At 45.4% G+C, this 576,716-nt stretch overlaps 1 protein-coding gene across 1 annotated transcript; it reads right to left on the bottom strand.

Annotated features, from left to right (window-relative positions):
- Positions 1-96,678: 96,678 nt before the first annotated feature.
- LOC144783976 (uromodulin-like) lies at positions 96,679-568,444 on the bottom strand. The gene is made up of 10 exons (XM_078662699.1): positions 568,419-568,444; positions 568,050-568,164; positions 468,348-469,160; positions 291,249-291,356; positions 209,496-209,704; positions 204,304-204,461; positions 113,878-114,123; positions 97,729-97,888; positions 97,548-97,632; positions 96,679-96,686 (listed from the first exon to the last, which is right to left on the bottom strand). The coding sequence occupies exons 2-10, from the start codon at positions 568,123-568,125 to the stop codon at positions 96,679-96,681; spliced, it is 1,863 nt and encodes a 620-aa protein (XP_078518825.1). The 5' UTR covers positions 568,126-568,164; positions 568,419-568,444.
- Positions 568,445-576,716: the final 8,272 nt, after the last annotated feature.

Raw genomic sequence — 576,716 nt, 5'->3', positions numbered from 1 at the left:
TTCAACACCGCTACCTTCCCGGAGAGCTGGAAGCATGCCGAACTCAGCGCTCTACTGAAGAAACCATCAGCAGACCCCACCGAACTCAAAAACTACCGCCCCATCTCGCTCCTCCCGTTCCCGGCCAAAGTCATCGAGAAGACCGTCAACAAGCAGCTGGCCGCCTTCCTCGAGACGAACAGATCCCTCGACCTCTCCCAGTCCGGCTTCCGGGCCAACCACAGCACCGAGACCGCCCTCATCGCAGCCACCGATGACATCCGAGCCCTGCTCGACAACGGGGAAACTGCGGCCCTCATCCTCCTGGACCTCTCCGCGGCATTCGACACTGTCTGCCACCGCACCCTAGTGCAGCGCCTCAGCAACGTCGGAGAAGGCACTGGAATGGATCATCTCCTTCCTCACCGGAAGAACACAGAGAGTCCGCCTCCCCCCGTTCAAATCAGAAGCCACCGAAGTCATCTGCGGCGTTCCTCAAGGCTCCTCGCTCAGCCCCACCCTCTTCAATGTCTACATGAGCCCCCTTGCGGCCATCGCACGCCAACACAACCTCAACATCATCTCCTACGCCGACGACACCCAGCTGATTCTCTCCCTCACCAACGACCCCGCCACCGCCAGAGCCAACCTGCACGAAGGGATGACAGCCGTAGCCGAGTGGATGATGAACAGCCGCCTGAAACTGAACTCAGACAAGATGGAAGTCCTCATCCTGGGCTCCTCGCCCTCCGCCTGGGACGACTCCTGGTGGCCCCCCGCCCTGGGCAGTGCACCCAAACCAACGGACCACGCACGCAACCTGGGCTTCATCCTGGACTCCTCCCTCTCCATGACCAGACAAGTCAACGCCGTCTCCTCGTCGTGCTTCAACATCCTGCGCATGCTACGTAAGATCTTCCGGTGGATCCCCACCGAGACCAGGAAGATGGTCACCCAGGCCCTCATCACCAGCCGACTGGACTACGGCAACATCCTCAACGCCGGAACCACCGCGAAACTCCAGAAGAGACTCCAGCGGATCCAGAATGCCTCAGCAAGACTCATCCTCGACATCCCCCGACACAGCCACATCGCCAAACACCTGAGAGACCTGCACTGGCTCCCAGTCAACAAAAGAATCACCTTACGGCTCCTCACCCACGCACACAAAGCCCTGCACAACCAAGGCCCAAGATGCCTCAACAGCCGCCTCAACTTCTACACTCCCACACGCCAGCTTCGATCGACCAGCCACGCCCTCGCCGCCGTCCCCCGCATCCGAAGAGCCACCACAGGAGGAAGGTCCTTCTCCTACCTGGCCGCCAAGACTTGGAACTCCCTCCCGACCCATCTCCGCCTGACCCAAGACCACCTCGCATTCAGGAAGCAGCTCAAGATCTGGCTGTTCGAGCAGTATCGGACCCCCCCTCCCCAAGCGCCTTGAGACCCTCCGGGTGAGTAGTGCGCTATATAAATGCACTGATTGATTGTTAAACACAGTGCTCCACCTAAGTTCAGTGCCCCTCCACAGGTTGGCGCCCAGTACGGTCGCACCAGTCGCACTGCCCTAAAGCAGGCCCTGTTCATTATCCTTTAGTTCACATATGTGAGTATGTGTGGAGAGTTGGATCAACCCTACATATAAGTCCACCCTTTCATTTTCTATACATTTAGAATATGTTGCTTTTAGTGAGATGCACAATAGAAGCATGTGAGCACCTCAGCCCAGTATTTCTTAATCCAGAAGAGCATCATTATGCCATTGTGCTCTTTCCCCTTCACTGAGCAACACATTCCATCAAATATCACAAATTTGCAGACCATGACCAGATGGGATGAGGACAAGGGTCCACTGAACAGGAAATCTCAGGCAGTTTTTAAGATATTTAAGATGACTAAGAATAGGAGATATTGATCTATAATGATTTACTGTAATCATGGTAATGAATGAATGACTGAATGAATTAGCTATTTATATAGGAAAAATCTGCCAAAAAGAGGATCTGGAGCTAAAAGAGCTAGAAGGTGGATAGTGCAAGGAGAGCTATAAGACAGAATGAAATTGATGGGTTTTCAGTTGTTTTCAAAGCTTGTTATTTGAGGATACATGGATACCATACAGGAAATCATTCTGAAATGTTGGGTCTAGAAAAGAGAAAGACTGACCACACTCTGGGAACTTGCAACAAAAGCTAATTGGATGATCTGAAAGATCTGGAGGGATGATATGCAGAAACTCTTTCCCTCAAATACTTCAGACCTCTGTTTTGGAGTGCTCAGAGCGAATCTGTAAATATTTAAACAAAATAGATTTACACAGTGGAAGCCAATGTAAGTTTTTCAGATGTGGGTAAATGATTTCCAATTACATGGTGCAAGCAGTCAGGAAGGTCACGACGAGGAGAATTTGCCTAGTCCAATCGGGAGGTGATCACAGAATAAATATTGATCTTCGTAGAGTACTCTGGGACAAATCTGAGGAACTTTTTCAGGTTTTTTTTAGAAGAGCAAAACAGGGTCCTGTACATTCCCTACGTGCGGGAAGAAGTTGAGCTCATCAGCAAATGACACCACCTCTAACCCAAATGGTTGTATGTTATTCAATCAATCAATCAATAAGCTTTATTCGGTTGTGACAAAGCAACCATAAAAGCACAGTACAAAAGTCAAACTACATTAGATATAATAAATAAAAAAGAAAAAAAAAAAGAAAACAGCACCAAAAAGAATAATTACATTAAAACATCGTACATAACTCATTAAATATTAAGTAGAAGCACCCCTCAATTTATAAACAATCTACTCCTAGCAGCTTTTCAGTACTAAAAAATGCCTCCACTTCAATTCTCCTGAGGTAAACAATAGACTCACAGCAGCATTACATGTAGTATTGTTTAACATGGACGATTTGTAGAGACAAAATTAAAAACAAATAGGCTTCAGAATGTGCAAAGAGCAAAGTGCATAGATGCTTACTTTAGTATAGACCATCCCCGGGCTTAGGGTGGGTGGTTGTCATTATCATTATTAACAAACCATTCAGAAATCAATTTAACAGATTAGTGCACCAAATCTATACCGGAGAATAAAGCAAATCGGTTGTGAATGGGTATATTATAGCTACTAAATACAGGGCCTCTGCCACCCATACAGTAGTTCTTTTCTACATTTGTTCTTACAGGGGGCAGGTATGTAGTTCTAGGGTAAAAGTCGCACAGTTCCCAAGTTACTATGGGGCCGTCTCCCATTTGTGGCTGCCAACTTTGCAGATATGGGACGACATGGGTATCCCTAAAGTTTATTATAACCAAGTCTCCAGCTATGTCCTTCGGGAGGGATCCTAACCACCCCACCCTTCTAACATTTAAGATTTTTCCATCGATGTTAGGTGGAAGGGGTCTATTTTTGGTTAGCCAGTAAGATACCTTATTTACCAATTCCAGTTGTCCTTCGATTTTGCCGTTAGTGAGTTCAGGGACGCCTGAGAGGATGCACACAAATGGTGCGGCCTCCGGCGGTAGGTCTATTTGGTTAATCTTTCTTTGCAAGTTGCCATGGTTGGAAAATATCCCCTCTGTGGACGTGGATTCTTTGGTCAGCCCTACTCCGATGGCAGAGCTCTGGACTATTGGGGGGTTTGATGTTGTTACATACTGAATATTTGATGTTAATGATGTTTTTGGGGCAACTGAGTGAATTTGGGCAGTATTACTTTGTGCAGAAGTATTGGGGACGTCAGTAACGACTGGGGACTCTACTTGCTTATATCCTGCCATTCTTTTTAGAAGTATCGCATTTGCCTTGGTTATTTCCTCTATACTTGTGACCTTTTCCCCTATTTGCCAACTCTCTATTGTAACATGGTTGAAAGCCAGATTACGTAGTGTGTTGGAGATTATTGTTGCATTTGCCCACTCTGCAAATTTGTGGCTCATTGTTAAATTAGCTCATTGACAAATCCGAACTGACATTTGCTGTGATGTGCCCGGCAATGCCAGTCCTAGAAAGAGAAGTTCATTTTGCAATAGTTAGACATCTTTTGACAACCATGTGGCAAAGTATTCACATAGGCACTCCCTCGTAAAACCTACATCAGGGGTTAATATGGGCAGGCAGCTGGGTCCGTGGTGAGCTGTGTTTGTGACAGTGTCATGACGTCAGCGCATTATGTTTCCAGTATTATTATAGAACACAAATGTTTTAAGTCCCCCGTGATTCCATCAAACTGTGCTTGGCAATAATAGAAGCAGCATGATTTGGTGTTCAGTGAGGTCATGGACGCAACAGAGGATGAGAATTGACAATGGACAACTACATTCTGAGATGTTCCAGTGTGAAAGTTCATCTATAAATTTCATGGCAGACCCACAAAGACATTGAAAACATATCACTTCACTAATCACTAAGTATTAATATAGATCTTTATTGTAGCATTCTATAAAGCAGCCTTTACATATTTTGATAGTAGGATTACAGTTCAGGATGATTGTCCCAACATGATTATAACAAGGAAATTAAATTTGGCAGTAGAAAAATACGTATATATTGATCAGGTTTTAGCAGGTTAGAAGCTTTATTATAATTATCTTCATTTTAGCTGTCTTCTTCATTAAAGATGTTGAACAGTTTGCAAACCTTCTACAACCCCATGCAACTTTGTCTCATAAACTAGTTAGGCAGATGGTTAGGCGAATGCAAAGTATCTTTTCTTTCCTATGGCAGTCGAAATATTGCATGCTACCCAAATAAATGTTAAGAGTTTTCTTTGGAGGTCAAATTCCTGACCGTGGTATATTCACAGTGACAAGTAAAAACAGATTGGTGAAGATTTCCTCCATCCTTCATTTAGATATTACCTTATTTATCGATGACCCCAATCACGTTTATTCTTTATCCGAAAGAAACGCGCCAGAATGCTTATGCTTCCTTCCTACTTCCTGTACTACTCTAACCATGCTGGAACTACATCACTGAGATGATGATGTATTGCCCTTATTGGTGGTCAATAGATTTATTGTTCATATTTCTGTCTGACTTACAGTTTACAATGCACACCAATCTACACTTTCTATTGTGGACACACTGTATAACTATGGTCTAGTGTTTGAGTGACCATCATTAAGGCAGTGGTGGCTCCTAAGCAGGTAATATAAACATAACATGATAATGGCTCATATTATCATAACTTTATGTTTCCTTCTGCTATGGCAGCTTTCTGGGCGGGTGGGCCTGCTCCAAGGACAGTGGAGCAGGGGAGGAGTGGTTTGCCCGCTCCTAAGTGTGCAATGACTGTTTGGTCAACCCTCTCGGGCCGCCCAAAACATTCATGTGCACCGCCCATATTCTTCATGCAAGCTGCATTACGGCCTGCATAGAGAACATGCCCAGGCCCCCATTCTCTGTCTGAACTCCGATCCATGGTGCTCAGACCAATAACAACGCTGCACTGTAGAATTGTGATTGGCTATCAGGAGCCTGGTGCTTCCTGTATCCTGGTGCAGGATACAAGAAGAAGAGGACGGCGGAGAGGCGGCGGCCGGCCGGCCTTCACAGTTAAGTGGGGGTTTACAATGTTTTTTGCCCCCCTCCTCCCAAGTCCGGCAGCAGCCACTACTGCCTTAAGAGCACTCCTGGTGTGGGAATGCCTTGCCTTTTTGTGAATTCCCTACACCTGTCGTTTGACAATAGTGCAGACTCAAAGTACACTGGGTTGATAGCACTTGCATTCGGTTAGCATTAGTACACTAAAACTAGTAAAGCAAAAGTAAGTAACACTGAATACACTCAGTACACAATTAATTACTGTGAAATAGTATTTCAATCAAATTTATAAACAATTAAGTAATCAGTGGTTATCTGCTTAAGTAAACATGATTAACCTGTAATTAAAGTGAATATGATGAAATGACAGAAAAAAATACGAAGGATTTAATCAGTACTATATATTCCGAAAATAAGAAATTAAAGGATAAAGAGATCTGCATTTTTCATTTTATTACAATATTTCCCAGCTCCTGCCATAAAAATATGAATACACAGAAAAGAGCAAATATGTGCTACATGTTGCATAGCTGAGAAGCAGATGGTATATCATTGCCAATCTCACAAGCTGGTCGACATCCATTTATAGGTGTAGGAAACAGAAGATTGCTGCAAAGACAGACACTATGATTGTCCATGCCGCATGTACTGTTACACCTGAAAAAAATTGCAAAGTTAGCAACATTACACTTTTTAATTGTAAGGTTAAGAAAAGTTACCAAGCAACATTACGCCTGGACAATAACTTGTAAACAGAGAGCCTGATTTACAAACAATTTACACATAAGCATTTAGACAACAACCACAGGTAACTCATTTTTTGTTTTACAATTCCATAAGGTGGTTTTACTTATATTATTATTATTATTATTTTAAATTATAGAACTCTTCAACTAGGTGTCAAATAAGACAGTATGAATTGGATCAAAAGCAAAAAGACAACAGGAACAAAACAAAATGAGCAGAGCAATCCGATATTAAGACCGTGTGAAAAATTGCAAATATTGGGCCAGATGTAGGTAGCCAAATACCGGTCGGTAACGGCCGAAAATACCGATTTTCGGCCGTTACCGACCGGTATTTGCCTTTCGAGATGTAGGGGCCTAAAAAACTACAGAATCTGTAAGTTTACTGAATTGGTAAAGTTACAGACTCGGAAAGTTTACCGACTCGGTAAATTTACCGAATCGGTAAATAAGAAATGGAAAAAATGCATTTTGAGATGTAGGTGACCTCTAAAATACCGAAATTGTAAGAAATTTGGTATTTTAGAGTCGGTTTTTACCATGGATTGAAAGCTGGTAACCAGCTGCAGGCTATAAAAAAGGCCCCAAAATGACACAGTTTGACCAGAATGGCGGCATTCTACGTCATAGCGAGGCGGCTACGGCTACAAGCAGAAGGAGAGAGGGTCTGGAGAAGGGAAGAGCAGGTCTACAGACAGAGGATCACCCTTTTCCAACTGACTGATGCAGAGATCCAACAAAGGTACAGGTTACATCCCCAAACCATCCTGGACTTGATCAGGGACCTGCACCTACTGTTGGAGCATCCAACCCCAAGGGCGCACGCCATCCCACCCCATGTGCATGTGCTGTGTAGCCTACACCTGCTTGCCTCTGGCAGTAACCAGAGTGTCATTGCTGCGGTAGGTGGGGTGTCCCAGAGCTGCCTATCCCGCTTCTTTAGGAAGTTCCTAGAGGCCATGATGCAGCGAATGCATCACTATATCACCTTTCCTGAAACGCACCCAGAACTGCTCAGGACCAAGACAGAGTTCTATCAAATTGCGCACTTCCCCAACGTCATCGGCTGCATTGATGGCACCCACATTCCTATTTGCCCACCTGCTGCCACAGAGTACATATATAGAAACAGGAAATCAACCCACACCATAAATGTACAAGTAATCTGCGATGCAAATTATATCATCAGGGATATAGTGGCCAAGTTTCCAGGCAGTACCCACGACTCCTACATCTTCCAGAATAGTGGGATCTACACATGCCTGACAGTGGGGGAATTTGGCGAAGGCTACTTGCTAGGTAAAACATTGTGACACTCCCTTGATACATGTTTCAGATGTATGTGATTGTGTGCATGTTAGTAACGTTTGATTACATTTTTACAAAGGGGATAGTGCATATGCCGTCCGGTCCTTCATCCTTACACCCTACCTCAACCCTTCAACCTTCAGCCAGAGGCGATACAACAGGGCACACAAATCAACCCGGAACATTGTTGAACGCACATTTGGGCTGTTGAAAAGCAGGTTCCGCTGCCTCCACAAAAGTGGAGGGGCACTCCAGTATACACCAATCACCTGCTGCAAGATGATTGCAACCTGTGTAATGTTGCACAACCTTGCCATGAGGAAGGGCACCGAGGTGGAATTATCTGATTATGAGGACCATGATGACGAACAAGCACTGCCTGATCCCAACACTGTAGGAGTTGCAACATAAACAGATGGCAGACACAGACGGGAAGAGATCACACGCAACTACTTTTAAGTAAGTAAAGAGACACAGACAGGTGGAGTATGCACCCAACATAGTTTAATTTTGTCACTACGCAGGTTCCTAAAGCACAATTGTGCAACTCAAATTATATACATTCAAGATGTTAGTCCTGGGTCACTTCCCCATTAACTGAATTACTCATTTACGTCCACGCCTACCAGTGCCAGTTTGTGGCTGGCTGTCTTCACTTGGCGTTTGGGCTGTTGCCTCATGGTGGCGCCTGCTGCTCCTCCGTGTCTCTACGACAAGGGGGCTAGCCATGCTGCTCCTACTTGAGCAGTAGTTTGTGCTGTTTGTGCATTTATCAGCACAGCAACAGCACTGGTCAGACTTGCAATGCCCCTAGAAACCTCATTACTATTCTGCGTGAGTCCCTCCTGCATGTGTATGCATCTCCTGCATAGCAGGGAAGTGGCTGTGACCAGGCGGTTGATGGCTTTATTTTGTTTCTGCGCACGCTGCTTCTCCTTGCGCCGTGATACAATTTCCTGATCTACTTTGGTGCACAGAAGCTGCACCGATTGGGACATATCATGCATCCCTGCAGCCATCTCCTTGTTGACATCAACTAGTTCCCTGATGCCCTTCCCTATGTCTTCTATGTTGTTGTTCAGGTTCCTCATTTGACATTGGATGGACATGATGGCCTTTCCCTGCATCCTTTGGATTTTCACCATGCTCCCCTCCAGGCCACGAAACACACTGAGATCCTCCACACGTGCAGCTACACTGCTTTCTCTGAGCCTGCGGCGTCTGGTAAGAGTACGGGACACCTCTGCACTGGACTGCAGTGTGGCAGAGCTACCTTCACCAGGCAAGGTGTGTGTGTCTTCCCCCTCCATGTCACCTGCTGATGACTCCATTTCCAATAGTGGGGCAACAACATGCCTCCTGTCTGTTGTGCGACAGGTGTTGTCACAGGCAGTGATGCTGGCCTTTCTGGGGATGACAGTAACAGAGGGGATTGTGTACGTTCTGGGGACGCCTGCAACTCTATAGCCATTTCTGTGTCTTGGGATAGTGGTTGTGTACTTTGTGCTCCTGTGTCCTCTGATACATTCTGTGCACTTGGACCTGACTCCTGACTCTCATCCCTCTCTGGTGCCGTGCCTTCAGTCTCCCCGGAACGCCTGCAAGATGTCTCACCTGTGGACATATGAGCATACATTAGTTAAGCGCTACTGCCTTACAGCCACTACAATTAAATATTTTTCACTTGAACAATGTACATGTGGCCTGCGATTCACTCTGTCTGGAATCATTTCCCTCACTTGCTGGTTGCTATGCTGTATGACATTGTCTTTCATTTACTGACTACATGTCCCATAATGCTTTGCTCCTGTATAGTGCTAGCTGTACTGGACTGGGGTTCACTTAGCCACATAGGGTAAAGGGAAGGATGATGGTGGGGGGGGGGATTGCTGTGCATGCGTCTTACCTTTTCTGCTGGCAGCTCTGGCTGAGCTGTCTACTTCTCCCAGTCTGGTAAAGGTTTGAGAGAAGACCCCACTGGTTCCAGGGAACAGGGTACTTAAAGCACTGTAAAGTCAAAGGACTATGCCTGGAAAGGTTTGTATCACAGAATACTGACACCCAACTTACAATAATTCTATCTCACTCACTCACCGCATGTGTTCAATCTATTCTATCAGATTCTACTGAAAACATAAGGTATAAAACCTTTGATAGTAAAAGGAAGATAATTTTTAAAAGAACATGATAAAATTACATTTGTACAACATATAAGAAAAAAAGAGAAAAATACATTCTTATAAATCATCAGAAATAGTCATACAATCAATTACACGTGAATAAACAAACGAAACCCCTACTGTAAATAGAGCACCTATTGTTGCTACAGATTATCAGATTCAATAGCCTTTGTATAATTTAGTTCAGACTTCTAGTATATCAGAATACAATACATCTAGAGTCTCTGTGGCTTTGTTTGAATTCTATTATGAAAAAAGTGCATCGACGTGTTTCGGTGTTAGAACCCGTAGATGTGGTCACACCTTCATCAGGACAAGATAGATTTACTTGGGGTCATCTGGTTCGTTAGACCGGTGTTCTATCTCTTATATGAGGATTCTAATCCTTCCAGTTTTTGTATTGGTTAATTCTTCACTTTTAACCATACACTGCAGTAGACAAATCAAGGTAATCTTCAGATTTGGTGTTGGATCGTTTTGCTTTAAAAGCGGATGGATGAGTAGTTTTTTTCTTTTATTTCTAATTTCCTTTTCGAATGCTGGCTGTTTTATAAACTCTAATTGAAGTAGGTCGCTTGTATCATTTAAGGGCCCCTCGTATTAATCAGGCCCATAGGAATTAATGGGGAATACCGAATCGGTAAATACCGAATCGGTAAATACCGAATGACTGATTCCGATTTTTAATGATTCGGTAATAAATACCGATTTTTTTTACCTACATTGCATTTACCGACTCATAAATACCGAATCGGTAAAATTCGGTATTTAAGAGTCGGTAAAATGCAATTACCTACATATGGCCCATTGTTCTTTTTCTATAAAGCAATGGGTTAAAAAATGTCAGTCCTAATACACAACACGTTTGGTCAGCCCATGATTTCTTTTCTTTCTATGAAGTGTTAGAAGCAGCAGGTGGGCTGACCACACAGCCCCATTGGGGCTCTTCGTATTTTTTTTGTTATCAGAGACACCTTAGTGCCCTACCAATGTCTTAATTCAGAAGGGGAACCTACCTTTAACAGACAGCCAATGAAACAATTTCTGTAAGCCTGATGAGGCGTGAAGAAACTCAAATATTCATTCTCAGGGGTCTCACTAATACAAAGAACTTGCCACAGAAGCTGAAATACGAAAAGACCTCTTTATTAAACTTAATTAAGTGAGACTACGTCACACAGAAGCCTTTAGCAACTGAATGCGGCAGCCTGAGGAGTACAGAAAACAGAGGCCTTATAAATGCTTAGGGTTACAAACTCAGCATAAAAGTAAGGGGCAGTCCTAGCTTTTGCAAACATGCAAAATGCCTAACATGGACATGCAAGATCTGCCAAATATTAGCCAATAGAAAAACATTTTCAAACAAAGCATCACATGACAGAAACCTCAGTTTGCAATAACCCAACCCAAAGTAAATTATTAAGAATGTCCCAAATCCAATCTCCACAAGCCGGCCCATAATTGAAAGCACAATGCATGTAATGAAGAAACATAGAAAGGAAACAATGACAGATAACGAGCAAGATAAGGCATGTGTAGAGAAGCTAAAAGTTAATGATGTCCTGAACTTTGACTGGCAATCTCAGATAACAATCAACCAAGGAAATTGGCTTAGTGAGGTCAGTTTCAGATAAAGGGGTCAGTTCCTTACAATGCACCTTAGAGTCAAGAAAAGGCTTAGTTAATAAGTGCATGAACAACGAAGCCCATGCAACTTTGTTCGTTTGGTTACCTCCACAGGCCTACGTGATGGCTACACAAAATGGAGGCACGGACAAAATGGAACCCATATTCGGGACAAAGTCTCTGAATGTGTAATGAACTCGCTAGTTAACATGACGAATTCACTCCATATTAGCCGTACTTACTAGATATGGTACAACATCACCAAAATCGTGACGGAACCATAACCTCACAGGACAAGACAGAATTTACAGAACCTCAGGCCCTCCTTTTGCCATTACGTAGGCAAATCCTAATTAATTGCTAGGCGAGCATTTTCCATTCTAAATATTTCATTAAAGGTATGAGCAGGAATACAAAGAGGACAGGGCATTCGGTGATAATTAACATAAAGTAATGATCACTATTACAAACAAAATTATCATTTTTCACAACCCTAAGCAAAAAACAAATCCTAAAATTATCTAGTAACATTTTAGGGCTCCTATGTATTTCAGTAACTTATTATATATACAGGTGAAACAGTGGCGATCCTTATCAATGCTCTCAGATGAAAAGGGATGCTCTTCCACAGAGAATGGACTTTATTCTGCTTTTACTAAACAGAATACTACTTTAAAACAATGCCAGCAAAACAACAAGAATCAGTCTCCTAACACCCATTTTATGCAATCGCACGGAAACCACTTGTGCAACCAGCTATGCCCAGAGTCCGTTCAAAGCCTCTCTGGCAGGCTTCTATCGTCCCTCAAATCTGCTCCCATTGTTGCATGGGCCTCTTGATTCAGGCCTCCCATGAAAAATAGTGTTTCTCAGTATACGTTGGAGTGCCCTCCTGGCAAACACTCACAGCTCATTCGAACGTCTCAATATCTCAAGGCAGTGCACCAATATCCCTCCTCTGCGGCAGCACTACAGATAGTGTGCTCTTCATTGATCAAGGGCACAGATCATCTTATGCAGATCCGGGTCTACATTCTCAGGCTCCAACACTCATTACTCAGTGTCAGAGAACGCTCAGGCTGCTCTTTCATGGGCACCATAATGTAGTGCCTTTTGCCAATCTTGGATCATCCGGTGCACTGCACTTGCGTTAGAGCAAAGGAAAAGAGGTGGTAGCCAAAAACTCAGGCCAAGGGGCATTAGGGACCGCACACTGTCAGAGGTTACCAGCACATGACAGGTAGAAAACTCAAGCCTCAACTCTTTCGCTCTTTTGCACTGAAATTCAGGTTCTGTGCAAAAGCAGATTCTCCTTCTCTGATGTTCAACGCCTTCTGATGAAGCAATACAAAAGGGGATGATGGACGGAGCGTTTGAGCAAATCAAACACTCACCCCCAGTCAACTGATCTGGGTTTAATCCATCACCATTCTTTAGCCCACTCAGCCACCCCAGTTCAGACATGGCCATATGCAAATCAGTCTGACCCTGTGCCACATGGGAACAGTCCAGCCCGAACTGCCAAGCCATGTCTTCCCTGGACCGGAAACAAGCATCCTGGGACCGGTTTCGGATTCATAATCCTCATCAGCCAGGCTATCTTGAATCCAGTGGCCAAGTGAGCAAGGGACTCACGTCTGAGCATACCCTGCCACACTTAGGGCGCACAAAGCGATACAAAAGGGGATGGACGGAGCATTTGAGCAAATCAAACACTCACCCCCAGTCAACTGATCTGGGTTTAATCCATCACCATTCTTTAGCCCACTCAGCCACCCCAGTTCAGACATGGCCATATGCAAATCAGTCTGACCCTGTGCCTCATGGGAACAGTCCAGCCCGAACTGCCAAGCCATGTCTTCCCTGGACCGGAAACAAGCATCCTGGGACCGGTTTCGGATTCATAATCCTCATCAGCCAGCCTATCTTGGATCCAGTGGCCAAGTGAGCAAGGGACTCACGTCTGAGCATACCCTGCCACACTTAGGGCGACCAAAGCGATACAAAAGGGGATGATGGACGGAGCGTTTGAGAAAATCAAACACTCACCCCCAGTCAACTGATCTGGGTTTAATCCATCACCATTCTTTAGCCCACTCAGCCACCCCAGTTCAGACATGGCCATATGCAAATCAGTCTGACCCTGATGAAGCAAGCACAATACTTTGAAGATACCATTGATGGCGTGCTGGCTATAACTATTCAACCTTGCTACTTTGTGGGTGCTGAGACTGTAGCTGTCACTGATGGGAATTAGACTTTATTCACCGTTCTGCAGGTCATGACTCGATCCCACAGAACCTAGTGACGTAGAAAATGTGACACAGTTGTTAGTTTCCTTCAATTTAGTACAAAAACAGTTCATTGCATAACAAGGGGACTGCAAGCAGGTGCCCTGCAATCTTCAAAGGAATGGCCATACGCCATGGGACTATTGTGATCTATAATACACTGTCATTCTCAAAGGCAATACAAAGACAAAGGCAGTAGGAAAAACAGTGCCTCTAGCCTTTTTAATTGGGTTTCCATGTGAGAGCATATCCTCTACCATCTAAGGGTAGATAGCGACATGGGAATTCTATCTGAATGGATGTCCTCACACATGGTGGCATTGTCTAATGGGGCAAACATTTCTTTCCCTCAATGATTACGTCTAGGTGTTCCTAAATTCCTTATCTACAACACCTCAAAAGAGAAATCGCATAATACATATTATCAGGGACATGTAGATACCTCCCTTTAATAATTGTGCATCAGGTGGACTGTGCAATACAAAAGCTAATGATCAAAATGTAGAAACAAAAGACAAGAACTAGAGAGTCCTGGTATTTCCATGATTTGGAACACATCTAATCCACCAAAAATTAAAGCAGCAGAAAAAAAGGAACTAAAAACCAAAATAGAATAGGCATTGAATTTGTCATATTCAAAATAACGTAAGGTGTCTCCTATTGAGGTGGAAAACTTATCTTACTATAGTATTGAGTCAGTTAACCAGTCCATCACTACCCTGACAGTCAGACTGTAAAACATCAGAGTAGGCCTAAAGAAAATTCTTGAAAACCAGTCTGGTCATACAAAAGGGGATTATACATAATATGGGTGTCTCTGGTACATTACTGCAATCTGGAAGTGTGAACCTGAACAATACAAAAATAATAAAAAGGCTAACTGGTGAAAGGAATATGGTAAAGAGAAATGGGACTAGGACACAGCTAAAATCCCCAATAACTAGGCACGATGCGACATCGGTCAGGGGAGAAGTAACAAAGGGAAAATCTATAGGAAGAACAAGGAATTACTTAGGTGAACAAAAATCAAAAATAGTTCACAAATTTTAACTCTACCAATGGCCGCTAAACCATATACGGTAACCTCAGCTAATGTTCCAGTTCCTTCTTCAGGGAAAATTTAAGCCGTGTTTCCTTTATGGTACAAAGCCATACACTACTTAGGAAGCAGAACAAAACTGACTAATGTAATATAGAAATTAGGTCACCATGTACAAGAGTCACAAATCTATAATTTATCCTTACGTCCAATCAGGATACATAAATTTAGGGCTGCCTGTTCCTTAAGGGAAGGGGGTCAGTAGCGTGACTAACAGCAGGTGACACACTTTGATCCTGTATATCTATTTTATTGTACTTCAATACTATATAGCCAAATTTGTCATACACTGGTGAAGTGTTGTCTGTAAATCATATCTGTGAAATTTAGTATCAGCGCAAATTCACCCAACTGTTGTGCAGCGATATACATCGTCATGTAGAACCCTTCACAACACAGGTGAACTTGTAAGAGTATCTAAAGCAGCAACATAAAACAAAAACATGCATAAAATTAAAAAAAAACACACACATGCCAAGCCATCAAATATACGCGCAGTATATCAAGCACAAAAAGCATAGACAAAGTACAATAGCATATGTAAATAAGCGGTAACACACAACACCATTGCATGCACTTTATGCACTGTGAACCTGCAGCCCAAAACAGAATATTCAGGCCTGCTTAATTTGTCAGGCTTAAAATCCTCACCCTCCTTTTGACAGTAGATCACCAGTTAGTGGAGATTTGGCTGTCAAACACAACTTACTGTGTCGCTTCCGACACCCAGGACCAGCAGGAACAATTCATAATAGGATAAAATGCAAAAATAATTTTCAAGATACTGCTGACACTGCCCATAACACACAAAATATCAACTGTAACCAACCATCTTTTGAAAACATGCTAAACCACCTTAATTGTGACGTCCAAAAAACTCTTTCACAGACACTCTGCGTGTCCCGTGCGCCAAAACCTTTTGAGGCCCTGCTTTTCCAAGCAATGATTTCTCCATCTGTTTACACTTACTCCTATCCTACCTCACTGACCTTGAGGTCAAAATCTGCCTTGCGGCTCCTCAGCCCTCTATCTCTTCCTCACTCTAAGGCTCAAAAAGACAAAAAACCTTCCCAACTCTTTCTAACCTGCAATAACCAACCCTATTTAAAAACACATGATATATATATATTACTCCTGTTAGGGGCTACAATTTATTTCTATACTTAGATTATTAAAACAGTTACTGTGAATAATTCGCAGAACATAATAACACACATACCAGTTTTTAGAACAAATGCTTGTTTGCAATGGTACTCATTTCATCAACCTTAAATGGATGAAGGTCTCAATTAGGTCCAGCAAAAGTTAAAACCTTCCACCCTGATATTAAACTCAAACCTCTGCACCAGGCACATTGGCTCACTGAGCCATTTAAAAGCAAACCCAAATGGGAACAACCTGCAAATTTGTATTATACCTAAATGTATGCATTTACTGAAGCCTAAAGCACTTTAAAGCTATTGTAAATGGCAAAAACCCAAATGTTACCCATATTCGACTTTGATATTTGGGGCACTTAAAAATAAAGATCCTACAATTGCATTACTTATTAATCATCCTCAGAATGTTCTTTACAAATTGCAGAGATTGGACATTAGACACATCTCATGCAAATCCTGAGAAAAATGAGTTTTTCACGCATGCGCCAAGTGAAATTCTATATGCTAATGTCCTCATTATGCAGTATAACATAACTTAAATAAAATTATAATGCTAGGAGGTCACAGTATAAGTATTAAGCTTCATAAATAGTAAAAAAAGAATTTTGTAGCACTTATTTTTAATTATTATTTTTCATAATTAATAATTATTTTTAATAAACCCAATCATGTTTGCTAATACCACATATAAAAACAAGCTGCATCCCTTGCCTATCATTTTAGACGCATTTATTTATAAGCCTAAGCACAGAAGCCTAACTTATAACATGACAAAAAACAAATTTGCGCCACATTTTTTTCTTTCTAAAAAGGACAATTTTTATTTATTCAGCAACAGAACCAAGAATATGCTTACAAAAAATGCTTAAAGAGAGGAAACCCTTAATTGAAATGTCTTTCTGTAATACAAAATAATGAACCTTAGTTTGTAACCTTTTTTAAAACACTATTCTGAAATGCAATGATTCACCCGTGTTTAACTGAGGGCAAAGTCCTGGCTGAGTAAATACTCCTGTTTATTTAGCTTGTCTCCCAGGGTTGTAACATGAGCACGATGACAGTCTTTTTCAAACAAAGACATATCAATGCGTGTTCTATAGTATGCATTTGAGTTCGGCAAAAACTTACTTCAGCTGAAGTGTTTGCCTAGTAATTTCTAATACAATGTATGTAAGTAAAAATGCTATAAGTTTGTTTTTCTACAAAACACACCATTCGTTTTTGGGGGCCTTTTTATTCCTAGTGAATGTGAATTATAATCTTATTTTTTTTAAGCATTTAGACATTTTGCTTAATAGACTGAAAACATCAAAAAGAAACACAAACACACATTTGAGCTCATTTCAGACATAAACAGAAAGGGGTCAAATACTCAGGACACACAATACGGCGCGCTTTAGCCATGCATTTCATAAATAGCGCCATAGCTATGTACTTACAGAAGTTGCACTAATGGGAAAACCACATAGACATTTAAACACACATTTTACCCACAGATCAACACTTAGGACTGATACAAAGGACAGCCCACAGACTGTACTTAAACCAAACCATTTGTAAATGCTAGTTGTAAGTCATATTTACAAGAAACGCTTCTCAATAATGTTCCAAAAGACTGCAAAAACAGACTGCTACATATCCAAAAAGCCAAAACACACTTAATTCACTAGCTTTGGCTGGCAGAACACCAAAAAATCGCTCTGCATATCTTCATTTATAAAATTGCGCAGAACAAAGGGTCCTTGTTTTGTAATATGTCATATTTTAATTCCCTGGGGATACAAAATCACCAAGGAAGAAATATGTTTTTAAATCTAAACCTATTTAGATATTCCCTCTAGGGGAGCCGGCTAATTTACTTCACATCACACTATGGTACAGTTCAAAAAAGCAACACATTCTTCGATGCGAGCGTGAAAACAGGCATGCCAAAAATATTTGCAGAATTATGCAAATATTATAATCAAAGTAGTGCCTAAGGTACTCTTCGTACGTGCACTGTTCAACAAAATCAGATAGAGAAAAATCTCCTCATTACCTGCCTACACAAATTGCAACTTGCATATCCAAACATATACAAATCCAAAGTTGGCCAACACAAATTCCAAAATTCCAAAGCTACAGTAAGCGTTACTAAACTACCTTACTCTTACCAACAAAAGGTTGTCCAAATTCTAACTGTCAAATTCTATATGACCTAACGGTCTTTTTTCTTTTAGAATACTCATCCCAAAAAAAGGTTCTCAGTCAGGAGTGACATCATGTGGAGGATGAAAATCAGGAAGATCAGAAATATACTGGGCTGCAAAGACAAAGAATCCCCAGAATCTCCGTGCACAGAGTAGTAGAGTCCCGTCCTGTCCTCCTCAGTAGATTTCAGTCTCCTGACAAGATCACTCCCTCAGAAAGTCACTTCTCTGATGAAGCCCAACGTTGGGCGCCATTTGAAGAAACTCAAATCTTCATTCTCAGGGGTCTCACTAATACAAAGAACTTGCCACAGAAGCTGAAATATGAAAAGACATCTTTATTAAACTTAATTAAGTGAGACTACATCACACAGAAGCCTTTAGAAACTGAATGAGGTAGTCTGAGGAGTACAGAAAACATAGGCCTTATATATGCTTAGGGTTACAAACTCAGCATAAAAGTAAGGCGCAGTCCTAGCTTTTGCAAACATGCAAAATGCCTAACATGGACATGCAAGATCTGCCAAATATTAGCCAATAGAAAAACATTTTCAAACAAAGTATCACATGACAGAAACCTCAGTTTGCAATAACCCAACCCAAAGTAAATTATTAAGAATGTCCCAAATCCAATCTCCACAAGCCGGACAAACCCATAATTGAAAGCACAATGCATGTAATGAAGAAACATAGAAAGGAAACAATGACAGATAACGAGCAAGATAAGGCATGTGTAGAGAAGCTAAAAGTTAACGATGTCCTGAACTTTGACTGGCAATCTCAGATAACAATCAACCAAGGAAATTGGCTTAGGGAGGTCAGTTTCAGATAAAGTAGTCAGTTCCTTACAATGCACCTTAGAGTCAAGAAAAGGCTTAGTTAATAAGTGCATGAACAACGAAGCCCATGCAACTTTGTTCGTTTGGTTACCTCCACAGGCCTACGTGATGGCAACACAAAATGGAGGCACGGACAAAATGGAACCCATATTTGGGACAAAGTCTCTGAATACGTAATGAACTTGCTAGTTAACATGACGAATTCACTCCATATTAGCCGTACTTACTAGCTACGGTACAACATCACCAAAATCGTGACGGAACCATAGCCTCACAGGACAAGACAGAATTTACAGAACCTCAGGCGAACGAGCCCATTATGCTGGCACTCCAATTATCAAAAGTTGACACTCCAGAGGACCCTCATACAAGACATTTACAAAATTAAATTCGGAATTGAATTAATCTCCTCTTATATGTTTATGAGATTCCATTAAATGATAGTAAAGTATCTTCTGGAGCGGGCAGAGCTTGAACAAGCAATCTGGGTAACCTTGTGAATTTGGGGGGAAATGCTCATGATTTAATCACAAAGAATCTTAGATTAGTTACCGTTAAAGCAAATTTAATGGTGATATCTAGAAAAGCAGAATGACGTAAAGTGTAGAAAACATGCATATGTGTTTCGCTCTACAAACGTTACTTCCATTTTGAAGCACTGTGTGTTCAGTCACTTAAATTCAGTTGATCTGCACCTACTTGAAGGCATTTCACATTTTACAATCGTAAAGGTTTTACTCACCAGAAGATTTTCATGTGAGTACAGGTCTTCTTTTAAGAAGCAGTCAGTGTGTGGGCATCCTGGATGCAAAAGTCTGGAATGTTTGGGCACCTCACTTAATTCTCTCTGGGGGTAATTACGATTGTGGCAGTCCAACTGCCGGAAGACCGTTGTGGCAGTCGAGTGAATGTGGCCAAGCCAGCGGCTTCCCGACTGCCGCATTACTAGTAAACAACCGGGCCGGCTATGTACCGGTGGCAATCATGATGTAGCGGCATACAATGCGTCACAGAGTGAACCTGAAGGCAATGCCTCCGCACTGCAGCGCTTGCACTGCTGTTTGATCACTGTTGCCAGTCACCATGCCACGCATGGCACAAAATGTGTGCATGAGAGTGCAGGCAAAAATGTGCAGGCACAACATGTGCCCCCAGCCACAATGCCCAATGGGCAAAAGTACACAAGGATCACGCCTTGGGGCCCCATCCATGCCTTTCTGCCGACCTTTTCATGGCGGTGTCTCCGCCATGAAAAGTTGGCAGAAATGCAACTAGTAATAGTCAAGGTGGTGCCGGCATCAGCACCGCTTCCAATCCCCCTGCCTTCCCCAGCCCCGCGGGATCAAGGATCCTGGGGGTGGCGGCAATCTTGTGGTGGTCCAACCGCCATGCTCGTAATCAGGCAGTCACATAGCCTACTCGGCGGCGGTGATCCCGCCACCGACACCACACTAGCCCCCATAGAGCCACAATCAGAATCAGTCTCTCTGACTTATAACCATCCTGGAAAAAGTTGGCAACGGGTGTTAACAGTTGTTTTCCAGTCATCATATCAATCATCAAAAAGTTATACAGTGTCACTGTTAAGCTATTTGTATGAAAAATGATCACAAGGTATGTATTGCAGATGCATAACTCCTTCAATGTTCGGATCTACAAGAGGCCCACTAGCACTAGTTGGTACTCAACATACTGGGTTGGGCCTGATTCATAGAGTAAGTTTTGATAATTTTGCATTTGAACCTTACATGCAGAAATTGCGTTATTTATGAGTGAAAGGTTTTTACAAAGCGTGACCCTACACTTGCAAATACTTTCACATATGCACAGTATTATCCCACCCTGGTGTTCTATTGCTCATAAGAACATCTCACTCAAAGGGTGAAATTTGGCTTTTCAGGGCATGGTGCCTATGAGAACAACGACAAACCAGAGAATCTATCAGGATTAAACTTTTCGTTAACGCATTCTGACCCAGGAAATGGAATCCTACCATGACAAAGAGTAAGTCCTTTTCCTGGGTGAGAAGGAGAAGGTAACACTCCCAGAATATACTAGAGTTTAGTGGAAGGGCTTTGTCCATGGGGAAAAATAGTTTCCATTGAACATATGTGATTTCAACGTGGGCAATTGTTCTGTATGTACAATAGTCAATGCAGGAATAAATCTACATATTCGAATTGCATACTTGCAATGGTTGTCCCAGAGTATGCCTCGAAAAATGAGACTGTCCCAAGTTTCCCAGAAGTTGGAAAACCTGTCTGAATTTCCAAATTTAGGGCAAACACTGGCAAAGTTGTTCACCTGTAGGGTGTTCATTATTTTTTACAATCAAGCTCATTGTTGAAAAACCATAATCATACAACAGGGCACTTTCCCCTCAATGGGTTCCCGTAACATGAAAGAAAAATTAGGGAGGAACATGACCTATTTTATCTAGAGTGAGAAACAGAATATTAGCTGAAAAACGAGTTAAAATGTTTACTATAATGCATTTCACATTTGTTATTGATTCCAACAACAAAGAAATAGTAATTAAGCACATCGAGGAAAACAGAACATTGCAGGAGCAGCATTTATCTGCAAAGATAAGCCTCACAAATTAAAAAAATATATAATTGTTTTTGTTAGCATAGAAGAAATCAAGGATATTATTTATCGTTGAAATTGTTTGAAAAAAGAACCTCCAGGCAGAGCATGCAATGCTGAATTCATAACAGTTTTTTAATATTGAGTTTGACACACCTGTGGTAAAAGAGGCTCGTGCAGGAAGAAAATGCCAATAAAATCAGCTGTTCTTACTTGGCCGTTTCTTCCTGATACATGCCGACAGTGATCAAGAACTTAGAAAGCTCGAAACGCATATGGCTTCAGGGAACGCGAGCAGTCTGTGAATGTGCTGCCGCTTGTGTGAGGGTGTGCTTTTACCCCCGATGTGTGTGGCAATCTTAAGTGGGCAACCTTCTTTTGAATGAATATATATATATCTACAGGTATAGGCGAAAAGCACTGTATTCCAATATATGCAGTCTGTTTTCCATGACTATCAGCCTGATTCATGAAGCTAAATTGCACTCGCAAAGGGCAAGATTCTCAGAATCTTGCCTTTTGCGAGTGCAATTTTGGCATTTGGGATTCACAATCCCAAATGCAAAAATCGCTAATGAAGAATTAGCTAATATGCGAGGATTAGCATTTAAGGAATCTCTATTAGAGATTCCTTAAATGCTATTCATGACACTTTCAAAAATTGCGATTTTGCTAATTTGGGCCGCTATTTACCGAGAGGTCAGACCTCTAGGTAAATAGCAAAAACTTAGAAAAATGCTTTTAAAAGCATTTTTCTAAGTTGCATGTTGCACACACACATGTCCTTTGGACATGTGTGTGCGCAACACCTGTTCAAATGTGCATTTTAGGGGTGCTACAGGGTGTCCTTTGGACACCCCTGGCACCCTTAAAATCGCTATCTTATTTGCGAGTAGTAAATTGCTACTCGCAAATAAGGGATACTCCCCATTCATTCCTATGGGCCTTTTGGCCCATAGGAATGAATGGGGAGTTATTCCTTTTTTTGCGAGTAGGAAATTTCTACTCGCAAATAGAGAACATGTAGGAATCGCTATTTATTTAGCAATTCCTACATGAATACCGTTTTGCGTGTCCTCAATAGCGAGTCGCTATGATTCGCTATTAGGGCCACGCAAAACGGCCCGTACATGAATCAGGCTGTATGTTTTGAAACGAAAGGAAAAAAAAGTTGCAAACAGGTTTTGCACCGGCACTTTAAATGGGTTGTCTGTACCAAGCAGCATGTCATGTGATCAAGGTCCCACGAGGACCGAAACGCGTAATGACGGCGCTGCTGGGCGAAAAATAAAGACAAAGTAAGCACTGACTCTGGGTTCGCCTTGTCTCTTCCTAATCGTGTGGAGTTGTGGGACGAGCAAAACGAATACTTTTTACTGGATTGGCTTCCCCGGTATTGGCGAAACCCCTCTCTCAACTTAAAGGGCCGCACGGCAGGAAGCGACTGTTCCAGTGTTCGTGCTGGGGTTTATGAAACTTTGTGGAGGGGCAGCCGCGGTTGCCCCCGTCTAGCTCGGACAGAACCCCTACAGCTCGGTGGATGGGGGGCTTGGGGGGTGGGGCTGCCGACCGCAGGGAGGTCCCCCCCCCGGGCATTTTGGGAGGGGCGGGGGGGGCTAGGTCAGCGGGCCATTGGGCGGTTTATTCGTATTTTGGGCTGGTTCCTAGTAGCGCCCAATTTTATGCCTATAGGGGTCCCTTGACTCCTCCCCCGGCCACCATTTTAGTGTTCGGTGACCTGGTGGCCGGGGCTATAGGTTTTTTGTCAGTTTTTCTGTCAGAGTTTCTGTCAGTTAGTGGTGTTAGGTTTTGTCAATACTTGCTTCAATGTCGGCGGAGGATCATCGCGTTCTTGAGGCCATCCGGCTCCTCAGCGAAGCGGGTCGGTTAGACCTTGTCATCGGCAATGTGGCAGGGCCTTCTTGGCCTCAGCGTCAGGCCTCGGCAGGTGTTGCAGCGGTTGTGGCTGCTTGTATGACGCCGAAGCGTCCACGATTGGCGGTGAGTGAGAGAGGCCGCCCGCGTTCTCGCAAGGCGGCCTCAGTGTCGACAATAAGTGCGGCTGCTGTCCGGGATGCGGGTTCCGAGTTCCCCCCGCAGTCGGAGGTTGGAGAGATTTTGTTGGTTGGTGAGGAGTCGCGCTTTGAGCAACCGGAGCTCTCGCGGTTCTTAAGCGGGCTGCATCGGCCCCTGCTCAACGAGGAAAGCGTGCTGGGAGGAGGGGCTCAAAACAGCGCTCTGCCTCCGAGTCTGCAGCGCCGATGGTTCAATTTGTGGAGCGTGTGACGGTTGGGGGAGAGCAAGATGTTCGCTCTCCTGCCCCGTTTCAGTTGTTGTCTGGTTCCCAGGGGGGGGGAAAGAAAGGCCTGGTTGGCCCTCTCCCTCATGTTACTCAGGGGCATTCGTTGGATTCGGTAATGGGTGGTGACGGAGTTACTTTTCTTGCCCCCACACATCTGCAATTTTTGGGGATTGATTGTACAATTGAGGTGCCCCCCCTTATAGCCCACTCCCTTTTTCCCCTCAAGACTCTCCTAGGGGGGAGGTGCTGTCGGTACATAGTGGGTCGGTGGGGGAAGGGGAGTGGGCACAAGTTGGAGGAGTAGGTAGTTCCCCCCTGGTGCCGGTTTTTAATGAGGATTTATGTTCGTCCCACTCCGGTGCTGGGGATTTAGGAGGGCAGGTTTTTGGGGTCTTGAGTGGGCCTCATAAGTATGGGAGAGGACAAGCGGCGGTGCATCAGACAGGTGGGGAGTCTAGGTCTTGGGAGGGCCTCGATATCTTTCCGGCATGGTCAGAGGGTTTGAAGGACGCTGCAGCAACTCATGGGGCGGCAGTTTCAAGCTGTCACCAGCCTTCGGGAGGCGTTAGAGCACCTTCCAATCAATCACATAAGGCCGCGGGTGGGGCGTTATCGGTCCAAGGGTGTGGAGCAGGGGATACTGAGGTACGAGTAGGTCAGAGGTTGGGCCCGGCATCCTCTATGGTTCAAGCCATGTTGGACTGGAGTAGTGCAGATGAGGTTGAGGTCTCCCCCCCTCCGTTGGCTGTGTCGCGCAGGCCAGGGGTTGCAGGTTTTGGCCCATTGGAGTCGGTCAGGAGTGTGTGGGCAGGTGTGCAACATAGTGGTAGCCTGGTTAGGAGTGAGGCAGTCAATCTTCAGCGGCCCGGCACATCAGTCCGAATTTTTTCTCCACAGGTTAGAGAGTTTCGCGGAGCAGCGGACTCGGTAGGGCGGAGCGCAGCCCAGTGGCGCCGAGGAGAAGGGAGGGTGGAGCCTGGCGCGGCACATCCCGTACCGTCGGGGGATCCCAGCGCGGTTAGCAAACGCAAGTCCGGCGCGACTTCGCTAGCCCCAACTTTAATTTCTTCACGTCGGATGGATCAGGCTGCAGGACATGTTTCAGATATTGGTCAACGTTTGGGGGAGTACCGGCGAGTACAGTCGGCTCCTCCTCATGGTATTCTGCAAGGGTCAGGTTGGGCCCATGTTGGTGGTGAAGGGTCCGGTAAGGCCCATGGTATGAGAAGAATGGCTGGCACTTCACAGATGGAAGAGCCTTTGGTTTTGGATTATGACGAGGATAGCCCAGAGGAAGGGGAATTGCGTGAGGTTGAAGTTGGGGGGGGGGGGTCTTCTCACCCTTCTTATAGTTTTTTGCAGGCACCAGCTGTGTTACCGCCCAAGGGGGCTACAGCGTCTGGACCCAGAAGAGAGCGCGGCCCCTCGGTGAGGGTTCCTCGACGGGTGGATACTGTGGAAGAGGTGTCATGGCGTTCGGTGCCTGGTCAGCCACCCTTGTTAGAGCCAGATGAGAAATCTGCACCACGGGCCAAACCAAAAATGGTGTCTGTGGGGACAGGTGACGGGGTGGTGGAGAGAGAGTTTGATGGTAAACTGCACAAGGGTTGTTATGTTAAGGATCAGGGGGTTGGTGCGCGGGATGAGGATGGAGGTCTGGGCAAAAAGATTGAATGTGGTGTGAACACTGAGGAAGCGGCATTGGGCAAAGACCCATTACATAGCAAGGAATTAAAGATAAAAAGGCTGCCTTACATGGGCGTCACCAAACCTTTAGGTGCTCATTTGATGTTGGCCACTAAGGAGAGAATATGGAAAGGTGAATATGTGGAAATTTTAAAATTGCTGCATAGGGAAGTGCGCTCTAAGGAAGGATCCAAGGAGGAAGAATATGAGCTGGCCAAGCGCCCCAAAGTCCCTTTAACTATTGAGAATTGGACTGCAGCATTTTTTGATTTGTGCAAGCGTATATTGCGAAAAGTTTCCCGAGCGCTGCGTTGCCATATTCAAATATATGGATGTCATACGGAAAGCTCAAATTACTGGTAGTGGTTTTGCATGGGCTCAGTATGACGAAGAGTTTAGAGCTCGTTTGGCATGGGATCCAGAAGCAAAGTGGGGTGAATTGGATACAGATTTATGGCAATATACCATGGGAGCATCAGCTGGGGGCAAGACGATTTTTACGGCTAGTGGCTTGCCTTTAGTTTATCGGCCCTTTCAGGGGAAGCCCACCCGGGGAGGGGTGGGAAGTACTACCACACCACAGGCTTTCAGCGCTATGTGCGGAATGATGGGGGAGGCGCTAGCGTCAACTGTTTTGTCTTAATTTTGATACTGCCTTTTTCGTTTCAGGCAGAGTTATCCATCTGGATTGTTGGGCATTCCTTTATTAAATGGGCTCATGTTCAAGCTTGTCAAAGTTATTTTGGTTCTTCCTTAGGTTTCAATGATCGTTTGTTTAAGGTAACATGGAAAGGTAAAGGTGGGATGCTGTGGAGGGAGTTGATTCCTGCCCTGAATTCCTGGATGGTTGGGGGTCAGTGCCCGGATGTCTTGTTAATACACTTAGGCGAGAATGCTCTGTGTGGGGTAAAGGGTGTTGTTTTATTGAGGACCATGAAGCGGGATCTTAAGCTTTTGAAGGACCATTGGTCGGGATGTCATGTGTTATGGACGGAACTGATACCACGCATGGTTTGGAGGGGGGCGATCAAGCCTAAGGCAATTGATAGGGCACGCAAGAAGATTAATCTGGAGGTGTCCAGATTTTGTAGAAGTTTGGGTTTTGGTAGGGTGCTTCATAGTGACATCCGTTTTGATGCAGTAGAATTCTTTCGGGGTGATGGTGTGCATTTATCGCGGATAGGCATGGAGTTGTATTTGTTGGAGCTCAGAGAGGTTCTTTCGCGTTGTCTCAAGGTTCGGGAATTTGCTGGTTAAAGTTCTGTTTGTGCTTCCGTTAATTTTTGTGGGGGGGCAGAAAGAGGGGGGTAGTTTCCTCCCCACCCACTTTCTGGGTGGCGGGGGTCAATAGTGTTTTTTGCCAGGATTGGCAGGATTTTGTGGTTTGTTTGTTAGGTTGGGTCATGGTCAGGGTGATTTGGGCAGGATAAGCTGTTGGGGTGATTTATGTGGTTGGGGGAATAACATTGGTGGAGGTACAAGCCGGGGAGTTTTTGGATATTGGTTTCTGGGGATTTGTTGAGTTTAAATGATTATATAAGATTTTGCATTGTTGGTATTATGTATTTTTGTAATGTATGGGTGGGGGTGGGGCCAATGACGTGTTAGGGGTGGGGGAGGGGAATGGGGGTCGAGGAACTGGTATTTAGTGAGGCGTAGTTTTGTAAGGCGTTTTGCCGAGGGTTTTTATGATTGTTAATGTGCACCTGTTTCAATAAAGCGGCCTTTTTCACACAAAGAGCGGTTTGTGGTCTGCTTCCCCCCCACCCCTCCCTCCCAAGGGGGGCTTGGGGGTGGCCGCCGACCGCAGGGAGGTCCCCCCCCCGGCATTTTGGGAGGGGCGGGGGGGGCTGGGGCAGCGGGTTATTGGGCGTTTTTTTTGTATTTTGGGCTGGTTCCTAGTAGCGCCCAATTTTATGCCTATAGGGGTCCCTTGACTCCTCCCCCGGCCACCATTTTAGTGTTCGGTGACCTGGTGGCCGGGGCTATAGGTTTTTTGTCCCTCCCTCCCTCCCTTATTGTTTTTGTGGTATTTTGTTTGTTTTAGTATTCTTTTTCTTGGTGGTTTGTTGGAACAGGTGCTCATGGGGTTTTGGTCTTTTGTCTTGTCGCTTGGAACAGGTGCTGTTGCGGGGGTCAATATTGTTTTTTGCCAGGATTGGCAGGATTTTGTGGTTTGTTTGTTAGGTTGGGTCATGGTCAGGGTGATTTGGGCAGGATAAGCTGTTGGGGTGATTTATGTGGTTGGGGGAATAACATTGGTGGAGGTACAAGCCGGGAAGTTTTTGGATATTGGTTTCTGGGGATTTGTTAAATTTAAATGATTATATAAGATTTTTCATTGTTGGTATTATGTATTTTTGTAATGTATGGGTGGGGGTGGGGCCAATGACATGTTAGGGGTGGGGGAGGGGAATGGGGGGTGAGGAACTGTTATTTAGTGAGGCATAGTTTTGTAAGGCGTTTTTCCGAGGGTTTTTATAATTGTGAATGTGCACCTGTTTCAATAAAGCGGCCTTTTTCACACAAAGAGCGGTTTGTGGTCTGCTTCCCCCCCCACCCCTCCCTCCCAAAGGAGCCGGTTTCCTCTGACATGGGCCCCTGTAACGAGCGGAAGTAAGAGCGGCAGTATAAGAAGGTGAGAGAGTGTGCGATTTCAAACGCTAGCACTGACATTTATTCAAGTGCACTCGTTTGTTACATTGCCCCAAGACTGTAAGCACCATGTTCGCCGAGATGCTACGCAGCCGAGAAGCAGCGGCAAGTGATATGTTTAATGACGCCCCGAGTGGGGAACAAATTTACAGTTCAATAATGATGCCGATTAATGACCCTAACACTAATATACGGGACTTGTTTAAGAAATTAGAAAAACGTTTGAAATCGGAGCAGGCAAAGTGGTGGGAGCATCGGTCTCTCGGTCCCTACTTGGAGGTGGGGAGGATACCGCGGGGGCTACGCATCATGCTAGCCCCCAGCTATGAGAACCCTGACCCCAAGATGCTTTCAGAATGGGCGGAAGTTAATCTGGAGTCCTTGAGAAGATTGGTTGTACTCCTGAAATATGCAGAAAGTGACAGGGAGAAACTTCAGAATAAAATCGATGCTTTAAAAGTTGAAATTGATAAAGTTGAAGTGACAGCCACAATAACTAAATATAGAGAGGATATGTTAGCTCGGTTGTCCCGCGAAGAGAAAATAGTAAAAAAGAGGAAAACCTTTAAGTTCCAGCGGGATAAACTGGACTATGAACATGGCCAGATCTTCACTTTTTCTAGAAAATACGACAATGTTAAGGCCAACATGAAGCCAATTCCATCACTGTCAGTGGCCTCTCCCATCGCGTCAAATGAAATGCCATCTGCAGCGTCTGCATCCACATCAGACTTAAGTTCTGCGGTGTATAGCAGATCGAATAATTAAATTACGAGAGTACGGAGGCTTGGGTTTCAAAAGTACACCTTGGCACAAGAAGTGGATTGTCTAAGTCAAGACAGACATCAAACACTACGTCCACGTGTACAGGGTGTGCAAAGAAACGTACAAGAACCCGCAAAAGATGGGAGCGAAGGCAATGCCGCAAACAACGCAGCAAAAAAGCAGTTCACCAAAAAAACGAAAATGCAATGGATTCGGAAGTAAACACAGCAATGCCATCCAGTGATGCATGAACTGTTATTAATTTAACTAACATTCCCCTAACTGAGAATGAGATTTCAATTTTCTCCCTGGGCTTGTCATTCTGTCCCAAGAGTGATTTGAAGTATGCGGATTGCTGGATTGACTTATACAAGTTTGTGCGGAAAATAAAACTTAGAAAATTCCATCTACAGCAAGGAACAACGAAATCCAAACCTCCTTTGGTATCTGGAGTTATCTGTAGCAGCCCATCCTTCCTCTTGGTAAAAGATGTTGAACTAATGCAAGACCTTCATGCATTACAGGGGGAGAGTGATATAACTTTGGGAACTTTCAGTCAAACAGTAAAAGACCATGCACTGGAGCCATTAACTACTTTCAAATTGAAATCTAAGTTCTGTCCAGTTATGGTGAGAGACAATATTGACGTTTTCCACGAGAAAGTAACACAGGAACTCAAAGTCCTTTACAAAAAACAGAATGCAGTTAAACAAAGCTATACTGCCCTGGAAGATGCTTATTTCAAATTGCTGAAAAAACTAAGATTCAATATCAATGTCATAGTACGACAATCGGACAAAGGTGGAAACATTGTCCTGTGGCCACATAGTGCCTACATGTTGGAAGCCACCAGCCAACTCAATGACATGGATTGCTACAGGCGGAGTGACATCGCAACAGTGAAAGAATCATGGGACTCTTTCCACACCAGCCTGATAGCATGGAAAAGCACGGGCTTTTTATCTCTTGATCAGTTCCGCTTTCTCAAAAACGACCGCCCGGTGATGCCTGTGATATATTTGTTACCTAAAATTCATAAAGATATTGAAAAGCCGCCGGGCAGGCCTATAATCTCAGCCTGTGGTAGCATAATGGTAAACGCCAGTAAATATGTAGACTTTTTTCTACAAGAACATGTCCGGTCTCTACCCTCTTTCATTCTGGATACTGGGGATTTACTGCGCAAACTGGAAGTTGTGATTTGGCAAAAAGGCTATTTGTTCATTTCCTTGGACGTCTCTTCATTGTATACCAGTATCCACCATAGAGATGGTCTCAAGGTAGTGGAACATTTTTTAAAGAGACGTGCCATGTGTTATTCTGAGCATAACAAAATGTTGATGGCTATTATCACTATGTGCCTAGAAAATAATTTTTTCATGTTTTTGAAGCAAGTGTACCAACAGATCAGGGGCGTGGCGATGGGGGCCTGTTTCTCCCCTAGCTATGCTTGTTTGCATATGGGACTGTGGGAGGAACAGGTCCTCACGCCTGCTGGTAAGGAGAGCATGAACAACTAAATTATACGCTGGTATAGGTACATAGATGACCTGCTCATAGTATGGCAAGGAACTGAGGGTGAGGCACTCGAGTTTATTGAACAATTGAATGTTAACAATTTAAACTTGAAGTTCACCAGCCTTATTAGCAACATTTCAATTTACTTTCTGGATGTAGAGATTTTTATCTCTGACAATCAATTGCAAACTAGGCTACATAGAAAGAGCACGTCTGGCAACTCTGCGCTTCATGCAGAAAGTCACCACCGAGCACACTTAATTTGCAGCATCCCCTAGGGGGAGATGTTGCACATTAGAAGGGTGTGTAGCCTAGATGATGACTGCATAAAAGCTCAAACTGAGTGTCGTTCCCGTATCATCTCCAGAGGATACAGTCCTAGTATAATTGATAAAGCCATGACTCGTGCTAACGAGCAAGGGAGAGCACAGGCATTGATTAGTAAGATCTCAGATGCAAACATTCCTATGGGAGATCAGCCTTTAAGACTTATCTTAACATATAGCAACCAACAACAGACTATTAGGAAGATAAACAACAAGAATTGGGCTCTCATAAGGAATGACCCTGTTTTAGGAGAGAGATTAACTCGCTCTCCTAATCTAACCTTTAGAAAAGCCAGCTCTATGAGTGATACGCTGGTTTCTAGCAGTCCAGAGGTCAATACATCTACCTCATGGATTTTGGTTAGTAAGGGATTTATTAAGTGTGCATCATGTAAAGCATGCAAACATGGAGTGAACAAAACAGAGTTCTCCACACCCTTCAAAAACAGGCTGAGTAAGATAGATAAGAAACTGACCTGTAAGACGGAGTTTGCAGTGTATGTGCTGGAGTGTCCCTGTGGCCTGCGTTATGTGGGTAGTACTAGGTTGCAGGTCCACAAGCGGATCCTCCAGCACATACGCGCAATCAACAATGGTGATGGCACATACCCCGTTGCCCGTAATTTTGATGAGGTTCATGCTAAAAAATCCAATGAACTATGTTATTTTGTAGGGGACTGTGTCCCCCCTATGAGAAGAGATGGTGACCGTGACATTAAACTGAGAAAACTGGAAACTAAATATATTTTAGAAATTGATACTAGGACCCCAAATGAATTGAATTCCAGCGAAGATTTTTATACATACCTATGAAAGTATAAGAAGTTTGTTTTTTAGATATTTATCTTCGCAAGTATCTGTTTCCTCAATATCCCTGCTCTGGCGAAGGTAGTTGAGAAGCATGTTCAACTCACACTTACCACCTTTATTGAGAAGAATAACATTCTGCATGATTCTCAATCTGGTTTCCGTGCGAACTACAGCACGGAGACGGCCCTCGTGGAGGTGACCGACGCCATCAGGGAGACGCTCGATCTTGGGGGTAAGGCTATGTTAGTCCTGTCGGACTTGTCGGCGGCCTTTGACACCGTCCCTCATGCTGGTCTCCTTTTAAGACTCAGGGAGATCGGCTTGCGGGGGACGGTGTTGGACTGGTTCCACTCTTTCCTATCGGACCGCCGGCAGGTGATCTGGGCTCCCCCGTTCTCCGCCGAAATGCAAGCGCTAGAGGTTGGGGTTCCTCAGGGGTCCATTCTGAGCCCCACCATATTTAATATCTATATGGCCCCTCTGGCGCTTGTAGCGGAGGCTTATGGGGCCCGGGTCATCTCATACGCTGATGACACCCAGCTTTTGTTCACCTGCAGCAAAGGTGAGGCTTTTGACGGCGACAGGATTAAGGGCTGTTTGAGCGCAGTCTTTGCGTGGTTTCTGAGACACAGCCTGAAGTGCAACTCGGATAAATCTGAGTTGCTTTTCTTCGGCTGTGCTCCTGATCCGGACTGGAAGTCCTGGTGGCCCCAGGATATGTTTCCCCCTGAGAAATCATCTTCCCAAGTGAAAAATCTGGGAGTGATGTTTGATGATGCTCTCTCTTTTAGCCCCCATATCATGGGGATATCCGGGAAATGTTTTGGCATCCTCAAGATGCTGAGGAAGTTTCTTCCTCTGCTGTCCCTACAATACCGGAAGACAGTAGTCCAGGCGTTAGTGGGATCTAGGTTAGATTACGCTAATGCGCTCTTTGCAGGTCTGCCCAAGTATCTTTTGGCCAGACTGCAAATTGTCCAAAACTCGGCGGCCAGAGCTATCTTCGGCTTGCCAAGGAGAGCCAGCGCACAACTGCTTCTGAATAGGCTGCATTGGCTGCCTATTTCTAAGAGAATCAGATTTAAAATTCTTACGCTGGCCTTCAAAGCCCTTCACTCTATCGGTCCCAACTATATTAGGAAGCGGATTGCTTTCTATGTGCCGCGGAGGGTGTTACGATCTGCCGATTTGGCTAAATTAGAGGTGCCCCCGGCTAAGCGTGTTCGGATGGGAGAACGATCCTTTCAATTTGCGGCAGCCCGATGTTGGAACGAGCTCCCTCTCCCTCTACGCAAAGCTACGAACCTCCTGGCTTTCAGGAAAGAGCTGAAGACTCTGCTCTTTTCTGTGTAATTTTGTGACAACTGTGCTGCTTCCCTTTGTGTTTGTAGATCTCAGGCCTCTTTGCCAAAGCGCCGGGACGCCCCTTGGGGCAGCCGTGCGCTCTAAAAGTACGGCCTTAACATAACATAACATAACTTGTTGCTGCTAAGAACTTTTATCAATTGTACATTATAACTATTTTAGTCACGTATTTGCACAGTAATGGTTTTGGTAGTTAGACACTATTTAGCACATTTGCACAATAATCATGGACACATTGCACTGGAAATGTATTGCTTACTGCTGAATATAGCAATTCTTGCTATTGTTTACATATATTTGGAGCACGTGCAATACTAAGAAATTATATGCTGTTAGACTAAATGAAATAATATTGGGACATGATTTTAGATCTTGAGTTCTAATTTCTTATAAGCAATATTCCCAATGTTTGGTCATTTTTACTCTCAACAATTGTATCTATATTTTATCCTCATTAGTTTATTGATGATGATGTATAATTGGTTTTATCCCCTAGTGTTTTATACTAATTGTATTGAATCATGTGTAAATAGATGAGTTGACTTACAGCCACGAGTCTATAATATGGGGAGAGAGTTAATATCTGACAATCAATATTTATTGTTATTTATTTAAAAAATGCATTGAATCCTTAGCATTATTTGCACAGCTTCAATCTGTATTTATACAGGTATAGGAGAAAAGCACTGTATTCCAATATATGCAGTCTGTTTTCCATGACTACGTTTTGAAACAAAAGGAAAAAAAGTTGAAAATAAGTTTTGCACTGGCACTTTAAATGGGTGGTCTGTACCAAGCAGCATGTCATGTGATCAAGGTCCCACGAGGACCGAAATGCGTAATGGCGGCGGTGCTGGGCAGAAAATAAAGACAAAGTAAGCACTGACTCTGGGTTCGCCTCGTCTCTTCCTAATCGTGTGGAGTTGTGGGACGAGCAAAAGGAATATATATATATATATTTATGAAATCTTTTTTAGTATTACATTAAAAAAATCCCAAAAATTAATATAATGTAAAATATATATTTTAATAATTGTGTTACGTTATATATATGTATATATAAACATACACACACATATATGTGCGTGTATTTATATGAGTATATATTTGTATTTAGTATTACATTTCGTTAAAATGTATTTAAATAACATTATATTAATGTTATATATTCAAATATTTAGGATTTACTAATTTAAACTCACCTGCCGCTGAGGCATAGAAGGTTTACCCCGCTTCTTCAAAGGGAGTCCCAACTAGAGGTACCACTGAACCGCTGAACTGAGGTCGACCATTTACACTGTGGCTTCCATTACAACCCATTACATCTTACCTCCCCTTGCATTCTGTCTGATGCCTGAATGTCCTGTCTTGGTGGCTTGAACACTGTTCTATCAGTAAGGTGGGAAACCTCTGCAAAGTCCTTTGACTTTTCCCAGACAGTCAGATCTATATTTCTACACTTTGTGACTTCTAGATTCCAACCATGTTTAATATATGGATATGCTGTGCACATATGGACTGCACGTTTGCTTGTTTCAACCCCTCTTGATCTCAAACTGTATATGGTTCCTTTGCCATGATCAGTGTTAGAGTTTCTGGACATCTGATCTCAACCAGAAGCCACTGACCTGTTCCAGTCAGTGCTCCCCAACTGCAATATGGCAGCAGCAAAGGAAAAAGATTCTAAGACACCCTTAGAAAAATACATCCTGCAATTTTCAACACCTTATACACAAGGCACCCAAAGTCATGACCAATCCCAATTCAAATCAACGTTTAGGCACGTCAGAGGCTTGCAATATCATTCTTGACTGTGTTACGTACTATTCATTTGAACTTCAAAAAAATTAGGCATCTTTTATTTTCAGAAGGATTTCAGCTAAAGGAAGATATTTTGAGTGCTGCCCCGAAAGCACCAAAAAGTTATAACAAGATGGTCATACAATGTCTATCCTTCAAGATGTGTTAGTGATCACTCTGACAATTGAAATAAAAGTATAGAGAGAAAATGGGAATGGTGCCTGGGGTACATAGTATGCTTGGAGACTGTTTGATGATGCTTTTCATGACTTTCAGACCTCAATCCTGATTACGATTATAGCTGTTATTTATCACAGCTGATAAATAGTGATACCATGGGATACATTATGTATCAGACAAGATATATACCTCCTATTACGAGTTGGTGGGAAAGACCATACGGATTTTGATGTTTAACACACCAAAATCCACATGAAACAGTAAAAACCGTCTGATTTTCCGTGTGAAATATTTGCATGTTTGCCCTTCTGAAATTTAATGAAGGTTGAGGTATATAATGCATTTGATAATTATCGGCTGCGTTAAAATACCTAACAACTCGTAATTCCAACCAGTGAGGAAACAGGGGTTTACGTACAGGCTGGAATATACCAACCAACTTGTACTCAGGGCCCTGGAGTAATAAGGGTATTTTCTTTGCAGAACTGTGTAATGTACTGCAATGTTTTAGAACAAAACACTTTTGGCACCTAACGAACTTCATAGAGATATGACATAGGCAAAATCTTGCTGGTGATGGTGTGAAAGAAGTCATAAAGAAAATGCGGCAAACTGGCAAAGAAACTGCATATCATCAGATTAAAGAAACACTAAATCTACAATTCAATCCAGTATCCAATGTTGATTATAAAAGATACATTTTCAGTCAATAACAGCAGAAAGGTTGCTGAAACCATTGATGAATTTGTGACAAGACTTGACACACTCATCAAACACTGTAAGTTCAATTAATTTACCGCTTGCGTGCTGGCTGAATTTTCGCACTGTGCGGGTGAAATAGAGAGTGGGAGAGGTTCGGATGCCCCCCGGCAGTCGTTAGCACATGCCCACCATGACGGCCCGGGGCCGTCCGCAGCACGCAAGGTGTTAATGATGAGGAAGCTTTGCCACCTAGAATTTATTGATGTATGCTTGTCAGATTAATTCAGACAAGAAATGATGAGAGAAAACTCAGTTTTAGTCTGGAGCGAGTGTTAATGGCTGCCAGAGCTGAGAAGCATCCTGAAAGACAAGCCACTGACATGGAGGTCGGAGTTGCCCAAAGGGAATCAGTAATAAGCTTAAAATGTTAGCCAAAGCAAAAGACTGAGGGACGCAAAGCGCTGTCTACAAGTAAAAAGAAGTTATGTTTTAGTTGTGAATTTTAATTTTCATACGAAGGTAAATGTACTGCCATTGGACAGATATGTAAAGGCTGTGGGAAAGAGAACCATTTTGTGACAGTTTGTAAAGTGAAGGAAAAATCAAGTGCATCACAACGCAAAGTCAAAATAGCCACCAGAACATTCCAGAGGCAATATTTGACGCAATCCCACTAGGCCAAGCGATGACATCTATTGATGCAAATTAACACTGAACAAAGTAGATTGTCATCTAAATCATCGTGAAACAGTTTGTCTGCCTCAATATCCAGGGAAAGTGAGGAAGACGGTTGCGCCATGTCAATGCTAGCCTCAGAGAAAAGAGAGCTGCTGTATGTGAGGAAAAATGTCAGTCAAGGAAAAGTGGACATGTCAAAGCACCAAAGTGATACAAACATTATCTTCTCAATACCTTTAATCATCAAAGGTGGCACTTCGATAAATATAATGTCTGAAGAAAAGTATCATGAATTGTCTCCATTAACTCGACTTACGCCTTTGAAAACCAAAGTGTGCACTTGGATTTGATCAACGCCCCAAATAAGTCAAATTTCATTTGGAGAGACATTGAAACACAAGAAAATGAAGGTACAAGAACCCATCCCTGTGCTTTATGGTACAATAGTAAGCGCCTGTCCCCTCAGTTTTAGTACCGCTGCTCATATAGGACTGATATCTGTGAATTACAACCTGAATGCTCACCACAAAATAGTAAATCAATTTCCTTCATTGTTTTATGATCGGAGAAAGCTAAAGACTATGAAAGTAAAGTTATACATTAATGACGATATCCATTGTGTTGTGCTCAGAGACATATACGAGTTGCTTTTCAGTTACAAGACACGCTTGAAAAAAAAACGGAATCATTGTTGAATGTTCAACTAGTCCAATGCCATGGATTACTTCGAAAGTGGTAGTGCCTAAAAGGAATACTGAAGGAGCTGGACGCATGTATTGATATGTAACAAGAAAACAAGGCAATTGAATGGGAATGACATCCAGGTCCTCATATTGCTGACTTGATAACGCAACTAAATTGTGCAAAGATTTTCTCTCACCTTGATTTAAATACAGGTTATCATCAGTTGGAACTTGAAGGTATATTAAAACCTTTTCTACAAAGGTAGCTCTGTTTCGATATAAAAGACTCAGTTTTGGTGTGTCATCAGCAGAACTTTCGCAAGACTTCATTCAATGTGTCATACAGCTGGTTGTAAATGCATTCAACTATAGTGATGACATTTTTATTTAGGGCTACACAAAAGGAGCATGATAAAGCTCTCAATCAAGCATGCTGCTTACTGACTTATGCAGGCCTGACTTTGCATGCAAACAAATGAAAGTTCCACAAGACCAAATTAAAATTCTTTGCCCATATCTTTTCGGATGGGTGTATGACACCCAATCCAGCTATAGTAAAATACAGTCTAATGCTGATCCCCCACAAGATGTTTCTACAATAAGTTCATTTTTTGGCATGGCCAGTTACTGTTCAATATACATACTAGACTTTGTGACGAAAGTTAACAAAGAAAAAGAACAAGTTACTTACCTTCTGTAATGATTTTTCTGGCGGATACAGTATCTGCCTGTGGATTCCTTACCATTTGAATTACCCCCATTTTTATTTTTTTTACATTTTTTTAATTGATTTTCAAACAACCAACACAATTGAGCAGCAACGCAATAACATATGGATAAATGATATTATAAAATATCACAAGCCACTTCTCGCTATGTCCCCTGCCCCTATCCCACCCCTGCCACCGGTGTGCCCAATAGCCTGGCCCATAAACAATTAAGATGCATCAGAATCCAATACACTAAGAATCGTTTACAACAATAATACAGTACAGGGCATAAATTTACATTTGTGATCGCCATTTGCCACACTGATCCTACCCTAAGTCATTCTCCTTGAATGAGCATGCCATCGAGTCCCGCCGGTCCTCCAAGTCCGAACCCACCTCTGAACTTGTGTCTGGAGCCTGCAACACTGCAAATAAGGCCTCCCACGCCCTTGCTGCCTCCTGTGCCTTGTCATTAGAAGTACGCATGGCCTGTTGTAGCCTAAGTGTACCTTCACTGTGCGCCCACTTAAGCAATTCTGCCCACCATCTCCCCACACCTGGTCCCATCACTGATTTCCAATGGATTGTGATTACCCTCTTGGCAAGTACGAGGTCCAGGTGTATAAATGTACTTGTTACTTTCCTTTTAGTTGTGTTTGGGAACCAGTGCAATAAACAAGTGCCCAGATCTGGTTCTATCTTACGATCAATTATACTACACAGCAATGCAGTACGTCAATATGTTCCCAAACTCGTGCATCCCCAAAGCTTGTGCCGGACGTCAGCTCCCTCCGGGCTAAATCTCGGGCACTGAACAGCCTCCGCACTGAAATACTGATTAAGCTTGGCCGGTGTCAAATACGCCCTATGTAGGACATAGAATTGTACCAATTGAAATCTAGCATTCCACGTGCTCTTCCAGGCTCTTCCAATCAGCTGGGTCCAAGTGTTTTCTGGGATTTCCTTGCCAAGGTCCACTTCCCACATCCCCTGCAATGTGCGCAATAGTACTAGAGCCTCAGTCAGCATGCGCCTATGAAGGCACATAATAGCCTTAACAGTTCCCTCAGCCATTACCACATACTGGCACACAATTGAGGTCCATGGTTCAGACAGACCCATCCCCCAATACCGCTGCATTGCCGAAATAAGTGCTGACTTCAGCAACTAATCCCCTTGTTGAAGATAGTATTTCTGATGGAGGGCCTGAGATGTCAGCAGAGTTTCGTTTTCATATAGGTCTCCTAGGGCTTGTATTCCTAAGTCTTCCCAGTTAGCCAGCGCCGTCCAGTCCCTGCCATGTGGGAAGGCAGTGCACATGCCCAGCGGTATCTCCGGGGCATACAGGCGAGCGAATCCAGCCCGGCGTTGGCTCCGGTTCCAGCACAACCTTAGCGTCCTTTCTTCAGCAGTGAGCGGTTCGAAGCGCATCTTCTGCCGAAGCACTATAAAGGACAAGACATAGCGTGGAATCTAGCGCCCTACAGGGTCGTCAGGGCCCCGGAACTTCCGAGCCACAGCCTGGGTGAGCCACTGCATCTGCGCTGCTAAATAGTACCATTCAAAGTCCGGTACAGCCAAACCCCCATCAGCTCTCGGGCGTTTCATTGTGGCCATAGCAACCAGCCTTCTGCCCGACCCCCAGATAAATCCTACAGCCATAGAGTGGAGCTGTCAGAAGACAGAGCCCGGCACCCAAATCGGCAGCGTCCGAAAATAATACAATACGGGAGCGCCACATCTTCAGGAGCGCCACCCGGCCCACTACAGATATCGGCAACGTACTGTAAAACCCAAAAATGCCCCATAGTCGGCGTATGGCCTAGCCCAAATTATCCTCCAACAAATTCTCAGGGGTATGATAAACATTGGTGCCTAAATAAGGTAGGCAGTGCGGCTCCCATCGGATGCCTGCCACCTGCAATGGGTTCAGCACTGCCGGTGCCACCGGAAACAAGCCGTTCTTTGCCCAGTTCACTCTCAGCTCCGAGTACCGTCCAAACACATGGAGCAAGTGTTGCGCGCCCCCCAAAGCCGCACCTGTGTTCACGAGAAAAATCAACAAGTCATCCGCATAAAGGGAGATAAGGTGCAGGTCCCCACCGAGGTACAACCCTGGATAATGCCTCCCCAACCGGGTATGGGAGGCCAGAGGCTCAACGGCCAGGGCAAACAACAACGAAGAGAGCGGACAACCCTGTCTCGTGCCCCACCCCACCTGGCAAGCTGAAGAGATCATCACACCTGTCCGCACCCAAGCTGTCGCCGACCTATAGAGGAGTTCGTCCACCCCACAAAGGAGTCCCGAAGTCCGAACTCGCGTAGCACCCTGTACAAATACGGCCACTCCATGCTGTTGAATGCCTTCTCAATGTCAACTGAGAGAACAGCCGCAGCAGGGGTCTCACTATGGTCCTCTCCCAAGATCTGCAGAAGGCGTCGTACATTTGTTGTAGTATTGCGCTTGGGGATAAAGCCCGCCTGGTCAGGATGGACCAGTTGCGTCATATAAGGGAGAAGTCGGGTCGCAAGAATCCTACTCAGAAACTTGCAATCAGTTGTTAACATTGATAATGGGCGGTAACCTGACATAGACAATGAGTCCTTACCCGGCTTCAACAATGGGATTATGATAGCCTCGCGTGTGGAATCTGGCAATCTTCCTAAGTCCCAAGCTTCCTGATAAACCTCCAGCAATTTGGGGGCCAGGATGTCGGCATACGTTGAGTAAAATTCAATCGGCAGGCCATCTGCTCCCGGGGTTTTCTTATGCACCATATGTTTGATCGCACTACGTATTTCCCCCACTGTGATCTCCTGCCCTAACGTGTCCCTCTGGTTGCTCTCGAGGCGCGGCAGTTGTATCTCACACAAGAATTCATCCAGTCCATCACATTCACCCTGCAACTTACTCTCGTACAGGTCCGTATAAAATGCCAAGAACATCTCATTAATCTCTTGTTGGGTATATTCCGACACTTCCGACGGGGTGGTCAACGTCAGGATAGGCATACCCCTCTGAGCCAGGTTGGCCAGCCATGCCAAGAGTGAGCCCACCTTATCTCTCTCAGCGTGTGCCCGCACCAAATGCTCCCTGTAGTCAAAGCAGCACAACCGCTCTACATGTGCCGCCACTCCCTCTCTCGCAGCTAAGACTTCGGTCCTGCTCCCGGATCCTCAGGGAGAGCCCTCTCTGCCTGACGCAACCGCAGCTCCTCCTTTGCTATATCTTGCAGCAGGGTCCTCCGCACTCCCGCTGTTTTAGCTATACATAAGCCCCGCACCACCACCTTAAAGGCATCCCACTCCAGGGCCAGGGTCGACGCCATCCCTTCATTTTCGAGGAAATAATGCTCCATACCCTAATGCACCTCTGCGCGAACCACTGAGTCTTCCAACGCCTCTGGTCGTAGCTGCCAGGTAGGAATTGCAGGCCTTCCCCGAGGCCACCTCAACACCAGGAGTAGGGGATTATGATCTGATATTGTCTTCGCCAGGTACTCACTATGGCGGACTAGCGAATTAACGTCTGGGGAGCACAACACCGCATCCAGTCGCACATGCAAGTCGTGTAATACAGAATAATAAGAATAGTCCTGCTCGCCCATAAGCTGCGCTTGCAATGCATCTATCAATCCTCACTCAGCCTGCCAATCTCTCCGGATCTTTGAGAGCTTATGTATGGGCGCCTGGGGTAGCGATGGATGTGATCTATCCATCTCAGTATCTGTGACTGAGTTGAAATCGCCCCCCAAAAGCACTGAACCGGTTAGGAATGACACAAACTTCGCAGATAACTGAGCCAAAAAAGTCATCTGTTCCACATTAGGGCCATACACACGGCATAATGTCACATCTCTCCCATCCAACCACCCCATAATCGCCACAAACCTCCCCTCAGGATCCACGATCTGCTGAGTCAGCTGGAAGGGAACCCCCGCCCTCAAACAAATCAGTGCACCCCTAGCGAAAGCAGAGTACGTTGTATAAAAAGGCTGCCCCCTCCACCTATGCTGTAATGCCTGGCCTTCAGCTCGGTCCATATGAGTTTCCTGGAGAAAAGCTATCTATACCCCTCTACGCACTAGATAAGCATGGACCCTGTGGTGTCTTCTTAGCTTATGCATTCTCCGTACATTCCACGTAATACATTTGAACTCATGTGATGTCCCCATAATATGGAGTATCTCTGTTCCAGAACTGCACTCCCTGTATTGGCACACCGGTGGCTCTAACTATGCCAAAAACAACCCCCAAAGTCCCCCCTCCCCTCCCCAGAACAGGCTCTAAACAGCTAGTACCCATCCAAACTATCCACTAACAGGCCCTCTGGTAGCCACCAGGGATTCACTCCAAGAGTAAAACTAGAGGGGGAGCTCTAGCGCCAAGGAGATCTGGTCAGCAGCTGCACCACATCTATATGACAAACCCCACTATAACAAAGAAAAAAGGGGGGGAAGGGCCCCTCCAGACAGGCGGCCAACCGCACAATGCGTATGTCCTTACGTCCAAACCCACCAAACTACTGAATCCCTCCCAGACACCCCCACCCAAAGGCTACAATACCAGGACCATTCGACCCCTCTTACTAGTCACATGAGACTTTACATGAGTTCAGGCATCAGCGATCTCGTCCGCCATCCCTGAAGTGACGTGTGGCAGTGACGCTCCCTGCATCCGTTCCATCAGAATCTGTCACTGCCGACCCCTTTTCCGAGTCGGTCACTCCCAGCAATGACGAGCCGCTCGCCTGTGAGATCTCTGTCACGGCCTGCAGGAGCGCCGACCGCTCTGTCTCCGTCTGTGAAGCGGAGGGCTTCTGTGTCTCAAGACGTTGTCTTCTGGTGCGCTGGGTCCGGCGCGGTCGAGGCGCCTCTGCTGTTTGTTCTCTAGTGCCTCCCGCTCCATCTGTCCCCGCCCGGTAGGTTTCCAACCAGCTCCATGCCTCATCAGAATCGTTATGGAAGAAAGTTTTACCATCCAATGTCACTCGCAAGCACGCTGGAAACATCAGCGAGTATTGGACGCCTTCGTCCCGGAGGGCCTTCTTGACCGCCAGAAACGAGGCTCGATGGCGTTGCACTTCAAAAGTATAATCCGGGAATAGTGATACGTTATTATTGTCCACGCGATATGGACCTGCAGTGTGTGCATTAGGTAGCAGTAGGTCCCTGTCCTTATAATGGAGCAGGCGTGCCACCACAGGTCTGGGTGGCCTCCCAGGTACCAACGGATGGGCAGACACCCTGTACGACCTTTCCAGGGTGTAGAACGGTGTCAGGCCCTCCAGGGCGATCTTGGCACGTAGCCATTGTTCCAGGTAATCGATCATGCTGTCCCCTTCCACTCCTTCTGACAGGCCCACTACCCTTGTGTTGTTCAGTCGATTACGTCCTTCGGCATTCTCGGCCCTCTCTTCCAGCACTTGAAGCCTGCTAGTGAGTTCTCCCATCTGAATATCCATGGCTTTCCAGGCTGGTTCCAAGACCACCAAGGTAGCCTCAGCTTGCTTCACTCGGTCGGCCAGCTTCACATGATCTGCCTGCAGAAGCCCCAGTCCCAGCGACACCTGAGCAATGTCTTGTTGGAGCGCCTCCTTTGTGTCCGTGATAGCTCAGAGGATCTGGTCCACCTGTTGTTACAATAGCCCCTCTGGGGCAGTTCAGCCACTCCCCGCTTCTGCTGTTCCTTTGTACTTTATCTGGCTTCGAGCCCCCCCCGTCGACCTCTTGGTTTCCCCAAGGATGTCGGACAACTTGGGCCCCAGTCCTTGTCCCACCCTTCAGCTCCTCCAGTAATCCGGTAACGTGGGTCCCCCTGTTGGGTGGGGGTACGGGTCCTCTGAGTCGCTGGGCCTCGGCGCCCACAGCACTCCTGGATGTCCCGCCCCTGACTCTACCTCCTGCATGTTCTTCAACTATATAGACCCCTATCAGGCCATGCCTCCAACCATCAGGCTTGGGAGCATCAGGTCCAGCCTGATCACCGCGACCTTGCCAGTAACCCCCAGCCTTCAAGACAGTCCAGCGGGGATCTCCAGTTCACTAGTCTGACCTCCACAGGGCGAGGGTCCAACTGCCAGCTGCCGATCAAGTGTCCCGAGCCAGGGTCCAGGGCTGCTTCAGGTCACAGAGGGTGTCCCCTTCCGCCCACCAGTATCCCCGTACTCACAAACACTACAAAGCCTTGGGCCGGTCACATCACTAGCTCCAGGGCGCCCCAGTGGACCCCGGTCACCCCTCACATCACCAGAAGGGCAGCCGCTCCACCTCCAGTCCCCACTGTGGGCTCTGGAGGTCTGTACGTAGTTATATAACAGTTCCGTCACAGTAGGCCATCCACCTTAGAGTTTGCAGCAAGTTCACATTTCCATATGTGGGCCAACCTGCGGGCGGGTCCACCCCACGTCGAGACCGCGAGAGCAGGGCTCCCCAACACCAAGCTGCGGCCGCCACCACCAGCCTCAGTCCGTGGGGGTAGAACAGGGCCCCACAGCAGGTAAGGCCCGCTTTCCAGTCACAGGCATGATTATATATCAGCTCAGTCCATCCGCCACTGCCAAGCGTAGGGGCCTATCTCTCCCCCAATGCCAGTATAACTGTCGCTCGCGGGCTGACAGAACCGAGGTCCCCGCCTGCCCTGGTCATCACCAATTACTCCCCGCTTCTCCACCACCGGTCACTCAATGCGTCACAGTCGGGTGTTCCCAAGGACCTCCAGGGGACACAGCATCATTACTCACCGCTCCCTCTTCACAGTGCACGGGGGGAGAATCCCACCGCAAGCTCTCGTCCCGGTTGTGTGGTAAATCATGGTCGCACTGCAGGCAGGGTTGGACTGCCACTCGAGATCAATCTAACAACAGCTGCTGATTTCGCCCACCGCAGCCGAGCGCACGGGCCCCCGCCTCACCCCTGATGCTGGCGCAAATGTCACCCACGGGCCACCGGAGTCGGGCCCCTCCTCCTCAACAATGCTCTCAACATTGCTCCGGGCAGTGCGCGGTCCTCTCCACCTCCGTGTTACCTGCAGCATCTTACGCAATTGTAGCTGGGTGCTTCCAGGATACCCCAGGGGCTGAGCTCTCTACAGTTGTCGCACCCACCTCACAGTGCGGGGGGCAGGGTCCCGTCGCTCACCGTCCAGAAGGGGGGAGGGCCTTCGTACCTCCAGGGCCCCGAACTGCTCCTCCTCTTACTCGTCCCCCATAGCTTGATTTGCGAGAATCCGGCATCAGAGGAACCCTCCTGGGGTCATTGGAGAGCCAGCCCAGCTCTCCATATAGAATAAGTGGTGAGGACGGCGCGGAGCGGTCAGCTCACGCAACCATCCCCATCGGTGTCCAAGCCACACCCCCATTTGAATTACCCCCATGTGTAGCATTCCACAGGAAAAAAATTCTCAGCTCTCCCACGTCAACAAGGACTCACCTTTTGAATTGAATCCCTGTGCAGTCCTGCTTCTGGCGGAGGGTGCCTACTTACCTATACTATAAAATCCTGCCGCACAGAACGAGCAAAATGGCCATCCCTCCTCACCTCAGAGTCTAAACAATAGTGCTTTAAAAAAGTGTGGAGGGAGGCCCAAGTTGCCGCATTGTGCATGTCTACAACAGGGTCACCTCAGCTACAGCCCGAAGAAGAAGACTTAGCTCGGGTAGAATGAGCTTGAATACCATCAGGAGGCTCCTTCTTGGGCACCGCGTAGCAGATTTTGATACAGAGGAGGATCCACCTGCACAGCATTCTTTTTGTGGATAGCCTTGCCATTCATATTGGGCACATATCGGATGAACAGTTGGTTGTCCAACCTGAAGTCCTTAGTCCTGTCTAGGTAGAAGCTGACTCCCTCTTAGGGTCCAGGCGGTGAAGTCTCTTCTCCTCCTTAGAAGAGTGAGGGGGAGGATAGAAAGTGGGTAAAGTGATGGATTTCCCTGGGTGGAAAGGAGTGACCACCTTAGGCAGGAATGCAGCTCTCGTCCTTAGAACCGTCTTATCCGAATGGAATGAAGTAAATGGAGGCTTAGAGCTAAGAGCTTGGTACTCACTCACCCTCCTAGTAGATGTGATTACAACCAGAAATATTGTTTTAAACACTAGCAACCTTAAGAAACAAATATGTAAAGGTTCAAAGGAAGATCCCATTATGAAAGTGAGAACTAAATTGAAATCCCACTGAGGCATGAGAAAGGGAGTGGGAAGAAATCTATTTGCGACACCTTTAATGAATCTCATCACTATGGGAGGTTTAAATAAAGATCGTTTATCTGGTAAACCAAGAAAAGCAGACAAGTAGCCTTTAACAGTAGCTACTGCACGGCCCTGTTGAGCCATGGGATGAGAGAAACTCAGAATATCAGGCTACTGGGCCAGCAAAGGATCAGTCGAACTCTCTCCACGCCATTTAACATACTTGGCCCACATACCAGAATAGACATATTTGGTGGAGTGTCTCCCGGCCAATTAAATAACCTTTACCACATCCTGCAGGAGAGAGAAAGAGTTCAGGTTGTCCCGTTCAATCTACACAGCATGAAGGTGCAGGCTCTGGAGATGGGGTGTAGAACCTGCCCCTGCGACTGTGATAGGAGGTCTGCCCTAAGAGGGAGACGGAGCGGAGGGTGTGATGAGAGGTAAAGGAGGTCTGTGTACCACCTTTTGTGGCCAATCCGGGGTGATCAATATGACTTGGGCCCTACAAATCTTCCTCAGAACTCAAGGAATCAAGTGTATTGGGAAGAAATGCGTAAAGAAGCTGAGAGCCTCAATCTAACTGAAAAGCACCCCCCAATGATCCCCACATCGGATACTGGAGACTGCAGAAGGACAGGCAGTGTGCGTTCTCGTGCGTGGCAAATAGGTCCAAACGAGGAAACCCCCACATCCTGAAAATGCGATGGATCACCTCAGGATGAAGACACTACTCATGATCGGCCAGGTACTGCTGACCGAGACTGTCCGCATGCACATTCAGCACTCCCGTCAGGTGATTGGGATCAGGCAAATCTGATGGTCCTGAGCGCAGGGCCAGAGTTGCAGAGCCTCTCTGCAAAGAAGACACAACCCCACTCCTCCCTGTTTGTTGATGTACCACATTGCGGTAGTGTTGTCTGTCAGGACCTTAACCGACAGACCGCGAAGGAGGTAAGAAAGGCCTTGACAGCTAAACGTATCGCTCAAAATTGATGTGAAACAATCTTTCCTCTGGAGACCAAAGACATTTGACCTCCAGATCCCCCATATGAGCTCCCCACCGTAGAGTGGAGGCATCCGTTATTACTGTGGCCATCGGAGGAGGTTGAAACGGCTTCCCTTGAGACAGGTTGCCTGAAACACTCGATCATAACAGATCCTCTGCAGTCTCTCTGGAGATCCTCACCACCTCTTCGAGATCTCAGTTGTGTTGAAACTACTGCCTGCGGAGACACCACTGGCGGGCTCTTATATGCCAGTGTGCATTGTTGACCAAAAGTATGCAGGAAGCAAACAGATCTTGAGAACTGGAACAGCAGCTCCATTCTGAAAAAGTGGATTCATAGCCTGTATGTCTTGAATCCTCCATAGAGGCGGGAGGGCATGACTCACAGTAGTGTCCAGTACTGCCCCTACGAACTGGCTGCACTGAGAGGGCTTTGAGCTTTGGGTACATTAATCAAAAATCCCAAGTCGAACGATGGCCGTGTTTCTACTTGCAAATGATGCAGCACCACCTCAATTACACCTTTTTGTAGTGAGGATAGAACTTCCTGCTGGAGAAGAAGGAGGTGCTCTTCTGAGCACAAAACCCCGCCGGGGGGAAAAGGAGGTGGAAACTTCCGGAAGGGTAAGGCATACCCATTCTCCACAATGTTCAACACCCAGAGATATGTGGTAACAGACCTCCAATGCTTGAGAAAATGGGACACCCATCCTCCCACAGGACAAACATGCACTAGGATGAAGGAGCTAGAGCTGCTTTCCTGCTGTACCAGTAGGGGGGCAAAAGAGGAGGAGGAAACTTGCTGCTGAGTTGAACCTCACAGATGACCTCTGCCCTTTCCCTGTATGACCTGTACTGAGGGATTTGGCTGTTGCTGCTATTGTGCTGCTTGATGGCACCAAAGGATAATGACCTGCCAAAACCATGAAATGTGCAGTATCCAAAGCCCCAGGATTGAGACTGGAAACCCAAAGATCTTTCTGTGGCTCTGCTGTCTTTGGAGCGTTGAAGCCCAGAGTCTGCCTTGGTCCCATAGATGAGATCTGTCAAAAGGCAGGTCTAACGGGGTAGCTTCGACATCAGAGAAAACCCCGATCCCCCATAGCCAAACATGCATCCTGGTCACAACAGAGGAACCCAGGGCACTGGCAACCGAATCAGCAGTGTCCAGACCTGATTGTATGACCTGGTGGACCGCAGCTTGAATACCCAAAAGAACTTCAGATAAATGGCCCTGAACGTCCTCTGAACGTTTTGGGAGCACTTCTCTTGCAGAGTCCACCAGAGCATGGCTATACCAACCCAGTAGGCATGTAGCATTTGTTGACTTGAGTCATGCTACCTGAACAAAACACCTTCTTTGCAGATTGCTCCATACATTTTCATTCCCTATCTACAGGTGTACATGAGAATAACCCCGTAGGCTGCTTAGAAGATCACGACGCTTGGACCACTAAACTTTCCGGTGACGGATAAGTGGATAGGAAAACAGGATTCCCCGGAGCCACCTTATACCTCCACGCCACACACCTGTACACCGCAGCAGCAGTCATCGGCTTCTGTCAAACATCAAGGATGAGCTCAATCAAAGCATCATTAAAAGGAAGCAAAGGCTTTGAGACAGAAGAAGGGGAATTAAACACTTCCGTCAAGATGTTAGACTTCAGTTCTGCTGTGGACAATGTTAAATTAAGGAAATCCGCTGCCTTCCTAATCACTGGGTGATACAAAGTCACCTCTTTCTTGGGAGACATTTTAAAGAGGAGAGTTACCACTCAGGAGATGTCTCTAGGCCACTAGCCTCCTGCAGGCCATCAAATTCTTGATCAGGATCCTCTTGATAATTCTGAAACTCATCCTCTTCCATCATCCTAGGAACCTGCTTCGGCAGTGCCAGATGTGGCACCGGTGACTTCTGGATTGGAATCGATGGAAGTTCTGCTGGGATAGTAGGTTGCCCCAGCCGAGGTTGAGCCTGTGCTGGACCGAAACCAGACAGCTTCAGAGAAGATCCGTCCAACGGCATTCCCAGAGATTGCACCGGTGTTGAGAACCTTGGCGTCGGGAGAGGCCAACTCCCTGGAGCCTGTGGCATGAAAGGTATGAGAGGTGCCTGAGGGAAGTGAGGTGGCAAGTCTCCCAGGGAGTACCCCAGCGGACCTATGGAGCCAACCAGTGCACCAGTAGGGTTAGCCACTCTGGCACACATGCCAAACTTCGCATTGAGGAAATGCGATGGAGCAGTACCCAGAGTGAGTAAGGCAGGATACCCTGGATCCAGTAATACAGGCTCTGCGAATGGTCAAGGAGGCAGCACAATTGGCTCTGGTTGCAGCGTCGGAGACCCTGGAGCCAGAGGTGGAGTGGCCGGCAGCGGAGGCGTAGCTTTTCTCAGCCCTGGTGAAGACACCGATCTCGGAGTCGGAGTCACAGCTGGAGTCACCTCAGTAGAAGGAGACGAAGAGACTTTATCCTTGTGATGACACCGTGGAGCCGGAGATCCCGACTTCGGCATCTCATCCTTTGTCTATCGGCATCAAAATCCATGGCGCCACTTCTTTTTATGGTTCCTCAATTACTTTGGGGTATGCAGAGTCTGCACCTTGGACTGGGACCTCGTCCTCCTTCAACTTTCTTCGACCTCTTTTCTGTTTTTTAGCTTTCGCCATAAAAAACTTGGCTTTCATCTCCTTCAATGCCGTCGGGTTCATGCTAGTGGCGGCGCACTGTGAGAGTGCTGCGAGGAGGTGGGGCGGGGGAGGGGCAGGGTGGGGGGCAGTGGAGTCAGACATGCGATGGACAGGAAAAAGGTAAGCAATTAAATAAATAAAATAATTTACCTTGCGAGCGCTGCATCGACAAGCCTAGAGCTCAGAGCTACTCCATTGTTTTTAATGGAGCTCCCAACATTCCAATGTTCTAATATATCTTATTGCCCAACATACTGCATGTCTGTAAAATCTCAGAAGCTTTTCCAGACTGTAGAAGTTTTAGCATTAGTTTCCTTACCCGGGAGCCGATGCTTTTTGCTGCTGCAACTGCAAATTGACGGCCAATTGTTTTCCCCCGAACCACCAAACTCTCCTTCGTAACAGTGTCTAAGGCTGTCAAAATGGGGGCGCAAGTGCTCCAAGCTCCTTTTGGTGCCATGCCTCTCTGTGGAGCCATATCGCTGATTAGAAGCAAGGACAGGCTTGACCAGTAGAAGTCAGAGTGTCTTGGCCCAATGTACCATCTAGTAATCCTGGCCGATCCAAGAAAATGTTGCAGAGTCCGTAGTCCAAGCATGAAGGTAAGAAAATATGTTTATCTTCATCAACATCTCTCTTTGCTCCCCAGTAGATGATTGCAACAGCTAAAAATAATTCTAACCGTGATGCAGCATGCTACAGCAGGTGTAGCTCCGGAAGTGTGCTCTCAGCGGCAGAGTCAATCCGCCATCTTCCTTTTCTCCGCCATGTGAAATGTTCTCTGTGTCAAGCTTTGAATTGAAATGGCCTATTTCAATCCAAATATGCACGCAAAGGTTGTTACAGAAGCTAGCCCCTTTGGGTTAGGAGCTACCCTAGCACAGCACAGGGAACAACCCTATGCTTGGAGGCATATTGTGGCATATGCCAGTAGAGGTTTGTCCCAAACAGAACGTGCTCAACCTGAGAAAAAAAATGTTTGTCTGTGGTATGGGCTTGTGAACATTTCCATGTATTCCTGTATGGAAAGCCTTTTATACTTGTAACTGATCATCAAGTTTTCTTGACTATCTTTGGCAATCCAAGAGTTAAGATGCTTCCTTGACGGTGGGGAATCTGATCACAAGAGTATGATTACACCATTATTCATCATTAAATGAAGAATCACAACCCTGCTGACTACTTTTGCATAGTGCCTATACAAGGTCCAGATAATCCATCCAAGACGGCTGAAGCGTACATTAATTTCATTGTAAAGTAAAATACACCAGCTGCCACATCGTTAGCCCAGATCAATACTGTCACAAGCTACGATAGTGACATGCTGAAGTTGAAAGATATAATTACACATCAGTTGTGTCACTGACATGCTTGACCTCTCACCAGTGATGGTGAATATCAAAAGTACAAAAATTAGTTGTCTATAACTCAGGTAGGAGTAATAGTGCAAGGGTCGAGAATCCAAATTATGAGAAGGACATTGTGGTACTGTTACGACCAGTTGTGGTCTCCGAGATCAAGCCTGGTTTTCGTTTTAAGATGAGAGGGTTAAAAAGGAACTCAAGGCCTGTCATCTACGTAGATGCCTCTCAACAAACATTAATAAACATACTCTTACCATGTCAGAACTCCCTAAGCATGCATGGGAGAGAACAGCCATCAATTATTTTTTTTGGTCTACTGGACAATGCACATCATTTGATGGTAACTGTGGATGAGTACTCCTAAATTCCATTAATAGAGGATCTCTCATCCACAGCTCATGAGCGGGTCATTGATAGACGTGGCTGCATTTTTGCAACATCGGGCGTTCCAGCCATTTTGAAGCCTGATAGTGGCCTGCCGTTCCAAAGAAGAGAATTCAAGGATTTTCTGGAGCATCTGGGAGTAAAGCATCACAAAAGTACACATTTGTGGACGCAGGCCAGCAGCCTTATTGAGCATTATATGAGTAGGTTAAAGAAACCAGTGACAACAGGGTGCAACTCTTGAGAGGCTCAATTTGCAAATTGCGTTGAATTCCACCCTACGAGCCTATGGTTCAACACCATACTTGACAACAAGCATAAGCCCTGTAACTGTGATGTTCAGGGGGAGCAATGACAACCAAGTTGCCTCAATGGACCAAAAAAAGAGAAGGAGGTGATAATACAACTCGAATGATGGATTTGGTTAACAAAGAAAAGATGAAAGCCTATGCTGACATGAGGCAACACGCGAGCAACATTACGTTTAAGACAGGAGATGTTGTGATAGCCCGCCAACTGCGAATGGTGAAATCTGATGCTCCATATAATACTGCACTTTTCCGAATTGTGTCCACTAAGGGACATATGGTGACTGCCCAGCATCCTAGGAAGTCTGTTACCAGAGACTCTTCCCACTATTTGTATTGGATTCAGCTATCCAGATAGTGAAAGAAAGACAGAACCTAAGAAACAAGTTACTTACCCGTACGCTATGGTTCTCCAGTATTGATATCTTTCTTAGATTTACATGCTTGTATCTTCCCCGTCGTCATGGTGGGACTCTCACGGTAAAGGAAATACGTAGCAGTAAAAAGAAAAACTGCCTAGATACCATACATAAGCATAGACTTTGGTAGCACAGGACCATCATACTGTGGACCAGATGCCAGCCAATGAGACGCCAGCCCTGAGATCACACTCCCCAGCAGAGCCACCATACCTCAGATTTCCAGCCCTGAGTGAGAGCCAAGGATGTCATCCGAAATAAAAGGTGGTCTACCTGAAAAACGGTGAGGCGGGCGGGTCACATGTGAATCTATAAAGGACATCAAAATAGGGGGACAATAGTGTACAGGTAAGTAACTTGTTTCTTCTCCAGTATTGAATCTTTCATAGATTTGCATGCATGTATCAGAATAGAAAGCAGTACGCTAACAAGTAAGTGTTTCTAGGAAAGCACCCTTTTTTCTCAGGCTCTGCTTCCTGTAAACGAGGCTATTAAATATCCCCTAGAGGATAGAAAGAATTAATGCGTCAACATGCATTTTGTCACCATAAATTACTCAAAATTCAATGACAGATAGTAAAAAGCTATTTAATGTAGCATTAGAGAAAAAACCGACATCCACATGAAACAAGAAAAACATTTTTAAGAGTAAACATTGTCAGGTAAATACCTTAATGAAATAGATGACGTAGCATGTCCCACTGTTAAATCTGCTTTCCAAGCTGTGTCCAGACAGTAGTGCCTTGTAAACGTGTAGGCATTCTTCTACATTGCCGCTCTGCAAATATCCGGAAGAGATACTCCCGCGAACAATGCAGTTGAAGTCGCCATTTTTCTGGTGGAGTGAGCTCGAATAGCCGATCGCAACGACTTCCGGCATTCTTGTGACACAAAGTAATGGCTGAAGTTACTTTGTGTCACAAGTCTTTGATAAAGCCAAACCTTTCCTGAGACCAGCAAATGCTATTAACAGCTAATTTGTCTTTCGAAAGGACATCATTCTATCTATATAAAATTTGAAACACCTCTTCACATCTAATGTATGCAAAGATTTTTCTGCTGCAGACGATGAGTTTTTAAAATATGTGGGAAGAACAATATGTTAATTGAGGAGAAAATCCGAAGGGACTTTCGGAATGAATTAAGGGTTCGTTTGTAAGATCACTTTATCTGTCTTGAATTGAAGGAAAGGCTTTGTGATGGAAAAAGCCTGAATTTCACTGACCCTTCTAGCTGACGTCAGAGCCAGGAGAAGGGCTACTTTCCAAGATACAAACTGGAGTTCAGCTTTGTGAATCAGATTGAAAGGTGGTTGCATGAGTTGTGCCAAGACTGTGTTCAACTGCCATGGTACGGACGGATGCCTGAATGGAGGGAAAACTCTGAACAATCCTTTTAAGAACTCTTTTATCACCCTCTGGGACCAAAGAGGCGGATGATTTGGTTTTCTGAGATACCTTGAAATGGCAGTCAGATGCACTTTGACTGATGCATAAGAAAGGCCTGTCTTGGCCAGATGCAATAGGTAAGGTAAATTCGGATGAGTTGATCCTGGTTCAGTTGCCATTCGTGACACACACTTGCTGATCTGCTTAGTGAATCTGCTCTTATGTTGTATATTCCGTGAACATATTGAACTTGCAGGGATATATTGTGAACTAGAAACCAATTCCAGATTTCTTGAGCTTGTATAGTGGCTCCGACCTTGTTCCCCCCTGTTTCATTAAATAAAACATTGTTGTTGTACTGTCTGTCCTGACTAGGACTGTAGAATTGTGAATCCCGGGGAAAAAGGCTTGGAGTCTCAAGAACAACGCTTTTAGTTCCAAAAGGTTGATGTGTAATTGAGCCCCTTGATTGCTCCAATATCCTTGAATCTCTAGGTCCTGAAGATGCGCTCACCATCCCTGTAATGATGCATCTGTTGTCATTATATAACTGGGACATTTTGGTTCGAAGATTAGTCCTTCCGATAAGTTCTGCCTTATTCCCTACCATGACAGCACCTCCTTTATTTGAGGATTGATAAGGATCCGATCCTCGAAGGAACCTTGATGTTGCACCCACTGAAGGTCAAGAAGTTCTTGTAGAGGCCTCATGCAAAGCTGACAATTTGAAACTAAGGGGATGCAAGCTCCTTTTGGTGCCATGCCTCTTTGTGGAGCCATATCGCTGATTAGAAGCAAGGACAGGCTTGACCAGTAGAAGACAGAGTGTCTTGGCCCAATGTACCATATAGTAATCCTGGCCGATCCAAGAAAATGTTGCAGAGTCCGTGGTCCAAGCATGAAGGTAAGAAAATATGTTTATCTTCATCAACATCTCTCTTTGCTCCCCAGTAGATGAATACAACAGCTAAAAATAATTCTAACCGTGATGCAGCATGCTACAGCAGGTGTAGCTCCGGAAGTGTGCTCTCAGCGGCAGAGTCAATCCGCCATCTTCCTTTTCTCCGCCATGTGAAATGTTCTCTGTGTGAAGCTTTGGATTGAAATGGCCTATTTCAATCCAAATATGCACGCAGAGGTTGTTACTGAAGCTAGTCCCTTTGGGTTAGGAGCTACCCTAGCACAGCACAGGGAACAACCCTATGCATGGAGGCATATTGTGGCATATGCCAGTAGAGGTTTGTCCCAAACAGAACGTGCTCAACCTGAGAAAAAAAGTTTGTCTGTGGTATGGGCTTGTGAACATTTCCATGTATTCCTGTATACTAAGCCTTTTATACTTGTAACTGATCATCAAGTTTTCTTGACTATCTTTGGCAATCCAAGAGTTAAGATGCTTCCTTGACGGTGGGGAATCTGATCACAAGAGTATGATTACACCATTATTCATCATTAAAGGAAGAATCACAACCCTGCTGACTACTTTTACATAGTGCCTATACAAGGTCCAGATAATCCATCCAAGACGGCTGAAGCGTACATTAATTTCATTGTAAAGTAAAATACACCAGCTGCCATATCGTTAGCCCAGATCAATACTGTCACAAGCTACGATAGTGACATGCTGAAGTTGAAAGATATAATTACACATCAGTTGTGTCACTGACATGCTTGACCTCTCACCAGTGATGGTGAATATCAAAAGTACAAAAATTAGTTGTCTATAACTCAGGTAGGAGTAATAGTGCAAGGGTCGAGAATCCAAATTATGAGAAGGACATTGTGGTACTGTTGCGACCAGTTGTGGTCTCCGAGATCAAGCCTGGTTTTCGTTTTAAGATGAGAGGGTTGAAAAGGAACTCAAGGCCTGTCATCTACGTAGATGCCTCTCAACAAACAGTAATAAACATACTCTTACCATGTCAGAACTCCCTAAGCATGCATGGGAGAGAACAGCCATAAATTATTTTTTTGGTCTACTGGACAATGCACATCATTTGATGGTAACTGTGGATGAGTACTCCTAAATTCCATTAATAGAGGATCTCTCATCCACAGCTCATGAGCGGGTCATTGATAGACGTGGCTGCATTTTTGCAACATCGGGCGTTCCAGCCATTTTAAAGTCTGATAGTGGACTGCCGTTCCAAAGAAGAGAATTCAAGGATTTTCTGGAGCATCTGGGAGTAAAGCATCACAAAAGTACACCTATGTGGAGGCAGGCCAGCAGCCCTATTGAGCATTATATGAGTAGGTTAAAGAAACCAGTGAGGGTGCAACTCTTGAGAGGCTCAATTTGCAAATTGCGTTGAATTCCACCCTACGAGCCTATGGTTCAACACCATACTTGACAACAAGCATAAGCCCTGCAACTGTGATGTTCGGGGGGAATAATGACAACCAAGTTGCCTCAATGGACCAAAAAAAGAGAAGGATGTGATAATACAACTCGAATGATGGATTTGGTTAACAAAGAAAAGATGAAAGCCTATGCTGACATGAGGCCACACGCGAGCAACATTACGTTTAAGACAGGAGATGTTGTCATAGCCCGCCAACTGCGAATGGTGAAATCTGATGCTCCATATAATACTGCACTTTCCGAATTGTGTCCACTAAGGGACATATGGTGACTGCCCAGCGTCCTAGGAAGTCTGTTACCAGAGACTCTTCCCACTATTTGTATTGGATTCAGCTGTCTTCTGATCCAGATAGTGAAAGAAAGACAGAACCTAAGAAACAAGTTACTTACCTCTACGCTATGGTTCTCCAGTATTGATATCTTTCTTAGATTTACATGCTTGTATCTTCCCCGTCGTCATGGTGGGACTCTCACGGTAAAGGAAATACGTAGCAGTAAAAAGAAAAACTGCCTAGATACCATACATAAGCATAGACTTTGGTAGCCCAGTACCATCATACTGTGGACCAGATGCCAGCCAATGAGACGCCAGCCCTGAGATCACACTCCCCAGCAGAGCCACCATACCTCAGATTTCCAGCCCTGAGTGAGAGCCAAGGATGTCATCCGAAATAAAAAGTGGTCTACCTGAGAAACGGTGAGGCGGGCGGGTCACTTGTGAATCGATAAAGGACATCAAAATAGGGGGACAATAGTGTACAGGTAAGTAACTTGTTTCTTCTCCAGTATTGAATCTTTCATAGATTTGCATGCATGTATCAGAATAGAAAGCAGTACGCTAACAAGTAAGTGTTTCTAGGAAAGCACCCTTTTTTCTCAGGCTCTGCTTCCTGTAAACGAGGCTATTAAATATCCCCTAGAGGATAGAAAGAATGAATGCGTCAACATGCATTATGTCACCATAAATTACTCAAAATTCAATGACATATAGTAAAAAGCTATTTAGTGTAGAATTAGAGAAAAAACCGACATCCACATGAAACAAGAAAAACATTTTTAAGAGTAAACATTGTCAGGTAAATACCTTAATGAAATAGATGACGTAGCATGTCCCACTGCTAAATCTGCTTTCCAAGCTGTGTCCAGACAGTAGTGCCTTGTAAACGTGTAGGCATTCTTCTACATTGCCGCTCTGCAAATATCCGGAAGAGATACTCCCGCGAACAATGCAGTTGAAGTCGCCATTTTTCTGGTGGAGTGAGCTCGAATCGCCAATCGCAAGGGCTTCCGGCTTTCTTGTGACACAAAGTAATGGCTGAAGTTACTTTGTGTCACAAGTCTTTGATAAAGCCAAACCTTTCCTGAGACCAGCAAATGCTATTAACAGCTGATTTGTCTTTCGAAAAGACATCATTCTATCTATATAAAATTTGAAACACCTCTTCACATCTAATGTATGCAAAGATTTTTCTGCTGCAGACGATGGGTTTTTAAAATATGTGGGAAGAACAATAGGTTAATTGAGGAGAAAATCCGAAGCGACTTTCGGAATTAATTAAGGGTTTGTTTGTAAGATCACTTTATCTGTCTTGAATTGAAGGAAAGGCTTTGTGATGGAAAAAGCCTGAATTTCACTGACCCTTCTAGCTGACGTCAGAGCCAGGAGAAGGGCTACTTCCACGATACAAACTGGAGTTCAGCTTTGTGAATCAGATTGAAAGGTGGTTGCATGAGTTGTGCCAAGACTGTGTTCAACTGCCATGGTACGGACGGATGCCTGATTGGAGGGAAAACTCTGAATAATCCTTTTAAGAACTCCTTTATCACCCTCTGGGACCAAAGAGGCGGATGATTTGGTTTTCTGAGATACCTTGAAATGGCAGCCAGATGCACTTTGACTGATGCATGAGAAAGGCCTGTCTTGGCCAGATGCAATAGGTAAGGTAAATTCAGATGAGTTGATCCTGGTTCAGTTCCCATTCGTGACACACACTTGCTGATCTGCTTAGTGAATCTGCTCTTATGTTGTATATTCCGTGAACATGTTGAACTTGCAGGGATATATTGTGAACCAGAAGCCAATTCCAGATTTCTTGAGCTTGTATTGATAGTGGCTCCGACCTTGTTCCCCCTGCTTCATTAAATAAAACATTGTTGTTCTACTGTCTGTCCTGACTAGGACTGTAGAATTGTGAATCCCGGGGTAAAAGGCTTGGAGACTCAAGAACAACGCTTTTAGTTCCAAAAGGTTGATGTGTAATTGAGCCTCTTGATTGCTCCAATGTCCTTGAATCTCTAGGTCCTGCAGATGCGCCCCCATCCCTGTAATGATGCATCTGTTGTCATTATATAACTGGGACATTTTGGTTTGAAGATTAGTCCTTCCGATAAGTTCTGCCTTATTCCCTACCCTGACAGCACCTCCTTTATTTGAGGATTGATAAGGATCCGATCCTCGAAGGAACCTTGATGTTGCACCCACTGAAGGTCTAGAAGTTCTTGTAGAGGCCTCATGCGAAGCTGACAATTTGAAACTAAGGGGATGCAGGATGACATCATCCCCAACAAAGATTTGAATATCCTTACTGAAGTGGACTTTCTTTTCTTTAGTTGTGAGGTAAGCTTCAGAATCTTTCGGAAGCGTTCCTTTGAAGGGTATGCTTTTGCTTCTCTGGTTTGCAATCACGCTCCCAGAAATTGAAGAGACTGGGACAGAGTTAGATAGGATTTTTCTATGTTTATCCATAAACCCAGAAACTGGAAGAGACGTATGCAGTCCGAGGATTACTGAGTGTCTTTGTAAGATGCGCTCTTTATCAAGCAATCATCTAGATATGATGACCTTGTTGCCTCAGATACGCTGCCACTGGTGCCATTAATTTTGTGAACACTCTTGGTGCGGATCGAAGACCGAAGGGTAACACTCTGAACTGGTAGTGGCACCCCGCCACCGCAAATCTGAGATAATATCTGTGTAATACGTGAATTGGAATATGGAAGTACGCATCTAATTGATCTAAGGATGTCTGATAATCCTCCCTTCTAAACATCATCAGAATTTCTTGAAGAGATAGCATACGGAAGGATTGCTTCCTGATTAACTTGTTTAAGCTTTTGAGATCCATTACGCTTTTAGTTCCAAAAGGTTGATGTGTAATTGAGCCTCTGGATTGCTCCAATGTCCTTGAATCTCTAGGTCCTGCAGATGCGCTCCCCATCCCTGTAATGATGCATCTGTTGTCATTATATAACTGGGACATTTTGGTTCGAAGTTTAGTCCTTCCGATAAGTTCTGCCTTATTCCCTACCATGACAGCACCTCCTTTATTTGAGGATTGATAAGGATCCGATCCTCGAAGGAACCTTGATGTTGCACCCACTGATGGTCTAGAAGTTCTTGTAGAGGCCTCATGCAAAGCCGACAATTTGGAACTAAGGGGATGCAGGATGACATCATCCCCAACAAAGATTTGAATATCCTTACTGAAGTGGACTTTCTTTTCTTTAGTTGTGAGGTAAGCTTCAGAATCTTTCGGATGCGTTCCTCTGAAGGGTATGCGTTTGCTTCTCTGGTTTGCAATCACGCTCCCAGAAATTGAAGAGACTGGGACAGAGTTAGATAGGATTTTTCCATGTTTATTCATAAACCCAGAAACTGGAAGAGACTTATGCAGTCCGAGGATTACTGAGTGTCTTTGTAAGATGCGCTCTTTATCAATCAATCGTCCAGATATGATGACCTTGTTGCCTCAGATATGCGGCCACTGGTGCCATTCATTTTGTGAACATTCTTGGTGCGGATCGAAGACCGAAGGGTAACACTCTGAACTGGTAGTGGCGCCCCGCCACCGCAAATCTGAGATAATATCTGTGTCATACTTGAATTGGAATATGGAAGTATGCATCTAATTGATCTAAGGATGTCTGATAATCCTCCCTTCTAAACATCATCAGAATTTCTTGAAGAGATAGCATACGGAAGGATTGCTTCCTGATTAACTTGTTTAAGCCTCTGTGATCCATTACCTGTCTCCATTTGTTTGTTTGCTTTTTCCGTATGAGAATAAAATGCAAGTAGAATCCTTTCCCTCGCTGTTGAAGAGGGACCTCCTCTATTGCTTCTTTTACCAGAAGAGATAAAAATTCCGCTTTCAGTGCCGAGAGATGTGGCTGTTTATTGTGGATGGGAGGACCGTCTGGAGGTTTGTAGAGGAATTCTAGGATGTGACCTTGACGAATTATGTCTAATACCCATCTGTCCAATGTTATAGACATCCATTGGTGGAAATAAGAAGAAAGGTAATGGATCTGATGCCGGGTGTGGAATGACGAGGTGGTTGGCGCCTTGAAATTGTTACTGTCTTCGACTAATGTCCTGCAACTTTCCTCTGGACTGTTGCTGGTAAGACAAATTTAAGGATCGGAATTGCTGTGTATTTGAATACTGACGGTAAGCTTGTTGATGGTACGGCTGGTATCTATTGGACTGATAGGACGATCTTGGTTGAAAATGTCCTCTTGATCCTCTGCCACGAAAGGAGTGAAATCTGCCTTGTTGCAGTGAACTCAAAGCCCTCACAGTATCCATATCCTTCTTAATACCCTGCAGGGCATCATCCACAGGGCTTCCAAACAAATGTTCTCCGTCAAAAGGCATGTCTACTATCTTAGTCTGCACTTACTGCCTGAAAAAGGTAGCCTTATGCCATCCCTGCCTGCGAGGTGCTATGGCACCCGCCTTTGTCTGAATACCACAGCTGAAATGTCCATGGCAATGTCTATGGATTCTGAAGCTGCTCTAGCTCCATCTTGAAAAATTAGTGTAGCTTCTTCCTTCTTGTCCTCCGGTAGATGTAAGAAAAGAGGGTCAATATCCAAACACATTTGCCTGTTGATAGGGCTAATTATGGCGAGCGCATTCAATGCTTTAATAGAAGCTGCCGCCATGACTGCAAAGCCTTTGCCTGTACCATCAAGTTTCCTTCCTTCCTTATCAGGAGGAGCTGAACATGCTGCTGATGGATTCTTTGATCTTCTTTGTGCAGCTGGCCTCACCACAGACTCTGGTCGATGTCCAATAAGACATGCCAGGGAGGTTTCTGGAGCCCGGTATTTCTTCTCTATTCTGGGATCCCAGGCTGCGACAGAAGTTGGATTCTTCATGATTTTCAATCCTTCCTCCCATATATGTTTTGCCATGGGGATTGTCCTTATTGGTTTCCTAGAAGCCTCTTTGAAATCATATAGGAAACATTCTGCTTCCTTAACTGACAGAGGGAGATCAAATCTCTTAAAAGCTTTTTCCATGTGTTCATGGAATCCCAGGATGTCCTCCAGTGGAGATGTCGCCAGGGAGGGTGACGGTGATGGAGAAGAAGGGATAATGTATTTGTCCCATTCATCCCCCACAGGATCTTTTTGGCTCAGTTCGCCTTCCTTAGGTTGGTCATCACCCTCGCTGTCAACTAGGTCATCTCTGATGGTAATTACTTTTTAATTGAGCCCCTTCTGCACCGGGGGCAGGGGCTGCTTAGCCAGAGCATGCTTGACAGGTTGTTGCTAGATTGCGACATCCAAAGAAAAAGTATTGGTATCAGGGAAATGACAATAGTAATCGTTGATCATGCGCCTGAGATCTGATATCAGTGATAGAGGCATGGACACAAACTCCTCTCTGACACTAGGTGCATTATCCACCTCCTCCTCATAATCATAGGTTTATTGAAAAGACTCATATCTTTTTAAAATAGTGAGAGGTCGATCTTTAAAAGAGAAATCTTCCTGCACTTCTTGGTATTGATCCTCATCAGTGTCCTGACTTTTAATTTTCAATTGTGAAGGGCTGTATGCGATGATTTCTTCTTGACTTTCCTCACCAGACTCCTGCGTCTCCAGAAGGTTTGACGGAGGCAACGTGAAATTTTAGTCCAAGAGGTCAATTCTATATTGCCTGATCTCTCCGTGGACGAGCCCGTCAATGGCGGTACCCTTCTAGTGGAAATCTTCGTCAGCGATCTTCTCATTGGGGATTTAAAAGCTGGCGTCGACGGGGCAAGAGTTGATGAGATCGACGGAAGTGTCAAATAAGTAGTCATCGACAGCGTCGTCTCCGTACCCGTCGTCGACGGTGTCTTCGTAATCAGTGTCGTCGAGGTCGTTACATAACTGTCTCATCGTCGACATTGTCATCGTTGTCGCCGTCGATGACGTCTTCGCCGGCGGAATGGTTGCAGAAACTTTTTTCTTCATCGACCGATCCGACGACGGAGCCCTCGACTCTGAGAACGTTTTAACAGGAGTATGAGGCAGGAAGGCAGGAGAGGACATCTTTTCCTTTGATTTGCTGATTTTTTGCTTTTTTAAATCAGACTTTTCCTCAGAAACTCCTCCTTTGCATTTTGAAGAGGAGTGAGCCTTAGAGTCATCCGCAGAATCAGAATCCGAAGTGGCTTTTTTCTTCTGGAGCCACACAAAAGCAAACATGCCTCTCTTTCCTTAAGTGTCTCAGCTGAAAATGTCTTACAATGCTTGCACTCCTTAGGGACGTGCTTTGGATAGAGGCAGTACAAACAATCCTTGTGGGGGTCCTCGGAGAATAACCTGGCCTTCCCACAAGACCTACAGGGTCTGAAAAGCCTCTTTTTAGAACCTTCAGACATTTTGAGGAAGCTTGAAGAGAAAAACAATACCTCAGTTCCGGAGCAAAGCTCAGGGAGACTCCTCACACAATGGCGGTTGGAAATCTGAGGTATGGTGGCTCTGCTGGGGAATGTGATCTCAGGGCTGGTGTCTCATTGGCTGGCATTTGGTCCACATAATGATGGTACCGGGCTATCAAAGTCTATGCTTATCCATGGTATCTATGCAGTTTTTCTTTTTACTGCTACGTTTTTCCTTTACCGTGAGACTCCCACCATGACGACAGGGAACATACAAGCATGTGAATCAATTAAAGATTCAATAATGGAGAAGAACCCAGCAACTGCTGTTATTTCTTCACCGTCTTTAAAGATCTATGACAGTAAAGATGACAGCTTCCAGTAACCAGATGAGGAGGAGTAATTAAAGCACCAACAAGTCTCATTGAAGAAACAGTATCATGTGATGTATGCTTGATGTTCCGCTCGCAGTTTCAAAATGCAAAAAGACGGACGCAGACCCAGATTCAGGTGCCGATGAGTGTTTATTTCATTATGCCCTGCACCACCGCCATGACGCATTTCAGGCAACTCAGTGCCCTTGCTCATATGACGCGCATGAGGAGTGCCATCCTTTTAAACCAACAGTGTTACATTTCATTAGCATGGAAATGGAAAACACACTATAAGGAACGTAATTTGTCTCAATGTTAAAATAACATTAAAAACATCGTTATAAACCCCAAATGTAGCCGCTAATAAATATTGACAGTCAATAAATAAATAAATATACAAATATTGACAAATTCATTATTTATACATTACACTCAAATGTTAAAAAGTCATGGCATTAAAAAACTCTATTACTGAGTTTTTCAGTATGCTTTAAAAACATCCGAATGTATAGCAGCTGCTGTATAAACAAGGCATATACTGCAATAATGTGCAAACTACGCAATGTAAACAAGGGGTGTAACGAGACGTTCCTATGACCAATAATACTGCCCAAGTGGGCATGATTTGCATAAGTGCTCCAATTCCATAAATGGCTAAGAAAGTGCAATGTGTTCAAATGTGCAAATGTGCAAATGGTCATACCTATGACCAATCATTGTGCGAAATTGTGCAATACAATAACATGTTTTTTGTGTCTTTTTTCCCCTTTTTTTTTGATAAATAAATTAAATTGAATATATTGCCTCTGAAGAAAGGATTTTTCCTGAAACGCGTCAGGCTGTTTATGTTTGAAGATTGCCCTGAAAGCGGTCTGTGAGCGAGCAGTGAAATGGATTAATAAACGTGCTGATTGAACTTCGTGTGGCTTTGCTTCAATAGGGCTACCTGTTTTGATTTGGTTATATATCGGCTGTTGCCCAGTCGAGAAGCGAAGCCCACCTTGTGAAGGATCTATGCAAGCTCTGAGAAGGGGCTTGCAAAGATGGAACGAAGACAAGAGCAGCGCCAATGCAGGTGGTGCCGCCTCAAGCACGATTTCACTGCTGCAAAGCGCAAACTGAGGGCTTCCAGCGCTTTACTTTACCCCACTTGGTGAACACTTGGTTCAATTTGTAAGGATTGTGGAGCGGCCCCACTGTGGGAAGGAGGTCAGCGTACTACAAGGCACAGAAGGCTTTGCGATTTAGCCACGCCCACTGTGGCAGGTGCCAGTGATTATATGAGCGGACGCGGCCAGAAATTGCTCTTCCAGTCCTTCGTGAACATTGCCTCTGAAGAAAGGATTTTTCCTGAAACGCGTCAGGCAGTTTATGTTTGAAGATTGCCCTGAAAGCTGTCGTGAGCGAGCAGTGAAATGGATTAATAAACGTGCTGATTTGAACTTCGTGTGGCTTTGCTTCAATGGGGCTACCTGTTTTGATTTGGATATATATATATATATATATATATATATATATATATATATATATATATATATATATATATATATATATATATATATATATATATATATATATATATATCCAAAACCAAAGTTTGCCCTGAGGCAAGGACACACCAACAGCAGGCTGGTTTCAACAACAATTTATTCGGAAAACCAGCTTGTCTTAGTTCAAAAGAAATTTACATCCTTACGCGTTTCAGAGCTTTGGCAGCTCCTTCATCAGAGGAAGACATCACAAAATGCTGGGAAACTGCTCTCAGGCACCATTGACTGCAGGCACATAAGTGACAATTGATCCCAGGTGGGCTCTCAGGTAAGTAATGTCTGTGGCCAGCTGGTACTTGTAGTAAATCGTTTTTAGAGCAAATATCACACCCAAGTGGGTCCAGCAAAATCGGCAATGAAAATAAGTTCACAGTGTTGCTCCAGTGAGCTTCGAACTGGAAAAGCCGGTCTTTTAATCTCCTTCGTCGCTGTCCCATCGACGAAACCCAGAGCATGGCGAGTTTCTGGCCCCATGTATCTCATAGTGGCGTGTCCTCTGCGGCCAGGCGTGCCACAAATACATCCAAAACCAAAGTTCGCCCTGAGGCAAGGACACACCAACAGCCGGCTGGTTTCAACACCAATTTATTCGGAAAGCCAGCTTGTCTTAGTTTAAATTGAAATTTACATCCTTACGCGTTTCAGAGCTTTGGCAGCTCCTTCATCAGAGGAAGACATCGCAGAATGCTGGAAAACTGCTCTAAGGCACCATTGACTGCATGCACATAAGTGTCGATTGATCCCAGGTGGGCGCTCAGGTGAGTAATGTCTGTGGCATGCTGGTACTTGTAGTAAATCGTTTTTAGAGCAAATATCACACCCAAGTGGGTCCAGAAAAATCGGCAATGAAAATAAGTTCACAGTATTGCTCCAGTGAGCTTCAAACTGGAAAAGCCGGTCTTTTAATCCCCTTCGAAGCTGTGCCATCGACGAAACCCAGCGCATGCCGAGTTTCTGGCCCCATGTATCTCATTGTGGCGTGTGCTCTGCGGCCAGGCGTGCCGCAAATATATCAAAACCAAAGTTCGCCCGGAGCCAAGGACACACCAACAGCAGGCTGGTTTCAACACCAATTTATTCGGAAAACCAGCTTGTCTTAGTTCAAAAGAAATTTACATCCTTACGCGTTTCAGAGCTTTGGCAGCTCCTTCATCAGAGGAAGACATCGCAGAATGCTGGAAAACTGCTCTCAGGCACCATTGACTGCATGCACATAAATGTCGATTGATCCCAGGTGGGCTCTCAGGTGAGTAATGTCTGTGGCATGCTGGTACTTGTAGTAAATCGTTTTTATCACACCCAAGTGGGTCCAGCAAAATCAGCAATGAAGATAAGTTCACAGTGTTGCTCCAGTGAGCTTCGAACTGGAAAATCCGGTCTTTTAATCTCCTTCGCCGCTGTGCCATCGACGAAACCCAGCGCATGCCGAGTTTCTGGCCCCATGTATCTCATAGTGGCGTGTCCTCTGCGGCCAGGCGTGCCGCAAATACATCCAAAACCAAAGGTTTTGTATATATATATATATATATATATATATATATATATATATATATATATATATATATATATATATATATACATATATAAATATATATATATATATATATATATATATATATATATATATATATATATATATATATATATATATATATATATATATATATATATATATATATATATATATATATATATATATATATATTCTTTCATACCATGCTTGTACGATTGGAAGAAGGCGCTGACTCCGTGGGTCTGAATCCAAACTTTTATTCAAAGATCAGTGTCTGCTTAGACGCGTTTCGGCGTTGCCGCCTTGTTCACTACATCTGCATTTCAATCTAGGGCGTTTATATATGCACCAACTCCTGGGCGTGTCTTTCAATTACAATACAGGTTAGAACTGGAAATTGCCATGGTTACAGTGTGGCTAAACCTGTCTTTAAATCATTATTTTTACTTTTTACATATTTATTTTATACATTTATATACCCAGGGCGAGCATTACTTCAGAAATCATTTCTCTTTTACAAATTAAACCTCCTGTTCCGTTTTTCACCAGACCCAATGTGTCAACATATATTTATGACCATTTTTTTGCATATAGCATGTTTAAATTCACAGCCGAAATAAGGTCATCCTCCAAACATCAGTGACATCATTTAGTGAAATAAAATAAAGATAATTACCACAACGTGCTACAGTTATCATACTGTTCTTCCCATGGATGTTCCCAATAAAGGTCCCACAATGGTAGTCCCTCTGGTTTGCCTGTATGTCATTGCATTACTGAAGCCTCGTGTGGACGCTGGGCGCGTGTATGAGAGACGAGGCAACTACCTCAGAGACGGCTGGCTCATGCGGTGACTTTCGACATGCTTGGGTTCCCTCACGGTATGTGGCTGACTGAGTGTTGCACATGTGCGCGTAAAAGAATAAACTATAATGTAATGCAAACAAACAATTACTCGGGCATCTAAGTTAGAATGCCGCTGCAGGCGAGTGCGATGCTAGTGTGAGATTACACAAATAATTACCGCTTGTAAGTGCGTTTGGTAGTGGAACACATACTGATTTGTGAACTTGCTACTGAAGCGGCGATTTTACGAAGCACTTGAGATGGTGCACGTAGCCAACATGAATCATACTTTTAATGATAGTTGGGAGTCATACCAAAATTCAATGCCCTAGTGGGTGTATATATATATACACCACAGTCCTGTAACACCAACACCTCAGCGAAAAAAAAGGTACGGACCTCAAACGTGCAGTTGAAAAATGATATGTGCTTTTTTCCATCTTAAATGGCAAAAATTAAATCAAAGTCTCATGGCAAGTGCCCAGCATTACGCGTTTCGACTGCGTTGCTGCGGATCACATGACACGCCGGGATATAGGACAACAATAAATAGTGATTGGATGAAATTAATTGGGATACTACCCTTGCATGATACAGCTAAAAGACATACTCCCCATACTTTGAGACATCAAATTAAGAACCTGAAAATATTTAGTTTGCAGTCTGCCCATAAATACTGACATTGAAACCCTGTAGTTTGTCACAACAGAGGGAATCACGCCTAATAATAAAATTAACAAATATTATATGTGTAAAACAGTGTTTGACTGGAACCCTATTACAGAAAGACGGTTTCCTCTAATATGTCTCATAAAAGCAGAATAAATGAAATCAAACATCCAGAATACATTCTAAGATTCAAAATTGATGTCAACTTAATTAGCTCATGAAACAAAAGGGCAGTACAGTCCAATAAAGTGCAAGTGCAAAAAATTAATTAACTACTCAATTCATCACATGTAGTTAGCTATTATCCTACATAGCAAACAAAAAAAGATATATATATTTTGTTGATTTGTAAAAATTTGCAATTTTTTTATTTAGCATTGGGAAAATGTAGTGTCTGGTGATATTTTAGAACTGAACATTTTTGGCTCCTAACTGACTCAGTAGAGGTGTGATGTAGATCCAGAGTGCAATGCCATGAAATCTTGTTTTAGAATGTGGAGTTCGCAGTAACATGGGTTTGGCAGTTACATGCAACACAATAAAGATGTGTAATACTAAGCTCCATGGGTTGCGTTGTTATTGGAGGCTACCCAGGCTTGAAGGCCCTGAAAGCTGTACCTATCAATTACTAGATTCACATGCAGTAGACATGGTAGTTTACTGCAATAGCAAGCTTTTATCATTGTGCATCCAGTCCTCAGTGCATTTTAAATGTGTTGTCCCCCATTCCTTATCCACAGGCATATGTGATTGTAGTTTGTTTGATGTATGGTGACTGTAACACGAAGGAGAATGTGATTATACCTTTTTTTTGGAAAGTACATTAGTCACATAATAGGACAGATAAGTCTTATTTTTGGACATGGCTCTTTCAGAAGGGTCGCCCCAAAACATTTTGCCTTCACCCCTCCTATTTTTTACTGAATTTGTTTTTGTTGGCCTTAGCAATCTGTGCACTCTACCACTGCTATTGGGGCTGAAGTTCTTGTGCTAACTCCCTAAAACATGGCATAATCGACTTACACCTGATTGCCATATTTAATTTACTCATACATCCCTAGTAAAGTGGTATACAGGGCCTTTAAATTAAATGTTACTAGTGGGTCTGCAGCACCTGTTGTGCCACCCACTTACGTAGCTCTTCAAAACATGTGTCAGACTTGACATTCCAGCATGCTAGCAGTTTTAAACTGCCTATTCGACTTGGCAATATAACCCCTTTGCAAAGCCTGAAATGTCCTTTTTAATACATACAATTCACCCCTAAGGTAGGCCCAAGACAGCCCATAGGGCAGGGTGCATTGATATTAAAAAGTTGGATATGTACTTGAACATGCCCTGATAGTGAACATCTCTTACATTCGTTTTTCTCTACTGTAAGGCCTAACTTCTCCATAGAATAACATTAGGTCATTTTAAGTCATTACATTTAATTGGGAACAGGTAGGAAAGTAATTTGTTGTGTCTGAGACATTGTAATTTAAAATCCTCTTTAATGGTAAAGTCAGATTTTTGAAAGTGCCAGTTTTAGAAAGAAAGTTGGCATTTCCCTGCTCAAAATATTTGGTGTACCCCGATCACATGACTGGGAGTGAGTGGATGTGGGCCTTGGTATATTCCTCTCACTCTACCACATAATAGAGGGATTAGGTGTGCCTGGATGGTCCATCTGAGAGAGGATGGGGGCAAAGCTGGGCACAGGCCCACATGCTAGTCAATAGGGTGTGCTCTGTTTTCACACTAGTCTTTTGTGCCTGTAGCCAGGCTGGAGTCAGGGCAGAGATGCAGGAAATTCCAAGCAGTTTTGAAACGTGAAATTGTGGATTGGTCTCCTATTTCAAAGAAAATACTAGGTATGGACCTGCAGAAGGACTCTCAGAGGACAGTCTGCTTCTGTGGCCTGCTGTGCACTTCAATACCCCTTTTCTGCACCAAGAAGTACTGCAACCATCTTGAACCCACACATGGGCCCTGCCTGAGTGAGTTCTAACCCTCCAAGTGGTGCCTCTTCAGTTCTGGACCCTTGAAAGTGGTGCCAAGGGTACTAAGACAGCCCAAATCCAAAACCTGGGAATTAGAACATGTCTGGTTAAAATGTGCTCTGACAAATGAGAGGAGACTGGGCCTTAACTGCTCATCAATCCGCCAAAGGTGTTGTGCTGGTTGGCCTGACTTTGCAGCAGCTCCCACTACAATTTTCTCAGCAGCAGTACATCCTGTTTAGCAGCTTCACTCAGAAGGGGTACCAGGTTCATGGAGCCCTTGTTGGCTACAGTCTGCAGCTTCAACCTGCTGGACTTTCAAAATAGAGACTAAGGGCCTGATTATGAGTTTGGGGGTCCGATGGACCACCAAACTGATGGTGGCTGTGCGGCACGCTACACCGGCGGTTCGACCACCCTATTTCAAGTTTGGTGCTTGTACCCCCATTGGACCACTGCAACCGCTGGGGATCTGTTATCCCTCGGCAGTGGCACACAATATGCTGCCGCTGTCCCTGCAGCACTGCCAAGCATATTACAAGTATCTTCAACGCCACAATTTTCATGGCAGTGAGCCCGCGATGAAGAGAATTGCGTTTTTCTCAAGGCCTTGATATGCATACAAGGGGACACATGGTGTACCCCCCTATGTGCTGGCACCCCTTGCTCCTTCATGGCATGAACTTCACAGTCTATGACGTGCAGAAACAAGCTTTGGTACTCCTTCAACCCTGCTTTGCTAAGGTTCACATATGAGCCTTAGCATGGCACCGCAGTGGGTCACTCCTGGGTCCGCCTGCTATACCAGGAGAAAACTTCTAATCTGGCTGGGGGTCGAGTGTTGCGGTGTGGAAGCGTGGCTATGGCGTGGTGGCCCGCTCCCACACCGCCAAACTCATAATCAGAACTAACCCTGGGCGGTGAACTCCGCTCCGCTCGAGGATTTTGGGGAGTTTTCCATACTCCGCTTTACATGGAGATCGCCTCCCGACGACATTTTTCCTTGTTCACGATCGTCAACATCAAGTTGGCGATTGAGAGGGTGGAAAATCAACCTCCTGGTGAGATTTCTCAATGCAGGCGGTCAGATTTCTAATTGCCAGTGGTTGCGTATGCTCGCAACCGTTTGCGTTGAGAAACCGTCCGTTCGCGTTGAGAAAGCTGCTGCTCGAGTAAAATTCTACTCGAGCGGCAGAAAAGGAAGCAGCGTCCACTCGCGCTGTGCATGGTGCCATTCGCATTGATTGGACAGTGCGGATAAGCATCTGGCACCAAAAATCATCGCAAACAGCATTTATCTAAAGCACTCCGCAGTTGCGGAGTTTCGGGTAGCACGCAGAGTTTTTTGGGCACTTCAAGGAGTTCCGCGTAACTCAGCGAACTCCGCCCAGGCTTAATGAGAACCTAAGTCCAAATGAAGGATTCTTCATGATGACTTAAGTTTGCGCCTCCCCAACGTGACACCTCCTCCTCGGACACCGGCAACTGCCTTGCCCTGCAAAACTTTACCTTCTGAGATATTTTTCTGCAACAGTGCTTCAAAGTTCTTGCATCCGACCCGCACTACATGTGGTCGGCCATAACATTCGACTTTGTCCCGGCCTAGCGCAACTAGATGTCCGCGGTTGGTGCTTTGATCTTTTAGGCAATAGATTTCACTTTAAACTTTAAAACTTCGTAACACTGGTTCTTCATAACACTGGTTGGCATTCTGGTGTCAAAATATTTATCAAAATTAACTATGTTTCTAAATTGGTTTCGGATTTTTCTCGTGCTATCACTTTATTGCTGTTTGTGTGCTGCATACATACTTTGCACATTGCCTCTAAGATAAGCTTTAGTGTCAAGCTACAAGAGGGTTGAGCAAAGGTTAATTTAGAGACTTTAGTGGTTCACCCTGACAGTGATTGTGGCTGTTGCCTGAGCTGATTTCACCTCCCTCAACCAACAACCAAGTTTATTACACTGATTTATAGGCTTCCATTCCTGAAGGTCATTTTGATATTGGAACCGTATTCCTGTCTGATCATGCCCCCATGTTGCTAGTTTTAGAACCCAGTGATGACACCACCCATCTCAAAGGTTGGAAGTTGCAATAGTGTTTATGAGTATAGCTTTCAGAAGTATGAAAGGATGCCTTTAAACATTAATGTGCAAAGTATGTGGATCCTGGAACATGGCCTGGATTTCTACAAAAGCAGTGTTGTAGGGGAGTTAAACACTATTACCACCATCAATATAAAGGTAGCCCAAAACATGAGGTAGGAGTCCTGAGCAAGGTTACAGGGAAATTAGAGGGTCTAATGATATGAGGCAGCCTGTAAAATACACTTACCCCAAAACCGTGTTATGATCAAGGGAAGAAACCCAATAATTAATGGCCTTTAGGATTAGGAAGGCTCAAATCATGTCAGACAGATTAGCATTCTCCATACTGATGATGGTCTCATGATAAAAGATTTCTCAGTGTACTAATATTTTCACTGTCGATCACAAGTCTGTGTCTCACTGGAACAGGATAACTACCTGTCTGGGGACCTCTATCACTGGTTAGATCATGTGTAATCTGAAAATTGGAAACACTGATAACTCCAGGAGAGTTGACATGGCAATAAAATCAGAGCAATGCTTATGGGCAGGCTGCCAGCTCAGATAGATTTTCAGCTCTTTTTTTTAACAAAGAACATAGTGATCTACTGACTGACTCCATATTTAAAATCTGCAATTCATTTTTAACCTCAGTTTCAGTTTCATTTACCTATGGTGGACTCAACCCTAACCCTTTTACTGATGACAGTATGGGAACAATTGCATGTGGGTCTCAAAGACCTATGCCATTGCTGAACTGTGATCAGAAAATCTATATAAAGCTACTGGTTGCTTGATGGGAAGTTGGCTGACCACTAGACTTGCCCTACAATTAGGATTTACTAAATATAGGATAAAGCATGATAATGGCAGACTGCCATGTTCCTGATCTTAATAGAAGTATATGAAAAACGTTTGTTTTGTCCTCATATCTCTCAACACCAAAAATGTATATGACTGCATGGAATCAAGTTACTTATTGAACATTTTAGACATGACTAACTTTGAATCCATACTAATATTATAAAGAGAGAGCCCAAACATTTCAGGCGGGCAATCTCAGTAACCACAGCACCAATCACAAAACCCAATACAGCGTTGGAAAGGGCAGTTGCAGCAGAAGGACATAGGCTATGCAGACGGCCACCATATATATATATTTCTTTTTGCAGGGTTTTATATAGCGCAAATTTGACCCGAACTGAATCAGGTATCAGAGCGCTTTACATAGCACCAGTTACGTTACATGAGGACACACATTCATTTTTGTTAGGCACGGGGAGATTAAGTGATTTGCCCAGAATCACAGGATGTTTGGCGTCGTTACCAAGACTCGAACCCAGATCCCCAGGTCCGAGGTCGAGCGCCTTAGCCGTTAGGCCAACTCCTCTATACATAAAAGGTAAAAGAACCGTGCCAGCAAAGTAGTCCCTTGTGGGCGTGTCTGCGTTGTGCTGTGGGTGTGGGCTGGGGGCGTGACTAACGCTGGGGGCATGTGGTACGGCCATTACATTGTGGAATGTGGGCGTGTGCTGGGGGCGTGACAAATGCTGGGGGTGTGACAAACGCTGGGAGCGTGTGTCCACCCTTCATGCCATGTGAGTCGTACATACAAGCGCCAATTACGTTGCTGCGCAGCATCAAGAGCACCCTGGGGGCGTGAGAAACGCTGGGGGCATGTATCCTGCCTTCATGCCATGTGAACGCAATTGCGCCACATCAAGGGGCACGCTGGGGGAGTTAGAAACACTGGGGGCGTGTGCTACGTTCCGCCCTACATTCCATGTGGGTCTTACATTAATCAGAAGATCGTCTGCTGTGGCCGTTTGCTGGGGGCGTGACAAACGCGTTCACCTGAAGGCCTGGTAAGTAACGTTACTGCAGCCTCTCCTGCGCGCTGTTATTGAACTCTCTCATTCAACGAAATTACACGCGCCTGCTACCATCAACCAGGGCTCTAGCCGGGCTCAGGCGGCGGATCAGTACACTAATTACACGCGCCTGATAACATCAACCAGGGCTGCAGCTGGGCCTCAAGCGGGGGAACACGCGCCTGCTAACATCAAACAGGCCTTCATTTGGGCCTCAAGCGGAGAACACGCAAATGAGCGTGTCTGCGGGGACAATTACTGCAGCCTCTCCTACTCGCTGTCACTCAACTCTCTCATTAAACGGATTTACCCTCTGCTGATAACTCTCTCATTCAACGACATTACACGCACCTGCTAACATCAACCAGGGCTGTAGCCTGGCTCAGGCGGCGGATCACTACACCAATTACACGCGCCTGCTAACATCAACCAGGGTTGCAGCTGGGCCTTCTCCGTCCCTATTCTAATGAAACATAAAATGTTGTCTACCGCGAGATTTAAAAAAAAATTGCCCTTGCCAAATACACACATTCTATTTCATACCCGGACAATGGTGGGACGGACTGCTAGTCATGTATATAAAAGTTACATGAGGTATCTTAAATTGTTTTTATTTGCAGATAAACCCCCAGATTCATCAACAAAGCAATTTGTGATTCCTTAATAGCGAAAAATACCCATTCGCTATTAAGGAATAACAAAATGCTATTCATCAAGAAATCACTAAAAAAATAGCGATTTCTACTAATTTCTTAATTGCGACTCGCAAATTGCGAGTCGCAATTAAGGAATATCTCCCCATTCATTCCTATGGGCCTAGAGGCCCATGGGGATGAATGGGAAGACAATCTCAATTTGCTAATCGCAATTAGCAATTCGCAAATTGAGATTGAGATTTCAAGGGTGCAGGGGTGTCCAAAGGACACCCTGTTGCACCCCTGATATTGATGTGTGCACATATGGTGCGCACACACATGCCCTTAGGGCATGTGTGTGCGCAACATGAAACTTTGAAAAATGCACTTTAGTTTTTGCTATTTACCACGTAGTTATACTTCGCGGTAAATAGCGGCCCCAGATTGCGAATTTGCAGTTTTAAAATTGGTCATGAATTGCATTTAAGGAATCTCTAATTGAGATTCCTTAAATGCAAATAATCGCAATTTAGCGATTTTTAGAATTGTGATTTTTGCATTTGGGATGATGAATCCCAAATGCAAAAATAGCGCTTGCAAAGGGCCAGATTCTCAGAATCTGGCCCTTTGTGAGCCGATTTTCCTTTGGTGAATCTGGCTGTATATCCTTTATTTTTTTATTTAGATCTGCCCTGATAGCTTGCTACCCACTCTGCATTAGACTCTGGAGGGATTATTGAAAATGTCTGGCTTTCAGATGTATTGCTCAAAATCTACACAGAATTCAGTCTGCTCTTCTCACTTATTCAAGAAACATTGTCTACTGTGAACCTTTAGTCTGATCAAATATTTAGGAAACTTCCTACCTAAAGGACTAAAGATTTAAATGCATACAACTTTCCCAGTCTTTTGGTTGTACAATTTAGGATTCCTATTTGAGGAGTCTTTGTCTAGGGGAAAACCATGTATTAAAATCTCTTGCCACAACTTACCAACATAGCACAACAATTTCCTTCATGGCAAACTCTTTCCCGTATGGGTCCCAAGAGACATATTCCAAAAATGTCAAACTGAAATTAGAAGCCTTTTATGTAAATGACAAAAAAAACAACGATTGCAAGATGGTGTCTTTATCAGTTATTGGGTGATGGTGGCTTGGGCTTCCTTCATGAAGAAAAGAAAGTATGTACATGGAGCCCAGCTCCCACTGGTTTTGGAGTGGAAATGATTGAGAATGGTAAAGCTGTGGGTCCTACTCGAACAACAATATTCAATTTCCTTCTGTCATGGTATCGGCTTACCTCTGAAACATTAATGGCAAATGAGTGACCCACTGAAAGATACAACTGGTTTGTTACACCACTGGGGATGGCTCTAACTGAAGAGAGAGTCACAGTTTCTATCTTCTCTAACTCTCTTAGCACGTAACCTGGATTTTAAGGCAGGCATATTGTATAGCCACTTCCGCGTTTGACAAAGAGAGTATCCATTAATACTTAGGCATTTTTACAGTGAGTTCAATGTGAAGTGTTGTGTCTTCATTTTGCAGACACAGGCAGCCAAGACGTTCAGTTGTTGAAGATTTAAAGATGTTCAGGAAAATGCCTATAATGCCTTGTTATACTGGTATCTTACTCAAGAATAATGGGACAAAAATACATAGAGGCTTTGATGCATGTCAAAGAGTTTGTGACCAGAAAGAGATTCTCAGACATGTTGTGTGGTCTTGTCTTCTGATAAAGGCCTTTTGGAATTACAGCCAACATACAAGCTATAAAAAGGAAGGTTCTTCCACTACAATTCTTGGTGTTAGTGTTTGTTTATACTGAGGGTGAACGGGATTATGCAACACTATCTATGGTAGGTGCCAAACCACCCACATGCTCCTTGCAACATGACTTATGATCATCCAGATTTGTAAATACTACCACCCTCCCTCGATGCAAGTGTGGTGATAAAGATGGGCCACTTATGGGCAATAGAGAAATTAACAGCAATTTTCCTAAGAAAAAGTGCTAAAGCATGATAAGATTTAGACCTCATTCAGGACTTATGTTTGTGGTGAATATGGTGGGAGTGGAACTCTGATGTCTACTGTAAATCAGGTCATCACAGAATCACCCCATTTCACAACCTGAAAGACAGATTAACAACTATTTATTTCTTTATGGTCCACATAAGGCTGAGATTCAACATTCTTCCTTTGCTTCTCTATTTGTCTAATGCATTCTGAAGGAAAAATATCATTCCCTGTGATGGATGAATTATTTTGTTTCTTGTTCATCATTGTTATCTACACTATACCCCGACACTCTCTAGCCAATAAAACACCTTAGACATATAGGTGATAACAAAAGGAAGGAAAGAGACATAGCTATTAGATGATAACTTGCATAGAAGGAAACTAGGGTATCTATGATTACTATTGTTAAGCGATAGAGCTCTGAAGTTGAGGACTCCAACAAATTACATAGTGCGATGTTTAACTTAACGTAGGACATGTAGAGGTGGGCAGCAAAATGACATTCATAATAAATTGGTGAATATCTCTTTCTGCCCACATCTTGGCTCTTTTTCTTCATAAAGAGTTGGGGAGCTGCTTTATTTTAACTGATGTGACCTTATTGGGTTCCTCTGTTGGAAATGACCCTCCAGTGGTGCATCTTTTCCAATGTGGGCTCCCTTGCAACATCAGAAACCCCACACTAATTAAGGTGGACCTTTTTCCCAGCTTGGTAACACAGTCTGAGTTATAATAACCCTGATGCACAAAGAGAAACCTCTCTATGCATCAGGGATATTGTTTCCAAATACAGAAAACCAACAGGAAATCATAAAATAGTAACCCAGAAAGCATTTACATTTTATCATTACACATATTTTCACTATATCTGTTGGAGGGCATTGGGGAAATATTACCTTTGCTAAATCCGTCCATGGTCCACAGTAGAACCAGTGGACATGGAGCTTCTCTCATCCCTACTGATTTTGTTTTAACTATTTAATGTTTACATGAGCCACTATACATTAATTTAAGGAATTAGTCTAACCTTTTGGAACTGACTAACTATTATTGATACATCACTTTATTCTCCAAAGAATTGAAAAGGAAAATACAAAAACATGTTTTTCATAATCAGTTTTTGGAAAACTTTCAGACATGTTGATTTCACAGTGTTCTCTCTTAAGACAACATTGCAGAACACATATTAAAGAAGGAATTAGCATACAGATAAAACTATGTTAAACTGAACCTGAAAATCCTCAAAACATTTATAAAGGTTAACAAATTGATCAAACTTCTAATCATAAAAAGTAAACTTACCATAGGAGACAGAAAGATGATCTGCAGGCACTGACACATTGGCTTGCACATAGTCTAAAAAAACAGAAGAATAAATTATATCAACAGCCATGACAGACTGCAAAGAACATTTGTACTCAAGATATATCTTTTATTCAACATGTCAATTTTCTCAGGAAGTGGTGTGTGAAATGGTTATTCATTTTATTTGCCCAAAGAAATGTTTCGAATCCAACATAGATTAAGTAAATTGTCATGATATGAGAGTAAGGCCCTAATTGTGAGCAGACGGGGAAACTCCAATCCTGGTGCAAGCAGTGCACGGGCCAAGTGCCTGATTTAGATCTTCATCCATTAGAAAATACTGGGGTAACACAAAGGGAATCAGAAAGACCTGGGTACTAGTTAATACAGAAAATAATGGTCCTTACAGACAGAAAGGATAGAACAATTCAATTGAACTATCCTGAATCACACTTCAAAAAGATATACAAGATAACAGGGAGAGAACACGTGAGTCGAAAAATCATCACACAGAATGCAATAGTATTCCAAAACATATATTTCAATTCATATTAATGCTATACATCCACTGTACTTATACATTAGTCACTCCAAAAACCACAGTAATGTGCTCAATAGAAAGTGCTTGTGCTTAAATGGTAGGACTGAAGAGTCGCTATGCTATACAGAGAGAATGTGGGTCTGATTTAGCAATCTTCCTGCCACAGGAAGATGCAATTTTTTAAAAAGAGATGGCATTTTTGACTGAGAAAAACATATATTTACAGTCAGAAAACTGGCTAAAAGCACCAGGGCACTCAAAACCGTTGAGTGACGATACAATTTTGTAAGTTGAAGAGAATGTTTTTTTACAAAAAATGCCAAATAAGGAGAGCTCAATGCGCCAGAATCCTTAGTGAAGGAGCCTGGTTTTTAATGTCCTTGCCTTTTTTCCTTTCAAATGAAGGCTATATTTCTAAAGTCTTCAATACAATTTTGGCATTTTAGCTTAATGCTGGTGCTTAATGCTGGTAGGCTTGATTTATTGATTTATATATGTATGCGTTGGAGTACTTCATACTTTTAAATGTATATATATTACATATGTTTAATGTGCTCCAAGGTCCCTGCACGTTGGCAGTGACTATTCAGTGCTTATGACTATTAATGTTTATTCCCTGGAAGAGAAATATGTTTCCTTATATCTGAGGTCACTGAACTTAAAACATAAAAGTCACCCCGGTGGAAAGCCTATCTGTCCTGAGAGCAGGGTGCTTGGTTATAGGTGTGAGTGCGCCCCTGCATGAGTAGGACACACCTACAAACCCCAGAGTCGATTCTCTAGGCTTCGTGAGTGTAATTAAGAACTGTCTAACTATAAAATGGCTGCATTGAACCTGTCATGCTTGGTATCAAACATGTTGGAATCATACCACAACACCATTTCCGGTATTTGAGGTATGGTCCCATTGACTGGGGGGCTCCTCAGAGGAACCCCCTGTACTTCTGGTTACAGCCCTTCAGGGTCTGCCAGCAAGCTAGTGCTGCAGCTGACCACTGACACAATTCTGCCCTCCTACTGCTGAGCTGAGTTTGTGCTGGGAAGGATAGAACAATAGTTTTCTTGTCACAGGCTGGTATGACCACTTCCCACACAGGACTTCGTGTATTGGGCTGGGGTGGAGTCGCTTTCCAGCACCACCAGAATGGATTGAAAGGCACTAGTGGTACGCTCCATGCTTTCTCTGGTTTGAGCCAGTTCAGGAACCTTTGATTCCCGCTCTGGAGCGAAACTGGACAGTTACTTCCCTCTGTCCAGCCCCTCCACTAAGAGGGATCTCAGAATCGTTCCAACCCTTTCCTTGGGTATTTAAGGGCTCCCCAGTGGGGGGTCCTCAGATTCATCATGAAACAAGACTCACCTCTGAAACCAAGACACTCTTCGACCATCTGGATAATTGGACTTCGTTGGACTGCGCCTGGAACTAATACTGCATCAAAGAAGACTCTTACTGCTCCTGGTCTTGCTGTTCTTCAAGTCTTCTGCCTTGTCTGTGCTTCGCTCAGGTTCTCCAGAAGACGCATGGGCATCAAGGGCATCCAAAGAAATCTCCCTTAGAGTGAAGGAGTCACTCCTTTGCATCAGCAGGCACCACAATAAAGCAAACTGGTCTGCTGTTCCTGTCGTCCTAAGGACTTCCTGAGGTTCAGCAACACGGGTGGTGGTTCAGTGGCTCTCCAGAGACCTGACCCGTCTTTCCTGCAATTTGGAGGACAGTATTCCTCATCCAAGTAGATAGATCGGCACACCCTCTGTCTCTTTCAAGAGACAGTGCTAAACATGCAGCCCCATCATGTGGGATGTGCTAATTATAGCAATGAAGCAATACCAAGGGAATGGGCAGACCATCAGGGAGACTTGTGACTTGGGTCAGCGCCACCCTTGGGTGTGTTATTAAAGATTGTGAGCACCTTTGATGATATCTTATGCATAAGTTTAACTTTCTCCCCTCTATAGTCACATAAGTTACAATGTTTATCTTTGACCTGTGTGAAATACAAGTGAATCTCCAACTGCTGTAGTGTCAACACACCTAGCCTCTCTACCAGAAAGAGCATTCAAAATTGTGGGTGGTATTTTAATTGCCAATTTTAGCCATTGGACAGAAATACTAATGATCTTATGCAGGATTATGATAGAGAATGGTCCATTCCTGAATTAACAACCCCCCTATTAGAAAATGGTCCCCCCAGCCCTACAGCTTAACATGTTAGTTTTAAAACATTGCATTAGCACATGTAATGGAAGATCCTCCTCTGATAAAGAAGGTAAGCACACTTTTAACTGCATTCCCAGTACCAGGTTTATAGATTATATACTGATAGGTGTAGGACTTTGGCCATGTCTTATTTATATGGCAGTTACACTTAGGCACAACAGCGACCACAAGGCCTTAGTCCTTAGTCCTTAGTCCTTATCCTGGAGCTCCCAGGTGACAGGGGTCAGTCAGTCATCTGACCCCCTTCATAGTAGGTTCCAATTATCTTCTAATAGGTGCAGAGTAAAATAGAGAACCATGATCTGGTTGGATCAATCATACAAACTATTGGAGGTTATCCTTTAGAACCTGCTGAGACTGGATTTGGTCCTAGCTCAAAGTGAGTCATTACAGAAGATTGGAGAATTACAGGAGTCAGTGTCTGAGGGCCTCAAGGATCATTTTTTCATTGAAGCTACATCTGCTGGAAGCAAGAGAAGTCCTCCCTCCTGGTTTAACCAATCTTGCATGAATGCAATATTTGCCCTAATTACTATTATTAAGCAGCAGGACAAAGGGGGTGTTACAGTTAGGAGGGTGGCTTACAAAAAAGCCATCTCTGAAGCAAAAAAGAAATGGGATCAAGGAACGTAGGATGGGCTTTTAGCTTCAGCAAAAGAGGGTGAATACCACACCGCTTGGAATCTAGTAGCCACACGGGCTACGTTTTTTTTTTCTTCGTTGGCAACAATATTGCGGCTTTCGCTTAGATACAACACTTTACTGGCTTATATTCTGTGGCGTAAGGAGACTGTGCCTCCAACCCAGCAGAGATGTGTTCCCTCTACCTAGGGTCTGGTCGAAGGGACTAGAAGCATAGAATATCCAATCACGAACCAGGAAGTAGGCTCAGCAAAAAAGAAGATAGTTCCCAACAAGGCATCAGGGATAGACAAGATCCTCAGGAGACTTGTTTCTTGCTGAGATTGATGTCTGGGGCCCATGTTTTACTCTATACTTTAACGCCATTATGAATGGGCTACCCATTTCCCTATCATGGGCTGGGGCTGAATTCATACCAATCTATAAAAAGGGCTTCCCTCTCTTACCAACCAACTATAGGCCCAGCAGTACACAAAAGCTGCTCATCAGAATCATGCTAGATAGACTTCAGGATTGGATGGAGGCTAATATCATACTCATTCCATTACAAGCTGGCTTTCACAACTGCACCTCCACCATCGACCAAGTGTTTAGGTTTCAGCTGTTATACTGGAAAACTGCAGCCCTTTAGGGCAGCAGTTATATGTAGTGTTTTTGGACCTATGAACTACCTTTAATTTGGTCCTAAGGTTCAAACTCTGGCAAGTGTTAACCAATATGGGGATCCCTAACTATTCCCTAGGTATGATTATAAGGCTTCATAAGCCCAACTTTGTCCATGTTAGATGGGTTCGATTGGGAGTAGTGATTGAGAAATTTCCTGTCAAGAGGGGATTAAGACAGGCCTGTGTTATTTCCCCAACCATTTTCACACGCTATATCAATGATGTGATACACCACCAAATGTGAGAGTGATGCCCCAAGATTAGCTAATATGAAGGTCCCCACCCTGATGTTTGTAGACAATGCGCTCCTCTTGTACAAATCTCTTATGAGGCTAAAGAACATTCTAAATAAATTCAATAGTTTCTGTATACTGAGGGGCTTAGAAATCAATGCGGCAAAAACAAAATATATGGTGCTTAACCCCGTCCTAATACTATATCAAACCTCACACTGAAAGAAACACCCTTTGAGCGGGTGCAAACAATTGAATACCTTGGGATTACCCTCACTGAGCACTTGGAGTGGACCATGCACATCTAAAGGTGTGGATTTAAATTAGAACACATAGGGGGGCTTTTAAAAGTTCAGAGGGGCTCCTACTGGAGACCTATCTTGCGGGTTAATTAAGGTTTATGAACACCAAGCCCTGGGAGATGCTCTCTATAGGGCTGAGTTATGGGGCCACAAAGATGCAATTGCCCTTTTGATCTCAGAGAGCTGATTCCTGCAGCAGCTGCTAGACCTCCCGGTTGGTACTCTACTACTACCCGTCAGGTTGTATATGGGGTGGCAGAAGCGTAATGGCTGAAGAGCATCACCCCCCAGCCTGCACCAGCAGATGATAAATACAATGACAATAACACAATGTTCTTATCATTTTATTTATGCTGTCTGTCTGAGCCCCTCAATAAGTATAGAATGGGGCTGGCACATTAGGGAGGAGGATTAGTGTACACTTATAAGTGCACATGTGTGTTTGGCCGGCCGTCCTAGGCCAGCCGAACACACATGCGCACTTATGTTTCTCCACACAGCTGTATTTTACAGCCGGGTTGGAAAAACATACAGGTTCCAATGCACTGTCTGAGCAGCAAACTAGGCCACACAGACCAATCCCAGTAATCCTCAGCAGTGTCTGGATTGGGTGTAGAGCCTGTGCCCTGAGGGCCCATACCCTTACTTCAGAAGAGAGAAGCAGCGAGGCGACCGTCAGCGGGAATGGAGTGGCAAGTAAATATTTTTGTTTTTTACTTTCCCCCCACCACACGATAACTCTACCACTTGAGATAGGTGGCTGCCGCCACTGGGTTGTATGTGGGGCTAAGACCAGTCTTAGGTGGGTCCGGTCTTAAACCAATCCTATACTGGAGAAGGATATGGGCTGCCCTAAAGCTACACTCCTATCAACAAGGGCTGAATGAAGTATTTAGTCTTTTGGGGGCCTAGCGCTCTTCCCTGGCTAAAGTATGTTACAGAGACCTTGAGGCTAATGGGGAATGAAAGACTATGGGAGGACCCAAGGGGGGCTTCTTTTCCTATTTCCCTAAAAAGATCCTTCACACAGCTTAAATTGATTTTTTTTTTTAATAAGACTATTTTGAGCTCCCTGACAGATACCTTCCTCCTGAGGAAAGAAGATTATAAAGCAGAGCAGTATCTCGGCGAGATCCAACATGCACTGGCTTTGAAGCTATTCATACAATTTAGATTTGGGACGCAGCCACTGCATACATTGCCTGTTGGGCCAGCATTACAAGAACAATAGATCAATTATGCCATCCTGTGGGACCTCAACTGAATCAAGGGTACATGTCTTTTTCTTTTGTCAGCATATAAGAAGGTCAGGACCAATTGGATAATTCTAGTTTGTTGCAATCTAGGAACCAGGCAGCATGTGGAAGCCTACAGGATTCTGCAAACCAAAACAAACCAATATATAGTTTTTGCTGCTTCTAAGGGCCCGATGTAGGTAGCCCTTTACCGATCGGAATCGGCCGAAAATACCGATTTTCGGCCGTTTCCGATCGGTAAAGGGCTATCGAGATGTAGGGGCACATTTTAGGTAATTTTACCGATTCGTTATCATTACCGAATCGGTAAATTTACCGATTCGGTAATATGTACCGATTCGGTAATGATAACGATTCGGTAAAATTACCGAAAATGCAATGTAGGTAGCCTATGTTCCATCAGCACATGGCTTACAGAATCGGTATTTTACCATGGAATACAAATCCATGGTAAAAAACCGATTCCTGTGTACATGCACATCTGTGCATGTACACATGTGCCATGTGACAGACAGACGTGCCCTTAGGGCATGTCTGTGTGCCACATTGCACACATGCCCGTTTTGGGGGTGCTAGAGGGTGTCAAAGTGACACCCCCTGCACCCTTGTGAATTCTTTATTTACCGATTCGGTAAATACCGAATCGGTAATGCCTATTCATTCCTATGGGCTTCAAAGCCCATAGGAATGAATGGGCATTACCGATTCGGTATTTACCGAATCGGTAATTAAAGAATTGTTAAGGATTCGGTAACGAATCCAGATGTTGGGACCTACATCCCATTTACCGATTTTGAAATACCGAATCGGTAAAATTCGGTATTTCAAAATCGGTAAATGGGATTTACCTACATCGGGCCCTAGGTTCCTTATTCTATGTGGTGACTCAGGTACAAAATTAGTTCCCCATCATCCAAATCAGGTGACATAGAGGCTTAGGCAGCATATCACTAACTGTTAATTCTCATGGTCATAAAACGTGCCTGGTTTTCATGTTAAATTTGCACTTTATGAATGTGGGGTTAACTCGGCACATTGCCTATCTTTTGAACAATCTTTTACATGATGTTTAAAGTCCTCCTTACAGAAACATACCTGTCTGATCGATGGTATATCTTAATTGCTTTTACATCACTTTTTTAGTGATTGTTTTTATGGATATGTAACTTATAATGTTTTGTATCGGTTTGAATTGTCTTTTTTATCTGTTCTTTAATGGCTTTTGTCAAAATAAAGATTTGATGATGAAACCTAAATAGACCGTGTGCAAGATTGTGCCATTATTGCTTGAAAAGGATTACCAGCCACTTCAATTAATAATCCATATTCTCACCCACAGGAAGCAGGAACTAAATATAGCTATAGGATATGCTAAAACTTCTAGAACCTGAAAGCCCAGGCGCTCTTTAACTTGGGCAATAACCTCAGGCAATTGGAACTCTTGAGACACTTGAGACACTTTTTTCCTATGAGGCTCAGCCTCATATCGACCTATTCAAAAACTGCTTTTTGTAGTACATTTAGTAGTACTAAAATAGAACTATTTCTATACACAAAATATTATTCATTAATGTATGTGCTGATGTCTCTGTCTTCAATTATCCCATCTGTTCTGAACGACAATCTCTGTCACAACTGTGGAGATCTCCGCCCACATATTCCTACATATTAGTAGTAAATTGAAGTGGCTCGGAAATGGGAAATACTGACTACTAAATTGTAAGGGTTAAAAGTGGATTGAGGAGGGGTTTAGGAAAGGACATGCATCTGCCCACAGAATAGTAAGTTATTACTATTTACAAACTCCACTTCTATAGTTACTACATTTCAAAAACACAAAACAAAGTAGTGATAAATGTACTACAGCTCAGACCTGGAGTAAGTCAGTTATTACGTGTAGCCAACCACTGATACTACAAAACACTCCAACAGAAAATAATAGCCAAAGGGTCTTAATATGAAATTCCGTAGGAAATATAAATAAATTTGATTTGATGTTACAAAATGCATATATAAATAAAACATAAATAGTATTTCATTTTAAAACATATTAACCTTTTTTAAATTTACAAACATTACTTTACTTAATGAATAACATAATAAAATGCATTTATATTTATTCAAAACATGACGTTTGAATGAATAAATTAGGTATTGGGTATCACATAGCTTTATATGAGGACCAGTTATGTTACACAAGGACACATTCATTTTTTTGTTAAGCACCAAGATATTAAGTGATTTGCCCAGAGGGAGGCGTGGCTTGACACCAACGGGCATGGCGGTACCTCCGTGAGGCTTCTGCTCCGAGGATGTAACAACGTGCATTCAAGATTCTTTGCAGGGAGACAGGCCGCGGAGTTTATTCATGAATTCTGCCTGAAGCTATTACACACTTTTCTGCTGGCTTCCGATACCGCAAATTATATTTTTTAAACATACATGCCAACCCTCCCGATTCAGGCGTGAGACTACCGATTTGAAGGCTAGTCTCCCGCCTCCCGATTCCTGCAAGCAAAAACCCGATTCCTCGGGGTTTGTTGACAGGGCGTTTGTGTGAAGTGCTAATTTTTCCAGCAATAGTCAAAGTGGCCATGCAGGGGCTCTCGATGGGGTGAAAAAACAACAAAGGGTCATTAACAAGGCAATAGTCTTTTGAAGACCTGTGAAGTAGGGGGGGGGCGTGTGTGTGCACAGGAAGCTGTTTTCGGCTGGGGTGTCACACAGGGGCGGGGGGGGGGAGGGGGGGACAACACTTGCATCACCCTCTCAGCCTGCCATTGCGCTCCATGCTTGTAAAAGGTAAGAAAAAAAACGTACATTTGTGTTTCAAATGTCCAATCCTGCAGCAGCACACTTCCAAAGCCCATACACGCCAGTAACCCGATTTGAAGCCCCATTCTCCCGATTTTAAAAAAAAAATCTCCCTCTTTGCTCTTCTGAAATGTTGGCATGTATGGGTAAACGCCTGCAGGCGGTCCCGGGATCCCGTGGCCGCCATCTTGTGCACAAACATTGCCGAGAGCGTTTCCCTCATTCATAGTGGCAAAACTTTCGTTTTTCTTCTGGTGCTTCTAATAATAGCACAAGGTACATCTCTAAGTGCTTGGTTAAATAGAATTATGTACACTGCAGTTTTATTGATTTGGCAAGATGTTTTACTATTTTTTGTTTTGGCTGCCAGTTTGAGAGCTGGCTATGACCTTTACAACAATACTTTATGAGGAGATATGTGAGCAGTATGAATTTTGACTCTCTTTTTTGCTTTCCATGTGTGTATGGTTTTACTGTTACACTTTTGTGAATACAGGCTCGCATGATATATCTACTGATTTTGCACTGACTAAGGTGACATTTTCTAGTTTAAGGGCTCTATTTACAACAAGGCTTATATCAAACCTAGCTCTCTACTATTCGCTATCTGGGACATTGTACAAGACCATTATCCTTGCCTTTAATCATCTTGCATCTTGGTTGGTTCATTCATCAAGCTGGTTTGTTCTCTTCATATGCTGAATATCTACTCTGGCTACTATATTTGTTGATGGGCAGAACAAAGGGGTCTCTTTTTGCTGCCTCACAACCATAACATATTTTCATTAAAAACTCACAAATCTTTTCAGAATTTTGGAAATTGGATAGCACTGAGTTTGCCACAATGCAAAGCAGTGACGCAACGATGGATACTGCACGCACCATGTCAGGAAAATCTAATGTGAAGCGCCTGAAACAAGACCCTCCTTCGCCTCCTAAATCAGCTTCTCCAATCTCAATGGAGATGCTACTACAGGAAATTAGAGCGCTCAGACTATTTATGGAAGAAACTAACTCCAAGCTACAGATTCTATCGGATAACTGGCTACAAATGGACCACAGAGACTCTACAGTGGAGCAGAGTGTTTCAGCTTTTAAGGAGACCACTAAAGATGTTTCCCTCATGCATTCGCAAGCTTCAACACTTCAGAAGCAGGTCAAAGACTTATCGTAATAGAACAAACAACTTACGTATATATGGCTTGAACAAAGGAGTCGAAGGCACGGTCCTTATTACTTTCTTTAAATCCTTTATTCCAAAAATACTCCATCTACCAGAAGGTACTTCCTTGAACATCCAACACGCTCATAGATTAGGACGAGCTTCTATCACTTCCTCATCCTCGCAGAGGCCCAGAGGAGTTATACTCTATTTTGTATGTATGTATGTATGTATGTATTTTCTACTTGTTAAGCGCAACTGCCACCCAAAGGGTATCCTGGTGCTGAGACCACATCATTCCAACGGATAGACTACATTACATTGCTCTAGGAAACAGGAAGGTCTTGAGATCCTTTTTAAAAGAAGTAAGATCTTGCCTACTCCTCAGCGCCAGCCGGAGGGTATTCCAAAACGTGGCGGCTGTGAAACTAAAAGCGCGGCCGCCCATCCTCACTCTATTGATCCTAGGGACCGTCACTAGAAACGCGGAGGAGGATCTCAGAGATCTGGCAGCTTGATACCAGGAAAAAATATTTTGAAGCGGTATCGGTCCCTGTCCATGCAGAGCCCTAAAAACAAGGCATAAGGCCTTAAAGGTAATTCTCTGTTGGACAGGTAGCCAATGAAGATCAGCCAGTGCTGCAGAAGAAGAAGCAGAGCGTGGGCGGGATAGAGCCAATTTGGCAGCCATGTTTTGAATCCCCTGCAGCTTTAAGATCAAAGTTTTAGGGGCTCCCAGAAGTAGTGCGTTGCAGTAGTCTAATCTACTGAGAATAGAACTACGCACTACCTCTGCTCTAGCCTCCATGGGGAGGAGCGGTAAGATCTTACGTAGGGCACGAAGTAAGCCCATACATGTCGCCGTGGTCCTGTTCACAGAGGTGTCAAGCTGCAAATTAGGTTCAAACAGAACTCCCAAATTACGGGCCGATTCAGCAGCCTCTACCGTGCCTAAGATAGAAGTAGGCCAAAAGTCATCCGGAAGCGGACGAGGGATACGATCTAGGGAGCAGGGAAGAACCTCAGTTTTGGACCCATTAAATTGAAGCGAGTTGACTCGCAGCCACTCTGCTGTTGCCAACATACAGCAGTGGAAAGTGTCCCTCGATACTGTCTTTGTACCCTCAAATGAGAAAATCAATTGAGTGTCATCGGCATAATTGATGACAGATATGCCGAATGACTTTATCAGGTCTACCAGGGGTCGAAGATAAAGATTGAAAAGGATCGGACTGATCGCTGACCCCTGGGGGACACCCTGATTCACTTGTCGTATGGCAGATCGAAAAGGTGGTAACGCCACTGCTTGCTGTCTGTTGCTGAGATACAATGTTAGCCATCTCAAAGCCAAGCCAGTTACTCCTATGCTCTGAAGGCGGCTCAGTAGTACTGCATGGTCCACCGTGTCGAACGCGGCCGACATGTCAAGCAGCACTAAAAATGCTGACTTGCCCCTGTCGACACGCGTTCGTAGATCGTCCAACACGGTGACCAATGCAGTCTCAGTGCCATGAGACGGCCTAAAGCCGAATTGTGATGTATCCAGGCAGGAGTTATTTTCCAGAAAGCTGGATAGTGCTCTCGTGACCCATTTCTCGATAATTTTTATCGCAAATGGTAAAAGCGAAATGGGCCTGTAGTTGGCCGGACTTGAAGGATCCAGAGAAACCTTCTTTAGCAATGGTGTGACTATCGCCAACTTCCAACTGTCTGGAACTAATGCTGTACTCAATGACTGGCAACAGATGGAGTGAAGCGGAGGAAACAGCTCATCTTGAAATGCCTTCCAGATCTTATGTGGCATAGGGTCAAGTGGTGATCCTGAGGACACGCCATTGGCCAAAACGCAGAACTCCTCCAAAGAGGGAGTAGGAAAGCAAGACAGCTGAGGGAGCTCTTCCCAATTATGATCCTCTTAGGGCCCGCAAGAAGGGGGGATTCTGCGGGGGAAGATAAAGATAATGCGGGCTGGCCAGAAATCCGCAGTCCATTCAAAATTGTCTTAATCTTCTCCTCAAACGCGAAGGCCAAAGAATCGCACAATTCCTGGGAGACGGGAATAGCTGGTGCAGTACAAGACGGGTTGGCTAGATTGTCGACCAGTTTAAACAAGGTCTGCGACTTGTTAGGGGACTTGGCCAGCATATCTACCAGAAATTGAGCTTTGGCCTTTTTCAGCTGAACCTTGTATTCCTGCAAGGCCACTTTATATGCTGCCTTATCCGACTCCTTATATTCTCTCCTCCAGAATCGTTCCGCCTGTTTACAGCGGAGTTTATGCTGTCTAAGGTCATCGGTAAACCAAGCATTAGTTCCTCTAGGTCTGTCCCTCACCTTCCTTAGTGGAGCCAGCTCATCCAGAGATGTCGAAATCTGCTGGCAAAGGACAGCGTAGCTTTTGTCTACACTATCCTCCACCGTAAAAGCTCTAGGCAATAATATGGGTATGTTCGGTTGCTTTAGAAGGCGAGACCATTGCCTACTAATCTTGGTACCACCTGGGTCGCCTATCCTTAGCGGACCGGGCAAAGAGACAGACATTAGAACCAGTGCATGGTCAGTCCAGCATTGATCCACGACCTCTCGAACTGTAACTAAATCCTTATCGGCAAATACAAGATCTAAAGTATGCCCTTTAGCATGAGTAGGTGACATAACCAGCTGTGCAAGTTGCATATTACTGCATGCTTGGCAGAGTTCTCTGTAGGCCAGATCTTGAGGGCCAAAGGTTGAAATCACCCAACACTAGAAATCTAGTATGGGAATTTGAAAGATCGTAAATCAGATCAACCAATGACTGAAGGGCCGTGGTGGTTGAAGAGGGCGGTCTATACCATAGAAGACCCGTTACCAGAGTGCCGCCCTGGGTCGTGATGGAAAAGCCCATGAGCTCGAACCCCAGTACCTCTTTTACCGCCAACTGCATAAGGGAAATAAAGTCTTTAAAAATATAGCCTATTCCGCCCCCTCTGCCAGATACTCGAGGGGTATGTCTTATAAGGTAGCCCGGGGGACAGGCCCACCCAAGTTCCACCCCGCAGTCCACTTTAGTCCAGGTCTCCGTAACAAATAATATGTCTAAATGTAAGGATTCTATTAAGAGAGCAATCTCAGCATGATGCTTTACAAGAGATCGAACATTCAACAATCCACAAGAGAGAGCTGTAGGAGGAAAGAGGGTCGAGATACAATTTGTACCGGCATTGTTATCAGTCTGAGGATCATGAGAATCCACTAGGGGATCTATCATATGCAAAGTAGCCGAGGAAGACGCACCGGGAGCGCCCGGGACGCAAACGGGCGCAAACGGGCTTACCTCTGGCGCACCTCCGGCGCATCTACGGCGCTTCCGCTGCGCGCACACGCTGCGCGCCTGCTCACCCATACTAATTTATACTATAACGCCGCGCGGGCTTCCGGCTACTAGAGCCACTAGACCGAGCAATATGGCGCCTAAAGGTGGCCCAAGCATAAACACCCACCCAAGATGGCGGTCGGGGCCACCACAACCCGGAACCCCACTAACTGAGTCCCGTCAAATGCGGGTGAAAAACAATTATCATGCAGGTGAGCCTACCTAATTCCCCAAGTTGCTGCAGTGGCGAGCGCCCAATGAGTGGCGAAGAAACAGACTGCGCAATCACAAGCAGCACGTTTAAAATATTTACCAGAAGTATACAATACAAGTTTTAAAATGTGCCCAGCACAACAATGCACGCGAGGAAGGAAGGTTTTCTGGAGTATACAGACTTATTGAAAGTGCTGGCAGCTGCCAAAGCTGTACAACGGATAACTTGGTCTGGCTCTACATTATTTTTTGCGCAAGACTATTCAAAAGCAACAGCGGCCAGACGCAAAGCCTTCCTAGACATTAGAACCTGATATCTGCTCCATGGAAGCTAGATATGGTCTATTTCAAACATGTTTGTTCAAGGTCACATACAACAATAAAACAACGTCCATTGAGGATCCGATGTGTCTACAAAGTTTCATCAATTCGAATAAACTTACTCCAATGGATTCTTCAAGACCTTCCTCCTCGCATATCACTTGACTTTCTCAAGGTTACCTGTGATTTTCACTTTTTTTGCTCGATTTCTCTCAATTCATGCCAAGTTTCCATCGGTTTTAGCTAATTGATGTTTTAGATTTCTAGTCATTGTTCTTCAGTATTTGCATTCTCCATGTTTCACTGTGTATTTCCTATGTTTAAATTGTTCGCCTCATCTTTACTTTTACTTTCTCTTTTCGTTCCCATAGTTCTGATCATGATATGGCGTGTTCCTTCCTTGGTTTGGTTGATCCTCGCTGGATGTTTCGTATGTTCCATGTGGTGTCACCCACCCTCGCATTCGTGTTTTCCCTTTGTAGGTATGCTACTTGTTTTGTTTTTCGTTTTTTGTTCTGTTCTAAAGCCTTTTTCGATTTTTTACTTTGGTGTCTTGCATATATCTGTTTCACTTTTCTCCATTAGGTGTACATCTACCTTTGTCACTACTCACTTTAATCCTTACCTCTTTACACCCTTTTATTATTCACTCGATTCATTCATTTCTCCTCTTTTAAGCATGCTTGATTCTTATCTTTGTGCTTACTTTTGCTGAACTTTCTTACTATGTGATACAACGACTTATCCATCTTCTTTCTTTTTTCATATATTTACCTTGTTGTCGGTTTAATGAATTGGAATTATGTCTCATATTCTATGCTCAACATTGTACTTACAGCCCATGTCGTTAAGGTTGATTACATGGAACGTTAGGGGTTTAAACTCTCCCATCATGCGACAGAGAGTTTTATCTCATCTGGCGAAACTTAAAGCTGACATTGTATTCTTAAAGGAACCGCACCTAACAGATTCTAAATCTGCTAAATTAAAGAAAGGTTGCGTAGGAAATGTTTTCTTTTCTCAAGGGGATGCCAAACGCAATGGGGTGATGATTTTGTGTCGCAAATCACTACTGATTACATTGTTGTCTCAAGAATCGGACACTGGGGGCAGATCGATAAATGTTAAATTACTACTAAAGAATGTTCCGGTTTTCTTCTTAATGTTTACGCCCCCACCTCGGGCGATACTGCCTTTTGGTCTACATTTGCAAAGCAAATTTCCCACTGCATAGAAGACAATTTCATATTAGCTGGAGATTGCAACCAAGTTTTTGATCCATTCACGGACAGAAACTCTAAATCCTCTTTTGTGTCTAATAAACCTCACAAAGCATTTACCCACGCCATCTCTGAACATAAACTCCTTGATGCGTGGCGACGTTGCAACCCAACTACCAGAAAATAATCATTTTACTCTTCAACACATAAATCTCAATCAAGAATTGATTACATTTTCGTCTCTCATAATATCTCGCAATTTCTTACTAATGCAGAAATTGGCCCCATATTGATTTCAGATCATGCCCCTGTCTCAGTCTGTCTTGATATTTTGCCTAAACTCATTGGCCCTCGAAGATGGCGTTTTAACAATGCTCTTCTTTTGAATCCAGAGTTTATTGCTTCCTTCACTACTGTTTATAAAAATTATTTAATGATAAACGGTACAGAGTCTTTACCATTTTCAACTATCTGGGATGCTTTTAAATCCTCGTCAAGAGATTTTATTATTAACTTTGTATCTAAAAAATTTAGAATTGCACATGGACATACTAGTAAACTGTTAGAAAACATTAAGAAACTGGAACACTCTTTTTACACATCCCATTCAAATGAACCCCTTAATGCGCTTATAAATGCAAAGTTGCAATTTAACAAAAAATCTACGGATGATGCCTCATTATACTTACTAAAATCTAGCGCAAAATTCTATGGAGGGAAGAATAAAGCTGGGAAAATACTAGCCAATTATTTTAAAGTTCGCCAGAATAAGTGGAATATTGATTCTCTCTTAGAAGGTAACTCTGTTTTAAAATTTAAAGATACTGAAATTTTGGACGAATTTTCTCTTTTTTACAAATCACTATACACATCTGAAACACAGCCCACAGAACAAACCCTTTCCTCCTTCTTTTCCACCATCCAAAAACCCCAACACAACATTCCTGACCTGACCTCCTTAGAGTTAGACATATCACACCAAGAACTCTTGAAGGCACTTCACAGTCTCAAAAAGGACAAAGCACCAGGTCCAGATGGTTTTAATGTCATATTTTATACACATTTTTCCAAACTGTTGATTCCCAAATTATATTCTCTAATAAATCACTTTTGTTCCCTAGACAACTCTTCCAGCTCTTTTTCAGAAGCACATCTCTGTGTCCCCAAAGAAGGCAAAGACCCCACATATTGTAACAATTATAGGCCTATATCTCTAGTCGACATCGATTATAAAATCTATTCCAAAGCATTAGCTATCCGTTTAGATTCTTTTTTACCAAATTTGCTGGAGAAAGAACAATCTGGATTTGTTAAGGGGAGCTTTATAACAGACAACACATGACTTTTATTTAACGTTCTATCTAAATCTATAGATCTAAAACATCCCCATGTGGCAATTGCTTTAGACCCTGAAAAAGCGTTTGAAAGAGTGGAATGGACTTATCTGTTTTATGCGATTAAATGGTTTGGCTTTGGCCCTAAATTTATATAATTGATTTCCGTCCTTTACTCCAATCCTCGTGCAACAGTTTGTGCTAACGGTTTGATATCTTCATTTTTTGATTTGGGCAGAGGAGTTCGTCAAGGATGTCCTCTCTGCCCTTTCTTATTCAATTTGGCACGAGAACCCTTTCTCTCCAAATTACGTCAAAATTCTTCTTTACATGGTTTTCAAACCCCTCATATCCATATTAAACTTGCACCATATGCTGATGATATTTTACTCTTCATGTCCATGGCCAGATGACTCTATTCCTGCCTTCTTAGCAGAAGTACATTTGTATTCTCTTATTTTTGGTTATAAATTGAACAACGACAAATGTGAAATTCTGCATTTAACCAAATATACCTTCAAATCGGATTTTAACGCTTCTAATTTTACTTGAAACGACCAACATATTAAATATTTAGGTCTATACTTAAGTCTTCCATCCCGGACACAGTCTCCTATAATAATGTATACTATTTCCAACATACCAGTCCCTATATCTAATAAATGGTTCAACAAGATTATTCCCATTCTCTCCTCCTTCTTATGGCAACACAAGAAACCCCGTATGTCCATACTAAGATTATTGAGAACTAAAAAAGAAGGCGGAGTCAATTTTCCCAATTTTCTTTTTTATCATAAGGCCTTCCTCTTACACCAAGCCTCCCATTGGTTGCTTGATTCTACTGATAATGAACCTTTATGGACATCTATGGAGCGTTTTTTCTTGTTTCCCTTCTCTTTTTCAGAATATTTATCCTTCACACGCAAACCACAGTCCCTATCTACTCCTATAATTAAATTAACTTCCAAACTTTTGGATGTTTCTCCTATTCCAACTCCTCTTACCACAGAATTATTTCTTAACTCAACAATCTGGCACAACAAAAATCTGCTCATTAAAAACAAACCCATTTATTGGAAAACGTGGAGACAAAAGGGCATTCTCTGGATACATCAATTGTTTTCACAATCAAATGTTTTCTCTTCTGCTTCGCTCAGTCAACTATACCATCTACCCAATTCATTTAACAATAAATATATTCTCCTCAAAAAAGACAGTCATGGATACTTATTCCCTACTTCCCAGACTCCAACCACAGGTTGGTTATTTCTCCACAGACTTCTTCTCTTTTACGAAGCTCTCCCAGGGCATCTACTTTATTTTGTCATCTACTTGACATCAACACACTTAAACAGAAATAAAAAACGAAGTTGGCTTGGGAACAAGACTTTGGTACTTCATGGCCAATATCCTTATGGACGGGTCTCTGGACCAAGAGCCGTCAATCCTCACGGGCAGCTATTACAACACAAACATTATTCTTTGTCTATAATCGACTTCTGTTCACACAGACACTTTTAAGTAAAAGGTTCACGATTGTCCCGGATATTTGTTGGACATGCTCCGCTCCAAACGCTGACTTCTTTCATATGTTATTCTCATGCACACATGTCCACATTTTCTGGGAACAAGTATGGTCCCAAATTAATTTAATTTTTGCAACTAAATTTCCCTTCTCCTTTGTTCATATTTTTCTAGGAAGTTTATCATCCATCTGGGATAATGTTACACTCAACACTAGAATTATTGATTTGCTATTAGCGGTTGCTTTCCAACAAATCACCACAAATTGGAAAGACTTCAAAAAACTTTCTTTCAAAGCTTGGTGGTACATGATATGCCATAATCACAGGCTAGACACTTCTTTTTTCTTTCCCATACAAATGGCAACAAAACGCTTAGTTTTATGGTCACCTGTAACTAAGTATATTAGTTCCAGTGCCAAGCGATGTTCCCAACTCCAACCAGCTCAGTAAGAAGTTCTTAAACCCACTTGAATACCCCGACTTTTCCCATTTCTTATTTAGTATAATGTTATTCATGTTTCGCATATTTCGTTTTGTTCTTTTTCCTCCTACCATCAAGTCCAAATTGTGTATGATTATTATTACGGTTATTGTGTATTGTAATTATGTGCTTTTGATACTGTTTATTATGTATTGACACCCTTCTCTTTCTTCTGATAATAAAATCTTCTTGAACTCTAAGTGATTTGCCCAGATTCACAGGATGTTAAGCGTCATTGCCGAAACTCAAACCCAGTTCCTCAGATTTGAGATTTACCGTCCTAGCCCCATTCTCTCCCTGGCCTGGCTGAACTGATTTTTGTAGTTCAACTCTCAATATTCATATGTACTAATGAACTTTAAAAAGAAATTCCAATCCTTTACCATAGGGCGATCTTCGCCTGGTGGTGGAGATCTCCACCTCTGTGTGAAAATGTAGTAACTTTATAGTTGGAAATTCGGCTTCACCCTCTAAATTTAGAAGATGGAGTTAACATTGAGTAGTACATTTACTCTCTCGAAAATGGTGACTAGCATAAAGTTGTACATTTTCAACAAAGTGTGAGAGTAATCTTACATGAATAGATTTGCTCACGTGTAAGTTTAACTTTGGGAACAGGTCCTATCTGTATCACTCCAGGTAAGGCTGTTGCCATGACCATGCAATGATATGCTCACTGCCTTATCATCAGCATCTTGCAGTTCAGCAGAGGAAAAATTAAATTTTGGAAGGTCCAGCTTTATCATCATCAATATAATGCCTCTTTGAGACACTTTTCTTCCCATCCATGGTCTTAACAACAATGGCCTGCTGAGCTAAAGCCAACAAATATCCCTTGAGTTCAAACCAATTACCATCCTCGACTGTAAGCCGCTTTCTGAAAGCTGGACCAGCTTGCCGAAGGACACCTGCTGATACAAGGCCCTCTGATGCTGCGTGCTCAACTGACAGATGACCCACTTGCGGATACAGCAAGCAAAGCGGGACCAGCAAGAGAGCAACGCCTGGTACTTAAATAGAGCTTATTTCATAAGCACTAATTAAAAACCTGAACCAAACAGAAGATAAGCATAAGCACTTAACTTAATTAAGATGCTCCATGTCCTCCACATAACAGAAAACAGGAACATTTTCCCCTCAGAATGGGGTATGCCGGAAGGGAAGAGGACGGGAGGGGGTGTGTGGTGTAGCAGTGATAAAATAGTTTTAGTACTAAAAACCTTAGTTTAGTGTTCTGTATGGGTATTGTGTAATGTGTACAGCATTGAACACTACCTGTCTCTTGGGTGGGATCCACCCTTGCATGGTGAAGACTGAGGATGACAAAGGGAGACCTGCAGGTAATGTGTATAATGTGTATTTGAAATAGGCCAGTGAAACTGTGACACGACCTTGTAAGAGTTATATTTGATATAACTAAGCTTTGTTCTGAGTTTCAGGTGTACTATTTGATTTTACATATATTTTTCTGTCAGTGAGTCTCAAACTTGACATCTAAATTAGGTTACACAATCATTTGAATAGAATGTTTCTGTAGTTTGTAGAACATTCCTGGAATACCTTAATGGCTAGATTTAGCTTCATATGAAAATATTTTCAGAACACTGGGAAAATACACTAAGATTCCAATGGCCTACTCTTGGAGTACTCCTGACCTACTGCTGAGTTCATGTAGTAAGTATGACGTGCTCCTAACTTACCCCTGAAATGTTTGTGAATTAAGCTCTTCGCTTTTATGTCATCCCAGCCAGAGATCAACAACTGCTTTCCTCTACAGCCTTCATGGGTTGTGATGAAATACAAGCCTCAAGGAAGGAAAGTGAACACGCACTCTAGAGTGGTGATGAGTCCATGTAAAGCAAAAAGTAACAAATAACAAACTGAGTGATAGTAAAACAACATAAATTACCTCTATTTTTGATGGGCCCAATCCTTAGTGTATAATTTCCTGTTGCATTAGAAGGGATCTGGAGAGCTCTTGACCCGGAACAATACTATTTAAAAAAAAGCACAACTTCTGTTATAGAGACCATGGCCATTTTTTATTTACATGGTGTAATTCACGTTACTGTTGTCAATTTGGTACTTACTGGTGTGCAGTTGGTGTCATTGTCGCAGAAGCTCACTTCACAGTGCATATAAACATAGCTGTAATAACTATTAAATTTAAACAACTGGACAGAGAACTGTCCTAGTAAATCGCCGCCATTCTGAATAACTGTGACAGTATGATCCTGAGGATTTGGACAGCTGTGGAAACAGAATCATAAAAGTTTGGGCACTCGTTTGAAGATGCAATTGATAAGAAAAAATCAGTTTCAGTTCTTAAAGTACAAACTACTACAGACACATTCCAATAGTTAAAACTTAAAACTGCTCCACTTTTCATATTAGGTTGGTTAGTGTTACCCAAATCAATGGTGCTCGATTTATTGACATTTGAAGGATGAAAACTGTGAGTGGTCAGCCACAATTTTACCCCGTGGTTTACATCTTGTATGCAAAAGCTAGAAGAATGTGTATAACTCACCAAACCCTCATAGAGGTTTGGTTTTGGTTAGAATTCCATGTTTAAGGCTCTAGCAAAACACAGCCCATGGGTTAAAGAAATGGTAGGATATTGCAAGGATTGAAGCACTCAATGAATCATTTTGGGTCACTGAGAAGTGCATGTAGGGAATGTCTTTCACAAGGAAATAATCGTCATTCAGCAGAAAATCCTGTTCTGATTTGCTAAAACAGTTCAATGGGTCTGTCAAGACTACTGAGATCTATACACAACCTGTAGGACAAAGACTTCACTCCCTATGGATTAAGTCACCCCATTTACCTTTTAAAGGAGATACATTTACTACAATGGACAGATAGGAGACACCAAGACGAACCATTAATTTACTTACTTTACTTTTACTTATTTATTTATCTATTGTATGATTCTTCTAAATCACTAAGTGGACATGTACTACTACTTTGGTATAGAAAATCTAGCACTGGCTATCTTAAAGTGTAATGTATTGTATGTTTTAATTGAGGAAATAGGTTCCATAGACAGTCACAATTCAAAGATTTGTTAACCTTCTTAGCGTAGAAAAAAATCTATTTTATCGAGTTGGGCGTGGCCTGACGCAGATGGGCTGAGACGTGGATTATGGGCCTCCCGTCTATGCTCTCTCATCTGGCCCTATCCTGAGGTCATTTGATGCCCTTGTAGCTTGGAGGGGTTGGAGCAGTATCTAATACCCCTGCTCTATACCCTGAGAGATATAGATTGTGCAATCTTGTATTCTCCGGCCCGCACGGCTAATCCGGCTGCCTCTGCACTCCAGGCTGCACACAAGATGGTGGCACCTGGACTAAGTGGTCACTGGGGCGTGCCCCGAAGAACCTAATTCAGCTGCAAGAGCCCCGGCCACAGTGCATTTGGGGTGGAGAGGGGAGTGGCCCCTGACCAACGCTTGACCGGGGGTGCCCTGCAAGGTAATAAGCAGAGTAGGGGAGGCAATTCAGAGGAGGATGTGGGAGGCTCAATCTGGAGCAATGGAGAGCAGCAGCAATCGCCTAGGGAGCCAGACGGGAGTTGTACGTGCTACTTGACAGCTGGTACCACCTGGTGCTTCCCTCGGATCCCTGGCCATGGGGGTGAGGTTTGTGGGATGGCTTGTGGGATCAGTGCATCGAGTGTCTGAGGACAGACGGTGCAGCAATGAACTGCAGCCTAAGTGCTGATTTAAGTAGGCAGGCCTGTGCAGCTCGGGAGACTCCTTGCTACCCTACTGATGGCTTGTGGAGTGCTGTTGAAGCTTGTGGGTGCGGAAAATCACTGGCTCTGGAGATGCAGTGAAGCGAATTTACTTGGGCAGCTGGTGAGGGTGCTGTACTACCTGCCTGTTGGCAGGGACTGAAGCATGGTGCTTATTGTGACCTCCGGGAGACCTTCGCTGTCCCTGGGCATTGTTGGGCCATCATCCTACATTACCAGCAGGGTTACCACCTGCTATATGTGAGGGCTGCACGGGGGACTAAGTACTGGGACCTCGTTCACTTGGCTTCTGCCACTGCCTGCTACTGGCTTGTACTTGGGAGCTCTCACCCCTCCTATGCTGCATTTGGTGATCATTCTGGGGCTCACTCTCAGGCAGAGGCAGTGACCGGACCCTGGGGACTCTGCTGCACTGTGTTTGTTTGCCTACTTCAGAGGGCAGAGATTTGGTGTGCCCACTGTGCACCATCCCACTGGGACCACGTGATGTCAGGGCCGCTGGAGATCTGAAGAATAAAACTGAAGGGGCTACTGGAATGGATCTGGGTCTTGAAGGTCCAGGCAGAAGAGTCTGAGGTGTGTGGCCACAGGAATAATATTCAAGCAGTGGGACTCAATGAGAGTGTGGAGGGAACAGACATTGTAACATTCATGGAGGACTGGCTCAGGTGAATGGTGTCCCAGGAGGGCGTGTCCCTTTCTGTGCCCTGGATCGGGTGCACTGAGTGCCAGCGCCCCCAGCACCTCGGGATGAGGTGCCTAGGCCAACAGTTGCATGCCTCCTCTGTCTTCAGAATCGCAATCACATTCTCAAATTGAGTTGAGTTGAAAATTGAAAAACATAAAGTTATGATTTTCACTGACTTTACCCTGGCAGTTCAGAGTCAGAGGGTCTTGTGTACGGAGGCCAAGAATAAGCATCCTGACTTGGGCATTAGATATGCCATGCTGTACCCCTGCTAGAGTTCACATATTCACTGCTCAAGGGATTACATTGTTCTCGGACCCCCAAAAGGTCTGGAACTGGCTGTAGCTAAAACCGCTGGTAGGTGGTGTGCAATGTCCCAGACGTGGCCCTGTGACAAATGCTTGTGAGACAGCCCACCTACAGTGTCTCAGGTTCAGCATGATCATCAGGGCGCAGTGGATCTGGCTGCAAAACTCACAACTCTAGACTCCGGGAGACTGTCCTCACTTTCAAGAGATGATGTGGGGGACATGAACTGGGGCCATGTACGGACTCCACCCTGGACACCACCCATCGTGAGGAATTGCTGCATGTAACTCTGAAGGCTGCTGACGATCTGCAATAAAACTTTGTCCTGGTGTTACAGTGGAAGGAAAAGGGGGAGTCTTGGGGGATGCCTGTCTTCCGTGTTCAGAGTGGGCAGTTGCCTGAGGGATGCATGCAATGGGGATGTATGTTCTCTGCAGGGTATTTGGTTGAATGGTGAGTTGCTCTGCTGCGACTCTCCCCTTTCGTTGGGGGAGCATCTTACCGCTGTTGCCCCATACAGTGCAAAGTAGGTGGTTTCTATGCCTTAGTGACTGATTTTTTGTGTGTTTTTGTTTAGATTGGGGGATGTTGTCTTGCTATCCTAGGGCGGGGATCTTGGGGTGTTTGTTTTTGGGATCAGGCAGTTTCTGCCTCCCCTCTAGATTCTGCTGGAGTGTGACTTGGCATTGTCCATTCTCCATGCATCTGTGACTGGGGGTGAGTGTCTGAAAAGTTTCAGAGCTTCTTCCATCATCTCTTTGTGTTTGCTTTGTTCGCCCTAATTTGGCAGGGTATGTCCAGACGTGGGTCCCTTGCTCACTTTGCCACTGGATTCAAGCTAATCTGCCTGATGAGGGCTGTGAGCCCGAAACCGGTCCCAGGATGCTTGTTTCCGGCTCAGGGAAGACATGGCTTGGCAGTTCGGGCTGGACTGTTCCCATGAGGCACAGGGTCAAGACCGATTTGCATATAGCGGTGTCTGAACTGGGGTGGCAAAGTGCGCCAAATAATGATAATGGATTTAACCCCGATCTGTGCATGGGGTTGAGTGTTTGGAAAGTTTCAGCACTCCGTCCATCATCTCCTTGTGTTTGCTTCGAATATAGACCAGGCAGCTTCTTTGATGCTTTGTCCATTATGCTAGCTCCTCTAATGGCCCAGATCCTTATTATAAATGACGACTTTAATTGTGTAGCTGATGTGGACTAGGATAGATTGCATCCCGCACTGCAGGTCCGCCCTGCTATCCAACTGGCCCGAAGTTGTTCGACTGGCTGAGCCACATGGGGTGGTAGATTGGTGGTGCCATTACCATCCACGAGAACGAGATTACTCCTACCATCTGCTGTACAAGCACTGCATGTTCATCTGGATACTTTCCTCTGCTCACCCAATATACTAGATGTGATCTCGGAGTAGAGTACTTGTCTAGAACCATCTCTGATCATAAGCCTCTTTTTTATCTATGCAACGGGCCGCATGCTTATTTGCATCCCAAACTGGCTTCTGAAGGCTGTCAGTCTGAAGGATTCAGCATTCTGGGAAACCATCCAGGAGGGTATCCAACAGCATTTTGCCAAAAATAAGGGTTCTGCATCTTTGTCACTCAAGGAATGGGAGGCCTTTAAGGTAGTCATCCAAGGCAAGTATATATTGGAGTTGGCTGGAGTTTGCGCACCCTGCTAACATACATATGAGCAATTGCTCTGAGAGTTGGAGCAACTACGATCTGAGCACCCGGACCTCAAGAAGGCCTTACTGGAGGCCAATCAGAAGGTGGCAGAACAAGTGGAGCGTCTCTGCTGTTTGATTACAGGGAGTATATAACTCGTGCAACACAATGAGAGGGATAAGACTTGTTCCGTATTGGTGTATCTGGCCAACTCTGCCATGCATGGGGCTCCAAACCTGGAGCTAGACGCGGCTGTGAAGGAGAGGCTCTGTAGGCAGGACCGAACTGGTGTGCTTTAAACTGGTATTCTGTCTTTTGGGGTAATTCATTATATTTCCCTGTATGCCAATGACATGGTTCTCTTTCTCTGGGACTTGTGTACAGACCCTGAAAGAGTGGTGCAAGTCCTCAAGGAGTTTGGGGAGGCCTCTGACCTGCGCGTCAACTGGCTCAAGCCCAGCTTATTCCTGGCCCGAGCAGACCTGTGCAAACCCACAAATGTGTGCAGCATGCACTGGGAACATGGAGCAGTGCAATACCTGGGGTTATGGGTACATCAAACTGTCCCTGAATTATTTGAGGGAAATGTGGGCCTAGCGATGGCAGTATTTCGGGCCAGTGCAGGAATCTGGAGGTTGATTTCAATCTCTTGCCCTGTCTGCTTTATTTCTAAACTGTACTTCTAGTGTTGTACCCAGAGGAGTCTTTTGGGAACTGGACACAATCCTGATTAACCTCAGTTGGAGCAAGGAGCGCCAGCGACTGAAATTGGCTACACTGCAGTGTGAAACTGCGCATGGGGGGATGGGTTCCCCTAACTTTGGGTCTTATTACTTGGTGGCCCAACTGCAATGGTGTTGGGGGTGGTATTGGGGACTGGGGAACATGGAGGCAGCGTGGCTCCCGGATGTGCCTGACTATCGCCCTATTCCAGACTCTGTTCTGTGACCCAAAAGGTGACATCAACAGCGGCATGGCCTAACGGTATGCCGGCACTGCTGGTTATGGGTGCTCCACCTGACACGGATGTGTGCTCCCTATTTCCTGGAGCTACTACTTCAAGGACTGCTTCGGTGAGTGGGGAGAACTGAGTATGGGTGTCTGCAAGAGTGGCAGCAGGTGTACACATGAGAAGGCGTTTTGTGCAGATAGAGTGTGGCACTCCTTCGAGGACATCTGGGAGGACCTTGATCTCTCAACAGGACAGGTTTTGCTGCATTGGACTCTGACTGCAGCTGTACGAGCACTATGGGGATGGCAGGACTCTGAACCCCCAACACAACGTAGTTGGCACTTTTGTGGTGATGTTACTGCCACCCGGCAGCTGGTAAAGGAGCTTTATGTAGTGCTACGAGCAGACATGGCATTGCCTCTCACTCACCTGAAAGAGAGATGGAAGACTGATTTGGGGTCTACTTTGTCAGATGGCAACTGGCTCACAATGTGGGAAGCTGCCCTTACAGTTTCCAACAATGCCCTGTTTCAAGCCCAATCCCTATTATATTCCTCATTGGGCATATATTACCCCCCAAAAGCTAGACACCTACTTCCCACTTGCAGTGCATGAGTGTCCTTGGTGCCATGCGGGAGATGGCGGTCTACCCCACATGCTGTGGAGATGTGTCGACATAACCTCTCACTGGTCCAAGGTGTTGCACTTACTGGCTGATATCATGGAGGGCTCATTGGACCTTTGCCCTAGGCGATGTAAGCTGGGGATCTTAACCTGGCTGAATATAGAGTAACGTCCAGGTTCATTGATCTGGCCTAGGTTCTGCCCAAGTGGCGGATAACAATGCAATGGAAAGACGCTGTGGCCTCAAGGTGGAGCACTGGAAGGCTGACCTTATTTCCGTGGGCCTGCTGGGATGGGCGCACGTTACTAAGGGAGGCACTCCAGGGTAGGAGGCTTTTGGATTTTTTGAGGGCATGTGAGGCGTTGCAAATGCGGTGAGGGCCGGAGAGGATGGGGAAGAACGTTGTGAATCAGATTAGTTGCCCTGTGCACTGATTTAGGGTGATTTCTGGCTGCAGGAGGCCACCAGGTGGTGAAGGTTAGTTATGACAGACAAGGTTGGAGCCCGCAAAGCGTAGTGAAGGAATGGGTGCTGCCCCACATGGTGCCCCAACTCGATCTGTCAATTGGCCAGTGGCCACCTCAGTTCGCAGAAACCATTGCAGCACATGGAGCGGAGTAGGAGGAAGGTATTTACCACAGGGTTTGGGGAGGAGGGTGTTTTGTTCTGCATGAGCATGATGCTTTCCACCAATTGCACAGATGTGTTAAAAGATTACCTACTTATTTGGCTAGAACTGAGTATGCAACTCAGTGGGAGGTATGCTGGCCTTATTTTGGGGGTATACTGTACTCCTGGTAATACAATGTGGGGCGGTGTAGGAACCCCGTTATGTGTGATGAGATGTACCCCCTTTTGTATATTGGATGTGGAGTGCCATTTCAATAAAGTTTGTTTAAAAAAAAAAAACATTTTATCTTGGTTTACATATGTATGTACACCCACAAATATGCATGTATGTAAGTCCAGTCTCTGATTCTTTCTCTTTTCGACTTTTCGGAAAAGGATGGCTATTTACCACCACCAATTTTCCACTAGGGGGAACTCTTTACGGAGAGAATGGGAACCTGCATGGATAGACGTAACCTTTCCAGGAGTGGGCCTGAAAACCTGCATCTGGTGTAGCTTTCTGGGCCTACTCCACTTAATGTTTGTGAATAGAATATGTAGCTCTGACTGCACTTTCCCTACTTTGTTCAATACTTGCCCTCCCAGATTTGTTGAGCCAATATTTAATCATTAGTGAGTAGGCAAAATTCAATTGTTTTTATTTAGACTGGTTTTGGCAGTGCAATTGCAAGTGTGCTGTTTATCTCCACTTGCAGTTTTCAGCTACATTTACAATAACATTGAGCAAATGTTGAATGCTGTGCTAAACAAGTTGTAGGTAATGAACATTTGTAGCAGATTTATTGGATGATGTAGTCATTAGAGCTGGAATTATTTATATAAAAACATAACTGTACAAGCACAAATGTTCACTTAGAATCATATACCTAAATAATCAAGCAAGAGTAGATCAAATTGTGCAAGTCTTCAATTTAGAATATGGCTGATCTAGCAAACTTTGAGAGCAATTCTTTCAGGACTAATAGGTTTTTACTGATGGGATTTGATTGGCCTAGTATTTTCTAATAACATTATGCATTCCTTTTTTAAATGTATTACAGAAAAGAGTGCCCTAATCGACCATCATTTAAAATGCTTCGTCATTTGCCTCCTTTTTGAAATCTGGCCTTTTTTTACTTTGGCTCAACATTTCTCAAATTACAATGCATGATACATTTTGCATCAATGATGACAACACAGTGCAAGGCGGGGGCGAGGATGACAGTTTCTATAGGGCACACACTATAGCTACTTGCGTTAATATAACCGGTAAAATCAATCAATCAATCAGGGATTTGTAGTGCGCACTACTCACTCATGAGGGTCTTAAGGCGCTGGGGGATGGGGGATTTAGGGCAGCTCCGGTTTATCTGAAGATCCAGGTCTTGGGGCTCTTCCTGAATGCTTTCAGTGTGGGGGTTCGTCTGATGCTGAGGTGAGGCTTATTCCAGGTCTTAGTACAATGTAGGAAAAGGATCTTCCTCTCATTCTGGCTCTGCGGATGTGTGAGATTTCAGCCAGGGCAAGGTCGGCGGAGTGGAGTTTCCTTTGGGGGGCATAGATGGAGATTCTTTCGTTAGGTATTGGGGTTCATGTTGTGAAGGGTTTTGTAGACGTGTGTGAGCATCTCGCAAGTCACTCTTTTCAAAGGGAAGCCAGTGTAGGTCTCGTAGATGCTAGGTGATGTGGTCTTGTCGTGGGATGCTGAGGACGAGTCTGGCTGCAACGTTCTGGACAGTCTGGAGTTTATGGAGTAGAGATTTGTTGATTCCGGCGTAGAGGGCGTTCCTGTAGTCCAGTCTGCCGGTTATGGTTGGTTCATAATTCATAATTCAGTGGTTTTGTTAGTTTAAAACAGTATTTTTTAACTAACGTTTTGACCTAACTATAACGTTCCATTAACATTTATTTTTTCCAGTGAATTTCTAAAGTATTTTACAGCAAAGTAAGATATTATTTATTTATGCACTTTTATATAGCGCAGACTTTACCCGAAGGTGTCAGAGCGCTTTACAAAAGAACCAGTTACTTTACTGAAGGACTTTAGAGTACATGAATTGCATAAAATATACAAAACAGAAACTCAAAACTTTTCACTCAAGATAACATTTTAAGAAAAGCTGAAGCAAATATAGTAGGGCAAATATATATTCCAGTCCAATATTTCTTTATTCGGTTATTCACTATAAAAGAACACACACAGATATATACAAAAGGTTAAAATGATTAAAAGAGGTTTAAAAGTGATAAAACAGTTCATCTAGAGTAATACTTTTTATGTTAAGAAGATGATAGTAAATCATTCACAGTCAGGACCTTGGTTTAGCATCTTAAGGAAGTTTATCCTGGCCCACCACATAGAGTTCAAGAAATGTGAAACTGCAAAAACATATTTACAGAGCAAGAACATCTCGCCATTGCTGGGGCTTTTGTGGTGCTCCTTTAGTCAGGCCTTTGGGGAGCTGTTGCACTCACAGGTGGTGCTCTAGAGCCTGGATGGTTTCCCGAGCTGGTAATGGCTGTAGGGGTAGAAGGCTGGATGGTATTGGGCGAAGGCGGCATTCTGGAGCCTGGGGTTGTTCTTCAACTCGTGCTGGGCGCCAAATATACGAAGGGGGGTAGCTTGGCACTGTAGGGCATGAAGGTTCCATAGCTGGTGTATGGGAGTTTGTAAATGGAGGAAAGGTAGTCATTGGTTCAGTGCTGTGAGAGAGAGACTGGAGTAGTGGGAGCCTGCCAGTGTGCTCTGCGTCCTGTAGTGTCCCCCTGATTGGGGCCATCTTCCACAAAGGAACTCACTGCTGCGGGTGTAATGAGGGTGGCCCCCATGATCAAAGAGAGGTGCTAACTCAGTCCTGCTGTTTCGGCCTGTAGCCAGGAGGTATTGAGGCGTGATGGGGGGGAAGGGAGGGGGGGCGGCCAACCAATCCCCAGGTACCCGTATAGCAGCAGCAAAAGAAGAAGGCACCGGCCCCTTGAAACTCACTGCCGCAGTCGAAGATAGAAGAGGACAGTCCAAGTGCTCTCGGCAGGGCCAGATGTCCATGCTCTAGCCGCCAGCACTGAAATGTGGTGAGTCATGCGAGGGGGTCTCTCAGATCTATGCCTGCAAGGGGACACCTCCACTGCAAAACACGTACCGCTGCAGCCGCTGGTGCAGTCAGGACAGTGTCAGCGATCAGAGTGGGGCTGCCATCTTGACTGTAGGAGCTGGGATAATCAGCGGTCCCCCGGCTCTGCGTCTCACTCCTGGGATCTTTACGTGCGCTGCCTAGTGCACCGCCGGTGTCTTCCATATGAGCTCCGTAACCACCACCCGCTATTTGTCGTGACCCACAAAATCTATCTCTGATCACTGCTAGTGAGGTTTAGCATGGACTTGCGGCCCGGGATATATAATTTTCATTGTTTGTGTTACTGGATTAAATCACTGATGGACTTGGGCTGGAGATCTTTCCCCTCATGGACTTAAATATTACCCTTCTTAACTGCAACATCCCTTTAACCTTTGGATTTTTCAGTGAATTTCTAAGGTATATTTAATGCAAAATAAGACATTATCACCATAACTAACTTCAAAGTCAATTTAACCTATGTCTTTTCAGCAAATTTCTAGATGTATTTAAGGTGATATTTCATTACCATAGGTAATGACAACCCAATGCCTGCATTCGACCCCGCGCAATGGGATTGGGGGTAGGAACTGGGATGCAGCCAGGACCTGCACCCGCCCCCCCCCCCGTAAGTGCCCTACCTCCTGCAGTGCACAGCCTTCTGGCATCCACAGCATACTATTGGTCTTGCACCTGCGCTTAGGCAGACTTACTGATGTTGTCAAAGAGTCACAATACCAAAATATAAAATGTGTGCCTATTGACTTTATCAAGGAGTGAGCATGTCAATATATAAAGCAGATCTATCATATTTCTCCTAAAATCACCAAATCAAATGTATATCCTTGAAACCCACACAATCCAATGAGTAATAACATGTGAATACATTTTATTAAATCAACATGACCCTGGGTCTTTCTTTAAACATTGGTACTATGATTGCATTTTGTGGGCTGAAAAATGTTACAAGAGACTCAGAGACATGTTACATTTAAAATACTATATCTCTAAGTCTTCCTTTTTAAATTTATCAGCCCACAAAATGCAATCAAAAAAACAACCACAAGAAGGCCTTGCATGCCAGCTGAAGAGCATACCGCCCCAGCATGACTTTTTTTTAACAATATAGTAAGTTCTCCTGGGTTCATGGATAGGAGACTGACAGTTTATGTTTATTTTTTTTGCTAAGGGTGCTGCTACACGCCCTGCAGCCCCCACACCCACCCATAACAATTTTAATGGTACAATGTATCTGGTATTTTGGACCATTGTTTTGGTTTTAATTAACTAAACAATAAACATTTTTCACTTTCACTTTCCATAACAATAACAAAATGCTTTAGGGTCCCCTTACCCCTTCTAAGTAAGTAAGTAAGTAATACTTTTATTGTACAGTTAATAAAAACCATTACAAAACCAGCAACAATAAAAACAGTTATGAATATTTATAGCAGCATAGGAAGTGGTCCTTGAGGTAAGTTAAAAGAGAAAAAAAAAAGAACTTCAGTTTGGACAGTAATAAAAATTAGGATTAAAAATGGTTAAAAGGAAGTGTTCGTCCGCCACTGGGAACTTCTGCATTTCCTCGGAGAAGGTTTCTTTTGTCTATCCTAGCCTCCTTTCCCATTCGAGGGCGTATTTGCAGTCTCCGTTCCTTATGGGGGGAAGGCCGTCCTTTTCCCTGTATGCTTGTGGCTTGTAGTAATCTGTCGTTGTTTAATTTTATTAGCCAGTTGTGACTCTGAGCAGTCTTAATGTTTTGGCTCTAGGGGTGTGGAGGGTGCACTGTCTTTATCCGTTTGTTCTTTCCTTGTGTTGATTCTGATTTCCACGGCTTCGAAGTATTTTACCAGTCGGCAGGCCATTTGGACTTCGACGCCCGAAAAGCAGGCCAGGGCTGCTTGTCTGCACGACCTGATTCCTTTTTTATTAACTAGGGGTCTCAACAGGTTCCTGCGGTCTTGCTGCAACTCTTTGCAGATAGTGATGAGGTGTACAATGTTTTCCTCATGGTTCTCGCACAGGCGGCATTTTGCTGGTTTTGGGGGACGTAGCCAAGGGGCCATGTGGTCTTCTGAGGACAATACTCCTAGCCAATGTTTTAGGAATGACTCTTTTGTTTTTTTGGTGAAACTGGTCAAAAGATATGTCTGTGGTGTGAGTTTATTGTAAGTTTGTACAGTTAGCCAGCCATGTGCACGCTCTGTTAGTGAAGCTTTGTCTTGCAGGAGAGATTCTTTCCTGGCAATGTTGTTTACTGCTTTTTTAAAGCCTGCCAGGTTCCCTTGCAGATCCCACAATTGTTGCACCCCCAGTTGTTTTATTGCATCCTCCAGAAAAAGCCTTGCGGGGCTGTTATCTTTTCTTTGTAGGTCTTTCCAGAGGAGTGCGTTGAGGGTGTTTACCTCTCCCCTACTGATTTTGTACCAGCTTTTCAGGTATGATCCCTTGCGTGCAAGCTTTTCCTTTGCCAACCCAAATTCGAGTCGGATCTGCGCCGGAGAAGTGTACCTCGGGAGGCCAAACATCATCCGCATCGCTCTTGTAATGACTCCTTCTAATGTTCCGGCGTCCCTACCTCTCATTGCTTCGCTTCCGTATGTAATAGATGGTATCAGTTTAGCTTGGATCAGTTTTAGTAGTGGGGAGAAGTTTGGACCAGTGATCTTGTTTTTCATATTCCTTAGAGATACAGCTGTCATTAAGCCTCTCTTTTTTATCTCCTCGCGCTGTGGTGTAAAGCTCCCCCTATGATCTATAGTCACTCCCAGGTAACGTTATTTGTTTGTAACTTCCAATTTCATTGTGTCCAAGTATCAGCTAAATGTTGATGTCTTTTTGCGATGGTTAAGGCACATGACTTTTGTTTTGTTGTAGTTGATACTGAGTTTATTTGTTTTGGAGTATTGCGAGGTGATGTTGAGGAGCCGCTGTAAGCCAATCGGAGTCCGGCTGATTAGCACCAAATTGTCCGCGTAGAATAGATTAGACAGCTGGGTGCCCCCTAATTTTGGTGCGTGTGAGTTGTTTTCATTTAATGTGGTTGATAGTTCGGCCATAAAGAGGTTAAATAAAATTGGCGCTAACACGCATCCTTGCTTTACTCCTGTGCTGGTTGGGATTTTCTTAGTTAAGAAGTCCCCGGTTCCTAGTTTAACCTGGACCCATGTGTCGCTGTGTAAGAGGATTAGTTGATTCAGCAGTGTTGAAGAAATGTTCATTCTCTTTAGTTTTTGCCACAGCAGATTTCTGTTTACGTGATCGAAGGCGGAGCTGTAATCGAAATAACACAGGTATAGGGGCTGTTTTCCCTCTAGCGCTGAGTGAATCAGAAGTGACAAAGCTAGAATATTTGTGGTCGTCCCCATGTTTTTCCTAAAGCCTGTTTGATTGAATGGGATTGCTGATGTTTCTTCCGCCCACAATGTCAGCTCCTGAAGTAAGAGGCCCGCATAGTACTTTGCCTCGTTATCTAGTAAGGCTATTAACCGGTAGCTTCTAGGGTCTTTTCTATTACCTCTTATAAATATTGGTGAGATTATTGCCCCCCAACATGTTTGTGGAATTGTTGAGGTCTGCCATATTTTTTGAAACATGGGTTTGAAGGCAGTGGCCCAGTATTCTGGTTCTTGTTTGAATATGATTGGGGGTATGCCATTTGGGCCAGGGGCTCCCTCTGTTCTCCCTTTCAAGATTCTGTGGTTATTTGTAACTTCGTGATTAGTAGTTCCCTGTCACTTCTGGAGGTTTCTTTGTGTAGGGACATATGTTCCTTGCTCCTGATATTAGCGTTGCCAGTTTCTTTCCGCGATTCTTGGGTGTCGCTGAAGTGTGTGCTAATATAAGTTGTCCAGGCCTCTTCCGTCACGTGGGATTCGGTCCCCTAGCTTTGCTCATTGATCACACTATTGATCTTTTGCCAAAACTGTATGCTGTTATTTGTTTTGGCATCATGTAGGAGTTTTCCCCAGAAGACCTCGTCTGCGTCCTTTTTTAGTTGCCATGTTAGTTTCCTGCGGTTGCCTTTTAGCTGTCTCATCGATTTGCAGGTGGTGGGGTCTGTTTTAACTCTTCGCAGGGTGTGATTGATCTGAGTCTTCAGCCTTTTTAGCCTGATGTCCTTTCTGAAATTATAATGACTCTTGTGTGTTGCGGTGCTGCCCATTCCATCTGGCTTTGTGTGCCCATTTCTTTCAGCTGTGTCTCTCATTTTTTTTGTGAATAACTCCCAGTATATAATTAGATTTGGGGATGCGGATTGTGCCTCAACAAGAGCTTGTTTAGCTTGCGCTAAGAGGTTTTGTGGGTCGATGGTTTTGCACTTTATCCGTCTTTCATTTATTGTGAAGTCCAAGCCTAGTTTGCTGGCGCCTGGCGGGCTTGGTATTTTCAGTGTATCTATCGTTGTTTCCTGGGGCAGGTGGTTGCTGTAGTCCATCGGACAGATGTGAAAGTCTCTTACCCCTTCTAAGGACATCTCCAAGCTACATCGAATATATAAATAGCTGTTTCAGGGCATTATGGGTCCCTTCTTCAAGGAGCAATGAACCCACAACTCACCTGCTGTTTGGGGCCATGGAGAGAGCCCCAGGGCCTCTGCTGGCTCTTAGAATTTTGGTAGGTGCCCTGGTGCCACCCAGGGAACCCATAATCCTGCCATTGTTGGGCTCCGAGGCGAGCCCAAATGGCCACATGGTCACAGTAGGCTTCCCTGCCAGCACCATACAGGGTGCTGGTGGGTGGAAACAGCTTCCCCTCCCCTTAATGATGATAATGGCCCAGGAGATAGGGTCCCCGGGGATGTAGAGGTTTGGTGAGGGGGCCACACACCCCTACCATTCTATGTTAATGCTGCCCAGGTGCATCAGGTTCCCAGGGGCCTGAATGTGCTCAGGGAGAAGGCCTGCATGCACTCTCCCCTTAAAAGCACTTCAGTCACAGATTTGCCAATCCACTAAACTCCCCCAGGCCTAGGGGGACAGGGCATCCCTACGCTCCCACCTAATATATTTTTAAAATAATTTTCTTAGTACTTAGTCCCAAGTACTAAGATGGCTGCCACAACATCACTGTTGATATGGTGGCAGTCAATCAGATCACATCTTGAGGTCTGTCGGCGCCGTGGATCCTTTGCGGTGTCAAATGCACAAAGCCTTTCAGCATTAGGTGCTCAAAAACTTTTAAATGGATTTACACCAAATCACAAAAGATACACATTCTGGACCAAGATCTTGCTTTCGTTTCAACTTGCAGTGACCCCTACCGAAGTTGAATACTACATTTAGTGGTTAACCTATCATTTTATAGCATTCGGAGACTATTTTATGCCAATCTTAGTATTCAATAGTGTTCTTTTCGGGAAGGCTAGTGCATTAAGACTACTGATATGTGAGTGGTACTTCTTGAATACTAACAGAATACTAAGCACATACTTATTTGTAATCACATAGTCTTCATTTACAATGCAGAACATTTAGTGAATACAAACAATTTGAATACTACTGGACTTTATCCAGACTACTATTAACATTCTATTCAAGCTGCATGCTGAATGGTAGGTCGGTGCCTTATTTATTATACTATTTTTATTCATTATTTATTATACTATTGTGGTGTCTGTGTAGTGTAGGGTAGTGTTTTAGGGTTTAGAGTAGTGTTGTGGTGTTTGTGTAGTGTAGGGTAGTGTTTTAAGGATTAGGGTAGTTCTGGGGGGTCATGCAGGGTAGTGTTTGAGTGTGGGGACCGGACTGGGGGTCGGGGAGGGTCATGCTTGGGGTAGTGTCTTAGGGTTTAGGGTAGTGTTGTGGTGTTTGTGTAGTGTAGGGTAGTGTTTTAGGGTTTAGGGTAGTGCTGAGGGGTCGTGCAGGGTAATGTTTGAGTGTGGGGACCGGACTGGGGATCGGGGGAGGGTCGTACTGGGGGTAGTGTTTTAGGGTAGTGTTGTGGTGTTTGTGTCGTGTAGGGTAGTGTTTTAGGGTTTAGGGTAGTGCTGGGGGGTCGTGCAGGGTAGTGTTTGAGTGTGGGGACCGGACCGGGGGTCGGGGGAGGGTCGTGCTGCGGTTAGAGTTTTAGAGTTTAGGGTAGTGCTGTGGTGTTTGTGTAGTGTAGGTTAGTGTTTTAGGGTTTAGGGTAGTGCTGGGGGGTCATGCAGGGTAGTATTTGAGTGTGGGGACTGGGAATTGGGGGAGGGTCATGCTGGGGGTAGTATTTTAGGGTTTAGGGTAGTATTGTGTAGTTTGTGTAGTGTAGTGTTTTAGGGTTTAGGGTAGTGCTGGGGGTCGTGCAGGGTAGTGTTTGAGTCTGGGGACGAACCCTCCTCCCACGCGAACCCTCCTACTTATATAAGAGACGCTTAACAAATGAGAACATTCAAACATCAGAATCACTGAATAAAAATTGTATCCTTCAGCTGGTTCATGTCAAATAACTATTTAAGGTAGCAGAACCCTGGAATGATTCGAAACATTAACAAATGTGAGCAGAAAACAGGAAAGTAGAGATCTTTTTCTACCTGTTTTTAATAATGAAATATTTAGTCGAATCTTCAGGATCCATTGATGGTGTTGCGTAACAATTCTTCATCAGCAGTCTGAACCGGGATGGGTCCCCTCCAGTAATTATCACTCCAATGTAGAGCATACTCTTTGTGGACAGCTGTATTTCGGTGCCTTCATAAGGAGAACTGAATAATGCATCACTGTATGCAGCCATCTTTAATGTAAATTTCCCGGTACTTCCTATATTGATGTCCAATGAGCTGCAAGCAACACATACAAAATTGGGATTCATGGCAAAAGTTATTCGTAATGCATCATGTATGAAATGCTGATATAGACCAGAGGTGTCCACAGTAGAAAGTGCTGGATCCATGCCACATTTTTTGGCTAACCACTTACTATATAACTCACTTCTATTGAGACTTATTGCAGGCAAATGTATCTCATGTGAACATACTGGAACTCTGGGATGAGTATGGCCCTCCTGGACAGACTTTGGTCACCTATGAGTTAGGCAGTGTGAGAGAAACAATATACTAGATACACAGCACATCTTGTCTAATTGCACATAGCAATTACTTTCCATGGCTACAGACCACTTAAACGTCACCTGCTTTTGGCAGACGTGGCTGTCACACTCTTGCCCTATGTGCATCTCGTACGTGCTCATACCCTACTGCTACTCTTTTACTCCAACTGCTTCCTAACCCCGCCTATTAAGCTGTTTACCTGGAGAGTTTCAGTAGAGTGTAATATCAGTTCAGAAAACTGAATGGTTTCCTTCATTTCCATTGACCAGCTACTTACAAGGACAAAAGACAGGCCTATACAAGGGCTAAAACCTTTTGCTAATGTCAAATTGATATGTGATCCTTACTACAGCTATAAATGTACTAACACTTTCAAATAAATTTGATACAGGGCGCAGTGTTTTTTTCTTCTATTTCTTTTTATTGAACAAAAGAAAGAGAGTACATACAGGATCCAGCGTTGATGCTCCAGTAAGTGTGACCATTTACTACCATCCCCCACATGAATGTAATCCTGAGTAACGGAATTTAATTGACAAGGATTTAGAAAACGTAAGAAGCTTGTTATCTGATTATCTTGTATATTATAGTATAGCAGCATAATGCAGAATTCAATGAAATAGGGACATAGGCAACATTGAAACTGAGATGGACATCGGGGACCCAATTTTCCAAACAAGTAAAAGCTGTAGGAGGGGAAAGTTATTAGGACATCTACCTCCACTCTGGTTAAAAAAGATGAACGGCTGTTACACAAAAGCTCAACCAGCTTTGAAAATCTATGTAAAAGGGGACTTGTTGCATCAGCTTGACCATATGCTAATGGATAGAAGATTTCCTAGTTTTCCTCAGCTTGGAAGCAATCACCTAGCCAAACTGGCTGTATTCTGTTTGGAGACCAAAATAAATATCCTAAGTGATGTGAATGTGGTGAAGACATCATCAGGTGAAAGAGATAGTAAAATAACTTAGAGATGCAGTATGTCACTGGAATAAGGCAGTGGTGATTCTGAGGGACAATTAATATAATACATGTAATGACATTAAATGGTGTTAAGGGAAGATGCGTTCAGTCTTGAGACTGATAGCTGTAAATAGGGTGACTAGGATAGGTAGCCATGGTAATATCTGATTAGATCAGGAATATGAATGTAAACATAACGAGCACTGAAAAACATTAAGGTTGCCTTTAAAGAATATACTGTGTAAATTGTTTATACTAGTCCAACACAATCCGAATTCTTGTCAAACCTTGCTTATTAGGAAATATGGAGGAATTGAATAAAGCTTGTACTAGGATAGCTTCTATAATCAAATTCCTAAAAAATTAAAGCACTTTTGGCTGTGTGTTTCAGATTAAATGAACGGTCGACCGAGCAGTTTTTATGTGCAAGAACAGTAGTGGAAGGATCACCTAGGCACATTAAATGCACCACAGGAATTGAGTAAACCAATTAAAGTTGAAGATGATCAAGATGAGGACTGGTCAAATAAACTTCTTTCCTCTGAAATGATTAAAATAATTTATGGAATAGGGTTTTAATCTATTACTGAGACTAGATACTATTCAGATTGTGGTCTTAAAACAAGACCCACAGCTATGGGTGGTAATCTTTTACAGACTGCTCACATTTATACTGAAAGGGGTATGATGGCAGCAATGCAAAGGCTCAAACATCAAATCTACATATACAAGTGTGAATTATGATGATCCACCCTCCTGTAGGTTATTATCATTCAGCTGCATTTTCAAAAATATTTTCTAAATTAGTCCTTCACCATCTTGAAGACTTGGTGACTGAAAGATAATTAATCCCCACAAAGCTGCCTAGTTTACGACAAAGAATGAGCATGCTACAATATATACTTGGCTTGAATTACATTGGCCGAAGGATCATTGTCAAAAAACTTTCTAGGTCTATTAAGTTGACTTTAAGTCTGCTTTCAATATTGTAGACTATATTACTCTATAGAAAAAGCTAGATGCTTCTAGCATACCACATTTACTTATTGCAATAAGAATCACTCTTTGGCACAGATATGAGTTGGGAAAAACAGTAGACATACAAAAAAAGATACCCAAGGCTTGTGGCTTTACCCCACCTTTCTTCTCTATTTTTTGCTTTGATGGGTTTTAAACCAAGAACTGGGATTTCCTCCCAAAATTGATGAGGATTAAGATAATATTGTGCTTTATATGGGTGATCTTATATTTATGGATACTATGGCCATACATTTCCAGAGGTAACCTGTAGTTTTTAATAATTATTGCAAGCAAATAATTTGCTTATTAACTCCATAAAACCAAATGATGCTCTTTGACAAAAGTAAACTTAACTAAGCATGGTATACATTAATAGGTCAACTTAGAAAGAGTAAACACATAGAAAATGTGGAAGGAGTGATAGATGAATAACTATATTATAGTGATTAATAGGCTGTGATGCATGGCCATGTATGGAGGGCAATGAGTGGGTTATTCTGTTTTATTATCGAGGGCCCAATTATGACTATGGAGGTCCATTGGACCGCCATAGTCGCGGTCTGTGGACTGCCTGTCCACCCGCCTTATTCGGAGTTTGGAGGCTCGACCACCAATGGACCGCTGCAACCGTCGGGATCCCTGATCCTGCAGCGGTGGAACAGCAGCCTGAGGTAGTAATATGCTGGTGGTGCCACTGCGGCACCACTGAACATATTAAGAGTTGCCTAAACGCGACCCTATCCAAGGTGGTGAGCCCGCCATGGAAAGGGTGGCAGTGAGGCAAATAAGGGGGCACCATACCTCTGTGCTTGGAGTGCATGCAGGGGGACACATGTTGTGCCCTCTTGTATTTTTGCCCCCCAGTTCCTGCATGGGAAGAAATGCATGACATGGTGCATTTCTTCCTGTGCAGGAGCGTTCTTCAGCCATCCCATGGCGCTGTCTTTCTATGGCTCTACTTTGAGCCTTAGAAAGGCACCGGCGTAGCACACACCGTCTGCCAGGATTAAACTTGCAATCCGGTGGGTGGTCTGACTTCGAGATTGGCAATATTCCTGTGAGGCACCGGCGTGGCTGCCCGAAGGAAGACTGCCAAACTCTTAATCGGGCCCCAAGTATGGAGGTCTTTTGGTACAGCCTATGCTACAAATAATGAAGCTATTGCAGCAATTATCACCTATGGTGCTAGATAATAGATTTGATTATAAGTGACAAGCTCCTAAGGAAAGCTTTTAGTTGGACAAGATATGCTAGAGCGGAAGCAGTTAAGATGGAAACATAGGGCTTTATTTACAAGCCCCTTGCACCACTTTTGCATCATTTTTAACATGGGAAAAGTGACGTCCGGCTGGCGCAAGGGGCTTGTAAATAAGCCCCATAGTTTTAGGCTTTAAAAGTTGAAGCTACTGTTTTTTTAGCATATTTTCTTGGCAAATGTTTTGCACTTTAGCCATTATGTGTTTGAATGACAACTTTAAAAGTAAACACTTCACAGTATAAATACATTGCCATAGCTTAATTAAACTGATCAAGATACATGTCAGAAATAAATATGGATTGATTAAAAACAAAGGATTTAATATTTTATTACTTTTAACAGTGAAACCTTGTTTATATCTAGTTAAAAGTTGGCTTTAGGGTTTATATAAATACTAGCTTACCCGTCATGCGTTGCTGCGATCTCAGAAGAAAGGAAATTCAAGTAAACTCGTTATGATAACATTCAATTTACATTGTGTCATTTTTATTAAAACGTATTCATTTTAATATGGAAAACATTTCAAAGTGTCGTTTTAATTCTATTTATTTATTTGAGTGCTTGTGGATACACTTTATTTTTTGTTTTTCCTGGATTGAAGCATCTCTGATGTGTGTGTCTAAAATTCAGAATAAATATTTTTTTATTTGGATAGGCCTCCTATTTAAAACATAAAATACCAAAAGGAAACAGAAATGTTTCACCTTTTTTTAATTTCCCCTTCTATCTACTGTACAGAAAGAACTATTAAGTATCTTTTCACTTGGGCCCTGCAAACGCCACTATAGTATTATGATTATAATTTAAAGGCGTTTTAACTAGATTAGAGGTTTGTTCTGCCTATATCAACCATCATAAAACTGGATGCAATTTGTTGCTGTGGTTTTAACTCCAATCCTTTTTAAAAAAAAATATCTTTATTTGGTTTTTCCCAACAGTTAACCACTCCCCCAAACCCACCCCCCACTCTCCAGGTCAGACAAGCGAAAGTACAGTTACATACTTGTATATTCTCATAATTTCATCATTTCATAAACAATTTACATTTTCCCCAGCAGTAAGTTGTACTACAAAATACCATAAAGTTAAATATTATTCACCATATATCACTAGGTATTGCTTTGGGATTGACACCATTCAGGTAAAGGAGACCAGATTCTCAACCCCCTTTTACGCCTTTTCCTACCTTTCCGTTTATAAATAGCAGCCTCCAGATTAAAAATTGCTAGTAGCCTAGCTAGCCACTGATGAAAAGACGGTTCAATAGGATCCAGCCAAGCCGAGGTTATACAAATTCTTAACAGTGCCGTAGCAATAAAAATGAGTTCATGCCCCGTTCTGGGAGTTCTAGGATTTGTGACCCCTTGTAGGATAACTTTGCTAGACATGGCTATATCTCTTTTTAATACGGCGGACAGGAATTCCTCAATGTTGTGTTTTAAAAAAGTTAGTCCATCACATTTAGAGAAGATATGTACACAGTCAGCATTGAATAACCTACATCTAGGGCAGCATGTCCCCTTGCCACTCCCCCATTTGGCAATTTTATCTGGATTGTAGTATAGGAAAAAGCATGTTTTATAAAACTGTGCTTGGAGTTTTGTGGACATAAGAATTGTTTGTGACATTAAGTAGGCATTGTTAAATTCATCCAAAGTTTTACCAATTTTCCCCTGCCACTTCTGCGCGGTTTTCTCCAGATCATCCGGAAACATCGCATTTACAAGGGAGTATATTCCCCTATTTTTTCCAGACAAAACCCCTCCCCCCACCCTTCCTAATAGAAAGTCTCGGATTTGAAGATATTTAAAAGGTCCAGCCTGTCCAACAGGAAGTTTTCCCTTAGTTCTTCGAAGGATTGAATCCATACAGGGGAGAAGAGGCACCCTATATGAGTTATTCCTGCCGTGTCCTATTTGTTCATGCAGTTATCGCTAAAGATCTCCGGCAGATCAGAGTTATCCCTTAGGGGGGTATAAAATGATATTCGCCCTATACGCAGCATTCTTCTCACAGCTTTCCATGCCTTGAACCCACTAATCAGTGTTTTAAACTTCACTTTTTTATGTCATGCAAATGTCGCCAGAAATATCCGGTGCTTTTCCTACACAAAATTAGCTGAAAGATGGATAGCGAACCGTCCCCGGGTATCATCTCAACCCTGGTATTCTGTAATAGTTCACAACTATAAAGCAACACAGAAGCCCAATAACATGCTTTTTGGTTCGGAAGGGTTTCCTTTCGAAGGGTCAGAAGTTTATAAACACGCCGAGGTTGCGAGTGTGCACAGATAAAACTAGAAAAGGTGCGCTCCATAGATTTAAAACATTGAGAAAAAGACAATTTTCAAGGCATTAGCCCTACCAATTAAGGAAGACGGCGGAGATCTTTCTGCATTGAGTCCAGCATTGGCTTCAAGTTTAGTTCTACCATGTTCTCAAGTTTAGATGTAATGCATATACCCAAGTATATAACCTTATCTACCACTGGAGGGTCGCGCATCTCACTTTTATTATTCAGCACAACCTGTGTTTTCCCCTGGTTGAGTGCATACCCGGATACTAATCCAAATTTATTAGCCTCACTAGCAATAACAGACATAGCTATGTTAGGATCAGCTGTCACGATCGCTATGTCATCGGCGTAAGCCAAGGTCTTGGTTGGATATTCCTGTGACAAAATCGGTTCTATTTCTCTGTTCCCTTCCAGTCTGCGAATTAAAGGATCAATATAGATTGCAAAGAGCAATGGGGAGCAAGGGCACCCCTGTCGGGTTCCTCGAGATTTGATCAGCTCTTTGGTAAGGCTACCATTTACCATTACCATGGCCCTGGGGTTAACATATAGTTTTTGCACTGCCTGGATAAACCCCTTTTGAATTCCAACCCTGGACATAGCGGCCCACAAAAATTGCCAGGAGACCCTATAGAAGCCCTTTTCGGCGTCAAGAAGAACCAGCGCCATAGGGTCTCCTGCAACTTCCGAGCAATCGAATAGGGTAATCACTCTTTGGATGTGATTGATAGTCCGTCTCCCTGGCACAAAACCGTGCTGGGATTTGGCAATAACTTTATGAATGATGGGGGCAATTCGATTCGCCAAGACTTTCGAATATATTTTGGAATCTGCGTTGATGAGAGTAATGGGGCGGTATGAGCCTAGCTGATCTGGAGGTTTATTTTTTTTAGGGAAAATTACTATCTTTGCCCTAGACCAGGAGTTTGGGGGCTGCCCCCCTTTCAAAATGTAAACAATTAAGTCAAGTAAAGTACCTTTGATCTGACCTAGAAACACTAAATAGAATTCAGATGGTATATTAACTAATCCGGTTGCTTTCCCTTTCGGTAAAATTTTGATTATAGGTAAAATTTCTTCTATTTTAGGGATTTCCTCCAGGGTAGACTGATCTTCTTCGTTGAACCTATCAAGGCCACCTCTATCTAAATATCTTTGGATTTCTTCTGGGTCTCCCCCCCTCCTCAGCATACAAAGTACTATAAAATCACCAGAAAGCCTCTCTAAACAATTCTGGAGTAGATATTTGGCCTTCCACTGGGTCCTGTATTTCACGTATCAGATTTACTGAAGCCTGTTGCCTCATACGAATAGCCAACTGATGGCCAACTTGCTCATTAACCTCATACACCATCTCATTATGAGCTGCAGCTTTTTTATGACTTTGGCAGTAACAATATCTGTGATTGCAGCCTTTGCGTTTGCCACCAGGCTCTGTATTCTATTAATTTCTTCTAACCCTTGATTCCCTCAGGTTGCCTTTATCAGCCCTTCTTCTGCCAGACGAGGATTTTCCTGCAGCTCCGTCAAGGACTCTCTGGCAATTTTATTAGCCTTTAATGAATATTACGTAGTTCCCCTCAAATCCCTGCCTTTAGGGCGTCCCACATAACTTCAATTGATACACTACCAATATTGTCCTTTAAAAAATTAGGGATCCACTCTCTCATGTGAGTGCAATAGTTGTCATCAAGAAGCAGCAATTTCTCAAATGTCCATGATCTAGGTGTTATGTTTCCCGGTGCTATTTCTAGCGTACAAATTAAAGGGTTATGGTCTGAAAGAATTCGGGGCAGCTTTTCAATTTGAAACTTAGATCTAAATGAGTTAGACATCAGAAAGCAATCTATTCTTAAGTTATGTATGATGCAGGTTAGAAAAAAAGGTGTAGCCAGGATCATTAGGATTTGAAATTTGCCATCCATCTATAAGCCCATGTGTATAGCACATGTGTTTTATGGCCTTAAACACTTTAGGTATCCGGTCTTTGTACCGCCAGTCGTCCTTGATAGACCAGTCGCTGGGGAGATTGATATTAAAGTCCTCGCAAATCAGTAAGGGTAGAGGCCAGTTCGTAAGCTTGTTAGAGATCTCATTGAATACTGACGGGTCATTGATATTACTCCCATATACAGCGCAGAGCGTTATCTTTTGCCCCTGTCCATTTTGGCACTCTGTGACTGCCCAGCAGCCAAATTTATCAGCTTTAAAGCAGCTAAATGTGTACCCTGAGCCCCTGGCTAATATAGCACACCCAGTATCCGAGCCCCTTGTGATGTTGCACAAACCAATTTATATCCCAATGTTTTTTAAAAGGTGTGTTTGTGAGACCTCTATGTGGGTTTCCTGTAAGCAGACAACATTCGCGCCCATGGTTTGTAATCCTATCGCAACATTTTGCCTCTTCTTATTATTGTTTAAGCCACAAATATTTAAGGATAGCACCCTTAGCACCCCCATCCTATTATCTCAAGTCTCCTGAGTGTTTGCACTGGCTTTTGTATTGCCCCTTTGCCACACCATAACCTGATATTTTCAGCATACCAGTTTACACAACTGAGGTTACTCTTACTTTTACTTGCAATAACAACCTTTCCGACCTTCCATATACATGAACTCTACATGTGATGCAGATAATATTATGTTAAACTTACTATTTATACATGATAATTAGCATACATTGCTGTAGGTTCACTTTATTGTATCTTAAAGCTTTATAGTTTTATATAGTGATGGTTTAAATCAGCTGAGCAATAACAATGTTTTAACCTGATTGATTGAATCTCCATGATGTAGGCCTATTTGCTACATGTTGTTTATTCATGTTATCATCAATTGGGTAAATATTTCATGGTGGTGATGCTGAATATTATGTTACTGTGCAGAAAGTAATCACCCTAAGCTTGAAGAATGGAAGTGGTGTAATCCAATTTCTTTGCTCTTTTTACTAGGCAAACTGCAGCGGGAAGAATGGATTTCCAGGTGGTAGAACGTATTTTGGGAGGACAGTCATCAATTTGCCAGTTTCTCGGTGCAAGAGAACCCAAGCTTAAGCAAATGTTTTAAAGTCTTGTGGAGGAATGAAGGGTTTTAAATAATTAGAGAATTATTTGGAAGGAAGTTGATACATTAACTAAAGAACTGTGTATTGTCATCAATAGATTTTGGCCTATGATGAAGTTCGGAAGAGGGAGCCATTATAGGGAGATGCTATGTTCTGAAAGATTATCAAGCAATTTTTTGTGAGGGTTAACATGCTCTGGAGTATAGGAGAAAAATGTTTGTTTTAGTTGGATTTAGTTTTAATGAAACCATGTTCATCCAATTTATATTGCATACATGTCAATATGCAAATTATATTGCGAATTGATGTAAATGTAAATGTACAGGAATTTATATAGCGCAAATCACCGAGCGGTTTCTAAGCGCTTGCTTAGGGAACCCGTCCTGGTATTCCCCTGTGAGATAACCCCGGCAGGGTATCCACAAGGTGCCGCGAGGGGCCGTTGTGGAGATTAAGCAAGCTATTGCCCAGAGTCGCAGAGTGTGAACCCATGAATCGAGTAGGCACCGGAGCGAGAATTGTCGAGTCCATGGACATTTTAGGACTCAAGACCCCGCCGAGCCGGGAATTGAACCCTGGTCCCGGGCTGACCTCTGCTTCCAGGTCTGCCTCCTCTAACCAGTGAGCCACACTTCTCCATACATAGGAATTCCTTTTTCCAGAAGCATGGAGACCGCTGGTTCAATGTAGATGTCAAATAGTTATGGGGATCAGATGGAACTTTATAGAATGCCACACTTTAGAAGCAAGGGGTGAGACCTAAAGCCTTCAATTTCTGCAAACTGTCTTCTTGAGGGGGTGAAGGATGATAACTATTTCAGGAATAGCCCATTCCCATTCTAATGATGAATATATGTTGGGGGTGGTATCGTGATCAACTGTGTAGAACACTGCTAGCAGTTCCAATAGCACTAGAATTCAAATGTGATCATACATAATGAAATGAATATCATCAAGAATTTGAGGGATTGCTGTTGCATTGCTGCTTGTGGGATGGAAATCCGAATGGAGGGAGATATGCAAATATTTATCTGGCATGTGGAGGAAAAGAAACCTTTCAGTGAGAGATTTTTCATATATTACGAGGAGAGGTTCAGAAACTGGTTCTACATTCTAAAAATGTTTGGGGTAAAATGAAACTTGTTATTAAGTGTGCAGTCAGACCAAATTTAAGAGCATAACAGAGTGCACCTTCTCCAAGTGATTAATCACTAATTTAGGGAACAGGGGTTAATTCCCTGAGCACACTTTTAAATAAGGTCTGCTGCAAGAGGGTTATTGAAATAAGATGAAGTGTTCTATGATTTTTAGAAGGGATTCAAACTCAACATTATAATTCGATTTTGAGTTATCTTTAAGGTGCTAGAATTTTCGCTGGAAATTAGATTGACAATGTTGTTTGATATCATAGTTTCACTTGGATTTTTTTTATTTTGCTGTGGGGTTGATGCCGTGTTTAATCATTTGGAAAAGAGCTTTTGGGTGATCATAATCCTCATTAATTTGGTTTTGGAAAAAGCAACCTTTGGTCAAAAGAACACGATTCTTGTGACTTTATGTCACTAGTTTCAACAGTAGATGGGCTTCATGACTTTGATTTCTTCTCCTTTTTGTCAAATGTTCTTGTCCTCTTGCTGGTGTTGTGTCTCCAGAGGAACTGCTCGGAGGTAAAGGATTTCAAACTACAAGCAACTGACCTCAGCGCCAAGTGAGAGCATGTTACTATCCAGATGGAATATTATCACGTGCTAGGACAAGAGCCAGGAATAATGACAGGTAAGCCCTCTTGGAACGCACCAGAAAGAAAACAGACATGAAACGTTCTATATGTATCACAACGTTCAACAGTGCCACAAACACCATCAGCAAAATAAAAAAAACATGCACTGGCACATTCTGAGTGGATGCACAATGATGCTACCCAAACCCATGTTCTCTCATAAAAGGAACCGCAACCTGAAGGACATGTTGGTACACACCGGACCACGTAGACCTTGAGACAACACACCCAACCAAGATTTTCTGGCACCCATCAGTGCCCTGACGTGGGACCCTTGCTCACTTTGCCACTGGATTCAAGCTAGCCTGCCTGATGGCAGCTTATTAGCCAGAGACTGGTCCAAGGATGATTGTTTCCAGTCCAGGGAAGACATGGCTTGGCAGTTCGGGCTGGACTGTTCCCATGAGGCACAGGGTCAGACTGATTTGCATATGGCCATGTCTGAACTGGGGTGGCGGAGTGAGCTAAAGAATGATGATGGATTAAACCCAGACCAGTTGTCTGGGGGTGAGTGCTTGCAATGTTCAACACTCCGTCGATCATCCCCTTTGGTTTTGCTTTGTTCGGCCTAAGTTAGCAGGGTATGCCCAGACGTGGGTCCCTTACTCACTTTGCCACTGGATTCAAGCTAGCCTGGCTGATTAGCCAGAAACCGGTCCCAGGGTGCTTGTTTCCGGTCTAGGGAAGACATGGCTTGGCAGTTCGGGCTGGACTGTTCCCATGAGGCACAGGGTCAGACTGATTTGCATATGGCCATGTCTGAACTGGGGTGGCGGAGTGAGCTAAAGAATGATGATGGATTAAACCCAGACCAGTTGTCTGGGGGTGAGTGCTTGCAATGTTCAACACTCCGTCGATCATCCCCTTTGGTTTTGCTTCACCCATCAGTGGCCACCATCCCTGTGGCAACTGCAGGGTGTGCCACATCACAGGCACCAGTATAAAAGATCACCTTTAATGATGCCACAACTTCGGAACAACAGAAGTTTACTACCTGCGAGTCAAAGAACGTTATATACTTGATCCCTTGCCCTTGTAATGTCCACTATGTGGGAATGACATCAAGGAAAATAAGCACACGTATGTGCGAACATCGTAGTAACCTAAGATGCCAACGAGCAACAACTAAAATGACCTAATGTTCTGAAACAGAAACACACTCTGAATGATTTGTGATGGGCTGTGATCGAACTGATTGATAACAAGGCTGACCTTCATGAAAAGGAGAAGAGATGGGTCTATAGACTCAAATCACATGACAATGGATTGAATGAGAATATACCATGGCGTCAGTTTACCTAAATATAAAACCCATACTTTGGTATGATTGCCATCTGATAGCACCCTGTACGACTACTCCAAACACACAACACCCATACTTTGGTATTATCTGCCTCTGATAGCACCCTGCATGACAGTTTTTTCCACCAGGGACAGTAGATGGTAACTAAAGAGGTTCATTCCGGACAATTACATAAAAACCCTATACTCAGGATATATTACCCATAGGTAGTCAGTATCCTGTACACTCATGCGGCCTGATATTGATGACACTATGGCGCATGCGTTTTTCTCTATTCATCCGTGTCCAGAAATGTACTTACTCTTTCCCATTATCCACTGTGGTAAGACCAACGCTAATGGAAACTTTTTTGCTTATTGACTTAGAGTTAACACTTTTATAAATAATCAGGTGAGGACACAAGAGGGTTTCCCTGTGCCTACTATTTTTGCCAATAAGGTTTTAGAGGTCAACACAGTTTCTCAATTCAGGAATACCCTTCTAACATAGTATGGTGGCACCCAGTAGCTCTGATTATTTACTTTTAGTCAGTACCTATGTTTAAGAATAACTTAGAACTCACACATCTGTCCCGTGTTTATAACTCATTTTAATAATGTTTTTTCAGCGCGTAATACAGATTTCATGGAGTCATCACTCTTCACTGGAATTTATCCCCGTTGTATGATCTTCTCTGTTTGTTTCCCAACCAGAATCTTTGCTTTTGCAACAATAAGTTAGGGCGTTCATTATGTGGAACCACTAGCACCCTAGTAGTATCTTTATCAAAACATGTAAGTAACCCAACCAAAAGAACATGAACGGCGGTGTGTGGTCTAGACTTTTCTCTGACAATTGAAAGGCACGCTGAATGTGTTTAAAAGCTTCACTCCCCACAGCTCCAGTAACATCGGAGCCTCGGTGAGTGTGGACAGGTCTAAGGTGAGGGAATAGCCTTTACAGAGTAAGTAGGGGTTTCCTGCCCTTCTCAGGACACATACCAATGTATCCTACCTACTCAATCCTTTTTCACGCATTTCTCCTTCTTTGACCACACGTGTAGGGTTTGACTACAGGCGTCCCTCCTTTAACTCCTCCATGGACTCATGGGGCCCAATGATTGTCGCATTTTAAGTATGACATTATCCTTACACACTTCTATGCTGGTGACACTCTATTATATGTTAATTGTTTGTATTGTCTTGTGTGCCTCATTTCCACAGATGTACGCATGCCATTGGCATGGTTTGAAAAATATATTTCATCACCACTATCATGGAATTATCACAACTTGAGAAATACTAAATGGACCTTATGGTTGTGTTATTTTTAATCTCTCCTTTCTCTTTATATACTTGCAGGTCTTTTTGATTTAACACAGACCAATTAGGTCCTGTATATTTATTTAGAATTTCTATTATTATTATTATTATTGTGTTTATAATAACACCTGGAGTGGGAACATCATTTCTCCTTTCTAGGTACTGATGAAATGCCTTGGGGATAGGCATGAAACTAGTTGACAACTAAGGGAAACAATAGGTATTTATGCCTAGAGTTTTTCCCACGTGTCCCCAGATTATAGCATACAATTTCGGGGGTAGGAAATACAAAATAGTTTTTGGAAGCATCAATCTGGTATTATTAACCTTTCTTTTTAGACCACGAAGGGAAACAATAGGTATTTACGCTTAGAGTTTTTCCCACGCGTCCCCTGATTTTAGCATACCATTTCGGGGGTAGGAAATAAAATTGTTTTTAGACCCACCAATCTGGTATTTTTAACCTTTCTTTTTACTTTTGCAACAAAAAAAACACTCCCTTTAGATTCATCATAAGTGGTTAGGTGTATAAAGATACTCCTGTATTTTACAAGTTAGTGCGCCCGGTATTCGTAGGTCGTAGCACGCCCCTGTCCGTAGAGGGCAGGGACGGACCCACAGATGAAGAATGCCACCAAGGAGAAACCCGGGTGGGTGAGGGTTTTAAGAAAAAGAAAAAATAATTATTTGTAGTTGTATTTCTGTAAGTAAATATAAGTACTTTCCCTTCTTTCTCCTTCCTATTGAGGGTACCTCGCTTGATTATTTACATAGTACCATGGAGGACAGGTCCCTATTTTGCCCACCTCTACTCTCCCCTTCGTGTTTTTGATGTGATCCTTGGTATACGAAGGAGGGAGAGTTTCTTCTTAATTGATTTATGTAATAGCGGGACAACTTTGTTTATAGTTTAGAGCAGGCTAATTGCAGAAGTATGTGAAGTCTTCCACAGAATAAAGCTGACTCAGAGATAGTACTATGGATTTCAATTATTTTGAAAGGTGACTAATAGAAATATTCTTTAACTGTCTTCTCATAATGTTTTTTTTTATTGAGGTTTCTTATTATGATGTCCTGCCCTACAAGAGTCTTATTTGTTTGATTAACGGGTTGTGAAGTCATGATTGATGTGGGTATGGGATTGAGATGATTTAGGGAAACATGAGAGTTGCAAGTGTAAGTGGTGCCAATGCAATGTACACCAAATGGTTTAATCCAAAAAACACGCACTTGCCAAAATGTGTACATCTATGTGTATAGATGTCACTTATAAAACCAATGTTTCCCTTTTTTCTTTTACCATTTATCAAATATCAATGTATGTAGGATGAGCATTAGTGATATTTTTCCTGCTTTTAGTGGAAATGAAATGGATCGATCACAATTTTTTAGGGGCAATTCATGTATTTTCAAAGGGTGTGAAGATAAGAGATTATACAGTTTTAAAGATCAATCATGCTGCCCAGGGGCCTTGCATCATAGGTGTCACGAATATGCAGATTGACTAACCTTAGTTTTCAGGTACAGCGGGAGCGATGTAGATGCTAGTTTCTATCCTCCCTAGATGTGGTACCCCAAGTGAATCTTTAGCTGAACTTCACCTGAGAGGACACCACCCAGGGAAGGGGAAAAATGGATAAATAAAATAGAAAAAAGGCTGGCAGCCATAAACCATCCACAGGGCTTGACAATAGGAGAAACACCACGCCTTAAGTCTGTGTACAGGTTCCTGTATGGAGACACAAGACACACAGAATTCACTCTCTGTCTAATATGCAAGGCCACCTCCACCTGTCAATACTAGAGTATTCAATTACACTTACATGTCAAGGCTCCAGCAATCATTCCATCAGATCAGGGCAAAAGTAGGAAAAATAAAGTAAACAACAAAAATAGTAGGGAACTGCCCATGAACCCTAAGTGGAAAAAAGACTAAAGAAGTCTCTGTAGTTCACTCATAGTCAAGGTAGAACGCTACTTATCTGAAGCGTAATGTATCCTCTGCAAGTTCAACTCGACCAAACCCCGGTCAGCTGCAATGTTCCTTGTAAAGAAAACCCAGTTCGAGCCACTCAACAGCTCCAAGGGAATCCAAAGAGTTCGGCTAAATTCAAAATCAGGACGTAGTGAAGAAAACAAACAGGAGCACACTCCAAACGCTAGTCCGCCACTAGCTTAAGTTCCAATGAATGCGGAAACAAGCGAGGCAAAAGGGGATCTGGATTCGAGTCTTCCTCTCACCCGTTAGGTATATCAAGTCAGCGCTGCTCCCAGCGCGGCTCTCAGCGCTGCTCCCAGCGCGGCTCTCAGAGCTGCTCTCAGCGCGTCTCTCAAAGGTCAACTTCTTGCCGACCCAACGCAGTTCCAAAAGAGCAGGATCTCTCGTACCAAGGAAAGAAGCGCACAACAAAGTTCCAAGTACTGAATAGTGGCTAAACACAGGTGACAAGCACCGAGGGCTTCCACACAGACACGGATATAGGTGTTGAGTGACAGAGAAGAAGGAAGGAGGAAAGGGAAAACAGACTAGCCTCCAAGCATTCTGGGACCTGTAGTTTCGCCATATGCGCCTAAGTTGTGACAGAACCCCCTCTCAATGACCGACGTCCCGGCGGTCCACCAGGCTTAGAAGGATACCTGGAATGGAAACGTCTCAATATCCCAGGACAATGCAAATTAGAGAGAGGTTCCCAAGAGCGCTCCTCAGGTCCGTACCCTTTCCAATCTATCAGGTATTGCAAGGCACCCCTCACCCTTCTGGAGTCAAGTACAGCTCTCACCTCATACTCAATATCCCCCTCTATTACAACAGGCTGCGGTCTGACCATCGTTCTCGTGCCCTGCACATACGGTTTCATCAGAGATACATGGAACACGGGATGTATATGCCAGGAAGATGGTAGCTTTAGTTTCATGGCGACCGGATTAACCACGGCCATGATGGGGTAGGGACCTACAAACTTAGGTTGCAAACGTGTATTCCCCTTAAGCCTCAAATGTTTGGTACTCAACCACACCTTATCGCCCACTGCATAGACTGGCTCTGGAGTTCTCTTCTTGTCGGCCTGTAATTTGTCGCGGTTTCTGGCTGCCACCAACTGTTCTTTAGCATCATGTAAAACAGAATGAAGATGCTCATGATGTTGCTGTATAGTAGGATGTGAAGAAGGACATGGCTGGTCAAAAGGCAAAGAATAGGGATAATAACCCGTAAGACAGAAGAAGGGGGAGCATCCCAACGAAGAATGAGTGGTGTTATTGTAGGCAAATTCTGCCATTCACAACAACGTTCTCCATTCTTCTCCCTGTTGCAGTGTAAAGCATCTCAGGTACTGCTCTAGCGTCTGATTCAGTCTTTCTGTTTTACCATCTGTCTGAGGGTGGTAACTTGTTGACAGTCGCGCATCAATTTTCATAACCTCACACAAAGCTTTCCAGAATTTAGAGGTAAACTGTGTGCCTCTGTCTGTGATAAGCACAGAGGGAATGCCATGTAAACGTACCACATTCTGCATAAACATTAGGGCCAATTCTCCTGATGTGGGTAACTTAGTCAGTGCAATGAAATGACCCATCTTAGTGAGATGGTCTACTACCACTAGAATAGTGTTGTTGCCGAAACTGAGAGGCATTTCTACAATGAAATCCATTGAAACCGTGTGCCATGGAGCTGAAGGTACCGGTATAGAACGTAGCAACCCACTGCTTCTTTGGTGTTGAGATTTGGCTTGAATGCATATAGGACATTTGGCTACATACTCTTCTATGTCTTTCCGAATGTTCTCCCACCAAAAGTACCTCAATGTATTCTGGAGGGTTTTGAGGATTCCTGGATGTCCACTCAAAGAAGAATCATGTGTCCATTGCAAAACTTGATACTGTGATTCCTGATCAGGGAGATACAACTGTTTATCTCTGAAGAGAAGTCTGCCTTTTTGTATTCTTTGTCTGGGTTCATTAGCTATCCAGGAGGGAGCATCCACCAAGTCACTTTTTTCCTCCACATGTCTCAGAAAATCTGTGGGACAGGTTATAGCTGACACAAACGGACTGAATATCGCTTTGTTAAGAAGAAGGGGAGGATCTTCTACCTCCAAAGCCGGCTCCTGAGGTACTGATTCTGGTCTCGATAAAGCATCAGCCTTTCCGTTTTGAGGGCCAGGGCGATATTTAATTACAAAGTCAAAATCCGAGAAAAACAAGGACCACCGTAACTGGCGAGGTGTTAACGCTTTAGCACTTTTCAAGAAAAGAAATTACGGTGATCTGTAAAGATTTCTACGGTGTGTCTAGCCCCCAACAGGTGATGTCGCCACTCTTCACAAGCCCGTTTGATGGCCAACAACTCCTTGTCTGTGATGCTGTAATTGATCTCACTGGAGGACAATTTCCGCGAGAAGTAGGCGACGGGATTTAGTTGACCCGTGTCCGGATGTCTTTGAGATAAAATGCCTCCGATGGCGTAATGTGACGCATCTGTTTCCATCACGAAGGGTTGAGTGGCATCTGGATGACGAAGGATGGGTGCGGAAACAAAACGGGCCTTCAACGCCTGGAACGCCTGTTCAGCAGGTTCTGTCCATTTGAAGACTACTCCCTTCTTTAATAAATGAGTTAGAGGTTGGATGATAGTAGAAAATCCAAGAATGAATCGGCGATAAAAGTTTGCAAAACCTAAAAAGCTTTGCAAGGCCTTCACACAAGAAGGGGATTCCCATTGTATTATGGCTTGAATTTTCTTGTGATCCATTCGTAGCCCATCCGGATCAATGATGTACCCTAGAAATTCGACCTCCGTGGTATGGAAGAGGCATTTCTCTAATTTGGCAAAGAGTTCGTGTCGTTGCAGTCTTTCTTAAACTTCCATCACATGCCGAACGTGCTCTTCTCGTGTGGCCGAGTAGATGAGTATATCATCTATATAGACGATGCATGACACATCCAGCAAGCCCCTTAACACCTCATCCATAAAAAACTGAAATGCAGCAGGAGCATTGCACAAGCCAAACGGCATGACCTGATACTCGTAGAGCCCATATTTTGTGCGGAAAGCGGTCTTCCATTCATCCCCACGGCGGACCCTTACGAGATGATATGCACCACGCAGGTCAAGCTTGGTAAAGATTTTAGCGTCTTTTAATTGGTCCAATAGAACAGGTATCAAAGGGAGAGGATATCGGTTCTTTCTGGTAATTCTGTTGAGAGCTCTATAATCAATACAAGTACGCAAGCCCCCTTCCTTCTTCGGTATAAAGAACAGAGGTGACGAGGCTGGAGATGTAGAGGGGCGTATGAATCCTGATGCTAATAGTTTCGTTAGATACTGTTGCAGATAGGTGTTTTCTGCCTCTGTGAGGGCATAAATCCTGCTGCATGGCATATTGGCCCCCGGTTCCAGTTCTATCACACAGTCATATTCCCTGTGGGGGGGTAACCTGTTGGCTTCTTTTTCGTTGAAAACGTCCTGGTACCTCCTATAGACCTCTGGAAGTAAAGAGATAGCGTTCACACTCAAAGTCCTCCCTCCACTTGCTAGATTGCTTGCAGGAGTTTCCATCCGGATTACCTCAGAAAAGCAAGGCAGGGCACAATGTTCAGCACAGTAGACAGAACTAAGGGTGATGGTACGAGCAGCCCATTTCACTACAGGATCATGCAAGGTTAACCATGGCATACCCAGAATTAAATTGAACTGAGGGGCATCTATCAAATCAAATGAAATGAGTTCGTAATGGTTTTGTCCTATTTGCATCATTAGTTGGCGAGTATGATAACACACTGGTCCAGATGTTAAATCAGACCCATCCACAGCCTTCACAGCTTCAGGTGTTTCTTTCTGGATGCATGGAACTCCCAATCTCTTGGCGTATTGACGATCAATAAAATTGCCCGTAGCTCCACTGTCCAGCATGGCATGTACCATCACAGGTGTCTCCCCTGGCCACGTGATGGTGACACATACATTCATATGAGGCACAGCAGGTTGCATAGTGTTTGCGACAGCGTGATAGACCTCTTTTTCAATATCATGGCTCAAACAAGGGGTCTTGGACTCATTTGAGCGTTCTCGTTTCCCGAAGTATATACAGGATATTCTACCACAGAGAGATTTTTTGCCCCTTTTGTTTTGGCTCTGCAATCTTTGATAAAGTGTCCAGGTTTTCCACAATACATGCAGAGTTTCTGAATCCTTCTACGAGTATGCTCTTCTGAACTCAAAGGACCTCGTATCCCTCCTATTTGCATGGGTTCTGTGGTGTCTGAGGTAGGAGGGTTTTCTGAGACTGCTCTGGGTTTGGAAGAAGGGAAGCGGAACTCATGTCGATATTTATCACCTTTCCGTTCCTGTAGTCTATGATCTAATTGAACTGTGAGATCTATTAACTCTTCACACGTAGTTGGCAAAGACACCACCTGGGCAAGAACGTCCTTCAATTCTCCTTTCAATCCTTGATAAAACAAGGATACTCTCTTTGCTGTTGGCCAATCAGTTTCAACAACAAGACGATTAAATTGTGTTATGTAAGACAGCAGATCTTGAGATCCTTGTTTAAGCGTAATTAGTTCCCTGTCTAAGGATAGCATATGTGCCTTACGATCAAACAGCTTCCTCATCTCTTCACAAAATTCCTCAAAATCATTAGAACAGGATCTTTTCTTTCAATCAGAGGAAACGACCAACTAGCTGCATTACCCCCTAGATAAGAGAACATGAACGCTGTCTTAGAATGATCGTCAGGAAAGACAGCGGGTTTACACATGAAATGTAACCTACACTGTCCCAAAAATGTACTGAACTTTTTAGGATCCCCTAAAAACCTTTCTGGGGGTGCCAAAGGCAACTGCATTGGTTGTATGACATTAATGGTGGAAGGACCTTGAACTCCTTGAGCAACAGAGGATTGTGACTGAAGAGGAGGGGATAACGTGGCTTCTCTGATGTAATGGGCTCCTCTACCACTAGTGGGACCAGACCGTGCTATCCCTGCTACCTCTTGTCGAAGAGTAGTCATTTCAGTCCTCATATCATGATTCTCTACTCTCACGGCATCTACCTCTACTCGTAATGCATTAAGGGTTTCTAGCATAGTAGCCAGGACAGTATTAGTGTCCATCGCTCAGGCCGTATTACAACGTGGGCTTGTCACTCTGTCACGAATATGCAGATTGACTAACCTTAGTTTTCAGGTACAGCGGGAGCGATGTAGATGCTAGTTTCTCTCCTCCCTAGATGTGGTACCCCAAGTGAATCTTTAGCTGAACTTCACCTGAGAGGACACCACCCAGGGAAGGGGAAAATGGATAAATAAAATAGAAAAAAAGGCTGGCAGCCATAAACCATCCACAGGGCTTGGCAATAGGAGAAACACCACGCCTTAAGTCTGTGTACAGGTTCCTGTATGGAGACACAAGACACACAGAATTCACTCTCTGTCTAATATGCAAGGCCACCTCCACCTGTCAATACTAGAGTATTCAATTACACTTACATGTCAAGGCTCCAGCAATCATTCCATCAGATCAGGGCAAAAGTAGGAAAAATAAAGTAAACAACAAAAATAGTAGGGAACTGCCCATGAACCCTAAGTGGAAAAAAGACTAAAGAAGTCTCTGTAGTTCACTCATAGTCAAGGTAGAACGCTACTTATCTGAAGCGTAATGTATCCTCTGCAAGTTCAACTCGACCAAACCCCGGTCAGCTGCAATGTTCCTTGTAAAGAAAACCCAGTCCGAGCCACTCAACAGCTCTAAGGGAATCCAAAGAGTTCGGCTAAATCCAAAATCAGGACGTAGTGAAGAAAACAAACAGGAGCACACTCCAAACGCTAGTCCGCCACTAGCTTCAGTTCCAATGAATGCGGAAACAAGCGAGGCAAAAGGGGATCTGGATTCGAGTCTTCCTCTCACCCGTTAGGTATATCAAGTCAGCGCTGCTCCCAGCGCGGCTCTCAGCGCTGCTCCCAGCGCGGCTCTCAGCGCTGCTCTCAGCGCGGCTCTCAGCGCTGCTCTCAGCGCGGCTCTCAAAGGTCAACTTCTTGCCGACCCAACGCAGTTCCAAAAGAGCAGGATCTCTCGTACCAAGGAAAGAAGCGCACAACAAAGTTCCAAGTACTGAATAGTGGCTAAACACAGGTGACAAGCACCGAGGGCTTCCACACAGACACGGATATAGGTGTTGAGTGACAGAAAAGAAGGAAGGAGGAAAGGGAAAACAGACTAGCCTCCAAGCATTCTGGGACCCGTAGTTTCGCCATATGCGCCTAAGTTGTGACAATAGGAATTACTATATCACCTTAGTTATTTTACGATTATTTATCATTGGAAAACGCAAAACAACAAAAGCTTCAACAAAACATACATACTGTGTTCACCACTTGTAGGAAGCTGACTCTGTATATACTATACCAAGGTAAGGTTTAGGGTGCATAGAGTCCAGTGGATACCCCAAGATATAGCAGAGGCTAACTATGATAATCACTAACAGCTCTCTTTATGGTAGTGTGGTTGAGCAGTTAGGCTTATCCAGAGGGTGTGTTGAGCATTTATTGTTTTCTCTCTATCAAGGCTGATGGCACACATTCAGACCAATTAGGTAAGTATAAAAAAGGTATACTTATATTTTATTTCTAGAACCAAGCTGGACTTGGCACAGGTAAGTGAAATATACTTTCAAATGCAATACTTTACAAGGAAATGCAGTTGTGGTTGAATTTGCAATCATTACAGGCTTGTATTTGCTTCTAAAACCGTTTGAAATACATAGAGAACACTTTGAGTTTACTTTTGGATTACATAGACTATGCTGGGTGATATGCCTAGATATCACAGCGTGGAACCTAAAAGGTAAGTAGTTCACTTTTTGTTTAAAGTACAGTAACTTGGTTTTCATTCAAAACATAGTTCAACACAGACAGTCTTAGGAACAAAAACTCCTAACATTGGGTCCTATTGGGAAAAAAAGTGTTAATGATTTACAGGAGAGTAAACAACCTGCAAGTATGGCTTTTGGTGGTTAGAACCAAGGTTCCCCAAGGTTTAGGCAGGCACTCAAATTGCACCACCAGTGGCACTAGAGCGGCCAGGGGCAGAGTGCAGGGGCCCAATGATGGCCAAAGGGGCTATGGAGCACTTTGTTTGGGGGCTGCTCACGGGCAGGCCACTTGGTCTTGGGAGTCAAGTTTCTATGGTTAAGATCAGGGCTAAGAGGGTGTCAGGTTGGCACCATGTTCACACCATCAGCGGCGCAGGGGCAGCTGGGTGCAGGGTGCTTAGGAGGTGTCAGGAGCCCAATGCAATCCAATGGAGGTTGCCCGTTTTGGATTTCAACTTCAGGCTCGGTCTAGGAAGTCTTCCGGGAGAAACCACCATCTGGGCAGGTAAGTTGGAGGGTTCAGGGACGTGGGTGCACCTCAGAACTCTTCTCCAGGGTGCAGGGCAGCCTGATGCAGGGGCGCCTATAGAGGCTGGATTTTACCTTACCTGCCCACTCGCGGTTGGGGGGACTCCGTGCAGAGGCAGCAAGCGGCGTTTGGGAGTCCTGGAGGGCTCAACCCACGGTGGACTTGGATTCTGGAGCACTGGGGACCTTGCTGGGATTGGTGGGCCCTTGGACTTTGGCCGTAAGTGACGGGTGCAGTGGTGGTTCCAGGCGTCGAATTTCTTCTCCCTCAGCAGGCTCAGAGTCTGTCTTTGTAGTTTACTTTTGAACAGAGCTGCTCTTCGCAGGATTTCCGGTCTTTGTGGAAGGAAGTCAGTCATCCCAGGGGTTGTGGAGGTCACTGGCTGCAGGACAAAGTGACTTTTGGCGCAGGAGCTCTGGAAACTGCAGACGGACCGGTAGGGCTCGGGCCAAATCAGTTCTTCTTCACAGTCTCATCTGTTGTGAGACTTCTTCCGTCCTTCTTCTTCATAGGTTGCAGGAATACAAAGAGGCAAGGTACAGGGTCGCCAACAAATACTAAGCCTCTCTATAATTGACTGGGTCCCCTCATCTTCAAGGGGTCTGAGATGTGTGGTTCACCTCACCCCACCACCTAAGGTGTGGGGTTGGCAAAGGTGGGCACGCCTCTCCTCCTAACTTGGGTTTCCAGCCAATTCTCCCACCCAAAGTGGGGGTCAGAACCGGTGGGAGCCAGTTGCTGTCTGCAGCAAAAGGCAGGGACAGCTTACAAAGGTGGCGGCGCCCCTTCATAAACCCAACCCATCCTGGGGGAGGAGGTATGACACCTCTGCCCTAGATGGGCTTTGTTTCCGGACCCAGAGAGAAGAGGCCCTCTACCAAGGGGTCCAGAAACCTGTCTGGTAATGGCAAATGATGGACTGCCATTCAGGAACCATACCAGGGCTGGTCGCTTTTCAGGGGGCATCTAGAAGAAGCCTCCGAGTGCACTTAACTTTAACTCTCACACTGGCATCAGTGTGGGTTTAAATGTGCTAAGAAGTTTAATACCAAGCGTCCCAGGTTTCAGTAAAGCCATTATGGGGCTGTGGAGTTCATAATAACCAACTCCCAGACCATATACTGTTTATTGTTTTACTGCACTTACAATGTTTAAGAATGGATAAAGACACTGTACGCGTACAGTGCTCATGCAACAGTGCCCTCACCTGTGGTATAGTGCACCCTGCTAGAGGGCTGCCTTACCTAGGCCACAGGCAGTGGATTGTAGGCATGGCACAGGCATGTGTGCCATGTCGACTCTTCACTTTTCATTCCACCAGAACACACAGCCTGCAATGGCAGTGTGTGGTTGTCAATGTGCAGGGTCTCTTTAAGGGTGGCACAATAGGAGCTGCAGCCCTGAAAGGACTTCCCTGGTCACAGTACTCTTGGAACTCGTGGTAACTTTTGCAAATGGTTTCCTTGTGGCCAGAGATGTGCCTATTGTGGGTACAAATGTACAGTTTTGGGGAAAGGACACATGCCCTGGGAACCTCTTTAGCAGGGACCCAAGGCACATCAAGTCAAAGTGCATCAGAAAACTGGCAAGAAATGGGGGGTTACTGCAACAGAAACCCACTTTCCTACACCACTACAACCACAGAGAGAGACTTGTGCAAACTCTCTCCCTCAGTGATGTCTGATGGTAACCCACATTTTTCCATTATGTGTTACTCAAATCTCACCACACCGGCTCAGAGGCCTTATCTGCAGCCTGGAAAAACGCTGGCAGATTAACAAAGCCATGCAACTTTATCATGCACTGTTGACCCAAATGAAGAGCTAGGTGGATAGACAGAATTTTTGTGAAGGCATTTAGAAGGTGGTATTTATCAACCAGACAGGCATCTGATGCACTACTTCCTTTTTTGTAAAATAGTGATATTGGCTCCATGTTCTAGGCTCCTTACCCTCACTCTGGACATACCTTGCTATCTGCAAAAAAGATCATGAATTATACAGAGAAAATATGTGTAAAACTCGAGGTATTCCATCAGGGTAACAGCTTTGCTACATGGCATATTCTTGAAGGCTTGGCTCACTCAACATAATCTCTTTGCCGAAAGACACACCTTCAACTGCCCCCAGTTAATACATTTAAAAGCATCTAAAGTCTGTATCTATTGCTGAGGCATCATACTTGTATAATTCATGTCACATAATTCATAAAAGTGATGCCATTTCAATGTATTCTTTGAGTGGCTGGTCATTACAGTAGGTCAGCACCTGCTTCCTTCTCCCAAAATTTGCAGGACACCACTACCCATCAGGGCACTTTATGTTCCAACACAGGGGCGCTGTAATCAGTAGCTGAACCGGACCTTGCCTCTGACTTTACTACATTGCCCCAAATTAACAGGGTGCAAGTACGGAAGCTAACATTGAATGGGTAGCAGGAAGAGAAGCACACTGATGGTTGTGAGCAGGAGACATAAGCCTTCATAATAAAACATGTTGAGGCTGGTGGCTGATATGTCTGTGGGAATCAGTAGACACAGAAGATGAACTGGACAATACCTACAATTTTGCATGGACTACTCTGCTGCCGTCATTCTCTACTTCTGCCCTCTCTGACTTAATGTAGGCTCCTGGTTTTTTATTATTCTTCCTTTTCTTTTTTTTTTCTTTTCTTTCTTGAACCTGCAATTTGAATTTGTTGGACTTGGCCCTGTCAGCAGGGTCATTCCCAAACCTTTTGCCTTTACTCCTTGTATTTTTGCTCAATTCATTTTTGTTTACCTTAAGACTAACCAGTGCTAAAGTGCTTGTTCTCCTACATATCACAGCCTGCCTGCATCTCGGAGCTGGTGCCTCTCCTCTGCTGCGCAAAACATCTTCGATGCAGTCCCTCCCAACACTCTTCAAATCACGATTAAGCTAATTTGTTCAGCTGGCCTAACTGGGTCCCGGTAGCCTGCCCATGCTCATTCACGGTCAGCCTGAACTTGTGACTTTGTCCCGGCTCAGGGCAACCAGATATCTACAGTTAGCACTTTGTGCATTTTGAAGCTATTTTCACTAAAATCTTTAAACTTGCATATCTCCGGTTTACTAATCGGGTTTTTGTCGTTTTGGTCTTGATTTATTTATTTTCTAAAAATTCTATTATTCTAACTTGGTCTCTGTTCCTTTTTGTGTGGTATTTTCACTTTATTACTGTCTGAAGTGTTGCACAAAGACTTTGCACATTACCTCTAAGTTAATACTGACTACTCTGTGCCACTCTTTCAGTGCTGGAGCACAGGTTAATTTGGGGTTTGATTGTGCCTTACCCTGACAAGGGTAGTGGATACTGCTTGACTATGACTCACACCCCAGTCAACCAACAACCCAATTTCTTACAGAATTACTAAATACCCAAACATTTGCTTATCATTCAGCTAAAAACCTGTCAAAAGGTATCTGAGTTCATTTGTTGTGGTTCTTTTCTTCTGATACAAATTAGTTTGTTTATGATCCTTGACGCAAAACTCCTACGTGTTTCTCTGTCTCTGACTTTCCTACATAACATGTACTGATTCCTCAACTATGTGCTCTTAGATCATCTGACGCATAGATTACATGAGCACTCACTATGTTAAATTTAGAGAATTCCCTAGTCTTACCTGCATAGATACCACAAGTTTAGTATCTGTGAACAGTGCTCATGTGAAAGGCCAGTGAAGAGAAAAAGTAAGAGGTAGTAAATGTTCTAACAAAAAGTAGGACAATGGTATTTGAGAGATCAGGGCCAACCCAAGACTGTGAAGAGTTAAAATAATCACACAATAAAGATATAATTATAGTACAGGTGCAAAAATATTTGAACTAACTATTGAGGTTAAGATTAAAAACAGGTTGGGTTGTCTGACAGAAGATTAACAACAAAAATATTATGTGGACAGAATATTGTGTCAAAAACATTGAGGACCAAACTATTGAGAAGGTAACTGCAAATAGGAAAGTATAGATTTACTGTCCTTAACTCTACGTTCTACATCTACATATTGTAAATATATGAATATATATATATATATATATATATATATATATATATATATATATATATATATATATATATATATATATATATATATATATATATATATATATATATATATACAATCAAAAGAGCTTGCCTGGAATGAGGGAGCCACAAGCAGGGAAATGAAATCTTGCCGCTTTATTTTGTGATGCAAACGGAGAAAGAACAGCTTCCTTCCTCACACAGATAATGTCCAGCCCTGACACGTTTCATGCTTGGCAGCACTTTTTCAAAGGGGTAAGGACTTGCTGTGGCTGAAACAGGACCTTCTTCCCAGCACTCATTTGTATTTAGGAATCCCCGCCTCAGTGGGCGTGGCCATGACTATGGCTCGATGGTCCTCGTAGTCCTGGTATCTTACTCCAGTGAGTTTGCCTGTTTCAGTCCATGGTGCAATAATTAAAAATCCCCAGTGGGTTGCGAGGTCAGAGCCACTGTTCTAACACCTTGATAACTTGCATCACAGGCTCTCCACTGCTCCTCACGCTGACTCGACATGTGGCGCTTCAGCTCGGACTGCAAACTGCAGCTGGGCTCTTTCCTCGCGGCTCAGGCAAAAGCCGCTAAACAAACAATCAAAAGAGCTTGCCTGGAATGAGGGAGCCACAAGCAGGGAAATGAAATCTTGCCACTTTATTTTGTGATGCAAACGGAGAAAGAACAGCTTCCTTCCTCACACAGATAATGTCCAGCCCTGACGCGTTTCATGCTTGGCAGCACTTTTTCAAAGGGGTAAGGACTTGCTGTGGCTGAAACAGGACCTTCTTCCCAGCACTCATTTGTATTTATGAATCCCCGCCTCAGTGGGCGTGGCCATGACTATGGCTCGATGGTCTTCGTAGTCCTGGTATCTTACTCCAGTGAGTTTGCCTGTTTCAGTCCATGGTGCAATAATTAAAAATCCCCAGTGGGTTGCGAGGTCAGAGCCACTGTTCTAACACCTTGATAACTTGCATCACAGGCTCTCCACTGCTCCTCACGCTGACTCGACATGTGGCGCTTCAGCTCGGACTGCAAACTGCAGCTGGGCTCTTTCCTCGCGGCTCAGGCAAAAGCCGCTAAACAAACAATCAAAAGAGCTTGCCTGGAATGAGGGAGCCACAAGCAGGGGAATGAAATCTTGCCACTTTATTTTGTGATGCAAACGGAGAAAGAACAGCTTCCTTCCTCACACAGATAATGTCCAGCCCTGACGCGTTTCATGCTTGGCAGCACTTTTTCAAAGGGGCAAGGACTTGCTGTGGCTGAAACAGGACCTTCTTCCCAGCACTCATTTGTATTTAGGAATCCCCGCCTCAGTGGGCGTGGCCATGACTATGGCTCGATGGTCCTCGTAGTCCTGGTATCTTACTCCAGTGAGTTTGCCTGTTTCAGTCCATGGTGCAATAATTAAAAATCCCCAGTGGGTTGCGAGGTCAGAGCCACTGTTCTAACACCTTGATAACTTGCATCACAGGCTCTCCACTGCTCCTCACGCTGACTCGACATGTGGCGCTTCAGCTCGTACTGCAAACTGCAGCTGGGCTCTTTCCTCGCGGCTCAGGCAAACCGAGCCGCTAAACAAACAATCAAAAGAGCTTGCCTGGAATGAGGGAGCCACAAGCAGGGAAATGAAATCTTGCCACTTTATTTTGTGATGTTTCTCAAAGCGGCGTTATGGGATCTTCACAGATCCCATAACGCCGCTTTGAGGAACACGCCCAGGGGGCGGGGACAAATGAACCATGTGCGTAATTTAAGGCATTCTTTTGTGACTGGTAACCTGCAAGCCACTGAAGAAGAGAGCCCAGCTCTCGAAATGGGTCTGGCTAATAATCTGTTGATGACACCGATGCTGGAAGCTTGCTGGCAAGCTGACAATATTAAAGAAGTTTTTGGGTCCATTTCGTGTGTGGTCTCTTCCCTAAAGGGTTTCCTGCTCTGATTTGGATGTTAAAAACGGCCGTCCCGGTCGTGGAGAAGAGGCCTGCTGCCTACGCAGAACCAGTGCTGATACCTACTCAGGATCAACAAGGACACGAATCGACCTGGGGCTCTGCAGGGAAGCCCTTGTGTCACTTCATTGTCAGCTGCAAAGCGGGGCAGGCATCCTTCATATGTGTGTCTTCACATCCACTTGGATTTTATTTTGGTTTAATTTGAACTGAGAATGCACCCACTTGGCATAGAAATCGGCACTACAGATCCCATAATGCCGCGTTGAGGAACACGGCCAGGGGGCGGGGACTGTTGAAACATGTGCGTAATTTAAGGCATTCTTTTGTGACTGGTAACCTGCAAGCCACTGAAGAAGAGAGCCCAGCTCTCGAAACGCGTCTGGCTAATAATCTGTTGATGACACCGATGTTTTTGGATCCATTTCGTGTGTGGTCTCTTCCCTAAAGGGTTTCCTGCTCTGATTTGGATGTTAAAAACGGCAGTCCCGGTCGTGGAGAAGAGGCCTGCTGCCAACGCAGAACCAGTGCTGATACCTACTCAGGATCAACAAGGACACAAATCGACCTGGGGCTCTGCAGGGGAGCCCTTGTGTCACTTCATCATCAGCTGCAAAGCGGGGCAGGCATCCTTCATATGTGTGTCTTCACATCCACTTGGATTTTATTTTGGTTTCATTTGAACTGAGAATGCACCCACTTGGCATAGAAATCGGCACTACAGATCCCATAACGCCGCTTTGAGGAACACGCCCAGGGGGCGGGGACTGTTGAAACATGTGCGTAATTTAAGGCATTCTTTTGTGATTGGTAACCTGCAAGCCACTGAAGAAGAGAGCCCATCTCTCGAAACGCGTCTGGCTAATAATCTGTTGATGACACCGATGCTGGAAGCTTGCTGGCAAGCTGACGATATTAAACAAGTTTTTGGATCCATTTCGTGTGTGGTCTCTTCCCTAAAGTGTTTCCTGCTCTGATTTGGATGTTAAAAACGTCCGTCCCAGTCGTGGAGAAGAGGCCTGCTGCATACGCAGAACCAGTGCTGATACCTACTCAGGATTAACAAGGACACGAATCGACCTGGGGTTCTGCAGGGGAGCCCTTGTGTCACTTCATCGTCAGCTGCAAAGCGGAGCAGGCATCCTTCATATGTGTGTCTTCACATCCACTTGGATTTTATTTTGGTTTCATTTGAACTGAGAATGCTCCCACTTGGCATAGAAATTGGCACTACAGATCCCATAAAGCCGCTTTGAGGAACACGCCCAGGGGGCGGGGACTGTTGAAACATGTGCGTAATTTAAGGCATTCTTTTGTGACTGGTAACCTGCAAGCCACTGAAGAAGAGAGCCCAGCCATCGAAACGCGTCTGGCTAATAATCTGTTGATGACACCGATGCTGGAAGCTTGCTGGCAAGCTGATGATATTAAAGAAGTTTTTGGATCCATTTCATGTGTGGTCTCTTCCCTAAAGGGTTTCCTGCTCTGATTTGGATGTTAAAAACGGCCGTCCCGGTCGTGGAGAAGAGGCCTGCTGCCTACGCAGAACCAGTGCTGATACCTACTCAGGATCAACAAGGACACGAATCGACTTGGGGCTCTGCAGGGGAGCCCTTGTGTCACTTCATCGTCAGCTGCAAAGCGGGCAGGCATCCTTCATATGTGTGTCTTCACATCCACTTGGATTTTATTTTGGTTTCATTTGAACTGAGAATGCACCCACTTGGCATTGAAATCGGCACTACATATCCCATAACGCCGCTTTGAGAAACACGCCCAGGGGGCGGGGACTGTTGAAAAATGTGTGTAATTTAAGGCATTCTTTTGTGACTGGTAACCTGCAAGCCACTGAAGAAGAGAGCCCAGCTCTCGAAACGCGTCTGGCTAATAATCTGTTGATGACACCGATGCTGGAAGCTTGCTGGCAAGCTGACAATATTAAAGAAGTTTTTGGATCCATTTCGTGTGTGGTCTCTTCCCTAAAGGGTTTCCTGCTCTGATTTGGATGTTAAAAACGGCCATCCCGGTCGTGGAGAAGAGGCCTGCTGCCTACGCAGAACCAGTGCTGATACCTACTCAGGATCAACAAGGACACGAATCGACCTGGGGCTCTGCAGGGAAGCCCTTGTGTCACTTCATCGTCAGCTGCAAAGCGGGGCAGGCATCCTTCATATGTGTGTCTTCACATCCACTTGGATTTTATTTTGGTTTAATTTGAACTGAGAATGCACCCACTTGGCATAGAAATCGGCACTACAGATCCCATAATGCCGCGTTGAGGAACACGGCCAGGGGGCGGGGACTGTTGAAACGTGCGTAATTTAAGGCATTCTTTTGTGACTGGTAACCTGCAAGCCACTGAAGAAGAGAGCCCAGCTCTCGAAAAGCGTCTGGCTAATAATCTGTTGATGACACCGATGTTTTTGGATCCATTTCGTGTGTGGTCTCTTCCCTAAAGGGTTTCCTGCTCCGATTTGGATGTTAAAAACGGCCATCCCGGTCGTGGAGAAGAGGCCTGCTGCCTACGCAGAACCAGTGCTGATACCTACTCAGGATCAACAAGGACACAAATCGACCTGGGGCTCTGCAGGGGAGCCCTTGTGTCACTTCATCGTCAGCTGCAAAGCGGGGCAGGCATCTTTCATATGTGTATCTTCACATCCACTTGGATTTTATTTTGGTTTCATTTGAACTGAGAATGCACCCACTTGGCATAAAAATCAGCACTACAGATCCCATAACGCCGGTTTGAGGAACATGCCCAGGGGGCGGGGACTGTTGAAACGTGCGTAATTTAAGGCATTCTTTTGTGACTGGTAACCTGCAAGCCACTGAAGAAGAGAGCCCAGCTCTCGAAATGCGTCTGGCTAATAATCTGTTGATGATGCCGATGCGGGAAGCTTGCTGGCAAGCTGACGATATTAAAGAAGTTTTTGGATCCATTTCGTGTGTGGTCTCTTCCCTAAGGGTTTCCTGCTCCGATTTCGATGTTAAAAACGGCCGTCCCGGTTGTGGAGAAGAGGCCTGCTGCCTACGCATAACCAGTGCTGATACCTACTCAAGATCAACAAGGACACGAATCGACCTGGGGCTCTGCAGGGGAGCTCTTGAGTCACTTCATCGTCTGCTGCAAAGCGGGCAGGCATCCTTCATATGTGTGTCTTCACATCCACTTGGATTTTATTTTTGTTTCATTTGAACTGAGAATGCACCCACTTGGCATTGAAATCGGCACTACAGATCCCATAACGCTGCTTTGAGGAACACGCCCAGGGGGCGGGGACTGTTGAAACATGTGTGTAATTTAAGGCATTCTTTTGTGACTGGTAACCTGCAAGCCACTGAAGAAGAGAGCCCAGCTCTCGAAACGCGTCTGGCTAATAATCTGTTGATGACACCGATGCTGGAAAATTGGTGGCAAGCTGACGATATTAAAGAAGTTTTTGGATCCATTTCGTGTGTGGTCTCTTCCCTAAAGGGTTTCCTGCTCTGATTTGGATGTGAAAAACGGCCGTCCCGGTCGTGGAGAAGAGGCCTGCTGCCTATTCAGAACCAATGTTGATAACTACTCAGGATCAACAAGGACACAAATCGACCTGGGGCTCTGCAGGGGAGCCCTTGTGTCAGTTCATCGTCAGCTGCAAAGCGGGGCAGGCATCCTTCATATGTGTGTCTTCACATCCACTTGGATTTTATTTTGGTTTAATTTGAACTGAGAATGCACCCGCTTGGCATAGAAATCGGCACTACAGATCCCATAACGCCGCTTTGAGGAACACGCCCAGGGGGCGGGGACTGTTGAAACATGTGCTTAATTTAAGGCATTCTTTTGTGACTGGTAACCTGCAAGCCACTGAAGAAGAGAGCCCAGCTATCGAAACGCGTCTGGCTAATAATCTGTTGATGACACCGATGCTGGAAAATTGCTGGCAAGCTGACGATATTAAAGAAGTTTTTGGATCCATTTCGTGTGTGGTCTCTTCCCTAAAGGGTTTCCTGCTCTGATTTGGATGTTAAAAATGGCCGTCCCGGTCGTGGAGAAGAGGCCTGCTGCCTACGTAGAACCAGTCCTGATACCTACTCAGGATCAACAAGAAATGAATCGACATGGGGCTCTGCAGGGAAGCCCTTGTGTCACTTCATCGTCAGCTGCAAAGTGGGGCAGGCATCCTTCATATGTGTGCCTTCACATCCACTTGGATTTTATTTTGGGTTCATTTGAATTGAGAATGCATCCACTTGGCATAGAAATCGGCACTACAGATCCCATAACGCCGCTTTGAGGAACACGCCCAGGGGGCGGGGACTGTTGAAACATGTGCGTAATTTAAGGCATTCTTTTGCGACTGGTAACCTGCAAGCCACTGAAGAAGAGAGCCCAGCTCTCGAAACGCGTCTGGCTAATAATCTGTTGATGACACCGATGCTGGAAAATTGGTGGCAAGCTGACGATATTAAAGAAGTTTTTGGATCCATTTCGTGTGTGGTCTCTTCCCTAAAGGGTTTCCTGCTCTGATTTGGATGTGAAAAACGGCCGTCCCGGTCGTGGAGAAGAGGCCTGCTGCCTATTCAGAACCAATGTTGATAACTACTCAGGATCAACAAGGACACAAATCGACCTGGGGCTCTGCAGGGGAGCCCTTGTGTCAGTTCATCGTCAGCTGCAAAGCGGGGCAGGCATCCTTCATATGTGTGTCTTCACATCCACTTGGATTTTATTTTGGTTTCATTTGAACTGAGAATGCACCCGCTTGGCATAGAAATCGGCACTACAGATCCCATAACGCCGCTTTGAGGAACACGCCCAGGGGGCGGGGACTGTTGAAAAATGTGCTTAATTTAAGGCATTCTTTTGTGACTGGTAACCTGCAAGCCACTGAAGAAGAGAGCCCAGCTCTCGAAACGCGTCTGGCTAATAATCTGTTGATGACACCGATGCTGGAAAATTGCTGGCAAGCTGACGATATTAAAGAAGTTTTTGGATCCATTTCGTGTGTGGTCTCTTCCCTAAAGGGTTTCCTGCTCTGATTTGGATGTTAAAAACGTCCGTCCCAGTCGTGGAGAAGAGACCTGCTGCCTACGCAGAACCCGTGCTGATACCTACTCAGGATCAACAAGGACACGATTCGACCTGGGGCTCTGCAGGGGAGCCCTTGAGAAGTTTTTGGATCCATTTCGTGTGTGGTCTCTTCACTAAAGGGTTTCCTGCTCTGATTTGGATGTTAAAAACGGCCGTCCCGGTCGTGGAGGAGAGGCCTGCTGCCTACGCAGAACCAATGCTGATACCTACTCAGAATCAACAAGGACACAAATCGACCTGGGGCTCTGCAGGGGAGCCCTTGTGTCAGTTCATCGTCAACTGCAAAGCGGGGCAGCCATCCTTCATATGTGTGTCTTCACATCCACTTGGATTTTATTTTGGTTTCATTTGAACTGAGAATGCACCCATTTGGCATAGAAATCGGCACTACAGATCCCATAACGCCGCTTTGAGGAACACGCCCAGGGGGCGGGTACTGTTGAAACATTTGCGTAATTGAAGGCATTCTTTTGTGACTGGTAACCTGCAAGCCACTGAAGAATAGAGCCCAGCTCTCGAAACGCGTCTGGCTAATAATCTGTTGATGACACCGATGCTGGAAGCTTGCTGGCAAGCTGACGATATTAAAGAAGTTTTTGGATCCATTTCGTGTGTGGTCTCTTCACTAAAGGGTTTCCTGCTCTGATTTGGATGTTAAAAACGGCCGTCCCGGTCGTGGAGAAGAGGCCTGCTGCCTACGCAGAACCAATGCTGATACCTACTCAGAATCAACAAGGACACGAATCGACCTGGGGCTCTGCAGGGGAGCCCTTGTGTCAGTTCATCGTCAACTGCAAAGCGGGGCAGCCATCCTTCATATGTGTGTCTTCACATCCACTTGGATTTTATTTTGGTTTCATTTGAACTGAGAATGCACCCATTTGGCATAGAAATCGGCACTACAGATCCCATAACGCCGCTTTGAGGAACACGCCCAGTGGGCGGGTACTGTTGAAACATTTGCGTAATTGAAGGCATTCTTTTGTGACTGGTAACCTGCAAGCCACTGAAGAAGAGAGCCCAGCTCTCGAAACGCGTCTGGCTAATAATCTGTTGATGACACCGATGCTGGAAGCTTGCTGGCAAGCTGACGATATTAAAGAAGTTTTTGGATCCATTTCGTGTGTGGTCTCTTCGCTAAAAGGTTTCCTGCTCTGATTTGGATGTTAAAATTGTCCGTCCCGGTCGTGGAGAAGAGACCTGCTGCCTACGCAGAACCAGTGCTGATACCTACTCAGGATCAACAAGGACACGAATCGACCTGGGGCTTTGCAGGGGAGCCCTTGTGTCAGTTCATCGTCAGCTGCAAAGCGGGGCAGGCATCCTTCATATGTGTGTCTTCACATCCACTTGGATTTTATTTTGGTTTCATTTGAACTGAGAATGCAGCCACTTGGCATAGAAATCGGCACTACAGATCCCATAACGCTGCTTTGAGGAACACGCCCAGGGGGCGGGGACTGTTGAAACATGAGCGTAATTTAAGGCATTCTTTTGTGACTGGTAACCTGCAAGCCACTGAAGAAGAGAGCCCAGCTCTCGAAACGCATCTGGCTAATAATCTGTTGATGACACCGATGCTGGAAGCTTGCTGGCAAGCTGACGATATTAAAGAAGTTTTTGGATCCATTTCATGTGTGGTCTCATCCCTAAAGGGTTTCCTGCTCTGATTTGGATGTTAAAAAGGGCCGTCCCAGTCATGGAGAAGAGGCCTGCTGCCTATTCAGAACCAATGTTGATAACTACTCAGGATCAACAAGGACACAAATCGACCTGGGGCTCTGCAGGGGAGCCCTTGTGTCAGTTCATCGTCAGCTGCAAAGCGGGGCAGGCATCCTTCATATGTGTGTCTTCACATCCACTTGGATTTTATTTTGGTTTCATTTGAACTGAGAATGCACCCACTTGGCATAGAAATCGGCACTACAGATCCCATAATGCCGCTTTGAGGAACACGCCCAGGGGGCCGGGACTGTTGAAACATGTGCGTAATTTAAGGCATTCTTTTGTGACTGGTAACCTGCAAGTCACTGAAGAAGAGAGCCCAGCTCTCGAAACGCGTCTGGTTAATAATCTGTTGATGACACCGATGCTGGAAGCTTGCTGGCAAGCTGACGATATTAAAGAAGTTTTTGGAACCATTTCGTGTGTGGTCTCTTCCCTAAAGGGTTTCCTGCTCTGATTTGGATGTTAAAAACGGCCGTCCCGGTCGTGGAGAAGAGGCCTGCTGCCTACGCAGAACCAGTGCTGATACCTACTCAGGATCAACAAGGACATGAATCGACCTGGGGCTCTGCAGGGGAGCCCTTGTGTCACTTCATCGTCAGCTGCCAAGTGGGGCAGGCATCCTTCATATGTGTGTCTTCACATCCACTTGGATTTTATTTTGGTTTCATTTGAATTGAGAATGCATCCACTTGGCATAGAAATCGCCACTACAGATCCCATAACGCCGCTTTGAGGAACACGCCCAGGGGGCGGGGACTGTTGAAACATGTGTGTAATTTAAGGCATTCTTTTGTGACTGGTAACCTGCAAGCCACTGAAGAAGAGAGCCCAGCTCTCGAAACGCGTCTGGCTAATAATCTGTTGATGACACCGATGCTGGAAGCTTGCTGGCAAGCTGACGATATTAAAGAAGTTTTTGGATCCATTTCGTGTGTGGTCTCTTCCCTAAAGGGTTTCCTGCTCTGATTTGGATGTTAAGAACGTCCGTCCCGGTCGTGGAGAAGAGACCTGCTGCCTACACAGAACCAGTGCTGATACCTACTCAGGATCAACAAGGACACGAATCGACCTGGGGCTCTGCAGGGGAGCCCTTGAGAAGTTTTTGGATCCATTTTGTGTGTGATCTCTTCCCTAAAGGGTTTCCTGCTCTGATTTGGATGTTAAAAACGGCCGTCCCGGTCGTGGAGAAGAGGCCTGCTGCCCACGCAGAACCAATGCTGATACCTACTCAGGATCAACAAGGACACGAATCGACCTGGGGCTCTGCAGGGGAGCCCTTGTGTCAGTTCATTGTCAGCTGCAAAGCGGGACAGGCATCCTTCATATGTGTGTCTTCACATCCACTTGGATTTTATTTTGGTTTCATTTGAACTGAGAATGCACCCACTTGGCATAGAAATCGGCACTACAGATCCCATAACGCCGCTTTGAGGAACACGCCCAGGGGCGGGGACTGTTGAAACATGTGCGTAATTTAAGGCATTCTTTTGTGACTGGTAACCTGCAAGCCACTAAAGAAGAGAGCCCAGCTCTCGAAACGCGTCTGGCTAATAATCTGTTGATGACACCGATGCTGGAAGCTTGCTGGCAAGCTGACGATATTAAAGAAGTTTTTGGATCCATTTTGTTTGTGGTCTCTTCCCTAAAGGGTTTCCTGCTCTGATTTGGACGTTAAAAACGGCCGTCCTGGTCGTGGAGAAGAGGCCTGCTGCCTACGCAGAACCAGTGCTGATACCTACTCAGGATCAACAAGGACATGAATCCACCTGGGGCTCTGCAGGGGAGCCCTTGTGTCACTTCATCGTCAGCTGCAAAGCGGGGCAGGCATCCTTCATATGTGTGTCTTCACATCAACTTGGATTTTATTTTGTTTTCATTTGAATTGAGAATTCATCCACTTGGCATAGAAATCGGCACTACAGATCCCATAACGCCGCTTTGAGGAACACGCCCCGGGGATTCTTTTGTGACTGGTAACCTGCAAGCTACTGAAGAAGAGAGACCAGCTCTCGAAATGCGTCTGGCTAATAATCTGTTGATATTCAATAACAATAGGAGAGGTAGGGAGAATGAGGCACTCTCTTAGTCCCCGGTTAGTTATACAAAAACAAGAAAAGAGAGGTCAGATCAAACACTTGATCAGTCTAAGCGTAAACTATACAGACCACAGTTCAAGGAGTCAACACAAGATTAGATTATCACATCCGATTTGGGTGATAAAGAAAGCCCTCACACACTGACCTAGTCAGTGTCATGCTTCATCATCGGGCCCCACCGACAGAGGCCGAATGCCTCTGCGGTGTGCTACGACGCCAGAAAGACTGCGGAGCAGGTTTTTGTGTATGGAGGGCGTGCTCTTGTTTACAGTGAAATATTAAAAGTGCCTAACAAAAGGGTATCGAAAAAATATATTTAATAAATGATCCCTGAGGCACAAAATAAAGAGTATTACGTGTCTGTATTTATATGCCAAGGTTCAAGGTTGGTAAAATACAGAATATACTCAATTCCTTCCAGTCCAGTCTGGAAGGAATTGAGTATATTCTGTATTTTACCAACCTTGAACCTTGGCATATAAATACAGACACGTAATACTCTTTATTTTGTGCCTCAGGGATCATTTATTAAATATATTTTTTCGATACCCTTTTGTTAGGCACTTTTAATATTTCACTGTAAACAAGAGCACGCCCTCCATACACAAAAACCTGCTCCGCAGTCTTTCTGGCGTCGTAGCACACCGCAGAGGCATTCGGCCTCTGTCGGTGGGGCCCGATGATGAAGCATGACACTGACTAGGTCAGTGTGTGAGGGCTTTCTTTATCACTCAAATCGGATGTGATAATCTAATCTTGTGTTGACTCCTTGAACTGTGGTCTGTATAGTTTACGCTTAGACTGATCAAGTGTTTGATCTAATAATCTGTTGATGACACCGATGCTGGAAGCTTGCTGGCAAGCTGATGATATTAAAGAAGTTTTTGGATCCATTTCGTGTGTGGTCTCTTCCTTAAAGGGTTTCCTGCTCTGATTTGGATGTTAAAAATGGCCGTACCGGTCGTGGAGAAGAGGCCTGCTGCTTACGCTGAACCAGTGCTGATACCTACTCAGGATCAACAAGGACACAAATCGACCTGGGGCTCTGCAGGGGCACCCGTGTGTTACCTCATCGTCAGCTGCAAAGCGGGGCAGGCATCCTTCATATATGTGTCTTCACATCCACTTGGATTTTATTTTGGTTTCATTTGAACTGAGAATGCACCCACTTGGCATAGAAATCGGCACTACAGATCCCATAATGCCGCTTTGAGGAACACGCCCAGGGGGCGGGGACTGTTGAAACATGTGCGTAATTTAAGGCATTCTTTTGTGACTGGTAACCTGCAAGCCACTGAAGAAGAGAGCCCAGCTCTCGAAACGCGTCTGGCTAATAATCTGTTGATGACACCGATACTGGAAGCTTGCTGGCAAGCTGACGATATTAAAGAAGTTTTTGGATCCATTTCGTGTGTGGTCTGTTCCCTAAAGGGTTTCCTGCTCTGATTTGGATGTTAAAAACTGCCGTCCCGGTCGTGGAGAAGAGACCTTCAGCCTACGCAGAACCAGTGCTGATACCTACTCAGGATCAACAAGGACACGAATCGACCTGGGGCTCTGCAGGGGAGCCCTTGTGTCAGTTCATCATCAGCTGCAAAGCGGGGCAGGCATCCTTCATATGTATGTCTTCACATCCACTTGGATTTTATTTTGGTTTCATTTGAACTGAGAATGCACCCACTTGGCATAGAAATCGGCACTACAGATCCCATAACGCCGCTTTGAGAAACACGCCCAGGGGGCGGGGACTGTTGAAACATGTGCGTAATTTAAGGCATTCGTTTGTGACTGGTAACCTGCAAGCCACTGAAGAAGAGAGCTCAGCTCTCGAAACGCGTCTGGCTAATAATCTGTTGATGACACCGATGCTGGAAGCTTGCTGGCAAGCTGACGATATTAAAGAAGTTTTTGGATCCATTTTGTGTGTGGTCTCTTCCCTCTGAAAAAAACAAAGTGACAGGGACGTTCTAGTTAGTAAATTAAATTTTAAAAAACTTAAGAAATTCACTGGAAAAACCAAAGGTTACAGAGACATTATAGTTAGAGTCAGATTTCACTCGTGCAAAACAAGAGAAATTTAGCAGTTATAGTTAGCTAAGCTAACTATAACTTATGCCCCGCAATGAACTGCTTATGACCTCACATATTACTGCATTCATGACATGATCAGTGACATCACTGGTGACATCTCAATTAACCCCTTCAGGACTGATGACAAAGCCAGCTTGTCATGGGCGTTACCTGCGCTACGCGGATGACGAGCTGGCTTTGTCATAAACAAGCCATTTTAAAAATTTCAGCGCACAGCGGGAAAACGCGGTAGCGCGGTAGGGGTTAACAACACTGATGACAACATCCAGTGAGTGTAAGTATTTCGTAAGAGTTAATGACTGTAAATATATATATACTAAGCTACTACAAAACTTAAAGTAGTATACTAGGTGTACTTCTGATGAGTTACCTACTACTTTTAATATATATCTAGTGAGTGGCTGTGTGACTGTATATATCCTTGTGTGTATCAAAGTGTGAGTGGCCGTATGGTTGTAAAAGTGGTTGTGTATTCAACTGTGTGATTGAGTGAGATGATGTGTGAGTGGCAGTATTGGTGAGTGGGTGTGTCAGTGTATGTATGGGTGGGTGAGTGATGGTATAAGTGGCTCTTTCAGTGGGTAAATGGGTGTGCAGTGATTGCATGGGTGAGTGAGTGGGTGTCTTAATGGCTGTATGAGTAAGTAACTGGGTGTAAAAGTAGCTGTATGGGTGAGTGAGTGGCTGTTTGAATAGGTGTTTCATTATGTGACTCCATGTGTGAGTGTCTCTATGGGACATTGAGTGTCTGTGTGAAAGGCTGTGTGGGTGAGTACAGGAATGTATGAGTGCTAGTATGGATGTGTCAATGGGTATCTAACTGGCTGTGTGAGGGATTGTATGAGGGTTTCTATGGGTGAGTGAGCACCTGTGTTGAGAGGCTGACTGGGTAAGTGAGTGGGTGTGTGACTTTGTACATAAATTAGTGAATGTGTTAGTAGCTGTATGGGTGAGTTATATGGCTGGTTGTATGCGTGAGGAATTGGTTGAATGAGTGGCTGTATGGGTGAGTAAATAGTTGTGCAAGTGGGTGTACAAGTGAGGAAGTAAGTGTTTGAGTGGCTCTATAGAAGACTGAGTTTGTATGTGAGTTCTGGTATAGGTCTTTGAATAGGTATATCAGTGGTTGTACGAGTGTGTGAGTGGGCGTACAAGAGGTTTTATGGGGTGTGAGTGGTTCTGTGTGTGATTTTATCAGTGATGCCACCTACCATGTAACGAGTGATGTAATTTGTGAGGTCATAAGCAGGGCATTATGTTGTAATATAGCCCCGGAGAGGTGGTGGTCCCCGGGGCTGGGGCGCCACAAGGCCACCAACATTTCAGTAAATTATCCCCAAGTAGGTGGCTTGTGGGCCCCCAACATTATTTTTATTGCACCTGGGAACTGGCCCACCCGGGGCCATAAATTAAACAATGCACAGGAACCTGCCCTTTGTTTTGTTTGGTTTTTCCAACGTTAATCTCACTGAAATAGTTTTTTTTTAAAATGCTTTTGGGCCCTTTGGGATCACCTGAACAGGCCTAGGGGATCGAGGTGCTTCTAACTTGCCCCGTTTAAAAAATTTTTTTTTTATCTTGTGACTCAGTTCAACTGATGGCTTCCTGGTTTAAAGTGTTGACAGCCAATCAGATCTTAGGCACGAGATCAGAAGGGGTCACTAATCCACTGCGGCCACAGTTGCATATCTGAGAAATCTTTAAATTTCTCAGGAACCATTGAAGTCTGGACTAAGAGCTACCTTTTTGCCAAATTTGGTGTAATTCATTTCAGCAGTTCGGGCTATAGCAGTGTCTATCCTATGGAAATTAACATGGAGAAAAAGCGTTTTGCCCCCCCCCCCTTTTTCTCAGCCCCCGATTGATAGATCACCCTGAAACTTTCAAGACAGCAGCTGAAGTGACAGGCACATTAGTTTTGAGATTTTCGCGAGGATTCATCAAACAACGCCAAAGTTATTGCCATATGAAAAACAGCATTTTAAATGAAATTAGGTCCGAACTATAACTACCTACTGACGACTTCCAGTAGGTCATATATAAAATCAAGTACATATATGTTGCGTTAAGTATAGTTAAACTTTGCTTACCCTTAGAAACATATCTATACTATATTTTATCTTGACATGATAATCGCTCACAAAATATTTTTTACTCAATATTTTGTCTAAATGCCACAGGTTGGAAAAAATATGGAGACAAAATGGTAAAAAGTGTGAATTCCCCTGCTCCCTTATAGAGCAAATTATCAACTGTCTTTATTTTATTTCGAAAGGTGGGGAGCTATGTTCTCTGTTGAACTTTTAGGATGATTAGATTTTGCCCCCATATTAAGTTAGTGTGGGCTTAAGTGCAGCCGCACTGCATTTTCTCTACTAGGAATACTTGCCCGTCCCCAATTAAGTGTCCACTAATTGATTTGAAGTTGATTACTCTGTTTTTATCCAGTTTTTTTGAGATACGAATCCATTCATCACTTTTAGGCATGAAAATTGAAAGAGTCAGTGTAGCATAATCTCCCTCCCAGGTTCTAGATACTCCTAAGTGATAGCTCAGGCTGTAGTGTTTCCTGTCATTTCAGAGAAGAGACGACAGCTCGGAAAAAACTTGGACAGGTCTTTTTTAGATCACATTCACAAATATCTGTTGGACCCAGGTTTCTCTTTCTCAGCAATGTTCCATTCATAAAAGAACCATTCGTTGCACAAAAGAACAACCTCTATTCCTGGGAGTTTGTTAGCCTCGTAAGTCAAGGTGTTGTTAATTGGACCAGTCTGATGCTGCTGTTAGAGCCCTCCCAAGCCTTCAGGCTCCTCTCTTGGAATCAGTGTGCAAACTCTTTCTTTGCAATTGAGTACTACATACTTTCTAATGTCAACAATCTTAAAATCGGAACTAAAGCTGCGTCGCAGATCCTTGGGAGATGCTTCAGATTTACAGGCATGCATGTATTATGGGTGCTCATATTTGAGTGTGCATTCAATGCCTTCTATAACACTCAATTGGTAGGCGGTATCAAGTATTTTAATGAAATGTTGCACAGATAACAGGTGACTTCTATCCAGGATGGAACTGTATCTCACATTAATCTCCAGGACAATAGAAGGAAAGCGTCTTGGTAGATAGAGAAACATCTCTAAAAATCTCTCATGGGGGCTGATTTTAGCTCCACATCTGTCCAGGCCTCAAAGTGCAACCCCATATGATATCTGGCTTTTCCTTAGAGAAAAGTAAAATAAACATCTACAATGTAGAAACCTAAGCCCTGAGTGCCTGTGTTTCATCTTCAGGTGTAAAATCACCCAATGACTTCTTCAGGGCTGTCAAAGTTTAGGTCAGCCTCTAGTATCAGTCCAGGTAAAATAGATATTCATATGTCTATTGGTAACACTTCCCGAGTGCGGGAAGCAAAGTCCACCTCTGTCCTCGTTATCCGTTATTGCGTTCTGGCACCTGGACTGAGACACGGATAGGATATAGAGGATAGGACCGTCATATTCTAGAGGCTGACCTAAACTTTTGACAGCCCTGCAGAAGTCATGGGGTGACTTTAAACCCGAAGACAAAACATGTGTTGGCTGGTGTGAGGCTGATGTGACTACCAGAATAAAATAAAGTCTAGCCAAAACCAAGAATAAGACGTGAAGATCATTTTTGGACAATTTTTGGACACTCATGTGTATGTGCTCATGGCTTAGGTTTCTATTCTAGAGTATTTAGGGTGTTGGGTTGACACCCTTTCCCTTAGAGCACAACCTACATCTAGAGTTAAAACATTGGGGTAGACACAGACAGAGCGCCGGATTGCCCCATTTCAACCCCCCTTTTGTAATAGTTATTAACATCTACAATGTGTTGCTCTTCAAATATGGCCTCTACTCTTTAGCATTGGTGACACTTGGTGAGCAAGCACACTGAGGCATGGAAGTGGTGAGCTTGTAGAGGTAAAATAATGAAGAGCCTGATCAGGTTTGTGGCTCTCTTGTTATCTGGACCGAGTCATTAACAGCTATCATTTCTACTCCCTCATATGAGCATTCAGATTTGCTACCTAAAATAATTTTCCACTGAATTGTTCTAAGATCTTTCTGACTTTCTTCACCAAATGCCAAATTAGATCAAGTTGTTCAGCACCAATTATCTTTGCTACTAGGCTCCTCTTAGTGGACGCAAAAACCTGTTGACATTTCAAATTGTAATCTTAGTTAAATATATCAAAGTCAAAGTCAAAAAGCTTTATTTCGATAAAATGTCATTATCATAAAAGCAGTTTAAAAAGAATTGGTAGTTAATAATAAAATTAGTAGCACATATCCAGTTATTTAAGAAAAAATTAAACAGAGAATTTAAGCTTTCTGGCTCGAATAGCCCAAGCCCAAAATAAAAATTTTGCTAGGGCACAGGCAGAGGGTACATAACTGTCCGAAACAAGTATCCTGATTGCCTCATCATGGCTCCTAGTTCCCAGTTGCCGACACAAGTTCTTCAGCCACACCCTTCTTGGATTGGCATATTCCTTGCAGACAAATAAGAAGTGGGCTACTGTCTCTGGGTGGGCTGAACATGATGGACACAAGTCAGTTTTGTCTGTACAGGATTTCCATGTTTTGGTGAAAGTGTTCAGTGGAAGAGTACCCGTTCTAAATTTAAAATACAAGGACCGGGCAAACGGTTTCCCGATTATGTCTAGGTAGGGTTCTCGCCTGGGACAGTCTTTAAACATCAGAAAGTCCTGTGTAAGCTTGCCAATGGATGAGCTAGAATGCCTTTGGGAGCGAGTCCAATCCCGATAAAGGTTTTTAAGTACTTGTTTTGGAGGAGAGGTTCTGCTAGACCAGAAATCCAATAGGCCCAAGTTCGACAATACGATCTTCATATCAGTTAGCCATTTGACTCTGGCCCAGTGTGGTGACTCCATTATTTCTTCCAGACTTCTGGCATAGGCACTGAGTTCCTCTACCCGCCAAATACGGGCCCATAATAGGAGAGGACGAAATTTCGCAATTTCGCCGAGCTGGGTACAGCCAAGGTCCATAAATAAGGGCAGAAGTGGGGTACTTTGAGGGAGGGACATTATTTGCCTACAGAATTTGTTCTCAGATTTTTGTAGGGCTTGAGAAGATGCAAAGCCCCAGAGTTCAGCTCCATAAAGCGCAGAGCTAACACCCTTGGCAGCATAAATCTCTAGGACTGTTCCTATTGGTTTGAGCGAACTGGAACGTTGCTCCCTTAATAGGGCACCTGTGATCCTTTTGTGGTTCAGCAGCATCTTATCTAGATGGGGAGTCCAATCCATTTTGTCTGAAATGCGTATCCCTAAATAATCAAATTCTTTTACCCTTTCCAGGGATTCGCTATTTAAAATAGGGGGGCGCACTTTCTGTTTAGGGGGATTAAGAACGAGGTATTTTGTTTTATTGGTGTTTATGACCAAGCCTCGGTCAGTACAAAAGGATTGGAAATTGTCCAAGAGTTTCTGTAGTCCCATTGGGGTTTTGGAGATTAGGAGCGTGTCGTCCGCGAAGAGGAGGGTCGGTATACGTACCCCCCCCAGGGATGGTTCGTCAGATGGGAATTTGAGTAGGTGCTCCACCACCCCATTAATGTACAAAGAAAAAAGGGTGGGAGCCAGAACACATCCCTGGCGGACCCCTCTCTCGACCGGAATACAGCCCGTTTTCTCCCCTCCAGAACCCCACCTGATTTGGGCAAAACTGTCTTGATGGAGCCTGACTAGTAGGGATAGTAGGTACTGTGGGAGCCCCATGTTGGCCAGAACCTTCCATAGCGAGTCCCTGGGGACGAGGTCAAAGGCAGTCTTTAAATCGATAAATGCGAGATAAAGACTGCCCTTGCCTATCACTACTACCTTCCAGTAGATCATCATAAGCCTAAAGGCCTGCTCTATCGTTCCAGTACCTACTCTAAAGCCGGCCTGAAAATCGGTAAGTATTTTGTTTTCATCCACCCAGTTGAGTATCCTGAGTAGAATGACTTTACCGACAACTTTTTGGCTTACATCTAGTAAGCTAATCGGCCTGTAATTAGACGGATCATCCCTAGGGCCTTTCTTGTGGATGGGAACCACCTCTGCCCCCTTCCAAGACACGGGAATGGGGGCACCCCTACAGATGGCAAGAAGAAGGGAGTGGATTAATTTACCCCAATTAACACCATCAGATTTTAGCAGGTCCCCAGGGATGCCATCTGGTCCTGCAGCTTTTTGTGGAATGATGGAGTTAATAGCATATTCTACTTCCTTCGGTGTAAAGTCAGGATCGCCAGGGAGAAAGATATAGTCAGTGTAAAGAGAGGAATGGACTGACCCCCTTCCATTTATGTCGTTATGGCAGGAATACAGTTTGGAAAAATGAGCCTCCCATACCTGGCCCGGAATGCTACAGGTTACGAGGTCGCTATCCGGTCTGTTTCGTGCCCTTATGGTATCCCAGAAGGATTTAGAGTCTTTTTTCATGCTGGCTTCCTTAAGGGTTAGCCAGTAGTTATCCTCCCACTCCCTTTTAGCTACCAGTAAGGCCTTTTTATGGTCTCTTCTGGCAATTTGGATTAGTGAGAGAGACTTCCCTTTGACTGCCTCTATTAGGCGTGATTTGGCCTTCCTGCAATTTGCCGAATACCAATCGTGTTTGCCTTTAAATTTAGGTTTCTGATTCCCCAATGGCAATTGTACCCAAAAGAGGTCTCCAATAGTTTTTACGGCAGCTTCAAAAACAGCGGTGACCTTATCTGCTGCTGTAGTTAAATCAATAGAGCCAATTTCGGCTTGCATGCCCTTAACCACTTCGTCTATTGTGGATAGTTTGTCGGTGTTACACATAAACTTGCTCCACTTTAGACGCCTGCCACAAGTAGCGACAGTAATCCCCTGTGGGCGGCCAAGAGAGACTGGCAGTACTTCAATGTACCAAGGATTTTTTAAGGATAAGGAGAGTGGATTATGGTCGCTCTCTATGGTGTTGGTAATAACCATATCGTTGACATAACTCCAGAGGCCCCTATCCAGCAGAATATAGTCAATCCGTGTGCATTGGCCAACTCTGTTGAATGTGGGCGCACCCAGGAGATCAGATCGAGTGCGACCATTAGCAGCTCTTAATCCAAACTCCAATGTGAGTGCATTGAGATGAATTGCACTGCGAGTCCAGCGCTTGATGGGTGGGATAGAAAGGGTAGGGATACCCCATCTGCTGTCCTCTTCTCCTAGATCTGGGATTCCTTCTAGAGGGAGTGGTTCATATGTACAGTTAAAATCCCCTGCTATTAGGATGTGTCCAAGACCACTCTGCTCTCCCAACTGAACCTCAAGCTCCTTCATTGTGGGTGAAATACACCCGTTTTTTGTTCCCCTGATATAGACGTTGTAAAGGTCGACGGTTATACTTCCCCGTAGACCCAATAGGGAGACCCCAAGAATATCCGGAGTTCCTGCCTTCTTAGTAATTATTCTGCAATTAAGCAGGATACTTATCCAAATAATAAGCCCCCCTGATGGCCGTCCCTTCCCCGCCTTGGATTTTACTGCTGGTACAAAGAGAGTGACAAACCCCACCCGGTGCAGTGGCTCAGTGTCCCATGTCTCTTGAAATATACAGATATTGTGGGCATCAACCAGGGCATTCCACTCCGGGAGGCCTAGTTTCCTTGAAATCCCAGCAAGATTCCAGCTAAGGATTTTTAACTCGCCATGTGCTGGGTTTCCGTCAGGAACCACAGTACAGTGAGGGTTGGGTGAATCTACACTGTCCCTAGTTAGTATGGGTGGTGACACCTCTAAGTTTGTAGGGAGAAATGTACCCAGCGATGCATCCTTTTTTTCCTCATTTGCATGAGGGAGGTTGGTATCTAAACCTCCCTCAGGAGAAAGTCAATCAACCTCATCCAATACACAGTACCTATTGGGATGGGCAAACTGTGTATAGGAGGGGTTAAAGGACGGGGATGGAGACGGATCCTGCCATGGCTGTTGCCAATGGTGATTGGCAGTGAATGGTTGCTGAGGGAATTGCTGCCACTGCTGAGTAGAATGGAAAAAAGGTGGTAAGGAGGGGAGAGGTTGTTGCCACTGGAGACCAACATGGTGCGGGACAAAAGGTGGAAAGTTAGACGGCTGTCGCCAGTGGTTAGGGACATATTGAGGGGGACGTGCAAGCCCTTGATTAATTGGATTAATTGGCCGGTGGAAATTGGGTTTTGTCAAGTTGGGAAGGAAGTAAGACAAGGGGAGTGGTTTGATCTGGGTGGCAGGACCGCTGTTAGGTGCATTACAAATAAAGGTCGCAGCCCCCACATCCCTAAAATTAACAGTAATTACATCCCCTGATATTGTTTTCTTGCTCCTACCCACCCAATCACCTCTCCGTACAGTAAGAATCTCCCCGCTCATACTACTAGGCAGTGGTTTGTGTATTTGGAGCCACTGAGCACATTTGTTTCTTAGCTCTACGTAAGTCTCTTTTGCTCCTTCCTTCAGTGGGGGGACAGCAGTTAACACAACCACAAAAGGAGAAACTTCTGGTGGCAGGTTAATAGACTTAAAGCGAGACTGCCTTGGCTTGGGAGCTTCAGAGTTATTGGTAGAGTCAGAGGCTAGAGTATTCGTAGGTTTCCCTTTGGGATCCGTAGTTTGGGAGGTATTAGATTTGGTACCAACGGCTAATTGCTGCACAGATGAAGAATTGCTCACCGCTTTTACATTGTGAATAGGTGGCGGTTGAGCAGGGTTGTTCCCTAGGTGGGGAGAGTATGATGCAGCTTTGTTCTTGGAAGGTGGAAGGATTTTCGCTGTATCAGTTGTGGGCTTAGTGACCTTAGCTGGCGGTTGGGAATTGGGTGGCGGTTCTCTATACCCTTGTTGCTGAACAGGCCCAAGCTCATTAATTTTATTGGGCCATTTAGTATTAATGAGCGATGTTAGCCTATCGAGTTTAGAAATCAAGGGTTTAATTTGGGCCGCAATTGTAGCTTCAAGATCATGTTTAAGGTCCGTGACCATATTATCGACCCAACATGGAATGCCAGGCGCTGTGTGTGGAATGGGTGTTACCAAATTATGATTACTAACTTTGGCTTTGTTCTTCTCCTTAGGTTTAGACTCCTTAGTTAGGGACTTAGTCACTACTTTTATGGGAATGTAATCAGCCTTTCCCCTGGAATCACTAGGCACATGAGGGGTCGACTTGGCAGCTAAACCATCCATGTCCGGCTCCGCCTCTCTAGGAGACTGACAGGCTTCTAGATCTGGGGTCGCCTCCAAATCCACAAAGGACGGGTCCGACTCCGAGCAGGAAACTGACAAGTCGACAGCACTCGGTACTGTAATAGTGCCTATGGTGGTCAAGGGCAAGGAGCAATTGTTCGAAGCTTGCTGAAGGGGTGAATTTGCATTTGCAAGGGAGCCCAGGGAAGAACGCTTGGCATTCATTAGGTCAAGGGAGACTCTTTTCTCTAGGAGTACAATGCTCTTGTCAATTGTCTCATTTACCCGTGAGATGAAAAGGTCAATGGGACCAGTCACTTGCGCTACCTCCGTAGCTTTTTTGGTACAGCTTCTTGTTTTGTGCCGCATGATTGGCGTTGAAGATGGAAATGCTATACCAGGTATTGGATGGTAGTAGCCTCAAGGAAGGTTAAATGGCAGCCGGCCTACCTGGATGGTGGGTTCCAGGGCGATAAGTCAGGGATTCAGGGCCTGGGCCGTCCTCTGCCGTCCTTGAACGGCCTTAAACGGCCCGCTCTTTGCCCGGTCTTCGCCCCGGCCGTTGCCCCGCGCGCGTCCCGCGTGCGCGTTGATCTGCACGGTGTTTTAAAGAGAGCAGATGGAGGTGAAGGGGGCGGGAAGAGAACCAGCTGCGGCCGATCAGCGCCGCGCTGCACGCTGGTCCTCGCAGTCCCGCCTCGAACAGAAGGGTTGATGAAAGCTCCTTGAAATCGCGTTGGTGCTCCTGTGCACTGCCAGATACCCCTGACCGAGTCAGGCAACAAGAGTCTTGCCTTCGAGCGGCACCCGCGGAGCGGGGGCCGCGAGGCGTGGTGCTGGGAATAGGCGCTAGAAGCTGGAAGCTGGAAGCAGGGAAGAAAGGGCTAAGAGGCGACAGGCAGCACTCTCAGCGTCCCAAAGGCAGAACCCACACTGCTCACACACCGCTGGATCTTTATCGGTGGAGGGGGCGGGAAGAGGACCAGCTGCGGCCGATCAGCGCCGCGCTGCACGCTGGTCCTCGCAGTCCCGCCTCGAACAGAAGGGTTGATGAAAGCTCCTTGAAATCGCGTTGGTGCTCCTGTGCACTGCCAGATACCCCTGACCGAGTCAGGCAACAAGAGTCTTGCCTTCGAGCGGCACCCGCGGAGCGGGGGCCGCGAGGCGTGGTGCTGGGAATAGGCGCTAGAAGCTGGAAGCTGGAAGCAGGGAAGAAAGGGCTAAGAGGCGACAGGCAGCACTCTCAGCGTCCCAAAGGCAGAACCCACACTGCTCACACACCGCTGGATCTTTATCGGTGGAGGGGGCGGGAAGAGGACCAGCTGCGGCCGATCAGCGCCGCGCTGCACGCTGGTCCTCGCAGTCCCGCCTCAAACAGAAGGGTTGATGAAAGCTCCTTATAATCGCTTTGGTGCTCCTGTGCACTGCCAGATACCCCTGACCGAGTCAGGCAACAAGAGTCTTGCCTTCGAGCGGCACCCGCGGAGCGGGAGCCGCGAGGCGTGGTGCTGGGAATAGGCGCTAGAAGCTGGAAGCTGGAAGCAGGGAAGAAAGGGCTAAGAGGCGACAGGCAGCACTCTCAGCGTCCCAAAGGCAGAACCCACACTGCTCACACACCGCTGGATCTTTATCGGTGGAGGGGGCGGGAAGAGGACCAGCTGCGGCCGATCAGCGCCGCGCTGCACGCTGGTCCTCGCAGTCCCGCCTCGAACAGAAGGGTTGATGAAAGCTCCTTGAAATCGCGTTGGTGCTCCTGTGCACTGCCAGATACCCCTGACCGAGTCAGGCAACAAGAGTCTTGCCTTCGAGCGGCACCCGCGGATCGGGGGCCGCGAGGCGTGGTGCTGGGAATAGGCGCTAGAAGCTGGAAGCTGGAAGCAGGGAAGAAAGGGCTAAGAGGCGACAGGCAGCACTCTCAGCGTCCCAAAGGCAGAACCCACACTGCTCACACACCGCTGGATCTTTATCGGTGGAGGGGGCGGGAAGAGGACCAGCTGCGGCCGATCAGCGCCGCGCTGCACGCTGGTCCTCGCAGTCCCGCTTCAAACAGAAGGGTTAATGAAAGCTCCTTGAAATCGCTTTGGTGCTCCTGTGCACTGCCAGATACCCCTGACCGAGTCAGGCAACAAGAGTCTTGCCTTCGAGCGGCACCCGCGGAGCGGGGGCCGCGAGGCGTGGTGCTGGGAATAGGCGCTAGAAGCTGGAAGCTGGAAGCAGGGAAGAAAGGGCTAAGAGGCGACAGGCAGCACTCTCAGCGTCCCAAAGGCAGAACCCACACTGCTCACACACCGCTGGATCTTTATCGGTGGAGGGGGCGGGAAGAGGACCAGCTGCGGCCGATCAGCGCCGCGCTGCACGCTGGTCCTCGCAGTCCCGCCTCGAACAGAAGGGTTGATGAAAGCTCCTTGAAATCGCGTTGGTGCTCCTGTGCACTGCCAGATACCCCTGACCGAGTCAGGCAACAAGAGTCTTGCCTTCGAGCGGCACCCGCGGAGCGGGGGCCGCGAGGCGTGGTGCTGGGAATAGGCGCTAGAAGCTGGAAGCTGGAAGCAGGGAAGAAAGGGCTAAGAGGCGACAGGCAGCACTCTCAGCGTCCCAAAGGCAGAACCCACACTGCTCACACACCGCTGGATCTTTATCGGTGGAGGGGGCGGGAAGAGGACCAGCTGCGGCCGATCAGCGCCGCGCTGCACGCTGGTCCTCGCAGTCCCGCCTCGAACAGAAGGGTTGATGAAAGCTCCTTGAAATCGCGTTGGTGCTCCTGTGCACTGCCAGATACCCCTGACCGAGTCAGGCAACAAGAGTCTTGCCTTCGAGCGGCACCCGCGGAGCGGGGGCCGCGAGGCGTGGTGCTGGGAATAGGCGCTAGAAGCTGGAAGCTGGAAGCAGGGAAGAAAGGGCTAAGAGGCGACAGGCAGCACTCTCAGCGTCCCAAAGGCATTATTATCTGCTAGCCATGATAACACATATTTTACTTTTCACAAAAACAGACAAAATGCCTCATCCCATTTTTAGCGTTCCTGTACTTTTCATCTTTACCACTCTTCTCTACTCACGCTCCTACAACCACAGTATCCCCACCAGCAGATATGTGCACTTTGTTGATATCGCTGCAGCATAGTTTAACAGCTCATTAAGTGCATTTTTCGTGGGTCTGATTCTTATTCTAGTGATTAATGGTGTAAAACAAATAATTTTAGCAATTTCATTTTATGTTACCATAATTGTGCTTAGCTCCATATTAGGTCTGGCATGATAGTGCAGCTTTCAATGGACCTTATGTGACCAACAGAAATAAGAGCTTTCAGAAGCACTACTGAGAGGGGGCTTTAGCTCTAGTCCCACAGTGATGTCTTTGAGAACAGCATTTGAATTCGCAGAACATTCATGGTCAATATACTGGGAATGAGTTATGGTGAGAGGTCAGTGATCAAGGCTTTAAGCCTGATCTGTTTAGAGGGAATGTATTTTGTTTGCCATTTGTAATTTTGTATAATAATAAATGACTGTATTTCGGATGGTAACTTGTCGGTAACTTTAGTCTATTAGTGGTATGCTAAATTCGAGTCATTTGTGTTTGCACCATTATACAAAATTTAAGGCAAATTACACCAAATTACGAGCAATTTTGAAACAAGGAAATATTCTATTTAGCTTTATATTTTAATCTGACATGAACCACTAATTAACATGAGGGGGTTGGTACCTGTGTTGGTACTGTCAATGGGTAGTGCAGGCTTCAGTGGTTTTCTGACGAGGGCCCTGGCGGTAATTGTTCTACAAATTAAGCACTGCTGTTACACAATATTAAAGCCAGTTGACAGGTATTTTGTTGTGTTGACTCACAGATTACTAAAGTCGGCATGAATTTGGAGTTGATTACCCACTCTGAAAAACCCGTAGGGTTGAAAATTTGCAATGTGAGTATCAATGACAGGTCAGTTAAAAGAGATTGACTACTGTTTTATCAGTTTTTATTCTGTACACATTTGCAATGTTATTGCTTGTCATTTTATGAGCAATATAGTAGGCTTGAGCTGGTTATGGTGACAAGCAAATGATAAAGGCTACAGGCTTGACAGATTCATTGGAAAAAAGTAGCCCAGATTCTATAGATCTGATCTATTACGAAAAGTTATGACATTGAAGAAAGCACCTGTTTTTTAAAGAATCACTTACATTCGTTTTTGGACTGAAGCCACAGGCTTTTATGTCTACTAGGACTCTGCAACCAGGTTTAGTGTGTGTGTGTTGACCCCTACAACATGTCTACATTGGCTATACTAGTGGACTGCAGCACATATTGTAATACCACTGAAGTGACAATAGAAAACATGACTGCAGGCCAACCACCAGAAGCCTGGCTATGCAGGTTTAAATTGCAAATTCTATGAGTCAAAATAACCTCTTTTGACAGGCCTCAATCCTCCTTTTAAATATTAGTAAGTCACACCTAAGTCAACCTTAATTAATAACAAGTATATGTGTATGATATTTAAAAGTAGGACCTGTAACTGTTTAGTGATAAGTGTAAAACATGTCCTTACAGTGACAAAGCCCTAAAAGCTATTTTCACCTGCAGCAGGGTTAGCTGTTCCAGAGAAGAATTGGGAGTTAACATTATACTAAAATTAAACAAAGTTATCTCTGCCTAAGAACATGATAAAACGTTCATTCCTGGACTTTGTAAAATATTTAGCACAAGTTCAATTCAATGGTAAAGTTGGATTTGTAGTAAATATTTGACAAAAGGTACTTTCAAAAAGTTAGCTGTTGCATGCCTAAAACCTCTAGAAGCCAAATTTGCAAGAGCTTCTAACTGTCACCAAGGAGCTGAATAGCTGCATGATGAGGTGTGAACTTGCTCTGAGAGCTAAGACAAAGGCCTGCAGTGTGGGGAGGAGTTCAGTTTCTCTGACAGGGTGGACATCTGGGCAGTGCCCAAGAACTTATGCATCTTCAAAGGGGCCTACTCTGCCAAAGGCAGATGTAGCTATCACCTGGACCGGGGCCTTCTTTTGTACATCTAGTCAGCCAGACACCAACTCTCAGTGGGAAATGATCTGCCTCCAGAAAGCGGTTTGATTGACCGCAGAGGAGGGGTTGGTTATTTCCCTGGCCAGACCACTAAGGCAGCCACAAGAGCTCTGCACAAGGGAGAAAGGTTCTGCCATGTTGGCTTTACGTGGAGAGGGCACTGTGGGCTTGTATGCAATAGAACACATAGGACGAGCGGCAAAGGTAGGCAAGGTTGCCCCCCTGGGATAATTTTTCTCAATTCGTCATGGAGGGGTCAGGGGCACCCCAACCCCTATGTGAGGGCCAGGTAAAAAAGTGGCACCCCTGGGCACCCTCTTCAAAACACTACTGGATCTGTGGCAGACAGAAGAAAGACTTCACCTGCTTTCGAGATCTGTGAGGAGAAACCTATGTGTTGAGCTTGCTCCCAACTGTAACCAGGACATAGAAGTGGACTCCAAGGGTCATTTGGCTTACCTTCTCTTACCTTACAATGACACTAAAGCTGCAAAATTCCTACTTTACTAAAGAGCCCATCTGACCAGTTCCAAATGGACCTGCACTGGTCCCTGCTGGTAGCTTCTGTTGGTGTGAGTTCTGGCTCCCATGTGCTGTTCCTGGGGTACTGCTACCCATGGTTAGTGTTAGAGTGTACTCCTCCTGCCCAATCCCAAAACCTGGGACTTAGAAACTGTTTCAACACGTTTTACCTGGAGAACCATAAAAAAACTGGGACCAATCTGCCAAGAAGATTCCCTGAAGGTGCAACACCAGTGGGCCTGACTTCTTTTTCTGCAGCAGCAAATCTCATTCAGAGAGACCAGCTAGCATCTGACGATATAGAATTCTCTTCAGCTATAGTCTGCAGCCTTGCTCCACCGTGAAATCCGACTTCTTGAAAGAGTATGAGTCCAAAGATGGAAACCTTCTCCGGACCCGACACATTGAGGATCAGATCAATGTTGATGGCTGTGGTTTTTCCGCCTTCATCAACAGCTTTACCGAGATATCATCCTATAGTCAATAAGTACATCTCCAGGCCCTGCTGAAGTCTCTACCTTCTTGGAAATAGTGTGAATGTAACTTTTCCACCATGACGAATGCACTCCATGTATCCGGCATGTACTCTATTGCAGTCACTCTTAAACCTTCCCTTTGCAGCCCTGCCAAGTACCACGCATCTGGCATTAGACTAACACATCTCAGTTTGATGCTCCGCATCACTGCACTGAAATGAGAAGTCATGCATATTGGCACCTCCTGAGCTATGCCTGTCAAGCACTCCGGCCCGGAGAGCACTGACTGCTTTATTAATTATAATAAACCAATTTCAAATGCGAGTGTGGCAGCGCACGCATGTGTGTGCTACTCTCCAGACTTGGGACTGGCTGAGGCTGCTGCTTGCTACTATGTTACACGGGATTAATTGAGCGGCCCGGCATACAGAGAGATACAGTTTTACTGACGTCAGGTCAGTGTCTGCCAATGGCTACATCTGACACACAAGCTGATAGTGAGGTCAGGAGTATGAGTTTCTGTCAGGCTCATTTGTAGGCCAGTTGGTCTGTTACGTAAAGGTCTGCTGCCCACGAGGCGAGCTGGTCGCAGTTTATTTATTTATTTATTTGTTTATTTATGAAATTTTATATAGCGCGAACTTTACCCGAAGGTGTCAGAGCGTTTTACATAAGGACCAGTTGGAAAACATAAGGATTTAGGATTACATGCGTGATATGAAGGATACAAACAGAAAAAATTGCAAATGTACAAGATGTAAAGTCACACAAGGAGATACAATGGATATACTCTAAGTATATCCATTGTATCTCCTTTATCATTGTATATGTGAATCCACACAGCTGCTACCTGTGAGCAGGGTTGCCAGATTGGGCTAGTTCTCGCACAATTGGGCGATATTTTGCCCGATTGCGCGAAGAAAAATCATGTTGGGGCAGGCTACTGAAATTTGGGCTAGAATCCGCCCGGTGTGCGGGGGATTCAAGGCATTGTGCAGCGCCGCCGAGCTGCAGCCCATGGTTGCCTTGCCACACCCCTTCCAAATTTTAGGTGTATCTGTCGCTCTGTGCCCTGCGGCCCCTGCCCACAAATGACTACTGCGGGGCCATAAATCTTTGCGGGCGGGAAGCTCCTTCCAATTAGGGTCCTGCAAGACCTTTGATCTGCCCCCAGTAATGATCCGACCTGCCTTGGAGTTCGTTTGACCCAAACCTGGGTCAGATCAGTACGTCAATGATGGGCTTGTCAGGCACATTAACAACCCACCCCCATACCTGTTTGCCCTTTGGGGGCTCACCCCCTACTACTTCCTTCTTTTGAATTAGCTCTGCTGTAACTAAGGACCACCCACCAGGCCACCACCGACCGACCACCGTTTCCGAATTGTTGCGCTCGCCAGCCATGCAGAAAAGAGTAGGCGGAGTGAGGTGTGTTCTATTTGTATTATACATTATCTTCAACAGACCGGGATATGAAAAATACAGTTCTGTGAGGTAGTTTTTAATGAAGGAGCGTTCTTACAAGGTTTAAACTGAGCTTTTGGGGTGAGGTTTGTGTATAATAAGTCACTGTTCGTGTGCGTGAGATAAACTGGTGGCTTTTGTTTTCGGACCATGCACAGAACATCTGTCAAGGCATGAAGCCTGCGCCGCAGTATGTGCCCCCATGTGAGCCAGGGGGCTCCGAGATAGGGCACTAAAGACAACAGCGGGGCTGTGCTCGCCCCCTCTCTCCCTGGGCCTTTCGATGACTTTCTGGCAGATGTACAGCTGACATTCTCTGGGAAACCATCGGCCTGAATGTTCCAGTCTTGGGAGGACACGTGCTGGCAGATGGCCTCTTAAAGGCACAGGCTGGGCTCTGTGTGACTGCACAGCCCAGGGAGCAGGCACATCACATCAAAGGGGACTGGAAGCAAACACTGCATGCAGAGCACGTGAACAGTCATATCCATATGCTTAAAAGTAGAAGTGACCCTTGGCGCTATGTCCAAGCAGGTAGGCAATAGATAGGTGAATGTTTGTTCACCTGGTCTAAGTAAAAAGGAATGTATAATAAAAACACATGCACATGTGAAACTGAAGTCCACTTGGCTAAGTAAATTCAGGGACGTGATGGTGGTTTTAACAGGTTTTTTTACCTACCTATTGCCTACCTAATTGGACATAGCCCCATGGGTCACTTCTACTTTTAAGCATAGGGTCACACATTATATTTTGGTGCTATCAGCCACAGCTGGCCGATTAAAATTGCATGCACCACAAAATGTAAAAAGAGATATGTACAGCCAAGATATTAGTGATACCGCTTCTTTGATTCCAGCTTGCCCACCACTGGGATGATTTGATTTGATTGGATTAATGCATAATACTGACCACCAGTCACCTTTCCCATCAGCCACTGAATTATGCTTCCCCTTTGATGCAATTTTGCACCATCAAGGACTTTCCTTTGAGTCCAACCGATGGTGGACCATTCCGCAAAGACTTTTCTTCCATCAATTCTGGTAAGTCCACAGTCATCTTACCATATTGCTTCTTCATATCAAACACACCATTCTAAAATGCACCCGTTTCTAATTGTGCAGGCTGTCCCTTGTATCGCCTTGTCCTGAGAAAGACAGCAGTGCCTAATTCTCAATCACGCACCTCTTTGGGTCGAAACGTCGACGTCCTTGTGATAATCCTGACCCTACTCTCTCCGCCCCACGTGAAATGTAAAATTCCAAGCTGTGCGGTGCTTTATGTACCTAGGAATGGATGTCCTTTGAATGACCTGTTTCAACAATTCTTACAGCACTGTATATATCGTGTTCACATTTTAGCATTTTTTTCACCACATCACTTGCGCCGTTGGAACAAATTGTATGTTCATGTACTCGACACCATAAAATGTAAAAAAAAAGATATGTATTTATCCTTGAATACAGACTTCGATTAAGTCAATTTTGGTGTGTTCTTTGTTTTTTGTCTCATGGTTGTTGTCTTTTGTTCTCCTTCCTTTTCATCAATTATTACTGAAAGGTTTGAGTATTGATTTTGATTGATTAATATTCAGTAAACCAAGAATCAATCCTGTACCCGACAGAACCAACATGCCCCACATTCTTATACACCCAGGTTCTGAGGTGCACTGGGTCACCCCATTATACTAGAGGCCCACTAGTAGCAGTTAATTTACAGGCCCTGGGCACATCTAGTCCACATTATTAGGACTTTTAAGTAAATTAAATATGCCAATTGGGTATCAGCCAATGTAGGCATTCTTTAGGTAAAGATCACAAACATTTTTGCACTGGTTAACAGTGGTAAAGTGTGTTGAGTCATAAGGCCAACACAGCAAAGTCAGCAAAACAGGACGTCAGAAGGCAAAAAGTTAGGGGGAAATCACGCCAATGATATTAGGTCTAACAAATATAGAGTAGCTGTGGTTCAGCCACCTTCTGTTGTTAGCTCTATTACCCTCTGAGTGATGGCACTTTACCAGATAACATCTGCACATGCACCTGAAATTGAGTACATTTAGTCCTGTGGTTAGTGTGGTAGTAGTTTACTTTTCCATTTTCATGTTTTATAGATCTCCTTTAACTTCTTTCTCGAATTTAATTAAATTTTTATTATTTTTTAAGGTGATTCAGACTGCAGTTCCCAAGACAGTGCTACCGGATTGCTTGTCTGCCACTCATTTACTCTGTAGGGCACATCTCACACAGTCACTGCTTCTAAACCAGGCACCAATATTGTAATAGCATTGTCCATAGTGTTTGATTGATTTACAATTCTAAGAAGACCAACTCATTGCTTCTAAATGGGGAGGCATTATTGGAACTTTAAAAGAACAAGGCACTATGTCCAAAACCATTGCAAGGTAGCCGTCCGCTGCTATGTTTGTTTTATTTTTTTATTGCAAAAATGTTCCTCCCATCTTTAGGGTGTTGAATGTTTTCTTTTTTCTGCTTTGAGTCTCTTCATTTATCTAGCACATGCTTGTTGAGTTTGTGTTTGTTTTTTATAGTGTATGTATGCATGTATGTGGATGTATGTAAGAATGAGTCAATGGGTGGGTGAATGGATGCATGAGTGCAAGAAAAAATGGCAGATTGTGTGTATGATGACTTATTCAGTGCACAAACGCAACAGTAACTGAAGAGGTGTTTCACATAAGGACCAGACCTGTTGGCATTGAAAATGCTTGTTGGATAGTGTAGTTTAATATTCATTTGGCATCAAGTCTCTGCAACAAATACTGGTCAATCCTATAATTACGTCCAGATTTATGTACAATTCACACACAGCATCACAAGTAAAGTTGCTCTACTGCGTACATGCGTGAACAGAAGGGAACAGAACAACACCATATCTTCTGAGATGTGGTGCTGTTCTGCTCTCTCCATGTGCTGGCACACTTTTGGCTCCCATGTGCCAAAGCTCACCTTTGTGCCATTGTGCAAGGGTGTCTGCATTGTGTAAGGCATAGGTTTTGTAATGGAAGGTGTCCCTTCCTCCCCAACATATATGTTTTAAGCCGGTTTCAACTTTACATGTGTGCTGTAGAGTTCAGCAGACAAGTAAAGAGGGAAAAGCAAGGAGAAATTAAATAATTTCTTTTCATTATGCCTGCCTCGAGGAGGAGCTGGATTATGTGATGACAGTGTTTACAACGCAGTGATTGCATAGCAGTTCATTCACAACGCACGCAATGCCTTGCCAGCGCAAGTCATTACATCGACTTGCAGTAGATGGTGTTCTAACATAAGGAATATTATAATTTTCTATTCCAATGCCTCGCCCTACTGTTGCGTAGGCTGGAGTTGGAATAGTAAAGTACACTATTCCTAATGTTAGAGCGTCATCTACTGCAAGTCAATGTAATGACTTGCGTTGTAATGGCATCGCGTTCTAACAACGCGTCGTTGTAACGACTGCGTTGTAAAAGAACGCAATGTCATAGCATGCGTTGTAGCATGCTATATTTGGATTATGGGGCAAAGCCCATGGAATACCCCCTTCATGTAAAGTAACGAAAGGCAGGCTTTGCGCAGCTTCACATTACTTTTGGTTACAATTGCAATTTGCCTAACATTGTAAATCCTACCACAACACTTTGCATCAGTTTTGGGTTAAAAAGGTAATGCATACTCAATGCAAAGTATTTCTTTATCTGGGCCTTTGTGCTTTACATCTACCATCTATGGAGTCATGCCACAGGCGATCTATCACCAATGTCAGGCATTGCCTTTTACTCCTGGCTCCCAAATGTCACCCATTCATATTGCACTTTTTCTCTGGTGCAATCTTCATGATCAAAAAGACTTGACCCATTAAGGTTAGAGAACAACTCATTCAGCATGAAAGAGAGAAATATTTTACCTTGATAGCCAAGAGTATCGGCAGTATTTCCTTTTGGAAAAGGTATTTTCTGCTTTGTTACTGGTCTTTTGTGTGTCTTGACTTACATGCAGAAGACCATGGCAACTCGGCTAGCAAGGCTTTATTTACTCCATTGACCAGATGGCCCAACACACCCACAATACATCTGAGATTCTAGTCCTCGAGTTGGGTGAATTTTATGCTCTACAGGGTTTCAGACATATACTTATGCAAAATAGCATTTCATTTACTTTTGTTGCAGTGCAAAGATAAATAATGCCCATGAAAATTCGTGCATCAACCAAACACTGATTGTAATTGAGGCATTTGTAATTGTAATTATATCTATATATCGCTTATTCCCCCTGATTAGACATCGAAGTGCTTTTCGGTGGGTAGCATGCTACTTCAGAACCTAAAAAAGGATTAGTGGTGAATTACTATAGGAACATATTAATTCATTTGAGCAGTGGACATGTGAGTCTGTGTGCTGAATTGAAAAGGATAATGGAGGGATAGAAGAGGGAAAGGTCTAGAAAGTGTTTATTTGTAGCTCATAGTAGTAGTAGGAGGTTTGGGATGAGCAAAGGAGAGATGGGCGTGAAGAGTCTCTAGAAATGGATTAGTGAGAAAAATGAGGTTTCAGATGAGTCTAAGGAGGGATACGTGATGGAAGGCTTCAGAAAGGGTTTTTTGGGGATCTGAATAGTAAAATGAGGTTTGAGGGGATGCAAGGAGGGATAGAGGAGGGAAGAGTGTAAAAAGGGTTATTTTAGAGATCATAGAAGAAGAATGAGGATTTGAGATGAGCCAGACACTGGAGACAGAGGATATATTGAGGTATAGGGTAAGATATAGCATTGGAGAGGCTCATTTTCTTTTACAGTAGGAGCAAAGTATTACATGTATATAGATACATAAGTACATGGAAGTTATATATTTCAGGAACCTCCCTCCCCTCGAGTCTCATCCCAGCCCACAGTCACTCAAAGCCCTCCCTGGTCCCTTCCCCTCCCCTTTCCCCGTCCTCAGGAACCTCCCTCCCCTCGAATCCCATCCTGGCTCACAGTCACTCAAAGCGTTTCCCTGCCCCTTCCCCTCCCCTTCTTCCGCCCTCAGGAACCTCCCTCCCCTTGAGCCTCATCCCAGCTCACAGTCACTCAAAGCCTTCCCGTGTCCCTTTGTTGAAATCTAGTTTGTGAGCTGAACATCATCTGCGCCATCTTGTCCATTTCCTCAGACACACGCACAAATATGCACAGCAGCCATTTTAGGTGCCATGGCCTCTCTGCCTACTGCCGATAGCCAGCGCGTCTCACCCCCTCACTCCCCGGCCTCGCAAGCACCCCCCCCCTTTTGACAGCCCCCGGTCTCTCCTGCTTGGGCCCTAAACACACCTCCAGCGCGACTCTGCCTTCGAGCCACATCCCGTGCTGAACCCCCACACCCTTTCATCTCATTCATAAAACAGGCCCTTTGACAACCTCTTCCTCCTTTCCCGATTGTTCGGCCTGATCCCAGACCATCGCTTAGCCCAGCAGATGCAGTTTATCACCCCTACAGTAGGACCTCGCCTCACTTCAAAGGAGCGGGGATTAGTCAATGCCCTCACACCCCAGATCCGATCGATTACCCGCATTTCTGTTCCCAGCGGAATGTCCAGCTGCGCGATAGCCATCATGCTGAGATTAGGGGTGGGGACTCCTACTGTAGATATGTGTGGGAACGGGCTTGAACCAGGGATTCCAAAGATGCCTTTTCCGTACTTCAAAGCAATACCACGGATGTCACAAATGTAATAAAGCCATAAAACTGTGTATAAGAGGCCAGGCCTCAGAGATGCGGTTAGAGCACCTCGAAACGATACCTCGTTGTCTGATCTGATGTGTTCTGCTCCGTCGGCAAAATAAACTCCTGTTTCGTGCCTTCCAGTCTCCAGCGCCTGCCTCTTTATTTGATAATCGTGAGTTGGGTGAGAAGCGGCTGACGCACGGCAAACCTTGAAAGGGGTAATCGACCTGATCTGCCTGAACCCTTTTGTTTAACAATTGGCGCCCCACGTGGGGCCCATCAGCGACACGTGGATCCAGAGGGAGAGGTCCTGACGACGGAGTGAACGACTGCAACGATCGGGAAGTGCACCTGCCCGATAGACCCTCGTCTGGCAGCCGATCATCCGAACTTCACTGGTTCCGAACAGACCTCTCTCGAGTGATCTACGGTCCTGACTGGGAACCATCAGGAGTGCCGCGACAGAAGATAGAGGACGATCGGGCGCTGGAATCGGAAGACAGGAAACTGTCCATGCGGTCCGGGTAAGGTCGTGTAACACGACAAACTGTGAAATATTTGATTGATTGATTGGAAAATACTAGTATTACTCTCCGAATTGTTGGTTCTCTTGGAGATTCTCTGTCTGCAAACGGAGAGGAATAGAAAGTATTCCCTCTTCCTTTGCAGGTAGTGAAGGGTAGGTAACGCAGGCTTTTGCCCCCGTTGTAATCCGTCGTGCCTATCTTTCTCCCCCACTGATTGATTGGTTGCCCGAACATTGTTTGTTCGAGGATTGCTTTCTCGAGAATTCTCTGTCTACAAACGGGGAAGGATAAAAGTATCCTGTCCTCCTTTGCAGATAGTGAAGAATAGGTAACACAGGCTTTTGCCCCCGTTGTAACCCGTCGTGCCTATTTCTTTCTCGCCACTGATTGTTTGATTGAACGGACATTGATTGTTCGATATTGGTTCTGTGGAGGTATTCTCTGCTTACAAATAACGTGGAATAGAGATATTCTGTCTAGTCTTTGTAAACAGTGAAAGGGTAGGTAGCGCAGGCTTTTGCCCCCGTTGTAACCCGTCGCGCCTATTTTATTCCTCATTTGATTGATTGATTGTTTGTCCGAACATTGACTGTTTGGAATTGGTTCTCTCTCTCTGGGTATTCCCTATTTGCGAATACTGTAGAATAGAAATATTCCGTCTAGTCTTCGCAAAGTAGTGAAGGATAGGTAGTGCAGACTTTTGTCCCCATTGTAACCCGTCATGCCTATCTTCTCCCCATTGTTCAGTAGTTGGTTCAGCCCGGACCGCTTATTAGAGGTGGATCATCCGGCTCCTCTGGAGGGCACCCCTAATAAGGACATGTTTTTAAAGTATGGACTAGTCGCCGTAGCTTATAGTAAGTTATGGCATAAATATACTAAAAAGGATCAGGAAAGTCAGTGGCCACTGATAGGATCCTTCGATGACGCAAAAATAAGCGTGCTGGAAACAGCCCTTTGTAACAATAAAACAACGCCCACTATGCTTGATAGTTTCGGCATGTGGCGCAAAGAAACAGAACAACGAAAAAAAAGAGAAGAAGCAAGAATAGGACAAGAGTTACGAAAGGCAGCCCACCTGACCGCTAAGAAACTAGAAGAAGAAATAAAAGAAAGAAAGGAGGCCAGACAAAAGCAGGAATCTGAGTCGGCAGGCCAATGCCCTGTTAGGACCCCCTCTACGCTCTACCCTGAGCTACCCTCCAAACAACGGGCGAACGATGAGTTACTGCTAGGTCCTCCGATCATCTACATGCCCCCCCATATGCCCCCTCCCAACCTCTAGTACAGCACCTGCCAGCTCCGAGTGCAAATGAGAATGACCTTGGAGCTGGTACTCCAGCCCTCACGGCCTCCGCACCGACCGCATTAGTAACGACATCAGATGAGCTCGAGACTAGCAAGCCGCCACCAGCCAGACTGAGTAGATTGAGCAAAGATGAGCGGGATGGAATTGACAAGATAGTAAAGACACTGGTAGAACGGAAGGAGAGCGAAGAATACACGATAGATATGCACAATTCACATGCCGGTAGTCACAGGCGGCATTTCGTTTTACGGTTTAGCTACCACACTCTGAACGCATATGAGGATAGGTATCAGAATCAGGGTCCTGCTAAGCTGACAGCTTTATATAGAAAAGTCAATGTTGGAGAGGAGGCTGAGCATGACGTGACGGACCTCTTCATGCAAACGCTTGAGGTCTTCCGCCACCTCACGGAACAGAAACCAGAAGTTAAGATTACAGTCCCTGACCCGACTGGGTCCACACCAGAAGTAGCCACCACTATGATGCCTATCAGAGAAGCCGCCCCCTACTGGATTCCCCCGCGAGGTCAGGGAACCAACGACGATATCAACCACGCAGATGCAAAGGGGAGGGTTGTGTACAACTGGGTTTATCAACCATGGGATCGGCAAGATATTTTAACTTTTAGACAAACCCTGCCCGATTTAAGAAAGAACCCGACAGCATTTTATACCGAACTAGGTACAGCCTTGGGTTCAACAATAATGACTCTAGCGGACATTGACTTGTTTTTCGGGCTATGTCTGCCGGCTGACGTGTGGAAGCAAATCCGGAAAACCGACCACACAGATCTGTTCGGACATACCTGGAATCAACTCAGTGAACTAGATAGACAGCGAGAGCCCGGAAAGAAACCTGTAAAAGACATACTGGAACTCCCGGACAAAATAGTTCAGAAGCTAAAGACATTGATCCCAGAGAAGAAGGTAGACTGGTCGATAGTCACGGCTTGCCGTCAGAAACCCCAGGAAGACGTATCAGAATACTTCTCCCGATTTGAAACAGTGTTTTCCGACTACAGTGGCCAAGACATGACCACTGCAACCGGACAACACCTATTCGTGCAAAACTACGTAAAGGGTCTATCGCAAGAGGTCTCCCAGAAATTACAGACGAGCGAGAGTAGTTGGGGGGCCTCCAAACCTGCAGCTATCCTTCAGATGGCTCAGTACTACGAACACCAAAAGAACGAGAACGATAGGGCGACAGAGAAAAAGAAAAAGGACTTGAAAGAACGAGTGATGATTGCCCAATTGCAAGGAGTGACGACAGGAAGGGAACAGTATAGAGGAAACTACCAGTCGAATGCCCCTAGAAATCCACCCCCTAGAGACCGCACACCCACACCCGGCGCTCCACAAACAGACCTCGATGAGAATCAGTGTGCGTTTTGCAAAGGATTTGGCCATTGGAAGTCTCAATGTCGGGTCCTCCTGGAAATGATTAAAAATAAAGAGACGAGGGACATGACGAATGGCCCCAGGACTAGAGGGCAGGGACGAGGGCACACCCACGACACCAACAATGACAGACCTGGCAGACCGAACACGTTTGACCGTCCCCGACAGAATCAGTGCCAACAGTCTGACTGCGACAATGCCCGCGACTTTGCATAGGACTGCCAAGGGCAAGGAAGGGATCCAGTCGAGCTCTATGTTGACCAGCAAGGTCCTTATGTCAACGCTAAGGTCCTAGGTACAAAGTCTCCATTTCTGGTAGACACTGGCGCGACACGTAGTGCGTTATCTAAACGACTGATTCCAAGGGCACCCTTGTCTGGCTCACACATAACATCAATAGGCTTTGATGGAACGCCCTCCACTAACCCCTTATCCGCACCGGTCTCCTTCGACTTGGACAGTAACCCCACTGACACGACGTTTCTGCTTTCCTCCAATACCCCCGATGCCATTATGGGACTTGACTTACTGAAACATTTCCGAGCTACTATCAGGTGTTCACAAGACGGAGTTCGAGTCATTCTGTACGATAACTCGACTCTGCTCAGACCTCATCCCGCACGACACATGTTCTCCATCTCTGACACTGACGCCTCCTTACTTGACTCTCTACCTCTGTATCTGTGGGCTAAAACTGACGCTGATGTAGGACGAATGATGATCGACCCCGTGCGCATAACTGTTCGCCAAGATGCGATACTCCCAAAACTCCCACAGTATCGGATATCGCCCGAAGGTGAGAAGGCATTGGTAATGATAATCCAGTCCCTGGTAGAGGCAGGAGTGGTAGAGGAAGTAGTCAGCAATATTTGCAACAGCCCTATCCTACCCATTGTGAAGAAGCAGGGCGAGGGAGATGAGAAAGCGTACCGCTTCATCATCGACCTTCGAGAGGTCAACAAGGTAGTTGTACCTCAGTACCCCGTAGTCTCAGATATCGCCACCATTCTGACCCTGATTCCTTCCACAGCCACCACCTTCACTGTACTAGACCTCAAGAACGCTTTCTTCTCCATCCCCATCCACCCAGACAGCCGCTACCTTTTCGGCTTCACGTTAAAATCCCGCTCATATAGATTTTGTAGAGCTCCCCAAGGTTACACTGAAAGTCCCAGCATCTATAGCCAGGCCCTCAAGAGACAGCTGGACGCCGTTCAGCTACCGGAGGGAGTGGTGTTGATACAGTACGTCGATGACATCCTTTTGGCGGCCGACACCACTCCCCTTGCAGTCACAGCCACCATCCAACTCCTGCACTTCCTCGCGGAAAATAGCCACAAGGTCTCCAAGAAGAAGTTGCAATTCTGCCAACCCCAGGTCACCTACCTAGGCCACCTCTTGCCCAAAGACGGGAGAAAGCTTACACCCGATCGAATTCAGGCCATTCTAGAAACCCCTGTCCCAAAGACCCAGAAACAAGTCCGCTCCCTGGTAGGCCTCACCTCCTTCTGCCGGCAGTGGTTGCCAAATTTCAGCCTCATTGTAAAGCCACTACTTTCCCTACTAGCCAAAGATGTCCCCTTCCCACTCCCTTGGACCCCCGAATGCCAATCCTCCTTCAAAGAACTTCGAGACGCCCTTTGTTCTGCGCCAGTCCTAGGAACCCCCGATTACACCAAGCCCTTCTCTCTCTACACTCACGAAAGGAAGGGGTGCGCTTTGTCTGTCCTAACTCAAACTATTGGCCCCAAACAACGACCATGTGCCTATTTCTCTGCCACCCTTGACCCCGTAGCGAGAGCCTTGCCTGCCTGCCTTCGAGCCGTAGCTGCCGCTGCTGTCTCTATCCGACAAAGTGAGGGGATCGTACTCTCGAATTCCCTCACGGTATTAGTGCCCCATGCTGTTGACACCCTCCTAAACCAGACTAAGACGCAACACCTGACTAGCGCACGACTGACCGGATATGAACTGACTCTGCTTGCACCCCACATCATGCTGAAAAGATGCACCACACTGAACCCAGCCACCTTGTTGCCCCTGCCCGAAAACGACCCAAATGTCCCCCCCATACATGACTGTGTGACCCTCACAGACAAACAGACTAGGAGTAGAGTTGACCTCCGAGACACCGCCTTCACAGACCCCGACGGAGAGCTATGGGTAGACGGCTCTTGCATAAAACTCCCCGACGGCACCACCTCAGCTGCCTATGCAGTTACCACAGCCCGAACTACAGTTGAAACCGCCCGCATCACGCAACGATCCGCACAGGCGGCAGAACTGATTGCCCTCACACGAGCATGTATTATAGCGACGGGGACTACGGCAAACATTTACACGGACAGCCAGTACGCCTTCGGAGTGGTTCACCATTTTGGACTCTTGTGGAGAGAAAGGGGATTCCTGACGTCCCACGGCACGCCCATCCTCCACGAAGATCTAGTCTCCGCCCTGATTGAAGCAGTTCTCCTCCCCAAACGATTAGCTGTAATCAAATGCCAGGCACACAGGAAGGTGACAGACTTAGTCGGACAGGGAAACGCACTGGCCGACATCACCGCCCGAACCACAGCTGAGAATAGGACGACGACACGTATGTATGTAACCAGGTCACAAGCAGAAAAATGGACTGACGCTAGGGAAACGATTAGGGACATCCAGATGGCCAGCTCACCACACGAATTGACTGAATGGGCACGGGTGGGAATGAAAGACGATGAAGGCTGCTGGCGGACAAAGGACACTAACAAATGGTTGTTACCCAATTCATACCTGATCCCCATACTGACTATGGCTCACTCCCCTGCACACATAGGATCTGCCCCCATGACCGAACTCGTCTCCAAGGTCTGGCACAACGACAAAATCCCCGACTCAGCCAGGCGCCTGGTCCAGCAATGCCTTATCTGCCTGCAACATAACCCTGGGAAAGGAACTGTGGTACCCCGGGGAGGGTTTGGGGTCCCCGACCATCCTTTTGAGGTCCTCCAGATGGACTACATCCAACTAGAAAGATGCCAGAGCCTGAAGTATGTATTAGTCATTGTGTGTGCTTTCAGCAAATGGGTAGAAGCCTATCCAACCCGTGATAACACTGCCATGACCACTGCCAAGGTACTGCTGAAAGAGTTTTTCCCTCGCTACGGTCTTTGTCGAATTCTATGGAGCGACAACGGCCCCCACTTCATCGCTGAAGTTATCCAACTAATCTTGAAAGGGTTGGGTGTAAAACAGAGGTTTCATGCAGTCTTTCACCCCCAATCTGCTGGCTTAGTTGAGCGACACAACGCCACTCTGAAACTAAAACTGTCGAAGATAGTGGCCACCACAGGACTTAAATGGCCAGATGCCCTCCCACTGGCATTGCTATCGATGCGCTCCACTCCCACTAAGCACCATTTGACCCCCTACGAGGTTGTATTTGGGCGACCGATGCACCTCTGGACTGCCCCTAAACCGACCTCCATTCACGACGTCCCGGACGTCCTACTGTCTGATTACTTGTGCAAATTGACTAAAACATTGTCTGTCATTCATCAGCAGGTGCAGCAGGCCATCCCCGATGCTTCCAGGGGTCCGGGTCACGATATCCAACCGGGGGATTATGTGCTGATCCGAAATTTCCAACGGGCAAAGAGTCTGGAACCCCGGTGGACGGGCCCCTGGCAAGTACTGATCACCACCCGGACGGCTCTTCGAGTGGAGGGGAAACAACACTGGCTGCATGCACACCACTGCAAGAAGGTCTCCTCGACCCTGGCCACGACAGAAAACGTCAGCACCCAAGAAGAGCTCCTGAACAAAGACCGGCCATCACTGAACTGTTATCCTGATACCGAGGCACTTGAACTTGCAAAAATCTCTGATCCCACTGTGCCATCCAGGGAAGGGTATTTCCTGCGTCGAAAGGAGGGAGCTTCGGCTAAGTAGACCACAGACTAAGTTGAATCTCAGAACGGTAGCCTAAAAGCAACCAAGGGTTACCCGGAGAGAAGGTAAACGAAGTCTACGGTTCTGCCCACTACCGAGCACCTCGAAGATGATGGAAGCGCCAGATAAGAAGATGATGGAAGCAACCAGAAATACCCACCACCGGAACCCAAAGACTGACAGTATACACAAATCGAAGACAATTGCCCTTTTCATTGTCCTCCTCTTTTGCCTCCTCCTCATGACTTCCTTCTGGATCGTGGAAGAGAGCGCACCCGCTCATCAGATGTTGCTGACCACTGCACAGCCAACCACTATGAAAGAGCATCACCTGATCTCCCTTTCGCCTCAGCTTCGAGAAAGGCGTAAGCAGTTCTGGAACAATTCCTTCGTGCAACTGTTGCACCAACACAACCTTGCCGCCAACGCCACCAACTGCTGGATCTGCGGGTTGCTCCCGCATGCACCGGACACTCCATCCCTTTCATCCCTTCCCCTTTCTCAGTTCACGGCTCCTGCCTCGCCTGGTTGATTCTCTTGCAAGAGAGCTACAAGGACAACGCCACTTCAGGTCAAACAGTGTCACACTTCTACCATGGGTTCTGGCTGAACAAAACCGGAAGAACATCTGCTCCCATCTGTCCTTTGACCTCTGGTCCCTCCTTCCAGATGGACATCCCTGCCAAAGAACGAGTCGAAATGCAGGTGTTCCATAATCCAGCCAGACCCACCTTCTCCTACCTACGGAAACAAACTGCTGCCACACTGACTGTGGCCCTGTCTGTTATCAACGTCACGGGCCTCGTGTGCCTCGAAGGCCTGGGAACACAGCTGGTGGATCCACAGTTCCTGCCGCATCACCAGAACATTGGACTCGATTGATCCCCCCTCCTTTGTTGCTTCTCCGAATATGTACTTTGTTTGTGGCACCAAAGCTTACACTTGGCTTCCAAAAGGTTGGGGGGTACTTGCTACATCGCCTTCGTTCTCCCTCCAATGTACGTGGCCCCAGCAAACCATCACCGGCAGAAGCGCGCAAGAGACATTGAACAAGCCGACTCCACTGGAGCACAGTTCCTGGATGCAGTGAAGGGACTTGTCCCTCTGTGGGGCCCAATGGCAAACAGCCGCGCCATCCGACACTTGACCCAGGCAGTAGAAACGACCATGAACATCACGGCTGGCATCCTCACTAACAATACGGCCGAGCTTCAGGCAGTCCGCCTGGTGGCTCTTCAGAACCGCCTTGTTCTAGATGTGGTTCTAGCCGACCGTGGAGGAGCATGCCGCATCATCGGGTCTAGCTGTTACACCTACGTGCCAGATAACTCGCCCTCAGTCTACAAAGCAATCGAGCACCTCCACAGACTTTCCTCAGAGGTTCACCAGGAGCAGGAAGGATGGTCGCTTGGGAGCTGGTTCTGGGGTACTTTGAAGGACTGGGGATGGAGGTTGTTTACATTTATCTTGATACCGGTCGTGGTACTGTGTGGGTGTTGCCTAGGTATTCAATGCTTGCCACCTTTGTGTTCACTCATTGCCAACTGCATGTGCCCTAAGACTTTGGACTTTGGAATAGAACATATGAGTCCCCTCTATGAAGTAGAAATACGTGGCCTTATGGGGATAGATCCGAATTGACAAGTTGGCGAGACATGTTAAAAGGGAGGACTGTTGAAATCTAGTTTGTGAGCTGAACATCATCTGCGCCATCTTGTCCATTTCCTCAGACACACGCACAAATATGCACAGCAGCCATTTTAGGTGCCATGGCCTCTCTGCCTACTGCCGATAGCCAGCGCGTTTCACCCCCTCACTCCCCGGCCTCGCAAGCACACCCCCCCTTTTGATAGCCCCCGGTCTCTCCTGCTTGGGCCCTAAACACACCTCCAGCTGCCTCCGAGCCACATCCCGTGCTGAACCCCCACACCCTTTCATCTCATTCATAAAACAGGCCCTTTGACAACCTCTTCCTCCTTGCCCGATTGTTCGGCCTGATCCCAGACCATCGCTTAGCCCAGCAGATGCAGTTTATCACCCCTATAGTAGGACCTCGCCTCACTTCAAAGGAGCGGGGATTAATCAATGCCCTCACACCCCAGATCCGATCGATTACCCGCATTTCTGTTCCCAGCGGAATGTCCAGCTGCGCGATAGCCATCATGCTGAGATTAGGGGTGGGGACTCCTACTGTAGATAGGTGTGGGAACGGGCTTGAACCGGGGATTCCAAAGATGCCTTTTCCGTACTTCAAAGCAATACCACGGATGTCACAAATGTAATAAAGCCATAAAACTGTGTATAAGAGGCCAGGCCTCAGAGATGCGGTTAGAGCACCTCGAAACGATACCTCGTTGTCTGATCTGATGTGTTCTGCTCCGTCGGAAATAAACTCCTGTTTCCTGCCTTCCAGTCTCCAGCGCCTGCCTCTTTATTTGATAATCGTGAGTTGGGTGAGAAGCAGCTGACGCCGGGCAAACCTTGAAAGGGGTAATCGACCTGATCTGCCTGAACCCTTTTGTTTAACACCTTCCCCTCCCCTTCTCCCGCCCTCAGGAACCTCCCTCCGCTCGAGTCTCATCCCAGATCACAGTCACTCAAAGCCTTCCCTTCTGCCTTCCCCTCCCCTTCCCCCGTCCCCTCCCCTGATCCCTCATCCCCTCATCCTGAACCACAACACACTTGCCGATACCCTAGATACCCCCAACCCCTCCCTCAACTCCGTGTCACAACGCCTCTCGGCTCTCAAGAACCAGATTGCCACAATCTCCAAGGGCCTATTGGAGATCCTCCCCAACCTAGGTATAGCCGCAGACCCTCCAAATGCCCTCCGCCGACGGCCAACTGCGTCAACGCTAATAGCTCTCCTAGGCCCTCAGAAATGCCTAGTACCCAGCTTCACGATCCCCCCCCACAAGATCTTGGAACCCTGTCCACAGCAGACTGCTAAAACCGGAGTCCCCTTCCCTAGGTCCAAGACCCATACTCTCTCTCATACTCCTCCTAAGCCCTTATCAGACACAAAACTCTTGACCTCAAGGCCTTTAAGAACAGTAGCACCCATGTCAGACAGTGAAGCAACCCTGCTAGCCACCGCATACAACAACCCCGCCTCTGATTCTCCCAAATCCAAAATCCAAGTAATCACAGGTCACCGGAAAGACCCACCCAGCACCAAACCTCAGAGACACCCAGTCCTCACCGCCATACCAAGGGAGACTATAGATAATTCGGCCAGTAATCAGGAGCAATTCTCCAACTGCTTACTAATCAACTGTAGATCGGCCTCAATGCACGCAACTGAACTAGCTGAAGCCATCCTCACCCTCAGCCACTCATTGCATTCCTCACAGAGACCTGGCTAAATAAGATTTCCCCTCCCTGCCTTGACTTGCTGGCACCACCTGGCTTCTCCCTCATTACCAAAGACAGGTTAAAGCAGTGAGGAGGAGGGGTAGCTATCATCCACAAGGACAGCCTGGACATTTCGGAAACCACCTCCTTTGATTACGACGCATTTGAATGCTTATCCACCATCATCAAGACCAAAGATAAGGATTCTCTACTATGTCACCTGCTCTACCACCCCCCAGGTAAAAACAACTCTTTTGGAGAACAACTTTCCGACCTGATTGCACAAGACTCCAACAACCTAATTCTGGGCGATCTGAATCTTCGCTGGAACGAGACACACAATCCCCTAATCCAATCGCTATCCAGCCTCCTCCATGATAACAACCTTAAACAACACTGCACCGAGGAGACTCATTACAAAGGAAAAAACAAAGGTGGTGATGGACGGAGCATTGACAATACAAACACTCACCCCCAGTCAACTGATTTGGATTTAATCCATCACCGTTCTTTAGCTCACTCCGCCACCCCAGTTCAGACATGGCCATGTGCAAATCAGTCTGACCCTGTGCCTTATGGGAACAGTCCAGCCCGAACTGCCAAGCCAAGTCTTCCCTGGACCGGAATCAAGCTTCCCAGGACCGGTTTCTGGCATTACAGCAGTCTTCAGCCGGGCTTGCTTGACTCCAGTGGCAAAGTGAGCAAGGGACTCACGTCTGAGCATACCCTGCCAACTTAGGGCGAACAAAGAAAAACCAAAGGTGGTGATGGACGGAGCATTGACAATACAAACACTCACCCCCAGTCAACTGATCTGGGTTTAATCCATCACCGTTCTTTAGCTCACTCCCCCACCCCAGTTCAGACATGGCCATATGCAAATCAGTCTGACCCTGTGCCTTATGGGAACAGTCCAGCCCGAACTGCCAAGCCAAGTCTTCCCTGGACCGGAATCAAGCTTCCCAGGACCGGTTTCTGGCATTACAGCCGTCTTCAGCTGGGCTTGCTTGACTCCAGTGGCAAAGTGAGCAAGGAACTCAGGTCTTTGGTTTTTCTTTGTTCGCCGTAAGTTGGCAGGGTATGCTCAGACGTGAGTCCCTTGCTCACTTTGCCACTGGAGTCAAGCAAGCCCGGCTGAAGACGGCTGTAATGCCAGAAACCGGTCCTGGGAAGTTTGGTTCCATTCCAGGGAAGACATGGCTTGGCAGTTCGGGCTGGACTGTTCCCATGAGGCACAGGGTCAGACTGATTTGCATATGGCCATGTCTGAACTGGGGTGGCGGAGTGAGCTAAAGAACGGTGATGGATTAAACCCAGATCAGTTGACTGGGGGTGAGTGTTTGTATTGTCAACGCTCCGTCCATCACCACCTTTGGTTTTTCTTTGTTCGCCCTAAGTTGGCAGGGTATGCTCAGACGTGAGTCCCTTGGTCACTTTGCCACTGGAGTCAAGCAAGCCCGGCTGAAGACGGCTGTAATGCCAGAAACCGGTCCTGGGAAGTTTGATTCCGGTCCAGGGAAGACATGGCTTGGCAGTTCGGGCTGGACTGTTCCCATGAGGCACAGGGTCAGACTGATTTGCATATGGCCATGTCTGAACTGGGGTGGCGGAGTGAGCTAAAGAACGGTGATGGATTAAACCCAGATCAGTTGACTGGGGGTGAGTGTTTGTATTGTCAACGCTCCGTCCATCACCACCTTTGGTTTTCCTTTGTTCGCCCTAAATTGGCAGGGTATGCTCAGATGTGAGTCCCTTGCTCACTTTGCCACTGGAGTCAAGCAAGCCCGGCTGAAGACGGCTGTAATGCCAGAAACCGGTCCTGGGAAGTTTGATTCCGGTCCAGGGAAGACATGGCTTGGCAGTTCGGGCTGGACTGTTCCCATGAGGCACAGGGTCAGACTGATTTGCATATGGCCATGTCTGAACTGGGGTGGCGGAGTGAGCTAAAGAACGGTGATGGATTAAACCCAGATCAGTTGACTGGGGTGAGTGTTTGTATTGTCAACGGTCCGTCCATCACCACCTTTGGTTTTTCTTTGTTCACCCTAAGTTGGCAGGGTATGCTCAGACGTGAGTCCCTTGCTCACTTTGCCACTGGAGTCAAGCAAGCCCGGCTGAAGACGGCTGTAATGCCAGAAACCGGTCCAGGGAAGTTTGATTCCGGTCCAGGGTAGGCATGGCTTGGCAGTTCGGGCTGGACTGTTCCCATGAGGCACAGGGTCAGACTGATTTGCATATAGCCATGTCTGAACTGGGGTGGCGGAGTGAGCTAAAGAACGGTGATGGATTAAACCCAGATCAGTTGACTGGGGTGAGTGTTTGTATTGTCAACGCTCCGTCCATCACCACCTTTGGTTTTTCTTTGTTCGCCCTAAGTTGACAGGGTATGCTCAGACGTGAGTCCCTTGCTCACTTTGCCACTGGAGTCAAGCAAGCCCGGCTAAAGACGGCTGTAATGCCAGAAACCGGTCCTGGGAAGTTTGATTCCGGTCCAGGAAAGACATGGCTTGGCAGTTCGGGCTGGACTGTTCCCATGAGGCACAGGGTGAGACTGATTTGCATATGGCCATGTCTGAACTGGGGTGGCGGAGTGAGCTAAAGAACGGTGATGGATTAAACCCAGATCAGTTGACTGGGGGTGAGTGTTTGTATTGTCAACGCTCCGTCCATTACCACCTTTGGTTTTTCTTTGTTCGCCCTAAGTTGGCAGGGTATGCTCAGACGTGAGTCCCTTGCTCACTTTGCCACTGGAGTCAAGCAAGCCCGGCTGAAGATGGCTGTAATGCCAGAAACCGGTCCTGGGAAGTTTGATTCCGGTCCAGGGAAGACATGGCTTGGCAGTTCGTGCTGGACTGTTCCCATGAGGCACAGGGTCAGACTGATTTGCATATGGCCATGTCTGAACTGGGGTGGCGGAGTGAGCTAAAGAACGGTGATGGATTAAACCCAGATCAGTTGACTGGGGGTGAGTGTTTGTATTGTCCACGCTCCGTCCATCACCACCTTTGGTTTTTCTTTGTTCGCCCTAAGTTGGCAGGGTATGCTCAGACGTGAGTCCCTTGCTCACTTTGCCACCGGAGTCAAGCAAGCCCGGCTGAAGACGGCTGTAATGCCAGAAACCGGTCCTAGGAAGTTTGATTCCGGTCCAGGGAAGACATGGCTTGGCAGTTCGGGCTGGACTGTTCCCATGAGGCACAGGGTCAGACTGATTTGCATATGGCCATGTCTGAACTGGGGTGGCGGAGTGAGCTAAAGAACGGTGATGGATTAAACCCAGATCAGTTGACTGGGGGTGAGTGTTTGTATTGTCAACGCTCCGTCCATCACCACCTTTGGTTTTTCTTTGTTCGCCCTAAGTTGGCAGGGTATGCTCAGACGTGAGTCCCTTGCTCACTTTGCCAGTGGAGTCAAGCAAGCCCGGCTGAAGACGGCTGTAATGCCAGAAACCGGTCCTGGGAAGTTTGATTCCGGTCCAGGGAAGACATGGCTTGGCAGTTCGGGCTGGACTGTTCCCATGAGGCACAGGGTCAGACTGATTTGCATATGGCCATGTCTGAACTGGGGTGGCGGAGTGAGCTAAAGAACGGTGATGGATTAAACCCAGATCAGTTGACTGGGGGTGAGTGTTTGTATTGTCAACGCTCCGTCCATCACCACCTTTGGTTTTTCTTTGTTCGCCCTAAGTTGGCAGGGTATGCTCAGACGTGAGTCCCTTGCTCACTTTGCCACTGGAGTCAAGCAAGCCCGGCTGAAGACGGCTGTAATGCCAGAAACCGGTCCTGGGAAGTTTGATTCCGGTCCAGGGAAGACATGGCTTGGCAGTTCGGGCTGGACTGTTCCCATGAGGCACAGGGTCAGACTGATTTGCATATGGCCATGTCTGAACTGGGGTGGCGGAGTGAGCTAAAGAACGGTGATGGATTAAACCCAGATCAGTTAACTGGGGGTGAGTGTTTGTAATGTCAACGCTCCGTCCATCACCACCTTTGGTTTTTCTTTGTTCGCCCTAAGTTGGCAGGGTATGCTCAGACGTGAGTCCCTTGCTCACTTTGCCACTGGAGTCAAGCAAGCCCGGCTGAAGACGGCTGTAATGCCAGAAACCGGTCCTGGGAAGTTTGATTCCGGTCCAGGGAAGACATGGCTTGGCAGTTCGGGCTGGACTGTTCCTATGAGGCACAGGGTCAGACTGATTTGCATATGGCCATGTCTGAACTGGGGTGGCGGAGTGAGCTAAAGAACGGTGATGGATTAAACCCAGATCAGTTGACTGGGGGTGAGTGTTTGTATTGTCAACGCTCCGTCCATCACCACCTTTGGTTTTTCTTTGTTCGCCCTAAGTTGGCAGGGTATGCTCAGACGTGAGTCCCTTGCTCACTTTGCCACTGGAGTCAAGCAAGCCCGGCTGAAGACGGCTGTAATGCCAGAAACTGGTCCTGGGAAGTTTGATTCCGGTCCAGGGAAGCCCCGGAACCCCCCAAATGGACTAGAAACCTCTCACAAATACCCCTGGATATCCTGGATGGTCAGTTATGCTCTCTTCTTCCGGCCAACAAAGCGCACCTTTCCACCAATGAGCTCACCGACTGCTACAATTCCTAGCTAGTGTCCATACTCGACAAACTAGCGCCACTAAAGCTCAAAAGAAGTAGAGCTATCCCTTCCAGAACTTGGTTCAACGCTGACCTCAACGCAGAAAGGAGAACCCTTAGAGCCAAGGAGAGAAAATGGAGAAATAACCCAACGGCCATCCTTCGTGATCAACTGAAAGCAGCCCGCAGGAAATACAACAACTACATCAAAAACAAAAAATCCAGCTTCTTCCGCGAGGCACTGGACAAAGCCAAAAACAGACCGAAGGAGCTTTACAGCATCATCAGACAACAAACCTCCAAACCACTGTCCTCTTCTGTACAGGCGTCCAAAGAACTATGCGACAATTTCGCCCACTTCTTCAACGACAAGATCACAAGATTCGAACTTTTACTCAACTTCAACAATTCACACCCCAAGAAGACCAGCTCGGCCGCCCCTCAGGCCATCTCTCCCGGCGCATTGAGCACCCCCTGGCTTAGCTTTCGCCCCATTCCAGATGCAGAGATAATCTCACTGATCACATCCTCCAAACCATCATCACATATCTCTGACCCCATTCCTCCCTCACTAATCAAGAAAATGAAGCTCACTTTTGCACCTATATGGGGCAAAATCATTAACAGCTCCCTAAAAGGTGCAGTGGTCCCTGACTGCCTAAAATATGGGGCAAGTTACCCCCCTGCTGAAAAAAACAGGCCTTGACTCAACAGACCTGAACAATTTCAGACCAATATCTACCCTCCCTTTACTCTCCAAAATACTGGAACGCTGCGTACTTCTGCAACTGACTCAACATCTGGACAAAATCAATCTCCTAGACCCCCTCCAATCTGGCTTCAGACAAGGATGCAGCACAGAAACAGCGATGCTGAACATCATCGATGATATCCACGGATCTCTTGATTCAGACAAATGCTGCCTCCTCATTCTCCTTGACCTCTCCGCAGCATTCGATACGGTGGACCACAAACTCCTCACCAAGGCTCTTCAAGAGAGAGCTGGCCTCGGCGAAGTAGTTCTCAAATGGTTCTCCTCATTCATACACAATCGAACACAAATCATAAAAATAAAGAACTTCACCTCCGAAACCCAGCAGGTCAATAAGGGCGTCCCCAAGGATCGGTGCTCTCGCCTCAGCTTTTCAATATCTATATGGAACCACTTTCCAAACTACTCAGAAAAGCCAACATCCGCTTCCACATTTACGCGGACGATACACAAATTTATCTGGAAACTTCCTCTCTCACTGACATTCACAGACTAAACAATGACCTGAAAGATGTTCAACAATGGCTGACAAACAATCCCCTGAAACTGAATCCAGAATAAAATTGAGACACTCCTCATCTCGAACAAGGATGACAACCCTCAAGTCACCAAATGGCTAAAAGCAATTGATGCCCTCAAAGGTAATCTTACTCTAGCCGACTCTGTCAAATCTCTTGGCATCATCATAGACCCCAAATTAAACATGACAAAACACATCAAGAACGCGGCCAGAGGTGCATTCTCTAACCTCAGACTTTTGAACAAGATCAAACCCTACATCCCGAACAAGGATCTCAAAATGGCCACACAATCTCTGGTACTGTCAAGACTGGACTATGGGAACGCAATCCTAACAGGTATCCCTAAATCGAGATTGGCTCCGATCAAAACAACATTACATGCGGCAGCCAGAATGATCACCGGCATCAAAAAATCGGATCACATCTCCCCAGCACTCAAGGATCTCAAATGGCTCCCAGTGGAAATGCGAAGCAACTTCAGAACGGCCTGCCTAACCCACAAAGCCCTCCATACCGGCAAACCCGAATACCTGGCAAAAAAACTCAAAAAAGCAGGCCAAGCCAGGAATCTGAGAAGCTCCAACTCCTTCCTGCTCATCCTACCTAAAAATTGAAAGAAAAAAACAGCGGACTGCTCGTTCACTGGAAACGCCCCCAAAATCTGGAATTCCATCCCCCAGCACATCAGAACTATTCCATCTTTTGTGGAATTCAAAAGGCAACTCAAATCCTTGTTCCTTATCCGCTCCCTCGGTTGCGGATAACCGGGGCCAGTAAGCAACCCCTTTACTATTGTGACTACAACTAATCATGTAACCAAAGAAGTTCGGCAGCACAATCATGCTCCGCTTACTATGTTACTCCTTGAATGCTAATACCTTTCATATGTCATGTTTATGCAGATATCTGTCTTTCTCTTTCTGTAAAGCACTCTGTTACCTCCGGGTCTTGACAGCGCTATAAAAAACTTCCTAAATAAATAAATAAAATAAATATATGTATAAGCAAGGTAATATATAAAGTTAAAGTTGTATTTAATTAACAGACTTTCAAGTGTAGCTCTACTTTAAGTTACTTTATTTGTGTTTAATTTTTTTTCTTTTCTTTCAATAATTTAATAGTGAAACAACTGTAGATAAATAGTTGATAACATTTACATTTTCTGATAGATAAATAAATGGAGAAACATAAGCATCTAATCAAATAACTTATATGAAAACTATGCTGTGAGCTATATACATGTTAAGCTTAGAAAAATATAACCATAAGTAATATGTACATTTGTTAAGCAGAACTAAAGAGTACCTATATATTGATAAACGTAATTATTATACCCATTTATACAAAGGAATACACACATCTAAATACATACATCAGTGGTTCCCAAACTTTTTTGACCCGTGGCTCCCTTGACCTAATTGGCAGTTGGCCGTGGCTCTCCACCATTTTTTTACCGGGCCACCGGGGTGCTGCTGCGCACACTTTGGAAACCACTGGTCTACATGAATACGTGATGAAGGATTCAGAGAGTAGCCATCATAAAACTTTATTTGCAATCACAAAGATCTTATAAAGTACTTCTCAATGCATACAACACAATCATAGAGTAGCTTAAAGCACTCCCACTAAAAGTAACCTGGTTAGAGAAAGGCTCAAGGAGCTCTGTGACCTTACAAGACGTGGGGTGGGCTCTGATGAACCCAAGATGGCTCACCAGATCCCATCTACCCAGGGTTTTAAGTGAGCTGGGTCCTGCCGGTGCAGTCCTGAAAAGCAGGTGTCAAGATGGGTTCCTATCGGGCTTTCCATTTTTGCATTCAGCCTCAGGATGAAAAAAAAAAATCTTAACTCTGTAGCAGTCACTTAAGACACACCACAGAGGAGTCTGACTCCTTCCCCCGGAACAGGATACTAGGGGGTAAAGTTGAGACTAACTTTTTCTAGGTATGTTTCAATACCCACCCCATGGCCTTCGACACACAGAACGTTCCATAATGCAGGTGTCTGTGGACCATCGTCCTGTGCATGCATGTTCCTTGTTGGGGGATTTTCAGCTATCTTCACCGTACGATTTATGATTTAATATACAACAAGTTGTTTGTTAGTGACGTCCTCCAGGTGTCAGATGGTTACATATAATGTCCCAATGTTGCCTGAATCTGTTCTCATACAACAGTGATGTATTGCTATGACCAGATACACCTACAGTGCTTGTTGTGATGTGTAACTTTTGAATCACTTGTAAAAACTGATAGCTCCCTGTGGTAACCCATCACAAGCCTATTTTTTTAGGCCTCTTTTGCAGCTGCGATGTGCAATGTTTTTAATGGAAAAAAGTGAAATAAAGGTTTTTTTTAAAAAGAGAAAAAAAATAAGTATGTACCTAAGCTTGAACTCTATACCTTGTGCCCTTTCATGTACTGTTCATGACTTCATATAGTATAACACTCATGACATGTGAAACATGACATCATGAATTAAAATAACTAGACTACATTATCTTTTTTTATTTTTACTGTTACAGCTTGGTACAAAGAGACCAACATTCAATTCGAAAGGGAATATAAAATCCAAAGAAGGCCCAGGATAGGAACTGTTGTTTGCTCATATAAACAAAAAGAAAGAAAACAGGGTATCAGGTCTATGGCCGCTTCCTTTCTATATACACAGGACAGGGAGTGTGGGAATACAAACACCTGTCAGGTGGAAAGGGTGTGGAGAGTACTATCACGAGTAAGGAAGCAAAGAGGACCCGGGGCTTAGGTCGGCCGTATGAGTAAGCAAGCATGAGCCTCTGCTCCTTGTGACATTCCTGACCTCTCTCCTACCCACCACCCTCGGCCCCGAAACAGAGCATGCACCTGTGTGAGCCACGCTCCTCCTGGAGCGCAGCTGGGTGCTTCAACGGGTTGTTGGCCTTCTGACTTTTGCCTCGGCTCCTCTGCACAATCCTCCTCCTCAGGTTTCCCGGTCCTTGGTGCTCATCGCGCAGGGGGTTCCGGACTCCTAGGTCCCTGCACAGGAGGACCCACCCTGGCCGGCCTTATTTGCAAGGACAATGGGAGTCCAGTAATGATCAGCTTACCACTGCAGGAGCAGGTAAGGCGCTGGGGCTGATGAGCGCAGCTCTTAATTGAGCCATTTAAATGCAGAGGGCGAGGGCTGGGATCACGTTCAGCACAAAGGAGGGGGAGGAATTGCGGCTGCAATTTCCACGACCCACATCCTGGGCGGCGGCGTGGCACCCCTGGCTTCTCATCACGGCACACCGGGGTGCCGCGGCGCACACTTTGGGAACCACCGCAGTAGACCTTTGTACTCTCTATCATTCCTATGTAGCTCTTAGAGTTTATCCATTTCTGTCTCCTCCTTGAGTGACTTTACAACCTGTACATTTACAATTTTTTCTATTTGTCTCTTCCCTGTGTGACTTTACTACTCGTACATTTGCAATTTATTTCTGTTTATATCTCTTCCCTGTGTGACTTTATAACTAGTACATTTGCAATTTTTTTCTGCTTGTATCTTTTATGTAATACATGTAATCCTAAGTCCTTATGTATCGCAACTGGTTCTTATGTAAATTGCTCCGACACCTTCGGGTAATGTTCGCGCTATATAAAATCGCATAAAAAAAAAAAAAATTTAAAACAAAGGGTGTATGTTCTGATATGTATCTTATTGTACTGATTTTTCTGCTTGGTTTTAAATGCAATTACGTTTCACTGTCTCTCATGAAGCACACTTAAACCCTAGGAACCATGTGATATATGCAAAGCGATACTCTTTTGCGTCTTGTCCCGTTTTGTAAAATTGCGCACACAAAAACACAATGGTCATGTCTTACGAATTCATGTAACCTTTCATTTCAGAGACACGTGTGCCCAAGGAAAACCTATCTATTTGCGCCGAGTCAGATGTGCAATCTTGGGAAAGCACATGTTCAATTAATTGTGCTTCGGAAGTCGAGGAGACAAAGTCTGCACATTTTATGGGATACAGCATTTTATCTATCTCTTCCATTAGGCAGCTGCAGTTTTAACAATTTTGCACGCTGCTACAGTATTACTCGGGTGCACTGTCAAGATGTGCACAGCACTCTCCGTAACCTCACCGAGCGCTTAATTGAGCCATTTAAATGCAGAGGGCCAGGGCTGGGATCACGTTCAGCACAAACGAGGGGGAGGAATTGCGGCTGCAATTTCCACGACCAACATCCTGAGCGGCGGCGAGGCGCCCCTGGCTTCTCATCACGGCGCACCGGGGTGCCGCGGTGCACACTTTGGGAACCACTGACATACATCAAATCAACTTAAATGCTTCCATGCACAGGGATATGCTGTACATTTATGTTTGAGTATGGTGGTGAGCCAACTCTGGAGCAGTCTTCTGAAGATAAGATTGTTATCCGTGGATCTTATGCTTGGGGGTAGTGAGTTCTATAGTTGTGCTGCTTGAACAGAGGATGTGCCACCTGTGTTTTTTTCTTGTATGGTGGATTTTGAGGCAAGGTGTCAATCTGGAGCCGTGGTTCCTTTGTTAAATGTATTTGGTGATTTTACTCCTGATGAAGAGTGACCCTGTTTCATGTATTTGTGTGTGGTACAAAGCAGATTGAATGCGGATCTTCTGGCAACCGGTAATCCGATAGGGCCCTCAAGGCGGGGAGATGTGGGCTTGTGGCTTTATATGTAGGAGTAGTCTGGCAGTCGAGTTCTGAATTTATTGTAGTTTTTTTCATAATTGATAAAGATGATACGTGGTAGAGGCCATTGGCATAATCAAGTCTAGATAGTATAAGAGAGATAGTAGCCTGGACCTTCTGAGAAATCTCAGGTGGGGGAAGATGCATTACAGAGTTTTCATACTAATGAAGCGTGACTCTTGCTAGTTTGTTCACTTGGGCATTCTTTGATGGATGGATGACGTTACTTCGCACTTCATTGTAACGCATGCCTTTACAACGCTAATGGCATGACATCGCAAAACTTTACCACGCATATTTTTATAACAAATGTACATTTACCATGCATGCCTTTACAACAAAATTCGTTGTAAAAGCATGCATGATAGAAACATATGGTGTTAAAGGTTTTCACATATGGCTTTACAATGCAAGCCTTTACAGCAAAACTTTTGCTGGAAAGGCATGGTTGGTAAAGACATGCGAGACATGGACATGGGTACCGCAACCCCCTCCCCCACCTCCAGATCAGGTGCGGCTGGCTCGACACTTGCGCCACCCAGGCCACTGTGTACCACAACGACCCTGCGCCCCTAAATTTCGATTCCGACAGGGACTCCAAGTCACTTTCATACTATACACCTCTCTCGGGCTGCACAGGTCAAACAGCCTGAGTCGGTGCCCTCCTTAAGCATGATCCAGTCCTCGAGGGGGGTCTCCACCAGCTGCGCAAGGAGGGGAAGAATGAACCTAAACTCATACCTCCTTGTCAATGGACCGAAATTTCCCCCATGCACAGTGTGGCGAACTCATCGCCACCGCTAGACTGGTAGATCTGGTTCCAGGAACCAGTGTCTCAGCGCATAGTCTTCCCGGGCAGCCACACGTCCCATCCCTGCTGTCTCTCCGAGCACCACCAGGGGCCACTGAAACTAAGAATGCGGCCAGCACGCCGTCTCTGCCTGACTGGTGCTTGGGGTTCGGTGTTTTTACTTCTCTCCCACTCCAGTACCAGAAAAAAACAGGTATTTTGCCATTTCAATCACGAATCTGCCATGGCCATTACCATGAATCGTTTACCACAAACATGCCTTTACTAAGCATGCCGATTTCATGGCAGAGGCATGCGTGTTAAAGGTATATTCATGGCAAAAGATTCGTACCAATGGACATGCGTAGTAAAGGAGCGTTTGTTGTAAAGGATTTGTGGTAATGGCTATGTGTGGTTTTGACTGCGCGGTATGGCCGTTTACCTTCATTGATAGCTTGGATTCCATGGTATTTCCAAGGTTTCTTACATGATCGATATTTAAGGAGGGGTTACAAGATCATCAGGCCAAGTGACTAGTGGGTCATAATGTTTCCAATTGCCACAAAAGAAGATTTCTGTTTTGGAAGTATTGAATTTGAGATGACTGAATATCATCCATTTATCAACCTCTCTGTGGCAACTGAAAATGTGAGAGTTTACAATGTCTTTGGGCCTTTCCAGTTTAAGGAGTATTTGTGTGTAATCTGCATAGTTATTTAACAACAAGGGGTGGTGATGGACAGAGTTTCTGAATTAAGCAGACTACTCTCACCCAGTCAAGAGATCAGGGCTAGATCCAACACCGTTTTTTAGCTCACTGCACCATCCCAGTTCAGAACCTGGCTATATGCAAATTAGTCTGTTCCTGTCCCAGTGCATGATGGGAACAGGGCAAACCAAACTACCAAGCCAATTCTTACACTGGGAAGGAAACAAGCTTCCGGGGACCGGTTTCTGGCATTTCAGGCGTCGTCGGCCCGGCTTGCTTGAATCCTGATGGTGCAATGAGCAAGGGACTCACATTTGAGTATACCCTTCCACGCTTAGGGTGGACAAAATATTTAACAACAAAGGGTGGTGATGGACAGAGTTTCTGAATTAAGCAGAATACTCTCACCCAGTCAAGAGATCAGGGCTAGATCCAACACCGTTTTTTAGCTCACTGCACCATCCCAGTTCAGAACCTGGCTATATGCAAATTAGTCTGTTCCTGTCCCAGTGCATGATGGGAACAGGGCAAACCAAACTTCCAAGCCAATTCTTACACTGGGAAGGAAACAAGCTTCCGGGGACCGGTTTCTGGCATTTCAGCCGTCGTCGGCCCGGCTTGCTTGAATCCTGATGGTGCAATGAGCAAGGGACTCACATCTGAGTATACCCTTCCACGCTTAGGGTGGACAAAATATTTAACAACAAGGGGTGGTGATGGACAGAGTTTCTGAATTAAGCAGAATACTCTCACCCAGTCAAGAGATCAGGGCTAGATCCAACACCGTTTTTAGCTCACTGCACCATCCCAGTTCAGAACCTGGCTATATGCAAATTAGTCTGTTCCTGTCCCAGTGCATGATGGGAACAGGGCAAACCAAACTACCAAGCCAATTCTTACATTGGGAAGGAAACAAGCTTCCGGGGACCGGTTTCTGGCATTTCAGCCGTCGTCGGCCCGGCTTGCTTGAATCCTGATGGTGCAATGAGCAAGGGACTCACATCTGAGTATACCCTTCCACGCTTAGGGTGGACAAAATATTTAACAACAAGGGGTGGTGATGGACAGAGTTTCTGAATTAAGCAGAATACTCTCACCCAGTCAAGAGATCAGTGCTAGATCCAACACCGTTTTTTAGCTCACTGCACCATCCCAGTTCAGAACCTGGCTATATGCAAATTAGTGTGTTCCTGTCCCAGTGCATGATGGGAACAGGGCAAACCAAACTACCAAGCCAATTCTTACACTGGGAAGGAAACAAGCTTCCGGGGACCGGTTTCTGGCATTTCAGCCGTCGTCGGCCTGGCTTGCTTGAATCCTGATGGTGCAATGAGCAAGGGACTCACATCTGAGTATACCCTTCCACGCTTAGGGTGGACAAAATATTTAACAACAAGGGGTGGTGATGGACAGAGTTTCTGAATTAAGCAGAATACTCTCACCCAGTCAAGAGATCAGGGCTAGATCCAACACGTTTTTTAGCTCACTGCACCATCCCAGTTCAGAACCTGGCTATATGCAAATTAGTCTGTTCCTGTCCCAGTGCATGATGGGAACAGGGCAAACCAAACTACCAAGCCAATTCTTACACTGGGAAGGAAACAAGCTTCCGGGGACCGGTTTCTGGCATTTCAGCCGTCGTCGGCCTGGCTTGCTTGAATCCTGATGGTGCAATGAGCAAGGGACTCACATCTGAGTATACCCTTCCACGCTTAGGGTGGACAAAATATTTAACAACAAGGGGTGGTGATGGACAGAGTTTCTGAATTAAGCAGAATACTCTCACCCAGTCAGGAAGCTTGTCTCCTTTCTGGTGAAGAATTGGCTTGGTAGTTTGGTCTGCCCTGTTCCCATGATGCACTGGGCCAGGGACAGACTCATTTGCATATAGCCAGGTTCTGAGCTGGGATGGGGCAGTGAGCTAAATAATGGTGATGGATCAAGCCCTGATCTTTGGACTGGGTAAGAGTGGTCTGCTTAATACAGACACTCTGTTCATCACCACCCCCTTTTCTGAATGGTATCTGCATAGTTGTAGCATGTGAGGTGAAATCTTTTAATCATTGCCAGTAATGACTTCATGTAGATGTTAAAAAGCATGGGTGAGATGATAGATCCTTGAGGGACCCCTGCTTTTGTGAAGTAGGATTTGGATGAGAAAGGGGGAGAATGGAAGACATTTGTTCCGTTTTGAAGGTAGGATGTGATCCAGTCGAGAGCAGTCTCTTCTATGCCAGCTTCAAAGAGTCTTTGCATTAGAGTGTCATGGTCCACTGTGTCAAAGGCAGCCGAGAGGTCCAAGAGAAGTAGTGCAGCAACCTCGTTCCAGTCTGCTGTGTTCTTAAGGTCATCACAGATGGCGATGAGGGCAGATGCTGTGCCTCTTTCTGGACAGAATCTTGTTTGGAAGTCCAAAATTATGGAGTTTTCTACAATGAATTGTGACATCTGGGCGAATGCTGCTATTTCTATCAGTGTGTCTTGGAAAGGTCCATTTGTAATCAGTCTGAACTTGTTGGGGTCATGCGGGTCCACATTTGTTTTTGTTAATAATGGGCGTATATTTGACTTGACTGGACTTATTGATGATTCTTCTTACTGGTGTGGCAGCGTTAGAAGAGCCATAAACTCATATGAAATCTGAGCATATATGACATCTCACTGGATTCACACTAACTGAGGTCACCTGGGTGAAGGTGAAAGCATACCATTGACGGCTGATTTTTCTAGATATCATTGCCTTTTTTTTGTTTATATTTTCCCCTGACCAAGGGCAAATACTGCCCGAAATAAATTGAGAGATGTGGAAATGTACATTCACATGCATTTAAATTGGCTCTATGTAGTAGCGATATGATTAACTGAATATCGTTTCAGGGAACAAAGAATAAAGAAGTTTGGTTAAATCCATTTGAAGAGCTTGTCTATATTTTAGAGCAAATTTCTTCAACAAACTTTTAACATCGCATTATGCGATATTTCTGCTGTGCTCAGAACGCCTAATTTAGGAAACGCTACCTGCTAGATCTGTGTGTGTTTCTCAAGATGTGAGATATGCAGTAACCAATATGCTTTGCTAAAGGATAGAGGGCAATGTTTTCTCCCCAAGTTCACTATTTACAAATGATTTAAAAAAATCAAACCTGAATAAGGAGACTTCTGCCCCACTCTTTGGTAAAGACTACGCACTTGTAACTTTACTACACTTAAGTCACTTAATGAAACGGGCCCACTGACTTTTCTTTGATGCAATCATCATGATCAAAAATACTTGTCACATTATGGTTAGAGAACTCATTCAGCATGAAAGAGAGTACTATTTTACCTTGATAGCCACGAGTATTTCCTTTTAGAAAATATGTTTTCTGCTTTGTTACTTCTCTTTTCAGTGTCTTAACTTATATGGAGCTGAATTGTCTTCACCTATATGGAGCAGACCCTGCCAACTCGTCCAGCAAGGCAATATTTACTCCATTGACCACACACCCCAACCACACACCACAATATCACAATACATCAGAGATTTTAGTCCTTGAGTCGGGTGAATGTTATGCTCTACGGAGTTTCAGCCAGATACTTCTGTGAAATAATATTACATTGAGGTTTGTAGCACTGCAAAGATACATATTTTTCAAGACACAATGTCATGGACAATTCATGCATCACCCACATATTGTTTGTAATTTAGGTATTTCCATAAACCCATATGAAAGTTGAGCACCGATATTATTTCACTGGAAGACAGTAATGCTTTTTTCAGAGTCAATCTTTTGCATAAGATAAAAACAAAAAAGCTGAGTTAAACATCTATTGGGGGCAAAGGCACCCACTCTGCTGTGTGAAGGCTGGCATTGGTTTCTACTTTAAATTTTATCTAGGTGAGGCGAAATCCAGAGAATGTAATCGAAAATCATGGGAAGACTGAATTCATGGTCGTGTTGGTATCCAGAACCCTCACCCATTCAAACTGTGACGTGCACAAAATGCCACAGCAGGGAGGATAGCTGACTTTTGCTGAAGCCTTTGCTCTCACAGACTTTAATGTATGCACTTTCAATTCTCCTCTGAGCCTTGTGTTGGTTCACAGTTCCTAGGCATACACTGAAAGACGGACCAACGCAAGAAGCCTACACTTGTGGACACTATAGACAGTAAAGACAATGAATATGCAGACTAGGCCCAACTAATCAACTTCAGAATGTGGCTTTTATTATGCGTGTACACGTGTAATGACATCACAACCATGATGTTTATGATAAAGATGATATTATTTTCAAAGTTAAGCGCTAAACAAAAATATATTTTTGCTTCATTCATGTGTGGTCAACTTTGCTGGATTTATGAGGGCCCTGGGTGAATTTAAATAAGACAGATATGTATATTGAGAAGAGCACTAAGCACTGGCAAAACCTTTATATGAACAAAAGCTTAGTTTATTCGGCATCTGCAGCAGAGCTGAATTGTTACCGTCTGAGGAATAAACAAATTGCACAAGAGACTTAACTAAAATACCGGGTCCAGGCCTGTCAGATGCTTTTGTGGGGTTTGGTTCCACAACACCATGCGGTGACCATGACTGGTGGATCATTACCTCGTTCTAAAAGTGAAACAGTGTCACTGAACATGTTTTTACGAAGTGTCAGTATATGTTGCCATGTAGTGGTGACTGGAGTTACCTGCCTCAACTTCTATATATTACAACAGTAGCCTAGGCTAGCTTTTTGTGACATATAAATCAATTTTGCAGTGGCAGAGTGGAGCCTTGCAAAGAGTGGACCTGAGACAAAAAGCCCCTGCTGCTCCCCCCTTGTGACATCCATGGACACAATGAACCAATCGTGTTTGTCTGCGATGAGTCTCTGCTTTGCACAAAGATGGCATCCAAGAGTCGACTGTCTGTCACTATGAAAGGTAGCACTGCAGCTGCTTTTTTAACCTAAGACAAGACTGATATTTTAGGACCAAAATACAATGAAATATAATAGTGGGTGGAGTTTTATGGTTCAGAAGAGTGCTAATGACCTTATCAATGACTGCGGCACCACATTATGGCAAAGAAGGAAACTCCAAAAGTACATAGTTTATGTTGTCTAATGTCAGCCCCCGGTTGAGCCGGGCACTATGAGTTTTTATTAATTTTATTTTGGCACCTGTCTGTTTTTCCTGGGACTTGTGGTATGCAGTAATCAATATGGTTTGCTATAGGATATAGGGCAATGTTCTCACCCCGTTTCTCTGCGACAACAGATAATGAAGCAAACTTGTATTAGTATTCTCCTGACCCCTTGTGCTTTCCCATGGCTTTGTGAATCTTCCAACCCAGACCACAAGCAGAAATTCAGACCAGTGGCAAAGAGTTGCTCCGCACTGGTGATCTATTACACACATATGGAGACACTTGGTAAAATTGTATTTTTTTCCGGTCTGTGTTTTATAGTTTATTATTACATGTGAGAAAGTCATGCAGAGGTTAGTAATAGCATTATATACATAGACGGAGTTCCATACCTGATTATGGGTTGAAAAGAGACATCCAGGCTGATCAGCATGTCCAAGGGGTAAGAGCAGTTAAAATTGACTCTGACTTCCTGGTCTCTAATAATTATCTCACTCGTATCCGATGTTAAGAAAACTGTATTTATGTAGGTGGCATACGTGTCATTTTTCTAAAAGAAAGAGATACCAGTTAGAAATTCACCGCATAGGAATTAATCAGAAATACAAGCGTACCATACCAGAATGTAACAGTTGCTTTTCAGGTAATTCAGGCAGTTCATATTAGGTGTGGTGTGTACCTAGGCAACTCTCTCTGAGATTATTTGGATGCTGAACAGGGCGGTCTCAAAGTGTCAGATTCACCCTCCCTCCAGGGTCAGATTGGTAAGGGGGCATTTGGGCAATGGGCCTGTATCTGAATTCCTGCTGTGAGCCACTTTTCTGGGCAGCGTTGTTGCCAATTTGGGCTGTTTCTGCTTTGTCGAGATGCTGCCAGGGGCCCAGTGGGCGACTGAACGGCCTTTGCAGAGGCAGATAGGCTTCTATTACCTCCCTTTTACCAATGGGGCGGAGCAGTCATTCACAGTCTCTCGCTGGACTGGCCCCTTAATGTATGCAGAATGAACAGGGGGCCTGAGCAGAAATGGCCTCACTTATATTCAGGGGTGGTTCACCACTGTGAACTAATCCATGCACAGAGTCCTGGAAGTATTTGCATTTTTTTAAAAGGAATTGTGCCTCTTTTAGAGAACTTACCATTCTCCTTCTTTTCATAATACTTAAATCATTGAAGCATTGTTTTGTGAAAAGGTGCAACCAGCTGATGTGTCCACTTTTTTTTTAGGGTGCCAGGGCATATTTTGATCCCAATCTAACCCTGCCTCTCTCTCGTTTCTGGCACCCGTGCAGCTACATCCCAGTCCAGTTTAGTCATGAGTGTGACCTACACCCCACCCCCACCCCCGCAACCCCTCCCCAACTATCTCGCACCAATGGCGTCTGATTTTATGGATTCCATGTGGAAGACTAGAAACAGCTCTCAGTTTCAACAGCCTTGTATCTCAGAAGACAGTGTGGCAGAATACCCTTGAACTATCATGCAGAATGTAATACTCCTGAAAATAGCTGTGGGGTAAAGCACAACAGTTCAAGAGACGAACGTAGACGATTGTATAGTGAAACAACAGTTACACCACATGCGTTACAATACATGATTTTATTCCCCATGCCGTTGCAACGAAAATGTCTTGCTGTAGGGGGTAGAAGGTGTTGGATTTAACTCCAACACCATCCCTTCTGCAGCAAGTTGGGGTAAAAATGTTTGTTGCAACGACATGCAGGTAAAAGCATGCATTGTAACGTTATACAACCGATTGTACAATTACCAACTGCAGATGGCTACCCAACATATCGCTAAACTGATGTCATACAATTCAGTGGAAATCTCATCTTTTGAGACAATGCTTCTGTTTTTTTTTAAATTAGGACAATTTGCGTCAACTAAGGGTCTGAGAATAGATACTGAGCTTATATGTAACAGCCTTTTCTAACTTTGCATTTTTGGCTTCTTTTTAATAATGGTTTCTTTTTTATGCTGAATAGCAATGGCGAATGGCAGAATTATTAGCTTTAAATTATTTCTTTGCTCATGGCTGTCTTCTAACCAGTGCTTAATTTGAACTGGTGGTGCCGGTTGTACCACTGGCACTCATTTTTGGGGACCTGCACTCATTTTTCCTCATTAGACATTTACAGAGGATAAGAGAGAGAAAATGAAACTCAGGGGAAAGGAGGAGAAAAAGAAAGAGGGAAAAAACATCTTGATGGGAGAAAAAAGGAAAGAGAGAGAGAGAGAGAGAGAGAGAGAGAGAGAGAGAGAGAGATAAAAGAGCAGGAATTGTCTGGTGGTGGATTAAAAAGGCAAGAGGTTTAATGAAGACTACACACTGGGCGCTCTGACATTTAATAGCACCAGCCGTGGGCTATTGAGCAGAGCTTTGGGCACTGGCACTCATTCTTTTATACATTAAGCTTTGGAACAGACATTTTTTTTACATTCTATGATAACGGATGCAGTATGATGATAAAATAGTGTTATGAAATGTCTGAAGTTTTATTGTAAACCAAAAAATAACCAAACGTTGACTGGCCCTTAATTCCAGCTGAAAACTAGTTGCAGTACTGTGAACAAAGGAAGCCTTGCCTATGGGTGCTACCACGTGGATTTGATGTTGATGGTGGATTGGTTTGGCCAATGGTCTTTGTACATCACAACCTACATTCCTTAGTTTACATTTGTTGCACATCCATGTCAATGATAATACAGGCATTATGTGATACAGGGATATTACGTGCATCCTAAGACGTGATTTTTGTCAGATCAACTCACTACAGTAACACAAATATTATTTGGCCTTAACAGTGAAATAAATAAATAAATATATTTAAATTCATTTATATATATAGTTCTCTTGTATATCACAGCTTCCATGTCTATTTTTGGGTTTAGCTCTTCAGCAGAGTTGATCAGTGTTAGGCATGGCCCATTTTGCCTTTTGCCTCCTATTTTTCTGACCCTATTTCTGTTGTCTATAGGACTCTGGTCACTTTACTACTGCTGATCAGTGCTAATGTGCATATGATCTTTGTATAAATTGGGAATATGATTGTTATCCATGATTGGCATATTTGAATTACTGGTAAGTCCCCAGTAAAGTGCAGAGTGTGTGCCAGGGCCTGTAAATCAAATGCTACCAATGGGCTTGAAGCACGGGTAGTGCCACCAACATGAATAGCCCTGTAAATGTGTCTCAGACCTGCCCCTGCAGTGTCTTCGGGCACACTTTTAAACTGCCCTGCTAACTTGGTAAGTGCACCAACTTGCGAGGCCCAAACCTTCCCTTTTCTTACATGTAAGGCACCCATATGGTAGGCCCAAGGTACTCCAATGGGCAGGGTGCAGTGTATGCGAAAGGTAGGACATGTACTGGTGTGTGTCACATGCCCGGATAGTGAACTACTGTGTATTATGTTTTTCACTGTTGAAAGGCTGTCTGTCCCGCAGGCTATCATTAGAGCTGCACTATAATATTTTACATGTGTAACTTTCAATTGAGACAAGAGGGAGAAATGGAGTTTAGGCTCTCTAAACTCAGAATTTAAAAGCACACCTTTTGGTAAAGGTGTTTTTAAATTGTGTGTTTGAAAATGCCGCTTTTGGAAAGTGAGCCTTTTCTTGCTTTACCATTCTGTTTGTGTATTCAGTGTCTGGTTTTGGAGTGACAGGAGCTGGAGATGTGCATTCACTCTAGACAGTCACAGGGGGGTGTCCTGGCTTGCCTGGGTGGCTCATCCCTGGGCTGAATAGACCTGGTCTGCATTTAGAGTGGTGGGAGGAGTTCACTAACACCTGCATAGGCTCTATATTTTTTGCACGATGTTGTCCCCACCCCCTACGGTCATGCTGGACCAGGGTGGACAGCACTGGTTTTGACTGAGCTTAGAGACTCTGCCGCAAAGAGAATAATGACAAAATGGGGTTCAAGTATGTGACCTAAAACCCCAAGGCTTTGGATAACTTCAAGAAACAAGAGGACCTTGCCAAGAATAAGAGCAGAAGAGCTGTGTGAGGAGCGCTGACTTTTCTGAGTGAGGCGTGGGTTGGCCTGCAGTTGCTGCTTCTGTCTGTGGTGGAGGAAAAGGACTGACTCTTTTTGTCCTGCTGTTTTATCCTGCTTGTGGAGAATCTCAAAGGGCTTGTGTGTGATGGCCTCCTGTTTTGGAAGACTCAGGGATATCAAAGTCATTCTCCCTTTTGCTATCAATTTATTGGAGGTTCTTGGTGATCATTGGAACTCCTCTGTGCTTTTTAACTTACTGAAAGGTCCTGGTGCTTATGGGAACTTCCTTGTGTTCACGTTCTCCTTGGGAAGTTCCTAGTGCTGTTGCCATGTGCTGTGCTTGACTAGGAGCACCGCTGTTGGCCTGAGTTTGGGGCAGCACCCCCACCTGCTGTGGCACGAGCCCGGGAGATCCCTGCTTGATGGTTCACCAGGAAACGTTCAACACAGCAGCAGCTGAACCTAAAAGGGGAAGTTTTGTGAAAACTTCATGGAGATTCGTCAAGCGGTGCAAAGTTATTGGGAAAAAAATGATTTTCCTGTGGAAACTTTGGTCCTAACTATTACTACCTACTAGCAACAGGTAATACATATATTTTAGTTCTCTTGTATATCACAATTTCCATGTGTTAAAGTGTGTGCGAAATTCCTGTACTTTGCACAAATTTGCTCAGTTTTGTCACAATTATGCATATTTATGCAAAAAGCAAACCTGTCATTTAGGGCTATATTTTAGAGTAGAATGTCAAATTTTGATTAAAGGGTGCATTTCATCCATAAAAATAGTGTGAAAATACAGGCACCACAAACAATAGCATCTCACGTTCTGGCATCTCACGTTCTGGTTGTTTACATCTTACAGCGCTGTAGCACTATAATTCTGTGTAAGATGGCATGAGTATTTGGCATGGTGCAATATCAGGAATATTGCGTTATAAGCGTAATGCAAAATTTCCCAAATTATGCAAATTATATCATTGTCATTTTAATGTCTCTCAGGCCTATTGTAAATATTATTTTTGTTAGATTCTGGTTTTGTTCTGCAGAAATGACTGTCATTGTATGTATAATCACAAGTGTACCTACCATATGCTTGCTACAATTGTTGCAACTACTGTCGATAAAGTTATGAGGAATTCATTCACAAATTCATAGTCAATGCTTCATAAAACAATAGTGTAATCCCCACCCCGCCCCTCCATCACACTTCTATAGGTTCTATGTAGCGGTAACATAGCTGCACTCAAAATTACAAAGACCACAAGGTACAATAAATTCGGGAGCGGTATTAGCATTCGATTCCAAGTTTACCCCCGAGGAAATAGGAAAAACTTGGGAAACGGTGTTTACACATTAATTCCAGCATGTTTCACGCTTTTCCCTCATTCCGGTCACTTTGCCCCAGATCCATTTACCAGGTTTTCCCTGATGTAATATGGAAAAAATGTGAGTATGTTACTGCACACCTGATTCAGCCAGTACCCCTTGTTACCAATCAATTCTTGATTACAAGCTACTAGCAATGCACATTTGGCATAGATGCCACAACAAATCACAGAAGTCAAACATTCGGATTGCCCTCACTTCATAATATGTTCCACAGCTCCCACTCTGAACTTCAGTCACTAAAGACATTAAACCAGTGCCACTGCGGTCTTCAAAGGCTGTGCAGTTGTAGTCTCTTAGGTGGATGTTGTGGGGGTCCAGCCCCAAATGTTTCAGCTGGCACGTGCTGAAGGAGATTTTCATGAAAGATGATTCACACTGGAGTTGAGGCTGCAAACTGCTGACATCTGAAAACATGGAAAAATGTATGTATGTATGAGTAATATTTTATAACCTTTCAGAGTAGATGAATGTACACTTCTCTAGAAGTCTTATGAATGATATAATCAGTGAAATTCACATATACATATGCACTAAGGACCAGGGCACGAGTCCTAAAAAGAGAAGTGAGGGGACGCTGTCACCAGAAGTGACGTCACGACAGGAAGTGACGTCACGAAAGGTGCGCTTCGATCTCGTCCCAGAGAGGCCAAACAGTGAAGTCCAGCTGTTTGGCGGGGGGACGGCGTCCACCTGGTAAAATATGTGGGGGGACGCCGTCCACCCGCGTGGTACCCCGACTCGAGCCCTGCCAAGGACACTGGCGTATCCATCACCTTCATCACATACCTCTTCAATGAAATGACTGAATATTACTGTTCAGGCGACTCACTCTGTTAATGTAGAAGAAAGAAATGCAACATTTTGTTTTCGTTCTTTAAATAGCTGCTTTAATTGTGCTCCATGACCTGACTTTCTTCTCAGGCTGCTGGTTCTGGCAGCAGCCTTGTGATTTCAGAACTCAACTGAAATAAATGATTACAGTTGAGCGGCAACATCATATCTCTATATTCGGCACCTGGGTGCTTCACAATTCGCCAATCATAAAGAAATTAGAGGCAGGTATTTTTATAAAGGGTTTATTTATTTTTATTTTTATTTTATATTCTTATATAGCGCCTGAATAGACCCCCGAAGGGGTATCTCCGCGCTTTTGCCAGTAAGAAAATGACTCCAGATAGTCGTGTTCAGGGGGGGTAGTACATATTGCAAAGGAGGCGTTAATTACTAGTGAATAAGTGTGTTTTTAAGGTCTTCCGAAAGGCCAGATGGCTAGTGAGTGATCTCAGCTCAAGAGGTAGAGAGTTCCAGAGCACTGGTCCCGCATGGGCCAGCGCTCGGCCTCCTTGTCTGGATTTCTTTATTCTGGGTACCTGCAATAGCTGCAGATTACTGGATCGCAGGGAACGCCCAGGAGCATATGGCTGAAAGATTTTGGCCAGATATTTTGGGCCTTCGCCTATCACACTTTTGTGAATGGTACATAGAGTCTTAAACTGTACTCGCTTCCTCACTCGTAACCAGTGGAGTCTAGTCAGCAGGGGGCGAGAAGGAGTCCTAGGGGGAACATTCAGGACAGTCCTTGCAGCCGTATTTTGGATTACTAGTAACTTATTAAGTTGACCTTCATTAGCTCCTAAAAGAAGACCGTTACAGTAATCCACTCTGCTGATGACTAGCGCCTGCACAAGTGTTTTCCTGTGGCAATCTGGCAGATAGGGAAACACTCTTCTTAGCCTCCCAATTGCCCGAAAGCAGGTACCAGCCACTTGGTTTACGTGGTCTTTAAATGTGAGTGTCTGATCTAATAACACTCCCAAGTTTTTAACCGTGCTCTTGGGGCTGGGAACAGGTCCTAATTCTAAAGGCCACCATTCAGGTGACCAGTGTGTTGCCGCTTGTCCAAACAGCATGACCTCTGTTTTCCCTACGTTACACTGAAGACAGTTTGATGACATCCACTCTGATATTGCTCTCATTCCATCTGCAAATGATCTTTTTATTGCAGGTGTCAGACTTTTAAAAGGAAAGAGGAGTTGGGTGTCGTCGGCATACGACACCGGGGTAAACCCAAAAGATCTTGCTAAGTTGGCCAAGGGGGCCACATACACATTAAATAGTGTCGGGCTTAAACATGAGCCCTGTGGCACTCCCTTGTTGAGCTCCCTGTAGGTGGATTTGTGGGAGCCCAGCCTAACTTCTTGGGAGCGGCCAGATAGAAAACTCTTCATCCATGACAGAGCCACTCCCTCCAAGCCTACGTCCCTTAAACGATCGAGAAGCACCGTGTGAGACACCGTATCAAAAGCAGCGGAGAGATCCAACAGCACCAGAATCATAGAACTGCCCTCATCCAGTGCCATTTTGATGTTATTGGTCACTGTTTGAAGGGCTGATTCGGTGCTGTGGTTGGGCCTGAACCCAGATTGCGAGTAGTCCAGGCCCTCCGTTGCTTCTAGATGTCCTGATAGATAGGTGTTCACGTGCCTCTCTGCTATCTTGCCGATGTAAGGCAAGAGTGAAATAGGACGCAGGTTTGAGAGGTCTGTCCATGGAGATGCCGCTTTTTTCCTTATTGGGTTTACCACCGCTCTTTTCCAGTCTGCCGGGACCTGCCCTTTCGCAAGAGAGATGTTAATGACGCTCTGTATAGAGGGTCCCAAGAGAGAAATCAGAGGGGCAACCATCTTGGCAGGGAGGTATATTGATTGAGCATCTAGGAAAACTGCTCGGGTCTCCTCAGTTTTACTTCTTCTCCATATTTTCTCTGCTCGTCTGCATTTCCGCTTCTCTTCTCTTAGCTCATGCGTGTACCAACTTTCCTGCTTAGAGGAAGGATACTTTTTATGCAGTTTTAAAGGGGCCAAAATATCAATGGCTCGCTTAATTGAATCATTAAGTTTATCCAACGCTATATCTGCTGTGTCCACTGCCAATATGGCAGGTTGTGGCCTGGAAGTTTGCAGAATCCCATGTATTACAGTTATCTATCGCCCTCCATTCACCTCTATGTGAAAAAATCAATCAAATAAATAAAGTGAGTGTTATGATGTACACGTTCTAGTAGTTGAGATGGGAGGAGTCTAGGGGTTGGAGGAAGAGGAGGAGCCGTGGCAGGAAAGAGGCAGTTAGAGTAGTGACAGGGAACCGATAGGAAGCTAAGAATAAAGCTCCTTGTGATATAACATAATTGTCTGTCATTATTGATCACAAGACATGACAACTGGCGACGAGGGTGGGATGAGGTGACCTGCCATCCCCACGTTTGAAAAAGAAGAATATCCTGTCCCGGGCAGCACCAAGGACGTGGTCGCCGTCGCGACGCGTGTGCCCCCACGAAGCCACCGCCCACAGCCTTAGGCCAGCGGTAATTAATCAGCTCCGCGATTCAGCGATCGCGTGGAGCCCTGTCCGACTAGCGTGGTCAAGCGCTGAATGAAAATCACAGTGAGCGCTGCTTCGCGACAAAAATCGGGAGTGCATCGCGAGTGTGCCAAGAGCGGTGTACATTGAAAGAAGAAACTGGGAGCCCACCCCAGTCCTCCTGAATCGCCCCGAAACGTGAGGAGCATTTGGAGAGGTGCGGGGACCCCTGTGGAGGCGCCAGAAGGAAAGCGCAGGTATCGCCGAAATCGGAGCTCACTCCCGATGCGTGAGAAACGGCACGCAGGCAACGGAAGAAATCGGGAGCTCACCCCGAGCCTACCTTGATGGTGAAAGTGGCCTGGAAGTAAGAGCTGGGCTGCGCGAGAGAGAGCCTCGGTGAGTGTCCATTGAGACCGAGTGAGATGAGGAATGAATGAAAATCAAACCTCGTGGGTGATGAGAACTTCTGTGTGACGGCCATCTTAGAGTCAGGCAGTCGAGAAGGACATCCCTGTGCAATGCATGAGCGGCCATCTTGAAGTCAGGCATTCCAAGTGTGAGGCTGAAATAAGCATTGAAAAGGCAAAAACAAGCATTGAAAAGGCAAAAACAAGCATTGATAAATACAAAACAAGCACTGATGAGTGCAAGGACAAGCATTGATGAGTGCAAAACAAGAAAAAGTGACAACTGCAGAAACAAGCATTGATAGCCGCAGAAACAAGCACTGGTGAGTGCAAGGACGAATACTGCCACCTGCAAAAACAAGCATTGGTAAAAACAAGTGCAAACAGTGGCGAATACAATGCAAGCATTGGACATTGTGAAAGCGAACACTAGCCAGCATACAGGTGCGTCGCTAACACTTCAGCACAACCATTTCAACCTCACCACATCGGAACGGAGGTGGGGCAGCGGTGGCTGCTCCCGTTGTGCCCATCGTCTCACACCTGCGTCCCCGGAATCACTGACCCTGGTGGCGGGTGGTAGTATGGGCCCTCTATGGCAGGAGTGGCTGGAGGATTTCGAAGATTACTTAGAAGGGTCGAAAGTCACAGGAGACAGAGAGAAACTAATTGCACTCTGCAATCTCGTTGGCAAGGAGATTGGAAAAGTGATTAAAGAACTACTGACGGATGACAAAGGCACTTACGACAAAGTGCGTGATGCACTCAACAGAAAGTTTGTGCACAAAAGAAACGTGGATTACGAGAGATACGTGTTTCATCAGGCACGTCAAGACAAAGAGGAAATGATGAGCACCTTCATATCACGACTGCGCCAACTGTCGCAGGACTGCAATTTTTACTCATTTTCAACGGAAGATGCTATCCGACTGAGAGTCATTGAAGGCTGTCATTCAGAGACACTCAGAAGGCGATTGCTAAGAAAGAGCCATAACCTTGATGAGATTGAGGAAATGACCAGGGTATACGACCAGGCAGAGGAGCATGCGAAAACCATGGAGACAGGGCGGAGCGAAAAAAAAGAACAAGCTTATTGGACGCAAAGCTCCAGCACTCAGAGAAGATCAGGTGATCCTCAGAAAAGGTCGCGCCCAGTGTCCAGACACACACATCGAAGCCATCGATGCTACGATCGAGAAGGAGAGAAAAGAGATCGAGTCACACCAAGAAGCCAGAACGTCCCCGAAAATGCTACCGATGTGGGTATGACTTCCCGCACACAGACACCTGTCCAGCAATGGGACAGCAATGCCGGAAATGTGGGAGCAAGAATCATTTTGAAGTCATGTGTGGAGTGTACAGCATGGAGAGAAGAAGTGAGACAACCAGATCTCGACCAGAAGAAAAGCGACACCACGCAAAAGCCGTACAAGACAGAGCACTGTCGTCTTCTGGCTCGTCCCATTCCAGCAAGGAATCCCACAGGTCTCAATGGATCAGACGGTCACCGTCAACGGAATCGAGGTCGACCTCGCAAGAGACAACCTTAACAGATGAGTACATATGTATGGTGGCTGACCCGGACCAGCTAAAAAAGTATCCTCCGCTGGACATCAAAGTGGGAACTCATGCCACCAAATTTGTACTTGATAGTGGGGCATCGTTAAATTACATGCCCGTGACAGAATATAACAAGATGAGACCACCACCTATACTGAGTCCCACACATGTTAGGGTGTTTACCTGGATGGCAAAGAAACCACTTCCCTGTCTGGGCAAGTTTGCAACGACGCTCAAACACGAGTCCACAGCAGTACCGGCTTACATCCATGTTATCGAGGGACCGGAGGCTGACTGCCTCCTCAGTTTGCCCACGGCAGAGAGACTCAGACTGGTTGAAATCCTATACCGGGTACATGACAATCCAGACATTGTTCGGAAATTTACTAAATTGTTCAGCGGGCTGGGCAAGATGAACAAGTGTCTAATTAGTCTACACATAAATGACCAAGTGCGCCCTATTGCTCAGCACCCAAGGCGGGTACCTTTTCACCTTCAGCAGGCAGTAGAGGACGAAATTCAGGAACTACTTCAAGCGGACATTATCGAAAAAACGGACGGTCCCACACCCTGGGTGTCACCAGTCGTACTTGTTCCTAAGAAGGGTACCCCGGAGAAAGTTCGGTTGTGTGTGGACATGAGGCTGCCCAACACAGCCATAGAACGAGAGCGGCATCCGGGGCCTCACCTGAGTGACATGATAGCGGCACTGAATGGAGCCAGAGTATTCTCAAAGCTAGATCTCAACAAGGGATATCATCAGTTGGAGCTGCACGAAAAATCAAGATACATTACTACATTTGCCACCCATCTGGGCCTGTTTCGGTACAAAAGACTGAGTTTCGGCATCTCTTCCGCAGCTGAAATATTCCAATAGGTGATACGCCAAACCATCAGGCATCTCCCGAATTCCCTAAACTACAGCGATGACATATTAGTATATGGATCAGACACCCAAGAACGTGACAAAGCCCTGGATCGAGTATGCCATGCTCTCCTGGAAGCGAATTTAACTTTGAACAAGGACAAGTGTGAATTCCATCAGTCCACTCTCAAGTTCTTTGGTCACGTGTTCTCTGGGGCTGTGTCAGAATTACTAAAACACCTTAAAGGATACTCGTGGTATTACTGCACGGGAACAGAGATGCTTGTTCCCGAATCCTCCCTGGTTAACGACTCAGAGCTCACTACAGATATTTATATCAAGCCTCTAAACCGTTATCCCAGAAGGGAAGGGGGAAATCGGATAAAATAATAAACAACAAGAAGAGACTTTCTTGGTTGGTTCCTCTCGCCAGTCCGACCTGCAGACCGCTTCTACTGTAACCCTGTAGAGAAAGATCACAATTTACTTTGGTTCTATACCACTTGTCCTACTTCTACGCTCTTCCCCTCCTGTTCCTCACCTACCATATATGTCCAAGAGTTTTGCCCTCTCTTCTATCTTTTCTTATTTTTCTAGCTCAGAAGGACTGAATCTTTTGACTTGTTATTTCCTGCAATATACAATTGGGTTATATGTATTAGTTTCTTACTCCCTAACTATACTGGGTTTATTATATTACTGTCTTTCTTCACTCACTTGCTTTTCCTGTCCTTCTATGTCTTTATCCTATTTGCCTTATTTCTCCTCTGTCAAGTCTTTCTTTTTTTCTTTCTGTGAATTACAACGTATAAACTCCTTAGTTATTTATTTAACAGGCTGCTCTGCTCTTATGTACTGTTAACTTTTCTGACTTACTGCTTTTGATTGGCGCTTGCCTTCTGCTTATTTCTGGATTAACGTGCTGCCTTTCTCATTAGAAGTTCCCCTACGTATTTATTTGATTGGGAGACTTCTGAGCTGAATTCCTTATCAACAGTCTCTATCGGGTGAGCAAATCTCTGTACACTTTAACATTACGCTTCTTGAAATTACAGCAAACAATTGGTCACTTATCTCAGGAAATGTTCTCTGGTTGCCGGTATTTCAACTCGTCTCCACAGACAGGAACACGGTCTACAGCTGTCGAGTCTCGGCAGTAACCGCAGACGATTAATTTTCCGACGTTCTTCTCTGACAGGAAAGCGGCCGACGGCTGTCTGGTATTTTGACCGTTTCCGCTACGGATTAGTTTTAGTATCGCTGCGCTTCTAACGTTTTCACTCTAACTACTCTGCCCTCATTGAACCTTGGTTTTAAAACAAATAAATGAGTGATTTATAAATCACTCGAACAAAATTCCTCATAAGCGGTAACTTTTCTCACGGAACACTCGAACTCCTCACTTCTCACGATCATGGCGCAGGTGAAGTGCGCAGGTTCCTGGGAGCGCGCGCCTCACCAGTAACTCAGCACTCTATGGTAATGAGACACTAGACTGCAAGTCTGAACTCTGACCCTCCGGCCATGTTGGAGTTCCGCTTGCGTATGCATTCAGACCATGAACCCCCTACCGGGTTCTTTAGAGTTTAATCATACCGCTGGTGCGAGATGCTTGCTAACTGTTGGCTAGGGGTTCTGACAGTACCCCCCAACAAGGTAGATCCTCTCCTTCTTGGTTTTGCAGGGAATCGTTGATGAAAAAGTTTGACCAATATTGGAGCGTGGACATCCTCATCTCTCTCCCATGACCGTTCTTCGGGCCCATAATCTTTCCAATCTACTAGGTAGTGCAATAGTCCTTTAGAATATTTTGAATCAAGAATTTCTTTGACTTCATACTCAGTTCCCGTTTCTAAGTTTAAGGGTCTTGGAGGCAGTGTTTTTCGCAAACTGGGTGAGGCCTTCTTTAGTAATGAAACGTGAAACACTTGGTGAATTTTAAGTCTTGGTGGCAGATTTAGTCGATAAGTCACTGGATTGATTTTCCTTTCTATTGAATAAGGACCTACGTATCGGGGCTGAAACTTTCGGTTTCCCTTCAGTCTTAGATTCTTAGTACTCAACCAGACCTTATCTCCTATCTCCAAAACGGGACCCTCTCGTCTTTTCTTATCTGCATAGCTCTTATACTTCTCCTTTGCTACCTTCAAACTTTCTCTGGCTTCTTGATGGATCGACTCTAGGTGGGACACTAAGACTTTTACTGCTGGTACTGAGATATCAACCTGTCTTAGAGTGGAGTTTGGATGTCTTCCATAATTCATATAGAAGGGAGAATAGCCAGTGGAGACGTTCTTAGTGTTATTATAAGCAAACTCTGCTGCCCATAAATACTCGGACCACTTTCCATCCTGTTTCAAAAGGAACAGCCTTAAATATTGTTCCAACTCTTGGTTCACTCTCTCTGTTTGACCATCAGTTTCAGGGTGGTAACTGGTGGAGAACCTTACCTCTGTCCCTAAGCTTTCCATAAATGATTTCCAAAAATGGGAAATGAACTGCGGACCCCGGTTCGAAATTACAATCTTAGGTATCCCATGGGTTTTCACTATTTCAGTACTAAAATGAGTAGCTAACTGTTTAGCTGAGGGTAAGCCTCGCAGAGCGGTGTAATGTGCCATCTTTGAAAAGGAATCTACCACCACTAGAATGGTGTTGTATCCTTGACTGAGTGGTAGATCTGTGATGAGGTCTAATGTGACTGTGTGCCAAGGATAGGATGGTGTGGGCAAAGGTTGTAACAACCCTTTCGGAGCCTGCCGTTCAGATTTTCCCTGGGCACATATCGCGCAGGTTTTGACATAATTCTCTATATCCTTGGCCATTCCCGGCCACCAGTAATGTCGCTTGATCAATTCCTTGGTCTTTGCTTCTCCCTTGTGTCCAGCCAGTTTTGCGTCATGACACTCTTGCATAATTTGTTCTCATAACTTCTTAGTGGGAATATATAAACTGTCCAGATAATAAGGGAGTCGCCGAATGATCTTCCGACCTTCCTCTCCTCTCACCCACTCTTCCATCTCTTCGGTACTCATTACTTCCAAAATGCTGGTTTCTAGGCTAATGGAGGTGGTGGCACCTATTATTTTTTCTTTTGGAATGATTAATTGGTTCTCCAGTGGCATCTTTTGACCTTCAGTACCTATTCTGGATAAGGCATCTGCTTTCCCATTCTGTGCACCTGGCCGATAGGTAATGACAAAATCATAATCGGCGAAGTACAGTGAGCATCGCAACTGTCTTGGGGTCAGCATTCTAGCGGTCTTCAAGAACTTTAAATTTCGATGGTCCGTGAACACAGTTATCTGGTGCTGGGCTCCCATGAGATGATGCCTCCATTCCTTAAAAGCGTCTTTTATCGCTAATAACTCCTTCTCTGTGATGGTATAGTTGGATTCAGCTGGAGAGAGTTTTCTCGACCTGTAAGCTACTGGGTGCAGTTGTCCTGAAACCTTGTTGCGCTGGGACAGGACTCCTTCCACTGCTTGGTCCGAGGCGTCAGTCTCAACATAAAAGGGTTGGGTGGGATCAGCATGTTGAAGAATTGGAGCTGAGGTGAAGTCCTGCTTCAACAGATTGAAGGCCTCTTCAGCTTCTGTGGTCCATTCAAATTGAATTCCTTTTTTGAGTAACTTTGTGAGTGGTAGGATCTTGTGGGAAAATTCTCCGATGAACCTTCGATAGAAGTTCGCGAACCCAATGAAGCTTTGAACTTCTTTAACGCTCTCTGGGGATTTCCAATTGATCACTGCTTCGATCTTCCGCTGATCCATGAGTATGCCAGTTGGGGAGATAACGAAGCCCGAAAATTCCACCTGTGTAACATTGAAAGCGCATGTTTCCAACTTGACATACAGCCGATTTTCTCTCAACTTCTGCAGGACCCCTCGGACTTGATCTTGATGTCTCTCTCTGTTGGCGGAATAAATCAAAATATCGTCTATATAAACGATGGCACATTGGTCAATGTATTCCTTCAACACGTCGTTAATGAAATGTTGAAAAGCCGCAGGGGCATTGCAAAGGCCGTAGGGCATTACCTGGTATTCAAACAATCCAAATTGGGTTCTAAAGGCCGTCTTCCATTCGTCCCCTTCTCGCATTCTGACCAGATGGTATGCCCCCCTTAAGTCCAGCTTAGTGTATATCTGTGCCCCTTTTACTTGGTCCAATAATTCTGAGATAAGTGGTAACGGATACCTGTTCTTTATGGTGATCCTGTTGATTTCTCTATAATCAATACAGGTTCTCAAATCACCTTCTTTCTTCGGCACGAAAAATAAAGGTGACGATACAGGGGATTGCGAGGGTCGTATGAATCCATTGGCGAGGTATCTATCCAGATACTCTTTGAGATGTTGATGTTCTTTTTCGGTCAATGCGTACACCCGACTGCAGGGCAGATTTGAGCCAGGTTCCATTTCTATTTTGCAGTCGTAGGTCCGATGTGGGGGTAGTTGCTCAGCTTCCACCTCGTCGAACACATCTTGAAATTCTACATACTCCTCGGGAATCTCGGGCACATTAATTACACATACTGAAACTCCGTTGTGGCACAGTGAGTGAGCTTGACTGACTTCTTGCATTCTCTCCTTGTTTCCAAAACAGTTCTCCGTACAATACTTGGAATCCATCTTGATCGTTCGATTACTCCAGTCTATTGTCGGATTGTGCTCAGTGAGCCAAGGCAAACCTAGGATTAATTCAAACTGGGGAGCATCGATCAAATTAAACTGGATTTTCTTTTCGTGACCATTACTTGAAACCAAACTAATCACTTCGGTATGACTAATTATGGGACCAGAAGATAAATTGGTTCCATCCACCGCTGTCACAGGTTCACTCTTGTTCTTCATAAAGGCTTGTATTCCCTTCTCCTGTGCAAATTTGAGGTCACAGAAATTCCCCGTGGCTCCAGAGTCTATCATTACCGATACTTCCGTTAGAACCAAATGTCTAAATCTGACATCCATTGATAAACTCAGATGAGGTGCCGCAGACTGTAAGGTGTTAGCCACCCTATGCTCTTCTGGAGTTTTCTCTCGACTCGCACCCACCTGTTCAACTCCTCCAACAGGTGGTGCTATTAGTTTTCATTCGGCTTGTAACTTGTCTTAGGTTTCTTAGGGCAATTTCTGACAAAATGACCTCCAGCTCCACAATACATACACAAATTACTAGATCGTGTTTTCTCCTTTTCTTCCTTCGATAGAGGTCCACGAATTGTGCCGATTTGCATTGGTTCCACCCCTGATGGTCCATCATTGCTTCGACTAACCTCTGATCTAACACGATCAAATCTTGGAACTGTTGGTCTGAATTCTTTTCTTCTTTCTCCTTTTCTTTCTCCCTGGCGGAAGTCTATCTCTAACACTAGGTCCACTAATGCAGAAATCTCTGTGGGCCTGTTAGGGATTCCAGCCAAGGCGTCTTTCAATTCGTCCTTCAACCCGCGATAGAAGACCGCTGCTCGCTTACTCTCTGGCCAATCTGTTTCCACCACTAGTTTGTTAAATTGCGCCAGGTATGAAACCAAATCTCTATTGCCTTGCTTCAGGTCCAACAACTCATTATCCACAACTTGAGATATTCTTCTTCTATCAAAAATCCGCAAAAATTCCTGTTTAAATTCCTCATAATTTCTTAGTATTGGGTCATTTCTTGTTATGAGTGGCAAGGACCAGGCTGCTGCGTCTCCACTTAGATAGGATAAAGCGAACGCCACCTTGGATTGTGCGCCTGGGAAAATTGAAGGGCGGCACATATAATGTAGTGAGCATTGTGTTATGAATATTTGCGCCTTTTGTGGATCCCCACTAAATCTCTCTGGGGCTGCCAAGGGTATCACTGGGGACAATGAATGGATCACTTGTGTGGTCGTTCTATTTGTGCTTTCCGCAAGAGGATTCTGAGTTTCCTGTCCTAAACCAAAGGGTTGTCTAAACCTCTGGGCTAACTCTGCCGTTTCCTTTCTGGAATTCACTATCTCCAACTTAAGATTCTGGTTCTCTTCTCTGACTGCACTTAGCTCTTTTTGTATTGTGTCCAAGATTACTCCTAACCCTTGCAAATCTATTCCTTCTGCCATCTCTGTTCGGGTGCAAGATGCAACTTGGGCACTTCACTCTGTCAGAATTACTAAAACACCTTAAAGGATACTCGTGGTATTACTGCACAGGAACAGAGATGCTTGTTCCCGAATCCTCCCTGGTTAACGACTCAGAGCTAACGACAGATATTTATATCAAGCCTCTAAACCGTTATCCCAGAAGGGAAGGGGGAAATTGGATAAAATAATAAACAACAAGAAGAGACTTTCTTGGTTGGTTCCTCTCGCCAGTCCGACCTGCAGACCGCTTCTACTGTAACCCTGTAGAGAAAGATCACAATTTACTTTGGTTCTATACCACTTGTCCTACTTCTACGCTCTTCCCCTCCTGTTCCTCACCTACCATATATGTCCAAGAGTTTTGCCCTCTCTTCTATCTTTTCTTATTTTTCTGGCTCAGAAGGACTGAATCTTTTGACTTGTTATTTCCTGCAATATACAATTGGGTTATATGTATTAGTTTCTTACTCCCTAACTATATTGGGTTTATTATATTACTGTCTTTCTTCACTCACTTGTTTTTACTGTCCTTCTATGTCTTTATCCTATTTGCCTTATTTCTCCCCTGTCAAGTCTTTCTTTTTTTCTTTCTGTGAATTACAACGTATAAACTCCTTAGTTATTTATTTAACAGGCTGCTCTGCTCTTATGTACTGTTAACTTTTCTGACTTACTACTTTTGATTGGCGCTTGCCTTCTGTTTATTTCTGGATTAACGTGCTGCCTTTCTCATTAGAAGTTCCCCTACGTATTTATTTGATTGGGAGACCTCTGAGCTGAATTCCTTATCAACAGTCTCTATCGGGTGAGCAAATCTCTGTAGACTTTAACATTACACTTCTTGAAATTACAGCAAACAATTGGTCACTTATCTCAGGAAATGTTCTCTGGTTGCCGGTATTTCAACTCGTCTCCTCAGACAGGAACACGGTCTACAGCTGTCGAGTCTCGGCTGTAACCGCAGACGATGAATTTTCCGACGTTCTTCTCTGACAGGAAAACGGCCGACGGCTGTCGGGTATTTCGACCGTTTCCGCTACGGATTAGTTTTAGTATCGCTGCGCTTCTAACGTTTTCACTCTAACTACTCTGCCCTCATGGAACCTTGGTTTTAAAACAAGTAAATGAGTGATTTATAAATCACTGGAACAAAATTCCTCATAAGCGGTAACTTTTCTCACGGAACACTCAAACTCCTCACTTCTCACGATCATGGCACAGGTGAAGTGCGCAGGTTCCTGGGAGCCGCGCCTCACCAGGAACTCAGCACTCTATGGTAATGAGACACTAGACCGCAAGTCTGAACTCCGACCCTCCGGCCATGTTGGAATTCCGCTTGCGTATGCATTCAGACCATGAACCCCCTACCGGGTTCTTTAGAGTTTGATCATACCGCTGGTGCGAGATGCTTGCTAACTGTTGGCTAGGGGTTCTGACAGGCTGGAATGAAACCTGACTCCGAGAAAGTAACTGCACTCAACGCCACCAAGAGCCCTCAAGATGTCAGCGATGTCAGATCATTCCTGGGAATGGCCAGCTATTGCTCTAGATACATCAAAGACTATGCAACGATCAGTCACCCGCTTCGTGCCCTTACGAAGCAAGGACAACTGTTCAGGTGGAGCCCTCAGTGTGAGCGGGCTTTCCAGGAAATCAAGCAGGCAGTGGAATCGGCGAACAATCTGGCCTATTTCAGCGCCAAAAGGAAGACAGAGATCACTGTGGATGCCAGTCCAGTGGGTTTGGGTGCCATCCTGGCTCAATATGACAGTGACAATGAGCAGCGTCACATTGTGGCATACGCCAGTCGCAGCCTTTCCGACACTGAGAAGGCCTACTCTCAGCCCGAGAAAGAGAGCCTAGCAGTTGTGTGGGCGTGTGAGCATTTCCATGTGTTCATCTTCGGCAAACACTTTACCATGATCACGGATCACCAGGCCCTTGTCACCATTTTCGGTAATCCCAAAGCCAAGATACCACCCCGCATTGAAAGGTGGGGTCTGCGACTGCAGGAATACACGTTCACCATCATTCATAAACCCGGGAAAGGTGAGAATCCGGCGGACTACATGTCCAGGCACCCTCAAGCATCCCATGACTCACCTCCGTCAATGGCTGAGGAATATATCCACTTTGTGGTAGATGTAGCCCGACCACCGGCAGTTCCATTAGAAGCGATCAAGGACGTCATGGCACAGGACAATATCCTTCAGAAGGTAGTGCGCCGGCTGCGCGCACATCGCTGGAGAAATGATAGTGAGGATGAAACAAGTGACCCACAAGTACGTCAGGAAATACAAGCCTTCCGACACGTCAGTGACGAGTTGTCAGCTACGTCAGAGGGGCTCCTGTTAAGGAGCCATCGGATTGTCATCCCGAGGCAACTACGTCAAGGAGTGGTCAACCTCGCACACGAAGGTCACCGGGGAGTTGTTGCCACAAAGAGAGCTTTAAGGGAAAGAGTCTGGTTCCCGCAACTTGATCAAATGGTTGAGCTCACTTTGAAGGATTGTCCCCAATGTCAACTGGTGAAGTCAGGAGAGCCTCCAGCTCCTCTTCAGATGACTCCATTGCCTAAAGGGGTATGGCAGGAACTTGCCATGGACTTCTACGGACCCCTCCAGTCAGGTCGTTACGTGGTGGCTATCATGGACGAATACTCAAGATTCCCGATAGCTCAATTCGTGTCTTCAACCAACGCCTCCAGCACGATTGCTGTGCTAGACAAAGTATTTGCCGATGGGGTGTTCCAAAGGAACTCAAGACAGACAATGGTCCTCCCTTCAATAGTCATGATTTCAGCGAATCTGCAAAGCATCTAAACTTTTGGCATAGGAAAGTTACGCCGTTGTGGCCACAAGCCAATGGCACCATTGAGAGGTTCATGGCCACCCTGAAAAAGACTTTTCAACAGGCCACGTTGGAAAAGAAAGATTTGCAAACAGCTCTGAACGAAGTGCTCAGAGCGTATCGGACTACTCCTCACGCCACCACTGGAAAATGTCCTGCTACCCTCATGCTAGGGCGACCCATCAGGAATAGGATCCCGACGTGGGAAGGAGCTCTAGCTCTGGTGCACCGAACACGCACCCATCGAGAGACAGCAAGAGCTGACCGAGCAGGGAAGAGCAGGATGAAAGCATATGCTGACACCAGACGGCGCGCCAAGTCTCCCTCCCTCCAGACAGGATACTGTGTAGTGGTTAAACAAGAGCAGACCAAGAAGACGGATTGTCGGTTCAAGGAACAGCCATTGATCATCACTCACCAAAAAGGCACCATGATCACTGCTGAGTCGGAGCAAAGAAGAATTACCAGGAACGTGTCTCATTTTCAGAAATTACCCCAAGCATGAGAGAGACACTTGATGGGACTCCAGCCCAACTAGATGTTGAAGGACTGAGTCAATCGAGTCCAACCCTGAGACTTGACAGGCCACAAGAAGATGTGCCTACAGACATTGGAACGCGTCTCAGATCACGAAGAGACATACTCAAGCCAAAGAGACTAATCGAAGAGATGGATTGAGAATATTTAAAGTTCTTGTTAACAAGGGGGGAGATGTAATGATGTACACGTTCTAGTAGTTGGGATGGGAGGAGTCTAGGGGTTGGAGGAAGAGGAGGAGCCGTGGCAGGAAAGTGGCAGTTAGAGTAGGGACAGGGAACCGATAGGAAGCTAAGAATAAAGCTCCTTGTGATATAACATAATTGTCTGTCATTATTGATCACAATACATGACAGTGAGGATCACATTTTAAATCTGCCACATCATTTATAATGATTCAGAAAAGGGGGTGGTGATGAACAGAGTGTCTGAATTAAGCAGACCACTCTTACCCAGTCCAAAGATCAGGGCTTGATCCATCACCGTTATTTAGCTCACTGCCCCATCCCAGCTCAGAACCTGGCTATATGCAAATTAGTCTGTCCCTGGCCCAGTGCATCATGGGAACAGGGCAGACCAAACTACCAAGCCAATTCTTCACCAGAAAGGAGACAAGCTTCCGGGGACCGGTTTCTGGCATTTCAGCCGTCGTCGGCCCGGCTTGCTTGAATCCTGATGGAGCAGTGAGCAAGGGACTCATGTCTGAGTATACCCTGCCACACCTATAGTGGCCAAAAACGATTCAGAAAAGCCCCCCGGAAGCTTGTTTCCTTCCCAGTGTAAGAATTGGCTTGGTAGTTTGGTTTGCCCTGTTCCCATCATGCACTGGGACAGGAACAGACTAATTTGCATGTAGCCAGGTTCTGAACTGGGATGGTGCAGTGAGCTAAAAAACGGTGTTGGATCTAGCCCTGATCTCTTGACTGGGTGAGAGTATTCTGCTTAATTCAGAAACTCTGTCCATCACCACCCCTTGTTGTTAAATATTTTGTCCACCCTAAGCGTGGAAGGGTATACTCAGATGTGAGTCCCTTGCTCATTGCACCATCAGGATTCAAGCAAGCCGGGCCGACGACGGCTGAAATGCCAGAAACCAGTCCCCGGAAGCTTGTTTCCTTCCCAGTGTAAGAATTGGCTTGGTAGTTTGGTTTGCCCTGTTCCCATCATGCACTGGGACAGGAACAGACTAATTTGCATATAGCCAGGTTCTGAACTGGGATGGTGCAGTGAGCTAAAAAACGGTGTTGTTTCTAGCCCTGATCTCTTGACTGGGTGAGAGTATTCTGCTTAATTCAGAAACTCTGTCCATCACCACCCCTAGTTGTTAAATATTTTGTCCACCCTAAGCGTGGAAGGGTATACTCAGATGTGAGTCCCTTGCTCATTGCACCATCAGGATTCAAGCAAGCCGGGCCGACGACGGCTGAAATGCCAGAAACCGGTCCCCGGAAGCTTGTTTCCTTCCCAGTGTAAGAATTAGCTTGGTAGTTTGGTTTGTCCTGTTCCCATCATGCACTGGGACAGGAACAGACTAATTTGCATATAGCCAGGTTCTGAACTGGGATGGTGCAGTGAGCTAAAAAACGGTGTTGGATCTAGCCCTGATCTCTTGACTGGGTGAGAGTATTCTGCTTAATTCAGAAACTCTGTCCATCACCACCCCTTGTTGTTAAACATCATTTATAATACCATCCACAAACAAGAACCAATTTGGCCACAAAGCTCATAACCTGCAGTGGACTTTAGGCGCCGGAACTGCTGTTTAAACTCTTTTAGCGTGTTGTGAGCTGCCCATATCTGAATAAAGGCTTGGACTTTTACACCGCAGTCGAGTGCTTCCCTTACGTTGGGCAACCTTTAGCATAAAAAAAATATATATATATATATATAACACGAAACGCGTCAGGCTTTGCTGGACTATTTGAGTGAATACCTGCGTGTGCTCCAGTGCGCTACCTGTAACAAATAAATGATGTGGCCATTTCAGACCAGTTTGGTGGTTTCTTCATCACAGGCAAACTAGTGTTGGAATGTATGGCGGCTTGCCTGAGCCGCGACGAAAACCCCGGTGCTTGGCACCCCAGCGACGACGCCACAGGACGCCGCCGCTATGGGAACTGGTCCCACTTGTTACAGGATCACGACAGCGACGGGGGCTCTTGCAAGAATTTCACAACCCACTGGGGTTTTACTATTTTGGAACTGCTAGGCACAACGAAGGCTCTTACTTAAGAAGGACGCAGCACGACAGAGACCATCGGGCCTTGCGAAGGCCACGCCCACTGGGGAGGTGGTCGGACATTATTTCAGTGGTGCTGCCTAACCGCCTGAATTGTACCCTGCACCCAGCGCCTTTGAAGAAGTGTTTGCTTAACACGAAACGTGTCAGGCTTTGCTGGACTATTTGAGTGAATACCTGCGTGTGCTCCAGTGCGCTACCTGTAACAAATAAATGATGTGGCCATTTCAGACCAGTTTGGTGGTTTCTTCATCACAGGCAAACTAGTGTTGGAATGTATGGCGGCTTGCCTGAGCCGCGACGAAAACCCCGGTGCTTGGCACCCCAGCGACGACGCCACAGGACGCCGCCGCTATGGGAACTGGTCCCACTTGTTACAGGATCACGACAGCGACGGGGGCTCTTGCAAGAATTTCACAACCCACTGGGGTTTTACTATTTTGGAACTGCTAGGCACAACGAAGGCTCTTACTTAAGAAGGACGCAGCACTACAGAGACCATCGGGCCTTGCGAAGGCCACGCCCACTGGGGAGGTGGTCGGACATTATTTCAGTGGTGCTGCCTAACCGCCTGAATTGTACCCTGCACCCAGCACCTTTGAAGAAGTGTTTGCTTAACACGAAACGCGTCAGGCTTTGCTGGACTATTTGAGTGAATACCTGCGTGTGCTCCAGTGCGCTACCTGTAACAAATAAATGATGTGGCCATTTCAGACCAGTTTGGTGGTTTCTTCATCACAGGCAAACTAGTGTTGGAATGTATGGCGGCTTGCCTGAGCCGCGACGAAAACCCCGGTGCTTGGCACCCCAGCGACGACGCCACAGGACGCCGCCGCTATGGGAACTGGTCCCACTTGTTACAGGATCACGACAGCGACGGGGGCTCTTGCAAGAATTTCACAACCCACTGGGGTTTTACTATTTTGGAACTGCTAGGCACAACGAAGGCTCTTACTTAAGAAGGACGCAGCACTACAGAGACCATCGGGCCTTGCGAAGGCCACGCCCACTGGGGAGGTGGTCGGACATTATTTCAGTGGTGCTGCCTAACCGCCTGAATTGTACCCTGCACCCAGCGCCTTTGAAGAAGTGTTTGCTTAACACGAAACGCGTCAGGCTTTGCTGGACTATTTGAGTGAATACCTGTGTGTGCTCCAGTGCGCTACCTGTAACAAATAAATGATGTGGCCATTTCAGACCAGTTTGGTGGTTTCTTCATCACAGGCAAACTAGTGTTGGAATGTATGGCGGCTTGCCTGAGCCGCGACGAAAACCCCGGTGCTTGGCACCCCAGCGACGACACCACAGGACGCCGCCGCTATGGGAACTGGTCCCACTTGTTACAGGATCACGACAGCGACGGGGGCTCTTGCAAGAATTTCACAACCCACTGGGGTTTTACTATTTTGGAACTGCTAGGCACAACGAAGGCTCTTACTTAAGAAGGACGCAGCACTACAGAGACCATCGGGCCTTGCGAAGGCCACGCCCACTGGGGAGGTGGTCGGACATTATTTCAGTGGTGCTGCCTAACCGCCTGAATTGTACCCTGCACCCAGCGCCTTTGAAGAAGTGTTTGCTTAACACGAAACGCGTCAGGCTTTGCTGGACTATTTGAGTGAATACCTGCGTGTGCTCCAGTGCGCTACCTGTAACAAATAAATGATGTGGCCATTTCAGACCAGTTTGGTGGTTTCTTCATCACAGGCAAACTAGTGTTGGAATATATATATATATATATATATATATATATATATCAACACAACCTCTTTAAACTTTTAAAGAAGTGCACCAACATGTAGCAGAGTTGCGTTTCAAAATTGCATTTAATGGTGAGACAGCACGAGGATGGGCAGCAGTCAATCCCAACGTTTCTGCTCTAGGCGAGCCTTGATCACGGGAGGCAGTCTCATTTTCAAATCGGCCCAGGTGATATCCTCTTTTATCTGATTACCATGGGCCGTATTTTCACTAAGAGCGCAGCATGGGAAACTCTTTTTAAAGTTCGTAAAGGTGCAACAGCGCTGTCTTTTCTTCTTGATGAATGACACATTTGCGCAAACACTTCTTGTATTAAATAGTATCCCATGTGCTATTTTGCCAAGTCCACCAGCCCACCAGTCTCACTCACTGCTAAGAAACGCTCCTCCAGCCAGCAGTCCCGGAATACTTTCCTCTGCTCCCAATTTGCCACACTCGGCGAACACTTTCACTGGGGGCAAGCAGGTCAAGCTTCAAACATAAAATCCAGCCACAGTGCCCCACGACACAAGCTTGAACCTTGGAGGGCGGTCAGTGCAATCCAGCGCAGGGCTTCTTCTTTTTTTTTTTTTTTTAATTGATTCAGTTCAAAGCCACATAGACAAAAAAGCATATAAAGCCATTATATCATAACAACAAAATCATTGTGCTAACACACAAATTTGTGGTGCAATATTTAACATAAATGATTAAAAATAGGGAAAAGTAATAAACAAACAAAAGAAGCAGTATTGATATCAAAAATACTATCTAAGCAGCAGGTTATCATATTTAACCGCGAGAGTAATAATTCTTAGGTTTCTAAATGGTCTATCATTACCTGCCAAATTTTGTACCCCTTTTGCATTTTCCTGACATAAGAAATTTGTGCGTATAGATTTCCTTTTTGTACCTAGGCATATGGCACAAGCATCCCGAATGTCTGTTAAGCCACGCATTACATCTGACCATGCTCCGATTGTTATAGACATGCCCATACTTAAAACCCAGCGAATACAAAGGTCTTTTTCATTCAATAAGAAACTTCTTTCAGATGAAATCTATTTGAAACAAGTTTTAGATTGGGCTCAGCAGTTTTTTTTTATCTTAATAGGGGTTCCACATCTTATGCAATGGTATGGGACTGCTTTAAGGCAGGATTACGAGGTGAAACATGTAGCTATGGCTGGAGTCTTCAGCAGAAAGGGAACAACATAATGGCACAACTATTACAAGATTTAATAAATGCAGAACATGATTTAATGCGTGATATTAGCTTACACCAAGATAGTAACACCTCACAAGACAAAGTTGCTAAACACAAAGCTAAGATTAATGGGGTCTGGAGCCAGGACATAGCACGCCAATATAAAATTCATCGGGCGGAAAGATATGAATATGGGGAAAATGTGGGAAGGTGCTTAGCTCAAAGAATGCGAGGGCGTCAGACCGCGCAGCGTAAAACTTCCATAGAAAATAGTCAGGGTATTTTAATTGAATCAGCAGAGGGTATTTTTCAGGTATTTCATGAGTACTATACAGATCTTTATACCCAAGAAAATTTCTCTTTTGATTTACTGGATCATTATATAGATAAACTCGATTTAACTCAACTAGATTCTGTGTATCAGGAACAACTTAGCGCTCCCAATTACAATGCAAGAACTTGAGACCTCCCTTAAAGAACTGGCCCTGGGGAAGGCCTCTGGCCCTGATAAACTTCCGCTAGAAATATACCATGTGCTATTTCCTATTATTAAAGATGATATGTTGGCGACATTTATAGAAGCCCAAAAGGGGAATCCACCTCCATCATGGGATGATGCAAGTATAATTGTGTTTAGGAAAAAAGATAAACCTTCGCATCTTCCTGGGTCATATCGAGCTATCTCACTCATCAATGTTGATGTGAAATTGTACTCTAAAATTCTTGCAAATCGGTTGATCCAAGTCGTTCCTGCTCTTGTCTCTGAACAACAGCATGGCTTTCTTCCAGGACGCGGTACGATTAATCATATACACCGTGTTATTGCAACGTTAGACTATGCCACTGCGAATCATCTGAACACTGGATTGGTGTTTTTAGACGCTGAAAAAGCAATTGATCGCGTTACATGGGCATTTTTATGGGCGATCTTGGGAAAAATGGGGTTTGGACCACGATTTATATCTGCTTTACAAGTCATCTATAGACATCCAAGGGCCAAGGTATGTGTGTCGGGGCAAGAATCAACGGCAGTTAACATCACACGGGGCACACGGCAGGGGTGCCCCTGTTCACCTCTTTTATTTTCCATATACATAGAACCTCTGCTAAAGACGCTGATGTCATCCCAACATATACAATCCATGGCTTTACCCGGGGGTAATATACGTGTGTTAGCTTATGCTGACGATGTCGCGGTCATAACATCGGATCCAGAATCTGCATTACGTGAAATTGAAAACGCCACTCGCGAATTTGGTGCAGTGTCAGGGTACAAACTTAACATTCAGAAGACACAGGTTATATGTTCAGCAGGACTATGCACCAATGATAGCCGGGTTACCCAGGAGGCCAAATATTTGGGCATTAAAATTAGACTGGCACTTCAACAGTTAATTATGGTGAACTGGTCAGATATATTGCAATCGGTCAAAAATCAACTAGATAAAATTGAATGCTTACACCTGTCATTAGTTGGGAGACGCAATGTTTTAAAAATGTCTATCTTACCAAAAGTTTTATATTATTTTCGGGCAGTACCATTGGAGATACCTGCATTACAACTGAGGAAATTACAATCTATAACTGATCGATTCTTATGGGGTTGGAAATCTGCGCGAAGGGCGTCCAAATTTATGACATTGCCAATTCTATGTGGGGGATGGGGAGTTCCAAATTTTGCACTATATTACTTGGCATGTCTTATGCAAAATATTAAATATTTTGCAATTGGCGGTACCCCACCTACATTTGACAGCCCTGATATCTTTTTTTTCTTACTTGGCCCACAATATCGGCAAATGTTGCTTTGCTTTTTAGAACCTAGTTACTATAAAAGAACTAGATTTAAATTAGTACTGTCCGCCTTCAAAGGATGGCGGTCTATACGGAAGCTTATCTCTTTGGGACGTATTAATTTTTATACCCCCTGTAATTCTATAGAACTGCTTCCGCCAATATTTAGAGATTGCACTATGTGTATATGGCGGAAAAAAGGCATGATAACTATAGGTAATATGGTTAAAGACGGTACAATTGCTTCATTTCAGGAGCTAAAAGATATATATAGTCTCTCCCAACATGACTTTTTTAAGTATTTGCAAATACGCAATTTTATTCTTAAACATCCAAATGCTCTACCGCTTTGTCGTAATGACTTTATTGAAATACTTAAAAAATCTTCACGTATAGGGACTATATATAATTATTTGTTAAATCTACAGCAGGATGATATGGGACTGCAGGAATCTAAATGGTGTATAAGATTAGGCACATCGGTAGTACCCTTTCAAGAATCAATCTATATAGCCGATAAAATTATTTTATCTGCCAACCTCTATTCACAGCATTACAAAACCCTATTCAATCTATATCATACACCATTTAAAATGCTAAAATGGGGCAATGTTAATAATGGGAAATGTTACAGGTGTCAATCTGATTTGGCAGATATTGTACACATTTTTTCAGACTGTCCAATATTAAAATCTTTTTTTGTATCTATAGAAAAATTCTTAGCATATATTACAAAGTCTGATGCGATAATCTCAAGAGAGATGATTATTTTTGGTTTATCTATTGATAGTATTTTGTTTCCAGGTTATCAAAAAAACAGATATGTTCTATTTATGGCTATGGCTGTAGCTCGCCTATGCATATCTTCAATGTGGCTGAAGCCTGAAGCACCTACATATGAAATGTGGCGAGCAAAGTTTTATAATGTTTTTTATTTAGAATTTAATCTTTACCAGCGCAGGGCTTCTGGTAAACAATACCAACACAACCTCTTTAAACTTTTAAAGAAGTGCACCAACACGTAGCAGAGTTGCGTTTCAAAATTGCATTTAATGGTGAGACAGCACGAAGATGGGCAGCAGTCAATCCCAACGTTTCTGCTCTAGGCGAGCCTTGATCACGGGAGGCAGTCTCATTTTCAAATCGGCCCACGTGATATCCCCTTTTATCTCATTACCATGGGCCGTATTTTCGCTAAGAGCGCAGCATGGGAAACTCTTTTTAAAGTTCGTAAAGGTGCAATAGCGCTGTCTTTTCTTCTTGACGAATGACACATTTGCGCAAAAACTTCTTGTATTAAATAGTATCCCATGTGCTATTTTGCCAAGTCCACCAGCCCACACAGTTCGTAATTTCAGTCTCACTCACTGCTAAGAAACGCTCCTCGAGGCCAGCAGTCCCGGTATACTTTCCTCTGCTCCCAACTTGCCACACTCAGCGAACACTTTCACTGGGGGCAGTGAGTGAGACTGAAATTACGAACTGTGTTTAAAGAGGAAGTTTTATTTACACAAGTCGGCTGCTGGGACGCGTTTCGCCTGCACAACAGGACTTTTGTGCAGGCGAAACGCGTCCCAGCAGCTGACTTGTGTAAATAAAACTTTTTGATGAAAAGCAGAACATGGCATCGCCTCCCTGTGCCTTGAGTAGAGGATTTGATAATTAATTAAGGACGTGGTCGAGTCAGTCCTTCCAGGCGACACACTCTTCGATCAGGAGTTGCGGTGGTTTGAGACTCGGCGTTTGGAGCCGTATATATATATATATATATATATATATATATATATATATATTTCTTCAAAATGTGTCTTTTTTACCTCTGTTTGGGTTAGCATGGACTTTCTGATTTTTTAAAGAATCTTACCTTCATGGCTGCTTTTACACCTTATGTGATTTACTGTTGTTCCTCTATTGTATTCTGCTTCCATATTCTAAAAAAAGCAGTAATACTGATTTGGTAAAAACGAGCTATAAGAAGCTATGAAATAAATAAACTGTGTATTGTGTATCATTAGTAATTTTGATTTGGATACAGCCAAACTTTGCAGGTTATCCAGTTCAGCATAGATGGCACAGTGCCATCCTCTACACAAGTCCTCGTGAGCTGAGAACAGCTCCCCGACGTCCCCTTTGCAATGGTAGGTTTCTCTAGTGAATCACTGTTTGGGGATCACCACAGCAGGGTGATCCCCAAGCAAGGATCCACCCACTAGAACACCAGGGACTATTTTTTGAGGGGATGAGCAGCCCCCTTGCAATGCTCTAGTGCTCCAGCAGGCCCAAAAAGTCTTTCTGCCCCCCTCGCCCCTGGGTTTGCCAGGTTGTAGCAAAAGAAACATGTAACACGCTCCATTGGGGGTTAAGAGAAAAAGCAAACTGCCTGAAGATTGCTGTTATGGACCTCCCATTGACTGGGGGAGCGGGTGCAGGGGATCAATGTGGTAGAAGCGGCCTGCACCAGCCTCCGTCACCTGATGCCTGCATCACTCCCTCAGAGCAGCGTCCACTTGGTTGGAGGGGGAACATCCCTCACTCAATACCTGCATCCACTCCCTCGGAGCAGCTGCCACTTGGTTGGGGGGAACTTCCCTCGTCTACCTCCCCCCAGGAGATTGTTGCGGCCCTTCGACTGCTGCCCTTGCTTTGTGGGAGGGACCTGCTTATGGCTGATCCGCCAGGTCTTTTAAGAGATACTGGCGGGGTGGGGCCAGCCGGCTTTGCAGCCCTGACTCACCTTGGTTCTCCACAGACGTAGACTATGTTGGCCGCAACAAGTTACCTGATGGAGAGGTAGCCATATGAGGCCCATTGCAGGACACACTTTTGGAGGTCCACCTCTTTGGTCTGATTAGCGTGGACGAGCCCTAATCTTACTTTGTGGTGGCTACACTTCAGGCTCTTGTGTGGGGAGGGGGTGTTGGGCTGCTGAGCTATAGATTCCCCCCACACTCACCAATATGATGCCGCGGGAGGGCATTAATCTGACAGTGGCCATCTTGTACTCTAATGATACTGGTGTAGTGCCTCCTCAGCCAGAACAGTTTGGCAGCTCATGCTGCCCACAGACATCATGGATCTGGGGGGCAAACGGGCCTACTCCCTCTCATAACCCCACCAACACCTAAAAACTCTCAATATTTGTAAAAGAGCAGATGATGGGCAGGGATCGTCCGCTATTATCTCAGGCGCAAACGAAAATGGACAGATTTACTAATTGTTGGACTTGGCCCTCTGGCAGGTTCACCCCTAAACTTTTTGCCTTTTAATGTTACATAATTATAGTGATTTATGGTCTGTGCGCACTTTGACACTGTGTCCCAGTGTAAAGTGCGTGCACTCTCTGAGTGCGTATGTGAGATTGGCCTGCCTTCCCATAGGAATGCATGGGGGATATGCGTGTCCATGATAGTTCCTGATGTGTGGGGAGTGCAGGGTCGAGTTTGGTATGTGCGGACTCATGTGATTAAATGCTGTACGATGATGTGCGTGGATTTATTGTGTCTAGTGTGGAAGTGCCACTTCTAGAAGTTGGCCAGTCTGTGCAGTGAATGTGAATTGACTGTCTGGCTTGCGATTGGCTGGAGTTGGCTGGTGTGCCTGGCTCCAGGAGTCAGGATGGGTCTGCCCCGGTGGTGAATGGAGAAATCTGCATGTTGATGGGAGGGAGAGGTGCACCTGGGACCTGAATAGGGCTGGGCCTTCCCTCCACAATGCTGGCTCCACCCCCTGTCTTGTGTCTGATGTCCCTGACCCATCCTGTGAATAAGGAGAGGGGCTGAGCAAAACAAAGTGCTCAAAAACCAGTTACGTCTGGTTCGCCCCTTGCCTGCACCTTTGACAACAAAGGAAATGTGTGTATTAAAAGAGGCTGTGACCTCATGTAAAATATTCTTGTTTCCTGACTTGAATCTACCAGGGGCATGCTGCTGCTGGGGCCCAGGGTAAGGCTTGTCTCCCTAGGTCCTGCCCTGCCCCTGGATGCCTGGAGTTCTTGATGGATCCTAACATGAGGGGGCTGGCTGCTGCTGGGGCCCAGGAGGGACCGCCATGAGGGCTGTCTCCTTGCTGGCGTGCCCTGTGTGCTGGCCCCTGGTTCCTGCATTGCCCCTCCTGATGCCCAGGACTTCCTGGACCTTGCTCCCTTTAGTTCTGCTGTATTACTTGGCACAGCGAAGGAGAGCCTGGGGGCTGAGCAGCGCTGAGCTGCAGCCCGGGCTCAGGGAATCCCCCTCGTAGGGATTCCCCTCTCCTTTCCTGCCAGCGCGGGTGCCCACCCCGCTTATTTGATTAATTCTAGAGCGGGTGCCCACCCCACTTATTTGTGTGCCTTAGCGGGTGCCCACCCCGCTTCTACATTTTATTTGCGTACAGAGGGTGCCCATCCTCATTTCCCAATGTGAAATCACTGCCGCGGCGCTCGTGCCGAAACTGGAAGTCAGGGCGAGTATTGCCTGAGGTGGGGCGGGACTTCCGTTTTCCCGAAGGAAGCCCCGCGCCCACATGGTCACCCGGAAACGAGGAGAGACGCGCCGGTCAAGAGCCCCATAGTGCAGCTGAGGGGCAGAGAAGTGCTGCGGTCGCTGGAGTGCCCCGTGTCCGGCAGAAGCTGTGTATGTGAGGCGGAGGGGGCCCGAGGTACATTGCTGGGGCTTGCCCCTGCCGCAGTGAGAGGAGACGCACTGCACTCCCCACCAGAAGCAGCCCGGCGAGTGCGGGCGCCTCGGGGGGGGGGGGTGCTCCAATCTAGTTGTAGAGCGGCCCCGGAAAGCAGCCGGCCGCTCCAACAAACATGGGGGCATTTCTTAACGATTTAGAGCCTCGTGGCTCCAACGTGTGGGGGCATTGTGTGTTCAGAGCCCGCGAAGCTTCAACGTGGTAATTGGGGCATTTTGCGTTTAGAGCCTACGTGGCTCTCACATGGTTGGTGGTAGTTTTTCATGGCAGAGCCTAGGAGGCTTCCACGTTTTGCGCATTCTTTGGTCCAGAGCCAAATGGCTCCAACATGTGCAGTATTGTTTTAGAGCCTAGAGGGCTCCAACGGTTTGGCGCAATGTTCTGGAGGGCTAGTGAGAGCCCCTGTCGCAGTTTTTCTGATTCACAGCTGCCCAGCAAGTAGTGGGCAGCTGCACCGTTTAGGTTTTTCTTCCTAGGGACTTGCTCTTTGTGAACTCAGGAGTGGGACGCACTACTTTGCCCCTACTTTGGCCTTCCACAGCTGCGCAGCACTTAGTGCCAGCTGCAGCGTTTAGGCCCTGTTCTTGTCCTCAGCTGCCCAGCAAGTAGTGTGCAGCTTCTACGTTTAGGTTTTGGCGCAGTGGCGCAACCTGGACCTTGAAGTGAATTATGTGCTAATGCTTTGGGTGTTAGGAAATGTAATGTGTGCAGTATGTTTTGCACACCCTGTGTTTGATGCCTCTAGATATGATTTCTGCATAGAAGGTTGTTTTACCTGCTTAGATTTATGTTTGGGAGATTATACTTCCCTGTGTGATTTACGCCCCTAGTGTAAGGTTTTACTTAGGTGGTGAGGGTCTAATGTAGTTAGACTGTTGGGATACTGTGTATGATGGATTACATGGCACAGACTGTTGCAAGTGCAGTGATTATCAATGTTTACTGACTGTACGCTCTATGACCTATTTTTACTTGTATGTTTTTTTTTTTGTGTTTTTTTTTTAAATGTAAGACTTTATTTAGATTTGCCATCAATACAGTGCTGTTTTTCACCATAACAAAGGATATCGTTTCACTTTCAGCATCACGTCCATAACAGTACACAGCTATTCAGCCGACAACCTTCCGGTCCGGCAGCAAATGTTGGTAAAATATATAAGGCATTCAGGATATATTATTAGAGTATATATCGTCTTACTTTTCTATAAATTAAAACAAAACTTTAGACTCACGCAGATTAAATAATCAATGTTAATCACCACATTTTATCCGCAATGTCACTCGCCGGTTCAGGGTTCCTAGGCTATTGTCCCTCCCCCTCCGAAGTCCAGGCTAAGCATTAGCTCCAAGCCTCGGTCCCTACCGTCCTCTGATCGTCCACCCACTCCCCACTGTCTCATTCATCCATCTCATCTTCATCTCCTGAGCTGTCTTCCTCCTCCTCAGGAAGAGGCTCACATAGATCCCCTCTGTACCTATTCCATGCCTCCCAGATCTTGTTCCATTTGCGAGGGTTGGCTCTCATTTTGTATACTGCTCGCTCAGTCAACATAAGTCTATCCATCGTCCTACACCATAGTGTAAGCGTAGGCGTTTCCGCCACTCCCCACCTTTGTGCAATATCGCGCTTGGCCACCATGTTCCCAATAGTGACCCATTGCTGCTTCCGATGCGTTAAGTCAGTTTCGTTCCAAACATTCAGCAGGCATACACGTGGGTCCGGCATCAGTGAAGTTGCAAGGGCCTGGGAGATGGTACGCATGACTTGCCGCCAGTAGTTCAAGATGGCCGGGCATTCCCAAAGTGTGTGCAGCAGTGTCCCCTCCTCCCCACACCCTCTAAGACAATACGGGGTTTCTGCCCTGTGCATTTTGTGGAGAGTGGTTCTGGTGTAGTATATTCTATGTAGTACCTTGAGTTGTATTAGCCTGAACCGTGCAGAAACGCCCGCCTCCCGTGGTGACGCCAGCGCGGCGTTCCAATCTGACTCATCCATGGTGCCTAACTCAGTTTCCCATTTCTCTTTTAGCTGGAGCTAGGGATCCGGGAGATTATACAGTAATTTGCGGTATGTGAGCGAGGTGGCTCTTGTCTGCATAAAGTCCGTAAGAAGTCGGTCCTCCAGAGGTGAGGATTCCGGGACAGTCGACCCTGGCTCAATTACTGCCATTAGTGCATGCCTTATTTGTATGTATCTATAAGTTTTGTGGTAAATAAATAATTAATTACCGGTACTATTTTTCTATACATTAACTAAAACAGATAGCTCAATAAATAAGAGGCAGGATCCGGGGTATCTGAGTTGAACAGGCTTTAATCAGGCACAAGGGAAGGGACAGGATCGGAACAGCCTGTAATAGAATGGCATGGAATGGCAGCTGCAACGTCTCATTAACAGTACATGATATATATAGTAAAACAGTACAATTGCATTGAATACAGTAGGCGTAACAAGTGACAAACGTAAGATAAGAACACATGGGCGTAAAAAGGTAAGCGCTGTCCAGGTAAGCGCTAGTGTAGGCGAGGCATCACTCGATACTCTGCTGCTGCTGCGCTTGTTGCTCAAATTAATTTCCAACTACTGCCATTGACCCGTGGACATTTATTGAACTGGAAAATCTATTTTAAACTGCGCTACATGTTCGGCGCTTGCAGCGCGGTCCTGTGCGCTTTTATTTGCGTATTTTTAAAGGGTAAGCTTTGGAATGTGCTTATGAATAGCGGGGCTTGTTAGGACACACTCGCATTTAATTTTTGGAAGTTGCACCGCTGTTTGGCGGCTCGTTAGTTGGGGGTTAGGCGCCATCTTGGGAGGGGAAGTGCCGGAAAGGGACGCCATCTTTGTTGGCGGTATAGCTCTTGCTCTTGCAAAGCCATAGCACGATTGGGTGCTACTTAAGTGGACTACAGCAGGCGCTCGTTCTGTCCAGGTAAGCGATAGTGTAGGCGAGGCATCACTCGATACTCTGCTGCTGCTGCGCTTGTTGCTCAAATTAATTTCCAACTACTGCCATTGACCCGTGGACATTTATTGAACTGGAAAATCTATTTTAAACTGCGCTACATGTTCGGCGCTTGCAGCGCGGTCCTGTGCGCTTTTATTTGCGTATTTTTAAAGGGTAAGCTTTGGAATGTGCTTATGAATAGCGGGGCTTGTTAGGACACACTCGCATTTAATTTTTGGAAGTTGCACCGCTGTTTGGCGGCTCGTTAGTTGGGGGTTAGGCGCCATCTTGGGAGGGGAAGTGCCGGAAAGGGACGCCATCTTTGTTGGCGGTATAGCTCTTGCTCTTGCAAAGCCATAGCACGATTGGGTGCTACTTAAACGTTCCCCGATGTCGCGCAGCGGTAACGCGCAGCGGGCGCGCCATAGGCACGCCGGAGGCTCGCCAGAGGCGAGCCCATCTTTGCCCATCAGTGACCATCCGGGGCCCGGGGCCAGAACCCCTGGTCCAATCTTGTCTTACTCCAGAGGTGAGCTAATGGAGCTTAATTGTGGTAAATCTCAACCTGATCAGAGCTGTATGCATGTGATGGTTCGGGAGGGCTTGTTGAGTTCTCCTATGAGTACCACAGCGCGGTTGCGCCACGCCAATGCTCATGTTTTAAAGTTCGGTCTTCTGAACACGCGTTCTCTGCAGGGACATAAGCTGGAGGTCTTCTCATTATTGGAAGACGGGGAGCTGGATGCCCTTGCACTTACGGAAACGTGGTTGGAGGATTGTTCAGTGCCGGATTTAGTGGCGGCCCTACCAGACAATTTTTTGGCACTCTACTTTAATAGGGAGGGAGCCAAAAAAGGAGGGGGAGTAGCTCTTCTCTATCAAGCACGTCTCCGCGCTGAAAGATTCCTATCAGAAACCTTGGGGGGCGCAGAGATCCTAGGAGTCAAACTCAGACAGGGGGCGGCGTGTGTGGTGTTCTTGGTGGTATACCGCCCGCCTGGGGCTTTGCCGGATTTCCCTGTGCTGTTTACTAGACTGCTTCAGGATTTGCGGTCGAGATACGATAAAATGATTGTCGTCGGAGACTTTAATTACCATTGGGAGAAATCCCCTAAAGAAGGTCAAGCACTACTAATTGAGGAGGCAATTTCCTCCCTGGACTTTACTCAGCAGGTGAATGGACCGACTCATGAGAAGGGACATATGCTTGACCTAATCTGGACTACTATGCCAGTCCAGGATGTTACAGAGATCTTGCCATGCGTTTGGTCTGATCATTCCTTAATAAGATGTAAAATCCTGCTGAACGGCCTCTCGCCCAAGTTGGGGGAAGGTTGGAAAATGGCCCGGAAATGGAGAAATCTTGATGGAGAGAGAATGAGGTCTTTCTTACAACAGTCTCCGCCGATAAAGGAGCGGGACGCCAACGTTGATGCCCTTTGCGGACATCTCCACCACAAATTGGGGAGAGCCATTGAGTTGGTGGCACCCCTTCGTAGGGTGAAGAAGGTGGATAGGGGAGCTGGGGCCCCTTGGTATAACGACTCCCTACGTGACATGAAACGTGGGGTGAGGAGGAAAGAACGTGCATGGCGGAAGGAGTATGACGCCACTGCCAAGAAAGACTATAGGTCTTCCCTGGCGACTTACAAATCAGCCATCCAAACCAGAAAGGCGGTTTTTTTCGAGGAGAGAATAGTTGCAGCTAGGAATCCACAGAAGGAAATCTTTCGGGTTTTGTCAGAACTCAGGACAAACAAAGAGCAAAGCACTGAGTTCACCCAGCAGGATTGTCAGAGGTTCCAGGACTTCTTTGTGAGCAAGATCTCCGACATTCTGGGAGAAATCGCTGCAACTATACCCCTCGATGGTCCTAGCCCACCTGACTACACTGTTCCGCCGGTTCTCACTCCGTTAGCCGAGTTCCCTTCAATTGTAAAGCAGGAACTGATCAAGATTACGGACCGAGTTAAATCCGGTTCATTGGTGGATCCATGCCCGTCTGAAGTATTCAAGCTAGCACTACCGGGCATCGAAGAAGAAGTCTTGCACTTACTGAATACTTCTCTTTACACAGGACAGGTCCCTCTAGCATTTAAAGAGGCTCGACTGATCCCTTTATTAAAAAAACCTGGTTCGGACACAAAGTGTCTAAAGAACTTTCGTCCCATCTCCCAGTTGCCTTTTCTGGCTAAGGTAATTGAGCAGCATGTGTTGGTATCGCTCTCAAAACATCTGGAGAGTAACAACCTGCTGGAGGCCAATCAGGCAGGGTTCCGTGCTAACCATAGCACGGAACTTGTCATGATATCAATTCTGGATGAATTGAGGAGCCGGGCAGATACAAAAACACCTAGCGCCCTGGTACTATTAGATCTCTCCGCGGCCTTTGACACCGTGTGTCATGAACAACTTTTGTCGCGGTTGAGGTCTTTTGGTATCAGGGGTACAGCTCTGGCATGGCTTGCATCATTTCTGCAGGGTAGGACACAAAGAGTACAACTGGGGGACCTGCTTTCCACCTCTGCGCCTATTTCTTGCGGGGTCCCTCAGGGCTCTGCTTTGTCACCCCTACTCTTCAACATCTATTTGCAGCCATTGATTGCACTCCTGAACAGGATGGACTGCCTAGTATATAACTACGCTGATGACACCCAGATTATCATCCGGCTGGAGGAAGGTCCAGGAGCGTCTACCAGGCTACAGGACATACTTAAAGCCACGGTTAATTGGATGTCAAAAAACTCCCTAAAAATTAACCCGGACAAGACGGAAGTGTTGCCCATTTCCATCACGGGCAACCCCTGGAACGAGAAATTCTGGCCTGTAGAGCTGGGTGTACCACCGAAACCAGCGGTTGCAGTTAAAAGTCTGGGTCTGTACATGGATGGAAAACTTTCCATGGAAAAACAGGTCACGACTGTAGTAGGCACCTGTATTGGCTTAATGCGGCAATTGAGAAAAATATCGGCACTGCTATCGTTTTCCACCCTGAAACATGTGGTTTCAGCTATAATCTTGGCTAGGCTGGATTATGGAAACTCTCTGTACATAGGGCTACCCCAGCGGCTGCTGGATAAGCTACAGGGGGTTATGAACGACGCAGCCAGGCTGATTTACAAGAAACCCAGGATGACCCACTCGTCCCCTCTGATGCAGGAGCTTCATTGGCTCCCAATTCGGCAGAGAGTAGCATTCAAAGGACTGTGTATAGTGCATAAGGCGCTGTACGGGAATGCACCAAAATACTTGAAGTCCCGAATATCCCTCTATACGCCGAGTAGGACTTTACGTTCATCAGATGCTACTCTCCTATCCCAACCCCGGTTTAAATTGGCTACGGTGGGGGGACGTGCTTTTTCTAAAACACTCCCAGCTCTGTGGAACAAACTGCCCCCTGATCTAAGGAAGGAACGCAATTTGTTAACCTTCAGAAAAAAGTTAAAAACTGTTTTGTTTAAACAAGCATGGAGCAGCCACTAGGTGCACTGCCAAGATCAAGTAATATGCTGAGCCCCACTAGGTAATTTGGACAATCAGCGCTTAGAGACCCCGGTGGTTATAACGCGCTATACAAATTAAATAAATAAATAAATAAATAAATAAAAGAAGGCGTGCACAGGGCGTGCACGAAGACATGTGATGTAGACGTCACAGAAGTGTCATAAATGGGTGGATACATGGAGGGGGCTACCTGGGCAGCTGGAACCTTTAACCTAGTGGTGCACGCAAACGGACCATGACGTGTAACTGGGGAGAGCTGGGGCTCTGACTTCTAGCACTAGAAGAGGAGACTAAAGTCTGGGATGTCAGGACGACATGTACCTATAGCATATCTGGTATCTTGTGTTTGGAGTACATGTTGATAGAATCTAAAAGTCATCAGAGCAAAGGCTACTTGACACTAAGGCTGGTGCATGCATATATTCTTCATGTATTGCGTGTGCTATGAATCTTCTATGGATATTAATACAGTAATTCACTTGCATGGAGACAGAAAGACTAGACTATAGCTGAAGATGTTTATGCGGTTCGTTAGCTTAGGAATGTGAAGACGGAGAGCTGAACTGATAACTAGAGGCATAACATATTCTTGGCAGGCAGGCAGAGCCAGGCCGGGCACCGCGCTGCGCGGCAGGAAGTAAGCGAAGGGTCAGGGATGCAGGTGGGGGCTGCATCGCTCCTCGGAGTGGTTTCAGGAGACTGGAGCTTGAATCTGGTGTTCAGGCCCCTTGAGGCCTAGAAACGGGGACAATTCGATGAATTAACGTGCATAATGTAAAACGTTGGCAACATAGGCCTAATACTCGTTGCTTTCACGAGGACTGGATAACTGGCATACTAACGTTGGACACAACTATAATGGCGTCTTTATTCGGTCAAAGGGAACATATATGCATATTAATCACGCACATATAACATAGGATGGGGAACACGTAGGGACACATGACAAGGCAAAATTCAATTTTCCTCATTCCCTCCTTGTGCCCTACGTTTCCATCAGGAAACATCAATATTCATGAGACCATCTATCATTTCATATAGCATCATTTGCTCGTCTCGAATCTTCTTGGAACGGGACTTTGGACTAGGAATACAAGATGTAGCGCACAAGCCGCAAATCGCAGGGCCACATTGTAAACAGAGACAGCAACTGAATATGATCATTACTGCTATACCCAGGAATGACAATACTTTCCATCCCCAGGCAGATATTATACTCCAGAGCCAACCGGACCATGTCCAGGTGCCTGGATTCTGGTGTAACTGATGGGCTATTTTATGAAGTCTAGTTATAGCTGAATAAACAGACGGTGCGTTATTAGGAATGAAAATGCAGCAACTGGATCCGATGACTCTACAAGCTCCGCCCCTATCGGCCAGTATGACGTCAAGAACAAGGTGGTTTTGAAGGACAACAAATCTCATAGCAGATTGTTCCTCGGTTAAGTTACCTAGAGCGGAAGGACAGGACCTATGAAGAAAAAGAAACCTTTATTGAAGTCTTGATACTGTTCTAATGTAGTTTCAGTCTGATCGACAATTGGGGACTCGATCTCCCTTCTATGTCTAACGTGTACTAGATGTGTATTTCTGTGATAATCGGATGGGGCTAGGAAAACTGGTGGCAGTAGGAAGGCAATGTAACATGTTCCATCCCAATCTTGGGGCAGACGTACATATGCGGTCTGACCACATACAAAATAAGAATGACGTGAGGCTTTGAAAGTAGATTTCCCACTGTCACTATACTCGACCACAGTAGTACAATCACTGTGTCCTAGATGTACTGAACCATTCTTTCGGACACATAATTCGCCTTTCACTGGTAGAACTGTAATAGCAGGCAAATCTGGAGTAGTCTCGGACTGAACATTCAATACCATGAAATTCGAGGAATAATTACCTAGATCATATACTTCATTTTCTAGATCTAACCCTGTTCTATGGGAAAGACCTTCCTTGTCTGGGAAACATGTTCTATTCAGAAGGGACATATCGTTTGAGGATGACGTTAACGTGGACCATGCTCCACACGAACCATTGTGTGAAAGCGGATAGGGAAAGAGTGGCAGAACTCCCTTCGGTGTCTGAAAAGGGGGGAGCCGACCACACACCCAACAATTTGTGGCATTGCTGGTCTGGTGTGAATAGTGTAACATTCGGATAAAAGTATTATTGCGCATGGCTAGACGATAGGATAACTCGTGAGGAGGCAGTTCACTAAATGTGTGCTCTACTGTAACATTAGAGGAAAAATGTACATGTGAAACGATAGGAGGAAAATATATATGTAAAACATAACTTATGCCTGTAATCGTAAGACTCAGAAATAACATAATTAATAGAGTAACAATGCATCGACTTCGAAGATTTTTCCGATAACGTATTCTCTTAGAGTTTCGACTAACTCTCTCACTATGTGGGTCTATCTCATACATGTCAGGAACCTGTCTAACCGTTTCACCCGAGAGGGACTTAGACAATTAAACTGGCTGACTTACTAGACCTTAATTTTTCTCTATACTCCTGCTGCGGAGTTTTCTCTAACAGGGGAAGTTTAGAGTCAGTATCTGGGCAGTCCTTGAGAACGGGGCAGTCCTTGAAAAAAGTCTTTGGACGGAGTCCATGGAATCGTTTAACGTGGCTGGAGTGCAACCACCCTTTGCGGCCCTCCACTTTAATCGCTGTCCTTGTTGTCATCAGAACGAGCTTTGGTTCTTTCCAGCGGGGCTCCAGCGGACTTGAACGATCAAAGTTCCTAATCAAAACGAGGTCGCCTGGTATGACCTCGTGCGGTTTCACTTGAGTGTTGTCTGGAAAAGCAGCGGCGACCTGTGAACGACAAGAGAGTAGTGCAGACATCAAGGAAGCCAGGTAATCTGTCAGCATATTACTGTCAACATCAGTAATTGTACGTGGCCTAGGTGTACCCCACATGTTTGGGGGACGACCGAAAACTACCTCGTAAGGGGACAGACCTGAACGGGAGTGAGCGACCATTCTCATGTAAAAAGGGCCACTGGCAGTGCTACCATCCAATCTACGCCTTTCTCTGCGCATACCTTTGCAATGCGGATTTTCAGGGTCTGATTATGTCTCTCGACGAGACCTGCTGCTTCGGGATGTCGTACACAGTGGAACTTCCACTGGTACCCCAACAGAAGGGATACTTGTTTCATGAGTTCGGAGGAGAATGGCTGGCCGTTGTCTGAATATACGACCCTCGGCAAACCATAGCGGGGGAAAAACTCACGAACCAACTGCCTGGCAGTGGTCGCGGCAGTGTAATCTGGGACTGGATATGCTTCTGTCCATCTGGACAAAGCGCATACAACTACGAAGACATACTTGAAACCTCGACATCGATCCATCTGAATATAATCCATCTGGAGGACTTCAAAAGGGTGGTCAGGAGGATGGAATCCACCTTGTTCCACCGGGACACCTTTACCTGGATTGAACTGACAACAGATCATGCAGGTACGTACTTTCTGCTTGGCTGCTGCTCGTAAATGTTTGTTAAACCAGAGGTTCTGAATACTGTCTAACATGGCTTTTTCTCCTAAGTGTGCTGGACTATGTGCGGTGTTAATAATGACTTGGACCATAGAGTCGGGGAGAAACCATGTGGCTTTTCCCTTCGTCAACCATCCTTGATCTGTCTGGACCCCTCCTTGTTCAGACCATTTCTTGATTTCGTCTGGGGTAGCATGTGACTGTATATCTAGTACGTCCTGAGTAGGGTCCTTAACTGTCATACAAGTCGTCTGAACTGGAACGTCTGTCTGTGTCGAGTTAACTGGAATGTCTGGAGTCTGAGCTGTAAGCTTGGCTGTTCGATCTGCCAGGTCGTTACCCTGGGAAATGATGTCAGTGACTTTCGTATGTGCTTTGCACTTCATAATGGCAATGGCTTTCGGTAAATGTATTGCATCTAACAGAGCTTGAATGAGGGGGCCATGCTGAATCTTGGTTCCATGAGAAGTCATGAAACCTCTCTCTTGCCAGAGCACTCCAAAGTCGTGTACGACTCCGAATGCATAACGTGAATCTGTATATATGTTTACTTTCAGGTTCTTGGCTCGTATGCAGGCTTGGATCAGAGCGACGAGCTCTGCTGCTTGAGCAGACAGGGTGTCAATACGATGTGTTTCTATAACTTCAGTTTCAGTAGTCACTGCATACGCGGCTACTAACTCTCCTGTACTTGTTCTCATACATGAACCATCCACATAAAGCGTCAGGTCGGGATCAGGTAATGCAATGTCTGTCAAGTCTTGTCTTGGCTTTGTCATGGTGTTAACAACTTCCACACAGTCATGTGTGGCAGGATTTGAAGTAACTGAGGGTAACAGTGTAGCAGGATGTAAAATGTTGCAGCGTCTGATTTCTATGTGTGGCTGAAACAATGTCAGTTCATATCCTGTTAAACGTGCAATTGTCAAGTGCTGAGACTGTGTTCGGTTCAAGAGAACTTCCACGGAGTGTGGAACTTGTACTGTCAGGGAGTGTCCTAACACTATGGAATCACTCTGTCTGATAGCTAGTGCTGTGGCTGCAACTGACTTGAGGCACGCAGGCAGAGCCTGGGCTACCGGATCTAATGTGCTAGAGAAATAAGCACAGGGCTTATATTGTCCTGCTTGATCTTGTGTGAGAACAGATAATGCAGTACCATCACGTTCAGTGACAAAAAGTGTAAAAGGCTTACTGTAGTTTGGTGTCGCTAGAACAGGTGCTTGGCATAAAGCTTTCTTTAACTCATTGAAAACAAGTGTATGTTCTTGGGTCCAAGGGAGGACAGTCAATGTGGCTGCCTCCTGTGTCGTTAACTGTATCAGTGGCTTGGCTAGATATGCGTACTGAGGGATCCATTGTCTACAGTAAGAAGTGAGGCCGATAAAAGCTCGTACCTCCTTCTGAGTCTTGGGCTGTGGAAGATGTGCTATTAACTGGATACGGTCTGGTGTCAACTGCCTACCCCTCTTGGACAGTAAGTGTCCAAGGTACACCACTTGCTGGACACAAAATTGCAGTTTCGAAGGGGACACCTTGTGCCCCATCTCGGCCAGGAAATACAAGACTGTAAGTGACGCACGTTCGCAGTCACGTTCAGAACGGGCTGTGATCAATAGATCATCGACATACTGGAGCAGGGCAGTGTCAGTTGGCATGTGAATATTGTCTAGTTGTCTTTTAAGTGCTTGACTGTATATGCTAGGACTTTCTGTGAAGCCTTGAGGAGCTCGTGTGAATTTATAGCTTCTTCCATTTAAACAGAATCCGAAAAGGAATTGGCTGTCTGGATGAATGGGGACACTAAAGAATGCGTTCTTGAGATCAATAACAGTAAAGAACGTAGCTTCGGAATCAATGGCAGTCAATAGGGAAGAGATATCTGGAACCACTGGGTACTGAGGTATGATACATTTATTAAGTTCTCGAAGGTCAATCACTAATCGATAAACTGGAGGTGCATTTGGATCAGTACGTTTAAGAATCGGAATGATAGGAGAATTACATACATTGGAGTCAGTTTCTACAACTACTCCTTGAGCAATGAGCTCGTCAATAATTTTTGATAAGGCTGCTACAGCCTCAGGTGGCAATTTGTACTGTCGGATTCGTGGTAATACAACACCTTGCTTCAGAGTGACACGATATGGTGTAATGTGCATACAACCTACATCAGTTGGACCTTGCGCCCATAAATGCTGAGGTACATTCAATAATCTTGGATCAAAATCACGTAATACATAATGACCTTTAAAATCACGTAAAAACAATCTCACTCCTTCTGGGGAGCAACATATGACTGCTCCTAATTCTTTCAGTGTTTTGATACCTAGTAAGTTTTCTGGACAAGATTTCGTAAGTAACAAGTCTGTAGTTCGGGACAATGGACCAACTTCTAGGGAAACTGGTTTCGATATTTCATTAACAATAGGCTTTCCTGAAAATCCCAGGGAAACATTTCTAGAGCCTGAGAGCGGAGCCCCTGGAACCTCGTCATGACTGATGGTAGTCCTACTTGCCCCTGTATCAATCAGAAACTTTCTGTCTTTCCCTAATACTTGACTGTGTACATAGGGACCCTCTTGATCTACAGGAATCTCGATGAGAGGCAAGCCAACCTCCCTCTCTAGGCTGTTTCATGAATACTGCTGATATTCTGGATATTCCGACTGTGCATACTGGTACATCTGTTGTGTAACGTGTTGTGTGGCAGCTATAGGCTGCGGTACGGTAACTGTCTGTTGTGCATTCTGCGGTGGCTGGGAATTCTGCGGAACATGTTCTTGTCTAGGAGGACGTGGTCTCTCTTTCGTTTTACCAGTAGCTATGTTGTGTTTCAGAACTGCACATTCGTTTATATAATGACCTGGCTGTTTACAATAATTGCATGTCCCTTTAACGGGAGCTGTAGAATGACTAGTCTGATTCGGACCCCTCTTCTGACTATCTTGTGGAACAGACTGTGCAACCAGTACTTTCATTTTCGTGTCTTTCATACGTCTCCTTTCATGTTCCTGCTCCTCCCTGACTCTGTTCTGGTGGTATTGTAGCATCTGGAGCATTTGTGACGGAGTATTAGCTTGCCAGGTACTTTCGACTTTCAGTACTCGATTTTTAACTTGTGGTAAAGAATTCTCAACTAGTTTGGTAACAAAAAGATGTGGATACGATTAACTACTTGTTTTCAGGCCGCTATTAATAATGAAACATTTCTCAAATCTAGAATAAAAATCACTAGTGTCTTCCTCTTGTTTCTGTTTACAGGCTGAGATGGCATCCCAGTCTTCCTTTTTCGTGGCTAGTATTCTTGGCAAGACTTGTATTAACAACTCGGGCAATGCTTTAGCTTTTTCCCCAAGACCGGTACCTGGAACTCGTGTGTTATCTTCAGTCTCTAATGCGGTCCAATCTATCTTTTTCTCTCCCACCTCCCATTCTTTTTCTTTGAGTTTTTCATATATGCCCGCGGGCAACAGGACCTTTAACATTTTAATGATATCAGGATACGTGTATTCCCCCATACGGAGCATGTCTTTTAATTCACGGTGGAACCCTGCTGGATCTTTATCGTGACAGGGTATTAACTTTTTCATTTCTAAAAGTTCTATTTTCGTGATAGGGGTGTAAACAAATACTCGTTCGAGCTCACCCCCCTCTCCCTTAACTGGATGTACTTCTCGCAACGGATTCTGTCTGTCTATGTAGAATGATTTTCTTACTGGGGGTGGAACAGGAACAAAATGTGGATTCAGGAACGTTCTGTATTTGTGGCGCTGTTCTAAAATGACACTAATTAAATCGGTACCTAGACCTTTCCATCTGTTTAGGAGTAACTCGTTCAGTACATCATACAAAGGACCTGGATCAGACTGCTGATCCTCATACAGTGTAATGAGGTGCTGGATCATATACATACCCACCAGACGCTGCTCGGCTGGGGGCAGCTTCAGAAACGTTTGGGCCACTATTTCATCTGAAAACGTGGTAGAATCACTAGTCCATCGGACTGCTGATCGGGCTAGTTCTTGTTCATGCATGGTACTAAGCTCATGGTAACCTATTCGTAGTTTCAGAATTTTATCAGTAGCCTGGAATACATGTTCAAGAGAACACTGTTCTGGTACGGGAGGAGGAAAAACTTTCTTGTAATCTAGGCGTGAATGTCTGTCGGAAAATCTAGTTCTACCTACATACGCTATTCTGGCGGGATTCTCGCTGTCTATGTCTTCACTTGAAGAGTCATTCTCTTTCTCGGTTGCTCTTATTGCTTCCTCCTTCTGGTGTATACTTATAATTTCCTTACGAATCTTCCTGTACATACTTTCTATACTGTTTTGTGTCTTATGTTTTCCCTCGGCTATATTGTCACTCCACCTTGTCAAGACTTTCATCTCGTCTTTGTCTTTATCAGGATAATACTGCTCTCTTATTAAACAGTTAATCAAGAACTGTAAAATCATACTTTGGATCTCGACCTTTCTGTGTGTCATAGCTTCGTGAATACTCTCTGGATTCTCCCCTGTCCGGATAAAATGATATATTCTGTCTAGATGTTCCTTCATCTCGGGCAGGGTGGCCAAAAAGTTGGCAACTCGTCTTAAACGTACTGAATATAATATCATGTGATCTTCGCCTGGCACTGAATCATATATGCAGTCTGTAAGGTATTGCTTGAGGGCTGCGTGTGTAGACACCTTTGGCGTGCGCTGTAACGCTGCGTCTCTCAGCGTCAGCCGTTTTACTTGAGGCGGGGTGGTAGGAGCACCTCCCCCCGCTCCTTCTGAACTAGAATCGTCAGTTAATACTGAACGTGCTGGTAAAGTGACTGGCAAAACGGGCACACGTAATGTGGGCTGGTCCGGGGGTACTGGCACATTAACGGGGTTCCCGGGACCAGTGGCTGGAGGAACAGGAATTACATTATTAACAGGGTGCTGAGGTTGAGCAGGCGGAATAGGATTTGCATATTCTGGGACTGTATCGTCCAAATAGGACGAAAGAAAAATTTCAGCTGCAGTCGGTTTATGACGTAGCTTAGTCGGGACCAATGGTGGCGGTAAACTACAGGGTACTTCCGGGGTTGCCTTCGGCAAGCCCTCGGCAAGAAGAGGATACATACCTTTAATAAGGGCATTTCTCTGTCTGTCTGACTGTTCTGCTCTAACTCGTTCACCTTCTTCTAGAAGTTCCCTTTCTTGGGCTTTTTCTGAGGATTCCCTACTTAATTCTGCTTTTCTGAAATCTTTTTCGGATCTTTTATGGGATTCTTTACGCCATAATTCTATGGCATCTTTCTGGGATTGTCTGGCTTTTTTTTTCCATAATGCTTCTTCTACTCGCATGATGCACTCGGCATCCCATGTACCTGATACAGGCCATCTATATTTCTCTTCAAGATTCTTTGTATAATCCACCCATAAGTCTAGATATAATATGGCATCTAAGCCATGCTTGTGATACATAAAGTGTCCAGGACTGTCCCTAGGAGGGACAGGAACTGCTTCTTCGAGTAACCCTTTTCTGGTTTTCATCTAACGTAACTTTGAAAACAGAGGCATATTTGAGTCGCACTTGTACTTAAACACAATACACAATAATCACAGTAATGAAATGGCAAACAAATCACTCATACCACGACATAAAAATACATTAATAACAGTTCGAACAGAATACTACCTGATACACTGAAAACATAACGCTTGAATTTCTCGAGAACGGACTTACTAGAATTACTGGATGCACTGCTAAAACAGTACAGAACATACCGGTCTCATAAAGAGACACGTCATACCGTATCCACCTAGATGGACACGTCGGACTGGATCTGCGTACCCAAACCCATCGGACCGGAGACAAACTAATGACCCCGTCTAGATACTCCCCCCGCAACGGTACTCACCGGGAAGCAGAACTGAAGGCCTCGGACTGGACTGGACTGCTACGACGTCTGGTTACTACGCATGCGCTTCGAACTTCGGGCTTCGGAAACAGGTGGGCCTCCGGATACCTCGGACCTTGCTCTCTCGGCTTGGGCTCTGGTCGGGACGAACCGCATTCCTCACCGCCTCGTCTGGATGCCGGACCGCAGTCTCCGTCTCCTCCGTGGGCCTGAGGGAGACTTGATGAAGCAGAAATATCTGCACGTGCACGGTAGAGTTCCGTCACGGCTGTAGAAGGGTCAGGGGGCCTGCATTACATCGCCGGCGCGTGGGGAAGGGGCTCGTCCCTATTCGGGCACCATTATGTGGTAAATAAATATTTAATTACCGGTACTATTTTTCTATACATTAACTAAAACAGATAGCTCAATAAATAATAGGCAGGATCTGGGGTATCTGAGTTGAACAGGCTTTAACCACATCGATGCTATGCATTTTCCCCTCCTGTGCTGAGTTTTTCTCATTCCCATGTTTCATGACGAGCTGGGCTCGTCATGAGCGTGCGAGGAGGCTACCTCATGACGAGCCCAGCTTGTCATGAGCGTGGAAGGGGTTAATCAGGCACAAGGGAAGGGACAGGATCGGAACAGCCTGTAATAGAATGGCATGGAATGGCAGCTGCAACGTCTCATTAACAGTACATGATATATATAGTAAAACAGTACAATTGCATTGAATACAGTAGGCCTAACAAGTGACAAACGTAAGATAAGAACACATGGGCGTAAAAAGAAGGCGTGCACAGGGCGTGCACGAAGACATGTGATGTAGACGTCACAGAAGTGTCATAAATGGGTGGATACATGGAGGGGGCTACCTGGGCAGCTGGAACCTTTAACCTAGTGGTGCGCGCAAACGGACCATGACGTGTAACTGGGGAGAGCTGGGGCTCTGACTTCTAGCACTAGAAGAGGAGACTAAAGTCTGGGATGTCAGGACGACATGTACCTATAGCATATCTGGTATCTTGTGTTTGGAGTACATGTTGATAGAATCTAAAAGTCATCAGAGCAAAGGCTACTTGACACTAAGGCTGGTGCATGCATATATTCTTCATGTATTGCGTGTGCTATGAATCTTCTATGGATATTAATACAGTAATTCACTTGCATGGAGACAGAAAGACTAGACTATAGCTGAAGATGTTTATGCGGTTCGTTAGCTTAGGAATGTGAAGACGGAGAGCTGAACTGATAACTAGAGGCATAACATATTCTTGGCAGGCAGGCAGAGCCAGGCCGGGCACCGCGCTGCGCGGCAGGAAGTAAGCGAAGGGTCAGGGATGCAGGTGGGGGCTGCATCGCTCCTCGGAGTGGTTTCAGGAGACTGGAGCTTGAATCTGGTGTTCAGGCCCCTTGAGGCCTAGAAACGGGGACAATTCGATGAATTAACGTGCATAATGTAAAACGTTGGCAACATAGGCATAATACTCGTTGCTTTCACGAGGACTGGATAACTGGCATACTAACGTTGGACACAACTATAATGGCGTCTTTATTCGGTCAAAGGGAACATATATGCATATTAATCATGCACATATTACATAGGATGGGGAACACGTAGGGACACATGACAAGGCAAAATTCAATTTTCCTCATTTTCAGTGGGGCCTAATGCGTATTGTCGCTGCAGGTGTGAGAAGGGGACCATTCCAGTGGTGGTCCATAGGTCTCCCACCGTCGTGATCCCAATATTGTCCCATTGGGTAAAGCCCTTGCTGGATCTGAGACAGCCCAATTGTTTAGTGTCCCATAATGGAGTAAGTTTAGTTATGACCCCTTTCCACTTAAGTCGTGTCAGTGCCCTGTGCCATAGCGAGACAGTGTGTTTGGTAGGACCGATTAGTCGCGCCGTAAGGCCTGGATTATACAGCGGGGCCAGCAAACTTTGCGTTCCCAATTGCGCTCTATCCGCTAGATATGCCGGGTCAGCATGTGAGGCGTGGAGCCATTGATTAATTACTTTGAGCTGTGATGCCCAGTAATAAATCTGCATGTTTGGCAAAGCTATCCCCCCGTCGTACCACCCGTGGTTGAGTTTAGTATGCGCTATTCTGGGTGGATGCTCTCCCCATAACAGTTCGGTCATCACCGCTGTCACCTTCCGGAAATAGGAAGGCGAAATTGAGACTGGGGTGTTCTCCAGTACGTATAAGAAGCGTGGCAGCGCCATCATTTTAAATAACGCCGCACGTCCCAACAGCGTAAGGGGCAGGGCTTTCCAGTGTCTCACATCCGCCCTCAGGCGGGTGAGCGGGGGTGTCAAGTTTCGATCATGGAACACACCCGCATCACTAGCGACGTGTATACACAAATATTTAAAGGAGGTGTCTGCTATCAGCAATGGACAAGTATCAGGAAGAATTGGCGCAGGACCCTTCAGTACATAAATGACTGACTTTGTCCAATTGATCTTGTATCCGGAGTTCAGACCATGCGTGTCACAGATTGCCAACAGTTTCGGGATACCCGCTTCCGGGTTGGATAGGTAAATTAGCATATCGTCAGCATACAGGGAGATTCTATCCTCCCAGCCGTCTCCCCATTGTAGTCCTTTTAATAGTGGAGTGGTCCTAATGACAGTAGCCAGCGGTTCCAGCACCAGCGCGAACAGTAGAGGGGACAGTGGGCACCCTTGACGCGTCCCTCTGGCCAGGGGGATCGCTCGGGAGATGTGGCCATTGGCTGCTACATGCGCTACAGGGTTCGTGTACAATAATTTAATCCACGAAATAAACTTGGGACCAAAACCCATACGGGCCAGGACCGCGAACAAGTACTGCAACTCTACCATATCAAACGCCATTCTGGCATCCAATGATAGTATGGCCGCCGGTTCCAACAGCAAGTGGGCTCGTGCCAGTGCCCCGTGCACACGCCGGAGGTTCAGTGCCGTGCTTCTGTGTGGCATGAAGCCCGACTGATCCGGGTGAATTAAGTGTTTTAAGTGCGGGGTCAGTCTATTTGCTATCAATTTTGCCAGAATTTTCGCCTCTGCGTTAAGCAGCGAGATCGGGCGGTACGACGCACAGTCCGTTGGCGGTTTACCTGGCTTTGGGATGGTCACTATGGTCGCCACTCGTTGATCCGGGGGCAGAACCCCCCTCTCCCGACACTCCGTGAACATGGCTAACAGAGGTAAGCTCAGGGTGTCTGATGCTGTCTGGAACCACTCAATCGGAATCCCGTTAGGGCCTAGTGCTTTACCCATGCGCAGCGCACTAATTGCCGCCTGAATCTCATCCTCCGTCAGATCTGCCTCCAGTTCAGTCACCGCCTCCGGCGGTAAAGTCTCGACCTGTGTATCTTGAAGCGCCGACATCGCCGCCTCAGCCGTAACTACAACCTTTGGGGTATAGACTTCCTGGAAGTGGTCAGCTAGGATTTCTATAATCTCAGAGGGGCGTGAATGAGATATCCCTTCCGAATCCTTCAATTGTAATATATGTCTGTTGCCCTCACTTTTTTTATCCAGCCAAGCCAATAGTTTATTGGCTTTGTCCCCTATATCATAGATCCTGTGCGCTGTCGTCTCAATATTTTCTACTGTCCGTCGCCTGAGAAGGTCGTCGTGTAACTGCTGGCAGAGGTGGAGTGAGTGAAGTGTCTCTTCCGACGGGTGCGCCATATGGGCCGTGTTTGCTTGTTCCAGCTTCAGTTCCAGGGCTAACAGTTCCTGTTGTTGTTCACGTTTATGTCTTGCTATTGTCGCAATCGCCTGCCCTCTGAACACTGTTTTATACGCTTCCCACAGGACCGTCGGGGAGGACACAGAGTCTGAATTTTCGGCAAAATAGTATCTAGTTGCTGTGTTTAAATCTTTACGGACACGAGGTATCTTGAGGTACCCGGGGTAGATTGGGTAGAGTCTCCTACGGGCTATCGCCGTGCAGGACAGGCTCATAGACAAGGGCGAGAGATCCGATATACCTCGGGGTCTGATCTGTACATCGTTTATCGCGAGTCGGCCCCCCCCAGTGTAAGGAAGTAGTCAATACGGGACAGGCAGTTGTGTGTGGCAGAGTAGTAAGAGTACTGCTGATCCTCGGGGTGTAGGTGCCGCCATATGTCTATCAATCCCTGTGCTTCTATGAACTCACTAAATCGGGACGGGCCAGGTGTCTGCGCCCGAATCGGGAACCTATCCCGTGTGTTATGGGCTACCGCATTAAAGTCTCCCCCCACCACTAGGTCTCCGTCCGGGAGCTCCAGGAGGAACTTTCCCAGGTCCGGAAGTGCAGTCGCATGTAATGCCGGTGGGATATATACAGACACCACATTGATGGACTTCCCTTCCCACTGCCCACACGCTGCTGCAAAGCGGCCATGACCATCAAACTTAGTAGTCTGTAGAATAAATCGTGATGCCTTCTTCATCAAAATGCCTGTCCCCCGAGACCCCGTAGTGAAGTCAGAGTGTACTACCATGCGGTACCCTCGCCTATCCAGAGCCTTACCAGCCGCACCCAATAAATGCGTCTCCTGAAGGAGGATCAGATCGTGATTTAACCTTCTAACACTCTGGAGAACCAACCCTCTCTTTACCTTGTCTCCCAGACCCCTGACATTCCATGACAGTAATTGCAACGGTGGCACCGGCCCCGTGCCGGGACTATCCACTACGTTACCGGACTGTGACATTCTCGCCATTGTATACCTGTAAATATGGACATGAGACCCATAGGGCGTGGTGTCAGTGTCTCTGATGTGTAACCATCCCCACGGACGCTCTCATTCGTATGTAGTGATGGGCCTATCGTCCTCGAATCAGCACCAGCGTGCCCGGTGTGTGGAGTCCAACATACTGTGACTATTGTGGTCTTTCGTGTAATCTGTAGAGTCAAACAATTCAAACAATCAAACCTTACTATCCCCCCTATACCCCAAAGTCCCCCCCTCCCTGCTCCCCTGCTACACGGACTTAGAACTGCCCGCCACCCCATTTCAGCAGAGTGCCTGATCCCACCCAAATAGAAATACAGAGTTACTTGCTCGTTGGGGGTGAAGAGTACTCCGGAGTGAGCGGCCTCTCTTACCCTCTGCAGAGGCCCTCAGCCCAGTGTCCATGGCAGCCCAGGCGGCAGTCCCATTATCAAGAAAGTCTCGTACCTGCCGGGTTGCTATATGTCCACATCTAGATCTGCACAAACATTGTCTCTTGCCGGTGAGCTTCTATCTTCCTCCGTTTCTCCCGTTCGGACGTCGCCACGGTCTCTCAGATGCTGGTCCTTTTGAGTCCGCCCAATGCGGCGGGACTGAGAGGCTGGTCGCCAGCCGTCCAGCCAGTCCCGGGCAGTCTGCGGATTGTCAAAAAACCACTTCCTGTTTTCCGCCACCACCCGTAGTTTAGCCGGAAATATCATGGAGTAATGAATCTCTCTCCTCCTGAGTTCCTTTTTTACGTCCAAAAATGTCTTTCTTTTCCTGGCCACCTCCGCTGTGTAGTCCGGGAAGAAGGCCAATGTGGAGTTCTGAATCTTCACGGGTGGGGATACCCGTGCCGCTTGCAGGCTGGCCACCTGGTACTCTGTGCGCCCTTTCGACCGAGAAGAACGCCGATAGCCCTTGAGGCTGGAGTTGTGACTTGAAGTTCTTCCACAAAGAGATCAGTCGCTCTAGTACCTTCCGATTCCGGAACGCCTAGAATTCGTATATTGTTCCTTCAAGAGCGTCCTTCCTGGTCATCCAGCTTTTCCTTTAGCATTTTATTCTCTGCCGCTACTTTCTCCATCGCCGTCTGAAGCTCCGACACATCCTCCACCAGTGATTTTGTAACCAGTTCTAGCGATCCCACCTTTTCGGCCATTAAGTGGAGATCCGCTCGGATGAGAGTTATTTCAGTCGAGATAGAGCCCACCGTAGTCTGAACTTGCGTGAGCGCGCGCATCACGTCATCCAGGGTCGCCTTTTTCGTCCCCGCGCCGTCCGCCGTTTTCGTGGAGGTGTGCCGTCCTTCCGCTGGAGGGGACGCAGTTTTATCGCTTGTGTATCGGTCGATACGCGTTTGCGTCGCGCCGCCTTTGGAGCCCTTTCCCGCCATGATGTCCACCGTCAATATCGGAGGTCAGAGGAGGGAGGGATCGGGGGGGGAAGCAGCCACAGAAACAGTTCGACTCGTGGTCCGGCCTGGCCCCTGTATCGCTTAGGCAGGCAGTCAGAGCAACGTAAATAGGGGTCTGCACCCGATTTATCTCAGACGTCACTGGAGCTGCAGCCACTGTGTTCCTGCCCAGCCTAGCTATCCGTCCTCGCCCCGCACCTTCCTCGTGTCTCAGGGTTACAGCTGCAATGTAGTGTGGAGCTGTACTGTGCCTCAGAATCGCCGCTGATGGCGCGCCGTTTCAGGTGGGGACCCTTGTGTCCCCCGGAGCTGTAAGGGTCAAGTGTGTGCGCCAATGCTGTGTGGTGCAGTGCGGCATCAAAGGTGCACGGCCAGGGGACCAGGGCAGCAGTCAAGAAACCCAGTGTTGGAGCCCTCCAATGCCCTCCAATGACAAAGCTGCGTAGTCCTGCTCTCCTGGCTCTCTCGGCTGAGGCGTGGGGGGGGGGTGGGAGAACTCTCCAGGCCTCCCGCAGCCCCCGTAGATATGTCCCGCTCCGCCGACTGTGAGTAGCGGCGCCTCACCTTCCTGCCGCGTTCAGCTCCGGCGGCTCTTCAGCAGTGGGCAGCTCCTCCGGCCCACCAGCAGCGTTGCGGCCACCTGGTCTATTCACCGCTGCATCCGGGGACGATGACTGAGGCTGTCTAGTCACTTCGCGAGGCCCCCTTCCAGTCCCGGTGACTTCCGGTCCGCCGCCGCCGGCCTGGTCTCACTTCCGGTCGGCACCATCAGCCATCGGGACCCCCGGAGTCAGGCCTGCGCACCGGTCCCGCAGACACTCGGCTGTAACTCAGCCGCCCGGCATCCAATTTTCGCCCGGGTACTTGCCGCCAGCGCCGCCCGGCTCCGGGCCTTCGGTTCCTCCGCCTCAGGTCTGGTTAAGCCACGGATTGTGGCACGGATATTCTGAGAGGCCGCTTCTCTACCGGAGCTAGTCCTCTAGGCTGCTGCCATGTCCGGCCGCTAGCCACGCCCCTTACTTGTATGTTTTAGTTCACCTTTACCAAGTTCACTTTGTGATGATCCTGACAGTGGTTCATGTGGTTCTGTCAGGTATACATAATCCGTTGTAATTATTGCCCGTGCCAGTTGGCACAATGTACATCCTGTGATTATTATTCTGATGTGTGTTGACAATACAAAGGCTATTTTTGATATAACCTTGTGTGGAGTTCCTTTTGTGGGGGGCCTGGGATGTTGTTGCTGGTGGGTGCGTGCGCAAATGCTTTACACATTGCCTCCAGGATAAGCCTGACTGCTCGTGCCAAGCTACCAAGGGGGTGAGCAGGGGTTATCTTTGGCGTGTAACTCCCTTGCCCTGGGGCGTGTCTTGGGGCTCGGCAAGATGGCCGCACTGTAGTGCTGCTCTGCCAGCCACCGAACGAAATCCTGCATTTATCCTGCCCTAACCGTGACATCCAGCTATTTAGCCCACGGGACTGACATGCTGAGCCTCTGCACATACCAGTGATACCTTTTGTAGTGTGTCTGATCCCCAGACTACGGGCTGTAACACGCTGAGCGGCCGCCGGAGGAGTGAAGGTATTGGCGGCGCGCGGCACGGCCACACTGACACATTGATGCTGTGGACGCTTTGCCGGCTCTGAACGACTGCTGGTGGTTCCCGGGGGGCTGGAGAGGACGGCGCGGGGTCCGGAAATAGGTACGGACGCTATGAAGACAGGTCACCGCTCGCGGCGGTGGGAGGCGGAGCAACTGCGGCGGAGGTAGGGGGAGCAGCATCACGCAAGCGGCCAGCGTTGCAGTATCGCATAGGCCGTGCGGCCATTGCACGTCAAGCGGAGCTTCGCAGGCTGGGGCAATCCTTCCATCACCCCTCCACATTGGGTGAAGTGCAACGTGCAGCTGGGGGACCTCGATTGATTTCAGCTGCCGACAGTGAGGATCAGTGCATTTATCCTATGCGAGGTGCGGGCCCAGACCACAGAAGGCGCGAACGCCGAGGGCACCATTGACACTGCCACATATGGGAAGACGGTTGCCGGGCCCCATACTTGCAGCGTGCGCAGGCTGGTGAGTGACTTCCCAAGTGCACTACACCGAAGGCCCTGGCTGGACCACAGAGCGTGGACCCCTCTCACCCATTGCCGCTTTCCCCCATTTGCCCTTCCCTGCTCATAAGGTGCCGTCATCCGCGCCAGGGTGCAGGGACCGGGGGGTAGTCTTGGGCACAGCATTCAAACCCCGCAGAGCTCTCACCGGTGGTCCCCCCATAAGGGCACTCCTTGTATTGCCCGCCGCTCTGCGCTGTGGGGACATACACAACATCTGCATAGCTGCTGCTGGAATACCTGCTTCGGCCTGGGACCCGGGCTAGAAGCTTCGAAGCCGCGCATTGGATAGGCCAGGAGGCCTGATTGTCCATGCATTAACTGGGCTCCTGACACTGCTGTAGAGTGGGACTGCTGCAGGCCGCACGAAGCACACCACCTCGCCAACGAGCTTGGAGCACAGAATCTACTCCCGAGGCCTGACAGAACTGATAACTTCGAGTCCTCTTGCAGTTGGGGAAGATAGTTACACTGCGAGACTCGTGCGGACGGCGTGGAGAGAGACATAACACTAACTGGTGGCATTACGTGGCGCCAGCCCTTTGCATCATGGGGAAACCGGAGAAAAATCAATCGCGCCTCACATTTGAACTGCGCAAGGGAGGCAAACAAGGGCAAAATGCGACCTCTGACTCGGAGTTGGACTTACCCACTCAGGCTCCCACGGCCCTAGAGAAATCCCTCGCTGCCATCCAGGCAAGTCTCCAGGCGATTGACGGAAAGATTGAGGCCTTAAATGGCAGGATGGACCTCTTTTCAACAAAGCTGGACAAGCAAGGTGTGCGTATAGGCGAAGCAGAACAACGCATCACGGGTACGGAGGATGGACTTCAGCAGGTAGCGGAGAAGACATCGGACATCACTAAATTGCTGGCAGTCATCCTGGCTAAAAATGAGGACATTGAAGCGCGGTCCCGCCGCAATAATATTCGCGTACTGGGCCTTCCGGAATCCAAAAATGTGGGACGCTTGAAAGACTACATGGAACTGATGCTTCAGGAGATTTGCGGCAAGGATGAACTCTCGCCTCTATTCGCTGTCGAGCGGGCACACAGATCCTTGGTGGCGCGCCCCCCACCAGGGGCGTCTCCGAGACCGATTATAGCCCGCCTGCTAAATTTTAGGGACCAAGATACAGTCCCACGCATCACCCGGCTGAAAGGCTTGATCACCTACCTGGGAAATGCGTTATCATTTTATACAGATTTCACAGCCACGGTGCAAGGAAGGAGTTCCAGAAAGTTGAAAAGCTGCTACAAAAATAGCAGATCCCATATGCAATGCTATACCCCGCACGCCTGTGGTTTGACACTATGGAGAATGGAAAGATATTCACGAGCCCTAAACACGCTATGGACCATGCTCGGTCACTGCGACGTCAACGACAGCGGTCCTCTTCATCTCCTACGTTGGACATTGACGAATGAACAGTAAGGGGGTTTATGTGGGGCATCATCTGGGTCAGACTGTACTACATGCCTTTTGATTGGATTGGGTGGTGATCTGAGAGGTTGGTCCAGATGGGGCGATCCACATGGGGCCTTCGGGAAAACGTAAGTACCCGTTATCTCATACTGGGCAGTCCCATTATGCAGGGTTAAGGGAGGCGACGAAGTATCGGTGGTTCCTCTTCCTGCCATGTGTGGGAGGGGCTGATGCCGTGACGACCCCCGAGGGGTGATCACCCATGGCAATTGTGTTTAATACTGTTGGGGTTACAATGGGAGTTAAAAGTGGGTTATGTCTTTGGCAGTTTGGGAATGCTGAAGTGGGTGGTGGGAGGGAGGGGATGTTCTGTTTGTTCTTTGCCAAAGGTATCATGGTCTCAGGGCACTCTACTCTACTTCAGGGGCACTTAAGGGCGCCTGCATTTTAATATAATCAGAGGGTATTGCATTGTCCTTCTCCGATATGCATGATGGGCGAAACGTATAATTGTATTACATGCAACGTTCGAGGGCTCAATACGCCACAGAAAATTAGGCCACTACTGGCGCAACTAGACCGGCTAATCGCACTCTTGCAAGAAACTCACCTCAATAAGATCACGGAAGATAAGGTGGCGAGACGATGGGCATCCTATAGATTAGCGTTCTCTTATTCCACATATGCAAGGGGAGTCCTAATCCTGATTAAGAGGGGAGTTTCGTTCACAGCATTACAGTCTTGTACAGATCACGAAGGTCACTGTGCCATGGTAATGGGGAAATTGGGTCATGTCTTAGCGACGATTGTCAATTTGTATGGACCGGTGGTGGATGACACGGCTTCCTATCTGCACATGTTTGGGGTTCTGTGTACCTGCCCGGAATTGGCAATTCTCTGGGGTGGGGACCTCAACACAGACCTCGATCCCAGGGTAGATAAATCCAATCCACAGGGCGCCCGAATGGTTAAGGTTGCACACTGCATAAAGGATGGCTTGTTAGAAATTGGTATGGTAGATACCTGGCGACAACGAAACGCGGGGGTATTAGCAGGCACACATATTACACCAGCGACTAATAGTTGGTCAAGGTTAGACTACTGGCTGTTGAGCGAGGGAGCAAACGAGTGGGCCACTGGGATCCGTACACTCCAGAGAACACTGTCTGACCACAATCCAGTATTACTCACCATAACCATTCCACACAATCCCCATAATCCATTTACGTGGCGATCCGACATATGCCGACACCATCAAGACTGCTATCACACAGTACTTTGAGATGAATGTATGGTCAGTAGAGAGCCAGGAAACTTCGTGGGAAGCCTTTAAGGCCACGATTAGCGGAACATACATAAGTACATCAGCAGGAATCTTAAGGGACTTACGAGGGAGGCTCACCACCCTAGAGAGGCAGTTAGGCGCGCTGGAAGTTCAATATGATCGGCTACCTTCTAAAGACACACTTGCTAGCATCCATGAGCACATTGAAGAATACAATACCCTTGCAGAGACGGAGGTGAAATATCTGCCTAAGCGACATGTTGCCAGGCGCTATGGCGAAGGGGGGTGTCCAGGCAGGTCTTTGGCCAGTAGACTACAAGATAGGGCCTCTCAACCTCCGATCGAGCGCATTATTGACGTAGCCGGACAGACTCATTACTCCTTGACTGCTATAGTTGATCAATTCCGACAATTCTACGCTGCTCTCAATTCCTCCGAGGGTGGGATGGACGAAAAGGCCATGAATGACTACTTAGACGACATCGCCTGTGCATGGCTCTCAGATGTCCACCGAAAATATCTTAGTCTCCCATTAGATGTGGAAGATGTGACAGGTGCCATTAGGTCTCTCCGGAACGGAAAAGCCCCTGGGCCGGACGAGCTTACTGAGGAATTTTATAAAGCACACGCTGACATCCTGGCCCCTCACCTTTTGGCAATGTATGCGCAAGCACACGAGTCTGGTCGGTTCCCCCCCTCCCTGCGACCGGCCCTGATTATTACTTTATTGAAGAGGGACAAACCCCCTGAGTACTGTGTCGTATCGTCCCTTATCTCTTATAAACTTGGATGCCAAGATACTGGCGAAAACTCTTGCCACTAAGCTACAGCCTCTCATGCCACTGCTAGTGCTCCCAGATGAGGCGGGGTTCATCCCTGGCCGATCTACCTCCCTCAATTTACACATTATTTTTGCAATGCTGCATGTCCTAAACCCTGACCTACCAGCTGTTGCAGTACTGCTGGACGCAGCGAAGGCATTCGATTCTATAGAGTGGCGGTACATGCTGCACATCTTGCGCAGAATGGGTTTCCCCCCGTCTTCATACGCTGAATCCAAATATTGTACACTGAACCGTCTGTGAAGGTCCGTGTGGGAGGTAGCACGTCAGAGCCATTTGACATTGGACGGGACACACGCCAGGGCTGCCCCCTCTCGCCACTCCTATTCGCCATCGTGCTGGAACCTCTGGCGTGTAAGATTCGGCAAACACACAGAGCGGCGGCTCTTAACTTCCAGAACAGGCCGGTGGGGATTTCAATGTAGGCGGACGACATGGTCCTCTATGTTTATGAACCGCAGCAATATCTTTCCCCGGTACTCCGTGAATATGTTACATTTGGCCTCTTCTCCGGTCTCCATATAGATTGGGACAAATCTGTTATTATTCTGCTGACACAGGCCACTAGGTCCCCTGCAGTTGAGTACCCACTGGTTTGGTCTGCCGACCCCGTCAAATACTTAGGGGTGTGGATACACAGAGACCCTGGGGTGTTGGTTAGTGAGAATTATGGCACAGCTTCCGCAGCGCTAGTTACACAGGTTGACAAGTGGCTCGGCCTTCCGTTGCACTGGCGGACCGGATATCAATAATAAAGATGGTCACACTGCCTAACTTTTTGTATTTATTTTGCAATGTACCGGTCTCACTGACTAGACAGTTCTTTAAAACTATTCAAACTCAATTACTGCGACATGTATGGGGCACCAAACAACCGAGAATCAGCTGGCGAACATTTTCTTTGTCATATGAGAAAGGGGGGTTTAATGCCCCTGATTTTTATGTCTACTACTTGTGCTGTCAGGCCCAGTATGCATACTACTGGTATAAACCACACAACTTCAATCCACATGTTGCGGTAGAGGAGGGCGACGCTCACCCCATCCCTCTACCCAGTATAATCATGCATGTTCACAGGCATACACCCAGGGTGGAGATCAATACCATTGATGTCACAACGGCGACTTGGCAGGAAATCGGACGGCGTACACACAAACTTCCCCTATATGCGCCTGCACTGCCCATTGATGGACATGCTGCTCTGTGATAGGGGATCTGTCATGGCGCGTCGTGAAGCGGGCATTACACATATGAGTGATTTGTTTCAGGAGGGATCATACGTTATGGGGGATGACCTGTCTTATATAAGTAATACCACACTCCTATTTCAATTTACATGTTATAGGTTACGGCAGGCGGTTAAGGAGCATTACCCTAGCTTTCCGGATGAGCCAGCGACACTGGCGGCTTTACAATTGGTAATCACAGCTGCGAAGAGAAAGAAGCTGGTCACCAAGCTATACAGGGCAATACATGATGACACTCCGCAAGACACTGCTACCAGTTTGGCTCGCTGGAATACTGGGTTGGACCCCCCTATCACGGAAGGGGACTGGGTGAATATATGCTCGGTGACGGGACGGTTAACGTCCAACAGTAATCTTCGCATCATTCACCTCAAATTTCTCCATCAAACATACCATACCCCTCACAGACTGTGGAAGATAGGGCTTAGGGCGTCCGACAGGTGCAAGCGGTGTGGTTCGGAAGGGGGTTATTTTTTACATTTAGCATGGCAATGCAGGCAAGTCCTTTGTTACTGGGAGAGGGTCCTGGCTATGCTCGCCACTATGACAGGCCTAGATTTACATAACACCCCGTCTTTGTGTCTCCTAGGACATGCTCCTCAGCTCAAAGGTGTTGTTCTCATGGGACAGTCGATTGAGTCCCAAGGCGGACGCCTGGTTGAAAGACATGGTGTATTGCAGGGAACAGGTGGAGACATATGCTGAGGAACTCCCACTTTCATCACGGCCTAAGGACATTTGGGCCCAACTGCGGGAATATTTGTTGGCTTGCAGTGAAATGGACTCTAAATGAGACACACCGCTGAGTGGCAGGCCTCCATGACTATTTACAGAGCCTGAACGTTTGTTGTACTATCCTCGCATGCTGGGAGGTGGGGGACATGTGGCAACCCACTGTATCTGGTTATATGTATGGTGCCTGCAATGATTAGCTGATTAATGTGACCTTTGGCTTTGCTTTGTTCGGGTTCATTGAGCGTTACTTTGCTAATATTCGATGAATTGCTACGAATATGCTGTATGATTATTGAATGCTCAATAAAAGTTTGATAAATAAAAAAAAAAATTAAAACGCCCTTGCCCTGACTAGAGTGGTGGTTTTTGCCTGGCTTTAGCGCAAGCCTCAGCCAGACATCATGGATCTGGGGGGCAAACGGGCCTACTCCCTCTCATAACCCAACCAACACCTGAAAACTCTCAATATTTGTAAAAGAGCAGATGATGGGCAGGGATGGTCCGCCATTATCTCAGGCGCAAACGAAAATGGACAGATTTACTAATCCTCATGATGATTCTTCTAAAACTACCCGCGGGCTTCAACAGACTCGGACACCCCTTGACGCAACAGGCACAGAGTTCATCGTACAGGCTACATAAGCTACTTGGGCGGCCCTCAAGACCAAGGTTAATGAGGTGGGGATAGATGTTAATCTCCTGCGCCAGGACTTGAGCAATGAAGTGGATAGAGTCTCTGACGCTGAAGGTCATAGTTTGGCAGTACTTTCAATTAGCTCAATTTACCACCCAATTCCTGTCTACATTTGCCAAATCATTGGAAGAACGTGCACAAGATGCCAAAAACAGCACCAGTAGAAGCAATCTTCGCTTCATTGGTTTTAAGTGAACGTGTTGAGGGTTCTTCGCCTGAAAAATTCTAAAAGGACTGAACCACATTGTAAATCCCAGCTGTTCAACTTTTTGCCTTGACAAGAGCCCACCCCCAGGCCTACATGGTCAAGGCCAAGGTCATCAACTATAAATACACAGACACAAACCTCAAGGGAGCAAGAAAGAAAAGGCCCATACCATTTCAATCCACTTGCATCCTCATCTTTCCTGGCTACACTTGCCCGGTCCAAATCTACCAGAAAGCTTTTGACTCTGTTAAACAAAAGCTCCGGCAATGAACCTTTCCTTTATGCTTTTGTTCCTATCCAAACATAAGACCTTCCACGAATCTGTTTTTTTTTTTTACTATCTTGAGACCTGCAGAACGAAAAGATCTCAGGTGCCATGTACTGCATGCCTTTCTGAGGACTGGAGGTCCCTTGGTTCAGCAGAACCGACATTGGTGCAGCCAGTGATAGCGGATGCAGGCAACTGTGCTCTAGATGGCGAAGAAGAGCCTCCGCTGGCACACTGGGTTCCTTCGATGGAGAAAGTGATCAAGGAGGCAATACTGGAAGAAGGGCTGACCGACTCCAGGGGACTCCCACTACCTATTTGACCTTCAGCTCAAGGGGGAGCCAAGGTCTAGGATGCGGGATGATGTCCTTTCTGCCAAGCCTCCACCTTAACATCCAATAACAATACCACAGACACAAGAACATTCGCTCTGCTAATGTTTTTGACTTACATATTGACTAGCCAGCAGCACTATATCCTTTACCTTATACCAGAGGTCTTTTTGATGCCGAGACCCCCTTGTCAAACTTTTTTAGGCGTAAGGACCTGCTCCTGACAAAAACCTGGCACTCCTCATCAACAATCATAAATGTCACCAATTCCCACAGCAAATATTTGTTAAGTTGTGGCAATAATATTAAACAGTGTTTAGCAAACCAAAAGTCAGTGAGCGTGGGGACGTGGCCAAAGGTGTAGCTAAAATCGGACAAGCTTCCGAGGACCGGTCAGATGCTCCGTCCATCACCACCCCCTTTTGTACCGCTTTTGGCCGCCATAAGTGTGGCAGGGTATGCTCAGATGTGAGTCCCTTGCTCACTTTGCCACTGGATTCAAGCAAGCCGGGCTGAAGACAGCTGGAATGCCGGAAACCGGTCCTCGGAAGCTTGTTTCCGGTCCAGGGAAGACATGGCTTGGCAGTTCGGGCTGGACTGTTCCCATGAGGCACAGGGTCAGACTGATTTGCATATAGCCATGTCTGAACTGGGGTGGCAGAGTGGGCTAAAGAACGGTGTTGGATTAAACCCAGATCTTTTGACTGGGTATGAGTGTTTGATTGATTCAGATGCTCCGTCCATCACCACCCCCTTTTGTAACACTTTTAGAAGAGCAAAAGACACACAAATGATGAACGAAATTTAGAACAAATTCAATCATTCACCGCCAGTCAAGATATCTGGGTTAAATCCATTGTTCATTTGCTCACCATGCCATCCCAGTTCAGACCCAACCATATGCAAATCAGTCTTGACCCTGTGCCTCATGGGAACAGTCCAGTCCGAACTGCCAGGCCAATCCTGTCTGGATCGGAAACAAGCATCCTAGGACCGGTTTTGGGGTTTCACCCCTCATAGCCAGGCTATCTTGAATCCAGTGGCATAGTGACCTTTTGATCCATGTCTGGGCATACCCAGCGCACTTAGGGCAAGAAAGCAAAAGACACACAAATGATGGACAAAATGAAGAACAAATCAAAACATTCACCCCAAACTGAGGTAGCGTGGTAAGGTGGCGTGGTGAGCAAAAGAACGATGGATGAAACCCAGATCTTTGTGACTGGGGGTGAATGTTTGGATTCTTCAGCATTCTGTCCATCATTTGTTCCTTACACTTTTAGAAGCGCCTCCTGGGGACCCAGATTCCAGCTCTGGCCTGGTTCCTGTATGAAACAGTTTTTTATGGAGGCTGTAACAAATTAAGGGCCAGATGTAGGTAATTCTATTTTACCGACTCATAAATACCGAATTTTACCGATTCGGTATTTATGAATCGGTAAAATAGAAGATGGGAGATGTAGGTAAAATCGGTATTTGAAATACCGATTCTGTAAAAATCGGTATTTACCGATTCTGTAATTACAGAATCGGTATTTCCCATTGATTCCTATGGGCTTTGAAGCCCATAGGAATCAATGGGAAATACCGATTCTGTAATTACAGAATCGGTAAATACTGAATCCTGCAAGGGTGCAGGGGGTGTCACTTTGACACCCTCTAGCACCCCAAATACAGGCATGTGTGCCATGTGGCACACAGACATACCCTAAGGGCACGTCTGTCTGTCACATGGCATAGGTGTGCATGCACACATGTGCATGCACACCTGGATTCGGTATTTTACCACCCAATTGGATTGGGTGGTAAAATACCGAATCTGTAAGGCCTTTGGGACTTAGAAGAGTCCCACCTACATCTGGCAGTTACAGAATCGGTAAAAATACCGATTCTGTATTTTACCGATTTGGTAAATTTACAGATTCGGTAAATTTACCGAATCGGTAAAATTGGCCCCCTACATCACAAATACCCATTTACCGGTCGGTAACGGCCGAAATCGGCCGTTACCGGTTGGTAAATGGCCTCCTACATCTGGCCCTATGTTGTAGATCGGCTGGGGTGAGAACTCTAGTCAAGCAATAGCCACAATCCCTTGCAGGGTGTACCACAAAACAAATCACAGAAAAATCAATGAATCAAACTGTGCTTAACTCTCAGTAGCTTGGCACAAAAAGCAGTTAGGTTTAACTTAAGAAACACTTTGTAAAGTATTAATGCAGCACACAAACTGTACCAAAGTGAAAACACAACTCAAGAAAAGTACATTTTAATAAATTATTTGACACCAAAATGACAAAACTAAAATCAGTAGAAAGTGAAGGATCTGGCCTGGTTGTCGTTAAAAAACTGCTTAAAACCTGGTTATTCCGCAACTAGGGGTGCTTGGAAAAGTAGATGGACACTCTTGCTGAAGTAGCCGTACGAGCTATAAATGCACTAATTCATTCATTCATTCATTCAAGGACTGCTGAAAAGGATTTGCTGCTGCAGAGAAGAACGTAGCGGGAGAAGCTGCAAAGCCAATCTGATTGGCGATGCACCTCAGGCAGATAGGCGAGCAGGACGGTCCCGGTGTCCTTCTGGCTCTCATAGCAGGTTTTGATCAAAAGACCTCAGTTTTGGAAATTGGCCATATGGGTGCCTTTAAAACCACAAACCAGGGACCAGCACTGGAGGGACACCTCTTGGAGGTTCAGAACTCACCCAGGCTTGGCCCAGGTGTGAGTTCAAGATGGAGGAAGCCTTTTATGTCCCTTTGGCTCTGTCCAGGAGGCCAGCAAAACAACCCTTGGAGTCACTTCTGGTAGTCCTGGGGGCAAGTGAAGATGTAAGGCTCTCCCCCAAGGGTTCAAGGCAGGCTCTAGGCAGTAAAGCAGCCCTTCCAGGTACAGCAGCAGTCTGGCAGAATGCACAGCAGGTCACAGCAGCAGGTAGTCCTCTGAGAATCTTGCACATGTCCAGTTGTGTACTGAGAAACTGGGTTTGAATGTCATATTTTTATACCCTGGTGCCCTTCTCAAATGTGAGAAGCTTCTGGAAAGGTTCTTTGAAATGCATTGAATCTCCTGACTCCAAGCTGGCTGCAGTGACAATAAAAGATTGTTAGGCCCTTTGTGTGAAGGCTGAGCACAGGCTATTCAGGTGTAAGTGGGGCTGTGCTCAGCTCCACCCACAACCCATCATGCCAGCAGATGGTCCATTGAGGCACACCTTATTCCTTTACTGTCTGACTGTCTGGGATGAAATCACAAAGTCTAACTGTCAGCTACCCCCAGTCATGTGACACAAGACAGGCTGCAGGCACGAAGGGCATGAAAATGCCAACTTTCTATGTATAAAAAAGTGATGGCTGAAGTGCTTAAATTAATCTCAGCCACTGGTAATTACTTGGGCCGCATCCCCATCCATTGTTATTTTGCTCACCATTTCACTTCAGATTGGACTAAGCCACTTGCAAATCAGTCTTGACCCTGCTCCAATAGCAACAGTCAAGCCAGGAATGTCAAGCCAGCTCGTGCCTGAATACAAACACAAGCAATCCAGGATTGGTTTTGCTCTTGTTATGGCCTCATCAGTCGATTACAGCTTGGTTCCAGTGACACAGTGTGCACAGGACACATGTCTGGGCATACCCATCCCACTTAGGGCACCACATTAAAGTATACAAAAGTGATGGATGAAATGCTTGGTTAAACTCAGCCACTACTGGAACATGGAGACCCGCGAGAGGATTCACCGGCACCTACACTGATCTCAAACGGCAAATACCCATGGAGTTATCCGCTCCCTAATTGCTGCTTAACCGTCTCTCCGGGCTTACAGCCATTTCAGGACGACACTTGCGTCAATCTGTTGAAACTACGCTATTCTTTTATAAGTGCCGAGACAGAGTCCCTGAAGTGAGGGGACCCTTTCATCATTCTGACAACACACTACAAAGTGTATCGCTTTCCTCCTGGAAACCACGCATTAGGTCACGGGCCCTGCCGGGTCGGAATTATCACCGGCGGAGCGACTTCCTATTTTTCTCTTGCTTCAATGCAGCCCTGAGAAGTCATGGAAACACTTTTCCAAATGCGACAAAACACGTGTCGGCTGGCTGGTTTCTAAACAATTAAAAGACTCAACTGTTGTAATATTGTACAGGAAACCCCTGTATTGTTTCTGTTAGCTTTGTTCTCCTATATATGTTTGTCTACATAAACAGAACTGTATTATCTTGCTTTGCTGTGTGCATAGGGTATTTTCATGAAACTCAGCCACTGGTATCCTGGCTGATGAGGGGTGATACCATGAAACCGGTCATAGGATGCTTATTTCTGGTCCGGGGAGGACCTGGCCTGGCAGTTCAGGGTCAAGACTGATTCGCATATTACTGGGTCCAAACTGGAATGGGGTGGTGAGGAGCAAAACAACAATGGAGTTAATCCCAGAACTCTGTCCCGGGGGTGAATTTTTGACATTGTTCAGCATTCCGTCCATCAATTGTTCTTTCTGCAACTTTCTAAAAGTGGCATTTTCTAAATTGTAATACAAATATCTGACTGTACCATGAAAGATAGTTTATCAATACAATTTTATAGGTACCAAGCATGACATATATACATATTCCCAATTTGGAATGATATCTTATTAAATTAAATAAGGAATCCCTACTAATGTCATCCTCTGGGACGGGTAGGCCTCATTGTACTGAAAAATTAATTTTAGTAGGTTTTCACTACCAGGACATGTAAAACTTCAAAGTGCATGTCTAATCCTTTAATTAAATATTGCCCTGCTCTATGGGCTACCTAGGGCCTATTTTAGGATTATTTGTAGGTATTGAAAGAGGATTTTAAGGCTTGGCAAGGGTGTTTACATTCAAACAGATAGGGCTTTGGGGAAACCCAAAATACCCCATGAACGGTGGCGAGATCCTTCCTACATACTCCTATTGATATAACTTAAATATGCACAGTGGGTATCCACTCACTGAAAGTTAGAATCCTGGAGAGAGAAAGGGAAACAGTAAGTATCTGAGATATTACCACCTAAAATAGGCGGGAAGAGGAGAGAGCCTCTTTTTATGTATAACCCTCACCCACTCTAATAGTGGCAGGCTTCATAATCGGGTTCACCCTGACTCCTAAAGGTCAGGGTGGGCTCGATGGTATTCCAGGGAGCACTTAAAAAACAAATTGTCTTACTGTTTTAGTGGGGTTTTTAACATTAAAATACAACTCCCCATGTGAGAAGTTAGCCTGTCATATGATGTCTACTAATGCTAGTGGGTACCTTGCACCAGTCTAATTGACCCTTATTGATGGTGGTTGTAAAGTCAACCTTATAGAAAGCTATCCTAGTGGTAGCATGAACCAGGCTAAGACTTCAGTAGGCAAGTTAAGCAAGTTGTTTTACCATATATAATCCCTTGAGTACCAAATGAAAGGACACCACACAAGGTATATATCAAATATATATGTATTTAATCTAAACACAACCCCTCTGCACTCTTTATGAGGCCAGAGGTAAAAAAACATTACAAGTCACACAGTTAATATACGATAAGTTGCACAGTATACGTTATGCCCTAGGGGCCTCACAAACCATATACTAAGAAAGTGGTATAAGTACCACAAAAGAATTAGAAAGCAGGCCTAAGGCCTGTGGAATCGCTGGGGCTACTCTACTCGACCAAAGGATAGGAAGGAGGAGGCCCACGGGAAACGCCTGCAGTGTCTAAACACAGACGCGGGTTACCATTGACTTTCTATGGAGTTTGTAAAAGTTACAAATATACAATTTAAGGACACTTCCGGATGGACTAGGATGGAACCCTTTTAAACTAGGACACTTCGAGAGTCAAGACCCACGGGAGCACCAGAGTACTTGTGTTACCTGACCCAGGGAAGCCGGGTGCATAGGTGTCTTTTCGTGTCGGGTTTCGTTGTCGTTTTCTATGGAGAGCTGCAAAGAAGTGCTGCAGGCGGCCAGAGGAAAAGTGTCCGGGTGCATCCAAGGGTGGATCAGAGATGTGAAGAACCTGAAAGCAGAGGGGACAGAGTCTGGGTCACTAGCCAGTGACCAGGAAGGTACCAGGAAGGAACCAGGCGATGTCGGGTGCTTGAAGGTGAAGAAGTTGAGTTTGTCTCTTCAGCCACGAGGTCCAGGAGGCATCGACGATAAACAGGCGCTGGATTTGAGCTGTCCCACAATGAATCTAGACAACCTCGGTGTCGGTATCCAGATTAGACCCAACAAGCCTTGGCAACCGTAACCCATGCAGGATGTCAAGATTGGCTCTGTTGCAGACCAGCAAGATCTGTGGTGTTTCTCCTTTTCATGGAAGCTGGAACAAGTCTGTAGCAACCAGGAAAGAAAGTTAAATTCAAAATGGAGTCTTCCGGGGGCTCACTAGCCAATGGACTAGGAACCGCGAAGATGCATCAAGCTCAAATGCAAAGGCGGGGCCCACAGGACACTCGTGGAGTGTGGGGGCCTGGACTTCAGTGCAAATGGTGCTTGTGGGTTGGGGCTTTTTGTACCCCAATGCACAACTTACTGAGGCTTCAGGAAAGGAGTGCAGGTAGCAAAATGCAGTATGTCCAAGATATCCGGTCCCACGTCTCTAATGTCCGCCACGGGTCTCAGCTTTGCTGTGGATATGGGTCGGGGTCAGAGAAGTCTAAAAGTCCAGTTTTTGTGTCGCAGAGTCTTCGGGTTCTGACGGGAGCCTTGAAACTGCAGACCGGCAGAGATGCTGTTGGTGCCTGTTTGCACAGGGTGGTCACTCCTTGACCACAAGGGAGATGTCTTCCGTCTTCCAGTCAGAATGGAACATCGAAGGTAGGTGTATATATGTCTATATATAAAGGTAGATATAGGGATACTATATCGAAGTAAGGGGTGATTACACCACCTTTCCCAGGCCGTGTGAACAAACCTGTGGTGTCAGTTTGGAAGGCAAACCAGGGGTGGCACAATACATGCTGCAGCCCCTGGTAGGCCTACGGTGCACCTATGCCCTGGGTACCTAGGGTACACTATACAGGGGCTCACAAGGGTGACCCAGTAACCAATCTGGTATGTACCTAAAGTACATGGTATCAATTTAGAGAGAGAACAGCTGGGCTGTGGGTCTGATTAGCAGGTCCACAGCCACACTAAAGTCGAAAAACCAGAGAATCACAGCAAAAAGTGGGGGTGACCATAGGAAGCAGATCCTACTCTCCTACACAACCCCCCCCCGCCCCACCCCAACGCAGGGACATTAAACTAACCTTGACCAGTTGAGTCTTCATGTTCTAAGTGGAAATATCTGGAGAGTCCTTCTGCATTGGTATGGTCAGTCCTAGGTATATGTTTCACTGTAAAGTCCATACCCTGTAGGGAAATGGACCACCTGAGCGGTTTGGGATTTTCATCCTTCATCTGGTTTAGCCACAAGAGGGGCTTATGGTCTGTCTGAATCTTAAAGTGAGTACCAAACAAGTATGGCCTCAGCTTCTTCAGGGGCCAAACCACAGCAAACGCCTCCCTCTCAATAGCTGACCAATGGTTCTCTCTAGGGGTCAGCCTTCTGCTAATAAAAGCTACTGGCTGGTCTTAACCATCTTTATTCAGTTGTGAAAGCACAGCACCTACCCCCAACTCAGAAGCATCTGTTTGGACAATTAATTCTTTTGAGAAGTCTGGACTTTGCAGAATAGGAGCAGTGCACATGGCCTGCTTCAGGTCATCAAATGCCTTTTGACAGCTGACTGTCTACTGAACGTTCTTTGGCATTTTCTCGGGAGTTAAGTCATTAAGAGGTATCACTATGGTACCATACCCCTTGACAAATTTCCTGTAGTACCCAGTCAGGCCCAAGAAAGCTCTGACCAGAGTCTGGGTGGTTGGAAAAGTCCAGTCCATTATGGTCTGGATCTTGCTCTGCAATGGTTGAACCTGGCCTCTACCTCCAAGGTGGCCCAGGTATACAACCTGACTCTGCCCTATCTGGCACTTGATAGCCTTGATAGTTAGGCCTGCCTTTTTCAGGGCCTCCAACACATTCTTCAGGTGGATCAGGTGATCTTCCCAAGTGGAGCTAAAGACAGCAATATCATCTAGATAAGCTGCACAGTAGTTATCTAGACCTGAGAGGACTTGGTTCACCAACCTTTGGAATGTGGCAGGTGCATTTTTCAGGCCAAAGAGCATCACCACAAACTGATAATGCCCACCAGGGGTTGAAAATGCTGTCTTTAGCTTTGCATCATCAGCTAGTCTGATCTGCCACTAACCAACTGTCAGGTCAAATGTACTCAAAAACTTGACAGATGCCAATCTGTCAATGAGTTCATCTCCCCTGGGTATTGGATGGGTATCTGTCCTAGTGACAGCATTGAGGCCTCTGTAATCCATGCAAAACCTCATCTCTCTCTTACCATCTTGGGTGTGAGGTTTAGGCACCAGGACTACTGGACTGGTCCAAGGGCTTTCTGAGGGCTCAATGACTCCCAAATCGAACATCTTTTGGACCTCTGTCCTGATACAATCCCTGACATGATCAGGTTGTCTGTAAATCTTACTTTTACCAGGCAGACTGTCCCCAGTGTCCACTTCATGAGTGCACCAGGTAGTCTGACTTGGAGTCAGAGAAAACATATGTCTGTAGGACTGTAGAACTTGTCTGCAGTCCTGTTGCTGTTGGTCAGTGAGGCTGCCTGCCAAGGCTACACCATCAACTTAATCATCATCAGGGTTCTGAGAGAGCAGGTATGGGAGAGGGTCACTCTCTTCCTCCTGTCCCTCATCAGTAGCCATGAGCAAGTCCATGTCTGCCCTGTCAACATATGGTTTCAATCTGTTGACATGAAGCACCCTGTGGGGGCTCCTGGGAGTTCCGAGGTCAACCAAATAGGTGACTTCTCCCTTCTGTTCAACAATATTGTGGGGTCCACTCCACTTGTCTTGGGGAGCTGCTGGCGCCACAGGCTCCAACACCCACACTTTCTGTCCTGGCTGGTAAACAGTCAGCGCAACCTTTTGGTCATGCCAGGCCTTTTTGCAATTCCTGATTAGCCTCAAGGTTTTTGGATGCCTTTTTCATGTACTCAGCCATCCTGGAGCGGAGACCAAGTACATAATCCACAATGTCTTGTTTGGGAGGTTTGAGAGGTAGCTCCCATCCCTCCTTCACCACACACAGGGGTCCTCTTACAGGATGCTAAAACATAACTTCAAAAGGGCTGTAGCCAACCCCCTTCTGTGGGACCTCTCTGTAAGCAAACACAAGGCAGGGCAGCAGGATGTCCCATCTCAGCCTAAGCTTTACAGGGAGACCCTTAATCATGCCCTTTAAGGTCTTGTTGAATCTCTCAACTTGACCATTGTACTGTGGATGATAGGGTGTAGTGAACTTGAAGTTCACTCCACACTCCTTGCACATTGCAGTCAGATATCCAGACATAAAGTTTGCACCTCTGTCTGAGACAACCTCTTTCAGAACGCCCACTCTTGAGAAAACTCACAGGAGGGCTCTTGCCACAACAGGTGCTGTGTGGTCCTTAGGGAATGGCTTCTGGGTATCTGGTGGCATGATCCACTACCACCAGAATAAATCTGTGCCCAGAGGCTGTTTGGGGATCCATTGGTCCAACAATGTCAATCCATACACGTTCAATGGGAACCCCCACCACAGGTACTGGTATAAGGGGGGCCTTTGTGGTGCCACCTGATTTGCCACTGGCTTGGCAGGTGACACAGGAGTGACAAAACTCTTTGGTATCCTCTGACATATGAGGCCAGTGAAAGCAAGGGACAAGCCTGTCCCAAGTCTTGTTCTAGCCAAGATGTCCTGCAAGGGGAATATCATGGGCTAGTGTGAGAAGGAAGCCCCTGAATGCCAAAGGTATGATCAACCTCCTGGAAGCTCCAGGCTTGGGGTCTCTAGCCTCTGAATACAGGAGCCCACCATCCCAGTCAACTTCGTGGGTCCCACTGTCATTCCCTGAAGCCTCAGCAGCAGCTTGCTGTCTGAGGAGTTCAAGAGAAGGGCAGTCCAACTGCGCCTGCCTCAGATCTGCCCTGGAGGGTCCCCCTGTCTCAAGAAACTCAACCTGATCAGGCTCAAGTTCTTCTAGGACAGTTTCCTCCTGGGTCTCACAAACAGCTTCCTGAGAAGGCGGAACCTCTTCCTGAGGCAAGGGGGAAGGCACTGCCTTAACCCTACTGCTTCTCCTCCTGGTAGGCAACTGGTCCATTGTTCCAGAATCCAGTGCCTGCTCAGTGTTGCAATTTCTGACCTGTGACTTAGTCACAGCAAGGACATGTGCTGATATGCCTAACATTTCTGCATGGGTCTTATACTCCACTTCAGCCCAAGCTCAAGTCTCCAGGTCATTTCCAAGCAAACATTCTACAGGGAGGTCTGAGCTAACCACAACCTTTTTGAGGCCAGTTACCCCTCCCCAGGAGAAATTAACAATTGCCATACTGTGAGTGGTAGTGACATTGCTATCATTGGTCACTAGGTAATTTTCACCTAGTATGATCTGTCCAGGATCCACAAAGCCAGGCGTCACCATTGTGACACCAGCACATGTGTCCCTGTAGGCCTGAGCCATTTTGTCATTAATTAAAGGAGTTTGTCTGTACTTGCCCAAGTTATTGGGACTCACAGTAGAGGACAGAAATGTGTCCCCATCACAGATCAAAACAGCTTGAGTTGGTATTTTGACTAGGCCAGAATCCATCTCAGTTCCCAGGGTTAACCCTACTACACCCATCTGTTGAGAACCACCACTTGGAGCTGAACTAGGGGGAACAGTTGCCTTACGGCCAATGGTGGCTGGAACTGCCTCTTTCTTGGTGCAATCACTGGTCCAGTGAGTATTCACTTTACAAACTTTGAACCATGGTTTCTTTGGGCCTTCTTTCTTCTTAGATTGTTGGGAACCATCACCATTAGAAGCTTTTTGGGGACCTTGAGAAGACTTCTGGTTTTTTGCTATCTCCCCACCCTTTTGGTTTTGCTTCTTCTGATCACCACCTTGGTTCTGTACCTTCTGCTTCACACTGGTTCTGATCCATTTGTCTGCCTTCGTTCCCAATTCTTGGGGAGAGGCCAGATCAGAGTCAACCAAGTGCTGATGCAATAACTGGTTTTGACAGTTGTTAAGAATTTGTTCTCTCATAATCAGATTATACAATCCTGTATAGTCACTTACTTTGCTGCCCAGTAACCAGTATTACAGAGCCTTAGTAGCACAATCTACAAAATCAGTCCAGTCCTGAGTCTGTGTCTTTTGGGTATCTCTGAACAGCAACCTGTACTGCTCAGTGGTTAGGCCAAACCCATCTATCAGAGCACTCTTCATGACATAGTAGTTGTCAGCATCCTCTTCTCTTACAGTGAGGAGCTTGTCTCTGCCTTTGTCTGCAAAGGAGAGCCACCTCCACCTCCAGATAGTCCTGTGTTGCCCAGGACAGCGTCATCAACCTCATCCTGGCCAGCATCCACTTCCTCATCAGAGACCACTGGATCCTCACCAGTATTATTCTCTTCTGTGGAGGGATGGCCCCCCTCTCTACTATCTTGGTTACCTGGGTCTGATGCATTCTCTACATCATTAGCCACTAAGATATCTACCAGGTGGTTAAAGGTTGGACTCTGTCCTTGTCTCAGTCTTCTGACTGAACACAAACTTCTCAATTCTTGAAAAGTGAATGTGTCATACTTAGAAGGTCATCTTGGGTTGTCTTCTGCCAGAGGCGAACTAGGCCCTGCTTCCAAGGATATTTCTAGTGAGGTGTGGTGTGTGCACCTACCTTCACTATTTGTTTCCTACTAGAACCTCTCTAGGAGTTGTAGTCAGGGTGTGCTAAGCCCTTACCACCTACAACTACTAAGTTCAGTAGAACTTATGTATATATAAGACATGATTTATATGTACCTACAGGTACCTTGATATGATCTTTCAGATGATATCTCGAGATTATTTGGTAAAACAATTGCAAGCTCTTATCCCAACCACTGCACACCAATGTGAGAAATTAGCCTGGCATATGATGTCCACTAGTTCTAGTGGGCACCTTGCAACAGTCTAATCGACCCTTATTGATGGTGGTTGTAAGGTCAACCTTATAGAAAGCTATCCTAGTGGTAGCATGAACCAGCAGTCTTCAGGCTAAGACTTCAGTAGGCGAGTTAAGCAAGTTGTTTTACCATATATAATCCCTTGAATACCAAATGAAAGGACAACACACAAGGTATATATCAAATATAGATGTATTTAATCTAAATACAACCCCTCTGCACTCTTTATGAGGTCAGAGGTAAAAATACAATACAAGTCACACAGTTAATATACGATAAGTTGCACAGTGTACGTTATTCCCTAGGGGCCTCACAAACCATACACTAAGAAAGTGGTATAAGTACCACGAGAGAATTAGAAAGCAGGCCTAGAGCCTGTGGAATCACTGGAGCTACTCTAATCGACCAAAGGATAGGAAGGAGAAGGCCCACGGAAAAAGCATGCAGTGTCTAAACACAGATGCGTGTTACCATTGACTTTCTATGGAGTTCGTAAAAGTTACAAATATACAATTTAAGGGCACTTCCGGATGGACTAGGATGGAACCCTTTTAAACTAGGACACTTCGAGAGTCAAGACCCACGGGAGCACCGGAGTACTCGTGTTACCTCACCCAGTGAAGCCGGGTGCATAGGTTTCTTTTTGTGTCAGGTTTCGTCGTCGTTTTCTATGGAGAGCTGCAAAGAAGTGCTTCAGGCGACCAGAGGAAAAGTGTCCGGGTGGATCCAAGGGTCGATCGGAGATGTGAAGAACCTGAAAGCAGAGGGGACAGAGTCTGGGTCACTAGCCAGTGACCAGGAAGGTACCAGGAAGGAACCAGGCGATGTCAGGTGCTTGAAGGTGAAGAAGGTGAGTTTGTCTCTTCAGCCACGAGGTCCAGGAGGCATTGACGATGACAGGGCGCTGGATTCGAGCTGTCCCACAATGGATCTAGATGACTGCAGTATGGATATCCGGATTGGATCCAACAAGCCTTGGCAACCGCAACCCACACAGGATGTCAAGATTGGCTCTGTTGCAGACCAGCAAGATCTGTGGCATTTCTCCTTTTCAGGGAAGCTGGAGCAAGCCAGGCGCAATCAGGTAAGCAAGTTAAATTTAAAATGGAGTCTTCAGGGGGCTCACTAGCCAACAGACTAGGAACCAGGAAGATGTATCAAGCTCAAATGCCAAGGCGGAGCCCACGGGACACTCGCGGAGTGTGGGGGCCTGGGCTTCGGTGCAAATGGTGCTCGGGGTTGGGGCTTTTTGTACCCCAATGCACAACTTACTGAGGCTTCAGGAAAGAAGTGCAGGTAGCAAAATGCAGGATGGCCAAGATGTCCGGTCCCACGTCTCTCATGTCCGCCATGGGTCTCAGCTTTGCTGTGGATGTGGGTCGGGGTCAAAGAAGTGTGGAAGTCCAGTTTTTTGTGTTGCAGAGTCTTCTGGTTCTGACGGGAGCCTTGAAACTGCAGACCAGCAAAGATGATGTTGGTGCCTGTTTGCACAGGGTGGTCACTCCTTGACCACAAGGGAGATGTCTTTCATCTTCCAGTCAGAATGGAAAGTCGAAGGTCCAGGATATGTCTTTCAAAGATTCGTCCAGGATAATCTAAAGCCCTAGGGACACAGCTCCTACACTTATACTAAGAATGGGGGCTGGATTACCTGACTAGGTCCCTCCTATGGGTGGACCTGAGAAGGGGGTGGTTTCACCCCTTTCCCTTTGTCCAGTTTCACACCAGAGCTGGGGCTGTGTGCCCCAGCAACCAGGTTGAACTGGGCTATGCATGGAGCACCTTGTGTGCCCCAGGCAGTGTCTAGAAGCATTCACTGAATGCAGCCCTCCCTGCCCCAATACACAAAACCCCTGTCTGGGGAGGTGACAGCACCTCCCTGGACAGGAAACCTACTGCCCAGGCCTCCCCTGCTGGAGTTTCATCCAGCAACAGTAGGTCAGACACGTGTCTGTGGCAGCAGCATCCATTTTGTGATCCTGAGGCTCTGTTTAACTTTAATCGGGTAAACCAGTAACTACATGTCTTTTCCCTCTAGAAGGGTGGAATGCTACCCCCGCCACCAGAATTGGCAGGCGGTAGTATTCCAAAGTGTTTGACATCTTACATGACATGTTTTGATAAAGCCAAATCAAAGTTAGCCTTAACCGCGGGGATTATAATGCACTTAAGAGTATATGGTATGGCTATATCATAGAACAGCTATAAGGAGATGGTTCCGAAAGCTTCAGAGGGGCTCAGCTTATGCTAGGGCTCCTCTCACATAAAACCAAAGCACTCTGCCTCCCGGATTGTCGAGGCCTACTATAGGAGTGGCTTGTAGGTATATATGTGTCTATATATAAAGGTAGATATAGGGATACTATATCTAAGTAAGGGGTGATTACACCACCTTACCCACGCTGTGTGAACAGACCTGTGGTGTCAGTTTGGAAGGCAAACCAGGGTGGCACAATACATGCTGCAGCCCCTGGTAGGCCTATGGTGCACCTATGCCCTGCGTACCTAGGATACACTATACAGGGGCTCACAAGGGTGACCCAGTAAACAATCTGGTATGTACCTAAAGTACATGGTATCAATTTAGAGAGAGAACAGCTGGGCTGTGGGTCTGATTAGCAGGCCCACAGCCACACTAAAGTTGAAAAACCAGAGAATCACAGCAAAAAGTGGGGGTGACCATAGGGAGCAGACCCTACTCTCGTACAGGCAAGGGTTAGGTTAGCCTGCCAAACAAGACTTCTAAAGCCTTTTAGTACACATGGCATTATGGTGCATCCTTGGATATTGTATATCAGAGGTAACGCTTGCAAGGATAATGTTGATGTCATCTGATGGCATGAATGAAGAAGGCTTGCTTGAACTGACAGAGGGGTATTTTACCCTACCTTCTCCTTGAACGATTGTTGAGTGTGTGAGTGCCAGAGGTGGTTTGAGATTCAATTGAACTGAATGTATGTCAACAAATGTTTCATATATGGACTCAACGAGCCTAGTAGTTGCATTTTTGTAGTTGTCAGAGCTAAGTGTCAGCTCATGCACTGATGTTTTCTTCCCCTCAGGTCAGGGAAGCTCTGTTTCATTTATTTATGTCATTCACCCATTGCTGAAGGGTTTCGCTTGAAGTGTTCTGCTCTGTGCTTTATGTATTAGAAAACATATTTGATTAGTTAATCTGCTAGAGCCCCATTCCTTTTTTAGCCAATAAGTGTAGGCTGTCCCTTACCAAGAGCCATACATAAGGTAGGATGAACTTGGACCTCTCTAACCACTGCAAAATAACTATGATCTGGTGGGTTTTTAAGTGCAACATCGGCACATTTTGACCCCCTGATGGGGACGAGTGGATTTTCTCTTTTTGTTTTCAACAGATATTGACGGGCTATCCTCATTTCTGTTAAACACAGTTGATCCTTTGTTAAGCACATCATTCTGTCCTAGCAAGGACATGAGAAATTTCTATTCTACCTAGCATCCCCCAGAAAGAGGGTCTGAACAAGGGGCTATTGCATTAATGTTGGTATGTCTCTACAACTGTATTCTTGCTTACTTATTTAATAACGTTGTTGTTCTACGGGAACCGTTAATGGGATTTAAAAAGTGTAGGGGTCCATCCTATGGCACAACAGATGGTTTAGTGTACCTTATTAATTGAAGAGCCTAGCTTTCTATCTTGTGCATGGTGTGTCACTGGTTGAGGGGTGTTAAACCCTAGTCAAGGAGCAACCACAATTCTTGTCATGGTGAAACACACGCAAACCCCAAATTATCCTTTGTTGAACACTCTGGTAGCTTGGCACAAAAGCAGCCAGGCTATTTTTTTTTTAAACAAACTTTATTGCGCCTTCACTCAGAATACAATACACCATTTCAAATATCAGTGGCACTTTCATTTTTGTTGGTCATTATCCCGTCCTGCTCCTTAATTAAGTTTACAAACTTCAAATCATTGTATCCAGCATTACACATCATGAAATATATAGTGCAAATAAAAGGAACATATGGATTCGGCCACAATATGTACCAATGTCTCAAAGGAGCCTTGTCTTGTATCTGCACCTTCAAGCCCTAACCTATATCGACTACACCTCCCCCCTCCCCTTCCTGGTCCGTCTGCGTTCTGTCTTCTATTCCGTCTCATCGCCTTGAGTTATCAGTGGTCTCTGACCTGTATTTCCAATGTACCCTAAACCATTCTGTGTAATTTGTTTTAGCTGCCACTAACTATGCAGTCATTGTTGTAGTTATTCATGAGGTGGGGTCAACAAATGCAAGTGGGCTGTCTAGTTGTGTAAGTTCTTCTAGCATAGTGTCCCAGTCCAAAGAGATGGGAAGTTTCCTCAGTCCTCGCGCCTCCTCCCGTCTGAGCGCCGTGCTTTCTGCACTATCCCATCTAATCACCTACTCTCGCCAAATGTGGAGTGTGGGGCTCCTCGGGGACTTCCATCTCATATTAATCGCTCTGATAACTTTCTGGTTTTTGGTGCGCTTGCGCAGACCCAACAGGCACTTTAATATGTTGTCAGGTATTGTGAGATGTGTGATTTCCCCAAGCATATTCCAGATCTGGCCCCAGTAATCCCTAAGGTGCGGGCAGGCCCATAACATGTGCACAAAGCCAACCTCCTCCGCCTTGCATCTCGGGCAGCAGTTTTGGGCCTCTGGGAACATGCACTGCATCCTCTTCGGGGTTAAGTGAGATCTGTGGAGAACCATAGTTTGTATGAACTTAAGTTTGGCGTTTCGGGAGACCCTCTTGGGATGTTCTAGAATGCTTTCCCAGGCCTTGTCTTTAATCTGCATGTCTGTAGTTTCTACCCATTTTGCGCAAAGGCTCGTGAGGTCATTGGAAGCCTGTGCTCGGATGCCTTATAAAGTCATTTACCTAGGTGGCCGCCCCTCCCCATGTGATAGAGTAGCTGTTCCAAGTCATGTTGTGGGGGTTCGATGCGTTGAGGTGCCCATGTCGCCCTTATATAATGCACTATCGTTGAATGCAATAAGTAAAGCCTCTCAGGAGTTCCAGTGTTCCTTACGAATGTGGCATGGTCACCGTCCCCAAAGGAGGATCCCACCTCTGCTACTCCCGCATCTATACAATCCTGCAACCTAGTCATTGTAAGCTTACCACCCATAACCGGCAGCCCCAATAGTGGAATATTGGATGCGTACGAGGCTGCGGCAGAGGTATATTGTAGGGCCTTTTTACAGCACTGTAGTGCCATTGTTAACAATGGGGGTCCGTCCAAGGGTATTTTCATTTTCGGGAGTAACATATTGTGTAGAGTACCTCGCTGTAGATTGCGTGTGCCATAACCTATTTTTTGTACGTTCCTGCCTGCCATCCAATAAGACAGCCACTGTAGTTGGGAGGCATAGTAATATGCCCGGAAATCAGGGACACCCAACCCTCCCTTGTTCGATGCCAATTGCAATTTCTTGAGGCTTACTCTACATGTGCCCCCGCCCCGAATAAAATTCAAGAGTAACGTGTCTAGGATGCGAAATGTGGACGGTGGTACCAACAGGGGTAAATTAACAAAGAAATATAATAAACAGGGAAGCATCATCATCTTGGAGATGGCTATTCTTCCCATCACTGACAGCGGCAGGGACGTCCAGAAGGAAATGCTGGAGCGTAGCGAAGCAATAGCCTTCATGAGATTGCCCTCCAGTTGGTCCAGTTGAGTCCTGTACACATGGATTCCCAGGTATTTAAATTTATCCATCACTATAGGGATCTGGTGAGTGTCGAACTGGATCCAGTAAGGGCATAATCCCTCTTGGAAATAGAAAGCATGTAACTTTCCAGCATTTATCACCATTTATCACCAATCCTGATACAGCCTCAAAGGCGGAAAAAACATCGGGGAGTGGGCTTGCTTCACCTTCCAAGTCTCGCAGCTCTATGAGGATGTCGTCTGCATATATCGAAATAGGGTGTGTGGTATCTTGTATGGGTATTCCCAAAGCGTGAGATGATCTTCTTAATGCCAGCGGCTCTAGCGCAAGAACAAACAGGAAGGGGGAGAGCGGGCACCCCTGCCTCGTACCCTAATGTATAGTACATTTTGGGGCGATATATCCTCCTGTACGCGCCCTTGCAGTGGGTTCAACATAGAGTAGGCGTATCCATTGAAGAAAGTCCGGGGGAGGCCAAAGCGCAATGGGGCAGCAAACATGTAGTCCCATGCTAAAGAGTTAAATGCCTGACCTAAATCTAATACTAAACATCCCACCCTAATATATTCTCTTGTAGTGGCCCTCATTATATAGTGAAGTCTCCTAGTGTTAAGTGAAGTGTCTCGTGCGGGAAGAAACCCGCATTGGTCACGGTGTATGAGATTGGGGAGGACAGGTACCAGACGATTGGCATGGGCCTTACTGAGGATTTTATATTCGGTAGCCAGTAAAGACACATTGGCCTGTAGTTGGACAATTCGGTGCTGTCCCACCCTGGCTTGGGGAGTGATACTACCAGAGCTTGCTTCGTGGATTGTGGTAGTTTACCGGTTTCCCAGGCCGTCTTATATAGTTCCTCTAATTTTGGTACTATTATATCCGAATATGTCACGTAAAATTCAACCAGTAGGCCGTCTAGGCCTGGGATTTTATTACGGTTAAGGCTTTTAATTGCAGTTCTTATTTCATGTTGGGTGATAGGTCACACGAGATCTTTACGTATAGCCTCAGGTATCGTAGGGAATTTTGAGTCATTTAAGAAAGTGTCTATCAGGCCACCATCTGCGTGCTTTAGTGCCACATATAAAGTGCTAAGATAGGTGCAGAATGCGTTGTTAATCTCTATTTGAGAATGTATCAGACCCTTCAGTGGTGAACGTATGCTAGTGACTAACGGCTTTTCCGGGTTATCCCTCAGTAACTGAGCTAGCAGTGTTCCTGATTTGTCAGCGCCCGTGTGTTTCAGTTTTGTGTACGCCCTATAGTCCATTAGCCTAATGGGTTCCAGGGTTTCTGTGTGTTTAATAAGAGCCTCTTGAAGAGCTGTCCTGTTGCCTGCGTCAATTACTGTGGCTGGTTCTAGCTCCGCCATCAGCGCCTCGGTGTCCATAAGTCTTTTATGAGCTTCTTGCCGCGCCCCTACAATAGCACCTATTGCGGAGCCCCACACCACCACTTTAAACGCATCCCAGTCTATGAGGTTAGAGGAGGCCGTTTTCCAGTTGTCTACAAAGTATTTGCTAATAGTGTCCACCAATGTATTCCGAAAGGGGGCATCCACTAAGAGTTGGGGCCAAAGTTTCCAGGAGGGAACTGGGGTTGGGACTCTGCCCCACTGTAGAGTAAGTTCCAGGGGGTTATGATCAGTGAATGTTTTGGCTAGATATGTTGAGTGGTGTATGTGAGCGGCTATTGTGTGGTATGGAGTTATTGGACTGGGGAGTAAAAGGAGTGTTCCCTGTGTGTAGGATGTAACACGCGCCATGCGTCCGTGAGTCTCCAACCCTGCATCCAAGTGTTCAAAAGTTCAGCCTGTTTTTTAGTTCCGGCCCCATGCAGTGGGGGATGGGATCTGTCCAACTCTATGTCTAGGATCGCATTGCAGTCTCCCCCAAGGATCCAGGGAATGGTATCCCACATCGTCAGGGCTCTGCCTAGGTCATAGAAAAATGTATCTTGATCGAAATTCGGTGTGTATATACTACCTAACACTACTGGTATACCGTCTAGAGTGTGCCTTAGAAGTATATACCGTCCCTGGTCATCTGTACCCCGGGATACCTCTGTAAACGGGACACCATGGCAAATCCAGATGGTTGCCCCTCTAGCAAAGGCTGAATAATTAGTGGTACACTTCCGGCCTCTTCACTTTTTCCGAGTTTTCAATGACTCCGCCTCCATCAGGTGGGACTATTGGAGGAATACTATCTGCGCCTTTCTCCTAATGAGGTATGCATGCACTCTGTACAGCCCCTAGCCCACGAACATTCCAGGTCAGTAGGCTGTATGAGCCTTAGGTGGATTGATTTTGAGACATGGAGTTGCTACATGTGTTTTACTCCATGTGGCACGGAGCCCATGAATGTATACAGACCAGGAGTACCCCATCCCTCGTGAATTAAACACATAAAATGCGCAGCCAGTGAACGATGCTGAGCCAAGCCAATAACGAAAACATATTGGAACCAAAGAACAGTGCATGCGCATTGTGGGGGGCATGCGCCACCAGCCATGCTACTGCTTGTGAGGGTGCAGAGCTCCAGTGGCTCTACTAGGCCCAGGGGGGGTTTCTTCTCATGATATACTTATCTGTGCACTGTATTAGAAGGGTTTCCGCATGTGAGACCTGGGGGGGATCTACTATAGTATCTTACAAACAGCCTTTATAGGATTTTACTAGGTTCAATTAGTGACCTATGTACAATTAGGAGAAAAAACATATAGTAGTGCAGATCACATTACATGCATTACATATAAATTATGTGCACAGTCAAATCCTCGCAAGAGCAAAAGGATACTGTCCAGCCTGTTATATCATGTCCGTGGCTCAAGCGTCTAATTCCCTATGATCTCAGTGTACAAAGTTTCAATTTCTGTTCTTCAATTGTCAAGTAGGCCATCCCCGGTCTGGGGCATCGCCGAGGGAAAAAGAGGGATTCTATGTTCTGAGTCTGATTGTATGGTGCTGTCCTCTGAGTCCGACATGATCTTTGTATTGTCCTCACGAAAGGATCCTGCGACTGCCAATGCCTCCGCCCTGTCTGCCATCTTCTGAGCCGGAGTCGGATAGCGTTTTGTAGAGATCTTATGGGCTCCTCCCGACCTCGGGATAGCTGTTGTTGTGTTTGTATGAAGCTATGCCTTACCGAACCCGACGATCTCTCCTGACTGTGTTCAAGGTCCATTACCTCCAGCCATTCTTCCACATCATTGGGGCTGTCAAAGAAATAAGATTTCCTGTTGTGCATAACTTTGAAAAAAGCGATACAAAAGGGGATGATGGACGGAGCGTTTGAGCAAATCAAACACTCACCCCCAGTCAACTGATCTGGGTTTAATCCACCACCATTCTTTAGCCCACTCAGCCACCCCATTTCAGACATGGCTATATGCAAATCAGTCGGACCCTGTGCCTCATGGGAACAGTACAGCCCGAACTGCCAAGCCATGTCTTCCATGGACCGGAAACAAGCATCCTGGGACCGGTTTTGGATTCATAATCCTCATCAGCCAGGCTATCTTGAATCCAGTGGCCAAGTGAGCAAGGGACTCACGTCTGAGCATACCCTGCCACACTTAGGGTGAACAAAGCGATACAAAAGGGGATGATGGACGGAGTGTTTGAGCAAATCAAACACTCACCCCCAGTCAACTGATCTGGGTTTAATCCACCACCATTCTTTAGCCCACTCAGCCACCCCATTTCAGACATGGCTATATGCAAATCAGTCTGACCCTGTGCCTCATGGGAACAGTACAGCCCAAACTGCCAAGCCATGTCTTCCATGGACCGGAAACAAGCATCCTGGGACCGGTTTCGGATTCTGCCATCTTCTGAGCCGGAGTCGGATAGCGTTTTGTAGAGATCGTATGGGCTCCTCCCGACCTCGGGATAGCTGTTGTTGTGTTTGTATGAAGCTATGCCTTACTGAACCCGACGATCTCTCCTGACTGTGTTCAAGGTCCATTACCTCCAGCCATTCTTCCACATCATTGGGGCTGTCAAAGAAATAAGATTTCCTGTTTTGCATAACTTTGAGCCGGCGGGGGACAATATGGCATATTTAAGTTGGGCTGCCCGTAATTTTTGATTCACTGCTTGGAAGGAGGTTCGCTGATGCTGTACCATGATAGTGTAGTCCGTGTACAGGGAGATTCGCTGATTCTCAAATTAGATGTTCACCTTTTCCCTCGCTTTTTGCAGCAGCATGTCTCTGTCCCTGTAGTTCAAGATTTTGACAATCAGAGGACGCGGTGGTGCGCCAGTTGGAATCCGATGTGCCCTCTCCACACAAACATCTGGAGACAGGCCCTCAGGGGCAATGTGCTCTCGGAACCATGCTTCCATAAAATCCGCCGGTTTCATACCTTCACTTCATTCCGGCAGCCCAATAACTCAGACGTTATTGCACCGATTACAACCTTCTGGTCTTCAATCCTGTCCTGAAGGCCAGTAGTCTGGTGCTGCTGTTGTTTTATTTGTGTGGCGTGTTCCGTAAGTTGGGGGTCAATGCTTGTCAATGCCTTTTCGTGGTCGCGCACTGTGTCGGCGAGCTTCCCATGGTCCGCTCTCAGGAGAGAAAGGCAGGTCGTGAGGGCCCCAATCTGTTGTTCCATTATCTTCTTAGTCTCGGATTTCCTTCAGTATTAAGTCTAGTTTTTCTGAGTGGGACTCAGCCGGGCCAGTGGTTGAGTTGCTCAGCGACAGGTCCCTAGCGTTAGAATCAGGAGGCCCCACCCTGCCAGGCCAGTATCCAGAACTTTGCCCTTAAGCCTGCCCATCTCGCAACCCAATCGATCACAAGCTTGGGCACTGACAGTGGAGCTACCTGTAGGGTATAAGGTCACCTCCTGTTGAGAACCGAGCTCAAGGTTCCCTCCTCACAATATGTAGCGATCCACAAAAACCCTAGGCCTGCTGACGCCACCATCTACCTCCACCGCTCACCCACAGCACTCCAGTCCCCCAGCTGTATGGAAGGGCCGAACACCTGGTAGGGTGCCTGCGGCCCCGTCATGCACCAAGTTACCACAATTGTCAGCTCCACTGTGTCCTCTAACCGTGCCACGTCCAGTTTTGCCACCACTCAGCCAAGTACCGGTGGACTTCTCCTCGTGTCTCTGAATGGGTGGGGGGGCTCACTGCCCAGCTGGGCGTCACTGCAGAGGAGCCACCCTTATATTAAAAATGACAGTTTAAAACTGCACACACAGGCTGCAATGGCAGGCCTAAGACATGTATACAAGGGCTACTTAGGTAGGTGGCACAATCAATGCTGCAGGTCCACTAGTATCATTTAATTTACAGGCCCTGGACATAGGAAGTACCACTTTACTAGCGACTTCCAAGTTAATTAAATGTGTCAATTCGGTGTAAGCCAATCACTTAATCACTGGTTAGCAGTGGTAACATGTGCATAGTCCTAAATCCAGCAAACAAAATGTCAGCCAAAACAGGGGGATAGAAGGCAATAAAAGTTAGTAGAAAAAACCAGGCCAATGATGTCAGTTCCAACCCTGCCCAGAGAGGCCACTTGAGGGAACAACAAATAACACCACCCTGCACATCTTCAAATACCATTCAATACCCTCCTATGAGCTATTTGGTTAAAATTGATCGACAATTATTATTACAGAAATAACCTATCTGTCTCTGAATATAAAACCGTACAGCAAAAAAGTGTAATTGTGATGGATTTAAGGATATCTGCTTTATGCAATAATTGCTTGCATACGTACCACTACTGTATAATTCGTTCCTGCAATGGCAGCCTTCAACACCATTGATGATCCTGCATTCTTCTTCTTCAGTACAGTCAGAGCATCCAGGTGAAAGATAATTCGGATCTGTATTAGAAAAAATATAACTTTTTAAAATGTTTATGGTAACTTTTTTTTAAATCTGTTTAGATCATACTTTCATTGGTAAAACATAATACATAATTTCTAACCAACATTCTTCTGACTTTTGCAGGGCATGTCTGAAAATTGATTTATTATCCTGACCAGTAGCCCCCACCGGCTTTTCGAAAAGACCATGATTTCATCTTGATATGCAAAAGAGCCGAACGGAAAGAATTATTTTTGCATGGTTTATGTATATGAAACAATATACATTCACACAGAGGTATGGTTCTATGCCTTTGATAATAAAAGTACCTCACTTTGTGCAAAGTAACAAACCCAACATCCGAGCACAGAAAATTGATGTTATAATAGGGGCTTGCACTGTCCCTTCTGGAAGACAAAAATTGAGTTGTGCTTGATGTACTCTCTTTGGAGGCAATTCTCTTTTTCTATGGAGATGATCTCAAGCTAATTAAGCAAATGCTTCAGCTGTCATTACAATTCTGTTGCATAGACTCAACTCGCAACTACACTTATTCTTCAACCTAAGCATTCTGCTGTAGGTAAGAGTCTCATTGACCAACCTGGTATTCCCTTAGAGCCGCTGGCTTTCTGGGCCAACCAGTAAATACATCAATGGGGTGCCAAACAGGAAACATCTAAAGCAGTAGCCAGGGCTGCAACTCAAAGCGTGTGAGATAACACCCCAGCCTTTTTGATGAACCAACAGAATGTGGTCTTCTTGCAAAGGTTAAGGAAATTCCACAGAAAATGCTTTAAATGACCTTCCAGAGTGCTGTGCACAGCAAATGCATGTACTATGGTATGCAGAATATTACTGTACAGGGCATATCTTAAAGATTTTTTTATGTATGTCCCAGATTTCACATATAATAACCTAATAAATCGTGAAGTTCAGGAATTTCCCTGGTGTCTCATTTGCTCATGTATAGTATCATGTCAGTCAGTAATTCTGCACTGTGACCCTAGGCTATAGACAATCACAATCACTGTCAAGAGGACTCAGTCAGCAGGTATTCACCTCAATAACACAAACCCTTTAATTCGAGGCCTTTCAGTTAGTGAGCACATTCCACTGCTAATTGTTTAATGACAAGAGGTTACTCCTTAGTCCTCTGCCCATCTGCCCTTTATTCGAAACGGAAAAATAATGAAAGACCATTGTGTAAGTTACAACAGCTCTTTGGTAAACATCAATAAGCTAGGTTCTGTAAAAAAAACTGACAGCTGCTTCAACAGATTTATGAGATTGTTTCAAAATATTTATTTATGCCTTCCTTTAAATCAATTACCTGCCCACTTGTGCCTCTGACATGAACAAAAGCCACACTGACATGTAAAGCAAACACATCATGCACTGCTAATAAACTCACATAGTGCTTCACTTATGACATGTTCTTTTTTTAAAAAAGAGATGAGAATGTGGGTTGAGGATTTGCGGAGGAATGAGAGCAGTACCTATGGGTGACCCATACAGCATATAGCCAAATGGGTAAGCACAAGTGGGAGAGCTGGGAGTGGTAACTGCCCGAGGCCAATGATGGGAGCCCAAGTTATAGTTAGTTGACTAAACCATAATCTTCAATGACGAAGTGTTGGCAGCCATCTTGGGACCTGGCTTGAAGCCGAATCCCACATAAAAAGTAAATAACAAATGAAAAGGGGGCAGTGTGGGAATACCCTGACACCCCAGATATAATGGGGGTGTTCCAGAGGGATGTCGCTGGGGTTTAAAAGCATTTTTAAATTTATTTTTGGACCTGCAAATCCACTTAAAGATTTTTTTTTAAAAGACATTCAGGCTCCCACGCATCTTTTTCATTAAGCCCCTGGGTGGTGGGTTATGCAAATCCCGGGGGTATGATTTATAATAATGTGAGCGTGCCCATGTAGCACTGCCCACACCGCGGCGTCCGCCACCTCCCCAGGATAACCAAGTAAACTGATGCGGTGGAGGCCCTATGGACTCCCCCGCAAGCCCAGGGACTGCGAAACCCAGGACATTTTTCAAAAATGGAAGCAGGAGGCCGCACAGACCCCTCCGCAGCCCCGGAGGCTGCCACCTGCCCGGGGCTTGAAACCTACATTTTGAGGGGGTGCAGGGACCCCCTCACAGCACCAGGGCCACCACCTCCGCAGAGCTTTATTCAAAATAAATTTAGCATTTTTTCTTTTGGGTGAGGGTATTTAAATGCCCATTCTGGGCAGCACTCACCCCTACGTAAATATAAAAAAAAAATCCCTGGGGCCTAGAGGGCTTTCTGCCCCCCCCCCTCCCGGGGGCAGATCAAGGGCTATTGCTCCCATCTGCCTCTGGGGAGGGCAGAACGTCCTATTCTTACTTTGGGGGGGTGGTGGGGGGGGGGGGGTTTGGCATGCCCATTCTGGGCAGCCCCCACCCCTGGTGCATAAAAACAATCCCTTGCATCTACAGTACTTGCTGCCTACCTGGGGGGCAGATTGGGGGCTACTGCCCTTATCTGCCCCCCCCCCCCCGGGGGGAGCAGAAAGGCTGTAGAATCTTTTTATTTCTGGTCGGGGCATTTGCATGCCAATTCTGGGCAGCCCCCACCCCAACGTATATATTGAAAAAAATGACTGGGGCCTAGTGGGCTTTCTGCCCCAGGGGGGGCAGATTAGGGGCTAATGCCCCCATCCGCCTCCTGGGGGGGGCAGAAAGTCTTATTCTTACTTTGGGGGGTAGGGTGGGGGCTTTGGCATGGCCATTCTGGGCAGCCCCCACCTCTTGTGCATAAAAAAAATCCCTGGTGTGCAGGGTGCTTTCTGCCCCCCAGAGGGACAGATTGGGGGCTACTTCCCCCATCTGCCACCCAAGGGGGGCAGAAAGACTGTAGCATTTTTTTTAATTTGGGTGGGGGTATTTGCATGGCCAATCTGGATAGCCCCCACCCCTATGTATATATATATATAAAAAAAAATCCCGGGTCCAAGTGGGCTTTCTGCCCCCCCACCCCCCTTGGGGGCAGATCAGGGGCTATTGCCCCCATCTGCCTCCTAAGGAGGCAGAAAGTCTTATTCCATCTTTCAGGGTGGTAGGGTCGGAGATTTGGCATGCCCATTCTGGGCAGCCCCCACCTCTGGCGCACAAATAAAATCCCTAGCGTCTAGGGTGCTTTCTGCACCCCGGGGTGGCAGTTTGGGGGTACTGCCCCAACCTGCCCCCTGTCTGGGGAAATTAAAGGGGGAGCAAGGCACTTGCCCAAGGGGCCGCTCCAACCCTCCCTGGTGGCTAGTGGGTGGATCGTTGCTTGGAGATCGCCCTCCTGGGGTGATCCCCAAGCAGGGATCCACTAGGGAAGGGTACCATTGGAAAGGGGAGATCCTTCCCTTTCTAACGATACCTCTCCCATCCATCGTTTTCGGTGCTCGGGGGGGCTGAGATAGCCCCACAAGCATCGAAACTGAGAAACTGAAACAAAGTTTTGATCGTCATTGCAATGAAATACAAAAATATGCCTGGGGAGGTTGGGGAAGCTCTTCCCCAACTTCCCAGACAAAAAAAAGGGGACATACTTCTGCTGTTTGCAGTAAAAGGATTTCCTGAGCATGTGCTAATGATGGAATGGTTCCGTCATGAGCACACGAGAACTTGTGCTAATGACGGAACCATTCCGTCATGAGCATGGAAGGAGTTAAATAACAACATAGCCTAATATAGTGTAAAGTGCATGTGCATAAGCAGCTTCTATGGATTGCTTTTTTGATTCCCTGAGAACTAGTGTAATGAGCAATTGTGCAGAAGATATTTTGCCTTATACACAGTTAATTTCAAGCAATCTCAAATCATCTCCTAAATTACATGTGCATAAACAGTACTTTGTAGCATGGCTAGTAAGTCTTTCCTTTTTAAATTCATCCAATGTCAAATAAATAACTCCTCTATGTTTTTTTTACTAAACACACCCATTAACTTACACAAATCACAAACACACTCTGTAATATAGTATTTACATCCTTTACATAAAGTCTTGGAAAGCAACATACATTCAGAATTCTAGCTGTTGCAGTTGGGAACATTACTAAAGGTGTACATGTAATTCTGCATCCAGGTTATGGCCCATAGGTATTTCTGTTCCCATTTTGATTATCAATCTTGATTCCATTCATCTTAGCAATAACTGTCTGTTTCCACTTCTTTGATTTTTCTTTATATGTATGTATAATCCCAAAGTACTGCAAATTCGTAATGTCACCTTGATGCAGTCTTTTGCAATTGCATATGAATAGTCTTTGACTGCTCGAAGATGTTGTAAAATTCTCAGTCTGACTTTATTTATAGTGCTGACTACATAATATTTTTTTTTTGCAGGGACATTTCAAAGCATACACTACAAAAGCTCAATTGCAAGTAGTGTTGTTATATTTTTTTCAATTCTTCCATTATGTAGTCTCTAATCCTTTTGGTTAACATAATGTTCACAGGTTTTGCATTTAAAACACTTTCAGAAACCTGGTTGACAGAGCCAATTTGTTTTTCTGGCTTTAGGTTAGGATGTCTCCTAGTGAAGCAACTTTCCTGTGAGTTATATTTGGATGATCCAACAGAACTTTATTGAATGTTTCATCGGATTGTAATAACCTCCAATTTCTTTGAATTATTTATTTTGTTTCCTTGTGTTAAATATTGTAATCCATAATGAATCGAATGTTCTCTTCTTCACTTCCCAGGGAGGCTTTCTTTGGCATTGGAAGTTCACTTCCTGGATCCTTCAGTGGTTATTCCATGGCTTCTTGTAACACTGCCAGTAGGTATTGCCTTACAAGGAGTCTGTTTTTCATTTAATTAATTTCGGTTCTAAAATCATCTTTCTTCAAACACTTTGTTCTAGCGCTTAGCATTACCCCATAGGGGATACTCCAGCTCTACTTTTTGGGATGTCCACTGTTGCCAGGGAGGATGCTGTTGCATTGTTATGTCTTCCTGCATACTTTTGTGCAAATATGCATATTGTTCATGGAAGTATATAATGAAACTACATCAATCGTAGCCATCAGATACGAGTCCTTCCAAGGCATATTTTACATTTGTTTTAAAAAGTCCTTGGCGTCCCGTCTACAGGATGGTAGGGCTATCACATATGGTGCTAGAAAGAGATCTATGTACCATGATGTATTTTAAAACAGTAAATTCACCGATCTGACTATAGGACGTCCTGATGGATTGATCAGCCTTTTGTGTATTTTTGGTAGGAAATAAATAGTTGGAGTTGCAGGATGTAGTGTTTTCAAATACTTATATTCCTCATCCTCAATCAATTCTTTTCTCTTACACGTTTCGGCTCCAAGTAAGCCTTGATCACAGGTGGGGCTGCTTGCCTGTAAGGTGACTACCTGCTGATTTGTTAATTTCAGGCTGTCACGTGACTTCCGTGGTTCAAAGGAATACATGTCCCAAAATGCACTTTAATTATAACAACTCATTGGCCACTGCAGTGTGTCTTCAAATAAAACATAATTATGTCCAAAACATTGCAGTTGACTGTTTATAAATTCATGGCAGTGCATTCATGAAGGAAATACCTCCAAAATGTAAGAACCACTCGAACTTTCAAAACTGCCTGGCACAGAAAAAAATAGTGATTTTCAAGCCTAGCCTTTGAAGCTGCTGTCTTGCACTTCGTACATTGTCCAGAAAGTCGAGAGGAGAGGGATTCCTCACCTCTCTTGTCCCTTTCTCACTTCCGCACTCCAGTGTCAGGGAATATCCTCTCTTGGCGCAGAAACGAGCTGGTAATTCTTCTATCTGTGCATAAATGATAGAAATAGCCCCAGAACCAACTTTTGTTCAGTGTGCTAAAATATCTTGTTGTTTCTGTTCGGCCCTAAACATCCGTAAGAATTCAGATGAAATCTTTCTTTTCGTTTGAAAAGCTTTATTTCGGTACATTGACCATAAAAGCATCACAAAGGTTAAAAAACATATATCATTATCACAGGAATTAACAACATTAGTACAATTTTGCATCCAGTCATATGGTCAATACTTATGCACAGGTAGGAAAATTAAGAACATTGCTAAAAGCCACAATGGGTAATAAAATATTTTTTTTAAAACAAGAGGAAATACTCTCTTTTCTTTTAAAAAAAAATACAGTTAAAAATGAGTTACCGTAGGTATTAGTAAATCTGAGCAGACCGTGTACTATATTCAGTCACTACGCGGATGGCTCCAAAAACTTCCTCCTCATACACCACATTGAGAATAAAAAACGGGAAACAGAATAGATTATTGGGAGGTGGAGCTCAGTTTTCAATATTCTATAAGCCTCACTAAAGTGTCTTGTGCCCATGTTCTTACAAATTTGTACGAGCCAGCGTCTTCTTAACGACCTATAGGAGTCACACTGGAAAAGAACATGTACCTCAGTTTCGTCCACTAAACCACATGCAGGACATTCAATCATAACCTGTCCCCCCCATTTTTTAACATACGATCGTAGGGGGAGGCACCCATACCTGAACTGGAAAAACTATTTTCGTGCCAGCACTGGTTGGATGCTATCCAGGATGGGCCCTGCCTGGTAGATATTTTTAATTAGAAGGAATTCACTTGTAAGCCGTCCCGATGAAGAGCTACGCATCATCTTGGACAGCCGGTATTCCCTATAGGCAGTCACCAGTGTATTCCTACTTAGTGATTGTGACACGGTTTGGGGCTCATCCCACAAATCAACACGTCCCAATTCTATACATAGCGCCTTAAGGTGCCTCAACCAAGGTATCTTACCCTCCCCTTTCAGCCCCAATATCTCAGTTAATTCTTCACTATACGGGGCTAGCTCGGGAGTGCTCCACAAACGTCTACAGAAGGTCAGTGGTCTAAGTGCGGCATCCTCGGTAATTGGTCTGATTCCTAGGTCCATTCTCAACGGGATCAGAGGAGTGCTTTTGGGGAGGCTAAGAAGCTGTCTAATGAAAGCATTCTCAGTGCGTTCAAGGGATACGAGTGCACAATGGCCACAATGGCCCCAAATTTCTGCACCATATAACGCAGCACTTCTTGCCTGTGCCCTGTAGGCCTCCATAGGAGCATAGACCTGCTTGTGCGATGCCCCCTTAAAGAATTTACCTTAACTCTGTTTACTGCAAATAACACTTCTGTAATTTTGTATAAAAAAGTATAATACTGTTTACTCATTTAATACAATAAAAATCTCATATTTCTTGGAAAAAAGACAGTAAACATTTAAACACAATTTCTCCTATTTTACATAAAATTAATTACTGCCAATATTAATAATATTTCTTTCCTGTTATTTGTGAATGGAGTAGAAGAATGTAGATGCCTCATTGCAGCTGATTCCCAGGTATACCCAACCTTCATCAGCGCATATATTGCACATAAATCTCTTACATTTAGATCCCATCAATACACTTTAAAAAAAAATATATCGGGTGTGGCCAGCCAAGATGGCTGCGCATGTGATCCACGACAGCTCCGCTGCCGAGGCCCCATGATAACAAGACAAATCTGTGAGCAAAATTGACGAATCTCACCTGCGGACACACTGTGAGTGAGGTGCACAGTGCAGAAACACTCGAGAGCTGCTGGCGAACCCTGGATGGCATCTGATGGCAGACAGGCAGGCACAAGCTAAGCCAGGGGTGGCGAACGGCTGCGGTCATAACGGAGAGGAGCACAAGCGGAATCGGGGCATTTGCACAGTATTCCAGAGTGCCGCTAAGTGAACAGAACCCCTCACAAATGGTGGAATAATCCGGGACGCCAAGCACCTTCCCCGTGTTATCGGTGAGTGAGGAACGTGGGACAGGATGTGCGGGGAGAAAGGCGGCTCCCCTCCAAATTTTAGAAGCGGGGGTTGTTACAACTGACCCTAAAACAGTACAGGTGACAACAAGACCAGGGCCGCAGCTTAGTCACACCCAGGAATTAGACAAGACACGCCAATGGGAGACTTACAGGCAGCCCGGCGAGACAGAAGTTTCATGTCTGACTCTAAGAGCTGAGCAAGACACTCCATAAACAATGGAGTATGCAGCAACAAACTGCCATACTAAAACCAGAGCGTTTAAGATGCGGCAATAACCCAGACACATCCTTTGAGCACCTTCCTACTTGCATCACTAAGCAAATAATAGAGGCCCCCACTTACTCAGCAGATCAATTCACAAACCAGTGGCTGGACCTCGATCGCTGGGGCAGAGGATCCACGAGGTGAGGGAGGAGGCACAGCAAAATCACAAGAAGCTAAGGAAGTTAGGCCTACTTAAGCACTATTCAGAGGGCGATAAGACAAGCTCAAGCATGACCCAAGTATGCTGAAAGAACCATCCTATACGCGGGTGCAGAGTGGAAGTTCTGGGACCCAGCAAAACCGAGCTCGGGGAGCAGTTGGACACCAGCGAGGACCGTACAAACGTAGGGGAGGGCGCATCTATGCCACCCAAAAAACAGCAAAACAACAGAGTTTCCTCCTATTTCACCCCCACAGCCACTAAAGAACCCCTGGTATATACAAGAGGGGAGATCAGCATGGCACTATCTAAGGAAGACCTTCTTACCTCCCTGAGGGAATTCAAGCAAGCATTGCAGAGGAGCTAAAGGCAGACATTATACAATCCACAGACACGCTCAGTGGCAGACTCACTAACCTACAGCAAGATATCGATTCGGTGGGTGCCACAGTGATGGATATAGAGACCACAACCGCAAATCTAGACCGGCAAACAAACCAGCTGACAACAACTACACAGGACCTCCAAACTCAACTACAAGCCATCCTACTGAAAAATGAAGATCTGGAGAACAGGTCCTGGTGGGAAAACATACGAATCCACAACCTCGAAGAAGGAGTAGAAGGGCCAGACCTGGAGGCCTTTTTAACGGGCCTGTTTACCAAACTCTGGGAACAGCACCCACAAAAAATAGAAAAGACAGAGTTCATAGAGTGGGGAAACCAATCAAAGGAGAGAAACTTAGACCATGGGATATCTTGGCAAAACGACACTCATTTAAGACCAAAGAGGCCATACTACAGGCGGCTAGGAGGCTGGATGCAGTGCGGTCCCAAGGGCACACTTGCCAACTGTTAGACCTGGCACCGTTGGCGTGGGTCTCCCTACCTTTTTTTTGCTGCTGCCTCATGTGTTTTTACTATGTTTTTGCTGGTCTGGATGCTTTGGGCCTTTTGCCAGTACAATTCAGTGCCAAAGTGCAAGTGCTCCCTATTGTAAATTGTAATGGATTAGTGACTCCAAGATTGGATAAGAACACGCCCCTGTGCTGTTTTGCTATTGCTGGGGTTGGCCTGCAATGTTTACTTTATTGCCAAGGAAAGGGGAAAAGGACTTTTCATAATCTTGAGGAAGAATCTCCAAGGGCTCGAAGTGTGCTTGCCTCCTGCCTGAAGCCTCAGGGATACAAGACTTCACCACCAGCTCCCCTGAATTCACTTGCTACCTGCAGAGAGGTGCCTACAGTTGTTTGGGCCCTCTGAGAAGACTACGTGTTGCTGGGAGCTGGAAGTGTGACGCAACGAGGAGAAGCGTGTCGCCGCTGCAACAGTTGCAGTTGCATCGCCGAAGAATCGTGTTCAACGTCGCATCATCGACGAAGCGTGTCGCATCACCGGAGAAGTGGGTCGCCGCCAAGAGGTCGCTATCGCGTCACCGGAGAAGCGTGTTGGAGGGCCTGTCTCGGCTCAGAAGTTACAGAGTTCGCCGCATGGCCGTCGGGTGTGCACCCATTGCATCCATCAAATATCGCATTGCATCAAAGACACCATTTTGTCACATCTCACCAGATCATCGCATCGCGTCAAGGCGCCATCTTGTTGCATCATAACTGGAACGCAGTAAGAAACCAACGCATCATCTCCTCTCCAGTAAGGAACCGACGCATCACCTCCCCTGCGCTGTAGTAAGCTGCGACCCATTTGTTTGTGTTGTGTGATGCATCCAAGGTTCTCTGAGAGTAAAGTGTTGCATTTTCCATTTACATTGAACTAAGCTATTTCTACCATTTTTAAGTCTTAATTTGGATTACAGAATTGTGGATTTTTGTTGTTTGGTCTTTTTTTAAGTCTTGTAAAGATTACTTATTTTTCTAAACTGGTGTGGTGTTCATTTGTAGTGATTTCACTGTATTACAGTATGTGTTCACAAATGCTTTACACACTGCTTGTGAGATAAGCTACTAAGGGGGTGAGCAGGGGTTATTTTAGAAGTGTAGCCCCTTACCCTCATTAGGAGCAAGGATCCCTATTTGGACAAAGGTACCTACCTCTGCCAAATAGAGACCCCCAATTCTAACACCAACTTTACCAAGATGTGGCATCAGCAACTTCAGCAAGCCACCAACAATGCACACCCATCACGGAGAAACTCAGGCAAGACAACATTAGTCACTGGACCTACCCCTTTGGATTAGGCTTTGAATAAGGTAACAAGGTACACCATATAACTGAGGTCAAGGAGGCATTCACGTTGTTGGGCCTCCCGACACCGGAAACTGATGCGGAGGCAACTAGCAATGACCAACAGGACGACTCCCCACAGGCAGCGGGAAAATGAAACCAATGGCAAACCCGCCACCTCCCTAGAGCACAGAAAAAACAAAGCACCCCTGAGATAACCTGAGAGACCTGGTATCAATGCTGGCCTAATGGAATGCATCTCACACTCTGTTGCAAATCCACGGGCTGATGATGGCAACTGACACCGCTCCACCAACAATGAAACATAAAACACCACCCTTGATCCACATACTGTGAATCCGATTCTCACTGATACTTAAAGGCTTGAGAGCCAATGATTTGAAATACATACATAATAGTTTATCAAGGACTTCGAAGAAGCAGAGCTTGTCTTATGACCGAATCTTATTAATGGACCTCGGCAGTGGACTATGGTCCAATTTGCCTCAAATGCCTAATGGACATCGCAATGGTGACCCGAACTGGGGACCTGTTGTCCCAACGTTAAAGATGTTGAAGTCTAGGCCTGGGCGGTACATTCCGTTCCGCTAGCGGAATTTGGTTAATTTCCTGTTCCATGGAAAATGCGAAATTGCTAAAATCCGCGGCTTCGCTGAATTTTTTGCTTGTTTGCACTTTCAAACTGCGTGTTCGCGAGGTATTTCTCCCCAAGCATGCAAACAGCATTCGCGAGCAGGAAAAAAGCGTTGCTAATGGGTGGAACAAGCAATTCCGCATGTTCGCAGAACTTTTGCATGCTCACTGAGATTGTTTACTGTTTCGCAGAGCTTTACATATCGCGACTATGCAAATTCCGCCCACCCCTATTGAAGTCTGATATTTTCTTTTTTCCCCTTTTTGGTTTTTTCCTTTCTTTTCCTTTTTTTTTCTCTGACAGGGACCTGGGTGAGGAGAGAAATGCGAATGGGGCACAAAGGGGCTACATACACTGGAGAAGCTCTGACAAGCAACCTGGAGGGGTTGGATGTGGGAGGGGCCCTCTGGAGGAGGATGAAGAGGGGGACACACAGGTAAAGGATGGTGAATAAGGGTTAGCAGCAAGGTACACACAACCACAATGGTGCTCACCACGTTAACATGGAATGTTAGTGGTATGAATGCCCCCGCCAAACGCCAGAAGATCTGGAAATACCTCACTGACCAACACTATGACGTGATGGTGCTCCAGGAGACCCACCTCAAAAGATCAGAAGACCATAGAATAAAACACAAGAGATATCAACTAATATATAAATCATCTGCTTCTACAAAACACAACTGAGTTGCCCTCCTCTTCCACTCCTCCCTCAAATTCCAACTGATAGATTACAAAACTGACAAGGAGGGGAGAATGGTACTGGTAAAGAGCCGAATACGGGGACGACTCTACATTGACGGCGATATATGTGCCCAATGTGAACAAGGCGGCCTTCATCCACAATACCCTGACCGTACTGGACGGCTTTGCAGAAGGAGATATAGTGATGATGGGAGACTTTAATCTTACATGGCATTCGGGAACTGACAGTACACACCCACACAGAGCCCACAAAGGAAGCTTCCCAAACAACCTGTAACAGTCTGTACAAGATTGGGTCTCAGAGACACCTGGAGGGAAGCACACCCAGAAGATAGGGATTATAACTTCTTCTCTCACATCCATCGCACCTATTCGAGACTCAACTACATTTTAATGAGCAAAGTTTAAGCAAACTGGTTAGAGAGGCCACCATACATACTATCATTATCTCTGACCACGCCCTGGTTGTGGTCACCTTGGACTGGCACAGCACTGAACCTAAATTTGAGAGATGGTTTTTCCCCAACGCGATGGCAGGAGGCAAAACACTGCGTGACTCCCTACGTACTTCAATCAGGGAATTCTTTCAACTAAATGACCCCCAGGACATCAAGTCAAGTCAAAATATCTTTATTCGACTCATTTATAAGTCATACAAAGTATTTAAAACACAATTCATACACAAATTTAAAACATTTCGTATATATTGACATATGACACTAAAAAGCCCTCTTTGCTGCAATGAATCTAGGCATACAAAAAGATAAAAGAGAAAATGGAACTAACTAGAATACTTTTTTATCCTTGCAGCCGCTACCAAGAAATTAGCTATGCAGAAAGTAACGTGAATGTTGGGCAGGGATTGTAAAAAAAGCAGAGCCGGCCTCACTTGTGTGAAACCGCTCGCCTTCAGGAGTGGTACCAGATATTTTTCCTCGGCTCTGCATAAAACTGACAAAACATGACAAAATGCATAGTATCTTGTACTGACGAATCATCGCAGCTGCATGGTAATGCTAGTTCCGGTTTTTCCCATTTATTAAAAGTACCCAAATAAAAATGTAACAAATTAAACCTCAGTTTGGTTAAAAGGAACCTATGAAACGGGATTGTAACACACCCAAGATAAGGTGCCAAGGAAAGAGAATTAATAAGTAAATAATGGCACCTCACTAACGGTTTCATTAATTCCTTCTCTTCACGGGACGCTCTTGCCCTTGCCATAAAATTGTTTTTTACCAAGTCAACGTCTTGTGCCTTAATGTCTTGAGGAGAGGTAAAGAGCTCTGGTCGTCCCAATTCAGTAAACGCCTTCAGCAAATAGGCCAGCCACGGGATCTTTTTAAAGTGGTCCAGGGATAAGACATCGGATATAATCCTGTGGTTAAGTGGCAGATCTTCATTAAGCCATGTCTTTAACCAAAAGATCAGGGGGGCCATATTCAACCCATCAGTAAGGTAGTCCAAGCCCACCTCCCTATGTATGGAATAGGTAGGTGTCGATTGTGGCAAGGAAAGGAGTGACCTTATAAATCTGTTCTCGGCTCTCTGGATAGGTTCCACGTTTACATAGCCCCATAGAGGTGAACCATATGACGCCAGAGATACAGATTTGCTCCTATATATTTTTAATAATGCTTCCATAGGCCTGGCACCTAACCTACCCGCAAAGCCCATAAGGGCAGACGACGATCTCGAGACCGCCAGCTTCTTTGCCCTCACCTGAGGGCCCCATGTTCCTCTTTGATCGAATAGGACCCCCAGGTAGGGAAAAGTGGAAACCCTAGATACCGTGTCCCCTCTGCAGCTAAAAGATTTTATACTCTTCTTGCGGCTTTCTTTGCCCACTACCATTGTATGTGACTTGCTGGTGTTGATTTTCAGATCGAGCTGTTCCATGAATTGGCCAAAGGCGTTCAAGAGGCGTTGAAGACCAGTCCCCGTGCGAGCAATTAGCACGGCATCGTCCGCGTACAGGAGCGCTGGAATTTTAGCCGCACCTGCACGCGGGATGTCGACTTCCCTCTCTTCCAGGAAAGTACCCAAGCCATTGATATAGATAATGAAGTGCAAAGGGGCCAATATACAGCCCTGTCTTACACCTTTCAAAGATTTAAAACGAGACGTACACCTGCCCTCGTTAGTGACCCGTACGGCCGCAAAAAGTTCCTGATGCAGGGAGGCCACAAACCTCACCAGGGCCTCCTCAATCCCCATCTCCAACAGAATTTTCCATAGCTTGGACCTGTTGACCAGGTCGAAGGCCGAGGAGAGGTCCATGAATGCTAAATACAAGGACCCCACCTTGGCCACCGTATACTTCGAAATGAGCAGATGTAGGTTGGAGCACTGTTCAATGGTGCCCTTCCTTTCTCTAAACCCATACTGGATTTCAGACAACCCTCCGCAACTCTCAACACTATCCCTCAGCCTGGACAAAAGCACTCTACCTAAAATCTTTACAGAAGAATCCCAAAGGGATATGGGCCTGTAACACCCCGGGTCGTCCCGCTGTCCCTTTTTAAAAATAGGCACAATGGTAGAGATGTCCCAGGAAGATGGTGCATGGTTACTATTTACAGCAGTGAATACATTGGCCAGTACCTTTGCCCAAAGTTTTGGTGAATGTATAAAGAAATCGGCTGGCACCCCGTCGGGGCCTGGGGCCTTATGCTTGGTTGTGGCTGTAATAGCTTTCTCCACTTCAGGGCTATTGAACTGTAGTGGCGTGGCTTCTAGGATGACTGGCAACGCGTCTTTACTAGCCACATCATTATCCCCATACACGTTTTTAAAGTGGGTAAGCCACTTATCGTCAGGGATAACACAGTCCATCGCCTCCTTATTTTGGTCGGAAAAAAAAGGCTGTTTGATTATTTCCCAAAATTTATGGCTGTCCTTTCGGACTGCCACGGAGAGGAGGTTTTCCCAGGCTTCTCTTTTAATTGATTCTTTTCTAGTTCTTATTGCTAGCTTATAATTTTTCCTTAAGCTAGCGATCTCATCCTTTACCCTGGTTTTTTTTTTCAAGGCAGCCATCAACGATCTGTGTGCCTTTGAACATGCGGCGTCAAACCAGCGCGTCGTATTAGGTACCCCCTTTTTAGGTTTAGTCAGGAGGTCCTGCGCTACCTGGCTACTGATTGACTCAAAAGCCCCTATAACCTCATTCCCCGGGGCGCTAGGGTTCTGGCAAACCTCCACCTGTTCCATAATTTTAGGGAATACTGCTGCATAAAAGTTGTCTGGGGCCACCTTAGCCCACTTAACTCTCCTACCCTGATCAGAGGTACACAAAGTATGGTGAGACCTCACTTTCCCCGGCATTGGTCCCATATGGTCTCCCCATGCAACTTCTAACAAAACGGGGTTGTGGTCACTGAAATGGGATGGTACAGTGCGATAAGCGATTGCTCTATTTAAAATGCCTTGTGTGATAAAGATGTAGTCTATTATAGTTCCAGGATTAGTGCCAGTAAAAGTAACTGTTCTTGGGCCACCCTCTGGTTCATACAGATTGAAATCTACCAATAGATCTTCTAGCTCTTCACCATCTGTTGTGTGTTCGAAGTGTGGGAGCTCGGGGCCTTCACCCCAATCCTGGTTAGTTAGACTACAGGCTAGCATACAGGGATGAATATTAAAATCACCTAATAATATATATTCTGTGTCGAATTGTAAGTTCTGACTGCCTGCCCTTAGTATAGCATCTAAGGTAGCAATATTACTGCCCCTATCCTCCCTATTCTGTGAGTTATAAAAATTAATATATAAGGACCTTGTGGCGGGGTTAATAACTCTCTCTATAATAAGGATATTTTGAGATCCACTGCTGATCACTTGTAAGGTACCCTTCAAGGCCAAAGAGAACAGCATCAGCAGGCCACCCTTAGGTCTGCCTATACGGCTAGGGGTCGCCGCTATGGCAAAACTACTAAACCCATCCAACCAGCAACCTGCAGTTGTATCCCAAGTTTCCTGGAGGGCAATGATGTTATGGCCCGTAACAAAGCTTAGCCACTCCTTATCATCCCGTTTGGCGTTAAGTCCAGCTACGTTCCAGCTTAGTATTTTACAAGTATCCGTGGTGTTCTTCACTGCAAGATCAGTCGAAGGAACTCCTTCTTCTGCGTGCGCGTGCGGCATTTCCATAGCCGAAGGAATGCTTTCTGGCTCTATTACAATAGCCTCGACATAAACATTATCATTTCCGTTTACATTCTCCAAAAAGGGGTCCTCAATAACCTCGACCTCAACTTGGTCAGAGGGGGTTTCCCTTTCCAAGCAGATCGATATATTACGGTCCGCCAAACTATTTAGCTCAAGTCTATTTGTGCCTTTCAAAGTGCCACTGCCCCTGTCACTAGGATTAGGATTAGTTACTGGACATGAGGATCTTCGGCCATTATGTGACAAAACGGTGACCCCCCTGCGTCAGTCGCAGTCATTTAGATTGGCCAGAACCCCATACCTATTCTCAGTTCCAAACCCCCAGGCCTCTGGTGTGGCCCCTGGTCCTTGCCCAAACACTGCTGTGTCCCACCTAGATAATGGGGTATTGGGGCGCATTGGAAACTGCTCTTCTCCTAACCAGGCACCGAACCTATTTCCACAATTCCCCCGATCTGCACCCAGACAACCCAAACCCCGCCTATTCAGAGTGTTCCATGTTAATCTGGGGTTTTTAAAAGATGTCATATTCTGTTGGTAATGTCTCCAACGAACAATTGAGATGCATTTAAAGCTTTGACTAGGGGCCAATGCTTAACATTAATGGCGGCTCTTAATAAAGAGAGTACAACAGAAAGAATGAACCTGGAAGGGGCATTGAAAACACTCGAACAAACGCACAAGGATAACCCCACTCTTACAATCCAAATAAAGATCACAGCCCTGAAGGGGAAACTTCATGTTATCTATTCTAACAGGGCAGAACTGACACTGTGAAGACTTAAACAGACTTCATATGCGCAGGGTAAAAAAGTAGGAGCACACACCTGGCACGCCAATTATGAATTAGGAGGGAAAGGGGCTACATTGGTGACATACAGGAACCCTCAGGCTTACAGACACAAGAAGAATCATGCAAAGCAAGAGTATTCAGGGACTTTTACAGTATACTATACACAGCTGACCACACTAATTCTCAGGCGCAAGCAGACTCTCTCAGCATGGTGGAGCTCCCCCAGGTCACACCGACCAAGAATGATAAATTGGGAGAACCTATCACAGAGGAAGAGGTACAGAGAGTGCTTGGTGGTCTGAAGCTGCACATGTCTTCCGGCCCTGATGGCTTGACAACACAGTTCTATAAAACTTTTAGCGCAGAGTTACTCCCCCACTTTGCCTGCCCTTTTTAACCACATAGCAGATACCAAACACTATGGGTGAAGCACTTATTACCGTGATTCCCAACCCAGGGAAAGACCCAAGGCAATGTGAATTGCACAGACCAGGAGCACTTCTTAACCTAGACTCTAAAATATTTTCTAAAATTATAGCCACCCGATTGGGGAACTTGCTGCCAGGCCTAATACGCCCGGAACAATTGGGTCACATCAAGGGTAGACAAATGCATGACAACGTGCGCAGAGTGCTTCATCTAATAGAAAAAGCTGCTAGAAGACGGATTCCCGCAGTTCTTCTCGACTTAGAAGCCAAGAAGGTGTTTGATTGGGTGGATTGGCCCTATCTCTTCCAGACCCATCAAAGAAGTTTATAAGCATGATAAAGGCCAACTTTTCAGCCCCAGGTGCAAGAGTAATAGTTAATAGAGTGGCTTCTGACCCTTTTCTCCTGGAAAGGGGAACCAGACAGGGTTGCCCCTTATCACCACTCATCTTTGCGATTAGCATTGAACCCTTAGCCCCGAAGCTCAGAAAATCCAGGGAATTAAGTTTGGTGACGATGAACATAAAATCTCACTGTTCGCCAACGACATCCTATTGACAATATTGGGCCGGCAACGATCCATAATGACACTCCGAGAGGAATTGGGTAGCTTCAAGGAGGTAGTGGGACTCCTCATTAATCTGCACAAATCCTTCCTCCTTTATTTGATACTGCCGGAAGCGGAGATGGGGGACTTGGTGGCTTCAACCCCCTTCCAGTGAGCCAAGAAAGATTTTACATATTTGGGAATAAAATTTACCCCCAAAATCTCAGGACTATTTGCACCACAAATGCCCTACCACCCAGCGTTTCCCCAGGTCTCCCGATAAAAATGGTACCTCACTTATGTGGGTAGGCCTAGTGGCCGCGACAGGAAATTACCCAAAATGTAGAAAATTCAAAATTATCGATCGTAAAACTACCTGGTTTTCCTCGAGAGTCACCTGCATTTTTAGTCCCGGGCTCAGCGGCCATCTAGGGAAAGCTACTAAACCCTGACATTTCTGAAAACTAGACACCCATGGGAACGATGGATGTGTAGATTGCATGGATCCCCTAAAGTTTTCTTACCCAGAATCCCTTGCAAACCTCAAATGTAGCTAAATAAATCGCCTTTTCCTCATATTTCTGAGGGGTCACAGCACCGGCACAACTTTCCTACAACCCAGCGTCCCCTCACTCTCCCCATTAAAATGATAACTCACTTGTGTGGGTAGGCCAAGAGCCTGTGACTGAGAAGGGCCAAAAATGAATAGATTAAGGGGATAGCACAGCAAGCATTAAGCTAGGCACATTGTGAAACAAGCATTTGTAATGCAATAGGTCTCGCATTATGAAAGTTTGAGCTATTGGTCTTGTAAATGACAATTTTTTTATTTATGTGTTGGTTTTGAAAATAGCTAAATGAATAGCATTGTCATTTACAATGCCAATAGTTATAACTTTCGCAAATGTGACACTGTTGGACTTGGCCTTTTCCCCCCAAATTTTTCGCTTTTGCCCCTCCAATTTGAAATGTCTCCCCCATGGGATTAAACCTGTATAGGCCATGAGTGGTGTGAGACACCCTGTTAAAAATGTAATGTCATGTAATGGTGTGAGCACTTGTAAATTTCCCCATTTTAAAAATGCACCTGACTAAAATGTACTGTATTTAAAATGGATGCCATGGCCATGGGTTTTGCCACTGTACTGCCATAGGTCAGCAGTCTAGCTATTATTACCCATCTACCCCTAGCATTTGGAGGGAAAGCCTGGCACCCAGGGTGCTCAACCCCTCCCCTTGAGCCAGAGTGAACCAGTTTTCCCCAACATTCCGGAAGGTGCTGGCTCTGTGAGGGAGGAGGGTATAAGTAGGGTGAAGTGCCACCAAAAAGTCAGTCAGCGCTGAGACAAGAAAGAGAGGGGACCTGCTGTGAGGTGCTACCGCCACATGGTCCTGTGAGCTGGGCCCTGCACCCCTATAAACCCCCCCTCTGCTGTCCCCATGGGCCCCTGACAAGGGAGGGCCCCTATCCAGGTCACTGACGCTATTTGACCGGTACCACGCCAGCGCTGTGTGAAGAAGCGCCCAGGGGGTGAGGAGTGTGCCCCTGAGGAATTGCTGTGAGATTGTCTGCCCCTTTGAGGCACCATGGGGAAGATTGTGCCCCCAAAAGAACTGCTGCTGGCTGAGGTGCTGTGAGGCCCTGTGGAAGCGCTGGGCCCTGGGACTGTTGTGGCCCCCTAGTGCTGAAAAGCCGCCTGTCAAGCGCTGTGTGGTGAAGCGCTAAATTCCTGCCCCCTCTGCGTTTTCTGAGGAGCAGTGCGCTGGGAATAGCGCCGTTTTCGGAGGAGCAGTGCGCTGTGAGAGATGCTGTTTCCTGAGGAGACTGTGGCAGCTTGTAAATAGCGCCGTTTGTTGAAGCGCGCTTTTGCCGCTATATAAAGAAGTACTTAAAAGGGAGCCTACCCCTTAATGCCGCCGGAAATCACCGCCGCGGCCCGGCGCTGACGTGGGGATTCCCCCCCATTGCTGTGGGTATCGTTGCGGTGGCCCCCGGTACCAGGAGAGGGCCGCCGAAGTGAGGAAGGGGCCGCGCTAGGCCCTGAGGCCGCGGCACTCGCGTCACGTGACGGGGGCGCCCGGCCGCGTCATCGGCCCGCCCCCACCAACGCCGCGCAGGGATTGGTTGCCGGCCCGGGCGTCCGGGAAGGCAGGAAGAAGCCGAGTCGGAGCCCCGGGTCCCCGTGAGGTAGGAGGGGGACCCGGGTGAAGCTTTGTTGCGGGGCCCCCGTGCCAAGGAGGGAGCCCCGAAAGAAGCAACCGGAGCGGGAGGCCACCCCGCCGGTCTGTGCCCCCACGCGAGGGGCCGGTGAGGTAGGCGGGGCCGGGGCACACTGTCGGTGCCAGCCCCACCTCCCGACCTGAGGCGCCCGGAGTAGAGCAGCTGCGAGGCTCCCATGAGGTCGAGGGAGCCCCGATTGAGCCGCCCAGGCCCCCGTGAGGAGGAGGGGCCGGGTGACTCCCCCGGAGGGGAGAAAAGTTCCATTTGCGTGTGCTGCGCCAGAGGGCCTCGAGGCACATTGCCGGTGCCTGCCCCACCGCCAAGGAGGCCCTGGACAGCCCGGTGAGTGTGGGCAACAGCAAACGGTGTGGGGGGTGGAGAGGGCAATGGGACACAGGGTCAGTGTCCGCCCCTCCCCTGCCTCTGTTGACTAGGTGGAGCCTAAGTGCCCAGAAACCAAGTCAAGGCTGCTGGTGACTGCAGCTTCAGAGCCCCGGGATACCTGAACTGCCTACCGAAGCCCCGGCTCACTCTAAAAGTCTCAGGGAGGGAGGTAGAATGTTGTTGTGCCCCCCGGGAAAAGGTTTGACATGCCTAGCCCAGCGAGGGGTTCATTGAAATGCACCTTTTTGCCTGTTGCCTAATTTTCCCTGAAGTGTCCCACCTATATATGTAGGCCCCGAGGATGGTTTGCCCTAGGTTGAGGTTCTTAGGCCCAGAGGCTGGCCCCCATTAGGTTTAAGGCAATACGGGCCTAGTGGTTAGGTGACTGCTATCTGCCTGTTCTCCCTAGTTAGGGCTGAGCCTTATGCTAAAGCAGAGTGCCTAGCGTGCTGCGTCCCCTACCTGGGATTGGGACGTCAGGGGCCTAATAAGGGTGGGCTGTTGTGTACACCCTGATGTTCGATACCCCTAGTTTGATGGTAGAGGGAGCCTAGTTGATTCATGACAGGTGTTCCTGATTTATGAGAAGGGCCCCTACTTGATATCTATGCTGGGCGATGTATGTTCCGCCTAGGTTGGTCAATGGGTTGGCCTGATGTGTTATCCCAGGCCCTTGTTTATGTACCAGATTGATGGGCCAGACAGGCTAATTTATTACAGGTGTTCCTGTCCATGTTATGCCGTGATGCCCTAATGTTTTTCCCTAACAGGGGTTGGGTTGGTGTTAATGTACATGATGTATTTCTATGTTAATGTAGAATTTTGCAATTACAGCCTTCCCTTTAGGATGAGAGTCTGAGTTGGCCCCGCCAGATTGGCCCCAGATCTAATGACATTTTGATCCCATCCTTTTTCTTCCTTTCAGCATGGACTACTTCCTATGTAAATAATTCCCCCCATTATTCGCTTGGCTCTGGCGCCATTCGGCGTCCTGTTGTGACACTACTGTTTTGCATTCTATTGCCTTGCAGGTTGGAAACCCTACTAAACTACGTATCTTTTTCCAACTCAAACTGGTGTCCTGCCTCTTTTGTGGTGTGCCTGGTGTGTTGACTGAGGGTACTGCGTGAGTGCTTCACATGTCCTCGAAGTTTGGCCTGCCCGCTTGATGCCATGCTACCCCTTTGGAGATCTGGGTAACCCCCATTTCTTACAGACACCTATAGCATTTGTAATGCAACATGTTTTGTATTTACGTGACTTAGATGTATTGATATTACAAATACCAAACGGCTTTTAATTTTTTAAAATAATTAATACTTAAATAAAAGTAATTGTAATTTATAATGGCAATAGCTTAAACTTTTGTAAATAACTTTTGTGAAGATTATGTTCAGTGTATTTTATTGTGATGAAAATCCAAGAACAGAAGTGAAATATTAACATCTTTTTGTGACATTTGTAATAAAGGGGGTGCCGCTCGTAGTCGGATTTGGCTGCAACATCGGATATCACCGTGTTGGAGGAGATTTGCCCGTATTCTGACCCTGGGACTGTGGCTGTTGACCCTGAACTGTTGCTGGACTGTCGGGGACCGGGACTGCGAGGCCCACAGGGCAGTGCGCTTTCTACATCAAGCGCACCTGCCGCCTCTTCCCGCGACTCCTCCCCGCAGAGCCTCCTGCACTTTAAATCGCGACTCACGGCCCCTGCCCCGCGGGTGCCCCTCGTAGTCGGATTTGGCTGCAACGTCGGATATCACCGTGTTGGAGGAGATTTGCCCGTATTCTGACCCTGGGACTGTGGCTGTTGACCCTGAACTGTTGCTGGACTGTCGGGGACCGGGACTGCGAGGCCCACAGGGCAGTGCGCTTTCTACATCACGCGCACCTGCCGCCTCTTCCCGCGACTCCTCCCCGCAGAGCCTCCTGCACTTTAAATCGCGACTCACGGCCCCTGCTCCGCGGGTGCCCCTCGTAGTCGGATTTGGCTGCAACGCTGGATATCACCGTGTTGGAGGAGATTTGCCCATATTCTGACCCTGGGACTGTGGCTGTTGACCCTGAACTGTTGCTGGACTGTCGGGGACCGGGACTGCGAGGCCCACAGGGCAGTGCGCTTTCTACATCACGCACACCTGCCGCCTCTTCCCGTGACTCCTCCCCTTCCTTCTTTCCTTGTATTTAAGGCGGGTCCATTGCGCGACCACGGGACGCGCGCGGGATGTAGCCCGGGACAAAGCCCGGACAAAGGGCGGGCCGTTTGAGGCCGGTAGAGAACGCTAGAGACTGGGACTGGGCCACCTCCTTTGTATTTCCCTGACTTATACTTTCTACTAATCGATTCCTGCCACAATGGCCATGAGAGAGACAAGGGGTAAGAGCACACTAGCTGCTGGGGCCTCAAAAAGTACTCTGGACATGTATTTTGCTAAGGCGTGATCCCTCCTCATTGACGAAATTACGATTTTGGAAAGGCGAATATCGCAAGAAATAGATTGGGTAAGGCGATCATCCATGGGCACATTAGCGCAGGCTAGGACTCCGGATAAGAGACTGGATCATTTAGAGTCTGACACCGGGGAGGATGTAACTAGTGGTGCGCAAGACACACCTGATTTTACCATCTCTACCATACTAACTAACGATATTGACACTAGTGCCCCTACAGAGTTGAGCCTACTACCCCTACCTCAGCCCCCTCCTCCCCCTATTAATGTCATTGTTAACTTGGCTAATACAGATGACACTGTTGTTACAGCTAGAGGTCCTACGCAGGGGGAAAGAGAAGGAGCCATCCCAAAAAGGAAACGAGGGCCACAAAACCGGGGAGGACGCAAGGCTAAGGTAGCAAAGCATAATCCATTAGCGGAGGGAGCCAACCAGGGATCTGGTAGCAAGGATCAGATTTCCATGAGGAGAAAGACGCTATTACCCCCACCAAATCCTGTCACCGAAACTCCTCTTGTGATACCTAGCTGTAATGTTACCTCATGTGATGACGATATCACTCTTGCTGATATCGGCGCTCTTCTCAAGACAATTATGGGCCCCCTGGAAGCGCGCTTAACCAAGATCGAAGCGAGACTAGAGTCAATTGAAAAGGCTACGGTCCAACTAGTTGACACCTCTAAAAAGGATAGAACTGATGCCAAATGTGGGGGGGTATTCAGGAATAGGAAGCCGGCACCCAAGTTGCTACCAAAGGAGGTGGTGAAGGAGGCGGTACCGGCCTCCACGCCTTCTCAATTCCAACAGCCCGCACCTCATATAGTGTCCCCTCAGTTGACCGATTGTGCTACATCTTCACGCCCCCCTGAAAGGCCAGCTGTAGCAACTCGGGGAGATCAGGGCACCTACAAAAAACATAGGGTAGTAAATTTACCGCCGGAGGCGAGTCCATATACAGTGATCTTAGCGGGGGTTCCTGAGCTTAAACCATCTTCAAGAGAACATGTTACAGCTCTCAGAAACAAGGTGGTTAGCTGGCTTTCCATCAACAGGCCCCTCCCCCCCGGAATAACGAGTGAGGTCCTCATGGGGAGGAGAGTCCCATGGCTAGGTAACACACGCAAATCGATTACTGGGGACTGTGTCCTAATCAATTTCAGGGACCCCTCGACCATTGCACATATTTGTAGATGGTCCTACCCCGATTCTGGGACTTCTATCCAGTCCTTACCTCTATCCTTCTTTTACCCTCCAGTGATCCATGGGAGAGATGAGGAGCAATGGGAGACTATTCATAGGAGGGAGGGAAGTTGGCGAGACAGAGGGAGAGGTCCCACATTTCGTCATGTGCCCATCACTCGATCCATATCCCAACCTTTAATAGGGATAGTACCCTGGATTTGATCGAGTGACAGAGTGAGATCAAGAGGGGGGAGGCAGCAGGAAAGGGGTGTAACTACCGTTAAACTCTGTTCCAATAACTCCTGTGGGCTAGCTAGCTGTGAGGTGCAACATCCTACAAGAGAGGTTCACATAAATATAGCAGGGACCATCCCCAGTCTGAGTGAAAGTATACATGAACTAGGGGAAAGTCTTACCAGCAACACGCCTCCAAAGAACCCCCCGGACATGGGCACTCCTCCCCCTCTGACCCCAAACCCCAGACCGCCCATCCTAAACATACTATCTTGGCATGTGGCTGGCCTGGGGAATAGAACAAATTCTCCGGATTGGAGCCTATTTATAGAGGGCAGGGATATTTGTATGTTCCAAGAAACCTGGGCGAGAGAGGAAGTCTCTTGCCCAGGTTTTGCATCTTATTCTGTCCCCGCAAAGTGGGGGGGTAGATGGCGCCCTTCTGGTGGCCTTATGACCTGGGTGGCGGTTGATCTGGGATGCTCAGCTGCCGTGCTCCCAGTTGGCACAGAGGACATTCTTGGTCTCTTGCTAGAGTGGCCGAACTCGAGGAGACTTGTGGTGATAAATGTCTATTCTAGACCGGTTAGCATCACGCAGGAGTCACGTACCATTGAGGACCTCTCGGTCGTCCTTAGTGATATTCCTCAGGGTACTCCCCTACTGATTGGAGGGGACCTAAACTGCCACTTTGAAACCCTCCTGGGTTTAGTGGATGGATTTTCCCAGGAGGAGGACACACTATGGACCGTACCTCCAACGGCAGCACCTGCATCAAGAGCTTGGACTCCGTTGGCTGTCCAAATTACTGGTTTGACTCTTAAACATGGTGTGGGGGCCTGCAACGGTCGTATTAACTCTGACATCCCCCCCAAATGTACTTACAATAGAATAGGTAGGGAGTCGAGATTAGACTACATTCTAGTCCCAATTTCGTCATGGTCTCATATCATAGACTTCCGGGTGATACCTAAGGAGGACAGTGACCACAACGCATTGGAACTGGAATATGCCCACCCGGGCATTGATAATAGAGGGCATGCGACGGACGTCCCTGGGACTGGGTTAGTACTGTCGAATTATAGACAGAGACTTAGGTGGAAGAAGCTTGTGTCGAATCCCGAGAAGGTATCAGGGCTTTATGCCCGGGTCATTCCCACACTTGAAAAGGTCTGCACACTAATGGAGCAACCAAGCCTGTCGGGCATCAACAAACAGTTAGGGTTGTTGCACGAGGACATGGTTAAGTCCGTGGCTGATGCTTTCTTTTCGACAGGAAAGAGCGATGGTGGTCATCACACCCGCGCTACCTGGTATAATGCTGCATGCCGCAAGGCTAAATCTGACCTGCTGACCTCAATTAAGGAAGGAAGTGACAGAGCCGTGATCATGGCAAGGAGAAGGGCTTACAAGTCCCTGATCTCACATGCCAAAAGGGAATGGGAGCAAGAGAAATGGGAAAACCTAACAAATTTACTATCACATAGGGACTCGCGTAAATTCTGGCGCATTGTAAATACGGGGTCTGAAGAGTTAGCTTCGGCAACTGAACCCAACATTTCGGCCAAGGCTTTGCAAGACCACTTCCAGTCTCTCTATGGGGTTGATGAAGGCGCCCTTAATAAACCCTTACCGATTACCAGCATGGTATTAGAGGGGGACCTCTTCACCGAAAAGGAGGTGCGAGTAGCCATCGCAGGGCACCCGGCAAAGCCCCAGGCTTGGATGGCTTACCGGGTGATCTTTTCAAACAGGAGCCCGATGTATGGGCACCATACCTACCGACGTTGTTCAACGCTGTTTTAAGGGGTATGGATATACCGGGAACTTGGCTGGGCACAGAGATTGTCCCTATCTACAAGAAGGGGTCACCTCTGCTCCCAGCCAACTATAGGCCCATCAGCCTCATTGATGTAACCCAGAAAATCTTTGGTAGGCTGATACTTGATCGCCTCCAAAACTGGATTGAGGAATTTGCCATTCTAAGTCCTTACCAGGCCGGGTTCAGAAGAGGGGTGTCAACAACGGACCAAATCTTCAGTTTGAACCTTTTGTTTTGGAAGACTGTGACAATCGAGGGCGGCAGCTTGTACACGGTTTTCGTGGACTTGCGAGCAGCCTTCGATCTAGTGCTGAGAGACAGATTGTGGACTGTCCTGGCAGACCTAGGAATCCCAGTGGATATCCTGTCAATCCTGATGAGATTACACCAGGGGAATTTTGCCCGGGTTAGATGTGGCAGAAGTGGGGCACTCTCGGATGGTTTCCCCGTTGGCAGAGGGGTACGACAGGGCTGTGTGCTTGCTCCGACCCTGTTCTGCCTCTTTGTCAACGGGGTGATCGACCATCTGAGTAGGTTGGTTGACACTGACGCTCCCAAGCTTAATGGCAGCAGGGTGCCTGCAATTTTGTTTGCGAACGACACCCTGCTGCTATCCAAGTCTCCAATGGGTATACAGCGGGTCTTGGACGGCTTCTTGACCTTTTTTGAGGGGTGAGGGTTGGCGATAAATGCTATGAAAACAAAATTTATGATCTTCAACCCTCCCCCCTCAACTCGCCCAAACCCTACCATAGGGCTGTTGAGACTGGAGAGGGTCCTTACCTTCGAATATCTGGAGCTAACCATTAACCAGAATTTGACTTGGGACTCACATTGCACCAAGACAATCATAAAACTGGCCTAGCTTACGGGTGGCATTTGCAGGATGGCTAGTAGGTCGACTTTTAAGCCTTTTGGTCCCCTTATACACATCTACAAAATGCAGGCAAGAGGGGCCATTACCTACAGCGGAGAACTGTGGGGCCATATCACCAAGAAACTTCAGAAGTGAGAACAACTTCATAAGGCAGCTGGCAGCCTTACCACCTGGCACCCCCCTTCTCCCGCTGAGATTAGATCTGGGACTTAGACCCATTAGTGAAGAACTGGGATTGAAACCCTTATCTATTTGGCGTAGAATCTGGAGTTCCCCTGAATTATCGAGCTACAGGGCGGAACTCATGGAGATTCTACGTCTACCAAATGCTACCTTGATACCCTGGCTGAGATATATTAGACAAACATGTGAGTCTTTAGGACGGCCGGAATTATGGCTCGACCCGGCTAATGCTTGTGGCAAGATACCACGCAAATTACTGTCGAGAGAGTTTTACGAACAAAAGTTGCTTGCCTCGATTGAGAGTACACGCGAGGGGTCTTTAACCAATCTGTTTACCCTGTCCAAGGACTCTTATCTCCTTGAGTCTGTCTTGGATGGAATTAGTCCCGTCCTGACAAGGAAACTATTTATGCAGTGGCGTTACGGCACTCTCCCCCTTGGGGCCTTCACCGATCGTTGGGGGTAGTCCCAGTCCTCCACACAGTGCCCAGCATGCCGACATCCTCATGAAAATGATCTGCATGTTTTATTTTTTTGCAAAGCATATCAAAGACCTAGGAAATACTGGCTGGTTCCACTGTTAAAAAACCTTGGCTTTAGGCTCTATCTCCCAGCCTATAGAATACTAAAGACAGATCTATCACCCCCTATCGTGCTTGCAATGGCGAAATTCTTAACAACTATGTGGCACATTCGTAACTGCTGTATCAAGCCAAATACCGATCAAAGCACTGCCTGATCCCTTTCTTCAAATGGAATGCATTGTAATTGCTCTTTTTTAACATGTTTCTGGAATGTTTTAAATACTGTTTATTTGCATTGTTTTATACCTGTCTTCCAAACTTTTTCTGACTTGATATCTTTTAAACATTTAAAATTGTTGTAATCTTTTATGATCTATATTGATCGAAATAAAGATTATAATGAAATAAAATGAAATAAAGCTTGAAACATTGAGAGAACATAATTGAACCAGTTCTTGTTGAATGGTTGCACAGATTGATGCTGTGATGGCACAGAGTGATGTTGTGGTGGCGCTGAGTGATGCTGTGGTGGTGCTGAGTGATGCTGTGGTGGTGCTAAGTGGTGCTGTGGTGGTGCTGAGTGGTGTTGTGGTGGTGCTGAGTGGTGCTGTGGTGGTGCTGAGTGTTGCTGTGGTGGTGCTGAGTGATAATGTGGTGTTGCTGAGTGATAATGTGGTGGTGCTGAGTGGTGCTGTGGTGGTGCTGAGTGGTGCTGTGGTGGTGCTGAGTGATGCTGTGGTGGTGCTGTGTGGTGCTGTGGAGGTGCTGAGTGATAATGTGGTGGTGCTGAGTGGTACTGTGGTGGTGCTGAGTGGTGCTGTGGTGGTGCTGAGTGGTGCTGGGGTGGTGAGGAGTGATGCTGGGGTGGTGAGGAGTGATGCTGGGGTGGTGAGGAGTGATGCTGGGGTGGTGCTGTGGTGGTGCTGAGTGATGCTGTGGTGGTGGGAGGGGTGCTATGGTGGTGCTGAGTGATAATGTGGTGGTGCTGAGTGATGCTGGGGTAGCGCTGAGTGATGATTTGGTGATGCAAAGGGCAGAAAGGCACAAAAAACGAGTCTAACAGAGGGCAGAAGGGCACAAAAAACGAGTCTAACAGGGGGCAGAAAGGCACAAAAAACGAGTCTAACAGAGGGCAGAAAGGCACAAAAACCGAGTCTAACAGAGGGCACAAAGGCACAAAGAACGAGTCTAACAGAGGGCAGAAAGGCACAAAAACCGAGTCTAACAGAGGGCACAAAGGCACAAAGAACGAGTCTAACAGAGGGCATAAGGGCAGAAAAACATGGGAAAAACGAGTCTAACAGAGGGCAGAAAGGCACAAAAAACGAGTCTAACAGAGGGCAGAAAGGGACACAAATCGAGTCTAACAGAGGGCATAAGGGCAGAAAAACAAGGGAAAAACGAGTCTAACAGAGGGCAGAAAGGCACAAAAAACGAGTCTAACAGAGGGCAGAAGGGCAGAGTCTAACAGACTCTATTAACCAGGGGAGCCCAGGTACAAAAAGCAGCCGCGAAATGAAATGAAAAGCCGACGGGAAACGCATTCCTTTGAAGTGTGAAAGGCGGGAGCGCATTGGCAGGGGAGCAGCAGCCTTTGATGTGCGAGCGAGTGGGAGGGAACACCATATGGGGTGTGAATAAGAAGTGAGCTCAAGCGCACGCTGGGGAAGTGTCGCGCTTGAGTAACTCATGCATTGGGGACAATCCTCGCTGGTTTCAAGAGCTGTTTGGCCTACTATACTCTCGCAGAACAACGCATGCGCGTTGGTTCAGCAAGACCTAAAAAAGATGGTGGGCCCAAGGCAGCACTATGTATTTGGAAGATCTGCGCATGACTTTGTCGGTCTACCTTCTTGGCGGACTCGGAGCGGAGGAGGTCCATGCGGTAAGTCGTGAGGGGGTGACACCATGAGTTACCAGCACCGGGTGACACCAACCCTAGTGACGCCACTGAAACACACTGTTAGAGTGGCATTCAAGTATGAGGTAATAGTTTTTTTGCTAAAAGGAATGCTTCATTTCAACTCTATTCGTTTTAAAGTGTTTGGTGCCATGTAAGGTATCGCAGTCAAAAAATTGACAACTCTGCCCACTTTGAAAGCGCCGACGCAATTCCTTTTATCCGCAGCAGGAGGGCAATAAGTGCTCTAGACAGCAGAAAAGAGCGCTCTTTCTTTCGCCAATGCCGTCACAATAAGAGGACCTACCTTTTTTCATGCGTTGCCACCACCTGCCCTGACCTCCATTTTCTTTATTTATGCTTTTTTTATATAGCGCAACATTACCCAGAGGTCCTAGAGAGCTTTACAGTAGATAAAGTTTGTTAAATAAGGTCCAATATTACAAAGTAGCAGATCGTTACATGGGGCATATAGATGCAAATGTACGCTTTACATCCTTATATCGGTTTGCTTTACAACAAACCAAGATCATTATACAAGGTCCAAAATTGAAAATGGAATATGATGCATATAGCACAAAAATACAGCTGTTCGAAGTAGGAAGTATTAGATGCAGCAATAAACTGATAGGCTGCTGGCTGGTGCCAAGTAGGGAGATAGTTTCGCTTTCAGCGGTTTGGGGGTTGGCACATTACAGCACACGTTAATATATTTTTCACTGTGTTGTATGTAATGTCAGCATCATTTTGGTTGTTGACAGGCTGCAGACATTAAAGAAATGTCACATTTTCTTTGGATAACCTTGCGGGGATTGTGATGGATAAAGCCTCCTTCTCTAGCAAGGGCTTTTTTGATCATTATAAAATATTAATAAATATGCTAAGAATTGTGGGCTATACATTTTTTCCTTTTTGGGTTGGATGGTGGCGGGGGTGCATAAACACTGTCCATCATGCTGCGGTGCAGGGGTGCTTGGTTTTGAGCTGCAGGGCAGCGTGTTTGAGGATCCAGGACTTATCATTTGTGGGTATTTAGAGGGTCTCAGATAAATAAGTACTGGATACCAAGCCGGTGGCCCGCAACTGCGACCACTTGCTCAAATTAAGCACTGCTCATTAACCTCCAGGCGACTCACAGTTTAAGCAATATGTGCTGCCCCCACCATTTGAAAGAAGTTACCTTACCCCTTGTCTAGTATACCATTTCCCCTCGACTTTTTGCGTACGGCATTGCATTGTGTGTGGCTGTGTGTGTGTGTATGTGTGTGTGTGTGTGTGTGGCTGTGTGTGTATGTGTGGCTGTGTCTGTGTGGCTGTGTGTGTGGCTGTGTGTGTGTGGTTGTGTGTGTGTGGTTGTGTGTGTGTGTGTGGCTGTGTGTGTATGGCTCTGTGTGTATGGCTCTGTGTGTGTGGCTCTGTGTGTGATTGTGTGGCTCTGTGTGTGTGTGTGTGTCTCTGTGTGTGCGGATGGCTGTGTGTGTGTGTGTGTGTGGCACTGTGTGTGTGGCACTGTGTGTGTGTGTGTGTGTGGCTCTGTGTGTGTGGCTCTGTGTGTGTGTGTGTGGCTCTGTGTGTGTGTCTGGGTGCAAATGCAATAGGTCTCGCATTTGTGAGAGATTAAGCTATTGGCAAATGACAATGCCATTTATTTATCTGTTTTCAAAACCAACACATAAATAAAAATGTTGTCATTTACAATGCCAATAGCTCAAACTTAGGCAAAGGCGAGACCATTGCATTGTAAATGCTTGTAATAGAAATTGCTATTACATTTGCACATAGTGTTTTACTGATAAAACTACTCCTCACACAAATGATCATTTGAGGAAATTGCATCTCTTAGTGTACTGATTTGTTTTGATCATATTCAAATATTTTTCCATCATACTTCTGAATTATAAAAGAAAGTACTTAATTTCTTCTTTCCTAATTCTGATATAAATTCTGAAATATTTGCAGAGCTCATTTACATTTTGTTGTGTGCTAGAAAAAAAAACATTTTCTTTGCCAGTACCCAGCAAGATGGTCAGATAAATCCCCACAGTTTGAAGACAGATAAAGGAAAGTAAACACCAAGCTGCCTGGACGACAGAGTCTGACATTTGACCTATGTCTTTGAATGCTCAGCAAATGTGACAAGATAAGAACCAAATTTAAAGGCCTATTAAAAGAAAGTAGGACTCATGGTAGAATACAAAAAGCAATGACAAACAAGCTTTGCTCCACCAGTGGGACGAGGACATGCTGGACAGCCTAAAACAAAGCCAGCAAATAGAAAACCAGAAAATATGAGTTACGAACCACAAGGCCAATGGTAAGCAATGGGCAGAATGCATTCCCAGGGAAGCTTTCAGAATGACCACAAGAAGTCATTTCGCAACCAGACAGATGTCCCGTCTGGTAGGTTACGACCTAAAAACTGAAAGCTCAGTAAAACAATTATTTTTAAAAAGTGCGCCTAGGGTGTGGAGCTCGATCTCTCCAGTCAATAGAAAATCTCCTACTATAGCATTGCCCCCCCCAAAACATTTTTACATTGCAAACCTCACTATTTTAAAGTATTTTCAAATCATGATCTGCTTACAGTGATATCTTGAAAAGGGTACTGCTGTTATTGATATTTCGATTCCACTTTAGAACTCTCATCCTTTATATTGAACGTACCCTAGGACATTGTTCTTCGATACCTAGGTTACATGTTTCACCCTTCTATTTTATTATATGTTAACAAGCCCCTAGCCTGATTTATGTGTTTTGGAGAGGCATAGCGCCTGTACCCGAGGGATAAATATCTGCATGAAATTCACCCGACTAGGCATTTGGGGGTATGTAACACTATATCAAGATTTTAAAGTGCACTTTCCATTTTTATGAGCATGTTAACCAAAGGAGAATTTTGGGAAATGATGAATTTAAAGCGCACTCCTCCAAGACCATAGAATAAAACTGCATATATTTTTTAATGGGTTTGTGCTCCTCCCTCAACTAAATTAATGGAAAATGTGTAGCAAATAGTGCCTTCTGAAGCCTAATGATCTAATAATGTTGGACAAACCTGTTTGTGAATTAAATACATCTTTAAACATAAAATCAGGGGTGTCTCACAACAGTATAATCAAATTACATGCTGTAATGTAAATACCAAGAAAAGAAAAAATATCAAAACAAACGTTCTCGTGTCAAGCTTCATGCTTAAGTAACTTTCTATTCATGTCTGGTAGTTCATTCAACTCCATGGGTGCACTCAACCTTTTATCATTCTGAGGTCGGACGAATACGTGCATTTAGTTGGGAAACAACATACATCTGTTTTCAGTCAAGAGACCTCAACTGGGGATAATAAGCGCTCTACCAATGAGTCTGTTATATTAGGTTCACTGGCATCTAAGAATGGCACCAACGTGTAATCTTTCAGATGTGCCCTAAAACACATCTACTTAAACCCTTCTCACTTGTAACAGATATCTTCCTTTTTTCAATGAGAATGTTTTGCTACGACAATGTTTTTATATACTTTTCTGCTCTATATATTCTACTTTATGTTACAATGTATAGAAGTCTGGTGCCTCCAGGTTGGTGCTACAGAATTGCATACATAAGTAATGGAGAAGCGTATACATTTGGTCTGTGGGGTGGGGAGTATTGTAAATTAGCAATAGGCCCGCAGCATGGGAAAGCACGGAACATAAGTACAAGATAATATATGGGGCTTGATACCCCCCGAAAATTACGCAAAATAAGCACCAAATGGTGTGATTTAATGCATATTGAACCAATAACTTTATAAAAGTTGTATGGGATTTAAAGATACAAGTTGGAGAATTTGGAAGCTCTTCCCCTGATCAAGTTTTGGGAAAATGAATAGCAAAAGCAAATTACATCACTAACATTGACGAACATTTATGAAATGTAAACACAATGTGACAAAAGGCATTAGGTATTCTCCACCAGGGAAATACTGCAAAATGAATGAGACTACAGATAATGGATGGTCGGCAGTGCTGGAAACGGAAAAATGTACTCTGTGAAGGAAGTAGCCGGGCGCTGCGAACAGCATGATTGCAGCTTCCTGGCTTTAGGCTGAAGGCCCAGGTGAGTGTACTTCTGGCATCATTCACGGCTGTTAGAATGCTTGGACAATACCAATAACCAACACCGCTCATCTGGACCACGGCAAGACTGGATACCAGCTATGGTAAAATGTTTAGACCAGTCCCATATTGCAATGCACAAGTGAAGCAAGCAAGCCTTTCTCTCTACAGAGGTATTGATCGGTCTAGTCTAAAAAATGTTTTTAACTGAACCTAAAATGTGCCTTTTACAACCATATTTTCAAATTTTGTGTATAAAACCACCTAGGTTTGGTAGAACGATTTTCAAGGGGAACTAATTATATTCTCCATTACTGCAGATTCTACGACAGTAATGAACACCATTTCTTACCAGTAGCACACCCAGTACTAAACACTGGGTGTACAACAGAATATTATACTTGTGCAATGGGTAAAGTATTGCCCATCTCAAAAAATCTCAGAAACAGAGAAATAACAATTTTAGATACTGTGAGGGGACAAATTGTCAATTGCTGTTCCCTACCTGTTAACGACCCATTACAATTTCTGCAACAGAAATTAAAATGCCCTCATTATTGACTCAGGCCATAATATGCCAGGCTGCATCCAAAACGTATATGGACGTTGTTCAAATATTTCAAGGGGCTGATAATAAGATGTTAAAAGTGTCAATCCGCCAAGAGTGTTTAGAGGCGTGTTTAATATGCTAGACATTAACCTGAGATCACAAAAGCTCAAATATGTCTGGGATCCTAGAAGTACAAGGGGACTACTCACGGAATAGTGGTATGGAAGGTGGTGCAGGGGTTGCTCAGGGCTACTCATGAGGTCTATGGCTGCTTAGAAAATTAAATTATATTAACAGATTATTGAAGTGTGTTTAAATAAAGAAGTACATGTACAATTTTAAATGTTAAAACGTTCTGTAAATGTGAAGGAATTTGAAATTGAAGGCTAACAAGTTGGTATCTCATATTTATTTGTGGGACAGTGCAAATGCATCAAACAGAACATGGTAAGGACAATGGTTTGCCTTAATTGACGTTCAAAAAGCCCCACATTTCCCCTTAAAATTATGAATTTTAAATAATTATTTGAGAATTAAATAAATATTTCAGCATTTATATATTGAGTTGTGGTCCAAACCCTTAAAATTGCTTCAGGCAAGGTCCACAGTTTCCAGTAATGACTCAGTGGGGGACCCCAGATTCTAATATTCAGCGGGATCCTCAGAAGTCAAAAGTTTAAGAAGCATGGCTATAGACCACACAGGTCAGGGCCTACACATTAAATTGGAAGAGTAAAACATACACTCAGATGCCTGCATAAATATGACATCACCTGAATGTAAATAAATTGTTATGCTAGTATTCACGTCCTCGAATTACAGAACACACATGCAGTATGGGACTGGCCTAGGCCCAGTATTTAAATCTTCATTGTCCCCTCACAGTATGTAAAGCTCCTTTGCTACGACAGTAGCTTTATAGTTCCAGTATGTAAAGCTTCCACCATCATGTACACAACTTTCCATCATGTAAAACCAGACTGCAATGAATGTACACGAAAACAACTCATTCCATTGTGATGCATGCCGTTTCAACACGTCCGTCGCGAATGCCTTTACCATGCTTAACCTTTACCATGCATATTTTTAAAATGATTATGCATTTATCATGCATGCTTTTAAAACGAATATCATTGTAAAAGCATGAATGTTAAAGATATGCTTGGTAAAGGTGTTCCCATATCAAAGTCTAGAGCCCTAAAACCAGCCCCTGGCGCAACCCCCCTTACCTCCAGCCACTCCCCCCCCCCCAAAAAAAGTCCCCAGCCCTGAGCCCTAAAACTGGACCCCAGTGCCTCCTGCCCCCAGTCCTTTAAAAAAATACCCCACCAGAGCCTTGAGTCCTCCCACCCGCCCACACCATCTCCCAACCACAAAAAAAGGCAGAACCCAGCCCTAAATCCTAAAACTTGCCCTTAGTGCTAGGGCTCATCCCCCCCCCACCTCCCTGCCCTAAAAAATTGAAAAACACAGTTCAGAGCCCTAAACCCAGACCCACCGCTGCACCATCCCTGAAACTCTCCCCGGCCAATGGCCTCCCGTACAATCCCCCTTACCTCACGATGAGGGAGGAGGTTCATGTAGGCTGAAGTGCGGGGCAGTTTGTGTTTCTCCTCAAGATGAAGGGGAAGGGTCTCTTCGGTCATCCAACGCTCTAAAGACGTCAATAGCCTTTACCACGCCGGTGCCTTTACCATCCACATGCCCTTACCACCAGTACCACGCATATCCCTTATCATTCATACCTTTACACCGTTAATTTGTAGTAAAGGCATGCATGGTTAAGGCATATGCGTTGTAAATCCATGCTTGGTAAAGGCAATGCGTGGTAACAGCTGCGTTGTAATAGCTGTTTCCTGATAGCAATACCAGTTTTCGAATATGTATTTCTTCACTGCCTTTATCGGAGTTGTCCTGCTACTTCCCCTCCTCACTGCCATTCCGTTTATCATCACCCACCATCGCCACATCCTTCATTCCCTTTCTCTCGCTTCTCCTCGTATTTAGCTTGGTGTCGACAGGAAGAGAATCAGAGTAAAGTAAGGTCGTCTATGAGACTTCCATTTTGATTGATGTACAGCCTTAACCTCTGCGTCTCTCTTCTGTCCCCAATATTAAGCATTCAAAACAAAACCCACTCTTGCCTCTAGCTTGTTACTGAAACAACTGATCATCGATGACCATTGTTACAAAAAAAGTGTAAATTACATCACAAAGAAGTTATACCTACATGCATGTTAGCCATGGCCATGTTCCAGAACTACCCAGCTGCTGCAGTCTCAACTTACACATGTAGGAATGAACTAGTGCGAGTTACCAACATGTATGATGAACATTATTTACACCTGCTTTCAAAAACCTTTTTGTAAGTATATTTCAGACATTGAATAAAATCCATGGTTAGGGTTAGTAGATTTGCAAAAAGAAGTTTGCTTTTAATGTTCTTTCTATAAATCAACTATCTCCAGGTGAGGTGGAGTCTCCAATAGTAGTTTCTGATTTAAGGGCACACGAATCCCCATTGGGAATCGGATTAACATCCACAGAGTTACAGCTCCTTCCTAATAAGTTGCCCTTCCTATTTGAACACATGAATGTACTTTGACATAAAGTTGGAGTAAATGAGTAAACATGATACATATTTCAGTCTTTTGTTAAGCGATTTCTTCACAGATGCAAGTTACATGTGCAAATATTTGAATACTGCAATACTTACTCCTGTGCTACCTGTGGACAGTCCACAAGACCAAGTATGAAGGGTATGTTCAGAAATAAAACGCAGGTCGCATTGTCCAATTTTACCTGCAAACATCATACACAGATAGGGAATAAGGAGCATACAATGGGCCTACATTACATATCTAAAAGAACATTACTGTGTTACCAAGTTTAGGTCCCATTTCATGAACATTCTGAAAACTAGACTTGCAGGAGCAGCTTCATGTATCCAGCATGAAGTAAGAAAATAGCTTGCTTTGCTTGACTTGTTTCTTTAAAATTGGAGATCTACTCTTCTTGCGGGATTGCAAACCAATCGGACCCATCACCAGCATGCTGGCTGAGAATGTCACTTGGAGGGCTACTCCATCGAAACTTTCTTGTATGACGCTGCTCTTTCGTGATGCATTCTGCCACCCTTTGGGACTTACTTGCCTGCGCTAAACAAAACTGCTAATAAGCAATACCCTCTATTTGTGTTTTTGTTGATACGGCTTTAAAGAGTTCGGACAGTCTAGACACCTGTGTAGTAACTGCTCACTCGAATATATTTCAAATGGTTATCTGGTTCGCGATTTAAGTAAAACTATGCTACTGAAAAAAAAATAACAAATGGGAGCCTAACATACGATATAGATGCAGATCGTACGAACTGCTGTCGATCCTGGAGCTCACGAAAACGTGGCCCACTTGCTTCGGCATGCTGTTAAATGCTAGAAAAACTGGAGCCTTATGAAATGCAATGAATATCTAATAAAAAAGAGAATCTGCGACTGACCACTACGCCATAGAGCTGCTGTATGAAGTTCTAGCACATCTAAAAATGTAATGACATGATGACACTGGAGTATCGGCACTCACCTTTTATGCCTCCACCATCCCCGTTAATAACCTTTACAATGGCACAGAACGGCGTGTCCCATCCTGCAGCCCGGAGTAGATGGGAAGGGATTTACGCTATTCCTGGGCCAGAGATGAACGGGGCAACTTGGGGGTACCCGGCTGCAACGCCGAGCTGTCAGACACTTTTCGAGCAGCGATGTAAGAGCTCATTGAACGCACGGAACGAGAGAGGAGCCTTAGAGGCGTACCACTACTAGTTGACAACAAGCCGTGAGCGTGCACGCTCCCGAACTTCTGGTTTCGGGATGTGCACGCTCACGGCTGTCGTGGGGCGGGACTTCCGTCTTTGTGAGAAGCCTGCGCCCACGGAGTGGATGGCCCAGAGGACCGGTGGCAGCAGAAGTCAGGAGTAGCGGCTGAGGCCGCTGATGCGGTAAGTGGGGCTTGGCACGTGTGTGTGTGTGTATGCGCGTGTGTGTGTCTGCGCGTGTGTGAGTGTGTGTGTGTCTACGCGCGTGTGTGTGTGTGTCGGCCGGCCTGCGTAAGCGTGTCCACAGACCCTGGTCGGCTCGTGCACCGCTCTGTCTCCCTTGAGAGGCAACTCGGTGACAATAGGTCTCGAGAGCGAGACCTAAAAAGGGTCAGTTTTCACTGGAAAAATGTGATATGCCCAAGCTACGTTTCGAGCCGTTTCCTGACGTGGGCAGATGGCCTACCAACACACATGAGGAACTATTTTTATTGAGATACTTAGAGTAATGCTGGGTGGGTGGAAGTTTGTGGTTTCCCGCAGATTCCAGAACTTTCCATCACAGAAAAGTTAGAAAAATGTATTTATTTTACAAAGATTGAGGTGTGCAAGGGATTCTGGATAACATAACCTGGTGAGAGCCACACATGTCACCCCATCCTGTATTTCCCTGGGTGTCTGTTTTTCAAATATGTACAGGTTTGCTATGTTTCCCCAGTTGCCGGCAGAGCGAGGGTCCAAAATCCACAGCTAAGCACATTGCGAAAAAAGGGTCAATTTTCACTGGAAAAATGTGCAGTGCCCAAGTTGTGTTTTGGGCTGTTTCCTGCCACGGGCAGTATGCCTACCACACATGTGAGGTATCATATTTATCGGGAGACTTGAGGAGTTCTGGGTGGATGGAAGTTTGTGCCTCCCTACAGATTCCAAAACATTCTATCACAGAAAAATTAGGAAACATGTTTTTTTTTTACAAAGTTTGAGGTTTCCAAGGGATTCTGTGTAACAGAACCTCCTGGTGAGAGCCACAAAATTCACCCCTTCTTAGAGTCCCCTGGGTATATAGTTTTCAAAAATGTACAGGTTTGCTAGGTTTCCCTAGGTGCCGGCAGAGCGAGGGTCCAAAATTCACAGCTAGGCACATTGCGAAAAAAGTGTTCCAATTTCACTGGAAAAATGTGATGTGACCAAGAGGCGTTTTGGGCATTTCCTGGCACTAGTCCTAACCACACAAGTGAGGTACCATTTTTATCAGGAGACTTGGGGGTACTCAGAACAGAAGAAGAGGTGTTATTACCAATTGACTTTCTATGCATTTCTGCCTTCCAAATGAAAGAAAATGTGTAAAAAAGAAGTCATTTTGAAAAATATCCTGTAATTCACATACTAGTACGGGTACCCACAATTTGGGAGATGGGCAAATAACTACTGCTTCTAAACTCTACATTTTGTTCCCATTTGAGAAATACATAGGTGTCCTTGATACCTATTGTTCACTCTTTATAATTTACAAAATGAATTGCTATATACCCGGTACAAAATGAAAAACCATTGCAAGGCGCATCTCAGTTATTGGCTCTCGGTACCTCTGGCTTTTGGTGAACCTACAAGTCCTATATATCACCTCAACCAGAAGGATCCAGCGGACATAACGGTATATTGTTTTGAAAAATCTACCATACTTAGAAGAATTTACCACTGAAAACGTTGGCACAAATTACTTAATTTCAATATGTTTATAATTCATCTGTTAGTTTCTATAGGAAAACTTTGAAGGATCTACACAAATGACCCCTTCCTTAATTCAGAATTTCGTCTACTTTTCAGTAATGTATAGTTTTCTGGGATCAATTATTGGTTTCATACCGATTTCTAACACTAACTGGAAGGAGGCTGAAGGCACAAAAATAGGAACTATAGGCTATGTCCCAGTAAAAAGCCAAAACTGTGTAGAACATTTAGCTTTTCTGACAAAAGTCAGCCTGTCCCTAAAAGTTGGGAAGATGGTGATTTAAGCACCACAAACCCTTTATTGATACCATTTGCAGGGAAAAAACAGACGCTTTCTTCTACAGCACTTTTTCCCAATTTTTCAACAACAAAAATGTTTTTGTTGTATTTTGGCTAATTTCTGGGTCCCCTCCAGGGGAGTCCACAAACACTGGGTACTTTTAAAATCCTCAGGATGTTGGACGAAAAAGTCGCAAATTTGGCGTGGATACCTTAAGTGGACAAAAGGTTACAGAGCCTAAGCCCAAACTACCCCATATAGCCAAAAAAAGGCTAAGCACAGGGGGTGGAAAAGGCCTAGCAGCAAAAGGGTTAAGTAGTCATTACTGAACAGTAGGGAAAAAAAACATAAAGACTGTAGAAAAAAACGACACACTATTTTATTGCATTTAAAGAACACCATGCATTGCACTCACTACAAATAAACAACAAAACATTACACAATGTATTTAACTATTTAGAAACACAGTTTTCTACACATCCAGGGCAATCCCCCGGTGTGCCGCACAGGTGGGGGCCAGTTTTGGGCCCCTGGGGGCCGTTTTTGTTACAGGCCTGTTTTTGCATCATACGGGGCCGAACTGGGAACCAAAATCGGCCGTGGCAAAGAGCTCGGCGGCACCCCCAACCCCCCGCGGGAGGGGGGGGGGCGGCCGAGCACTTTGCCACGTCCGGTTTTGGTTCCCAGTCCGACCCTGTACACATTCACTTCAAACACATGCAGGTATATCTTTACAGCAGTACAAAATAAAGTAATTTCTGGAAACATTTTAGAATACATTCAGAGGAAAAGATAACAGCTAAACATGTGAAGTGTAATACTTGCGGCATAAAGTTATCCAACAGCATTGCCAATAAGTTCACATGGGACAAGTTCCATTTGGAAGCACTTAAAAGCAATTCATGAAAGGGTATACAACTGAATGATGAACAAGAAACTAGGTGCAGCAGAATATTCCACCACTAGCGCACCCTTGAGAGTACATTTATCAGATGCGGTCATCATAATACCAACGGCCTGTGAATATTTGAGAGAGATCTGGTGGATCCACTGAGGGTGAACGTCTATAGATATTCAAAATTGGTTTTCGGTCAGTATCTCTAAAACTACTGAACAGATTTACACCAAATCACAGAAGGCCACACTTTCTGGACCAAGAGTTATCTGTCTGTTAAATTTGGAAACATTTTGTCCATCAGTAGTAGTCGTTTTCAAAATCCCTACAGGAAGTAACATGGGGAAAACACAAGCTTTGGGGCACTTTTGGGGCTCTTTCTTTATTCTCATCCCCCACTTGAGATCACCCCAAAACTTAGATTAACTGAGCTTTTAACTTATTTGAAAAGTTTAGTGAAGATTCGTCAAAGACATAGGCAAGTCAAAAAATGCTTTTCCAATGGAAACTATATACTAACTACAACTCCAAACTACAACTACCTACTATATATATATATGTGATCAAGGCTCAGACAAGCCGAAACCTCGCAATGGCAACTGGAGAGGAATACACCAATTTTGCATCAAACCTGGGTCCCTGTCCGTCTTTGGATATAGTTACAACAAGTAGATTATGCTGTTTCTATGGAATGAGGGACAAGAACACAGGGAATTATAAACCAACCCGACCACTAGTGTTCAAAGTTGGGAATTCATTGTATTGGATTGTACTGCCCTCACACACCCTGTCGAGTGTCATGCTTCATCCTCGGGCTGTTCCTCGTCGGGTGGGCAGTGTCAGGGGTGCAATACCCGAAGGGCTCCCTATAGTAGGGGCGCTTTATCGGAGATCTTTTTCCAACAGAAGTTTGGTGATGTGCGGGTGGGGGGCCTTTGTCTATAAATGTATGTAGATGTTGGAAGTGAATGTAAAATAGGGCTGGGAGTACCTACGAAAAAAAATGTAATCAAGGGTTCTCCTACCCTAAGTAAAAACAAAACTATAAGGCGCAAGGCTGTGGTTATGTCTCAGGTTGTGGTGCTCTTATAAGTAATCGGTCACCATGTTTCTTGCCGAAAATGAACAGTCTTCAGGCGATTTGTTAGGACCAGAGGGGGGGAAACAACTATCTACAATTAAAACTTTATGACTGGTGTTGTGGCTGCACACTCACATCAACCATGGTACTAAATAGTCGAGCTCCTGGTAGAACTGGAACTACCTGTTGAGAGAGAACATATCACTTAGGTCAGAGTAGTACAGATACAATAGGTGGATTCTCTCATATTCTCTGTGAATAGCTGTCTCTCAGCAATTGTATTGTGAGCATCAAGCAGTTAAAAACCAGGGTACCACATGGTGAAATCATCAGGTGAGCAAGCATTGAATATCGCCGAATGTGGCACACATGGAAGTAGCTGCAATAAGGGACTTACCCAGAATAGTGAACTAACCAGGCGTCACAGTACCCAGTAGGTCTAAACACACAAGGGGTTCCTCATGTACTAGGGAACAAAAATGTGAGAGAGAGGACACAAAAAGGATGGATACATCACAGTTATTACAAGATCATGCACAAATACACATACACTTATGACCTCCTACCCCTGTCTAATGGGGTTCTGAAAAACTCAAATGTGGGGACATGTGTCATGGTTAAGTTAAAAATTGAAAATTAGGTATGTGCTGTACAACATGCAACGAAAGAGCAGGGGGGCGTAATATGTAGTGATCTGGCGTATTCCTAATGTAGATGCTCCACAAGTTGAAGGTGCACAGAAATATCATCACTATCTTGCAAGCAGCACCAATGAGAGCATACAGGTATAGTTGATCTTTAAATAAGTATGGTTTGATGTGCACAGATGGCAGAACGAGGCAACACTGGTATGTTTGCTGTATTACGAGTTGGCACAGTGAGGCGATGCAGTTATAGTATGAACATCGCCAAACCTGAGCGGCCCGGACGGCTTTGATCACAGTCTGTCCACAAAGACTCGACACTATGAGGTGATGTACATTATTGTCTGGCCGCGTGTCTCTATGGTCTAAAAATTGGTGCCTGTCATTGCAGTAGCCCAATCCTTTTCACTGGCTTCCACGGATCCTACCCGGTGTTCAGTGAACACGTAGTGTTTCTAGTTGGCGTGGAGGGCCCCTATTCCGGTTGTAAATGTGTGTACTAATAATGGCGCACGGCACCTCCCACAAGTGCGTAGACTGAGAGTGCCCTGATCTGCAGCCCTCAGCAAGACGCTCGTAGTCCCCTGATAGGCAGGCCATGCATACAATTACGGGGAATAATTAGCTTAAACATAGCTGCCCAACTATATTTTGAACAGTATGGGAGCCCCATAGAGAATTGTACCAATATCAAGTTTTAATAAAAGCAAAGATCGGAACTTGGCCCCGTGGATGTGGTGATGCCGTAATGCCCTTCTAACTCTATGAGGTACTCGCGTTTGTGCTGCTCTCACGATTCTGCCAACCTACCCACTCCTACCGGGTCAGGGTGGTAGAGTCGTGTTGCTCTTTAGTGTATTTAGACCTGCAGAGCATTTCCAGGAGTGTAGAATGCTAACCCTCGTGGTGGCAATATTGAAAGGGGGGTCATCCGTTAAACAGTAGTAGTGGATCTAGCAGACATCTTAGAATATTGTTTCGATATTCATGTGTGGCGGCGCTCAAAACACAAATGCAATGATTAAAAGTGGTAGTAGATGATTCAAGTTCAAAAGTATGTAGTACAATGTAATCATTATATGTTAGCTGAAAGTACTGTCAAAAACACTTAGACAAGTGGCCTCCAGCAGCTTACTAGAATTTACCATTGTAATCAGAGTTTCTAAGATCATGCTTAGAATTTTCTTTTTTTAAATCAAATTATTTGGATGTCTTAAATATCACCCGTTAGTTTCATGGTTGGAAGAAGGAATTGTGTCGGACTTACAGTAAGTGATCTACTGTCAACGGGCAGTCATGCTGGCCAAGCTGTAGGGTGTTACTAGTATATGCCTGCGGAAACCATATCAGATTGTATGGCTCATCGGTAGGTCTTTAAACCTCATCTATTGGAAGACACTCGGACTTTGACTGGTATAACATCTCTGGGCAAGTTAGTGATTGGCCTTAGATTGTGTCATAAACTCAGAGTGCTCCATGGTATATCATCATTAAGACCTTGGATATATAGGGATAGTCGTTGTATCCATCTCTGTTCTTCGAGGAAGAGGGCATGCTTGGTGATTTTAGTGAAGGTTTCTAACACCACCCATTTAAGTGAGTGAGGTGAATGGTGTTTCTCCAAAAAATGGGAGCACATTTTCGTATTTGTCCTTGGACACCGGATGTTGCTCCGGTGTTCTGCAATGCGTGTCTTGATGGTGCGGGTGGTCATCCCTATGTATTGTAAATTACAGGGACAGGAAAGCAAGTAGATGCAATTTGTTGTGTTGCAATTGGTGTGAGTCCGTATTTCTCAGGTAAAGCCGGTGGTGAATGTGATTGACTTACATATGGTGGTAAATGTACATGCTGTGCATGACCTCAGAGATAGTGTCCCTTGACCGGCGGTAAATCCCATAGCGTTCTTTGGAAGGTCGGTATCGCTGTTTTGGGTCTGGTATGAATCAACATATCTTTCAAGCTGCGTGAGCGCTTGAAAGCAAAGCTCAGGAGATGTAGTATCATGGTCCCCATGTTGAGTATCCCCCAAGGCTTCCTGATCACTTTACTAAGTTCATTGGACCCAGATGTGGAGGTGGTCACACAGGTTAGGGTATCACTAGGAGTCTTCGTTCTCTGTTCAAGAGCGCTTCCCGGTTGTTGTTTCTGGCTCTCTTTTTGCTAAGGGCAATGCTTCATGGGGGGTATTTCCGTACTGCAAGTTTTTTGGCTAGTATTTCAGATTCTTTTTTGTAGTCTGCAATTTCGCTGCAGTTTCTTCTCGCCCTAAGGAACATTCCAAAGGGGAGGTTCTCTTTTAATGCATGCGGATGATGACTACTGTGAAGTAGGAGACTGTTGCGGTATGTGGCTTTTCTTTACATTGTGGTGGTCAGTCTCCCTTGTTCAAGTCTGATTGTGCAATCCAAGAATGGTATCTGTTTTTGAGAGATGGTACTCGTGAATCTCAGAAATGGGTTCAGTGTGTTAATCCATGCACAGAAATCATGGCAAGATGTCAAATCACCTGACCAGAAGATCAAAATGTCATCTATGAATCTTTTCCATAGACGTATGTGGGGTCGGTATGGGTTAGAGTCATGGAGGATCTGCTCACCCTCGAAGGACGCCATATACAGGCAAGCTAGGTTTGGAGCGAAGATACTCCCCATGGAAGTACCTTGAGTCTGGTGGTATAGCTGCCCTTTGAACTCAAAGAAGGTCTCTGTCAAGGCCAAAGATGCACACTCAAGGATGAAGCTAGGTGGTGTGTTGGACTCCCAAAGTGTTGTGTTAAGTGTCGCCTCTATCACGTCTAGGGTTGCTCTCTGGGGGATATTAGTATAGAGTGCTTCAACGTCAAGAATGATGAGGAGATCGATGTCGCTGGTTGGCTGAAATTCAGAAACCAAGCGTAATACATCAGTGGTGTCCTGTATATAGGATGGTATTTGTCTCACTAATGGTTGCAGAAAATGGTCACAGAACTGTGACAAGGGTTCGAGTATAGAGTCTATACTGGATACAATGGGGCGGTCAGGTACTGGTGTGACCCCCTTAGGTATTTTAGGTAGTATGTAAAAGTATGGGGTCTTGGGGTCTTTTTTTCAAAAGAAAGTCTGCCTCCTTCTTGCTGATCCAGCCCTGGGGTTCTGCCTCAAAGGTAAGTGTGGTTATGGTTGTGTTAAGACGTGTCACTGGATTTCTGGTGATGGGGGTATAGTACCGCCGCCTGTCACTCAGTTGTCTCAGACATTCAGTTTCATAATCAGTGGTAGCCATGATCACTGTGGCCCCGCCTTTGTCAGCTTGTTTGATTGTGATGGAGGTGTTGTTAGAAAAAGTGGAGACTGCTAACAGTTCTTCATTGGTGATGTTACAGGCTTGTCTCAAATTGGAAACCCTCGGTAAATCTTTGAGGACAGCTTGTTCAAATGTGATGACCTTGTTCGGCACCATGCTGGTGTTGGGAGGGAAAGTAGCGGGATTATGTAGGGCCGAGTCACTGACCTCCTGTGGTGGTGTGCCGTCAAAGAAGACTCTCAAACGTACTTTGTGAAAAAATCGCTGAAGTTCACATTGTTGTTTAAATGTGTATACCCTGGGGGTCGGTACAAACTCCAATCCTTTTTGTAGGACCCTGTGTTCAATATCGGTCAAGGTTTTGGGAGACAGATTAATAATACAGTTCTCTTCTTGATCACGTTCCGGGTTTCCACTGTCGGTTGTTGTGGTTCCTCCCATTGCACCCTCTTGTCTTGCTGATTGCCTCTTCTTCGTCCGTGCCCTTTGCCCCAACCTCTGCCTACAAATGGCTGGCTCATACACCAATTATCATGAGGTGGTTCAAGTCTGTCTTTTTCACTTCAATAATTTCCTGCACTTTTTTGTTCTCTTTATACTAAATCGAGGTAGTGCCCAGCATTGCGGTAGTTCTCAGATTGATTCTTCGAGGAATGTTGTTTTTAAGACCATGGATTCCTGTGTTTTTTTTTAGTATGAATTTGGGGGATCGAATCCTTAATGGTCCTTATAAAATGTCCCTCTGACCCTCTATATAGTAATTTTGTTCATGCCTACTGGGCCAAAGGGTTGTGGTCCTGACCACTCAAGCCAGCCTTTTTTAGACAGAGGTTGGGGCAAAGGACGTGGGCGAAGAAGAGGCAATCAGCAAGACAAGAGGGTGCAATGGGAGGAACTACAACAACAGACAGTGGAAACCCAGAGCGTGACCAAGAAGAGAACTTGATTGTTAATCTGTCTCCCAAAACCTTGACCGATATTGAACACAGGGTCCTACAAAAAGGATTGGGGTATGTACCGATCCCCAAAGTAGACACATTTAAACAACAATGCGAACTACAGCAATTTTTTCGCAAAGTAAGTTTGAGAGCCTTCTTTGATGGCACACCACCATAGGAGGTCAGTGACTCGGGCCTACATAATCCCGCTACTTTCACTCCCAACACCAGCATGGTGCGGAACGAGGTCATCACATTTGAACAAGCTGTCCTTAAAGATTTACAGAGGGTATCCAATTCGAGACAAGCCTGTAACATCACCCATGAAGAACTGTTAGCAGTCTTCACCTTGTCTAATGACACCTCCATCACAATAAAACAAGCCGACAAAGGTGGGCCACAGTGATCATGGCTACCACTGATTATGAAACTTAATGTCTGAGACAACTGAGTGACCGGTGGTACTATACCCCCTCACCAGTAATCCAGTGACACGTCATAATACAACCATAACCACACTTAACTTTGAGGCAGAAACCCAGGGCTGGATCAGCAAGAAGGAGGCAGACTTTCTTTTGAAAAAAGACCCCAAGACCCCCTACTTTTACATACCACCTAAAATACATAAGGGGGTCACACCAGTACCTGGCCGCCCCATTGTATCCGGTATAGACTCTATACTCAAACCCTTGTCACAGTTCTGTGACCATTTTCTGCAACCATTAGTGAGACAAATACTATCCTGTATACAGGACACCACTGATGTGTTACGCTTGGTTTCTGAATTTCAGCCAACCAGCGACATCGATCTCCTCATCACTCTTGACATTGAAGCACTCTATACTAATATCCCCCAGAGAGCGACCCTAGACGTAATAGAGGAGACACTTAACATGACATCTTGGGAGTCCAACACACCACCCAGCTTCATCCTTGAATGTGTATCTTTGGCCTTGACGGAGAACTTCTTTGAGTTCAAGGGGCAGCTATACCACCAGAAGCAAGGTTCTTCCATGGGAGAACCTTCGCTCCAAGACTAGCCTGCCTGTATATGGCGTCCTTCAAGGGTGAGCAGATCCTCCATGACTCTAACCCATGGGTGCTCACAAACTTTCTCTCGGGGGCCAAATTTACAGTTTGGTTTATATCCGAGGCCAGCACAGATGGGGGCAGGGTCAGTGGGGGAGGGGGCGGGGCTTGAGCAACAAAAAAAACTGTGACCATGAGGTTGATCACAGGTCTCTGCAACGGACGCCTTCGCCCACTGAGCCACCAGACCCGGCATACACACATCTCTCTTTCTCTTTATGTCTCCCTCCCTCTCTATATCTATCTCTCTCTCTGTCTCCCTCCCTCTCTCTATCTCTCTCTCTCCCTCTCTCCCCCTGTCTCCCTCTCTCACTCCCTCTCACTCCCTCTCTCTCCCTCTCTCTCTCTCTGTCTCCCTCACTCACTCACTCTGAGTGTCTCACTCCCTCTCTCAGTCCGTCTCCCTCTCTCTCTGTCGCCCTCTCTCTCTCTCCCTCTCTCTCCTTCCCTCTCCCTTCCTCTCTCTCTCTCCCTCTGCCTCCCTCCCTCTGTTTCCCTCTGTCTGTCTCCCTCTGTCTGTCTGTCTCTATCTGTCTCCCTCTATCTGTCTCACTTCCTCTGTCGCCCTTCCACTGTCGTCCTCCTCCCTCTGTCTTCCTCCCTCTGTCTCCCTCCCTCTGTCTCCCTCCATCCGTCTCCGTCCCTCCTCCCTCTGTCTCCCTCCTCCTTCTGTCTCCCTCCTCCCTCTGTCTCGCTCTGGCTGTCTCCCTCTGTCTGTCTCCCTCTGTCTGTCTTCCTTCCTCTGTCTCCCTCCCTCTGTCTCCCTCCCTCTGTCTCCTCCATCTGTCTCCCTCTGTCTGTCTCCCTCTGTCTGTCTCCCTCCCTCTGTCTGTCTCCCTCCCTCTGTCTGTCACCCTCTGTCTCCCTCCCTCTCCCTTTCTGTCTCCCTTTCTCTGTCTCCCTCTCTCTGTCTCCCTCTCCCTCCCTTTCCTTCCCTCCCTCTTCGTCTCCCTCCCTTTCCCTCCCTCCCTCTCCCTGTCTCCCTCCCTTTCCCTACCTCCCTCTCCCTCTGTCTCCCTCCCTTTCCCTCCCTCCCTCTGCCTCTGTCTCCCTCCCTCTACCTCCCTCTGTCACCCTCTGTCATCTCACGCTGCCTGTGTGTCAGCCCGAGCTGAGAAAGCTTCCCAGGCACAGACACACAGACACACAGACGCACCCGAGCACTTCACAGGTCTTTAGTCATAGTCATAGTCATAATTTCTTGTATAGCGCACATTTCACAAAAGTCTCAAGGCGCTGAGCAACAAATGACAACCAAGTATGGAGGGGGGACATGGAGAGAAAAAAATTAATTGGGAAAAAGCCAGGTTTTTAAATCCTTACGAAAAGCCTGATGATTGGAAAGAGACAGCAGATGTGCAGGTAGTTTGTTCCATAATTGGGGGGCTAAGTAGGAAAAAGCTCTATATCCCATTCTCGATGTTCTCGCCCTAGGCTGTACCAGAAGGGCTTTAGTACTAGACCTTAAGGTTCTGGAGGGTTTGTACCTGACCACTTTCTCAACCAGATACGAAGGTCCAGTCCCATGTAGAAGTTTGTGTGTGAGACGGAGGATCTTAAACTGGCTTCTTTGTCGCACTGGAAGCCAGTGCAATTGTCTGAGACAGGGCAATGAGGGGGACCTGGGGGCAAACCTAGCACCAAGCGTGCGGCAGCGTTTTGAAGGGTTTGTAGTTTAGTCAATAGGCCCTCATTGATGGAGGTATACATTGCATTGCCATAATCCAGACGGCTAACAACCAGTCCTTGGACCAAAGGTTTTCTAGATTCAATGGGTAGCCATCTGAAAATCTTCCGCAATTTCCGTAGAATGCCATAACAGATGCCAGATACTTGGGTAACCTGAGCTTTCATAGAAAGGGCACATCTGAGCATTATTCCCAGGTCACAAACCACTTCTTTGGGCTCAGGGCAAGGTCCTAATTCTGAAGGCCACCAGTCATGTGACCATTGTGTCTTTGCCTTTCCAAATAGCATAATTTCAGTTTTGCTGAAATTGAGCTGGAGCTTATTTTCATTCATCCATTCCCTAATCTGGATCATACATCTCTTAAATCTGGTGCAGGTGTCAAGAACGTCTGGACTACAGGTAATAAGAACCTGCGTATCGTCCGCGTAGGACACTGTGGTGAATCCGTAAGATTTTATAATTCTGGCCAAAGGAGTAAGATAAATGTTAAATAACATAGGGCTCAGAATAGACCCTTGAGGTACCCCGACAGAAAGAGGAGTCCTGCTGGATTCCAAGGAGTTGATCCTGATGTAAGTATGCTGGTCAGCGAGATAACTCTTGAACCAGGCCAGAGCCTTGCCTCTGACACCGATCTCCCACAGCCGTTGATGTAGAATGCTGTGGGAGATGGTGTCAAAGGCTGCTGAAAGATCTAATAGGATCAAAAATGCGGAATCACCTCTGTCCAGGGTAAGACGAATGTTATCCACCACTTTCATTACTGCCGTTTCCGTGCCATGGGCAGCACGGAAGCCTGATTGCGAAGGGTCTAAAAGTGAATGTGTTTCCACATAACTAGAGATACGTTTGTTAACTAGGTGTTCCTGTACCTTTCCAAAGAAGGGCAATAACGATATAGGCCTGTAATTAGCAGCAATGGTGGGGTCGCTGGTGGGTTTTTTAAGGATAGGTTTAACTGGGCCACCTTCCAGCTGCTAGGCATGGATGCAAGCTCAAAAGAAGTGTTATAGATTTTAGAGAGAGAGCAGGCCAGGCGTGGGAATATTTCACTGCACTTGCGGGGGGTTAGCGAGTCTGTGGGAGCACCCGATTTCACTTTCCCCAAAGCAACTAACACTTCGGCAGCCGTGGTGGACTCAAATTCCATAAGCAGAGGACCCTCAATAAGGTGAGCGGTCAAGGAGTTACAGGAAGAAACCTCACCAATTAAGGTGTCAATGGGTCGGGGGGTTGTAAAGGTAGAGTATTATAAAAGTGCGCAGCCAGTGCGTTGACCTAGTCCAAGGTGGGGATGAAAGATGATAGTTCCACCTGTGGTGCGGTGAACTCATTTAATATTTTAAATAGTTCTTTGGAGGAGTGGGAGGCTTTATTAATTCTTTGGGTGAGATAGCTGGAATTAGCTGCCTTTATTTTTCCCAAGTAAATTGAATGAATCTGTTTATAATTTTTACGGTCTTCAATAGTTCTTGTTTTTCTCCACAACCTTTCTGCTACTCTACTATCAGTTTTCTTTATTTTAGTTCCTCCGTAAACCAAGGGGAGGCAATAGATTTTACTTTAACTCTAGTTTCAGGAATGACCTTGTCCAGTGCAGTCTTCACGCACTCTTCAAGCTGTTTGGCCATAAGGTCGATGTTATTAGGTGTGTAACAGAGAGGGTTAAAGTGAGTCTCGAAAGCCTCCAGTGTCAGTTTATGCCAGGGCGTATAAGTATTGAGTCAGAGCACTTAGAGATCCTAGGCTTATTAGGACCAGGGAAGCTAACTTTCACATAAAAATGGTCCGTCCAGGTCATAGGCAGAGGGGGTTCACAGGTGAAGCTGGGCATGTTAGTAAAAATTAGATCAAGAGTGTGCCCTGCCTGGTGAGTAGGTCCTAGAACCCTTTGTGTTAATGACAAGGTTTCCATGGTGGTCCTTAGATGACAGGAGTCAGTGTCGAGAGTAAGTTCCATGTGATAATTAAAATCTCCTATTAAAATAAGGTGAGCCGTGGCTAACACATATGAGGCGATAATGTCCAAGAGAGCATTAACAAATTTGGATTTATCACCAGGGCGTCTATAGACAAGAGCAGCTCTTCCTATCGTTGTTTTAAGATACACAATATTAACTATTACAATTTCAAACAGGGAGTTTGAAAAGGATTCCAACAGGGATATACCAATCGGGGCCTTTGCTGCCACTGCAACTCCGCCTCCTCTCCTCCCCTCTCTGTCTTGTCTGATAACATGGTATTCTGGTGGAAATGCAATGGCAACATCTGGCGATGCTTAACTATGAAGCCATGTTTCTGTAAGGAAACATATATCCGGTCGTTCATTGTCAAGTAGACTCCATAGCTCTAAGGCGTGCTTGGGGATGGACCAAGTATTTATATAGAGGGCAGAGAGAGATTTAGAGCCTGCATTGATGGTGGGTCTGATTATTTTTCCTAAATTTGTACCAGATATGGAGGTCGCAAAGGTTGGCCCAGACGCTAGGGAAGCGGCAGTAATATCGGGGTTATTCACAGGAGTGTAAGGCAGGGGTTGAGGATCAATGATGGACGCACTCATTGGATTTAGAGATATGAGTTCTTGCCTGGAATAGCGAATCATATCTACAACTATAGTAATCCCTCACCGTAAAGGGCCGTGATTAGGCCAGGGGTCCGGGCGGCGGGAGGCGTCCTGGCACGGACGGGCGCAGACGGGCTTGCCTTTGGCGCGCCGCTGCGCGCATCCGCGCTGGAGGTGAAAATAAGTAGGCAGGAAGGGCGGGGCCACTGTGCTGACGTTTTCTGGTGCTCTGCTGCTTCCTGTCCCACGCTCAACCGGCACAAGCCGTGGCGGACCGGGGACACAGCAGAGGCAACCCAGGAAGAGGTAAGACAGTGAGCGGTCGTAGTCACCGCTGTGCAATGTATGTAAAAACAAAGGGTGATAATCTTAAAAATAGGCGCAGTTAAAAACAGCAAGGAAACAAAATACACATCTCCGAGGGGAGAACAAACACAGTGCAAATGTCAGGACTTTCTCCCTTAATAAGCAAGCCCCCACAGCGCTAGCGAGCAGAGAATCATTCACACCAGGAATGCCGTTTGTGCTGCGCGCGTCCGCGCTGGGGCTGGAAATAAGGAGGCAGGAGGGGCGGGGCCACTGTGCTGACATTTTCAGATGCTCTGCTGCTTCCTGTCGCTCCGCTCAACGGCACAAGCCGGGGCGGAGCGGAGACACAGCAGAGGCAACCCAGGGAGAGGTAAGACAGTGAGCGGTCGTAGTCACCGCTGTGCAATGTATGTAAAAACAAAGGGTGATATTCTTAAAAATAGGCGCAGTTAAAAACAGCAAGGAAACAAGATACACATCTCCGAGGGGAGAACAAACACAGTGCAAACGTCTGGATTTTCTTCCTTAATACGCAAGCCCCCACAGCGCTAGCGAGCAGAGAATCATTCACACCAGGAATGCCGTTTGTGCTGCCCTTTAAAAGACCATTTGCATGTTAATGAGGCTTTGTTGTATTACACCTCTCCTTCGGCCCCTGCAGCTCCACTCTGGCTATAGCTAGAATCGCCCGGCCCCCACAGAGCAGCAGAGTCTCTCAGAGTTGCGCTACTTTAAAAATTTTAAACATAGATACAATGTCTACAAGGTCCACGGGCCAGCAAAGGAAGGCTTTCAGGGCCGCAGGCGGTCCGCGGGCCGTACTATGAGTACCTGTGCTCTAACCCATACCGACCCCACATACTTCTATGGAAAAGATTCATAGATGACATTTTGATCTTCCGGTCAGGTGATTTGATATCTTGCCATGATGTCTGTGCATCGATCAACACACTGAACCCATTCCTGAGATTCACAATTACCATCTCTCAGAACCAGATACCATTCTTGGATCGCACGATCAGACCTGAACAGGGGAGACTGACCACCACAATGTACAGAAAAGCAACAGACCGCACCAGTCTCCTACTTTACAGTAGTCATCATCCGCATGCATTAAAAGAGAACCTCCTCTTTGGACAGTTCCTGAGGTTGAGAAGAAATTGCAGCGAAATTTCAGACTACAAAAAAGAATCTGAAATACTAGCCAGAAAACTTGCAGCACGGAAATACCCCCATGAAGCATTGCCCTTAGCAAAAAGAGAGCCAGAAACAACAACTTGGAAGCGGTCCTTCAACAGAGAACGAAGACTCCTAGTGATACCCTAACCTGTGTGACCACCTTCACATCTGGGTCCAATGAACTTAGTAAAGTGATGAGGAAGCATTGGGAGATACTTAACACGGGTACCAAGATACTAGATCTCCCGCGCTTTGCTTTCAAGTGCTCACACAACTTGAAAGATATGTTGATTCACACCAGACCCAAATCAGCGATACCGACCGTCCAAAGAACCCTATGGGATTTACCGCCGATCAAGGGACACTATCCCTGCGGGTCATGCACAGCATGTACATTTACCACCATATGTAAGTCAATCACATTCACCACCGGCTTTACATGGGAATTACGGACTCACACCAACTGCAACACAACAAATTGCATCTACTTGTTTTCCTGTCCCTGTAATTTACAATACATAGGGATGACTACCCGCACCATCCAGACACGCATTGCAGAACACCGGAGCAACATCCGGTGTCAAAGGACAAATACGAAAACGTGCTCCCATTTTTTGGAGAAACACCATTCACCTGACTCACTTAAATGGGTGGTGTTAGAAACCTTCACTAAAATCACCAAGCATGCCCTCTTCCTCCAAGAACAGAGATGGATACATCGTCTATCCCTACATATACAAGGTCTTAATGATGATATACCATGGAGCACTCTGAGGTTATAACACAATCTAAGGCCACTCACTAACTTGCCCACAGATGTTATACCAGTCAAAGTCCGCGTGTCTTCCTTTTTTTTTTTTAAATCTTTATTTTAGACATCCGGTACATATAAATATTTACAATACAGTGATAAAGTGAAAGCAATACAAAAACATATGCACAGGATGTCCATTATTTTTTCCAAGGCCCTCTCTCCACCCCCAAACCCGACCCCCACCCTCTTCCCAAAACCATAGGAAGTCGAATTTTGCTTAAGTTTAATCACTATCTGCCCTTTAGTAGGTATACTTTCTCCACAACAATCAACTTCAACATTGCCTCTCTGTATCACGTGGTTAGGATGTGGGTTTGTTAATCCAGATACTAAATGGAGAACAAATATCGACCCCTTTTTTCCTAGCTCTCAAACCTCTACGTTTATATATTTCTTTCTCCCAGTTGTTGTTATGGCAAGGTCATCTGCGTATGCTATGCTAAGATCTTTGATTCACCCCCCAGGCTTTGAACTGCCTGAATCTGTTGTTCTCCACAATCTTCCTAATTAAAGGGTCTATATACAGTGCGAATAAAAGTGGAGAACAAGGACACCCTTGCCGTGAGCCGCGCGTAATTTTAAATATATCAGAAGAGGCGCCCATCGCAGTGATCCTAGCCACAGGATTCTGGTACATACAGCCAATTGCGCTGATATAACCCTTACCCAAACCCATGATTGCCCATAGAAAGGGCCAGGAGACCTTATTGAAGGCCTTCTCTGCATCAAGAAAAATGTCCGCCTGACAAGGTCAAACAAAGTGATTATACGTCTTATATGCTCTGTGGTCCCCCTGCCCGGTACAAATCCATGCTGGAATGGAGAGACTAGCTTTCCAATAACTGCAGTCAGCCTGTTTGCCAGAGTTTGTGAATATATCTTCACATCACTGTTAAGCAGAGTAATTGGCCTGTATGATCCCAGTTCCATAACTGGTTTACCTTTTTTTGGGAACACATTTATATTAGCCCCTTTCCAAGAATCCGGTGTGGCCCGATCAAGTTGTGCCCTTCGTAAAACTTCCAGCATCAATGCCAAACGTTGTTGTTTAAATTTTTTTTAAAACTCCCCAGGAATTAAGTCCGGGCCTGAGGCTTTGCCCGATGGGAGATGATCTATGGCTGATGACAATTCGTCCATAGTGATTGGCTCATCTAGTCAATCTCTTTCCTCTGCTGAGAGCTGACCCAGGGCCACCCCCAATAAGTAATCCTGGATTTCCCGGCTCCCAGCCTGTGTGTCTTCGGTATACAGATTTTGATAACAATTTGGAAAAGCAGTAAGGATAGCATTAGTCTCGGTCACTAGGCCAACCCCCGGATCCCTGATTTCTCTAATCCGAGATTGCACTGCTTTCTCCCTTGTAAGCATTGTTAATAGATGCCCTACTCTGTCGCTGCTCTCATAAGACCGGCTTTTCCACGCCAATAATTTACCAGCTGCTTTCTTTGATGAGATTTGCGTAATTGCGGATCTGGTGAAAGTAACTTTTAGCTGACTTGCCTCTGAATCTGCTCCAGCTGATATAATCTCTATCAATTGAGCCTCCGCCACACCTAAGTCCTCATATAATACATGCAACAAAGTTTTCTCTTGTCTCTGTGATTCCCAACCGAACCTGTTTGTTTGTCCTCTAACCCCTGCTTTTAAAGTGTCCCAAACGATGCATAGGTTTGTGCTTCTGTAATTCTCTTCGATAAACCTCGGAATCCAATCCCCTATCTGTCGTGTATACTCTGCATTGCTTAATAATGCCCTATTGAATGACCACCGCAGCTGCTGGGGTGGGAGCTCAATATCCAGCTCGATCACCAAGGAGTTATGGTCTGACATGACCTTAGGATATTTATTAATAACACTCTTCAAGGCAAGTTCCTGCCTAGCATGTAGTTTATGTGGAGCGGAAAAATACGTAAAGCCTAAGTCGGAACCCCTTTTCAGAGCCCATACATCCTCTAACCCATGCAGTGACTTGAGTTGTGACAGTGAGTTATACACTTTGGGTTTCCTGCCTTGATATGGAGCCTTCTTAGTAGCAACTTGGCAGCTCAAATTAATATTCAAATCTCCGCAAATGATCAAAAGTAAAGTCCAGCCTACAAGTTCAGTTTTTAGCCAATCAAACAAAGCTGGATCATCTAACACAGCTCCATATACTGAGCAGAGAGTGAACATTTTATTTTCAATACAACCTTGAACAATCACCCATCTGCACATTTTGTCAACCAGGCAGCGAGAAAAACTAAGAGAACTACCCAACCCATTCCGAACCAAAATAGCCACCCCCTTAGTGCGAGTTTCTTGTGTCGTATTTGCCACAATTTGGTACCCCGACAACTCCAGAAGCCATTTCCTACCTCCCTCGATATGAGTTTCCTGGAGGCATAGAATATCAGCCCTTAAAAATTGAACATCCATGCTGACCCGCCTCCTTTTTTTGGGATCATTTAAACCACATATATTAACCGAAGCTATTCTTATTTTCCTCATTTACAAAAGAAAAAGAGAGTCAACGCATACAGCACAACAAAATGAAAAATTGCGAGGACCATTTTTCTGGATAACTTCTTCTTCTCCCCTTGCTCCCATGGTTCCAACCCCCCCCTCCCCTCCCCACAACCCATCCCTCCCCCTCCCATCAAAACAGCAAAACAGGTCCCGAGATCCTTGTGATGCCTCCTGCATGTGGATGCGCCCCTAGATGCCCCCTACCACAGCCCAAAAATCACCCCAAAAAAGAAAAAACATTTTAAGAAATGATGCCTGAATTCATCTTGTAGCTCATCTCCTAACCTAGCTGTTAGTAAGCTCTTGTAAATACTCCTGGGCTTGAATCTCAGAAGTGAACACTCTGCCTTTACAGATAACTTTAAGCCTAGCTGGGTTCAATAAAAATGTTTCACACCCCTGTTGCGCAAACGGAGTAATTAGAGAGTGGAGTCTCCATCTCCTCTCCACCGTGGAATGACAAAAGTCAGGTCGGACAAAAAAGGAATGTCACACAGCAGATCTTCTCGCGTCCGGCCTAGCCTTCTCAAAAATAGCTTGGCGGAGGAGAAAGTTGCAGAAAAAAATTAAAATAGCTCTGGGTTTTTCTTCTTGGCCTGGCTTTCTTTTAAGCATCAAGGGATATCTATGCACCCTTTGTACTTCTGTATTCCAGTTCCAGTGAGCCATCTCCGGAAAGGCCTCCTGCAAGAGCTTTAAAACAAAACAATGAATATCATCTCCATCCGCTTTTTCAGCGATTCCCAGTAGGCGCAGGTTATTCCGTTGTTGTTTATTTTCAAAATCCTCCAGCTTCCAGAGGACGTCAGTCATTCTGCTCTCGTTAGAGGTGGACTGTTTATCAGAGTTTTCCACACTTGCCTCTAGTTGTACAATGCATTCTTCTAGCGCCGTAGTACGTTCATTAATCTCCGTGCAAGCTTTGTTAACTTTCCGGACCGCGCCCTGAAGTTTCCTGGTTGCCGCATTATCCCTCTTGTGTTCCTGATGGGCCTCTGACTGTATTTGTTTCAATGTAGCATAAATTAGTTCCATTGAAGGTTGCAGCATCTGAGCACCTGCCGTGCTGTTTGTGCCACCATGCCCCTCTGCAGTTTGCGTTCCGGGTTCATTCTCTAGTGCTCCTTCAAGATGCGAGGCAGAATAGTCCCACTTCAGCTGGCTAGACTGGCAACCATCAGTAGTAAAGCCTTTGTCTTTTTCCGAACCCCTAGTGCTTTTCTTTTTGCTACGAAAGGGGATGCGCTTCTGAGTATCGGGCTTCGTAAAAGGGCTGCCACTGTCTGAAGAGTTTCCATCTATGCTGTTTTTCCAACTGTCCTCTGATAACTCGGATTCATCTGTCATTGAATAAACATTATCCCCATCTGGTGGCCCTGCTGGGACGCATTCAGCCTGAGTCGGCAAGCCAAGCATTTCCTTTACCGGAGTGTGTGGAAGATCCGAGCTATTGCAGTCCAATCCTGATATGTCACCCTCTGGAAGCACCTCCTTATAGTGCCCCTGTAGTGCTTTTAGTGCAACGCTGCTGAAGATATTGGCTAATTCTGTCACTAGGCCATTTATCACATCTGCCCCTGGTACAGTTTTACCTGAGCTCGGAGGACTTTTATTAGTCTTATTTTGCGCCCCCTTATCAACATTCAACTTTTTTTTCAGGTTATCTTTAGGCAATTTGACATTCAAGTTACTTGCGCTTTTGCTTGTAGACTGGGAAAGTTTTGTGTCAGCTTGCAATGTAGATGTTGATGTGGAAGATCCTCTCCCGGCAAACATTACCGGCACCGTTGGCCCTTTAGAGTGAGCACCTTTCTCTGTCTTTTGTTCGCCGACTCCGCTCACCGCTGATTTCTCTCTCGGTGAACCTTCCCTGCCCAGACCATGCTGCGGAGCATCCATGCTGAGATCCAGGATTTTACCTTCCACAGCACGACGATTTATGGATGCTGACTTGGCCCCTCCGGTCGCGCTCAGGTCTTTCCCCAAAGGCTTTCCTTTTGGAGGCATTTCCAGACTGAAACAATCAGCAGCGCACCTCCTTTACGGAGCCTTCCGTCAAGATTTTTGAGACAATGTATCGACAAGTTCCACTCCTTTCTGGCCGCCCCATGCGTCTGGCCGCGTCTGCCGCAGAAGGAAGTGCTCTCAGAACTTGTGTCGCCAAAATCACCGCATCTGAGAAAAGCCTCATCCGAACCGCATCAGCCCAGTTTGCATTCTTTAGATTGGGTACGTTTTATTTTCTTTGAAATCCCAATGTGAGTTTCGCAATGTTTAGGCAGTCATTCTGTGACCGTGGTAGGGAGGCTGCTGCCCGCAAATCTCACGCAGCCGCCATCATGCCTTCATGTATGTCCCGAGTGTCTTCCAATAGATGAGGTTTAAAGACATAATAATAATAATAATAATAATAATAATAATAATAATAATAATAATAATAATAATAATATAATAATAATAATAATCCACATTTGTAAAGCGCACAATCACCCGTAAGGGTCTCTAGGCGCTGGGGGCCGTCGGGAAGATTAAGCGAGCTATTGCCCAGAGTCACACGGTGCTGGGCTAACCTGCCGCCGGAGCCGGGGATCGAACCCTGATCCCCAGATTCCAGCGTCAGTCGCCCTGGCCGCGGCGCCACACCTATCCCACCTACCGATGAGCCATACGATCTGATATGGTTTACACAGGCATACACTAGTAACACCCTACAGCTTGGCCAACCATGAAACTAACGGGTGATATTTAAGACATCCAATTAATTTGATTTAAAAAAGAAAATTCTAAGCATGATCTTAGAAACTCTGATTACAATGGTAAATTCTAGTAAGCTGTTGGAGGACCCTTGCCTAAGCGTTTTTGACAGTACTTTCAGCTAATACCTAATGATTACATTGTACTACATACTTTTGAACTTTAATCATCTACTACCACTTTTAATCATTGCTTTTGTGTTTTGAGCGCCGCCACAATTGAACGGCTTTGATCACAGACAACTGATAAATATCGAAACAATGTTCTAAAATGTCTGTTAGATCCACTACTACTGTTTAACGGATGACCCCCTTTCAATATGGCTGCCACGAGGTTTAGCGCTCTACACTTCCAATCGCTCCACATACACATCCCGACTCAGGAAATGCTCTGCAGGTCTACATACACGAAAGAGCAACACAACTCTACTACCCGGACCCGGTAGGGATGGGTAGATCGGCAGTGTCGTGCGAGCAGCACAAACGTGAGTACCTCACAGAGGTTGGAAGGGCATTACGGCATCACCACATACACGGGCCAAGTTCTGATTGTTGATTTTATTACAATTTGATGTTGGTACAATTCTCTATGGGGCTCCCATACTGTTCAAAATATAGCTGGGCAGCTATTTTTATGCTAATTACTCCCCATAATTGAATCCATGGCCCTCTCTCAGGGGACTATGAGCGTCTTGCTGAGGGCTGCAGATCGGGGCACTCTCGGTCAACACACTTGTTGGAGGTGCTGTGGACCATTATTAGTACACACATTTTCAACCGGAATAGGGGCCCTCCACGCCAACTAGAAAACTACGTGTTCAGGTAACACTGGGTAGGATCCGTGGAAGCCGGATTAAAGGAGTGGGCTACTGCGATGACAGGCACCAATTTTTAGACCTTAGTGACACGCGGCCAGACGATAACTACATCGCCTCATAGTGTTGAGTCTTTGTGTACAGACAGTGATCAAAGCTGTCAAGTTTGGCGACGTTCATACGATAACTGCATCGCCTCACTGTGCCAACTCATTATAGAGCAAACATACCAGTGTTGCCTCGTTCTGCCAGCTCTGCACATCAAACCATACTTATCTAAAGATCCACTATACCTATATGCTCTCATCGGTGCTTCTTGCAAGATAGTGATGATATTTCTGTGCACCTTCAACTTGTGGAGCATCTACATTAGGAATACGCCAAATCACTACATATTACGCCCCCCTAATCTTGCGTTGCTTGTTGTACAGCACATACCTAATGTTCAGTTTTTAACCTAACCATGACACATGTCCCTGCATTTGAGTTTCTCAGGACCCCATTAGACAGGGGATAGGAGGTCATAAGTGTATGTGTATTTGTGCATGATCTTGTAATAAATGCGATGTATTGATCCTTTTTGTGTCCTCTCTCTCTCGCTTTTGTTCCCTAGTACATGAGAAACCCCTCTTGTGTTTAGATCTACCGGGTACTGTAAGCCTGGTTAGTACACTATTCTGGGTAAGTCCCTTCTCGCAGCTACTTCCATGTGTGCCACTTTAGGCGATATTCAATGCTTGCTCACCTGATGTTTCCACCGTGTTGCACCCTGGTTTTTAATGGTTTTTAACTGCTTGTTGCTCACGATACAATTGCTGAGAGACAGCTATTCACAGAGAATATGAGCGAATCCACCTATTGCAACTTTACTACTCTGACCTAATTAATATATTCTCTCTCAACAGGTAGTTATAGTTCTACCAGGTGTTTGACTATTTAGTCCCATGGTTGATGTGAGTGTGCAGCCACAACACCAGTCCTAAAGTTTTAATTCTAGATACTTTTTCTCCCCCCTCTGGTCCTGACGAATTGCCTGAAGACTGTTCATTTTTGGCGAGAAACATGTTGACCGATTACTTATAAGAGCCCCACAACCTGAGACATTACCTCAACCTTGTGCCTTATAGTTTTATTTTTACTTAGGGTAGGAGACCCCTTGATTAAAGTTGTTTCCGTAGGTACTCCCAGCCCTATTTTACATTCACTTCCAACATCTACATACATTATAGACACAAGGACCCCCACCCGCATTTCACCAAACGGCTGTTGGAAAAAGATCTCCGATAAAGTGCCCCTACTATTAGGGAGCCCGTTGGATATTGCACTGCCGACCCGACGAGGAGCAGCCCGATGATGAAGCATGATACTCGACAGGGTGTGTGAGGGAAATACAATCCAATACAATGGATTCCCAACTTTGAACCCTAGTGGTCGGGTTGGTTTATAATTTCCTGTGTTCTTGTCTCTCATTCCATAGGAACAGCATAATCTTCTTGTTGAAACTACTGTCCTTGGACCCTTATGCTGGACCTGTCCAAAACCCACTGTCCCTTCTTTGGTTACGTCTTTGGATATATGAAAAAGAGTTACTTACCTGTAACTTCAGTTATCCAGTATTGGTATCTTTCATAGATTCACATGCTTAGAATCATCCACGCCGACGAGGTGGGAGTCTCGCGGTACAATAAAATATATACACTATAGTAATAATAACATTACACCATAGGCTATAGTAGATAGCAAAGTCACTACACTAGCCTATCTTAGTCCTTTTGCAAAAAGAACCAAACTTGGAAACCAGCCAATCAGGCATCAGCCCCTCCTAGAACCTTCCCCGCAGAGAGGCACACCCTCAGATTTTCGTAGCACAAGTGACAATAAGTATGCCATAATGATAAGATAAGCCTCTCAGGGGAGGAGGGAGCGTTGCATGTGAATCTATGAAAGATACCAATACTGGATAACTGAAGCTACAGGTAAGTAACTCATTTTCTTATCCAGTATTGGGGTATCTTTCATAGATTCACATGCTTAGAATCAGAGTAGCTAGCAGTAAATAATACTTTTAGACATAGTGGATGGATGGTATCATAAGAAGTTCAAGAGATACCATGTCAAACCATTGCAAAATATATATAAACAAACCTATACTGTGAAGAAGAGTAAGCCATACACATACACAACAATGATTTTATACAGGGGCGTGGCCAGCAACATGGCCGACTAGGTTGTGCCTCTCGTGAGCTCCGCCGAGCTTATCTTCATCCACCTTACTACACCGTCCACGGACCATTATTTGGTGATTGGGACATGTCCTGTGTCCTGTGAAGCTGGCGGCACCGTCTGCAGACAGAATACGGCGAAGCGGAGCGAGAGGCGGCGCACTGCCCCGGACGGCATGGATAGAGGCCTGATCCCCAAGATGGCGGCGTTCTAGGTCCCGGACAACGGAGGTCAGATCGGAGGAGTTGGAGCGCCGGAGGACACACCAGGTGCAGCGTGGCTCCTTGACGGGACTCAGGAATTGTCTGCCTCCTTCCCTCCCCCCAAGAACATCACCCCCCGCCCCGAGATCCCTCGGGGGGGGACAATGAGGCTGGTGAGGTGGGCATCGGTGCCCGCGTTCCTCCGGTGCGGCGGGGCGGAGTGAAGAGCCCTGCGGGAGGTGCCTCTGCTGACCGGGGATACTCGACACGGGGGCACGTCTGCCCCGACACGGCTCACGGGTGCCTGGCGGCCGACGCCGCAAAGACAGCGGAGGCGACACCATTCAAGGTGAGGTCTGGCCGGGAGGCCCGTGGAGCCCCGCTGCACTGTCCCCCGCACCCTGCTGCTGAGAGGCCCGAGGGGCGAAGAGACAGAGTGGCGGCCGCCACTGTCGGGGCTTAGAGACGGCCCGCTGCAGATCCATTCCCCCCCACTCACACAAAACTCTGAAACTGGGGGGGGGCAGCTGATGAGGGCAGGGGCGCGGAAGAAACACCTGTAGCCTCTCAGGGCCCCGACATCAGGCACTGGCCAGCACCGAGGAATAGTAAATACATCAGGGCAGGATGGTTGCGCCTCTCTCCCCCCCACCCCTCATCTGCTAGCGGGAGATACACGGGGTCGAGACCCCTGGCGGTGATCGGCCGGATAGGCGCACACTGCTTTGCTGCTGGGCCGGGGCCCTCTGAACTTGGAGGCCTGAAGGTGGATCACCAGAGCCGTGACTGGATTAACATCACAGACCGGTGGACGCATCGTAGGGGAGAAGGAGGTCGCCGCTCGGGCCCCGAGACAGGGTACCCTAGACCGTTATGCGGCGGCTCCTCCTGCCACGGAGTCGGAGGCCCAGGGCCCGCGCTCTGACATGGCGCTCCTGATGGACGCCATCCAGGCATCGCAAGAAGACATTAAAGTGTCCAGGGCCGCCCTTGAGGTCAAGATTGGTGAAGTAGGGTCACAAAGTTATGTTACTGCGCCAGGATTTCCGCAATTTGACTGAGAGGGTGACCACGGCAGAAACCCGGCTGACCACGGCAGAAACCCGGCTGGGAGAGGTGGAAGATACGCTCACCACCATTAAGAAGGCCATGGCAGACCTTCAGACGTCGCATAGGCAACTCCAATGGAAGGTGGCTGACGCAGAAAACAGGGCACGTCCCAACAACCTGTGCTTTTGGGATTTAGGGAGGGACTCGAGGGGACCAACACGGTGGCCTTCTTCCATACAGGGCTGCAGAGGACCTTCCCGACGGCACGCTTCTCCAGCTGCTTCATTGTAGAAAGTGTAAGAACAACAGGAGTAAACCCATAGACCAGATATCGAGAGCCCCTACGTCCTTGGCCGCCTTGCTTGATTCAGTTTTCATGATCTTTACTCCCTCTTTCCATATATGATCAATTATGGGAATAGAGCGTGTAGACTTCTTGTTTTGGTCTTTAAAATCATATAAGAAACACTCCGTCTTCTGTACTGGCATGTTTAGGTGAAACCTAGCAGATGCCCTTTCCATAATGGCATGGAAACCTCCTATGTCCTCAGGAGGAGAGTCTGTAGCTGGAGGAATCGGTGAAGCTGGAGCCGGAATTAGCTATTCATCCCATTCGTCTACGGTAATGGGTGAATTAGGAATTTCTCCATCCTCAGCTACCGTGTCCCTGTCATCATCTTGTAGTAGCTGTGAAGGCAACGTCACCTGGGGCTCAGAAACTGGTGTTGCAGGTGTCACAGGTTGCATCTGTAAAGGAGAAGGTTGTTGTGGAGGTGGAACTGGAGGAAAACGGCTATTATTGTCTTTTAACATTGCCGTAAGGTCCTGGAGCAAGGAAGCAGGCATTTGAACCACCGGCTCTTGATGGAATACTTCTTGAGGCCCTCTTAAAGACTCACATGGTTCATAATATTCTTCTTCTTCATCATCCTCTTGATATTTTATCCTGAGTTGTGAAGGGTCATGTGCCTGTCCGTAGGGGTCATCATCATCTTCAGATTCCTCCAAGTAATGGCTTGGAGGTAAAGGTGAAATATGTGATACACCATGGTAAAATTGTCTGGAAGACGACAATTTAGAGCTCAAAATAGGCGTAAATTGTAAAGGCGCAGGTTTTTTACGCTTCAAAGTGGCAGAAATATATGTCAATGGTGATTCATATTCTGCTAAAATGGCTGTAACAGACGGCATCGCCGATGTTGTGATCATAGTTGTCGTCGACGGAAAAGACATCGTCGACTATGCGGTCGTCGACGTCATGGTTGAAGTTGTCGTCGACGGTGGACTCGCCGGCGAGGGTATAATTTTCGTCGACGGTGAGATCTTCGACGGTATCGTCCTCGACAGTGGGCTCGTCGCCGGTAACCTCGTCGCCGGCGGGCTCGTCGACGAGATCTTCGACGAAGTAGCCGGCGTCAACATGATGTGAGTCGTCGATGGCGTAGGGACACTCGTCATCGATGCTGTCGACGGGGATCTCGTCGACGGTATACTTTTCTTCAACGCTGAAGATCCACTCACCTTCTGTGGTGATTTTCTTGTCGACGAAGATGTTTTACTCATCGACGGAGGGTCCTGAAGAGATTTTGAGGTAGTTTTCTGAGAAACTTTCACCTTATCTCTAGATTTTACCTCAGAAGAGACTTTCTCTTTTTTTGAGGAAGAGTGACCCACCTCAGAAGAGGATGTTTTTAAGGTCTTACTCAGCTTCTCAGGAGGATCTCCAGATCTATCCCTCTTCTTGGATATGAGGGTGGACCATGGGGGCTAACACTGCCTTCACCTTCAGATACCACTTCAGATGATGCCTTCAACTTCTCCAACCAAAGAAGCAGGTGTCCTTCTGGTAAATGGTCAAAATATCTATTCCAAAATATAGACAAACCAAAATATCGAGTCCAAAATATAGAACGGACAAAATATCGAATGGACAGAACATAGACATAAAAAATATCGTTTTGAAGGTAAGTAATGTAATATCGAATTAAAAAATATAGACAGTCACAATATCGATGGACATAATATAGTTTATTCAAAATATCGAATTTTTAATAATATCGAATTTTTTTAAGTGTTTGTATGTTAGTATATGTGTGAAAAGTGTATATATATTTGTAATTTATGTTAACTAATTAATTTTATGTTATTTAATTATTGCGTAATTTAATTCTGTAGCGGGTTGTGAGTTTATAGGGGAATAGGGTGGGAAGTAATTTAATTATAATTAATTAAGTATGTTAATTAATTAATTGGTATTTATTTAGAATAAATTGTTAATTAATTTTTAATTGGTAATTAATTAATTCTTTATTGATAATTATTTTTTATTAATTGATTAATTAATAAATATGTGAATTAAATTAATTTATTTTCTGTAGCGGGTTGTGGGTTTATAGGGGAATAGGGTGGGAAGTAATTTAATTATAATTAATTAAATATGTTAATTAATTGGTATTTATTTAGAAAAAATTGTTAATTAATTTTTAATTGGTAATTAATTAATTCTTAATTGATAATTATTTTTTATTAATTGATTAATTGATAAATATGTGAATTAAATTAATTTATTTTCTGTAGCGGGTTGTGGGTTTATAGGGGAATAGGGTGGGAAGTAATTTAATTATAATTATTTAAATATGTTAATTAATTAATTGGTATTTATTTTGATTAAATTGTTTTTTTTTTTTTTGTAACTTTTTATTTGAAACACAAAAAAAAACATCAAACAAACAAGCAAGGCAGTACAGTAATAATACAGTCATTAGGTCTGTGCTCAAGGAGGACGGGAGATACATGATAGCAGGAGAAAAAAGTCTTTGAATACAGATGAGGGGAGGGAGGCGGAGGCAGAATTGCATATGAACAGTACGATATACCACAGCCGGAAGGGATATAGGTCAGGGCGACGGGGAAGGACTCTGGATAGCGGTGAGCGGGGGTGTACAAATATCTCCACAGTATGAGTTCCACGGGTTCCAAATCTTCCCCCATTTTTGGGCCTGCCTCTTGCAATATATACTGTTTTCTCTCGAAACATGCACCAGTCCAGACTCTCTTTCCAAGCAATCACTGTAGGCGGCCTTGGGGATCCCCACAACTGGGCAATATCTCTCTTCGCAACCATATTGGCCAAAGTCACCCACCGAAGCTGCGACACATCATAGTCATTCGGACCCCATACATTCAATAAACATTGTCGGGCTTCCGGCATCATAACAACACCCGTGACATCATCCATAATCTCATGTATACGTTTCCAGAATTGCACCACCTCAGGGCATTCCCATATGATGTGGAGATAGGTGCCAAGGAGACCACACCCACGCCGACACATACCATCCGTAGAGAAGCCCATATGAATTAGACGGGGACCAGTGACATAGATTCTGTGGAGGATCTTGAGTTGGACCAGACGGAGGCGGGCCGGAATCGCCACCTCCTTGGGAGAGGAGATCGCGGACTGCCAATCCTCATCATCCAGTTCAATACCATCAGCAACCCAGGCCTCACGGAGGCGATCAAGCAGACCCGATCGGTCATTAATCATTTTCTTATAGAACAGTGAGATAGTACTATCCGGCACATAGCCATCTAGTATACGATCTTCGAGGGGGGAGGAATCCGGAACAGCACTACCCACTGGCAACACAGAATTCAGAGCATGACGTACCTGGATGTAACGAAATCTTTCCCTGTCACTCAGCTTATACTCTATTTGCAGTTCATAGAAGGCCTTAACCTTTCCTTTAACCCAGAGATCACGCACTTTACCAATACCGATCATGTCCCACTTATCAAATCCCTTCGTCCTCCATAGGCCACCCAACTTCGCAGAGGCATAGAGCGGTGTCGCACCCGTTAATTTATCACTCCAGCCCATAGCCGCCGTTGCGCTATGCCATACCCGCACAGCTATAGCGGTAGGTCCCGTGAGTTGTGAACGGGAGGGTCCTGAGTAAAGTGCCCTATAATAATCACCACCCGGGAGCAGCCACTTGTCCATTTCAAATGCTGGATTCAACGCCGGGCCATACATCCCGTGGTTGATAGCAGCAAGGTGGGAACCCCAGTAATACCTACGAATATCCGGGAGCGCTATACCGCCGTCACACCAGGGGAGTGTCAATTTCAGAAGAGCTATGCGCGAACGTCCGTCCCATATTAGTTGCATCTGCAACGATTCTACTTCCCGAAAATATGTCGACGGGATAATATCAAAACTATTCTGGAGGGCATATAGGAACCGAGGTAAGGACATCATCTTAAAAAGGGCCGCACGCCCTAGGGGAGACAACGGTAATTTACGCCAACGCGCTACATCCGAGCGTAACCGTTGGAGTGGGGGGAGCAAATTACGTTTGTAGCGAACCGCCGGTTCCATGGAGATAAACACACCCAGGTACTTAAAGCCAGACTGCGACAACTGGATGGGACAGCCCCGTGGCAAATGAGGGACATCACCCGCCAGTACATAAATGTAGGATTTCGACCAATTAATGATGAGGCCCGAATTCTTCCCGAAGGAGGTAAGTACGTCAAACAACACATTGAGCGATTTTTGGGGAGACGTAAGGTACAATAAAATATCATCAGCGTATAAGGAAATGCGATCCTCAAATTCCGGCGTCCAGCGTATACCCTTCATCGAGGGTTCCCACCGTAGCCAGGCGGCAAGAGGCTCCAACGCCAAAGCAAAAAGGAGTGGGGACAACGGACAACCCTGTCGTGTGCCCCTACCGATAGTAAAAGGCACAGAGACGCGGCCATTAACCACCACCTGGGCTAGCGGTGTTTCATACAGGAGTTTGACCCAACCGATAAAACCCGCGCCGAATCCAAACTTGGCGAGTACAGCCCAGAGATAAGACCACTCGAATGTATCAAAGGCCATCGTGGCGTCCAAGGACGCCAAGATGGCCGGTTCACGCAGCGTCGGGGCCCTCGCGAGAACACCATGCAGACGTCGCAAATGTAAAGCCGTGTTACGGTGCAGGATAAAACCCGATTGATCCGGATGAATCAGGTCGCCAATAACCGTAATCAGACGATTAGCAAGCAATTTGGCGAGGATCTTGGGCTCCCTCTTTAAAAGCGAAATGGGTCTATAAGACGAGCAGCGATCTCGTGGTTTACCCTCCTTATGGATCACCACAATGATCTATGGGGAGGGAACCATTATCTCGCGTAGCCAGAAACATAGCACGTAGATGGGGAGCCAAAGTATCAGGGCGTAACTTATACAGTTCCACAGGAAGGCCATTGGGACCCAGAGCCTTGCCGGAGCGAAGGGAGCGCAGCGCGAGAGCCACCTCATCCACCGAGGGCGTGGCATCCAAGCAATCACGCTCCGATTCCGACAAACAGGGTAGCGCTATGTCCCGAAGCAACAAGTGCGAATCCTCTTCAGGCCTGTCGGACACCGAGGTATAGACCTCTCGAAAATAATCAGCAAAGCATTCAACAATGCCAACAGGATCAGTTACACCCACACCATCACATGTCACAATCACCGGAACCACTCGATTCGCTCTCTCTCTTCTGTCCAGCCAGGCAATCAATTTTCCTGCTTTATCACCCACATCATAGAGCCGTCCCTGCTGTTCCCTACTCATCGTCTTTGCCGCATCAGTAACCAAAGTTTTATATTCTAATTGTTTAAGGTGGAGGACATGTAATGCTTCTCGAGACACCCCCCGCTCCAATGCAGTCTCCAGGTCTGTGATTTCAGTTTTGAGCTGAACAATTGCCTCGTTCTTACATTTCTTGGCACACCCCACCAAAGACAATGCCTGTCCCCTGATCACAGTCTTAAAAGCGTCCCACAACAAGACAGGTGAGGATACAGAACCAACATTTTCAGTAAAATACAGATCAAATGATTTAATCAATTCAGTGCGTGTCTTGGGGTTGAGGAGATACCATGGGTTAATCGGAGCCACCCTGCCTTCGGCCCCGATGCTAAGATTAAAATGAAACCAAATAGGGGAATGATCCGATATGCCCCGGGCCTGGTGTCTAATCTCTCCAATCCAGGGGGACAGTGCCGCCGGTATCAGGATATAATCTAATCTAGAAAGACTGCCGTGAGCTCCCGAGTGAAAAGTAAACTGTGTTTGCTCTGGGTGCATTAGTCTCCAGCAGTCTATGAGGCCCAATGTTTCCAGGAAGTCGCCCAACCAGGACTAAGCAGCAGGAAGATCTCGGGGGGGATAGCGGTCTCTCCTGCCAGAAATGACGGAGTTAAAATCACCACCCAGTATCAAAACACCCTCAGGGAGACCCAGCACCATCCGCCCCAGGTCCGTGAATGTCGTGGATTGCAAGCCCGGGGGGACATAAACTGACACCAACGAAATTGGCTTTCCCTTCCACCGCCCGACAAGTGCAACATATCGACCCCTGGCATCGAGGATCACATCATCAACTTCGCGGGGGAGGGAAACCCTAAGCAGAATACCCACTCCCCTAGAACTAGATGTAAAACCAGAATGGGCATCAAGACGATAACCCCTTCTATTAAGAGCGTGACAAGTGTTTCCTATCAAGTGTGTCTCTTGTAACAGAACGACATCAGGCGAAAGGCGCCGCAACAGCTGCATGACCACCCCTCTCTTTATGCGATCACCCAACCCATTCACATTCCAGCATAATACCTTCAACCCTCTACCCCCCATCCAAGTCCAAAATGAACTCCCATCGCAAAACGAGCATCACACCAGTGTCAAAGATAATGAAAGTACCTTGCCTTGAAAAAGAAAAAACAAACAATCCCAGAACTCGTCCCTCCCTCCCCCCAAGGTTCCCAACACAACTCCCCCCCACCCTGCACCCCTGCACCGACTCAAAATCCACCCCAATTTGCAGTGTTCCTGTCGCCCTAGCAATTACAAACATGAACTAATCTACACAAGAAAACCCCAGAGGAGGAAAGGGTCCCGCCATCCCCGCTACCTCCGAGGATACAAACGGAATGATAAAAAAAAAAAAAGTCAGTGAACTCCGGCTAATCACGCTGAAAATTGTTCCAGACACAGGCACCGTAATCATTCTTGGTCCATCAGTCCCCCTTCCGCACCATCAGCATGTTCCTAGCCAGCGCGGCGAGTCGGCAAAGTGTCCAACCAATCACTCACTTCCTCAGGCCTGACAAAGAAAAATGTTCGATTGTCATATTCAACACGCAGTCGGGCCGGGAATAACATAGTATATCTTAGTTCCATGTCTCTTAGTCGCCGTTTCACACCTTGAAATCCCATACGTTGTTTCTGAACCGATTGAGAAAAATCTGGATAAAAATTCACAGCGGCGTTCTCGAACTGCGTTAGGGCCGCTTGTTTGGCCGCCTGCAAAATGGCGTCGCGATCTCTAAAGTTGAAGATCCGCCTGTCCCCCTGTCACTCTGTGCACACGTTCGATGGCAAAGAATTTGCTCAGGCCCTTTGGTGCCAGATGATTAAAAATGAGGTCCTCCACTCGAAGATCAGTGGCGAGTGGAATAGATTCTTCCGGGACCCCAATAATACGCATGTTATTGCGCCATGCACAGCCTTCAAAATCCTCCAAGCGAAGAGCAAAAAAGTCATTAGCAGATCGAAGATTGTGCACTTCTGTTTGCAAGTCGGACACGTCCGTGGTAAGGCTGGATGTCTTCAGGTCTAATGACTTCACTTTCTCATTCGTCTTGGCCAAGTCAGTGCGAATGAGGTTGACATCAATAGCCACCGTGTCCAATTTCAGGGCCAAGGCTTCATACTGTTGGCCAATAGAAGACTGAATGCCAGCAATGGCGCCCATCACGTCTTGTAGTGTTAAGTCCGCCAACACAGCAGGATCGTTGACAACCTCCTCCCGGGTCTTAGGTGCGCCACCAGGGGATCCTTTAGAAAGTGTATAGCGATCCATGACGTTCGTCTGGGTAGAACCTCCACGGATGGTGGTCTTGACCTTCCGTATCTCACCCTCAGGCTTACCCGTCATGGCGAGTCGGGTGCCCCGAAGGGAGGCTTGGGATCTGGTCCAAATGGCTCCTTTAAATTCAAACACGGGAACACAGGAGGCAAAGTTGAGCAAAGTGGAGACCACAGCCAAACAGTCGCCCGCTCGAAACTCAATGAGCTGGCATCGGGGCTCGTCCGATCAACAGACACACCGCATATATGAGGCAGTGCGCCGGAGAAACGAAACCGAAAATGAAGTGAGGCTGTGGTCCGATCCCCGCAAGCCGTTGTTGTTAAATTACGACCCGGGCACTGCCACCACTCAAGGTCCAGGCTGCTCCATGGAGAAGGCCGCAAAGTTCAAGACGGCAAAGCTCGGGGACCCTGCGTCCGATTTCGACCCAAAAACCTGCTAGTACATCAGCCGGGTTGTGTCTTCAATGATCTTCCATCATATCAGGATATTGTACAGGATAAATGCGGGAGGCAGCGAGGGTCCTCGGGAGCCCTGTGCTCACGCGGCCATCTCGGATGCGCGCGAAGCTCCTCCTCTTTGATTAAATTGTTAATTAATTTTTAATTGGTAATTAAATAATTCTTAAATGATTATTTTTTATTAATTCATTAATTGATAATTATGTGAATAATAATAATTTATTTTCTGTAGTGGGTTGTAGGTTTATAGGGTAATAGGGTGGGAAGGAATGTAACTATAAATAATTAAATATGTTAAATAATTTATTGGTATTTATTTTGAACAAATTGTTAATTAATTTTTAATTGATAAATAATTAATTCCTAATTGATAATTAATTTTTATTGATTGATTAATTGATAATTATGTGAATTATATTCATTTATTTCACTAGAGTGGGTATAGTAGAATTTACCCCTATGCTATCCAACGCTTTCCCTACGGTTGCACTCTCTGGAGTAGGAATAGTAATTTTTACCCCTACGCTATCCAACGCTTTCCCTACTGTTGCACTCTCTGGAGTGAGAATAGTAAATTTTACCCCTACGCTATCCAACGCTTTCCCTACTGTTGCACTCTCTGGAGAGGGAATAGTAATTTTTAGCCCTACACTATCCAACACTTTCCCTACTGTTGCACTCTTTGGAGTGGGAATAGTAATTTTTTCCCCTACGCTATCCAACGTTTTCCCTACTGTTGCACTCTCTGGAGTGGAAATAGTAATTTTTACCCCTACGCTTTCCAACCCTTTCCCTACTGTTGCACTCTCTGTTGTGGGAATAGTAATTTTTACCTCTACGCTATCCAACGCTTTCCTTACTGTTGCACTCTCTGGAGTGGGAATAGTAAATTGTACCCCTACGCTATCCAACGCTTTCCCTACTGTTGCACTCTCTGGAGTGGGAATAGTAATTTTTACCCCTACGCTATTCAACGCTTTCCCTACTGTTGCACTCTCTGGAGTGGGAATAGTAATTTATACCCCTACGCTATCCAACGTTTTCCCTACTGTTGCACTATCTGGAGTGGGAATAGTAATTTTCACCCCTGCGCTATCCAACGCTTTCCCTACTGTTGCACTCTCTGGAGTGGGAATAGTAATTTGTACTCCTACGCTATCCAATGCTTTCCCTACTGTTGCACTCTCTTGAGTGGGAATAGTAATTTTTATCCCTACGCTATCCAACGCTTTCCCTACTGTTGCACTGTTTGGAGTGGGAATAGTAATTTTTACTCCTACGCTATCCAACGTTTCCCCTACTGTTACACTCTCTGGAGTTGGAATAGTAATTTTTACCCATACGCTATCCAACGCTTTCCCCACTGTTGCACTCTGTGGAGTAGGAATAGTAATTTTTACCCCTACGCTATCCAACGTTTTCCCTAATGTTGCACTCTCTGGAGTGGGAATAGTAATTTTTACCCCTGCGCTATCCAACGCTTTCCCTGCTGTTGCACTCCCTGGAGTGGGAATAGTAATTTTTACCCCTACGCTATCCAACGTTTTCCCTACTGTTGCACTCTCTGGAGTGGGAATAGTAATTTTTACCCCTGCGCTTTCCCTACTGTTGCACTCTCTGGAGTGGGAATAGTAATTTTTGCTCCTACGCTATCCAACGCTTTCCCTACTGTTGCACTCTCTGGAGTGGGAATAGTAATTTTTACTCCTACGCTATCCAACGCTTTCCCTACTGTTGCACTCTCTGAAGTGGGAATAGTAATTTTTACCCCTATGCTATCCAACGCTTTCCCTACTGTTGCACTCTCTGGAGTGGGAATTGTAATTTTTACCCCTGCGCTATCCAACGCTTTCCCTACTGTTGCACTGTTTGGAGTGGGAATAGTAATTTTTAGTCCTACGCTATCCAACGCTTTTCCTACTGTTGCACTCTCTGGAGTGGGAATAGTAATTTTTACCCCTACGCTATCCAACGCTTTCCCTACTGTTGCCCTCTCTGGAGTGGGAATAGTAATTTTTACACCTCCGCTATCCTACGGTAATAATATTGTGTATTTTTAATTAATAAAATGTTAATATATATATATGTTTTAACAGATATGATTGTATATTTGTTTATATAAGTTAAATTAGTTATTTAATAATTTTAAGGTAATTTAAGTATTTTTAAGTATATTGTAGCTATTTATTTTTAATATTTTTTACTTGTACATTAATTTTAAGAAATTCAATATTTTATAATGTATATATATATAAACGATATTTTGGGGTCGATATTTTGGTACTTACCTGTTTGTAGATAGGAATTCGATAAACTTGTCTGTCGATATTTTGGAATCTATATTTGGGTAGTCTATATTTTGTCCCTCGATATTTAGTCAGTGATCCGTCCTTCTCTATCCTTCAAGGTCTTGGCAGGAAAGGGTCTACAGATCCTGTAGTCGTTGACCTTGTGTGCTGGGTAGAGGCAATAAATACACTCCTTATGTGGGTCCTCAAAGTGTAGTCTCTTCTTCCCACATGAAGAACAGGCCAAAAACAAACTCTTCTTGGAATCAGACATATTTCTTCACAGAAAGTAAAGCTTAAGGAAAAAACTGAGCAGAGCTCAGGGAGACTCCCTAACACACGAGGTGCGGTAGAAAATCTGAGTGTTTGCCTCTCCGTGGGGAAGGTTCTAGGAGGGGCTGATGCCTGATTGGCTGGTTTCCAAGTTCGGTTCTTTTTGCAAAAGGACTAAGATAGGCTAGTGTAGTGACTGTGCTATATGTTATTATTACTATAAAGTATATATTTTATTGTACCGCAAGACTCCCAACTCGTCGGCGGGGATGATTCTAAGCCTGTGAATTTATGAAAGATAACCCAATACTGGATAACCTGCTGTTCTACGGAGTAACCCGTACTATATATATATATATATATATATATATATATATATATATATATATATATATATATAAAAAGGATGCCATGGCTACTTCCCCCGAAGAAGGTCAAGAATTGACCGAAATGCATCGTTAAAATCATGCCGCAACTGCAACAGAAGAATAAATGTTTTTAAATTGCCGGAACGAGTGCGACTCTTCTTTGTCTCCGTGTGAGACATCCTGCCTTATATATATATATATATATATATATATATATATATATATATATATATATATATATATTCCATTCACTCCGTCCGACGCTCCTGCATCTCAGTCACTCTGCTTAGACCTTCAAGACGAACAAGTCAAACCCAGTTCTGGTGCGTAATCAGTGTTTTATTCCTTTGAACAGAATAACACCCAGCAAGCCCGCATACATATATATATTCACTGAAAAAACCCATAGGTGATGACATCAGCCAGTGACTGTGTGTTTCTATAAAGTTTAAATATGTTTAAAAAAATATATCTATATATCTATATATATAAAAACGAAAGTATGTCGGTCTGTCTGTCTGTCTGTTTGTCCTTTATGCATTACTACACCATTCATCCGATCGCCATGAAACTTTGGGAAGTTGTTGAGTACACTCCCGCGAAGGTTTCTGGCCTAATAATTTTTTTTAAATTGGCCCCCCAGGGCCCTCATAATCTTTGGAATACTGATGTACCCACCAGACAGAAAAACAACAAATCGTGTATCCACAAGCACTCAAATAAATAAATAGAATTAAAACACCATTCATCTGATCGCCATGAAACTTTGGGAAGTTATTGAGTACACTCCTGCGAAGGTTTCGGCATAAATTTTTTTTAAATATCGGCCCCCCAGGGCCCTCATAATCTTACAAATACTGATGTACGCACAAGACGAAAAAAATACATTGTGTATCCACAAGCACTCGAATAAATAAATAGAATTAAAACAGCATTCATCCGATCGCCAGGAAACGTTGGGAAGTTGTTGAGTACACTCCCGCAAAGGTTTCTGGCATAATTTTTTTTTTTAATCGGCCCCCCCAGGGCCCTCATAATCTTTTGAAAACTGATGTGCGCACAAGACGGAAAAACAACAAATAGTGTATCCACAAGCACTCGAATAAATAAATAGAATTAAAACACCATTCATCCGATAGCAATGAAACTTTGGGAAGTTATTGAGTACACTCCTGCAAAGGTTTCTGGCATAAATACATTTTAAATATCGGCCCCCCAGGGCCCTCATAATCTTTCGAATACTGATGTATGCACAAGACGGGAAAAAAAATCGTGTATCCACAAGCACTCGAATAAATAAATAGAATTAAAACAGCATTCATCCGATCGCCAGGAAACTTTGGGAAGCTGTTGAGTACACTCCCGCAAAGGTCTCTGGCATAAATGTGTTTTAAATATCGGCCCCCCAGGGCCCTCATGAACTTTCGAATACTGATGTATGCACCAGACGGAAAAACAAAAAATCGTGTATCCACAAGTACTCGAATAAATAAATAGAATCAAAACGACACTTTGAAATGTTTTCCATATTAAAATGAATAAGTTTCAATAAAAATGACACAATGTAAATTGAATGTTATCATAACGAGTTTCCTTGAATTTCCTTTCTTTGGAGATCGCAGCAACGCGCGACGAGTAAGCTAGTATATATATATATATATATATATATATATATATATATATATATATATATATATATATATATATCACAGCTCAAGTTTCTTTCAAGAAAGAAATTACGGCACTCACAGGGAAAGTGTTCAGTAAGTTTTTACTCGCTCAGCAGACAAACGCGTTTCGGTATTTCCTTCGTCAGTGTCTACCATTGACACGGAAGGAAGCGTGTTTAAAAGGTTTACGTCACATTTGTGCATGTACATAGAAAGAGGACTGACGTTATACCTCCGTGAAGAACGCTATTGACATAGTAAATTACTGTTTGCATCAACATTTCAGTATTCACAATCATTAAGGCATGTCAATTGCATATCCAATTTAAAGGCACTTTGTATTTTGTGATTTACCCACATTTTCGCATACAAGTGTAAAGTATATTTGCCTTAGTTGTGTAGTATGAGTTATTAAGCCGTGGATCGGCATTGTTCACGGGGTATAATAAATCTCATTTTACAGAGCTTATGCTTTACCCAGGTGGGAGGACAATTCTTCATTTCTATTTAATCCCCGCGGGGCCTTGGTTTGGAGGTCAATTATGTAGCGGGATTCTAATCTTCTTAATTTCCGCAACCTGTCTCCACCCCTTGGGTCTGCTGGTATATGGTCTAGTGCAAAGAATTGTAAGAGTTCCCTATTGCTATTATGTTTCAAGGCAAAGTGTTTAGCTACGGGGTAGTTAAAATCTTTATTCATAATAGCACGTTGGTGCTCCAATATCCTAAGCTTGACATTTTTCACTGTGCTGCCTATGTACTTTAATCCACATGAGCATAATAAGCAGTAAATAACATATGTGGTATTGCAGGTGAGGAACTTGGATATTTTCTTGCTGTGTCCTGACCCTGGAATTTCGAAAGTTGTTCTTTTTTTACTCTTTTCGCAGGCTTTGCACTTGCCGCACGGGAAAAAGCCCGGCATATCCTTGATTCTGCCTGTCACTATAGTTTTTTCAGGTAAGTGACTATGTACAATTTTATCCCTGATGGATCTTCCTTTCCTGAAGGTTATCAGGGGAGAAGTTGGAACCTCTTTTCCAATGACCTGATCCGTTTTCAGGATATGCCGACTCCTTTTCAGGATGGTTCTCAAGTGATTGGAATCTTCTGAGAAGGTAGTTATAAACCTAAATTTTCCATCATTTTCTGATTTCCTAGTTTGTTCTTTTAGGAGTTGGTTTCTGGGGATTCGTTCCACTCTTTTCAGAGTCTTTTCTAGGAGGATGTTGTCATATCCTCTCGCTTGGAATCTAGTGATGCTTTCTTTCGCAGCTCGTGCAAAGTCGGTTTCTTTGGAGCAATTTCTCTTGATTCTAAGAAGTTCTCCGTAAGGGATACTTCTAACTAGGGTCGGGGGATGGCTGCTTCTGGCATGTAAAACCGAATTGCCAGCTGTTGTTTTTCTGAACAATTCAGTCTCAATTCTCTCACCATTCAAATTGACTCTTAGGTCCAAATAGTTCACAGTGGTTGTATTAATGTCTGCAGTGAAATTTAAATTCAGGTTGTTACAGTTTAAAAATGCTACAAACTCTTCAGCTGAAGTAACAGATCCCTCCCATACAAGGAAAAGGTCGTCGATATACCTATACCAGACTTTCAAATTTTCTGCCCATTTTTGGAACTCAGGGCTTTGGGTCACCTGCTCCTCCCACCAGCCCACGAATAGATTCGCGTAGCTGGGGGCGAAGCAGGTTCCCATCGCCGTCCCGGTGACCTGTCTATACATTTGACCTTGGAACAGGAAGATATTATTAAAGAGACAGTATTCAATGAATTCCAGCAGCATTTGGCTGTGTTTGCTGAACTTCATGGGTCTCTTGTCGAGGTAATATTTCATTGCAAGTAATCCTTGGTTATGATCAATACTCGTGTACAGACTAGTAATGTCCATAGTTATTAAAATACACGAGGGGTTACATTTTACATTTTCAATCTTATTCACAAAGTCTTTCGTGTCTCTGATATATGATTTGAGATGGAGGACACTCTGAAAAAGAAAATGGTCAATGAAAATAGACATGTTCTCGGATACACTTCCTATGGAGGAGACTATTGGTCTACCAGGGGGGTTCGTACTGTTTTTATGTATCTTAGGCAACTGGTAAAAGGTAGGCACAGTTGGATTGTTGTTTTTCAAAAAGAAATACTCGTCGGTGTCCAACATGTCATTGCTATGCCACTTATTAATAAGTGATTGAAATTTAGCGATGCTGTCTTCGTATGTCTTTCTAGATGTTTTTTCATATGATGTTGGGTCTTCCAATTGTCTTAGTGCTTCTTGGCAATATTGTGCTCTTGACATGACTACGATGTTTCCACCTTTATCCGATGGCTTACAAATGATATCTGGGTCATTGTCAAAAGTTTTGAGGATCTCTCTTTGTTCCTTCGTCATGTTTGGTGAAGGGAAAGTGTACACAGTAAATACCAAACTATGGAAGATGAGATGTTTGGTGACAAGGCTCGGCAGGAAGCGGCAAGTGGCATGTTTCAAAAACGCCAGAAAGAGACAGAGGGTGCAAAACCCGATGGGAAGACGAATCAAAAAGACACACTGACAAGTTTGTTTATCAAACTGGAGAGACTGCGAGAAAGAGAGACTAGAAAATGGTGGGAAGCCACCTCTCTACAAAGCTACGTGGATGTAAATAGGGTGCCAAGAGGCCTTAGAATCTACACGGTCCCGGCATACGAAAACCCCGATCCCCGACTGTTGGAACTATGGGCAGAACACACAGCCCTATCCAGTCAAGGGATGTTAAAATTGCTAATTCGATTCGCATGGAGTGACAGAGAGAAGGCGATCAATGAAATCAAGGCACTGGAGGACGAGATCAATAATGACACAAATACCCAAAGGAAAGAAGAACTGAGAACGGAAATGAGAAAGCGACTGGAAAGATATGAATTGAAGATTCGCCAAAGGAAACAAGAAAAATTCGAGAGGGACGAGAGAGACTACTCCCAAGGCAGGATTTTAACATTCGCGAAAAAATTCGATGCCCCACGGAGAGAAATGAAGAAAAGAGCTGCCCGCGCGTCCCAACCGAGAGTTGAAACTTCTGAATCAGAAGTCACCGAAAATGAACAATCGGGGGATGAACAGGCAGGTACCGCACAGGAAAAGACCCCTTTTCACATGGAGTACGATCTAGTCCGGGCAACATGGCTAAGGGGAGGAAAAAGCAGACCCCCGGAAGCAACAGAAGAACCCGAAGAGGGGGCTGGAAGGGGTCGAGGCAGAGGTAGAGGCAGAAATCAAGGCAACCTCACGCCGAGAGTCACGAGAAGCAAAAGGGGAGCGAAATGGTAGAAAGGGAGGACAGTCTAACCATTGTAAATCTGACCAACAGGACTCTATCATCATTGGAAGAAAAAACCCTACAATTGGGCTTATCATTCTGCCCTAACGAGAGACTCGAATTTACACAAACAAGAATTGATCTGTTCACCTTTGTGCGAAAAATGAAATTACATAAATACTTCAAACTAAAACCATCATTGAAAGAAACAAGACAACTGAGAACGAGAGAAACTGACATCCTAACAACAAACGATATCACAACTTGGGAGATCCTGGAAGAACTAAGGACAGAGGAAAATGGTGAACTAGAAAATACAGATTCAATCACCCAACGAACAAGAAGGATTGGTGTCGAACAAGAGGCACCAACAACAAATTTCCGACCTTCCTCAACATTCGTACCAATCATGCCTTATGATGCCATTGATACCTTCTCGGAGGCGGTCATAAAAGATTTGATAAAATTCAGAGCACAGCAAAGAACTATGAGAAGGAAAACACCAAACATGACGAAGGAACAAAGAGAGATCCTCAAAACTTTTGACAATGACCCAGATATCATTTGTAAGCCATCGGATAAAGGTGGAAACATCGTAGTCATGTCAAGAGCACAATATTGCCAAGAAGCACTAAGACAATTGGAAGACCCAACATCATATGAAAAAACATCTAGAAAGACATACGAAGACAGCATCGCTAAATTTCAATCACTTATTAATAAGTGGCATAGCAATGACATGTTGGACACCGACGAGTATTTCTTTTTGAAAAACAACAATCCAACTGTGCCTACCTTTTACCAGTTGCCTAAGATACATAAAAACAGTACGAACCCCCCTGGTAGACCAATAGTCTCCTCCATAGGAAGTGTATCCGAGAACATGTCTATTTTCATTGACCATTTTCTTTTTCAGAGTGTCCTCCATCTCAAATCATATATCAGAGACACGAAAGACTTTGTGAATAAGATTGAAAATGTAAAATGTAACCCCTCGTGTATTTTAATAACTATGGACATTACTAGTCTGTACACGAGTATTGATCATAACCAAGGATTACTTGCAATGAAATATTACCTCGACAAGAGACCCATGAAGTTCAGCAAACACAGCCAAATGCTGCTGGAATTCATTGAATACTGTCTCTTTAATAATATCTTCCTGTTCCAAGGTCAAATGTATAGACAGGTCACCGGGACGGCGATGGGAACCTGCTTCGCCCCCAGCTACGCGAATCTATTCGTGGGCTGGTGGGAGGAGCAGGTGACCCAAAGCCCTGAGTTCCAAAAATGGGCAGAAAATTTGAAAGTCTGGTATAGGTATATCGACGACCTTTTCCTTGTATGGGAGGGATCTGTTACTTCAGCTGAAGAGTTTGTAGCATTTTTAAACTGTAACAACCTGAATTTAAATTTCACTGCAGACATTAATACAACCACTGTGAACTATTTGGACCTAAGAGTCAATTTGAATGGTGAGAGAATTGAGACTGAATTGTTCAGAAAAACAACAGCTGGCAATTCGGTTTTACATGCCAGAAGCAGCCATCCCCCGACCCTAGTTAGAAGTATCCCTTACGGAGAACTTCTTAGAATCAAGAGAAATTGCTCCAAAGAAACCGACTTTGCACGAGCTGCGAAAGAAAGCATCACTAGATTCCAAGCGAGAGGATATGACAACATCCTCCTAGAAAAGACTCTGAAAAGAGTGGAACGAATCCCCAGAAACCAACTCCTAAAAGAACAAACTAGGAAATCAGAAAATGATGGAAAATTTAGGTTTATAACTACCTTCTCAGAAGATTCCAATCACTTGAGAACCATCCTGAAAAGGAGTTGGCATATCCTGAAAACGGATCAGGTCATTGGAAAAGAGGTTCCAACTTCTCCCCTGATAACCTTCAGGAAAGGAAGATCCATCAGGGATAAAATTGTACATAGTCACTTACCTGAAAAAACTATAGTGACAGGCAGAATCAAGGATATGCCGGGCTTTTTCCCGTGCGGCAAGTGCAAAGCCTGCGAAAAGAGTAAAAAAAGAACAACTTTCGAAATTCCAGGGTCAGGACACAGCAAGAAAATATCCAAGTTCCTCACCTGCAATACCACATATGTTATTTACTGCTTATTATGCTCATGTGGATTAAAGTACATAGGCAGCACAGTGAAAAATGTCAAGCTTAGGATATTGGAGCACCAACGTGCTATTATGAATAAAGATTTTAACTACCCCGTAGCTAAACACTTTGCCTTGAAACATAATAGCAATAGGGAACTCTTACAATTCTTTGCACTAGACCATATACCAGCAGACCCAAGGGGTGGAGACAGGTTGCGGAAATTAAGAAGATTAGAATCCCGCTACATAATTGACCTCCAAACCAAGGCCCCGCGGGGATTAAATAGAAATGAAGAATTGTCCTCCCACCTGGGTAAAGCATAAGCTCTGTAAAATGAGATTTATTATACCCCGTGAACAATGCCGATCCACGGCTTAATAACTCATACTACACAACAAAGGCAAATATACTTTACACTTGTATGCGAAAATGTGGGTAAATCACAAAATACAAAGTGCCTTTAAATTGGATATGCAATTGACATGCCTTAATGATTGTGAATACTGAAATGTTGATGCAAACAGTAATTTACTATGTCAATAGCGTTCTTCACGGAGGTATAACGTCAGTCCTCTTTCTATGTACATGCACAAATGTGACGTAAACCTTTTAAACACGCTTCCTTCCGTGTCAATGGTAGACACTGACGAAGGAAATACCGAAACGCGTTTGTCTGCTGAGCGAGTAAAAACTTACTGAACACTTTCCCTGTGAGTGCCGTAATTTCTTTCTTTAGACTTGAAAGAAACTTGAGCTGTGATTTATACGTGGGGCGCCGCCACGAGAGGCACCCGCCTGCGAGTGACCCGGATTTTGGTGCAACGGAGCGAGAATATATATATATATATATATATATATATATATACTCATCTCTGCTGTGGTGTACCAAGATAACGTTGAACAAACACCTCAAACTGGATGGAATGACTGAAGTCCCTTCTCACTGTCCTATGAGCTACGTTATTTAAACCTCAACGAACCCACGGACACGGCAGCTTGGCATTTGAGGCAGAGTTATGTAAACTCGAAACGCGTCATGCCTGTGTGTTTTATTTAATAAAAAGAACTCTTGCAAGTACTGATGGGGTGGTCCGTGCAGCGTGATGTATTGCGCACGTTATTTCTGGATATATATATATATATATATATATATATATATATTACCTACTGGCGGTCGCCAGTAGGTATATATAGTTAGGATTTTTTCTCTATGGGATTTTTGAAAATTCTATGTCTAATAACTTTGGCGTTTGTGGACGGAATTGGCTGAAATTTTCAGGAAAATGGAACATTTTGTTTCTGAGCAGCCCCTGAAAATTTGGAGGGGGTTCGTCAAGGGGGGGCCGAGAAAAAAGGGGGGTCCCAAAACGCGTTTTTCCCATGTTAATTTCCATAGGGCGGTTGGCCTCACTTTTAGCCCGAACGGCTGAATGGATTTGCACGAAACTTGGCAAAATTGTAGGGACTGGTAGCCCGATGTGCCTTTGCTAGGTCTCAATATATGTGCTCCAGTGAATTTTGAGAAATTAACGTTCAAAAAAAGATATATATCTGTGACAGCGTCCCGGGTAGCGCTCCGTTTCGCTTACTTTTCGCGTTACGGAGCTTTGCGAAGCGAAGCCGATTGGCTCTCCGGTGTCTGTAAACATTCCAAACAGTTCGTAGCAGCCGCCATCTTGTCTCTCGGTAGGATCGAGAGACAAGAGGAGGCCAAAGCGAAGGGGCAAATGACCATAAGGGGGCATAGTAGATCCTCCCTGACCCCCTAGGTTTGATGTGGAGGCTTTAAAAGGGCCCCGCGGGGCAAAAAAAAAAAAGAAAAAATTCGTTTTTTTTCGTGAGGTGCGCCCGGTTCGTGAACCGGGAAGCGGTCTGGGGAGCGTACTACAAGGAAACAAGAATGATTGACTTTTAACTTATTGTATGTTTATAGACTTTTTTTGATATATTTTTTTTTTTTCTGCTGAGTGACGTCTTGGCGTATCTCCACGGGATGCAGTCCCTACTATCTCGGCGTTTAAGCCCAGGGGGACCGGTAGTGTGGGAGAGATAACGTCTGTTAACGTTCGATTCGAAGGAAATCAGGAAGTGTTGAAAAACATTGTCTGCGCCATCTTGCCTTTTTTCAAATGCCACACTTTTGTCGTGCACGGCAGCCATTTTAGATGCCTTGACCAGACCCACTCTCTGCACGCTGTGGATCCTTAGCATGGCTCCCCACCCTCGCAAGCATCTCCCCCAGGCACTGGTCACCCCCGCTCTCTGTCTTATGCATGGGCAATAAACCTCCCCCCATCTGCGCTGCTCTTCCTTGAGAATCACACCCTGTGCCCGCCCGACACCTCCCTTTCGCCCTATTCACTACCGCACCCTCTGACACTCCTCTTCCTCTGTGTCCGATTGTCCAGGCCGGTCCCAGGCTATCACCTAGCCCTGCAGATGTAGTTTATGGCCCCAGCTGTAAAGAATCACCTCTCTTCAAAGGAGTTACAGTAGATCAAGGCCCCCACCCGATGAGATCCGTCACACCACACGCGTTCCTACTATCTGAAAACCATCCTGTATTGTGATTGGGGAGGGGACCGAGCCTGAAGCGGAAGATTCCAGGGATGCCTCTTTGTACATCAAAGTTTTTACAATTATGTGTCACATTAAAAAAATATAGCACTCCAACAAAGTAGTAGGATTATAAAACTTTAACCCCTTTAAAGCGTTGTAAATAGACCTCCCCAGTGCTGCGCTGTCCATTGGAACTAGTGCTGAATGGACGTCCAACGGTCGTGCGCAGCACTGGGGAGGTAGTGGCCGTGACGACCGTTGGCCGACGGCAGCAATTAAGGGGTTAATAACTTATAAATATATACAACGCAACAAAAACAGTAAATACATTTAAAAAAATTTTTGAAAAAGAAGCAACAATGGTCAGTAGCTGTGTTTTGTGCGAATAGTCCCAAGGCAGCACAACGTGCTGAGTTCTGGACGGCACCCAGGTGATGTTACCTGGGTGCCGCACTGGTTTTGGGTATCCTACAATGCAGCTCCGCAAAACGGCGTGGGGCGTCCCGGGGGGTGCGGGAGGAGGCCTCGTCATTAGCGGTCTGTTGTGCGAATAGTCCCAAGGCAGCAGAACGCGCTGAGATGTGGATGGCACCCAGGTGATGTCCAGTAAGTTGCCGCACTGGTTTTGGTATCCTACAATGCTGCTCCGAATAACGGCGTGGGGCGCCCCGGGGGGGGGGGTGAGGCGGCATGAACAGGCCTCCCCAGGTGGAGGCTCGTCTGCTGTAGTGGGGCGCCCCTTTACCGTTTCAGTTGCCATTCCGCCCGCTTTTCGTACACTGTGCCAAAATCCGCCATTCAGCTGAGTTGCGCCCACTCTTGCGGTGCAGCGATAGGCGGCTGCCACAGGACTCTCAAAATGGCGGCAGGCTCTTTCCTTTTTGGGCCTGGTCCACTGAAATGGCCCTGGGACACCTTGGAACTCGGACGCTTGTCTGCTAGGTCTTGGACCCCATTCTCGAAAGCGTCCCCTCAGCCTTGAAGATTCTACAAAAGTCTTGGGGGCCCCCGACTCCTGCAGGCTTCCGGTGGGGAGCGGCTGCCATGATTGCTCGCGGAATGACCACGACGGAGCCACGAGATGGTGGTGCTTTCATGCTGACGCCAGCTTCAGTCTGAAACATCCAGAAACAAGGTGGGGCTTTCATCGTTTGGGAAAAAAAAATGTTTTAATCCAATGAAAAGTGTTATTTTTAGGTCATGTGATCAAGCCTTCCATCATTAGGAAACCAAAAGTAAATTGAACCAATGAAAAGTTTTATAAACAAGTCACATGACCTGTTATGCGGCATAGGGCTATAAAAAGCGTAGAAAATCCGTTGGCACGTGAGGTGGCGTCAGTAGCGGACCGATGTGCGAATAGGCCGAAGGCAGCACAACGCGCCAAGATCCGGATGGCACCGAGGTGGTGTCCAGCAAGTTGCCGCACTGGTGTGGCCATCCTACAATGCTGCGCCAAAAGTCGGCGTGGGGCGCCCCGTTGGCCTGTGAGTTCGCGTCAGTCAGTGGGGGCTGTTTGAGGATCTGACTGCATTGGAAAGCAATGTGATGCTGTGCGTCGCCCCCAAGATGGAGGTTCCTCGGCTGCAGTGGGGCGCCCCTTGGTGTTTCACTCGTTATGCAGCTGAGTTGCGTGCGCACTTGCGGCGAATAGGCCGAAGGCAGCACAACGCGCCGAGATCTGGATGGCACCGAGGTGGTGTCCAGCAAGTTGCCGCACTGGTGTGGCCATCCTACAATGCTGCGCCGAAAGTCGGCGTGGGGTGCCCCGTTGGCCTGTGAGGTGGCGTCAGTAGCGGACCGATGTGCGAATAGGCCGAAGGCAGCACAACGCGCCAAGATCCGGATGGCACCGAGGTGGTGTCCAGCAAGTTGCCGCACTGGTGTGGCCATCCTACAATGCTGCGCCGAAAGTCGGCGTGGGGTGCCCCGTTGGCCTGTGAGGTGGCGTCAGTAGCGGACCGATGTGCGAATAGGGCCAAAGGCAGCACAACGCGCTAAGATCCGGATGGCACCGAGGTGGTGTCCAGCAAGTTACCGCACTGGTGTGGCCATCCTACAATGCTGCGCCGAAAGTCGGCGTGGGGTGCCCCGTTGGCCTGTGAGGTGGCGTCAGTAGCGGACCGATGTGTGAATAGGCCGGAACCAGCACAAGGTGCCAAGATCCGGATGGCACCGAGGTGGTGTCATAGTTGAGAGTTCTGAGAAGTGGGGGGGAGGCGGCGCAAACGAGTCTCTCCCTCCATGTGGAGGCACTTCATCTGCAGTGGGGCGCCGAGATCCGGATGGCACCGAGGTGGTGTCTAGCAAGTTGCCGCACTGGTGTGTGTTGAAAAGATGAAAGGTCCACAGCAAGTCTATGTTCCTTCAGTGGAGCGCCGTCTAGCTGAGATTCGCCCGCTCTTGCTGCTACAGCGACAGGCGGCTGCAACAGGACTCTCAAAATGGCGGCCTGTTCTTTGGATTTGGGCCTGGTCCACTAAAATGGCCCTGGGACACCTTAGAACTCGGACGCTCGAATTTTTTTTCCTTTCCTCTACATGCAAAAAAGGTAAATGCCCGGTACGTTACCTGCCTCATCTGCCACGATGTACTCTGCAGAGGAACCGAAAAAAAATATAGTTATGGTAATTGTGGCAAATTAATTTCATGTGGACAGATGAGTGTTACTCTAATAAATACAGCATATGAACATCATCATAGTCGATGGTTGGTGGAGACATTTTGACTATATCCTGGACCTGCCCGTCCTCGCCCAAAATGGCGCCGGAATAAATGGGACTCGTAACTCCTTGTTGTGTACTGGTTGCACAACCTTGATATCACGAGATACGTATGCAGTTTTGAAGCACATGGCGGGCGGGGACGAGAATTGATTGAATATTTCGACATCCCTATTGATATTAAGTTCTGATGTGTTATTGATTACTGTACTATTGAAAGTTCGAATTAACGTCACCCATGGTACTTGCCCGCAAATGTATATCTAGATAATTTTATTGTAACTGGCCCTGTCGTATTTTAATTATAAAATGTACGTCCACCGATTCCGCAACTGTTAGACACCTTAGTTCTTGCCACCTAATGGCCCGCCCGTTACGTTCCTCTACAGTGTAAATGTCTCCTCATCATATACGATTACAGTTTGCTCCGTGGCCGGCCCACGTGGTTATAGGCCCGTATTTGTATACTGACATTTTCACAATAAAGGTTTTTAAAAGAAAACATGGTAGTAGTATTTACATTGGTAAAGTTTTTAATAATAGTCACTGTTTTCGAATCAGTAAAAGGCAAGTGAAATAAAGCAGTCCAATTACATGAAGGGTAAAAGGTATAATACGCAGTAAAGATAAATGGTCAAGGGCTGTTGTGTTTTCTACTCCTGCAACATAAAGTGATCGATAAGAATCTGATATTCAGGCGTATCGGCGACTAAGACAGCAGGCCGAGCCTCTTTTGCTCAACGGCTCCGTCATGGGACGAAGAAACGCCCTTTTTCTCGAAAAAGGAATATATTTTACTTGCAGGACAGTTGTAAATTTTCCTGGAAAGTACATTAGCCTGGAACATTATAACATATATGTTTAAGAAAAAATAATGTTCGAAAGTAATAAAAAGTGTAATTTTTAGGTCATATGACCAAGCCTTTCATCATTAGAATAAGAAAAGTAAAATGAACCAATGAAAAGTTTTATTAACAAGTCACATGACCTGTTATGCTTACGTTACGCGCTGCGCGCCGCGCCCCGCGCCCCGGATCACTTCCGGGAAGCTGCGCACCGGAGCACTTCCGGATGCGCTAACGCGGCACGTCATATGACGCATTACGTGACAACGCAGGTCCAGAATATAGTCAAAATGTCTCCTCCAACCAGCGGTCGGAACACAACCCCTTTCAGCAGGCTAAATAGTTCTGTTAAATGACAACAGAAGGGACAGGCAACAAGAACCATCAGTCAAAGAGGGGATGGCAAGTTCTTCTCTACCGGGTGACGTTGGGGCGCTACCGGAACTGATCGAATTGGTAGTCTACAGTGTTTCTGGATGTTTCAGACTGAAGCTGGCGTCAGCATGAGAGCACCACCATCTCGTAGCTCCGTCGTGGCCCTTCCACAAGCAATCATGGCAGCCGCTCCCCACCAGAAGCCTGCGGGAGTCGGGGGCCCCCAAGACTTTTGTAGAATCTTGAAGGCTGAGGGGACGCTTTCGAGAATGGAGCCCAAGCCCTAGCAGACAAGCGTCCGAGTTCCAAGGTGTCCCAGGGCCATTTCAGTGGACCAGGCCCAAAAAGGAAAGAGCCTGCCACCATTTTGAGAGTCCTGTGGCAGCCGCCTATCGCTGCACCGCAAGAGTGGGCGCAACTCAGCTGAATGGCGGATTTTGGCACAGTGTACCAAAAGCGGGCGGAATGGCAACTGAAACGGTAAAGGGGCGCCCCACTACAGCAGACGAGCCTCCACCTGGGGAGGCCCGTTCACGCCGCCTCACCCCCCCCCCCCAGGGCGCCCCACGCCGTTATTCGGAGCAGCATTGTAGGATACCAAAACCAGTGCGGCAACTTACTGGACATCACCTGGGTGCCGTCCACATCTCAGCGCGTTCTGCTGCCTTGGGACTATTCGCACAACAGACCGCTACTGACGAGGCCACCCCCCGGGACGCCCCACGCCGTTTTTCGGAGCTGCATTGTAGGATACCCAAAACCAGTGCGGCACCCAGGTAACATCACCTGGGTGCCGTCCAGAACTCAGCACGTTGTGCTTCCTTGGGACTATTCGCACAAAACACAGCTACTGACCATTGTTGCTTCTTTTTTCAACAAAATGTTTAAAAGTATTTACTGTTTTTGTTGCGTTGTATATATTTATAAGTTATTAAAGTTTTATAATCTTACTACTTTGTTGGAGTGCTATATATTTTTAATGTGACACATAATTGTAAAAACTTTGATGTACAAAGAGGCATCCCTGGAATCTTCCGCTTCAGGCTCGGTCCCCTCCCCAATCACAAAACAGGATGGTTTTCAGATAGTAGGAACGCGTGTGGTGTGACGGATCTCATCGGGTGGGGGCCCGTGATCTACTGTAACTCCTTTGAAGATGGGTGATTCTTTACAGCTGGGGCCATAAACTACATCTGCAGGGCTAGGTGATAGCCTGGGACCGGCCTGGACAATCGGTCACAGAGGAAGAGGAGTATCAGAGGGTGCGGTAGTGAATAGGGCGAAAGGGAGGTGTCGGGCGGGCACAGGGTGTGATTCTCAAGGAAGAGCAGCGCAGATGGGGGGAGGTTTATTGCCCATGCATAAGACAGAGAGCGGGGGTGACCAGTGCCTGGGGGAGATGCTTGCGAGGGTGGGGAGCCATGCTAAGGATCGACAGCGTGCAGAGAGTGGGTCTGGTCAAGGCATCTAAAATGGCTGCCGTGCACGACAAAAGTGTGGCATTTGAAAAAAGGCAAGATGGCGCAGACAATGTTTTTCAAAACTTCCTGATTTCCTTCGAATCGAACGTTAACAGACGTTATCTCTCCCACACTACCAGTCCCCCTGGGCTTAAACGCCGAGATGGTAGGGACTGCATCCCGTGGAGATAGGCCGAGACGTCACTCGGCAGAAAGAAAAAAAAAATCAAAAAAAGTCTATAAACATACAATAAGTTAAAAGTCAATCATTCTTGTTTCCTTGTAGTACGCTCCCCAGACCGCTTCCCGGTTCACAAACCGGGCGCACCTCACGAAAAAAAACGAATTTTTTCTTTTTTTTTTTTGCCCCGCGGGGCCCTTTTAAAGCCTCCACATCAAACCTAGGGGGTCAGGGAGGATCTACTATGCCCCCTTATGGTCATTTGCCCCTTCGCTTTGGCCTCCTCTTGTCTCTCGATCCTACCGAGAGACAAGATGGCGGCTGCTACGAACTGTTTGGAATGTTTACAGACACCGGAGAGCCAATCGGCTTCGCTTCGCAAAGCTCCGTAACGCGAAAAGTACGCGAAACGGAGCGCTACCCGGGACGCTGTCACAGATATATATCTTTTTTTGAACGTTAATTTCTCAAAATTCACTGGAGCACATATATTGAGACCTAGCAAAGGCACATCGGGCTACCAGTCCCTACAATTTTGCCAAGTTTCGTGCAAATCCATTCAGCCGTTCGGGCTAAAAGTGAGGCCAACCGCCCTATGGAAATTAACATGGGAAAAACGCGTTTTGGGACCCCCCTTTTTTCTCGGCCCCCCCTTGACGAACCCTCCCAGATTTTTAGGGGCTGCTCAGAAACAAAATGTTCCATTTTCCTGAAAATTTCAGCCAATTCCGTCCACAAACGCCAAAGTTATTAGACATAGAATTTTCAAAAATCCCATAGAGAAAAAAGCCATCACACCGTCCCTCGGGGGCCTCTGTCAAGCGGTTCAGGGAGGCACCGCATCACATTGTTTTCAAATGTAGTCACGTCCTCAAGCAGCCCCCACTTACATTGAGAATAGTGAAGCTGTAGCAGGTGCAAATAAGCTTCAGACAGTCTAACAAGCACTCCTCAAAACTTTGAACTATCAGAGTGCATGAGTTTCATGCTCGATCGATTGAGCTAGCTGGATCGGGCAACAAAAAGTATAAAATAGTTATGTAAATAGTTATTTAATAAAATGTTTTACCCTGTTACTTTGCTGGTGTGTTGTATATATTTGTAATATTTGCATAGAGTTTATCGTTATTTTGGGCGGGGTGGGTGGCGGAGCCGAGCTGTCTTGCAGCCATCATGGTGTGGAGCTCAGTTCATCTCATTAGTTTCATATTTCTCATGAGGGGTTGTTCCTAATGTTTCTATTTTAGCGAGGTCGAAAAGAGATCCCATTAGTGGCCTACTGATTTTGCTCGATTCCTTTTGTTTTTTTACATGATTTTTCACTATCTGCAAAGACTAAACAGAGTATTGCGACTCTGTGCTTGTTTGTAAATAGAGAATGAACCAAAGAGAACCAATTCTAAAACAGTAAATGCTTAGATAACAATCAATCAAATGGAGAGAGAAGCAGGCACGACGGATTACAACGGGGGCAAAGGCCTGCGTTAACTACCCTTCACTATCTGCAAAGAGAGAGTACTCCTAATAGAAATGAGGGGGGGGGGCAGCATTCAAAGCAGATCAGTGTGCATAAACACGAAAATGTTTTTACTTACCACGTACTTGACATTCGACAGCTTATGATATTTGCTATTAAAAAACCATTGAAATTCACTGAAAAAACCATGGGTTATAGACCATATATAATTAGGAATTAGCATTTACAAAACCTTGAAAATTCACTGAAAAAACCATAGGTTATAGACTATATATAGTTAGGAATTAGCATTTACAAAACCTTGAAAATTCACTGAAAAAACCATAGGTTATAGACCATATATAGTTAGGAATTAGCATTTAAAAAACCTTATTTTACTCACACAAAACCATTGAAATTTCATATATAGTTAGTTGCACTAACTATATATCGCGCACCCGCAATCCACTGCTGATGATGTCACATATTACATCATTCATGACATGGTCAGTGACATCACTGATGACATCACTGATGACATCTCAAATGACATCACTGATGAATTTCAATGAATTTCAAAGGTTTTTAAATGCTAATTTCTAACTATAACATCCCTGAAACCTATGTTTTTTTCAGTGAATTTCAAAGGTTTTTTTAACTGCTAATTTCTAACTATAACATCCCTGAAACCTCCGTTTGATCAGTGAATTTCAAAGGTTTTTTTTCAAATGTTAATTTCTAACTATACCTGCAGAGGTAGGACATGTGCAGAAAGAGGAAGAAATGTCCAGAAAAAGGAAATAGAAATGCAGAAAGAGGCAATAGAAGTCCAGAAAGACGAAGAAAGCTGCGGAAAGAAGCAAAGGATGTGCACAAAGAACCAACAGAGGAGCAGAAAGAGGCCTTGTTGCAAAGTCATCCTGTGCCCCTAACCTTTTGCTGACGAGTACGGGTGGTAACTGACTCTGACTAACCAGGCTAGAGCCAGTGCAATGCTAAAAGACACTTAAAATACAGTGAAAACACCAACATACACTAGGGAACACTATGCATTGGAGTACCCCTGTGATTGGCATGATGTCTTCTGTAAGGCCCTAGTACATAATAGTAAGTACGTCATTTTATTGTTTGGTTCATTAAAACTTTTACAATTCCTCATTTAAAAAGTTATAGGAGTAATATTCATGATTTAAGACAAATTAAAAAATTACGCTCCATAAAACATCTGTGCATTATGCTAGCATCGATGATACAATTATCAGTAATTGATATCTAAAGCAGTACAGACTTAAAATTTGATAAAGCAAGTACTCAGTTCTCAGTAAAGGGTAAATGTACAATAATCAGTTATTTTATGGCCGAAGGCAGTAATAGATTTCTGTTGACTGCTATGATGTGCCAGAGAGGAGAAACCTAAATGAGTGATGTTTGCTTTGATGTGATACTTTAAAAGTCTTTTTAGTGCAGTGGTAAAGTGTACCGGTCCTTTAACGACCAAGTTTCTCCCCTACTGCTTCCATGAATTGCATAAAAGCGACCCGCTAGCTGAACGTCTCCTCCTCCGAAGCATGCCATCACAGCTTGTCTACAGATTCTTAGCCCCTTGCTTACAAAGAATGGTTTCAGTAATTGACGTTGTTCAGCTTGTAGTGCTCCGCTGATGCACAAAAGGTGTAATATACTTTCGCTGACTTCCTCACATAAGCAACATGTTGTCTTACCCGGCGATCGTTTCCAAGGGGGAAACGCGGTGATGATAGAATGCCCATTCGGAAGTGAAGATATATTTCTTTCTTCCTCCTATTGAAGCCTATGCCTAGGTAAGATTGCGGAGAGGGCTTGATGTAACTTTTAACAACAAACCATCCAAGGGATCTTTCTGCAAGTGCCGCTTTCTCTTCTACTAGGGATAACTTTTTCACTGTCTTATTTACGATTTGTTTAAAACGTTGATAGAACCCTGAGGCCACCCAGAGTTCCTCCAGGCCAAGGCGCTCTGTTGATGCTGTTAGATACCTCATCGCTGCTCAGTCCCTCTTTCGATGTATTTCGTTCCATATGTAAGAATTCAGTGTTCCTGCTTCAGCCCTTTTATTCCTGTACCAGCTTTTGGCATAAGCTCCTTTGTTGGCTAATTCTTGGGGTTGCAGGCAGAATTCTAACCTTATATGGGCTGGCGAAACATACTTAGGTAGATTGAAAATCATTCTGGCCGCTCTTGAGAGAGTGCTATCTAATATGGCCGCATCTCTTCCCCAGAAGCACTCACTCCCATTAGCAATTGCCGGAATGAGCTTTGCTTGCCAGACTTGTAGAGGAGAATAAGACTTGGACCAGTAGCTTTATTTTTGATAGATTTTATTGCTGCCGCAACAGAGTTGCCTCTTCTTTTAATTACTTATTTTTGTGAGTTGAATGTACCTCTGTTGTCTATTATCACTCCTAAGTATTTATATTGGTCAACTTCTTCTATTGTTGAGTTAGCCAAGTGCCAGCAAAAATTTGAGTTTTTCTTCCTTTGATGAATCCTCATTATCTTTGTTTTGTCGTAGTTGATTGTTAAACCATTGTTTACTGAATATCTACTGGTTGTGTCTAATAAAAGTTGAAGGCCAATGGGGGTTCAGCAAATCAACACGAGTTTGTCTGCATACAGGAGGTTAGAAAGTAGCAGCCCTCCTATGTTTGGCGCATGCGAGTTGCAGGTGTCCAGTTCAGATGAAAGGTCAGACATGTACAAGTTAAAAAGTGTTGCTGCCAACATGCACCCCTGTTTGAGCCCCATGGTTGTTGGGAATTTCCGGGACAGGAACTTACCATCTCTTAGCTTGACTTGAACCCACGTATTTGTGTGGGGAAGTATTAGCTGGGTAAGGAGAGCAGTTTGTATTTTTTTATCTTTGAGCTTATGCCAGAGTATGTGCCTTTCGATTTTATCAAATGCTGAAAATAGTCAACGAAACACATAAATGAAGGGTGTTTTGCTGCCTTCGCCCTGTCATAATAGGGCAGGGGGATTAAAACTACCTCCAAGCCAGAGGTGTTGAAAGAGGTTTCTTTAAGTAGTAGTCACGTTTGCAGAGTGGTGGAGAAAGGGTGCTGGGCCTCTGACCAGCGCTCTGGAATTCCGCTGCATAGGACTTAGAGGAGGTACTAGAAGGGCTTATTGGCGCCTAAAGACCCTCAGGAGTTAACTGGACTTAATCCTCCAACCGTAGTCTGCCAGGAGGCATGTTTGCAGAATGGAAGAGAAAGGGGGGAATGTCCTCTAAAGACATCTTAGCAGTCCCACAGTGTGGGACTTACTGGAGTTAACACGAGGGGTAGTTGACCCCCAAGGACAACCTTGGGGGCCAACTACACCTCCTATTACTTCCAGTAAGTTCCACACAGCGGGATTGCTAAGTTCTCATAGTAGGCCATGCCCCCTTTGCCCACCACTCTGCAAATGAGCTCCATGGAGAGCTCTTGGGTGGGGGTTGAAGTTCCCTTTGCTGCATGGGGTCCTTTAGGGGCCAACAAACCTACCTCTTACCTCCAGTAAGCCCCACACAGTGGTATTGCTAAGAGGTGTACAATGGCCACGCCCCCTTTCCCCACCACTCTGCAAACGCGCCCCTGTCACATTGTAAGTTGGAAAATTAAGTCCCCATGAATACTGAGGGTCCCTGGGGGCCAACTAGCCCACCTGCTACCTCCAGTATGCACCACATAGCTGGTTTGCAGACAGGTGGTCCTAGGCCACACATCCTTTTTACACCACTCTGCAAACGCAGCTCCTGGGGCACTGCTGCTCGAGGGTTGAAGTCCACTTGTGTCCTGAGGTCCTCAGGACACAAGAGGACTTCATTGCCCCAAGGTAACTATCACTTGCACCACAGTCTTTAGTGCAGTATATTGCAGAACACATAGTACCCACACAGTACCCCTTCATAAGCTGTTTGCCAGAAGTGCTTAAACAGATCCAGAATTAATATGGGGCAGCACCTCCCCTGGAGTTGGGGATGAAACTGATGGGCAACTTTGCCGCAGTATCCGCCAATATGTTAAGTAACATAAAAGGGGAGACAGCAGTGTTGGCTATACGCCAGCATCTACGGGATTTAACTATAGTACAACAGGAGCACGAATTACCTAACATTATTGAAGAAACCTGTGCTACAATGTGTAGAGATAATTTGGGAGTGAGACCTGGTAAACCACAACTAAAGAAGAATTCTGAAAAGGATAACTGTAAACAAGCACCCAAATAGTCCACAAAGAAGAAGCGGAATAATAAGAAAAACAAAGAGAAAACTAAATTGCGGGGTGCGTGACCTCTACAGGAAGCCACTGAGAAACGCAATAACCTGTGTCACTGCGGCAATATTAGACCACTGGACAGGTATCAGGATACTGATACACATTTCTTTTGTTCCTTTCAGGGGTCATCTGATATACGTACGGGGAGAGGAGAACTATCAGAGTGCTGATCGGAGGAACACATGAAACAGAAGAAGGACTTACTGCACTCATCTGACTACATCATTAAACTGGAAGACAAACCTAAAACGCCAAAACCGAAATAAAAAAAAGAAGGTACCTGGACTTAAGGTCAGGCATGTAGCAGATATTGAGGACATTGCTTCAGAGTGGAGAATGGGCAGGGGCCATGCTGGACATCCTAACAGAGGTCATGTTAGTTCACCAGAACTTGCTGGATTGTCTGCTGGGAGTAGTGCTGAGTGAATATATCCAGGTGGAGACAACGGATACAAGGGTAAGCATCCCACATCGCTTATACAAAATACAACTCCAATTGGAGGGGGCCGTACCTAGGAATATTAATGTTCTTGTTTGGGAGGATTTAACATATGGTTACAATATTCTCTTGGCCGAAAAGGATTGGCCACCTGATGTTGTTTTGTACCAACGGAGAAACTGTAATTTTGCCTGCTTTTTCCAACCTTGTTCCAGAATCAGTTAAACATTCATATGCCAAGGAGTGGGCATTAGCACTTGCTCCTGCGTTATACCGCAACCATGTAGGGTTGGATGATGGTCCCTCGTATTATGGAAAGCCAGTGAGGACTACCCCACAACCTCAAAGACTATTGCCATTAAAAACAAGGCCAAAAAGCAAGTTAGGGAGATTCTAGTCAACTTGAATACCAAGGTATAATAGAATGTTGCACTTCTCATATGAATAATCCCTTATTTCCTGTGTTGAAACCAGACCATTCATATCGTCTAGTTTTAGATTACAGACACTTAAACACAGTTACATGTACAATTGCCTTATGAAACACACATAGTGCAGCACTAATGGACAACATAGTGCGGAGAAAACACAAAACTGTACTAGAAATTTTGAATGGATTTTTTGGCCAAAATACAGCACCTAGAAGTAGATACTTGACCACATTTTCCACGCTGGGTTCTCAAAACAGGGTCTGTCAATTGCCACAAGGGTATAAGAATTATACCGGGCTGTTTTCAGCCAGGGTAACAGAAGTCCTACAAAGATTTCACAGTAAGGCATTGTTCTATGTTGATGATAAATATTTGAAGGATGATGAACTTTAGGGACACTTGACAAGAGTAGATTGCATAATTCTTAAATCTGCTCACAAGGGATACAAATTTAATTAAAAAAAATTAAAATTGTCCACCTCAATGTCTGTTTCTGAAATACAAGTTGTCAAGTGAATGCAAAAGCCTAGTGACAAGCTTCTTAGAGAAGTGTGTGCTTTTACAGACTCCAACAATGTTGAAGAGATTACAATCCATATTAGGATTCCTCAATTTTGGCAGAACTTACATGACCTGATCCATCCAGATTTCTCAAGCACACACTGGACCATTGAAAATACACAAATACTACATTCAGTACAAGCTGACATGTTAGCTTCAAAGCACTTACTCACATGTGTAAACACAACAAACCTGGCAATCTGCGGTTTTGCAGGGACATCAAGGTACATCTATGTGAAATTCAATGAAGGTGTCACTGCACCGACTACATATAAATCACATTTATATACTAATGCTGAATTGTGTTTTAAACCCACTGAAAAAAATTGACAGCGGTGCAGACTGCTGTAGTGAGGGAAAGAGTACCTACTCAGGGAAAACAAATAATTGTTGCAACCCTATGCCTACCTTAGAGGCAGTCACAAGAGCAAGAGTTCCAAATGCAAAAGCACTGCACCCACATTGGATACAATGGGCTAACTCACTCACAGAAACAGATGTATACTACAGATTTGACTCTACACTACAAACACAAGCCTTTCTGCAATATAGACAAGAATATCCTTTGCCTAATTAAATTACGAGTCCAGAACAGTATGATTCCATCATATATACTGATGGTTTAGTACAACCTGCCGTTGAGACAAAACAGCAATATTTGGCAGCATGACCTATGGTAAAAGGGTGCATGCAGGATGGAGAATTCCATCCTGCAAAAACATACACATTTACTTGGTGACAGCACTGCACAGTTGGCCGAACTCAGGGCTCTAATACTGACACTAGAGAATACAGGTCCCGGATTCCCTAAGCTCTTAGTGTTTGATTCATATTACCGTTTCCAGTCTTATAATACATATTTATACTACTGGATCCAGAATGGATACAGAGATTCAAAAGGGTGCACAATAAAGCATAACATTATTTGGGAACAAGTGGCAAAGCTGAAAGATTGCTTGCTATAAACTAATGTAATTCACACATTGAGTCATCAGCGTGTTGTGGTACACTTTGCAGGGAATTCATCGACTGATAAAGTCGCAAACGCAACTGTGCGAATTGCTGCAGTTTCTGCAATAACTTGTTCTAGCAAAGGGATAGACACAGACATCAGGGTGGCTTTCAACGCTGCATGCAACGATACCCACTTGCGTAAAGGTATTCCACTCAAGTACTCCTACAAGTTAGATGCACAAAATATACCATTTGCTCACATTCCTGGAGTGGGGGATAGAGTAATACCAAATTCATATTGCAAGTTATGATTAATTCTAGCCGCACATGAGGGTCTTGCTTCCACAAACACGGGAGTGGCTGCTACAGGTTCACTATTGCAGCAAAGCTACTGGTGGCAGGTCTGTGTTAACAGACCAAGGACTTTGTCTTCAAATGTGAAAGCTGTGAGCAAATGAAGGGCTCCAATGTGGTGCGTCCACCACAGATACCTCTACTGATTTCAAACAAATCTCTGGGTTGCGTTTACCTGGATCTTTGCGGCCCCTTGTCATCTGATGGGGCTTACAAGTATATTTTGGGTGCAGTGGATTCTTGCTCTCTATTCCTGTGGGTAATGCCACGGCGATCAGCTGACACCCAAACTGTGATAAAGGATCTGTGAGTCTTTATCGGCACATATGCAATTGGCACACTGCATTCCGACCAGGAACCAGCATTTGCATATAAGGCTTACAAAGAGGCCATTGGAAGTTTGAGGGTGCATCTGAGGTATTCTTCCGCATACCATACTGACAGAAATGAGCTTATGGAAAGAACAAAATGGGACTTAAATCAGTCTTTAACAGCTAGGGTATTAGGTTCACGTTTCATTTGTGTCCATTATCAGATTGGGCTCCAGAGGACACTTAACAATCGGCATAGAAAATTTCTGGGTTTGAGGACTCCTTATGAAATGCTGTTTGGGGTAAAGATGTGAGTCCTAGACCGCAACAGTCCCCGTACAGTGGCGGCGGAATCACCATTTGACTGAATGGTTTTACAGGGACTGAACAGCTTCCAGAACAAGCAAAGTAATGTCCAAGTAAAATGTACCGCCACTGTAGAAGTGAAGGTAGTCCCAGAGATGCCAGGCTGGATCCCGAAGGTTGGGGATCTTGTCAGGGAGAAAACTTTAGACCAGAAAGAATTAGGTCCATCCTACAGAGAGTCTGCACCTGTCCTGGCTGTTGAAGGTACCAGACACTTACTTCTTCCCCCCCTTGCGGGCAGCAAAAGCAAGAGATGTGACTCCTTTGATCTGATCAAACCACACTATGTGACTGATACTCAACAGTGGGCCATGTGGGCTCTTGGGTATTTGCCTGCCTCCTCTCACTACCATACAGGAAGTTCAGATGGAAGCTTTGATAACCAATAAATCACCTTCTCCCAAACGGGAGGTTACAGTAACTACAACTGAAGTACCTCTTCTACCAGTTACCACAACAACGGTACACTCAACTAGACTAATTTCAATTCAGGATTAATTTTATTTAATTCATTAAATTTACGTGTCAGTGCAACAGCTACCCAAAAAGGGTTTCCCGGCACCATGAGGGAACAGTAGAGAGAAGAGAGAGACCTAATGGCTAAAAAGCCAAGTCTTGAGAGGCCTGCAAAACAGAAGGAGATAAAGGCAGAGCATTCCATAAAACAGGACCCAAGTATGCAAAAGAGTGCCCTCCCATGCGGGAAAGTCTGACCTTAGGGACTTGGACTTTCTCTTGTGTGGAGGACCGAAGAGTGCGAGAGGGAACATAAAGACAGGCTAGGTGTTGCAGGTAGCGGGAAGACTTGGCTTGCTTGATACGAAACATGTAGGTAAGAGCCTTAAACATGACCCGTTTCACCACTGGAAGCCAGTGGAGATTCCCCAGCAGCCTGAAGGCCGATGCGGTTCTGGACGCTCAGCAAAGTAATCTGGCAGCAGAGTTTTGCACTCGCTGCAGCTTACACATTACCTCTTTGTTGACTCCCAGATAGAGGACGTTCCCATAATCCAGCCTAGATGTAACAAGGGCCTGGACTACGGTACGCTGGGTATGATCAGGTAGCATCCACACAATCTTCCTCAACCATTTCAAAATGGTGAAACAGGTGGCGGCAAACTTGGTAACTTGTTGACGCATGGATGGAGAATTGTCGATGTAAAAGCCAAGGTTGCGTACCTGGGTGGAGGGTTGTGGGAGAGCACCCATTTCTTGGGGCCAATGTTGAGGGTCCCAGAGACCTCTATCTTTGCCCAGAACCAGGACCTCCGTTGTCTCGCCATTAAGTTTTAAAAAATTGGCGTTCATCCAGGCCATAACTTTGCTGAGGCCTGTCCTGAGAGCAGAAGGCTCTGAGGTCTTACCCGCTGAGAGAGAGAAGAGAATCTGGGTATCGTCAGCGTATGAAAATAGCAACAACCCAGATTCCTCTACCATAACTGCCAGGAGTCTAACGTAAATGTTAAACAGTAGGGGACTGAGAATTGAACCCTGTGGGACTCCATAAGGTGAAGAATATGGCTTGGATTTAGCGGTGGATGAAAAAAACCTAAAATTTGCGCTTAGAAAGAAAAGACAGTTGAGGGCCACCCTGGTGATACCAGAAGATTGGAGGGCCTTTATGAGTACGGTGTGGGAAACCGTATCAAAGGCCGCCCTTAGATCAAGCAATACCAGGGCCATGGTTTCGCCTGCATCCAGGTTCTGTCGGAGCATTTCTTTAACACCTAAGAGTGTGGACTCAGTAGGATAACCGGTCCTAAAACCGGACTGAGAAGGATGCAAGAGCCCATTAGTTTCGATGAACTTAGATAAGTGGCAATTGATGTGTCTCTGTAGAATTTTTGAGAGCGCAGGAAGCAGCAAGATTGGACGATAATTTGAGGGAAGCGCGGGTCAGAGTTAGTTTTTTTTAATAGTGGACGACCATTGCATGTTTCCAATCTGGAGGGACAAGTAACTCCATTAGGTTTGCATTAAGAAGTTCGAGGATGTAACGAAGTGAAGGCTGTTCGATCTGCTGTATTACTGTAATGGGCAGTAGGTCGCAGGGAGGTCCAGATTTAATTTTACTAAGATGTGGTATAAGTGTCACCATGTCCAAGGGTGGCCAGGTGTCAAGTGAATTCATATGCATCTGGTCCGGAGCGGGAGCAGTGCAACTTTAAGACGAAGAGCCAGGACGGTCAGCGGTCGCGGTGGGCAAAAAAGTTAAGGGGGGGTAGTTTTAGCCAATGCAGAGTAAATTGTTTCCACTTTGATTAAGAAGAATTAGGCCAAATCCTGACCCAAATCCAGTTTACATACACCTACCGCAGATCGGGTCACCTCCCAGTTCTACAAAACCTGCAGAGCTGCCAGAAATAGATCGTACTGCCTCTGGCTACTTCATCGACTTGAATCAGTTTTCCTCTGATTCATCTGTTCCATCTGCACCACCATCTCTATCATTTCAACTAAAACTGTGTGATATCTATCTTTGGCTGAAAAAGACTTAATTTGTTCCTCCATGGTTACAACCTTGGATTACAACTGCGTTACTTTCCTGGTCCTTTGGATTGATTTTGTGACAGTCTTTTTCTTGCTTCTCAATGGACACTATCTCCATGAACGCTCTGCTGTACAACTGGTGAACTTGGTTCTCAAACCACACTTGTCATCATACAAAGAACGAAGAGACCTTCCCCGGGAGAACATTTTGGCTCTTCCAGTTCTTGATGGAATTGATTGGGATATGGCATCGTATGATGTGTATGGCCCACTGAACTTTAACAAATTCCATATTTGTTTAAAGTATCCTTAAAAGGCTTGTCACCCCTAGTACTGTCTCTGCTGATTGGGATGTAAACACAGTACATGAAATGCTAGAAATCTATGGCATTCTACTGTTTTTTCATCTAACGAATTGCATGAAGGTACATCTAATTATGATGATATGTTCTTTTTTCAAAATTACAGTTATCATTTCCTGTATAAAGCAAGTAATCCATGCACTGTTTTGAACTAGACACAATGGGAACCTCACCCTACACCACCACAGGGTAGTTCAAAGATATTTGCACAGAAGTTTGCTTTTTTTCTCCGGTTATGATACATTAGACCCAGTGTCTTATTGTTCTAAGCTTGCACCCTCACCTACAAATAAAATATGCTAACCAACACCAAGCTGATATATTCTGCTTCTTATTTTCCCAGTTGTCCACACAAGGATTTTAGTTTTGGAGGGAAATTATTGATTTAAAATCGATTTGGGGGACAAAAGATAGTCAGGTTCATGGGAATAAGGCTTTATTTAGAGACCATGAACAAAAAGGCAGGAAACACCCCGCGCCCTGGACGTCACCCAGGGAAATTTTTATACATACATAAAATACGCTGCCTAAATGAACATGAGGGCAAGTCCCCGTAAGTATATATGTCTCAAATTAGCGATACGAGCACCACTCTAAGATGGCGACTCGGCATATACATATAAAGCCCTGGCTGACAAGTGACTACACAGCTGTGAGTAATTGAGGGGCGGAACGAACACGTAAATAGAAGCGCGTTCTGCATAGACAACAGAGAGAGAACAGAACGAGGCAGAGACGCGGCACCCGGTATACGAAGGTAAGAAGTAGAGAGCCCGAGTTAGTCCAACTAGACAGATGGGGGCCAATGTTTTTGTTAAAAACTGGTAGAACAGTAGACCTTTAGTTTAATGCTAAGGTGCTCGAGCAGAAAAGTGGAATATGATAATGCAACGTAATCCAGGACCTGGTGGTGATTAATCTAACATTCCACAACCACTGCCACAACTCTGTGTAGAACCCGGGGACAATACATTTATATGAAATGCAACAGAGAGCTAGACTTAAACGAGGGTTTAAAGCAAACTTTAAAACCACAAGTCCTAAAGTGGAGAGTGCCTAAAAAAGTTTAACATCCGATGTAGTGCCCAAGAAAAAAAGAATAGATAACAACTAAACTGAGTACGCTTTCTAAATAATCATCCCATACGTTTTTTGACCCCACCAGAACACATCCAGTTCCCGTGAGGTCTGCAAACACTGTATGCCCGTTCGAAGAGAGTTGTATAATATTTTAAGGTAAGACACGCACGTGACAAAAGCACTATAATAATACGATTAAAGTCAGAAACGGAAAGGCAATGATGAATGTACCGTCTTGTTTAAATAGATACACGCACATATAAGCCACAAAGACGAAAAAAACAACAACAAAACTGAAAAAGAAACCCCCACACGAGGAGGCTTTTATCTAAAGACGAAAAGGTAATCAAAACTCCTTTTTCTCCTGTGGGCTTATGGCTCTCTCTTAACAAACCTGTGCCTGACCTAGTGTATATGTCCCTTACTAGGCTATAGCAGCTAGAGACGGCAGACATCGAAGGACACGCCGTACTGGCTTTGATTGGATCCTTTTCAATAGGGAATACACCCCTGATGTAAAGGTGAGAATATGAGAATTTTGCGAAAGTCACCACTATCTATCTGAGAATCCATGTTATTCCTGTAATAAACAGTCCCTGACCCAGGTCATATGTCTCCTATCAGGCCATGCCAGCAAGACAGTGTGGATTGTAAATAACACGCCGCAGAGGCCCCTCCTGGATCCCCTATCATATCTACCGATGGGGAGAATACCCTTCATGTAAAGGTCAGATCATGAGAAATTTTTACTCTAGTTTTTCCAATTGCCCAATGTATATGGGGAATGCCCACAGTAATGGTTTCCACAGTGAAATATATTTGGAGGAAATAAGAGTCACCATATACAAATGATATGCTTGTAAGTAGTGGATTAAGAGACAAAGTATGACACCATGAGAGAACGACATCTGCACCATAGTAAAAAAAAATTTAAAAAAAACTTGGACTATATCAAAAACATGGTGCAAGGTCCCTGCCTTGACGAGTCTAGGCAGATATAAGGTGGTGACCCTAGATTGCACTGTATGGAGGTATATGAATGCTCCCCACAAAGGTGAAACTGAAGCAATAGGGAGAACCATTAAATGATGAACAGTACACATTTGAAGAGTACGGATACTGACACATTATTTTTGCTCCCCAAACAGAGAAACTAAAACTCGAAATCTTCTAAACACAGGAAACCCCTATCAAGAAGTCCTGAGGAAGGTGCCATAAAATCAGATGAATTGCACCGAAACGCGTCAACGCATTTTTTTAAGCCAAAGAATCCAAGGGAAGCCTAGTACAAACTGGATGCACATGTATTTTTGTCACAGTTATACAGTACAGTAAGAGTAATTTTAGGCTGTTGGATCGAGGAATCTATAGTGGCGAGAACATACAAGGGGCCACAGTTACAACAGGGGTTCATTGTTTTATAGTGTGTTTTTGTGAAATTTCTTATTGTTTATGAACTGCAAATATGTAATATATGTACTCTTTGGTTCTGAATTTTTTAATTATTGTACACATGAGATATTGATTGTATGTCTTTTTACTTTTCAAAGAATATTTCTTTGGAATTTTAAACATTGTGTCTTTTTTATTGTTGTATGAAAAATCCTTTATTAAATAGATTGTTAACAAATTTTATTTTTCTGTGGAAATTATTACCTGACTGGACACTATAGCATAGCAGAGTATAGTGGGTAGTCTTAATGCTCTAGTGTAACTCCAATGGTACATACACATTGAGCAAACGAGCTCACTCCAGGGATTCCCTTTGACTTGTTGTCACTTGTGCCCTGTTCCCTGGTCGCAGTGGGGCACCCTCTCTCTTGAAATCTTTATTTAGAGAATGCCTAATACCACAACAAATTAATTTCCTGAAAGAAATGGTGCAACACATGTCTTGTCTTGGATTAGCTAAAACAAAGATATGAGCACACCAAGCATTCCCAACATTTGCACGTTTTGAAAACTGGAAGCAATTTACAAAATACAAGAAGGGAAAATTAGACATCATGCTAAGCAGTGGAATGTACAATACATCAAACACCAATTGGAAGGGATGGTTAGTGTGGCTGTTACATACTAACCAGCCGTGGCCCGTAGAGGGAGTTCCATGGGGCAGAAAGGAGGGGCAGGGTGGGGGTTCTAAACACTGGAATATGGATAATGTGATGTAAGTAAACAATTTAATAAATAAAACGAATTTCATAGCGCGCCCTGCATCGCATTTTGAGATGCACGGCGCGCTATGAAATTCGTTTTATTTATTAAAATATATATATATATATATATATATATATATATATATATATATATATATGTGTAAATATATGTATGGATTTTTTTGTTTTTAATGAAGCGAGGACTTCTGGGCTTTATTTCTAATCAGCCCCAATGGGGGACAGGTCGAGAGAGCATGTCTATAATATGTACTATGTATGAGAGGGCGCATAGGGCCCCCCTCCTAGGAGCCTTAAAGCCCTGGTGACGGCCACCTCCTATTATGCAGGGATACCCTGGGCAACACCCGCGCCCTGGGGTCCGCCACCTCCCCAGGGTACATTTATGAAAGTGGGGGGATCACATGCGCCCCCAAAGCCCCTGGGTCAGCCACCTCCCCGGGGCTGGGTGAAATATTAATGCGGGTGGCTCCAGCCTCCCTCAGGCAGGCCCGGGAACCACCATTTCCCTGGGGCTGGGTGCTGCAATAGAAGGGGTTCAAGTGTCCCCCCTCCTGGAGCAATAGATGTTCCTGGGGACACCACCTCCCAGGGCCAGCTTCTGCTAACCTAAGAGGTGCCCACCCTCAGGAGGTCTCATTCAAAAACAATGGTCTCCAACTAATCCTTTTTGTAGAGCCAATTAGGTAAATAATTCAACTTTCTCTTATTTAGTGGGCATACAAAATTACCCCGGACCAATCAATGTCAATTTTATCCGCAAGGAACCAAAACAAAAAGCAACAGCAACAACAATTGTAAGTAGGGCAATTTTACTTCATTGCATTTCTAACTGTCTCAATAAAAAACATATTGTAGTTGCCCAAAGAGGAGCGTGCAAAAAAGGTTGAGTTATAGAGTGCTGGAGATAAAAGATTGGGAAAGGACACAGCAAAGAAGATTATATTTACATATTCATATATACAGACAGTAAATTTATACAATATACAATTCCTCTATATCCTGGTGTGTTTTAAATAGTTTAAACACAGTTTCTTTTGATTGGGTATTATACTTCCAAACTACTATTGCACCAAATATTTTCACAACATCATCCAGGAAATATTAAAGCGTCGACGTTTCGACTCGTCTTGTGGCCTTAAGGTGATTTAAGCCGTGGCCATGCGAGTCTTCATCAGGACTACAGTTTTTGGGCAACCCAAGGGAGCAGCACAGAGCCCTAAAAACATAATGAATATGTATATCAGACTGTTGCTATTGCATTGCGAACATTCATGTATCGCAAAAATCATGGTAAGAGAAACTTACCCACTGGTAATAAATGACAAGGGAACACTTGGGCTATTAATTCCTGTTCCACTGGTAATAGTATTAATACCTGAAAGTAACAGAGGGGTCATTAGACCAATTCTAGGGTACACCCAGACCCTGTTTTTACACAAAAATGCCTCTGTCATTACCTTCAGACCGGTCGTTGCTGGCGTTATAATTACTCCAGTGTTTCCAATTTGAATTTCAAGCCGGTCCTATAATTATAAAGAAGGGGGGGGGGGGGGTTTATTTTAGTTGATTACGGTAGGCTAATTCTCAACCTTAAAATCTCAATTTCAAAAGATTAAGTCTTACCGGAGGGTTCAACATGTGTTTGCCTCCATCCGGTCGGTCTCACGATAATTTGAGTCAGGGTATCACTGCCTGTGCATTCGTATAATGGATCAAGTCTATAGGTGAAGTCACTTTAATCCCTTTTGTTCAACGACTGCCTGCAGAGACAAGCAGAGAACATAACGGTTCCACATTGCTTGATTAAGAACCAGAACAAATCCTCGAGACGGGGGAGTGCAAGGAACTTGACAATACACTCACCTCACTAGTTAATAGTGTTTCACAGCGGCTCAGCGCAACGCAGCGTCTCTCTGTTGTGCTCAATATCCCTCGATACAGAGGAGTGATTGCACGGAGGAACTCAACCTTTTTTGCACGCTCCTCTTTGGGCAACTACAATATGTTTTTTATTGAGACAGTTAGAAATGCAATGAAGTAAAATTGCCCTACTTACAATTGTTGTTGCTGTTGCTTTTTGTTTTGGTTCCTTGCGGATAAAATTGACATTGATTGGTCCGGGGTAATTTTGTATGCCCACTAAATAAGAGAAAGTTGAATTATTTACCTAATTGGCTCTACAAAAAGGATTAGTTGGAGACCATTGTTTTTGAATGAGATTGACTATCCAGGTCTGCTGACAAATTGGGTTACCCCATTTTCTTGATGGGCACCCTCAGGAGGTAGCTGTTTCCTATGGCTTGGGAGGATCTCTACCGCTCCCTCCAAGCCATAGCATTCTGTGCTTGCTTTCAGCAAGCAATAACACTAAAACACTCTTGCTTGCCGAATGGGAGCTCAATTGCTTAGACGGAGAGGGAGATGCATGTTGACATCTCCCTCTCTGTCAAAGCAACGCTGGCTCCTGCAGGAGGGGGAGCTGGCAGGGACCGCGAGGGCCTTGAGGCTCCCCAGCAGTCCCCAACTCTATAATGTGGGTGCCCTGGGTGGGACCTGGGCACCCACACTAGTGGCGGGCCTCGAGGTACCTCCTCAGCTTGTGTGTTTTTTTATTTAAAAAAATGAAAAGGTCAGGCCCATGGGGTTGGGGTGTCAGGCCTGAAATCATCCCTGGAGGGGGGCCAAAAAAACATTTTAGACATAGGCCAGGCCCCAGGTAATGGGGTCCCCTGGGCTGAAATAGGCCCAGAGAAGGGGGCCACGCGGCTTCCCTCCCTTAAAAAAAAAAGAGAGACCGGCAAGTCACCGGCAAGTTACCTTCAGTAAGTCCCCCTGAGCGTGATTTCTGAGAGGACTTGGAGACCAGTCCCCCTTTCTCCACCACCAGCAAAGGTGCATCCTGGTGCACTTCTGGTTAGGGGATGAAGTCCCCTTGGCTCTGGAGTGCCATTAGAAGCCAACAAGCCCTCCTGTTACCTGCAGTAAGTCCCACAAGCAAAATTGCTAAGAGGTGTGGCAGTGGTTCCCAAAATGTGCGCTGTGGCTCTCAAGGTAAGCCGCCAAACCTAGCCAGGGGAGCTGAGCACCAATCACTTTAATGCATTTAATGTTAACGGGTCTGTTGGCTTCAGTAAAACAAATTAGAATTACACGCATGTTGTCAATGATTTGTAAGTGACATGCCTAAAGCTGTAAATATGGTTCTTAATTGATGGCATGTAAAGGGAGATGATCTCGATATTTTACTGGATCCACATGTTCCAACACTCCTGAAATAAGCAGAAGATGCCTGATTTATTTTGTTAGACTTGTTAATAGTTTTGTTTCTTTCTAAATGTATTTTACACCAAAACAAGTTATCAGGAAAGCACAGTTGGCCTCTATATTAAACACATCAAGTATTATTAAGTATGGACACTTGTACTTGAACCATAGGTACTTCCAGTACATGTTTCTTTCAGTACACACACATTTCCAGACAGGCCCGCTCTCTCCTTGAGCACAGGGAAGTAAAATACCATATACAGAAAAATGCCATCATTTGGAAGCAAGAAAGTGTGATGTTTAAAAAAAAAAAGAATTCTGAAGAATGTATTTGGCTTGCATTGATTTGGAGGCATTTTAGGGAGGACACAGGAAAAATAAAGCTGTATGTGGTTTAAAAAATCCAGAATTACCCTGCTGAGACAGGTGTGTTGACACAAATGACATGGGTAGAAATGGAAGTGCATGCAAATATTCTTCAAGCGCAGAAGCACTTTTGCAATGGGACCTACATGCATTGGGGTGCTATATAACACTGTAAGTGAGATAAAAAAGTTTAAGCGGGTACTCTAAAAAGCCATAGGCAAAAAAGTGTAACTAGGAATATTTTATTAGGGGGCCGCCTTAGTAATACGAAACATGTGTATATGATGAGGGGCCGCCTTAGTAATATGAAACATGCGTATATGATTATAATACATTTATCAGCTTCATCCCAATTATTTTCAGGGAGAAAAAGGCAAGTATTCCCAAGGCCGGGCTTACATCCCCCCCCACTCCCCCTAACCTCCAAAAAAAAGTAAAAGTGGGGAGCCACTGGCAATGGCCAATGGACAAGTGAGCCGCAGGTCGAAAAAGTTTGGGAACCACTGGGTTACAGGGATGTTATAGTTAGGAAAAACAATTTGAAAAACCTTAGAAATTCACTTTAGAAACCAAAGCTTACAGAGATGTTAAAGTTAGGAAATAGATTTAAAAAAAACCTTAGAAATTCACTGAAAACACCAAAGGTTACAGGGATATTATAGTGGGTGTGTGGTTGCCTCTATGGAGGAGTGGGTGAGATTGTGAGTAGTGTTATGGGTCTCTGAATAGGTATGTGACTGCTTGTGCATTTGTGTGAGTGGGTGTAGGAGAGTTTGTATGGGGGTGTGAGTTGGTGTGTGAGTGGTACTGTGAATGATGTACTCAATTATGTCATCAGTGATGTCATTTGAGATGCCATCAGTGATATCACTGACCATGTCATGAGTGATGTAATATGTGAGGTCATAAGCAGGTCATAAGCAGGACATTGTGGGGGTGTAAGTTATAGTTAGCTCAGGTAACTATAACTGCCAAATTTCTATGTTTTTTACGACTGGAATCTGAGCCTAACTATAATGTTCCTGTAACCTTTGGTTTTCTCAGTGAATTTCTAAGGTTTTTTTAATTTGTTTTCCTAACTTTAACATCCTTATAACCATTGTTTTATTAAGTGAATTTCTTAGGTTTTTCAAATTCCTTTTCCTAACTATAATGATCCTGTAACCTTTGGTTTTTTAAGTGAATATATATTACCTACCATCCCTCCCTTGCCTTCCTTCTTAAAATGTGAGGCCCTCTGCCTCCCACAGACCCAACCCAAGCCTATAGAATACACCCCACCCCAATCACCTCCTGATCTTTTTTGTCTGCCGAGGGAGATTTACCTGCTGGTTTCCTCTCCATGACAGGACAAGGTGGTCTTCAAGACGCAGATCTCAGCCTCTGCAGAGCAGCGGGAGGAGGTTCTGCAGCGACGCAGTTGCCTCCTGGGTCTCCTCATTCTTGAGGCGCAGAGCTCTGGCGTATGGACGCCATGACAGAGTCCAGCGGTTCATGAACGGCTGGGGCTGTGCCACTTTAGGGCTGTCAGACTCTCCAAAATATATATCAATGCACTCTCTGCCGTTTGTAATTCCGACCCGGCTGGTCTGGTGTGCTTTTTAAACTCCTGGTAAGAGCAACAGAATTCCATATAGTGACTCCATGCTGTGTTCCTTTCATCAAAGGAACAAGGCATGGAGTCTACTTTTCTCTCAGCATACTCGCTGACAAGGATTCAGACCATTCACAGCGTCTTTTAACCAGACCATTTGACGGGAGATACACCGGTCTACATTACAGGGTCACTATATGGAATTCCATTGCATTTAGCAGGAGTTTTAACCGCACACCAGATCAGAGAGGTCAGAATTACAACCAGCGGAGAGGGCATTGATATACAAACAGGAGAGCCTGACAGCCCTCAAGAAGTTGTGGGGTCTTCCCCTATTGACGAAACACGTGTTGGCTGGGTGATTCGGATTAAAGACCAAAGAAAAAAACAGAAACTAACTACTCTCTTTCTTTGATTGTATTTAATTACTTGTTACATTATGTATATGATTTATGCGTGTGCAGAGGATAAGTGTTACTTGTAATTTGGGCTCCCGGTTTTATGGTATTTTTTTTTAACATTTCCGTCTGTATTTATCCATATTTATTATTGGGCCTATTTTATCTGTATGTATCCATATTTATTTTGTGTTTTGCGTATAAATGTAGTACTAAAACTGTACATTTCCATACTTATTTAAATGAGGGACGCGTATTCATACATTGATGTCTGTCGTGTTTTAACTATTTAAGTTGCCAAATTTTACATAACAGTACATCCACTGACAAATATTACCATTATAGTACAATTGTAAGTTGACAAATGCAGTTATTTAAAGAAATGTCATCCTGTTTTTTCATTTACCATGCTTTCCATCTGCTCAGCTGTTGGGCTATAATTCACGAAAGACAGCACAAAGAGTCACTTAAAAGAAGCAAATTTTCTGTATTTATCCATTAAAAAAAATAAATGTTGACAGAAAGCACATTGTTTTCTGTCTATTTTTATCTGTAAAAATCCGTAAAAACGGAAAACAGGGAGCCTTACTTGTAATAGACCTTAGGGTTGATGTATTAGAGGGTCTATGGTGTTTTCCCTTGCCTTTAGCACTGCTGAAATTACAAACCTGCTCCTTTTTTCTTCATTACTCAAATTTCTTGGGAGCCTTGTACATCCTAGTATCAATGACATCCCAATATTACTTTAACCTAGTTCAGAAGGTCTCTGGAGGTTTTCGACCCGTTCTGGATCTAAAGTTGGTCAACTCCTTGATTTGGGCTGTTCACTTTCGAATGTTGACCATTCAAGCAATAATTCCTCTGGTCCAGCCGAGAGATTTTTTGGAATTTTTGGATCTCAAGAACGCTTATCTTTACATCCCTGTCGCAGCCTCCTCTCAGCGATGCCTGTGGTTGATGGTGGGTGGCGCCAATTTTCAATTTTGAGGTCCACCCTTCAGCTTCAATTACTCTCCGAGGCTATTATCAAAGGTCCTGTCACCGCTCATGGCTATCCATATTGCACGCGTGGGTTCGTATCCCATCCTCATCGCCATCTGATGTAATCGAAGTTATTAAGTCAGTGAAGCCATTGAGGTAGTTTAGGTACTTTAATAGAAGTACAGAGAAAAGCTGGTGTTCCCATTAAAGGCTCAGGAGCAACTGACAATAAGAGAACACCAGAGCATTAAGTTGCAAGGTGACATCAGCAGATATAGAATGTTCTACTTAAAGGGAAGATGTAAAATAAGAGAATACAACATGCATCCTTATTTGGACAAAATTTTGCTTCATGCAGTGGAGGAGTCTCTGTTGCTCGCTCAGGTCGAAGGGGTCTTGGAGGTGCTACTGAATCATGTTTTTTTGGTGAACTGGGAAAAATGTTCTTTGGCCCCCCTCTCAGGACATGGTCTTCAACGGGGCTCGTTTTCAGACTCTGGAGGGCCGTGTTACTCAGTCCAAAAGGCGCCTGGTCTCATTACAGGGACAGGTTCTGGCATTGATGTCCCAGGAGGCTCTTCCGGTGGTGGAGTGGTTGATGGTGCAGTGACATTTGGCTTCTGTGGTGTTTCTTGTGCCCGGGGCCTGTTTTCACCTTCTTCGTCTGGCCAACTGGATTCTGGCTGGGTGGTCTCCAGGGGCCCATAATCTGTTAATTCCGCTGCAGATAACAGACCTGGTCCGGGAGAACCTCTCCTGGTGGCTCTGCCAGCGTCATCTTCTGTCCAGGATCTCACTGTCACCCATAGCTCAGCTGGTGGTGACTTCGGATGCCAGCCTGTCTGGTTGCAGTGCATGGCTGGGGTCAGAGTAGGTTCAGGGGTGCTGGTCTCTACAGGGATCCCGAATGGCTTCGAACTGGCGGGAGTTGCAGGCGATTTGGCTAGCTCTGCTCCATTTTCAAGATTCTCTGCAGGGGCAGATGGTGTTGGTTCAGACGGACAATCTGGTGGCAAAGTCCTATGTCAACCAGCTGGGGTGGGACCAGGTCCAGATCCCTGAACTTAGTGGCCAGAGACATCTTCCTGTGGGCTCAGGACTGGGTTCTCGGGCTGTTTGCTCTATACATTCAGGGATGGAGAATGTTCATGCCAATTTATTGAGCAGGGACATTCCTTCATCCAAGGATTTCTTCTACCTCCCGGTTTGTTCAGCCAGTTGGTGGTTTGTTGGGGCTCCCATTGGTGGACCTGTTTGTGGTCCCGAGGAATGCCAAAGTGGGGCGGTTTTGTTTCCTGGGTCAGTGTCTCCTTGTGTGGGGAGTCGACGGCTTGACCTGTCCTTGGCCTCAGAGCCTGCTCTATGCTTTCCCTCTGTTCCTGTTGGTCCATGCTTTTCTGGTTCGGGTCTGGAGGGAGCGGGCACAGGTGGTGTTGATTGTGCCCAAGTGGTCTCGTGTGAATTGGTTTCCTCTCCTTAGCTTGTTGAGTTGCGATCTGGAGTGGATTCTTCCTGTTGTCCTGTCTCTGTTGATTTTGCAGGCTCTTCCCCTGGGCACCTTAAGGTAGTTGCACTTGATGGCATGGCAGTTGAGCGGAGGGACTTAGCCAGTTTGGGGGTCTCTGATCAGTTGGCTATGACGTCGCAGGCTTCTCATAGGTCCTCTACACTTCTCTCTTATACCAGGCATTGGAGAGCTTTTTCGGCCTGGTGTGCTTGTAAGGAGGTTAATCCTACTGTAGCTAACCTATTTTTAGTTATGCAGTTCCTGTAGGATGGAGCTCAGTCGGGTTTGTCAGTTGCTTATCTGTGGGTGCACTAGGCAGCCATTCAATCATTGAGAGGTTCCTGGTGTATTTTGCAGGATGACGGGGGACTGATGCCTCAGTTTTTCATGGTCTTTTGAGCCTTTTTCCTCTACCTGTTGATTCCTTTCCCAGTTAGAATTTGCAGTTGGTCTTGGATGTGTTGCCAGGTCCCCCTTTTGAGCCCCTTGAGGGTCTAGAGTTGAAACTCTTGACTTTCAAGGCTTGTTTCTTGGTCAGTTGGGTGCCTTGTTCTGTAAGTATCCACTCCACAAGATCTTTCGGACCGGGTGGTACTGGTGCTGGTGCCATTTCCGTCTTTTGTCCCTAAGGTTAATTCGGCTTTTCATCTTAGAAGGGAGGTGATTTTGCCTGAGTTTTGTCCTGATCCTTCCACGGCTGAGGAATGTCGCTTGCACTGTTTGGACTTGAGGCAGGCTTTGCTGTGGTATTTGCATGTGTTGGAGTCCTTCCAGAAGAGGGGTGTTTTGTTTGTGAATTTTGGTCTGGCTAAGAAAGGGGAGGAACCATCCTCAGCTACTTTGAATCGTTGGATTCAGTCTAAGGTCCTTTTGGCTTACGAGGTGAAGGGGGTGGATCCTCTCTGAGGGTATAGGGGTGCTCTTCGCACAGTATGGCGGCTACTGTGGCTGAATTGGAGGGTACATCTGTGGTGGAAATCTGTAGAGCTGCGAATAGGTTTTCACCTTTCATTTTTCTCTGCCACTATCGGATTACTGGTCTGGAATGTTTGGATAATGGCCTGAGTCACAGGGTCTTGTCCTCTACGAAGTTATTAGGGGTTTGTATTGTGATGTGGGCTCTGTTTTTGCTTGCTTTTTCCTCACATGTTAAGAAGGAAGGCGAGAGAGGGACGGGAGGTAATGCGTCCATTACTTACTGATAATGGCTTTAGTCCTAGTCCTACTCCCTTGCCTTCCTTCTAGGTCCCTCCTGCCCTCCCGGTGCGATCCAACCAAGTTCTCTACCAGCTTGTTTATGTACAGAAGGTGGTGGGGGCGCCGACATTTTTTATAGGCTGAGGGTGGGTCTGGTAGAAGCAGAGGGCCTCACATGTTAAGAAGGAAGGCGAGGGAATTGCTTTTGCACCTACCTGTGGTCCTGGCTCCTCTGTTTCCTGAGGCATTGTATGGATTGATTGAAGGTACGAAGGAGTATGCTAAAATATATATACATATATATATATATATATATATATATATATATATATATATATATATATATCCAAAACGAATTTGCTCACACTTGGAAACACCATACCCAACGTCTGATTTATCCCTTTTATTCCGGACGGCAACAGCAGCACAACCATTACTTCACAATAAAGTATTTTCACCAATTTCTGCCAGACACGTTTCGTGGACAGTTCCCCTTGATCACCGGCTTGCTTGTGGGGGAAAGGGACAGCGTTGCATTTGCGTGCTTAAATAGTCAAAGTTCTTGATACCGCCCATCCGGGCGTGACTTCGCAGTGCATCATGGTAGCAGTAGTTCTCGTGAAATCCTTAGTGGATACTGCTGTACCTTAACCTCCCAAATTATTTTTCCATCAGGTTATTGTTCAGTTTTGGCCAAACTGCTGTTTCTCTTGCGCCAAAACCGGAACAGGCACGTTGCTCCATTAGTGCGTCTCCTACTTAGAGGCACACGGACCCGCTTTTCCAGCTGTGGGGTGTTTCCATGACCTGAACCTGGCCACTTAATATTCAAAACGAATTTACTCACACTTGGAAAAACCACACACAACGTCTGATTTATCCCTTTTATTCCGGACGGCAACAGCAGCACAACCATTACTTCACAATAAAGTCTTTTCACCATTTTCTGCCAGACACGTTTCGGGGACACTTCCCCTTGATCACCGGCTTGGTTTTGGGGGAAAGGGACAGCGTTGCATTTGCATGATTAAATAGTTAAAGTTCTTGATACCGCCCATCCGGGCGTGACTTCGCTGTGCATCATGGTAGCAGTAGTTCTCGTGAAATCCTTAGTGGATACTGCTGTACCTTAACCTCGCAAATTATTCTTCCATCAGGTTATTGTTCAGTTTTGGCCAAACTGCTGTTTCTCTTGCGCTGAAACCGGAACAGGCACGTTGCTCCATTAGTGTGTCTCCTACTTAGAGGCACACGGACCCGCTTCTCCAGTAGTGGGGTGTTTCCGTGACCCGAGCCTGACCACTTAATATCCAAAACGAATTTGCTCACACTTGGAAACACCACACCCAACGTCTGATTTATCCATTTTATTCCGGACGGCAACAGCAGCAAAACCATTACGTCAGAATAAAGTCTTTTCACCAATTTCTGCCATACGCGTTTCGGGGACACTTCCCCTTGATCACCGGCTTGGTTTTGGGGGAAAGGGACAGCGTTGCATTTGCATGATTAAATAGTTAAAGTTCTTGATACCGCCCATCCGGGCGTGACTTCGCTGTGCATCATGGTAGCAGTAGTTCTCGTGAAATCCTTAGTGGATACTGCTGTACCTTAAGCTCCCAAATAATTTTTCCATCAGGTTATTGTTCAGTTTTGGCCAAACTGCTGTTTCTCTTGCGCCGAAACTGGAACAGGCACGTTGCTCCATTACTGTGTCTCCTACTTAGAGGCACACGGACCCGCTTTTCCAGCAGTGGGGTGTTTCCGTGACCCGAGCCTAGCCACTTAATATCCAAAACGAATTTGCTCACACTTGGAAACACCACACCCAACGTCTGATTTATTCCTTTTATTCCGGACGGCAACAGCAGTACAACCATTACTTCACAGTAGTTCTCGTGAAATCCTTAGTGGATACTGCTGTACCTTAACCTCCCAAATTATTTTTCCATCAGGTTATTGTTCAGTTTTGGCCAAACTGCTGTTTCTCTTGCGCCGAAACTGGAACAGGCATGTTGCTTCATTAGTGTGTCTCCTACTTAGAGGGACACGGACCCGCTTTTCCTGCAGTGGGGTGTTTCCGTGACCCGAGCCTGGCCACTTAATATCCAAAACGAATTTGCTCACACTTGGAAACACCACACCCAACGTCTGATGTATCCCTTTTATTCCGGAGGGCAACAGCAGTACAACCATTACTTCACAGTAAAGTCTTTTCACCAATTTCTGCCATACGCGTTTCGGGGGGACTTCCCCTTGATCACCGTCTTGGTTGTGGGGGAAAGGGACAGCGTTGCATGTGCGTGATTAAAAGTCAAAGTTCTTTATACCGCCCATCCGGGCGTGACTTCGCAGTGCATCATGGTAGCAGTAGTTCTCGTGAAATCCTTAGTGGATACTGCTGTACCTTAACCCCTCAAATTATTTTATCATCAGGTTATTGTTCAGTTTTGGCCAAACTGCTGTTTTTCTTGCACCGAAACCGGAACAGGCACATTGCTCCATTAGTGCGTCTCCTACTTAGAGGCACACGGACCCGCTTTTCCAGCAGTGGGGTTTTTCCGTGACCCGAGCCTGGCTACTTAATATCCAAAACGAATTTGCTCACACTTGGAAACAGCACACCCAACGTCTGATTTATCCCTTTTATTCCGGAAGGCAACAGCAGCACAACCATTACTTCACAATAAAGTCTTTTCACCAATTTCTGCCATACGCGTTTAGGGGACACTTCCCCTTGATCACCGGCTTGGTTGTGGGGGAAAGGGACAGCGTTGCATTTGCGTTATTAAATAGTCAAAGTTCTTGATACCGCCCATCCGGGCGTGACTTCGCTGTGCACAATGGTACCAGTAGTTCTCGTGAAATCCTTAGTGGATACTGCTGTACCTTAAGCGCCCAAATGATTTTTCCATCAGGTTATTGTTCAGTTTTGGCCAAATTGCTGTTTCTCTTGCGCCGAAACCGGAACAGGCACGTTGCTCCATTAGTGTGTCTCCTACTTAGAGGCACACGGACCCGCTTTTCTAGCAGTGGGGTGTTTCCATGATCCGAGCCTGGCCACTTAATATCGAAAACAAATTTGCTCACATTTGGAAACACCACACCCAATGTCTGATTTATCCCTTTTATTCCGGACGGCAACAGCAGCACAACAATTACTTCACAATAAAGTCTTTTCACCAATTTCTTCCATACGCGTTTCGGGGACACTTCCCCTTGATCACCGGCTTGGTTGTGGGGGAAAGGGACAGCGTTGCATTTGCGTGATTAAATAGTCAAAGTTCTTGATACCGTCCATCCGGGCGTGACTTCGCTGTGCATCATGGTAGCAGTAGTTCTCGTGAAATCCTTAGTGGATACTGCTGTACCTTAACCTCCCAAATTATTTTTCCAACAGGTTATTGTTCAGTTTTGGCCAAACTGCTGTTTCTCTTGCGCCAAAACTGGAACAGGCACGTTGCTTCATTACTGTGTCTCCTACTTAGAGGCACACGGACCCGCTTTTCCAGCAGTGGGGTGTTTCCGTGACCCAAGCCTGGCCACTTAATATCCAAAACGAATTTGCTCACACTTGGAAACACCACACTCAACGTCTGATTTATCCCTTTTATTCAGGACGGCAACAGCAGTACAACCATTACTTCACAGTAGTTCTCGTGAAATCCTTAGTGGATACTGCTGTACGTTAACCTCCCAAATTATTTTTCCATCAGGATATTGTTCAGTTTTGGCCAAACTGCTGTTTCTCTTGCACCGAAACTGGAACAGGCACGTTGCTCCATTAGTGTGTCTCCTACTTAGAGGGACACGGACCCGCTTTTCCAGCAGTAGGGTGTTTCCGTGACCCAAGCCTGCCCACTTAATATCCAAAACGAATTTGCTCACACTTGGAAACACCACACCCAACGTCTGATTTATCCCTTTTATTCCGGACGGCAACAGCAGTACAACCATTACTTCACAATAAAGTCTTTTCACCAATTTCTGCCATACGCGTTTCGGGGAGACTTCCCCTTGATCACCGGCTTGGTTGTGGGGGAAAGGGACAGCGTTGCATTTGCGTGATTAAATAGTCAAAGTTCTTTATACCGCCCATCTGGGCGTGACTTCGCTGTGCATCATGGTACCAGTAGTTCTCGTGAAATCCTTAGTGGATACTGCTGTACCTTAACCTCCCAAATTATTTTTCCATCAGATTATTGTTCAGTTTTGGCCAAACTGCTGTTTCTCTTGCGCCGAAACCGGAACAGGCACGTTGCTCCATTAGTGTGTCTCCTACTTAGAGGCACACGGACCCGCTTTTCCAGCTGTGGGGTGTTTCCGTGACCCGAACCTGGTCACTTAATATCCAAAACGAATTTGCTCACATTTGGAAACACCACACCCAACGTCTGATTTATCCCTTTTATTCCGGACGGCAACAGCAGTACAACCATTACTTCACAATAAAGTCTTTTCACCAATTTCTGCCATACGTGTTTCAGGGACACTTCCCCTTGATCACCGGCTTGGTTGTGGGGGAAAGAGACAGCGTTGCATTTGCATGATTAAATAGTCAGAGTTCTTGATACCTCCCATCCGGGCGTGACTTCGCTGTGCATCATGGTACCAGTAGTTCTCGTGAAATCCTTAGTGGATACTGCTGTACCTTAAGCTCCCAAATTATTTTTCCATCAGGTTATTGTTCAGTTTTGGCCAAACTGCTGTTTCTCTTGCGCCGAAACCGGAACAGGCACGTTGCTCCATTAGTGTGTCTCCTACTTAGAGGCACACGGACCAGCTTTTCCAGTAGTGGGGTGTTTCCGTGACCCGAGCCTGGCCACTTAATATCCAAAACGAATTTGCTCACACTTGGAAACACCACACCCAACGTCTGATTTATCCCTTTTATTCAGGACGGCAACAGCAGTACAACCATTACTTCACAGTAGTTCTCGTGAAATCCTTAGTGGATACAGCTGTACGTTAACCTCCCAAATTATTTTTCCATCAGGTTATTGTTCAGTTTTGGCCAAACTGCTGTTTCTCATGCGCCGAAACTGGAACAGGCACGTTGCTCCATTAGTGTGTCTCCTACTTAGAGGGACACGGACCCGCTTTTCCAGCAGTAGGGTGTTTCCGTGACCCAAGCCTGCCCACTTAATATCCAAAACGAATTTGCTCACACTTGGAAACACCACACCCAACGTCTGATTTATCCCTTTTATTCCGGACGGCAACAGCAGTACAACCATTACTTCACAATAAAGTATTTTCACCAATTTCTGCCAGACACGTTTCGTGGACACTTCCCCTTGATCACCGGCTTGCTTGTGGGGGAAAGGGACAGCGTTGCATTTGCGTGCTTAAATAGTCAAAGTTCTTGATATCGCCCATCCGGGCGTGACTTCGCAGTGCATCATGGTAGCAGTAGTTCTCGTGAAATCCTTAGTGGATACTGCTGTACCTTAACCTCCCAAATAATTTTTCCATCAGGTTATTGTTCAGTTTTGGCCAAACTGCTGTTTCTCTTGCGCCAAAACCGGAACAGGCACGTTGCTCCATTAGTGCGTCTCCTACTTAGAGGCACACGGACCCGCTTTTCCAGCTGTGGGGTGTTTCCATGACCTGAACCTGGCCACTTAATATTCAAAACGAATTTACTCACACTTGGAAAAACCACACCCAACGTCTGATTTATCCCTTTTATTCCGGACGGCAACAGCAGCACAACCATTACTTCACAATAAAGTCTTTTCACCATTTTCTGCCAGACACATTTCGGGGACACTTCCCCTTGATCACCGGCTTGGTTGTGGGGGAAAGGGACAGCGTTGCATTAGCGTGATTAAATCGCTGTGCATCATGGTAGCAGTAGTTCTCGTGAAATCCTTAGTGGATACTGCTGTACCTTAACCTCGCAAATTATTCTTCCATCAGGTTATTGTTCAGTTTTGGCCAAACTGCTGTTTCTCTTGCGCTGAAACCGGAACAGGCACGTTGCTCCATTAGTGTGTCTCCTACTTAGAGGCACACGGACCCGCTTCTCCAGTAGTGGGGTGTTTCCGTGACCCGAGCCTGACCACTTAATGTCCAAAACGAATTTGCTCACACTTGGAAACACCACACCCAACGTCTGATTTATCCCTTTTATTCCGGACGGCAACAGCAGCAAAACCATTACTTCACAATAAAGTCTTTTCACCAATTTCTGCCATACGCGTTTCGGGGACACTTCCCCTTGATCACCGGCTTGGTTTTGGGGGAAAGGGACAGCGTTGCATTTGCATGATTAAATAGTTAAAGTTCTTGATACCGCCCATCCGGGCGTGACTTCGCTGTGCATCATGGTAGCAGTAGTTCTCGTGAAATCCTTAGTGGATACTGCTGTACCTTAAGCTCCCAAATCATTTTTCCATCAGGTTATTGTTCAGTTTTGGCCAAACTGCTGTTTCTCTTGCGCCGAAACTGGAACAGGCACATTGCTCCATTACTGTGTCTCCTACTTAGAGGCACACGGACCCGCTTTTCCAGCAGTGGGGTGTTTCCGTGACCCGAGCCTAGCCACTTAATATCCAAAACGAATTTGCTCACACTTGGAAACACCACACCCAACGTCTGATTTATTCCTTTTATTCCGGACGGCAACAGCAGTACAACCATTACTTCACAGTAGTTCTCGTGAAATCCTTAGTGGATACTGCTGTACCTTAACCTCCCATATTATTTTTCCATCAGGTTATTGTTCAGTTTTGGCCAAACTGCTGTTTCTCTTGCGCCGAAACTGGAACAGGCATGTTGCTTCATTAGTGTGTCTCCTACTTACAGGGACACGGACCCGCTTTTCCTGCAGTGGGGTGTTTCCGTGACCCGAGCCTGGCCACTTAATATCCAAAACGAATTTGCTCACACTTGGAAACACCACACCCAACGTCTGATGTATCCCTTTTATTCCGGACGGCAACAGCAGTACAACCATTACTTCACAGTAAAGTCTTTTCACCAATTTCTGCCATACGCGTTTCGGGGGGACTTCCCCTTGATCACCGTCTTGGTTGTGGGGGAAAGGGACAGCGTTGCATGTGCGTGATTAAAAGTCAAAGTTCTTTATACCGCCCATCCGGGCGTGACTTCGCAGTGCATCATGGTAGCAGTAGTTCTCGTGAAATCCTTAGTGGATACTGCTGTACCTTAACCTCTCAAATTATTTTTCCATCAGGTTATTGTTCAGTTTTGGCCAAACTGCTGTTTTTCTTGCACCGAAACCGGAACAGGCACATTGCTCCATTAGTGCGTCTCCTACTTAGAGGCACACGGACCCGCTTTTCCAGCAGTGGGGTGTTTCCGTGACCCGAGCCTGGCTACTTAATATCCAAAACGAATTTGCTCACACTTGGAAACAGCACACCCAACGTCTGATTTATCCCTTTTATTCCGGACGGCAACAGCAGCACAACCATTACTTCACAATAAAGTCTTTTCACCAATTTCTGTCATACGCATTTTGGGGACACTTCCCCTTGATCACCGGCTTGGTTGTGGGGGAAAGGGACAGCGTTGCATTTGCGTTATTAAATAGTCAAAGTTCTTGATACCGCCCATCTGGGCGTGACTTCGCTGTGCACAATGGTACCAGTAGTTCTCGTGAAATCCTTAGTGGATACTGCTGTACCTTAAGCGCCCAAATTATTTTTCCATCAGGTTATTGTTCAGTTTTGGCCAAATTGCTGTTTCTCTTGCGCCGAAACCGGAACAGGCACGTTGCTCCATTAGTGTGTCTCCTACTTAGAGGCACACGGACCCGCTTTTCTAGCAGTGGGGTGTTTCCGTGATCCGAGCCTGGCCACTTAATATCGAAAACGAATTTGCTCACATTTGGAAACACCACACCCAACGTCTGATTTATCCCTTTTATTCCGGACGGCAACAGCAGCACAACAATTACTTCACAATAAAGTCTTTTCAACAATTTCTTCCATACGCGTTTCGGGGACACTTCCCCTTGATCACCGGCTTGGTTGTGGGGGAAAGGGACAGCGTTGCATTTGCGTGATTAAATAGTCAAAGTTCTTGATACCGTCCATCCCGGCGTGACTTCGCTGTGCATCATGGTAGCAGTAGTTCTCGTGAAATCCTTAGTGGATACTGCTGTACCTTAACCTCCCAAATTATTTTTCCAACAGGTTATTGTTCAGTTTTGGCCAAACTGCTGTTTCTCTTGCGCCAAAACTGGAACAGGCACGTTGCTTCATTACTGTGTCTCCTACTTAGAGGCACACGGACCCGCTTTTCCAGCAGTGGGGTGTTTCCGTGACCCAAGCCTGGCCACTTAATATCCAAAACGAATTTGCTCACACTTGGAAACACCACACTCAACGTCTGATTTATCCCTTTTATTCAGGACGGCAACAGCAGTACAACCATTACTTCACAGTAGTTCTCGTGAAATCCTTAGTGGATACTGCTGTACGTTAACCTCCCAAATTATTTTTCCATCAGGTTATTGTTCAGTTTTGGCCAAACTGCTGTTTCTCTTGCGCCGAAACTGGAACAGGCACGTTGCTCCATTAGTGTGTCTCCTACTTAGAGGGACACGGACCCGCTTTTCCAGCAGTAGGGTGTTTCCGTGACCCAAGCCTGCCCACTTAATATCCAAAACGAATTTGCTCACACTTGGAAACACCACACCCAACGTCTGATTTATCCCTTTTATTCCGGACGGCAACAGCAGTACAACCATTACTTCACAATAAAGTCTTTTCACCAATTTCTGCCATACGCATTTCGGGGAGACTTCCCCTTGATCACCGGCTTGGTTGTGGGGGAAAGGGACAGCGTTGCATTTGCGTGATTAAATAGTCAAAGTTCTTTATACCGCCCATCTGGGCGTGACTTCGCTGTGCATCATGGTAACAGTAGTTCTCGTGAAATCCTTAGTGGATACTGCTGTACCTTAACCTCCCAAATTATTTTTCCATCAGATTATTGTTCAGTTTTGGCCAAACTGCTGTTTCTCTTGCGCCGAAACCGGAACAGGCACGTTGCTCCATTAGTGTGTCTCCTACTTAGAGGCACACGGACCCGCTTTTCCAGCTGTGGGGTGTTTCCGTGACCCGAACCTGGTCACTTAATATCCAAAACGAATTTGCTCACATTTGGAAACACCACACCCAACGTCTGATTTATCCCTTTTATTCCGGACGGCAACAGCAGCACAACCATTACTTCACAATAAAGTCTTTTCACCAATTTCTGCCATACGTGTTTCAGGGACACTTCCCCTTGATCACCGGCTTGGTTGTGGGGGAAAGAGACAGCGTTGCATTTGCATGATTAAATAGTCAGAGTTCTTGATACCTCCCATCCGGGCGTGACTTCGCTGTGCATCATGGTACCAGTAGTTCTCGTGAAATCCTTAGTGGATACTGCTGTACCTTAAGCTCCCAAATTATTTTTCCATCAGGTTATTGTTCAGTTTTGGCCAAACTGCTGTTTCTCTTGCGCCGAAACCGGAACAGGCACGTTGCTCCATTAGTGTGTCTCCTACTTAGAGGCACACGGACCAGCTTTTCCAGCAGTCGGGTGTTTCCGTGACCCGAGCCTGGCCACTTAATATCCAAAACGAATTTGCTCACACTTGTAAACACCACACCCAACGTCTGATTTATCCCTTTTATTCAGGACGGCAACAGCAGTACAACCATTACTTCACAGTAGTTCTCGTGAAATCCTTAGTGGATACTGCTGTACGTTAACCTCCCAAATTATTTTTCCATCAGGTTATTGTTCAGTTTTGGCCAAACTGCTGTTTCTCTTGTGCCGAAACTGGAACAGGCACGTTGCTCCATTAGTGTGTCTCCTACTTAGAGGGACACGGACCCGCTTTTCCAGCAGTAGGGTGTTTCCGTGACCCAAGCCTGCCCACTTAATATCCAAAACGAATTTGCTCACACTTGGAAACACCACACCCAACGTCTGATTTATCCCTTTTATTCCGGACGGCAACAGCAGTACAACCATTACTTCACAATAAAGTCTTTTCACCAATTTCTGCCATACGCGTTTCGGGGAGACTTCCCCTTGATCACCGGCTTGGTTGTGGGGGAAAGGGACGGCGTTGCATTTGCGTGATTAAATAGTCAAAGTTCTTTATACCGCCCATCTGGGCGTGACTTCGCTGTGCATCATGGTACCAGTAGTTCTCGTGAAATCCTTAGTGGATACTGCTGTACCTTAACCTCCCAAATTATTTTTCCATCAGGTTATTGTTCAGTTTTGGCCAAACTGCTGTTTCTCTTGCGCCGAAACCGGAACAGGCACGTTGCTCCATTAGTGTGTCTCCTACTTAGAGGCACACGGACCCGCTTTTCCAGCTGTGGGGTGTTTCCGTGACCCGAACCTGGTCACTTAATATCCAAAACGAATTTGCTCACACTTGGAAACACCACACCCAACGTCTGATTTATCCCTTTTATTCCGGACGGCAACAGCAGCACAACCATTACTTCACAATAAAGTCTTTTCACCAATTTCTGCCATACGTGTTTCAGGGACACTTCCCCTTGATCACCGGCTTGGTTGTGGGGGAAATAGACAGCGTTGCATTTGCGTGATTAAATAGTCAGAGTTCTTGATACCTCCCATCCGGGCGTGACTTCGCTGTGCATCATGGTACCAGTAGTTCTCGTGAAATCCTTAGTGGATACTGCTGTACCTTAAGCTCCCAAATTATTTTTCCATCAGGTTATTGTTCAGTTTTGGCCAAACTGCTGTTTCTCTTGCGCCGAAACCGGAACAGGCACGTTGCTCCATTAGTGTGTCTCCTACTTAGAGGCACACGGACCTGCTTTTCCAGCAGTGGGGTGTTTCCGCGACCCGAGCCTGGCCACTTAATATCCAAAATGAATTTGCTCACACTTGGAAACACCACACCCAACGTCTGATTTATCCCTTTTATTCCGGAAGGCAACAGCAGCACAACCATTACTTCACAATAAAGTGTTTTCACCAATTTCTGCCATACGCGTTTTGGAGACACTTCCCCTTGATCACCGGCTTGGTTGTGGGGGAAAGGGACAGCGTTGCATTTGCGTGATTAAATAGTCAAAGTTCTTGATACCGCCCATCCGGGCGTGACTTCGCTGTGCATCATAGTAGCAGTGGTTCTCGTGAAATCCTTAGTGGATACTGCTGTACCTTAAACTCTCAAATTATTTTTCCATCAGGTTATTGTTCAGTTTTGGCCAAACTGCTGTTTCTCTTGCGCCGAAACCGGAACAGGCACGTTGTTCCATTAGTGTGTCTCCTACTTAGAGGCACACGGACCCGCTTTTCCAGTAGTGGGGTGTTTCCGTGACCCTAGCCTGGCCACTTAATATCCAAAACGAATTTGCTCACACTTGGAAACACCACACCCAACGCCTGATTTATCCCTTTTATTCCGGACGGCAACAGCAGCACAACCATTACTTCACAATAAAGTATTTTCACCAATTTCTGCCATACGCGTTTCGCGGACACTTCCCCCTTATCACCGGTTTGGTTTTGGGGGAAAGGGACAGCGTTGCATTTGCGTGATTAGGTAGTCAAAGTTCTTGATACCGCCCATAGGGGCGTGACTTCGCTGTGCATCATGGTAGCAGTAGGTCTCGTGAAATCCTTAGTGGATACTGCTGTACCTTAACCTCCCAAATTATTTTTCCATCAGGTTATCGTTCAGTTTTGGCCAAACTGCTGTTTCTCTTGCGCCGGAACCGGAAAAGACACGTTGCTCCAGTAGTGTGTCTCCTACTTAGAGGCACACGGACCCGCTTTTCCAGCAGTGGGGTGTTTCCGTGACCCAAGCCTGGCCACTTAATATCCAAAATGAATTTGCTCACACTTGGAAACACCACACCCAACGTCTGATTTATTCCTTTTATTCCGGACAGCAACAGCAGTACAACCATTACTTCACAGTAGTTCTCGTGAAATCCTTAGTGGATACTGCTGTACCTTAACCTCCCAAATTATTTTTCCATCAGGTTATTGTTCAGTTTTGGCCAAACTGCTGTTTCTCTTGCGCCGAAACTGGAACAGGCACGTTGCTCCATTAGTATGTCTCCTACTTAGAGGCACACGGACCCGCTTTTTCAGTAGTGGGGTGTTTCCGTGACCCTAGCCTGGCTACTTAATATCCAAAATGAATTTGCTCACACTTGGAAACACCACACCCAACGTCTAATTTATCCCTTTTATTCTGGACGGCAACAGCAGCACAACCATTACTTCACAATAAAGTCTTTTCACCAATTTCTGCCATACACGTTTCGGGGACACTTCCCCTTGATCACCGGCTTGGTTGTGAGGGAAAGGGACAGCGTTGCATTTGCGTGATTAAATAGTCAAAGTTCTTGATACCGCCCATCCGTGACTTCGCTTCCATCATGGTAGCAGTAGTTCTCGTGAAATCCTTATTGGATACTGCTGTACCTTAATCTCCCAAATTATTTTTCCATCAGGTTATTGTTCAGTTTTGGCCAGACTGCTGTTTCTCTTGCGCCGAAACTGGAACAGGCACGTTGCTCCATTACTGTGTCTCCTACTTAGAGGCACACAGACCCGCTTTTCCAGCAGTGGGGTGTTTCCGTGACCCGAGCCTAGCCACTTAATATCCAAAACGAATTTGCTCACACTTGGAAACACCACACCCAACGTCTGATTTATTCCTTTTATTCCGGACAGCAACAGCAGTACAACCATTACTTCACAGTAGTTCTTGTGAAATCCTTAGTGGATACTCCTGTACCTTAACCTCCCAAATTATTTTTCCATCAGGTTATTGTTCAGTTTTGGCCAAACTGCTGTTTCTCTTGCGCCGAAACTGGAACAGGCACGTGGCTCCATTAGTGTGTCTCCTACTTAGAGGGACACGGACCCGCTTTTCCAGCAGTGGGTTGTTTCCGTGACCCGAGCCCGGCCACTTAATATCCAAAACGAATTTGCTCACACTTGAAAACACCACACCCAACGTCTGATTTATCCCTTTTATTCCAGAGGGCAACAGCAATACAACCATTACTTCACAATAAAGTCTTTTCACCAATTTCTGCCATACGCGTTTCGGGGAGACTTCCCCTTGATCACCGGCTTGGTTGTGGGGGAAAGGGACAGCGTTGCATGTGCGTGATTAAAAGTCAAAGTTATTTATACCGCCCATCCGGGCTTGACTTCGCTGTGAATCATGGTAGCAGTAGTTCTCGTGAAATCCTTAGTGGATACTGCTGTACCTTAAACTCTCAAATTATTTTTCCATCAGGTTATTGTTCAGTTTTGGCCAAACTGCTGTTTCTCTTGCGCCGAAACCGGAACAGGCACGTTGTTCCATTAGTGTGTCTCCTACTTAGAGGCACACAGACCTGCTTTTCCAGTAGTGGGGTGTTTCCGTGACCCTAGCCTGGCTACTTAATATCCAAAACGAATTTGCTCACACTTGGAAACACCACACCCAACGTCTAATGTATCCCTTTTATTCTGGACGGCAACAGCAGCTCAACCATTACTTCACAATAAAGTCTTTTCACCAATTTCTGCCATATACGTTTCGGGGACACTTCCCCTTGATCACCGGCTTGGTTGTGGGGGAAAGGGACAGCGTTGCATTTGCGTGATTAAATAGTCAAAGTTCTTGATACCGCCCATCCGTGACTTCGCTTCCATCATGGTAGCAGTAGTTCTCGTGAAATCCTTATTGGATACTGCTGTACCTTAATCTCCCAAATTATTTTTCCATCAGGTTATTGTTCAGTTTTGGCCAAACTGCTGTTTCTCTTGCACCGAAACTGGAACAGGCACGTTGCTCCATTAGTGTGTCTCCTACTTAGAGGGACACGGACCCGCTTTTCCAGCAGTGGGGTGTTTCTGTGACCCGAGCCTGGCCACTTAATAGCCAAAACGAATTTGCTCACACTTGGAAACACCACACCCAACGTCTGATGTATCCCTTTTATTCCAGACGGCAACAGCAGTACAACCATTACTTCACAATAAAGTCTTTTCACCAATTTCTGCCATACGCGTTTCGGGGACACTTCCCCTTGATCACAGGCTTGGTTGTGGGTGAAAGGGACAGCGTTGCATTTGCGTGATTAAATAGTCAAAGTTCTTGATACCGCCCATCCGGGCGTGACTTCGCTGTGCATCATGGTAGCAGTAGTTCTCGTGAAATCCTTAGTGGATACTGCTGTACCTTAACCCCCCAAATCATTTTTCCATCAGGTTATTGTTCAGTTTTGGCCAAACTGCAGTTTCTCTTGCGCCGAAACTGGAACAGGCACGTTGCTCCATTACTGTGTCTCCTACTTAGAGGCACACGGACCCACTTTTCCAGCAGTGGGGTGTTTCCGTGACCCGAGCCTAGCCACTTAATATCCAAAACAAATTTGCTCACACTTGGAAACACCACACCCAACGTCTGATTTATTCCTTTTATTCCGGACAGCAACAGCAGTACAACCATTACTTCACAGTAGTTCTCGTGAAATCCTTAGTGGATACTGCTGTACCTTAACCTCCCAAATTATTTTTCCATCAGGTTATTGTTCAGTTTTGGCCAAACTGCTGTGTCTCTTGCGCCGAAACTGGAACAGGCACGTTGCTCCATTAGTGTGTCTCCTACTTAGAGGCACACGGACCCGCTTTTCCAGTAGTGGGGTGTTTCCGTGACCCTAGCCTGGCTACTTAATATCCAAAATGAATTTGCTCACACTTGGAAACACCACACCCAACGTCTAATTTATCCCTTTTATTCTGGACCGCAACAGCAGCACAACCATTACTTCACAATAAAGTCTTTTCACCAATTTCTGCCATACACGTTTCGGGCACACTTCCCCTTGATCACCGGCTTGGTTGTGAGGGAAAGGGACAGCGTTGCATTTGCGTGAATAAATAGTCAAAGTTCTTGATACCGCCCATCCGTGACTTCGCTTCCATCATGGTAGCAGTAGTTCTCGTGAAATCCTTATTGGATACTGCTGTACCTTAATCTCCCAAATTATTTTTCCATCAGGTTATTGTTCAGTTTTGGCCAAACTGCAGTTTCTCTTGCGCCGAAACTGGAACAGGCACGTTGCTCCATTAGTGTGTCTCCTACTTAGAGGGACACAGACCCGCTTTTCCAGCAGTGGGGTGTTTCTGTGACCCGAGCCTAGCCACTTAATAGCCAAAACGAATTTGCTCACACTTGGAAACACCACACCCAACGTCTGATGTATCCCTTTTATTCCGGACGGCAACAGCAGTACAACCATTACTTCACAATAAAGTCTTTTCACCAATTTCTGCCATACGCGTTTCGGGGACACTTCCCCTTGATCACAGGCTTGGTTGTGGGGGAAAGGGACAGCGTTGCATTTGCGTGATTAAATAGTCAAAGTTCTGGATACCGCCCATCCGGGCGTGACTTCGCTGTGCATCATGGTAGCAGTAGTTCTCGTGAAATCCTTAGTGGATACTGCTATACCTTAACCTCCCAAATCATTTTTCCATCAGGTTATCGTTCAGTTGTGGCCAGATTGCTGTTTCTCTTGCGCCGAAACTGGAACAGGCACGTTGCTCCATTACTGTGTCTCCTACTTAGAGGCACACGGACCCGCTTTTCCAGCAGTGGGGTGTTTCCGTGAACCGAGCCTAGCCACTTAATATCCAAAACGAATTTGCTCACACTTGGAAACACCACACCCAACGTCTGATTTATTCCTTTTATTCCGGACAGCAACAGCAGTACAACCATTACTTCACAGTAGTTCTCGTGAAATCCTTAGTGGATACTGCTGTACCTTAACCTCCCAAATTATTTTTCCATCAGGTTATTGTTCAGTTTTGGCCAAACTGCTGTTTCTCTTGCGCCGAAACTGGAACAGGCACGTTGCTCCATTAGTGTGTCTCCTACTTAGAGGGACACGGACCCGCTTTTCCAGCAGTGGGTTGTTTCCGTGACCCGAGCCTGGCCACTTAATATCCAAAACGAATTTGCTCACACTTGAAAACACCACACCCAACGTCTGATTTATCCCTTTTATTCCAGAGGGCAACAGCAATACAACCATTACTTCACAATAAAGTCTTTTCACCAATTTGTGCCATACGCGTTTCGGGGAGACTTCCCCTTGATCACCGGCTTGGTTGTGGGGGAAAGGGACAGCGTTGCATGTGCGTGATTAAAAGTCAAAGTTCTTTATACCGCCCATCCGGGCTTGACTTCGCTGTGAATCATGGTAGCAGTAGATCTCGTGAAATCCTTAGTGGATACTGCTGTACCTTAACCTCCCAAATTATTTTTCCATCAGGTTATTGTTCAGTTTTGGCCAAACTGCTGTTTCTCTTGCGCCAAAACCGGAACAGGCACGTTGCTCCATTAGTGCGTCTCCTACTTAGAGGCACACGGACCCGCTTTTCCAGCTGTGGGGTGTTTCCATGACCTGAACCTGGCCACTTAATATTCAAAACGAATTTACTCACACTTGGAAAAACCACACCCAACGTCTGATTTATCCCTTTTATTCCGGACGGCAACAGCAGCACAACCATTACTTCACAATAAAGTCTTTTCACCATTTTCTGCCAGACACGTTTCGGGGACACTTCCCCTTGATCACCGGCTTGGTTGTGGGGGAAAGGGACAGCGTTGCATTAGCGTGATTAAATCGCTGTGCATCATGGTAGCAGTAGTTCTCGTGAAATCCTTAGTGGATACTGCTGTACCTTAACCTCGCAAATTATTCTTCCATCAGGTTATTGTTCAGTTTTGGCCAAATTGCTGTTTCTCTTGCGCTGAAACCGGAACAGGCACGTTGCTCCATTAGTGTGTCTCCTACTTAGAGGCACACGGACCCGCTTCTCCAGTAGTGGGGTGTTTTAGTGACCCGAGCCTGACCACTTAATATCCAAAACGAATTTGCTCACACTTGGAAACACCACACCCAACGTCTGATTTATCCCTTTTATTCCGGACGGCAACAGCAGCAAAACCATTACTTCACAATAAAGTCTTTTCACCAATTTCTGCCATACGCGTTTCGGGGACACTTCCCCTTGATCACCGGCTTGGTTTTGGGGGAAAGGGACAGCGTTGCATTTGCATGATTAAATAGTTAAAGTTCTTGATACCGCCCATCCGGGCGTGACTTCGCTGTGCATCATGGTAGCAGTAGTTCTCGTGAAATCCTTAGTGGATACTGCTGTACCTTAAGCTCCCAAATCATTTTTCCATCAGGTTATTGTTCAGTTTTGGCCAAACTGCTGTTTCTCTTCGCCGAAACTGGAACAGGCACATTGCTCCATTACTGTGTCTCCTACTTAGAGGCACACGGACCCGCTTTTCCAGCAGTGGGGTGTTTCCGTGACCCGAGCCTAGCCACTTAATATCCAAAACGAATTTGCTCACACTTGGAAACACCACACCCAACGTCTGATTTATTCCTTTTATTCCGGACGGCAACAGCAGTACAACCATTACTTCACAGTAGTTCTCGTGAAATCCTTAGTGGATACTGCTGTACCTTAACCTCCCAAATTATTTTTCCATCTAGTTATTGTTCAGTTTTGGCCAAACTGCTGTTTCTCTTGCGCTGAAACTGGAACAGGCATGTTGCTTCATTAGTGTGTCTCCTACTTAGAGGGACACGGACCCGCTTTTCCTGCAGTGGGGTGTTTCCGTGACCCGAGCCTGGCCACTTAATATCCAAAACGAATTTGCTCACACTTGGAAACACCACACCCAACGTCTGATGTATCCCTTTTATTCCGGACGGCAACAGCAGTACAACCATTACTTCACAGTAAAGTCTTTTCAACAATTTCTGCCATACGCGTTTCGGGGGGACTTCCCCTTGATCACCGTCTTGGTTGTGGGGGAAAGGGAAAGCGTTGCATGTGCGTGATTAAAAGTCAAAGTTCTTTATACCGCCCATCCGGGCGTGACTTCGCAGTGCATCATGGTAGCAGTAGTTCTCGTGAAATCCTTAGTGGATACTGCTGTACCTTAACCTCTCAAATTATTTTTCCATCAGGTTAGTGTTCAGTTTTGGCCAAACTGCTGTTTTTCTTGCACCAAAACCGGAACAGGCACATTGCTCCATTAGTGCGTCTCCTACTTAGAGGCACACGGACCCGCTTTTCCAGCAGTGGGGTGTTTCCGTGACCCGAGCCTGGCTACTTAATATCCAAAACGAATTTGCTCACACTTGGAAACAGCACACCCAACGTCTGATTTATCCCTTTTATTCCGGACGGCAACAGCAGCACAACCATTACTTCACAATAAAGTCTTTTCACCAATTTCTGCCATACACGTTTTGGGGACACTTCCCCTTGATCACCGGCTTGGTTGTGGGGGAAAGGGACAGCGTTGCATTTGCGTTATTAAATAGTCAAAGTTCTTGATACCGCCCATCCGGGCGTGACTTCGCTGTGCACAATGGTACCAGTAGTTCTCGTGAAATCCTTAGTGGATACTGCTGTACCTTAAGCGCCCAAATTATTTTTCCATCAGGTTATTGTTCAGTTTTGGCCAAATTGCTGTTTCTCTTGCGCCGAAACCGGAACAGGCACGTTGCTCCATTAGTGTGTCTCCTACTTAGAGGCACACGGACCCGCTTTTCTAGCAGTGGGGTGTTTCCGTGATCCGAGCCTGGCCACTTAATATCGAAAACGAATTTGCTCACATTTGGAAACACCACACCCAACGTCTGATTTATCCCTTTTATTCCGGACGGCAACAGCAGCACAACAATTACTTCACAATAAAGTCTTTTCACCAATTTCTTCCATACGCGTTTCGGGGACACTTCCCCTTGATCACCGGCTTGGTTGTGGGGGAAAGGGACAGCGTTGCATTTGCGTGATTAAATAGTCAAAGTTCTTGATACCGTCCATCCGGGCGTGACTTCGCTGTGCATCATGGTAGCAGTAGTTATCGTGAAATCCTTAGTGGATACTGCTGTACCATAACCTCCCAAATTATTTTTCCAACAGGTTATTGTTCAGTTTTGGCCAAACTACTGTTTCTCTTGCGCCAAAACTGGAACAGGCACGTTGCTTCATTACTGTGTCTCCTACTTAGAGGCACACGGACCGGCTTTTCCAGCAGTGGGGTGTTTCCGTGACCCAAGCCTGGCCACTTAATATCCAAAACGAATTTGCTCACACTTGGAAACACCACACTCAACGTCTGATTTATCCCTTTTATTCAGGACGGCAACAGCAGTACAACCATTACTTCACAGTAGTTCTCGTGAAATCCTTAGTGGATACTGCTGTACGTTAACCTCCCAAATTATTTTTCCATCAGGTTATTGTTCAGTTTTGGCCAAACTACTGTTTCTCTTGCGCCGAAACTGGAACAGGCACGTTGCTCCATTAGTGTGTCTCCTACTTAGAGGGACACGGACCCGCTTTTCCAGCAGTAGGGTGTTTCCGTGACCCAAGCCTGCCCACTTAATATCCAAAACGAATTTGCTCACACTTGGAAACACCACACCCAACGTCTGATTTATCCCTTTTATTCCGGACGGCAACAGCAGTACAACCATTACTTCACAATAAAGTCTTTTCACCAATTTCTGCCATACGCGTTTCGGGGAGACTTCCCCTTGATCACCGGCTTGGTAGTGGGGGAAAGGGACAGCGTTGCATTTGCGTGATTAAATAGTCAAAGTTCTTTATACCGCCCATCTGGGCGTGACTTCGCTGTGCATCATGGTAACACTAGTTCTCGTGAAATCCTTAGTGGATACTGCTGTACCTTAACCTCCCAAATTATTTTTCCATCAGATTATTGTTCAGTTTTGGCCAAACTGCTGTTTCTCTTGCGCCGAAACCGGAACAGGCACGTTGCTCCATTAGTGTGTCTCCTACTTAGAGGCACACGGACCCGCTTTTCCAGCTGTGGGGTGTTTCCGTGACCCGAACCTGGTCACTTAATATCCAAAACGAATTTGCTCACATTTGGAAACACCACACCCAACGTCTGAATTATCCCTTTTATTCCGGACGGCAACAGCAGCACAACCATTACTTCACAATAAAGTCTTTTCACCAATTTCTGCCATACGTGTTTCAGAGACACTTCCCCTTGATCACCGGCTTGGTTGTGGGGGAAAGAGACAGCGTTGCATTTGCATGATTAAATAGTCAGAGTTCTTGATACCTCCCATCCGGGCGTGACTTCGCTGTGCATCATGGTACCAGTAGTTCTCGTGAAATCCTTAGTGGATACTGCTGTACCTTAAGCTCCCAAATTATTTTTCCATCAGGTTATTGTTCAGTTTTGGCCAAACTGCTGTTTCTCTTGCGCCGAAACCGGAACAGGCACGTTGCTCCATTAGTGTGTCTCCTACTTAGAGGCACACGGACCAGCTTTTCCAGCAGTGGGGTGTTTCCGTGACCCGAGCCTGGCCACTTAATATCCAAAACGAATTTGCTCACACTTGTAAACACCACACCCAACGTCTGATTTATCCCTTTTATTCAGGACGGCAACAGCAGTACAACCATTAATTCACAGTAGTTCTCGTGAAATCCTTAGTGGATACTGCTGTACGTTAACCTCCCAAATTATTTTTCCATCAGGTTATTGTTCAGTTTTGGCCAAACTGCTGTTTCTCTTGCGCCGAAACTGGAACAGGCACGTTGCTCCATTAGTGTGTCTCCTACTTAGAGGGACACGGACCCGCTTTTCCAGCAGTAGGGTGTTTCCGTGACCCAAGCCTGCCCACTTAATATCCAAAACGAATTTGCTCACACTTGGAAACACCACACCCAACGTCTGATTTATCCCTTTTATTCCGGACGGCAACAGCAGCACAACCATTACTTCACAATAAAGTCTTTTCACCAATTTCTGCCATACGTGTTTCAGGGACACTTCCCCTTGATCACCGGCTTGGTTGTGGGGGAAAGAGACAGCGTTGCATTTGCGTGATTAAATAGTCAGAGTTCTTGATACCTCCCATCCGGGCGTGACTTCGCTGTGCATCATGGTACCAGTAGTTCTCGTGAAATCCTTAGTGGATACTGCTGTACCTTAAGCTCCCAAATTATTTTTCCATCAGGTTATTGTTCAGTTTTGGCCAAACTGCTGTTTCTCTTGCGCCGAAACCGGAACAGGCACGTTGCTCCATTAGTGTGTCTCCTACTTAGAGGCACACGGACCTGCTTTTCCAGCAGTGGGGTGTTTCCGCGACCCGAGCCTGGCCACTTAATATCCAAAATGAATTTGCTCACACTTGGAAACACCACACCCAACGTCTGATTTATCCCTTTTATTCCGGAAGGCAACAGCAGCACAACCATTACTTCACAATAAAGTGTTTTCACCAATTTCTGCCATACACGTTTTGGGGACACTTCCCCTTGATCACCGGCTTGGTTGTGGGGGAAAGGGACAGCGTTGCATTTGCGTGATTAAATAGTCAAAGTTCTTGATAACGCGCATCCGGGCGTGACTTCGCTGTGCATCATAGTAGCAGTGGTTCTCGTGAAATCCTTAGTGGATACTGCTGTACCTTAAACTCTCAAATTATTTTTCCATCAGGTTATTGTTCAGTTTTGGCCAAACTGCTGTTTCTCTTGCGCCGAAACCGGAACAGGCACGTTGTTCCATTAGTGTGTCTCCTACTTAGAGGCACACGGACCCGCTTTTCCAGTAGTGGGGTGTTTCCGTGACCCTAGCCTGGCCACTTAATATCCAAAACAAATTTGCTCACACTTGGAAACACCACACCCAACGCCTGATTTATCCCTTTTATTCCGGACGGCAACAGCAGCACAACCATTACTTCACAATAAAGTATTTTCACCAATTTCTGCCATACGCGTTTCGCGGACACTTCCCCCTTATCACCGGTTTGGTTTTGGGGGAAAGGGACAGCGTTGCATTTGCGTGATTAGGTAGTCAAAGTTCTTGATACCGCCCATAGGGGCGTGACTTCGCTGTGCATCATGGTAGCAGTAGGTCTCGTGAAATCCTTAGTGGATACTGCTGTACCTTAACCTCCCAAATTATTTTTCCATCAGGTTATCGTTCAGTTTTGGCCAAACTGCTGTTTCTCTTGCGCCGGAACCGGAAAAGACACGTTGCTCCAGTAGTGTGTCTCCTACTTAGAGGCACACGGACCCGCTTTTCCAGCAGTGGGGTGTTTCCGTGACCCAAGCCTGGCCACTTAATATCCAAAACGAATTTGCTCACACTTGGAAACACCACACCCAACGTCTGATTTATTCCTTTTATTCCGGACAGCAACAGCAGTACAACCATTACTTCACAGTAGTTCTCGTGAAATCCTTAGTGGATACTGCTGTACCTTAACCTCCCAAATTATTTTTCCATCAGGTTATTGTTCAGTTTTGGCCAAACTGCTGTTTCTCTTGCGCCGAAACTGGAACAGGCACGTTGCTCCATTAGTGTGTCTCCTACTTAGAGGGACACGGACCCGCTTTTCCAGCAGTGGGGTGTTTCCGTGACCCGAGCCTGGCCACTTAATATCCAAAACGAATTTGCTCACACTTGAAAACACCACACCCAACGTCTGATTTATCCCTTTTATTCCAGAGGGCAACAGCAATACAACCATTATTTCACAATAAAGTCTTTTCACCAATTTGTGCCATACGCGTTTCGGGGAGACTTCCCCTTGATCACCGGCTTGGTTGTGGGGGAAAGGGACAGCGTTGCATGTGCGTGATTAAAAGTCAAAGTTCTTTATACCGCCCATCCGGGCTTGACTTCGCTGTGAATCATGGTAGCAGTAGTTCTCGTGAAATCCTTAGTGGATACTGCTGTACCTTAACCTCCCAAATTATTTTTCCATCAGGTTATTGTTCAGTTTTGGCCAAACTGCTGTTTCTCTTGCGCCGAAACTGGAACAGACACGTTGCTCCATTAGTGTGTCTCCTACTTAGAGGGACACGGACCGGCTTTTCCAGCAGTGGGGTGTTTCCGTGACCCGAGCCTGGCCACTTAATATCCAAAACGAATTTGCTCACACTTGAAAACACCACACCCAACGTCTGATTTATCCCTTTCATTCCGGACGGCAACAGCAACACAACCATTACTTCACAATAAAGTCTTTTCACCAATTTCTGCCATCCACGTTTCGGGGACACTTCCCCTTGATCACCGGTTTGGTTGTGTGGGAAAGGGACAGCGTTGCATTTGCGTGATTAAATAGTCAAAGTTCTTGATACCGCCCATCGGGGCGTGACTTCGCTGTGCATCATGGTAGCAGTAGTTCTCGTGAAATCCTTAGTGGATACTGCTGTACCTTAACCTCCCAAATTATTTTTCCATAAGGTTGTTGTTCAGTTTTGGCGAAACTGCTGTTTCTCTTGCGCCGAAACTGGAACAGACACGTTGCTCCATTAGTGTGTCTCCTACTTAGAGGGACACGGACCGGCTTTTCCAGCAGTGGGGTGTTTCCGTGACCCGAGCCTGGCCACTTAATATCCAAAACGAATTTGCTCACACTTGAAAACACCACACCCAACGTCTGATTTATCCCTTTCATTCCGGACGGCAACAGCAACACAACCATTACTTCACAATAAAGTCTTTTCACCAATTTCTGCCATCCACGTTTCGGGGACACTTCCCCTTGATCACCGGTTTGGTTGTGTGGGAAAGGGACAGCGTTGCATTTGCGTGATTAAATAGTCAAAGTTCTTGATACCGCCCATCGGGGCGTGACTTCGCTGTGCATCATGGTAGCAGTAGTTCTCGTGAAATCCTTAGTGGATACTGCTGTACCTTAACCTCCCAAATTATTTTTCCATAAGGTTGTTGTTCAGTTTTGGCGAAACTGCTGTTTCTTTTGCGCCGAAACCGGAACAGGCACGTTGCTTCATTAGTGTGTCTCGTACTTAGAGGCACACGGACCCGCTTTTCCAGCAGTGGGGTGTTTCCGTGACCCAAGCCTGGCCACTTAATATCCAAAACGAATTTGCTCACACTTGGAAACACCACACCCAACGTCTGATTTATCCCTTTTATTCCAGACGGCAACAGCAGCACAACAATTACTTCACAATAAAGTATTTTCACCAATTTCTTCAATACGCGTTTCGGGGACACTTACCCTTGATCACCGGCTTGGTTGTGGGGGAAAGGGACAGCGTTGCATTTGCGTGATTAAATAGTCAAAGTTCTTGATACCGTCCATCCGGGCGTGACTTCGCTGTGCATCATGGTAGCAGTAGTTCTTGTGAAATCCTTAGTGGATACTGCTGTACCTTAACCTCCCAAATTATTTTTCCATCAGGTTATTGTTCAGTTTTGGCCAAACTGCTGTTTCTCTTGCGCCGAAACCGGAACAGGCACGTTGCTCCATTAGTGTGTCTCATACTTAGAGGCACACGGACCCGCTTTTCCAGCTGTGGGGTGTTTCCGTGACCCGAACCTGGTCACTTAATATCCAAAACTAATGTACTCACACTTGGAGAAACCACACCCAACGTCTGATTTATCCCTTTTATTCAGGACGGCAACAGCAGCACAACCATTACTTCACAATAAAGTCTTTTCACCATTTTCTGCCATACGCGTTTCGGGGACACTTCCCCTTGATCACCGGCTTGGTTGTGGGGGGAAAGGGACAGCGTTGCATTTGCGTGATTAAATAGTCAAAGTTCTTGATACTGAACATCTGGGCGTGACTTCGCTGTGCATCATGGTAGCAGTAGTTCTCGTGAAATCTTTAGTGGATACTGCTGTACCTTAACCTCCCAAATTATTTTTCCATCAGGTTATTGTTCAGTTTTGGCCAAACTGCTGTTTCTCTTGCGCCGAAACTGGAACAGGCACGTTGCTCCATTAGTGTGTCTCCTACTTAGAGGGACACGGACCCGCTTTTCCAGCAGTGGGTTGTTTCCATGACCCGAGTCGGGCCACTTAATATCCAAAACGAATTTGCTCACACTTGAAAACACCACACCCAACGTCTGATTTATCCCTTTTATTCCGGAGGGCAACAGCAATACAACCATTACTTCACAATGAAGTCTTTTCACCAATTTCTGCCATACGCGTTTCAGGGAGACTTCCCCTTGATCACCGGCTTGGTTGTGGGGGAAAGGGACAGCGTTGCATGTGCGTGATTAAAAGTCAAAGTTCTTTATACCACCCATCCGGGCTTGACTTCGCTGTGCATCATGGTAGCAGTAGTTGTTGTGAAATCCTTAGTGGATAGTGCTGTACCTTAAACTCTCAAATTATTTTTCCATCAGGTTATTGTTCAGTTTTGGCCAAACTGCTGTTTCTCTTGCGCCGAAACCGGAACAGGCACGTTGTTCCATTAGTGTGTCTCCTACTTAGAGGCACACGGACCCGCTTTTCCAGTAGTGGGGTGTTTCCGTGACCCTAGCCTGGCTACTTAATATCCAAAACGAATTTGCTCACACTTGGAAACACCACACCCAACGTCTAATTTATCCCTTTTATTCTGGATGGCAACAGCAGCACAACCATTACTTCACAATAAAGTCTTTTCACCAATTTCTGCCATACACGTTTCGGGGACACTTCCCCTTGATCACCGGCTTGGTTGTGGGGGAAAGGGACAGCGTTGCATTTGCGTGATTAAATAGTCAGAGTTCTTGATACCTCCCATCCGGGCGTGACTTCGCTGTGCATCATGGTACCAGTAGTTCTCGTGAAATCCTTAGTGGATACTGCTGTACCTTAAGCTCCCAAATTATTTTTCCATCAGGTTATTGTTCAGTTTTGGCCAAACTGCTGTTTCTCTTGCGCCGAAACCGAAACAGGCACGTTGCTCTATTAGTGTGTCTCCTACTTAGAGGCACACGGACCCGCTTTTCCAGCAGTGGGGTGTTTCTGTGACCCGAGCCTAGCCACTTAATATCCAAAACGAATTTGCTCACACTTGGAAACACCACACCCAACGTCTTATTTATACCTTTTATTCCGGACAGCAACAGCAGTACAACCATTACTTCACAGTAGTTCTCATGAAATCCTTAGTGGATACTGCTGTACCTTAACCTCCCAAATTATTTTTCCATCAGGTTATTGTTCAGTTTTGGCCAAACTGCTGTTTCTCTTGCGCCGAAACTGGAACAGGCACGTTGCTCCATTAGTGTGTCTCCTACTTAGAGGGACACGGACCCGCTTTTCCAGCAGTGGGGTGTTTCCGTGACCCGAGCCTGGCCACTTAATATCCAAAACGATTTGCTCACACTTGAAAACACCACACCCAACGTCTGATTTATCCCTTTTATTCCGGAGGGCAACAGCAGTACAACCATTACTTCACAATAAAGTCTTTTCACCAACTTCTGCCATACGCGTTTCGGGGAGACTTCCCCTTGATCACCGGCTTGGTTGTGGGGGAAAGGCACAGCGTTGATGTGCGTGATTAAAAGTCAAAGTTCTTTATACCGCCCATCCAGGCGAGACTTCGCAGTGCATCATGCTAGCAGTAGTTCTCGTGAAATCCTTAGTGGATACTGCTGTACCTTAACCTCCCAAATTATTTTTCCATCAGGTTATTGTTCAGTATTGGCAAAACTGCTGTTTCTCTTGCACCGAAACAGGAACAGGCACGTTGCTCCATTAGTGTGTCTCCTACTTAGAGGCACACGGACCCGCTTTTCCAGCAGTTGGGTGTTTCCGCGACCCGAGTCGGGCCACTTAATATCCAAAACAAATTTGATCACACTTGGAAACACCACACCCAACGTCTCATTTATCCCTTTCATTCCGGACGGCAACAGCAACACAACCATTACTTCACAATAAAGTCTTTTCACCAATTTCTGCCATCCACGTTTCGGGGACACTTCCCCTTGATCACCGGTTTGGTTGTGTGGGAAAGGGACAGCGTTGCATTTGCGTGATTAAATAGTCAAAGTTCTTGATACCGCCCATCGGGGCGTGACTTCGCTGTGCATCATGGTAGCAGTAGTTCTCGTGAAATCCTTAGTGGATACTGCTGTACCTTAACCTCCCAAATTATTTTCCCATAAGGTTATTGTTCAGTTTTGGCGAAACTGCTGTTTCTCTTGCGCCGAAACCGGAACAGGCACGTTGCTCCATTAGTGTGTCTCGTACTTAGAGGCACACGGACCCGCTTTTCCAGCAGTGGGGTGTTTCCGTGACCCAAGCCTGGCCACTTAATATCCAAAACGAATTTGCTCACACTTGGAAACACCACACCCAACGTCTGATTTATCCCTTTTATTCCAGACGGCAACAGCTGCACAACAATTACTTCACAATAAAGTATTTTCACCAATTTCTTCAATACGCGTTTCGGGGACACTTACCCTTGATCACCGGCTTGGTTGTGGGGGAAAGGGACAGCGTTGCATTTGCGTGATTAAATAGTCAAAGTTCTTGATACCGTCCATCCGGGCGTGACTTCGCTGTGCATCATGGTAGCAGTAGTTCTTGTGAAATCCTTAGTGGATACTGCTGTACCTTAACCTCCCAAATTATTTTTCCATCAGGTTATTGTTCAGTTTTGGCCAAACTGCTGTTTCTCTTGCGCCGAAACCGGAACAGGCACGTTGCTCCATTAGTGTGTCTCATACTTAGAGGCACACGGACCCGCTTTTCCAGATGTGGGGTGTTTCCGTGACCCGAACCTGGTCACTTAATATCCAAAACTAATGTACTCACACTTGGAAAAACCACACCCAACGTCTGATTTATCCCTTTTATTCAGGACGGCAACAGCAGCACAACCATTACTTCACAATAAAGTCTTTTCACCATTTTCTGCCATACGCGTTTCGGGGACACTTCCCCTTGATCACCGGCTTGGTTGTGGGGGGAAAGGGACAGCGTTGCAATTGCGTGATTAAATAGTCAAAGTTCTTGATACTGAACATCTGGGCGTGACTTCGCTGTGCATCATGGTAGCAGTAGTTCTCGTGAAATCTTTAGTGGATACTGCTGTACCTTAACCTCCCAAATTATTTTTCCATCAGGTTATTGTTCAGTTTTGGCCAAACTGCTGTTTCTCTTGCGCCGAAACTGGAACAGGCACGTTGCTCCATTAGTGTGTCTCCTACTTAGAGGGACACGGACCCGCTTTTCCAGCAGTGGGTTGTTTCCATGACCCGAGTCGGGCCACTTAATATCCAAAACGAATTTGCTCACACTTGGAAACACCACACCCAACGTCTAATTTATCCCTTTTATTCTGGACGGCAACAGCAGCACAACCATTACTTCACAATAAAGTCTTTTCACCAATTTCTGCCATACACGTTTCGGGGACACTTCCCCTTGATCACCGGCTTGGTTGTGGGGGAAAGGGACAGCTTTGCATTTGCGTGATTAAATAGTCAGAGTTCTTGATACCTCCCATCCGAGCGTGACTTCGCTGTGCATCATGGTAGCAGTAGTTGTTGTGAAATCCTTAGTGGATAGTGCTGTACCTTAAACTCTCAAATTATTTTTCCATCAGGTTATTGTTCAGTTTTGGCCAAACTGCTGTTTCTCTTGCGCCGAAACCGGAACAGGCACGTTGTTCCATTAGTGTGTCTCCAACTTAGAGGCACACGGACCCGCTTTTCCAGTAGTGGGGTGTTTCCGTGACCCTAGCCTGGCTACTTAATATCCAAAACGAATTTGCTCACACTTGGAAACACCACACCCAACGTCTAATTTATCCCTTTTATTCTGGACGGCAACAGCAGCACAACCATTACTTCACAATAAAGTCTTTTCACCAATTTCTGCCATACACGTTTCGGGGACACTTCCCCTTGATCACCGGCTTGGTTGTGGGGGAAAGGGACAGCGTTGCATTTGCGTGATTAAATAGTCAGAGTTCTTGATACCTCCCATCCGGGCGTGACTTCGCTGTGCATCATGGTACCAGTAGTTCTCGTGAAATCCTTAGTGGATACTGCTGTACCTTAAGCTCCCAAATTATTTTTCCATCAGGTTATTGTTCAGTTTTGGCCAAACTGCTGTTTCTCTTGCGCCGAAACCGGAACAGGCACGTTGCTCCATTAGTGTGTCTCCTACTTAGAGGCACACGGACCCGCTTTTCCAGCAGTGGGGTGTTTCTGTGACCCGAGCCTAGTCACTTAATATCCAAAACGAATTTGCTCACACTTGGAAACACCACACCCAACGTCTTATTTATACCTTTTATCCCGGTAGCAACAGCAGTACAACCATTACTTCACAGTAGTTCTCGTGAAATCCTTAGTGGATACTGCTGTACCTTAACCTCCCAAATTATTTTTCCATCAGGTTATTGTTCAGTTTTGGCCAAACTGCTGTTTCTCTTGCGCCGAAACTGGAACAGGCACGTTGCTCCATTAGTGTGTCTCCTACTTAGAGGGACACGGACCCGCTTTTCCAGCAGTGGGGTGTTTCCGTGACCCGAGCCTGGCCACTTAATATCCAAAACGAATTTGCTCACACTTGAAAACACCACACCCAACGTCTGATTTATCCCTTTTATTCCGGAGGGCAACAGCAGTACAACCATTACTTCACAATAAAGTCTTTTCACCAATTTCTGCCATACGCGTTTCGGGGAGACTTCCCCTTGATCACCGGCTTGGTTGTGGGGGAAAGGCACAGCGTTGATGTGCGTGATTAAAAGTCAAAGTTCTTTATACCGCCCATCCAGGCGTGACTTCGCAGTGCATCATGCTAGCAGTAGTTCTCGTGAAATCCTTAGTGGATACTGCTGTACCTTAACCTCCCAAATTATTTTTCCATCAGGTTATTGTTCAGTATTGGCAAAACTGCTGTTTCTCTTGCACCGAAACCGGAACAGGCACGTTGCTCCATTAGTGTGTCTCCTACTTAGAGGCACACGGACCCGCTTTTCCAGCAGTTGGGTGTTTCCGCGACCCGAGTCGGGCCACTTAATATCCAAAACAAATTTGATCACACTTGGAAACACCACACCCAACGTCTCATTTATCCCTTTCATTCCGGACGGCAACAGCAACACAACCATTACTTCACAATAAAGTCTTTTCACCAATTTCTGCCATCCACGTTTCGGGGACACTTCCCTTTGATCACCGGTTTGGTTGTGGGGGAAAGGGACAGAGTTGCATTTACGTGATTAAATAGTCAAAGTTCTTGATACCGCCCATCGGGGCGTGACTTCGCTGTGCATCATGGTAGCAGTAGTTCTCGTGAAATCCTTAGTGGATACTGCTGTACCTTAACCTCCCAAATTATTTTTCCATCAGGTTATTGTTCAGTTTTGGCCAAACTGCTGTTTCTCTTGCGCCGAAACTGGAACAGGCACGTTGCTCCATTAGTGTGTCTCCTACTTAGAGGGACACGGACCCGCTTTTCCAGCAGTGGGTTGTTTCCATGACCCGAGTCGGGCCACTTAATATCCAAAACGAATTTGCTCACACTTGAAAACACCACACCCAACGTCTGATTTATCCCTTTTATTCCGGAGGGCAACAGCAATACAACCATTACTTCACAATGAAGTCTTTTCACCAATTTCTGCCATACGTGTTTCAGGGAGACTTCCCCTTGATCACCGGCTTGGTTGTGGGGGAAAGGGACAGCGTTGCATGTGCGTGATTAAAAGTCAAAGTTCTTTATACCACCCATCCGGGCTTGACTTCGCTGTGCATCATGGTAGCAGTAGTTGTTGTGAAATCCTTAGTGGATAGTGCTGTACCTTAAACTCTCAAATTATTTTTCCATCAGGTTATTGTTCAGTTTTGGCCAAACTGCTGTTTCTCTTGCGCCGAAACCGGAACAGGCACGTTGTTCCATTAGTGTGTCTCCTACTTAGAGGCACACGGACCCGCTTTTCCAGTAGTGGGGTGTTTCCGTGACCCTAGCCTGGCTACTTAATATCCAAAACGAATTTGCTCACACTTGGAAACACCACTCCCAACGTCTAATTTATCCCTTTTATTCTGGACGGCAACAGCAGCACAACCATTACTTCACAATAAAGTCTTTTCACCAATTTCTGCCATACACGTTTCGGGGACACTTCCCCTTGATCACCGGCTTGGTTGTGGGGGAAAGGGACAGCGTTGCATTTGCGTCATTAAATAGTCAGAGTTCTTGATACCTCCCATCCGGGCGTGACTTCGCTGTGCATCATGGTACCAGTAGTTCTCGTGAAATCCTTAGTGGATACTGCTGTACCTTAAGCTCCCAAATTATTTTTCCATCAGGTTATTGCTCAGTTTTGGCCAAACTGCTGTTTCTCTTGCGCCGAAACCGGAACAGGCACGTTGCTCCATTAGTGTGTCTCCTACTTAGAGGCACACGGACCCGCTTTTCCAGCAGTGGGGTGTTTCTGTGACCCGAGCCTAGCCACTTAATATCCAAAACGAATTTGCTCACACTTGGAAACACCACACCCAACGTCTGATTTATACCTTTTATTCCGGACAGCAACAGCAGTACAACCATTACTTCACAGTAGTTCTCGTGAAATCCTTAGTGGATACTGCTGTACCTTAACCTCCCAAATTATTTTTCCATCAGGTTATTGTTCAGTTTTGGCCAAACTGCTGTTTCTCTTGCGCCGAAACTGGAACAGGCACGTTGCTCCATTAGTGTGTCTCCTACTTAGAGGGACACGGACCCGCTTTTCCAGCAGTGGGGTGTTTCCGTGACCCGAGCCTGGCCACTTAATATCCAAAACGAATTTGCTCACACTTGAAAACACCACACCCAACGTCTGATTTATCCCTTTTATTCCGGAGGGCAACAGCAGTACAACCATTACTTCACAATAAAGTCTTTTCACCAATTTCTGCCATACGCGTTTCGGGGAGACTTCCCCTTGATCACCGGCTTGGTTGTGGGGGAAAGGCACAGCGTTGATGTGCGTGATTAAAAGTCAAAGTTCTTTATACCGCCCATCCAGGCGTGACTTCGCAGTGCATCATGCTAGCAGTAGTTCTCGTGAAATCCTTAGTGGATACTGCTGTACCTTAACCTCCCAAATTATTTTTCCATCAGGTTATTGTTCAGTATTGGCAAAACTGCTGTTTCTCTTGCACCGAAACCGGAACAGGCACGTTGCTCCATTAGTGTGTCTCCTACTTAGAGGCACACGGACCCGCTTTTCCAGCAGTTGGGTGTTTCCGCGACCCGAGTCGGGCCACTTAATATCCAAAACAAATTTGATCACACTTGGAAACACCACACCCAACGTCTCATTTATCCCTTTCATTCCGGACGGCAACAGCAACACAACCATTACTTCACAATAAAGTCTTTTCACCAATTTCTGCCATCCACGTCTCGGGGACACTTCCCTTTGATCACCGGTTTGGTTGTGGGGGAAAGGGACAGAGTTGCATTTACGTGATTAAATAGTCAAAGTTCTTGATACCGCCCATCGGGGCGTGACTTCGCTGTGCATCATGGTAGCAGTAGTTCTCGTGAAATCCTTAGTGGATACTGCTGTACCTTAACCTCCCAAATTATTTTTCCATCAGGTTATTGTTCAGTTTTGGCCAAACTGCTGTTTCTCTTGCGCCGAAACCGGAACAGGCACGTTGCTCCATTAGTGTGTCTCATACTTAGAGGCACACGGACCCGCTTTTCCAGCTGTGGGGTGTTTCCGTGACCCGAACCTGGTCACTTAATATCCAAAAAAATTTACTCACACTTGGAAACACCACACCCACCGTCTGATTTATCCCTTTTATTCCGGACGGCAACAGCAGCACAACCATTACTTCACAATAAAGTCTTTTCACCAATTTCTGCCATACGTGTTTCAGGGACCCTTCCCCTTGATCACCGGCTTGGTTGTGGGGGAAAGGGACAGCGTTGCATTTGCGTGATTAAATAATCAAAGTTCTTGATACCTCCCATCCGGGCGTGACTTTGCTGTGCATCATGGTACCAGTAGTTCTCGTGAAATCCTTGGGGGATACTGCTGTACCTTAAGCTCCCAAATTATTTTTCCATCAGGTTATTGTTCAGTTTTGGCCAAACTGCTGTTTCTCTTGCGCCGAAACCAGAACAGGCACTTTGCTCCATTAGTGTGTCTCCTACTTAGAGGCACACGGACCCGCTTTTCCAGCAGTGGGGTGTTTCCGCGACCCGAGCCTGGCCACTTAATATCCGAAATGAATTTGCTCTCACTTGGAAACACCACACCCAACGTCTGATTTATCCCTTCTTATTGCGGAAGGCAACAGCAGCACAACCATTACTTCACAATAAAGTGTTTTCACCAATTTCAGCCATACGCGTTTTGGGGACACTTCCCCTTGATCACCGGCTTGGTCGTGGGGGAAAGGGACAGCGTTGCATTTGCGTGATTAAATAGTCAAAGTTCTTGATACCGCCCATCTGGGCGTGACTTCGCTGTGCATCATGGTAGCAGTAGTTCTCGTGAAATCCTTAGTGGATACTGCTGTACCTTAACCTCCCAAATTATTTTTCCATCAGGTTATTGTTCAGTTTTGGCCATACTGCTGTTTCTCTTGCGCCGAAACTGGAACAGGCACGTTGCTCCATTACTGTGTCTCTACTTAGAGGCACACGGACCCGCTTTTCCAGCAGTGGGGTGTTTCCGTGACCCGAGTCTGGCCACTTAATATCCAAAACAAATTTGCTCACACTTGGAAACACCACACCCAACGTCTGATTTATCCCTTTTATTCCGGACGGCAACAGCAGTACAACCATTACTACAAAGTAGTTCTCGTGAAATCCTTAGTGGATACTGCTGTACCTTAACCTCCCAAATAATTTTTCCATCAGGTTATTATTCAGTTTTGGCCAAACTGCTGTTTCTCTTGTGCCGAAACTGGAACAGGCACGTTGCTCCATTAGTGTGTCTCCTACTTAGAGGGACAAGGACCCGCTTTTCCAGCAGTGGGGTGTTTCCTTGACCCGAGCCTGGCCACTTAATATCCAAAACGAATTTGCTCACACTTGGAAACACCTCACCCAACGTCTTATTTATCCCTTTTATTCCGGACGGCAACAGCAGTACAACCATTACTTCACAATAAAGTATTTTCACCAATTTCTGCCATACACATTTTGGGGAGACATCCCCTTGATCACCGGCTTGGTTGTGGGGGAACGGGACAGCGTTGCATTTGCGTGATTAAATAGTCAAAGTTCTTGATACCGCCCATCCGGGCGTGACTTCGCTGTGCATCATGGTAGCAGTAGTTCTCGTGAAATCTTTAGTGGATACTGCTGTACCTTAACCTCCCAAAATATTTTTCCATCAAGTTATTGTTCAGTTTTGGCCAAACTGCTGCGTCTCTTGTGCCGAAACCGGAACAGGCACGTTGCTCCATTAGTGTGTCTCCTACTTTGAGGCACACGGACCCGCTTTTCTAGCAGTGGGGTGTTCCTGACCCGAGCCCGATAACTTAATCTCCAAAACGAATTTGCTCACACTTGGAAACACCACACCCAACGTCTGATTTATCCCTTTTATTCCGGACGGCTACAGCAGCACAACCATTACTTCACAATAAAGTCTTTTCACCAATTTCTGCCCTACGTGTTTCAGGGACACTTCCCCTTGATCACCGGCTTGGTTGTGGGGGAAAGGGACAGCGTTGCATTTGCGTGATTAAATAGTCAAAGTTCTTGATACCTCCCATCCAGGCGTGACTTCGCTGTGCATCATGGTACCAGTAGTTCTCGTGAAATCCTTAGTGGATACTGCTGTACCTTAAGCTCCCAAATTATTTTTCCATCAGGTTATTGTTCAGTTTTGGCCAAACTGCTGTTTCTCTTGCGCCGAAACCGGAACAGGCACGTTGCTCCATTAGTGTGTCTCCTACTTAGAGGCACACGGACCCGCTTTCCCAGCAGTGGGGTGTTTCCGCGACCCGAGCCTGGCCACTTAATATCCTAAATGAATTTGCTCACACTTGGAAACACCACACCCAACGTCTGATTTATCCCTTTTATTGCGGAAGGCAACAGCAGCACAACCATTACTTCACAATAAAGTGTTTTCACCAATTTCTGCCATACGCGTTTTGGGGACACTTCCCCTTGATCACCGGCTTGGTTGTGGGGAAAAGGGAAAGCGTTGCATTTGCGTGATTAAATAGTCAAAGTTCTTGATACCGCCCATCCGGGCGTGACTTCGCTGTGCATCATGGTAGCAGTAGTTCTCGTGAAATCCTTAGTGGATACTGCTGTACCTTAACCTCCCAAATTATTTTTCCATCAGGTTATTGTTCAGTTTTGGCCATAGTGCTGTTTCTCTTGCGCCGAAACTGGAACAGGCACGTTGCTCCATTACTGTGTCTCCTACTTAGAGGCACACGCACCCGCTTTTCCAGCAGTGGGGTGTTTCCGTGACCCGAGCCTGGCCACTTAATATCCAAAACAAATTTGCTCACAATTGGAAACACCACACCCAACGTCTGATTTATCCCTTTTATTCCGGACGGCAACAGCAGTACAACCATTACTACAAAGTAGTTCTCGTGAAATCCATAGAGGATACTGCTGTACCTTAACCTCCCAAATAATTTTTCCATCAGGTTATTGTTCAGTTTTGGCCAAACTGCTGTTTCTCTGGTGCCGAAACTGGAACAGGCACGTTGCTCCGTTAGTGTGTCTCCTACTTAGAGGGACAAGGACCCGCTTTTCCAGCAGTGGGGTGTTTCCTTGACCCGAGCCTGGCCACTTAATATCCAAAACGAATTTGCTCACACTTGGAAACACCACACCCAACGTCTGATTTATCCCTTTTATTCCGGACGGCAACAGCAGTACAACCATTACTTCACAATAAAGTATTTTCACCAACTTCATCCATACACATTTTAGGGAGACTTCCCCTTGATCACCGGCTTGGTTGTGGGGGAAAGGGACAGCGTTGCATTTGCGTGATTAAATAGTCAAAGTTCTTGATACCGCTCATCCGGGCGTGACTTCGCTGTGCATCATGGTAGCAGCAGTTCTCGTGAAATCTTTAGTGGATACTGCTGTACCTTAACCTCCCAAATTATTTTTCCATCAAGTTATTGTTCAGTTTTGGCCAAACTGCTGCTTCTCTTGCGCCGAAACTGGAACAGGCACGTTTCTCCATTAGTGTGTCTCCTACTTTGAGGTATACGGACCCGCTTTTCTAGCAGTGGGGTGTTTCCGTGACCCGAGCCCGGCCACTTAATATCCAAAACGAATTTGCTCAAACTTGGAAACACCACACCCAACGTCTGATTTATCCCTTTTATTCCGGACGGCAACAGCAGCACAACCATTACTTCACAATAAAGTCTTTTCACCAATTTCTGCCATACGTGTTTCAGGGACACTTCCCCTTGATCACCGGCTTGGTTGTGGGGGAAAGGGACAGCGCTGCATTTGCATGATTAAATAGTCAAAGTTCTTGATACCGCCCATCCGGGCGTGACTTCGATGTGCATCATGGTAGCAGTAGTTCTCGTGAAATCCTTAGTGGATACTGCTGTACCTTAAACTCTCAAATTATTTTTCCATCAGGTTATCGTTCAGTTTTGGCCAAACTGCTGTTTCTCTTGCGCCGAACCGGTACAGGCACGTTGCTCCATTAGTGTGTCTCCTACTTAGAGGCAAACGGACCATCTTTTCCAGCAGTGGGGTGTTTCCGTGACCCTAGCCTGGCCACTTAATATCCAAAACGAATTTGCTCAAACTTGGAAACACCACACCCAATGCCTGATTTATCCCTTTTATTCCGGACGGCAACAGCAGCACAACCATTACTTCACAATAAAGTCTTTTCACCAATTTCTGCCATACGCGTTTCGGGGACACTTCCCCTTCATCACTGGCTTGGTTGTGGGGGAAAGGGACAGCGCTGCATTTGCGTGATTAAATAGTCAAAGTTCTTGATACCGCCCATCCGGGCGTGACTTCGCTGTGCATCATGGTACCAGTAGTTCTCGTGAAATCCTTAGTGGATAATGCTGTACCTTAAGCTCCCAAATTATTTTTCCATCCGGTTATTGTTCAGTTTTGGCCAAACTGCTGTTTCTCTTGCGCCGAAACTAGAACTGGCACGTTGCTCCATTACCGTGTCTCCTACTTAGAGGCACACGGACCCGCTTTTCCAGCAGTGGGGTGTTTCCGTGACCCGAGCCTGGCCACTTAATATCCAAAACGAATTTGCTCACACTTGGAAACACCACACCCAACGTCTGATTTATCCCTTTTATTCCGGACGGCAACAGCAGTACAACCATCACTTGGCAGTAGTTCTCGTGAAATCCTCAGTGGATACTGCTGTACCTTAACCTCCCAAATAATTTTTCCATCAGGTTATTGTTCGGTTTTGGCCAAACTGCTGTTTCTCTTGCGCCGAAACTGGAACAGGCACGTTGCTCCATTAGTGTGTCTCCTACTTAGAGGGACACGGACCCGCTTTTCCAGCAGTGGGGTGTTTCCGTGACCCGAGCCTGGCCACTTAATAGCCAAAACGAATTTGCTCACACTTGGAAACACCACACCCAACGTCTGATTTATCCCTTTTATTCCGGACGGCAACAGCAGTACAACCATTACTTCACAATAAAGTCTTTTCACCAATTTCTGCCATACGCGTTTCGGGGACACTTCCCCTTGATCACCGGCTTGGTTGTGGGGGAAAGGGACAGCGTTGCATTTGCGTGAATAAATAGTCAAAGTTCTTGATACCGCCCATCCGGGCGTGCCTTCGCTGTGCATCATGGTAGCAGTAGTTCTCGTGAAATCTTTAGTGGATACTGCTGTACCTTAACCTCCCAAATTATTTTTCCATCAAGTTATTGTTCAGTTTTGGCCAAACTGCTGTTTCTCTTGCGCCGAAACCGGAACAGGCACGTTGCTCCATTAGTGTGTCTCCTACTTAGAGGCACACGGACCCGCTTTTCCAGCAGTGGGGTGTTTCCGTGACCCGAGCCTGGCCACTTAATATCCAAAACGAATTTGCTCACACTTGGAAACACCACACCCAACGTCTGATTTATCCCTTTTATTCCGGACGGCAACAGCAGTACAACCATCACTTGGCAGTAGTTCTCGTGAAATCCTCAGTGGATACTGCTGTACCTTAACCTCCCAAATAATTTTTCCATCAGGTTATTGTTCGGTTTTGGCCAAACTGCTGTTTCTCTTGCGCCGAAACTGGAACAGGCACGTTGCTCCATTAGTGTGTCTCCTACTTAGAGGGACACGGACCCGCTTTTCCAGCAGTGGGGTGTTTCCGTGACCCGAGCCTGGCCACTTAATAGCCAAAACGAATTTGCTCACACTTGGAAACACCACACCCAACGTCTGATTTATCCCTTTTATTCCGGACGGCAACAGCAGTACAACCATTACTTCACAATAAAGTCTTTTCACCAATTTCTGCCATACGCGTTTCGGGGACACTTCCCCTTGATCACCGGCTTGGTTGTGGGGGAAAGGGACAGCGTTGCATTTGCGTGAATAAATAGTCAAAGTTCTTGATACCGCCCATCCGGGCGTGCCTTCGCTGTGCATCATGGTAGCAGTAGTTCTCGTGAAATCTTTAGTGGATACTGCTGTACCTTAACCTCCCAAATTATTTTTCCATCAAGTTATTGTTCAGTTTTGGCCAAACTGCTGTTTCTCTTGCGCCGAAACCGGAACAGGCACGTTGCTCCATTAGTGTGTCTCCTACTTAGAGGCACACGGACCCGCTTTTCCAGCAGTGGGGTGTTTCCGTGACCCGAGCCTGGCCACTTAATATCCAAAACAAATTTGCTCACACTTGGAAACACCACACCCAACGTGTGATTTATCCCTTTTATTCCGGACGGCAACAGCAGTACAACCATTACTACAAAGTAGTTCTCGTGAAATCCTTAGTGGATACTGCTGTACCTTAACCTCCCAAATAATTTTTCCATCAGGTTATTGTTCAGTTTTGGCCAAACTGCTGTTTCTCTTGCGCCGAAACCGGAACAGGCACGTTGCTCCATTAGTGTGTCTCCTACTTAGAGGCACACGGACCCACTTTTCCAGCAGTGGGGTGTTTCCGCGACCCGAGCCTGGCCACTTAATATCCGAAATGAATTTGCTCACACTTGGAAACACCACACCCAACGTCTAATTTATTCCTTCTCATTGCGGAAGGCAACAGCAGCACAACCATTACTTCACAATAAAGTGTTTTCACCAATTTCTGCAATACGCGTTTTGGGGACACTTCCCCTTGATCACCGGCTTGGTTGTGGGGGAAAGGGACAGCGTTGCATTTGCGTGATTAAATAGTCAAAGTTCTTGATACCGCCCATCCGGGCGTGACTTCGCTGTGCATCATGGTAGCAGTAGTTCTCGTGAAATCCTTAGTGGATACTGCTGTACCTTAACCTCCCAAATTATTTTTCCATCAGGTTATTGTTCAGTTTTGGCCATACTGCTGTTTCTCTTGCGCCGAAACTGGAACAGGCACGTTGCTCCATTACTGTGTCTCCTACTTAGAGGCACACGGACCCGCTTTTCCAGCAGTGGGGTGTTTCCGTGACCTGAGACTGGCCACTTAATATCCAAAATAAATTTGCTCACACTTGGAAACACCACACCCAACGTCTGATTTATCCCTTTTATTCCGGACGGCAACAGCAGTACAACCATTACTTCACAATAAAGTCTTTTCACCAATTTCTGCCATACGCGTTTCGGGGACACTTCCCCTTGATCACCGGCTTGGTTGTGGGGGAAAGGGACAGCGTTGCATTTGCGTGAATAAATAGTCAAAGTTCTTGATACCGCCCATCCGGGCGTGCCTTCGCTGTGCATCATGGTAGCAGTAGTTCTCGTGAAATCTTTAGTGGATACTGCTGTACCTTAACCTCCCAAATTATTTTTCCATCAAGTTATTGTTCAGTTTTGGCCAAACTGCTGTTTCTCTTGCGCCGAAACCGGAACAGGCACGTTGCTCCATTAGTGTGTCTCCTACTTAGAGGCACACGGACCCGCTTTTCCAGCAGTGGGGTGTTTTTGTGACCCGAGCCTGGCCACTTAATATCTAAAACTAATTTGCTCACACTTGGAAACACCACACCCAACGTCTGATTTATCCCTTTTATTCCAGACGGCAACAGCAGCACAACCATTACTTCACAATAAAGTCTTTTCAGCAATTTCTTCCATACACGTTTCGGGGACACTTCCCCTTGATGACCGGCTTGGTTGTGGGGGAAGGGGACAGCGTTGCATTTGCGTGAATAAATAGTCAAAGTTCTTGATACCGTCCATCCGGGCGTGACTTCGCTGTGCATCATGGTAGCAGTAGTTCTCGTGAAATCCTTAGTGGATACTGCTGTACCTTAACCTCCCAAATTATTTTTCCATCAGGTTATTGTTCAGTTTTGGCCAAACTGCTGTTTCTCTTGCGCCAAAACTGGAACAGGCACCTTGCTTCATTACTGTGTCTCCTACTTAGAGGTACACGGACCCGCTTTTCCAGCAGTGGGGTGTTTCCGTGACCCAAGCCTGCCCACTTAATATCCAAAACAAATTTGCTCACACTTGGAAACACCACACCCAACGTCTGATTTATCCCTTTTATTCCGGACGGCAACAGCAGTACAACCATTACTTCACAATAAAGTCTTTTCACCAATTTCTGCCATACGCGTTTCGGGGAGACTTCCCCTTGATCACCGGCTTGGTTGTGGGGGAAAGGGACAGCGTTGCATTTGCGTGATTAAATAGTCAAAGTTCTTTAAACCGCCCATCCGGGCGTGACTTCGCCGTGCATCATGGTACCAGTAGTTCCTTAGGGGATACTGCTGTACCTTAAGCTCCCAAATTATTTTTCCATACTGCTGTTTCTCTTGCGCCGAAACTGGAACAGGCACGTTGCTCCATTACTGTGTCTCCTACTTAGAGGCACACGGACCCGCTTTTCCAGCAGTGGGGTGTTTCCGTGACCCGAGCCTGGCCACTTAATATCCAAAACAAATTTGCTCACACTTGGAAACACCACACCCAACGTGTGATTTATCCCTTTTATTCCGGACGGCAACAGCAGTACAACCATTACTACAAAGTAGTTCTCGTGAAATCCTTAGTGGATACTGCTGTACCTTAACCTCCCAAATAATTTTTCCATCTGGTTATTGTTCAGTTTTGGCCAAACTGCTGTTTCTCTTGCGCCGAAACCGGAACAGGCACGTTGCTCCATTAGTGTGTCTCCTACTTAGAGGCACACGGACCCACTTTTCCAGCAGTGGGGTGTTTCCGCGACCCGAGCCTGGCCACTTAATATCCGAAATGAATTTGCTCACACTTGGAAACACCACACCCAACGTCTAATTTATTCCTTCTTATTGCGGAAGGCAACAGCAGCACAACCATTACTTCACAATAAAGTGTTTTCACCAATTTCTGCAATACGCGTTTTGGGGACACTTCCCCTTGATCACCGGCTTGGTTGTGGGGGAAAGGGACAGCGTTGCATTTGCGTGATTAAATAGTCAAAGTTCTTGATACCGCCCATCCGGGCGTGACTTCGCTGTGCATCATGGTAGCAGTAGTTCTCGTGAAATCCTTAGTGGATACTGCTGTACCTTAACCTCCCAAATAATTTTTCCATCAGGTTATTGTTCAGTTTTGGCCAAAGTGCTGTTTCTCTTGTGCCGAAACTGGAACAGGCACTTTGCTCCATTAGTGTGTCTCCTACTTAGAGGCACACGGACCCGCTTTTCCAGCAGTTGGGTGTTTCCGCGACCCGAGTCGGGCCACTTAATATCCAAAACAAATTTGATCACACTTGGAAACACCACACCCAACGTCTCATTTATCCCTTTCATTCCGGACGGCAACAGCAACACAACCATTACTTCACAATAAAGCCTTTTCACCAATTTCTGCCTTCCACGTTTCGGGGACACTTCCCTTTGATCACCGGTTTGGTTGTGGGGGAAAGGGACAGAGTTGCATTTACGTGATTAAATAGTCAAAGTTCTTGATACCGCCCATCGGGGCATGACTTCGCTGTGCATCATGGTAGCAGTAGTTCTCGTGAAATCCTTAGTGGATACTGCTGTACCTTAACCTTCCAAATTATTTTTCCATCAGGTTATTGTTCAGTTTTGGCCAAACTGCTGTTTCTCTTGCGCCGAAACCGGAACAGGCACGTTGCTCCATTAGTGTGTCTCATACTTAGAGGCACACGGACCCGCTTTTCCAGCTGTGGGGTGTTTCCGTGACCCGAACCTGGTCACTTAATATCCCAAAAAAATTTACTCACACTTGGAAACACCACACCCACCTCTGATTTATCCCTTTTATTCCGGACGGCAACAGCAGCACAACCATTACTTCACAATAAAGTCTTTTCACCAATTTCTGCCATACGTGTTTCAGGGACCCTTCCCCTTGATCACCGGCTTGGTTGTGGGGGAAAGGGACAGCGTTGCATTTGCGTGATTAAATAATCAAAGTTCTTGATACCTCCCATCCGGGCGTGACTTTGCTGTGCATCATGGTACCAGTAGTTCTCGTGAAATCCTTGGGGGATACTGCTGTACCTTAAGCTCCCAAATTATTTTTCCATCAGGTTATTGTTCAGTTTTGGCCAAACTGCTGTTTCTCTTGCGCCGAAACCAGAACAGGCACTTTGCTCCATTAGTGTGTATCCTACTTAGAGGCACACGGACCCGCTTTTCCAGCAGTGGGGTGTTTCCGTGACCCGAGTCTGGCCACTTAATATCCAAAACAAATTTGCTCACACTTGGAAACACCACACCCAACGTCTGATTTATCCCTTTTATTCCGGACGGCAACAGCAGTACAACCATTACTACAAAGTAGTTCTCGTGAAATCCTTAGTGGATACTGCTGTACCTTAACCTCCCAAATAATTTTTCCATCTGTTTATTATTCAGTTTTGGCCAAACTGCTGTTTCTCTTGTGCCGAAACTGGAACAGGCACGTTGCTCCATTAGTGTGTCTCCTACTTAGAGGGACAAGGACCCGCTTTTCCAGCAGTGGGGTGTTTCCTTGACCCGAGCCTGGCCACTTAATATCCAAAACGAATTTGCTCACACTTGGAAACACTTCACCCAACGTCTGATTTATCCCTTTTATTCCGGACGGCAACAGCAGTACAACCATTACTTCACAATAAAGTATTTTCACCAATTTCTGCCATACACATTTTGGGGAGACATCACCTTGATCACCGGCTTGGTTGTGGGGGAACGGGACAGCGTTGCATTTGCGTGATTAAATAGTCAAAGTTCTTTATACCGCCCATCCGGGCGTGACTTCGCTGTGCATCATGGTAGCAGTAGTTCTCGTGAAATCTTTAGTGGATACTGCTGTACCTTAACCTCCCAAAATATTTTTCCATCAAGTTATTGTTCAGTTTTGGCCAAACTGCTGCGTCTCTTGTGCCGAAACTGGAACAGGCACGTTGCTCCATTAGTGTGTCTCCTACTTTGAGGCACACGGACCCGCTTTTCTAGCAGTGGGGTGTTTCCCTGACCCGAGCCCGATAACTTAATCTCCAAAACGAATTTGCTCACACTTGGAAACACCACACCCAACGTCTGATTTATCCCTTTTATTCCGGACGGCTACAGCAGCACAACCATTACTTCACAATAAAGTCTTTTCACCAATTTCTGCCATACGTGTTTCAGGGACACTTCCCCTTGATCACCGGCTTGGTTGTGGGGGAAAGGGACAGCGTTGCATTTGCGTGATTAAATAGTCAAAGTTCTTGATACCTCCCATCCAGGCGTGACTTCGCTGTGCATCATGGTACCAGTAGTTCTCGTGAAATCCTTAGTGGATACTGCTGTACCTTAAGCTCCCAAATTATTTTTCCATCAGGTTATTGTTCAGTTTTGGCCAAACTGCTGTTTCTCTTTCGCCGAAACCGGAACAGGCACGTTGCTCCATTAGTGTGTCTCCTACTTAGAGGCACACGGACCCGCTTTCCCAGCAGTGGGGTGTTTCCGCGACCCGAGCCTGGCCACTTAATATCCGATATGAATTTGCTCACACTTGGAAACACCACACCCAACGTCTGATTTATCCCTTTTATTGCGGAAGGCAACAGCAGCACAACCATTACTTCACAATAAAGTGTTTTCACCAATTTCTGCCATACGTGTTTTGGGGACACTTCCCCTTGATCACCGGCTTGGTTGTGGGGAAAAGGGAAAGCATTGCATTTGCGTGATTAAATAGTCAAAGTTCTTGATACCGCCCATCCGGGCGTGACTTCGCTGTGCATCATGGTAGCAGTAGTTCTCGTGAAATCCTTAGTGGATACTGCTGTACCTTTATCTCCCAAATTATTTTTCCATCAGGTTATTGTTCAGTTTTGGCCATAGTGCTGTTTCTCTTGCGCCGAAACTGGAACAGGCACGTTGCTCCATTACTGTGTCTCCTACTTAGAGGCACACGCACCCGCTTTTCCAGCAGTGGGGTGTTTCCGTGACCCGAGCCTGGCCACTTAATATCCAAAACAAATTTGCTCACAATTGGAAACACCACACCCAACGTCTGATTTATCCCTTTTATTCCGGACGGCAACAGCAGTACAACCATTACTACAAAGTAGTTCTCGTGAAATCCTTAGTGGATACTGCTGTACCTTAACCTCCCAAATAATTTTTCCATCAGGTTATTGTTCAGTTTTGGCCAAACTGCTGTTTCTCTGGTGCCGAAACTGGAACAGGCACGTTGCTCCATTAGTGTGTCTCCTACTTAGAGGGACAAGGACCCGCTTTTCCAGCAGTGGGGTGTTTCCTTGACCCGAGCCTGGCCACTTAATATCCAAAACGAATTTGCTCACACTTGGAAACACCTCACCCAACGTCTGATTTATCCCTTTTATTCCGGACGGCAACAGCAGTACAACCATTACTTCACAATAAAGTATTTTCACCAATTTCTGCCATACACATTTTGGGGAGACATCACCTTGATCACCGGCTTGGTTGTGGGGGAACGGGACAGCGTTGCATTTGCGTGATTAAATAGTCAAAGTTCTTTATACCGCCCATCCGGGCGTGACTTCGCTGTGCATCATGGTAGCAGTAGTTCTCGTGAAATCTTTAGTGGATACTGCTGTACCTTAACCTCCCAAAATATTTTTCCATCAAGTTATTGTTCAGTTTTGGCCAAACTGCTGCGTCTCTTGTGCCGAAACTGGAACAGGCACGTTGCTCCATTAGTGTGTCTCCTACTTTGAGGCACACGGACCCGCTTTTCTAGCAGTGGGGTGTTTCCCTGACCCGAGCCCGATAACTTAATCTCCAAAACGAATTTGCTCACACTTGGAAACACCACACCCAACGTCTGATTTATCCCTTTTATTCCGGACGGCTACAGCAGCACAACCATTACTTCACAATAAAGTCTTTTCACCAATTTCTGCCATACGTGTCTCAGGGACACTTCCCCTTGATCACCGGCTTGGTTGTGGGGGAAAGGGACAGCGTTGCATTTGCGTGATTAAATAGTCAAAGTTCTTGATACCTCCCATCCAGGCGTGACTTCGCTGTGCATCATGGTACCAGTAGTTCTCGTGAAATCCTTAGTGGATACTGCTGTACCTTAAGCTCCCAAATTATTTTTCCATCAGGTTATTGTTCAGTTTTGGCCAAACTGCTGTTTCTCTTTCGCCGAAACCGGAACAGGCACGTTGCTCCATTAGTGTGTCTCCTACTTAGAGGCACACGGACCCGCTTTCCCAGCAGTGGGGTGTTTCCGCGACCCGAGCCTGGCCACTTAATATCCGATATGAATTTGCTCACACTTGGAAACACCACACCCAACGTCTGATTTATCCCTTTTATTGCGGAAGGCAACAGCAGCACAACCATTACTTCACAATAAAGTGTTTTCACCAATTTCTGCCATACGTGTTTTGGGGACACTTCCCCTTGATCACCGGCTTGGTTGTGGGGAAAAGGGAAAGCATTGCATTTGCGTGATTAAATAGTCAAAGTTCTTGATACCGCCCATCCGGGCGTGACTTCGCTGTGCATCATGGTAGCAGTAGTTCTCGTGAAATCCTTAGTGGATACTGCTGTACCTTAACCTCCCAAATTATTTTTCCATCAGGTTATTGTTCAGTTTTGGCCATAGTGCTGTTTCTCTTGCGCCGAAACTGGAACAGGCACGTTGCTCCATTACTGTGTCTCCTACTTAGAGGCACACGCACCCGCTTTTCCAGCAGTGGGGTGTTTCCGTGACCCGAGCCTGGCCACTTAATATCCAAAACAAATTTGCTCACAATTGGAAACACCACACCCAACGTCTGATTTATCCCTTTTATTCCGGACGGCAACAGCAGAACAACCATTACTACAAAGTAGTTCTCGTGAAATCCTTAGTGGATACTGCTGTACCTTAACCTCCCAAATAATTTTTCCATCAGGTTATTGTTCAGTTTTGGCCAAACTGCTGTTTCTCTGGTGCCGAAACTGGAACAGGCACGTTGCTCCATTAGTGTGTCTCCTACTTAGAGGGACAAGGACCCGCTTTTCCAGCAGTGGGGTGTTTCCTTGACCCGAGCCTGGCCACTTAATATCCAAAACGAATTTGCTCACACTTGGAAACACCTCACCCAACGTCTGATTTATCCCTTTTATTCCGGACGGCAACAGCAGTACAACCATTACTTCACAATAAAGTATTTTCACCAATTTCTGCCATACACATTTTGGGGAGACATCACCTTGATCACCGGCTTGGTTGTGGGGGAAAGGGACAGCGTTGCATTTGCGTGATTAAATAGTCAAAGTTCTTTATACCGCCCATCCGGGCGTGACTTCGCTGTGCATCATGGTAGCAGTAGTTCTCGTGAAATCTTTAGTGGATACTGCTGTACCTTAACCTCCCAAAATATTTTTCCATCAAGTTATTGTTCAGTTTTGGCCAAACTGCTGCGTCTCTTGTGCCGAAACTGGAACAGGCACGTTGCTCCATTAGTGTGTCTCCTACTTTGAGGCACACGGACCCGCTTTTCTAGCAGTGGGGTGTTTCCCTGACCCGAGCCCGATAACTTAATCTCCAAAACGAATTTGCTCACACTTGGAAACACCACACCCAACGTCTGATTTATCCCTTTTATTCCGGACGGCTACAGCAGCACAACCATTACTTCACAATAAAGTCTTTTCACCAATTTCTGCCATACGTGTTTCAGGGACACTTCCCCTTGATCACCGGCTTGGTTGTGGGGGAAAGGGACAGCGTTGCATTTGCGTGATTAAATAGTCAAAGTTCTTGATACCTCCCATCCAGGCGTGACTTCGCTGTGCATCATGGTACCAGTAGTTCTCGTGAAATCCTTAGTGGATACTGCTGTACCTTAAGCTCCCAAATTATTTTTCCATCAGGTTATTGTTCAGTTTTGGCCAAACTGCTGTTTCTCTTGCGCCGAAACCGGAACAGGCACGTTGCTCCATTAGTGTGTCTCCTACTTAGAGGCACACGGACCCGCTTTCCCAGCAGTGGGGTGTTTCCGCGACCCGAGCCTGGCCACTTAATATCCGATATGAATTTGCTCACACTTGGAAACACCACACCCAACGTCTGATTTATCCCTTTTATTGCGGAAGGCAACAGCAGCACAACCATTACTTCACAATAAAGTGTTTTCACCAATTTCTGCCATACGTGTTTTGGGGACACTTCCCCTTGATCACCGGCTTGGTTGTGGGGAAAAGGGAAAGCATTGCATTTGCGTGATTAAATAGTCAAAGTTCTTGATACCGCCCATCCGGGCGTGACTTCGCTGTGCATCATGGTAGCAGTAGTTCTCGTGAAATCCTTAGTGGATACTGCTGTACCTTAACCTCCCAAATTATTTTTCCATCAGGTTATTGTTCAGTTTTGGCCATAGTGCTGTTTCTCTTGCGCCGAAACTGGAACAGGCACGTTGCTCCATTACTGTGTCTCCTACTTAGAGGCACACGCACCCGCTTTTCCAGCAGTGGGGTGTTTCCGTGACCCGAGCCTGGCCACTTAATATCCAAAACAAATTTGCTCACAATTGGAAACACCACACCCAACGTCTGATTTATCCCTTTTATTCCGGACGGCAACAGCAGTACAACCATTACTACAAAGTAGTTCTCGTGAAATCCTTAGTGGATACTGCTGTACCTTAACCTCCCAAATAATTTTTCCATCAGGTTATTGTTCAGTTTTGGCCAAACTGCTGTTTCTCTGGTGCCGAAACTGGAACAGGCACGTTGCTCCATTAGTGTGTCTCCTACTTAGAGGGACAAGGACCCGCTTTTCCAGCAGTGGGGTGTTTCCTTGACCCGAGCCTGGCCACTTAATATCCAAAACGAATTTGCTCACACTTGGAAACACCACACACAACGTCTGATTTATCCCTTTTATTCCGGACGGCAACAGCAGTACAACCATTACTTCACAATAAAGTATTTTCACCAACTTCATCCATACACATTTTAGGGAGACTTCCCCTTGATCACCGGCTTGGTTGTGGGGGAAAGGGACAGCGTTGCATTTGCGTGATTAAATAGTCAAAGTTCTTGATACCGCTCATCCGGGCGTGACTTCGCTGTGCATCATGGTAGCAGCAGTTCTCGTGAAATCTTTAGTGGATACTGCTGTACCTTAACCTCCCAAATTATTTTTCCATCAAGTTATTGTTCAGTTTTGGCCAAACTGCTGCTTCTCTTGCGCCGAAACTGGAACAGGCACGTTTCTCCATTAGTGTGTCTCCTACTTTGAGGTATACGGACCAGCTTTTCTAGCAGTGGGGTGTTTCCGTGACCCGAGCCCGGCCACTTAATATCCAAAACGAATTTGCTCAAACTTGGAAACACCACACCCAACGTCTGATTTATCCCTTTTATTCCGGACGGCAACAGCAGCACAACCATTACTTCACAATAAAGTCTTTTCACCAATTTCTGCCATACGTGTTTCAGGGACACTTCCCCTTGATCACCGGCTTGGTTGTGGGGGAAAGGGACAGCGCTGCATTTGCATGATTAAATAGTCAAAGTTCTTGATACCGCCCATCCGGGCGTGACTTCGCTGTGCATCATGGTAGCAGTAGTTCTCGTGAAATCCTTAGTGGATACTGCTGTACCTTAAACTCTCAAATTATTTTTCCATCAGGTTATCGTTCAGTTTTGGCCAAACTGCTGTTTCTCTTGCGCCGAACCGGAACAGGCACGTTGCTCCATTAGTGTGTCTCCTACTTAGAGGCAAACGGACCATCTTTTCCAGCAGTGGGGTGTTTCCGTGACCCTAGCCTGGCCACTTAATATCGAAAACGAATTTGCTCAAACTTGGAAACCCCACACCCAATGCCTGATTTATCCCTTTTATTCCGGACGGCAACAGCAGCACAACCATTACTTCACAATAAAGTCTTTTCACCAATTTCTGCCATACGCGTTTCGGGGACACTTCCCCTTCATCACTGGCTTGGTTGTGGGGGAAAGGGACAGCGCTGCATTTGCGTGATTAAATAGTCAAAGTTCTTGATACCGCCCATCCGGGCGTGACTTCGCTGTGCATCATGGTACCAGTAGTTCTCGTGAAATCCTTAGTGGATAATGCTGTACCTTAAGCTCCCAAATTATTTTTCCATCCGGTTATTGTTCAGTTTTGGCCAAACTGCTGTTTCTCTTGCGCCGAAACTAGAACTGGCACGTTGCTCCATTACTGTGTCTCCTACTTAGAGGCACACGGACCCGCTTTTCCAGCAGTGGGGTGTTTCCGTGACCCGAGCCTGGCCACTTAATATCCAAAACGAATTTGCTCACACTTGGAAACACCACACCCAACGTCTGATTTATCCCTTTTATTCCGGACGGCAACAGCAGTACAACCATCACTTCGCAGTAGTTCTCGTGAAATCCTCAGTGGATACTGCTGGACCTTAACCTCCCAAATAATTTTTCCATCAGGTTATTGTTCGGTTTTGGCCAAACTGCTGTTTCTCTTGCGCCGAAACTGGAACAGGCACGTTGCTCCATTAGTGTGTCTCCTACTTAGAGGGACACGGACCCGCTTTTCCAGCAGTGGGGTGTTTCCGTGACCCGAGCCTGGCCACTTAATAGCCAAAACGAATTTGCTCACACTTGGAAACACCACACCCAACGTCTGATTTATCCCTTTTATTCCGGACGGCAACAGCAGTACAACCATTACTTCACAATAAAGTCTTTTCACCAATTTCTGCCATACGCGTTTCGGGGACACTTCCCCTTGATCACCGGCTTGGTTGTGGGGGAAAGGGACAGCGTTGCATTTGCGTGAATAAATAGTCAAAGTTCTTGATACCGCCCATCCGGGCGTGCCTTCGCTGTGCATCATGGTAGCAGTAGTTCTCGTGAAATCTTTAGTGGATACTGCTGTACCTTAACCTCCCAAATTATTTTTCCATCAAGTTATTGTTCAGTTTTGGCCAAACTGCTGTTTCTCTTGCGCCGAAACCGGAACAGGCACGTTGCTCCATTAGTGTGTCTCCTACTTAGAGGCACACGGACCCGCTTTTCCAGCAGTGGGGTGTTTCCGTGACCCGAGCCTGGCCACTTAATATCCAAAACAAATTTGATCACACTTGGAAACACCACACCCAACGTGTGATTTATCCCTTTTATTCCGGACGGCAACAGCAGTACAACCATTACTACAAAGTAGTTCTCGTGAAATCCTTAGTGGATACTGCTGTACCTTAACCTCCCAAATAATTTTTCCATCAGGTTATTGTTCAGTTTTGGCCAAACTGCTGTTTCTCTTGCACCGAAACCGGAACAGGCACGTTGCTCCATTAGTGTGTCTCCTACTTAGAGGCACACGGACCCACTTTTCCAGCAGTGGGGTGTTTCCGCGACCCGAGCCTGGCCACTTAATATCCGAAATGAATTTGCTCACACTTGGAAACACCACACCCAACGTCTAATTTATTCCTTCTCATTGCGGAAGGCAACAGCAGCACAACCATTACTTCACAATAAAGTGTTTTCACCAATTTCTGCAATACGCGTTTTGGGGACACTTCCCCTTGATCACCGGCTTGGTTGTGGGGGAAAAGGACAGCGTTGCATTTGCGTGATTAAATAGTCAAAGTTCTTGATACCGCCCATCCGGGCGTGACTTCGCTGTGCATCATGGTAGCAGTAGTTCTCGTGAAATCCTTAGTGGATACTGCTGTACCTTAACCTCCCAAATTATTTTTCCATCAGGTTATTGTTCAGTTTTGGCCATACTGCTGTTTCTCTTGCGCCGAAACTGGAACAGGCACGTTGCTCCATTACTGTGTCTCCTACTTAGAGGCACACGGACCCGCTTTTCCAGCAGTGGGGTGTTTCCGTGACCCGAGCCTGGCCACTTAATATCCAAAACAAATTTGCTCACACTTGGAAACACCACACCCAACGTCTGATTTATCCCTTTTATTCCGGACGGCAACAGCAGTACAACCATTACTTCACAATAAAGTCTTTTCACCAATTTCTGCCATACGCGTTACGGAGACACTTCCCCTTGATCACCGGCTTGGTTGTGGGGGAAAGGGACAGCGTTGCATTTGCGTGAATAAATAGTCAAAGTTCTTGATACCGCCCATCCGGGCGTGCCTTCGCTGTGCATCATGGTAGCAGTAGTTCTCGTGAAATCTTTAGTGGATACTGCTGTACCTTAACCTCCCAAATTATTTTTCCATCAAGTTATTGTTCAGTTTTGGCCAAACTGCTGTTTCTCTTGCGCCGAAACCGGAACAGGCACGTTGCTCCATTAGTGTGTCTCCTACTTAGAGGCACACGGACCCGCTTTTCCAGCAGTGGGGTGTTTTTGTGACCCGAGCCTGGCCACTTAATATCTAAAACAAATTTGCTCACACTTGGAAACACCACACCCAACGTCTGATTTATCCCTTTTATTCCGGACGGCAACAGCAGTACAACCATTACTTCACAATAAAGTCTTTTCACCAATTTCTGCCATACGCGTTTCGGGGACACTTCCCCTTGATCACCGGCTTGGTTGTGGGGGAAAGGGACAGCGTTGCATTTGCGTGAATAAATAGTCAAAGTTCTTGATACCGCCCATCCGGGCGTGCCTTCGCTGTGCATCATGGTAGCAGTAGTTCTCGTGAAATCTTTAGTGGATACTGCTGTACCTTAACCTCCCAAATTATTTTTCCATCAAGTTATTGTTCAGTTTTGGCCAAACTGCTGTTTCTCTTGCGCCGAAACCGGAACAGGCACGTTGCTCCATTAGTGTGTCTCCTACTTAGAGGCACACGGACCCGCTTTTCCAGCAGTGGGGTGTTTTTGTGACCCGAGCCTGGCCACTTAATATCTAAAACTAATTTGCTCACACTTGGAAACACCACACCCAACGTCTGATTTATCCCTTTTATTCCAGACGGCAACAGCAGCACAACCATTACTTCACAATAAAGTCTTTTCACCAATTTCTTCCATACGCGTTTCGGGGACACTTCCCCTTGATGACCGGCTTGGTTGTGGGGGAAGGGGACAGCGTTGCATTTGCGTGAATAAATAGTCAAAGTTCTTGATACCGTCCATCCGGGCGTGACTTCGCTGTGCATCATGGTAGCAGTAGTTCTCGTGAAATCCTTAGTGGATACTGCTGTACCTTAACCTCCCAAATTATTTTTCCATCAGGTTATTGTTCAGTTTTGGCCAAACTGCTGTTTCTCTTGCGCCAAAACTGGAACAGGCACCTTGCTTCATTACTGTGTCTCCTACTTAGAGGTACACGGACCCGCTTTTCCAGCAGTGGGGTGTTTCCGTGACCCAAGCCTGCCCACTTAATATCCAAAACGAATTTGCTCACACTTGGAAACACCACACCCAACGTCTGATTTATCCCTTTTATTCCGGACGGCAACAGCAGTACAACCATTACTTCACAATAAAGTCTTTTCACCAATTTCTGCCATACGCGTTTTGGGGACACTTCCCCTTGATCACCGGCTTGGTCGTGGGGGAAAGGGACAGCGTTGCATTTGCGTGATTAAATAGTCAAAGTTCTTGATACCGCCCATCCGGGCGTGACTTCGCTGTGCATCATGGTAGCAGTAGTTCTCGTGAAATCCTTAGTGGATACTGCTGTACCTTAACCTCCCAAATAATTTTTCCATCAGGTTATTGTTCAGTTTTGGCCAAACTGCTGTTTCTCTTGCGCCAAAATCGGAACAGGCACTTTGCTCCATTAGTGTGTCTCCTACTTAGAGGCACACGGACCCACTTTTCCAGCAGTGGGGTGTTTCCGTGACCCGAGCCTGGCCACTTAATATCCGAAATGAATTTGCTCACACTTGGAAACACCACACCCAACGTCTAATTTATTCCTTCTTATTGCGGAAGGCAACAGCAGCACAACCATTACTTCACAATAAAGTGTTTTCACCAATTTCTGCAATACGCGTTTTGGGGACACTTCCCCTTGATCACCGGCTTGGTTGTGGGGGAAAGGGACAGCGTTGCATTTGCGTGATTAAATAGTCAAAGTTCTTGATACCGCCCATCCGGGCGTGACTTCGCTGTGCATCATGGTAGCAGTAGTTCTCGTGAAATCCTTAGTGGATACTGCTGTACCTTAACCTCCCAAATAATTTTTCCATCAGGTTATTGTTCAGTTTTGGCCAAACTGCTGTTTCTCTTGTGCCGAAACTGGAACAGGCACTTTGCTCCATTAGTGTGTCTCCTACTTAGAGGGACAAGGACCCGTTTTTCCAGCACTGGGGTGTTTCCTTGACCCGAGCCTGGCCACTTAATATCCAAAACGAATTTGCTCACACTTGGAAACACCACACCCAACGTCTGATTTATCCCTTTCATTCCGGACGGCAACAGCAGTACAACCATTACTTCACAATAAAGTATTTTCACCAATTTCTGCCATACACATTTTGGGGAGACTTCCCCTTGATCACCGGCTTGGTTGTGGGGGAAAGGGACAGCGTTGCATTTGCGTGATTAAATTGTCAAAGTTCTTGATACCGCCCATCCAGGAGTGACTTCGCTGTGCATCATGGTAGCAGTAGTTCTCGTGAAATCTTTAGTGGATACTGCTGTACCTTAACCTCCCAAAATATTTTTCCATCAAGTTATTGTTCAGTTTTGGCCAAACTGCTGCTTCTCTTGCGCCGAAACCGGAACAGGCACGTTTCTCCATTAGTGTGTCTCCTACTTTGAGGCACACGGACCCGCTTTTCTAGCAGTGGGGTGTTTCTGTGACCCGAGCCCGGCCACTTAATATCCAAAACGAATTTGCTCACACTTGGAAACACCACACCCAACGTCTGATTTATCCCTTTTATTCCGGACGGCTACAGCAGCACAACCATTACTTCACAATAAAGTCTTTTCACCAATTTCTGCCATACGTGTTTCAGGGACACTTCCCCTTGATCACCGGCTTGGTTGTGGGGGAAAGGGACAGCGGTGCATCTGCGTGATTAAATAGTCAAAGTTCTTGATACCTCCCATCCAGGCGTGACTTCGCTGTGCATCATGGTACCAGTAGTTCTCGTGAAATCCTTAGTGGATACTGCTGTACCTTAAGCTCCCAAATTATTTTTCCATCAGGTTATTGTTCAGTTTTGGCCAAACTGCTGTTTCTCTTGCGCCGAAACCGGAACAGGCACGTTGCTCCATTAGTGTGTCTCCTACTTAGAGGCACACGGACCCGCTGTTCCAGCAGTGGGGTGTTTCCGCAACCCGAGCCTGGCCACTTAATATCCTAAATGAATTTGCTCACACTTGGAAACACCACACCCAACGTCTGATTTATCCCTTTTATTGCGGAAGGCAACAGCAGCACAACCGTTACTTCACAATAAAGTGTTTTCACCAATTTCTGCCATACGCGTTTTGGGGACACTTCCCCTTGATCACCGGCTTGGTTGTGGGGTAAAGGGACAGCGTTGCATTTGCGTGATTAAATAGTCAAAGTTCTTGATACCGCCCATCCGGGCGTGACTTCGCTGTGCATCATGGTAGCAGTAGTTCTCGTGAAATCCTTAGTGGATACTGCTGTACCTTAACCTCCAAAATTATTTTTCCATCAGGTTATTGTTCAGTTTTGGCCATACTGCTGTTTCTCTTGCGCCGAAACTGGAACAGGCACGTTGCTCCATTACTGTGTCTCCTACTTAGAGGCACACGGACCCACTTTTCCAGCAGTGGGGTGTTTCCGTGACCCGAGCCTGGCCACTTAATATCCAAAACAAATTTGCTCACACTTGGAAACACCACACCCAACGTCTGATTTATCCCTTTTATTCCGGACGGCAACAGCAGTACAACCATTACTACAAAGTAGTTCTCATGAAATCCTTAGTGGATACTGCTGTACCTTAACCTCCCAAATAATTTTTCCATCCGGTTATCGTTCAGTTTTGGCCAAACTGCTGTTTCTCTTGTGCCGAAACTGGAACAGGCACGTTGCTCCATTAGTGTGTCTCCTACTTAGAGGGACAAGGACCCGCTTTTCCAGCAGTGGGGTGTTTCCTTGACCCGAGCCTGGCCACTTAATATCCAAAACGAATTTGCTCACACTTGGAAACACCACACCCAACGTCTGATTTATCCCTTTTATTCCGGACGGCAACAGCAGTACAACCATTACTTCACAATAAAGTATTTTCACCAATTTCTGCCATACACATTTTGGGGAGACTTCCCCTTGATCACCGGCTTAAGTGGGGGAAAGGGACAGCGTTGCATTTGCGTGATTAAATAGTCAAAGTTCTTGATACCGCCCATCCGGGCGTGACTTCGCTGTGCATCATGGTAGCAGTAGTTCTCGTGAAATCTTTAGTTGATACTGCTGTACCTTAACCTCCCAAATTATTTTTCCATCAAGTTATTGTTCAGTTTTGGCCAAACTGCTGCTTCTCTTGCACCGAAACCGGAACAGGCACGTTGCTCCATTAGTGTGTCTCCTACTTTGAGGCACACAGACCCGCTTTTCTAGCAGTGGGGTGTTTCCGTGACCCGAGCCCTGCCACTTAATATCCAAAACGAATTTCCTCACACTTGGAAACACCACACCCAACGTCTGATTTATCCCTTTTATTCCGGACGGCAACAGCAGCACAACCATTACTTCACAATAAAGTCTTTTCACCAATTTCTGCCATACGTGTTTCAGGGACACTTCCCCATGATCACCGGCTTGGTTGTGGGGGAAAGGGACAGCGTTGCATTTGCGTGATTAAATAGTCAAAGTTCTTGATACCGCCCATCCGGGCGTGACTTCGCTGTGCATCATGGTAGCAGTAGTTCTCGTGAAATCCTTAGTGGATACTGCTGTACCTTAAACTCTCAAATTATTTTTCCATCAGGCTATTGTTCAGTTTTGGCCAAACTGCTGTTTCTCTTGTGCCGAACCAGAACAGGCACGTTGCTCCATTAGTGTGTCTCCTACTTAGAGGCACACGGACCCGCTTTTCCAGCAGTGGGGTGTTTCCGTGACCCTAGCCTGGCCACTTAATATGCAAAACGAATTTGCTCACACTTGGAAACACCACACCCAACGCCTAATGTATCCCTTTTATTCAGGACGGCAACAGCAGCACAACCATTACTTCACAATAAAGTATTTTCACCAATTTCTGCCATACGCGTTTCGGGGACACTTCCCCTTGATCACTGGCTTGGTTGTGGGGGAAAGGGACAGCGCTGCATTTGCGTGATTAAATAGTCAAAGTTCTTGATACCGCCCATCCGGGCGTGACTTCGCTGTGCATCATGGTACCAGTAGTTCTCGTGAAATCCTTAGTGGATAATGCTGTACCTTAAGCTCCCAAATTATTTTTCCATCAGGTTATTGTTCAGTTTTGGCCAAACTGCTGTTTCTCTTGCGCCGAAACCGGAACATGCACGTTACTCCATTAGTGTGTTTCCTACTTAGAGGCACACGGACCCCATTTTCCTGCAGTGGGGTGTTTCCGCGACCCGAGCCTGGCCACGTAATATCCAAAATGAATTTGCTCACACTTGGAAACACCACACCCAACGTCTGATTTATCCCTTTTATTCCGGACGGCAACAGGAACACAACCATTACTTCACAATAAAGTCTTTTCACCAATTTCTGCCATACGCGTTTCGCGGACACTTCGCCTTTATCACCGGTTTGGTTGTGGGGGAAAGGGACAGCGTTGCATTTGCGTGATTAGATAGTCATAGTTCTTGATACCGCCCATCGGGGCGTCACTTCGCTGTGCATCATGGTAGCAGTAGTTCTCATGAAATCCTTAGTGGATACTGCTGTACCTTAACCTCCCAAATTATTTTTCCATCAGGTTATTGTTCAGTTTTGGCCAAACTTCTGTTTCTCTTGCGCCGAAACCGGAACAGGCACGTTGCTCCATTAGTGTGTTTCCTACTTGGAGGCACACGGACCCGCTTTTCCAGCAGTGCCGTGTTTCCGTGACCCAAGCCTGGCCACTTAATCTCCAAAACGAATTTGCTCACACTTGGAAACACCACACCCAACGTCTAATTTATCCCTTTTATTCTGGACGGCAACAGCAGCACAACCATTACTTCACAATAAAGTCTTTTCACCAATTTCTGCCATACGCGTTTCGGGGACACTTCCCCTTGATCACCGGCTTAGTTGTGGAGGAAAGGGACAGCGTTGCATTTTCGTGATTAAATAGTCAAAGTTATTGATACCGCCCATCCGGGCGTGACTTCGCTGTCCATCATGGTAGCAGTAGTTCTCGTGAAATCCTTAGTGGATACTGCTGTACCTTAACCTCCCAAATTATTTTTCCATCAGGTTATTGTTCAGTTTTGGCCAAACTGCTGTTTCTCTTGTGCCGAAACTGGAACAGGCACGTTGCTCCATTACTGTGTCTCCTACTTAGAGGCACACGGACCCGCTTTTCCAGCAGTGGGGTGTTTCCGTGACCCGAGCCTGGCCACTTAATATCCAAAACGAATTTGCTCACAATTGGAAACACCACACCCAACGTCTGATTTATCCCTTTTATTCCGGACGGCAACAGCAGTACAACCATCACTTCACAGTAGTTCTCGTGAAATCCTTAGTGGATACTGCTGTAGCTTAACCTCCCAAATTATTTTTCCATCAGGTTATTGTTCGGTTTTGGCCAAACTGCTGTTTCTCTTGCGCCGAAACTGGAACAGGCACGTTGCTCCATTAGTGTGTCTCCTACTTAGAGGGACACGGACCCGCTTTTCCAGCAGTGGGGTGTTTCCGTGACCCGAGCCTGGCCACTTAATAGCCAAAACGAATTTGCTCACACTTGGAAACACCACACCCAACGTCTGATTTGTCCCTTTTATTCCGGACGGCAACAGCAGTACAACCATTACTTCACAATAAAGTATTTTCACCAATTTCTGCCATACGCGTTTCGGGGACACTTCCCCTTGATCACTGGCTTGGTTGTGGGGGAAAGGGACAGCGCTGCATTTGCGTGATTAAATAGTCAAAGTTCTTGATACCGCCCATCCGGGCGTGACTTCGCTGTGCATCATGGTACCAGTAGTTCTCGTGAAATCCTTAGTGGATAATGCTGTACCTTAAGCTTCCAAATTATTTTTCCATCAGGTTATTGTTCAGTTTTGGCCAAACTGCTGTTTCTCTTGCGCCGAAACCGGAACAGGCACGTTGCTCCATTAGTGTGTCTCCTACTTAGAGGCACACGGACCCGCTTTTCCAGCAGTGGGGTGTTTCCGTGACCCTAGCCTGGCCACTTAATATGCAAAACGAATTTGCTCACACTTGGAAACACCACACCCAACGCCTTATGTATCCCTTTTATTCCGGACGGCAACAGCAGCACAACCATTACTTCACAATAAAGTCTTTTCACCAATTTCTGCCATACGCGTTTCGGGGACACTTCCCCTTGATCACCGGCTTGGTTGTGGGGGAAAGGGACAGCGTTGCATTTGCGTGATTAAATAGTCAAAGTTCTTGTTACAGCCCATCCGGGCGTGACTTCGCTGTGCATCATGGTAGCAGTAGTTCTCGTGAAATCCTTAGTGGATACTGCTGTACCTTAACCTCCCAAATTATTTTTCCATCAGGTTATTGTTCAGTTTTGACCAAACTGCTGTTTCTCTTGCGCCGAAACCGGAACAGGCACGTTGCTCCATTAGTGTGTCTCCTACTTAGAGGCACACGGACCCTCTTTTCCAGCAGTGGGGTGTTTCCGTGACCTGAGCCTGGCCACTTAATATCCAAAACGAATTTGCTCACACTTGGAAACACCACACCCAACGTCTGATTTATCCCTTTTATTCCGGATGGCAACAGCAGCACAACCATTACTTCACAATAAAGTCTTTTCACCAATTTCTGCCATACGCGTTTCGAGGACACTTCCCCTTGATCATCAGCTTGGTTGTGGGGGAAAGGGACAGTGTTGCATTTGCGTGATTAAATAGTCAAAGTTCTTGATACCGCCCATCCGGGCGTGACTTCGCTGTGCATCATGGTAGCAGTAGTTCTCGTGAAATCCTTAGTGGATACTGCTGTACCTTAAGCTCCCAAATTATTTTTCCATCAGGTTATTGTTCAGTTTTGGCCAAACTGCTGTTTCTCTTGCGCCGAAACCGGAACAGGCACGTTGCTCCATCAGTGTGTCTCCTACTTAGAGGCACACGGACCCGCTTTTCCAGCAGTGGAGTGTTTCCGTGACACGAGCCTGGCCACTTAATATCCAAAACGAATTTGCTCACACTTGGAAACACCACACCCAACGTCTGAATTATCCCTTTTATTCCGGACGGCAACAGCAGCACAACCATTACTGCACAATAAAGTCTTTTCACCAATTTCTGCCATACGCGTTTCGGGGACACTTCCCCTTGATCACCGTCTTGGTTGTGGGGGAAAGGGACAGCGTTGCATTTGCGTGATTAAATAGTCAAAGTTCTTGATACCGCCCATCCGGGCGTGACTTCGCTGTGCATCATGGTAGCAGTAGTTCTCGTGAAATCCTTAGTGGATACTGCTGTACCTTAACCTCCCAAATTATTGTTCCATCAGGTTATTGTTCAGTTTTGGCCAAACTGCTGTTTCTCTTGCGCCGAAACCCGAACAGGCACGTTGCTCCATTAGTGTGTCTCCTACTTAGAGGCACACGGACCCGCTTTTCCAGCAGTGGAGTGTTTCCGTGACCCGAGCCTGGCCACTTAATATCCAAAACGAATTTGCTCACACTTGGAAACACCACACCCAACGTCTGAATTATCCCTTTTATTCCGGACGGCAACAGCAGCACAACCATTACTTCACAATAAAGTCTTTTCACCAATTTCTGCCATACGCGTTTCGGGGACACTTCCGCTTGATCACCGGCTATGGCAGAAATTGGTGAGAAGACTTTATTGTGAAGTAATGGTTGTGCTGATGTTGCCGTCACCGAACTGTCAGAATGTACTTTTAAATTTTTATTTTTTAACCCCGAAGACTCCAGAAGAACATTTGGAAAGCTGCAGCAGGTGCGGGTTTCCAGACTTTCTGCTGGCAGTGTAATGTGACGTCTCCTTTGAACTACTATTACACTGTACACAGCGCAGATTTTAAAAAATAGGGGAGGTATGCCTGTTGCACAAGTCTTTCTCTACAGGAAAATGTTCTTCCCCATGAAGAAAACCCTACCCTAAACACCCACCAAATTTGGGGATGATGTGTTCAAATTCCATCTTGCAAGGGCCGCTACTCCTGCCCTTGGTTGGTTGAAATTCCAAAGCATTTTCAGAGTGGGAAGAGTATGAATGAATGTGCGCAAAAGTACATATCAGAACTTTCCTGAAACAAAACACAGTAAAGAGTCACCCATACCCCGACCTCAATTCACTAGTTGCGACATGAAATGCATGGACAGCCCCTCCGCGCCCTGGACCATGATAACAGCATATCCCGCGTAGAGTATACGAGCATGTTGCATGCCATGCTGTTTTCTCACATGTAGTAGTTATTAAGAAATATATTTAACCTTAGCCAGAACACAAGAAGTTAACTCTGTTTCATGAGATCAAATCAAAATAACGAAGACTTGTGAGTATGGATCCAGTGTTATTTTTATTTTATGAAGTCATTTTATGCCTGAACGTGGGAGACATCAATCAGTGTTTCTTCAAGTCATTTAGCTCTACCCATATTTCACAGGGTCCCATGAAATATGTTTCATGTTTCACGGAAATTGCATCATAATGACAGCCTCTGAAGAACTTCACCATTGCTCTTGTTATTAGAAACAACTGCCCTTATAAACCTGCATTACAGCATTCACACCTTTATCATTACGTGGCAAATGTCAAATTTAACCTACTAGCACTCTGCAGGCCATCTCTACTGAAGAAAACACCTTATCTCGCAGAAGAGGTCTATTCACTTGGATGTAATCTCAATGCATTTCTCTGGTCTTCCTGTGTCTCTTTCTGGTTAGCTCCTTTTGCTTATGATTGTTATAGATGACAAACTGGAATACCGAACAGTGCATTGAGAAAAGCAGAAAATAATTTGCAATGTATTTACTTTGTTGAGGGAGGGGAGAATGATCATGACTCGCGCGAGGACAAAGTCATGACCCTACCTTAAGTCAACATGGAAAATAAATGGCAACGCCTGTGTAAATGCAATGTAGAAAATATTTACTTTTATACAAAACAAAACGTTAAGATTGGCCATGGAGTACTTGACTCCCATTGCACTGATGTCTCTGATAGGTACTAGAAACATTGCACCGTGTTCAAAGATCGTATGTTCCCGCAATAGGCATGTTTTCTTTATTGAGTTGACAACGGTATTGAGAGAGAGAGAAAACGCTCGAACTATTTTATTATGTGCTGTTCTGTTTGGAAAGAGCAATCACAAATCACCTGTCAAATCAATTTAACTATAGATTAAAAGCGTTGAATTAGTTTTACTTACCAGTACAATAAGATAGAGTGCATGCGCCTAGTGGTGTACCTTGTAGCTTGTAAACATAGAATCCTGCAGGACACTGCCTGACCTGTATTGTGGTTGACCACAGACAGCAGCTGTACGAAGGGGGCGAGTCATCATACCACGAGGCACAAGCAGTCCTACTAACAATGCCATCTTCAACGGCTGGGTGTATTCCATTCAGCCACACTGGAGCTAAGGTATTGCATTTAAGGATATGTACACAGGTCTCTGGCATCCGAACCCCGCCGCTGCCTGTGAACCTGTACCATCCATTCAAATAACTGTCACAATTATAAGATACGAGACCATAGGACGAGCTTCTCCTGTAATCATTCAGTGTGGTGTACTCCTGACATGGATCAAGGCAGAGGTAGGAGTCAGGGAATTCTATGCACTCAGTGCCACTGGGACAGGGGTTCGGATTGCATGCACGCTGGCGGCAGTGGTATCCGTCTCCCCGATACCCTTCACTGCACCAACAAGAATATCCGCCATCGTAATTGGAACAAGTTGCGTTCCCATCACATTGGTTCAGATCAGGGCTAGAACATTCATCGATGTCGATACAGCCTCCTTCGCTTGCTTGGAAGCCACCGTAGCAATGACAAACATAGGAGCCAAAGGTGTTTTTACAGTAGCCTGGGGAGCAGCTATAGGTCCTTGGGTAGGCGCACTCATCGACGTCACTGCAGCTGAAGCCGTCACCAACGAAGCCGTCATTGCACCTGCATTCTCGAACGCCAGCGAATTCTTCACAGGTTGCATTGGCAGCACAGGAAGTGCAGTCGTCTGTGGCTGCGGGAGAAAGAATACGAAAAACTTTAATCCATGGCTTTCTGAACGTTCAAAGAAATGAGTGTGCTAGTCATACCAAGAGTATTCAGAAATTAATATATTTCGGGGAACATGCCGATAAACTGTCCAAATCCCACACGAATGTTGCTCTAAATTTGCAGCTTTTTCTGAGTGCTCCAGTAAAAGACTGAAGTAATACTACATAGGAAATTACCAATACTGTAGGGTTTTGTTTGTTTCTCACATTTGGTACTACTATTTCATTATTAGTTCCACAGTTTGGAAAATGGGACAACGTGGCCTCATCATTGTTGCCCCACTGCGAGGCGCTAAACACGTAGGGGCAGATTTATGAGGCCCTTGCGCCTCTTTGCGCCGCAATTGCGTCACTTCATTTGACGCAACGGCGGCGCAAACAATGCGCCCTATTTACAACGTGACGCATCTAGGAGATGCGTCACGTTGTAAAGCCCTGCGCCATAAGGAGGCGTTCCTGCGCAAGGGGGGCGTTCCTGCGCAGGAACGCCTCCTGAAAGTGGCTGAGTGAAATCTATAAGATTTCACTCAGTCACTTTCAGGCCAATGCTGCATCAAAACCCTGCGCCTGCTTGAAGCAGGCGTAGGTCTTGACGCAGCATTGTGAAGATGGGGCACCCCCGAGCCTTGCTGGAGCTGCGTCGCGCTTGCGACGCAACTCCAGCAATGCGCCACCTTTACGGCACAGATGCGTCACACATCTGTGCCGTTTTTGCCCCATGGTGCGCCGCATTATAAATGCGGCGCACCATGGGTGGCGGAGCTGTGGCGCACTGTAGCGCACATTAACTGGCGCATCCCTGGGGATGCGCCAGTTAACATAAATCTGCCCCGGAATGTTGCATTTTCTCCACACAGGGATATTTGACAAACAATCGGGGGGGAGGAGGACCACCGAGACGTCATGCACAAAACTCGGAACACAGATTTGAGAGCTAATATCTCTTTGCAGGGCAATCTAATTTAGGGTTTTAAGGCCATATAGAAGCATTGTTGTTGTGGCAAACAACTCAAATTGAAAAATCTCATAATTTGCGATGGTAAAATGCTATTCCTGATGTACAAACACCCAAACTGCAAGTGTGCAGAATTACAGTTTAGGTGTATTAATACGTATTTTGAATGGAGGTTTGGGGGGCAGCCAAGCGTAGGGATGTCTGCCCCCCAAGCAGATTGGGAGTGGCGTGGCGGGCTAGGTGGCCGGCCATTTTGTATAACTTTGGGCTGCATAGGTTGTAGCCCAATAAAAGCTCAAGTATAAGGGATAGCCGTTGTCTCCCCCAGCCACCATTTTAGGTTTGTTGACCTGGTGGCTGTGAGCGTTTTGTAGCGTAGAAAAAGCTTTCTCCCCCCTCCCGTCCCAAAGGTAAATTGGATTGCATGGGGGTGTCTCTGGGTGCAATGTTTTTTGTGCGGCTACCTTTGATTGGGATAGGTGTGCAAGGGTTTAGTAAGTGATTTGTTGCTTGGAACAGGTGCGTATTGAGTTTTAACGGGGTGTGCCCTAAAAGCTCATAGACCTGGGTCATTAAGTAAGTACAAAAAAGTGGTCCGAGTTTGAACCATTATTAAACAGTTATCCTTGTGAATCTGTATTCAAACCATACAGGTGTTCACCACATACATATGTCATCATTCATTACCCTAATTGATAAAGTGAACCATAAAGTTTTTTACGATTCAAAGTCAAGTATGAGCAGTGAGTAGGGAATACCTATAATTATAAACGGCCTGCGTCTCAACCGTCTACTTGAGGGCCATCATGGGCTCCTTAGGACTCTAATAGAAGGAACAGTTTTGATTAAAATCAGTGACACGCGGGCCGCGTGTCAAACACTGTGAAAGATTAAAGTAGGGAGACTGGGGCGGTGCTCGTGCATTCAAGCATACAGTATCCCTCCTCATACGGGTAGTGGTACAGGTTGGTATCCGTGGATTACCTTCAAATTAAATCCGCACATAACACCGTTCTGTGGAATGAAATATATACATCGTCAGGGCCGGAGTGGTCCCTCCCAGCATAAGTTAATACTATTCTAGCCGTACATCAAAGCTTCCTTAGTGTGAAATCCGCTTGCTATCGTAGTTCACATGTATTACAGAAAAGGGGCCGCTGTGGCCTGGGCAGGGTGTTAGTCAGGTCAGGTAGCCAGTTTTGACAATGGGGCTCAGATGGCCGTTACGTGAGAAGTCTAATAGGGTCGAAAGGTTCTCTGAGTCTAAAACAGTTAAAACGTGACGGGCAGACAGCTCCCGAAGTGCCTCCTACCTGGTCCGTGCAGTCGTTACTGCTGAAGTCATGGCGAGGCACTGACCGATCACTTCTTATTTTTCCCCCATTGGGGCCCATCGGGAGACGGGGAGGGGAAAAAACCGACCGGACACAGAAATTAAGGTGTGTTAAAGGCCGCTTTTATTGGGAAACAGGTGCATCCTGAAACATAACCCCAACCTTGGCCTTTGCCGCACAAAACTAGGCCTAACTAATTAAACATCTACCTGTCCAAACCCCCACCCCGCCCCTAAACATTCTCCCACCAACAGCATAAACCTCATTATCATTTTCCAAACGCCTGCCTCACTGTTTTTACATCTGCGTTATGTACATTCCCTCCCCTTCAACCAGTCAAAACCTCCTTCCTCCTATCCTACCCCCCCATTTTAACTAGGAAGAGCGCCACTCGAAAGCCCCTTACCGCTTTTGACCCCCCCCTAGGACCCCTTCACCTTCAGATACCTTTTTACCCCTATCGCCAAATCCAACGCCTCCTTTAACTGTACAATGTAAAGCTCCATGCCATATCTCGACAAATGTACTCCATCTTCCAAGAAAAAGTAAACTGCCCCATACCTCAGATCCGGGTGTACCATTCTCCCCATCCCCTCCTTCTCACAAAAGGTCCTCATCTCTCTATTAATCTTCCTCCTTGTCCTGTCAATTGCCCCCGGCCTCTCCGCCCCCCTCCAACATCTCCGAGGTATAAACTCTGACCAGATGACGTGACACCCCGCCCACTGTCTCTTGATCTCTAGCAGATCCCTCCTCATCTGCTTCACCAACGCCAAACCTTTGCACTGAACCAGGTCGTTCACCCCCAAATGAACCACCAAAACATCCGGGCACACCCCTCCCCGCACGATGTTATTCAACGCCGGCACCAACTCGTGCCAACGCATGCCCCCTTTCCCCCGCCAGTGACACCTAAACAATTGTTCGTCCAATTCCAAGTTAAGATTCCTGCATTTCTCCCACTCAGCCTTCTCCGCTCTCCTGACAAAAGAATGGCCCACCACATATATAGATATTGCTGCCGCTGTAGGCCCCGCCACCGCACCTGAAAAGAAACAAATGTGAGCAGCTTATCCAACCATCCTAATTACCAACTACCCCTCGCAACCTGACATACGTCTTATAACAGTCCGACTTCCATCGCCCCAACTGTTTAATTTCTTCCTTCCCCCAACCTCTCCGCGCCGCCTCCGTCGCCGCCCCGATGCGGAACGAATGTGTCCCGAAAGCTTTTGGATCCTCACCCATTGACCGCAGGGCGTGCCGCAGGACCCATAACAACTGAGCCGCCGTTACTCGTCCCACCTCCCTCCTGCCAAACACATCCTCCTCAACCTGTACCCCTCCGCTCGCTAGCCGTCTCCCCCACGCCACCGGACACACCGCCTCTGTTCCCCCAGGACCCAGCAAAACCCAAGTACCCCTCCCTCGCTGATCCGTCTTGGAACGTTGAAGCCGCACCGCGACTTCCCTGCCTCGGAACTCCACCTCCCTCCACGTCAGCCCCACACGCCCCTTCAAACCCACCAACTCCGACACCCGGAAAGCCCCGAAATACATCCACGACATCAGTGTGGAAAACCTCACCGTCTCCTCCTGATCTCTGCACACCGCTGACAGGCACCCCACCAGGCCCGTCAACATCGCCTCCGTAATCGGCCGTCTCTCTCGGACCCGGGCCCCTCTCTCTCTCTCCCAACCCTCCAAAAGACGCCCTCCCAGCTCACCTGCCGAAGGGGCATAACCCCACCACAGTTTGCCCATGAACGCCACACCTGCCAGCTTACCCGCAATTGTCACCCTCGCCAGACCTTTGTCCATTAACCCCAGCATGAATTGCACCACCTGCTCCTCCCGACGCCACTTGTCTCGCTGCCTTACCGCTCCAGATCGCAGAAACTCCAGCCAGGCTTGTTCATAACACTTCCATGTAGACGCTGCCATCGACGACCTCACCAATTGAACGACCCGCGCTCTCCTACCAACCACATCTCCTCCGGCACCGCTGTCTTGACCGCCGCCGCCTCCGTGGCTAGCCCATGGAACCTCTGCCACTGTGAACGAGACAAAGCATCCGCAATGTCATTGTCCACTCCCGGCACATGCTGAGCCCGAAACAAAATATTGTGCTCCAAGCACCTCAACACGAAAACGCGCATCAGCTTCAGCACCTGCGGCTCCCGTGCCGACTGCCGATTCACCACCTGTACCACCGACATATTGTCCACCTTGAACAACACTCGCTTGTGCGCCAGTTCACTCGCCCACACCGTCACAGCCACCACCAACGGGAACAATTCCAAGAAAGCAATGCTCCTACCTCCCGCCTGCCATTCCTCCGGCCACTGTTCCGCGCACCACCGGCCCGCCCAGTAGAGTCCGAAACCTCCGACTCCCGCCGCATCCGAGGACATAGTCACATCCCACTCCCACTCATCCGGAGGCGCCATGGGAACACCGTTGAAACGCTCCAAAAATGCCAACCACATGTTCAGATCCTCCCTCACGCCCGCCGATAACCGTACGTGATGATGTGGCCGCGACAAACCGGCCAAGGCCAGTCCCAACCGCCGACAAAAGGTCCGTCCCACCAACACCACGCGGCACGCGAAGTTCAAATGCCCCAGCAACACCTGTACCTCTCTCACCAACACCTTCCGTTTCGACAACATGCTCTTCACCAACTCTACCATCCCCACCCGCTTGTCCTCCGGCAGGCGTGCTTCCATGGCCGCTGAGTCGAGCTCAATCCCGAGGAACGACAGCACCGTGCTGGGCCCCTGCGTCTTCTCTGGCGCCAACGGAACCCCCAGGTAACCCATCAGGTCCGTAAAACTGCTCAGCCGCTGTTGGCAGTCCGCCGAACCAGGTCGGCCCACCAGGAAGAAATCGTCCAGGTAGTGCGTAATCGCCTCAGAGCCTGTGCGCCAGGAAAAAGCCCACTGCAAAAAGGAACTGAAACGCTCGAACAGAGCACACGACACCGAGCACCCCATAGGGAGCGCCCTATCAACAAAGATGAGCCCATCCAGCTGTATTCCCAGCAAATGATGATCCTCCGGGTGAACCGGCAGCAACCGAAAAGCCGATTTGACATCGCATTTTGCCATGAGCGCCCCCCGACCAGCCATCATCACCAACTTCCTCGCGACGTCCACGGACGAGTATGACACCGACGCCAAATCCGCCGAGATATAATCGTTCACCGACGTTCCCTCCGGCCACGACAGATGTTGAATCAGGCGGAATTGCCCCTTTTCTTTCTTCGGGACCACTCCAATGGGTGAAATGATCAAATCTTCCAACGGCGCTACTTCGAAAGGTCCCGCCATCCTCCCTTCTTTTACCTCCTTGAATAGCTTCTCCCGGACGATACCCTTGTGCGCGTTCACGGACTTCAGGTTCTCTGCCCACCAAGCAATCCGTGGACCCTCGTACCCCAGCCGGAAACCCTCCCTGAAGCCCCGACGCAGCACCGCCGCATCATCCGCCCACGGATACGCCTCCAAGAACGGTTCTAGGCGATCTATCCTAACCGGCGTATGAGCCTTTTCCCATGTTACTCGCTCCCCCCCTACCTCCACCCCTCCCCCTGCCAGGCACGGGAGCCGGGTATTGACCTTGTGTGGGGCCTCCCCAGAGCCCCCAGCATCGTGCCTCTGGGTGGCGTTTTCCACACGAGGAGCACTCGTGCCGAAATTTGCACGTCTGCCGGAGACAGGAACCCCTGTTAAAATCCCAGCATGCTCCTCCGCTCTGTGAGCTCCCGGGTCCCCCCGTCACCCCCCCCACGGGTGGGGCGGGCCGAAAAGGGGGTGGGCGCCAGCGGCAAACCACTTGCCGTGTAAAGAGTGCGGACGAATTTCGCCCCACTCATCGTCTGTTGGTAGAGATCCGCATCCAACTCCCCCCACTTAGCCTCCGGGTCCGACGCCATGCGCGCCCGGAATTCTTCGTCGTAATGTGACCAAGCGTTGCCCCCGTAGGTCACTTGTGCCCGCCTCACCACGTCCATGTACTTAAACAGCGCGACCGCCCTGTCTGGGTACTTCTCGCAGTATACGCTCGCGTATATCAAGAATGCCGCCGACCAATTCTCTATGGTCAACGGCACCTTCGGCCGCCTCGCTAATTCCTGTTCTTCCTCCTTCGATCCTTCCTTAGCCATCAACTCCCGGTGTAGCAGCCTCAAAATCTCAACATACTCCCCCTTCCAGATCTTTTCCTTTGTCGCCAATGCCAAATGTGCCCCCAGTGGCTTCGCCACCCCCATATATGGCAGCTTCTTGACCGGCACGTCACAGCTCTCCTTTGCCCCACTGCTACCCGCAGTCGACCCGCCGGACGCCACGCCCGTCCCCGTACTCCCCGACGCCACGCTCTCCGCCTCAGTACCCACCCCGGCATCCAACACATACCTACCCTTCACCAGTCGCACCTCATCCCCACCCCCAGCATCCGTCCCCACTGACACTTGGCCACTGCCATCCGCCACCCCACCCGCCTTGCCTCCGGCAGGCTCACCCAAGCCACTCCCCGACCCCGTACTGGTCTTACCTGGCGTCAAGGCTGGAGTCCTCACCGGATCCCGCCGCCTAACCAGATCTGCAGGGGGGGCCGTCACTCGCGGCACCACTTTCCGGGGGCACACCTGTAAAATACTGGTAACAACATTACTAGGTTCCCCCCCGCCCTCACGCAGCTCTCCTTCCTCTTCCGACTCCATCTCCCCGCTGCCCCCTCCGTCCACCAAGATCCTTCCTGGAGACACCCTGCTGAAACCTGCCTGATCTCTACACGCCGCCATCAACGCCCCTAAGTCCACACTCACTCTCCTCCTACCATCCGGTTGGCAATCATAGTAACCTTCCACCTCGGTGCTCCATCCCCGTCCCCCGGCGGCCGAATCGGCCCTTCGGGAGGGGGGCGCAAGAGACCTATGACCTCTCCATCTGCCATCTGTATGCACGTGGTCCCACGTTGGAGCGCGACCGCCCGTACTAGGCAGAGCCGGCCCATCCACTCGGCGGGGTGGAGCCGCATGCTGCTCACCCGAGCCCCTGCCCCACTGCTCCTGCCAAGAGAAAAATGGGGAAGTCCAGCAAGCCGAGGCAAAACCGTCTCCGTCGCCACCCCAACCGCCTCTCCCCCACGCCGCGGAATGCCCACCCCTCCGTGCTGGCCGCCCCCCCACCCCCACGCCCCCACCTCATCCCCTCTGGCCCCTACCCCCTCCCATGAACCCCCACACTCCACACACCCCACAGGCCCCCCACCGCTACCCCTGGCAAACCCCCCTACCCCTCGACCCCCCCAACTAAGTTCCCCCCGGCCCCCTCCCCACCCTGAAACCGCCCCCGCCCCCCTGGCCACCTCGCCCCCTCCACCCGTCCCCCTCCGCCCCCCCTCGCACCCCCTCCCTGCGCAGAGCCCCTCCACCCGCCCCGCGGCGAGCCCCTCACACTGAGCGGCACTACATCCTCATCTGCCGATGACCCCCCCTCCAACCCGCTAGCCCCCCATCCCCCTCCCCCTCCTCCGACTCTTCGATCAACAACGGGGACTCCCCCCCTTCCCCACCTGACCCCCCCTCCGCCAATGCCCCACCCTCCACTCTCCCCCGAGCCCCCCCGCCCCCCCCCCTCTTGCCGTGCTCCGGACCCCCCTGCCCCCTCAGCAAACCTGGGCTCCCCCCTTCCGCCCCCCCCATCGCCTGGCCACCCCCACCCCCTGCCGCCCCCCCCAAACCGGCCTCCTGGCTCAAACTTGGGACGCCCCCCCCACTCCCCTCCCCTCCATTAGAGCCGAGCGCTTCCATGTCCATGCTTGTTTCCCCCTGCCCCACCCCCTCGCCGCCCCCCGCTCCCCCCAGGCCCCCCGCCTCATCCACGAACTGCAGCGGAGCCTTCTTACAGCTTCCGCGCTTCACCCCTGCCCTGCCAACCTTCTTGGGCGCCCCAGCCGCCCGCCGACCGCCACCTCGCGCCGCGCCTCTCGCGGCTCCCGCCCCCTCCCCCTGACGCGCCCGCGAACGCAGAGGCTCGCACGCTGCCACAGCCGCCGCGGCGCCATCAGCAGCACGCCGCGGCGGACGCACCCTCACCTCGTCACGCAGTAGATCCGTCCTGCCCGCCTCCCCCAGCAGACGCAACGCTTCGCGCACCCTGGGATCCGCCATCGCCTCGGCCGCCATCACGCCAGGTACCTCAGCCGTCGTCCCGCCGCTCACCGCTACCTCGTCCTGTCGCACACTGCTCCTCACCGCCGCCCAACCAATTCGCTATGTCACCGACTCGCCTAACAAACCTACTCCCACGCCCTCGCCTCAAACAACACAACAATGCTCCTCAACCAAAAAACGCTCGCCTACACCTCCCGGCTGCTGGGTCACTGTCCCACTAAATGGTGCACAGTGACCCAAAATGGCCGCTTTTATCTAAAAAAGCCCAAAAGGAGCCCAAAGTCCACCAACCAGCCCAACCAGCCCAAAAAGCCCTTCCTGGTGTCCCGTCTAAAGTCTTCCCCCCTCCCCTTCCTCCCGGGGCCCCAAACTCCCCGGGGGGGCGAACCTCCCTCCGGTCGGCCACCCCCCCAAAGCCCCAATCTCGCGGTGCCGCCGCTGGATGCTGGTATAAGGGGCTCGGCCCGCGTGAGCCAATCACCTGCCTCTCTCCCCATAGCCGTGTCATGTACTGACGAGCAGTTAAGGGAGTGTCTCAAAAGAGCCTAACTGGGGTAAAGCTGGCAAATGCGGGATGCGGGACACTTCCGTAGAGGTGTGTGTGTAGTGTATCACCTCATTCTACTATGCGACCTCCTTCTGCCATCTTGACGTTCTTACGCCACTCACATCATATTAACAAAAGTGCCATATGTCAATGTTCTGTGCGAGGCAAGCAATCAATCATAGAGATACAACAGTAATAACACGTTATTGTCAAAGGTGAGATTACTCCACAGTGGCAACCGCCATCTCCTCTCGCATAATGTTGACAGTGATACATTATGTCAATGGCAAGCAATCAATCATATAAATACACCAGTACATTGCTACACTGTGGCAACATCTCAATAAATTACATTTTTCAGTGCATGTGTGTATACATAGTCTACACGTATGGTCATATGCATTAAACAGTCACATCCTATTGTTGCCTATTGGGACGCGAGTGTGATGGTAAACAAACAGTGAGGATATAGCGTTGCGCATAATAGGGTAACGTTCCCAGTGTTGTTGATCGGGCCTTGTGTTTGGCTGATTTGAGCGTGAGCTATAGTAACTGGTCCTGTGGTACTTGGGCATCAGTGAGGTGCATTGAGTATGGTGTGAACCCAAACCCTCCCGATGGTGTGTTTATTCGGGATAAAGTCTAGCCATTTGGGCAAAGTTAGCGTCTAGTTAATTCAATCCCTTTGCTATTGTATTAAAGGTATGCATCCATTTGCACTCCCTTGTGTTCAAGATGGAGTTCAAATTACCTCCTCTCGGTCCCAGTGTGATCTTTTTAAGGATCACCCATCTCATTGATTCTGGGGTGTGGTTCTTTACCGTGTAGTGTTCGACTAGCGGTGCCCCTGCCGTTTGGCATTGGATCCTGCTGCAGTGTTGGAAAATCCGGTTCTTTATTTTTTGTCTGGTTTGTCCAATGTACATGAGCTCACACAGGCAGAGGATGGCGTAAATTACTTCACTGGAGTTACAGTTATTGAAAGACTTGAGGTCAACAGTAAGGTTATTGTGAGTCACTTTCTTTGCTTCCCAGCATGTGGGGCATGCTTTGCACATGGTGCATTTGAAATGTCCTACCACCTCCGGTAGGTTCCCCAGTCTCTGGATAGTAGGCGCCGGTGGGGTATCTAGCAGGGAGCGGACCACATGGTCCCTAATGTTTTTCGCTTTCTTGAAAGCGTGCATAGGTGGTTCTGGGGTGTCTCTTACATCAGCGACCAATCCCCAATACTTGTTGACGATTCTTTTGATTTCATTGCTTTTGGTGCAATGTTTCGTAACGCATATCATCCGGTCTTGAGAAGTGGTACGTTCTTTGGGCATGAGCAGGGTCGTTCTGTCCTGGTACCATGCCCCTTTTCTGGATCTTGTAACAAGTCTCTTGGGATATCCCCTTTCTATCAGGCGAGAGATTAGGACTTCAGATTCTTTAACCCCTTCGGCGCTGATGACAAAGCCAGCTCATCATCAGCGTTACCTGCGCTGCGCGGATGACGAGCTGGCTTTGTCACGATCAAGCCATTTTTGAAATTCCCGCGCACAGCGGGAAAACGCGGTAGCGCGGTAGGGGTTAAAGAAATCCTCCTTCAAGGAGCAATTTCTCCGGATGCGGAGAAATTGTCCGAATGGGAGATCGTCCCGGAATCCTCTGGTGTGGTGGCTCGTGTATCTCAGAAGGGTATTCCGTTCTGCTGGTTTCCTATAAAGTGTGGTGTATAATTTGCCGTGTTTACAAAAAGGGGGGAGAGAGAGGGGATCTTTGTAGATCCATAGGGCCTAATTACCACTCGCGACAAGTGGAAGGTCCAGGCCGCAGTCTGGGCCCTCAGATAACTGGTACCAAGGAGGGGACTGGGCTGTTCCTGGGTTCAAGGTGCAGGTCACTGAGGAGTGGATATGTGGAGGTGGTTAAATGGTAACCTACCAGTGGGTATCCATTTTGTTGGACATGTTGGCCTCACACACCCTTGCAGGTGTCATGCTTCATCATGGGCAATGCTCCTCGTTGGGTGGGCGGTGCAATACCCAACGGGCTACACCTCAAAGAGGGGCTCTTTGGCAGAGATCTTTTTATCCAACTGCCCTTGGGTGAAGTGTGGGTGAGGGGCCAGAGAAGTAGTAGACAGTCTGTGAAGTCTACAATAACGCAGGGGTACCCGAAGGAACTTTATTCGGGTGGTCCCATGCGCTAAGTAAAAGCAACAGTTAGTCTAGGAGGTCTGGAAAGTGATGTTTTCCGCACTCAAGACTATACTAGTAAGTGAGGGTTGTGGGCGACATGTTTCTCGCTCAGGGCTTATTTACCCGCGATTCATCAGGACCTTTAAAAAAATATATCCTCATTGTCTACAGTATTGCTGATCTGTCTAAGTATCAGTGCTTACATATATAGTTAGGAAATGGAGTACCTGCATATACATTGTTCCATGCCTGGGTTTGGAAACAAAAGGAGAAGGTAGGGGGTTATATCTCTCTAGCAGGTACAGTACAGTTATCCCCATATGTTATGACCTGGTGCATTCAGTGGCATGCTAGTGTTGGTGACTCATAGCACGTGGTGAAAGTGAAACATCTCCAAATGGAGCAATAGTGAGTGACAGGCTCTCATGTGTAGGAAAGGAGATGTTTCATGAGACATTAAAAAACAAGAAGAACAGCAGCATTTAAAAGTTACGAAGCAGCAGTTCCGGTCTGCATGGGTCCAAAATGACCTCTCTCACCTAGAGGTCAATTGTAAAATGTAACAGCAGTGTCTGGCGGGATGGACATCGGTGAGTCAAGCCTCTGTAGCTAAGGCTAGAATGAAATTGAAATAAGGGAGGAATAGGGACAAAATACATATTCAACTCAACCTACAGTAGGCCTTACTTGGTGATTCATCTAGCCTCACTGTGCCTTAGTATTGCAGGTATCTAATATAGATAAAATGGTGTAGTTGAATAGGCTGATTTAAGGGTTCAGTTATTTAACCCGCCACTACCTGTCTTGGAGTGGGTCAGGGCATCAGGTTAAGCCGTGACTCAGGTTGTTACCAGTGTGTGTGTTCACACGGTCCTGCTACCACTCATAAGAGGAAGCAGGACGTGTGAATGCATCCATCGTGGCCCTCGGTAAGTAACATGGCAGGCCAAAATGCCACGGTACCCCTACTCGGTCAGCGCCAAAAATATATGCCCCCTTTCGTTAATGCATCCAGCGAGCCGCTCAGGGGACCGCAAAGCCAAACAATTACTGGACGCTCTGTTCAGATTTACCCCGTTAACTAGCAGGGCGTTCACTTACTTGAAGCTCCCGTTTCCTCCTTGTGTTGCCTACCCCTCTCCGCTAGGACCGGATAGAACCGAGGGTCCGGCGGTTGCTGTATTTATCTTAGTAATGGGCGGGACAGGTCTGGAGGGATTTTGCCGACTTGATGCTGGTTATGTGATTAGCTCAGTTAGCGGAGCGGCCATTTTAGAGTGGTGTGGCGAAGCTCTATTGTCCATAGCATACACTATTAAAGGCGGGACAACTCATGCGCCTAGTGTTTGAGGAAGAAATCCATGAATCTATGTTGCGTAGGATGTGTATCACATAGATTCTAGCAATTATTATGTCGTGGTAATCGCATCATGATGTCCTATTCTCGTCAAGTAAGGATATTTACCCAGCTCACGGCGGGTCATGTGATCTAGTCCATTTAGAGAAGCGGCCATATTGGAGAGGTGTCAGGTAGCTCAATTGCCTATAGATTAAACCATTCTGGGGCGAAACATCTCGTGCGTATTGTGTTAAGAGAAGGTATCACTGAAACATAGGTCAAGGTTTTAGCATGACTACGGACTTCATATATATGTTTTCAAGTACTCTGCGATGGGTCAGATAACCATCATATATGTACCTGCCAACATTATGTTGTTGTAATTTTCCAAATCTTCCCTTCATATATAGGTCCTAATGGCTAGGGGAGTAACCAATCAGTCATCAGAGGCATCACCCAAAGCGTGTGGAAATGTAGGTGACGATTACAGGGAGCTCCAGGGGATGTCCTCGTTTAGACCTTTCCTGTCTGTGGCCATACGATGGATCCATCTTTGCTCCCTGAAAAAGAGATTATGTTTCGAGATGCTCGCGCTTGCTTCAATTATTAGCCATTTCATAGAATCGGCTGTGTGGTTAGTCTCTAAGTAGTGCCTACACATCTTTGTATTCTTCTTCTTGCAGCGGAAGTTACTCCGATGCTCTGAGATGCGTTGTTTGATTGGTCGAGTGGTCATCCCCACATATTGGAGTCCACACGGGCACACTAGTAAGTATACACAGTTCGGTGTGTTGCAATTTGTGTGTCCCCTTAACTCCCACTTGAAAGAGTCTGTGAGCTGGACAGTTTTGTGTATTGCAGTGAAAGGGCATGCCCTGCATGAGCCACAAGGGTAGTGTCCTTTCACCGGTGGTAATTGCCACAGGGTAGTCTGGCCCGTTGCATTTTGTTTTTTGGTCTCGTGTTAATGAGTATGTCCTTCATGTTTTTAGACCTCTTGAAGGCAAACCTCGAAGGTTCAAGGGAGAGTTCGCCTGTACTGAGGATTTGCCAGTGGCGCATAATGATCTTTCTCACTGCATTTGAGGCTGCCGTGAAGGTGGTGACGCATGTCATCGGTTCATTGATTTTGGGGATCCGGTCCCTGTGTTCTAGGAGCGCTCCTCTGTGATTATTTTGGGCTCTTTTCTGTGCTCTTGCTATCTCTCTACATGGGTAACCCCTATCAGACAGATTCCTGGATAGGATATTAGACTGGGTTCTGTACTCAGATAGGCTGCTGCAATTACGCCGTACTCTCAAAAATTGCCCGAAGGGTAGGTTGGCTCGCAACGCTTTTGGGTGGTGGCTATTATAATGGAGTAGGCTATTGCGGTCTGTTGGTTTTCTGAACATGCTGGTACTTAGTTGGCCTTCCGTTAGTTTGATTGTCAAGTCAAGGAAGGAGATCTGTGTGGCAGAGGCCATTATTGTGAAATGTAGGTATGCATTCAGTGTGTTTACCCATTCAAAGAATTCATCGAGGGAGTCCCATGATGAAGCATGACACCTGCAAGGGTGTGTGAGGCCAACATGTCCAACAAAATGGATACCCACTGGTAGGTTACCATTTATCCACCTCCACATATCCACTCCCCAGTGACCTGCACCTTGAACCCAGAAACAGCCCAGTCCCCTCCTTGGTACAAGTATAATTTGCCGTCCGTTTCCCTCATGCTGATGTCCAAGAAGTCTATGGACTCCTTATTCGTGTGCATTGTGAACTTAATGTCTTCAGACTGTATGTTCAGCCACTGGGTGAAGGCAATCAGTTCTTGTTCATCTCCTGTCCATATCGTGAAGATGTCATTGATGTACCTATGCCATGTAGAGATCTGGTTACGATATGGGTTGTGTCTTGATAAGATGCATTGCTGTTCATATTCGGCCATGTATAGAATCGCCAGATACGGGGCGAAGGCAGCGCCCATGGCAACTCCTTTGCTTTGGATATAGAAGTTATTCTGAAACACAAAGAAATTCTTGGTCATGGCAATTTCTAAAAGATCAATTATGAATTCTGTAGGTACCCCTGATGGTTGTTCTCTCCTTTGTAATGCTCTTCTCATGCATTCCGAGGCCGGTCTCTGTGGGATGCTGGTATAAAGAGAGACGATGTCCATCGTCACCAAAAGTTGGCTGTTTTTGTTGAAGGGCATCTGGTCCACTAAATTGATCACTTGCATCGTGTCCCTGAGGTAAGTCGATGTTGCTTCAGCGAGTGGTTTGAGAAATACGTCTACATATTTACATAATGGCTCTAGAAGAGATCCACATCCTGATATGATGGGACGTCCTGGTGGCTTCACCGGGTTTTTGTGAACCTTGGGTAGTACATAAATAGTTGGTACCCTGGGTTGCTCTACATTGAGATAGTCAAATTCCTTCTTCGTGAGGAAGCCTATTTCTCTTCCTTTCTTGGTAATGGCTAGGATCTGCAATCTAACCTCCTTTGTTGGGTTGATTGCTACGTGTCTGTAGCTCACACCATCCCTCAGTTGGGAATAGATTTCTGCTTTGTAGTCTTCGACATTCAACATCACTATGGCTCCACCCTTGTCCGCTGGTTTTATTACCACGGATTTGTTGTTCTTGGGTAGATTCAGTGCTGCCCGTTCTCCTTGCATGATATTATGTTTCACAAAAGGTCTGGTTTCACAAGTTTTTAAAGCATCCCTGAGTACCACACTCTCATAGGTCAGTATCTTATGAGAAACTGATGCCATAGTGGGCATGAAGGTTGATGGAGGTCGTAGTTCTGTAAAAGCCGCCATAGCTGTCAAAGGTCGGTTTTGGAAGAAGTTCTTCAATCGTATTTTTCTGAAGAATCTAGTGAGTTCAGCCTTGATGTTAAATCTGTTGGCGTGGGATGTGTGTACGAATGATAGCCCTTTACTAAGTACACTTGTTTCTTCGAGGGTGAGTTCATGGTTGGATAAGTTGATGATTGGGTTGGCTCTGGCCGCCGTCGGACGAATACTTCCGGTTACCATCTGTAGGTTTTCCTCCTGGTGCTCCTCTCCCCGTGGTCTTCTTGCTGGAATCTCACCTGTTTGGTGTTCTGGCCCTGTTGTCTCCCTCCGTCCCAGTTCTGTTGATTCTGTCCCCTGGTAGGGCGGTTGTTCCAGGAGCCTCCTCTGCCTCTGTCTCTCGGTGGTCTCCATTGTGTGTCCCCTAAAAAAGGCGACTGTTGTCCACTTATTCGCTCTTGAGGTGGCTGATACCATTGGTCCTGGTATTGGTAGTTCCCACTCGGCCCTGCCTGCTCGTTGTCGCTTTCACCGCTGTATGAAGATTCTGAGAAGTTGGTAAATCTCTGTAGCCGCCTCTCCCTCTGTTGAAGAAACGCTCCTGGGTATCTTGCCTGTAGTAGTCTGCTTGTAAATAGGGATAGGTCTTCTTCTTCTCGTAGTATTGGATGTCTTTCGCTAGTTTATCTATTTTTTTCGCCTGTGTCTCCACATCAAAGTCCTTCAAAGTTTTTTTTAGTCTATCAAGTGTTTCTTTGGCGCTCGCAAAAGCAGAGTGGCTGGCTATTTCCTGTTTAAAATCTTCAATTTCTTTAGTTAACAGCTCTACTTGTTCCTTAGCCATCTCCACCCCCAGCACCAACCAGTGGCGCAAACAATTATTTGCTACGAAGCTGAATCCTTCTTTAAACTTAGGACTGTCGACAAAAATGGCAGGTTTGTTACGGACTTGTAGTCCTGTCGGTATGATATTGGATCTCAGGTATCCTGTAAGTAGATGTCCGTGTAGCTTTGTTCGTACCAGCTTTTTTTCCAAACGTTCTAGTTTGTTTATTTTTTCATTCAGAGAATAGTCTACACTAAAGCTATTGGGTGTGAGGAAAGCTGCCCCGATGTCTCCCTCTATTAAGTTCTTTATGTAATCCTCCGTATAAGAGAGGGACTCATGTTCCATTGTGATGTAACCCTCAATATGGAATCAAAATACTAATAAATAGTCACAAATTATAATAAAAGAACCCTCGCAAGACAACTCTTGCACCGAGAGTATTGAGTTTTAACGGGGTGTGCCCTAAAAGCTCATAGACCTGGGTCATTAAGTAAGTACAAAAAAGTGGTCCGAGTTTGAACCATTATTAAACAGTTATCCTTGTGAAGCTGTATTCAAACCATACAGGCGTTCACCACATACATATGTCATCATTCATTACCCTAATTGATAAAGTTAACCATAAAGACTTTGAATCCTAAAAAACTTTATGGTTCACTTTATCAATTAGGGTAATGAATGATGACATATGTATGTGGTGAACGCCTATATGGTTTGAATACAGCTTCACAAGGATAACTGTTTAATAATGGTTCAAACTCTGACCACTTTTTTGGAACAGGTGCATGGCGGGCTTTGAAAAGTTGGCCAGGGTTGGCAAAAGTTTTTGGTTAGTGCTGGAACTTGGTAACAAGGGCAGGAAAAGGGTAGTCAGGTAGTTTAAGGTTCAGTTGTAGACGTTTTATTAGTTACAGTTTTATAAAGGCAGGCATAGGATGTTGGTTTAATAAAAGTGCATAATTTTAACTGCAATACTTTGTAATGCAGTTTAATAAGTTATTGGCAGGGTGGGGGCATGTTTGAGGGAATCGTAGGGGCAGGGGCGGCATGAAAGGTCAGTTATCGGATGTATAGTGAAGTTTTAGTTTTGTAAGGCAGTTGTCAGGTATGTCATTGTAATGTGCACCGGTTTCGATAAAGCAGCCTTTTTCACACACAAATTGGTCTCAGTCTGGTCTGTCCCCCTCTCTACCAAATCGCTATTCCTACTCTTTGTACATCTCGATCTTTTCTTGCTGGTGTGATTCAACCTGATAGCTTTGTTGCATCTGCTCATACTATTGGGAAATAAATTATCACAGGGAAATTGAACACCATTTTAATTGCGTTTACCCACTCCTGGGATCTGTTTCATTCTTTCTTTATACTTTAATAATGACACCTATAAAAATAACTCCAGCTATGAAAGGCTGGAAGAAAAGTGGAAAAGCCCATACACAAACAACTGTGTGGTATAAAAAGGCCTTCTGTGTAACTAAACCCTCTCCTATCACAGCTCTTTATCAAAAGGCTTCACCTGTATGTCAAGGGTTAAGACATTGGGAGTTCGGAGGGAGTTGGGCATGCCCGGTCTCTCCTCAGGCATTTCGGGCAGGTGACAGGGCCCGGTGACAATGCCACAATTGGTTGGTGACAAGAGAAGGGGCAAAGTGTAGTTAGATGGGAGTGTTAGGTTTGAGGCAGCCTCTTTGACCATTGTCACAGAATATGTCACTTTACTCCGCACAAGTTTACAATGGGTGCCATTACCCCACATTTTTTGCTCTGCAAAATCTTTTACGAGGGCTTTACAGCGCATTCCATTACAACTTATTATCCATTACAACGAAATTTACTATTCTAACTCCACCGGGTCATTGTATTGGTGAATGCATTGTAATGGGTTGCGGTGTTAAGCCCAGTGTTGTAAAAGTTCTTGCGGTGGAAAAAATGGGGGGTAATGGACAGTGTTGTAACACAGTCGTTGTAAAGGATGTTTACTATCGTCACACCTAGGGACAGGTAGTGTTAGGCTTTTTTTCTTATAGTCAGACCAAAGTAGTTGGTTGTTGCCATTGGTTCAAATTTAGATATTTTATGGTCAGGGTGGGCATCAGTAAAGTAGTCGCTGCCTTGAAAGTTTAACAAGAGGAGGGTCTAAATGATTTGCTGAAAGAAGGGCTGCTTGAGCAAGCCCTGAGAGGGCATTGGCTGAAGGGGTACAACGGCGGTGATCGCATGTTTACCTCCGTGTACGAAATATGTAAAATGTAAAGAGAAAAAATAAATTTGTAGTGAGGAGGTGGAGAGATAAGCAAGAAGCATATACAGTAGCTCCCCAATGTTGACAAAAAGCAGAGAGCCTACCTCAGGCATGTTCGGCTGTGGATGTGTCTTAGCACGGTGCAGCATGTTTATCATGTAGGAGTGGTGGATCTTTAAGAGAGCAGGTGTGCAGGAGAGTGCAGAGAGCAGCCTCCTTTCAAGTGGTGAGAGTGCAGTAGTGCGATTTACACAGGAGGGGGCAGCTGTCCTGCAATGGCCATGACAATGAGTTATACATTAAAGGAAAGCCAATGGCAGTGACAAAGAGGATGGCGTCAAGCAACAGGGAGCGTCACATAATAATTATTTCTGATGAAGAGGACAGCATCGTTTATGTGATATTAGATAGGGCGTGTGTGGAGAAAGTTAATAACTTATTGGGGGGAAAGTACAAGGATTAGGAGGAGACCGCTGAATTAAAACACATACAGGTTAATGAAAGGCAGTGCAGTCCCATGATAAACAAAGTGCAGAGGCGAAATAGGGCAGTTATGCCATATATTTTGTGGTATGTCACAGTTTCATGGTGACAAGGAGAATACAGCAGGGATGTGGGTATGGCTGGTATACAGACCCCAGGCAGTAGATCAGGGAGAGCTTGGGGTGGCTGGTGGGGCCACTAGGAGTGACATATTGCTCATTTCCAGTGGAATGGGTGGTAAGGCTGCAGCAATACTTACGTATGAGGTAAATGGAAATTTCCTAACCCTGGTCACATCAGGAGCGATGTGTGGGCACCAGGTCGAAGAGAGGGAGAGGTCCTGAGTGACTTTCCTGACTAAGAAGACAAGCAGGATTTTACATTTGAATGATGGTGATGTTTGAGTTGAGGAAATGCTGAGCAAGAGTACAGGTATAAGTGGAGGTTTGGGTGTATTGGGGAAAGTATGTGAAGAAAAGTTAGAATTTGGAGATGACAAGTCATTGGAGGATAGTGAGATTGTGGATGATGAAGCAGAGGATATTGTTACAGAAGCACCAACAAATGTGTATGATCAAGGAGGGATGTGGTGCAGTTAATAAAAGGCATAGAGTTGGTGTTTTGCAGCTGCAAGAGAAGGTGGTGGAGACACAGGACAATTTGTTGGAGATGACAAACTTGGGGATCCAGCGGCAAGCTGTTACAAGGACATTACAGCAAGGGGGTGAGATTTCAAAGGTGCATGAAATGAGGGAGAGGTTGATAAATCAACAAAAAGTATTGCGTGGTAGTGTCTGTGGGGTTTGGTAACAGTCCTGAAAAAGGAACAGTTACAGCTAGTGCTACAGGTAAGGACAGCATGGCTAAGCTTCCAGGTACACAGTCTGGATGTGCCATGGTGTATAGTGAATAAGGATACAACTCTCAGTAGAAAAGAGAACATGGAAGCTAAGACAGAGGACACAGTTGGTAAGGTGTTATATTTTGCACTGTTTCTTTAACTGCATGTGCTGTGCAGACCATGCTTGGCATTCTCTGTTCCTTACAGAGTTTTGCTAATGTAGCATTCTACCATCTTCTGTCAGTTGCTGCTTGAACATTGCTGTACCTGTACCTGATGCTGTGCTGTCAATAAACAACTCATTTATACAATTTCCTGCTCAACTTCATACAAATTGGCGACAAGGATAAAGCCACTCCAGCCATCTACAGCACAGGAGCGGAGTTTTGGGATATTTTTATGGATATTTCGGTTTTTGTGGATTTTCGATTTCTACCGGATTACTACTTCTGACCTGGATTGTGGTCAGTTTCATGTAAACTCTTGTCCTGCTGAATGCCCGAGTTTGAGAGCGTTCAAAGCGACTTTTGGACAATTTTGTTTGGTATTGGGATTTTTCAAGTTGTAGCTCGAGCAGCTTGAGTTCTGTGGAATACGTCACTGCGCCTCACCTGTGGTTCCAGATGCTGACGCGTGATTTGGAATCCATCTGCCTCGTACCTTCTGCCTCCCGAACGCCGCCTCTAAGACTGCGTTTCAGCTGGATCCGATCTACGCGCCCCTGCATCTGAACGCTCCATAGCGTCACCGCGTGTGGGCGTACTTCCGTCATTGCGCTTGACGCTGACGTGGCGTGCCACCATTTTGTTGTTAGTGTTTCCTAGCAACCAGTTCACGGCTAAGTGTTCATCGGCAATCACAAGGAAAGAATTTTCTTCGAGTGTTGTACATCGCTAAATTTCAGACGGCAGCCACAAGGAAAGCAGTAATTTTGGAAACGCAGTGTATGTTTTTATATTTTACTTTGCAAGCGTTTTCAAGGCACGCTGTACATTTCTTAGTGTTCCACTTCATCGTTTCGGATAGCGGTACTTCTACTTCAGCGTTTGGATTTTGGGAAACAAGTACTGTTTCACGACGATCCCTAAGACTCAGTTTCACAGCTTTTATGATGCTAACATAATTTTTTCTTACCAAATTGTGCTGTCATTTCATGCTGGTTATTTTTGCTGTGTTTTCTGGTGAAGAAATTCTGTGCTTTTCTTTTATATTATTATATGCATTGCAAGTTCATTTTATAACTAATTTCAATTCAGTTTCCTTACTGCCACTTTTACAAAGGGGTGATATTTTGAAGGTTATACAGTAACTAGTACATTACTCCTTTGAAATGCAGTTTGATCCACCAGCCAAGTTTTTACAGGTTAAAGGTGACCCTCCTATGCCTTGGTCTAGATGGAAGGAGGAGTTCTTTAACTACATGAGAGCTATTGATGGGGAACGGATGGGTTCTGAAAGGAAAAAGAAGTATCCTATTACATTGCCTTGGTTCGGAAGGCCAAGAAGTTTTTAGGACTTTACCCCAAATTACTGTTGCTTCAGGGAGCGGTGATTCCTTAAACGTATATACAGAAGCTCTCAGTAGGTTGGAAAAAAGATTTAAGCCTACAGCCAATATTGCATTAAATCGTTTTAAATTCTATACCAGGGCACAAAAGCAAGAAGAATCATTTGACGATTTTCTCACTGCCTTGAGATCTCTAACATTGCACTGCAATTTCGGTGCAATGGCTGATGAAATGATCCGCGAATAAATCATCGTGCATGTTAGAAACAAAAAAATTCAAGATAAATTATGGTGTATTGGTGATCCCAATTTAGAGGAAACTATTTCTATTGCTAAGTCAACTGAAATGTCTGAAAAGTGGATGGGCATTGTGGATAAACAGAGTTCTAATCCCAGTAAAACCATTTCTGAAGAGGAAGTATGTGTTGTTAGAGCTAAATGGAATGAAAGAAATCCTATATCCAATCAACCAAAGAATAAGAATACTATTAACACTAGCAATAGGAGACCTGATGTTGCAAATAATACATGGTCTTGTTTTAGATGTGGTAGCAGGTCTCATATTGCGTCATTTCAAGGTTGCCCTGCCATAAACAAAACATGTAATGTCTGTGGTAGAGTGGGGCATTATAGCAGTGTCTGTAGGGAAAGACGTTACAGTGCACAATGGCGTACTGGTCCACCATCACGTCCGCCCTCCAGCAGCATTACACCCTCAAAGATTTCCTCTCTTAATGAGGTGGAGGAGGAAAAACAAGTTCCTGAAAGGGGTTTTGTTGTGTCTGTTATTCAAAGTGGTTGTACTCTAATAACAAGAAAGAAATCCCCTAAGTGCATTTTTCATGTTTTCTCAATTGCAATTGAGCTTATGGTGGATTCTGGATCTCCCTGGACCATTATTACTAGAGACTACTTTAATGAGAAGTTAAGCAATGTTTGTGATTTGATTAGTTTGCAACAATCAGACATTTTAGCAGAAGGCTTTAGTGGATATTTGATTGATATAGAAGGTTTCCTCAACGTTCCGTTAACGTTCAGAGGCAGAGTGGCTCAAATTAAATTATACATTGCCGTGAAGGGTATAAATGTTTTAGGTTGGCAAGACCAATGGGAACTTGGTATTAAGCTAAATCCACGGGCAAAGGATCCTATTTCGATGTGTACTGATCAGGAAATGATTGGGTCCATTTGTCCTAGTGTGGGGAAGAGTAGTGACATTTCGTTTTGGAGCAAAAAGTTTGATAAGGTATTCAGTGATCAGTTGGGTAAGTTAAAAAATTTCGAGCATCAGATAAAATTGAAGGAAGGTGCCATTCCAGTTAAACAAAAGCTAAGAGGGGTTCCATTAAATGTCAGGGATGAGCTTAAGAAAATGCTTGATGATTTGCTTAGAGATAATATCATTGAGCCTATCGAATCTGCAGAATGGGTTTCGCCTATTGTTTTGGTGCGGAAACCTGATCAATCTTTGAGAGTCTGTGTTGATTTAAGGGCTCTAAATTCTAACATCATTGTGGATTGTCATCCACTGCCTAATATTAATGAGCTTGTTTCATTGTTTGATGGTGCGCAAATCTTTTCCACTTTTGATCTTAGGTCTGCGTACCATCAAATTGAGTTAACCGAAGATTCTAGGAAATACACAGCTTTCATCACCCCTATGGGTTTATTTCAATACAGGAGGATGCCGTTCGGATTAGCATCCGCGGCCTCAGTTTTCCAACGTGTAATGTTTCATATTTTTAAAGACTGTGATGTATTTGTAAAATGCTTTCAAGATGACATTTTGGTATTTTCTAAGGATGAAGTTGAGCATGTTTCACATTTGGATGTGGTATGTAGTAGACTGGAAGATTTTGGTCCCACTCTTAAAGCACACAAGTGCAATGTATTCAAAAAATCAGTTGAATATTTGGGACACACATTGTCAGGGGAAGGGTTGGTTCCCAAAAGATCCAATGTTGAGGCTATCCTCAAAGCTCCTTCTCCAGCCAACAAAGAACAACTCCTTTCTTTCTCTGGCATGTGTGAGTATTATAGTAAGTTCGTGGTCAATTTTGCCACAAAGATGGAGCCGTTAAGAAAATTGCTAAGACGAAACAATGAATTTCTTTGGGGTTCTGAGCAAGAAAAAGCTTTTGTTGACATCAAAAATGAAATTGTTAATTCGCCCACTCTGAAACCATTTAGGATGGGTAAGTTTGTATTATCACAACAGATGCGAGCTTGTATGGCTTAGGATGTGTATTATCGCAGTCTGATGGTGTGCTTGAATGGAATGTGGCATTTTCCTCAAGGACTTTGAGTGAAACAGAACGAAGGTATGCAGTTATAGAGTGGGAGTTGTTGTCTTGTGTTTGGGCCATAGAACATTTCAGAATTTATATTTGGGGAAGCAAATTTGTTCTCAGGTCAGATCATAAGCCTCTTGTAAATATTTTATCGGTTGGGGGTGGTTGGAATGCCACAGCTAGGATTGCACGGTTAGCTTCCAGGTTGCAAGAGTATAATTTTACAGTTGAGTACATTCCTGGAAAAAAATTTTTTACGGCCGACTGTCTGTCACGTCTTCCGTGTGACAATAAAGAGGACAAGGTCAATGTTTTGAAGGAGTTAGATTTTGTACTAGGTTTAGCTGATGTTGTTTCTTCTCAATATCAGGATATATCTGAACAGTTTTGGTTGGAATGTCAAGCTAAGGATGAGAGGTTTGTATTACTTGGTAAATTTATGTTGGAGGGTTGGCCAAACAAAACCAAGGTCAGGGATGATTTACTCCCATTTTTCAATGTTGCTGATGAGTTGCATTTTGAGGGTGATTTCGTGTTTAAATCTGACAAATGTATTCCACTTTCTGGTGTTCAGGAGCTTATTTTAAAGTTGGCACACAAAGCGCATCCTGGTATTTCTAGCATGAAGCGTTTGATTAGGCTGAATTTTTGGTGGCCAGGGATGGACCGCTTCATTGACCGAACTGTTAGGGACTGTCCTGATTGTTGTGCCAAGGACAAAATGTTAAAGCTGCATGTTCCTCCCTTTAAATCTGTTGAATGGCCTGTGTTGCCATGGAGCAAATTAGCTTTTGATATCTCAGGTCCTTTCCACCTTCTTCCAGAGACCTCACATTTTCCATTAGTAATGATAGATTATCATTCTAAATGGCCAGAGGTAAGATTTGTCGCTAAGGTTACGTCTGAGGTTGTTATTTCATTTTTCCAAGAAGTTTTTGCAAGGGAAGGTAGTCCTGCTGTTCTAGTGTCGGATAATGGGGTGCAGCTAGTTTCTTCTGAGATGCAGTCTTTCTTGCGCTCTTGCAATATCAAACATATTCGCACTTCCTTGTATGAGCCACATGAGAATGGACAGGTTGAGCGTTTTAATCGAGTTTTAAAAGGTTTTGTGGTTGATGCTGTTAAGGAAAAGGGTAACTGTTTGAATGCGTTAAGAGAAAAGTTGTGGATGTATCGCATCACTCCTCATACCACTACAGAAGTAAGTCCCTTTAGGTTGCTCAAAGGCAGGGATCCTGCGTCATCTGTTTGTCCCTGGTGGCTTAAGGAGAAGTGCAAAAGTGTGGGTGAAGATGTAGTTGATATTCAGAAAGTGGCAGATAAAGTGGTTGACAAACAAACCAAATCTGCTGAGTGGTACAACCGTAGATGGAGGACTAAAGAGCATGGTCTGTGCATGGGAGATTGGGTCAGAGTTCAGAAACCTTTCTTTGTCAGCAAGGGTTTGAGTACGTTTGGCAGACCCATTCAAGTTAAAAGGGTTTTTAGTAACTCAGTCCTCACCCAAGATGGTAAGGTCTGGAATATTAGGAAGGTTGCTAAATGTCCTTTGCAAAATGTTCAGGTTGATGATTCTATTATTGATTCTAGTTCTTCCTCTGTCCCTGAGTCTGTGGCTTCCAGGGTCAAAGATGATTCGCGTATCAGATGGAGACCAAATTCTTTTCAGGATTTTGTTTAATGCATTTCCCTTTTTGTTTGTTTTGTTAAAGAGGGAGATGTGTTATATTTTGCACTGTTTCTTTAACTGCATGTGCTGTGCAGACCGTGCTTGGCATTCTGTGTTCCTTACAGAGTTTTGCTAATGTAGCATTCTACCATCTTCTGTCAGTTGCTGCTTGAACATTGCTGTACCTGTACCTGATGCTGTGCTGTCAATAAACAACTCATTTATACAATTTCCTGCTCAACTTCTTACATAAGGTTAAGACAAATGAGAGTGTAAAAAGCAAGAAGTTGTCATATATGGGGATTTCAATGCTTCTAGGGGAACATATGGCACAAGCTTCCAAGAAGAACATTTTAAAGAGAGAATTTATTGATGTATTTAAGCTGTTAAATAGCTAAAAAAAAAGGTTTACAAAAAGAAGAATGTGAGCTGTAATGGAGGCCTAGATGCCCACCACAATAGAGAATTGTACTTCTGCAGTTTTAATACATGCAAGTGTCTGCTCTGAACGCCATCCAGAGTGATGTGTCACATTTTCCAAATACATGGTTGTGGTGCGTAGGACGCAAATGGACTATGGTAGTTTCACATGCTTCAGGTATGATGAGCAGTTTCTGGCAAGGTTGGCAGTAAACATGGAAAAGGTATGAGCAATGTAGATGAGTTATGGATGCAGTGGAACGGGCCGGTTAGGCAGTTTCTTTAGCTCATATGACCAGTGATCTTCCCATTGCCTATGGGCTCTTTCAAGGGTGTCCCACCCAGTTTGTGGTGGGTTTCGCAAGAAGGGGAAATATACCGCAGAATGGAGCATGCTTGAAGAGGAAGTTACATCAGAGTGCAATATTAATTTAGACATGATTGCTTCAATTGTGGAAGGAAACATTCAGTCGCACAGTATATGGAGCAGTTCAAATTCAATAGTCAAGGGGGACAGTATAGGAGTAGGAAGCAACAAAATATCAGAGGAAAAGGGGCCTATGCCAGTTAAGCTGGAAACACTGTGTTATTGGCTCCGTTTTTACACTAACAAGATAAAGCCACGTCTCTCTACTGGTGCTTTAAGGAAAGTTTCAAGTTATGCTATCTGGGGCCTAAATGGTGTAGGTGGGCCAATAATTTTAAATCAGCAAATTCTCAGGCAGCAGTAAGGGAAATATTACAGAAAAAAGTGCAGGAAGGTAGAATTGTTGATCCTTTTATGGACTGGCCAATGGAAAATCTTACTATCACACCATTAGAAGTAGTTCTAAATAAACAATAAGGAGAGGTCAGGCCAATACATCATTTATCTAGGCCTCGAGGTGAGTCCATTCATGACTTTATCGAAGGCGAAGACGCCACTGTAAGGTATGCTTCTTTAGATGATGCCATGGCTCTGGTATGTGCATGTAGAAGAGGAGTGGAATTGGCAAAATAAGACCTAAAGGCTGCTTCCCGGGTGTTGCCGGTTGACCTAGAGGACTTATCATTGTTAAGTTTACAGTTAACAGTTTGACGCCGACGCCGCCTATCTTCCCCTGTCCTGTATTCGATGCCTCGCCTCCTCACAGACACAACGCCTCGCCTCCCCTATGGCAGCAAGGGACCCAGCTTCTCCTCGACACCGATGCCTCACCTCCACTACACCATGCTTCCTCCACAGACTTCGTTTCCAAAGTATTGTTGTTTGGTGTTCCAAGTGACTCCATACCTGACACCACACACCTTGCATTCGGCACAGTACTTTGGATTTACGCCTATCACGACATTGTGATAGCCCCAGGTGGAGTTGTTTTGTTTCTACAAGCTCTTAATGGTTACCTTGCAAACTACAGAATTAAACTAGCGGTGGGTGCACCTCATAATTTCCTCCAGAGTAATTACAGGAATTACCACAAAATTACACATGATTCTACATAATTGTGCCAGAGGAGTAATTCGCCATTTGGTCCTATTTTCTTATCACATCCAAAATTGACCTGAGGATGCATATTGTGCTAATAAATAGCACTAAGTACCGCAAAACACAAATAACTGTGCTATTTTTCCCCCACTCATGGCATTTAGCTCTGTTTCCTTTACACAAAATGCAACCTTGCATCCAAATTGGACGTGAGGATGCATTTTGCACTAAGAAAATAACGCTTAATGAAAAACAACATTAACAGGAGCATGATCAACCACAGACGCTCACTAAATTTGTTGTTTCTCTGCTTATTTTACCCCAGTTGCTATTAACATTATTGGAAATTCCATGTCAAAGAGCAACGTGGAATTATGTAGATTATTCAGATTACTACAGAATAATAAAAATTACTTTTAGGCCTAAACTAAACATAAGTCAACAAGTTTCTTAGCTCAGAGTCTATGTGAAATCAGAAAAGGACTGTGTAAGATAACCAGAAATTATAATAATTTCACTAAATAGAATACTGCTTCTTTTGCTTACTATCACCTAGATCACGAAAAATATAACATATAGGAGATATGGGCAAGTTTAAACTTGATGTGACAAAATCAATATCAATAAAACTTACCCCATGGTGCTGAGGTTTCAGGGGAAAAGCAAGAGCAAATGAAGACAATATTTAGCATATACCTACAACTTTTTATGTTTTCAAAATGTGAAGCATTGTATTTACCATTCACAGAAAAAGCATAGAAAGTTATATTATATAATCCTTGAAATAACGTAAACTAATGGTCTGACTTTGCATTACTTTAGCAGCCCAAAAATATCACAAGGAGGTGTATATTTACTAAGGGCCTGATTACAATGCAGTTATGAAGGCCTCCTAACGGCATTTGCTCCTTCCGAATCGGATTGGGAACGTGTCTCTCTGACTGATTACGAGTTAGGTGTTAGGAATATCGTAATCCAAACCGGAAGGAATTTGGAATGACGGAGCCGTACGGAGCAGATTGGTATGTCTCTAGGGGCCGCGTTTCCAAACAACCAATTATGTTGCTGGATTCGGACAGCCTTTTAAAAATCATGTTGTAGTGTGGTTCCTATATTCCCAATAGGCTCTGCGCATTGGAATAGTATTTCCTATAGATATGACGTAGGACTGAGGTCGACTAGGTCTCTATCGAATATACTAAACTTAATAGTGAGTGCCTTCTACCTCAGAGGTCACTAGAAACTTTCTTGAATTCACAAGAAGGGATTAGTTTCTGACAACCGCATACACATGACAACTTTATTTCCCAAGAATAAGAAAATATATCTCTAGAGTCGTGGAAACAATAGATAAGTATTTCACTTAGTCAATAGTGCATGCTTAGTTTCTACAGAGTTGTGGAGAAATAGAGAGACGGACATTTTCAATAAAAGGTTTATTGAACAGTCTTCTTTCTCATACAAGAGAAGTGAACTGCTACAATCGGCTGCAAAGTATAAAGCGTACAGCGTAAACAGTAATATGAAATAATACTGTAAGATCATTGTATGGTTTCTAAGCCATATAAAATACATACATAAATAACAATGATTAAAATACTCAACTGGTGCTTCTAAAATACGCCTACCCCAATGTACCTAACCTAAGTCTAGTACGAGGGAAGAAGTAAGTATTATGTAGCATAGGTTTAGTTTTCTTTGCCAAGAATCTATCCAAGATTTCTCTAAGTTCTAATCAGCTCCATACCTTAGGTTTAGAATGAAGGAGGTCTGGTATCTCTGTCTCGGCACTGGATTTCCCAACACCCCGCAAGGGGAGCTTGGAAACACTGGAGCTGGATTCTCAGCAGGAGAAATGCAGCCTCTGATTTGTGTGTCAGCTGGAGGGTCGGCTTCCTTCGGCACTTGCTGTATTGAGCTGCGTCGGGCAAGTAGATAGTCGAACTGCTCCGTACCACTGTGTGTTTGCTAGGGCAAGTGAAGGTATATTTATACCTTGAAGGTGTTTAGGAATTCCACAGTTTGACGTAAAGTCGGGCATAATAACGTCAAGAACGAACCCCAAGAGAATAGTGGTTCTTTGAAAAGTATATGAGTTCTTGGACAAATCAATATTCGAGCAAGGGGAGGTTCCCTAACTGCTTAAGCCGATGTTCCAAGAAATCGTTGTGACGTTTGGTACGGGTGGAAGTAGCCATGCCTGTATTTGGACTGCATGGGTTATGTCTAAATAAGGGCTTGATTTCTATGCCTATATTAGGGCAATGTGAATTGTACCTATATAAAGGCATGAATTGGGAAAATTAAATTGGAGCCTAAAACGCCACACAACACCCACTCCACTTTATTATGTATGATATTGCTAAGTTCTAAACACATTAAAACATAACTAAATATGATGTGTTAAAACCCACCCAAACATACATAAGAATGCATTGGTATTGGTTGTACACGAAAAGAGCATTTATGCTGTACGCATTTTTAAAGCAATGTGTCATTTAAAGCATATAGTTTGATAGATGAAAATGTCAACCGAATGAACCACGAAAAATACATTTATGAAATGGCTCTTAATTACAGAAGAAAAAGTCAAGACCATTTCATGCTAGATGATATAATGTGTTTGAGGGTGGACAAGGTAAAATATTGTCTCTTGGAAGTATTCAAAGAATGTCTAGTTCTCTATGAATAGTTCTACTGTAAGCAGACTACTTTGTGCCAAAAAATGAAAAAGGTCAAATTTGGAAAAGCAAAAAGTTTGATCATAGAAAAAGGAGTTCCAAAGTTAGAAGTTTGTTGTGAACAATTGAAGGTCGAAATCAGAGTCCCTCAGAACACTGTGTGCCAACTTCAAAAGTCAGTGTTATTGTTAGGAGAAAACATCAAATCTTATAGTCTGTAAAGAATTTGTCTACCATTGTAGGTGAAAGTTGGATTACCTCATTAAGAAGATCAACTGTACACAGATGTGAATGATCGCCGTCAGCGCTGGTCGCATTAGCAATGTTGGGATTAGGTGGTACCTGTGTGCCTGCGAGATCTCAACAAATGCCGTCATCATGATTGGTAGCTGCTGGGGACAACACAGTGTATGAGCCGTTACTGGTTCAAGCAAAGTATCAACTTCCGCTGGCATGACTGATGGGAGTGTAAGACAAATGTCCAACACGCATTCCTCTCCGCATAGCAGGCATCGTAGAACAGGTAAGATGCAATCTTGCCAGATTGATCTGAATGATAGAAACCATGTGGTATTCAGCTCTCTTAAAAAAGTTAATCCCAAAATTTGGATTATGCGCTCACGACACCTCAACGCCAGTAGAGTGTCCTCCACGGTTAACTGGGTGTCGTTGGTGAGTTGGCTTGCCATATCGGCGCAGGAGCAAAAATCGTATCCCTGCTGCGAGTCCCAAAACGAGAGGTAGTCTGCTAAACACTAAGTGCACGAAGTTTGGAAATATCCCTAGGACTGCTTCATAGGGTGCTAACAGTCTCGCTAAAACTGTCTTAAATACATGTACAATAACACTCGTATCAGACATGTTTAAGATACGACTTAACATTTCCGAGAAATGTACAGGGAAGTTTGTTGTTAAAAGACTGTGTATTTCCGCAGCAGTCCTTGCAACTTGCAGATCATACTTTTCTTTGAACGAGGCAAGTGGCACAGTTTTTTGAAAAAGAATGGCCTTTAGTCAGCTTAAAGTATCAATTTGTATAGAAGAGATGTTCAGTGAGGGCCATAACGGCGACTCCCCATCTGTCTTGGTTTTTGGAAACAATACTTGCATACAGCAAGTGACCCTGGCTGACACAGTTATGAGATAGGCTATTCCTGGCAACATGCCGCAGCAGCTGTGATCATTCAACATTAAATAACTTCCATTAAAAAGTTGCCCAAAAATTGGATCAATCACTGCAGCTGGTGAACCTTGCAGGTGGCAGGATAAGTTGTTCGAGGAACCATCAAAGGCCCTGTGTAAATTAATACCCTGACATAGGAGAGAGCCACTTAGTGCGTTTTCGCAGTTTGTGCCACTAAGAAACACCTCTTTCCCCCCATACCAACATCTGTGTGTATAAGGTAAAACCCAGAATGTCTTGATGTATTCTTTACCCAACCTTTCATACAGGCCTGCTGGTATATGATTTAAGCAATACTGAAAATGGAAAAACGAAACCGGCAGAGTGATTGTTGCATGTATTATCCATTCTGTTGCTGGTTTCTCAGAAACAGTTAATGGCAACCTTTCCAGTTTTTCAATGCTCAGCACCGTATCGTCTGCTCCCCTCTGTGCCAGTTAGATTTGTTTATCTGTAAGGTTAAATACAGAAAACAATGATGTGGTGTTGATTAGACATCAAGGCACATAACCTGATGAAGATTTTGTAACGTCCAGCCCAATAGCATTATAGAGCGCAGTTGTGATTGACCACGTTGTAACATGACCAAGTCCTGTTCCATTATGTCTATGGCAGATGATACTATGCTGTTCAAAGAATATATTCTGGATGACAGAGTCGTTAACCCATTGTCAACTACAGAGAGAGTTTTCTCTAAATTAATAGGATCATTTTCCTGTGTACGTTCTGCAGTCTCTGCTTGCGTGATTTTCCAAGTTTCATTATAAGCAGTATAGATACCGGCGTATATGAAACGTTTATGATGTGGATTAGTAGGTCCTTGTAAGAAGTCCCTTAGATCAGCTCCATCTTTAAGTAAAGATAAGTGTTGTTTTACTTCCTTTAGTGTAGATTTGTGTAGCCACTCAAGGCACAGTTTCCCTACACTGTACTTTGTTATTATCCCTGGATGTTGTCTTTGGACATATCTTGGATCTGGCCTAGTGAATGTGAACCCTTCTGTCTTATTCAGGAATCTATTTTGACAGTTGTTTGTGTCTGTGAGCCAGATTAACCATTTTTTCCAATCAGGATTTGTTCTGTTTTGTTGTAAAATGTTATTTATGTGAACCTCCCCCTCTGAAGTGTTATTACTATCAGGTGTTGGTTTAGGTATGGACGGTTTGTTTAAATCTTTTATCTTGGCTAACCCAAGACAAGCTGTCTGTTGAACAGTGTCATTCAAAAACATTATTTGTTCAGGGATGATGCAGGCTCTAAATATGGCTTCTAATCCCTTCACCTGCCAGTCTTTTGTGCCCCAGACAGTTTTCATCTCAATGTTGTGTTTCCAAAAGTCAAATCCTCGTGATGAACCTTCTAAGTATTCATGATTTGTAAATTTTGCAGACATTTCCAAGTCTGACATCATATTGTTGACAGTCTTAAAGTCCCAATCATCAGAAAATGTACTGGATGAAACAAAGTCACTCAAGGAAACCTTGAATTGGTGTGGAATCTTCAACAGCTCTGCAGGACCAAAGATGTCATAATCAGTTCTGTCCCAAGCTATACCACCAGGTATAGGAACAACTGTGATGTTCACCAATGACAAGTCTCTTTGTTCACGATGTGAAGATTTGTGTGGCTTGAGAAGTAAGTTGATCTTACTTGCGGTGTCCTTTTCAACATATCTTCCATTTATCAACATTCCTAAAGTAATTAGAGGTCAACCAAAGTAGAAGAAAAAGTACACCTAACCCAATCCAAAGTTCAACCCATGGTGAAACCAGATAAGTTTTTCCAGTTGATGAAAAAGTTCTGTTGTTTGTTCTTTAAAAGTTCTTTTTACTGGCGCCGTTTCAGGTTTGCTGGGATCCTCGGAATACGAATCAAAGTTAATGAAATAGCCAGAGGCAGTTCTGTCAATTGTAGGGATTGCATCAGGATTCGTTGAAATCGCTGGAACCACTTGATCACTTTTCATACTTGTATAGTCAGATGCTATTTCATTGTAGACAGGCGTTTCTTGACGAACTGTTATTTGGGTCTCAAGAGGAACAAGTTCCATGGCTTTGTTGCATAGTCCTATATTTCGCACTGCAGATTCTTCAAAGGTGATGAGTCTCTCAGTTTGAACCTCTTGGATAGTAGCCAGATTCGGGTGTCTGCTACATCTTTGGAGTCCACTTGGCCTACTACTTATGATCGGCCACATGATGTGGTTTGACCAGATCGATGGACACAAACCTGTTCTCCTTTTTACCAGCAAGGGGCGGTAGTAGCACTGTTCTTGATTCATGGATTGCTATGACAGGTACTGGTTGTCTGTAAGAAGGCCCAAATTCCTTCTTGTCCGTTCTCTGACTAGATCCCCAATCTTTGGAATCCAGGCAGGCCTTGCTGGGACGGGTGGTTTTTCTTCAGTGGTCGTTGGCTTCAGTAACATGTTGCTTTGGCTTTTTCTTATTTCATTTAAGTCCTGCAAAAAAGCCAAACGATCTTTGATATCAAAGGGTTTTTGTTCTACCACTGAAGTGTGACGATCGAGGTGCTGAACAATCATTCTAGTTCCAAAAAGGAGTTCATATGGAGTGATACCCCCTAGAGAACTTCTTGGCAGATTGTTAAGACTACTTTGGACACTTATTAGATATTTGACCCACCCGTCACCCGAGCCTAATACCCTAGCTGTTATAGATTGCTTTATGTTTCGTTTTTTTCTCTCCACTACCCAATTTCCCTCAGGATGGAATGGACTGGAATTCCGCACTGCAACGCCCAGATTGGCCACGGCCTCCTTGTAAGCCTTAGAGGTAAACGCAGGACCCTGGTCAGAATATAGCGTGCCGACTGCGTATGTGCCGATAAAGACTCACAAATCTCTTATAACAGTTTGGGCGTCAGCTGAGCACTGAGGCCACATCCAAATGAATCTTGAACATGAATCCACTGCGACCATGATATATTTATATTTACCATCCCTCTGTAAGGGACCACAGTGGTCCAGGTAAACACAAGCTAATGGTTTATCTGAAATTAGCAGGGGCGTCTGCGCAGGACGTTTTACAGTAGGGTATTTAATCTTTTGGCAGATTTCACATTCCAAAACATAGTTTCTGGTCTGTTTCCTCATGCGCGGCCACCAGTATCTTTGCTTTAATAATGACACTGTAGCGGAAACACCCACGTGTGCAGAGGCAAGCCCTTCATGTGCTGCTAAAATTAGTCCTAATCTATGTTCCATGTTTGGAATTACTCTATCCCCCACTCCAGGGATTCGAGTAAACTGAACATTATTTGCATCAGTTATGTAAGAGTATTTGAGTGGAAAGCCTTTTGGTAATGTTTTACCACTGTCTTTGCTTGAAGCATTGACAGCTAGAATTATTTCGCCGTCTAGTTTCGTTTATGAACGAGTGATTGCAGTTACAGAAGCCGTTTGCACAGCTGCCTTCCCGGTTTCATCAGCCAATGAATTCCCTGCAACGTGAACGCCATCACGCTGATGACTCAGTGTATGTATCACATGAGTCTTTTGTAGTTCTTTCTGTAACAGAACTACCTGTTCCCAAAGCAACTTATGCATGAATGTGCCACCTTTTGCATCTATGAAACCGTTTTGAATCTAGTTCTGCAAGTATTCATTGTAAGATTGAACGCAGAAATAGGAATCGCACATTATTAGTGTGGGGAATTCGCGATCAGTATTTTCAAGCACCATCTTGAATGCTTGTAGTTCAGCTCGCTGAGCTGTAAAATCTCCTAGAGATTGAGTTTTAGTGACCATAGGTCAGAATTTATGCTAGTCGCAGAGATTATAGCAGCGTACCCTACAGTGCCTCACCTTAAATCCAGTTCCAAAGATAATATATACTGTTTTGTGCTGCCAACCCCGACGTCAGCTGCTGATTGACGTCATTGTGCTATCCAGATCAAAGGGTACTTTTTTTTCTATTCTTATTGGGGGCGCACCATGAAAGAAGTCCAAAAAGATCAGCCAGCGCGTTTCACTCCCTTCAAGGGAGTTTCTTCAGGGCTGAAATAAAAGTAGATAAAAAAACTTCCATAAGTTTTATATATCATAAATCACAAAATATGTGATATCACACAAGAGATTATGATATTTTGTATTATGTCTATAACTGCTTTTATCATGATATTTTGTATTGTGGCCCTATGTGTCTTTCCAATATTAGGTACTGTGTCTCTTCATGTAATGAGAGTTATTGTTTGTAAACTATCTTTTTTAATCTAGAGCAAATATGGAATATATACGGTAAAATGTACTTAGGAACAGGATTTATGATATATAAAACTTATGGAAGTTTTTTTATCTACTTTTATTTCAGCCCTGAAGAAACTCCCTTGAAGGGAGTGAAACGCGTTGGCTGATCTGTTTGTAAAGTGTCCAGCGACTTGTTTTTTAAAAAAGATTGGATAAAAATAAATAAAAGAACTTTTCTATAGACAAAAGCAACTATATTTTTGGACTTCTTTCATGGTACGCCCCCAATAAGAATAGAAAAAAAAAATAGGTCAGAATTTACCATCTCGCCAGCGACCTTTAATGATCACGCACGCTTGTTTACCCCCAATTGCGGGTTGTGCTGATCCGTCTGTATAAATTATACATTCATACTGTTCTAGAGGCAGAATCTCAGTAGGCAGAGGACATTCTTGGTCGTATTCTAGAAATTCTTGTGTTTTCAAATAAGGGTCAAAAACGTATTCAAAGCAGGAGAATAGTATACATCTCGGCTGTAAAGCTTTTGCATTTGGAATGCTCGCTTTTGTCACTGTCTCTAAGGCAGGTACAGGAGTAATGACCATTATGCGCTTACCCTGTGCAAGGGCTCTCTCTTTTGCTACCGCAGTTTGAACCGTTGTCAGGATTTTTTCTGTAGAAGTGAATTTCATTTCTGCTTGTGTGTACAAGTGTGATTTGTAAGCTATTGATACTTTTTCTCCTTCATTTAAGGTTAAGTACATGAATCCGCATCTTCCTGGAATGATTCAGATCACTTGGTTGCGTACGTTTACGTGTGTCTGTAAATGTGTTGTTGCCAACATGTCTGTTTGGACTAAATGCAAAATTTATGTGTGTTTTTGAGTCCAATTAACAGGCTTGAATAATTCGTAGAGAGGTTTAACCCTTTCTGCGTAATTTAGAATGTAAATTCTTCCGAAGTTTAGGAAACCTAGAATTGACTGTAAGTTGTTCGGCATTTTTGGAGGTTGGAGCAGCGCACATTTCTCTAGAAAGTTTGCTGCCAGGTTTTTGCCTTCACTTGATAACTTGTATCCAAGGAAAAGTACATTGAGGCTGGCAATTCTTGATTTCTTACAATCAAATTATTTACCCTTCAGAGGTGAAACCAAGTATAATGATGTTCACTCTGTTCAAGTGTCTTCCTAAGTCATCGTCTGTTAGAGAGATGTCATCGATATAAGATAATGCTTCATCATCATAGGTTTGTAGTAATTCGGTTACTCTGGCTGAAAATAACCCTGGACTATTCTTGAATCCCTGAGGGAGACGACAGAAGTGATGCTGTGTCCCCATAATTGAGAAAGCGGTCAAATACCTACTTTCTGGTACAATGTTTTGACAGAAGAATCAGTTAGAGATATCTAATGTGGTTTTGTATTTTTTACACACAATGTTATTCATTAGTGCTGCACTGTGTGCATTTTGTACCGCAAAAGTTTTGCAGCAAGAGTTTAAATGTCTGTAATCCAAAACTAGATGATATGTATTGTCAGGTTTTGACACAGGAAACAAAGGATTGTTCATGGACGAGGTGCATGTTTCAATCACCCCTTGGTGTTCAAGCTGATCTAAAATCTCCCTGGCCTGTTTTTTATCTTCTTGCTTAACTGGGTACTGCCTTCGTGCAGTTGGTTGATTTTTTTAACTGGATTTTATGTTGAGGGGAATCCTCATCCCATCCAACATGATTTTTATATAATGCAGGAGCCTGGGCTACTGCCCATTTCCTGGCATAGGTATATTTTTTATCAATTGGAACATGATTTGAGAAGGCTGGCATAATGATCTCTTCACTATGTGGGCATTCCCTGACAAATTCAGGTGGCCAGACTTGTTCACCTAGAAGAATGTCATAGCCCTGTGAGAGCTTTTCCCAAAAGAGTGCTCTTATTTTTGTAGTTATGACCCCCTCCATCCGGAGTGTTACTTCATATATATCTTATGTGGGACACTAACCCTGGTATCTGCAGTTTCCACTTGAATGTATTCATTCAAGTTCACTGTCTCCAGACGATCCTTCAAGATCTTGCGAGCTGTGGTGACTTCTGCTGCGCTGTCCAAAATTGTCTCAGCCCACTCCCCCTTCTTGAGTTGTGTCCTCAAGATCCTCGGCATGTCTGATTTTTAGACCTGCTAACTTCTTTTTGGTGAATTGAGTTTTCTTATTTTTCTGAACGTGTTGATCGTCTTTGGACTTCACGCATTCTTCCTTGTTTTCTGACCGTCCTCTTCTTTCAGATTTCTGTGATGAAGTCTGAAAGGTACGAGAGGAACGTGTATCAGTATCTTGATATTTATCAGTTTTATTCATATTATCCCTATTCCTGAGGTTGTACCTCTTTTCAGAGGGCTCCTTTTGAGGAGACCTACCTCAGGATTGAGAACGCTTCTCTTTAGAGGTTTGTTTATTGTTCTCCCACTACTTTTTGGGAGGAGTAAGAGTATTTTTAATAAAGACCTTTTCAGGACTTTCTGTCAGTTGGGGTTTAACTGGTTTACCACCCAAACTGTCTCTACTTAGTTCTTCATAGGATTTTTCAATTATTCTTGTCAGTTCTTGTGGTTGTTCAGTTACATCAAATTCTCTTCATTTCTGGCTGATCGCCACGGATGCTGCTTCACCTTTAATATTAGCTAATATTATTGCTGAGACCTGTTTGATATCATTCAGTAATTTCATACCTAGATTTAAAGCAAGCTCTGCCCCGTATTCATTTTGAATCTGTTTCAGGACATCTGGTATCACCGCCATAGACGGAACACCATGTGTTTTGGTGTAGATAGCAGCGAAGACTGTACCCCAAGTGTCGCAGTCCTCCAAGTGTAGTGCGATCCCCATCGGTAAACAGAGTGTCAGAATTCTGTGTTTCTCATTAGGGGTAGTATCAGGAAATACTGCCTCGATTTGAGTAATTTTTGGAGCTATCCAGAATGTAATTTGTTCCCGTTTTGCGGGTAATTTACCAATGACTGATTGTATAGTCTGTGATGTAATTTTATTTGTGTTCCCCTGGTAAGGGGTGTGTTGTGGAATTCTTATAGCAGGTTGGAATGTTAGAGTCCGCATGACATATTGAACCAATTGTCTATGGATTTTGATTAGTTGTATTAGTTGACTTAATAGTTCTGCCCTGTCAGCTCTTCAATGGTAGGATGTGGTGTACAGCTGGCTAATACCGGCCATGTAGATCCTGGTCTACCTAGTGGACCGAGCCTGGTAATGTGATTTATATGTTGTAGGGCACCTTTAAACCAGAGCGCATGCTCTTGGTATGGTAGTGGAATTTCAACATCCTCAAAAGGAATGTATTCCCTTGCAGGTTTCTCTTCTTTGTAGAAGTGAAACATGTGTGTTACTGCATTTGCTTCAGGGAATAGAATCCATGATTAGAATACCTCTGTCTGACGATATTCATGTGCCTCTATTACAAAAATTACCCTACTTCCTCTTGGTGGTAGGCCATTTGTCATAATTTACAGTGATGGTTTTCCTTACTTTTTCTGGGATGATGAAAGCATCTGCATCGGCTTCATTAAAGCCTGTAACGTCAAAACCTGGTGCTGGATTTTCCTCGTCGCCTATTTTGTTGACTGAAAGTTTGCAGAGCAAGTTTCAAGGAAACAAAGGTAAGGTGTACAATATTTTGGAACACTGTATCCTTCAACGTTGAACAAAACCAAAAGCTAATACATAGGAGTTTTTCGTCCTACTCAGCTATGGTGGATATGTTATCCTTTAACCCACTCCAGACATCTATTGGAGTATTTTACGGGAAAAAGGGGTCTCTGAGAAAAGCACGACTGAGTTACTTTAGTATCTAGCGTTAAATTAGTGCCTTACCAAACATTGGGCGCCATGTAGTGTAGTTCCTATATTCCCAATAGGCTCTGCTCATTGGAATAGTATATCCGATAGATATGACGTAAGAGTGAGGTCGACTAGGTCTCTATTGAATATACTAAACTTAATAGTGAGTGCCAGGTAGCTCAGATGTCACTAGAAACTTTTCTCGAATTCACAAGAAGGGTTTTGTTTCTGACAACTGCATAAACATTACAACTTTGTTTCCCAAGAGTAAGAAAATATATCTCTAGAGTCGTGGAAACAGTAGCTAAGTATTTCACTCAGTCAATCATGCATGCTTCGTTTCTACGGAGTTGTAGAGAAATAGAGAGACAGGCGTTTTCAATAAAAGGTTTATTGAACAGTCATCTTTCTCATACAAGAAAAGTGAACTGCTACAACTGTTAGGCAGGCTGTATAGTATAATGCACCCAGTGTAAACAGTGTAACAGTGTAAACAGTGTAAACTTCCGTCCTATTTCCTTATTACCAGTCTTTTCTAAAATCCTTGAAAAGCACATCCACCATCATCTTGCTCAGTTTATTGAAGATAATCATATTCTCCATTTTTCACAATCCGGTTTTCGTTCTGGTTTTTCCACAGAGACTACCTTGCTAAGGGTTACAGAAAACCTACGTAGGCTTTTGGATAAAGGTGAGACAGTGGCACTGATTTTATTAGATCTCAGTGCTGCTTTCGACACCATCTCACATCCCATTCTCATTAAAACATTAGTTGATGTGGGCGTAGGCGGATCAGCTTTGGGTTGGCTGAGCTCATTTCTTGAGAAACGTACATTTCAAATTTTCTCTAACTCTGCAACCTCTAAACTACATATGTCTCCTTATGGTGTACCCCAAGGCTCAGTCTTGAGCCCGCTTCTTTTTAATCTTTATGTGAGCCAACTATCACATATAGCAGAACAAGAAGGCCTCACACTTTTCACCTACTCCGATGATTCCCAGATCGCATTCTCTCTCTCAAACACTACTCAGGATTCGCCATCTCTCCTGCAGTCAGGGTTGAGGAGAATTGCAGACTGGATGAATCTTAATTTTCTAAAACTCAACGGCGAAAAAACTGAGGTGCTAATATTGGGCCTGCAATATGACTTGTGGTCTTCCAAACATTGGCCCGCTGAAATGGGCTCGCTCCCCCGTCCATCAGACCATGTGCGCAATTTAGGCTGCACTGACAATGCAAGACCAAGTCAACAAGGTCTCGGCCACATGTTTTGTTATATTGCGCTGGCTAAAGAAAATTCTTTGGATGTTGCCAGAAGACTCTGAAAAATCCGTAGTCCACGCTCTCATAACCTCCCGTTTAGACTACGGAAACATTCTTTTCTTAGGGGCAAAGAAAGATGTAATAGGGCGACTGCAATTGGTACAAAACGCAGCAGTGAGATTGCTGTGCAAATTACCTCGCTCTAGCCACATTTCAGGTCCTTTACGTAGTCTTCACTGGCTCAAAATAGATAGCCGTGTCAAATTTAAGACACTGACCTACATGTTTAAAATTAAAACTGACCTGGCCCCCCATTACCTTAAGTCCCTTGTTCACATTCATGTACCCTCCCGGAATCTGAGATCTGCCCACATGGCCTATTTTGTAGTGCCTAGAATTAGGTTAGCCAGAATGGGAGGAAGATCTTTCGCTCTGTTAGGCCCTACTCTGTGGAACTCTCTGCCATTGCACATTCGAACTGAAACTAACTATGTGCAGTTCCGCAGAGCCACTAAAACCTGGCTTTTTAATCAGTAACTCTTTTGTAGTTGAAACGGAGATTTAATAGAACATTGCCTGTCCAGCGCCGGGAAACCCTTTTTGGGTAGCTCTCGCGCTTAATAAATGCAAAAAATAAATAAATAAATTACTGTAAGAGCATTGTATGGTTTCTAAGCCATAAAAAATGCATACATAAATAACAATGATTAAAATACTCGACTGGTGCTTCCAATGTACCTAACCTAAGTCTAGTACGAGGGAAGAAGTAAGTATTGTGTAGCATAGGTTTAGTTTTCTTTGCCAAGAATCTATCCAAGATTTCTCTAGGTTCTAATCAGCACCATACCTTAGGTTTAGAATGAAGGAGGTCTGGTATTTCTGTCTCGGGACTTGGTTTCCCAACACCCCGCAAGGGGAGCTTGGAAACACTGGAGCTTGATTCTCAGCAGGAGAAAGGGAGCCTCTGATCAGTGCGTCAGCTGGAGGGTCGGCTTCCTTCGGCACTTGCTGTAGCGAGCTGCGTCGGGCAAGTAGAAAGCCGAACTGGTCCGCACCACCATGTGTTTGCTAGGGCAAGTGAAGGTATATATATATCTTGAAGGTGTTTAGGAATGCCACAGTTTGACGTAAAGTCGGGCAGGATAACGTCAAGAAAGAACCCCAAGGGAATAGTGGTTCTTTGAAAAGTACATGAGTTCTTGGACAAAACAATATTCGACCAAGGGGAGGTTCCCTAACTGCTTAAGCCGATTTTCCAAGAAATCGTTGTGAAGTTTGGTACGGGTGGAAGTAGCCATGCCTGTATTTGAACTGCATGGGCTATGTCTAAATAAGGCCTTGATTTCTATGCTTATATTAGGGCAGTGTGAATTGTACCTATATAAAGGCATGAATCGGGGAAATTCAGCCGGAGCCTAAAACGCCACACAACAATGCCATCCAACTGGAATTGGCAGTCAAAATCAGAATTTGGGGGCCCGTAGCGGGCTCCCCAGCACCTCGAGCCTTCCCAATCGGGCCCGTGTGGGATACCTATGGGTCCCCCCTTACAAGCCATGCAAGCGTGCCTGATTTTCCCCAGCCACCCCTTTCATCAATGGAAGCCTATGCATTCGGTTGTAACATAGGCTCCCATTGAAGTCAATGGGAGTACGACTGAATCGTACCTGGAAGGATCCGGATGCATCATAATCTGTTGATTGGACTCTCCTGTTCCGAGTCGGTCATAAACCATTCCCAAACTGATTTGGTGGGAATGCTCCTAAATATTTCCTTGGGGGCTTGTTTGGCACAGTGAAAAAATAAAATGTACTATCTATTTTCTATGTGTGAAAAAGGCTCACAAGTGCAACACAAAATTGCAAAAATGCCCTCTCAAACGTTTGCAAATATTCCCTGAAATTTCATCGAAAGAGATAACATCACAGGGTGGAAAAGGTGAAATGGACTTCCAAAATGATTGTGGCCTTTGCTAAAAATTAAAACATAATAATCTAATTTAAATATATTGAAATACTATCAATGGCTCTGCAGCAGCGTTGATGCAACTTTTTCAGGGTCTACACAACATACAAAAGACAAAGTCCACCCCTGAGAGAGAATTTTCTCATGCCTAGTATTACAGGACTTGCTTTGCCAAATCTTAATTTTGTTCAGTAAAATTACACTGTTAGGTTGATTCACAGTGGTAGTAATGTGAAATGGACATATTTTAGAGAAACTGGGTGGCCATTACAGAGAAAAAAATTTAAAGTCAGATAACAAGACATTTTTGTCTGAAGCCAATGCTTGTATTTGGTGGCAACTAAGTTAGTACCTGATGCCAACACATTTTACTGCCATACTATGAACGTTGATTTGTGGAGGGGATAATGTGTGACAAGACTATTTGTGCATATGTATTGTGCTGCTTTGCTGGTGTTTATATTTTGTTTTGTGTTAAGAGAAAAATGACATCCTCTAGCCTTTCCTTTCAGACTCACTCTACCCAGCAAAATGGTGACACCATTCACTTTACAAAATCCTCTAACTTTGCTTTCAATGAAAGGGAAAGGAGAAGACTATTGCAACATTTGGCGTCTGTCTTTGAATGCACTGAAAATGTGAAAACAAAACACAAAATATAAAAGGCTTCCTTGTTGCTCATTCAATTTCTGCCCTCCGACACGGTTATTTTTGGGAGCCGCAGCACCCTCCACCCACCTCTAGTTCCAGCATGTGTGTAGTAGTATCCAGTCATTTACTACTTTTTTTTCATTGACCAGAATCTTTTTCTAATTGTCTTTTCCAAGGTAGTAAAACAAGTTATAGACCTGTGCATCTAATCCTTGTGCTGATATTGCTAGTATATCTCATCACACAATTACTAACAAATAAACATGTTTTATTTGTTCCAAAAGCACAGACCAAAACTAACCAATTCTGCTGAAATTATGTTCATTCAAATTAGGAGTACATTATTATCAGAAAAATAAATTTTACATTCTCCAAATATTACATTTGAAACATATTTAAAAAGAAACATTATTATGTATGTATAAATCTCCATGTTACAAATTCTACTAAACAAAAGTCAACTGTTTTTATAATAATGATGCCTTTCAACACCTCAAATACAATATTTGATAGCAACCTTGATACATCTCTGAATAGACCAGGTTCTATTTCCTTTTAAATAAAGATAAACTCATTGAAACACAAATAATTTATCATCACAATATGCCAAAGTAGAATTCTAATCAGGTCAACGCAGAGATATTACAATCTATGAAAACAGCAATTTTATCAGTCTAAACTATCTTCACTTGGTTGGTATGTGAATATGTGCAATCTCCTGTCCTTACTACAAGTTCTTTGTTTATTTGTTGCAGTTACTAGAGTTTTAACCCAAAGCATTTTATTAAATTGCTTACACTTGAGTCATAAGCAAAGTGCGAAATGATGATCTACAAATCTAAATAAAGAAAAGTAAAAGTTCAAAAAGATGATGCACAAAACCATGAGAGATGAACCAGATTACAGTCAAAATAATTGACCTGTGTGAGTCATGAAATTTCGCAAATGATCCATGCTACCACTAGTTCCTTGCCAACTAGGAGGACAGTAGTGAAGTTTGATACATGAAGCCACAGGAAAATGGGAGAGGGGTGTCGCTTGGACCCAATGGAGTCTGCAGCGGAGCTGGTGAGCTCCCGAGGCTGAGCTGCCACTCGGCCTCACCCTACACCCCAAATGCTGCCCGATCCCGAGAGGAGTAGGGGGGCCTCTGCAAATGCCCCCAAACCTATTGAGCCTCATTATGCAAAACATATAAACCACCAGGAGCAATTTAATTGGCACTTAAACTTGGCTGGCAAGATGGGGTGCCTGCGTCAACCGGGTGAGCTCTCACTGGCCTAGCTACTGCTGCGATGCTCACCTGAGCTTGTTCCCTGAAGCTGCCCAGAGCTGGGGTCATCAGGTGCTGATGTAGCGTAGCCTGGGGCATGAATGGCCTTGAATGAAGTCCGTCCACCTGGAGGAGTAAGGAGCAGGGGCGCTGAGTAAATGAAACAGTGAGCAGGGATGTGACACCCGGGGTGGGGCTGACCAACTGGTTCCCCGAGGGGCAACCAATGAAGCGGATCATTCTGGGGGGCTCGGCACAGCTATGCGAGGGCCCAGCTACTTTGGCCATTGGAGAAGGTGAGTCCAGACAAGGGACTTTTATTTACGATGGGAGGCGGTGGTGAACTGTGCTACTGCAAAGGCTGAGGTGCTCATTAGGCCCCAAGGTGAACATTGCTCTGCTTGCCCTCGACAGCATGGTGGGTGGAACTGCCCGGAAGTAGGATGCCCTTCTATGGCTCCTGGTGCAACAGGAGCAGCAGAGCTCCTGATTCAGGTGTTGGGTATGGGTGACATTGAGGTGAGTATCCTCCGGGACAACCAGCGTAAGTTAGCGAACCGCAGAGCAATGACAGACCGCAACATCACCGAAATGCAGCCCACAGTGGGGGGGACGGGACTCTCGACTCAAATGGAGGTTGTTAAGTTATGGATAGGCTGTGTACTCAAGAGTACAGGGCAGAGCACGCAGGAGCAATATCCGTATAGTGGGCCTCTTGGAGTACATAGAGGAGCAAAACATGATTTCATTTTCTGTAGGCATGGATCAAGACCAAAATAGCTCTGAATGGTCTCTCCCCCTTCTTTGCAGTGGAATGGGCCTCTAGACTACCGGCCCCAGCTCTGCCATGTCCCGTGATGGCACATTTGCTCTATTTGCATGACAAGAACTACATCCTCTGTAGGGCCCAGCATAACGGGGGGCTACCATTTGAGAATCACAAAGTGATGGTGATCCCAGATTTTCTGCTGGCAGTTCAAAAACGATGATCCTCCTTCTTGGCTGCCAAGGACAATTGGGGATCAAATATGCCATGCTCTTTGTGGCTAAACTGTGGGTTGCCACAGATAATGGCAGCAGATTCTTCATGGATCCACCAGAGGTCTAGAACTAGATAGAGGTGCAGCTGATAGACAGGGAAATATCATCCATGGCCGCATGACCTTGTTGGCGGTGCTAGCCTGGGACTCTGTCACCCGGTTGTTCCTTGAAGGAGCAGGCTCAGATTGACCAACTGAGCACAATGGTGGCGAAGGCAAACATCAGGATGGTTGGAGTAGATACCTGGCCCGACGTGGGGGTGAGCCATTCAGTGCCTCAGAATCAGAGCTGCAGTCTGACTCTACCCTACACACTGCTTCTGGTGTATCGCCACGGAACACGCTCCAGACAGCTGATGAACTGGGGTGACAGCAAGCTGCAGACAATGGGTGATGTACTGTTGGTAACTGCATAGGGAAGGTGGGGTGCTCTATACATCTGCCTTATCCTACAGTGACCGTTTAGCATGCCATGACTAGGCTGTGTAATTCATGCACGTTTTTTTCTGGTTTGGTTTGTCATTGTTGCATATGGGGACTGTTGCCTTCCTATCATGAGTAGGAGGTGGGTTGCTGCTTCAGTACAAAGAGCTTTCTGCATATCCTTCCAACATCATGGGGATTCTAAAGGTACCCAGGGTTTGTGGATTCCCATGGAGGGGTCCCATAAATTAGCCAAAATACAGCAAAAAGTTTTTGTTTTTTCAAATGGGAAAAAACTGCTGCAAATGACAGCATCTGGGTTTTTCCCTGCAAATGTTATAAAAAAAGGGGTTGTGGGTCTGAAATCACAATTTTTCCACCTTTTAGGGAATGACAGACTTTTGTCAGAAAAACAACATTTTTTACACAGTTATGGCATTTGTCTGGGACAAAGCCTCTTTATGCTGTTTTCTGTGCTTTCAATGTCTTTCCAGTTAATGGTAGAAATGGGTGTGAAAGAAATAATGGATCCTGGTAAGCTATACATTTGAGAGAAGTAGACAAAATTCTGAATTTTGAAGATCCATCAAGGTTTCTTTATAGAAACTAACACTTAAAGATAGGACAAATTGAAAATTAGTTGAAAAAAACAGCCTTTTGTGTCAACGTTTTCACCTGTAACTTCTTCTAATTATGACAGCTCTTTGAAAGCAATATACCGTTACATCTGCTGGACCTTCCTGGTTGTGGGGATATATAAGACTTGTAGATTCACCAAGAACCTGACGAACCCAGAGTCAAAAACTGAGCAGCAATTTGCAATGGCTTTTTATTATGTACCGGGTATATAGCAATTATTGTGGGAAAATGTATACTGGAAAAATCGGTATGAAAGACACCTATATATTTATGAAATGGGAACAAATTATAGAGTTTAGAAACAGTACATACTTGCACATTTTCAAATTATGAATTCTCATACTAGCATGAGAATTATCAGTCATTTTTCAAAATGACTTCTTTTTTACACAATGTCTTTCATTTGGAAGGCAAAAAAAGGGTCAGTTTTCACTGTGAAAATGTGGTGTGTCCACGTTGCGTTTTGGGCTGTTTCCTGTCGCGGGCACTAGGCCTACCCATGCAAGTGAGGTACGATTTTTCTTGGAAGACTTTGGAGAACGCGGTGTGAGTGGAATTTTGGGGATGGGGATCCATGCACATTCCAAAACTTTCCACCGCAGAAATGGGGGTAACAGAACCTGGTGAGAGCCAGTCAAGTTACGCTATCCTGGATTCCCTGGGTGTCTTGTTTGTAAACATTTACAGGTTTGCTAGGTTTCCCTATGTGCCGGCTGCGCTAGGGCCCAAAATCGACAGATAAACATATTGCTAAAAACAAATCCGTGCCTAGTCTGCTTTCTGCCGCCCTGGGAGGAATATTGGGGGGTGGGGTTGCCCTGATATGCCCCCAAGGGGGTCAGAAACACTGTAGCTATTTGTTCATGGGGTGGGGGCATTGGTATGCCCATTCTGGGCAGCCCCCACACATAAAAAAGCCAGCGTAATCGTTGGCGCCTAGTGGGCTTTTTGCCCCCGGGGGGGGGCAGATTGGGGGCTACTGTCCTCAATTTCCCCCAGGGGGCAGAAAGGCTGTAATTGTTGCAGGTGGGGGTGGGGGCATTGGCATGTCTGTTTTGGGCAGCCCCCACCCTAATTAAAATTTGCCCAAAAAAATCCCTTGCGTCTAGTGAGCTTTTAGCTCCCCCGGGGGGTAGATTGGGGGCTACTGGGGGCTATTGCCCTATCTGCCCCCCGGGGGTAGGAAGGCTGTCATTTTTGTGGGGAAGGAGTTGGGGGTATGGGCATGCACGTTTTGGGCAGCCCCAATCTAATTAAAATTTGCCCCCCAAAAAACCATGGCGTCTAGTGGGCTTTTTGCCCCCCGGCCGGGGCACATTGGGGGCTAATGCCCCCATCTGCCCCCCAGGGTGGACTGATAGTCCACTAGACACCAGGGAGTTTTTGGGCAAATTTTAATTAGGGTGGGTGTTACCAAAAACAGGCATGCCAATGCCCCCACTCTAATAAAAATGTTTCCCCAAAAAATCCCTGGCGTCTAGTGGGCTTTTTGCCCCCCCAGGGGGAAGATTTGGGCCACTGCCCCATCTGCTCCCCAGGGGGACAGGAAGGCTGCAATTGTTGCGGGGGAGGGGGCATGGGCATGCCTGTTTTGGGTAGCCCCCACCCTAATTCAAATTTGGCCCCAAAAAATTCCTGCTGACTAGTGGGCTTTTTGCCCCCCCCGGGGGTGGGAATTGGGGCTGATGCCCCCATCTGCCCCCCGGGGGAGGGGGGCAGAAAGCTTAGTAAACACCAGGGATTTTTTGAGCAAATTTTAATTAGGGTGGTGGTTCAATCAATCAAGCAAGAATTTGTAGAGCGCACTACTTACCCGTGAGGGTCTCAAGGCGCCGGGGGAAAAAGGGGGGGTGGTACTGGTGGAACAGCCAGGTCTTGAGTAGCCTCCTGAAGGTCAGCAGGTCTTGGGTCTGTCGTAGGCTCAGTGGGGGGGTGTTCCAGGTCTTGGTGGTGAGGTGGGAGAAGGATCTGCTGCCAGTGGTTGTTCTTCAGATGCGATGGATGGTGGCGAGGGCGAGGTCGGCAGAACGGAGCTGGTGGTTGGGGATGTAGAAGAAAAGTCATCTGTTGAGGTAGTCTGGGCTGGTCTTGTGGAGTGCCTTGTGTGCGTGGATGAGGAGCTTGAAGGAAATCCTCTTGCTGACGGGGAGCCAGTGCAGGTTTCTCAGGTGGGGGGTGATGTGGCTGTGGCGTGGTACGTAGAGGATCAGGCGTGCAGAGGCATTTTGAATGCGTTGCAGTCGTTTGATGAGCTTGGCCGGAGCTCCCGCATACAGGGCGTTTCCATAGTCTAGTCTGCTACTGACGAGGGCCTGGGTGACTGTTCTTCTTGTATCTGTCGGGATCCACCTGTAGATCTTGCGGAGCATGCGGAGGGTGTTGAAGCAGGAGGAGGAAACTGGTTTGACTTGCTTGGTCATGGAGAGTGTTGAGTCGAGGATGACTACCAGGTTGCGTGCGTGGTCGGTGGGTGTCGGGGCTGCTCCCAGTGCCGTAGGCCACAAGGAGTAGTCCCAGGCGGAAGGGTTAGAGCAGAGGATGAGAACCTCCGTCTTGTCCGTGTTCAGCTTCAGTCGGCTGCTCTTCATCCAGTCGGCGACGGCCTTCATTCCTTCGTGGAGGTTGGATTTGGCCGTGATGAGGTCCTTAGTGAGGGAAAGGATCAGTTGACTGTCGTCGGCGTAGGAGATTATCTTGAGGTCGTGCTGTCGGGTGACTTGTGCGAGTGGGGCCATGTAGATGTTAAACAGTGTCGGGCTGAGGGATGATCCCTGGGGTATGCCGCAGATGATCTTGGAGGCTTCGGATCGGAATGGGGGGAGGCGGACAGTCTGGGTTCTGCCGGAGAGGAAGGAGGTGGACCATTCCAAGGCCTTGTCTTGGATCCCTGCGTCGTGAAGGCGTGTGCATAGAGTGCGGTGGCAGACGGTGTCAAAGGCTGCGGAGAGGTCCGGGAGGATGAGGGCCACGGTCTCACCATTGTCCAGCAGGGTCCTGATGTCGTCGGTGGTGGCGAAGAGGACAGTCTTGGTGTTGTGGTTGCTGTGGAACCCTGACTGGGATAGGTCCAGGATGCTGTTTTCTTCGAGGTATCAGGTTAGCTGTCTGTTGTCGATCTTCTCGAGGACCTTGGTTGGGAACGGAAGCAGGGAGATGGGCCGGAAGTTCTTGGGTTTTTAGGCCTCGCTGAGTCAGCGCGCATGCGCTGCTCGGAGAGACATTTAATGGCGGCTTTGGGAAGTGCTCCAAAAGCGGTGACAGGTCACTAGAACACGCTCAGGCACGCGCGCTGCTGCGCGCGCATCACTTGCCATGTTTTAGCGCGTCATCACGACCACTTTCGTTTTCACAGCGATCGTGATCGCGATGACTTTCGTTGCCAATGCTTGTTCATTCTGTCTCCTCCTGCATCTTCTCATACAGTCCCCCGTCTACTTTTCTTTTTGATTCTCCCTTTTCACTTCTCTTCTAAATCCGTTTTATCTATCACTTCTTTCTTCCTTTGCCAAGAGACCCTTGCGTCCACCACTATGGCGTCTCTGTACTTCTACCACGCAATTATATTTTGTCAGCAGTTCCTCCTTCACTCTAGCTCCCCCTTGCCCTCTTTGCTCCTCCTAAGGCTCTCCTTTACTTGTTTTCAGACCCTGTGGGGGGCAGCTCCGCCTTCTTGTTGGAGCCGGTAGCTGTTCTCCTCAGACAGCCCAGAGAGTGATTAGTTGCAAGAGTGATTAATTGCCTAACCAGGGAAAGCGGTGAACACTGGAGCTCTGAGAGGGGGCAGCAGGGCCAGCATTCCAGGTTGGCCGTGTTAGGCTTCCATGGCAGCAGTAGTGCCCCTCCTTCCGGCGCTTGGCTGTAGGCAGCCGTGCTCTCTAAGGGAACTCCGAGGGCACGACGAACACTGGCACTAAACTTTGCCGCTTCTCCCTTCGGCTCCAGGATGCTGGCGATGGGCGTCAGCCCAGCCTTCCTTGGCTCCCTGTGTCTCATGCGGCTCATGTTCGCACTATATATTTCCTCAAACAAACAAACTTTTTGAGCTCCATCTTCCATGTTATGCATTGCGAAATAAAGTCACGTGACAGCAAGGTCCCGCTACATGAAAATGTGATGTAGAAGTATGGAAAAGCAAAACAATTGAACTGTAGAATGTTGGTGCATAAATCTTATGTTAGAAGTGGTATGACCTTTTAATAGCACTTATATCTTACTCAGAACCCTACTGAATGCTTTTAATTGCTTGCTTCATGAGCCACTACTTAACACAGAGCTTCTGTCAAGTTTTATCTAACAAGGCTATGAGCACCCATTCACAGTCTTGCGAGAGTCTCTCTGCTCACTGTGGAACATACCAAACTGCTTGATCAACATACATTCACTACACCGTGTTCTCACACTCCCGTCTCCCTGTCTGCTGATTGTCTGCGCAAGTGCAACCTCCACTCATTGCTCGCGGTGCACCCACGCGCTGACTGACCTCTCTCTCCCTGCCACATGAACGTCCAATCACTCAGAACGTGCTACTCCATCTCCTCTTACTGAATGCTGGACTGCCTACTGATCCTCCTTTGGATGTCAGAACAATCCAGTGGTTACTTTGAGCAGGTGGTTTCCGGTGCTCAGTAACTCACACTTAATTGTCAACTCGGCATTTATGACACTTTGCAACACTGCTCCGAGTTGTGCCTGACGAGTCTGCCATGGCTGCCAGTAGTGGGGTAGGGTAGGTCAGTGCATTTGCGTTCGCTTCATATATCTGCACATCACAGGTCTGGTTTATGGCGCCATGCGGAATGCAAGCCAGGCATATTCTGAAAACAGGCCTACTGAACACAAAACGTGTAAAAGACAAGCATTGGCATAGCCAATAGGTCTTGCCTTTTCGACATTATAAGTGTTTAGTTATCCAGCACAATATCCTTGGTGCAACAACATTAAGAAAAGAAAGGAGAAAAAAAAGGCACAGAATCACGGGGGCAATGAAGGGGAGAGGAGAAAAAAGGCACAGAATCATGGGGCGGCGAAGGGGAAAAAAGGCACAGTATGACGGGGGCAACGAAGGGGACCGAAGGAGAAAAAAGGCACAGAATCACGGGGGCAGCGAAGGGGACAGAAGGAGAAAAAGGCACAGAATCACGGGGGCAGCGAAGGGTACAGAAGGAGAAAAAAGGCACAGAATCACGGGGGCAGCGAAGGGGACAGAAGGAGAAAAAAGGCACAGAATCACGGGGGCAGCGAAGGGGACAGGAGAAAAAAAAGGCACAGAATCACGGGGGCAGAAGGAGAAAAAAGGCACAGAATCACGGGGGCAGCGAAGGGGAAAAAAGGCACAGTATGACGGGGGCAGCGAAGGGGACAGAAGGAGAAAAAGGCACAGAATCACGGGGGCAACGAAGGGGACAGAGAAGAAAAAAGGCACGGAATCACGGGGGCAGCAAAGGGGACAGAAGGAGAAAAAAGGCACACAATCACGGGGGCAGCGAAGGGGACAGGAGAAAAAAAAGGCACAGAATCACGGGGGCAATGAAGGGGAGAGGAGAAAAAAGGCATAGAATCACGGGGCGGCGAAGGGGACAGAAGAAAAAAGGCACAGAATCACGGGGACAGAAGGAGAAAAAAGGCACAGAATCACGGGGCAGCGAAGGGGACAGGAGGAAAAAAGGCACAGAATCACGGGGCAGCGAAGGGGACAGAAGGAGAAAAAAGGCACAGAATCACGGGGGCAGTGAAGGGGACAGAAGGAGAAAAAAGTGACAGAATCAGGGGGCAGCGAGGGGACAGGAGGAGAAAAAAGGCACAGAATCATGGAGACAGCGAAGGGGACAGAAGGAGAAAAAGGCACAGAATCACGGGGGCAATGAAGGGGAGACAGACAACAGCAGTCACAGACACCAAGAGAGTGCAATACAATGGAATGACAAATGACAAACAAACCTAAGGCCTACCACTGGCCACCAGGGATGAGGCGCAGGTGGTAGCCTGTGGCTGGTGGAGGGCCTCAAACTTCCTCGGCAGCAGAAGTGGGGCAGGGAGGCACAGGAGGTGCTGTGCGGAGGGGGAGCGACCTACCTGGTGGGGTCAAGGGTTGCCAAAAAATGGGCACGCCAATGCCCCCACCCTAATAAAAATTTGCCCAAAAAAATCCCTGGCGTCTAGTGGGCTTTTTGTCCCCCCTTGGGGGCAGATTGGAGGCTACTGCCCCATCTGCCCCCCGGAGGGGCAGGAAGGCTGTAATTGTTGCGGGGGAGGGGGTAGGGGCATGGGCATGCCTGTTTTGGGCTGCCCTACTCTAATTCAAATTTGCCTCCCAAAAAAACCCTGGCGTCCACAGGGCTTTTTTGCCCCCAGGCGGGGCAGATTGGGGGCTAATGCCCCCATCTGCACCCCAGGGGGGGATGAAAGTCTACTAGACACCAGGGAGTTTTTTGGGCAAATTTTAATTAGGGTGGGGGCTGCCCAAAACGGGCATGCCAATGCCCCCACCCTAATTAAAATTTGCCAAAAAAATCCCTGGGTTCTAGTGGGCTTTTGCCCCCAGGGGGGGCAGATTGGGCACTACTGCCCCATCTGCTCTCCAGGGGGGGGCAGAAAGGCTGCAACTTTTGTGGTGGAGGGGGTGGGGGCATGGACATGCCTGTTTTGGGCAGCCCCCACCCTAATTCAAATTTGCCCCAAAAAATCCCTGGGGTCTAGGGGGCTTTTTGCCCCCAGGGGGGGGCAGATTGGGCACTACTGCCCCATCTGCTCTCCAGGGGGGGCAGAAAGGCTGCAACTTTTGTGGTGGAGGGGGTGGGGGCATGGACATGCCTGTTTTGGGCAGCCCCCACCCTAATTCAAATTTGCCCCAAAAAATCCCTGGAGACTAGTGGGATTTTTGCCCCTCCCCCGGGGTGCAAATTGGGGGTAAGGCCCTCACCTGCCCCCCAGGGGGGCGGGGGGGGGGGGTCAGAAAGCCTACTACACACCAGGGATTTTTTTTGCAAATTTTACTTATGGTAACGCCCCACCCTAATAAAAACTTTCCCAAAAAAATCTCTGGGGTCTAGTGGGCTTTTTGCCCCCCGGGGGAGATTGGGGGCTACTGCCCCATCTGCCCCCGGTGGTGCAGGAAGGCTGTAATTTTTGCGGGGGAGGGAGTGGGGGCATGGGCATGCCCGTTTTGGGCTACCCCACTCTAATTCAAATTTGCCCCCCAAAAAAACCCTGGCGTCTAGAGGGCTTTTTGCCCCCCCCCCGGCGGGGCAGACTGTGGGTTAATGCCCCATCTGCCCCACAGTAGGTCTGAAAGTCCACTAGGCGCCAGGGAGTATTTGGGCAAATTTGAATTAGGGTGGGGGCTCCCCAAAACGGGCATGCCAATGCCCTACCTCAATTAAAATGTGCCCAACAAATCCCAATCAATCAATCAATCATAACATTTGTAAAGCGCACTACTCACCCGGAAGGGTCTCAAGGCGTTTGAGGGGAGGGGTCCGCTATTGCTTGAACAGCCAGGTCTTGAGTTGTCTCCTGAAGGCGAGATGGTCCTGGGTCAGCCAAAGGTGGATGGGGAGGGAGTTATATGTCTTGGCCGCCAGGTAGGAGAAGGATCTGCCTCCGGCGTTGGCTCTTCGAATGCGTGGTACGGCGGCGAGGGCGAGGCTAGTAGAACAGAACTGACGGGTGGGCGTGTAGAAGGTCAGGCGGTCGTTGAGGTACTTGGGGCCCAGGTCGTGGAGAGACTTGTGTGCGTGGGTGAGGAGCCTGAACGTGATCCTCTTGCTGACGGGGAGCCAGTGCAGGTCTCTCAGGTGGCCGGAGATGTGGCTGCGTCGGGGGATGTCCAGGATGAGTCGGGCGGAGGCGTTCTGGATGCGTTGGAGTCTTTTCTGTAGCCTGGCTGTGGTTCCGGCGTAGAGGGTGTTTCCGTAGTCCAGTCGGCTGGTGACGAGTGCCTGGGTGACCGTCTTCCTGGTTTCGGTCGGGATCCAGCGGAAGATCTTGCGGTGCATGCGTAGGGTGTTGAAGCATGATGAGGAGACGGCGTTGACTTGTCTGGTCATGGAGAGGGAGGAGTCCAGGATGGAGCCCAGGTTGCGTGCGTGGTCTGTTGGCTTGGGAGCGGTGCCCAGGGCGGGGGGCCAAAAGGAGTCATCCCAGACGGAGGGCGATGGTCCCAGGATGAGGACTTCCGTCTTGTCTGAGTTCAGTTTCAGGCGGCTGTTTTTCATCCATTCGGCAACGTCTTTCATCCCTTCGTGTAGGCTAGTTCTGGCGGTGTCAGGGTCTCTGGTGAGGGAGAGGATCAGCTGTGTGTCGTCGGCGTAGGAGATGATGTTGAGGTTGTGCTGGCGTGCGATGGCTGCAAGAGGTCTCATGTAGACGTTGAAGAGGGTGGGGCTGAGTGATGATCCTTGCGGGACGCCGCAGATGACTTCCGTGGCCTCGGATCGAAACAGGGGAGGCGGACTCTCTGTGTTCTTCCGGAGAGGAACGAGATGATCCACTCCAGTGCCTTCTCTTGGATACCGATGTTGCTTAGGCGTTGGACTAGGGTGCAGTGGCAGAAAGTGTCGAACGCTGCAGAGAGGTCCAGGAGGATGAGTGCCGCTGTTTCCCCGTTGTCGAGCAGGGCTCGTATGTCGTCGGTGGCTGCGATGAGGGCGGTCTCGGTGCTGTGGTTGGCTCTGAAACCGGACTGCGAGGGGTCGAGGGATCCGTTCGTCTCAAGGAAGGCGGCAAGCTGTCTGTTGACGGTCTTCTCGATGACTTTGGCAGGAAAAGTGAGGAGCGAGATGGGGCGGAAGTTCTTGAGGTCGGTGGGGTCCGCTGTTGGTTTCTTCAGTAGGGCGCTGAGCTCGGCATGCTTCCAGCTCTCCGGGAAGGTGGCGGTGTTGAAGGAGGTGTTGATGATGTTCCGGAGTTGGGGTGCGATGGTGGAGTCAGCCTTGATGAAGTCTACTGGGCTTTTTTCCGCCCATGGGGGGGGGCAGAAAGGCTGTAATGGTGGTGGGGGTGGGGGCATTTGCGTGCATGTTTCAGGCAGCCCCACCCTAAAAAAATGGCGCAAACAATAATCCCTTGCATCAAGTGGGCTTTATGCCCCCCCGGTGGGGCCAGATTGGGGGCTACTGTCCCATCTGCCCCCCAGGGGGGCAGAAATACTGTAATTTTGTGGCCAGGGGGGTGGGAGCATCGGCATGCCTGTTTTGGGCTGACCCCACCCCTAATAAATATCCCATAAAAAATCCCTGGTGTCTAGTGGGCTTTCTACCCCTAGGAGGCAGCTTGGGGGCTACTGCCCCCATATACCCCCCAGGGGGGCAGAAAGACTAATTATGCCAAGATTTTTATGGGGAGCAAAGGCCCTTGCCCAAGCGGCAGCTCCCCCTCCCTAGTGCCTAGTGGGTGGATCCCTGCTTGGGGATTGCCCTCCTGGGGCGATCCCCAAGCAGGGATCCACTAGGGAGAGTTTCTCCCCTTTCCAACTATACTTCTCCTGAGTTTCTACGTGCTTAGGGGGCTGAGATTGCCCCCTGAGCACGTAGAAACTGAAACTGAAATGAGCCTCTTGGCTCATTTCAAATTCGATTTCACTGAAATTACGTCAGCGCGACGTGAGCGTTGATCGTCATTTCAGGGTAACCAGGGGGGGGGGGCCTCGGGCGCTGGGGAAGCTCTTCCCCAGCTTCCGAGGCTTTAAGGGAGAAAAGGGAATCCCTCTGGTGCCCATACCAGAGGGATTTCCGGTGCTGGGTGTCATGGCGAGCTGGGCTCGTCATGAGCACAAAACCACTGTGTGCCCTGACGAGTTCAGCTCATCATGAGCACCCAAGGGGTTAATAAATATAAACACAAAAAATATGTCAAAATTGCCTAAAAAAGTTAGATATAAGACATATCAAGAATTTTCTATTAGACTTCGCCACTTTTTTTCGCGAAAAGCGAAATCTTCGGGATTATTTGGGGCTGTCAGAGCTTAAAAGTTTTGGCCTTTTTATTCGCCATAACCACATTGAATTTTGTAAATTAAAAGGCTTTAACGAGTTAGGCCATTTTATAATAGGAGGCAGATGTGTCACCTGGGAGGCGGTTCAGTCCAGATGTGGTCCTTTTCCATAGTTTTCTCCAGATAAGATCTTTGATAGATAAAAAATGTCTTTTAGCCAACACAGGCGCCCCTTTGTTCCTTTCGTCTGTGTTCAGAACTAAAGTGACAGGTATAGGGAATTGGTATAGACTCTTTCAAAATCAAGGGGAGCCTCCTGCTGTCACCAATATCCTGGAAAAAATAAAACAGGAATTGTCCTGCAACCTCTAAATTAGAGAAAGGCAAGTGATTTCGCAGTATGGTAATCAGGCACTTAGGGCTGCAAATTTCAAAAGGATGGCTTTTCTGTCCCATTGGTCGGCTTACCATACTCCATATGCTCTTCATAAAATGTATCCTGAGATTGAAGATACCTGTTTTCGCTGTCAGCAAGCTGGTGAGGGCAGCTGGCTCCATATTGCTTGAACATGCTCAAAGCTGAATCAGTTTTGGATGGAATTATGCGCCGGGCTTAGCCATACTCTGGACAGTAATATACTATTAAAACCAGAGCTGGCACTGTTTGGTCTATTAAAACGATGCCCAAACCAGGTTATAACAAAAGGGGGGGAAATGTTTCTATCAATCTCCTTTCTGGTGGCACGCTCTCTGATTCTGCAGAACTGGAAGTCAACAAAAACTCCAACCTTTTTTGAATGGTATAAAAAAAAGAAACGAGTTAGAGCATACAAAGAAGTATATGCGAAAAGGGTTGGAGTCGTTAAAAAAGTTGTCTTGTGTGGAAACCTTTTGATCAAATGGAGAGGAATGTTTGTGGCATTGTCGGTTTAATTTTATTCCAGCGATTCTATTCTGTTGTGCACTTCAGTTGAAGAGAATGTTTGCTCTCTCCTAAGTATTATTATATAGGTGATGTCTTCCATTTGTACCTGTATTTTTATCTCAAGTATTAGTCTTCAAGTCGTATGCACGCCTCTTTTGAAGGAATGAATTGTAAAGTGTATTTGAATTTGCATTTGCACTTTAGTTAACTATATCAATTCTCTCTGTATAATTGTACTTCTCGGACCTCAATTGAATCTGCATTCGCACTTTTTTTTTTTGATTGGGAGTTTGGTCACCTTTCCAATATATATCATTTAGGCGACGACCCCTGCTAATGTTGAAAATAAGCTTGCCGAGTCTGTAGTATATTACTAAATGCACTTCAATTTTGATGATTGGATCATTTACACGTCTATATAAAAAAATGATGTTTTTATGATTTTATGTATTGCAGAGTATTAATTGTATTAAGATGTATATATCTGCTTATTTGTGTCTGTTCTAACTTGTAGTTTTCTATTCTGCTCAATAAAAAAAATTTGTACATATACATATATTTACTTAAATACATTTTATTAACTTTTATCTTTATTTAATTTATAAACTTTTTAAATTATATAAAAATAAAATAAACACATATAAATAATTTAAAATAAAATATTCTATATTTAATTAACACATTAAACTATTAAAAAATAATAATACATACAATTAATAACAAAATAAAAACAATAGTAGTTAAAACGTTGGATAGCGAAGGGGTAAAAATTACTATTTCCACTCCAATGAGTGCAACAGTAGGGAAAGCGCTGGATAGTGGAGGGGTAAACATGACTATTCCCACTCCTATGAGTGCAACAGTAGGGAAAGCGCTGGATAGCGGAAGGGTACATATTACTATTCTGACTCCAGTGAGTGCAACAGTAGGGAAAGCATTGGATAGCGGAAGGGGAAAAATTACTATTCCCACTCCAATGAGTGCAACAGTAGGGAAAGCGCTGGATAGCTTGGGGATAAAAACTAACCCTGGGCGTAGTGTGCGTAGTAGCACTACACGTAGCTGCACCTAGAATACTTTGAACTACACGTAGTACACAAAGTTGCATAGCGTAGCTAATGGCACTGTGTACTTGTCTGCACTATGCAATAATTGCTAATGGCATCTTGCACAGTGCCAGATATGATCAAATAGGTATCTCTATCTTTATATGCTAAAGAGCATACAGTACTTTCACAAAAGTGAAACTGAAAAACTAGTTAGCAGCGAGAGAGGTGATGATTTTGGGATCCTCCCTAACCTAGGGAAAGAACCAAGCAGATGCCTTGAAATCAAAAAGCACATCTAGTTGAATGATTCGGTGGTGGTCCCATCCTCTTAGGACCACCCCAAGCACAGTTATTGGCAAAAAAACAATCCCAACCAAAGGCCCTGCAAAGCATTATGGGATGAGATTAGCAGTGGGCAGTGAACATTATATTATACAATATCAAAATAATTCTACAAAGAGCTGCAGTTCAACTAGTTGTTACTAGATGTCCCTCACGAGTCAAATGCAAAGTTATTGAAATTATTCTTACATCAAGCTGCAGTTCCTCTAGTCATTACTAGATGTCCCTCACAAGTCCAATGCAAAACCTTAATGAAAGAGTTTCAATGCTTTTGCATTTGACTCGTGAGGGACATCTAGTAACGTTACTTTGCAGCAAACGCAGTGTCCACTGAGTCTGCTTTGGTGGAATGGGAGGCTTTTAAGACAGTAGTTAGGGAACATTGTATCGCACCCACAAGGGGGCTCAGCTGGCTGTACTTGATGAGACATGAGCACAGGAGGTTATGCTTTGGCTGCTAGAATGCGATAGACACACTGACCCCTCAGTGCACAGCTCTATGCTCGCTGAGAAGGAGAAACTGGTGGCCTTAGTGGAGAACCTTTGTTACTTTGATTACTGGGCATACATGGTCACAGCCCGTGCAGAACGGTACAAGGCAGGTGCGTTATTGGCTTGGTTGGTGAATCCTAATAAGCTGGGGTCACAGATATTGGAGCTGACTGATGAGTTTGGTGCCTGTGTCTATGATCTAGGAATTATTCAATGGCAGTTCCAAACGTATTACACTATCTTAATCATTCGCTGGCCACCTGCGCGCCCCCTGCACCTTTTCTTAGACCTTTTGCCATTGCCAATACTTTTACCAGATGTGGCGAAAGGGTTGGGCACAGAAATTTCATTAGCGGTGGTCCTGGCTTTGATCAAGGCCATTGCCTAGGGTAACGTGCCACAATCAGACTGGCTCCCAGTGGAGTTTTATGTCACCTATGCTACCAAACTGGTACCACTTCTGGTGGAGGTCTACCAGAGAGCATGTGTTGATCGTGTCCTGCCACCCGCTATGAAAGAGACATTGGTAATCCGCTTCCTAAAAGCAGACCGCCCCCCCTAGGAGCTGGCATCCTACTGGCCCTTTTGGATGGTGAACTTCAATCTTAAGATCCTAAACACAGTTTTAGCCACACACTATCGCCGTATAACATTAGACAGGTGACGGCGCTACTGCTTGTTGCATTAGCTGTAAATGACGAGGCAGGGGTGATACCTTTTGATATAAAAAAGGTCTTTGGTAGCCTGGACTGGGAATATTTGAATGCTGTGATGCACAAAATGGGACTTGTGGTGGTTTTATTGTCTGCACCAGGCTCCAGTATGCGGACACTATGGCAAGACTTAAAATGGGGAGTGTGATCTCGGCAGCCTAAAGGGTGGAGCAGGGTAAGGGGAAGGATGTCCCTTGTCCCCATTGCTGTTGGCCATTGTGCTGGAGACCCTGGCCTGAAGGCCCAGGAAGGAACTTCTTATGTGGGTATCATGCTCCGGGTGTTGTTCATCACATTGCCTACTATGTGGATGACATACTGTATTTCGTTAAGGACCATTGAGTTGATGTCCCCGGGCCTCTTGTCTTCTGGGGAACTTTGGTATTATATTGACCTTGCATGTCAATTGGCAGAAGAATAGCATGTCTCTCTTGCACCGAGTCCTGGGGACCACCTCCCTATGCATGTTCACGTGTAACCAACCTAATGTGCCTTATCTTATATGCATCCTTTTCTTAAATGACAGACACTAGCAGTAATACGCTCAGTCTGTTTACCATGTGATTACCATGGGTAAACCACAAGTAGTGAGACTCGCCCATGGTAAAAAGTTCAAATCCGGTTGAACAAAAAGCAAAAATGTTTGTGTGTACTAAATAAGTGAAACCCATTTGCAACATAGGCTCACCTTAATCTGCTCACCCACAGCTCAATGAGAGACATCTCTTTTGATTGCCAATTTGATGTAAGTATATACTTAGCAATCAGAATGACAATAGCCACCATCTCCAAGATGCTTTAGCATCTAATGCCAAGTGCCCTAGAATGACACACTAATATTAACAATGCATCGGAAGTTACTTGAATACTTAAAATGTTGCAGATATTTTAAAGGATTTATCTTAAAACAGATGTGCATATTTACAGATCCAAATTATATCAATCCAGGTTCCAAGTTTGTCGCACCTTCGGCATTTTACTGAAATGTCTGGATTTAGCTTATTCAAGTAAACCAGAGATAAGTACATGAACCATTGAGGATACAATTGAATGCTTCTATAAATAACCTCTGTAATGCTGTTAAATTACATTCACATATTTCTTCCCAAATTGTGGGATTGATCCCTGTAAGGGTATCATTTTGCAATTTTTTTAACAATGTGATCATATAAGGGAAATGTAGTAGCTGTCTGTGCTTGAAGAGAGGAAACCTAATACTGAATCCTAAGGGTGATTGTATGTTTCTTAAAAAGATTATCAACTATAGCTCTAGTACTTTAAACTGGGACCGTCTGCCATGCATGTGGCGGTCCCGCATACCAGATCAGGATGCGACCGCCACCATGGCAGTTGGATCCTGCATCTTAACATTGCGGCGGTTTCTGCTGACAGCAGCACCCACCGCGTTGTGAATATGCAATGTTGTGCTTTTCCCAGCACTACGTGGCAGGCACCACACGGTGCCTGCCACGTAGTGCTGTGAAATGTAGGGGGGTACCATGGGTACCATGGGTACCCCCCTAAGTGCACACTGGCCTTCCCCAACACAAGGAGGGCCCGCAACGGGCCCCAAACCCAATCCCCGCCAGCCTTTCTCCAGCCTTCATCGTAATTTGGCGGACGTTGCCTGCTAGGAACCATGCCATTTTGCGGGTGAAGACCGCTCCGCCAGGCAATCGGGAGGATTGCCTGTGGTGGTTCCATGGCGGATGGTCTCTGCGTCCACCACACTTGTGGTGAGATTCCCCCACCATCCTAATTTGGCGGGGGAAACTCTCAGTCAGCGTACGGAAGGATCGCCACTGCATGGCTGGCGGTAGCGGTCCTTGCTTCCGCCATCGTAATGGACCCCGACATGCTTGATAAAATGTATGTTGATAACAGTCTTTATTGTTAAATGTTTCCCATCATTTCAATTCCACATTGAATAGATCTGGGAGGTTTATGGGTATGGAAGACTACTTTGGGAATAACGAGTTGTCCAAAAAGTTGCTGGTGTATCACATTTATATAGAGAGAGAATCCTGTAGTGTAGCAATTTGGGATTGCATGTCAGGGTTTTTTTAGGCAGCGGGTACCTAAACAACGCAATAATATTATGATTCAAAAGGTAGTTATCAATAACCGAGTATTAGAAAAGTGGCTTGATAATTGTTTAAAAAATCAGGCATGGCGAGACACCTCTTCCTCCTTTTAAAACACAGGTCTTTTCAGGCTTTTCCAATAAAAAATCTCAAATAACACACATGAAAGTGTTGAAAATTGACCGGTAAATGAGAGGAGAATATTCATATGAACAGCTTCTCTACCAATTATAGAGATAGGAAAATTGTTCAACCTCTCCTGTAGCATTTGCATTTTTTATTAAAAAGTTCAAAACGTCATTTATTTATTTGATTATCTATCTTTTTATTTATGTATTCATTTATTATTTTTCATCCTATCTCACTGTTTTGCTTCATCTTCTTTATCTTATTTTATTTTATTTCCCTTCCACTTTTCATATCATCTTTTCATCTTCCTTTAAACTTATATAATCTGACTTTCTCAATCTTTTTATCTCTATTAAGTTATTATTATTACTTAAATATAACATGTATTCATATATTTTACATATTGTTATTTATTATAACAGATTATAGCGTATGCACTGTTAATCTCTTTTCTTGTTTATGTTAATATCTATAAATTTACTAATGTATCTATTTATGTATTTATATTTCAATATTTATGATTTTTTATTTATCTTATTTAATATGCTCACCCGCTTCTATTTGTCATCACAATATGTATTCTCAATATGTCAATGATCTACTGTTTTACTAAATTGGTATTTACTATGTATTTTATTGTAAAATTCAATAAAAATCTCAACACAAAACGTCATATATATAAGTCTACAAACTAAATCGTCAGAAATCTAGACTCATAGGTACTTCTTTCGGGAATTATTATATTTTCATGATACAAATTCTAGGGGCATATAAGTGGGGGAGTTGAATAGAAAAGTTGTTGTTTTTGCCTCATTACTCTGAAAACCCCTGATCTTTGAGAAAAAAGATATCCGATGAGAAAGAGATTCTAAAGAATGTTTACCTAGAGATGTATATAATAGTAAATTATCTGCATACATTTTAAGTTTTCGGAAATTTGTGGGCAATCGTTTTAATCTCTGCAGGTGCTAAGGTTTCAATCTTTAATCCAAATAAAATTGGTGAGAGGTAACAACCTGTCAGGCATGACACAAAATATTAATATTATTTAGAGTAATTTTGCCCATTCAAAAAAAGCACCGGAGTCATTCCTTCCTATAGTCTTGTAGTGCCGATAGAGACCAAAATAATTTATTGTAAACCTCATCTTATTAAGCAAGCAAAAAATAAATTTCTATTGTTCCAAATGAATGCTTTTTCCGCACCTAAAAAAATAAAGGCAGCACTACTGTGTGTGGCAGTCAAGTAATTAAGGGCCCTAATCAGAAAATTATCTTTAAATTTGATCTTTATAGATTATTTGCAGGATTATAGCTGCCACTGTTTTTGCAATACATTTAGGGGTCTATTAGGATGACGGGCGGATTGCCCCCGCCCGTCTGGCGGTAGCCACCGCCAGCCTGGCGGGGGCAATTCGCCCATCATCCTTCCCTGTATTCCACCCGCCATATTAGAATGGCGGGGGAGACCACGGCGGAGCAAAACACCGCCTGCCACTTTTCCGCCCATGTCGCATTGCGGCCGGGGTGGAAGATGATTAATATGGTGTCAAGCAGACACCGCCAGCCATATTTTGATAGGCAGGCGGTGTGTGCTGCGGGGGCCCCCTGTGGGCCCCCCTGATGTAGGCAGAGGTGGGGGAGGACAGGGGGGTACCTATGGTACCCCCCCACATTTGCATATGCAAAGCAGTAAACACCGCGTGGTGCCTGACGCTTTGCATATGCAAATGCGAAAAAACATTTTTAGCATTGTGGCGGGTGGTGCAGAGTGCACTGCCCGCCACAATGCTAAAACTACAGGATGTGCCCGCTACTGTGGCGGGCACATCCTAATTCCCCCCACGGGACCCCTGCCCTTCAGGTGGGCATTCCCGTTCTACGATAGGGTGGCGGGCGGACAATGTCCGCCCGCCATCCTAATGGACCCCTTAGAGTCTACTTTGTATTGTAATTCAAACAACTTTATTTATTGTTCTAAATTTAAATTGACTAGATTCCTCCTTTTTTTTTAAAAAAAGGCAGATTGAATTTCTTGTAAAAAACAAAGTGGGAATTTTAACACCCATGAATAGGTTTTTCACATTTTCGACAAATGTTTGGTACCATTCTGAGGAAAATACATCTTCTCCTATCTCTTTACCCTTTGGGGCATTCCTAATGACTGAGTGACCCCTCCCTGGGTAATCAGACAATTTTTCCTTGACGCCAGATCAGGGGGACAAAGAAGTAATATGTAATTCATTTATTCCCTTCAGAGATTTCTTTCTGCTCTGTGTATTTATTTTGCAAATGTCTCCAGAATATGTCCTCTATTTGTTTTAGATCTGTAGTGAAAGAGGGTATTGAGATTTTTGTTATACAACTTGAAACAACTCAGGTTTATATACGTCAAACCAAAGGGTTTTCGAATATGCTCTCTCTTTTCATAAAATTGTTGCCCTACTGATCAATAATAATGAACTAACTCTTTTTCTAACAGGAGATGTTTTAAATCCTCCTTCGCACCTATGATAATTTTCTTGATTATTGTGATTATTAAGGGGGACGTCAGCATGTTTGAAAGCATTCTATTAAGGATCTAGCTCCAAATTTGGCTGTTTTTTCAGGTGAGCCTGAAAGGCTATCACTCCCCCTCTCAAGGTTAGTTTGTGTGTTTGACAAACAACCTCCAACAAATTCATACCCATATTCTGAGGGAAAAAAAGTAAACTTATTTTTTGTGATCCTGATAAACTGCCATTGATACAAGTGATTTATTGAGCTTCCATCTTGGATTATTTTTCCCTGAATTGAGTAATTACAAATTTAAAGTGACGATTGGAGGATCATAAAAAACATTTTGACAGCAAATTACATTAAAAATCAGTAACGTTGTTTAAATTAAAAAAATCTACATGTTAAATAGTTTGGAATCTCTTTAAAAAAAAGTGTGAACTGCCATTGTGTATTGTTAAAGGATCCCCAAAAACGTATTAACATTAACTTTGATTTAATAATTTGGAGAGGTCATGCAACCTGGGGCTTTCTTTGTACTATATCACATTTTTTAGGACCCAAACAAGACAGATTCGCAAAAAGTTAATGTTCCTTATATGATGTTACATTTAGAGAAATCGAATTAAACTGCCTTTAATTCATAAGATTGTGTAGGATTGTCTGCCAGGGGTCATAATAAGGCACAATTGTCACAATTAGCTTGATTAATTTCAATAGTTGTGAATACCTATCTTCCAGCTGCATCCTGTGCCCTTTTCATAATAAAACCCTATGTACGATGGGTGTACCCATTGTATATGGGGTACGGCTCGTACAAATAACAGGGGAGTGTGGGGGGATCCCACACTACATCCAATGGGCGCACCTATGTAGGTGTTAACCTCAAATGAAAATGCGTAGTTGATTCAAGGTTCTTCAAACCAAAAATTTAGTTTTATTCAAGAGTCATATATTTCAGATCATATAAACTGTTGAATGTCATACTGGATAGGTCATCACATTAATATCCAACGAAATCATGAACAGTTCCCAGTTCCCAATGCATTTCGGGACAGCGTCCCTTCATCAGGGGATATAGTGATCTGTAGGGGAACCAAACACTGTGTCGGGGGGGGGGAAGGCCTCTACAATGTAGTCATAACATATGCATTCATGGATGAGAAATCAAGAATCAGGGAAAACTAGGAAAAATAACATAATTATAAGAAAAAGCCCAAATGTGCTCATAACGGTGAGGAGTGTTAGAAAATAATCGATAATCAAGAAACAAAATAGTAGGTCAAGAAAAAACGCCACACATTTAGGACACAACAAGTTGTAAGGTAAAGGAGTAAGTTAATCCGATAGAAAAATGTGTGCAGAAAAATATAATGAGGATAAGGTAACGTAGACAACAAGTCAAGGACCACCAGCACCATAGCGTACATTTAGTGGATCAAACAGAAGTGAATCGTGCAACAGGAAAAGGAGACAGGTAATTACCCTACCGGGATAGTGCAGAAACCGCGCTCTCCGGCGGTGTCTCAGCTAGGAAACTAGCGGGTAGCAGAACCCGGATATAAACAAAAAGAACGAGAGATGCAAACATAAACAGCGGACTGGAACCAGACCGCCTTCGGCAACTCGATAAAGAGATTGCATGGTATATACAGTTAGAAATGTTGAAGTAACGATCATATATCGTACAATGTAGTACGCAAAAATAAATTAGAGTGAAAAAGTGGATCGAAAATTATAAGAGGAAAAATAACGAAAGTGAATAAGGCCGGGACTACAATTATCCATCAGCAATTAGCAATCAGTAAAATTAAAAAAGAAATGGATAAATGTAGATGTGGAAGCACACAAGTTCAAAAACAATGAGTAATTAAAGAAAAACGGTCGGCCATTTTGGAACGGGTAAAAGCCACTGTGGAATAACACCCGAAGTAATATGTGGGGAAAATAAAATTCGAGAGAACAAACATGAAATGAGAGTAGGAAGGAAAAAGGAAAAAAAATGAAATGAAAGTTGGAAGGAAAAAAGAAAGAAAAAGGGAATAGACGTGAAACAGGAAAGTCAAGAAAAGATAAAGTAAGATCAGTCAGGGTATTTCCTCTCTCTGTATTTGTGTAAAATCATCTTTTCAGTTGATTGATAGTCATTCGGATCAGAGCAAATTCTTTTAGCCCTCAACAGTTGAGAAAACGGTAAATGGTTTTTCAACGGAGTAGGATGACAACTGGTGTACCAAAGGGCATTATTCCGATCTGTAGATTTGGTAAACAAAGAAGTGCTTAAGCAGTCATTCTCAAGTGAGAACAGAATATCCAAGAAGGGTAAACACTTAGAGTTAGTGCTGTGGGTAAATTGAATGTGATCATCAACTTGATTGATGTAGGAAATGAACTCAGATATTTGTCCAAAGTGACCTGCCCAAATTAAAAAGATATCGTCGATGTATCTCCAATATGTGACGATTTTATCTCGCCACTGGGTATTTTCCAAAATGTGGTCAGTCTCCAGTCGGTGCATAAACAGATTCGCATAGCTTGGGGCAGCAATTTTTGAAAATCTTGAGAACCATTCTTGATAAAGCGGTTGAAATGGGGACTATCTCCCAAAAAGATATGAAGTACTTAATACACCCTCACCCGAAGTGTCCAAGCATACACATGCTACCAAAAATCCACAAAAACTTGGAGCAACCTCCCTTTAGACCGATAGTATCTACCAGGAATTCCATCCATGAACTACCGGGAAGTTCATTGACCTATATCTTCAGCCTATAGTGAAAGGCATGTCCACCTACATACGGGATTCTACTGACTTTTTGAATCAATTGATGAAAGTGAAGCTACATTCCAATATTCAACACACTCTGGTTACCATCGATGTATGTGCCTTATATACTTCCATACCTCACAACAGAGGGATTGAGGCTCTTGAATCTTTTTTACTTTCTAATTCCATGAACGATGATTTGAAAGTACTACTGTTAGAACTTATGCAGTTAACGCTGTATCACAGTTATTTTACCTGGGACAACAAATTCTACCTGCAACTTGTGGGGACCTCCATGGGAAATTGTGCTGCCCCAAGCTATGCGAATCTGTTTATGCACCGACTGGAGACTGACCACATTTTGGAAAATACCCAGTGGCGAGATAAAATCGTCACATATTGGAGATACATCGACGATATCTTTTTAATTTGGGCAGGTCACTTTGGACAAATATCTGAGTTCATTTCCTACATCAATCAAGTTGATTATCACATTCAATTTACCCACAGCACTAACTCTAAGTGTTTACCCTTCTTGGATATTCTGGTCTCACTTGAGAATGACTGCTTAAGCACTTCTTTGTTTACCAAATCTACAGATCGGAATAATGCCCTTTGGTACACCAGTTGTCATCCTACTCTGTTGAAAAACCATTTACCGTTTTCTCAACTGTTGAGGGCTAAAAGAATTTGCTCTGATCCGAATGACTATCAATCAACTGAAAAGATTATTTTACACAAATACAGAGAGAGGAAGTACCCTGAATCTACCTTACAGGTTGCATGCAACCGTATTAAGCTCAAGGACAGAAACGATCTTCTGACTGCCGAACAGCACAAAAAAACTACTGAAAAGCCTGTGTTCGTTTCTAAATACTCCTCCAGAAGTCCTGCGATAAAAAAGATTATTCTGAGCAATTGGCAAATGATGCAATCTGAACCCGACTTCCAAGGTTTATTCAATAACACTCCTTTATTTGCCTACCAAAGAGCAAAGAATCTCAAGAACATGTTGGAAATTAAACCTAAACCCAATGTCATTTTCCGTGGTACCATACCCTGTTACAATTGCAGTCATTGCAATAACATCATTAAAGGCAATGTCATCAACCATCCATCTTCTGGTATATCCATCAAACTCAAGACCAATGCCACTTGCGACTCTGTGAACTTGGTGTATCTACTAAAATGTCCATGTGGACTACCGTATGTTGGCAAAACTGAAAGGAAACTCAAAATCCGTTTAACTGAACATAAGAGCACGATTCGGAATAAGAACTTGAAGTCTCCCCTAGCCGCCCATTTCATCTCTTCTCAGCACAACATCAGTCAATTGAGGTTCCTTGTTCTGGAAGTTGTCCAAACGAGAGCTGGCGTTGATAATCGGAAAATACTCTTACAAAGAGAACTTTATTGGATGAAATTCTTGAACTCATGCCACCCGAGGGGTCTAAATGAAAGAATTGAATACAGTTGTTACCTGTAATACTGATTCTCGGATCTGCACTTCTCTTACTATCTGCATTTCTCTTACTATCTGCAATGGTCCCTTTTATCTTACTTTATCTTTTCTTGACTTTCCTGTTTCACGTCTATTCCCTTTTTCTTTCTTTTTTCCTTCCAACTTTCATTTCATTTTTTTTCCTTTTTCCTTCCTATTCTCATTTCATGTTTGTTCTCCCGAATTTTATTTTCCCCACATATTACTTCGGGTGTTATTCCACAGTGGCTTTTACCCGTTCCAAAATGGCCGACCGTTTTTCTTTAATTACTCATTGTTTTTGAACTTGTGTGCTTCCACATCTACATTTATCCATTTCTTTTTTAATTTTACTGATTGCTAATTGCTGATTGATAATTGTAGTCCCGGCCTTATTCACTTTCGTTATTTTTCCTCTTATAATTTTTGATCCACTTTTTCACTCTAATTTATTTTTGCGTACTACATTGTACGATATATGATCGTTACTTCAACATTTCTAACTGTATATACCATGCAATCTCTTTATCGAGTTGCCGAAGGCGGTCTGGTTCCAGTCCGCTGTTTATGTTTGCATCTCTCGTTCTTTTTGTTTATATCCGGGTTCTGCTACCCGCTAGTTTCCTAGCTGAGACACCGCCGGAGAGCGCGGTTTCTGCACTATCCCGGTAGGGTAATTACCTGTCTCCTTTTCCTGTTGCACGATTCACTTCTGTTTGATCTACTACATGTACGCTATGGTGCTGGTGGTCCTTGACTTGTTGTCTACGTTACCTTATCCTCATTATATTTTTCTGCACACATTTTTCTATCGGATTAACTTACTCCTTTACCTTACAACTTGTTGTGTCCTAAATGTGTGGCGTTTTTTCTTGACCTACTATTTTGTTTCTTGATTATCGATTATTTTCTAACACTCCTCACCGTTATGAGCACATTTGGGCTTTTTCTTATAATTATGTTATTTTTCCTAGTTTTCCCTGATTTTTGATTTCTCATCCATGAATGCATATGTTATGACTACATTGTAGAGGCCTTCCCCCCCCCTGACACAGTGTTTGGTTCCCCTACAGATCACTATATCCCCTGATGAAGGGACGCTGTCCCGAAATGCATTGGGAACTGGGAACTGTTCATGATTTCGTTGGATATTAATGTGATGACCTATCCAGTATGACATTCAACAGTTTATATGATCTGAAATATATGACTCTTGAATAAAACTACATTTTTGGTTTGAAGAACCTTGAATCAACTACGCATTTTCATTTGAGGTTAACACCTACATAGGTGCGCCCATTGGATGTAGTGTGGGATCCCCCCACACTCCCCTGTTATTAGTCTTTACCCTTTTGTCCTTCTGCCGGAAGGGACACCAGAATCCAACGGCGCCCAGAAACATATACTCACCTATCTTGGATTACCTATTTTTGAAATTCGCTAAAAAGCGGTGTGCCACAACATCACCTTTTTTTGTTTCGAACTGTACGGCTCGTACACCCATCGTACATGGGGTACGGCTCGTACACCCATCGTACATGGGGTACGGCTCGTACACCCATCGTACATGGGGTATGGCTCGTACACCCATCGTACATGGGGTACGGCTCGTACAACCATCGTACATGGGGTACGGCTCGTACATCTATCGTACATGGGGTACGGCTCGTACACCCATCATACATGGGGTATGACTCGTACACCCATCGTACATGGGGTACAGCTCGTACACCCCATGATCGCAGGGGTACGCACCGTACCCCTGCGATCATGGGGGGTACGCACCGTACACAGGGGGCCGTTCCGTACCTGTTTCGGCGCGAACTCTGCTTTTACGGCTGTTTTCAGCTCCCATAGACAAAGGGTCGTACGGTGCATACCCGACACGTATCGTACTTGCTGGGTCGTAAAATCCAGCCGCGAACTGTACAGATGTCGCGTACAGCGGGTTCCGAGGGAGAATCGTACGGAGATTAGAGTCGTACGGTCTCTGTACGACTCGTACGGACTACGGCTCCTGGTACGAATCGTACTTCGTCGTACGTACGGGGGACGTTGCAGGGTACGATTCGTACGGGAAAAGCGCTCCGAACGGCTATTCGGAGCGTTTTTTCCCGAATCGGAATCGGCCCCTTTTAAATTACCAGATGTGACCGCTGCGGTGGTGGTCGCATCACAATTAGGTCGCGGTACCACTACGTTACAGGCGGGCAGTCCCGATCCCGCTACGATGGGGGGTGGACTCAAGTCTGCCCGCCATCATAATCAGTCCCTTAGAAAGGAGACCAGATATAGGGGCCGATTATGATCGCGGACGGACTTGAGTCCGTCCGCGATCACCGTGGATGAGGGAACGTCCGCATGGGCTGCGGCGTTCCCTCCTGTGCTATTAGGATGTGACCGCCACCCTGGCGGTCACATCCTCTATTTTTAACATTGCGGCGGGTGCAGCTTCAAGCTGCACCCGCCGCAATGTTAAAAATGCACGCATTGCATTTGTATGTAGAAAGTGGCAGGCACCGCGCGGTGCCTGCCGCTTTCTACATACAAATGCGGGGGGGTACCATAGGTACCTCCCATGTGCACCACCCACCCCCCCTTCACCTAGGGGGCCCGCAACGGGCCCCTGTTGTGAAGATCCATATGCTTTTCCTCGGCGGAAAACCCGCCGCGGAAAAGCATATCTTGCCAGCAATCCTAATATGGTGGACGGTGTCTGGAAGACACCGCCACCATATTAGGGCTTTTCCGCCGCGGTTGTAAGCCGACCGCGGCGGAAAAGCTGTGGACTGAAACCAAGACCCACCAGGCAACCTAATGTGGCGGTGGGTCTTTGGTGGGTCCGCTGCGGAATTTTCGCATCCTCCGGGCCGGCGGTGGCTTCCGCCGGCCCGGAGGATGCGGAAATTCCGCAATCATAATAGGCCCCTAATTCTGCTCACATGCCATGTTAATATAGCTTTCCTTTTACATAGGTTTTTATCAGATTTAAATTTACTGGTAATGTCATGAATTGATCCATAGTTAAAATACCAAAACACTGTCTTCTCTACGACCTATGCTAAGCTGTGTCCTTATCCTGTTTTTTTTACATCTTTCCCTTGTTTCCTGATCTCCACTATGGCTCTCTGACAGAATATCGAGTGCAGGATATCGAGTTACACAATTATCTCATAATTATCATTGTAAAAAATATCGACTTCCTATCTTTATAATGGTAAGTACAAAAATATGGAAAACAAATATCGTTAAAAATATCGAAATAAAAATCGTTTTTTATGTATAAAATATCATGTAAAATTAATTAAATGATACATTTAACATTAAAAAAATGTAGATTTATTTGTAAATCTTACCAATTAAAAGTAATACATTTAATTTAAAAATAAATAAACATACATATATATAAAATGTAGTTTATATATATGTACTTAAAAATAATTAATACATTATTATTTTAATTAATTGTAAAATGTTAGAAATATATTAAAAATTATAAATAAATATACATATACATATACATATACATACACCTGTAACATAAAAATATTTTGAACAAAATTATATTATACATTAAAATAATAAAATATTTAATATTTTTCAAAACTGCATTTTACCTACCTTGAGTGCAACAGTAAGAAAAGTGTTGGATAGCATAGGGGAAAAATTACTATCCCACTCCAAAAAGTGCAATAGTAGGGAAAGTGTTGGACAACAGAGGGGAATAATTTACTATTCCCACTCCAATGAGTGTAACAGTAGGGAAAGTGTTGGCTAGCGGAGGGGGAAAACATACTAGTCCCACTCCAACAAGTGCAACATTAAGGAAAGTGTTGGATAGCGGAGGGATAAAAATTACTATTCCCACTCCAGCCAGTGAAACAGTAGGGAAAGTGTTGGATAGCGTAGGGGTAAAAATTACTATTCACACTCCAGTGAGTCCAACAGCAGGGAAAATGTTGGATAGCGGAGGGGAATAATTTACTATTCCTACTCCAGCAAGTGCAACAGTATGGAAAGTGTTGGATAGCAGAGGGATAAAAATTACTATTCTAACTCCAGCGAGTGCAACAGTAGGAAAAGTTTTGGATAGCGGAGGGATAAAAATTACTATTCCCACTTCAGTGAGTGAAACAGTAGGGAAAGAGTTGGATAGGGGAGGGGAATAATTTACTATTCCCACTCCAATTAATGCAACAGTATGGAAAGTGTTGGATAGCCGAGGGGAATAATTTACTATTCCCACTCCAACAAGTGCATCAGTATGGAAAGTGTTGGATAGCGGAGGGGATAAAATTACTATTCCCACTTCAGTGAGTGCAACAGTAGAGAAAGAGTTGGATAGTGGAGGGGAATCATTTACTATTCCCACTCCAACGAGTGCAACAGTATGGAAAGTGTTGAATAGGGGAGGGGATACAAATTCTATTCCCACTCCAGTGAGTGTAACAGTAGGGAAAGAGTTGGATAGCGGAGGGGATAATTTACTATTCCCACTCCAGCGAGTGCAACAGTAGGGAAAGTGTTGGATAGCAGAGAGGTAATATTTACTATTTACACTCCAGTGAGTGCAACAGTAGGGAAAGTGTTGGCTTGTGCAGGGGTAAAAATTACTATTCCCACTAAAGAAAATATCAACTACAATGCAAAATGTAATAAAAAAAACAAAAACAAAACATATATAAAAATATGAAAAATTACAAAGCATAGAAACATATTATAAATAGAAAAAATCTAACATTTACATGAAAAGATAAATTTTTTAAATGTAACAAAAAATTAACAAACAAATAAATATTTTGTAATAGAAATTAATTTTAATTAAAAAAAGTATTACATAACTGTAATATTTTTCCCTACCCTTTAAAACCACACAAATTACAACAAACATCTAAATAAAAAAAGTATACCTCCATAATTAACTCAATTAATTATCAATTAAACAAATATCAATAATTAACAATCATTTTGAAAAAGGTAAAGATTAATGTATTAACCAAGTGTTACAGCTATAAAACCTAACTCCCCAAACAAAATAAAAATAAAAAATTACCAAAAATAAGTATCAATTAATAAATTAATATTAATGATCATGTAATAATTAATTATTTAAACTAACTTACTTTTCACCCTATACCCCAATAAACCCCAAAACAAATATTTACACAATTTCCATAACTAAATCTGTGTTAATAAATTAATACCAATTAACAACAAGTCATTAATAATTATTTTTATGTGGGTTTATAGTGGTAATGGCCACTATCAACCCCACAACTCACACATCAACATAATTACACAATTGTCATATTTAAATTTGTATTAATTAATTAGCATTAATTAAAATAGAATTAATTAATTATAAATAAAAAACCTCCCATCATATTCCCCTATAAAGGCCACCACTAATAAACCCAATTAATTAATTATTAACAATTAACATTCAAAATATAAATAATTATTAATAAATTATTTCATTCAATTAACACTATAATATAACATAAATTAAATATATTAAAAATATGAATACCTTTAATAAAATTAAATTACATCCCACCTTACTCCCCTATCGACCCACAACCCGCTCTTAAAAAATGACACAATTAACATAATTACCAATTAATTAATAATAATTAACAATTAACACATAATTACCAATAAATTAATTCCAACAATTTTCAATATTAAATATTAAATAAATAGATTTTATGTAATACAAAATATTAATAATTTAATTACAATTACATTATTTCCCACCATAATCCCCCTATAAACCCACAACCCGCTCCTAAAAAAATGACACAATTAACATATTTATCAATTAATTATTCAATAAAAATTAACAGGCAAGTATTAATTAATTAATTAATGATGAATGAATTCCCACAAATAAAACTATAAAATCAAAATTAAATAAATACTAATAAATAAAAAATGTATATTAAAATTATTATAATTAAATTACTTCCCACCCTATTCCCCTATAAACCCACAACCCGCTTCGGAACTTAAACGCAAAATCTAATTAAAATAACAATAACCACTTCTAAAAATGTAACAAATATGTTAAAAAACGAATGCAATACTTAGACAAAAAAATAGAGCACATACATTTAAAATACATTCTAAAATACATAACACTAACTAAAAAACGATAGTTTTACCAACTATATTCTTGCAAACGATATTAATGACTTCGATAGTTTTGAAAACAATATTTCTTACCTTAAACTCGATATTCTTGACCACGATATACTTACAGTAGATATTTCTGTATCTCGATATTCTGCACTCTATATTAGTGCAAGTCGACATTTCTAACTCAATATTATGACTCTTTACCCTTCACTACCACTCCCAGAAACCCCCCTTTTTAAATCCAACTCTACCAGCATCTTCCCCGCCTTCTTCACTGGAACTTCCACCCTTTCTCTTTATGGTGCACTTTAAAGCACCTATTAACCCCATGGATGCTCAGCATATTCCCCTGCTGTGCTGAGAAATCGGAAATCCCACACAACATGACGAGCTGGGCTCGTCATGAGCGTGCGAGGAGGCTACTTCATGACGAGCCCAGCTCGTCATGAGCGTGGAAGGGGTTAATGAAGCTACATGCACATACATGTCAGCCACCCTGATTTCCCTCCCACCAAGTAAATTGTTATGTTATGTTAACTGTATTTCTCAAGTGCGCAAATGCCTGGGGGCGTCAAGGCACTAGTTCTATTAGCAAGATAAGGACTAAGAGCTGGACACTAGGTAAGGCAAAGAGCCATGTTTTTAGTGTCTTCTGAATGCCAGGAGGCTAGGCAAGGCTCAGATAGACCAGCAATAGTTAATTTCAACATTTGTCTGTGCCCCATACAAAGCTTCAGACTCCCCAGTTGAACTGTAAGACCCTGGGAATAACCAAATTATTTGGCTCCCGCTGGCCGCAGGTGTCTAGGTGGCTCATATTTATTGAAACTATGTTTCAGAAAAGCAGGGCCACCTTCATTCACAACCCTGAAAGCAACACAAAGAGCCTTAAATTTGGTCTGCTGTTTGATCGGGAGCCAGTGAAGCTGACAAATTGCCTGTGAGGCTGATTTATTTTTGGGATTTGTCATAAGTGGACTACCCGCTGTGGTTTGCAGCGTTTGCAATTTATGAAAACACTGTTTTTGTATATTTTGGTAGAGACCAATACAGTAGTAGGTTTTTGATAATGCTAGAACAGTGACTAGCATCCTTTTGGTTTCATCAGGTAAATAAGGGAGGATTTTCTTGATGGTGCATAAGGTGTTAAATGCCAAAGACACCACTGTGTTCACCTGTTTTGTAAAGGTGAGTTTATTGTCCATGACAACTCCTAAATGTTTGGCCTCATTGACTGGGACAGGGAGGGAACCAGGTTCTTCTAGCCACAATGATGGTGCCCAAAATGTGGGCTGATTCCCAAATAGGCCAACCTCTGTCTTGGCCGTAGACAGTTTCAATCAATCAATCAATCATATCATTTGTATAGCGCGCTACTCACCCGGAAGGGTCTCAAGGCGCTTAGGGGGGGGGGGGGGGGTCTGCTGCTGCTCGAACAGCCAGGTCTTGAGTTGTTTCCTGAAGGCGAGATGGTCCTCTGTCAGCAGGAGGTGGATGGGGAGGGAGTTCCATGTCTTGGCTGCCAGGTAGGAGAAGGATGCGTGGTACGGCGACGAGGGCGAGGCTTGTAGAACGTAGCTGACGGGTGGGCGTGTAGAAGGTCAGGCGGTCGTTGAGGTACTTGGGGCCCAGGTCGTGGAGAGATTTGTGTGCGTGGGTAAGGAGCCTGAACGAGATCCTTTTGCTGACGGGGAGCCAGTGCAGGTCCCTCAGGTGGCCGGAGATGTGGCTGCGTCGGGGGATGTCCAGGATGAGTCGGACGAGTTTGTATCCATCCAACTGCTGATTTCTAGAATGCAGCCTCTAAATCTTTCTCCTATGCCCGTTTGAGTAGCTGACACCAAAGCTACTATTTGTGTGTCATCCACATAGATGCAAGGGCAAAATCATATGATGTAATCAATGATGCAAGAGATGTAACGTAAAGGTTGAAAGAATTTTAGAAGACCAAGTGCAGGTCCTTTGATGCCTATGTCCTTGTCCAGCAGCCGGTCAGCCAACAGACAGTGGTTGACCATGTCAAAAGCGGCCGAAAGGTCGAACAAAATTAGAGCGGCTTTGCCGCCTCCATCTATGGCCATCCTAATTTCCTTGGTGGTTTTTATTAAGGCTGACTCAGTGCTGTGGCCTGGTCTAAAAACAAATTGTGAATCGCTTAGCAACTCATTGCTGTTCATGAAGTGTGCTAGTTGTCTATTAATTTCCTTTCTATTCATTATCTAAATAACTATATTGGGAATCGTTTTCACCATTTCGAATTTTCATCATTCAAATGTCCACAAAGATATTTTGTGTACTAGACCTGAAAAGGCTCAATTTTAGATACGAGGAAGAACAAAACCATTCCAGATAATACATATTTCTTCAAATATCACGATCTGTAATAATTGAGCCCAAATGTTTTCTTTTTTCTTTTGCACATCATTCAAACATTTAAATCTTTGGTTCCGGCAGAGCATGATATTTGCCTCTAACTTTTCTGCTAAGCCCATCTTCCTGCAATAGATCCCTGGTCTGCAGCTTAACAGGGGGCCAGCCCAGTTCTACTTGGAGAAGGTTTGGACTTTGTACTGGGAGGCCCAAGGCCTGTGGTATCTCTTCTGCTTTAAATTAGTGTGAGGGGTCACAGAAGAGTACAGCTAATGACACGGGTGGACTGTGGTGCCCAGTGCAGGAGCATGGGAGCATTTAGACCAGGGATCATGTGTGCAGCAGTGGTGAAATGAGTTGCAAATACTGAAGATGTTCCTCCCTTTGACTGTCAGGCTCCATTTACCCTCTTGTTCTTCCTCCGTCGAGTCGGCTCCCTGGTTTTCTTTGGACTTGGCCTTCGTAACTTTTGGACTGGAACTTGTGTGCGCCCGCTCTTGCCCTGGATGCATCTTGCCATGTTGAGATGGTTTCCATCGATGCTCACGACCCGGGTCCGCCATTTTGTTGATTCTTGTCCTTTCTTTGGTCCCTTGGATTCCATCCTGCTAACCTTCAGACATTTCTCTTAAGCTGGACTGCCTCATCTCTTTCTCCCCCTCAGGTCCTCCTCTCTCCTCTCACCAATCTCAGCCTCCAACTCTTCTCCCCCACATACCGCTCTCTACCCCTTTTTATTTTAATAAAAAAAAAAAATTATCTCTCTTTTCATTCTGTAAATATGTGATAAATACTTGTCAAAGCCGAATCGCTGGTAAAATGGAATCCTGAGAAAATCTAATATTTGTATATTTATGTATATAGAGATAACTCTTACCACTAGTATATGTAGTAGTCACTACCATTCCTATGTGATTCTTTGAGTTTATACATTTGTATCTCTTCCTTGAGTGACTTAACAACTTGTACATTTGCAATTTTTTCTATTTGTATCTCTTCCCTGTGGGACTTTACAACTTGTACATTTACAATTTTATTTTCCTGTTTGTATATTTTATGTAACTCATGTAATCCTAAGTCCTTATGTATCGCAACTGGTTCTTTTGTAAAGCGCTCTGACACCTTCGGGTAATGTTCGGGCTATAGAAAATCGTATTAAATAAATAAATAAATAATTGTCAGAGAATGTCAGCACTATATCAGCACTATATTAGCGCCGGGACACTGCCGTTGGTGGTAGACCAGGCAGCGCTTAATAAATTGCTTGGTATGGAACGGAATGGTATATCAATACATTTCTAATTTCTGGGCTGGGACAACCTCAGTGAAAGTTACAAATACACCATCTACTAAGGCCTTAAGCCAGGCAGATTGAATATACCTTAGAGCCTGACGTAGCAGGCTCTCATGTCAAATAAAAGCATGCTCCAGGGTTAAAGACCCGAGCCGAAGGGAAAGTCCTTTAAAAAGGGAGCGGGCCTTTAATGGCCAGTAGAGCCCGCTATGGAGGGTTCTAAGGCTATTAGAACATTCCGCCCCTAGAGGACATGAATGTTATAATTTGTTTCTTTTATCTATTTCTAATTCATTTTTGAATATGAAGGAAAGATGACATTGTTTCCTGGCATGTTTTGAGAAATTTCAAATGTGAAAGAAGAGACTGAAGAAGTTATTCAATGGTATGATAGGTAAATCCATGGAAATTATTTGTGCTTCGTCACTAAAATTTGAGTGTACATTTTAGAGTTGTAGGGGTGACGTTCCTAGATTCTTTTGTCCGCTAGAAGTCTTAGGTGTTTTTAGCTTGCTCTGCATCTCTAACAAATACAACTGTCACAGAAGTAAACAGTTTTTTCATATGTGGCAGCTTAGAGACTACTGTGTAACTGAGTTGAACGTCTGAGATGAAGGGACCAAGGTACAGATTCTCTTTTAGCTCCAGTCATTTGAATTATTGGTCAATATGAGACGTCAGAGTAGGTTTTATTTGATGTATCCGAGGTTTTATCTATCACTCATTCTACTTGTTCTTCAACTGCACGATTACCTAACACCCCCATACCAGATTTGTGATAATCCTCAAAGAGGGCTCTTTAGCAACTGTCATGATTTGATTGATAGCAGTCCATGGATCGAGCACTTTTGAGTCTGCAGTAGTCAGATTCATGGAGTTTATGATACATTGTTTATGCTGCTGCTGAATTTAATTTAATATTGAATCATTTCTTAGCTCAGATGCCTCTGCATAAGCACTTTCCAGTGAATTGATAGGTGTTTTATCTGGTTTAGATATAGCACTTTTTTCAGTGGAACTATTTTTATCTGCACCATCAATACCATTAAATTGAGAAGGAGGAGACCCGGCAGGGGAAACTATGGCTATTTTATATTTTGAAGCATTTGACATTTTTGACCTTTTATATTTTAATGAATAATGTGTCCCTTTCCGATGAAAAAAACTACTGGTCTTAGCCTTGACCATTAAAGGGAAAGTACTCTTGTTACGACACTTTAACAGTCAATGGTTCTTTTAGGTATTTTCAACAAAGTCTTTTTGGACAAAGTCCTACTGCTCATGAGCAGCCAAAAGTTATGTAAATAGAAAGTGTCAAACACCAAAGGCTGAGCTAGCCTATTTAGCTTACACATGGAGGAAATTAAGTTTACCCGGGATTTAGTCAGGCATTTAAAGATGAAAACTAATAACAGCTGCCTCCTCTACTGATTATTGAAGAATCTACCTGATAACTTTCAAAGCAGCTTCCTACCACCCTGAGCTGCTCATGCTTTTCTCATTCAAGACCAGAGGATGTAGAGGATTTTACGACTTTAGGCACCGCTTGTGTGATTGGGGAAAAACAAGTTTCAGTTCCTGCACAGTCTCCCCACTGAGCCCAAAGATCTTTTTGGAAGCGTTCGGCCCTGCTGGCCAGCCAATATGTTTTCCTTCACTACAGCTTTCACAACTACAGGGCTATAAAGGCTGACAGCTGCCTACCTACTGCGTCTGGCTCTGGAGACCCGCATGCAGCTGACGGTGAGCAAGAAGAGGGCTGTTCAGAGTTTTTTTGTTACATGTTCTGGGCTTACAGCCTGATTCATGAAACGACAATCGGCTCGCAAAGGGCCAGATTCTGAGAATCTGGCCCTTTGCGAGCGCAATTATTGCATTTGGGATTCATCATCCCAAATGCAATAATCGCTATTACAGAATTCGCTATTGTGCGAGGAATTGCATTTAAGGAATCTCTATTAGAGATTCCTTAAATGCAATTCATCAACCAATTTTAAATTGCTATTTCGCTATATTTGGCCGCTATTTACCACGAAGTCTGACTTCGTGGTAAATAGCGAAAAAATAGCTTAAAGCACTTTCAGCCTGATTCATCAATCTCCCGTTTTGCAAGCCCCTAATAGCGATTAATAACGAATCGCTATTAAGGACTTGCAAAACGGGATTCATGTAGGAATTGCATATTGAAATGCGATTCCTACACATTCCTTATTTGCGATTAGCAAATTGCTAATCGCAAATAAGGAATAACTCCCCATTCATTTCTATGGGCCTAAAGGGTCATAGGAATGAATGGGGAGACATTCCTTATTTGCGAATAGCAATTTGCTAATCGCAAATAAGATGGCGATTTCAAGGGTGCCAGTGGTGTCCAAAGGACACCCTGTAGCACCCCTGAAATGTAATCTACATTGGAGTTGCGCACACACATGTCCAAAGGACATGTGTGTGTGTAACATGCAAAAGAAAAAAATGCACTAAAGTGCTTTAAGCTATTTTTTCGCTATTTACCACGAAGTCAGACTTCGTGGTAAATAGCGGCCAAATATAGCAAAATAGCAATTTAAAATTGGTTGATGAATTGCATTTAAGGAATGTCTAATAGAGATTCCTTAAATGCAATTCCTCGCACAATAGCCAATTCTGTAATAGCGATTATTGCATTTGGGATGATGAATCCCAAATGCAATAATTGCGCTCGCAAAGGGCCAGATTCTCAGAATCTGGCCCTTTGCGAGCCGATTTTCGTTTCATGAATCAGGCTGTTTAGTGCATTTTTTTCTTTTGCATGTTACACACACACATGTCCTTTGGACATGTGTGTGCGCAACTCCAATGTAGATTACATTTCAGGGGTGCTACAGGGTGTCCTTTGGACACCCCTGGCACCCTTGAAATCGCCATCTTATTTGCGATTAGCAAATTGCTATTCGCAAATAAGGAATGTCTCCCCATTCATTCCTATGAGCCTTTAGGCCCATAGAAATGAATGGGGAGTTATTCCTTATTTGCGATTAGCAATTTGCTAATCGCAAATAAGGAATGTGTAGGAATCGCATTTTAATATGCAATTCCTACATGAATCCCGTTTTGCAAGTCCTTAATAGCGATTCGTTATGAATCGCTATTAGGGGCTTGCAAAACGGGAGATTGATGAATCAGGCTGTTAGTGTCAGCAGCAATGCAGAGGACCCGGGTGGCTTCATCCTCCATGCCTTTTTCGGGGGTGTGCCCTGGTCTGATGTGCGTAATGGATGGCTGCATTCATACCGTAGCTCCGATTCACAAGCATTGTTTGCAAGAAATAATACTGACACAAGTAACATGCCCAGGGAACAGTCCTTGAAAAGTATTTAAAGATATCTGACTGATTGTGGACCACTATTTTAATTATTTTCCTACATTCTCATTGTTGCATACAGAAAACATGTGTTTTAACTTGTTGTTGCCTCTTTTAATATTTATACATGTGCCTTTCTAGCTTTTATTTTCCTTGTTGAGTTTCCTATCATTAGATGTATAGCCAGCGTAAAATAATCAAAATAAATGCTAGAGAATAGTCAGTTACAGATTATTAAATTGTCTAGAACTAATACGAATAAATAATAAAAAGTTCATTAGATGTTTGCTATCAAAATTGTGCTTTAGTGAACAGGGTGATTTAAGTAGTGGGATTATATGTGCAGTACATCATGTATATATTTAAGAGGAAGGGTCTCTTTGGTAGCATGACTCTAAAAGTATTTGACCCCACCTTGGTCACCTATATTTTATAATACATATTACAGCATGTTTGGTTTTCAAATTGATTAGAAGAAATGAACTGTGCTTCAAGTTTTTAGGTCAATTAAAGGCACACCGTCTGGATGCAGCAGATCATATCCAGTATGGAATACACTGGTTTTAAAGTTTGTCAGGTCAAGAAAAATTATACACATTCCCAAAACCAATCATAAAAGAGAAGGCTGGGTATTGGCTGTTTGTTATCAGGGACAAGCACATCCAACTCATTTCATTGCCATAGATCATGCCACAGAAACTGCTAAAATATTGTTAATTTTTCTGTCAGGGATGTGGAATTCTTATAGCCAGACACCAAGGACATATTTTTGGGCGTCAAGGGCAACATGTTTTCAAGTGGTTTTTGTCCTTGGGACAAGTAGGCCCAACTCCCTGAAACACAAACCCTTTGACTGCCAGTTTGCAGTACAACATTACAGATCAGGGAAGGGCACTGTCGTCTGCTATTAAGGTAATATTTTTATGAGTTAATGCTATTCAAACTTGTATTTATGGTTCATTAATTGAAAGCCTTTATTATTAGCTCTCTAAATAAATGTTGTAAGCTCCGACTGCACTACTGACAGTAGTTCCAGTATAAAAATGTGTATACACTTTTTCACAGTATAGCAATATGTGGCTATGTATAATGCTCCCAGAATGCTCTCTGATCTGATGCAAATATTTGTAGAAGCTTGAAAGCAAGATTGATTATTCTTTGTTTTCAAAATAAAATAGTCATTAAAAAAAGAAAGCAGAAAAAAACCATTTCGCTAAACTACTGTAAAATTTTCAGGTACCATTTCTTTGCAGCATCATTTAGCAACATGTGTTGATGCATGCTATTATTTCCTAAAAGTATTCATAATGGAAAAACAGCGTAAACAGTTTCACTAAGATTATGGGAAACAAAATAAACAAGCATTGAAAAAGCCAGTAGGTCTGAAATTGGTGGTCAGATTTTTAGTTATGTCAATGTGTGACTTGTTTTTGCAAAAAAATGTTTGGTCTCAAAAAGCACACACGGCCACAGTAGTTACTTACACTGAACAAAACTACTTTTTGTGCCGATATGCTACTTGTGAAAGAGCAGAATGCTGTCAACTCACAGTGAAGCCAGCCAACAAAGAGAGAGAGACAGAATTTTAGTAAACGAAAAAGGTCATGGTAAATGCCACACCATATTATGGGCCCTATTATTAACGAGTCTCAAAAGTGCACCCATGGTATATGTCCTTGCATTAAGTGCAGCTATACGACTTACATGAATTCCCAAGAATTTACAGAAGTAGGACAAGAAATAGCTCTCCTAGAAAATATTTGTGAACTGCATTTTAGTATGAGCAAATATGCATGGGTAGATTTTCTCATGCGAAAATCTGAGTGTTTGCAAGTTCACTTTCCCTCCAACCACTTTTCCCAACTCTGGAAGAAGGTTTACATCTGCCATTGTCAGGAGTAAATTTCCAACATTTCTCAGTCTGGGAAAAAAATAGAGAGGAGTTGTGGAAAACCCATAAAACGTGCAAGTTAGTTGATTTGCACAAACTCAAAAGGGCATTCTAACCCTGGAACTATTGCTTACTACTACCTTCAGCCCAGTATGTAGATCTGCATAAACGTGGCAACATAAGGGAATTGCAAGTTTTCAAACACTAATTTGGTATGATCCCTTGCATAATCAGAGAGGCTACATAAGAGCTCTTATATAATGAGATTGCTGCCATAATTTGTTACCGTACTACATGGCACCAAAGGGATGCGTGGATTTTGTTATAGGACAAGTAGATTTATGAAGCAACCTGCCCCATGGACAAGTAGATATTTTATTAAATTCCACACCCCTGTTCTGTCATAGAGATGAGGAACAGCACCAAGTACTTCTCAAGGAATCCAAAGAGATAAAGATCCTGATAAAAGGTTGCTGTATTAATCTCACAGTAACCTTTTTATTCTCAAATGGAAGCTCCATGTAAAAAATGACTGGTGTCTGCAATTGTTTTGGTCTACAACCCTACACAATATTATAACAGAAGAAAGCATGCAGTTGGACCTCTTAGGACTTTATGGAGCATGGTAAACTCCATAACTCTCTCTAACCAGTCACAGAATTCGGAAGGTCACTAAATGGCCTGAAATGAAGATATGAGACTCGCAACATTGTATGAATTGCAAAGTGACATGGGCCTGGATGGAAACCTTTTCAATTCAAAACGGCAAGTCAAATAGCTTGTAATAGTATAGCCCATACCTCAGTTTGAACTCTAAAGAAACCAGTATGTGCCTATCCAAGGCCCTAAGCGGTACAAAAGGGGGTGGTGATGGACGGAGCATCTAAATCAATCAAACACTCACACCCAGTCAAAAGATCTGGGTTTAATCCATCACTGTTCTTTAGCCCACTCTGCCACCCCAGTTCAGACATGGCTATTTGCAAATCAGTCTGACCCTCTGCCTCATGGGAACAGTCCAGCCCAAACTGCTAAGCCATGCCTTCCCTGGACCGGAAACAAGCTTCCGAGGACCGGTTTCTGGCATTCCAGCCGTCTTCAGCCCGGCTTGCTTGAATCCAGTGGCAAAGTGAGCAAGGGACTCACGTCTGAGCATACCCTGCCACACTTATGGCGGCCAAAAGCGGTACAAAAGGGGGTGGTGATGGACGGAGCATCTGAATCAATCAAACACTCACACCCAGTCAAAAGATCTGGGTTTAATCCATCACCGTTCTTTAGCCCACTCTGCCACCCCAGTTCAGACATGGCTATATGCAAATCAGTCTGACCCTGTGCCTCATGGGAACAGTCCAGCCCGAACTGCCAAGCCATGCCTTCCCTGGACCGGAAACAAGCTTCCGAGGACTGGTTTCTGGCATTCCAGCCGTCTTCAGCCCGGCTTGCTTGAATCCAGTGGCAAAGTGAGCAAGGGACTCACGTCTGAGCATACCCTGCCACACTTATGGCGGCCAAAAGGGGTACAAAAGGGGGTGGTGATGGACGGAGCATCTGAATCAATCAAACACTCACACCCAGTCAAAAGATCTGGGTTTAATCCATCACCGTTCTTTAGCCCACTCTGCCACCCCAGTTCAGACATAGCTATATGCAAATCAGTCTGACCCTGTGCCTCATGGGAACAGTCCAGCCCAAACTGCCAAGCCATACCTTCCAAGGCCCTGGCATCCTTTGAGACTACATCACCCTGTATCACTCTGTTGGTATAGCCAAAATTAAAGGATTTTGCTATCCAAACCATAGGTTGCTACAAACTTTCTTTCTGTGATGAAACAGTATATTTGAGGTTAAACTGCAGACCTGGTTCTTTTACATGGGACAATTGTAGGAAATGTTATTAATATTTGGGGTGGGTGACTACCCACCTCAAGTAATAATCACAGCCCTTGTCAGGGTAAATAAACCCTCAAAGTCACTAAATTAACCTGTGATAAACCCCCTGCTGTGGTAGAGAGCAGACAAACTTAACTAAGCGCAATGTGTAAAGTATTCATGAAGTACCAAAACAGTAAAAAGGTCAAAATAAAAAATCCCAAAACAAATTAGAAAAATAGAGTACAATTTAACAAACAACATGACATCAAAAAACCAAACTCACCGATGGACTAATACAATTGATTCAATAATTTGAATATTACCTCTATTTTCTTCTTCAGTGACTTAATGGGAATTTATACACACTTCTCCATATGAATGAACGAACGAACGCCCTAACATTATAAAGGATATGCAAAGGCCAGACAACTACTGTAGACATAGAAAAACATCTACATTTCCAAATGGGAACCAATAGGACTGTGCACTAGTATTTGTATACTAGAAAGTGACTAAACCATTTGCACCCAATGGGAATTCTAGATATGTTTTTGAAGTGCATGACATGCTTTGTGACCCTCATTTAACACAACACAAGTGTTTCACATGGATCTAAATGATAGCTGTTGTTTTTTAAGTTTCCTTACACAAACTAAAACACTGACATGCAGACATTTTGCCTGCAATATTAATCTCAACTGTTTCATTGGACTCTTTTCCTATAGTGGTACAATAACCCATTTAAACAAAAAGCATCCCATAACGGTTAACATTAGAACAAACGTAAACTTTCCCTGTATTTTCTGTCTTTTTATAGAGGATCTTGTCTCCCACACCTTTGTCGTAATAAACTGTTTTGATTGGTCTTTGGTTGAATGCCATGTTCAACATAATCTGCAGCATCAGGGCTGGAGCAAAGACCACGGTTAATGCCAAAGCCTTTGCCTAGAACTTACAGCGCATGGACACAGTGGATCACTGACTAAATATCGACAACAAAAATATAGAATGGACAGAATATCGGCACCTAAATATCGAAGATCAGAATATCGACTCCCTAGCTACAAACAGGTAAGTACAAAAATATCGAAGACAAAATATTGTTGTTTAAAATATAGTTTGTAAAAAATATCGAATTTTTAAAATATTTTAAAAGTAATATTAACTTAATTAAATAATCAATATAATTAAATAAAACATACTTAAAATTAATGTAAAAATATAATAATTAATAAAAAATAAATGTAAAGTCTAAAAATAAATTTACATCAGTGTTCGATAGCAGGAGGGTAAAAATTACTTTTCCCACTCCAGTTAGTGCAACATTAGGGAAAGCGTTGGATAGCGGGAGGGTAAAAATGACTATTCCCATTTCAGAGAGTGCAAAGGTAGGGAAAGCGTTGGCTAGCGTAGGGGTAAAAATTACTATTCTCACTCCAGAGAGTGTAACAGTAGGGAAAGTTTTGGATAGAGGGAGGGTAAAAATGACTATTCCCACTCCAGAGAGTGCAACAGTAGGGAAAGCGTTGGCTAGCATAGGGGTAAACATTACTATTCCCACTCCAGTGAGCGCAACAGTAGGGAAAGCGTTGGATAGAATAGGGGTACAAATTACTATTCCCACTCAAGTGAGTGCAACAGTAGGAAAGTAATGATTTAATTTTTAAATAAAAATAAATTAATTATCAATACCAATAAAAAAGTAATTCAAATGAATTACCAATTACAAAATATTTAATAATTAATTAATTATAAATATCAATAAATATTATTTTAAAAAAATTAATTACCTAGCAATAATTAATTAACAACCAATTTATTTTCAATACCAAAAATGTAATAAGGAATACATTTTTTACCAATTAATAATTAATTAACAATACATTAATTATCAATACACAAAAATAATTTCAATAATTACTTAATTACAATTAAATTACTACCCACCCTATTCCCCTATGAACCCACAACCCAATCCAAATAATATATTAATACAATTAACATAATTATCAATTAATCAAATAATAAAAATTAATTACCAATGAATATACATTAATGACAAATTAATTATTATTTAACAAAATATTAATTATCAATATCAATCAATAAAAATAAATATTTACTTAATTACAATTAAAGTACTTACCACCCTATTCCCCTATAAACCCACAACCCGCTACGGAATGATTTTACGCAAAAATTCAAAAACATAAAATTAATTACTTAAAAAAATAAACATACATTACAAAAATGATAGACACTTTTAACACATATACTAACATACAAAACACAAAAAAATCGATATTATTAAAAATTCTATATATTTTAATGCCTTTATTATGTACTTCGATATTTTGACAGTCGATATTACTTACCTGCATTTCAATATTATTAACCACTATATTACGTCCATTCGATATTATGTCCATTATATATTTTGACTTCGATATTCTGTCTATTCTATATTTTGTATTCGATATTGTGTCTAGTTACCGGACACAGGCTGTGTGCAGTAGGTTCTGTGGGTATGAAGACTGGGTACTGGACAAGGCCTACAGAATGCCTTGTGCCTAAATGCCAATATGCACTACCAAGATCTTGGAGAGTGAATTCTCACTTTGCCCAGGAACTAAATCACTGAAATACTGTGTTAAAGCTAAGTTACGGTTTATTACTTTGAAGTCAAAATAATAAATGTTATTAAAAACAAAGAAATTTCTCTTAGATATATTCAGTTGAAGGGATCTTATGTTTATAATGCAAAAGCTAAAGCCACAACTCTTGCTTTGTCATACACTCTGCTTTAATCATTATGATATGTATTTTAGCATATTCATTGCATCACAATATGTACTCCTTCTCAACCAGAGGCACACTGAGCGCAGATCTTTGGGCTGCCTCTGCTCACATTTTAAAGATGGCTATGTAGAGTTTTGCTGGAAATAACCTTGATCATTATCTAGGTCAGTGTTTTTTCTTAAAACAATATTACTACAAACACATGCATTTATGAATGAGTATAATAATTAATATAGGTCTCCATATTAACCGCATTTAAATTTGCACATTCCTTTGAGACACCTCACTATTGAGAAAACTAGGCGTAATAAACAAAAGAATCAACATAAGACCAGATGTACAAAAATGCATTTACTGGCCGCAAACCCTGCCATTTTGCAACCTGCTGGTTTTGCATTTTTTTGAATGTACTAAACCCACTTAGTAATTTAGTAACGGATTACTAGGTCGCTAAATGGGCTGAGGCAACCATACTGAATTGGAATTTGGAAAGGGAATGTTTGGGGCGTTCCTTCCACATACCGAATTTTTGTGGCATGTATTAATGTTTTCTGATCCAAAACTGGTTGTAAAATATTAATATTTTACTGACTACTGAAAGGTAGTGGTAACCCTCTTGCAAACAGGGGACCTGTCCCGTTTGGGAATGGGCTACTCAACCTGTCAGTATTGTAACAAAATTACTTCCTCTTTGTGAAAGATCCCAAAAAATTCCTTTCAGGAAAATGAGCTGCATTAAAAAACAGATTGACATATTTAAAAGCAATCACAGACATAGTGGTCTGCTGACCCCAGCCGAACCCCAATCCTGTGATGGCAATGAATAATAGTGGACCGCGATTTACAGCCTAACCCATTATTATGCATAAGGTAGGTTAGATTCTCACCCAAAACGGTTTGAATTTTTAAGAACTGATTGATTTTGTGACATCTTCACTGGTCACAAAAATACTGAGCATTAATTATGACCAGCATTTTTCATACAGTAAATTGTACATGTGCTCTATAGCTTCTACTGCCCTTGCAGATGCAGGGAAAAACAGAACGAAAACCACACTCCTGCCACCACAGATTCAGGCAGCTTAACTCTATACACAGCATGGGACCCAAAAACACTGCATGCACCATTAAGAAAGGCCATTGCGATAACAGCAATTGACAAATTACCTTTTTCAGTTTTCATGAACACAAAAATAAAGAGTAGAGTACCTAACGCTTTGCAGTTCTATGGCCCAGTCCATTCACGGCATTTCAAGACCGAAGGTTCTAAGTTTGCATGTAATACAAGAAAGCACTGTGCACCCAAACATTAGTAGTTTATACAAGACATTAAATATGGCTCAGGGAAGGAGAGAGACAAGGAGAGACAGACAGGGAGAGCGAGAGAATCCGCACGAGAAATAAAGCAAAGGGAAGGGGAGATGGACAGAGTAAAAGAAAGAGAGGAGGAGAAATGGAGAGAGAAACAGAGTGAGGCAATGAGAGAAGGCAGGTAAAAAGACTGAAAGACATGTGGAGAAAGACAGAGATAGGGCTACATGGGATAAAGTGACATAGAAACAGAGTAATAAAGGACAGGTTTCGAAGGACTGATTTAGAATGCCAGGGAGAGGGAACTACAGAAAAAGGCAGAGAAAGACGAATTCAAACAGTAAGATATATGGAGATTTGTCGGGAAAAAGGGGAGCTTGGGAGAGAGGGAAACGAGTCAAACAGAGATGAGTGACATAGAACGAGAGATGAGAGAGAGAGAGAGAGAGAGAGAGAGAGAGAGAGAGAGAGAGAGAGAGGGAGAGAGACTGATAGACATGCACAGGGAGAAACAAGGATAGCCAGTGAGAGACAAATAAATACAGGAAGAAAGAGGGAGAGACAAAAAGCCAGCAAAACTGTTGTCTACTATTGTTCTACTGCTACATCTGTGCAATATGTGAATAAATACAGTTACTTCTGTTGTGTGTTTTGTCAGTGTCCTTGCTGATTAAAGTTATGTTTCTGTTTGCATTAGATTGCATGTGCCCCATGCTCTATGTATCACTTCAACATTGCAAGGCTCTTTCCAGGCAGGGGTGACAGGATCTTCAGTCCATTCTGACACTGATAATAGTGTAATCTGTGATGGCTATTTTACCTGCCATGCAGTTATCTTCTTAGTGATTTGCTATTGTTGGATACACTGTTCACATGTCAGGTTGGGGGACACTGCCAGCACAGGGTGTGATGCTGTGCAAAGGTTTTGAAGCAGGCTGGGATATGTCATGATGTATGTGTGTGGATTCCTTTATGTGTGCCCAGCCGTGTATGTATATGGTCATCTGGTGTTGGCCCTTAGTCCTGGTACCATGGCCTACATGAGATGCGTGATCTTGGGTGTAGCAGAGGTGTGCAGTGTGAAGGGTGTAAGTTTGTAGTGGATGTATGTGTGCCCCTGTATTGTGAGAGACACACATGTGTCACCCAGGAGTTGTATGCCTGTTGTTTGTTTTGTCTTGCCCTGTGTAGAAGATTGTATGCACTTGTGTGAGCGGTTTGTAGTGCACTGTGCTGTGTGTTGGTGCGTCCATGCTGTTGTGTGTGACTCCTCCTTGTTGTGTTTGTAAGTTTGAAGTGTGCAAAGTGTGTGAGTTGCACATCAGTGTTGTGTTTGATTGATCCTCAATGTGTCTTGGGTGTGTTTGTGTAGACTGTGTGGCCCTGCTGCTCCACACTGGCATTGTGTTTGTGTTTGTGATGCATTGCAGCACATGGTGGTTTTTCTCCTCCTGTATGGCATGGTGTGTGTGGTGTTACGCTATCCTCCATGTGTGCCACTTGTGCCTTTCCATTGTGGGTCTTCCCTCCCTCTATTTGTGTGTGGTACACCCATTACATGTCTGCTACTAACATGCAGGGTATTTCACTTTGATGTCAGCTGTCCCCTTGGTTTCCAGGTGTGTGTGCCTCCCCATCACTTCATTTGTTAGCTTGTGCTTTGTGGTGCAGTTCTTTGGCCATAAGTGTTGTTCCACTCTGGACATTGCCACAATGGTTTATGTGTGCTGTCCTTGTGCTATTAGTCATTCTGTAGTGGTCATGTGCACTTCAGCTGTGTGTGCTGCCTAGTGATCTGGTGGAGATGGCTTGGCTCTTGTGTCCCAGAGTGGTGCATGTGTAGTTGTTGTGTTGGATGTGTGGGAGTTGGCTGTGGTATTGCTTCAGTTCCTGGGTGTGCTGTTGTATTTGTGCAATCCTGATTTGTGGTGTGTGTGATGTGGTTGTGTTTATTATGTGTGTGTGTGGCTGTTGTACTTGTTATGCACACACTGCTTGTTGAGCATGCAGTGCTGTGTGTATGTGGCCTTGGCATTGCCTGATGGGCATCCCCTGATGCCTTGTGGTGTTTGTTGATTAGGGTTTCATGTGCATCTGTGGTCGGTTTGATGTGGCAGTCTGTGTTTGTTCAGATGCACTTCTTGTGTGATTTGTGTTATGGTGTGTGTGTTTTGTTCCTGAGTGTTGATGTTGTGTACTCCTGTTGTTTCTGTGCTCCCATTGCTTTTCCCCAGTTGGGCTGACAGGGTATGTCTGTTTCTGTTGGAGTTCAGTATGTGTTCCAGTAGTGTTTGTGTGTTGTTCTTCTGCAGGCATTTGTTGAGGCATCCCTGTGTGTGTGTTGTGTTTGTGGCTACACCCAGGGTGTGTGTTTGTTTGTGTGTGTATGTGCTGGCAAGTATTGTGAGCCTTCAGTGTGTGTGGCACTGGTGTTGTGTGTTCCTTGTCAGCCACTCCTGCAGTGGCTGTCTCCCTGGTTGTGTGTTGTGTGGTGCAGAGAGTGTGTATTGTGCTTGTTGTTGCAGTGCTTGTTGGTGTGCATGGGAGTGCATGGGATGGGCACCTGGCCTGTGACTTGATGGGGTGTGTTGATGTGTGGTTGGGTGTAGTGTGTCCCTATGCTGTTTGTGCCCTGCCCATGCCTTGGTGTGGCCCTGCTTTTTGCATAGTGCACATGTGTTGACCGCGGCGGTGACGTGAGCGGGACCGGGACGTTGCTGCTGGTTGGCGGACAATGTGTGTCCCGGATGCTGAGGGGTGCCATGTTGTCAGGTGGGTGATGTGTGGGTGCCCTTGTGTATGTGTTGCGACCCCCAGCAGGGTGTCTGTGTGGTGATTGGACCCTGTGTCGGCCTGTGTGTTGTGTGTTGCATTTGTGTAGTTGCGTACCTGCGGCGGCGTACGCGGCGGCCCATCTGACGATAGTGTTGGAGGAGGAACATCGCCGGATGCATATGGAGGGCTGGGTTCATGGTGTTCAGGACCGTGTCTCGGCTATCTTGCTCCGCTGTCGAGTTTCCGCCAGCTCAGACTGGGCGGTGTCTCCGCTGCGGTGCGTCGACTTGTTTGGGCCATCCTAATTTGTGGAGCGGTGCGGATGTCATTCTGCACGGCGGTAAGTCTCGATTGTCTCCCACCGCCGCGGTGGCAAGCGCACTTTGATGGCAGTCCGCGGCGCTCCGCGGCAGACGGGAAATGACGTATGTTTTGCCATACTAATATGGCGGGCGTGAGTTCCGCTGCTAGCGGGCGGAAAAAGGCGTTTTTCCACCCCGCCAGCACCGCGGTGGTGCCACTGCCCGACATCCTAATGGGCCCCTTACCCTCATGCAAAGAGGTAAACTCTTTACTTATAATGAGCCCTTCGTTTTTCAAATATCTCATTTTGTCTCACTTCTTTCAGCATATTTTGGTTACTACGAAGTCCGTAGTCAAAAGAAGTACCTGGTAAAATAGGGACATCAAACTGTAAAATTATTCTTTGGAAGTACATCGGTTAGAAGACAACGAGCGCCATAAACAGATATCCACAGATGCACTTTTCTGCCAACAATCAAATCACACACGTGTGCTACATACAGTTTAAAAAAATAGAGGGCCTCACTCATGAGGCCCAACCGATCAGTCAGTCAATCAATCACTGCATTTGTAAAGCGCGCTACATACCCGTGAGGGTCTCAAGGCGCTGGGGAGGGGGGTGCTACTGGTCGAAGAGCCAGGTGTTGAGGAGTCTTCTGAAGGCTAGCACGTCCTGGGTCTATCGTAGGATGGTGGGGAGAGTGTTCCAGGTCTTGGCGGCGAGGTAGGAGAAGGATCTGCCGCCGGCCGTGGTTTTGTGGATGTGGGGGACTGTGGCGAGGGCGAGGTTGGCTGAGCGGAGGCTTCGGGTGGGGGTGTGGAATCTGAGTCGGTTGTTGAGGTAGGTGGGTCCGGTGTTGTTAAGTGCTTTGTGTGCGTGGATCAGGAGCTTGAAGGTGATCCTTTTGTTGACGGGGAGCCAGTGCAGGCCTCTCAGGTGGAGTGTGATGTGGCTGCGGCGGGGGACGTCAAGGATGAGTCGGGCCGAGGCGTTCTGGATGCGTTGGAGTCGTCTCAGGAGCTTGTTTGTAGTTCCTGAGTAGAGGGCGTTCCCGTAGTCTAGTCTGTTGTTGATGAGGGCCTGGGTAACGTTTTTTCTCGTGTCGAGGGGGATCCATTTGAAGATCCTGTGGAGCATACGGAGGGTGTTGAAGCAGGACGCGGAGACGGCGTTGTCTTGCCTGGTCATGGAGAGGGATGTATGACATTACAATGCATGCTTTCACTCCGCATGCCAATACGACGCAACTTTTACAACGCAAGTCGTTACAACGACTTGAGTTGGGGGGCGCTGGATACTGAATAGTTTAATTTACTATTCCAACTCCAGTCCCCGTGGATAGTAGGGAAGGTGTTGGATAGTAATTAAACTATTCCCTATCCTAGAGTGCCCTCCAGCGCAAGTCGTTGTAATGACTTGCGTTGTAATAGTTGCGTCATAATGGTAGTGCGGAGTAAAAGTTGTGTTGTAAAGGATGTTTCCCCATGGAGAGAGTGGAGTCGAGGATGACCCCCAGGTTGCGTGCGTGGTCCATGGGTTACGGGGCTATGCCTAGTGACGTGGGCCACCAAGAGTCGTCCCAGGCTGATGAGGTGGGTCCGAGAATGAGGACCCCCGTCTTGTCTGAGTTCAGCTTCAGTCTGCTGTCCTTCATCCAGTCAGCTACGGCCTTCATTCCTCTGTGGAGGTTAGCTTTGGCGGTGTGAGGATCTTCGGTGAGGGATATGATCAGCTGGGTGGCATCGGCGTAGGAGATGATGTTGAGGTTGTGTTGTCGTGCGACGTGGGCGAGGGGGGCCATGTAGATATTGAACAGCTTCGGGCTGAGGGAGGATCCCTGTGGGACGCCGCAGATGATCTCTGTGGTTTTGGAGCGGAACGGTGGGAGGCGGATGCTCTGGGTTCTGCCGGAGAAGAAGGATGTAGTCCAGGCCAGGGCCTTCTCTTGGATACCGGCGTCATGGAGGCGTGCTGATAGGGTGCGGTGGCAGACCGTGTCAAAGGCTGCTGATAGGTCCAGGAGGAGGAGGGCGGCTGTTTCTCCTTTGTCCATCAGGGTCCGCATGTCGTCAGTGGTGGCGATGAGGGCGATCTCGGTGCTGTGGTTGCTGCGAAAACCAGATTGGGAAGGGTCCAGGATGTTGTTAACTTCAAGGTAGCGGGTCAGCTGTTTGTTGACAATCTTCTCGGTCACTTTTGCCAGGAAAAGGAGCAGGGAGATGGGCCGGAAGTTCTTGAGGTCCTTGGGGTCCGCCTTGGGCTTCTTCAGAAGGGCGTTGATCTCGGCGTGCTTCCAGCTTTCTGGGAAGGTTGCTGTTTCGAAGGAGCAGTTGATTGTTTTCCAGAGGGGGAAGCGATGGCTTTGTTGAAGACGTGGTGAGGGCAGGGGTCTGATGGGGATCCGGAGTGGATGGAGTTCATGGTATTGATGGTGTCTTCATCGCTGACGCTGGACCAGACGGTCAGGCGACTGGTGCGAGTGGTAGTCGCAGGGGTGGTGGACTCGGTGGTGGGTGCGGGGGGGTCGGAGTTGAAGCTGTCGTGGATGTCGGTGATCTTGCGGTGGAAGAAGGTGGCCAGAGAGTCGCACAGGTCTTGAGATGGTGGGATGTCGTTGGTGTTGGAGCTGGGGTTGGAGAGTTCTTTCACGATGCTGAAGAGCTCTTTGGTGTTGTGTGCGTTGTTGTCTAGGCGGTCCTGGAAGGCAGTCTTCTTGGCGGTCCTGATGAGTTGGTGGTGTCTGCGGGTTGCTCTCTTGAGGGCTGTGTGGTTGTCTGGTATTCGGTCGTGGAGCCATTTCTTCTCCAGCTTCCGACAGGTGTGCTTGGAGATCCGGAGGTCCTCGGTGAACCAGGCAGCTTTCTTGTTGGTGTGGTTGGTTGTAGAGGTCTTGAGAGGGGCGAGGGTGTTGGCGCAGTCGTTGATCAACTGTGTGAGGTTGGTCGCGACGGTGTCTGGGTCGGTGGGGTCGGTGGGTGGTCTCAGGGCAATGGTGGTAGTCAGTTGGTCCTCAGTGACCTTGCCCCAGCAGCGGCGTGGTAGCTGTTGGGTGCGGTGGTGTGTGGTGGGTTTTCTGAAGGTGAAGTGGATGCATCTGTGGTCGGTCCAGTATGGTTCAGTGGTGTGGTTGAAGGAGACGTGGGGGCTTACGGAGAAGATGGGTTCGAGCATGTGTCCAGCGGCATGAGTAGGTGTCGTTACGAGCTGTTTGAGTCTGAGGTTGTCGATCAGGGCAGTGGAGTTGGCGTCGTTGTTGTTCTCGAGGTGGAAGTTCAGGTCCCCGAGGAGGATGTAGTCTGTGGAAGCGAGGGCGTGGGTGCTGATGAGGTCGGCGATGGTGTCATTGAACTGTGGGCGGGGTCCGGGAGGTCTGTAGATGAGAGTTCCTCTGAGGGTGGTGTTGGGGTCGGTGTGGATCTGGAAGTGCATGTGCTCGGCGGTGGTGAGGGTGTCATCGGTGTTCGTTGAGATTTATATGGAGTCTTTGTGGATGATGGTGATTTCTCCTCCCACTCCGTTGGTGAGGTCTCTGCGGGAGATCTTGTAGCCTTGTGGGATGGCTATGGCGATGTCTGGTGCTGAGGTGGCGTTCAGCCAGGTCTCCGTCAGGAAGGCGACGTCGGGGGCGGTGGAGTCTAGGAGGTCCCGGAGTTCAATGGCGTGCTTGTGAGCGGAGCGGGTGTTGAGGAGGATGCAGCGGAGGTTGTTGGGTCCTCTGGCTGGTGGTGTGGAGGGTTGGATGCTGGTGAATCTGCAGTTCCAGGGGAAAGGCCCCTGGGTGCGTTTCGGGGTGGCCCGGTAGCAGGGCTGGTCTCGTCTGGTATTGAGTGCGTGGAGGGTGCTTGCGTCGTAGTGCAGTCTGGTGTTGCGGGGGGTGCGGGGTCCAGGGGTTCTGGCGCTGGGTGCAGTCCAGGCATGCACGGGCGCAGACGGGCTTGCCTTAGGCGCGCCTCCATATGAGGGCAGAGGGAGGGAGGAGCAGCTGGGAGGTGGGAGCGGGGCGGCCAATGGGAGTGAAGGGGGCGGGGCCGCAGGGGCGGGGGAAAACCGGGGGAAAACCCGGGGAAAAAACGGCGGGAGAGGGACAACAGAGCACAGGGGTACAGAAAGCAAAACACAGGGGCACAGAATGAAAAAACAAGTGGCACAGAAGCCAAGCGCAGGGGTACAGAATAAAAAAGGGAGTGAGCAGTCAGGCGGCAAAAGCGGCAACGGAGGTTCAACCCACAGGGGGCTGCGTGGCGGATGGGGGGAGCGACCTGCCTGGTGACAGGGTCAAAGGTCGCTCTCTACCACTGCTTCGCGGCCTCCATACGAGGGCAGAGGGAGGGAGGAGCAGCTGGGAGGTGGGAGCGGGCGGCCAATGGGAGTGAAGGGGCGGGCCGCAGGGGTGGGGTAAAACCCGGGGAAATCCCGGGAAAAAACAGCAGGAGAGGGACAACAGAGCACAGCGGTACAGAAAGCAAAACACAGGGGCACAGAATGAAAAAAATAAGTGGCACAGAAGCCAAGCGCAGGGGTATAGAGAAAAAAAGGGAGTGAACAGTCAGGCGGCAAAAGCGGCAACGGAGGTTCAACCCACAGGGGGCTGTGTGGCGTATGGGGGGAGCGACCTGCCTGGTGACAGGGTCAAAGGTCGCTCCTATTGCACTGCCCGAACGTCACTTTTTTTCGCATTCCGGTGGCGCAATGTACCACTGGCATATATATGGCCACGTAAAGCCCTGTTACATGGCTTTTCATGTACTTATAAATATGTGCCCCTTTCACACAGAAAACTGCTTGAAAAAAGGGTTCACTGGGTGTTGCTGGGGGTGTTCCCAGCAACATCCATGGCTTTTTGACACTATCCCAGATTTATGAAAAATCATAAGTCTGAGGCAGCGTCAAAAATATACCCCTCCCCAGGGGAGGCAAAAGGTAGGCACAACGAGGAGAAATATCTTCATTTCTTCTTGTTTTTCCTCTTTCTATGTGTGCTGCATTCTGCAGCACACATAAAAAGTGAAAAAAAAACTCTTGTGATTGTTTTTAAGGAGGAAGGTTTCCTTTCCTGCAGAAAAAGAATCATCCCCGCAACGCAGACACCCTTGCACCAGGAGGAAAAGGTGCCTGCGTTGTCGCACAGCGTCCCATTGTGTGGCGGCACCACGGAAAAGAACAGGAATGCACTGTAGCTAATAGATAGAGGGCTTTCCTGCCCTTTTCTTTTGTCTTGGGGCAGCACAAGAGCAAGGCCTGCTACGCTGCCATACAGCAAAAAAACATAAATGAGGCCTAGGGTCCTCACCAGGGCTACCTACTTCACTCCAAACCACATCCTAGGGGTGATCCAAACATCTAAGCAAAGCATCAGCTACAGTCTTTGGCTGATATCACAGCACAGTTCACGTTCCAAAGGTTTTCCAAGAATTAAGAACAAAACAAAAGATTTTCAGAAAATCATTAACTGCGACACTGGAAAAACAAGCATCTGCAAACAGGAAAGTTCTTCTATTCCCCCAACACATGTTTCCTACAGTTCAGAACACAATATCATCAATATAAGAAATATTTGCCACATCTCTCAGAACAAAATATTAAAATATTCATTACCAACCAACGGAACTTCAAACACAACACAAGCGCAAATACACCCGAACATGGGGTTCAGGTGCCATATATAAACCACTCAGCGTACTTGTAACTGCAGATAGATGTATATCACTGAATAAAACAAAAATATCAGTTAAACTGATGTTATAATTGGTGTTGAAATGAGGTAAAAACTAATGTTTAAAAACCAGAAAACCTCTGAATTTCACAACTTCGCCAGTTATAATTTACTGAGCGAACTATAACTTGCTTCCCCACCATGCAGTGCTTGTGAGCTCGCATATTACATCTCTCATGACTTGTTAAATGACATCAATTCAATGTTTGGTTAAAGTTCAGGAACTTTGTGACAACACACTGGAAGACTGAATACATATTTACAAGCACTGCAGAAGGAGGTGCAGGGTTCTTATGTCCCCATCATCGCAGTAACAGGGATTTGTATTATTATAGAGAGAGTGAGAGTGGTTGTGCTTGTGTGTGGGTGTGATTTACTTACTTGTAGTTGACATGGGCAGCTTGTCCCCAACGACGCTGAACAACAGCATGGACACGCACAGCAGGTGTCCATTCATGATGCCAGGGCCCTGTTCGTTTGTCACAAGCAGTCACACCTGTTGTGGAGTCAAGAAAAAATGTCAGTAGTTCATTTCCTAAACTGCATAGCAGCCATCTGAGCGGACAGCATCCTAGAGTAAAACAAACCATTGGCCTTGGAGGATGAGAGCCAATAAGCACACCGAGCAATACGTGCTCCATTATACATACCCTGTGTGATATATTTCATGTTACTAATTTACAGAAGACATATGTAAGGTTAATGTCCTATGGCGTGACCATTCAGAAAAATATGGAATCCGTTACCTACCTACAGATCGATCTGTTCACGACTTGACAACAGGTGAAATACGTAGCGAGTTGTGCCCGTGCCTTTTATCTATGCAGACGAGGAAGTAGCCAGCAGTGCATGTTATTCAATGTCATGTATTTGTCAGTAAAAATGCTGTATAGCTGGCTTGCCCATGCTATCTGTTACTAAGCATTCCAAGGTACACCATTCCCCGTAACTGTATCAGTGTGAAGCCTTAGGGGATGGCTGCTGAGAGGCCAAGCTGCTGACGTGAGTCATACCATATATCACACATCTTTATACCACCACCCTCCACGCCCTCTGCCACCCTCTTCGACTAGAAGTGATGCTGCTGCTTTGAAACTAAAAGAAGCCAGCCTCAACCAGATTTGAACACTCTGATACATTTTCCCCCGTTTAAGCCCTCGAGGGAAGAGTGGAACTTAAGGTCTCTGTAGGTAAAAACTCTATTTCAGGCCCGGCTTCTAAAGCTCTTACCCAGGGTGGAAGGCTGCTTCATTAAAAGTCACCAAAGTGCTCAACTTACAGTAGCACGTCGGGCTCTTGAGATCATTACAATGCAATTCATGTATAAGTAAGCACTGGCAAGTTTTAGTTGTGCTTTGTTATTTGTAATCACTTCAGTTACAGATGCTGTAGTTACCAAGACTAATGCAATAGTGCAGCCTCACTGAGCCCAGTCATTTGCATCAGTGACCACACAGAGGACGTGCATCAATGGGCCGAGTAAGAAGTGCCAGTGCACCCACATAGTTCATGTATGAATGGGCATAGTAACGGGAATCAGGTCCACCATGCCGCACATGCATCTATAGGCAGTGCCTACACACAAATCGTGCATTAATGCACCATGTAATAGATATCAGTAGCCCCGCAGAGTGCATGCATCAATGAGCCTAGTAAGGGACTCCATTGACTCTGCAGAGTGTATGTATCAATTGGCCTAGTAAGAGATGTCAGTGGCTCCGCATAGTACATGCACAAAAGGCATAGCAAGGGGTCTCAGTGGCCCGATGCAGATCCTGCATCAGTGGGCCTAGTAACATGTAATTGGATCAGCACAGTGCATATATCATTCGGCTTACTACGAAGCGCCAGTGGCCCCAGCGAACGCATACAGGATGGTACCTACGAAAGGGCATCAGTGGCCCCACATAAGAGCAGGTTACTAGTGCCCTGTGAAACAAGGGATCTAGGCCCCGATGTAGGTAAAATAGATTTACCGATTTTTAATTACCGAATTTTACCGATTCGGTAATTAAAAATCGGTAAATCTAAGGGGTGGATATGTAGGAACATCCAGATGTTCCTTTTACCGAATCGGTAAATATCTGTATTTACCGATTCGGTAAATACCGACCGGTAATGCCCCATTCATTCCTATGGGCTTTGAAGCCCATAGGAATGAATGGGGCATTACCGGTCGGTATTTACCGAATCGGTAAATACCGATTTTGACAAGGGTGCAGGGGGTGTCACTTTGACACCCTCTAGCACCCCCAAAAAAGATTCGGGGGCCATGTGGCAGGCATACCTGCCCTAAGGGCAGGTCTGCCTGTCATATGGCACAGGTGTGCATGCACACATGTGCATGCACACCTGAATCGGTATTTTACCATCAAATATATTTGATGGTAAAATACAGAATCGGTAAGGGTTGTGGGACTCAGAAGAGTCCCACCTACATATCAAAAATACCGAATAGGTATAAATACCGATTCGGTATTTTACAGAGTCGGTAAATTTACCGATCGGTAAATTTACCGAATCTGTAAAATTCTGGGCCCTACATACCAATTCTGATTTTCCGGTCGGTAACGGCCGAAAATACCGATTTTCGGCCGTTACCGACCGACCTACATCTGGCCCCAAGTGTGCGGCTTGATCGAGGCTATATGGCTCAGCGCAGCAAGAGATCACGTGGGAGGGGAGCACGTCACCATGGCCAGGCGTAGAAGTAGGAGTGCGTTAAAGAAGACACCAGGACATTGCCCATCAAGAGATGATGACAAAAGGAGCAGGTCAACAGGGCCATGAGCATCAGGACACCATCTGCTCCACATCACTATGCTTAGAAGTGGAAAGAGCAAACCATCAACGCCTGTCCATCAGGACACGTTTTAGTAGATCAGCAAATTACCATTGCTGTGAGCAGGAAAAGCCAATAACCACATACTTGTGGAGGAAGAACAGACTCATGTACAGCAGGAGATCATCTATAAGGACAGGTTACTAGGGTTGTGTGTGGCATGAGTTTGTGTTAAAAACAACAAGTCAATAGAGTCTGTTTGGTACGTAGAATGATATGCTGTTTCAGCGGATATTCCAAAATATCTTTGACACTGTTAGAACTGGGGGTCTCTAGTTGGCAAATATAGGCTACTTTGACCAAATAGGGACCATTTATTCTAAGTCAGGGAAAAGGGGATTACACTACTGGATAACCCCTGCTCACTCCCTTTGGTAGCTTGGCACGAGCAGACAGGCTTAACTCAGAGGCAGTGTGCTAAGCATTTGTGAACACATATAGTATTAGAGTGAAATCACTACAGATTGACACCACACAGGTTTTTATAAAAATAAGTCTTTTTTATGTAGCCTTAGCACAAGACCATAAACGACAAAAATCCACAATCCTGTACTGAAAATAGACTTAAAGATGGTAGGCCTCACTTAGTTCAAGTTGATGATAAATGGAACACAGTTCTCACAAAAGTACCTGGATGTGTAACTAAAGGTTTGCAGGGATAGAGATGCGTTGGTTCCTTGCTTCGGGGGAGACGATGCGTCGAGCCTCAATGCTTGCGCAGAGTAGGAGATGCGTCTTGGTCCTTACCAGAGAGGAGGTGATGTATTGATTCTAGTACTGCGTTCCGGTTACGATGCGACAAAATGGCACCTCGATGCAATGCGACAATCCGGTGCAATGCGATAAGATGGCGCCCTTGATGCGATAATGTGAAGACGATGCGTGCATGCCTGACGGCAGTGCTGCGAACTCTGTAACTTTGGTGCAGCGAATAGCCCTGCGAAACGCTCTCCAGTGATGCAATGGTGACCTCCACAGTGGCCACACGGTCCTCCGGTGATGCGTCGGTAAACAGCTTTGATGAAGGCATGCTTCTCTGGTGATGCGGCGGCGACCTCTGCGGCGGCAACACGCTTCTCCAGCGATGCGACGGCATCATCTTCAACTGCAACACACTTCTTCTCGTTGAGTCGCGCTTCCAGCACCCAGCGATGCGATAAGATGGCGCCCTTGATGCTACGACGTGAAGACGATGCATGCAACGTCCGACGGGGCTGCGGCAAACTCTGTAACTTTGGAGCCGCGACTGGCCCTGCGACATGCCTCCGGTGGTGCAACAGCGACATCTATGGCAGCGACACGCTTCTCTGGTGATGCGTTGGTAAACAGCTTTGACGAAGGCACGCTTCTCTGGTGATGCGGCACAGACCTCTGCGGCAGCGACACGCTTCTCTGGTGATGCGGTGGCAACAGCTGCAACTGCAACACGCTTCTTCTCATTGAGTCACGCTTCCAGCTCCAGCGACACGCAGGCTTCTGCAGACAGAATTACCAGCAAGGAAATTCAGAGGGGAGCTGGTGGTGAAGTCTTTTGTCCCTGAGACTTCAGCAGGAGGCAAGCACAAGTTCCAGCCCTTGGAGTAATATTCTGCAAGAAGATGAAAGTTCTTTGAAAGTTCCTACTCCTCTCCTTTGCACTAAAGTCACCACTGTAGGCCAACCCAGCAACACAGCACACTGGTGGGGGCAGTCCAACTCCCACATTTTCCTTGGTTCCTCTCCTTGTCAGAGGTTTGTCTTGTTGTTCCAGAAGTGATCTAAAGTCTTGGGGTCTAGGTCCCCATATTTATACTACTAAATCCTTTGTCTTCTGAAGGCAGAGGGGCCTGTACCTAGTCCACACCAGTTCTGTGCAGTCCTGGAATATGTTGGTTACAGGACTCCTTTCCTTTGGCAGGGTGGGCCAGGGACATCAGTGGCACAACAGGAGGTGGAGCCAGCATTGTGGAAGGCAGGCACAGCCCTATTCAGACCCAGGTGCTACTCCTTCCACAACTCTACATGCAGCCCTGTGCTGACTCACCCTGTCTCCTAGAATCCCCCGGCTCCTATCACTCATAAAACCAGACACATGATACACAAGCTAGCAGAGGCAGGCTGGATGGTTAGGTAAGAAAATATCTACTTTCTAAAATTGGTATTTTCAAACGTAGAATGTTAAAACCAACTTCACAAAAAGATGTTCAGGCATACTAAACTCGAATTTCTACCATGTTCCCTGGGTTGGTTAGGATTATAAGGTGTTATAATCAAACTGCCCATTCTGGCCTATGGGGACTGGTAGCCTTGCAATAGTGCAAAACGAAAATGGCTGTAATTCACTATTAGGACATGCCACACACACCAGGGCATGTCCTACCTTATACTTACAATGCACCCTGCCCTTGGGCCTACCTAAGGGATCTCTGATATGAAGAAAAGGGAAGGTTTAGGGACTGGCAAGTGGGTGCACTTACCAAGTCAGCATGGCAGTACTAGACTGCACACAGACTCTGCAATGGCAGGCCTGAGACACACTTTACAAGCTGCTTCTGTGGGTGGCACAACCAGTGCTTCAAGCCCACCAGCAGCATTTGATGTACACGCCCTGGGCACACATGGTGCACTGTACAAGGGTCTGACAAGTAAATCAAATAACACAATCATGGAGTCACTAATCAATACATCAATTTACAATAGGGGGAGCATATGCACTTTAGCACTGATCAGTAGTGGTAAAGTGCCCAGAGTCATAAAACCAACAAAAACAGGTCAGAGAAAATACAGGAGGAAGGCAAAAAGTTCAGGGATGACCCTGCAAAAAGGGCCAAGTCCAACAGACACCAATAGCATGATTGATAATACAACTTTTGCATAGAACCAGTAAAGGAGAACTCAGTAAGTAATATTTATATACTAGGAAAATATTGATTAACTCGTGTTTTTGAACAGTGAGCTGAAATGTGTATTAAGATTTGTGAAGAAAAAACGCTGATATGTAGTACCAGCGGTTGATATCAATATAGGTTCTGATGAAGGTGAAATTCATGTTAGTTTGGGGAAATAAATGAGTGAGAATTAATATGGCAGCATGAATTTATATCAAAAAGAATTTTAATAATTCGTTTTAGTTTATTCATTGAACTAAACGAACAGTAAATTAATGATTGCAGTAACAACAACGAAGAACTATCAGTATAAGTCCATCATTTGAGAGTAAAACTCTGACTTCAAGGCTTCCTATTTACAATGTGGTCCTCAAATGCAATGGGGGAAGTGTCACTAGGGCTTGCTGTGCAGAACGAGATCATGTGCAAGAGGCCCACTGCACATTTTAGAGAGTGGCACATGAGATTCCAATAGACTATTTATTTCAGATCTGTCAGCAGCACAGATCACTAAACCAGGTCGCTTTATATAGGTGGACAGAACCTGAAGGTGGCCTCCATGCACAGCAGTGGCTGTAGGGACCTTCATTATGTTCATGACAAAACTAGCATGGGGCACATTATAGATGCAGCACAATGCCCACTCTGAGCTGTGACACACACTCCATATTACTTCAGTGAGGCTTAGGGCCAGATGTAGGTGGCCATTTACCGACCGGTAACGGCCGATTTCGGCCATTACCGACCGGTAAATGGGTATTTGGGATGTAGGGGGCCAATTTTACCGATTCGGTAAATTTACCAAATCTGTAAATTTACTGAATCGGTAAAATACAGAATCGGTATTTTTACCAATTCGGTAACTTCGAGATGTAGGTGGGACTCTTCTGAGTCCCAAAGGCCTTTTAGATTCGGTATTTTACCACCCAATCCAATTGGGTGGTAAAATACCGAATCCAGGTGTGCATTCACATGTGTGCATGCACACCTATGCCATGTGACAGACAGACATGCCCTTAGGGCATGTCTGTGTGCCACATGGCACACATGCCTGTATTTGGGGTGCTAGAGGGTGTCAAAGTGACACCCCCTGCACCCTTGCTTGAATCGGTAATGCCCATTGATTCCTATGGACTTCAATGCCCATAGGAATCAATGGGCATTACCGAATCGGTATTTACCGATTCGGTAAATACCGATTTTTACAGATTCGGTAATTCAATACCGATTCAGTAAATACCGATTTTTACAGATTCGGTAATTCAATTACCGAATTTACCTAAATCTCCCTCCTTCTATTTTACCGATTCATAAATACCGAATGTGTAAAATTCGGTATTTATGAGTCGGTAAAATAGAATTACCTACATCTGGCCCTTAGTCTTTAACAATAAAACACCTCCGTGCTTTCATGCCAACCGCACACATGTTTTGCCTTCAGGCTATTATTGTTAGAAGGATCTTGAGAAGTGTAATTTTGATCCCATCTGAGATACCATAGGAGTGTATTATAACCATGACAAGTCGGCACTCAAATATATCCTATGTGATTCATGTTACTAAGGAAAGTGGAGTATTTCCCATTTATAAAGTACTCCACATGAATAACTTGTGTATAGAAGTGATTGATAAGATGTCTATCTACCATTTATAGATTACTGCGACAGAAGAGGTAAACATAAATGTGTTCCATTGTGAGGTTAATAATTTAGAATGAGTTTGTGTGGACTAATTTTTAATCCTTATACACATAACCAGAATTTACCATATACAGGTGCATTTAGACATTACAGCTTCCTAATTTTCTAAAATGTATTATTGTATTAAGAATTTGCATTTATTATGTATGTTGAATTGTGCACATATTCTGTAGCCCTGTGCACTACTAAATTTGATTTGTGTAGGCTTCGAGAAAGCACCGCTCAGTTCAAGCTCACGCTGAGACTTAACATGTAATTTTCATTTAACCTTAATTTGAATATGCATTTTACTTGCATTTTGTTTCCACTGCAAGTATTGACAAAGCCTCATTAGTTAACATTGTAGGGTTTTGTTTTCACTATATAGCAAGGTATGAGAAGACGAGGTTGGCAAGGAGAAGTGTGGTAATGAACAAGTAGGTGAGTTCTCATGGAGGAGGAGAAGTATGGCCAAGGACGAAAGTTGCAACTTATCGATGTCGGAAAGGTGGTTCAAGTATTCCGTTGTGCCAGAGCCATGGAAATTTACTCTCAAACATCACTTGGGAGCATCTACCTTGAATGCAATTCATATTATATGCTGTGACTTAGTAATGGACAAAGAGACACCTTAGGACTTCACGAGGAACAGATCTATGTGTCTGCTTGTGTGCCTTTATGCTACTTGACCCCTGCTTGGAGTGATTTCTACTGAAGGCTCCGACTGTTGACGCCTTTTCAAATTTTGTTTGCCAAATGCTTTCAGACTAGGGTTGCCCCTTTTAAGGTAGTGGAGGGAGAGATAGCTTGCTCATGCTTAATTTGGAGAACCAATTGATGCAGTTTAATACTCAATTTCTTTTCCTGATTATTTGCATTGTCATTATAGAATTAGTAATCTGTTTTTATATTATACAGGGTACATTTCTTCAGGAGATTTGGACTCATTTTATTTGTCCTTTATTTCTATATGATAATGCTGAGTTTGGTTTATATTTACTTGTTTCTAAATTTATAATTAAACCCTACTAAACTCAGATTAAGTTGTCGAATGGATTATTGTGTGACCGCACTTTGGTTACACTCTATGTAGATTTTAAATCTGAGGGTTTGATCCCTCCACCTCTCATGCAAGACTGTCAACCTGGAGATAAATGGTTAAGTGGGCCCAGGCTAAATCAACTAGTAGTTCTGTCGGGTGGTTAGCTCTTGAAGGAGAGAGAGATAGAACCTAATTTTGAATAGTCTAGACCCCCAACCCCAGTGGTCCTAGTACAGAATCCAGGATCACGACATTTAGAATAGACGGAGTTCCAATGATGTGTGTTGAAACAGCGGCAGCGGAGGAGTGAGTATCAGTAGGGTTGTGTGTATGTGAGGATTACGCTAAGCTTGTGGTACAATTTTGATTGTGTGATGCCTGACGGAGATGTTGTGATAGTCGTGTGAATGTGTGATGTGCAGGATTTAGAGCAATAGTTGAAGGAACATAATAATAATGATTCAATTGGAATTTGGAGTGGAGAGGTGAGTCAATTAACAATAAAATCAGCTGTAAAGGTAGATTTGATAGATGTGGTTAAATTAAAAACATAATTGGATAAAACGAAAATTGGAGGCTTGGAACTTAATCAAATAGATACCTACCAACAGAATGAAT

Source organism: Lissotriton helveticus, chromosome 10 (genome assembly GCF_964261635.1).
Source record: "Lissotriton helveticus chromosome 10, aLisHel1.1, whole genome shotgun sequence".
In the NCBI taxonomy this organism is placed as follows: Eukaryota; Metazoa; Chordata; class Amphibia; order Caudata; family Salamandridae; genus Lissotriton; species Lissotriton helveticus.
Note: the sequence above shows the minus strand (reverse complement) of the source record. Positions and strands in the feature narration are given on the sequence as shown.

Coding starts and splice junctions, on each gene's coding strand:
- LOC144783976 (XM_078662699.1), bottom strand. CDS start 568,125: ATGAATGGACACCTGCTGTGCGTGTCCATGCTGTTGTTCAGCGTCGTT. Junction 204,462..209,495: donor GCTGTGGAACATATTATGAA/GTGAGGGCAATC, acceptor TCTTTCTTTTAG/AAAAATGACACGTATGCCAC. Junction 114,124..204,303: donor TCTTTTCAACCCATAATCAG/GTATGGAACTCC, acceptor TGTTGCTTGCAG/CTCATTGGACATCAATATAG.